Source organism: Sminthopsis crassicaudata, chromosome 2 (genome assembly GCF_048593235.1).
Source record: "Sminthopsis crassicaudata isolate SCR6 chromosome 2, ASM4859323v1, whole genome shotgun sequence".
Classification (NCBI taxonomy): domain Eukaryota; kingdom Metazoa; phylum Chordata; class Mammalia; order Dasyuromorphia; family Dasyuridae; genus Sminthopsis; species Sminthopsis crassicaudata.
In genome coordinates this window covers 340,622,006-341,198,721 of record NC_133618.1, presented here as the reverse complement: position 1 = coordinate 341,198,721, position 576,716 = coordinate 340,622,006, and the positions used below count along the sequence as shown (strand labels likewise).

General features: G+C 34.2%; 3 protein-coding genes across 16 annotated transcripts; 1 reads left to right on the top strand and 2 right to left on the bottom strand.

The window, feature by feature from the left end:
* Nucleotides 1–101,606: 101,606 nt before the first annotated feature.
* On the bottom strand, nt 101,607–267,898 carry BRMS1L (BRMS1 like transcriptional repressor). 5 transcript variants are annotated; one of them, XM_074290595.1, is made up of 11 exons: nt 267,804–267,898; nt 207,565–207,668; nt 204,972–205,062; nt 166,403–166,530; nt 161,688–161,767; nt 133,872–133,968; nt 122,744–122,827; nt 112,829–112,893; nt 112,065–112,104; nt 104,046–104,193; nt 101,607–102,701 (listed from the first exon to the last, which is right to left on the bottom strand). In XM_074290595.1, exons 2-11 carry the CDS (start codon nt 207,587–207,589, stop codon nt 102,584–102,586), a joined length of 876 nt encoding a protein of 291 aa, XP_074146696.1. In that variant the 5' UTR covers nt 207,590–207,668; nt 267,804–267,898; the 3' UTR covers nt 101,607–102,583. The 5 variants fall into 5 exon arrangements, with proteins under 5 accessions (XP_074146696.1, XP_074146695.1, XP_074146697.1 ...); XM_074290594.1 differs by lacking the exon at nt 267,804–267,898 and adding an exon at nt 248,589–248,947; XM_074290596.1 differs by lacking the exon at nt 267,804–267,898 and adding an exon at nt 248,589–248,946 and having other exon boundaries at nt 104,046–104,172.
* RALGAPA1 (Ral GTPase activating protein catalytic subunit alpha 1) lies at nt 267,898–570,037 on the top strand. 10 transcript variants are annotated; one of them, XM_074290585.1, is made up of 42 exons: nt 267,898–268,775; nt 302,819–302,929; nt 303,487–303,536; nt 315,168–315,225; nt 321,109–321,152; nt 322,672–322,849; nt 326,100–326,215; nt 338,194–338,332; nt 340,317–340,525; nt 352,547–352,786; nt 354,983–355,180; nt 363,115–363,255; nt 364,497–364,645; nt 365,709–365,838; nt 368,080–368,317; nt 373,867–374,028; nt 383,639–383,779; nt 397,224–398,732; nt 400,418–400,542; nt 413,887–414,103; nt 418,574–418,747; nt 425,135–425,287; nt 428,621–428,814; nt 428,950–429,048; nt 429,357–429,512; nt 430,415–430,543; nt 433,830–433,955; nt 446,170–446,228; nt 447,658–447,766; nt 449,017–449,127; nt 459,486–459,554; nt 461,025–461,159; nt 463,351–463,534; nt 482,141–483,005; nt 485,726–485,797; nt 499,516–499,639; nt 500,878–501,033; nt 520,961–521,119; nt 523,028–523,155; nt 557,454–557,578; nt 558,276–558,306; nt 568,728–570,037. In XM_074290585.1, the coding sequence occupies exons 1-41, from the start codon at nt 268,670–268,672 to the stop codon at nt 558,281–558,283; spliced, it is 7,596 nt and encodes a 2,531-aa protein (XP_074146686.1). In that variant the 5' UTR covers nt 267,898–268,669; the 3' UTR covers nt 558,284–558,306; nt 568,728–570,037. The 10 variants fall into 10 exon arrangements, 9 of the variants coding, with proteins under 9 accessions (XP_074146686.1, XP_074146687.1, XP_074146689.1 ...); XM_074290586.1 differs by lacking the exon at nt 568,728–570,037 and adding an exon at nt 559,629–563,615; XM_074290588.1 differs by lacking the exon at nt 558,276–558,306 and having other exon boundaries at nt 397,224–397,391.
* Nucleotides 570,038–570,840: 803 nt separating this feature from the next.
* INSM2 (INSM transcriptional repressor 2) lies at nt 570,841–574,018 on the bottom strand. Its single transcript, XM_074290580.1, has one exon. It carries the CDS (start codon nt 573,703–573,705, stop codon nt 572,032–572,034), a length of 1,674 nt encoding a protein of 557 aa, XP_074146681.1. The 5' UTR covers nt 573,706–574,018; the 3' UTR covers nt 570,841–572,031.
* Between the last annotated feature and the right edge of the window lie 2,698 nt (nt 574,019–576,716).

Below are 576,716 nucleotides of genomic sequence, written 5' to 3'. Positions count from 1 at the left end.
AGAAAGTATACTCCTTTCTGTCTCCATTTAGCTTTCACCAAAGATCTATCATATCAAACTTTTCTAGTATTCTATTTACCTTTTTGACTTCTTTCTTATTTATTTTGTGGTTTATCTAATTCTGAGAGTGCAAGGTTAAGATTGCCCACTATTATTGTTTTGCTGTCTGTTTCTTTTTGCAGCTCCTTTAAACTGCTTTTACTATCATATCTCAAATAATTTCATTGAACTGAATATATTTTCTTTCTTTCCCTCTTATCCCTTCATCCATGTTTTCCTGATGCAGTCAGGGAAGGAGAGAAGGGGTGCGAGGAAGAGGAAGAGACTCTCTTTCCCTTATGCACTATCCTTCTAGTCCTGGGGAGGCCTTAATTTAGTTGAATTTGCTTCCAAATTACACACAAAAATAAATCATTTATTTCAACATTGGCATTGTATGTTGCTCACATCTGAAAACCCATGTAAAAGCTATCAAATATAAAGCAATTATATACAATATAGCAGTTAAATTCATATAGCATTTGTTTTATATTAAGCACTTTTGCAATCATGTGATCTTCACAATAACCATTACTATTTCTCTTTACAAATCAAAAAGCTGGGCAGAGATAAAATAATCTGTAATAAATTACATAGCTAATACATATTTGCAACTGAAACAGAGAATAGTGGGCTTACCAAATGCACAGGCTGACTGGCTTTCTGACCTCACATTGCCATGCTGGGTGCTTCCAGGAGCACTTGGATTCTTCCTAGGCAATTGATGGACAAAATCTGCTGAAGGCTGGGGTGATTGATGCCAGGAACTCGCTTTGATTGTAGTTTCAAGTGCCAAGGCTCAGGGAATATTGACCATGGGGCCTGACTCCACTCCATCCCCACCCCCCCCAAGCTGGGTTGGGATGGTATTTGGGCAAGATTATGTGGGATCCCCATGGTTGTTGCTGCTTCCCTCATTTCCACAAGTGAGGCAAAATTTGAATTTCTCTACAATTCTTTAGCATTTTCTTAATCTGATCTGACTTGAGAGGAAGCTAAGACAGGGACTTGGGTTACATAAATCTTGTTTGCAATCCCCATAACTGAGGCATACTCAGGACTCTAGGAAGTAGAATATGCTGAGTGATCATTATTGTGGAAAGGATCCCTTAATACTTTCTGGCATGCTTTCCTAATGGAGCAGAAGGGGACTCTGGATAAGATAGAAGCCAAGGAAGAGATAGCAAAAAGTTGCTATTAACCTAGTTTTTAGTTTTCACTACCTTCTTTTAAAATGGGGTAAGTTTCTGATATTATCCCCAATGCCTTAGGAATTTTTTTCTTGTAATCCTAAAATGACTAATTGCCAATTGACTATTACTCTCAAAACCTTGAGGATATTCTAAGGTGTTATTTTAGCAGTTCTATAAGTTTAATTAGCTAAGAGTATTTCTGTAGCCACCAGCTTAGCCAGAGTTGGAGTCCACATGAAAAAAAATTAGGCTTTTTCCAGTTTTAAGATTGGAGTCAAGGATATTAAGAAATCTTTCCCAGCATTCTAACTACAACATAGAAATTTTTTTTTTCCAGGCTGCATTTTAAATCTTTCCAGTAACAAAATCTAACTCAAAGAACAAACATGACAGAGACATTCTGCACAGAGATGAAGACACAGATAAAAATGACTTTAGAGAACTGTCCCTTCTTTTCCAAAATTTCTTTTCTAAAAATCATCCTATGGCATCTCATCTCCTCTGGAGTCCCAAAGAAGATGGAAAGGTGACAAAGATTTCCTAGAAATTTTGTCAACAATTGCAAGAATTTCCAAGAATGGACATCCCCAGTAAAGGAAAATTTGCTGAATACGAAGCTCAAAATGACCCAGACAAGCCTTCTCCCAGTTATTTGAGGTGTCCCAGATATAAGATTGAGAGAGAAAAAAAAATGGGAAGCTTACCTTCACAAGATGGGGATGAAACCAGAGGAAGCCCCATACAGGGCCACAAAATATTGAGGTTCAAAACAAGATCTCCAAGAGATTGGGATTGCAGACTGGTGTGAAATATCTCAAAAGAATTTGGAGTTTTGAACTCATCTCCAAGTCAAGAGGCAAAGTTTATTGTAATTGTAATGCCAATTGAAGCAGGCTAAGTTCCTATAGGATTTAGCAAAGAACTAGGGACATGAAGACAAATTTACAGAAAAAAGTTAGAGAGATTAGAGTTTCATATTGCTTATTTACAAATTGTATGGCTTACAGGTAGGTATGAGGGGTGGTCTATTCATTATAGTCTCAGGAACTTGGTTATCACTGATCAGCAAATTATCTGATAGTCAGCAATGTTTGTAGGATTGTCCTATGTCCAGAAGACTGTAGAATTAGTGACAAACAGATTGTTATTACAAAATAGCACTCTAAGGTCATGGACCTTAAGATTACTGCTATATTTCCCCTAGAGGCTGTACCCTATCACCACTATGTAACTTTAATTCCCTAACTCTTGGACTCCTACACTCTTTCATATAGCTCCCAGGATACCCTTTCTTCTTCTGGGTAGTTTCAAACACCTTCAGGCCAATTTATAATCTCAAAAGCCAGGTACTGCAAACTTCTTTTTGGTTTACACCAAGCTACTCATTTGGGAAAAATTTCTTCTCCAAATCCTTGTGAAACCTATTTTCACTAGTTACAAGTTGGGAAAAACAATTAGGCAGGTCTACCAGACCTGCCCAGTTTGTGCTAAAGTAAATCCTGAAGGTACTGTCAAACACCCTCCTTCTCTTAAAGCCCATCCAGAAAAGTAGTGCATATAAAGGGAGGACTGGCAGATAGATTTTACACACCTTTTCCAGAAGCTTCATACTGCTTTTGATCTTTGTTGACACCTTTACTAATTGGGTAGATGCCTTCATTTGCAAGACTGAGAAGCCTCAGAAATTATCAAAGATTTTGCTAAGAAAAATTATGCCTACTTTTGGCTTGCCCAGCTCTTTACAGAGTGACAATGGCCCAGCCTTCACTTCTCAAGTAATCCAAGTTGTGGGTGATGCACTTGAGATTTCTCAACTACACTCTGCCTGCACTATTCCTTAATCTTCTGGAAAGGTGGAGAAAATTAATCAGTCCTCAAGCCAGTCCTTACTAAACTGTGCCTGGAGACTCATTAGTCCATTAGGACTACTTAGAGTTTGCATTACACCTCGGGAGAATATTAAGCTTTGCCCTTTTGTATGGGAGACCTTTCTTTACTTCCGACAGTCTTGTAAATTCAGAACAGCATCTGATCACTCAGTTTGGCCCAGTTTGGTGCAGTCTAGAAGGTTCTTCCTGAATATACAAATGAACATCTCCCTAAACCCACAGATGCTCATGCTCAAAAAGTCATCCCAGTAAATTCAGGGGACATAATGTACTTGAAATCTTGGAAGGCCACGGTACTGACCCCCTGGGGATAAAATGGACTGACTACTCCATCTTTAGTTAAACTCAAAGGTTTCCCCAGTTGGACTCATGTTTTGAGAATTAAGAGTGCTACTTCTGTTACCTCTTCTCCCTCAGACATTCCTGGATATTCCTGTGAATCCATAGAGAACCTGAAACTACTGTTTTGTAGGACTCACTGGAAATGTGAGGAGGGTGAACTTGTCTGTGTCCTTTTAGTCCTCCCCTAATTTTTCTTGGTATTTCCACTTTTTCCCAGGTTAATTGTTTTCTCTCATAGTACTTGAACCATTTTTGTGCATCTTTAATAACACATACTCTTGGTCCCACTCTGTGGACCACTAGTGCAAGGATAAATCCTTAGTCAGACTAGAAAACTCCAGGCCAGTGGGAACATCCAGAACTGTTGGGTGTGCCATCAGCATCCTCAAGGCAGCCCACATATATATAACTTGATATATTATTTACAAAGGCCCCATTCCCAAATGTCACCATCTTCACCCAAAATGCCACCCAATTTGTACTAGCCACTAGTTAAATAACTTTAACCTGACTACCTCTTGTTTTTTTGCTGGAAAAGATTTCTCACCTACAAATCTCAACACCTATATTATAGGTACAGAAACTGTGGCTATATAATATGTAATGGCTATGTTTACATTCCAGATGTTGGGATATTGATTTATACCACAAACACTGTTGGAGCAAACCAATGTAACCCCTCTCAGCAACCTGTACCAGCTGTACAAGAGGATCAAAGGCTTGCTATACCTATGATTATAGTCCATCCCTGGAAATAATCATGGGATATCCATTCCAAAATTATTCTGGCAAACTCATTCATAATTTTTCTACACTACTTTTCTTGAAGCTTCTTCATAAATTACTACAAAATTAGGCCAAAGTCAGGTCTATGCACCTGAGAGATATGCTTTTCTTTGTAAAATGAATTTTCAGTTCTACTTTGATGTTTCTGAAGAGCCTGTCAAAAGGAATGCTTCTGACGGGAACCACCCTCAACCCATTATTCTGTCTAGCCAAAGCTTAATGCCTTTTAAACATTATGGTGCTCGCACATTATGCCACCTAAGTGCTCCTTTCACTGTGTATAATACCACCCACAACACTTACCCCTTTGAAAGTGGGGATTGGGGGAAAATGTCCTTTGGTATTTAAGGCCTTTAAGAAAAGGCTCTGTAATGCCAATTCCCTGGATAGAATATTTAAAGAATATCCTCTCCAACCTGACTAGAACAATCAACCAATTGGCTAATGAAACTACACATTTTCTCTGAGAGATATAGGAATCCCTGGACTCTCTTGTTAACATGTTTTTAGACAACTGATTAACCTAGGATTATCTTCTTGCCTCCAGTGGTGGTATCTCTGATTGAGCTTTATATGGAGAGGATCTCAGAAAAAGCTGACTAGATTCAAAACATTCATGATAGTCTCATCTCCCTCTCCAGCCTTCCTTTGGGTAGGGCTCCTGGTTACTCTCCCTGCTAGCCCTTATACTAACTCCACTTTTAATTCTTCTTCGTCTTCTTTTTTGCTCATATTTGGTGCCTGCATTTTTAATCTACTTGTGAGATTTCTTTCTTCCAGACTCCAAGCCATGAACTTCCAACCACTTGTCTATCCCGAATATTATCTGCTACCTGCGTCTGACACTCAGCATGCCCCAGATGCTGCTGCCATCTTCATTCATATGTCTCCCCTCCTCAGTCTAGACCCCACTAGGAAGGGCCAGCTCTATACCCCTTATGAGCTAGAAGCAGCTCCAGAATAAGAGACCTTCATCACTTTTTCCCCAAATGAAATTGTGTCTAGACTGCTTGAAGTGGGAATGATAGTGATGCATTTAGTGGCAGTGCTGAGAGTTGTGGGAACCCTCTCTGGTCAACGCAGGTCCAACATGAAAAGAATTCACAAACCTGAAAAGTGATAATGGCAAAATGGAAGTTTATTCTGTTGGCACTGAAAAGCCAGCTTTGCTAGGAAGGCAAATTTCTTAGTGATAAAGCCCTGGCAGAGAAATAACAAAAGGTTATCACTGAGAAGAAGGTTTCTTCACAGCAGGAGAAGAGGTCCCTTGGCAAAGCATACTACTTTGGATTTCTGCAAAGAATTGAGGTTTAAAATTGTCTTTTATAGGAAATATGAGACTGGGGTTTCAATTGAATGAGATTCCTTCAATGTTGTCACTGCCCCCAGATCTAGGTTTCCAGAATGAGACCACTTAAGTTTGAAGTAAAAGTAGGGAGTAGTCCTGGGCTAATCTTAATGAAACTACTTAACTGCCCTAAAGTTGGGTCTCGGTCAGAGGAGTTTCTCAGAGTTCACCCACATGGCTTCCTCCTCAAAGTCGGGGAGGAAAGTTTTAGGGTTCCCCACCTCAATGGGATACAACTTCTAAGGCAGTAGCCCTGAGGCCTTGACAATGTTATATAGTTCCACAAATAATGCCAGATAACAATCTGTTGGTCTGTGATAACAGGGTTTCTGAGGCAAATAATGAGGTATATACCAGACCACCTCTCAGGTCTACCTTTGGGCCATAAAATTAGCATATTGGTGTTGTAACACCAATTGAATATTACAGTAAACTTTGCACCTTGATTTAGAGATGGATTCAAGCCTCTTTTGAGGCTCACAACACTAGTCTGCAACTTCAGCCTCTTGGGGTCTCCTTTTGAATCTCAACAAAGTTATGAAAGACCAAAAAATAACAGAGCAGATTATAAAGAATGAGAAAATAAAACAGAATGGGAACATGAAAAAAAAAAAAAAAGGCAAATCTGGAGAACAGGTCAAGAAGAGAAAATGTAAGAATAATTGGGCTGCCAGAAAGTTGTGACCAAAAAGAGAACTTAGATACAATGCAGGAAATAATCCAAGAAAATTTCATTGAACTGATAGAACATGAGGGGAAAGTTGAAATAGAAAAAATCCACAGATCACCACCTCAAAGAGGTTTTTTATGGAAAACACACAAGAATATTACTGGCAAATTTTGGAATTCCCTAGATCAAAGAGAAAATTTGCCAGAAACAAGAAAAGAACAATTCAAATACACTGGTGCTACAATTAGAATTGTACAAAACTTAGCAGAAGCTACAATAAAAGACCACAGACCCTAGAATAATATCTACTAACAATTAAAAGAATCCATAAAAATTATCTATAATTTTAATTAAGAAAAAAAATGGACCTTCAACAAACTTACATATTTTCAAGACTTTCTATCAACCAAATCTGAACTTAACAGAAAATTTAACAAGTAAGAGTCAATATGAAAAATCAATTTTAACATGAACATGTTAAATTTTAACATGTTTAAATTTGGACAAAATATTTTTTAACATGGGAAAATGTATACTACATAAACATTTATAAGATTCACATCAAAAATAAGGTAGCTCAAAAGAAAGATTGGCAGAATCAAGGTAAAAATAGTAGTCAAGGACTTCCGGCCAAGATGGCGGCGTGGAGGCAGACAGCTGCTTGAACTTACTTCATGACAAGCCTCAGACTTAATGCTTGACCCAGAAAGAAATCCACAAATAATCATCAAGAGAAGACATCCCAGTCGCCAGAAAAGGTCTGTGTTTGCTCGGGGGTCAATCATACTGGGCACAGACTGAGGGCAGGCAGCCAGAGCAAGACAGGCAGCTCACACAGCTCAGACCTGAGGGGGAGGGGTACGATCTCTGCCGTTTCTGCGAAAAGGCTTTTACCCCAGTGTGGATGTTCCATCTTGGCAGCAAGCCAGGATCAGTGGATAGGGTGTAAACACCAGAGGTGAAGATTAAAACCCAGGAAAGCTAGCATCTCTCAGAACCCAGCCACCCCCAACCCCCACCTGGACTGACTCAGCAAGTTCTCAGAGCCTCAGAGCACAGACTCAGTATAGACATCACTGTTCTGTTAGTGGCTCTCTGCTGCCCTACCCCCCAGTCTGTAGAGGAAGCCCATTAATACCATCCAGCCCCATCCCCCGCAAAACAGACCAATTGTTTCTCTTGTCAATTTGTTTTCTTCGATTCCTACTCTGACAAAATGAACAAAAAATTCAAAAGGGCTCTAACCATTGACAGCTTTTGTATGGAGAGAGAGCAGACTTCAAACACTGAAGAGATTAAAAACAGACTGTCCCCAGAGGAATCCCCTAAGGGGGATATGAGCTGCTCCTCACAATATAAAAGAATCTCATAGAGGAAATCAAAAAGGCTCTCACAAGAGAGCTAGAAGAGAAATGGGAAAAGGAAAGGGAAACTTGGAAAGAGAGCCTGGAGAAGTCATCCCATGCATTTAAAGACAGAGTGGATAAAGAAATCAAATCATTGAGAAACAAGATTAGTGAGCTGGAAAAGGTAAACAACTCCAAGGAAAACAGGATTAGTGAGCTGGAAAAAGAAAACAGCTCTCTAAAAAATAAAATGGATAAAATGGAAAAACATTCTATAGAAGATAAAAACTCAATTGGACAATTACAAAGAGATATTAAAAAAGTGAGTGAAGAAAATACATCATTGAAAATTAGACTGGAACAAGTAGAAATGAATGACTCAAGGAGAAACCAAGAGGTAGTCAAGCAAAACCAGAGAAATGAAACAACTGAAAAGAATCTCAAGTACCTTATTAGAAAGACAACAGACCTGGAAAACAGATCCAGGAGAGACAATTTGAGAATAATCGGACTCCCTGAAAAATGTGAGGAAAAAAAGAGCTTGGACACCATTTTCGAGGAAATTATCAAAAAGAACTGCCCAGACATTCTGGAAACAGAGGGTAAAATAGACATTGAAAAAATTCATCGATCACCTACTGAAAGGGACCCTAAAATCAAAATGCCAAAAAATATAGTGGCCAAGTTCAAGAACCATCAGACAAAGGAAAAGATATTGGAAGCTGCTAGAAAAAAGCAAATTCAGATATGGAGGATCCACAATAAGGATAACCCAGGATCTAGCAGCGTCCACATTAAAAGAACAAAGGGCCTGGAATATGATATTCCGAAAGGCTGAGGAACTTGGTATGCAGCCAAGAATAACTTACCCAGCAAGAATGAGCATCGTTTTCCAGGGAAGAAGATGGACATTTAACGAAATAAATGAATTCCATCCATTTTTGATGAAAAAACCAGACCTACATAAAAGGTTTGATCTTCAAATACAGAACTCAAGAGATTTCTAAAAAGGTCAAAAGAAATCTTGAGAACTGTACTTCTGCCAAAAAAAATTATGTAAAGAACATATGTACAATTTGTCTTAGAAACTAGAGGTGGAAAGGAAATTATATAATAAAAAAGTGTAAAGTGGTGGTACTACATCTCATGAAGAAGCAAAGGTAACCTATTATATCTGAGAGAAAGAAAGAAAGAAAGAGAAAGAAAGAAAGAAAGAGATGAACATAGTGTGTATCAATAGACATATTCGATTTATGGTGAAACTTCTTCCACTTCATTGAAAAGTGAAAGGGAAGGAGTAAGCTAAGGGGAAAGGAATAAAGAAACTCTGAGGAAAAGGGGTAAAATAAGGGGAGAAACTTTAAGGTGGGGGAGGGATCCTAAAAAGGGAGGGCTGTGAAAAGCAAGTGCTGTTCACAAGTTTAATACTGGGTAGGGGGGTAAGAGGGAAGGAAAGGAGAAAAGCATAAGCAGGGGTTAATAGGATGGCAAGCAATATAGAATTAGCCCTTCTAACCATAAATGTGAATGGGGCAAACTGCCTCATAAAGAGGAAGCAGTTAGCAGACTGGATTAAAAGTCAGAATCCTACTATATGTTGTTTACAGGAAACACACCTGAAACAGGGTGATACATTCAAACTAAAAGTAAAAGGGTGGAGCAGAATCTATTATGCTTCAGGCAAAACCAAAAAAGCAGGAGTAGCCATCCTCATCTCAGATCAAGCAAAAACAAAAATTGATCTAATTTTAAAAAGATAAGGAAGGGCATTATATCCTGCTAAAGGGCAGCATCAATAATGAAGCAGTATCAATATTAAACATATATGCACCAAGTGGAGCAGCATCTAAATTCTTAAAAGAGAAATTAAGAGAGCTTCAAGAAAAAGTAGACACCAAAACTATAATAGTGGGAGATCTCAACCTTGCACTCTCAGAATTAGATAAATCAAACCACAAAATAAATAAGAACGAAGTCAAAGAGGTAAATAGAATACTAGAAAAGTTTGATATGATAGATCTTTGGTGAAAGCTAAATGGAGACAGAAAGGAGTATACTTTCTTCTCAGCAGTTCATGGAACCTATACAAAAATTGATCATATACTAGGGCATAAAAACCTCAAAATCAAATGCAGTAAGGCAGAAATAGTAAATGCATCCTTTTCAGACCACAATGCAATCAAAATTACATTTAATAAAAAGCTAGGGGAAAATAGACCAAAAAATAATTGGAAACTAAATAATCTTATGCTAAAGAATGATTGGGTAAAACAGCAAATCATAGACATAATTAATAACTTCACCCAAGAAAATGACAATGAGACATCATACCAAAATGTGTGGGATAAAGCCAAAGCAGTAATAAGGGGAAGTTTTATATCTCTACAGGCCTACTTGCATAAAATAGAGAAAGAGAAGGCCAACGAATTGGGCTTACAACTAAAATTGCTAGAAAAGGAACAAATTAAAAAAACCCAGACAAACACAAAACTTGAAATTCAAAAAATAAAAGGTGAGATTAATAAAATTGAAAGTAAAAACACTATTGAATTAATTAATAAAACTAAGAGTTGGTTCTATGAAAAAAACAACAAAATAGACAAACCCTTAGTAAACCTGATTAAAAAAAGGAAAGAGAAAAAGCAAATTGTTAGTCTTGAAAATGAAAAGGGACAACTCACCACTAATGAAGAGGAAATTAGAACAATAGTTAGGAGCTACTTTGCTCAACTTTACGCCAATAAATTCGATAACTTAAATGAAATGGAAGAATACCTTCAAAAATATAGCTTGCCCAGATTAACAGAGGAAGAAGTAAATAGTCTAAATAGTCCCATCTCAGAAAAAGAAATAGACCAAGCTATTAACCAACTTCCTAAGAAAAAGTCCCCAGGACCAGATGGATTTACATGTGAATTCTATCAAACATTTAAAGAACAACTAATTGCAATGCTATGTAAACTATTTGAAAAAATAGGGATTGAAGGAGTCCTACCAAATTCCTTCTATGACACAGACATGGTACTGATACCTAAGCGAGGTAGATCGAAAACTGAGAAAGAAAACTATAGACCAATTTCCTTAATGAATATTGATGCTAAAATCTTAAATAAGATATTAGCAAATAGACTTCAGAAAATCATCCCCAGGATAATACACTATGACCAAGTGGGATTTATACCAGGAATGCAGGGCTGGTTTAATATTAGGAAAACTATTAGTATAATTGACCATATTAATAATCAAATTAATAAAAACCATATGATCATCTCAATAGATGCAGAAAAGGCATTTGATAAAATCCAACATCCATTCCTACTAAAAAACGCTTGAGAGTATAGGAATAAATGGACTATTCCTTAAAATAATAAGGAGCATATATTTAAAACCTTCAGTAAACATCATATGTAATGGCGATAAACTAGAACCTTTCCCTATAAGATCAGGAGTGAAACAAGGTTGCCCACTATCACCATTACTTTTCAATATAGTACTAGAAACTCTAGCCTCGGCAATAAGAGCCAAGAAAAAGATTCAAGGAATTAGAGTAGGAAATGAGGAAATCAAATTATCACTTTTCGCAGATGATATGATGGTATACTTAGAGAACCGCAAAGACTCTGCTAAAAAGCTATTAGAAATAATTCAGAATTTTAGCAAAGTTGCAGGATACAAAATAAATCCACATAAATCCTCAGCATTTTTATACATTACCAACACAATCCAACAGCAAGAGATACAAAGAGAAATTCCATTCAAAATAACGATCGATAGTATAAAATATTTGGGAATATATCTATCAAAGGAGAGTCAGGAATTATATGAGCAAAATTACAAAACACTTGCCACAAAAATAAAGTCAGATTTAAATAATTGGAAAGACATTCAGTGCTCTTGGATTGGCCGAGCGAATATAATAAAGATGACAATACTCCCTAAACTAATCTATTTGTTTAGTGCTATACCAATCAGACTTCCAAGAAACTATTTTAATAACCTAGAAAAAATAACAACAGAATTCATATGGAACAACAAAAGTTCGAGAATTTCAAGGGAAGTAATGAAAAAAAAAATTAAGTGAAGGTGGTCTAGCTGTACCTGATCTAGAACTGTATTATAAAGCAACAGTCACCAAAACCACTTGGTATTGGCTAAGAAATAGACTAGTTGATCAGTGGAATAGGTTAGGTTCACAGGGCAAGATAGTGAATAAAAATAGCAATCTAGTGTTTGACAAACCCTAAGATCCCAAATTTTGGGATAAGAATTCATTATTTGACACAAAATGCTGGGAAAACTGGAAATTAGTATGGCAGAAACTAGGCATGGACCCACATTTAACACCACATACTAAGATTAGACCAAAATGGGTCCAAGATTTAGGCATAAAGAATGAAATCATAAATAAATTGGAGGAACATGGGATGGTTTACCTCTCAGACTTGTGGAGGAGGAAGGAGTTTGTGTCCAAGGGAGAACTAGAGACCATTATTGATCACAAAATAGAAAATTTTGATTACACCAAATTAAAAAGTTTCTGCACAAACAAAACTAATGCAAACAAGATTAGAAGGGAAGTAACAAATTGGGAAAACATTTTTACAGTTAAAGGTTCTGATAAAGGCCTCATCTCCAAAATATACAGAGAATTGACTTTAATTCATAAGAAATCAAGCCATTCTCCAATTGATAAATGGTCAAAGGATATGAACAGACAATTTTCAGATGATGAAATTAAAACTATTTCCACTCATATGAAAGAGTGTTCCAAATCACTATTGATCAGAGAAATGCAAATTAAGACAACTCTGAGATATCATTACATACCTGTGAGATTGGCTAAGATGACAGGAACAAATAATGATGAATGTTGGAGGGGCTGTGGGAAAACTGGGACACTGATGCATTGTTGGTGGAGTTGTGAAAGAATCCAACCATTCTGGAGAGCAATCTGGAATTATGCCCAAAAAGTTATCAAAATGTGCATACCCTTTGACCCAGCCATACTACTACTGGGCTTATATCCCAAGGAAATACTAAAGAAGGGAAAGGGACCTGTATGTGCCAAAATGTTTGCGGCAGCCCTTTTCATAGTGGCTAGAAGCTGGAAGATGAATGGATGTCCATCAATTGGAGAATGGTTGGGTAAATTATGGTATATGAATGTTATGGAATATTATTGTTCTGTAAGAAATGACCAACAGGAGAAATACAGAGAGGCTTGGAGAGACTTACATCAACTGATGCTAAGTGAAACGAGCAGAACCAGAAGATCATTATACACTTCAACAATGATACTGTACAAGGATGCATGCTGATGGAAGTGGATATCTTCAATATAGAGAAGAGCTAATCCAATTCCAATTGATCAATGGTGGACAGAACCAGCTACATCCAGAAAAGGAACACTGGGAAATGAGTGTAAACTGTTATTTTTACCTTCTGAATCCAATTCTTCCTGTGCAACAAGAAATTTGGTTCTACACACATATAGTGTATCTAGAATATATTGTAATATATTTAACATGTATAAGACTGCCTGCCATCTGGGGGAGGGGGTTGGGGGAGGAAGGGAAAAAATCTGAACAGAAGTAAGTGCAAGGGATAATGTAAAAAATTATCCATGCATATATACTGTCAAAAAAAAAGTTATAATTATAAAATAAAATAAAAATTAAATAAACAAACAAAAAAAAGCAAAAAAAAAAAAGTAGTCATGGTTATACAAATAAGGGGCAGAAGAAGAATAGACACAGGCATTAGATGGGGTAGGAAGGTTCATAGCACTGAAAACCTAGTCACATTGAGAATGGGTTCAATAGGCAACACTACATCTATATCATGAGAGGTACAGTATAATCTAAAATCTATAAAAAATAAGGGGGAAGGATAGATGGATGGGGAAGCAAAGGGAAAGGGAAGAAGACAAGGAAGGAACTCTTGAGTGGAGGGAGATTAACAAGGGAAATTATGGAGCAGAGTTTAATTAAAGACGTAACAGTATAAGAAAAATATGCATATATGTGAGTTGTGTATAGGTATGAGTGTGTGTGTGTAAAGAGTTGAAACTCTGAGCAGATGCACTTGGAAAACCGTGCACTTAAGGCTAATTACCAATTGGACAATACTCTATTAGCATATGTTTGGAGAATGGCCTTGCCCAATATTCTGTTCTGGCTCTATCTATTGGTGTATACAGAAAATTGTAAGAGCAATTAAAGAGTGGAGTAAGACAAGAGACAGCTACTTTTTGGTGGTGGAGAGAGAAAGGTGTAGAGTTTCCTGTGTCCATTCCCCTGACTGCTACCCCAAAAGACCAAGAATAAAGATCAAGGACTTTTGCTTATCCTGATTCTGACTGATTCTAAGGTATCCAGGGTGCTAAATAGGTCTTCAAAACCCCAACGTGTGGACCAAGGACTCTACTTTCACTGAAGAAGTCCCCCAGTGATCAGGAAATTGGGTGAGTATTTTAATAGACAAACAGGGAACTTACTTTGTTAAGGGCTAAACTAGTAACTTTTTCTAGCTGAAATGGGGCAGATATTAGGAAAAGATTCTCCCCCACTTCATCCCAACCCCACCCCAAAAGAGATCTACAGAAAGCATACTCAGATTGATAAAGAGACAGGATTTAATTATGACTTGAAAGCAGATTTATGGACTCATGGATGCATTAGAACGTATGTCCCCTTGGTTGTGCAAGGAAGAAGATATAGGGGCAGATCATTGGAAACTAGTAGGAGATCAACAATGTAAATATTATAATGATAATGGTTTTGATTCAATTTCCAAAGAAACATTCTATATAGACAATGTAATACAATTGGCCTTAAAGAATCCTGCAAGTAACTGGATTAAAAGCTAGAATCCTATAATACATTGTTTGCAGAAAGCACACCTAAAACAGGGTGATACTTACAGAGTAAAGGTAAAAGGTTGGAGCAGAATCTACTATGCTTCAGGTGAAGTAAAAAAAACAGGGATAGCCATCCTGATCTCATCCAGATCAAGCAAAAGCAAAAATTGATCTAATTAAAAAAAGATAAGGAAGGAAAATATATCTTGCTAAAGAATAGCATAGATAATGAAAAAATATCAATATTAAACATATATGCATCAAGTAGTGAAGCATTTAAATTCTTAAAAGAGAAATTAAGAGAGCTACAAGAAGAAATAGACAGCAAAACAATAATAATGGGAGATCTCAACCTTGCACTCTCAGAATTAGATAAATCAAACCACAAAATAAATAAGAAAGAAGTCAGAGGTAAATAGAATACTAGAAAAGTTAGATATGATAGATCTTTGGAGAAAACGAAATGGAGACAGAAAGGAGTACTTTCTTCTCAGCAGTTCATGGAACCCATATAAAAATTGACCATATTAGGACATAAAAATCTCAAATTCAAATTCAGTAAGGCAGAAATAATAAATGCATCCTTTTCAGACCACAATACAATGAAAATTACATTCAATAAAAAGCCAGGGGAAAATAGACCAAAAAATAATTGGAAACTAAATAATCGCATACTAAAGAATGATTGAGTGAAACAGCAAATCATAGACATAATTAATAGCTTCACCCAAGAAAATGACAACAATGAGAGGTCATACCAAAATGTGTGGGATGCAGCCAAAGCGGTAATAAGGGGAAATTTCATATGCCTACTTGCATAAAATATAGAAAGAGAAGGTTAATGAATTGGGATTGCAACTAAAAATGCTAGAAAAAAAAAAAAAAAAAACAAATTAACCCCCACCCTAGTCAAACATTAAACTTGAAATTCTAACTATAAAAGGAGAGATCAATAAAATTGAAAGTAAAAAAACTATTGCTTAATAAAACTAAGAGTTGGTTCTATGAAAAACCAACAAAATAGACAAATCCTTAGTAAATCTGATTTAAAAAAGGAAAGAGGAAAAACAAATTGTTAGCCTTAAAAATGAAAAAGTGGAACTCACCACTAATGAAGAGAAAATTAGAGCAATAATTAGGAGTTACTTTGCCCAACTTCATGCCAATAAATTCTATAACTTAAATGAAATGGAAGAATACCTTCAAAAATATAGCTTGCCCAGATTAACAGAGGAAGAAGTAAATAGTCTAAACAGTCCAATTTTAGGAAAAAAAAAAATAGAACAAGTTATTAACCAACTCCCTAAGAAAAAATCCCCAGGACCAGATGGATTTACAAGTGAATTCTACCAAACATTTAAAGAACAATTAACCCCAATGCTATATAAACTATTTGAAAAAATAGGAATTAAAGGAGTCCTACCAAATTCCTTTTATGACACAGACATGGTACTGATACCTAAACAAAGTAGACTGAAAACGGAGAAAGAAAATTATGGACCAGTCTCTCTAATGAATATTGATGCTAAAATCTTAAATAAAATATTAGCAAAAAGATTACAGATCTCCAGAATAGTACATGATGACCAAGTAGGATTTATACCAGGAATGCAGGATTGGTTCAATATTAGGAAAATTATTAGCATAATTGACTATATCAATAACCAAAGTAACAAAAACCATATGATCATCTCAATAGATGCAGAAAAAGCATTTGATAAAATCCAACATCCATTCCTAATAAAAACACTTAAATGGATAGGAATAAATGGACTTTTTCTTAAAATAGTCAGGAGCATGTATTTAAAACCATCAGTAAGTATCATATATAATAAGGAAAAACTGGAATCTTTCCCAGTAAGATCAGGAGTGAAACAAGATTGCCCTCTATCACCATTATTATTCAATGTTGTATTAGAAATGCTGGTCTCAGCAATAAGAGTCGAGAGAGTTTAAAAAAAATAGAGTAGGTAATAAGGAAACCAAACTATCACTCTTTGCAGATAATATGATGGTATACTTAGAGAACCCCAGAGATTCTGCTAAAAATCTATTAGAAAGAATTCACAACTTTAGCAAAGTTGCAAGATACAAAATAAATCCACATAAATCCTCAGCATTTTTATATATCACCAACAAAATCCAACAGCAAGAGATACAAAGAGAAATTCCATTCAAAATAACTGTGGATAGCCACAAAGTATTTGGGAATCTATCTATCAAAGGAAAGTCAGGTATTATATGAGCAAATTTACAAAACATTTTCCACACAAATAAAGTCCGATTTAAATAATTGGAAAAACATTAAGTGCTCTTGAATAGGCTGAGTGAATATAATATAGATTACAATACTCCCTAAAGTAATCTATTTGTTCAGTGCCATACCAATCAGACTCCCAAGAAACTATTTTAATGACCTGGAAAAAATAACAACAAAATTCATATGGAAGAACAAAAGGTCGAGAATTTCAAGGAAATTAATGAAAAAAAAAAATGAAATGAAGATGGCCTAGCTGTACCTGATCTAAAATTATATTATAAAGTAGCAGTCACCAAAACCATTTGGTATTGGCTAAGAAATAGAATAGTTGATCAGTGGAATAGGTTAGGTTCACAAGACATAACCTCAATAACTACAGCTATGTAGTGTTTGACAAACCCAAAGATCCTAACTTTTGTGATAAGAATTCATTATTTCACAAAAACTGCTGGGAAAACTTGAAATTAGTATGGCAGAAATTAGATATGGATCCACACTTAACACCATATACCAAGATAAGATCAAAATGGGTCCATTATTTAGGCATAAAAAACGAGATCATAAATAAATTAGAGGAACATAGGATAGTTTACCTCTCAGACTTGTGGAGGAAGAAGGAATTTGTGACCAAAGAAGAAATAGAGATCATTATTGATCACAAAACAGAAAATTTTGATTACATCAAATTAAAAAGCCTTTGTACAAACAAAACAAATGCAAACAAAATTAGAAGGGAAGCAACAAATTGGGAAAACATTTTTACAGTTAAAGGTTCTGATAAAGCCCTCATTTCCAAAATATATAGAGAATTGACTCTCATTTATAAGAAATCAAACCATTCTCCAATTGATAAATGGTCAAAGGATATCAACAGACAATTTTCAGAGGATGAAAGTTAAACTATTTCCACTCATATGAAAGAGTGTTCCAAATCACTATTGATCAGAGAAATGCAAATTAAGACAACTGTGAGATACTACTACACACCTGTCAGATTGGCTAAGATGACAGGAAAAGATAGTAATGAATGTTGGAGAAGATGGAGGAAAACTGGGTTGGTGGAGTTGTGAATGGATCCAGCCATTCTGGAGAGCAATTTGGAACTATGCACAAAACGTTATCAAACTGGGCATACCCTTTGATCCAGCAGTATAACTATTGGGCATATATCTCAAAGAGATATTAAAGAAGGGAAAAGGACTTGTATGTGCAAAAATGTTTGTGGCAGCCCTTTTCATACTGGCTAGAAACTGGAAATTGAATGGATGCCCATCAATTGAAGAATGGGTGGGTAAATTGTGGTATATGAATATTATTGTTCTGTAAGAAATGACCAGCAGGATAAATACAGAGAGGCTTGGAGAGACTACATGAACTGATGCTAAGTGAAATGAGCAGAACCAGGAGATCATTATACATTTAAACAACAAGACTGTATGAGGATATATTCTGATGGAAGTGGATATCTTTGACAAAGACAAGATCTAATTCAGTTCCAATTGATCAATGATGGACAGAATCAGCTGCACACAGAAAAGGAACACTGGGAAATGAGTGTAAACTGTTTGCATTTTTATTTTTCTTTCCAGGTTATTTTTACCTTCTGAACCCAATTCTCCCTGTGTAACAAGAGAACTGTTTGGTTCTGCACACATATATTGCATCTAGGATATAGTATAACATATTTAACATGTATAAGACTGGGCTTGCCATCTAGGGGAGGGGGTGGAGGGAGGGAAGGGAAAAGTCGGAACAGATCTGAATGCAAGGGATAATGTTGTAAAAAATTACCCAGGCATATATTCTGTAAATAAAAAGTTATAAATAAAAAAAAAAAAAACAACAACAACAACAATCATGCAAATTATAGAAAAAAAGAAAAGTTTTCAGAACAAACAGATGAGGTAGCGTGACAAAAAAGAGGAAAACAAAGACCATATGTCCAGCAGGTATGGGGACTTAAATGAGGTTCAAGGGTGTGGTGATTCTCCCTCTCACAAGCCAGCTTCAACCACGCCTAAAAGTAGCAGATTATTGACATGCTCCCATCAACTCCACCCTTCAGGATAGAGGGAGGAGAAGTGCTGGAAGGGGCAATGATACCACCAGCACCGCCCCCACCCAAGCAATCACCCCCTCCTTTGAGTAAATTGCAAAAGGCTGTACTTAAAGCCACAGAGGAAGGGAAGGACATAGCTGAATCAAAACTAGGAATATATCCTGTGATTCAACAGTTTAGCTCTTCAGGTCAAGGAAGGAGAAGATATACTCTTTTTGACATAGACATCCTTAAAAACCTGAAAAATGCTTGCATTCTTTATAAGGCTGCATCAGCTTATGTTAAGATATTATTACAGAATTTGGCTTATGAAGTCTTAACCCCTAGTGACTGGAAATCTATAGCAAGGACATACTTAGAACCTGGACAAAACTTGCTGTGGCTTTCTGAATACAGTGAGCTCTGTAGGATACAAGCCCAGCAAAATAGTCAAAATGGAGTTAATCCCCCAATCACCTATGACCAACTATCATAGGTTGGTTCTTATGCAGAACTTTCAGTTCGGATTAACTACTCCATAGCAGCATATGAGCAAATTGCTACTGCTGCTATCAAAGCAAGGGCTTTTATCCCTGGTAAAAATGACAAGGCCCTTCACAAAAATTGCACAAGGGCCAAATGAACCCTTTACTGATTTTGCGGGACGTTTGCAGACAGCTGCCATATGAATTAATGATGAAAATGCAGTAACAGACGTTATGATAAGGCAACTTGCTAAATAAAATGCTAATGAGGTTTGTAGAAGAATTATACTAGGACTATGCAAGGATGCTCTTTTAGAGGAGATCATAAGATGCTGTGCCTCAGTGGGCACAAACACTTTTTATAGCCAGGCTATGATGCAGACTTCCCAAGATCCCAACATAGGAAAACAGGGTCCTTTTTGGCAAGGGACTTCCAGAGAGACTCGTCAATGCTTTCAATGTGGTAAAGTAGGGCATCTGAAAGTTGGCAGAGAGATAGAGTGAGAAAACAGGGTGGGAGAACAAGACCAAAACCCCCATGTTCAAAATGCAACAGAGGCTTCCATTGGGCATCCCATCAGGGAAATGGGATGAGGGGCACAGCCCCAAGGCCCAAGGCAAAAAATACTTGGGGCATGATGGCAGCCAATGCTACACCCAGAGACCTTTTAGAAGTTGAATACCCAAATATGACCAGTCACCCAGAAGCAATCTGATGGAAGAAAAGGATTACACAATCAAACAGCCAGGAAGAAACCTGAGAGAAAGGGATTACAATTGGGGAGAATGAAGCTATACTCAGCTGGGACAACTGAGATACCCTCTGGAGAGGTGAAGTCTGTTCCTCTCCAGCCTTGCCTCCAAGCACAATAGCCTTGATCACCTCACCTCCTGAGACTACTTACAAAATAGTATTCATTCATACACTGATGTGGGAAACTGGGGAATGTGTAGATAATATCCCGGTCACTAATACAGGAAGACAATGTGTGACTTATCAACCAGGAGAAGTAGTAACATCAGGTTTACTGATACAGACTCCTAATAAGCAATCTGGTGATAATCTCCCAGATTCTGACTCCAACCAACAAAATCCAGGAATATACTGGACAGTAGTTGTGACAGATGACCAACCTATGCTCACTATCTATATAAATGGCATACCATAAAAAGGATTGGTAGACACTGGTGCATATCATACAGTCATTAGAGGTGCCAATTGGCCTAGTCACTGGCCAAAGATTAAGGCAGACACCTACATGGCTCGCATAGGAGGATCAATAGCAGCTGAAGCTAGTGCTACTCCTTTGAGATGAATATTTGAACGTGAAACAGGAGTTTTTATTCCTTTTGTAGGTGAAAAACTCTTCATCAATCTGTGGGGAAGAGACATTTTTAAATAGTTAAGACTACAAAGCTGCTGTTAAAGGCCTGCACTCTCACCTATTCCTATTCAATGGAAAACTGATATACCAGTGTGGATAGAACAGTGGCCCATAGCTAGTGATAAAATTCAGGCCTTATTAGATATAATACAGGAGCAATTTGACCAAGGACACTTACAACTTTCTCTAAGTCCTTGGAATTCCCCAGTATCTGTTGTAAGAAAGAAATCTGGAAAATGGAGGATGTTGACTGATTTAAGAAAGATAAATAAATGGATGGAAACTGTGGGAACTCTTCAGCCTGGACTTCTACTCAGTTGCCTAGAGAATGGACTCTTTGGGTTATAGACATTAAGGATTGTTTCTATTCTATCCTTCTAGTTAAGGAGGATATGAAAATATTTGCCTTTTCAATGTCCAGTGTTAACTTAGCTGAGCCCTATAAGAGATATGATTAGACAGTTTTGCCACACGGAATGAAAACCAGCCCTACTATTTGTCAAATGTATGTTACTGTTGCTCTTACTCCAATAAGAAAAGCATTTCCAAAAGTGATGTTATTACATTACATGGATGATATAGTGGGATGTGCACCTGAGGAACAAATGTTAGAAGCGTGTCTACAAAAGACCATAGAAACACTAAGGAACTACAAATTGCACATAGCTCCAGAAAAGATTCAAAGACATGCTCCTTTTCAAAATTTAGGATATGAAATATACTCTAAGATTCTTACAGTACAAAAACTTTCCTTAAGAACAGAGAAGCTAAACACCTTAAATGACTTTCAGAAATTGATAGGAGATATCCAATGGATGCATCCATTGTCACGCTTGACTGTCCATCAATTGCAACCATTATATAATATTTTAAGGGGATACAGTGCTTTAAACTCACCACGTTAGCTTACAAAAGAAGCTCAAGAGGCTTTGAGAGAAGTTGAATTGGCTTTATCCAATATGGTTGAAAGAGTCACTCAAAAACCCTTAGAAATATCAGTTTTTGCTACAGAAGAGGCACTCATAGCAGTCCTTCATCAAGGAGACAGTGTGATAGAGTGGTTGAACCTCCCAGCACCACCAGAACAAAGCTTTATTCCTACCCAGTCCTTATGGCTAGAATTTTATTAAAAGTCATTAAGTGAACAGTACAATTATATGGGATAAGACCTGACAAGATATACACCTTTTATACAAATGCACAAGTTAATGTGTGCTATGAAACCATCCCAAAGTGGCAAATTTTATTGACCATGGCTCCAAATTTTACACATGGGTCTCCATTAAAGATAACTAGACTATTACATAATTGGATTCTTGAAGAAAAGGTTTCTAAAGTTCCTCTTAAAGGACCAATTATCTTTACGGATGCATCCAAGCATAATATTTGTGCTGTATACTTTCATGACTTAACTATAAAGAGAGTAGTCAGAATTCCTTTTCAGTCCACTCAGCAGAATTGATTTGTATGCAATCATTCTAGCTCTTACTTATTATACAGGAGATATAAATATAATATCTAATTTAGCCTATTCAGTAGGTGTGATACAAAGAATTGCCACAGCCCAAATAAAATTTGTAGCCTCTAATATATATCAGCTCTTTAAGGAATTTCAAGAGCAAGTGAGAAAGCATCCAGGTAAAATTTATATCTTGCTTGTCCACTCTCACAGTGGACTTCCAAGTCCTATTTTTGATGGTAATTCAAAGGCAGATAGCCTCCATGTTGGCCAATACTCCTTTATTTCAAGAAGCCCAAGAATCTCATTCTAAATATCATCAGGCTGCTTGAGATTTAGGTTTACAATTTGGAATAACAAGAGAGGAACCTAGGAGCATAGTGAAAGCCTGTACAGTTTGCCTTCCTTTCCATGCTCCTACACTCCCTCCAGGGAAGAATCCTCTCGCTTTGACACCTAATGAAATTTGGCAAATGGATGTGACCCATTATAAATATTTTAGTCATCTGTCTTTTATCCATGTTGTGGTAGACACCTTTTCAGAATTTACTTTTGCAATACCAGCAGCAAAAGAGACAGCCCAAGTGGTTGCTGAATTCCTTATACAAGCATTTGCAATTATGAGTGTGCCACAAGCAATAAAAACAGATAATGAACCTGCACATACTTCTAAACATTTTGCACACTTTTGTGCACAATATAACATTTTACACACTACTAGAATACCCCTTAATCCTCAAGGACAGGCAATAGTAGAGAGGAGAAACAGAGACATTAAGACACTCATCCAAAAACAAAAGAAAGGGGGAGCTACAGGTAACCCTAGAGAACTTCTAAATCTTTATACTATCAACTTCTTGATTTTTGACAAAGATGCACTGGCTCCAGTAGACAGGTTTTATCACCCACCAGAAAGGCAGAGTCCAGTGTAAACAGCTCCACTATTTTTAGATAATCACAGGTGATGTGGAGAGACCCAGAAAGTGATAAATGGAAGGGACCAGATAGGTTAACTGCTTGGGGGGGATCTCTACATCTCTACAGATGAAGAAAGAATCAGATGGGTGCCAAGGAGCCATCAGAGAGAGACAGAAGAGACCCTTGAAACAAAGGAGAAGACCCAAGAAACATCAGGTGGTTCCATTACTGACACCACTGAAAAAGCATGGCAGCTATAGTGTTTGACTCATGGACATGAAAAATTGTTGGACTTCAAAACCCTCAGGAATCATTGGATTTTCTTCAAAATCTGTAGGAATCATTGGATTCCCTAACACATAAAAAGATTGTTGCAGGACTGCAAAAACTTATGGGGAATCACGTGAAGCAATGGACAATAGATTGGTTTTGGACTATCTCTTGGCTGCTGAAGAAGGTGTATGTGTGATTGTTGTTTACATACCTTCCTTCTAGAACTTCTGGAAATCTTTTACAACACCATGCTGATTCATATTGTTTGTTATACCACCAGTGGCATGTACAATTCATGTTTGTTACACCACAATGAGCCTGCATTGGCTGTGGGGAGAGAGTTTTCACTAATAGCCTATGTGTTTTTGCTATATGCTTGTGTAATACTTCCCATGCTGATAGGTTTGTGGATACCAGTTTCTAGTAAAACCCTTCAGCCCAGAAACCCACTAGCAATCCTCACTTCTCTTTGGTGCTTTTCATCTCCCTCCCTAAGAAGTCAGGGATGTCGTGACTACCTGTGTTCTAAAATAAAAGCAAGTGGCAGATGTAAAGGACTGAAACTCTGAGCAGATGAACTTGGACAACCGAGTACTTAAGGCAAAAATTGGACAATACTCTATTAGCATATGCTTGGAGAACGGTCTTGCCATTCTATTCTGTTCTGGCTTGATCTGTTGGTGTATACAGAAAATTTTAAGAGGGATTAGAGAGTAGAATAAGACAAGCTAGAGTTACTTTTTGGTGGTGGAGAGAGAGAAAGGTGTGGAGATTCCTGTGTCCATTCCCCTGACTGCTACCCCAAAAAACCAAGAATAAAGATCAAGAACTTTTGCTTATCCTGACTCTGGCTGATTCTAAGGTTTCCAGGGTGCTAACTCGGTCTTCTCATATGTGTATATGTGTGTGTATATCTAAATAAATATACATAAGTATATCTTTTCTTAACTGTAGCTTGCTTGGGAGTGGTAGGGAGAATAAAAGGGAAATAAAAAGGAAAGTAAATAAGGTGAGCATCAGAGAATGAGAAATGAAAAAAAATGGAAACTGATGAATATAATTTCTTCTACTAATATATATATATATATATATATATATATATATATATATATATACACTTTCTTGATCTGGTAGTTTGTTGTTATATATTTTGAAGCCACCCTGATGTTCTGCTGGGCACATGACAAAGTTCTCTTTTGTTTTGCTTTATTCTGTTTTGTATTTCTTTTCTCTTTTCCTTTTTTTCTTACTCTGATTTTCCAAATAAAATAAATCATAAATAAACTTTCACTTTTAAAAAAATACTCTATGTTGTACCCAATGGGCTATCAAACTGTGCATACTCTTTGACCCAGCAGTATCTCCACTGGGCCTATATCCCAAAGAAATCATAAAAAGTAGAAAAGGACCCATGTCAAAAAAAAAAAAAAAAAAAAAAAAGAAAGAAAGAAAGAAAGAAAGAAAGAAAGAAAGAAAGAAAGAAAAGAAAAGGACCCATGTAATGTCCTGGTTCTAAACATGTCCTCCCACAGATTTCCAATCACTAGGAGTTAAAATTTCATAGGTCTCTGATACCATCTTAACATAAGACGATATAGCCCCATAAAGACTGGGGCCCTTTTTCAGGTCTTTTATAATTTTCAGCTGAAAAGACGTGTATCTTCTCCTGGCTTGACCTAAAGAGACAAACTCTTGAATAACAGGGTATGCTTCTATTCTTAAATCAGATATATCCTGTCCTTTTTTAGCTTTAACTAGTGCCTTTTGTAATCTTATCATAGAGCATGGACAAAGCTGCTTCATGAGTAGTGCTGATTGTGTCACTGCCCCTCCCCCTCCTCCTTCTTCCTCCACACATGAAGGGTTAATTGAGGAGGGGTAGGTCAGGGAATGGACAGTGCCCTAATGGCTCCGCATATGAAACACCACATTCCTTAATTTCATCAGCACTGTACTTAAATCCTTTCTTGTCTTCATGCTTTTTAGCTGTTTTATCAGTACCATCCCCCTTCTCCTCTTTCTTCTTTTTCCTTATTCTAAAACTTATGTAATTCCCTAAAGCCAATTGTATTCATTTATATATACAGAATGTTTCTTTAGGAATTGTATAATGACCATTATCATTGTAATATTCAGTTAGTTGCTCTCCCATTAATTTCTACTTGTCTGGTTCTAATCCTTCTTCCTTTGAGAACCAAGGGGATGTGTACTCTATGTATTTCTAAAAGTCCAATGATCTGCTCCTAAGTTACAATCAAATCTTAGGTTTTTTTTATTAGCTTAACTATGCATTCTACACACTTCCCTGGGGTAGGGAAGGCTCTTTTCTAAGCATGTCCCATTTCAGCTGAAAAACTAGTTTACTCCTTAACAAAGTTTCCTGCTTGTCTATTTTTGTACTCACCCTAATTTCCAAATCACAGCAACTTTGTTTACTGCAAAACATATTGAACTGGTAGTCAGAAAGATCTAAATTCAAATCTCCCCTCAAATACCTACTACTGTGTCACCTATGTGAGCAAGCCATTTAATCTCTGAGTACCTTAGTTTCCTCATCTATAAAATGGTGATAATACTTTTCTCCCAAGGTACTATTATGAGATTAAAATGAATCAGCATTTATAAAAACTCTTTAAAATACTTTAATATACACAATAGCTATAATCATTATTATTCCATGCTTTCTCTTATTTATAAATAATACTTATCAAAAATGAAAATTCACATTAGTTGTTGACTATTCTGAATAGTGTGATTGTATTTCTAATGAACAACTACTCTTATCATTACTAAATAAATTCACATAAAGGAGATGAACAGAAGGTATAAAAGATTTCTAAAAGGAGAATTGGATATTTTCAACCACTAAAAAAAAAACATGTTACAGGAGGATGGAGACCCCCAGGGACTTATTCTTAATTATCACTTCCAGATTATTTCAGGGTTAAGATTTGAGAGAGCAAGAGGCTAGCACCTGCTCTGTGGACACATGCCTTGACTCTATTGCACTATCAATGTCACTTTTCATAAACACTAAATTCCTGTTCAAATGAAAAGGACTCTAGAGCAAACCTATTTGTTACCATTCAGGGACATCACATCAATCAATTATTCTAAATTGCTTGGGTGAGCATCTTATCATGCTCATTCTGTGTATCATTACACTTTTTGTTTATGCTTGGCTGTCTTTTGGTGCCTAGTTAACTAGTGACATAGATATCAAAACAAAGACATAGCCCATATTTAAAGAAAACTACAATACAGGATCAGTTAATGATTTGCTTTATGTAAGAGAGAATTTAGTAACATTTAACACAGAAAACATGTCAGTATTCCAGGATTGGGTAAAGGAATGAATGAAAAAATTCATTCTACCTACACACTTGAACTGAGATAAAGAGAAAGAAAAAAAAAAAAAAAAAAAAACAAAGAAGCTGGAAGATGACTAGCTCTGTATTTAGGAAAGCAGATGAGGAAACTTCTAAGTCTCATTCACAAGTTGATTGCTTAAAAATCTTTTCTGAATGGTGATCAATAAACTATTCAGTTTATCATTGTTCTTAGTTTTTGCTTTTCACTTCAGTGGAAAAATACTCCCCATGACAGAACATTATCAGAATTAGAGAATGAGATATTTAAACTCGTATGATATTTAAACTTATCTTCCTTTTTTATAAAAGCTTTGTTTCATAAACTTCCTATTTTAAAGAATTCATTTAGTTTTCCAAATAGCCACTTCTCTAAAACAGAGCAACAATTTATTTCAGACAAGCAGTAAATGATTACATTTACTTTGCTGCTTCTTTCTGAAGAGTTAGGCAAATGCATTTGGGATATTTTCTAAAAATTATATTTAACTTAACACTCTGAAAGTAGTAAAAAGTTTTATGACAATCTCCAATAAAATCACAGATAGTAATATATTCTGTTATGGTAATAGTCTACATGTTGCCATATTGCAAAAGGGGAACTTAGTAAAAAACTAGCCTGAGAATGATTTATAGAACATTGTTTTGCCTTTTGTAAACCTATCTATCTTGTCACATAATTTCCATGTGTTTCATCTTGTTGTGGTTACTACAAATTTCTTTTCAAGTTTCCATCTCAAAAATATGGCCTGAAGAAAAAGCTAGTTATTATTCCTAAATCTATTGAACTGCATTTCTGATTTTTTTTCAAACAGGATGTCAGATGGAAAAGCTACTGCTCTGCAACAAACAAAAACAAAAATTAATAACTTACCAAAACAAAAGATAGACTATTGGTTTTGCACACCCAGAGCAAATTGACAGGATTTAGAAGAGAACCCTTTGATCTTTTCTAGATTAATTACTACTCTGAGGTTTGACTGTTTTGTATATTAGCTGAAACTGATATGATATACAGCAGTAATACAAATGAAAATTTGACATTCAGTAAACAAAGCATAGCAAAGGTCATTCTTTCAGTACAATAACTACATAATACAATTTCAGAAAACCTTTTGTATAAAAAAATGATACATTTATGATGGCTTTGAATTGTAAGTAGGCAGTCAAGACTGAATAGATTGAATGAAGAAATTGCTCGCAGGCCCAATCCATAAGCATAGATTGAAAATAGCTTTCTTCAAAAGTAAATGAAATGAAGATTTTGATCCCCATGTCTAAAGACAGATAGGACAAGTAGAGAGTATACTCCACCTGGCTGGTAGGAAGATTGGTTAGGTGTCCCACTGGTGAAGGCCCTTTTTACTGCAACTAGTTTGGGAAACTAATTACATCAAAAATACCTGCTCCTTAACTCAGACCCAAGCTACTCTAAGATTTGCTTAGGATTTTAAAATGTGAAAACAATCATTTGCATATAATCTTTCATAATGTATCATAATTTTAGCTTCTCATTTTTCCTATATATTTTCTCCTATAAAATGGAACTTAGTCCAGGTTAAGCTCCAAATATAATTGGAATTTCATTTACCATTAAGATGCTTATTTCTTTACCCATTCTACATGCCCATAAGGAAACACAATAACATTATAGTGTAAAATAAATTTAATATGTAAAAATGAAAGATAAGCAGACATGAGGCTCTGAGCAGTTTCCTTTTTGCCAGTAACCTCTAATGAGGTTCAAATGTTTCAATTTAGTTCAAGACTTTACTCTTCCCAAGAGAACAGAAACTTCCAGAGGTCATTGAAAGAAGAGAGTTCATTCTTTCCCTCTCCCAACGCCAATACTACAGCAATGATATTAGAAAAGGGAAAGTTTCACCCTGCTATGTGTGTGTGCCTATTTATGTACATGTATATAAACATAGAGCTATATGTAATTTTATGTATAAATATATATGTATCTATGTATATATGCACTCCAACTCCTGTAGATGTAATTGTTGATCAATTGGCCAATTGTCAGAACTCTGAAAGACAAAGATTATCCTGTTGCCTCAGATATTTTTGGTATACCTTTTGATACCAAAGTCCCACAGATTCACTTTTTAAGTTTACAGGCTATCCAGGGATCATTCTCTCATAATAGCATGCCTCCCAGTGGTTTGATATCACTATTTCTTGTAGTCTCAAGTGTCTTTCCTTTACTAATCTCTATATTTAATTTTTTTTCCAAAAAAGAAATTAAAGTAATAATTAGGAGCTATTTTGCCCAACTCTATGGCAGCAAGTCTGACAATCTAACTGAAATGGATGAAAGTTTATAAAAATATAAATTGTTCAGGTTAACAGAAGAAATAAAATAAAGTCTCATTTTAGAAATTTAACAAGTCATCAGTGAACTCCCTAAGAAAAAATCTCCAGGACCAGATGGAATCACAAGTGAATTCTACCAAACATTTAAAGAACAATTAGTTCCAAAACTATGTAAACTATTTGGAAAAATAGGTAAAGAAGAACTACCAAATTCCTTCTATTACATCAATATAGCACTGATAACTAAATTAGGAAGGACTAAAACAGAGAAAGAAAATTACAATCAATCTCCCTATTGAATATTGATGCAATTTTTTTTTCTGAGACAATTGGGGTTAAGTGACTTGCCCAGGGTCACATAGCTAGGAAGTGTGAAGTGTCTGAGGCCAGATTTGAACTCGGGTCCTCCTGACTTCAGGGCTGGTGCTCTATCCACTGCACCACCTAGCTGCCCCTGATGCAAAAATTTTAACAAAATATTAGCAAAAAGATTACAGCAACCTATCAGCAGGATAATAAATACACTGTGACCAGGTGGGACTTAGAATGTAGGTCTGGTTCAATAACAGAAAAACTATTACCATAATTGACCTTATCAAAAACAAAACCAACAGAAATCATATGATAATCTCAATAGATGCAGAAAAAGCTTTTGACAAAATACAGCACCCATTTCTGTTAAAAACACAGGAACAAAAGGAGCCTTCCCTAAAATAATAAACAGTATCTATCTAAAACCTACAGCAAACATTGTTTGTAATGGAGAGAAGGTGGATGCATTGCTAATAAAATCAAAGATAAAACAAGGATACCCATTATTATCACTATTATTCAACATTGTACAAGAAATGTTGGCTTCAGCAATAAAAAATGAAAAAGAAATTAAAGGAATTAGAATAGGCAATGAGGAAATAAAACTATCACTCTTTGCAGGTGATATGATGACATACTTAGAGAACCCTAGAAAATCATCCAAAAATCTACTGGAAATAATTCACAGCTTTACCAAAGTTTCAGGATATAAAATAAACCCATGCAAAGTCCATCAGCAAAAGATAGGATAAATTCCATTTTAAATTACTGGAGATATGCCAAAACAAACCCAAGAACTATAATGAACACAATTACAAAATGCTTCTCACACAAATAAAATCAAATCTAAGCAACTGAAAAATATCAATTGTTTATGACTAATGAGGTTTAGAATTGGGGTAACTAAATGAAATTAGGTCTAGTGGCAGGTCCGGGGCACAGGGATTCAAATAGACCTCTCCTGCAACCCCAATTGGATTCAGCACAAGGATGTAGAGTTAAATGAGTTCTAGTGGCAGGGCAGAGTCCCCTATAAAGGAATTTACAGGCCCCAAAACATAAATTGATAAAAAGGTTTATTATGGGGTTTAGGAATAAAGTTAAAGTCTGTTAGTAAAAGGTGAAGGTAGAGAGATAAAAGGGCCTCAGAAATAGGATTCCAGTGGACAGTGATCCTAGGCAGCCAGGCATAAGGCCTTAAGCCTGGCTGCCATGTTAGGAACCTCTGCAAAGAGAGAGAGAGCTCCAGCTTGGCTCTTTTATAATAACAGATTTAGCCAAAGGGGCTTGTGGGTGGTGTCCCAAGTTGGCTCAGAACTTGATGGGGGTTATGAGAGCCCAGATCTCCTATTAGAATTCAAAAGGGTGCTTTTGACAGAATTTGTTAATCAAAGGTCCTAGCTTCTTGAATTGACAAAGCATCAGCTAGGAGGGGCTGGGAATCAGAAAGGAATAAATCCATCTGAAAGGATTAGTTTCTAAAAGGGAGCACAACCCACATCATTTCCCCCCTCAAGCAGTTAAAACTTAAATTCATTTAAGAAAAAAGACTTGGGGCAGAGTCTCTTGAGGCAGAATTAAAGATTTCCTCTTTCAAAGATTTTCCAAGTTCGGGGTCCCCTCTTCATTCCTCCCTCAAGCAATCACCTCCAAATGCATGTGGGAAAAAGGGCAACAATCTCCTCTTAAATGCTTCAAGCTGACAAGGGTCATAAAGATTTGGGGTTTCATGCCAGGAGGTGAGTTGTGAGGTGTGGGATTTGGGGATGGCAACAGGGGTGTCAGTCAGTTATCCCCAGTCAGTCGTCCCATGTTCTCCAAGCTGAAAGGCAGTTGAGAATCCAAAGTTTGAAGCCTAGAGAAAACAGGTCTCAGGAGCAGATTAAAAATGGGGTGTCATCCAAAGTGGAGGCAACTTTCAGGAATGGAAAAATGCATTAGGTCACTTCTGTGGGCTGCTTGTAGAATGCTAATGGCCCATCTAACTATCAAAGACAAGTAGGAGAAAGTGCTGAGAACAAAAGATTATTTGTAGCCTAGCTCTTTCACCCTTAATTTCCAGGAAAGTTAATTCCTCCTGGGATTGGGATTAAAGGGTGTGGACTCAGAAGTCAGGGGACACAGGAGGCCTTGATATCTAGTCAAGAGAAGAATGCAGTTTAAGCTCTTAGAAATCTCTTTAACTGTCTGTGCTGCTTTTTTAAAAATAATAGGGGGTTGGTTCCTCAATCTTACCAGAAAAAATAAGCAAAGATCCTGAACATTCCCTCCTACCATCCCCACTCTTTATGGGGAGGGGTGGAAAGGGTCAGAGGAGTGCCAGTTATCAGGGTGCCTACCCAGCTTACTGGCCCCTGAGGTGTTCAGACTGTCCTGGGATAAAAGGAAAACAGGGCTGGACCCCAAATCCCTACCAGGGAGCAGGACACTGGGGGCCAGGTCAACCCCTGTGATGTTTGCTGTGGTGGTGAGAAGACAGTTCCTCCTGCTCAAATTCAGGACAGAGACTGGGGTCTTCTAAGGCTTAAGTCTGGAAGAGATTTGCATTAAAATGGCACCTCTGCTTCTGAGTGTCTGGAGGCAGAAGTTGCCCTGAGAAGAGAAGAACCGAGTGTCTTAGATTAGAGAGTTAAAGGGAAACCAACAAGAGTTAGCAGCAGTTTTGGCCTTGGACCCTTGAAAAAAAAGTTGAGGAGGTTCCAGGTCTCATCAGATTGAATTTTTAGCTTTGAAAGTGACTAGCCTGCTGGGTGTGTTTTGCTAGATCCCTTTTGTCTGATGGCTGAAGTGTTAAAATGCAAAGGAAGCTCCTTTCAAGGTGGGTGGAGGGAGATAGGAACACTTTCAGCTAATCTATTCAGTATTCAAATTGTGAGGTGGAGGCATTTTTCAAGCCAAGTGTGTCTCTACATTAAGAGATAGTAAAAGGCCCCAAGCATCCCAATTCTATAGCTTTTTGTTCTCTTTGGGCATCCCAAGAGAGATATGACAAAAATTTTTGTCAAGTTCACAGGAGTTTTCAACACAGATGTCTCTATGGGAAATACTTAGCTGAGCGTAGCAGCTCTAGATGGCATTCAACCCAAGTCCTGGGAGGCTGAGTGTCTCACCTAGGTATAGAAAGGGTAGATGGTGGCTTAAGAAGAAAAAAGAAAGCCTTATGAACAAAAAATCAGAAAGACTGATGTAGGAGCAGAGTCTAACTACTGAGAGCTGGAGTAAACCTCAGGAGAGCGATGATATAATCAGAGAGAGGCGCCCCAGACATGGGAGAGGCATCTTGATAAAATAGTATCTGACATTCTGATAGCCTGGAATGGGGAGAAGCATTCTGATACTCTAAAACATATAAACATAAAAGATCTTTTACCCTTATCAAGTATTCTGAAAGAGGCAGGGGAGGTTTTCTGGTTGTTTCTAAAAAATAATCTAAAAAATAGGGTGTAGAGCAGAAGTGCCTAAGAAAAATACATCAGTTTCCCAATTTCCTGATCAGTTTCAATCAGTTTCCTTCCTCCCTTTTTTATAGAAAAGAAATTATCAGATAAATCAAAGTTCATATACATAACAGACTAGTAAATTTCTTAAAATCCATCAAGCATACAGCAATAGTTAAATAATTTTAACAAATCCTAGTTTTAACAAGTCTTAAAAATAGATCAATTAACTTAAAGGCCAGCCTATCTTGAAATCTTTTGCCAAAACCAAGCCTCTGTGACTGGAGGCTGGAACCCACTAGTGAGTGTGGGGGAATTCCATGTGGCCCCCTTCTCCCCAATCCATTTCCCAAGAAGCAGGGGAAGGTGGGGGGGGGGGGTCGGGAAGGAAAGGCAGCTAACCTTTGCCCCAGGCTAACTAGGTACTAGCACAGAGCAATGAGCCACTTGAAGACAAAAGATCCTACCCCACCCAACCTTTAGTGAGTTGGGTGTGGGGGCATTGGAGCGTTTAGAAAAGTCAGACCCTAATTGGAGATTCGTGACTCCCTGAAAAGAAAGTTGGGGGTTGGGTGAAGAGAGAGAGATTGGAATTCCTACCCAGGGTTTAGGTGTAAGCTATTTTCCTCAAGTCCAGAATTTGTCTCTGCATTAAGAGACAGCTTAAAGGAGAATCTATTCATATTCTAGTCCCTGGGGGCTTCTTGGATTGAAATGCCAGAGAAGCTGAGGCAAGATAGAGATCAGTTTAGAAAAACTGAGGCAGTAAAAGAACAGTAGCACAACAGAACAGAGAAAGATTCTAGAGAGGCACCAAATTGAAAGTTGTTAAGGAGTTTTCAAATATTCTATCTTCCCAACTCATTCATTGCTACAGTTTAGGGAATAAGATGGAGACAGAAGTCATATTTATTCTCTTATCAGTTAATTTAATTTGCCTTGATTTGGAATTTTATTCCCCAGACATCATTCCAAAGGTCTTTCTTGAAGCTCCAACCTGGCCAGGGCTAGAGGCTAAGAAAGAAAACTTTAATCATTGGCAGGGGGCATAGAATGCCAATCGAGAAAAATAGGAGGTAAGAGCAAAAGGTCCAGGACCAAGAGAAAAGTCAGGAGTTCTCACCTGTAAGATTAGGTAGGAAAGTGAGCCAGAGAGAGGCGTGGCAGATATCTAGGCTTTATCTGTCCAAGAGCAGGTAAGTGTACCCTGAGGCTAAGGAAAAGAAAAGTGAGCAGTTTTAAAATTCTGTCTTTGTAGACATCCTGGAGAGCATGGAAAAGCGTAATTTTAAGGCTGCTACAGTGAAAAGCTATGACGGAAGGCATTGCTCTAATGTAGGATGACCAAATCAGGGAAACCAAGTCCTGTTTTAAAACGTATGGAGCTTTATAATGTATGAGACGAGCTTGCTTTCTGAAAGAGTTGAAAGCCTCAGCTCCTATTTTGAAAGTTTTGAATCCCCAATTTCCACTGTACAGTTAAATGGCAGGTTACCAAGCCACATGGGAGAGGTTTGAGAAAAGTGAGGATGGGGGAAGAAAGAGATGTTATCTTATCCAGTGCTTCCTGGATGGCAAGAGCTGGAACTTGAGTCAGTGAGTAGCAGCCAGGTAGAGTCATCTCTCCCAGCTTACCCCCCAATCCAGTGACCTTTCTCCTCATGGCTACAGCCTGACTACTACAGTGTAGTGGGAGAGGGGCTCAAACACAGATTTCTCCCCCAGAACAGATCAAAGAGACTGCTGGCCTGGGACCCCTGAATGGGATGGAGTCCTCAGAACGGCCACATGATGGGGGGGTGGGGTGAAGAAGAGACATTTTCGCCTGTGTGTCTCGGAGTTTGTTGCTGGATTTCTGGAGAGAGAAAAGTGATTAGAAATTCCTTGCAAAAGAAGGTCTTTTGTCTTCTGGAGGGAGTTTCTTCAAAGCAAGCATCTGCTAAGAAAGATTTTTTTTTTTTAAGAGACAGAGGTGTGTTTAGATTGTGGACAGGTAAAAGCTTTTAGTTTTCCAAATTTTTGCAGCTTCTCTCATATCTCTAGAGATAGAGATAGAGAGAGAAAAGGAGGCCTTTTGTCAATCCCCAGCAATTCATGCCCGAGCAAGGTAGAGCTCTAACAACAACCCAAGCCTAAAGTGGCTTGGATGTCCACTGCAAGATGGAGAAAGAAAAAAGTCTTTTACCTTATTCAAAGTTCCGGATTCCCTGGTAGGAACACAGATATTCTTCCCAGAAGCTGAGCAAACAACTGAGAACCCAGATTGGTTCTGAAAACCCTAAAAAGGTTAAGGTTAGTTTTCAGGGTTTTAGTTTTTGGGGTTCCCCACACGGGACAGCACATGATGAGAATTAGGTAAGGGGTAACCCCTTTTTGGTTCAGTGCAAGTATACAGAGTAAATGAGGTGTAGTGGCAGCACAGAGTCCCCTGTAAAGGAATTTACAGGCCTGAAAACCTAGATTGATAAAATGGTTTATTATGGGATTTGGAAATAAAGTTAAAGTCTAGTTAGTAAAAAGTGAAGGTAGAGATAAAAGGGCACTGGAAACAGATTCCTTGGCAGCCAGGCATAAGGCTACCATGTTAGGAACCTCTGCAAATAGAGAGAGCTCCAGCTTGGCTCTTTTATAATGAGAGATTTAGCCAAAGGGGCCTGTGGGTGGTGTCCCAAGTTGGCCCAACTCTGGGTGGGGGTTATGAGAGCCCAGATCTCCTATTGAAATTCAAAAGGGTGCTTTTGACAGAATTTGTGAATCAAAGGTCCTAGCTTCTTGAATTGATAAGGCATCAGCTAGGAGGGGCTGGGAATCAGAAAGGAATAAATCCATCTGAAAGGATTAGTTTCTTAAAGGATGCACAACCCACATCATGACAAGGCTGAAATAATCTAATATAAATGACAATTCTGTCCAAATTGGTCTATTTGTTCAATGCCATACCAGTTAAATTGCCAAAACATTATTTTATAGAATAAGAAAAAATAATAACAAAATTCATCAGAAGAACAAAAGATCAAAAATATCAAGGGAATTAATGAAAAAATACAAAGAATGAAGGCTTAGCAGTACCAAACCTAAAACCATGTTATAAAGCAGCAGTAATCAAAACTATTTGGTAGTATCTAAGAAACAGTAGTAAATCAGTGGAATATATTTCACTTTCTGAAATGCACAACTCTAGTACAAAACCTGAAAAATGTAAAGAAAAAAGATCTAAAAACCATGTAAACAAGGATTGCAAAAGTTATGACTATGGAAACACAAAAAAAATTCATATTTCTATAATTTATGAACATTTTTTTTCAACAGGCAATTTTTCATTTGGATATAATCATTTAAATTAATTTTCCTAAAAGTACATGTTGGGATCCAAGACAATTCTGAAAGGCTCATGATGAAAAATGCTATCTACTTCCAATAAGAATTGATGAAGTCTGAATGAAGATTGAAATATATTTTTAGAAATTCACTTTCTTGGGTTTGGGGTTGGTCCTTTTTTTGGTCTGTCTTTTGTTTTATTGTCCATTCTCAGGCATATTCTTGCACAAAATGGGAGTGAAAATTTCAAGTCTAATTATAATTTAGAATGGGTATGTTTAAATAGAAAGGGAAAGAAAAGATTGAGTAAATTTTTAAAGGCTTGGCAAACTTGTTATTATAATAAGGCTAATTTAAATGGTTGTCTCTTCTTTTGGCTTATAAAAGTTTGATTTCTTCCCTATTGTAAACATCTTTCAACTAAAAGAAGGTGGTAACTAAGAATTTGGATCACTAAGAATTTACTTTATATACTTTGGGAAGTGATTTATGTTACGTAGAAACATTTTATACCAACTTAATTTTGATAAATTCCATTTTTAAAAATTTACTTTTGCTTTAAAGTTGAATAAGGAAGAGAATTTTCATTTCAAAGGTTACCAACTAATTTACTTCATAAAAGTTTAGTGACTGTGCCTTTTTAACATTGGGATAAATTTTAAAGAAATGTTTGAAGAAAGAGAAATACTTTTAGGAAGAAATGTTTAAGTTAAAAAAAATTCTTTTTGTAAAAAAATCTTTTTGAAGGCCTAATTATGAATTAATTATGAAGCTAATTTACTGAAATGATAATTTGACATTGATAAAAATTATTTCCAGACAATTGTAATTAGTGAGATTTAGGGAACCTGAATATTCTTTTTGGAATTCCATTCCTATGCTATATTATAAATCTGTCCACATATATTAAGCTACTTATAGTACTTTAGGCCTTCAAGACAAGTTTTGATGTTGAGCCTTCATAATCAGTTTCTGTTGCAAGGGTAGAAAAAAAGTAGAAGTTTTTGCCACTGTAATACTGAATTATTAGTTGCATGCCCAAAGATCTGTCAAACAGTGTACCCTTTGATCCAGCAGTGTCTCTACTGGGTCTATATCCCAAAGAGATCATAAAAAAGGGAAAATGACCCACATGTGCAAAAATATTTGTAGCAGCCCTTTTTTATAGTGGCAAAGAACTGGAAACTTGAGTGAATGCCCCTCAGTTGGGGAATAGCTGAATAAATTATGGTATATAAATGCTATGAGGAGAAGGGAAGAAGGGAGGAAGGGGAAGAGAGGAAGAAGGGGAAGGGGGAGTAGAACCAAGAGAATATTGTACATAGTGGTAAACAACATTATGTGATGCTCTTTTCAACAATGAGATGATTCAGGCCAATTCCAATAGACCTGTGATGAAAAGAATCATTTGCATCCAAAAAGAGGACTGTGGGGACTGAATGTGGATGACAACATAGTATTTTCTCCTTTTCTTGTTGTTTGCTTACTTTTTTCTCTCTCATTTTTTTCCTTTTTTATTTGATTTTCTTGTGCAGCATGTTAAATGTGGAAAATAGATACAGAAGAATTACACATGATTAATATTAAAAAAATCATTATTTACTAGAATAATATCAAGGAATTCAAATTACATTAATAAGCTATAATTAGGAAATATCTTGCTGTTTTCATCTGAGTTAAATTAGTGCTTGAATTTGTCATATGTATATAACCAATGTAAGCTTATAGTCAATACTTATTACATAGGATACATGATCCATGAAAGCTGAGCTCATATGAAGTTCTGATTATTGGAACTTGTTATTTAAGACTATGGTACTTTTAACTGATACTATTCTGAGTTTGATTCCAGATATCAAGGAATACTAATGAGCCAACGATCAATGATGTCAGTGACCCTATGGAGTTTTACATGCATAAACTGTAGATGGAGTTCTCATGAAAAAACAACTGTTGACCTGAGCTGAGATCAGATTCTTCTGACTCAGTTTCCCAAATGACATATCTTTAGTGAAATGTATTTCATCTGACTGATTTTAATCCTGGCTTAATGCAATTATCCATCTACATTACTTTTTCCTGGAATTGACATCAAAATAAGGGGAACATTTTCTCTTACATTCCTATTTTTTTCTAGTGAAATTCTATAATCAAGAAGTTTTGTAAGTAAAACCCCAAATCTATTAAATAATAGATTGATACTAGTAATATTCTGGACAAAGGCTGCTTACTATCCTAATTGATTTTTTTCCCTCCCCCACCCCTCATTTTGTGTTCATTCAGCAAAGCCCTGATTTAAGTGTGTTGACAATTTCTTCCTCAAACATTCTTAGAAGAGCTGCTAGAATTCCCCTTCCTGCTCTCCTAGGAAGAGTAAGGTTTTCCCCATACCAACTTTGATCTGGAGATGATACTTTCTGCACCTCTTTTACTCAAAGGATCCTTCCTTTGTGGGACCTGTTTGAGCTGCTCATCACCTGAAGAAGGCAGATCAGAGAAGTTTTGAGCTCTTCTGGACTTGCTTACCATAATCCTCTAAGTGAATCTGAGAGTCAACAATCACAGATTAAGCTTGCACAGATATCTTGAGTCAGAGGGAAGCCAAGATTAGGGTTTCATAAAGCAAAGAATTGCCGACTTAAAGGAGTTTTTTTAAGGTTTACTTTTGTTTTGTTTTATTGGTAGGTGGGTGATAGGAAGCTGGGAGTACCAAGCCAAGGGCAGGAACACGGAGAAAGAGAGCATAGTACTGCACAGTAAAGCTGGCATAGATGTTTTAGAATTTTTTAGATAAAATCAAATTTGATAATTCAATTTAGGTAATCATTGTATAATATAAGTTACTGATTTCTGTCCTAATTAGTCTATCTAGTCTATCCTATTCGTCTAGATCTAGAGATCTTTACTGCTTAACTTTCTCTTTTCTGTGTAAGAATAAAACTCTCTTCCATATCTGTTTCTTGCAAGTACTCTGAGTATCTTTTTTCAATTTCCTCCCTTGCTGTAAAATATCCTTAGATACAAACTAAAAATGTAATCATTGAATTAACTGAGGGTGAAGGCATAAGCAAGTAACTCTGAGAATAGGAAGACCATTTCCCTTTTTTGAGAGGTTAGGATAAATCTGGATAAACCTGGAGGAAAGATAAAGGGGCAGGGATATATGTACAGGTAGATATGGCAGCCTAGTGGTCCTTGACTCCTTACTGTGATAGATTAGGAATTATCAAAGCAGAATCAACTTCTTTAATGCAATTTCTCTTTGAGGATTAAACTAAGTATCTAATTAAATCATCATATCATTGTATAAAAGAATGACCCCTTGTGTTAAAAAGTGCATGATTGAAAGCAATTAAATTTTTTAAATGAAGATATTTACTTAATGTTAACCTAATTTAAAGTCTGGACTTATTCAAATAATTTTCATATTTTGTTAATCATTATAAATATACAATCATAATGATGAGAGTTAGGTATGGGGTAACCCATTCTGGTTCAGCGCAAGGATACATAGTTAAATGCAGTCTAGTGTCGGCACAGAGTCCTCCAAAACCTAGATTGATAAAAAAATGTTTATTGCAGGGGTTCAGAAGTAAGGGTAAAGGTAGAAAGACGCCAGGGCCACAGCTAGTCGCTGGGCGGGTAGGAAGCCTTATATGGCCAGAAGGATACCATGTTTGGGCCTCCTGCAAAGAATGGGCTCCAGGGTTTCCTTTTTATAATGGGGGCTCTTGGTGATCTTGAAAGTGGGTGGAGTCCCAGGCTTCTGGCAGGTTTTGGCCAGGGTTAAAATTGAATAGTATTCAATGGGTTTTTAGATAAGGAGGAAGCTGTTTGTGGGGGTTGGGGAAACCTGAGCAAATAGTGAGGGGCTGGGAAAGAGCAAGTTAGCTCAGATCCGGTGGGGGCTTGGAAAGACCAAGTTCATTGTATTTCAAAAGAGTGCTTTTGACCAGGATTTGTGAATCAAAGATCCTAGTTCTTCAGCCATGGGGGGATGGGGGGGAGGTTGGGAATCAGAAAGGAATCTTAAAGGGACCTCAACCCACATCAATACAAATTGTAATATTGGAAATTTCAACAGTGTAGTTTCAATCTTCTTGGAAACAGAGGGGGACTCCAAAAGTTCCAAACAAAAGGAAACACATTGGTCGATTGACATTGGCAAAGAAACGCGTTTTTCAAGTTTCCTGTTTCCTTTCCCTTTAGACCCCTTCTTTTCAGTCATTTTTGGGAATGAGAGAATAAAGAGAAAGAGTAACATGCAGTAGTGAAACTGAGGCTTCCTGCCAAATACGCAGTAAACTTTGAGGTTGTGTTCCTGATCCTGACAATGTTATGCTTCTAGGATGTTGAACTTTTACATATTTCTTCTACTATTAGTTTCACTTTCCTTGAACTTAAAATACTACTTATTTCTTAACCTTAAATGTTTCTGCTTCCAATTTGTTTTGTAGTTTTAATTATATCATTTATTTATTTATTTATTTTTACCATTACCTTGATTCTCTTCCATTTGGCACAAGCCTAAACCTATTTCTTCATGTCTTCTGCCCATTGCTCTTATTTCTACCTCCTAGGGTCAAACAGAACAAGGCTAAAAACTATTTAAGATAGCCTAAAATTTTTTTTGTAAATACAAATTAACTCTAGGTATTCACCAAACACAATTTATCATATTTTTAACTTTAAAGAAAGTTAATATGGGAAAAGGATTTCAAGATGAATTTGCAGAAATATAAAACTTTTTATGAATAATGAGCTAGGAATAAAATGGTCTGAGTTTAAGCCTAACTCTGACACTATGTGACCCAGAACCCCTCATTTAAACACCTATTGTCTGTAAAATCTCATCTGTAAAATAAGGGGTTTGGCTTCTATGATCAAAGTCTCTACTGGCTCTAAATTCTATTTTTTTTATATATACATATCTATCCTACAATTCAATCCTATCTATATCCTATAATTCTATAAATGCATAACCTTTGAAAATGCCTTTTTTTCACCTCAAAAATATTTCGCTAAAATTTCTCTTGTAGTTTTGTGGTAAGTTGAGGAAAAAATTAGAAAAAGTGTTTTGAACAAACTTGGTATGAACTTTGCTAACAATGATCCAAATAAGTTTTTAGATTACTCTTGCAAGAAATTGCAGTATTTCATGCAAAATGGTATCCACTTTAGAAACAAAGTAATTTTTGATACTAAGACATGAAAATCTATATTCTTTTTCTTGTATGTCTTTTTAAAAACTCAAGCCAGATGAATGATTGACAGTTTTGGATCCTTTTATGAAAAAAATAATTCACTCTTCGATTTCTATAAGTGATACTTAGTTTTGACTAGATTGCAATTTCATTTTAAAAGAACTGAACTGGTTTTCTAGATGAATTTAAAGATTAGCCATTTAAAGTATTTAGGGAAGCTACCTCCAAAGAAGCAAAGATAAGAAAGGTATGTTTTAATTTAATGCAGAAAAAGAGTCTGTTCTTCAAGATAGTAGCAGTGTAATTTCAGAGTCAGGAGTCATATAAGCACTGAAATATTGAGATCAAGGACGTATCCAAGGTAGCCAAAGAACTAAAGAACTATGAATATTATCAAGACAATGTATGTAAAAATGTTTTGCAAACTTATAAGCACAATATAAACTTCAATTATTGTCATTTTTGTTTTCACAATTTTTATTATTATTACTTCCTAAACCAATTATTAACTGTTAATTTATTAACTGTTAACTATTAACTGTTAATAAGAGCACGTATGAATTAAAAGAACCAAACATTTGTCTGTCCCCTTCCTTATAAATTAAGATAATTTTTCTTTGATGGAAGAGACCTGGAGTTGTCCAAAGAATGGTTTCAGATGCTAGGTATATGATGCCATTTGCTGTGGGACCCTGGACAAAAGAGGAAAAAAAAAAAGACTTTAATTTTTCTGCTGTTTAAGGGGAAAATACCAGACCTGATTCAATCAAGTTTGAACATTAGAATAAAATGAAATACTTATTACCTACAAAAGATAGTCAACTAAGAATTGCTCCAGTTGATTTTCTGTGTTTACCTGGCTGGTTCTTTCCAGCCTAGGGAAGAGAACTTGTACTTCCTAATAGTCTTGCTTTAGCATTTGAGTAATATCATCCAAAAGTTGCAGCAATCTGGGTTTTAGTCCCCTGAACTAGTTAATAGTCAATTTTGATTTCAATGCCTTTTAAAGAAAAACTTAGTCTAGCCTATCTGGCAGATATATATACTTTCTGTGGTGATAAGGTCTGAGCCTTAGAGAATCTTCTACTATTTAAATGTCTTTGAGACTGAGCATGGGTGTAGGCTCTAATAGTAATGGGCAGTAGAGATAGTACAGACTGAAAAACCTTAATCTCAGAGACCCAGAAGGCCTAACATAGGCAGCAACAGAGAAGGAAAAGAAAAATAAAAGCCAGAAAGAGCAGAAGACAAGTAATTTAATGGTACCCTGAAGGAATAACAGCATAAGAAGAATGACAATCAAAAATTCCAGTTTTCTTCTCCCCATTTTGGGAGGACTGAGTTCTAAATCTTAACAATCTGGTTCCCAGAGTGTGAGATATGAGATCTTTGTAGATCATAGGGGATTTTCCAACGTAAAGTGGTGATGAGGAACAGGAGTAGCACCAAAATTAATAGGGACACAGCCCAGATGGTAACACTTCTTGCATAGTCACTGATATGTATCTGGGATCAGATCATCATCTCTAACCCTATTGTGTCCAAGTGTCAGGTATAACACAAATGAATGACCAGTTATGTCATCTACTTAGAGTTCCTAGGTCCTTTAACTAAGGTGTCCTCCCTCACAAAAGAGGAAGAAGGAAGGGTAGGGAGAACACCAAATCACTGCCTTTTAAGGGCCTCTGCTGAGGAGTTACACCAATCTTTTTTCATGGAATCTAGAAAGACAATTTCATCTTCCCCCATCCTGTCATAACAGAGTATTTTAACATGCAAGCCGCTTCCCAACAATATCACTCAATGGTTCTATAAAAGCTATTCCTGGGAAGGAGATATCTAATGACTATTACACACTATTTCAGTAACAATATGAAAGGCTTTTATGTATTTCATATTACAGTAAATAAAGAAACCAGCCTTTACTGCTCTCATTGCCAGGGTCCACTTGTAAAGGTGCTGCCACTACTCTATCCATTGCACTATTAGTTTCCGTAATTCTGCCTGGTACTACTTGGATCTATTCCCTTGCCCATTGCTCCTAGGATCTGAGCCATAACCCACTCCACTGATAATACTAAGCCTTGCATCACTGCCTACTCTGTATCTGTTTCTACTTGAACCTCTCCTACCCATTGCTATTAGAAACTATATCTTTGCCCAGTCCTTTACTCATTGCTGCTGGGGACCCCCAATGCCCATTCTGCTAGAACCAAGCACTGCTCCCTATGTCAGTGATTTAGCAATACTCAATATGCTATAATCAAATACTCCTCCTCATGCCCAATGACTAGATACTATTCAATTTGTGCAAAAGCCAAGCACTTCTTCTTTTCTCTGGGCCCAAAAGTTGTCATAGGTTCGTCCTTCCACAAATACAATCACTGCTTGGTTTATCTCTCTCTGCGCCAGGCCTAGCACTAACATAGCTAGATCCTGAGCACTTCCCCACTATTTTGATGTCAAAATGCACCCCCTATATATGAATAAGCACTGCCCTAGGTACTACTGCTACCCTACCTATGATGAAACTTACACCAATGTCAAAAACATAAGAGCTCTTATTCTTCCCTCCCTGGAAGTTCCAAAGAGAGAGTTTTACAATTTATAAAAGTGAAAAAGGAAGCTATCTTTCCTTTACAAACTCTTTAGACTAATGCATCTTTCCATTCACTTCTCAACAAGTCATATAAGATTCATTTAGCACATTTATCCAAATTCCCAATTCTAGAAGTCTCTGATCTCCTAAAAAGGATGGTATCTCATAGATGTGCATGTATGCACATGTGCACACATACACAAAAACACACATACACAGAGTCTCAGTGAAGTCCAAGAGGCACATTTTCCAATGTCCTCTGAAATATCATACAAACAGTCCCAAGTATTTCCTTCAGTATAGTTCTTAAACAAGCCCAAATTCCAATCTTTACGGAGACTCTACCTCATTGCTATTTTACATTTGATATGAGTTCTCTAAAAGCCCTGAATGTTCAAATAAACACAGTCCTTTTACCAAGAATATACCCTAATGTTCCTAGTAAAAGCAATTCTCAAGGAGACTTAAAAGTTTAGGAAACTAAAAGTCAAAAATGATAAAGTTTTCTGAGATTTGAAGGAGCTTCATTCCCTTCTTGCCTAATGGACTTACCCAGATCAATCTACTTGGAGTCAAGGCTACTTCCAAGTCTTAACTCTTATAAGAATGGGCCATTCTTATGCTTCCCCGTTCCATAGTTAATCTGGCCACAACAACTACCAAATACAAAAATGATGCAAATTCAACAAATGTAAGTTGATAACATTTATCATCTCTGAGAAACAGTTCTTTTTGTGTGTGTGTGTGTTATAACATTATTTAAAATTTCTTTTTTTTATTTTTTTGTTTATTTAATTTTAATTTTATTTTATAATTATAACTTTTTTTTTGACAGTATAAATGCATGGGTAATTTTTTTACAACATTATCCCTTGCACTTACTTATATTCAGATTTTTTCCCTTCCTCCCCCAACCCCCTCCCCCAGATGGCAGGCAGTCTTATACATGTTAAATATATTACAGTATATTCTAGATACAATATATGTGTGTAGAACCGAATTTTTTGTTGCACAGGAAGAATTGGATTCAGAAGGTAAAAATAACAGTTTACATTCATTTCCCAGTGTTCCTTTTCTGGATGTAGCTGATTCTGTCCATCATTAATCAATTGGAATTGGATTAGCTCTTCTCTATGTTAAAGATATCCACTTCCATCAGCATGCATCCTCGTACAGTATCATTGTTGAAGTGTATAATGATCTTCTGGTTCTGCTCGTTTCACTTAGCATCAGTTGATGTAAGTCTCTCCAAGCCTCTCTGTATTTCTCCTGTTGGTCATTTCTTACAGAACAATAATATTCCATAACATTCATATACCATAATTTACCCAACCATTCTCCAATTGATGGACATCCATTCATCTTCCAGCTTCTAGCCACTATGAAAAGGGCTGCCGCAAACATTTGGGCACATACAGGTCCCTTTCCCTTCCTTAGTATTTCCTTGGGATATAAGCCCAGTAGTAACATTGCTGGGTCAAAGGGTATGCACATTTTGTGTGAAAAACAGTTCTTAAAGAAATAGCAGGCATTCATAGCTACCTGCTAGTGGCTGCTGGGGATCTAATTTTTTTTTTTAATTTTTTTCAAATTAATTTATTTTTAAAAATAAAATTAAAAAAGAAAAATACATTGCATATGCACAGCAGAACATGAGAGTATTCAAAATAAAAAGCAATAAATTTCTGTTTCAAGAAAATCTATGTAGCACATAATGTACATTGTATTCAGAGCTATCCATTTTTTCTTTTAAGGTTTTCTTTTGCACTTTACTGTGTATGTTTTACATCATTCTTTTTCCTCCCTTCAAAAAGGCTTCAATTAAGCAATGAGATTTACATACACCCATATTCACACATATAAATACATATATAATATACATACATGCACATATACATTCATATCCATTTATATAATATATAAGATCATACTATACTTGTCTTCTATATATTTTTTCCTTCCAAGTCTTTCCTACACCTTTTCTTAATTAATTTTATAATTATAACATTTTTTGACAGTACATATGCTTAGGTAATTTTTTACAACATTATCCCTTGTACTCCCTTCTGTTCCAAATTTTCCCCTCCTTCCCTCCACCCCCTCCCCTAGATGGCAGGCATTCCCATACATATTAAATATGTTATAGTATATCCTAGGTACAACATATATGTGCAGAACTGAATTTTGTTGTTGTTGTTGTTGCAAAGGAAGAATTGGATTCTGAAGGTAAAAATAACCTGGGGAGAAAAACAAAAAATGCTAACAGTTTACACTCATTTCCCATTGTTTCTTCTCTGGGTGTAGCTGATTCTGTCCATCATTGATCAATTGGAATTGGATTAGCTCTTCTCTATGTTAAAGATATCCACTTCCATCAGAATACATCCTCATATAGTATTGTTGTTGAAGTGTATAATGATCTCTTAGTTCTGCTCATTTCACTCAGCATCAGTTGATATAACTCTCTCCAAGTCTCTCTGTATTCATCCTGCTGGTCATTTCTTACAGAACAATAATCTTCCATAACATTCATATACCATAATTTACCCAACCATTCTCCAATTGATGGGCATCCATTCATTTTCCAGTTTCTAGTCACTACAAAAAGGGCTTCCACAAACATTTTGGCACATACAGGTTCCTTTCCCTTCTTTAGTATTTCTTTGGGATATAAGCCCAGTAGTAGCACTGCTGGATCAAAGGGTATGCACAGTTTGATAACTTTGGGGGCATAATTCCAGATTGCTCTCTAGAATGGTTTCACAACTCCACCAACAATGTACCAGTGTCCCAGTTTTCCCACATCCCCTCCAACATTCATCATTATTTGTTCCTGTCATCTTAGCCAATCTGACAGGTGTGTAGTGGTATCTCAGAGTTGTCTTAATTTGCATTTCTCTGATCAGTAGTGATTTGGAACACTCTTTCATCTGAGTGGAAATAGTTTCAATTTCATCATCTGAAAATTGTCTGTTCATATCCTTTGACCATTTGGGGATCTAATTTTGATCAGCAGAATAGATCTCTTCATGTGAGAGGATGACAGCAATACAAGGAGACTGAGAGGCAGTTGCATTCTCTGACCTCTCCTCTTCCCTCTTGCCCCTGATTTATTTCATTCCCAATTCACAAGTCACATCTGCATCAATAAAGGCTGATATGCAATTTCTTCAAGTGTGTTATGATTCATAGCTGTGAAGACTTTCAAGAACTGACTGCCCTTTAATGATACATTCCCCTTTAACCCTTTACAGACTTTGTGAGTTTTGCATATAGGCATGGTCCTTAACAATCTCTATTTCCTGAAAACTCACAATTTAATCTAGAACTATATCCTATGCAAAGATGTAGCATTGATATAGTTGAATGTAGCTTCCTTGTTTCTATGTCTGTCAGTTTAATTTTCCAATTAAGCTTGAGGGAGAACCGCACCTACTCCTCATGGACTGATCTTTGCACTTGGTCTACCAAGAAGTATCAATTCCAATTTTATCCAATTAAATTTCAAGAATTCTTTCAATATTTTTAAAGAAAAAAAATTTCTGTTGTATCTCCTCACTATGTCAATATGACAGAAATTCCTCCCACTACAGTTGTGTTTTCATTAAAATTAATATTTTAAAGTGTTCTGATCCTCAAGAAAATAGTGTCAAATGTGTAAATTATAGGAAGATGTGACTAAAAAATCAATTAGTCATTTTTTTCAAGCATATCTGACACTTTGTGACCCTATTTAGGATTTTCTTGACAAAAATACTAGAGTGGTTTGGCCTTTCCTTTCCCAGCTTATTTTATAGATGAGGAAATTGAAGCAAACAGGGATAAGTGATTTTCCCAGGGTCACACAATTGATAAGTGTCTGAGGCCAGATTTGAGCTCACAAAGATGAGTCTTTCTGACTGCAGCTATAGCACACTTATATTTAACATTTACCACCTAGCTGCCTTTTAAAAAATGATATTTCACAAACTTTGCAGTAAAACCCCATCTAATAAATTTATAATGTTCATTCATTAAATCAATAAATCAGAACGAAAATGTGGCTTATATGATAATCAGCTTGGAAAAATCAGAAAAACATTTGCTAAAATTGGATCTAGCTAATAATATGCTTTTCTACTTAGTACTAGTAGTAAATGCATGTAATTCATTGTAAGGAGAAAATGAAAAGGTAGTATTTGATCATTTGTATAAATTTATTACTGTTTCACTTTTTATAACCTTCCTGATGCACACAGTCTTCAAATGCAAACAAGTTAACAAATCTAATAGTTTAGCTAGTATATCAGCTACTCTAGTGTTAGTTAAAATTGGAGACATTCAACAGTTATGGAATCCAAGAGTTAAATAAGAACAGAGATAGATTCTCATGAGGGAGGAGAGAGGAAGCTTATTCCACTTCAGGATTGAAATTTGTAGGAACTATGGATAGAAAACAAAACTAACATCTGATTGTAGAGAGCCAGAATTCTGAAGAAGTATACTTGAAACAAGGTGTTAACTCAGAGGAATTGATGAGACAATGGGGTTATCTAATTTACATATATATTTAATACTTAGCATGGTGATGTAATAATGGTTAAGTTCATACATAATCAGTATGCTGTTAGGTTCTTACTAAGAACCTAATATCTCATTATCTCATTAGCACTTAGTAAGCAATCTCTTATAATGAAATGGGGCAAACACCTTCTGTTCAAGGAAAATGTTTAGAGAGCATCATCAAGGTTATGAAAAGCCAAGGATTGATTATAATTTTGGAGGAGATTACTGAATTTTTAAAAACTGTGAAGATCATATGTCCTTGTTTTTCTCTGGAAGAAGAATTGGATCCAGATGAATGGGAATTAGTAGGAAAGCAATTAGGTAAACACTACAATTCCAGGCCAAACTCAATTTCCAAAGATACAATTCATATATACAATTTAATCCAAATGGCTTTAAACAATGTTATTCTAAAGGAAGAGATGAAGGAGCAAAATGGAGAAGTGTCAACTAAACTAGGTGAAAAGGATGAATCAGATAACAATGAAGTTAAGTACAATTCTGAGCAACAGAAGAACCTCCCATCTCCTCCCTCAATTAACCCTTCAGGGGTGAAGCAAGAAGGAAGAGGGGAAGAGGCAGAAACACAAACAAAATTGCCTGTGAAGCAGCCTAAGCCTATGACAAGATTAGAAGCTAAGAGAGAAGGACAGGATATAAATGATTTTATACATGCATATTCTGTGATTGAAGAGATTGATTCTGTAGGCCATAAAAGGAGAAAATATGCACCTTTAGATTTGAATAAAATTAAAGATTTGAAAAAAGGTTGTACTCTTTATGGGGCTACATCAGCTTATGTTAAAATGTTACTAGATGGTTTGTCTTATGAAGTCCTAACCCCGAATGATTGGAAATCCATAGCAAGGACATGCCTGGAACCTGGAGAAAATTTGCTATGGCTTGCGGAGTTTCATGAATTATGTAAAATTCAAGTCAGATGCAATTTGGAAATAGGAGTTAACACACAATTCACTTTTGAGCACTTAGATGATGAAGGTCAGTATGGAGAGAATTCAGAACAGATTAATTATACCATGACAATATATGAGCAAATTGCTAAGGCTGCAATAAAAGCTTGGGGTGTCCTCCCTGGACAGAAAGATCGGGGAGAGGCTTTCACTAAAATAGAGCAAGGTCCCAATGAATCTTTTGTGGATTTTGTGGGACGTTTGCAAAATGCTGTCAAAAGAACTATTGGAGAAAATGCAGCTACAGAAATAATGACCAGACATATGGCTAAGGAAAATGCCAATGAGATTTGCAAAAGAATTATGTGGGGATTAGACAAAGATGCTCCTTTAGAGGAGATCATAAGACATTCTGCTACAGTGGGAACATATGTTTTTTACACCCGGACTATGATGAATGTGGAAAGACAGGGTCCCTCCTGGCAAGGGACTTCTAGAGAAACCTGCCAATGTTTTCAATGTGGAAAAATTGGACATCTAAGAGCTCAGTGTAGGTATGGAGATAGAGTGAGAAGACAGGATGAAAGAAGACCTAAAACCCCATGTCCAAAATGCAACAGAGGACTCTATTGGGCATCAGAGTAGAATAATTCAGGGAAACGAGATGAGGGGCCCAGGTCCAGGGCCCCAGACAAAAAAGACTTGGGGCATGATGGCAGCTGATGTTACACTCAAAGAGCCTTTAGAAGGTCAGGATTCTGATTTGATCAACCAGCAGAAAAGCAATCACATGGCAAAAAGGGATTACCTGATAAGTGAGCCAAAAGGCAATCAGATTGCAAAAATGGATTACACTTGGGGAAAATACAGGCCTTTTAAACCAACAGGGCTGTGTCTAGTGCAAACAACTCCAATGTAATTGTCAGATGATGAGAAAAGATTTAGAAAGCAGTAAATAGAAGGTAATTAGATAGGTTAACTGCCTGGGGGAGTGGGTTTGCTTGTATTTCTTCAGCAGGAGAAGGAATCAGATGGGTGCCAACAAGTCGTATTCGCCTTGTCCATCAGAGAGAGACAAAAAAAAAGAGAAAGACCTCAAAATAAAGGAGAAAATCTAAGAAACATCTGACACTGAAAGAGCATGGCTAATAAGAAGACTGTTAAAGAACTTTAAAAACCAGCAGAAATCATTGGACTTCCTAACACAAGATGAGACTAATGGACAATGGACTTATGGACATTTATAAATTCTCAATTTATGATTATTTGATCATGTTATTTGTTATATACTTCTAGCATGTATTATGTTACTATGTGCTTATGTAATCTATGTAATTATGTGTAATACCTTCCATATTGATGGATTTATGTTTCAAGGTCATGACCACCCTATGTTCTAAATGAAAAGAAAGGAGATGTTAGGTTCTTACTAAGTGCTAATGAAAATATGAGATATTAGATTCTTACTAAGTGCTAATGAGATAATGAGATATTAGGTTCTTACTAAGTGCTAAGTCGGTACTTAACAATTCTCTAGTTCCGGCCTTTCCTGGTAGTTTGATTTGTGAATTCCTAAGGAAGAGTTTGCGTGCTTGGGAGGAGCAAGCTCATTGGTTGAAGTGGTTCTTCCCAGAAGCCCTTGCATTATCCCATGCCCATTCTCTGGGAGGATAAAAGAGGACAGCACTCCAGAAAGAGGAGAAGTCTCTGCTCTACACCTGGCTTGACGCAGCTCTCTGCAGGAAGGGAAGTCGGCTCTCTACAGGAAGAAGAATCTGTCTGAGAGATTTGAGTTGACAGCAGATCTCCCCCCAGAGAGTGATCGGCAGCGTCTGGAGACAACAGCACGCTACAATATGCTATAATGATGTAATTATAAGGTATATAAGAGACAACAAGTACTGGAAGAGAGACATTCCATCTCCCACCATCCTGGTGGTTCTCCTGCCTCCTGCATTCCTCCACTAAGACCAAGACCATCTGAAGGTCCCCCAGAAAGCTAACCTGGCCCCAGGCGAAGGAGAAAGACAGGAGATAATAAAAACTTTGGGCTTTATTCCTGACTATTCTTGTGTTGATTTTTCTGCTGAAACCAAGGCCCATTCATAGAACCTCCAGAGAGCTAGCCCAAACATATCTGATGAATAGGATTTTACCTCAGGAAATCAACAGGGGTGAGAATGTTAAGTTTCTTTCCCCTTCAAATACGTTTCCACGCTTCCTTTCCAAGATGACCACAGATTCCCATCATTCACAGTCTTACGTAGGCAGAGATCTGCATCTTCACTGTTAAGTCTTTTGCATTATTGTGCTCCACCCTCCTTCATTTGATTGAGCTTTGGGCAGTTGAGCTAAAGATTCCTCTATTAACATCCCCAATCTTTACCTAAGGGGCTGAATAAGTTGGCTACAGTTTTTCTTGGATAAGTTTTTATTTTGTAGACTAATCACCTTTCACCATAGGGAAACAGCTTAACTCATCCTTCAGTCATAAAATCACATTTAGTTCAAGTGAAACTTCATGGAAGAAAAAAAAATATCCAGGAAAATGTTCTATAAGTATATTCTTTTTTAAGAAAGATGCTTTGCATGATGGACTTCAGAAAAATGACATTTCATTTTGCATCAAGAAATAAGAACTGCTGGTAACAGTTTTAGTGGAAACAAACCTACAATTCCTTCCCAAACTTTTAGTTTTATGTATGTGTGAAAAGTTCATGAGATTTCCATGGTTCAAATATACCTTGACACTCTGCAGTTATTCACTTTTTAGAATTCTAAAAACACACACACACACACACACACACACACACACACACACACACACACTGTCAGTAGAGGGTCTGAAAAAAGAGATGTCAGCAGATAATGAACCAATTTCAGTTGTCTTCAAATACTGTCAAAATGAATGTTGGAAGATGTTTATCACTATTATTTATAGAAAACTGGGAGTAAAAAAGATTTTGAAATTTGTCATTGGCCTAGAACACTCTGCAAACACTCCACAGAAAATAACCAAGAGATAATTGCACAATAATACTGTAGCATTTCTTTCCATAGGACCTGTTGAGAAAATGGTTTCATGCCCTCCTGTGCCCCCAAAACACACAGTTTACATATAAAAATTAATTCCCCAAAAAACAGTTCTGAGGTTTTCATCTCAGTTATAGTCCATTGCTATTTAAACAATGACAAGTAATTACCATAGTATCTTTAATATTGCATGCCATAAACATATCCCCAATTTGTTCTCAGGAATGTTGCTAATATGAAAGCAATTAAAAAAAACAAATTTGTATTATTTTCAGGAAAAATATAGCAGCATCTGAGAAAAGGAGATAGAAAAAGTAAATAATATTTGATGGTTGCTTCCACATTCTTCCAGGATGAGGCCATAGGATATGTGACCCTTGCCAATCAATATCCTGCTCTTCAAGTTTATTCTGGGCTCACTATTTTGGGACTTCTTATCTAAGAACATGAGCAAACTAGAATTCCATTATTTCAATTCTATCCCTACCTCAAATTGATGAAGAACTATTCTATTTTTGGCTTCAGTCCTCCCCACCAACAGGGAAGGAAATAAAAAAGGTACTTATAGTTCAAACATAACTCTAGATTGAAATGGTTTAAATTAAATTCAACACAGAAAAAGGAATGTTAAGAAATAAAGCTTTATAGAATGCTTACAATCAATTGAGAGGCTAAGTAAAACCTATATTTCACCTATACTAAAGAGTAGAGATTTAGGCACTAAGGAGTGCCTAAACAATGCCAAGTGAATTATGATCTTCCTCTCAATCAGTCTACCTCTGCCTCTGTTTCTACTGCAAGGCTGTAGGTAACCAACACCTTGCTGCTCAGTTGCCTAGGAAAGAGAAAGCATCAATTCATTTTGAAATATCACAAGGCTGTTTAGCAAAGAAAGAAAAACTCATCAGGGGGCAGTCTCATTCTAGGACTGACTTTCCTGGAAGAATGTGAGTTCATGACTTACCTAGGAGGAGGAAAGGGCACATGTTCATTTACCTTCCAGTACTCAGAAAATTATCTGTACATATAGAAACAAAGAGAAAGAAGAGATACAATGTCCCAATTGAATAAGTAAGCTGAAAAATGAATAAACAAAAGACCAATGATGAAGAAATGTTATGGCACTGGAAATGATCCAGACATAAATTAAGAAGAGAATAACTCTATAATATGTATAGGCAAAGCCTCAAACAAAACCATAAATATATCATAAACTTTATTAGAATTCTTGGAAGAAATGAAAAAACCCTAAGTGACAATATAAATGAAATGAGAACTCAAGAGGAAAGAGTGAGAAATTGAAGCTCTAGAGGAAAAAATTGTAAAGAACAGAAACATACTTTAAAATGTAAACATAAGAATCAGGAAAACCACAAAAAGACATTTGGGTAATTAAAGGGGACTATAAAAATGAACACTTTATATTCTAATAAAAAAAGAAGAAGAAAGAAGAAAGTGGTCCCTTATAATTTTAATTTCTCAGATTGTCAAAGAGGTAGTAAATAAGAGAGGACAGAGTTTTGGCTACGTTTTTTATAATTTCAAAAGAAAGAAAAGATAAATACAAAATAATGCACCAAAGGAGGGGAAAAGATGAAACTTACTATCTCACATAATTGGTGGCTCTGTGAAGACTAAGTAAACGTGAAACTTGGGATGAAGAGAGATGAGAGCAGCTGAATTTATATAAAGTTAGCATGAAGATAGATTTAACAAAGAAATAGAAGAGAAAAGAGAGAGCAGATGGCTTAAAATAAAAGGTAGATTCACAAAATGATTAATCTTTAAGTGAAACAAACTTCTATTTCAGAAAGTGAATTGGGAAGAGGAAAGCAAAAAAAAAATAGAAAAGATTAGAAGGAGAATGTTGGAAGATGGCAGAAAAAGTCAGAAAAACTCGTTAGTTAGGTTTGACTGGAACCTTAGCCTAAATCATAGGAACCTTCTGGTCGGTATGGGGAACTGAGGTCTGAATCTGAGAAGAATGAGGGAACCTCTGCTGATTAAGAATACCAGACCCAATTGTGCTGCAGAGATGGCCCTGGGCAAGAAGGAGCCAACACATCCAGGGACCACAGAAAAGGTGGAGCAGGAATGCTTACTGGCAGATGACATTTATAGAACAATGGTGGAGCTTTTGATTTGGGGTTAGATCAGAGGCATGAGCTGAAGTGAATCTAGAGGCACTATACTTCCACTCCACAATTATCCCATGAAACTTTTCATTTAAAAAAAAATGAATGAGCAAAGAAGGAAAAAACTCAACCATAGAAACTTACTATGAGAAAGACTGGGATTCATCTTCAAAGGAGGATAGTGAAGTGAAAAAAAGCCTCTTTTACTCCAAAAAGTCATGTGAAATGGTTATCTGTCCAGAAAGAATTTACAGAAAAACTCAAAAAATATTTTTAAAATTAAATGAAAAAATATTGAGAAAAAAATAAATAAATAAATAAAACATCCAAGAAAAACAAGAAGATTATGAAAAAAAGTAACCAGTTAGAAAAGGAAATATAGACTTACAGAAGAAAATAATTCTTTGAAAATTAGAATTGGTCAAAAGGAAGCCAGGGAAGTTATAAGAGACCAAGAAATTACAAAACAAAATATAAAGAATGAAAAAATAGAACAGAATATGAAACTTTACCAGAAAAATAACAGATCTGGAGAACAGATCAAGAAAAGACAATATAAAAATAATTGAACTTTATCTGTAAGATGTGGTCAAAAAAAAGAACCTTTACACAATAATGCAAGAAATAATGCAAGAAAATTATCCTAGAGTGATAGAACATGAGGGGAAACTAAAATAGAAAAAAAAAATTTCACTCACCGTCACCTCAAAGTGGAAAACACATAAAAAATATTATTACAAAATTTCAAAACACCCAAAGAGAAAATTTTACAAGTCACACACAAAAAAAGAAAAAAAAAAAATTCAAATATGCTAAAGGTACAATTAGAATTGTATTAAGACTTATCAATAGGCAAAATAAAAGACCACAGGTTCTAGGATCATATAAACCAGAATTCAAAAGAACTAGGTCTGTGGCCAAAAATATCATATCCAGCAAAATTATCCATAATATTGAATAAAAGAAATGGACATTCAATGAATTTGCAGATTTTCAGGACTTGCCCCAAGCAAACTCCAACTTATTTTTATATTTATATATTTAACTTATATTTAACATATAAAAGTCAATATTAAACATTAATTTCAAAGAACTTAGCATAAACAAATTGATTATGTTTTTTTACATGGAAATGTATGCCATACATTTAAGATTGTTGGGAAGCTCAAAAGAAAGATTGGGGCAGAGTTGAGTATGATCTGACTCTAAAAAGCAAAACTATCTAGGAAAAGATAAAAATAGTGATTATGTTATATAAATGAGGAACAGAGGAAGAATAGACACAGAGGCATTAGAGGGGGCTCATATTTCTGAAAATCTACTCACAGTGGGAATGGGTTAAATAAGCAACAATACCTATATACCACGAAGGATATAGCACCTCCAAAATCTATAAAGAATTAAGGGGAAAGGAAGTAGGATAACATGGGGTATAGAAGGATAGGTAGATTTATGGCAGTGGGACAAGATGTGTAGATTAATGAGCAAGGAATAAAGGATAAGGTGGGAGTATGGAAGGTAGTTGAATAAAGTATGTAGATGGGAAAGGGATAAAGATAGGGGAAAGAATATGTAAGGTAGGGTACAGAGGAGCATTTAGATGAACAAGACTGGAATAGATGTGGAATTTGATGGCAATGGGTTAAAGAAGGAAGTAATGGATAAGGGGAAAAGATAGGAGAGGGATCCATAGGAGGGAGGAAGTTAAGTAATAGCAAGGTGAGTTAAGGAGAAAAATTCAAGTGGAAAAGTTAGTAAGAATAGGAGATAAGAGATACACACAAACACTACAAACAGGAATAAAATTTATTAGAAAAAGTAGAACTTGTAATCATTGATATTAAAGTCAAATTTAAACATTCAATCAAGAGAGAAATCTACTTTATATGTCAGCCATATTAATATTGTTTAAGTATGAGTAAATACATATGTACATATATGTGTGTGTCTGAGTATATGTGGGTATGTATGAATGTATGTCATACATATATAGATATGAGTGTAAATATATATATATGTAGGCTGTGGGTAGGTGTGAATGTATGTGTGTGTGTGTGTATAAATAAATATTTCTGTGGAAGGTGAGAAGGATGATAGAGGGAATAAAATAAAAGCGCACAGTAGAGAACAAAAGAATAACTTACAAAAAAGAAAAAAAAAAGATGAACACTTATGAATATGATTTTTTCTATTATTTTATGTTTTAAATGGAAATTTGTCATTTTTTAAATTCCCCCTGATGTTTTGCTGGGCACATGACAATGTTTTGTTTTGTTTTGTTTTGTTTTCCTTTTCTGTCTTTCTTTTTCCTTTTCTGTTTTTCTTATTTTGTATAAATTTTTTATAAATAAAAAAATTAATTTCATTTCCTGTAATCCCAAGAATGGGGAACATCTGACCATATAAAGCCGACAGAATGATTTGGTCTGGCTCTGCCAAAACAACCACAGACCATGAGGAGCTGAAAGCTCAGTACAACAGCCTCCCATTGCTTAAGTTTTTAGGTTGATAATTTTGTGTGGCCCTAAATGATGTTATAAATATTCAAATGGCCCTTGGCACAAAAAGACTTCCCAACTTCTGTTTTGTCTTTTGTTTGGTCTTAAACTCTTGCTGGACAGTTTGTTGTAAAAAGATACCTTCTTTCCTATTCCCCTTATTGTATTTATTTAGAGTTTATTGTGATATATATGGCATGAGATATCAATATAAATCTAATTTCTACCAGATAATACAGTTTTCCAAGTAGTTTTTGACATCTAGTTAGTTTACCTCAGTAGTAACAGTCTTTGTATTTCTCATATACTACACTATTACATAGGATTGCTTCAATTTCTTATATATCTAATAAATTTCATTGTATAATTTTCTGACTTTTTAACCAATATCAAAGTATATCAATGATTATGGTTTGTAATAGAATTTGAGGTCTGGTACTTCTAGGACCCCTTTCTTCTTACTTTTTTCATCATTTTTCTTAAGATTCTTTATCTTGTTCTTACACATTAAATTTCTCATATTTTGATTATGACACTGATTTTAGAAATTATTCTTTTAGAATTATCATTAACACAGTTTAAAAAAAAAAGCAAAGATGGAGGAATAGGGAGAAGCAATATAGTTCAGACCTTCCAGGTATATGTCAACAAAAATCTAATAAGAGCACTAGAGGACTTTTGACCCAAATGACTAACTAAATCAGAGGCAGGCTGCCCAGCTCCCATATATGTAATCTAGCAAAACCCTGAAGTTTTCAGATCAAATGAGAAAATGTAATAAGTGGCATCTTCCATTTCAGAATTGTATAAAAAGTCAGTCACATGCTTGTTGGCAATAGAAAAGTCCTCCATCTTGCCCTTATCTCCACAAGGCAAACACTACCATGACCAGAAATAGAATAAATGTAACCTATAAGGCTTTGTAACTGGAAGCAGCCATAGTACTTCCCTGAAAAAGGCCCAGCATGATCAGAAAGCTTCAGTCAGAGAGTAAAAAAGTTAAAAAAAAAATCAGTGGAAAAGATTATGCAATTCTTGTTGTTGTTGTTAAATTATTTTAGTTATGACAAAAAAGGGTACATCTATAGCAATCTAATCTTTGACAAACCCAAAGATACCAACATTAGGGACAAAAATTCATTATTTGGAAAAAACTGTTGGGAAAACTGGAAATTAGTATGGCAGAAATTAGATATGGATCCACACTTAACACCATATACCAAGATAAGATCAAAATGGGCTCATGATTTAGGCATAAAGAATGAGATCATAAATAGATTAGAGGAACAGAGAATAGTCTACCTCTCAGACCTGTGGAGGAGGAAGGAATTTATGACCAGAGGAGAATTAGAGATCATTATTGATCACAAAACAGAAGAGTTTGATTACATCAAACTAAAAAGTTTCTGTACAAACAATACTAATGCAAACAAGATTAGAAGGGAAGTAACAAATTGGGAAAATATTTTTAAAAGTAAAGGTTCTGACAAAGGTCTCATTTCCAAAATATATAGAGAACTGACCCTGATTTATAGGAAACCAAACCATTCTCCAATTGATAAATGGTCAAGGGATATGAACAGATAATTCTCAGATGATGAAATTGAAACTATTTTCACTCATATGAAAGAGTGTTCCAAATCACTACTGATCAGAGAAATGCAAATTAAGACAACTCTGAGATACCACTACACACCTGTCAGATTGGCTAAGATGTCAGGAACAAATAATGATGAATGTTGGAGGGGATGTGGGAAAACTGGGACACTGATACATTTGGTGGAGTTGTGAAGAATCCATTCTGGAGAGCAATTTGGAACTATGCCCCAAAAGTTATCAAACTGCGCATACCCTTTGACCCAGCATTGCTGTTATTGGGATTATATCCCAAAGAAATACTAAAGAGTGGAAAGGGACCTGTATGTGCCAAAATGTATGTGGCAGCTCTTTTTTTTGTAGCTAGAAACTGGAAGATGAATGGATGTCCATCAATTGGAGAATGGTTGGGTAAATTGTGGTATATGAAGGTTATGGAATATTATTGCTCTGTAAGAAATGACCAGCAGGAGGAATACAGAGAGGCGTGGAGAGACTTAAATCAACTGTTGCTGAGTGAAATGAGCAGAACCAGAAGATCACTATACACTTCAACAACAATACTGTATGAGGATTGTAGCGAACTGTCGTCTCCAGAAGCTGCCGGATCGCTCTCTGGGAAGAGATCTGCTGTGTCTACTCAAATCTTTAAGACAGATTCTTCTTCCTGTAGTGAACCGTTGTCTCCAGGCAGTTGCTGTTAACTCTTGTCCTTAGAAGTGACTTCCCTTCCTGCAGAGAGCCCCGTCAGGCCTGATGTAATGCAGAGAGTCTTCTTCTTTCTCTGAGAGTCCTCTCTTTTATTCTCCCAGAGAATGGGCGTGGGATAATGCAAGGGCTTCTGGGAAGAACCACCCCAGCCAATGAGCTTGCCCCCTCTTATCAAGTCAACCTGAGTTCTCACCTTGTAATTGTCCAGAAAACCTGAATTCTCACCTTGTCACCCTCCAGACAACCTGAGTTCTCACTTAGTAATCCTAACATCTCCCCCTTTCTTTTGATTTAGAACATAGGACAGTCATGACCTTGAAACATAAATCCATCAATATGGGAAGTATTACAGATAATTACATAAATGACCTTGAAACATAAATCCATCAATATGGGAAGTATTACAGATAATTACATGAATTACATAAGCACATAGTAACATAGTAACATAACACATGCTAGAAGTATATAACATAATCATAAATTGAAAATTTATAAATGTCCATAAGTCCATTGTCCATTAGTCTCATCTTGTGTGAGGAAGTCCAATGGCTCTTTCAGTGTCAGATGTTTCTTAGATCTTCTCCTTTATTTTGAGATCTTTCTCTTTTTCTGTCTCTCTCTGATGGACAAGGCGAATATGACTCGTTGGCACCCATCTGATTCCTTCTCCTGCTGAAGAAATACAAGCAAACCCTCTCCCCCAGGCAGTTAACCTATCTAATTTCCTTCTATTTACCACTTTCTAAATCTCTTCTCATCATCTGACAATTACATTGGAATTGTTTGCACTGGATACAGTCCTGTTGGTTTAAAAGGCCTGTATTCTCCCCAAGTGTAATCCATTTTTGCAATCTGATTGCCTTTTGGCTCACTTATCAGGTAATCCCTTTCTGCCATGTGATTGCTTCTCTGCTGAATGATTAAATCAGAGTCCTGGCCTTCTAAAGGTTCTTTGGGTGTAACATCAGCTGCCATCATGCCCCAAGTCTTTTTTGCCTGGGGCCCTGGATCTGGGCCCCTCATCCCATTTCCCTGAATTATTCTACACTCTGATGCCCAATGGAGTCCTCTGTTGCATTTTGGACATGGGGTTTTAGGTCTTCTTTCACCCTGTCTTCTCACTGTATCTCCATACCTACACTGAGCTCTTAGATGTCCAATTTTTCCACATTGAAAACATCGCCGAGTTTCTCTAGAAGGCCCTTGCCAGGAGGGACCCTGTCTTTCCACATTCATCATTGTCCGGGTGTAAAAAGCATTTGTTTCCACTGTAGCACAGCGTCTTATGATCTCCTCTAAAGGAGCATCTTTGTCTAATCCCCATATAATTCTTTTGCAAATCTCGTTGGCATTTTCCTTAGCCAGATGTCTGGTCATTATTTCTGTAGCTGAATTTTCTCCAATAGTTCTTTTGACAGCAGTTTGCAAACGTCCCACAAAATCTGCAAAAGGTTCATTGGGACCTTGCTGTATTTTAGTGAAAGCCTCTCCACGATCTTTCTGTCCAGGAAGGACACCCCAAGCTTTTATTGCAGCCTTAGCAATTTGTTCATATATTGTCATGGTATAATTAATCTGTTCCGAATTCTCTCCATACTGACCTTCACCAGCTAAGTGCTCAAAAGTGAATTGTGTGTTAACTCCTATTTCCAAATTGTATCTGACTTGAATTTTACATAATTCATGAAATTCCGCAAGCCATAATAAATTTTCTCCAGGTTCCAGACATGTCCTTGCTATGGATTTCCAATCATTCGGGGTTAGGACTTCATAAGACAAACCATCTAGTAACATTTTGACATAAGCTGATGTAGCCCCATAAAGGGTACAACCTTTTTTCAAATCCTTAATTTTATTCAAATCTAAAGGTGCATATCTTCTCCTTTTTTTACCTACAGAATCAGTATTTTCAATCACAGGATATGCATGTATAAAATCACTTATATCCTGTCCTTCTCTCTTAGCTTTAACCAATGCTTTTTCTAATCTTGTCATAGGCTTAGGCTTCTTCACAGGCAATTCTGTTTGTGTTTCTGCCTCTTCCCCTCTTTCTTCCTCCATCTCTGAAGGTGGGGTTGATGTGGGCCTGTCAATAATCTGTTCTCTAGGCAGGGTTGAAGCTTCTTCAAGAGAATCATACCATAATTCCTCATTTAAATCCTCTTGCTCTAGGGAAAGATCTTGATCTTTCCTTTTTTCCTCACACTTCCTCCTCTGTTCATTTTTAGAACTTTTCCTTCTCCTACAACTTGCTTGATAGTTTAAGGCTAATTGAATTATGTTGTAGATATAAAATACTTCTGCAGAAATTGAACGAGGCCCATTTTTTGCTTGAAATTCTTTCATTTCATATCCCACTAGCTTCCATTTATCTACATCTATCTTTTCTTCCTCTAAGAACCAAGGGGATGTGCGTCTTAATGCAGCCAAGAGTTTAGCAATCTGTACCCAGGTTACAAGTAAACTCTGCTCCTCAATTATGTTGATTATACTCTCTATAGTACCACTCCTGAATGGGGGTGGAGCTGAGGTTACTTCTGGGGCTGGGGATGAGTCGGCTGAGGTCCAGGGATTGAATATAGCTAACATCTGCCCCATTTCAGCTATAAGAGATTCCTGGTTTAGCCCTTAACAAGTTGAAGTTCCTTATTTCTCTATTAGCACGCTCACTTAATCTTTAACAAAGTTTCCTCCTTACTCACGGTTCTGGGTCAGAGAGACTGAGATCTAGATCGGAAGCTTTTCCACTGGAATCAGGACCGTGTCTGTCCCTGTTCGGGCGCCAAATTGCGAAGGTCTGGTCTAGCTCTTCTTGTCAGGATAAGCAAAAGTCCTTGCCCCACGTGTGGACGCCAAATGTAGCGAACTGTCGTCTCCAGAAGCTGCCGGATCGCTCTCTGGGAAGAGATCTGCTGTGTCTACTCAAATCTTTAAGACAGATTCTTCTTCCTGTAGTGAACCGTTGTCTCCAGGCAGTTGCTGTTAACTCTTGTCCTTAGAAGTGACTTCCCTTCCTGCAGAGAGCCCCGTCAGGCCTGATGTAATGCAGAGAGTCTTCTTCTTTCTCTGAGAGTCCTCTCTTTTATTCTCCCAGAGAATGGGCGTGGGATAATGCAAGGGCTTCTGGGAAGAACCACCCCAGCCAATGAGCTTGCCCCCTCTTATCAAGTCAACCTGAGTTCTCACCTTGTAATTGTCCAGAAAACCTGAATTCTCACCTTGTCACCCTCCAGACAACCTGAGTTCTCACTTAGTAATCCTAACAGAGGATGTATTCTGATGGAAGTGGAAATCTTCAACATAAAGAAGATCCAACTCACTTCCAGTTGATCAGTGATGGACAGGTATAACTATACCCAGAGAAGGAACACTGGGAAGCGAATGTAAATTGTTAGCACTACTGTCTATCTACCCAGGTTACTTATACCTTCGGAAGCTAATAATTAATGTGCAACAAGAAAATGGTATTTACACACATATATTGTATCTAGGTTATATTGTAACACATGTAAAATGTATGGGATTACCTGCCATCGGGGGGAGGGAGTGGAGGGAGGGAGGGGATAATTTGGAAAAATGAATAAAAAATTAAAAAAAATATATTTTAGTTATGTCCAACTTGACTCCATTCGGGGTTTTCTTGGCAAAAATACTGGAATGGTTTGCATTTTCTTTTCCAGTTTACTTTACAGATGAAGAAATGAAGTCAAACAGAGTTAAGTACCTTGCCCCAAGGTCACACAGCTGGTAAGTATCTGAGGCTAAATTTAAAATCTTCCTGACTTCAGGTCCAGCACTCTACATGCTATGTCATCTAGTGTTGTACCACAGTTTCCTTAAATTGTCCTGCCTCAGTTTCCCTAAATTGTTTTGCCTCGGTTCCTTGAATTGCTCTACTTCAATCCCCTTTGTTGCAACCCCTCTTCCTAATTATTAGGCCTGAGATAATTAGGGCTGGAACCCTTATCACTGGCATTCCATAGAACCATAAATTGCAAATAAGTTATTTAGAGATATGCTTGCTATGGCCCGGTCTAGCTCCTCTGAAGGACTCAGAATAAGTCCTTGTCAGGATAAGCAAAAGTCCTTGCCCCGCGTTGTGAAGGCCAATATGTACTGTGCTGTCGTCTCCAGAAGCTGCCGATCTCTCTCTGGGAGGAGATCTGCTGTGTCAACTCAAATCTCTTAGACAGATTCTTCTTCCTATAGAGAGCCGACTTCCTTTCCTGCATAGAGCAGCCTCAAGTCTCGTCCAGACAAAACTTTCTCTTTTCTCCAGAGCTGCCCTCTTTTATCCTCCCAGAGAATGGGCATGGGATAATGCAAGGGCTTCTGGGAAAAATTACTTCAACCAATGAACTTGCTCCTCCTAAGCATGAAAGCTCTTCCCCAGGAATTCACAAGTAAAACTCCCAGTAAAGGCCAGAACTAGAGAATTGTCAAGTACTGACGTAGCACTTAGTAGGAATCTAATATCTCATATTTTCATTAGCACTTAGTAAGAACCTAACATCTCCTCCTTTCTTTTCATTTAGAACATAGGATGGTCATGACCTTGAAACATAAATCCATCAATATAGGAGGCATTACACATAATTACATAGATTACATAAATACATAGTAACATAACACATGCTAGAAGTATGTAACAAATAACATGATCAAATAATCATAAATTGAGAATTTATAAATGTCCATAACTCTATTGTCCATTAGTCTCATCTTGTGTTAGGAAATCCAATGATTCCTGCTGGTTTTTAAAGTTCTTTAACAGTCTTCTTTTAGCCATGCTCTTTCAGTGTCAGATGTTTCTTAGATTTTCTCCTTTATTTTGAGGTCTTTCTCTTTTTCTGTCTCTCTCCGATGGACAAGGCGAATACGACTCGTTGGCACCCATCTGATTCCTTCTCCATCTGAAGAAATACAAGCAAACCCTCTCCCCCAAGCAGTTAACCTATCTGGTCCCTTCCATTAACCACTTTCTGGATCTCTCCACATCACCTAGCAATTATCTAAGGACAGTGGAGCTGCTCGCACTGGACACTTCCCTTCTGGTGGGTTATAAAACCTGTCTGCTGGAGCCAGTGCATCTTTGTCAAAAATTAGAAAAGTAATGGTATAGAGAACTAAATTTAGACGTTCTCTAGGGTTACCTGTGGCTTTTTTTTTTCTAAACATACTTCCATATTTATCATACTTGCATTTTTGTGCAAGAAAAATCAGATAAAAAAAGGAAAAAAGTAAGAAAAAAAAAAAACAAACAAGCAAGCCAACAATCACCACCACAACAAAGGTGAAAATATTATGTTATGATCCCCATTTTAGACCCCATAATTCTCTTTCTGGGTGCAGATGGCTCTCTCCATCACAAGTCTATTGAAACTGACCTGAATCACTTCATTGTTAAAAAGAACCAAGTCAGTCCCACATGATCATCACATAATCTTGTTGCTGTGTATAATATTCTTTTGATTCTACTCCCTTCCCTTAGCATCAGGCAATGTAAGTCTCTCCAGGCCTTTCTGAAATCATCCTGCTGATTTTTATAATAGAAAAATAATATTCCAAAACATTCATTACTTTTGAAGAAAATTTTGAAGAAAAGGGTTGAGATATTAGGTTCTTACTAAGTGCTAAGTTGGTACTTGACAATTCTCTAGTTCTGGCCTTTACTGGGAGTTTTACTTATGAATTCCTGGGGAAGAGCTTGCATGCTTAGGAGGAGCAAGTTCATTAGTTGAAGTAATTTTTCCCAGAAGCCCTTGCATTATCCCATGCCCATTCTCTGGGAGGATAAAAGAGGGCAGCTCTGGAGGAAAGAGAGAGTTTTGTCTGGACGAGACTTGAGGCTGCTCTATGCAGGAAAGGAAGTCGGCTCTCTACAGGAAGAAGAATCTGTCTGAGAGATTTGAGTTGACACAGCAGATCTCCTCCCAGAGAGCGATCGGCAGCTTCTGGAAACAACAGCATGGTAAATATGCTTACATATCTCTAAGTTCCAGACTTTCTGTCTCTAGTGAATACCTCTTTCAGTCCAATTTATCAAAATTTATGGTCCTATTCCCAACCTGTCAGAACCCAATTGATGGTCCCTTCTGGGAAATTCCCATGCTCACCAGTTTTCAGACTCCACCCCTTGCCTTTGTCTCCTCTGATCATTTGGAGCCATATAAAAATCATTAGAATATCACATTCAATGCTGAATTCTTTGAGATGAAAGTCCAATTCGGCCCTGGGGGGAATAATGGATTCTAACTGCTCCCCAGAAAATCTCTCCCTGTTAGAAACTCAAATAAAATATTAAAAACTCTCTAATCTCTATCTTGCCTCAGATTCTCTGTCAATTATACTAACTGCCCTCGATTAGGCACACAACATACCAGTGGAAGTAAACATAGTACTACAATGTTTGATCAATCCAAAGGCTGTGAATACTGAGGAAAGAGCTCATCATTTTATAAAAAACTGCTGGGCAAACTGAAAAACAGTTGGGTAAAACTGGGTACAGAGTAGTAGCAAGCATCATATATCAAAATAATCTCCAAATAGATACATGACTGAGACCCCCCCAAAAAAAGGAAACAATAAAAACAAATTAGAGGAACAAGGGAAAATTTATCATTAAAATAATGGTTCATCAAACAAATCTCAGATATTTCTAGCTACATGAAAAGATGCTTCAAGTCATTATTAATCAGAGAAATTCAAATTAAGACAACTCTGAGATACCACTACACATCTGTCAGATTGGCTAGAATGACAGGGAAAGATAATGCACAATGTTAAAGGAGATGTGGGAAAACAGAGACACTGATACATTGTTGATGGAATTGTGAATACATGCAGCCATTCTGGAGAGCAATTTGGAACTATGCTCAAAAAGTTATCAAATTGTGCATACCTTTTGACCCAGTAGTGTTACTACTGGGCTTATATTCCAAAGACATCTTAAAGAAGGGAAAGGGATCTATATGTGCAAGAATGTTTGTGGTAGCCCTCTTTGTAGTGGCCAGAAACTGGAAACTAAGTGGATGCCCATCAATTGGAGAATGGCTGAATAATTGTGGTATATGAATATTATGGAATATTATTGTTCTGTAAGAAATGAACAACAGGATAATTTCAGAAAATCCTGGAGAGACTTACACGAACTGATGCTGAGTGAAATGAGTAGGACCAAGAGATCGTTGTATACTTCAACAACAATACTATATGATGATCAATTCTGATGGATGTGGCCATCTTCAATAATGAGATGAACGAAATCAGTTCCAATAGAGCAGTAATGAACTGAATCAGCAACACCCAGCGAAAGAACTCTGGGAGATGACTATGAACCACTTCATAGAATTCCCAATCCCTCTATTTTTTTGTTCACTTGCATTTTTGATTTCTTTCACAGCTAATTATACAGTACTTCCAAGTCGGATTCTTTTTTATTTTTTTTTAATTTTTAAAAATTAATTTTATAATTATAACATTTTTTGATAGTACATATGCATAGGTAAATTTTTTACAACATTATCCCTGGTACTCCCTTCTGTTCCGAATTTTCCCTTCCTTCCCTCCATCCCCGACCCTAGATGGCAGGCATTCCCATACATATTAAGTATGTTAGTATATCCTAGATAAAATATATGTGTGCAGAACCGAATTTTGTTGTTGTTGTTGTTGTTGTTGTTGCAAAGGAAGAATTGGATTCGGAAGGTAAAAATAACCTGGGAAGAAAAACAAAAAATGCAAACAATTTACACTCATTTCCCAGTGTTCCTTCTCTAGGTGTAGCTGATTCTGTCCATCATTGATCAATTGGAACTGGATTAGATCTTTTCTATGTTGAAGATATCCACTTCCATCAGAATACATCCTCATGCAGTATTGTTGTTGAAGTGTATAATGATCTCCTAGTTCTGCTCATTTCACTCAGCATCAGTTGATGTAAGTCTCTCCAAGCCTCTCTGTATTCATCCTGCTGGTCATTTCTTACAGAACAATAATCTTCCATAACATTCATATACCATAATTTACCCAACCATTCTCCAATTGATGGGCATCCATTCATTTTCCAGTTTCTAACCACTACAAAAAAGGCTACCACAAACATTTTGGCACATACAGGTCCTTTGCCCTTTTTTTAACATTTCCTTGGGATATAAGCCCAATAATAGCACTGCTGGATCAAAGGATATGCACAGTTTGGGGCACAATTCCAGATTGCTCTCCAGAATCATTGGATTCTTTCACAAGTCCACCAACAATGCATCAGTGTCCCAGTTTTCCCACATCCCCTCCAACATTCATCATTATTTGTTCTTGTCATCTTAGACAATCTGATAGATGTGTAGCGGTATCTCAGAGTTGTCTTAATTTGCATTTCTCTGATTAATAGTGATTTGGAACACTCTTTCATATGAGTGGAAATAGTTTCAATTTCATCACCTGAAAATTGTCTGTTCATATCCTTTGACCATTTATCAATTGGAGAATGGCTTGATTTCTTTAATTTATAAGAAAAGAGTCAATTCTCTGTATATTTTGGAGATGAGGCCTTTATCAGAATCTTTAACTATAAAAATGTTTTCCCAGTTTGTTACTTCCTTTCTAATCTTGTTTGCATTAGTTTTGTTTGTACAAAAGCTTTTTAATTTGATGTAATCAAAATTTTCTATTTTGTATAGAAGATTTTGATTACATCAAACTAAAAAGTTTCTGTACAAATAATACTAATGCAAACAAGATTAGAAGGGAAGTAACAAATTGGGAAAATATTTTTAAAAACAAAGGTTCTGACAAAGGTCTCATTTCCAAAATATATAGAGAACTGACCATAGTTTATAAGAAACCAAACCATTTTCCAATTGATAAATGGTCAAAGGATATGAACAGACAATTCTCAGAGGAAGAAATTGAAACTATATCCACTCACATGAAAGAGTGTTCCAAATCACTACTGATCAGAGAAATGCAAATTAAGACCACTCTGAGATACCACTACACACCTGTCAGATTGGCTAAGATGACAGGAACAAATAATGACAAATGTTGGAGGGGATGTGGGGAAATTGGGACACTAATACATTGCTGGTGGAGTTGTGAAAGAATCCAGCCATTCTGGAGAGCAATCTGGAATTATGCCCAAAAAGTTATCAAACTGTGCATACCCTTTGACCCAGCAGCGCTACTACTGGGATTATATCCCAAAGAAATACTAAAGAGCAGAAAGAGACATATATGTGCCAAAATGTTTGTGGCAGCTCTTTTTGTTGTAGCTAGAAACTGGAAGATGAATGGATGTCCATCAGTTGGAGAATGGTTGGGTAAATTGTGGTATATGAAAGTTATGGAATATTATTGCTCAGTAAGAAATGATCAGCAGGAGGAATACAGAGAGGGTTGGAGAGACTTAAATCAACTGATGCTGAGTGAAATGAGCAGAACCAGAAGATCACTGTATACTTCAACAACGATACTGTATGGGGATGTATTCTGATGGAAGTGGAAATCTTCAACATAAAGAAGATCCAACTCACTTCCAGTTGATCAATGATGGACAGAGGTAGCTACACCCAGAGAAGAAACACTGGGAGGGGAATGAAAATTGTTAGCACTAATATCTGTCTGCCCAGGTTGCATGTACCTTCGGATTCTAATGTTTATTGTGCAACAAGAAAATGATATTCACACACATGTATTGTACTTAGACTATATTGTAACACATGTAAAATGTATGGTATTGCCTGTCGTCGGGGGGAGGGAATAAGGGAGGGGGGGTAATTTGGAAAAATGAATACAAGGGATAATATTATAAAATATATATATATATATAATAAAAAAAAAAAAAAAAATTTTCTATTTTGTGATCAATAATGATCTCTAGTTCTCCTTTGGTCACAAATTCCTTCCCCCTCCACAAGTCTGAGAGGTAAACTATCCTATGTTCCTCTAATTTATTTATGATCTCATTCTTTATGCCTAAATCATGGATCTATTTTGATCTTATCTTAGTATGTGGTGTTAAGTTTGGGTCCATGCCCAGTTTCTGCCATATTAATTTCCAGTTTTCCCAGCAGTTTTTGTCAATAATGAATTCTTATCCCAAAAGTTGGGATCTTTGGGTTAGTCAAACACTACATAGCTGTAGTTATTGAGGTTATGTCTTGTGAACCTAACCTATTCCACTGATCAACTACTCTATTTCTTAGCCAATACCAAATGGTTTTGGTGACTGCTGCTTTATAATATAGTTTTAGATCAGGTACAACTAGGCCACCTTCATTTGATTTTTTTTTCATTAATTCCCTTGAAATTCTCTACTTTTGTTCTTCCATATGAATTTTGTTGTTATTTTTTGTAAGTCATTAAAATAGTTTCTTGGGAGTCTGATTGGTATAGCACTAAATAAATAGATTAGTTTAGGGAGTATTGTCATCTTTATTATATTCGCTCAGCCTATCCAAGAGCACTTAATATTTTTCCAATTATTTAAATCTGACTTTATTTTTGTTGCAAGTGTTTTGTAATTTTGCTCATATAATTCCTGACTTTCCTTTGGTAGCTATAAGTCCAATTATTTTTGTACAGCAAAACAACTGTTTGGACATGTATACATATATTGTATTTAATTTACACTTTAACATATTTAATATGTATAGGTCAATCTGCCATCTGGTGGGGGGAAGGAGGGGAAAAATTAGAACAAAAAGTTTGGCAATTGTCAATGTTGTAAATTACCCATGCATATATATCTGGTAAATAAAAACTATTAAAATAAAAAAAATTTTAAAAATAATGGTTCACAACCTAACAAGAGAGAGAGAGGATCACAAAAGATATAATGGTCAATTTTAATTACATAAAATGCAAAAAATTTGACACAAAACTAAGTTAAAATTAAAAGGAATGTAGCTAACAAAGAAAAAAAATATTGGAGATAAGTTTCTCTGATAAAGGTCTCATTTCCAAACTATTCAAGGAATTAAATCAAATATATAAGAACAAAAGCTATTCCCCAACTGATAAATGCCCAACATCTATGAACAGGCAATTTTCAAAGGAAGAAACACAACCTATTAATAGCCATATGGAAAACATGCTTCAAGCTGCTAATTAGGGATATGCAAATTAAAGCAATTCTGTGATTATACTTTACACCAATCAAATTGGCAAATTGGTTGGAAAAAACCAAAGTGACATTTGTTGCAGTGGCTGAGAGGAGATAAACACATTACCACATGCTGGTAGACAAATGGATCAGTCTAATCATTCAAAAAAACAATTTGGAACTATTTTCCAAAAGTTATTTAACCCTGCATATCCTTTGAGCTACTGGTACCTATACTATGCTTTTACAATAAAGAAAGAAAAGAAAGAAAAAGGGCATGCATGTATAAAAATATTTATAGTTGCTCCTTTTGCAGGACTTTTTGCCTTTGGTAGAGTCTATATCTAGAGATTAAATGTAATGAAAAATCAATGTTATTTGCTTGCTTTACACTTTTATCTAAGACAATAAAACTGTTTATTAAGATAATGATCACTATGATGGACTTGGCTCTTCTCAACAATGAGGTGATTCAGGCCAATTCCAATAGACTTGTGATGGAGAGAGCCCCTCTGAATTCAGAAAAAGAAGTATGGGGACTGAATGTGGATCACAACAAAGTATTTTCACCTTTTGTTGTTAGTTTGCTGGCTTGTGTTTTTCATTTTTTTCCCTTTTGTTTTGATTTTTCATGTGCAGCATGATAAAATGTGGAAATATGTTTAAAAGAATTACATGTTTAATCTACTTTTGATTACTTACTATCTAGGGGAAGGAGAGGGAGTAGGGAGGGAGAAAAATTTAGAACACAAAGCTTTACAAAGGTGAATACTGAAAACTATCTTTTCATATATTTTGAAAAATAAAAAGCTATTATTAAGATAATGTTAAGAAGGGAAAGGGCAGCAAGTAGGGTGGAAAATGAACCAGAAATTGAATGAATCATGTTACTAAATAGAAAATACCTTAGTAAATGTGAGAGAAAAGGATAAAGTACTTGAAAAGTGGAATGGTCTTGACAGCTAAAGGGGCCAGGCCCTAGGTTACAGAAATCCTTTACTTGTCTACATCTTTATCTGCAAAACAAGGATAATAATACCTGTGAGACTTGTTCCACAGAGTTCTACTGTTTCGTATATATATATATATATATACATATCTGTATGTATATATATATATACATGTGTATATATATGTATGTATACATATATATGTACATATATATGTATATATACATATATATACACACACACACACACATACATCTTTTCCTTTATCTAGTCCTCATTTTTTAGCAGTAGGAAAAGGATGGAGTTTTAATTATAGTATCACCTTTGTCCTTTCTCCTAATTTGGTGTTGATTATGAGCTTTGCATATGGTCCCAAGTAAGTCATATCTTCTTAACCATTATGTAGCTGTGACTGAATAGAACTATATGATGTAGTTAGCACAAATTATTTTTAACTAAAATTGTTTTTTAATTAGTTTGATACATTTCATGTGCTAATAATGTTCTATTGTTTGCAGCTTTAAAAATGGCATAGTAGCTTTTATGTCATTACTTACAGATGTCTAATTTCATTCATGTAAGGATTCCCTCCATCAATGTAGATCATATCAGCCCATATCTTAGAAGAAAAGATCAGGAGCTACTGATCAGCTTTTGATCTCTGTCCCACTCCCCACCTCTCCACACACATATAAAATCACTTGATGACTAACCTCTGGGAATTTAGGTGCATTAGTCCTACTCCACCTATCTTCATAAATCTTGCACTTTGCCTATAGTTTTAAAGGTTCTAGGATTACCTCCATTTCACCTTGCAGCATCAAAGCAGGATAAAAGTCAAAGATAGTGGTTTTGTTCCTCCAAATATCAAATATCATTTGTATACACACTGTAATAATCCAATTTTCCAGAGATTTACATATGTGCCAGCTGAAATGGTGTTGTTCATAAATGCAATTTAGGTAAGTATGCAAAGTATAATTGAAATAATTTGATATTCAAAAAGATTCTTCTTAAGAAATTTCTGATTAAAATAGTTCTACAATTGTTCTTATTAATAAATTTATTTTAGGAACTGAAAGTTCATCGGATAAAATCAGAGGAAAAAGTACAATCCAATAATACAGTTCCCAGGAAAATACTTTGTAAACTTTAGAGTACTATGAAAATGTGAGCTATTATTATTGATTTAATATCCAAATATAAATTACTCATTCATTATCAGATTTCTTCAGAGTATTTTCAGATGTGAAAGAGTTGTAATGTTTCCTTTTGTTTAATTACACTCTTTGTTTCTATAGTAACTCAAAAGTATATAATCAGTTTCAGTGTTCCTAAGTCCTTACACAATGATTTCTTTTTAGTTAGTACATAGTAGCAAAAATCTTTTACTTTTTTAGAATTTCTTCTTCTTGAATATCCCATAATTAGTATGCAATGGGATTAAATCCAGTTGTGGTCCGACTCAACTATAAAAGTCTAAATAATAAGGAAGAAAAGTACAACTACTATACCAAGCTTTGAATTATAAAATTATAAACCAAATCTCATAGGAGTTTACTGCCATCTTCAGGCTTTAATCAAAATATCATTTTACTATAGGTTTCATACTTATGGGGAAATTTTTAAGTTTCCCAATTCAGATTGTCAAATAGAATTATTTTCTGTTTTAATAAATATTTCCATGTCCTACAATTAAACTGTAATACACTAAAAAAATCCATACTTTTCATAAAAATTCTCTTATAATCTTCTTGCCCTTTGTAGTTAAAGAATACAAGTAATAAATGGCAAATGTAAAGGAATACTATTCTTTTTTTTTTTTTTTTTTGCTATACAACAAAGCAAAACAAAGTTTACTTTATCTCACCAGATATTAATAACCTTGTACTGTCAATGTTACACTTTCTTCTTGGTTCCTACAAAAATCATGCTATTTAAAACAAAATAAAGTAAAAAAAAAAAAACTTCAAGTTTTACCCTGGGTTTATATAAAAACATGATCCATGTATAATTAAATTAATCAATCTTATTATTACTTATCTTGTAATTTGGGGGTTGGGATTTGGGCCCCTAATCTAGGTGTCCTTAATTTCTCATTATCTCTCATATTCAATCTGCTGAGGAGACAAGGCTCTATAGGATGGCTTTTGGCAAAGATGGGACAGTCCTCTTTCATGTCATTTTTGTCTGTGTCTGAGTCTCTGTGCAGAAAGTCTATGTCATATTTATTCTGTGAGCTAGATTCTGTTACCTGTAAAGAATTAAGATGCAACAGCAACAACAACAAACAACAACAACAACAAAACTTCTATGATGTAGTTGAATGCTGGGAAAGTTTCTTAACATCTTTGACTCCTACCTTAAAAAGGGAAAAAGCCTAATTTTTTCCTTCGAACTTCAGCTCTAACAAGCTGGGAGCTACAGAAATAAAGTTAGCTAATGAAAATTAAAATAGCATCTTAGTAGATTCTCAAAGTTTTGAGAGCAATGATAAGAAAGTTTGGCAATTTGTCATTTTAAGATTTCAAGAAAAATTCCTGAAACATTGGGGATAATTCCAGAAAAAAAATAAACCAACTAGATAAATAGCAACTTTTTGCTAACCCTTCCTTGATGCATATCTTGTCTGGAGTCCCTTTCTGCTCCTTTGGGAAAGCATCCCAGAAGGTATTAAGGGACACTTTCCACTCCACTCCCAGAATCTTGAGTATATCTCAGTTGTGGGGATTGCTAACAAGACCAATATAACCCAAGTCCCACTGTTTGCTAACTCCTCTCATCTCAGATCAGATTAAGAAAAGAGAATGCTATAGAAATGTAGGGAAACTCAAATTCTCCCTCACCTATAGAAATAGGGGAAACAGCAACAGCCATGGGGACCCCACACAATCTTGCCCAAACACCTCCCCAGTCCAGCTTGGGGGAATGGAGATGGAGTGAGGTCAAGCTCCATGGTCAGTTTTCTCTGAGCCCTGACACCTGATATTACCATCAAAGGGAGATCCTGTCACCAGTCATCCCAGCCTTCAGCAGGTTCTGTCCAGCAAGTGCCTGGCAGCACCCATGATAGTGTGAAATGAAAGAGCCAGTCAGCCTCTGTATTTGGTAAGCCTACAATTCTCTCTATTTCATTTGTTGATGCGTATTAGCTATGTAATATATAGTAAATTATTTCATTTCGACCTAGTTTTCTGACTTATAAAGAGAACTAATAATGATTGTTATTGTGAAAATCACATGATTGCAACAGTGTTTATTTAGCATAAAATAAATACTATATGAATATTAACTTCTTTATTGGATATAATTGTTTCTTGTTTGATAAGGGGTTTTAGATATTACCAAGATAAAATGCCTATGTTGAGATAAATGATTTCTCTGTTTGTGTAAAGTAATTTGGAAACAAATTCAACCAAATTAAGGCCTCCTCAAGACTCAGGATAACGCATAGAGGAATGAGAGTTTCTTTCTTCCGCCTTCCTTCCTTCCCTGACTATAGCAAGGATATATGGAAAAAGGGGTGAGAGAGAGAAAAAGAAAATACACTCAGTTCAGTGAAATTTGTTATTTGAAATATGATAGCAAAAGCAATTTTAAAGGAGCTCTAATTAAATCCCACTAAAGGAATATGTAGATTGTAATCTATTTACACTGATAGTGTTAACAGAAGATGTAAGAGTTTGGGAAATTTAGGAAAACAAAGAAGAAGTTGGCTTTTAATTTTAATTTTAAAGACTCTGGCAACAAATAGTCTGCTTTTGAGTCAGATTATCTAGAGCCAGATTTCTGAGGGCCCTATAAATTAAAAGAAGGTGGAAAATTTTTTTAGCTTTTTTAAACCCATTTTATAATGTTCTGTAAATGTAATCTAGGAAATTAGGTATTTTCACCTTTGCTAGAAAATTAAGAGGAAATTATTTGGCTATTAGTTAGGAAAAATCTAAAAATGTTAACTAAGTTATTTGGATTATTGTCATGTTAAACCCAAAATTGCTAATTACTGTGTGGAACAAGAGGAATGAGGTGAAAGCCTTATCAGCTCACCTCCAAGTATGAAGTATGCAACACCTTTTCCCTCTTCACAGAGTAAAGAGAGATTTCAAAAAACACAACCCTTGAAAACACTAAGAATAGTTGGGGTGGGCAACAGCAAATTCAGTCCCTTCCCTGGGGTCTCTATCAACATCTCTTAATTTGTAAGCTTACCAGTATTTTTGAAACCATCAGGGTAAGCAAGGCCATCAGAGAAATGAGAAATGAGTATGTTTTGGATGTATAATTCTTAAACAAGGAATGTGTTTATTAAGAATCTATAAGCTTTATATAGCAGCAGTCACCAAAACCATTTGGTATTGGCTAAGAAATAGACCAATAGATCAGTGGAACAGATTAGATACAAAGGACAAAAAAGGGTACATCTATAGCAATCTAATCTTTGACAAACCCAAAGATGCCAACATTAGGGATAAAAATTCATTATTTGGAAAAAACTGTTGGGAAAACTGGAAATTAGTATGGCAGAAATTAGATATGGATCCACACTTAACACCATATACCAAGATAAGATCAAAATGGGCCCATGATTTAGGCATAAAGAATGAGATCATAAATAGATTAGAGGAACAGAGAATAGTCTACCTCTCAGACCTGTGGAGGAGGAAGGAATTTATGACCAGAGGAGAATTAGAGATCATTATTGATCACAAAATAGAAGATTTTGATTACATCAAACTAAAAAGTTTCTGTACAAACAATACTAATGCAAACAAGATTAGAAGGGAAGTAACAAATTGGGAAAATATTTTTAAAAGTAAAGGTTTTGACAAATGCTCATTTCCAAAATATATAGAGAACTAACCCTGATTTATAAGAAACCAAACCATTCTCCAATTGATAAATGGTCAAGGGATATGAACAGATAATTCTCAGATGATGAAATTGAAACTATTTCCACTCATATGAAAGAGTGTTCCAAATCACTACTGATCAGAGAAATGCAAATTAAGACAACTCTGAGATACCACTACACACCTGTCAGATTGGCTAAGATGACAGGAACAAATAATGATGAATGTTGGAGGGGATGTGGGAAAACTGGGACACTGATACATTGTTGGTGGAGTTGTGAAAGAATCCAGCCATTCTGGGGAGCAATTTGGAACTATGCCCCAAAAGTTGTCAAACTGTGCATACCCTTTGACCCAGCATTGCTGTTATTGGGATTATATCCCAAAGAAATACTAAAGAGTGGAAAGGGACCTGTATGTGCCAAAATGTTAGTGGCAGCCCTTTTTGTTGTAGCTAGAAACTGGAAGATGAATGGATGTCCATCAATTGGAGAATAGTTGGGTAAATTATGGTATATGAAGGTTATGGAATATTATTGCTTGTAAGAAATGACCAGAAAGAAGAATACAGAGAGGCTTGGAGAGACTTACATCAACTGATGCTGAGTGAAATGAATAGCACCAGAAGATCGCTGTACACTTCAACGCTGTATGAAGATATATTCTGATGGAAGTGGAAATCTTCAACATAAAGAAGATCCAACTCACTTCCAGTTGATCAATGATGGACAGAAATAACTACACCCAGAGAAGGAACACTGGGAAGTGAATGTAAATTGTTAGCACTACTGTCTATCTACCCAGGTTACTTATACCTTCAGAATCTAATACTTAATGTGCAACAAGAAAATGGTATTTACATACATATATTGTATCTAGGTTTTATTGTAACACATGTAAAATGTATGGGATTGCCTGTCATCGGGGAGAGGGAATGGAGGGAGGGGGGATAATTTGGAAAAATGAATACAAGGGATAATATTATAAAAAAAAATTACTCATGCATATATACTGTGAAAAAAAAATTCTTAAAAAAAAAAAAAGAATCTATAAGCTTGTTTAATGATTGATCCTTTGCACCAGGATAAATTTAAACATATAAAATACGTTTTAAAAAATGTCCTATGTATCTAAGGTCTAGTAAACTTTTTTTTTTTTTGAGGCAATTGGGGTTAAATAACTTGCCCAGGATCACACAGCTAGGAAGTGTTAAGTATCTGAGACCAGATTTGAACTCAGGTCTTCCTAACTTCAGGGCTGGTGCTCTATCCACTGCATCACCTAGCTGCCACCTAGCTCCCCCCTAGTAAACTTTTAAAAATAATCTAGCCTTGATATGCAATTATAAGAAATTGCAATTAGAGATAAACTATCCTGGGACTATAACTGATATTCTTTTGAGTTTTGAATTTGATTGCCTAATCATTGTCAGTAACCCACCTTTTGAGAGAAATGCCATAAATTACTCAGAGAAATGCCTTCCTGAATTGTCATAGGTGCACTCTTATCTGGCCAGAGCTGGAGGACAACCTTAAGCCTCTGCTAAAGGTCAGATTCTTCTGACTCAGTTTCCCAGTTCTGTCTTTTTGTTTCCCACCTGATTATTCCTGAGTCCTGAGATAGAAATGTTACTGCATGATTGGTTGTCAAACAGAGCTAAGGATCCTTTATCCTGCCATGTATGTGCTCTCAGACCTGTTTTGAAGCTATTATAATCATGCTTTTTCCTCTTTATAGCAAATTTCTATAATCAGAGCAAATGATCAGTAGAAGCCATGAGCCCAATACTATCCCAGGGGACAATGATTTTCTATTCTAGAGCTTAAAGATTCATTCTTTTGCATACCATTGCAAAAAAAAACTCACAATTTCTTTTTGCAAGGGGCAAATCCAGGGAAACATAATCCCCACCAATTAAAAAATGAGCAGTCATATCCATAGTGTGGAGGTAGCTCCAGGGCTTCTGTGACAGCCCCCACATATTTAGACTGGCGCTGGCTATCCAGTATGTAAATGATATCTTGATCTACCGTCCCACCCCAGAAGTTTCTCTGGCTGTAGCCATAAAAACCCTTAAATTCTAGGGCCCCCCCCCTCCCCTCTTGCCCAGGGCTATGAAGTTTCTTTGACATTTCACTTTGTCTAAGAGTCTGTTAAATATTTGGGCCATGAATTAACTTCTACTTCCCTTTTGTTCTCCAAAGAGAGGAATCTTCCTCAAAGAAACAGCTGCATACTTTTCTGGCCATGGCTGGATTTTGTATACCTAATTTTGGTTATTACCAAGGCCCTCTATGATTCTTTTCCAGGTCCTGACACAATTCCCCTTAAATGGGACCCTGATCAGGCCAAGGCTTTTAAGACTCTGAAAGCTAAATTAATCTCTTGGAAGGCAGGGCCAGATCCTATGGGTCTCTACTCAGTCCCTGGGATCCTATCCCAGATCCCTTGCTTATTTCTCAAAGAAACTTGATGTTTGGGGGTGATCCTCCTGTCTTAGAGCAGTGGCTGCCACAGCTCTTCTAATTGAGGAAGCCTCTAAGCTCATCCTAAGCCAACCAGTGGAGGTTCTAACTCCCCTGAGTTTTAGAATTGGTAAAGGAATGAGAGCGAGCATCTATGCTGACTCCAAATACGCCTTTCATGCTTTGCATGGTCATGGGGCTATATGAAAAGAAGGGATTTTTGATAGCAAAAATAAACAAATAAATAGATTCCCCCAGGGGAAGAGAAACAATAAAAAAAGGAAATATGGAGGGGAAATTTAATTATTGCAAGCTGTTCATGGACCTAGAGGTTTCTGTTATGTTTTGTAAAGGACCTCAGAAGAAGAATTCACTTCAGGCCAAGAGAAACAGGCTTGCCGATTCTGCTGCCTGTGCTACTGCCTATTTGTCTCTGATTATGGCGCCTTTATTCACCAACTCCTACCCTTTCATATAGCTCCCAGAAACATGTCCTTGCTAAAGAAAGAAATGCTTTCTCTTTCTGGGTGATTTCAAACACCTTTAGGCCAACGTCTAATCCCAGAAGCCAGCCAGTTGAAACACCAAAGAAAAAAAATGCTCTTCAATCCCTTGTGAAACCTATTTTCACTGGTCACAAAGTAGGAGAAACAATTCAACACATCTTTCAGATCTGCCCAGTTTGTGCCCAAGTAAATTCTGAAAAGGCTTTTAATCCCCACCCTCTCCTGAAGCTCATTTGGAGAAGGAGTATACACCCAGAGTAGGATCCAGATAGATTTTACATATGCCCCCCTCTTGGGGGCTTCAAACTGCTTTTGGTTTTTACTGATACCTTTGATAATCAGGTGAAAACTTTCCCTTGTAAGACTGAAAAGGGTCAGAGATTTTTGCTAAAGAAGATCAAACCCATTTAAGAATAATTATTATCTCTACTCTGCAGGTCTTCTCTATCCAATGCTTAATGCCTTTTGAACATTATGGTGTTTGTAACACCTAGGCTATTTGAGCACTCTTTTCACTGTGTATAATGCCACACTATTCTACCAATTACCCCTACTCCTTTGAGGAGACAACAGCAGGGATTTGGAGGAAATGTTCTTTGGTATTTACCCTAGGAAAAGCTGTCTGGATGAGAGACATTTATAATAGCCTCACCTACTCCCTATCCAGTCTTTCTTTTGACGGGATTCTTTGGCTACATCCCTGGTAACCACCATACTAATTTCACTTTTAATTATTCCTTTTTTTTTTGCTCATATATGGCCCCTATATTTTTAACCTACTTGTGAAACTTGTTTCCTTCAGACTCCAAGCTATGAACTTCCAATTTCTTGTTTAACTTGAATACCATTGACTAACATGATCCCCCTGGATGCTGCTGCCACCATCTTCAAGTCACATGCCTAATCTACTCAATATGGAAGCCATTAGGCAGTGAGAGCTCTACACCCATATCAGCATGAAGCAGCTCCAGAAGACGAGATCTCCATCCTTTTGTTCCAAATGAATTTGGGGTTCAAACTGTTTGAGAGGGGGAAAATGAAGTTTCTAGGGGAAACAGCATTAAGAAAGTACCTCTAAAGTCTTTGGGCTTTAGGATAGTCCCTAGGTCAACTGGTCAGTGATAACCACATTTCTGAGACCAGTCCTCAATTCTACCTCTAAGTCATAAAATTAGCATATCTGTTACATGAAAAAATTGGATAAATTTGTCTCCTTGCTTCTGGTTCTTTGCTAAATTCTTTTGGAACTTAGTTTGCTTCAATTGGCATTACAATAACAATAAACTTTTCTCTTAGACTTGGATATGGGTCCAAGCCTGCAAATTCTTTTGAGATACCTCACAACACCAGTCTGTGACTCTAACTTTTTGAGGTTCCTTCTGAACTTCAACAGGTTGGAGCAGGAAAAGAAAGGAGGAAAGCAAATCCATCAGCAGATTGTAATCCAGGTATGAGGTAATTAGGACCTGAACTAGAATGTTGATGGTGTCAGAGAAGAGAAGGGGGCATATATTCAAGAGTTGTTACCAAGATGAAACTGAAAGGCCTTGGCAACAGATTGAATGTGAAGGTAAGTGATAGTGAAGAGTATAATATAACTCCTAGGTCAGATTGTTTTGCTGTGTTGCTATTAGCCTCAGTTTTTCATCTGTAAAATGAGCTGAAGAAGAAAATGGCAAAGAAGGAAACTGTGAAGAAAACACATGCCATGTAGAGTCACACATGACTGAAACAACTGAACAATGAAAATAACAACAGGACATCCAGTTCAATATACCCGGAGATGCAAGATTGGAGACCAGAAGAGTGTTATCTATCTAGCAAGATAGATAAATTTGAGAGCCATAAGCATAAAGATGGTAGTTAAATCCATGGGAACTGGTGAGATCACAAAATGAAATAGTATAGAGGGAGAAGAGAATAAGGCTCAGGACAGAACCTTGAGGGACACCTAGAATTAAAAAGTATAATCTAAAAAAAGACCTAACACAAAGGAGACAGAGAAAAAGTGGTCATATAGATAACAGAAGAAAAATCAGTAGAAAGTGATGTTCAAAAACCTAGAGAGAAGACAGCATCAAGGAGGAGAAAGTGATTCATCTTGAAAAAAGGCTACAGAGAGATTAAGGAGTATGAGGATTTAGTTGGCAAGATCATTAATAATAATAATTTTATAAAATCAGATTCAGTAGAATAAGGCTGGAAGTCAGATTGTAAGAGGCTGGTTAAGGAGAAAGTGGGAGGAAAGAAAGTGGAGTTCCCTGTTGTAGTTGGCCTTTTCAAGGAGGTTAGCAACAAAGGGCAGAAGAAACTTGGAATGACACATAGCAAATGTTGGAGAGATCCTGTGAGAGTTTTTTCCTCATGTGATGGGGAATACATGGATGTGTCTGTAAGTAGTAGGAAATCAGCCAATAGATAGGAAGAAATTGAAAATAAGTGAAAGAGTAGAGAGGTCAATGGAGGGAAATCTTTTGGAAAATGTGGGATAGAAGGCCCACTTAATCATACAAATCAGTGGAGGATAAGATAGAGGCAGAAGAGAACTGAATAAAAAACAATGGTTGTTGTTTGCTCTCCTTCATTTTCTTACAACACAATAGAATGCCATTACATTCATATACCCACAACTTGTTCAGACATTTCCCAAATGATGGGCATCCCTCGAATTTCCAATTTTTGCCACCACAAAAAAAAGCTAACTTTTTTTTTTCATACATATGGTTCCTTTCTTCTTCTTCTTCTCCTCCTCCTCCTCCTCCTCTTCCTTTTTCTTCTTCTTCTTCTTCTTCTTCTTCTTCTTCTTCTTCTTCTTCTTCTTCTTCTTCTTCTTCTTCTTCTTCTTCTTCTTCTTCTTCTTCTTCTTCTTCTTCTTCTTCTTCTTCTTCTTCTTCTTCTTCTTCTTCTTCTTCTTCTTCTTCTTCTTCTTCTTCTTCTTCTTCTTCTTCTTCTTCTTCTTCTTCTTCTTCTTCTTCTTCTTCTTCTTCTTCTTCCTCTTATCACTTTGGGATATATAGTGTTTATCCTTCATTTTTGAGGAAGCCTAATGATGTCATGGGTAAATTGTATTTATGTGAGGTAGTTACACAGCCTTACTTTCTCTTCCAGAGTCATCAAAGTTCAGTAGCAGGACAAAAGTAAAAACATGTTTTTCATTCAGTTCTCTTCTGCCTCTATCTTACCATCTGCATCCTGGACCATGGATTCTTTGATGTCTGAGAAAACTCTATATGCTCCATGTCATCTGCTTCATATCCACTGCAACAAACTGTTCTCATCTACCCATTCCACCAGTGATCTTTACCAGGGTCTTCATATGATTGGAGTAGACATCCCCCTAATTCACTGAAAAATTTGAAAAGAAATGCAGAAGAGAGGAAAAGAGAGAGTTCATAGTGAATGGCCCCATTTTTTCCTGTAAAATATGACACAAGGATTTTTTTTTGGGGGGGAGCAATAGGTTAGAGGAGGGATAGAAGGGTTTGGAAATGCTGCTATGGAGAGTAGGATAGTGAGTTGATAAAGGAGATATAGTAGGATTTCTTGGTAAAAATTAGGGTCCACTCAAAGTAGTGTAGCATAAATTTGAAGTGAACTCAGTCAGAATAGTTGCAAGATTTTCTCCATTTTTGTTCATATGTAGAAGAAAAGGAGTGAACCAAGGCTGAGGGGTTTTTTGGACATAATTGGCAATATGATAAAGAAGCTAGGAAATCAAAAGAAGTGGACAATGTAATTACTTCACCAGGGGTCAAACTAAGGAAAAAAGGAGACAGTGATTAATGCAAGAGAGACAGCCTAAGAGAGTATTAAGGGTTCAAGATATTGGAGATCACAATGTGGACAGAATAGTGTAGGTAAAAAGTCTATAAATTTTGGTTGGAAAGGGGAATTTCAGAATTCTTTTTTTAATAAAGCTTTTTATTTTCAAAACATATGCACAAATAATTTGACAACATTGACCCTTGCATAGCCTTGTGTTTCAGATTTTTTCTTCTCCTTCCACCCATCCCCTCTCCTAGAGGGCAGGCAATCCAGTATATCTTAAACATGTTAAAATATATGTTAAATCCAATGTGTATAAATATATTTATAAAATTCTGTTGATCACAAGAAAAATCAGATCAAAAAAAGAAAGTAAATAAGAAAACAAAATGCAAGTAAACAACATTAAGAAGATAATGTTATGTTGTGATCCACATACAGTTCCCACAGTCCTCTTTCTGGGTGTAGATGGCTCTCTTCATCATAAGATTATTGGAACTGGCATCAATCATCTTATTGGAAAGAGTCCCGTTCATCAAAATTTATCACCGAATAATATTGATGTTGTCATGTACAATGATCTCCTGGTTCTGCTCATTTCACTTAGCATCAAGAACTTTGGAACTTTTGGACATAGAGATGATACATTTGTGGGGATGGCAAGATCAAAGATGTAACTATTTTTGTATGTAGCTAAGATGGTGTGGAAGATTAGCTCATAAGGATCAAATAGGTTGGAGAATTGAGTGATTAGGGTGTATGAGGGAAAGTCATATCCCTAGTATGAGGGCAGGAGTTAAGGAAGAGAGAAAAATTATGAACCATATACTGAACTCATTAAAGAAGGGAGAGTGACTGGGGAAGTCTATAAATAATAGCTACCAGAAATTTTGATTGAGTGGTACATTAATCTGAAGAAAAAAGAAGTTAATGAATGATGGAGGTAGGGAAAGAAGCTGGAAATGGCAATGGAGAGCAAGGAATACTATAACTTCCCTTCTTGAGCAATGAACCAAAGAGAATGAGTAAAGGTAGACCCAGTAGTCTGGGAGGCTCTGTCATCAGGGAGGAACCAGGTTTCAGGAATAGCTAGTAGATGGAAAGAGTAGGAGATGAAAAGATGTAAGACAAAAGGAAGTTTGTTGTGTATTCAACAAACATTTTGAAGGGCACACAATTTGGTTGAAACTTTGAGGTGGAAGGTTGAGGAAATGGAATTGAGATATCAGGTAGAAGGGAGGTATAAGTTGGATTTGGATGATGAAATATAGCAATTCAAAGTCACTAGGATATAAAGACTATGATCAGGCATGAAAATGTTCACCATCGAAAGAAGGGCATCACTTCTCTTCCCAAAAGATGTTGGAGATAGGGCTACTATGTGAGATAGCAGACACATGGTTAGATGGTTACATGGGAAGCCCTGCTTATCCCTCCAAAAGGTGAAAATTAGGCAGGACAGGGGCAAAACTGAAGATGGAAGTGGTGCCTGAATAGTAAGAGAAAGAAGTCCCCATTTCCTATCAGTTTTCCTCTTCTACTTCCTTCAAAGAATGGGCAGAAAAAGACAGAAGGCCTGAAGTCAAAGGAAAAGTTGCCTTTTATTTTTACCAGATGTTATCCACTTCCCATTTAGGAGATTTCAACATACATACATATTGTTTCATGTTGACCCAGATGGAAGTAATTTGTTTTGGGTAAATGGAAATGGCCCAAACCCTTGCAGCTTTTCTCCAAGACACATGCTGCATCCAACAAGATGTGGAAGACACAAGGTTGAAGTGTATAATGATCTCCTAGTTCTGCTCGTTTCACTCAGCATCAGTTGATGTAAGTCTCTCCAAGCCTCTCTGTATTCCTCCTGCTGGTCATTTCTTACAGAGCAATAATATTCCATAACATTCATATACCATAATTTACCCAACCATTCTCCATTACTTTGATTTTGCCAGCATTCATAAATGTTCCACATCCATAATCATGAAATCTGAAATTCCTTTATCTAATCGAATCAGGTTCCAGCTGAGAACCATGCCATTGCCTTACTGGGGGGAAAAATTAAAACCATTTATCAAAAATTCTTCCTTTTCTCCTTTTTTCATCACATCATTCAGATACCTTTTGCCACTATCTCTTTCTTCACTCCTATCTCACATAAAGGGGTGATCCTTCTCCTTGCTAATATAAACCCTTCTAGGAAAGGGACCTGTATGTACCAAAATGTTTGTGGCAGCCCTTTTTGTAATGGCTAGAAACTGGAAAATTAATGGATGTCCATCAATTGGAGAATGATTGGGTAAATTATGGTATATGAATGTTATGGAATATTATTGCTCTGTAAGAAATGACCAGCAGGAGGAATACAGAGAGGCTTGGAGAGACTTACATCAACTGATGCTGAGTGAAACGAGCAGAACTAGGAGATCATTATACACTTCAACAATGATACTGTATGAGGATGTATTCTGATGGAAGTGGATATCTTCAACATAGAGAAGAGCTAATCCAATTCTAATTGATCAACGATGGACAGAATCAGCTACACCCAGAAACAGAACACTGGGAAATGAGTGTAAACTATGAGCATTTTTTTTTTTTTTTGTTTTTCTTCCCAGATTGTTTTTACCTTCCGAATACAATTCTTCCTTTGCAACAACAACAAAATTCAGTTCTGCACATATATATTATACCTAGGATATACTATAAGATATTTAATATGTATGGGAATGCCTGTCTCTAGGGGAGGGGGTGGAGGGAAGGAGGGGAAAAATTCAGAACAGAAAGGAGTACAAAGGATAATGTAAAAAAAATTACCTCTGCATATGTACTGTCAAAAAAAATGTTATAATTATAAAATTAATTAAAAAAAAAAAAGATAAACCCTTCTAAATCCTTTAAAATTGAACTCTGCTCTTTGTCTATATTGCCACATTTGACATTTTAACTCCTTTATTCTCTACCAGGATGCTACCCTTATATACTATGGATACTCTTCTTTATCCATGTCAACCTCTGAATGATCCAGTTCAAATCTGCACTATCCTCTTGAATTCCTTGACTCCGTAGTATAACACTGATTGTGTGCTGCCAAACCTCAGCCTTAGCTCACTTCTACTGCCTTTGCTAATACAAACATGCTGAATGAAGGTGGAGAAAATGATGCAACCGTTGTGATTGGAACCACGACAAATTTATGTTGAATAGATTGCCCTCACTGCTTCTATGCAAATTCTATACTTTCCTATCTAATTCACAATTGCACTCACTACAATGGCCCTTCCAAATCGTTTTATCCCTCCTCAAACTTTTCATAGTTCTTGCTCCCTATCAACTAAGAATATTGCCACATATTTTATTTTTTAAAAAATTTTCACAATAGTAATTTTTTCCCCAAATTCATGTAAAGGTAGTTTTTCACATTGATGTTTATAAAACTTTATGTTCTAAATTTTTCTCCCTTCCTCCCTTATCTTTCCCCTTTCCAAGACAACAAAGAATCCGATATAAGTTAAATATGTGCAATCCTTTTAAATATATTCCCATATTTGTCATGTTGTACAAGAAAAAAAAAGGAAAAAAAAACATGAGAAAGAAAACCAACAAAAAGGTGAAAATACTATCCTTCAATCCCCATTCAGTCTCTACAGTTCTCTCTCTGGATGTGATTGGCATTTTCCTTTCCAAATCTAATGAAATTGACTTGAATTACCTTACAATGTTGAAAAGAACCAAATCCATCACAGCTGATCATCACATAAATATTATTGTTACTGTATACAATGTTCTCCTGATTCTGCTCACTTTGGTCAGTATCAGTTTATGTAGGCCTTTCTAGGCTTTTCTAAAATCAACCTGCTTATTGTTTATTACAAAACAATAATATTCCATTACTTTTACATACCATAACTTATTCAGCCATTCCCCAACTGTTAGATATCCACTCAATTTCCAGTTCCCAACTACTACAAAAAGAGCTGCTGCAAACATTTTTGCACATATTAGTCCTTTCCCCTTTTTTTATTATCTCTTTGGGATACAGATCCATTAGCAAGACTGTTGGATCAAAGGATATGCACAGTTTGACAGCCCTTTGGCTTACCAAATATTTTATTGAAAATATTGAGACCTTCCAAGACAATCTCAATAGACTTTGAATAGAAAATGCCATCTGCATCCAGAAAAAGAACTATGGAGATTGAATGCAAATCAACACATGCCATTATGTCACTTCTTTTTTTCTGCTTTTTTTCTCTCCCATGGTTTTTCCCTTTTGCTCTGATTTTTCCCTCTCAACATGATTCATAAAGCAATGTGCATTTAAATAAATAAAGTTTTTAAAAAGAAAATATTGAGACCATGTCATGGAGAATACTTCCTTCTCCCTTCTTCCTCATCACATCACTCAGACACCTATAATTATTTCTTCCTTGACTCAAATGAAGAGATAGTCAAGACATACTCCTCTGCCTGCTAAATGATTCCATTATCATTATTATAATTGTTTTATCACCCCCACTCTCACTTATTTTTAATTTCTCCCTGTCTACTGCCTGCTAAACTACTGCCTACAAACATAGCCATGTCACTTGTATTCTCAAAAAAACCCCTCTTTTTTAACTCTTTCATCATCCCTATTGTCTTGTATCATTTCTCATTTTTGTGGCTAAATTCCTTGAGATCCCCCAACAAGATGCCCTCCAGGTAGAGTTATAATTTTTTCCACCTCTTCTAATGTAAACACAATACTGTCTCTTCAATTATTTTAGCTTAATCTTTTTTAAGATGGCCCTATTTCCACTGCCTCTCTTCTCATTCCTGATATCCTCATCCATTTTACTATCCTTTTTGTAATTTTGCTCATTAGCCCCCCCCTACTTTCATCTGGTTTATTAGGAGGGAAAGGCTTGGTTTTGGGTTATAGATAGAAATGTCAACAGAAGGGTAGCTGAAGGTCAGGAAAACTCAGCTTCCTAAGTTCAAATATGGCCTCAGACCTTTACTAGCTACATGACCCTGGAGAAGTCACTTGACTATTTTTGCCTCAATTCCTCATCTGTAAAATGAGTTGGAGAAGCTGGCAAAACACTCCAGTATCTTTGACAAGTCGGGTCATGAAAAGTTGAACACAACTGAAATAGCTGAATAAACAAGGGGATAACTGAACAACAAAGAGATATCACTGATGAATGTTCTGACAGGTTAAAAGAGAAGTCTGTGAAGGGAGATGGGGATCTTATTTTGTGTGTTAGCTGCAGCAATTTGATGCTTAAAGAAAGACTACTCTTTCTACCTGAGGAGGGGAGGATGGAGTTGAAGCTCCTGAGGGGAATTCAATTGGTACCTGGAGAAATGAGAAAATATAGACCAAGAGGGTGTCAACTAGTGGTGGGCTATATAATTCCTCTTTCCTTCCTTTTGGTACTTCCCCTATCTTCTCTCCCATTTCTTTGCAGGCTCTTCTCTTCACAAGATATGAAAGGAGTTACCTTCCCTTCATTGCTAGCCATTGATTTGACCAGAGTACATCATACATTACTTCTATCCCCTCCTCTTCCTTCTTTCCTACATCAAATCAGTGTGTAATGTATTGTATTGTGCAATGTATAACCAACAAGAATGATTTATCTGTATATGGGTTATCATAAGATTCTGTTCTTAATGCCCTAAACTTACCTGTCCATCACCCCTATCTGATTTTTGCCTTTACCTGTCCTTTCATGCATATTTAGAAAGAAGTCTCTTACTGATCTCTCTGCTGTCACTCATTGCTATTGCTGTCCTTAACTAAAGCTATTCTTGACTAATACTTTTGTTCACCTCTCCTACATTTCTGGGGTATTCATGAAGCAAACAATCTCTTTAGCCCTGGTTTTATTTATTTATTATATTTTTATTAAAGCTATTAACTTTCAAAACATATACATAGGTAATTCTCAACATTCACCTCTGCAAACCTTGTGTTTTAATTTTTTTTCCTTCTCTTCCCTCCATCCCCTTCCCTAAAGGCAAGTAATTGAATATGTTAAACACCTGCAATTCCTCTATACATATTTCCACAATTATCATTCTGCACAAGAAAAATCAGATCAAAAAGGAAAAAAATGAGAAAGAAAACAAAATGCAAGTAAACAACAATAAAAAAGGTAAAAATACTATGTTGTGATCCGCCCTCAGTCCCCATGATCCTTTTTTGGTGCAGATGGCTCTCTTCATCACAAGACCATTGAAACTGGACTGAATCACCTCACTATTAAAAAGAGCCATATCCTTCAGAATTGATCATCATGTAATCTTGCGGTTACTGTGTACAATATTCTCTGGTTCTACTTACTTCACTTAGTATCAGTTCATGTAAGTCTCTCCCGGTTTCATTTTTAAGAATGTTTCAGAGCCTCTTTATTATTGAACATCCACATAAGATTAAGCTCAGACTTGCAGGGCAAGTAACCCTGGGTTATACTTTGAGTTTTATTGCTCTTTAAAATGCATTATTTCATTCCCTCCAATTTTTTAAAAATTTATTTTATTTGAAAAAACAGAGTAAGAAAAAAAAAACAGAAAAGGAATACAAAACAAACGAGAACATTATCATGTATCCAGCAGAACATCAGGGAGGATTCAAAACATGTAACAACAAAATATCAGATACCAGATCAAGAAAGTATATATATGTAGAAGAAATTGGATTCATGAATGTCCTTTTTTTTTTTTTTACTTCCTTGTAAATCGTTCTCTGGTTCTCTGCTGCTTATATTATTTACTTTATTCTTTATTCCCCCTTTTATCTCCCCCACCTCCAAACAAGCTACAGTTAAGAAAAGATATATTTATGTATATATATATATATATATATATATATATACATATACATATATACACACACACATACATGTCTTTCTTATCCTTACTGTCTCTTTAATTAATGTAATTAATTAATTAATTAAATTCTGCTCCATAACTTGCTTTGCCTTATTTAATCTCCCCCATCCAAAGATCCCTCCCTTGTCTTCTTCCCCATCTGCCCATTCCTACCCCCTTATTTTGGAGGGGGCTATACCCTATATATATATATATATATTGAACCCATTCCCAATGTAAGTAGGTTTTGAGAACTATGAGCCCTCTTCCACTGTCTAATGACTGTGCCTATTCTTCCTCTGCACCTCATTTTTGTAACCTGATTATTATTTTTACCTTGACTCTGCCAATCTTTCTTTTGAGCTACCATATTGTTGAAGTAAACCTTAAGTATGTAGCATACATTTTCCCATGTAAAAAACAAACACACAAAACCTAAACAATTTGTCCATGTTTAAATAGTTTGTCCATATTAAATTCCTCAAAACTGACCTTTATATTGACTAATATATGTTAAATTTTCTGTTAAATTCAGGTTTGGTTGATAGAAAGTCCTGAAAATCTGCAAGTTTATTAAATGTCTATTATTTTTCTCATTTAAAAGCATAGATACTTTTGCTGGCTATGATTATTTTTGGCCACAGGCCTAGTTGTTTTGATTGTCAGTCTTGTATGATTCCAGGATCTGTAGTTTTATTGTAGTTGCTGAGAAGTCTTGTATAATTCTAATTGTACTTTGAGCATATTTGAATTGTTTTTCTTATTTCTTGAGAACTTTCTCTTTAATCTGTGGGTTTTGAAATTTGGCAATAATATTCCTGTATGTGTTCCATAAAGGATTTCTTTGAAGTGATGAACAGTAGATTTTTTAAATTTCTATTTTCCCTTCTTGTTTTATCACTCCAGGACAATTTTCTTAGATTACTTTCTGTATTATTGTATTGAGGTTCTCTTTTTGGTAACAACTTTCTGGCAGTTCAATTATTCTTATGTTTTCTCTTTCAGATTATTTTTCTTATCAAATGTTTCACATTCTGTTCTATTTTCTCATTCTCTATAATTCATTTTATTATTTCTTGGTCTTTCATATCTTCACTAGCTTCCCCTTGCCCAATTCTAATTTTCAAGGAATTATTTTCATCTTTGAGACTCTCTACCTCCTTTTCTAATTGGTTAACTTTTTTCCCATAAGCTTTTTGTTTTTCTTGAATCGTTTTTATTTTTTCTTTTAGTTTTTCCTCAATAATCTCTCATTTGATTTTTAAATTCTTTTTTTGAGGCTTATAAATTCTTCCTGGGCAGAGATTCATGTTATTCTTTGTTTTTGTTTTTGTTTCTTTACTAAAGTGCCCTCCTCTGAAGAGAAACCCTGGTCTTCCCTGTTCCCATAATATTTCATGGTGGGGTTCTTTCTTGTCAATTCATTTTTTAGAGAGGTATTAATGTAAGCACCTCTAATTGTAGGGAGGAGGGATGGTGCCTTAAGCTTCCCTTCAGCTTTCTGACCAGGAACCCAAACCAAAGGCTCCACCCTTCTACATGTGCCCACAGCAAACAGTATCCCTGCCCCACTGCGTCTATATTCACCAGGTGCTAGTTCCTTCTCTGCCAGGGTGGCATCTCAGCAACATAGCTAGGCTTGGTATTCCCAGTCAGCTGAAATTCATTCTGTCTTCCCGAACTCAAACCCCAACTTGACAAACAGTTCAAGGTGTGAAAGTCTCTATGGTTCCTGCTGAGGCTCCAGCCATACCTAGCTAATCCCAGGGGATTGATGTTTGTGCAGAGCTAGCCCTGAAGTATTTGCACTTCAAACAGATTAATTTCCAGACCTGGGTCTTTCTTCAGATCTTCACAGGTTGTAGGAAGACCCCTGTTCCTCCCCAAATCTTTTTGATTTTTCATCAGTCTATGTTTGACCCAAAACCAAATTTGTTCTATTTGTAGGGAAAATTGGGACAACTTGAAATTTATCTACCTATTCCATCATCTTCTCAGAATCCTCCCTCCTTCCAATGTTTTTGGTGGGTATGGGATAGTCTAGTGTTATTCAAATTTATTTTCCTTTGCCTTTAATGATTTTTTTCTCTGCTTACTTGTAGAGTTTGTTACTTCTGAATTAAAGTGTTAAATCTAATTACTATGTAGCTAGAAGTATTCAGAAAATATTTCTCTCTTTTTTTTTCCTCTTTTTCTTCTAGAGATGATCTCTGAATTCTCACAATTGCAACTGCTTTTCTATATTCAGCTTTGGGAATTGTGTTGTATAATGTATAACCAACAATATTGATTTATCTGTAGACAGGATATCATAAGATTCTGTCCATAATGCCCCTTAAGTTGTTTTTTGCATTGTAACTTATGTTTCTCCTGGTAGACTTATACAGTGTCTTTAATTTTTACTTTACAGTGTCTTTAATTTTTTATTTTCTTACTCAATATGTTTTGCTTTAATAGAGAGCTGTTTTCTTCTTACTGTTTTTGTTTTATGCTTCTCTCAGATTTTCCTCAAGTGCAGATCTGATCATTTTATCTTCTTATTCAATGTCAGTGGCTCCCTATCACATGTGAAATAAAATATAAAATCCTCTGGTGTTCAAAGCCTTTCATAACTTAGCTTCCTCCTCCCACACTTTAAGTCTTCTTGAACAAGATACTCCCTGAGTCTGAACATTTTCTCTGGCTGAAATGCTTCATAGCTTCTTTCAATTCCCAATTAAAATCCCACCTTCTACAGGAAGGCTTTCTCAATCCTTCTTAATTGCAAAATGGGGAATAAGCAGCTTCATACCCAGGAATTGTGTGATGATAAAATAAGTCTGACATAGAAGAGGCACTATATAAATTCGGATTCCCTTCCTTCTCTTTCTCATTAGATTATAATCTCTACTGCAGGAACTCTCTTTTGTCTTTTTTTTTTTTTTTTGAGGGGTCCCCAACACATATCCTCAGTATTTGGCATGTGACAAATACTTTAAATGTTTATTCACTGACTAATCCTAGTAATATGGAGTCATCAGAGTTTATAGAATTTGGGGAAGATAACATAGTCATCTATTTCATAGGAAAAATACTTTGATATTATATTCTTCTCCTCTAATACTATATTCTAGGCAAACTAGTCTATTTTGCTTTTTCTCATGGAAGATGTCAACATTCCTGTTCACTTTTTTTTTTTAATTTTAGGTTACATTTTCTTCTAAGAGCAACTAATTAATTAAATACAAGTAAAAATTTAAAAATTTTAATTTGCACCTTCAAAAACCAAAAAAAGATTTAGTCCTAATAAAAACATTTTTTTCATTCATACTTTTCTTGACACCTCTTGTGTTTCCATTCTTTTAAAATTTACTCATTTAATATGGAAAGAACATGTTGGACAGGTCTTACAAATTAATCAAAAGGACTGTAAATTAAGAAAAATGGGAAGGGAGAAGTAACTTTGTAGAACTCCCAAATACTATAAAAAGCTGCCATAAAGAATTGCACCTGAGACAATCAAAAATTAATGGAACACAAAATCCATTAAAGGAGTAGCCTGAAATGAAATGCACAAAGTTGAGCAACAACAACAACAAAGAGGTATTAAAGATCTTAATATTTCTTCAATAAGAAAGTAAATTTATATTCATAGGCATCACTGAAACTTGGTAAGATGAATGAAACATGAGTGGACAATGGTTCTGGCTGAGTATAACATTCAAAAGAAACAGGTAAAATGGGGTGAGAATTAGGCTACAATATATACTCATGAAAACCAGGAGAAAAAAAATGGCAAGGGTATTTAGGGGAAAAGTATAAAGAGAAAGAAACAAAAATGATTTGCCAGATCTTGTCATTTTTACCTTCACAACATCCCTCTTATACATCCTTTTCTCTCTATTCATCCATTATACCAATACAGATCATCACCTTTCACTTGGACTATTGCAAATCTTCTCATCAATGTCTCACCCTGCCCCCCCCCCATAGTAATTCATCGTCCAATCATAAGCTAAAGTAATTTTCATGTTTGTTCATGTCCCTCTCCTACTCAATAAACTCCATTGGCTTCCTATCACCTCTTGGATCAAATATGAAGTCCTCTATTTGGCATTTAAAACTCAATTTGATTCTTTCCTACCTTTCTATATTTCTTACTCTTTCTCTTCATATACTATACTCAATTTCTTGTCCCAACTCCATGCCTTTGCACTTATGTTTCTCATGCCTGGCATGTTCTCTTTCCACTTCCATCTGTGTTCCCAGGCTTCCTTCAAATCTCACCTTCTGCAGGAAGCCTTTCCTGGTCTCTTCGATGGCTAGTGACTTCCCCTTTGGGATTACATTTTTCTACTTTACATATATCTTGCATTTATCTAGTTATTTGGATGTTTTCACTATAATATGAGCTACTTGAGCAGGGACTACTTCATTTTTTCTTGTAATACTCAACGTTAAGCATAATGAAAATGGTTTATTTATCAAAATACTCTATTTATTTGCTGATTCATTGATATATACTTGAAGCTCATTTGGACAGAAAGACGTAATAAGATTAAAAAGTTTAGGAAACATCACAATCTGAGGATAGAAACATTATATAGTAGTAGTAGTTTGGCATTTGAATTATCCAGAAATCTGCTGGAGATCTATTTCTGCCAAAAACAGAACAGGTAATCATGCCTTGGTTTACCTTAGTGATAATTTAATTTAATCTTTAAGATTTAGAAATGAGATTCAATGCAATAAGATGTTTCAGGGAAGTCTGCCTAAAAGGGGTATTTAAGAAAGAAATTCTGAAGATAAACAAAATGATTCCATGAGGAAAAATGAAATTTGTTTAAATGCACAGGGAATTCACCAACCAATTTAAATCTTTTAAAAAAGAGCAAGACCAGGCAACAGGATGGCAAAGTCTTTAAAAAAAAAAAAAAAAAAAAAAACACTACCAGGAGTGCTAAAGATAAAAAATGAACTAGAATTGGGGAGCAAAATGAAGTTGACAACAAAAAGGACTTAATTTTTAATTTACATTTAGAGAAAAAGAATCAAAGAAAAGACAGAACTTTGCCTGAGCTTAAGATGTTAATAATTGACAGCATTCATTCTTACTTTGTTTCAACTGCAAACAAAGATGAGGAAATGACAGAACATAATAGACAAGGTACTTGAAACCCAAGATAAAGACACAGAACCCCAAGATGTTTTTAATTAATTCAAGTCACCTGACTCAAATAAATGACGTCCTCTGGTTCCTTGTCCCTCTTCTCCCCACAAAACTGTTATATATGATTTCTGAGCCAGCCTGTGACATTTAAGAAGCAGTACCACAGGATTGGAGGAAAAAAAAAAAAAAAAGTTTGTTAGTTTTACTTCAATTCATAAGAAAATTTTAGAATAAATCATTCAAGAAATGGCTGGTAAACATCTAGAAAAGGAAGTAACAAGCCAGTTTTTTATCAAGCACAATTCATGCCTTGTTAATTAACCCCCATTTTCTTTTCTGATAAGATGTCTAAATTGGTAAAAAAAAAAAAAAAAAAAAAAAAAAAAAAAGAGAGAATGCTGTGGATATAGGTTACTAGGATTTTGGCAATATTTTTTACACTATTCTTGTGGAGAATATGGAAAGAAATGGATCGGATGATAACACAATTAGATGAGTTCAGAACTGATTGAATAGCCAGATCAAATAATCATCATTAAAAGATTCAAAGTAGGTCTCCATAAGAATAACCCAATGATCCGTTCCTGGTCCTCTGTAGTATAACTTTTTAGTGATGTGGATAAAGGCATAAATAATATTCTCATCCATATATATATAAATGGCATAAAGCTGGGAAAGATAACTAAACCAGGATCCAAAATGATAAGTTTCACTATCATCTTTTGCTTTCCTTGGGCCTCATCTAGTATATTGTTATGGACCAGAACTGGAAACAAGGTACTAATTAGAATTGAGGAGACAATGGTTAAATCTAGTTTAGCAATGATTTAATCCTACAATAAATAATGATTTCCTAGTGATATGATGATTGATTTATACTCAGTATAGAGCATATAAGGAAGAAGTTCTCAGGGCCAGAAAAGACAAGCACACTAGAAGCTCTCAGAGGCTGAGACAGATTCATTCCATTGTCCACCTTTGTGGTGGCTGGAGGCTAAAGCACAAACCTTTGGATTTGGAGAGATTCAGGAAGCTAGAGGCAAAAGCAGAGAAGACAAAGGACTGGTGGCAAAAGCTCAAGTTCTTGGAACCAAGGAGAGAGACAGGCCTCCAAGAAAGCTAACCTGACTCCAAGAAAGGAGACAAGACTTTGAAAGAGACAATAAAGGATTTGGACTTTTAACACCTGGCTGCACTTGTGGTGATTACTGAACTGAAACGAAGGTTGCTCTTAGAGACCCCCAAGAAAAACAAAAAAAGAAAACATTACATTATGGCGTCCGAACATGGGACCAAGAACCTTCATCTCTGACCCAGAAATTAGGGAGCGTACAAGAAGGAAACTTTGTAAAGGCCTAAAGTAGTATTCCAGTTAAAATGGGACAAATGTTTAGAAAGGAGATTTCTCCACTGCAAGGAAAATTTGTCGAAAGCTTGGTTAAAAGCCAAGGTTTGATTGTAACTTGGGAGCACATCATTGAACTTTTAGAAATAGTACAGTACACATATCCTTGGTTCTCTAAGGAAAAGGAATTTGATCCAGATGAATGGAAATTAGTAGGAGAGCAACTATGTGAATATTACAATGATAAAGGACCTGACTCAATTTCCAAAGAAACACTTTATACAAACTTAATACAACTGGTATTAGAATAAGAAAAAAGAAGAGCAGGAAGAGAATCAAATAAACTAGGTGAAAAGGAAGAATCAGATAAAAATGGAGTTAAATAACTTTGAGTGTGGTGCTTCACAGCAGGAGAAATTAGGGCATTCCCCATCCCCTGACCTACCTCTCTCAATTAACCCTTCATGGGTAGAGGGAGAAGGAGGAGGGAGAGAGGCAGTAACATAATCAGCACCACCTATAAAGTACCCTATGACATGATTACAAAAGGCACTGGTTAAGGCTAAAAAAGGACAGGCTATGATTTATATGATTTAATAAATGCATACTCTGTGATTGAAGGGCTTGACTCTTGAGGTCAACAAAGGAGAAGTTACGCTCCTTTTGATTTGGAAAAAATTAAGGATTTGAAAAAGGGTTGCACTCTTTATGGGCTACATTGTCGTATGTTAAGATGTTACTAGAGAATTTGGCTTGTGAAATTTTAATCCTTAGTGACTGGAAATTCATAGCAAGGATATGTTTAGAACCTGAACAAAACTTGTTTTGGCTTTTGGAGTATAGTGAATTATGCAGGATACAAGCCCAATGCAATAAGCAAACTGGAGTTAACATACAAATCACCTCTAATGAACTAGCAGGTGAAAGTCAGTATGCAGACAATTTAGCACAGATTAATTACCTCACACCAGCATATGAGCAAATTACTGTTGCTGCTACAAAAGCTTGGGGTTCCCTCCCAGAGAAAGATTGAGGGGAAGCCTTCACAAAAATAGAGCAAGTTTCCAATGAATCTTTTACTGATTTTGTGGGATATCTGCAGACAGCTGTCACAAGAACCATTGGAGAAAATGCAGCTACAACAATAATGAACAGACAACTGGCTAGGGAAAATGCTAATGAGGTTTGCAGAAGAATTATATGGGGACTACCCAAAGATGCTCGTTTAGAAGAGATCATAAGACGCACAATGGGCACAAGTGCTTATTATACCCAGATTATGATGAACATGAGAAGAGAGTCCCTCTTGGCAAGGGACTTCTAGGGAGCCTCGTGGATGCTTTCAGTGTGGAAAAATTGGACATCAAAAAGCCCAATGTAGGTATAGAGATAGAGAGGACAGGGTGAGAAAAGACCTAAAACCCTATATCCAAAATGCAACTGAGGCTTCCACTGGGCCTCAGAATGTAGATTGCTTTGGACCAGAGAAATGAGAGGTGGGGCCCAGCTCCAAGATATCAAATAAAAGACAAGTGGGGCATGATGGCAGCTGAGGTTACACCTTTAGAAGTTCAGGACTCTGATGTGATCAATCAGCAAAAGAATAATCAGATGGCAGAAAAGGATTACAATTGGGGAGAATATAGGTTTTTTAACCCAACAGAAGGGCAGTGTCTAGTGTGAGCAGCTCCAATGTAATTAATTGCCAGATGATGTGGAGAGATCCAGAAAGTGGTAAATAGAAGGGTCTAGATAGGTTAACTGCTTGGGAGAAAGGGTTTGCTTCTACTTCTACAGATGCAAAAGGAATCAGATGGGTGCCAACGAGCACCTGGAGAGAGACAGAAAAAGAGAAAAATCTCAAAACAAAGGAAAAGACCTAAAAAACATCTGACACTGAAAGAGCATGGCTAATAATGAGACTGTTAAAGAACTTTAAAACCAGCAAGAATCACTGGATTCCTCAAGATGAAAAAATTGTTCATAAGACTGTTGCAGAACTTCAAAACTTGCAGGAATCATTGGATTCCCTACACACATGAAGTAATGGACAACAGATTCCTTTTGGACTATTTCTAGGACTTATGAACATGTATAATTTCTCATGTTGATTCATGTTATTTGTTACATCCCTATGAGCCTGTGTTACTATGTGTTTATGTAATTTGTGTAATTAAGTGTAATACCTCCCATGTTGATACTATGTATACCTGTTTCAAATGAGACCCTTTAGAAACCCGCTAATCTGATTTGATTCCCCATTTTCCTTGAAAACCAAAGGAGACGTCAGGGAGGACATGATCACCTCCTTTTATGGAGTTTTCACCCCTTTTCTGAGCAATCAGGGAAGGCGTGATGACTTCCTTTTTGGGGGTTCTCATCTCCTTGAGAAGTCAGGGAGAGCATGACCCCCTATGTTCTAAAAACAAAAGAAAGCGGGAGATGTTATGGGCCAGAACTTGAAACTAAGTGGAATTGAGGAGACAATGGTTAAATCTAGTAATGATTTAATCCTACAGCAAATAATGGTTTCCTAGTGATATAATGATTGATTTATACTCAGTATAGAACACATAAGGAAGAAGCTCTCAGGGCCAGAAAAGACAAGCACACTAGAAGCTCTCAGAGGCTGAGACAGATTCATTCCATTGTCCACCTTTGTGGTGGCTGGAGGCTAAAGCACAAACCTTTGGATTTGGAGAGATTCAGGAAGCTAGAGGCAAAAGCAGAGAAGACAAAGGACTGGCGGCAAAAGCTCAAGTTCTTGGAACCAAGGAGAGAGACAGGCCTCCAAGAAAGCTAACTGGACTCCAAGAAAGGAGACAAAACTTTGAAAGAGACAATAAAGGATTTGGACTTTTAATACCTGGCTGCACTTGTAGTGATTACTGAACTGAAACAAAAGCTGCTCCCAGAGACCCCTCAAAAAAACGAAACAAGAGAACATTACAGTATATCATATTTAGTTTGGGGAACCTCTATTATAGAAGGATATTAATAAGGTGATGAAGGCCTTGAGTCTATTATATAAGGGGATTAATTGAAGGAGTTGGGAATGTTCATCCTAGAGAAAATTTGGATGTCTTCATGTATGTGAAAGTTTATGTCAAGAGGGAATTAGACTAGTTCTGTTTGACCCAGAGAAACAATCAGAAACAATGGATAGAAGTTGTAAGGAAATAAATTTAAGTTTGATGTCAAGAAACATAACCCAATAATTTTAAAAATTTGAGTAGGTTGCCTTGAGAGGAAGTGAGATTCCCCCTCCTTAGAGGTTCTCCAGGAAGAGGCTAAAGGACCATTTGTCAGTTGTGTTCTACTGGAGATTCCTTTCATGGACTAGATCTCTAAAGTTCCTTCTAATTCAAAAATTCTTTAATTAAAGGAAAAAGCATGGAATATCAAGACACTTAAATTCTGGTCTTGGCTCATCTATCAGTCATACTACCCTGAGCATGCCCTCTTTGAGCCTCATCTGTGAAGCAAAAAATAGGATTATGGAATTCTGACTAAATGTAATAACAAATAGGGAGTTAAAACCCCTACCTGCTTTTGACTTTTTCAGTTCTTCTGACCTAGACAAATGACATCCTCAAATGACAAAATAACTACTATCTAAACCTAAAACTTTTACTTTATAAACTTGCCCAAGATCACATGGATAGTAAGAATCTGAACCATTCAGGCCCTTTGACTTTAGAGTCAGTTAGTGGTCTTTCTATTAAGCCAAAGATTGAAATAGATCTCAGTTTCCTTCTAGATCTACTTTTTTTGCATAAACTTTTAGTAATTTTTGTACTGAGTTGAATTTATTTAACCTATAACTGAACTGTATGCATACATATTCAATGGTAATTTTTTCAAATGGTGATTTTTTTTTGGTTGCTATTTTGTTTACACACATGAAAAAAGTCTGCAGATGGAGATTAGATTGATTCTAAAAGGTCAGAATTGTTTTCTGCAAGGTGAATTGGGTAATTCCATATTCAATGCTCTTTCTAAAAGAACATAGGAGAAAGAAGATGAAATGCTTTTTGAGTTTCATGCATGTAGGAGGTCCTTTATAAATATTTGCTATTGATAAGCATCTGACCAATGGAAACGAAAAAGAAGGTACATAAATAGGATGTAAGACAGTAGAGTATAGGATGAGCAGCTCCTCCAAGACTGAAGCAGGTATATCATCATAAAATTTATTAGCAACAAATTTTTAGTTATATCATGTGACTTTCAGGAAAATGGAAACATTTTTTCAATCTCAGAAGAATATATTTATTTTTTTCTGAAACTAATTTTCACACTACAACAACACAGCTCTGTGGGGCACAGTGGAATGATTTGGGCTTGAGTCTTACATGGCTCAACTTGGGTATGCAAATCTCATAGTCCCATCTGTGAACAGAAATGACAATTCTAAGTTATTTTAAAATATCACTGTAAGAGCTAGATAATATAATGTTTTTAAATACTTGACAAATGGTTAAAAACTATACAAATGTAAGCTACTACTCATTGTCACATCACTTTTAAAGTTCTTGGGGATATGTTAATTGATGAAAATATTTCCTTCTATATTTTACTTAAAGATCTTTTATAAGTATACTTTCTTGATACAGAATCTATTATTCATCTGAATACATCAGGAACATTAGTTCAAAGATCACTAACACTAAATTTATGTGCAACAAGTATTGTCAACACAATAGTTATTATAGTAAGTTACATGGAAAAGCATACTGAAAAATGATACTCTAGCACAGATCATTTTTATTATATGCTAAATTTAAAAATACAAATATCTTATTACAAAAATGTTTATCAAACAACTGTGTACGTAAATACTGTCAAAGACTAACCATTGGTTTATAACATTATGTACATTTGGCTAACATTTATGAGACACCTAGAGTGACAATTTTGTTAATAATGAACTTCAGAAGTCAAATACTTTAAAATTTGGCAACTGGTCAAGTAGTAGTAATTTTCACAGAAATTCTGAGAGATAAAGAAAATGATAAATTGAAATATGCAGATTCTATTCTTGCCATAAATTTTAATAACTAGGTTTTTTTCCCCATCCTTTTAAGTCTCATTTATAATAAAAAGTAAAGTGCACAGAAACAGCAAGAATACTAATTTTGGTCACATCAGCTATACTACAGTCACAAAAGTGTGCTATCATACTTAGAATTCTGACTCTGTTCACTGTTCCTGGGGCTTTGAAAATTAACTCTGAGTATGATTGAAGGGAAGGAAACCAAAACTTTCTAAAATACATAAAATGGACATAAAGCAAATAAATGATTAAAGGAAAAAATATTCTTTTGAGAACATGGACTTAAACAAATTTCAGTCTATTTATTTTGTATTAAACACAGAATTAGCATAAAAGCATATTTTTACCTCTCAAAAAGTTTACTGAGAATCTCTTTCAAAAAAGGCAATAGACCAGAAAAGTATAGCATATGCTACAATACTGTTAGTTATTGATTATCACTTACATACTGCAGCATAAATATCAAGTATTCATGACCTCCACAGGCCATGAATAGTACAGGTAAAAGCAGAAGAATTGACACTAATTTTCCTAATTAACATCACATGTAATCTGGGGAAAAAATGTCATTGCTACACAACTAAGGGGGAGGAGTGCTGGTAAGCAAGTGCTCCTTTTAGAAATTTTAACCCAATAGCTTAATATAAGGGAAATAAATATTAATATAAGGCCATTAATGTGAGATTAGCTATTAGGGCTCCCCCTCCCTCAACTCCCTTAGTGTTTCAATTCTGATTTAACAATATATATCCTATTACAAATCATCTACATGTTTTATCAGGCTTATTTACAAATACACAATGAATTACATGGACATGAAAAACTAAATAAGTTGCAGGAATAAAATGTAGAAGTTTTACAACTCCACATAGTACACTGAAGGAAAGCCCAATTTGCATAATTTTTAGCCAAACAAAAGAGTTTAGTCATAAAACATCTGCTGTATTTTGGAAGGCCATTCTTCATATATTATAGGTGTTGGACCCAACATATAGGTAAAATATTTTGGTCATCATGATTAAGTTTTTCTCACTATTAAAAAAAGCATATAAATATATATGTGTGTGTGTGTGTGTGTGTGTATGTATGTAAAATACATATATATATGTATATGAAGTATACATATAATACTACCTCCAAATATGAATACTTTCATAATGTTATGAGAATATAAAAACTACCAAATACATTTTTACTCCCATGGCACATCACACTTGGTAACACTAATACAGATAGGTTTAGTTAGTAATTAATAGTAATTATGAATGTTTTATTGAATATTTTCCTTTCTGTAGCTGGGAAATATAAAGTTTGGATTTGCTTCCATCAGACCTCTTAAACCACACTTCATCATGGTTAATTGTTGTAATTATGGCACTAAAAGAAAAAGAAAAAGAAAACATTTAACTTTTGAACTGAACAAGCTATTAGAATATTTGCAATAGAAATTACCTTATTAAGGTTTTGACCATATCCTCAAAAGTGAAAGTAACAGAAGTAGAACAGTTAACTGACCATTGTAATTACCTAATCAGACTGAAGTATATTCAAATACAAGGACTGTCGAAAACACTAGACATATCAACAGATTTAGTCATACCACAAAGATAGAGTATGGCCTTCTGTTAATTATTAAATTTATTTTTCATTAGGCATAAATAAATGTACAGATGAAAATAACAACAAAAATCTCTTTCATTTCCATACAGGTTGCAATAAAAGATAGAAAGGACATTGGTGTTGCCCAAAAAGTATTATTCGTTCTTCTTATAAGGCCACTGTATAAGAATAATGTCCTTTATATTAGCTTAAATTTCCAATGTCAATTCAGATTTGGATTACATTTTACAGGTAAATATTGTATTCATACCATGTGATATGCCTTATCATAGACTTATATAATTCTATGATTTCTTCCTCTACCAACAAGCAGATCAAACTCATATAGAATATTAGGTCTTAAGAGAATTACTGAAGGCTCAGATATGTAACAAGATTTAACCACATCTACCGAAGTAGATGTCACAAGTGGAATCTGAATTCAGGTCTTTCTAAACTCCAAGTTCAACACTTTTATATACTACACCTTGCTGACTTACTAGAACTTACTTTCATAGAAATCTTCATAGAAATAAAAAAAATTCAATTTGAATATTGTGCCTCTTTTTAAAGTGCATATCTTTTTCATGGTGATGCTGAGCAACATATAGAACTAGGCAGCAAGATTTTAAAACCATGCAAATTTTCATCACTTTATTCATTATTGACTACAATTTTCCCAGAATTTCCTAAAACAAAAGTACAAAAGTGTCAATAGAGTAATGATGACAAGTCAGCAGAAATCTGTGATGGGTCAATTTAGCCAATGTTACAATAAATCTGAAAACACTATCTTCCCAGAAACTAATGAATAGTATTCCTCACCAATATATGCAATGACTGTATTTCCTTATGTCTCTTGATACTTAATTATATATTTCTACATAATGTTGATACGTGCATTAATGTTAACTTATTTTTTACATGCAGATCAAAGTTTATATGGTAGGGGACAGAAAGAACTAGAATTAAGCTTTATGAAGAACATATAATTAATTCAATAATATATGCAATTTGGGTTATTAGACATGACAAATTATAATATTGTCAATGTCCAGAGAAGTCTTAATTAAATTTAAGATGAAATAAAAGAAAAAGATTTTTTAAAATCCGGTTTATTACCTTGTAGGACATTCATCTTTCTTATCAATACATATTGTCTGTCCACGAATATACCATTCACCATCATAATACAATCTTCCCTCTTCAGACTTAGCACTGTGCAGGTGTTTTTCCAGTTTCACAGGTGCTAAAGGGATCAGTTGAAAGACTGTTATATTAATAAAATGGTGTCAGAATAATATAAGTGTCAGAAAATTAAGATTTAATTTTCAAGCATTATATGTATAATTTGTTCATCCTTACACAAACACAATGTGTTAAGAGTATTCATTTACATTTTCTACAGCTATTTCTACAATTCTTTATGATCTGGGGTACCTAAGCAAATTTTTTTCTGATGTCTTCTAGTACCAATTAATTTAATTTTAATAATGAACAATCCTTTAAAAAGAAAACTAAGCAAGTGCCAAGAATAAAAGAAAACAAAAAAGACTTTAATTATAAGTGAAAATTAAAAAGCAAGATTCAAAAACTTCATCATTGGAAACAACATTCCTTTGCCCTCAAATTGTAAAAAATGACACATGGCATAATATTTACCATATCACCATTTTACTAAATAATGAGTGTCTCTGAAATTCCAAGGAATGGAATTTAAAACAGCAGATTCAGAAAAGAAGGGCTCTCTAATAGATTCCATTTCCAAAATCTAGAACATGTTCTGTCAATAAATCTTACAGAGACTTCTTGATAATCAAAAAAGATTTTCAAGGCCATGCTGTGCTAAAGACAATCCCAAAAAACTCAACATTAAGGCGTACACACTTTGGACATAAGAATGAATAAATATTTGCCAGGATGATCATCAAATTGGAGATGCTGGGCAAACTGTAATGCTAGGTACTGAAAAAAGCCTAAGCTAAGTAGTGATATATATCTATATCTATATGTATGTATGTATATATGTATGTATGTATATATATATAGAGAGAGAGAGAACTATTTTTATTTCAAACACCAGTGGCCTTATTAATATGAACAGGTCTATAGATATAGATTAAAAATCTTTTTCACTTTCATACTGTCTTCATGAGTGGTAGTCAAAAAAAATTCAAAATCTAAAGGTTAAAACTCTGATATTAAACATCTCTAAACTTAAGTTACTTCTTATATATCAGATATAAGTTAGTTCTTTCCTAAAAGAAACTGTCAACATGATAATTGTGGAAATATGTATAAAAGAATTGCATGTTTAACATAACATACTGAATTTTGTAAAGTTGAATGTTGAAAATTATCTATGCATATGTTTTGAAAATAAAAAAGCTTTAATCAGAAAAAAAGAAAAAGTAATTGATGAAATGCAAAAATATACTGATGTCAAAGTATTATATCTCTCAAAAAGAAAAAAAAATGGAAGGAAGGGAGGGAGGGAGGAAAGGAGGGAATGAGGGAAAAGGAAGGAAGGAAGGAAGGAAGGAAGGAAGGAAGGAAGGAAGGAAGGAAGGAAGGAAGGAAGGAAGGAAGGAAGGAAAGAAGGAAGGAAGGAAGGAAGGAAGGAAGGAAGGAAGGAAGGAAGGAAGGAAGGAAGGAAGGAAGGAAGGAAGGAAGGAAGGAAGGAAGGAAGGAAGGAAGGAAGGAAGGAAGGAAGGAAGGAAGGAAGGAAGGAAGGAAGGAAGGAAGGAAGGAAGGAAGGAAGGAAGGAAGGAAGGAAGGAAGGAAGGAAGGAAGGAAGGAAGGAAGGAAGGAAGGAAGGAAGGAAGGAAGGAAGGAAGGAAGGAAGGAAGGAAGGAAGGAAGGAAGGAAGGAAGGAAGGAAGGAAGGAAGGAAGGAAGGAAGGAAGGAAGGAAGGAAGGAAGGAAGGAAGGAAGGAAGGAAGGAAGGAAGGAAGGAAGGAAGGAAGGAAGGAAGGAAGGAAGGAAGGAAGGAAGGAAGGAAGGAAGGAAGGAAGGAAAAAAACTGCCAGAGTTTGTCCTGTGCTGGCATTATTTTCTCAGAAGATGCTGAACAGAACTGAAATTAAAGAGGAAGAAGACAGAGAACTATATTGCATTTGGGAAATTATGTAGTAATGATCCCAAGCTGCTCTTTAGCTCAAACTCATCTTTTTAGCATAGGGATATTTCCTTGTGATACTATCTAGGTTCAAATTTAGAACAACCTTATCTCAGTAGAATCAAAGTTACAGATGAATGTTACAAGCAATGGAGAAATGAATGATGGATAGAGTAGGCTGAAACATATTTCTAGGGATGACTTACACTCTACTAATATGGTACAGTAAAAATAATAGTAAGTTTTGAGTCAGCAGATTAGGCCAATTCCTGATAATGACTATTTCAGTACATCTGAGAAAGTCACTCAAATTCTCTAACCCCTAGTTCTCTCAATGTAAAATGAGAAGAGTAAACATGATTTCAAAAATCCCTTCAAGCTCTAAATCTATCAATTTATGATCACAACAAAAGGCAAAAGTAATATCTCTTAATAAATGTATGATTAGATAGATCTGTGATGGAAAGTGAAAATTGCATCCAAAAAGAGAATTATAGAGATTAAATGTGGATTAAAGCAAAATATTTTCAGCTGTTTGCTGTTGTTGTTGTTTGTTTACTTGATTGTTTTCTCTCTTTTTTTCCCCTTTTGATCTGATTTTTCTTGTGCAGCATGACAAATATGGAAATTTGTTGAAAACAATTGCATATGTTGAACCTATATTGGATTGCTTGCTGTATAGGGAGGGAGAGAAGAGAAGAGAAGAGGAGAAAAGAATTTGGAACACAAGGTTTTACAAAGGTGAATGTTTGAAAAGGGTATCCCACACCGTGGTAATAGAGCCTTAATCTGTTTTTGACAGTCAAAAATTAAGTAGGTTGGGAAAATGAACTAACAACAGAAAAAGATTCTACGCATAGAAAGTTACTACAATGATAAGGAAGATCAAAACTCACTTAGAAGAAGATGACAAAGTCAAAGCTCCTACATCCAAAGTCTCCAAGAAAAGTAAGAATTTGTCTCAGGTCATGAAAGAGTTCAAAAGGGTTTTTGAAAAGAAAGGTAGAAGAAAAATTGGGAATAGAAATGAGAGTGATACAAAATAAAATACAAAAAGCTAATGAGAAGAATGCCTTAAAAAGCAAAATTGGCCAAATGAGAAAGAGGTACAAAGACTCAATTAGGAAAATAATTTCTAAAAAAATTAGAATTGAAAACTAGGAAAATATTTTTACCTTCAAAGGTTCTGATAAAGGGTTCATTCCTAAAATAGAGAATTGACTCAAATTTATAAGAATTCAAGCCATTCTCCAGTTGATAAATGGTCAAAGGATATGAACAGACAATTTTCAGATGAAGAAATTGTAACCATTTCTAATTATATGAAAAGGTACTCTAAATCACTATTGACCACAGAAATGCAAATTAAGGCAACTCTAAGGTATCACTATACACCTCTCAGACTGGCTAAGATCACAGGAAAAGATAATGACGAATGTTGGAGGGATTGTGGGAAAACTCGGACACTAATACATTATTGGTGGAGTTATGAACTGACCCAACCATTATGGAGAGTAATTTGGAACCCCAAAGGGCTGTCAAACTGTGCATACCTTTAGATCCAGCAGTGTTTCTATTAGGCTTATATCCCAAAAAGATCTTAAAGGAGAGAAAGGGACTCACATGTGCAAAAATGTTTGTGGCAACTCTTTTTTTTTTTTTTGTAATGGCAAGAAACTGGAAACTGAGTGGATGCCCATCAATTGGAGAATGGCTGAATAAGTTATAACATATGAATGTTATGGAATATTATTGTTCTATAAGAAATTATCACATGGACCCACATTTAACACCACATACTAAGATAAGATCAAAATGGGTCCAAGATTTAGGCATAAAGAACGAAATTATAAATAAATTGGAGGAACATGGTATAGTCTACCTCTCAGACTTGTGGAGAAAGAAGGAGTTTGTGTCCAAGGGAGAACTAGAGACCATTATTGATCACAAAATAAAACATTTTGATTATACCAAATTTAAAAGTTTCTGCACAAACAAAACTAATGCAAACAAGATTAGAAAGGAAGTAACAAATTAGGAAAACATTTTTACAGTTAAAGGTTCTGATAGAGGCCTCATTTCCAAAATATACAGAGAATTGACTTTAATTTATAAGAAATCAAGCCATTCTCCAATTGATAAATGGTCAAAGGATATGAACAGACAATTTTCAGATGATGAAATTGAAACTATTTCCACTCATATGAAAGAGTGTTCCAAATCACTATTGATCAGAGAAATGCAAAGTAAGACAACTCTGAGATATCATTACACACCTATCAGATTGACTAAGATGAATGTTGGAGGGGATGTGGGAAAACTGGGACACTAATACATTGTTGGTGGAGTTGTGAAAGAATCCAACCATTCTGGAGAGCAATCTGGAATTATGCCCAAAAAGTTATCAAAATGTGCATACCCTTTGACCCAGCAGTGCTACTCTTGGGCTTTTATCTCAAGGAAATACTAAAGAAGGGAAAGGGACCTGTATGTGCAAAAATGTTTGTGGCAGCCCTTTTCATAGTGGCTAGAAACTGGAAAATGAATGGATGTCCATCAATTGGAGAACAGTTGGGTAAATTATGGTATATGAATGTTATGGAATATTATTGTTCTGTAAGAAATGACCAACAGGAGGAATACAGAGAGGGTTGGAGAGACTTACATCAACTGATGCTAAGTGAAACGAGCAGAACCAGAAGATCATTATACACTTCAACAATGATACTGTATTCTGATGGAAGTGGATATCTTCAACATAGAGAAGAGCTAATCCAATTCCAATTGATTAATGATGGACAGAATCAGCTACATCCAGAAAAGGAACACTGGGAAATGAGTATAAACTGTGAGCACTGTTTTGTTTTGTTTTTCTTCCCAGATTATTTTTAGCTTCCGAATACAATTCTTCCTTTGCAACAACAACAACAAAATTCGGTTCTACACATATATATTGTACCTAGGATATACTATAAAATATTTAATATTTATGGGAATGCCTGCCATCTAGGGGAGGGGTTGGAGGGAAGGAGGGGAAAAATTTGGAACAGAAGGCAGTACAACGGATAATGTTGTAAAAAAAATTACCTATGAATATGTACTGTCAAAGAAAATGTTATAATTATAAAAATTAATAAGAAAAATAAAAAAAGTTTAAAAAGTTTAAAAAATTAAAAAAAGAAAAAGAAATTATCAGCAGAATGACTTCAGAAAGGCCTGGAGAAACTTACATGAATTGATGCTAGTGAAATGAGAAAAATCAGGAGATCATTGTGCACAGCAACAAGATTATATGATGATCAATCCTAATGGACATGGCTTTTTTCAACAATGAGATGATTCAGACTAGTTCCACTGATCTACTGGTGAAGAGTACCAGTGAGAAGACTGTGGGAACTGAGTGTGGATCACAACATAGCATTTTCACTCTTTTTGTTGTTGTTTGTTTCTATTTTATTTTCTTTTTCATTTTTTTCTTTTTGATCTGATTTTTCTTGTGCAACAAGATAATTGTATAAATATGTGTACATATATTGGATTTAACATATAGTTTTACCTTGTTTAACATATATTGGATTACTTGCCATCTAGGGGAGGAAGTAGGAGGAAAGAGGGGAAAATTTGGAACACAAGGTTTTGCAAGGGTCAATGTAGAAAATTTACCCATGCTTATGTTTTGAAAATAAAAAGCTTTAATTAAAAAAAATTAGAATTGAACAAATGGAGCCTAATGACTTTATGAGGAATCAAGGAACAATAAAACAAAACTAAAGTGATTATAAATAATAATAATAAAATATCTTCTTTTTTTGTTTTTTTAAAATTCATTTTATAATTACAATCCTTCTTGACAGTACATATGCATGAGTAAATTTTTTTTTTTACAACATTGTCCCTTGTATTCATTTTTCCAAAATTTTCCTTCCCTCCCTCCATCCCCTCCCCCAGATGACAGGTAATCCCATATATATCAAATGTGCTACAGTATAACCTAGATACAATACATGTGTGCAAAACCAAACTTCCTGTTGCACGGTGAGAATTGGATTCTGAAGGTATAAGTAACCTGGGTAGAAAGACAATAGTGCAAACAGTTTACATTCAATTCCCAATGTTCCTTCTCTGGGTGTAGCTGTTTCTGTCCATCATTGATCAACTGGAACTGAATTAGATCTTCAAAGTAAAACATCTTAATGGAAAAACAACTAACATGGAAAACAGATTCAGGAGGAATAATTCATAAATTATTGGTCTACCTGAAAGTCATGATAAAAAAAGAGTCTACATCATCTTTCAAGAAATTATCAAAGAAAATTATTTCTGATATTCTAGAACCAGAGAGTAAACTAAAAGAATTCAATGATTACTTCCTGAAAGAAATCCCAAGATGAAAACTCCTAGGAATAGTATAGCCAAATTTCAGAACTCCCAGGTTAAAGAGAAAATACTGCAAGCATCCAGAAAGAAACAGTTCAAGTATAGTGGAGACACAATAAGGACAACCCAAAATTTAGCAGCTTCTAAATAAAAGAATCAGAAGGCCTAGAATTTAATATTCCAAAGATCAATGGAGGTAGGATTACAATTAAGAATAACCTCCCTGGCAAAACTGAGAATAATCCTTCAGGAGAAAGAAGTAGATATTCAATGAAATAGAGAACTTTCAAGTATGCATGCTGAAAAGACCAGAGCTAAATTGAAAATCTGCCTTTCAAAAACAGACTCAGAAGAAGCATAAGAAGGTAATCAGGAAAGGGAAACTGAAAAGAACTAAATAAAGTTAATCTGTTTACATGCCTATATGAGAGGATGAACTTACAAGCTTATAAAAACTTTGTCAATATTAGGGCAGTTAGAAGGAGTATATATAGACAGAGGGCATGGGTATGAGTTGAATAAGAAGAGATATTAACTAAAAATAAATAAATAAAATTAAGGGGCGAGAGAGCAATATACTAATAAAGGACCTATAGCAGCTCTTTTTCAGGGCAAGGAATTGGAAACTGAAGGGATGCCCATTAATTGAGGAATGGCTGAATAAATTGTAGTAAATGATTATGATGGAATACTATTGTTCTTTAAGAAATGATGGAATACTATTGAGCAGGATGTTCTCAGAAAAACATAGAAAGTACTTCATGAGTTCATGCAAAGTGAAATGTACCGTGTACAAAGTTAATAGTAATGCTGTGGAATGATCAATTGTGAATGACATTGCTATCTCAGCAATACAATGATCCAAGATTTATGATGAAAAATGTCATCATATCCAGAGAAAGAATTGATTGTCTCTGAATATAGACTGAATCATACTTTTAAAAACTATTTTTCTTGAGGGTTTTTTTGGGGGGATGGAGAATAAATCTAATTTTTTTTGGTAAATGTTTGCATAACTTCACATATGCTTTCTCAATGGTGGGAAGTGAAGAAGGGAGATAATCTGGAACAAAAATTTTAAAAACAGGTTAAAAATTGTTTTACATGTAACTGGAGAAAATAAAATATTTAAGAAAATAATTTTTAAAAAGAGGGAATGAACCTATAGCAATAGAGGTAATACTCACAAAGATAAGCTCACAGAGGATCCATCCATTCAATTATTGAATAAGTTTATTTTAAGAGGAATCTCTGGCCATATATTCACAGACAAACAAATAATCCTAAATCATTCGATTCAATTCAACATGTTATCTTTAACATAACTGTTGTTCCCTTGTTTATATATCAAATGAAAAATTTATAGAGCTTTATGTTGAGTATACTCTTTGAGGAATTAATTATAGTAGAAACTACTTAATTCTCTGAAGGACTCTTTTTGAATTAAATGATGAAGATGTAAGAAGATAAAAACAAAACTGTATCTTCCTTAGATTATATCTAGAATCTTAACATTTTCTACCCATATAGAATATACTGGGGGAAGAAATATAACTCATTGGTATGTTTTCACTAAACAAAATGAGCCAAATGGTAGGGAAATTACTCAACCTATGTAATAATATACAAGAGAAATGAATAACTTACGTTCTGGTTTTACTCTATGTGGGCCAAGTGTAGCCATTGCCTTAAGGAAAGAAAAGAGATTATTATTATGCTATTTTATATCATATTATATGAAAGCAATTTTAGTCATTTCTAAAAAACTGAATGTAAGCTTATTCAGTTTTATTGATACAGGACATTTTTTTCTTTCATCTATTAAACATATTTATAATACTGAATACTCAGCAACAATGAAAAGTTAAAATAACAATGTGGAATGAAGTATTCCACCAAATTGTTAAAATGGTCTTTCAGTTTCTAATAAGAGAATCTTTTATAAAAAGATGTATAATTTGGTATTACATACTTCTATTTGTAAGGAAAAAGAAAACAAAATTAATGAGTAATTTCTAACACTAAGAATGCTTAATGAGTAATTTCTGACTCTCAGAATGTTATAGATATATTTTGCTTTAAAAGAAAAGTGGAAGGAACCCATCATTTTAAAGATAAAAACTTCTACATCTTCAGAGTATATATTTATTTTCATTTGTGTTAGGCTTGATGCCTCTGTCATAGTGTCCATGTTTATGAAAAGAAATTTTCATATTTTGTATGAAAGATGTATTTAAAGTTGTGCAAATAAATGATATAGTAATCTCCTATAGTATGACAAAAATGAGAACCATAATGGGATTAATGATATGTACTTGTCCTACAATGCCTTTCCAATTGTCTAAAAGAAGTATTTAAAAAGGAGAGAAACACTGCAATATTCATCCTATTCACATCAATTAAAATCTTACCTTTCTAATTGTTGTCCAATCTTCAAGAATATCTAGGTCTTGTAACATATAAACTATATATGGGCGTTAAAAAGTTAAGGACAATTTTGCTATTAGGTGAGAATAGTAACACTAATCATATTCACATTTTCTTTTTCAGAAATTTAAATTATGATCTGTAGCCAAGATATTTCTTTTTTTCTTTCTTTTTTTTTTTTTTCCTGAGGCTGGGGTTAAGTGACTTGTTCAGGGTCACACAGCTAGGAGGTGTTAAGTGTCTGAGACCAGATTTGAACTCAGGTTCTCCTGAATTCAGGGCTGGTGCTCTATCCACTGTGCCACCTAGCTGCCCCCACCATGATATTTCAGCATGTAGATTTCAGATTTCAAATATTCTTCAAAAAGGGGACTGTGGGACTTGCATATAAGTTAGCTGTAGATAGCTTCTTTATACCTACTCCAATGAAAACCTAAAAAAAACCCAAAACAAAACAATTGAGACAAAAGTAAAATAAAATATCAAGAAATCCAAGAAGATTGGACTTCTCGACAATTATGATGAAAAAAAGGGCCTAGATACTATTTTACAGGAAATCATCAAAGAGAACTGCCCAGATGTCATAGAATTGGAAGATAAAATAGGCATTGAAACAATTCATCAAACACCTTCCAAAAAAGATCCTAAAATAAAAACTCCAAGGAATATTGTGGCAAAATTTCAGAACTATCAAACTAAAGAAAAAATATTACAATCAGCCAGAAAAAGACAATTCAAATACCAAGATGCCACAATAAGGATCGCTCAACAGCTGGCTGCTTCCACATTAAAGGATCAAAGGGTGTGGAATTTGATATTCCAAAAGGCAAAAAAAAACTTGGCATGCAACCAAGAATAAACTACCCAGCTAAGCTGAGCATTTTCTTCCATGGAAGAAGATGGACATTTAATGAAACAGATGAATTCCATTTGTTTCTAAGGAAAAAACCAGATCTAAACAAAAAATCTGATCTCTAATCATAGGACTCAAGAGAAGCAGAAAAAGGTAAAAAGAACTCTTGAGAACTGTATTTCTGTTGTGGATATACATGTATAATTTGATTTTACTGATATAAATAAAAAAAAGGGAAGTAGAAATGGAAAGGGGATAGTGACAGAAAAAGAGAAAAGGGGAGATAAAAAGTGGGAAACTACATCCCACAAAGAGGCAAAAGAAATCTATCATACCTGGGGGAATTTAGAGAGAGGGAGGAACACTGTTTGAATTTTACTCTCATCAGAGCTGGCTCAAAGAGAAAATAATTGACATATTTATTTTAAAGAGAATCTTCTCTCACTCCATTAAAAAGTGAGTGAGGAAAAGGGAAAAGGAAAAGAGTAATAAGGAAAGGTACAAGAAAGGGGAAGGAATTCAAAGGGGCAAGAGAGGGACCCTAAAGAGGGAGAGCTGCATGATGCTAGTGATACCCCTAAGTTTAATACTGGGAAAAAAGGTGGAGGGGGCAAGAAAAAGAAAATCATAGTCTGGGGATAATAAGATGGCAGGAAATACAAAATTAGTAATTTTAACCGTAAATGTGAATGGGATGAACTCTTCCATAAAGCAGAGGTGGACAGCAGATTGGATCAAAAGTTAGAACCCTACAATATGTTGTTTACAGGAAACATATTTAAAGCAGGGAGTCACATACAGAGTAAAACTAAAAGGCAGGGGTAGCCATACTTATCTCAGATCAAGCAAAAGCAAAAACTGATCTAATTAAAAGAGATAATCTTGCTAAAGGGTAACATAGACAATGAAGTAATATCAATACTAAACATACATGCACCAAGTGGTATAGCAATTAGCTTCCTAAAGGAGAAGTTAAAAGAGTTGCAAGAAGAAATAGACAGCAAAACTATAATAGTGGGAGATCTCAAACTTGCACTCTCAAAACTAGATAAATCAAACCACAAAACAAGTAAGAAAGAAATTAAAGAGGTAAATAGAATATTAGAAAAATTAGGTATGATAGATCTTTAGAGAAAACTGAATGGTGACAGAAAGGAGTATACTCTGAGTTTATGGAATCTATACAAAAATTGACCATGTATTAGGACATAAAGACCTCAGAATTAGATGCAGGAAGGCAGAAATAGTAAATGCCTTCTTTCCAGATCACTATGCAATAAAAACTACATTCAACAAAAATTTAGGGGTAAATAGACCAAAAAGTAATTGGAAATTAAATAATCTCATCTTAAAGAATGATTGGGTGAAACAGCAAATTAGAGACACAATTAATAATTTCACTCAAGATAATGACAACGATGAGACATCATGCCAAAGTTTGTGGGATGCAGCCAAAGCAGTAATAAGGGGAAATTTTATATCTTTAGAGGCTTACTTGAATAAAATAGAGAAAGAGAAGATCAATGAATTGGGCTTGCAACTGAAAAAAGCTAGAAAAAGACCAAATTTAAAAACCCCCAGTCAAATTATCATTCTTTGCTGATGATATGATAGTATACTTTGAGAACCCCAAAGATTCTACTAAAAAGCTATTAGAAATAATCCACAACTTTAGCAAAGTTGCAGAATACAAAATAAACCCACATAAGTCATCAACATTCTTATATATCATTAACAAATCCAATGGTTAGAGTTACAAAGAGAAATTCCATTTAATTACCGATAGTATAAAATACTTAGGAAATGATCTGCCAAGGGAAATTCAGAAACTATATGAGCAAAACTACAAAACACTTTGCACACAAATAAAGTCAGACCTAACCAACTGGAAAAGTATTAAATGCTCTTGGATAGGGTGAGCAAACATAATAAAGATGACAATACTACCTAAAGTAATCTATTTATTTAATGCTATACCAATCAGACTCCCAAAAAACTATTTTAATGACCTAGAAAAAACTAAAACACACACAAAGCTCATATGGAAAAACAAAAGGTCAAGAATTTCAAGAGAATTAATGAAAAAAAAAATCAAATGAAGGTGGCCTAGCTGTACCAGATGTAAAATTGTATTATAAAGCAGTGGTTACCAAAACTATTTGGTATTGGCTAAGAAATAGAGTAGTTGATCAGTGGAACAGGTTAGGTTCAAGGACAAAACAATCAATAACTTTAATAATCTAGTCTTTGACAAACCCAAAGACCCCAGCTTTGGGGGTAAGAACTCACTGTTGGCAAAAATTGCTGGGAAAATTGGAAATTAATATGGCAGAAACTAGGTATTGACCCACACTTAACACTGTACACCAAGATAAGATCAAAATGGGTTTATGACCTAGGCATAAAGAATGAGATTATAAATAAATTACAAGAACATAGTATAGTTTACCTCTCAGACTTGTGGAAGAGGAAGGAATTTATGACCAAAGAGGAACTAGAGATCATTACTGATCACAAAATAGAAAATTTTGATTATATCAAATTGAAAAGCTTTTGTACAAACAAAATTAATGCAGATAAGATTAGAAAGGAAGCAATAAACTGGGTAAACATTTTTACAAAGGTTCTGATAAAGGCCTCATTTCCAAAATATATAGAGAATTGACTCTAATTTGTAAGAAATCAAGCCATTCTTCAATTGTTAAATGGTCAAAGGATATGAACAGACTAATTGTCAAAGAAATTGAAACTATTTGTAGCCATATGAAAAGATTCTCCAAGTCATTATTAATCAGCGAAATGCAAATTAAGACAACTCTGAGATACCACTACACACCTGTCAGATTGGCTAGACTAACAGGGAAAGATAATGCACAATGTTGGAGGAGATGTGGGAAAACAGGGACACTGATACATCGTTGGTGGAATTGTGAATACATCCAGCCATTTTGGAGAGCAATTTGGAACTATGCTCAAAAAGTTATCAAATTCTGCATACCCTTTGATCCAGCAGTGTTACTACTGGGCTTATATCTCAAAGAGATCTTAAAGAAGGAAAAGAGACCTATATGTACAAGAATGTTTGTGGAAGCCTTCTTTGTAGTGGCCAGAAACTGAAAGGCCTGGAGAGAATTACATGATCTGATGCTGAGTGAAATGAGCAGGACCAGGAGATCATTGTATACTTCAACAACAATACTATATGATGATCAATTCTGATGGATGAGGCCATCTTCAACAATGAGATGTAACAAATCAGTTCCAATTGAGTAGTAATGAACTGAACCAGCTACACCCAGCAAAAGAACTCTAGGAGATGATTATGAACCAGTACATAGAATTCCCAATCTCTCTATTTTTGTCCGCCTGCATTTCTGATTTCCTTCTCAGGCTAATTGTACACTATTTCAAAGTCCAATTCTTTTTGTACAGCAAAATAACTGTATGGCCAAGTATACATATATTGTATTTAACTTATACTTTAACATATTTAATATGTATTGGTCAACCTGTGGGAAGGGGTGGGGGGAAAGAGGGGAAAAGTTGGAACAAAAGGTTTTGCAATTGTCAATGTGGAAAAATTACCCATGAATATATCTCGTAAATGAAAAGCTATAATAATAATAATAAAAAGAAATCCAATGAGAAATCCAAATCTAAAAAGAAAAAAAAATCAATTGAGACAAAAAAAAATTAAAATATCAAGAAATCCAATGAGAAATCCAATAACAATAATTAGTGACTTTATATCTTTTCCAGATCTGAATAAAAATCAGGTAGAACTTAATAATAACAGAAAAAGTGCTTGAAAAAAAAAAAAAAAAAAAGCCTGGAATCAAGCAAACTAGATGGAAAATTAGAGCAATCAAATTGCTACAAAGACTACACAGACCCTTCTCTATCCCAACCTCCCCCCCAAAAAAAAAAAACCCAGCCAGGGAACTTAAAAAAATAGAGGGAACTGGGACAGAGAGCAGCATATTTTGCTACACTGAACCTGAAGGAAATGGTATTACAATCCAGTTAAGGCCAATCTTATCCCCTCAAAAACTACTTGAGGCAGAGACTGAGATTAATGAAAAAATAAATTTGTAGTCCCACTCTAGGTGTAAGCCTGCCATCAAAAGGAGAGAAGATAAAATGTTACCAACAAGAGAATTAAAGGGGAAAAGCCTAAATCTACCAAAGATTTCAAGAGGAAAAAAAAAATCAATTAAAAACCTAGAACATAGATAAATAAATCAAAAACATATTCCAAAATTACAAGGGACAATAAGTACTAAAACACACACAAAAAATTACAATCCTCAGGAAATCAATGCTATTAAAAAAAAAAAAAAACCCACGAAATGAAACAAAACACCCATTAGATTACAAAAAGAGCATGGAACGATAGAAGATATTCTAAAATAGTTCAAAATAGAACTAATAACCTTAAAAGAAGAAAATATAATGGAACAAATCTCAGAGTTTATGGACTTGTACAGCAGAAATAATGATCAGAATAGATGTGAAAACATATCAAAATTTCTGGGATGTAATTAAAGTAATTCTCAAAGAAAGAATTATATCCCAATAACCATAGATTTAAAAAATAGAAAAGCAATTAGTTAAACTGATCATACATTTAAAATAATTAGAAAACCAACAAAGAAACAAACACAAAATAAGCACAAAGGAGGAAATTTTGAAAGCTAGTGAAAAATGGCTTAAGTAGAAACCAAAAAGTAACATAATTGATAAAAGTAAACACATTTTCTGAAAATATAAAAATAATTTGTCTTTAGTCAATCTGATTGAAAAGTAAGCAAAAAAAATTAACAAAATAAGAAGTGAAATATCATAAATGTGAAATAAGAAGAAATAAAAAGAATTATCAGAACTTACTATGAACAGTTATATGCCACCAAAACTAAGAACACAAAGGGCAGCTAGATGGCACAGTGGATAGAGTGCCAGCCCTGAAGTCAGGAGGACTTGATTCAAATCTATCCTCAGACATTAATATTTCCTAGCTGTGTGATTCTAGGCAAGCCAAAGCTCCAATTGTCTCAGCAAAAAAACAAAAACAAAAATAAAACTAAGAACACAGAAGAAATACAGGGATCACCAATACAAATATAAAATATCCAAAATAAAACACCACCAAGGACTGATCTTAAATAATATAGCTTCATGAAGGATAAAATAATTAGCTGTGAAGGGAAACAACAACAACAATTACTAAAGTCTCCCAAAAGATTTGCGAGAGAATTTATATCAATTTTTGAAATAAAAATTAATATTGACACTACAAATAACAAAAATCTTTCTTTCCTTTCCACCATTGGAAAAAGAAAAAGGAAATGTATGTAACAAATGTGCATCATCAGGTAAAACAATTTCCCACAGTGGACATGTCTAAAAAATTCTGAGTCTATCACTTCTCTGTCAGGAAGTGTAGTGAGCTCTAGAATCATGGTTGCTCATTTTATTGTTCAGAGTTCTCAATGGTTTCAAAGCTGTTTCTCCCCCCCACCCCCCACAGTGCACTAGGGTTTTATAAACTATTCTTGTTCTGTTCATTTCATTCTACACAAGTATATACAAGCTTTTCTAGGATTTACTGAACTTTTTCTAATTTCTTATGGCATATTATACCCTCTTTAGTTTCTAATTCTTTGCTACTATATATAAAATCAAAACACAACAAAAAACCCAGTGCTACAAATATTTTCATATTTATGGATATATTTCCTCCGTTTTTGATCTATCCAAGACTAGTACAAAAATTCTCAAAAAATTGATAAAAAAAAGCACTCTATATGCTCAAAGAGTTATTAAATTACCTATACCCTACAAACCCTGCAATTCCACTGTTTAGTCTATTTCTTTTCTCTTTTTTTGGCATTCTTTCCCCCCCCCCCCCCCGAGGCTGGGGTTAAGTGACTTGCCCAGGGTCACACAGCTAGAAAGTATTAAGTGTCTGAGACCAGATTTGAAACTCAGGTCCTCCTGAATTTAAGGCTGGTGCTCTATCCACTGTGCCACCTAGCTGCCCCTATTTAGTCTATTTCTACAGATAATTTGGGGAAAAGGAAAGGAATGTTCAAAGAATGTTTATAGCACCTCAATATGTAGCAGCCAAAAAAAACCAAACCCTGAAAATTAAAGGGATGCCCATCAATTGGGGAATGGTTGAACAATTTATGGTACATGATTGTGATGGAATACTAATGAGTTAAAAGAAATAATGAGCTCAATGATTTTAAAAAATCAGGGAAAGATTTGCACAAAATAATGAGAAAAATGAGCACAACCCAGAGAACATTGTATACAATAACAACAATATGGATTTAAGAATAACTGAGCAAATAAGTCACTTTGTCTATTATAAATGAAGAAAAATGCTATCTGCATCCAAAGAAAGAACTGATAAATAGAAGTATGTATAGAATAATTTTACATATATATATATATATATATATATATATATATATATATATATATATATATATATATATATATATATATATATACACACACACACACCAATGTGTATTTCATGGTAGCCATCTCTAGAGTCAGAGGCGGGGGAGGAGAGGGTGGAGAGAAGGAAGAAAAAAAAATTTACATGATCATTTGGTTGTATATTTGAAAGAAATAGCAAGTTGTGCATAGCAAATTTTCAGTTTCATGTCCAATCATCTTTTTTATTGTACTGTTATGTAAATGGTTGTTTTATTCCATAAATTAAAATTTTAAAAATATCACTATGAGAGAAAAAAGCATTCTATAAAACTCTTTTTATGGGACAACTATATTCCTAATATCTAAACTGGAGAAAAATAAAACAAGGAAGAACTACAGAACAACTAAAACAATATATTTAAGAAATCACTCACTTGGATCCATTTCAGAGATGAAAGGATGATTCAACGCAAAGGAAAAAAAAATCACAATAAATCACTCACATTAAAAACCAAAAAATCTCCAAACCATATAATTATCTCCATATATAAAGAAAAAAACCTTTTGACAAAATGCTCCATTCATTAAAAACACTATAAAGTGTAAGTGTGGAAGTATATATATATATATATATATATATATATATATATATATATATATATATATATATATATATATATACACACACACATATATATACATATACACATATATATATATATGTATATATATATATATATATATATATATATATATATATATATATATTTACTGTGATTCAAAAAAGTATCTAGAACCAAAAAGCAAGCATTATATGTAAAAGTAATAGACCTTATCCTTTCCCAATAATTACAGGAGTAAAGTAAAAATGTCAAATCTCTTATCCTTTAAGATATAAATGATAGAAAATCTATCAGTAACCAGTAAGAAAAAAGAAATAAATTTATGGCATAAAGATAGGTAATAGGATTATTGCTGTTTAATAAAATTGTATTTTAGGTAGTTCAGAAGAAGAAAATTATTAATCATATTTTAGGAAATAAATAACGAGTAATATTATCTGGTAGATAAAGAGTTTTCTTCCACAGCTGAAAGCTCTTTCTCACACACAAGCTGGCCTATAACTTTAGGATGGAACTTTAATTTCTCAATGCCCCATGCAGATCCAACAATGGTGGAGGCAGTTGCTCAACTATTCAAAAAGTATTCTTTACTATATGACCAGTGCCATCCTGAGGACTGGGTCTACAAAGAAATATGAAAATTGTTTCTGCTATCAATGACTTTACAGTATAAATGGGAAAACATGTAGATAATTAGCCTACCTAGATTACACACAAGATATGTACAAAGTAGATGAGAATTAGTTTCAAAGGGTAGTCCAGTGGCTCACTGGATACAGTGCCTAGAATCGGGAAGACTCATTTTCCTGAATTCAAATCTAATCTCAGACATTTAGTAGTTATGTGATTCTAGGTAAATCATTTAATCCTGTTTTCCTCAATTTTCCTCCTCCTAGAGGAGAAATTGGCAAACTTCTGCAGTATTTGTCAACAAAACCTCAAAAGAGATGACCAAGAATCAGACAACAACAAAAAACATTAACAATATCAGAACAGAAGTCATAAGCATCTGGGGAGACCAAAAAAAGGCCTTTTATAGGAGGTGTGAGCTGAGCTCAAAGGGGGCCAGAAAAACCTCCTAAGCATGAAGGATAACCAGTGAGAAGGCAGAAAGAAAGGAAAGAGAGTTGAGTGTGCAAAGGAAAACCATTAAGTAAGCCAAACTAGCTGGATTAGAAGAGAGCAGAAAGAAGTATAAAGAAATTGGAAAGGGAGGAAAAGGCCAGATTATGAAACATTTAAAATGTCGAAGAGAGGATTTTATATTTCCCCCTATTCAGGTAATAGTTTACTCAGTAGAGGACAACATGGATAGACCTATGCTTTAGAAAAATCATACTGGCAGCTGAGTCTAAAACTAAGGTGCAAAGAGCAATGAACGAAAAGAGAAGCTTGACTGAGAGCAAGACAGAAGGGAGTGTATAGGAAAGTTGTGAGAGCAGACACAACACCTTGCAATGAATTAGGTATGTGATGTTAAATGAGAATAAGACAAAGAGGACACTGAAGTTGTGATCATGACTGAATGGGAGAGTGAAAATGTCCTCAAGAATAGTAGAGAGGTTTGGAAGAGGGGAAAGTTTGACGGCGAAAATTTTGAGTTCTGTTTTGGATATGTTGAGTTTGAGATGCCTACTGAACATCCAGTTTGATGTGAACTATACTCCAGGAATTCCTAATACCAATAAAATTATGAGTCAAGTCCAAATTAAAATTGAATCACAAATGTTCAAAAGCATTAGTTTAAAAAGAAAAAAAACTAACATGTTAGAAATCCATGTGGATTTTCAGAATTGAGGCTACATAATTAAATTTTTAGCACCCCTGCTTAAGAGATATTTCTTGGCCTTCAAAAAACATTATAAATAATCCATTATGTCAAGGAACTTATACTCAATGTCAAAATGTACCAAGAAAAGTTATTAAAAAGTTGCAAAAAACACTTCAAAATTCAGAAATTAGGAAAAGGATATCTGATACAACAACTGGCTTCTTTTTGTCTGGACTGAAGGGATCCTTTCTTTTTTTTCTTGACTGAAGCTCATCATTCCACAGCTCTGAAAAATAAATCAAAGAATAAATATTAATTTATCTTTGAACTTTTGTCCTTATACATTAGTTTAGTACAAAATTTATGCTAAATTTGGGCACTTTTAAATTAATTCTGAATTAAAATGATTATCAAAGCAAGCATAAAAAATCATAGTGATGACAAACAGCCCCAAAAATAATATCCTTCACAATAATGGAAAAACCTCTCTCCTCTTTTTTCTATCCTAGAAACAATAGGGATTGTTTCATGAACAATGGAGTTTCATGAACCAGGGTTTGATGTAGAAAATGAGAAAGTTCTTAAAAAGCACAGGATGCCCATACATTTATTCTAGCAAAAATCTAAAAATAATATTAGATGACTTCACCTACCCCCAAAAGAACAAAAAGGCATCCATAAGCTTATGGACAATAAATAAGGGGGCTTATCAAAAAAGCACTAGAGAAAATAAATAAGATGGAAACCTCCCAGAACAACCAGAAACTGATGAGAGATATCTATATTCTGCAAGGCCCTGTATCTGGTGACATCAGGACTAGAAAGATGTCATGAGAAAGTCCCAGGGTTGTTGGATACCCACAATATAGATTCTATCATCATCTAAGAGCAATGGCTACCAATAAGAGCACAGCAGAGTTCAGATCTTAATATTCCAGTCTTAGGGGCTATGAGGTATTCAGCACTCTGTACTGAGAATCTTTAAAGATCCAATACTCTGGGCCTAAAACCTACCAGAGAATTGAAAGATGGAGGTTTGGTAGGAACCAAAGGAATTAGACATCCACAAAGACACCAGTAAAGCTCTAAAAATGCATCAAAAAGAACAATAATAAAGAAATCTAAAGAGAACTTCTTTGATCAATCCAGGATTGCAAAAAAAGGACTATCAAAGTGTCATATAAACTCAGGGGGGAAAAAGCATAGGTAGGCTTAAAGACAAAGAAAACAATATGGATCTAATGCAGGTAACCAGTCTAAGTAGCTCAGGCTCTATGCAGTCCTAGGGTCATGACTATACAAGATATTCAATTAGTAGAAATATATAAAACTGAAAGCCATCCTCCAACAGATAAATAATCAAGGATATAAAGAGTTCTGAAAATAACAACTGAAAGCTAATAACAACTACATGAAATAATACTCCAAATAAATAAAAATAAAAGAAATAGAAATAAAAAAAAAAAAAACTTGAGGTTTCACCTCATAGCCAGCAAATTGGCAAAGAAGAACAAAAAAAAAAAAAAAAAAAAAAAGTTACTAATTTTGAAGGAAGTATGGAAAAGACAGCCATGTTATTACAATGTTGGTGGAACTGTAAATAAACAGAACCATAATGAAATGCAATTTGGAATTATGCAAATGAAGTGACTAAAATATCAATATATCTTTTAATGCAGACAGGTCATTGACAAAAAGAAAGATTTCATATTTACCAAAATAGTTATAATAGCCTTTTTTTTGGTGGTATTAAGGAACTGGAAACAAAGTAGATGCCTATGAATTAGGGAATGGTTAAGCAAAATGACTGTTACTATTACTGGCAACAACAAACATGATGAATGAAAAGGCTTGTATTCTAAAAAGTGAAGTAAGCAGAACCTGGAAATATATATACGATTACTTCTAAATGGAAAGAATAACAATCAAAAAATAAATAGATGAATGTTGTAAAATAGCAACTAAGTTTGATCCCAAAGAAAAAGATATGATGAGAAGATACCTCTCCATACTCTTTTGAAGAAATGAGGGTTCCAAAGATATGGAACGATGCATATAATGTCAGATTTTTTTTTAATGTCTTAATTAGTTTTGCTGAATTTTTTTTCTTTTTTTTTCTATTAAAAAATCTTTTACTAAAAAGGATGGCTCTATGAGAGGGAAAATTTGGGCAATATAAAATATGTCAATAATTTTTTTTTAATAAAAAAGAAAGAGAGCTACTTGGTATAGTGGATAGAGCACCAGCCCTGAAGTCAGGCGGACTTGAGTTCAAATCTGGCCTCAGACACTTAACACGTCCTAGCTGTGTAACCCTGGACAAGGCACTTAACCCCAATTGCCTCAGCTAAAACATTTTTTTAAAAAGAGAGAGAGAAAGAAAGAGGACAGGAATAGCATGAGACAGAGTCAGACCAGATTTCAGATCAGCACAGCCCCTCAGCAACTTGTATCTGTGCCACAAAGGGCCAGTACAGTACCTAGAGACTTGCAAAAAGTGTGCCACCAACACAATGAACATCTGATTTCTAGATAGGACTTACCAAAACTGTAACAGGTGTAAAGCCAACTCCAAATTCTGGAGGGAAATTCAGGAGCAAAAGGAAGGAGAGAAAGAAGGAACTAAGGCCAAAACTTAAGTCTAGCCACCAAAAACTTAAATTTCTGTATTTTGATACAGAAATTCTTGCAGGAAGCTGGGTTAGCTACAATATCCAGAACTAAGCTAATATAATCCATAATACAATCCAAGACTATGGAAGGTGTTTCCTTTAAAGGAGCTCACTCATTGGTTCTGTAAGGAGTTCCCACAAGCCCATGGAGTACCCATAAAACCATTCTCTGGGAGGATATAAGGAGCCAACATTGAGTGGGGAAGTCAGTCTGGGTTGGGTCAAGGAGAAGACTTCCCAGGAGAACTTCAGGGAAGCTCGAGGAGATTCAGAGCGAGGATTCAGTGGATTTGCAAGTCCAGCAGATTCACAAGTCTAAAGGAAAAGCCTGCTCATGTACTTCTGGGAGATTCACATCTAGGATTGAATTCTGGGAAACCCATAATCCCACACTCTCGGAGGCAGAGTCTGATTCCTGCACTCTAAGAGATTCAGAATCAAGATTTCATTCCCACTTCTACCTTTGTGCTGGCTGGAGGCTTTGGATTCAAATGGAGCTGGAGAGAAGATTTGGAAAGAAACAATAAAGGACTTTAACTCCTGATTGCATTTTTGGGATTACTGGTACTGGAACTAAAACTAAGGCTGCCTCCCCAGAAGCTCCCCAAGAAAATCTACCCCCAAGAGATCTAGAGAAACAGAACATCACAGTTTTAGAAAAAGAGAATATATTGAAGGGAAAAAGGAATTTAACTATCTCAAATAATAGCAAAGAATGAAATGAAGAGCACATAAAAACAGAAGATGGGGAGGTATCCTATGATTTTCACTTTTATTTCATATAGACAAATAAAAGTCAGATACACACAGACACACACACACACACACACACACACACACACACACTTTCACACTCTGAGTAGAAATCTATTAAACACAAGGAAAAAATTGGGTAGGGAGAAGATCCAAAAGAGAGGTTTTAGAAGAAAGGCAGAGAAGGAAATACCCATAAGCAAAAGCAAACTTTAGTATGTATCTTGAGGGTGGAACATGAAAGGAGAATTAAAAGGAAGAAAAAGTTAAAACCTATCATAGGAAATATGAGAAGAGGAGGAATAGTAAAAGATACAGAATGCTTCACTTATACACCATTAATATTAAGCAATCTTGTTTCACCCCCTTCATCTTCATAAAGGAGAAAATAATGGGAGTAAGACAAGAGAAGTGAAGGTGGAATATACAATACTAGTTCAATTGTGCACTGAACTCTGAGTTGAACTGAATTCTGCCAGAAAGTAGAAGAGGATAGCAAAAGGAATAAAAAAGCAGAATATAACAATACATAGTGAATAATAAACAACAAAGATTCACAGAGCATTACAGCCAAAAGTCAAGTAATGAAATAGACACATTGTATTTATTTTATTTGTTTTGTTTGAAATCATTACTATTAAACCTTAAGGGAAGGGTTGTGAAGGAAACTTTTTTTTGTTCACCCGAAGTATAGATTTTGTATATATTAAAAGATACATATAGAAATTGCATTTAGTCTAAAGATAGCCTAGATAACGAATCAGCATATATCTAAATACTTAAAGGAAAAACTCACCAAATTTTCAGGAGAAATAGACAATAAGAGTATAATAGTGTGAGACTTTAATATATCCTTCTGGATGCCAACAAACATAACAAATAAATAAATGAATAAACAAGAAACAAGTTAAGAACCTAACTGCAATTTCAGAAAAATCAGAGATGATAGAGTTCTGAATAGGAAAAGAAGGGAGTTTCTCAATACAAAAACTGCCTAAAGTAATGGGATATAAAAATTAAAATCTATCAGAGTTCTCAGAGCAGATAAATCCAGAGAAATGGAAATGAATACTAAAATCCAAGTTTAGACTAAGTAAGAACAACCACCCCAATCAAATGTACAGCAAAATTAATAATGAAGATAAAAGTAAACAGAAGACAATGATCAGCATAAAGATATATTACAGATCCAGCAATACCCAAAAATCCAATCTAAAAGAAAAGCGTAATTCCACAATAACTCTAAGAAAACCTAAAAAAAAAAAAAAATAAATAAAAAAAAATATATATATTCCATAAGAACTCTTGAGTACACAGAAAAAATGAAGCAAAAGTAGAAAAATTTAAATTAAAGCTCTGAAGGCAAGAATTAAGGAGAATAAAAAACCTAAAACAGAAAGCAGCAAATCTTATAGAAAGAGTAAACTCTGAAAATAATAAACAATCAAAGAAAAATGAAAGATTCCACGAGACTGTAAGGAATATTACAACAAAATCAACAGATTGAAAAAATGGAAGAAAATGCACTGTCTGTTATCAAAAACAACTTGTAATGAAAAGAAGGGCAAGGAGAAAAACTTTGAAAAATCATTAGATTCTACAATATATTTCAAAAGATCATCAAAGAAAATCGCCCAGAGTCATTAAAACAGAGAGGAAAGGTGAAAATAAAAAGAATCCATCACCTTCTGAAAGACCACCCTCCATGCCCTCCCTCCAAATAAAGGAAATGCTTTGTAATGTCACAGACAAAATCTAAGGCCATGAAAAAATACTGCAAACAAATGGAAAGACTTCAAGTACCAAAGAACCAATATAGTTTATAAAGACCTGCAGCTTCTACTATAAGTGAGAGAGAATTCCAAGTAAAAAGACATAAATGCTTATAGCCAAAGTTAAATTTAATCTTACAGAAGAGAAAATGAACCTTTCATAGAATAAAGGATTTCCAAGGATTCCTGATGAAAAGACAAGAAACAAGAAGAAACTATGAAATGAAAACAAAAGAAGAGAGAAAAAAAAAGATTTAACTAAATGACGAATTTTAAGGGATTATATGATGAGGAGAAGGAAAAGAAAAAGTTAATGGGAAAGAATCAAATTTCTCTTCAGAACCTTTATGTCTTCAAAAAGTACTGAGAGAGTAAATAAGACAGGTTGGAATGATTCTTTTCTGAAAATTTTAGAAGTGGAAAGAAAAGCAAAGTAAAAATAATGTACTTGTGGAAGAAGAAAGGAATGGGACAAAGTCCTAGGTCTAAATGGTAAATGGTGCCAAATCTCTTAAGTTCACTTAAGTTATAAAAAAATTACCATTAAGAAGATCAAGAACATTAAGACTACAAAAAAGATTATGACATTCCTGCACAATCACAGATCAGGCAGAATTACTTGCCTTGTAATGCCACCAATTTAAGTGTTCCCTGGTGCAGTATCTAGGACATCCCCCTATAAAAGGGATCTTGAATATCAGAGTTCAGAGTTCTCCAATAACAGACCTAAGGTCTTCCAGAATACCTCAAGTATCTTGTCAATAAGGAGAAGAATATGGCAGAAATGAATTCCTAACTCCCATGTAAATTGGCCTAGTTTTCCTTAAAAGATACTGAAACACTAGAGTTCAAATTTGACCAATAACAGACCTAAAATCATATATGTGATGAAAAGTCTTCTAGAACACCTCAAGAATTGCCAACAAGGGGCAGCATATGGTATTAACAACATCTTAACTCCTCTCCTCATGCAGATTAGGCCAGCTTTTCCTTAAAAGACATTGAGACACCATTTGGTTGAAACTTCATTAGCTCAGAAGAAATAACAAGCTACACTGTTAAAATTACAACCCCATCATTTCGTAAAAAGCAGCTACAAGGAATAAGATTTATTAATTTAGCTTATAGATCACAATAAAAACTTTACTCAGCTAAATCAACTTGAAATGTCTTCAGTTAACTTCTTACCCCACTAAATTAAATTAATCTAAATTAATCTCCTTTTGTTACCTTTTGATTGATTTACAACTATCTCATTTTGTTCCAATATTGTATCTAAACTAACAGTCCTAAATCAGCCAGTCCAAGTCAGAACACATGTGCAGAGCCTATAATTGCACTTGCAACTTTGGCATAACTACTGCTAGGTTATATCAAATTTGTGGTCAATTAAAAAGTCACCATATGAATTGCTTTTGAGTCTCCATTATCATGTACTTGCATCATTTCTTTTTTTTTTTAATCTAAATGCAAATTTTTCCATGAATTTTCAAGGCTTGGTCGGGGTCCCTCTTCTTTCTATACTCTCAGAGATTTCATTAGTTCAAATGGTTTTACTTATCATAAATAATACTTTCTCCTAAGTTCCAGGTTGCACATCTCCAAATGCTCGCTAAAAATTTCAAATAAACATCTCAAATTCAACAAAACAGAACACATTATTTCTCTTGGGGAAAACTACTCTTTTACACTTCCCTACTTCTGATGAAGACTCTATTACCACCCTTCCATTCACCTACATTAGAAAACTCTGAATACTCATTCTCCCTCACCACACATAACCATTTACCTATATATTCGAAATTGGTTCCTAATTGGTTTTCTGGTCTCTTCCAATTCTAATACACCTTCAAAACACAACTTCTAATGTGATTTTACCTGGGTCTGACCGCATCATTCACCCACCTCAAAACTCTAATGCTGATGTCTTTAGAATCAAATATAAACATCTAATTTGGCTTTTAATGTACAATATTACTTTCCATGGTTATTATATTTCAGCCTCTCTTCTCATTGTCTGCATTCTTACTTATGACTCTCCATTTCTTGTCACCATTCTTTTTCTTCCTTTTTTTAAAAAATATAGTGATTTAATTTTTTCCAATTACATGCAAAAACAATTTTAAACATCTGTTTCTTAAAAATCTGAGTTCTTAATTCTCTCCTTCCCTCTTTCCCTTCCCCTTCTTGAGAAGGAAAGCAAATTTACATAGGGCATACATGAGTAGTCATGCAAACCATTTTTCTGTATTAGTCATGCTGTAAAAGAAAATAGACACCTCCCTCCAAAAGAAAAAAAAAAAAAGTCAAGAAAAAGTTGTTTGTTTTTCAAATATTGATCTGCATTGAGATTTCTTGAGAAAGAACATAAGATCTTAAGAATTGTCTTGGAAAATTATATTGTGAAGTCATCCACAGATGATCATCATACATCATTGCTATTACTGTTATACTGTTCTCCAGATTCTGCTCTCTTCACTTTGCATCAATTCATGATAAGTCTTTCCAGATTTTTCTGAGAGTATTCTCCTTGTCACCACTGTAATACATCACAATAACAGACAACAATTTGGTCAGCTAATTCCCAACTGACAGGCATTCCCTTAATTTCCAGTTCTTTGCCATCACTAATTTGTTTTTTTTTTTTTTTCATAAAGGTCTTTTTTCTTTTTGTTTTTTATCTCTTTGGGATACAGTTGTTGGATCAAAGGGCAGGTACTTTTATAGCCTTTTGGGTATGTTTCCATATTGCTGAGTAGCTGAATTAGTTCACAACTCCACCTACAACACATAGGTATCTCAATTTCTCTACATCCCCTCCAACATTTGTTGTCAGCATTCCTTTCCACTTATTGCTCTCCATGACTTGAATGCATTCACTATTCATCTATATCTCTGAATGTTTCCTTCAAAATTCTGCACAAATGTCACTTTCTATATAGAATCTTTCCTGATTTCCCAACTATTACAGTGCCTACATTACTCCTTGCATTTATTTGTTTGTTTGTGTTTGTTTTGCTGAGACAATTGGGGGTAAGTGACTTGCCCAGGGTCACACAGCAGGTCTTCCTGACTTCAGGGCTGGTATTCTATTCCTTGCGCCACCTAGCTGCCCCCCAACTTGTATTAATTTTGTATGTACTTATTTATGTTCATGTTTGTGTCCTTGGACATAATATAAGTTCCTTGAGAACAGGGATTGTTTAATTTTTGTCTTTTGTGCAGCACCCAACACAATATAAAAGGTGCTTAATAAGTAATTGATTAACTAATTGGGCTTCAGTTCCCAGAACACTCTGAATCTTAATTGTCGTATTTTTGCTGCATGCTAGCCACAAAATCTGAAATAAACATTATGTTTATTCAATTCAAAAACAATAAACATTTATAAAATTCCTTTTGTTTAGAAGGCACTATGTTAGGGACTGGAAATCCATTCAATAACATCTATTACATGTATTTTAGGGAAAGACATAAGATAGAGGAAGATTTATCTCCTGCTTTCACATCCAAGATCAAATGAAAAAATAACTATGACTTAAGGGAAAATGAGAGAGGTCAGGAAAAATGCTTAAAGAAATATCACTTTTGGGGGCATCTGGTCTTATTTACTTCACACCTTATCAGTTCACATAAGTCTTCCCATTTTTCTTTTGAATTCTTCATATTTAGTTTTTATGAAGTAGATATATTTCTTTACCTTCATATAACTCAACATTTACCTATTCCCCAATTTCCCCAAGGCTTATGCCTTGTTTCTGGTTCTTGTCAGCACAAATGGTGTGAATATTTTGATCTCTGTTGTTTAGTCATTTCAGCTGTGTCCAAATCTTTTGTGATCCGATTTGGTGTTTTCTCGCAAACTTATCAGAGTGGTTTATCATTTCCTCCTCTAGTTCATTTTATAGATGAGGAAAATAGGTAAACAGGATTAAGCGACTTCCCCAAAGTCACACAGCTAGCATCTGAGGCCAGATTTGAACTCACAAAGATGAATCTTCCTGATTCCAAACCTAGCTCTCTTATCTATTGCGCCACCTAGTTGCCATCTTATTTTAACATACGGAAACTTTTTCTTCTGTCTTTAATCTCTTTGGACTATGTGCTTAGTAATGGAATCTCTGGGTCAAGGCTATGAACAATTTAATCACTTTTCTACTATAATTCCAAATTTCTTTACAGAAAAGTTGAATCAACAGCAGTACATTAATGTGCCCACCTTCTCACAACCCAAGTAATATTAAATATTCTTATCTACTATGTGAGGTAAAAACTTGATATTATTAAAAAAAAAATTACTGAGTGCCTATTTTCAGATGACTCTTAATAACCATTCTTTTTAAAAAAAAAATTTGAGAACTTCTTGCTCATACTTTGTGAAGTCTTATTCTATTAAATAGCCATATTTTGTGCTAATTTGCCACGTATTTTGGATACCAAACCCTTATCAAAGTTTGTATCTCTTTTCTATTTTATGTAATTAAAGCTATTTATTTTCTATTTTGTTGCCTCATTTATTCCTTATTTAATAAAGAATTCTTAATTGAAGTTTTGAAAGAGATCTCATCACATTTTCTCCTAATTATTTTAATAGTGTAATGAAAGGCATTAGATAATTGATAATGAGTAAGTCTCAGAGCCAGAAACAGGTTCAATTCCAACCCAATATAGCTTGGTTATACATGACCACAGCAAGTTATTTAACCTTAGTTGCTGGGCAACTCTTTAAGATTAAAAGTTGCAAAGAAGCTGAAAACTTTCAAAATTTGATGGAATTTCCTTATCTGGGAGTTCAGTCTCTGTTCTTCTCTATTGAGGCCACATATGCATTTTAAGCTTACTGTGCTGAGTGATGTAAGATCATAGATGTAGGATAGGATAGCACCTCAAAGGCCATTTAGTCAAACACCCTTCATTTTATATTTGAGAAAAATGAAACTAAGGGAGATTAGTGCAAGCCAAAGAAAGGACTTCATCTACTCTGAGTAGCCACTTTAGTCCAGAGCTAGGACATAAACTAAATTTCTGCCAAACTGATTTATGATTTTCAAAAATAAATGCTTATACTTTTCTTCTAGAATTATCATAAGTTTATCCTGATGACATCATGTTTGTAATTAATTGTCTTCCATGTTGTTTCTCTCTATATATTGTGAGTTCTTTAAGAAGAGGGACTAATTTTTATCCTGCAACAATTAGCATATTGCTTGAAATATAGCAAGCACTTAATAAATGTTTACTGATCTGACTTGAATAATAAGTTCTTCTCCTCCAAGTAGTTTATGTGCTCAAGTTTATGTGCTTAAGCTTAGAGTAAATTATTAAGTTCACTCGTACTGCTTATCTAGTCTGTTCTACTGTTCAAGAAATATTGGCAATTTTGTGGAATTATTTTGCATACTGATATTTTATTGCAGTAATCAATTGTCTCAATTCCTTTGCTGATTTTTTGCCTTCAAAGTGGGATCATTTTGAATCCTCTTTGCCAATATTTATGCTTTTAATTTCCTTCTTTTGTCCCACTTCTGTTGCTACCATTTCTAGAAATATGTTGATAATAGAGGAGGACATCTTTGTCTCATTTATTCCTTATTTATTGGAAAAATTTCAATAATGCTACCTTTTGGCTACACATACAAATATATAAATCAGTAATATATATTTTATATATGACATATTACTACATTATATATGTGCTTTCTATTATATTATACACATGTTTCTTATATTTCAATTTCCTCTTAATAATTATTCTGATTTTTTTAGTTTAAAGAAAATTCTCCTTGATGGCAAAGAAACAAAATAGAAAGTTGTTGACTCCCTTTCTCTTCATAATATTACACTCTCTTTTTCAAGGAGTGAGTGAGCCTCTTCACTATTCTTTTTCCAAATATAATATAGTGAGATCTTTCTAACGTCTTCAGTATTTTTGCAAGATGTAGCTCATTCTGACATTTCAACCAACCTGAAACTAGTCTCATAGGTTTATGAAAGCTTCTGTAGTAATAAATTAGTAATTTTAAAAAACTAATATCTTAGAAAACACTAAAGCCAGTGAAAATCTAATGCTTTACAAACTAAATATTTAGTTTATAGGAATTTTACAAATGGAAAACTTTTAAATAAATTTTACCTGAGGTAATGTCAATGCTGTGCCTATCTTCTTCAAGTCTTCTAATTTTCTCTTCTAGTTCACTCTGTACAGTATCATATAACAAAAGCTTTTCACTCTGAAAGAACAAACAAACCAGGTTTCATATAAGTAGCAAACAATTAAATAGTGGGATAGATAGATGAATGAATGAATGACCCTGAATTTTGTATTAACCACTCATAAATAAGATAGAAAACACTGTATTATTACAGAATGTTACCAAATGTCATGAAATACTGTAGTATTTCTTAGAAAAGCATGACCAAAAACTCTATTCATCTAATCTCTGAAAGTTCCTTAAAATAACTTAATATTACTGCATTTGGGGTCTTTTTAAAAGTATAAATGCCAAAAGGAAATACCATCTGGCAAATTTTAATAGAATGCTATCAGTGAAGACCAAGAGGTCAAATGTTAAAACTGAATCTTCTGATAATTAGTACACAATCTTTGAAAATCCAAATTTATCTAAATAAGGGATTCATTACTTTCCTTTAGGAGAATTCTTTTAGGTGCAGCTAGGTGGCACAGTGGATAGAGCACCACCCCTGAAGTCAGAAAGATCTGAGTTCAAATCTGATCTCAGACTTAACACTTCCTAGCTGTGTGACCCTGGACAAGTCACTTAACCCAAACTGCCTCAGCAAAATAATAATAATAATAATAATAATTTCTTTAGAATGTCCTTTGAGTTCATTTTAAAAATACAGTAGTTCCCAGATTCTTAGAAACCATATTTTAGATTGTGGCCAAAGATTATGCCACTAGTTTGCAAGATAGCTGGGACTAGGCCAAAGTCTTCTTATTCCCAGTACTAAGGCTCTTTATTAGACCACACTGAACTACTCAAGTAAAATCCTATGGTCTCAATATGCTGTATATATTTATATGGGGCCAATATCTTTCAATATTCAACATATATATATATATATATATATATATATATCTGACCTAAGACCTTTTATAAGGTCCCATATATATCTGACCTAAGACCTTTTATAAGGTCCCATACTCCCTCAATTGGTGATCTTAGGGGACAATTAGGTGGCGCAGTGGATAGAGCACCAGCCCTGAATTCAGGAGGACCCGAGTTCAAATCTGGTCTCAGACACTTAACACTTCCTAGCTGTGTGACCCTGGACAAGTCACTTAACCCCAGCTTCAGGGAAAAAAAGAAAAAAAAAAAATTGGTGATGTTATCATTCTCCAGGGATTTAATTATCCTTTATGCTAAAGGTTACCCTTTTTTATATCATAGATGTCTTTGGTAGTCTAATGACGACTACTGACACCCCTTCTCAGAATAATGTTTTTAAATACACAAAATAAAATACACAGGATTACAAACAAAAATAATTTTACTAAAATATAGTTATGAAAAACAAAGTCACAGACCCCCATATTAAGAGCCTATCTAAAAATATAAAAAACACCTGAAAGTTTTTTATAATCTCACCTCACCAATTACCTATCAAGTATTTTTAATTAGATGTCTTATTTAATTAGATGTCTTACCTCAAATTCAACATGCATAAAGCAGAATTCATTATTTTCTCCCTGAAACCCTAACCTCTTCTGAATTTCCTTATTTCAGTGACAATACTTGCATTCCAGTTACCATCTTGCCAAAAACAGTTTTTAACCAAACATCCCCTTCTTTCCACTCACACAGTCTCCAACCTAATTCAGGTCTCAATCCTGTTTTGGACTACTGTAATAGCTTCCTAACTGGTCTCTTCCCTACCCCAATCCTGACCATTTCACTCCTATAGTCAATAAACTCCAATGGCACTCTATCAACTGTAAGACAAAGTTCCTCACAAACTCGTTCTAGTCTTCCAGTCCAGAATACATTACTTTCCTGCCATCTTATTTCTCTAAAGAAAAATGTTTTCTAGTTCTGTTTATTTTTTAAATAGAGAATGAAAATATGATATCAGAATTGTATATCTGTATTTGTATTGTTTATCTGTTTGCCTAATTGAAAGAGGGTGATTTTTCCTTCCCAGAAAAAAAATAAACTGGAACAAAACGAGTGGGAATTTTTCAGCACAAAGTTTCTAAGCTTCTAATGATAGGGATTTATCTCTCTTCTAATTCTAGCCAATTTGGAGGGAAGAAAGAGTAGATAATAGATAAAAGAGAAAGAGAAAAGACTTAATTTGTGACTCAGGATGAGTCAGGAATAATCTATTTGAATGTGGATTTCCAAGCTATAATGGATTTGATTAAAATGAAAATGTTATAAAAATTTATGAACACATGAATGCAAGGCTATCTCCTCCTTGCCTCAAGACTAAGGAATGTTTAATTGAGGGGTGGAGAAGGTGCGATGGACATAGATGATATATAAGGAACTTTGTCTCTGAGTGTAGAGAACCTTCTCCTAATACAGTAATGCTATGAAAAAAAACACTACTAGATATTCAGTGAAAATCATCAAAGGTTCACAGATACTATAATCTATTGGTGCTGTTCAGTTCTCTTTCAGTCATGCCTGACTCTTCATGACCCTATAGGGTTTTCTTATTAAAGATATTGGCTTGCCATTTCCTTTTCTACTTTTTAAGTGGTGCATTTTTTTTTAATGTGAATTAGCAGATTAACACTTTATTGATCATATTCACTTAACAATTTTTCTTTGTCACAAATGAGAGTTGAAATTAATGATGTGAAATATCAATATTCAAAATAAGAAATTGATAAATTGATCAAATCGACAAATTGAATAAAACTGTTAAATATGTTAATATACTCACTAAAGATAGGGATTTAAATATATATGTTTATGACATGTTGAAATTAGATGTTAACTGACCTGCTATTTCATTCACATTGATAAAAAAAAAATTTTCATGCATCTAACAGTCCCTATTAAATGTAAAATAACCATTGTGCTTGGGTGCTGATAGATGTTCAAATTATAATAATAGCTAGCTTGTCTGTAGAGCTTTTTTTAAAAAAATTTATGTTTATTATTATAGCTTTTTTATTTACAAGATACATGCATGGGTAATTTTATAGCACTGACAATTGCCAACCAAGCCTTTTGTTCCAATTTTTCCCCTCCTTCCCCCCACTCCCTCCCCCAGAGAGCAGGTTGACAAATACATATTATATGTGTTAAAATATAAATTAAATACAATATATGTATACATGTCCAAACAGTTATTTTGCTGTACAAAAAGAATCAGACTTTGAAATAGTGTACAATTAGCCTGTGAAGGAAATCAGAAATGCAGGTGGACAAAAATAGGAGAATTAGGAATGTATGTAGTGGTTCACAGTCATCTCCCAGAGTTCTTTTGCTGGGGGTAACTGGTTCAATTCATTACTGCTCTATTGGAACTGATTTGGTTCATCTCATTGTTGAAGATGGCCACATCCATCAGAATTATTCATCATATAGTATTGTTGTTGAAGTATACAACGATCTCTTGGTCCTGCTCATTTCACTCAGCATCAGATCATGTAAGTCTCTCCAGGCCTTTCTGAAATCATCCTGTTGGTCATTTCTTACAGAACAATAATATTCCATAATATTCATATACCACAATTTATTCAGCCATTCTCCAATTGATGGGCATCCACTCAGTTTCCAGTTTCTGGCCACTACAAAGAGGGCTGCCACAAACATTCTTGCATGTACAAATCTTTAAAGTATCTTTGGGATATAAGCCCAGTAGTAACACTGGGTCAAAGGGTATGCACAGTTTGATAACTTTTTGAGCATAGTTCCAAATCATTCTCCAGAATGGCTGTATATATTCATAATTCTGGTGCATTTCTTTTAAAAGCTTACAGTCACTATATTGGTTCATTTTGCTTAATTGCTTCTCTTTGGTATAAATAATGGTTCAATCCAGAGGGACAACAGAAATGACTGATGTAAAAGCAAAATGGCATTAATTAAACTTTTAAAAATATTTCTTAAATGTTCTACATTTGCATTACTTCATTACACATTTGCCAAATACTCAATCATAGTCCCACAATTACCCAATTTTATGGCAAGCGATTCCATCTGCTAAATGATCCAAATCAATGGTCTGTTTTTTAGTCATTATAGTGTAAGGTACGGTTCCAAGGAAGGACAGTACTTTTGGTGTGGGGGCTGGTAAGCCCTATCACCTATGGCTCCAAGATCCTGTAATATGCCAAGCAACCACACCTTAGTAAATCACTTCATCAGATGGGCTAAACTAGGTTGAGTAACCGAAAGATATAGAGATTTACAAAAATATCTTTTCAAAAGTCTTTCTCACTTGTTTATTTTAAAAGCATTTTTTCATAAAAATGTCATCCATGTTAACATGTTATTTATTATTTTTAATTAAATACATATTGAAAGCCAAAAAAAAAAAAGAGAGAGTAATCAAGGAGACCTCAAATCCCTCCTTTCCTCAGAACTATCCAAGACCTGATGCTGTATTGGTTACATTGCCTTTTTTTTTTTTTTTCTCAGTTTCAATCCTTTGATGAACCAATTCAATTATATGTTATCCTGTACTTTGAAATCTATTGCCCCTTGTCCTATCAATAATACTACCTCAACAAATCACAATCTTAAGCTATTTCCACCATCCTTTGCTGATTGGTGCTTTGCTATCATTTTTTCAGTCATGTCCAACTCTTTATGACTCCATTTGGGATTTTCTTGGCTAAGATAGTACAGTGATTTACCTTTTCCCTCTGCAGCAGATGAGAAACAGAGGTAAACAGGATTAAATAACTTGCCCAAAATCACACAGCTAGTAAGTGTCTTAAAGCCAAATTTGAGCTCAAGAAAATGAGTCCCAAATTTATAAGAAATCCAGCCATTCAAGATGACAGGAACAAATAATGACAAATGTTGGAGGGGATGTGGGGAAACTGGGACACTAATACATTGCTGGTGGAGTTGTGAAAGAATCCAGCCATTCTGGAGAGCAATCTGGAATTATGCCCAAAAAGTTATCAAACTGTGCATACCCTTTGACCCAGCAGCGCTACTACTGGGATTATATCCCAAAGAAATACTAAAGAGCGGAAAGAGACATATATGTGCCAAAATGTTTGTGGCAGCTCTTTTTGTTGTAGCTAGAAACTGGAGGATGAATGGATGTCCATCAGTTGGAGAATGGTTGGGTAAATTGTGGTATATGAAGGTTATGGAATACTATTGCTCGGTAAGAAATGACCAGCAGGAGGAATATAGAGAGGCCTGGAGAGACTTAAATCAACTGATGCTGAGTGAAATGAGCAGAACCAGAAGATCACTGTACACTTCAACAACAATACTGTATGAGGATGTATTCTGATGGAAGTGGAAATCTTCAACATAAAGAAGATCCAACTCACTTCCAGTTGATCAATGATGGACAGAGGTAGCTGCACCCAGAGAAGAAACACTGGGAGGGGAATGAAAATTGTTAGCACTAATATCTGTCTGCCCAGGTTGCATGTACCTTCGGATTCTAATGTTTATTGTGCAACAAGAAAATGATATTCGCACACATGTATTGTACCTAGACTATATTGTAACACATGTAAAATGTATGGTATTGCCTGTCGTCGGGGGGAGGGAATAGAGGGAGGGGGGGTAAATTGGAAAAATGAATACAAGGGATAATATTATAAAATATATATATATATATAATAAAAAAAAAAAAAAAAAAAAAAAGAAATCAAGCCATTCTCCAATTGATAAATGGTTAAAGGATATGAACAGACAATTTTCAGATGATGAAATTGAAACCATTTCTAGCCATATGAAAGGGTGTTCCAAATCACTACTGATCAGAGAAATGCAAATTAAGACATACCACTACTACACACCTATCATATTGGCTAAGATGACAGGAAAGGATAATGCTGAATATTGGAGGGAATGTGGGGAAACTGGGACACTGATGCATTGTTGGTGGAATTGTGAACGGATGCAACCATTCTGGAGAGCAATTTGAAACTATACTCAAAAAGTTGCCAAACTGTACATATCCTTTGATCCAGCAGTGTTACTACTGGGCTTATATCCCAAAGAGATATTAAAGAAGGGAAAGGGACCTGTATGTGCAAAAATTTTTGTGGCAGCCCTTTTCATAGTGGCTAGAAACTGGAAATTGAATGGATGCCCATCAATTGGAGAATGGCTGGGTAAAGTGGTATATGAAGGTTATGGAATATTATTGTTCTGTAAGAAATGACCAGCAGGATGAGTACAGAGAGGCTTGGAGAGACTTACATGAATTGAGGCTAAATGAAATGAGCACAACCAAATCATCATTATACACTTCAACAATAATACTATATGAGTATCAATTCTGATAAAAGTGATTATCTTCAACAATGAAAGGATCCAAATTGATCAGTAATGAACAGAACCAGCTACACCAAGCAAAAGAACACTGGGAAATGAGTGTGGATAACAACATAGCATTTGCATTCTTTCTGTTGTTGTTTGCTTGCATTTTTGTTTTTCTTACCAGGTTATTTTTACCTTCTTTCTAATTTCGACTTTTCTTGTGTAGCAAGACAACTGTATAAATATGTATACATATATTGTATTTAACATATACTTTAACATATTTAACATGTATGGGAGTACCTGCCATCTAGGGGAGGAGATAGAGGAAAGGAGGGGAAAAGTTGAAACAGAAGTTTTTGTAAGGGTCAGTGTTGAAAAATTACCCATGCATAGGTTATGTCAATAAAAAGCTATAATTTAAAAAATAAATAAATAAAAGAAAATGAGTCCTTATGACTTCAAGCCTGGCACTCTATCTACTGTGCTATCTAGGTCCCCTGAACGATGCTAGAAGTCACAAACTATTATTAAATTCAGTAAAATGTATGTTATCTAATGTCAACTCGCTTCTCAGCAAAACAAGATAATCCATTTACACTCCTCTAATTGATTCTTGATCCTATATACCACTGTTCCAAACCATCTGGTTTAGGGGTGGAGCCAAAATGGTGGAGTAAAGTTTGATAGCTGCGTAAGCTCTTCCAATTTCCCTCAAAAACCACATAAAATCAGACCTCTAAACAGTCTGGTGGAATGAAACCAATCTCTAGTTCACTATGGATAGGAAGCACTTCAAGAAAGATCAGCCTCACTGGACTGAAAGGGTTTTTCAACCCAGCTCAGACAGAGTCTGGTAAAGCCAGTGAGAGGATCTTAAATACAACAGACAAGCAACTAAAACCCTTGGTTCTGGCTCAGTAGAGGAGCAGACTCTTGAGGCAAGCCCCAGTACCAGCTCAGAAGACAAATTCTGGGAAACCAGGCTGTTTTCTGGAAAAAGCTTTGTCGTCAAGCATTTCATACCATTCCCCCTCTTTATCTTTGGCTCTGTGTTCGACTCTTCACATTTCATATCTACCTAACATTTCCCATTATCACATCCTTCATTCTAGCCCAGGATTTTTCAACAAATTGTTATTATCATCCACACTCTCAAGTCTTCAATGTTCTTCTCTTTTATAAGCTAAATTGTTCGACTACTCTTTGTATGTCATCTCTTTACTATCAAGATTTTCCATTTTCAGATACAGCAAGATAGATGAAGAGAATCAGATCATCATTACTAAAATGGAGTGCACAGAATCAAACCCAATAAACTGGGTGTGATCTGTCCAGAAATATTACCATTTTGTTTTTTTTAGGGTTGACTTCATTTATTTTAGCTTTCTTCTGTCCCTAATCGGATTCCATGGTATTCATCATCATCTCTATGCAATATATCTATCTCTGTTTCTCCTCGACATTCTAATACTAGCTTTTTGGACATCTAAGATTGGATATTTTAAACTCAACATATTCATAAGAGAACTCATCATCTTTCTCAAGACCCTCCCCTTTTCAAATGGATTCCCTTATAAAGGGCTGAAACTCTGAAAAAGGTGTGCTTGAATCAGACAACTGAGCACTTAAGACAAATTACCTATTTGATATGAGACAATGACTATTAGAATAAGTTTGGATAAATGGCTCTTCTCATAGTTGATGCTGGCTCAATGTTTGGTGCTAAGATAATCACAAGCAAGGATTAGTGGGTGGAGGGACAGAAGCCAGAGACTCATTTTGGGGCAGGATGAGGAGGAGAGAAGCTGGTAACTTAAGAATTGAGGATACATCTTTGGTGAGCCTGTGGCAGTTAGCCTGCTTCTCTCACTTCTCCTCCTAAAGACTAAAGACTTTTACTTATCTGATTCTGGCTGATTCTGACACATCCAGGGAGCTAGCCTGGACTTAACATTTTGCCACTCAGTGTGTGAAGCAAGGTCCCTAATTTCACTGAACAAGTCCCTGTGACCAGAAAATAGGATGAATATGTTAATAGATAAACAGAGAACTTTGTTAAGAGCTAAACTAGTAACTCTCATTTTCTAGTTGAAATAGGGCAGATATTAGGAAAATATTCTCCCCCACCCCAAGGGATATCTACAGAAGCATACTGAGACTAATAAAGACGTAAGGTTTGATTGTAACTTGGGAGCAGATTAATGGACTCGTGGATACATTAGAATGCATGTACCCTTAATTTTTCAAAGAAGAAGAAATACAGATAATTGTAAACTAGTAAGAGATGAACAATATGAATATTACAATGATAAAGATCCTGATTCAATTTCTAAGGAAACATTCTATCTGTACAACTTAATATAATTGGCCTTACAGAATCCTGCAAGTTACAGAAAAGAAAAAAAAAAAAAAAAAAAGAAAAGAAAAGTTTTAAGAACAGCCAGATGAGGAAGTGTAAGGAGAAAGAAGAGAAGGGAGGGATTAATGGAAATCTCACCAGAGAGGCATGGAGAATTAAGTGAACTTTAAAAATGTGATTCTCACTCTCACAAGCCCACCTTCAACTCCACCTATATCAAAGCAGGTTATTGACCCTCCACTACCAATTTCATCTTCCTGAGTGGAGGAAGGAGGAGGAGTGGGAGGGGCAGTGATATCACCAGCATCTCCCCTCCAGCAATCACCCCCTCCTATGATTCAATTGCAAAAGGCAGTACTTAAAGAAAAAGAAGAAGGGCAGAATACAACTGATTGGAGAATAGAAATGTATCCTGTGATTGAACAGCTTAACTCTTCAGATCAAGAAAGGAGAAGATAAGACTCCTTTTAATCTAGAAATTATCAAAGACCTGAAAAAGGCCTGCACTCTTTATGGGACTACACTATCTTTTGTTAAGATAATATTACACAATTTGGCTTATGAAATTTTAACCCCTAGTGACTGGAAATCTGTAGCAAGGACATGCTTAGAACCTGGACAAAACTTGTGGCTCTCTGAATATAGTGAGCTTTGTAGGATACAAGCCAACAAAATAGACAAACTGGAATTAATACTCCAATTACCTGTAACCAACTAACAGGTACAGGTTTTTATGCAGATACTTCAGCACATATTAATTACGCCATAGAAGCATATGAGCAAATTGCTTCTGCTGCTGTCAAAACATGGGGTTTTATCCCAGGTAAACAGGACAGAGGAGAGGCCTTCATGAAAATAGCACAAGGGCCATATGAACCTTTTGCTGATTTTGTAGGACATCTGCAGACAATTGTTCTATAAACTATTGGTGAAAATGCAACAACAAAAATTATGATAAAGCAACTTGCTAAAGAAAATGCTAATAAGATTTGTAAAAGAATTATACTAGCACTACACAAGGATGCTCCTGTAGAAGAGATTATAAGATGGGGTGCAACAGTAGGCACAAATACCTTTTATACCCAGGCGATGATGCAGACTTCCCAAAATCCGAACATGGAAAGACAGGGGCCCTTTTGGCAAGGGACTTCCAGAGAGACTTGTCAATACTTTCAATGTGGTAAAGTAGGGCATCTGATATGGCATAGAGACAGAGTGAGAAAACAGGGTGGGAGAAGAAGACCCAAAACCCCATGTCCAAAATGCAACAGAGGCTTCCATTGGGCATCAGAATGTAGACTGATTCAGGGAAATGGGATGGGGCCCAGCCTCAGGGCCCCCCAAAAAAATACTTGAGGCATGATGGCAGCCGATGTTACACCCAGAGAGTCTTTAGAAGTTCAGTATTCAGACATGACCAATCAGCCAAGAAGCAACCTGATGGGAGAAAGGGATTACATAATCAATCAGCCAGGAAGCAGCCTGATGGGAGAAAAGGATTACAACGGGGGAGAATAAAGTTGTACATAGCTGGGACTACTAAAATACCCCCTGGAGAGGTGAAATCTGCCCCTCTCCAGCCTATGGATCCCTTGGCTTACCCATTTCACCTCCTCAAAGTGCTTACAAAACAGTGTCCATCAATACACTGGGGAATGTATAGATAATATCCCAGTCATTAGTATGGGTAGACAATGTATGACTTATCAACCAGGAAAAATAGTAGGATCAGGCAATCTGGTGATAGTTGCCCAGATTCCAGCTCCAAGCAACAGGATCCAGGAATATTCTGGATTGCAGCAGTTACAGCTGACCATCATATGGTTACTATCTATGTAAATGGCATACCATTAAAAGGACTGGTAGACATAGATTCAGATCGTACAGTCATTGGCCCAGTCATTGGCCAAAGATTGAGGCAGACACCTACATGTCTGGGGTAAGAGAATCAATAAGAGCTGAAGTTAGTGCTACCCCTTTCAGATGGACTTTTGAAGGTGAAACAGGAGTTTTTACTTCTTTTATACTTAAAAAAAATCCCTATCAATCTATGAGGAAGAGACATTTTACAATAATTAGGATTAAAAATGAGTACTTCAGTTTTTTAGGCAGAGCTGCTATTAAAGGCCTGCACTCTCACCTATTCCTATTCAATGGAAAACTGATACACCAGTGTGGATAGAACAGTGGCGTTTAGGTAGCAAGAAAATTCAGGCTTATTAGATATGGCACAGGAGCAACTTAACCAAGGCCACTTATAACCTGCTCTAAGTCTTTGGAATTCCCCTGTATTTGTTGTAATAAAGAAATCTAGAAAATGGAGGATGTTGACTGATTTAAGAAAAGTAAATGAACAGATGGAAACTATGGGAACTCTTCAGCCTGGACTTACATCTCCTACTCAATTGCCTAGAGAATGGCCTTTTTGGGGTTATAGACATTAAGGACTGTTTCTATTCTATCCCTCTAGATAAGGAGATTTATGAAAAGATTTCCTTTTCAGTGCCCATCATTAATGTAACTGAGCCTTATAAAAGATATGAATGGACAGTTTTGCCACAGGGAATGAAAAACCGCCCTGCTATGTGTCAAATGTATGTTGCTGCTGCTCTTATTCCAGTAAGAAAAGCATTTCCAAAAGTAATGTTATTACATTACATGGATGATATATTGGTATGTGCACCTGAGGAACAAATGTTAGAAGCATGTCTACAAAAGATTATAGAAACACTAAGGAATTATAAATTGCATATCGCTCCAGAAAAAAATTCAAAGACATGCTCTTTTTCAATATTTAGGGTATGAAGTATACCCTAAGTTGCTTACAATACAAAACTTTCAAGAACAGAGAACGTGGGTGAAGACAAGATGGGAAAGAAGCCACATGCAACTTTCTAAGCTCTCTCATTCCCTCACTACCAACTATTTAATTCAGCCTCAAAATTAGCACCTGACTGGTAAAAACCAATGAAGATTAGAAGTACAACAACTTACCAGCTGAAGAGAATCTGGAATTTCATCAAACAAGGTCTGTCCGAGGGGCGGGAAAAGATCGATGCACACAGTGATAGGACTAGGCTAGTATATTGTGCAGATCAGGCTGGGGAGGCCTCTAGGGTTAGAAAAGCTACAGAGAAAGACGACTCTGGCATAGGCTGATTGCTCTACTCTGCTTGCAAAACAGCAGATCCACAGAGAAATCAAAGCCACTTTAAAAAATGGCAGAAACTATAGTATGACTACCTAAAACCGGAAGTGACGCAGCACAGATAACATCATGGCTGTGCAGCCCTATTCTGCTCTACGGGGATTTTTCTTGGGCCAGTTAAGAACCTGCACGGCAAGGGGACACAGCCAGCCAGCCTCTAATCTGCACAATGGGGGACTCGGCCTGAGGCAGTGGAACTCCACAGCAGGGAAACTTTCCCAGCAGCAACTATGCTTCCCAGGGCAGAGACAATTCCAGTCTGTGCATAAGTCAGCTGCAAATAGCCACAACAGGGGGAAGGGTGTAGGGTTTGGCCTGGGCTTGCCACACTTTCATTATTCAGCCTCTAGCCTCAGGGCAATTGCTAGGCCACACAGTGGGGGTTCTTCACTGGGCACTTCCCCAGCCTGGCCTGTACTAACAAGCTCTGAATCGCTTCAAGGGGGGTGGAGGGGCAAACTCTTTCCCAGAGCACCCTTGTACCTTTGCAGCCCATTCACAAGACACCTGCCATCCATATACCTATCCCTATTATGCAGAGGAAGTTGGTGACCTCCTTGCCCTGAAGGCAGATCCTATAGGTTTTTTTAAATGAGTAAAAAATTAAAAGGACGATCGATAGCTTCTATACAAAAAGAGAGCAGGTTTGCAACCCCGAGGAGACTAATAGCAGACAATCTCCAGATAATACCCTGAAGGGAATGTTACCTGGCCCCCATCACATAACTCTCTCCTAGAAGAAACTATTAAAAAGAAACCTTAAAAGAGAATTAGAAGAAAAATGGGGGAAAGAGAGAGAAGCTACACAAGAGAGTAACAACTTCCTGAAATGTGAATTGGAAAAGATAAAGAATTCACAGGAAGTGCAGGGAAACAGAATTTGTGAATTGGAAAAGGTTAAAAAATCCCTAGAAAGTAGGATTTTTGAATTGGAAAATATAAAAAGAATTCCCAAGAAACTAGAATTTGTGAATTGGAAAAAGAAAATAACTCACTAAAAAATAAAAATTAATGAAATGGAAAAAAATTACATAGAGCAAAACATTTAAAAACTCAAATGGACATGTACAAAAAGAAGTAAAAAAAAAAAAGAATGAAGAAAATAGCTCATTAAAAATCACAACTGAACAAACAGAAATGAATGATTCATTGATGCACCAAGAATCAAGTCAAGCGAAACCAAAAAAATGAAAAGCTGGAGAAAAACGTCAAATATTTACTTAGAAAATCAACAGACCTGGAAAATAGATCTAGGAGAGATAATCTGAGGATTATTGGAATTCCTGAAATTATGATGAAAAAAAGAGTCTACTCTTTTTCTTTTCTATTTTACAGAATACCATCAAAGAGAACTGCCCAGAGGTAAAAGAACCAGAAGGTAAAATAAGCATTAAAAGAATTCATGGAACACCTTCTGAAAAAGATCCTAAAATAAAAACTCCACAGAATATTGTGGCCAAATTTCAGAGCTATCAGACTAAGGAAGAAATATTATAAGCAGCCAGGAAAAAACAATTCAAGTACCGAGGTGCCCCAACAAAGATCACTCAAGAGCTAGCTACCTCCACATTAAAGGAACGAAGGGCCTGGAATCTGATATAACAAAAGGCAAAAAAACTTGAAATGCAGCCAAGAATAACATACCCAAATAAGTTGAGCATTTTCTTCCATGGAAGAAGATGGACATTTAATGAAACAGATGAATTCCATTTGTTTCTGAGGAAAAAACCAGATCTAAACAAAAAAATTTGATCTCTAACCACAGGAAATAGGAACTTTATATATATATAAAGTCCACATGTGTAATTTGATTTTACTGATATAACATAAAAAATGGAAATAGAAATGGAAAGGGGATAGTGTCAGAAAACGGGAAAAGGGGAGATAAAAAGAGAAAAAACTACATCCCGGGAAGAGGCAAAGAAAACGCATCATATCTGAGGGAATTTAGAGAGGGGGAGGAACATTGTATGAATCGTATTTCATCAGAATTGGTTCAAAGTGAAAATAATTGACATATCTGTTTTACAGAGAATTCTCTCTCACCTCATTAAAAAGGGGAAGAGGAAAAAGGAAAAGGAAAAGAGTAATAAGAAAAGGGTACAAGAAAAGGGAATGGATTTAAAGGGAGGAGGGAGAGATACTAAAGAGAGAGGGTTGAGTGACGCAAGTGGAGCCCATAAATTTAATACTGGGGAAGGGGTTCGGGGGGCAAGGGGAAAAAAAGCAAAATCTGGGGATAACAAAATGGAAAGAAACACAGAATTAGTAATTTTAACTGTAAATGTGAATGGGATGAACTCTCCCATTAAGCAGAAGTGGATAGCAGACTAGATCAAAAGTCAGAACCCTACAATATGTTGTTTACAGGAAACACATTTAAAGCAGGGAGATACATACAGAGTAAAGGTAAAAGGCTGGAGCAGAATCTATTATCATTCAAGTGCAGTCAAAAAAGCAGGGATAGCCATCCTTATCTCAGATCAAGCAAAAGCAAAAACTGATCTAATTAAAAGAGATAAGGAAGAAAACTATATCTTGCTAAAGAGTATCATAGACAATGAAGCAATCAATATCAATACTAAACATATATGCACCAAGTGGTGTAGCATCTAACTTCCTAAAGGAGAAGTTGCAAGAAGAAATAGACAGCAAAACTATAATAGTAGGAGAACTCAACCCTGCACTTTCAGAATTGGATAAATCAAACCACAAAACAAATAAGAAAGAAATTAAAGAACTAAATAGAATATTAGAAAAATTAGATATGATAGATCTTTGTAGAAAACTGAATGGTGATAGAAAGGAATATACTTTCTTCTCAGCAGTTCATGGAACCTATACAAAAATTGACCATATATTAGGACATAAAGATCTCAAAATTAAATGCATCAAGGCAGAAATAGTAAATGTCTTCTTTTCAGATCACTATGCAACAAAAATTACATTCAACAAAAAGTTTGGGGTAAATAGACCAAAAAGTAATTGTAAACTAAATAATCTCATCTTGAAGAATGATTGGGTGAAACAGCAAATTATAGAAACAATTAATAATTTCACTCTAAATAATGACAACGATGAGACATCATAGCAAAATTTGTGGGATTCAGCTAAAGCGGTAGTAAGGGGAAAATTTATATCTTTAGAGACTTACTTGAATGAAATAAAGAAAGAGAAGATCAATGAATTGGGCTTGCAACTGAAAAAGCTAGAAAAAGACCAAATTAAAAATCCCCAGTCAAATACTAAACTTGAAATTCTAAAATTAAAAGGAGAAATTAATACTTTTGAAAGTAAAAAAACTATTGAATTAATAAATAAAACTAAGAGTTAGTTTTATGAAAAAACCAATAAAAGAGATAAACCTTTGGTAAATCTGATCAGAAAAAGGAAAGAGGAAAATCAAATTGTTAGTCTTAAAAACAAAAAAAGGGGGAACTTTCCACCAATGAAAAGGAAATTAGAGCAATAATAAGGAGTTACTTTGCCCAACTTTATACCAATAAATTTCATTACCTCCAAACATATAGGCTTCCAAGATTAACATAGAAGGAAGTAAATTGCTTAAATAGTCCCATTTCAGGAAAACAAATAGAACAAGCTATTAATCAGCTCCCTAAGAAAAAATCCCCAGGACCAGATGGATTTACAGGTGAATTCTACCAAACATTTAAAGAACAATTAGTCCCAATGTTATATAAACTATTTGAAAAAATAGGGAATGAAGGAGTCCTACCAAATTGCTTTTATGACACAGACATGGTACTGATACTTAAACCAGGTAGGTTGAAAACTGAGAAAGAAAACTATAGACCAATCTTCTTAATGAATATTGATGCTAAAATCTTAAATAAAACATTAGCAAAAAGACTACAGAAAATCATCCCCAGAATAATACATCATGATCAAGTAGGATTGATACCAGGAATGCAGGGCTGGTTTAATATTAGGAAAACTATTAGTATAATTGATCTTATTAATAATCAAATTAACAAAAACCATATGATCATCTCAATAGAAGCAGAAAAAGCATGTTATAAAATCCAACATCCATTCCTACTAAAGACAGTTGAGAGTATAGGAATAAATGGACTATTCCTTAAAATAGGTCAGGGGCATATATTTAAAACCATCAGTAAGCATTATATGTAATGGGGATAAACTGGAACCTTTCCGAGTAAGCTCAGGAGTGAAACAAGGTTGCCCATTATCATCATTACTATTCAATATTGTATTAGAAATGCTAGCCTCAGCAATAAGAGTAGAGAAAGAGATTAAAGGAATTAGAGTAGATAATGAGGAAACCAAACTATCACTCTTTGCAGATGATATGATGGTATAGAGAACCCCAGAGATTCTAATAAAAAGTTATTAGAAATAATCTACAACTTTAGCAAAGTTGCAGGATACAAAATAAATCCACATAGATCCTCAGCATTTTTATACATATATATATACACATATTGTATTTAATTTATACTCTAACATATTTAAAATGTATTGGTCAACCTGCCATCTGGGGTGGGGGAAGGAGGAGAAAAATTAGAACAAAAGTTTGGCAATTGTCAATGTTGTAAAATTACCCGTGCATATATATGGTAAATAAAAACTATTAATAAAAAAACAAAACCAAAAATAAAACAACTGTTGAGAGTATAAAATATTTCAGATTCTATCTACCAAAGGAAAGTCAGGAATTATATGAGCAAAATTACAAAACATTTGCCACAAAAATAAAGTCAGATTTAAATAATTGGAAAGACAATAAGTGCTCTTGGATAGGCCAAGCGAATATAATAAATATGACAATACTCCCTAAACTAATCTATTTATTTAGTGCTATACCAATCAGACTCCCAAGAAACTATTTTAATGACCTAGAAAAAACAACAACAAAATTCATATGGAAGAACAATAGGTCGAGAATTTCCAGGGAATTAATAAAAAAAAATAAAATAAATCAAATAAAGGTGGCCTAGCTGTGCCTCATCTAAAATTATGTTATATAACAGCAGTCACCAAAACCATTTGGTATTGGCTAAGAAATAGACTAGTTCAAAATAGTCAATAACTATAGCAATCTAGTGCTTAACAAACCCAAAGATCCTAACTTTTGGGATAAGAATTCATTATTTGACAAAAACTACTGGGAAAACTGGAAATTAATATGGCAGAAATTACATATGGAGGCATACTTAAGACCATATACCAAGATAAGATCAAAATAGATCCATGATTTAGGCATAAAGAATGAGATCATAAATAAATTAGAGGAACATAGGATAGTTTAACCTCTAATGATTTCTGGAGGAGGAAGGAATCTGTGACCAAAAGAGAACTAGAGATCATTATTGATCACAAAATAGAAAATTTTGATTACATAAATTAAAAAGCTTTTGTACAAACAAAAGTAATGCAAACAAGATTAGAAGGGAAGTAACAAATTGGGAAAACATTTTTACAGTTAAGAGTTCTGATAAAGGCCTCACTTCCAAACTACATAGAGAACTGACTCTAAGTTTTAAGAAATCAAGCCATTCTCCAACTGATAAATGGTCAAAAGATATGAACAATTTTCAGATGATAAAATTGAAACTATTTCTACTCATATGAAAGAGTGTTCCAAATCACTATTGATCAGAGAAATGAAAATTAAAGACATCTCTGAGATACCACTATACACCTGTCAGATTCGTTAAGATGATGGAAAAAATAATGATAAATGTTGGAAGGACTGTGGGAAAACTGGGACACTGATGCATTGTTGGTGGAGTTGTGAAAGAATCCAACCATTCTGGAGAGCAATCTGGAATTATGCCCAAAAAGTTATCAAACTGTACTAAAGAAGGGAAAGGGACCTGTATGTGCCAAAATGTTTGTGGCAGCCCTTTTTGTAGTGGCTAGAAACTGGAAAATGAATGGATGCCCATCAATTGGAGAATGGTTGGGTAAATTATGGTGTATGAATGCTATGGAATATTATTTATTGTTCTGTAAGAAATGATCAGCAGGATGACTACAGAGAGACTTGGAGAGACTTACATGAACTGATGCTGAGTGAAATGAGCAGAACCAAGAGGAGATCATTATACACTTCAACAATGATACTGTATGAGGATGTATTCTGATGGAAGTAGATATCTTCAACAAAGAGAAGATCTAATTCAGTTCCAATTGATCAATGATGGAAAGAATGAGCTATACCCAGAGAAGGAACACTGGGAAATTAGTGTAAACTGCATTTTTGTCTTTCTTCCCAGGTTATTTTTACTTTCTGAATTCAATTCTTCCTTTGCAACAAAAAATTTGTTCTGCATATATTGTATCTAGGATATACTATAACACATTTAACATGGATGGGACTGCTCGCCATCTAGGGGAGGGGGTGGAGGGAAGGAGGGGAAAATATGGAACAGAAGTGAATACAATTGATAATGTAAAAACTTACCCATGCATATGTACTGTCAAAAAAATTATAATTACAAAAATTAATTTAAAAAAGAACCAAAAAAAAAAAAAAAAAAAAAGAACAGAGAAGCTAAACACCTTTTGAAAGAGATATCCAATGGATGCATCCAGTGTTAGGCTTGACTACCTATCAATTGCAACCATTATATGACATTTGAAGAGGAGACAGTGCTTTAAACTCACTACACCAGCTTACAAAAGAAGCTCAAGAGGCTTTGAGACAAGTTGCACTGACTTTATCCAATGTGGTTGAAAGTCACTCAAAAACCCTTGGAAGTATCAGATTTTGCTACAAAAGAGGCACCCACAGTAGTCCTTCATCAAGGAGACAGTGTGATACAGTGGGTGCACCTTCCAGCACAACCAGAACAAAACCATACTCCTTACCCAGTGCTTGTGGCTAGAATTTTATTAAAGTCAATTAAGCAACCAGTACAATTATCTGGGATAAAATCTGACAAGATATCCACCTTTTATAACAATGCACCAATTAATGTATGCTGTGAAACCATCCCAGAGTGGCACATTCTATTGGCCACAGCTCCAAATTTTACACACAGGTTTCCATTAAAGAGAACTCAATTGGTACATGATAGGCAATGGATTTTTTAAATTTTATTTTTAAATTTAATTATAGTTTTTATTTACCAGATATTATGCATGGGTAATTTTACAGCATTGCCAATTGCCAATTCTTTTGTTCCAATTTTTCCCCTCCTTCCCCCCCAGATGGCAGGTTGACCTTTTCTTCAAGAAAATTTTTGAAAAACTTTAGAACTTTAGAAAAAATTCCTCTTAAAGGACCAACTATCTTTACAGATGCATCCAAACATAATATTTGTGCTGTATACTCTTGTGACTTAACAGTAAAGAAAGTAGTCAGAACTCCTTTTCAGTCCACTCAGAAGAATGAATGGTATGCAATCATTCTAGCTCTTACTTATTATCCAGGAGGTATAAATATAATATCTGATTCGGCTTATTAAGTATGTATGGTACAAAGAATTGCCACAGCATAAACAAAATTTGTAGCTTCCAATATATATCAGCCCTTTAAGAAACTTCAAGCATAAGTGAGAAAATATCCAGGTGAGATTTGTACCTTGCATGTCCACTCTCATAGTGGACTTTCAGGTCCTATTTTTGATGGTAATTCAAAGGCAGATAGCCTTCTAACTATTTTGGCCAATTCTCCTTTATTTCAGGCAGCCCAAGAATCTCATTCTAAATATCATCAGGTTTTTCAAGCTTTATATTTGCAATTTGGAATAGCAAGAAAAGAAGCTAGGAGCAAGGGTAGGAGCCTGTCCCACTTACCTTCCTTTCCACGGTCCTATGCTCCCTCCAGGGAAGAACCCTCATGGTTTGAAACCCAATGAAATTTGGCAAATGGATGTGACCCATTATAAATCTTTTGGTCATCTGTATTTTATCCATATTGTGGTAGATACCTTTTCAGTATTTACTTTTGCAATACCAGCAGCAAAAGAGACAGCCCCAAGTAATCACTGAATTCCTTATATAAGCATTTGCAATTATGGGTGTGCCACAAGCAATAAAAACAGATAATGGACCTGCATATACTTCTAAACATTTTGCACATTTTTGTGCACAGTATAAGATTTTAGACACACTGGCATACCCTCTAATCCTCAAAGACAGGCAATAGTAGAGAGGAGAAACAGAGACATCAAGATGCTCCTTCAAAAACAAAAGAAAAGGGGAGCCATAGGTAACCTTAGAGAATTTCTAAATTTAGCTCTTTATATAATTAATTTCTTGATTTTTGACAAAGATGCACTGGCTCCAGCAGACAGGTTTTATAATCCACCAGAATGGCAGTGTCCAATGCAAGCAACTCCACTATCTTTAGCTAATTGCCAGGTGATGTGGAGAGATCCAGAAAGTGGTGAATGGAAAGGAACAGACGGGTTAACTGCTTGGGGAAGAGGGTTTGCTTTTATTTCTACAGATGGAAAAGGAATCAGATTGGTGCCAACAAGCTGTATTCACTTTCCATCGGAGCGAGACTGAGCACACTATTGAAACGAAGGAGAAGACCCAAGAAAAATAGGGTGGTTCCATCATTGATTGTGCCCACCACTGAAAGAGCATGGCAATTATGGCATTTGATTCATGGACATCAAAACTTGTTAATGAGACTGATGCAGGACTTCAAAACCTTCAGGAATCAGTGGATTCTCTGAGACATGATAAGATTGTAGGACTTGAAAACCTTCAGGAATCACTGGATTTCCTGAGACATGATAAGATTGTGGTAGGACTTCAAAAACTTGTAGAGATCACTGGATTCCCTGACACATGAAGTAATGGACAATAGATTGTTTTTGGACTATCTCTTGATTGCTGAAGGAGGCATATGTGTGATTGTATTTACATACCCTCCTTCTAGGATTTCTGGAAATCTTTTACAATATCATGTTGATTCATATTATTTTTTTTATCACTACTTTTATGTACAATTCATGTTTGTTACACCACAATGAGCCTGCACCAGCTGTGGGGAGAATCATCACTGCTAGCCTGTGTTTTATTGCTATGTGCTTGTGTAATGACTCCTATGCTGATGGGTTTTGTGCATACCTGTTTCTAGTAAGACCCTTCAGCCCAGAAACCCAACAATATCTGTCTTGACTCTCCACTTTCTTTTGGTGTTTTTCATCTCTCTTCCTGAGAATCCTGAGAAGTCAAGGAGGGTGTGATCATCTGATTTTTAGTGCTTTTATCTCCCTTCCTGAGAAGTTGGAGGAGGAGGGGCATGATCACATCTTTTTTGGTTTTTTCACCTCCTTTCCTGAGAAGTCAGAGAGGGTGTGATAACCTCCCAAAGAAATCAGGGATGGTGTGACCACCTGTGTTCTAAAGCAAAAGAAAGTGAGAGATGTAAAGGGCTGAAACTCTGAAAATGATGTGCTTGAATCAGACAATTGAGCACTTAAGGCTAATTACCTATTAGACATGAGAAGATGACTCTATTAGCATATGTTTGGATAAATAGTTCCTCTCATAGTTGATGCTAGCTCAATGTTTGGTGCTAAGATAATCATAAGCAAGGATTAGAGGGTGGAGGGATAGAAGCCAGAGACTCACTTTGGGGCAGGATGAGGAAGAGAGAAGCTGGTGACTTTGGACTCAAGAACTGAGGATACATTTTTGTTGAGCCTGTGGCAGTTAGCCTGCGTCTCTCACTTCTCCTCCTAAAGACCAAGAACTTTTACTTATTCTGACTCTGGATGATCTTGAGGCCTCCAGGGAACTGGTCTGGACTTATCATTCCCTATTACTGTTGAATATGTCACCATTACCCCAATCTCTCATTTATCCCACATATCTAACAAATGCCAAATTTTGCCAAATGTCAAATTTTAAATTGCCAAATTTTGTTATTTCCAAATTACTACATCTCCCCCATATATCTTTTTAAATTCACTCATATAGACACCAGGCTGATTCAAGTTCTCACAACATCTTACTAAGACTTGGAACATTGTCTTTTAATTTATCTACCTACTTCAAGTCCCTTCATGGAAAGCAACTATGGTGATAGGGAAGGCCAAAACACCAACTCAGACAAGGACAAAATGTACACAAAGGACATTCCTTTTCCCTCTGCTGTCAGTGATTTTCCTAAAGAGCAGATCTATTCTTTTTATCCCCTTTAAAATAAACAAACAAACAAACAAACAAACAAACTCTTGTGGTCCCCTTTAAGCTTTGTGGACAGAATGTAAACTCTATAATTTGACCTTTTCCTGCTTTTCCAGTCTTATGCTTTAGCTGTATCCACACTTATTGGATAATCCAAACTACACTGGCCCACATGCTGTTCCTCATATATTCACCTGCACTTAGCTCAGTGCCACTGAACTGGTGGGACTGGACCCCATGCTTGAAATGCTTCTTCCTCACCTCAGCCTCTTAATTTCTCTAACACTTTCTTTAAGTATCATGTCAAATCATATATGCTAAAAATAACCTTCCTCCCTGTGATTATTTTCCATCTACTCAGTCTCCCAATTAGAATATAAGCCATTCAAGGGCAAAGACTTTTTTGTTTTCTTTGAACACAAAGTGCTTAGTATAGCAAATATTACACAGTAAGTATTTAATAAATGTTTCTTAAGTCACTGAAAATTCAGATAAAAGATTCATCTAGATTATAATTGTGCCCTTTGAATTGGTGGTCTTATTCCCAATCTATTCTCTTTAGAGCTCCCAAAATTATATTCCTAAACCACAGATTGTATCAAATTACTCACCAAATCAAAAGCCAGTGCCTTCTAGATAAATACAACTTCCTCAGCTTAATCTTTGAGGAATATCATAATATTATTCCAATTTATTACTCAGACTTAATTCATACTATTCTTTAAATAATTTAACTTTTCCCTCAATTTTGGCTCTGTCAACTTTCTCTTTCTTTGAAGTTCAGGTCAGGTACCTTTTAGAAAGCTATTCCTCATCTTCTATATTGGTGTATTTTTTAGTAAGATCTTTGCAACCTTAAAAAGGGAAATATATTAACTTGTATTCTGACTTATCTCTACAGTAAAGATTCACAGATTTAGAGGTTAAAATGACATCATCAAGTAAAAGTATATGTAAAAACTGAAGTCCAAAATGCTAAGTAACTTTTCAATGGTCATACAAAGAAGTGTGTTTAGGGTAAAGTAATTTGGAGGTGGAAAGGGAAAGGACTGGGAGTTACATTCCCAGGATCTACTTAAACTCCTTCTCCATAAGATTTTACATATGAGTTAGCCATGTTGTTCATGGCTACTGTATTCTTCCACTTGGCAAAGAGAGGATATTGGCTGGCTGAAGAGGTATTCTTCTGGAGTCTTCTTAGTACTAGACATTTCACTCAACGGGTAAAATATCCTTTGGAAATACTGATACTCTGTCTTGAAATCTGTTTAATTCATTTACCTTTTGGAGAAATATCAACAGGCCTATAATGTAGCTAGGTGGCGCAGTGGATAGAACACCAGCCTTGAATTCAGGAGGACCCAAGTTTAAATCTAGCCTCAGACACTTAACACTTCCTAGCTGTGTGACCCTGGGCAAGTCACTTAACCCCAGCCTAAAAAAAATTTAAAAAAAAAAAAAAGAGCCACTTCAATTGTCGCTGAAAAAATTTTCCTTTCTCAGGACTCCAGCATACTCACCATCTAGTTCTCTAGATCATCTGGATTATCACAATAAACATACTCCTGGCAAACTCTGCAGAAGCAAGTTTAATAAGTAAAACCCTCATCCTTAAGCTTATCATTTTGGGTGAGAGAATAAATTAATTGTACAAGATGGGTAGAATGGTGAGTATTGCAAATCTTTTTATCTCTACCCCCAATCATATTATCTTTTAATTTTGCTATTATCAGGCAAGCCAGGAGTTCACAGCCTCAATATTATCTTCAATTCTTTACTCTTCTTCCTACTATATGTGTGCAAATCTTTCCATTTCTATCTCTACAATATCTTGCATGTTTACATAGCCATCTATGTTCAAATAACCACCTAATTTGGTTCCTTGCCTCAAGTATCTCTTCTTTCCAATATATCTCCAAATAGCTGACAGAGTGATTTTCCTATAACACGGGTCATATCATTCTCCCACTCAGAACTATAGTGGTTCCCTCTAGATACCAGAATCAAATACTATTTAATAATGATTTCATTTTTTCATATCTGGGTAAGATTTTAAATATACAAAACAATTAATCTAGTGGCATATAAATTATAAATAAGAAAGCTATACATAGGGATTTAGATTCAATTGTTTTTATTGATGGGATGTATGAACAAAAAAAGTTTGTTTTATGGACAGAGATGACACTGTGATCTTACCCTAACTGAACAAAAATAGTTAAACCACTGTGATTGTATATTTTAATAGTATACTGAAATAAGTGCTTTAGTAAAAATGAATTTATATTTGTATTAATTTGTAGCATTTTATTTCTGCCAAAAATATCTCTGTGATGTAGCTGTTATAAAAAAAAAAAAAAACGCTCTATAGTAGATATTATGAAGTAATTATGAGTAACAATATAATCAATGCCACATTTCAAGAAACTGCAGAGAGAATAAATCCACACATCATACTAAGATTATCAACTCAACATTTAACAGAGTTTTTAATAAATGTTTGTTGATTTGGTTTGACTATGGTTATTACTTTTATAACTCATAAATATGAAAATTATAAGGTATTTTATCAACAAATATATTTGCTTCCTTATTGTGTATTTAAGTTTTTATGTTGCTATAAAATAACTTCTAAGTTATTTGAATAAAATATAAGCTATATAAAATATAACTATTTTTGTATATTACTATGAAAAAAAGGAAAAAGCAATGAAAGGGGGAGGATTCCATATATAGGTTTAAAAATCAATGGTGTATTTGTTTCCTAAATTTGTTTACTGCTTAAAAGAATTTGATTCCATAGGACAAAACACTATCTGAATTTCAGGCTTTCCCCCAAACAAAGTATCTCTTATGTATATGTTAAAGTCATGCAAGAGTTTTTGAAAGATAAAAAAAAAAAAAGTTTTCTCAACACCCCTCTGATTACAAATATTAATACAGGTATGAAATAAGATGTATGTTTGCCAAAGGTGTCTGTTTTTGTTATCATGTTATCATATGTTATATATATACATATATATATATATATATAATGTTATCATATATATTAGAAATGTTCCCCATAGATCCATGCTATCTTTAACATGGCAGACTGTACTATGATTTATGAGAATTCTATATAAAGTAGCACAGATCTATTTCGTTCATGATGCTCTCAGACCATTTTCACATCAAAGTGTTTATCCCACTCACTTTTCTCTGCCCCCTTTTTCCATTTCTACCTTTGAGAACTTAATTAAGTTCCCATTATCATTTCCATAAGGATAATGTCAGAACATTGCAACAGAGTTCTATCCATAATACCAAAGACTTCCTAATCTAAAAGATCCCTCTGAACTTCCATTCTTTCTATAATATTGTCTTTTTTGTGAGCATTGTCTTTCTTTTTCTATTTGTATCCCCAGTGCTTACTTAGCACAGTGCCTAGCATACAGCAAGCATTTAACAAGTGCTTTTTTATTCATTTATTTCTTTTTCTTTTTCTTTTTTTTTTTTCTTTTAGGCTGGGGTTAAGTGACTTGCCCAGGGTCACACAACTAGGAGGTGTTAAGTGTCTGAGATCAAATTTGAACTCAGGTCCTCCTGAATTCAGGGCTGGTGCTCTATCCACTGTGCCACCTAGCTGCCCCATTTATTTATTTTTCAAACTCTGATACACAGTTGTATGTGCAATCTATGGAGCCTGTCCAACAGCATATAACCCCCTGGTCACTTTAAAGAGGAAAAGAGCTGGGTACAACATGTAATTGGGCTGGATTATCTGTGAAAAACTTTTCATAACTTTTAATGAATATGTGTTTCTCCTTAAAAACGAAGGCTCATCATTCTCCAATTGATAAAATAGACAAAGGATATGAATAGACAATTTTCAGATGATGAAATTGAAACTATTTCTACTCATATGAAAGAGTGTTCCAAATCACTATTGATCAGAGAAATGCAAATTAAGACAACTCTGAGATACCCCCTGTCAGATTGGCTAAGATTAGAGGAAAAAATAATGATGAATGTTGGAGGGGATTTGGGAAAACTGCATTGTTGATGGAGTTGTGAAAGAATCCAACCATTCTGGAGAGCAATCTGGAATTATGCTCAAAAAGTCATCAAACTGTACATACCCTTTGATCCAGCAGTGCTACTACTGGGCCTATATCCCAAAGAAATACTAAAGAAGGGAAAGGAACCTGTATGGGCCAGAATGTTTGTGGCAGGCCTTTTTGTAGTGGCTAAAAACTGGAAAATGAATGGATGCCCATTAATTGGAGAATGGTTGGGTAAATTGTGGTATATGAATGTTATAGAATATTATTGTTCTGTAAGAAATGACCAGCAGGATGAATACAGAGAGGCTTGGAGAGACTTACAGGAACTGATGCTGAGTGAAATGAACAGAACCAGGTGGTCATTATACACTTCAACAACAATACTGTATGAGAACGTGGGATATCTTCAACAAAGAGAAGATCTAATTCAGTTCCAATTGATCAATGATGGACAGAATCAGCTACATCCAGAGAAGGAACACTGGGAAATGAGTGTAAACTGTTTGCATTTTTGTTTTTCTTCCCGGGTTATTTTTATCTTCTGAATCCTGTGCAACAAGAAATTTGCTTTCTGCACACATATACTGTATCTAGGATATACTATAACACATTTAACATATATGGGACTGCTTGCCATCTAGGGAAGGGGGTGGAGGAAAGGAGGGAAAAAATTCAGAACAGAAATGAGTGCAAGGGATAATGTTGTAAAAAATTACCCATGCATATGCACTGTCAAAAAAAAATTATAACTATAAAATTAGTAAAAAAAAATTTTTAAATAAAATAATAAAAACAAAACAAAGACTCATCTTCTTCATATCAAATATGACTAGGAGTCACAGGCCAGAAAATCTTCAAAAGATTAAAGTTTAAGGTCACTCAAAGACAAATGGATATATATTCAATAGGTAAGAGATTTTCTTTGCTTTATGGGTTGTGATGACAAAAGAATTCTTATCAAATGTTTAGATGATAGCATATAGAACCTCCCCATATTTAACTAGACTTGCACTTACAAAGTTACAACATATTAAGACAAAATGTGTAAGAGAAGGGTATAAAAGATATCAGATGAGTCTTTCTAAAATGGAATGGTCTATTTGTATAATAAGAACAAGGTTTGCTAAATTTTGAATAATTTTTGTACTCTGATGGTACCCATACAATGTGATATCTAAAGGTTGGAATTTCCCTAAGGAGAATTTAGAGTGGACAAAATTTATATAGTATGTTAGAAATCATTCCTGTCTTATTATCAATGTGAAGACAACTACAGGAGTGAGTACTGATCCATCCAAGTACCAAAGTAAGTGAAAATAACTGGATATAAAAGGACAAAAAACAGGTTAAGAGGTATGGGATATATTATATAATCAAACAATTAAATTATAATGGCCACACATATAAATAGAGCCAAAGAAAAGGTAGGTGTGAGGAAGTTCAATATACTCAATGCTCTAAATAAGAATTTTATAACTCAATTTTCACAGAAATTTAAGATTTTCAATGATAATGAATGATTCAATGCAATCTTTTATAAATAATTATGCCAAAGAAATTCTAAAATTATAATTATTAACTTGTTTCTACAGTCCTTACTTTTAAAACTCCACTCACCCAACTTTTTACAGTTCTATTATATAATGATATAAAAGCAACTCATTAAAGTTCTCCACAATTTGTTTCATAGACTTTCAAAATCAATGAATTAAGATTAGGCTTGATAAAAGTAGCTTAACATTAAATAAGTTTCCATTACCTCACAGTGCTGGCGAGAAGCTTGGATTTCACATTCATATTTGTTCTTTACAGATTCTAAGCAGAGTTCTCTATAGATTCCTATAATTAAACAAAAGTTCTATGGTTATTAAGCAATACCTTATTTTGGGCTCATTTCCCCTAAAAGAGTCTTGCTTTCAGAAATGTACAAAAGGATAAACTTGGAAGAATTTGACAGCTGATTTTCTTTTCCATTGAAAAAAATATCAAATGCTAAAATAGATACATGGGCACATAGGTAATATTATATATAATATTATTTAATTATGAAAAAGACAAGTTCAGAGAAACCTGAAATATGAACTGATTGAAAGTGAAGTACATAGAACCCGGAAAGCAAGTAGATCAGTTTTGAAGGTACAACCTCAAATTTAATTTTGTTATGTGCTATATGGAATTGCTCTCCTCTTGTTGAAATCATGCAGTTTAGGATCAGTGATTACAAATGCTTTCTTTTTAAAATGTTCACAATCTACTTGAAATAATATACTTTGAAGATTCTGCCCTGTTCCCAACTTTGTTTAAAAACAAAACTATAAAACATTATAATGGATAACAAAATCAAGATCCAAAAAAGTTGTAACAGACTTAGAATGAGGAACCAAATCTAAAAATATATAATTTAATGAAAATACGCATAAAGTGCTATACCTGGAGAGCCTTAAGAGAGAGTATGTTCCCCTTGATTCAATGTCTGCAAGTGAAGGGTGAATAATCATTTATCAAAGATGTTATGGATGACAGCTTTAGGAAACACTATTGTTTGGGTGAGGCTTGGACTGAATAGCTTCAGAAGTCTCTTCCAACTTTGAAATCCTAAAATTTCAGAAAAGCAATCATCTCTTTCCTTAAAGTCCTATAAGAAATGCTATAATCAAAGCGTTCTGATTATAAGTTCATGGCATAATCATCAATTAATTAGTAAGAATGTATTAAGTACTTACCTACTGACAAACACTATGACAAACAATGAAAATAACAAAGACAAAAACAAAAAACCTTCCTGCCCTTAAGGAATTTACATTCTGTACAAGTAAACCAATACATAGGGAAGCTACAATAATTTAAAACTGCATTAAGATTTTTAGGATATCCTGAATAAATGTATATAAAACAAATGGTCTCTTGCAAAAGGTAGCTTTTGAGCTGAGCTTTCAGAGAAACCAGGACATTAATCATAAAAGATGAGAACAAAATATATTTGAAGCATATGGGGGGAAAGTCTGTGCAAAAATATGGGAAATTGGAGTGTTGTGAGGAAGAGACCAAGACCAGTTTTGGAGGACCATAATGAGTCAAGGGGTAGAATATATAATAAACTTTAAGATAAGCTAGAGCCAGCTTGTAAAAACCATAAACACAAAATGGAATGTATTTAATAGGGGACAGCTGAAATTTACTGAAAAGTGCAATGACATGGTCAGACTTGTGCTTGGAAAGGTGAAAGAGGGAAGAGATGTTGTGGAGATAGAACTGAAAAGACTTATGAAAAAATATACTTGGGGGGCAGCTAGGTGGCGCAGTGGATAGAGCACCAGTCTTGAATTCAGGAGGACCCGAGTTCAAATTTGGTCTCAGACACTTAACACTTCCTAGCTATGTGACCCTGGGAAAGTCATTTAACCCTAGTCTCAGGAAAAAAAAGAAAAATATACTTGGACTAAGAAAAATCTAAGTTCAAATCTTGCCTCCAGTGCTTAGTAGTTGTGAGACTATAGCAAATCTTACTTCTTGGCTCAACTTCTTATCTGTAATGAGAATAATTAATTAGTATCCACCCTCACAAATGTATATAGAACAGTTGGTAAACTTTAAAATGCTATATCAATGTCAGTTAAAATACTGACTGAGGCTGGATCTTATTATAATAAATATACATCTGAAATTTAAATATATTTGTTAAAAATCAAATATAGTGTCATTTACTTATTGGCATAAATGATTGAGCAAAACAAGAAAATTACTTGAATAAATGATTAGCTTTAAAACAGGATCCTAATGTACTAAATGTATTTATCAGTTAATAAAGCATTTACTAAGAACTGTGCCAGCGGCTAGAGATGCAAAAACAAAACTGAGACAGTCCCTGTGTATAAAGAAAAGTTCATCTTAAGGAGATAAAGTACTAGTAGCTGGGGGGATTTAGAAGGGTTTCATGTAGAAGATGGCATCTGAGTTGAATCTTAAAGGAAACCAGGGATTATAAAATGGGGAGAAGAGGGGAGGGCAAAGCAAGGACGCTGAAGGATAATTTCAAGCATGAGAGTTAATCAGTGTAAAGTGCTGAATAAGACTAGAAAGGCAAAACAGATTAAGTTAAAAAGGCTTTAAACGCCAAACAACAGAGTTTATATTTAGTTCTGAGGGTGACAGGGAGTCAGTGATGTTAACTGAATAGATGATGACATGGTCAGACTTCTACTTTTCAAAGCTCACTTTTGCAACAGCATTGAGGATGGATTATAAGTAGAAAGAAATGAGACAGAGAAATCAATTAGGAAATTATTCAATAGTCTTGATGACAAATTACTTAACTGGGGTGGTTGGCAGTGTTAATGAAAACAACATGATAGATTCAAGCAATATTGTAGATATAAAAATAATAAGATTTGGCCACTTTGAAAATAATAAGATTTGGATATGTGAAGAAGATTGAAGAGTCAGGTATGGCACCAATGTTGCGAATCCAGGTTTCCAAAAGATTAGTTTGAAATAGGAGAAGGTTTGAGGAGAAAACTAATGAATTCTGGTTTTAAACATGTTAAGTTTCATAAATCTATAAGATACCCAGTTCAAAAGATTCAACAGATTGTTGCTGATGATGCAAGACTGTAACTCAGCAAAGAGCTCAGGATTAGGTAGAAAGATTTAGAAGTCATCTGCAAAAATAACTAAACCCCTAAAAAAAATCTGTAAGGTCAACAAGTAAGAAAGTACAAAAAGAAAAGAGAAAATGATTTAGGACAGTCACTGAAGTATATCTTCAGTCAGGAAATATGACATAGATGATTCAGGAAAAGCGACAAAGAGGAAGTTAAAAAGGCAAGAGAAGAATCAAGAAAAATAAATGTCATGAAAATCCAAGGAAGTAAGAACATCTAGAAGTAGTCATCTAGTCATCACAAAAGAAGTCAAGAAGAGAAAGGACTGATGAAATGTTAGCCTGAGAGTATAAACACTGTTATTTTTGTTTTTTCATCCCCAATACTTAGCACAGCACATGGCAAAAAACATAGGCTTAATATATGTTTCCTGATTGAGAAAAAGCCATTAAATTGGGAAGAGATTGCTGACTGAGAAGACCAGAGGCTTTAGAATAGAATGAAAGAATAGGAAGTGGAGGGAACAGACATAGCTACCTAACAAAATTTGGTTAAGGAAAAGAGGAGAGACATTGGACAATAGGTTGCAGGAATGGTCACATCAAAGAAGGGCTTTTTCAGAATAGGAGAAAGTTGGACAGATGAGTAAGCAGCAGGGAAGAAACAAGTAGATGGAGAAAGATTAAAGATAATCAGGAGGGAATGTTAGTGAAGGCAATCTCCTGGAAAGGACAGAGGAATACATATGGAGAGGCTAGCTTTGGTGAGGAGGGCCAGATCTTCATCACAGGGTATAATACAGGAGAAAGGGAAAGGATTATGTCAAGAAGTTGTGACGTGAGAAGAGGGAGCTCACAGAGAATAGTCTTGATTTTCCCTGTAAAGCATGATCATTAGCAAGGATAATATGGAGCATTTGGAAAAAATGGTAGGGGCGGCTAGGTGGCTCAGTGGATAGAGCACCAGCCTTGAAGTCAGGAGGACTTGAGTTCAAATCTGGCCTCAGACACTTAAGAGATCCTAGCTGCGTGACCCTAGGCAAGTCACTTAACCCCAACTGCATCAGCAAAAAAAGAGGAAAAAATGGTATAGGAAACCTGAGGAGAGAGACTTCAGCTAGTTGATGTGATGATTCAGATAGAAAATTAGTTAGGGAAGTATCAAAGGATTGCCCTGTTGCAGTGAAGGCCTAGATAAGATTAGATTTGTAGAAGACTAATCAAAAAGATTGTGTGATTTCTACTAATTCCATTTTGAAGCACAAGAATATTCCAAGGCTGGGATCTGACAAAGCATGAGCAATAATAATAGGATAAAAGATACAAAAGATCATGTTCTTATTCAAAGTTTTGATCATATATCAAAGCAGTATTATTATTATAAAAGTCAATTTTTACTGATGTCTAAAGAGATATACTACCTACAAGAAATATTCTATCTATTTTTCCTTTTGCATGTCTCTCTACCAGTGAAGATTACAAGTCATAAAGTAGTAGATAAAATATTGGGTGAACAGCATGAAGCCTTATACAGAGGAGACTTGATTATTTCTCTGACTTTATGAATTGCCTAAACAAAAGTTAATACTTTTAAAGTCCTGTTTCTTCTTAAATTTTTTTACCTGTACACTTCTCCTTCCAAGATTATGAACACATTATAGGTTCATTACACATATTTCCCACAGTACTTTTAGAATGTGAACACATAGTAGGTATTTAACAAAGTAATGTTCATTAAAAATGAAAATATGATGTTGTGGTCAAAATAAAGATGCACTCAATCTTTTAGTGAAAATACTAACAACAAAATAGATTCATTTTCTAAATATCCTTTAAGTGAAAATTAAATGGAAATGAAATTTTCATATCCCTACCTGCTACCTTTGTTCGGATTTGCATATTTTCTTGCAAAGTTGCCAGTGGTTCCAAATATTCTGGTGCCTTTCCAGCTATTACTTCTTGCAGCTTTGCATCCACTTGACTTAATCTTTCTTTGTAAAGCCTTAACACAAGCAAATAATATTAAACATATTAATAAAAAAGACCAATATTAGTTCAACAAAACCGTTCAGTTTCTATATCCTCTATGTCTAATCTAATATACATTCAACCAATCAAATTCATTCTCTTTTAACTTCACCTTAAAAGTGAAACTCTTATTTTAACTTGCTTTCATGGATATATTATTCACTACTAAATTTACATCTTTATTTTTTTTTTTAGAACAAATATAATTAAAATAATTATTCTTTGGCTCCCTTAAAAAAATTAAAAGTTTTTTCTCTTCATTTTTAAAAAATGCTTTTTCCCAATTATATGTCAAGACAGTTTTTAGCATTCAGTTTTTCCTCCATGTAGAACATTCTATTCTATTTTCCCCCACTTAATATTTTATTTTTTCCAATTACACAGTTTTATCAACATTCATTTCTGTAAGATTTTGAGCTCCAATTTTTTTTCTCACTTCCTTGTTTCCCTCCTTACCACAGCAAACAATCTGAAATATGTTATTACATGTACAGTCATTTTAAACACATTTCCATATTGGGTATGTTGTACAAGAAAAATCAGAACCAAAGGGAAAAACCATGAGAATGAAAAAAATAAAAAAGCAAAAGTAAAAATAGCGTACTTTGATCTACATTCAGCCTCCAAAATTTCTTTCTCTAGATGTGGATCACATTTTCCATTAAAGTCTATTGAAATTGTTTTAAATCACTGTTTGGCTGAGAAGAGCTAAATCTATCATAGCTGATCATCACACAATCTTACTGTTTTATGCACAATGTTCTCCTGGTTCTACTCAATTAATTCAGTATCATTTTTCTCCCTCTCTCCTTCCTTCTAAAATAGCACACAATTTGATTCAGGTTATATATATGTTATCATATAAAACATGTTTCTATAATAGCCACAGTTGGGAAAGGAGAAACAGATCAAAAGGAGAAAAAAAAAAACAAAAACATGAAAAAGTATTAAGTGAAAAAAATATTATTTGACACTGCACTCTGAGTCTATCAGTTCTTTATCTAGATGTGGATACCATTTTCCTCCAAGAGTCCTTTGTACTTGTTTAGGTCACTGTGTTGCTGAGAAAAACTGAATCATTCATCACACCAACTATGTATTCTATGTATAATATTTTCCTCGTTCTGCTCATTTCATTTTGCTTCAGTTCCTATTAGACTTTACTGGTTTTTCTGAAATCTGTTATTGCAAAATACTATTTAATTATATTCACATACCATAGCTTGTTCTGCCATTTCTCAAATGATGGACATTCCCTCAATTCCTAATATTTTGCCAACATAAAATAGGGCTGTTATAAATATATTTTACACATGTACGTCCTTTTCCCTTTTGTATGATATCTTTGGGAGTACCAATATTGGTATTGTTAGATCAGTGGGTATGCACAGTTTGGTTACCCTTTTGAGTCCAGTTTCAAATTTCTTTCCAGAATGGTTAGCTCAATTCAAAACTCCACCAACAGAGGCAGCTAGGTGGCGCAGTGGATAGAGCACCAGCCTTGAATTCAGGAGGACCCGAGTTCAAATATGATCTCAGACACTTAACACTTCCTAACTGTGTGACCCTGGGCAAGTCACTTAACCCCAGCCTCAAAAAAAAAAACCAAAACTCCACCAACAGTACATTAGTGAACCCTTTTTCCCACATCCTCTCCAATATTTATTATTTTCCTTTTTTATCATATTAGTCAATATCTGACAGGTGTGAGCTAGTACCTCAGTTGTTTTAATTTGCATTTCTCTAATCAAAAGTGATTTAGAGCACTTCTTCTTATGCCCAGATTTTTTTCTTTTTCTTTATTTGAAAACTGTTTATTGGTAACTTTTGGCCATTTATCAATTGAGAAATGGCCTGTATTCTTATAAATTTGGCTCGGTTCTCTACATATTTTAGAAATGAGGCTTTCTGAGACACTTACTGTCTACCAGCTTTCTATAAAGTAATTCTTTTTAAAATGTCTAAGTTCAATTTAAAAAAAATAGTTTTAACTTCATACAAGTTTTACTGACTATATCTTTTTAAGATAGACTTAGTAAAGATTAAGTAAACTAGCAAACCTAGTAATGTTTTACAAGTTTATCAAGACTATAAGAACTAAGACCATAAGAGAAAAAGTTACAAAGAAAAGAAAGTTTTAAAAATAGACTTAGTAAAGATTAAGTAAACTAGCAAACCTAGTAATGTTTTACAAGTTTATCAAGACTATAAGAACTAAGACCATAAGAGAAAAAGTTACAAAGAAAAGAAAGTTTTAAAAGAAACTAACAAAGAATGCTAGTATTTTTTTTTTTTTTTGGTGCTTTTTAAACAAACTCTGAATTTTCTCCTAAGTCACCTCCTGAACTAGTCTATTTGACTATAGTGAATGCTCATTTTAAAAATCAACAAGATGCTATGACATTAGCAATGTGGCATCCCCAGTTTATTCAGGTTGCAATTTAACAAATTATAAAATAAGCTGAAAAATCACCTACTGAAAAGACAAATGAGCATGACTAGTTAGACTATCCAATTAACATGTACATTTATACAAATTACTCCATTATGCCAAATACTACATAAATTCACTGTATGAAATCCTTAAATAGTTCCTTGTTGACAATTAGTTAATAACAGTCCAAATGCCTTAGTCTGCCATTTAAAACCTTCCAATTCTTCACTCTTCTCTCTCTCTCCATCATTCTCTCTTTCTTTTTTCCTCTCTTTCCCCTTTCCCTCTGCATGAAAATTATTCACTGATTACAGAATATATTCTTCCCATTTCTCCTGTCACCTTATATTATTTTCTATATCTAGTACATTCCCCTTCTGTTTTTATTTGTTGACACTATTTTTTCAACAGTAAAATTCCATCTTCTCTGATCCCCCTCAAATAGAGATGATTTCTTCTTATTCTGATTGTTTGGTACTTGATACAATTACATTTTTATTTCCACTATATTTATCTATACACATGCCTAATTACTCCTACTAGGTTGTAAGTTTCTTGAGAGGAGGAATCATGTCTTATTAATGGATCCATCTCTTCCAGTGTGTATTCACACAGAAAGCAATTGCTCTTAAGAATACTGTCACACAAAAATAGTAACACCTGCTACCAAGATTTGATTTAAAACACAATAACAAAGTAATCAGAATACCATGAAATGATATTTTATGTCTCTTGGTGACACAGTGGTTAGACTGTTGGATCTGGAATTAGAAAGATTTGAGTTCAAATCCAGCTTCAGACATGATATGACCTAGAAGAAATCATTTGACCTCTCTCAGCCTCAGTTTCCTCATCTGTAAAATGGGAATAACAACATCTGGCTTTCAAGATTGATGTTTGGGATAAGGAGCTATTTGAAAAGAGCTCAAACCTTAAAGCAAATGGTAGCTATTATTATTTAATGTGGTAGGGAAATAGGGGAAGTGATATGGTTAAACTTGACTTTATAACTGTGGCAGTTGCACTGAGCAATAGAAGGACCCAGGGACATCTATTCAATTTTCTGATTTTACAATTAAAGAAATTTGGGCTCAGGGAGGTTAAGGGGCTTGTCCAAGATCACAAAAATGGCCAACATTAAATTTAAATTTAGATCCTCTGACTCCAAAGTAAGTACTCTTTGTAATACATTCAAAAGGTAAATCTACAAAAAGTTGCCAAAAGTTATTTCCATCACTTTGATGCTACAAAATAAACTAGTTTATAGTGAAGCAAAAATTAACCGTGAAAAAAACAAATTACATTTACTGATTCAATACATCTTATTTTAAAATTATTTAAATATACATTGTCTTTCTTTTGCTACAGTTATTTGTTTTACATGATTTGGCACCAAGTTAACAAAATTTTGGCACACAAAACCACACTTTCATCTCACTGGGATATATTAAATGTACCTTTGATAAATAGTACATTTTTCATAATCTAACTTTCATTATAGCCTACAGGTTTTTCAGTGAGTTTTTTTGTTTTGTTTTAGTGAGGCAATAAGGATTAAGTGACTTGCCAGAGTCATACAGATAATAAATGTCAAATATCTCAGGACAGATTTGATTGCAAATCCTCCTGACGCTGGGACTCTATCTATTATGCCATTTAGCAGCCCCAGACCATAGTTTGGGTTTTTTTTGTTTGTTTGTTTGTTTGTTTTTAAACAGAATTTGAAATCAGTAAGTTCCTAAACTAATGAAATAAGTTTCTCTCTGAATAAATTTTTTAACCTTTTATAATGAGTGTGTCAAGATCATATTTACACTAATGATTACATTTTCTTTTGGAAATTTATGTAATTCTAAAACAATTGAGTGTTCTAGAATATCAATGTAATTTCAATCACCATTCCTTCAACGAGGATAAAATTTCAAAGTCCAATAAAAGTAATAAATTCCAAAATATTTTTGTGAATATTTTATTATCTTAGGATCCCTATAAGCTTACAGGGTCACCTGGACTTCAATGTTTGGTACTTCATTCTTTGTACTGTCTTGCCCAAGGTAAGTCTGTTTATTCATAGCAATGGTTAATGGGATTTTTGTTGTTGTTGCTGTTGTTGTTTTATGGATCTTTTCAGTTTTCTTCCAACCCCAAGAAGCTTATGTTGTTGCTTTCTTATTTTTTTATAGCAATTGGTTCTTGATGTTTTCAACCACACTTTCCTCTTTTAACCACTCCTTTTAGTGGTACCGATTTTGTTTTGCTATAATAACTCCAAAAATCAATAAAGGTTATGTTTTAATTGATTATGGAGGGCCTACAGATAGTGAGGAACCCTGGACAAGGTATAATACCCTTTAGTCCAGTAAAAGGAGCCCTACCATACCATGGGTCCTGGCTCAATCCCCGAGCACATATTCCTTATGTACAATATAATAAAAATGGCTTTAAAAAATCCCACATATAAGAAAAGAAAGCTTTTAGCATGTATCAAACAAGGAAGTATGAGAGTAGGCAAGATGGCGTTCATAGCCCTAGAAGGTGCAGCATATGGATCTGGGAGGAAGATAGGGTCTGTCCTGGAAAGTCTGAGGGGCATGGCCGTTTCTCCATTCGTTTCGCCTATTCCTGAACATGCCACCTTGGGGAACTGTAAGGATTCACTTTTGCAATGCCAGCAGCAAAAGAGACAGCCCGAGGGGTCACTGAATTCTTTATCCAAGCATTTGCATTATGGGTGTGACACAAGAAATAAAAACAAATAATGGACCTGCATATATATTTTGCACACTTTTGTGCACAGTATACGATTTTACATAGCACTGGTACACCTTTTAATCCTCAAAATCAGGCAATAGTAGAGAGAAGAAACAAAAACAAAAGAAACAAAAGAAAGAGGGAGCCACTGGTAACCCTAGATAACTTCTAAATTTAGTTCTCTATACCATTAATTTTTAAATTTTTGACAAAGATGCACTGGCTCCAGCAGACAGGTTTTATAACCCACCAGAAGGGCAGTGTCCAGTATGAGGAACTCCATTATCTTTAGATAATAGCCAGGTGATGTGGAGAGAGCCAGAAAGTAGTGAATACAAGGGACCATATAGGTTAACTGCTTGGGGGAAAGGGCTTGCTTGTATTTCTTCAGATGGAGAAGGAATCAGATGGGTGCCAACGAGTCGTATTCACCTTGTCCATCAGAGAGATACAGAAAAAGAGAAAATCTGGGAACAAAGGAGAAGATCTAAGAAACATCTGTCACTGAGAGAGCATGGCTGATGATAAAGACTGTTTAAGGACTTCAAAACCAGCAGGGATCATTGAATTCCTTGAGATGAAAAATTGTTGATGAGACTATTGCAGGACTTCAAAACTTGCAGGAATTACTGGATTCCTGGCACATGAACTAATGGACATTAGATTCCTTTTGGACTATTTCTAGGATTTATGGATATTAATAATTCCTCATGTGTTATGTTACTATGTGTTTATGTAATTTATTTAATTATGTGTAATACCTCCCATTTTGATGGATTTATGTGTACCTGTTTCAAGGTCATGACCACCCTATGTTCTAAATCAAAAGAAAAGGGGAGATGTTAGGATTCTTACAAGGTACTTATGCACTTAGTTCACACCTTTAAAGGAGTTCAAACCTTTAAAGGAGTTTACATATTTAAAGGAGTTAGCTCATTGGTCCACACATGAGATTCATATCTTTAAGAGTGTATACTTTTAAGGAGCTCCCATAAGCCCAGGGAGTACCCACAAGCCCATTCTCTGAGAGGATATAAAAAGCCAGGATTCAGAGCTAGGATTGAGTCAAGAAAAGGACTTCCCGGGAGAACTTCAGGGAAGCTAGAGGAGATTTAGAGAGCCAGGATTTCAGTGGAGAGATTCACAAGTCTAAAGGAAAAGCCTGCTCATGGACTTCTGGGAGATTCACAACTAGGATTGACTTCTGGGAAACCCACAATCCTACACTTTTGGAGGCAGGGTAAAATTTCATTCCAACTTTGATATTCGTGCTGGCTGGAGACACTCAGACAAGAGCTCTCAGGAACCAGAGAGAGAGAGGCCTCTAAAAAAGCTAGATGAGCCCCAAGTGAAGGAGACAAGAATTGAAGGAGAAAATAAAGGATCTGGAGATAAGATTTGGAAAGAGACAGTAAAGGACTTTAACCCCTGGCTGCATTTTGGGATTATTGAACTGAACTGAAGCCAAGGCTGGCTCCAGAAGCTCCCCACAAAATTCTGCTCCCAGAGAAGGATCACAATCTAGAGAAACAGAACATTACAGGGAATCCTCCGCTTCCTGCTTGTTCTCTCTCAACTCCGCCTTCATAGGCAGGAGGAGGAGGAGCAGGAGGGGCAGTGATCCTATAAGCTCGACCAGCACAGCAATTCTGCCCCCCTCTTAAATCCCAATTACAAGAGGCATGGCGGGATAAAATACATTTGGATTGGGTATGGAAGTATACCTTGTGATTGAAAAACCTAACCCTAATGGGTCTCCAAGATCAAATCAGGAGAACACATATTCCTTTTAATCTGGAAATTATCAAAGATCTGAGAAAGGCTTGCACTCTTTATGGGTCTACATCATCTTATGCTAAAATGCTGTTAGAGAATTTGGCTTATGAAATCCATATCAAAAACAGCCCAATCAACCCAAAGACTTATTCCTTACCCAGTGCTTGTGGCTAAAATCTTATTAACCATTAAATGACTAATTAAACAAATAATCTGGAATAGGACCTAACAAGATATACACCTTTTTATACCAATATACAAACTAATGTATGCTGTGAAACCATCCCAAAGTGGCAAATTTTACTGGCCACAGCTCCAAATTTTACGCATGGGTGCACCTTCAGGATAGCCCAGCTAGCTATCACATAATTGGCCATTGTTTTGTGAAGAAAAGGTTTCTAAGATCCCTCTTATAGGACTATCTTTACAGATGCTTCCAAATATAATATTAGTGCTATATATTCTCCTGACTTAGCTATAAAAGGAGTAGCCAGAACTTCCTTTCAGTGCACTCAGCAGAATGAGTTATATGCAATTATGCTAGCTCTTACTTATTATCCAGGAGATATACATCTGCAGCTTGGGATAACAAAAGAGAAAGCTAAGAGAAAAAAAAAGTGTATACAGCTTGTCTTCCTTTCCATGCTCCTTGCTCCCTCCAGAGAAGAACACTCCTGGTTTCAGGCGCAATGAAATATGTCAGATGGATGTGATCCATTATAAATCTTTTGGCCATCTGTCTTTTATCCATGTTGTGATGGACACCTTCTCAGGATTCATTTTTGCAGTACCAGCAGCAAGAGACAGCTGGTTGGTCACTGAATTCCTTACATAGGCCTTTGCAGTTATGGATATGACACAAGCAATAAAAACAGATAATGGGCTTTTGTGTACTGTATCAGATTTCACACACCACCTGGCATACCTTTTAATCCTCAAGGGCAGGCAATAGTAGAAAAGAGGAACAGAGATATCAAGACACTCCTCCAAAATCAAAAGTGAGAGAGAGGCACTTAAATCCAGTAAAAGGAACCCTGTCTAGTTTGGCTCCCTAACCTCCCAGCGGTGTCTTGGCCTTCCTGAGAAGTCAGGGGACATGACAATCTGAGTTATAATAAAATAAGAATTACACTAAAGTGGCAAGAAAACATCTTCATACAATAGCAAGTTGTTTATGTGATTCTGCATGCCCAGTATCCAATAGTTAGCACATACGCAGTAAGCTATAGTTATGCAGGTGTATTAGTATATATAAGACTAAAAAATTTCGAATAGACAGACTCTTGTTTGACCTTTGTGGTCTACCTTTTTATGTCACTCATGATTAGGATTCAGGCTGATACCAAAGTCCTCTAGCGAGCAGGTCTAAAAAGTTACAACTTTTGTACTTTTCTTGGAGTATATGATCCATGACCAAAAAAAAAAAAAAAAAAAAAAAAAGATTAAGAAGTCCCAGTCTACAGAAAGTTGACTATGTTAAATACCTAAATAGGGAATGTTGGCCTATCTCTAAAGCCTTGGCCTATGTAGCCTCTACCCTGTTTTCTGGTCCAACTCCTCTTCAAGATGAATTTCAAGTACCTTTACCCTTTGGTGGCTAACAATGGTTTTTATCTCCATTCAAGGAAGAGATATTCTTGTCCCTAGGTAAAATATCTTCAGGTTTTAACAATTTTCACACCAATCTAGCCAATTTGGAGGCTTTTTAGGATAGTCTTAAGTCTTAATTATCTAGATGTCTCTTATTCTTCCAAGATTGTGTATGTGTAAGAAGTAGGCATGAATAAGAAAAACATTTTTTCTCCTTCTCCAAAGATCAGTTTTGGCAAGGAAATGATTCAGGCTTACAATTTGTTGTCCCTTTAGGTGATATATAGGTAGCATGATGATAACATGTTATCCTTACAAGAATGTTGACATCCTGTAAATCTAGAGGTTCTTTAAGCTTTTTTTGAGTCATGGAGCCTTTTGGCAATCAAGTGAAACCTATGCACCCCTTTCTCAGAATCATGTTTTAAGATAAAATAAATCTAATTACAAAGCATATCAATTATACTAAAATAATGATGAATTTTTTTTCCCATCCATGTGCATAGACTCCTTGAAGGTATGTAACACACACACACACACACACGAACCACCTATACATGTCCATACAGAGAGGAAGCTTGGCATATAGAAAGTTAACAACAGAGTAAGAATAAAGAACAATTTTGGTAAACTTTAGATACTGATGGGTATATGAAAAAATTAATGTTTGGTACAAATGTAAATATGACAGTATTTTCTCCAAATCTAAACTCTTGGTCCCTTACTGCTCTAGTCCCCATTTAAACAATTCACTTGAACTTTGGTTCAAATCCTAGCTCTGAGATGTAGAGGCTATAAAAAAGATAGGCTACAGATAAGAGTGTAAATTTTGCACATCTATGGTGGAGAGAATTTTCTAACCAGGAATTACTTATACAAGCAAAATCATATTGGTACCAGACCTTGTTTCTTCCTATTACAATAGGTTCCTTACTGTCCAATACTGTAATTATAGAGTATCCAAATTAATTTTAATATTAGCTTGATATTAGATAATATTGTAATATTAGATGATAAAACAGAAAGGTAAGTTTCAGAAATGAAAAACACTCAATTCAACAAGCATTACTAAGTGTTTACTAAATGTACTAAAATACAAAAATGAAACAGACTTTGCCTTCAAAGAGCTTACTGGGACAAAACAAAACTTGTATGCAGATAAATTAATATAAAACAAACAAAACAAAAACAAACTAATTTGGGAATATGGGGGAAACTAAAAACTGGGAAAATAAAAAAAAAAGGCTGATTCTAGGAGAAAGCACTAGAGTTGAACTTTAAAGGGATTCAAGGATTTCAGGAATCACAGGTCAATAAGGAGAGCATTTCAGGCATGGGGGAAGAGTCTGAAAAGACAAAGAGGCAGAAGATGAAATGTCACATAAGAAAAACTGCACAGAGGTCAGTTTGGCTGTAATATACATATAGTATGTGTAGATAAGTTATGAGAATCAGTATGGAAATATAAGTTTGAGTAAGTTTGTGAAAACCTTTCACAATTAAGCACAAAATAAGAGTTGTATTTTTGGGGAAAAGAATAATGAATCACTGAAAGGCTTTGAACAGGGGAAGTCCAGATTACAGTGGACTCTATAGAAGATGACTTGGACAAGAAGTAATGAAAGCATGAATGAATATGTAGCCCATAAAACTGACAAGATCTGGCAACTGACTGGATGAGAGGATGAGAAAGGGGGAGAGTGGAGGATAATTCCTATAATATGAACATAAGTAACCAGAATAAAACAGGGAAGTTAGGAGTCTGGGTTAGTTTAGGGAAAAGATAATGAGTTGTCTTGACATGGGGCTTTTAAAACATTTATGGAACATCTAGATGGATTATCTAGTATGTACTTAAAACATTCAGGATTAGAAATCAAAAGAATTATTTACACAGATTTGAGAGAAGAGAAAAAAAATAGTGCATTGTAAATCCAAATATAAAGAATGTTTGAATTACCTGATTTTCATATTACTTGCTTCACCAGTTTGCCCTACCAGCATACACAGTACACTATATATCCAACTATCAAAATTCATGAAATCTAGTTACAGAAAAGGCTTGACAAGAATCAATACAATTCATATGATAAACACCTTTCATTCCATTTTTTCCCAACAGTTTTGACTTCCTTCTTTGTCAAACATTTTATTTGTTAGTGACTACAAGTTTTTAAGTGAATTTTAACTTTTCTTCTTTCATATCTATATTGTCAATACACTAAAAGGATAGGAAAAGATTACAGAGTGAGCAGCAATAACAAAAAAGTCAGAATGAAGAACTGAAAAAACAAACAAAATAGATAACTAGTGCTTGAATAAATCCTGTTGAAAACATTTAAAGAGAGACTATGTAATGCAGAAGACTGAACAGCAGCTACCTGCCAAGTTAAGAAGAGTTGGGTTTAAGTCCTATCTCGGGTACAAAGGCAAGTCACAAATCTCAGTGCTCTGAATATTACATTAGGTAATTACATTAGATAATTACCTAAAACTTTAAGTTACAGAAAAACTGTTGATCAGCATTTAGTAAAGGGAATTTTCTCACCATATACCATGAATTCCATATACCAATGAAATCACAGGCTGAAATAAAAAATAATTTTTTTCACCAACTCTATATGAGATTACACAATTATACTTTAGCTATTCTAAAAAAAGCTGAGACAATAACAATACTCAAAATGCCCTTTGCCTCCTGCATTCACTTGGATCATATGCCAGTATTCAACAGACAATAGAAAAGTATTCTGTCTAAACAATAAAAACAGCTGAATCTATTTTTCATATTTTTGTACTAATTTTATATATAATTTCATATTTTGTCCATATTTTGTCCAAATACTCACAATTTTTTTATACATTTAAAAATCAGCTCTGGCAAACAAAATTATGATCATTTAACTCACCTAAAGGGCAAATCGTGGTTGGAGTCAGGGAGGACCTGAGTTCAAATCTGATCTTAAACTCTTACTAGCTGTGTGACTCTGGGCAAGTCACTTAACCCTGTTTGCCTGTTTCCTCATCTATAAAATGAGCTGAAGAAAGAAATAACAAGCCATTACAATATCATGGCCAACAAAACAGTAAAAGAAATCACAAAGAGCCATTCATAGTTAAAAAATAACTAAAAAAACAATAATAATAAACTCACCTAAAATGTAACTAATGATAATCTCTGGTTGCATTTTGCCTGTGAGACATTCCTCTTCAGTGTACAAAAGTAATCAGTAAGTATGCTTAGATTCCAATTGCCCTTGTATTGTTTTCTGTTGAAGATATTTCTTTTTTTATTAATAGGATTTTATTTTCTCCAAGAAAACATAATTATTATTTTCAACATTCATTTTCTTTAAATAGCATTTTGATTTGCAACTGCAATCATGATGACATTTCCACATTAGCCATGTTGTGAAAGAATAAACCACAAGAAAGAAAAAACAAAGAAAAGTAAAAACAGTATGCTTCAATCTGTATTCAGATTCCATAATTTTCTGGATGTGAATGGGATTTTCCATCTTTTAGCTGTCTTTAGAATTGTCTTTGATCATTATATTACAGAGAATTGTCTTTCTTGATCATCATACAATGTTGCTGTTACTGTGTTGACAATATCCTCTTTATCCTGCTCATTTCACTCAGCAAGTTCATGTAAATTTTTCCAGGTTTTTCTGAAATTCACTTGCTCATCATTTCTTACAGAACAACAGTATACCAAAATGTTCATATACCACAACTTATTCAGCCATTCCCCAACTGATGAACAATTCCCCAATTTTCAATTCTTTTCTACTACAAAAATATTTTTTTCCTTTTTTTAAAATGATTTCTTTAGGATATAGACCTAAGAGACTGTGCATACCCTTTGATCCAGCAGTATTTCTACTGGGCTTATATTCCAAAGAGATCATAAAGGAGGGAAAGGGACCCACATGAGCTAAAATGTTTGTGGAAAGCCTTTTTTGTAGTGCCAAAAAACTGGAAACTGAGTGAATACCCATCAGTTAGAGAATGGCTGAATAAGTTACAGTATATGATGTTAAGGAATAATATTGTTCTATAAGAAATGATCAGCAATTTGGAGCTATGCTCAAAAAGTTATCAAACTGTGCATACCCTTTGACCCAGCAGTGTTACTATTGGGCTTATATCCCAAAGAGATCTTAAAGAAGGTATGTGAAAGAATGTTTGTGGCAGCTCTCTTTGTTGTGGCCAGAAACTGGAAACTAAGTAGATGACCATCAATTGGAGAATGGCTGAATAAATTGTGGTATATGAATATTATGGAATATTATTGTTCTGTAAGAAATGACCAACAGGATCATTTCAGAAAGGCCTGGAGAACTTACATATATATATATATATATATATATATATATATATATATATTATATTTAATTTATACTTTAACATATTTAACATGTATTAATCAACCTGACATGGGGGGCGGGGGGAAGGAGGGAAAAAATTAGAACAAAAGGTTTGGCAATTGTCAATGTTGTAAAATTACCCATGCATATATCTAGTAAATAAAAACTATTAATAAAAAAAAAAAAAAGAAAAGAAAAGAAATGATCAGCAAGATGATTTCAGAGAGGCCTGGTGAGACTTACATGAACTGATACTAAGTGAAGTGAGCAGAACCAGTAGATCATTGTACACAGCAACAAAATTATACAAAGATCAATTCTGATGGATGTGGCTCTTTTCAAAAATGAGATGATTTAGCCAAGTTTCAATGGCCTTGGGATGAAGAGAACCATCTGCACCCAGAGAGAGGACTGTGGGAATTGATAATGGATCACAACATAATATTTTCACCCATTTTGTTACTGTTTGCTTGCATTTTGTTCCCTTTCTCATTTTTTTTCCTTTTTGATCTGCCTTTTCTTGTACAGCAGAAATATTGCAGAAATATGTATAGAAGAATTGCACATGTTTAACAAACAGATTACTTGCCATCTAGGGGAGGGAATGGGAAGGAAGAAAGGGAAAAAATTTGGAACACAAGATTTTGCAAGGGTGAATGTTGAAAACTATCCATGTGTTTGTTTTGAAAATAAAAAACTTGAACTAAAAAAAAAAAAACTTAACACCTTTTCTGCGTGTGTGATGTGAACCAATTTGCAATCTGAAAAAGCTTACGGATCGCTTCTCAGAGTAATGATTCTATATACATAAAACATATAATTACAAAGGAAATTAATTATATAGAAATAAATAATTTTCCTCCCAATCCAAAGTCATAGAACACTCCCTGAAATTGATCTATAAACTGCAGATTAAGTATTCCTGAGTCTTGAAGTGTACCCACAGGTAGGGGGCATGATATGGATGATGAACCAGCAAAGAATATTGGAAACTAATCAGAGATTGGTCTTCAAATTAAGACATAGAAAGTTGAAGAAATGATAAGAAGTAGTACATATAGGGGGAAAATGGCACTAGTATGAAGGATCATCTTAAAAGGAGAAGAGAAGGGTGTATGATACCAAGAAGTTTTGAGATATAAGTGGAATAGGCAGCTCACTGAAAATTAACTCTCACTTTTTTTTTCTTGATGGAGAAAGCAAAAGTTTGTGATAAAGCTAAGCTCAAAGGACTGACCATCCCTGTGCACTGCTGAAGTGAAATGCAAAAGTTGGTAATTGGAGCTAAAGAAACTAAAAAATTAGGAGGTATAAGTATTTGAGGAGACATCAAAATGTCTGGGGAAGCCCCAGAGGTATGTAGATGGCACAATGATGAAGAGAAGGGAAAAAGCATTATTAAACCTTATTATGTGCTAAGCACTGTGCTAAATGTTTTACAAATATTATCTTACTTGATCCTCACAACAACCTTGTGAAATAAGAACTATTATGATCCTCATTTTGCAACTGAGGGAACTGAGTCACTGCAAATTGATAAAGCACTATGCATGGAATCAAGAAGACCTAAGTTAAAATCTTTTCAGACACTTAACTGTATTATGTGATTTGAGTCCACCACTTAATCTCTGCCTCAGTTTCCTCAAATGTAAAATAGAAATAATAACACTTAGCTCAAGGATGTCATGAAGATCAAATGATGTAAAGGGCTGGAACTAAGCAGATGCATTTAGATAATTGAACACATAAAGGTAATTACCAATTGGACAATACTCTATTAACATATGCTTGGAGAATGACCCTGCTCAACAATTCAGGGCTGGCTTGATCTGTGGGTGTAGACTGAGAAGTGTGAGAGGGATCAGAGGATGGAGTAGGACAAGTTGTCAGTGGAGAGAGAGAAAGAAGATATGGAGATTCCTATATCTATTCCCCAGACAGTGATCCCAAAAGATCAAGAATAAAGACTTTTGCTTATCCTGACTCCGGCTGATTCTAAGGTGTCCAGAGTACTAACGCGGTCATTTGTCGACCAAGCTGTGGGCCAAGGACCCTACTTTCACTAAAGAAGACCATGGTGACCAGGAAATAGGGTGAGTATTTTAATAGACAAAAAGGGAACTTATTTTGTTAAGGACTAAACTAGTAATCTTTTCTAACTGAAATGGGGCAGATATTAGGAAAGGATTCTCCCCTGTCCCCAGCCCCATTTCCACTCCTACCCCCATCGTGAAGGGGCGCTATAGAAAGCATGCTTAAGTTGATTGAGGGACAAGGCCTAATTATAACTTGGGAACAGATTGTTAGACTCTTGGATACATTAAAATGCATGTCCCCTTGGTTCTTAGAGGAAGAAGAAATAAATGCAGATAATTGGAAGCTGGTAGGAGAACAACTCTGTGAATACTACTATGATAAAGGTCCTCATTCAATTTCCACAGAAGCATTCTATATATACAACATAATACAATTGGCCTTAAAGAATCTTGCAAGTTATAGAAAAAGGAAAAGTTTTAGAAACGACCAGATGAGGAAGTGTGGAGAAAAAAAGGAAGACAGAGAACAGTTTAATGATCATATTGCCAGAGAGCATGGGGACTTAAATGAGGTTCAAGGGCTTGGTGATTCTGGCTCTCATGAGGCAGCTTCAACCCCGTCTAGGGAGCAGATTATTGACATGCCCCCATCAACTCTACCTTCTGGGATGGAGGGAGGAGGAATAGTGGGAGGGATAGTGATACTACCAGAACCTTCCCCTGGTAGTGACACTACCAGAACCTCCCTCCTATGACTAGATTACAAAAAGCAGTACTTAAAGCTACAAAGGAAGGGAAGGATATAGATGATTTGAAACTGCAAACATATTCGGTAATTCAACAGTTTAACTCTTCAGGTCAAGAAAGTAGAAGATATATTCCTTTTGATATAGACATCCTCAAAGACCTGAAAAAGGCTTAAACTCTTTATGGGACTACATCATCTTATATTAAGATGTTATTACAGAGTTTGGCTTATGAAGTCTTAACACCTAGAGACTGGAAATCCATTGCAAGGGTATGCTTAGAACCTGGACAAAACTTGTTGTGGCTTTCTGAATATAGTGAGCTCTATAGGATACAAGTCCAACAAAACAGTCAAAGTGGAGTTAATACTTCAATCACCTGTGACCAACTGACAGGTATAGGTTCTTATGCAGAAATTTAAGTACAGATTAATTACTCCATAGCAGCATATGAGCAAATTGCTGCTGCTGCTACCAAAGCATGGGATTCTCACCCAAACGACAAGGGTGAGACCTTCACAAAAATTGTACAAGGACCAAATTATGCTTTTGTGGGACATTTGCAGACAACTATCATACAGACTAATGGTAAAAATGCAGTAACAGACATTTTGATAAGGCAATTTGCTAAAGAAAATTCCAATGAGGTTGTAGAAGGATTATACTAGGACAACATGGGGATGCTCCTTTAGAAGAGATCATAAAATGCTGTGCCACAGTGGACACAAATAGCTTTTACAGCCAGGCTATGGTGCAGACTTCCCAAGATCCCAACATGGGAAGACAGGGTCCCTTTTGGCAAGGGACTTCCAGACAGACTTGTCAATGCTTTCAATGTGGTAAAGTAGGGCATCTGAAAGCTCAATGTTGGCATAGAGACAGAGTGAGAAAACAGGCTGGGAGAACAAGGCCCAATACCCCATGTCCAAAATGCAACAGAGGACTCCATTGGGCATCAGAATGTAGATTGATTCAGGGAAACGGGTTGAGGGGCCCAGCCCCAGGGCCCCAGGCAAAAAACACTTGAGGCATAATGGCAGCTGATGCTATACCCAGAGAGTGCCTAGAAGTCCACTATCGAGACATGACCAATCAGCCAGGAAGCCAGCTGATAAAAGAAAGGGATTACAATTAGGGAGAATAGAGTTGTATGCAGCTGGGACAACTGATACCCCCTGGTTCCTCTCCAGCCTATGGATCCCTTCCCTCCAGACACATTAGGCTTGACCATTCCACCTTCTGAGAGTACTTCCAAAACATAGAATGATGTGAGAAACTGGGGAATATGTAGATAATATCCCAGTCACTAATACAGGTAGACAATGTGTGACTTATCACCCAGAAGAAGCAGTAACATCAGGTTTATTGATACAGATTCCCTAATAAGCAATCTGGTGATAGTCACCCAGATTCTGACTCCAAGCAGCAAAATCCAGAAATATACTAGACAGCATATGTGACAGGTGATGGACTTTGCTCACAATCTATATAAATGGCATACCATTAAAAGGATTGGTAGACACTGGTGCAGATTGTACAGTCATTAGAGGTGCCAATTGGCCCAGTCACTGGCCAAAGATTAAGGCAGACACCTACATGTCTGGCGTAAAAGGATCAATAGCAGCTGAAGTTAGTGCTACCCCTTTCAGATGGATATTTGAAGGTGAAACAGGAGTTTTTACTCCTTTTATAGATGAAAAAATCCCCATCAATCTGTGGGGAAGAGACATTTTACAACAATTAGGGTTAAAAATGAGTACTTCAGTTTTTTAGGCAGGGCTGCTGTTGAAGGCCTGCCCACACTGTCACCAGTTCCTATACAATGGAAAACTGATACACCAGTATAGATAGAACAGTGGCCCTTAGGTAGCAATAAAATTCAGGCTTATTAGATATAGTACAGGAACAACTTGACCAAGGACACTTACAACCTGCTCTAAGTCCTTGGAATTCCCCTGTATTTGTTATAAGAAAGAAATATACAAAATGGAGGATGTTGACTGATTTTAAAAAAGTAAAGGAACAGATGGAAACTGTGGGAACTCTTCAATCTGGACTTGCATCTCCTACTCAATTGCCTAGAGAATGGCCTTTTTTGGGTTATAGACATTAAGGACTGTTTCTATTCTATCCCTCTAGATAAGGAGGTTTATGAAAAGACTGCCTTTTCAGTGCCCATCGTTAACTTAACTGAGCCTTATAAAAGATATGAATGGACAGTTTTGCCACAGGGAATGAAAAACCGCCCTACTATGTGTCAAATGTATATTGCTGCTGCTCTTATTCCAGTAAGAAAAGCATTTCCAAAAGTAATGTTATTACATTACATGGATGATATATTGGGATGTGTACCTGAGGAACAAATGGTAGAAGCATGTCTACAAAAAAAACCATAGAAACACTAAGGAATTATAAATTGCACATAGCTCCAGAAAAAATTCAAAGACATGCTCCTTTTCAATATTTAGGATATGAAGTATACCCTAAGGTGCTTATAGTACAAAAACTCTACTTAAGAGAAGCTAAACACCTTAAATGACTTTCATAAATTGATAAGAGATATCCAATGGATGCATCCAGTGTTAGGCTTGACTATCAATTGCAACCATTATATGACATTTGAAGAGGAGACAGTGCTTTAAACTCACCACACCAGCTTACAAAAGAAGCTCAAGAGGCTTTGAGACAAGTTGAACTGGCTTTATCCAATGTGGTTGACAGAATCACTCAAAAACCCTTGGAACTATCAGTTTTTGCTACACAAGAGGCACCCACAGCAGTCCTTCATCAAGGAGACAGTGTGATACAGTGGGTGAACCTCCCAGCACAACAGAACAAAGCCTTATTCCTTACCCAGTGCTTGTGGGTAGAATTTTATTAAAGTCAATTAAGCAAGCAGTATAATTATCTGGTATAAGACCTGACAAGATATACACCTTGTGTACTAATGCACAAGTTAATGTGTGCTATAAAACCAACCCAGAGTGGCAAATTTTATTAGCCATGGCTCCAGATTTTACACACGGGTCTCCATTAAAGATAACCAGACTGTTACATAATTGGCTATGGATTCTTGAAGAAAAGGTTTCTAAAGTCCTCTTAAAGGACCAACTATCTCTACAGATGCATGCAAACATAACATTTGCGCTGTATACTCTCGTGACTTAATTATAAAGAAAATAGTCAGAACTCCTTTTCAATCCAGGCAGCAGAATAAATTGTATGCAATCATTCTAGCTCTTACTTATTATTCAGGAGATATATTGATGGTAATTCAAAGGCCTTCTAACTATGCTGGCCAATACTCCTTTATTTCAGGAAGCCCAAGAATCTCATTTTAAATATCATCAGGCTGCTCAAGTTTTACGTTTACGATTTGGAATAAAAGAGAGGAAGGTAGGAGCATAGTAAAAGCCTATACAGCTTGCCTTTCTTTCCACGCTCCTACACTCCCTCCAGGGAAGAACCCTCGTGGTTTGAGACCTAATGAAATTTGGCAAATGGATGTGACCCATTATAAATCTTTTGGTCTTTTATCCATGTTGTGGTAGACACCTTTTCAGGATTCACTTTTGTAATACCAGCAGCAAAAGAGTCAGCCCAAGTAATCACTGAATTCCTTATACAAGTATTTATAATTATGGGTATGCCACAATCAATAAAAACAGACAATTGACCTGCATATACTTCTAAACATTTTGCACACTTCTGTGCACAGTATACGATTTTACATATCACTGGCATACCCTTTAATACTCAAGGGCAGGCAATAGTAGAGAGAAGAAACCGAGACATCAAGATGCTCCTCCAAAAACAAAAGAAAGGGGGAGACACAGATAACCCCAGAGAACTTCTAAATCAAGCTCTTTATACTATTAATTTCTTTTTTTTTTTTTTTTTTTAATAATCAATGTTGTATAATTTTAATGATTAATTTGAATTCAAAGAAAAGATTTTAAAAAGAACCCCCACTCCCTTTTGTGTAAAAATAGTCTTCTATTGAAGGACACTGTAATAAAGCATCAAAAAACACTGATCTATTAATTGATTTTGATTTTCTTCCTAATTCCTCACAAATCTTTTTTTTTTTTTTTTTTTTTTTTTAAATTTTATTTTATAATTATTACATTTTTTGACAGGACATATGCATGGGTAATTTTTTACAACATTATCCCTTGCACTTACTTCTATTCAGATTTTTTCCCTTCTTCCCCCAACCCCCTCCCCCAGATGGCAAGCAGTCTTATATATGTTAAATATATTACAGTATAATTTAGATACAATATATGTGTGTAGAACCGAATTTTTTGTTGCACAGGAAGAATTGGATTCAGAAGGTATACTATTAATTTCTTGATCTTTGACAAAGATGCACTGGCTCCAGAGGACAGGTTTTATAATGTGGCAGTGTCCAGTGCAAGCAGCTCTACTATCTTTAGATAATCGCCAGGTGATGTGGAGAGACCCAGAAAGTGGTGTATGGAAGGGACCAGATAGGTTAACTGCTTGGGGGAGAGGGTTTGCTTGTAGCTCTACAGATGGAGAAGGAATCAGATGGGTGCCAACGAGCCATATTTGCCTTGTCCATTGGAGAGAGATGGAGCAGACCCTTGAAACGAAGGAAAAGACCCAAGAAACATTGGGTGGTTCCATCGCTGACTGTGCTCACCACTGAAAGAACCTGGCAGTTATGGCGTTTGACTCATGGACATCAAAAACTGTTGGACTTCAAAACCCTCAGGAATCATTGGATTTTCTGAGAAATTATAAGACTGTTGTAGGACTTCAAAAACTTGTGGGGATCATTGGATTCCCTGACACATGAAGCAATGGACAATAGATTGGTTTTAGACTATCTTTTGGCTACAGAAGATGGTGTATGTGTAACTGATGTTTATATACCCTCCTTCTAGGACTTCTAGAAATCTTTTACAAGACCATGTTGATTTGTATTGTTTCTTATATCACTACTTGCATGTACAATACATGTTATACCACATTGAGTCTGCACTGACTGTGGGGAGAGTCATCACTAATAGCCTGTGCTTTATTGCTATGTGCTTGTGTAATACCTCCCATGCTGATAGGTTTGTGCATACCTATTTCTAATAAGACTCTTCAGCCCAGAAACCTGCTAGCAATCACCACTTCCCTTTGGTGCTTTTCATCTCCATTCCTGAGATGTCAGGGAGGGCATTATTATCTTCTTTTTAGTGTTTTCACCTCCCTTCCTGAGAAGTTGGCTGGGGGGTGAGGGGGGCCCGCATGATCACCTTCTTTTCGGTGTTTTCACCTCCTTTCCTGAGAAGTCAGGGAGGGCATGATCACCTATGTTCTAAAACAAAAGAAAATGGGAGGTGTAAAGGGCTAGAACTGAGCAGATGCACTTAGATAACTGCTAATTACCAATTGGACAAGACTCTTGTTACCATATGCTTGGAGAATGACCCTGCCTAACCATTCTGTGCTGGCTTGATCCATGGGTGTAGACAGAGAAGTGTGAGAGGTATCAGAGGGTGAAGTAGGACAAGAAGGATCATTCTTTGATGGTGAAGAGGGAGAAAGGAGGTGTGGAGATTCCTATATCTATCCTCTGACAGTGACCCCAAAAGAACAAGAATAAAGACTTTTGCTTATCCTGACTCTGGCTGATTCTAAGGTGAACAGGGTACTAATGCGATCATTACAAAATGAGATAATACTTATAAAGTCTTTAGAACAGTGTCTGATACACAGCAAACCATTAAACACTTAAATGCTTGTTCCCTTTTATAAGGGTATGTGATGGGAGCAGTAATATATGCAGAGACAATATTCCTTTCAGGTTGGGTCAGTTTTTCTTTCAAAAGTATTGAAATTGTCCTCAAAATTTAATTAGTTCAGGGGACTACAATTCAGCACATTGACAATAGCTTCCTGATCACCATAGTATAAAAACAGGACATAAAAGGTTGGAAGTCTTCCCTGAGGACTAGCAGTACCATCAATGAAAGCAAAGGAAAACTTTATTCTTAAATGTCCTTACTTGCTTTGACAAAATAAAATTTCATTTTGTTAATTGTTAAGTGGATCATATTAAGTTTTTCATTTCATTCTGAGTCAATCTGCTCAGACCTGCTCTTCAACAGAGTAGGAGTAGAGGGTGATGCAGGTGGTAAATTTCTCAAGAAATTAAAGAGAATCACGTGGGGATAGATAGATAATTGCTTACTAAGCAGTATGATATAATAGATAGAATACTAGGCTTCAAAACTCACATACCTAGATATGAATCCAGCTTCAGTCATTTCCTACCTGTATGACTCTGGTAAATTATATATATTCTCTATTAACCCCCGTTTCCTTCTCTGTAAAATGAAAGAGAATGATTTACTCACTTCTAAGGTCCTTATAGCTCTTACTTTATAAATCAATCATCTGACTTTGATGGAAAATCTTGAATGAAATAAACCTCAAAGGAAGATACTATTGAGTGGTGGCACTAAAAGGAGAGTCTAGAGGTGGTAGTGTTCTGATTACCCCTGTAGGGCCATAGGATAGGAGCAAAAGTACAAATACTGCTGGAGAGGATGGTTAAGGATGGAGGGAGACACACCAAATAGAGGAAGACACATCTACGAATACAAGAAGACTGAAGGAGCCCATGAAGAGGTCAAAAATTCAGAGAAGTATATTAACTAGTGAGCAGGAGTTACAAAAGACACAGTGGAAGGATTAAACAGGTCATGGAGATAAAGGAAGGATAAGATATAGGTAAAGAAGAATAAGAGAATGGGCTTGAGATAAATGGAAATATAAGAATGAGTAGTAGATATACTTACCAACAAGAATGAAATTTTCCTTAGGTTAGGATAGAAAAATAGTATTTCTTATGAAACCAAATTTTAAGTAAACATTAAATTTAACAGTACCATCACTATACTTCTTATCTATGTCCTTTTCTGAAATCCTCCTGCTGTATATTTTTAAAAATGCTTCAATTACATCTTTTTTCTTTTATTCCTTTTTTGCATCATTATCAAGGCCCCAGTCTGTTGGCTAATAACTTTTACTTACACATAAAAGCAATCTTTTGATTTACTTACACACACACACACACACACACACACACACACACACGCACACATGCACACGCACACACAAATGAGTATAAACAAACTATCATTTTCTGAAGTTATAATTGGTCTTTGCAATGATAAAAGTTACTGTGTCTTTCAAACTTACCCCTAACATTTTGTAGCCAGTCTTTTCTACAATGAGATGATTCAAGGCAATTCCAGTTGACTTGTGATGGAAAGTGCTATTTGCATCCAGAAGAACTGGAGATTGAATATCGATCAAAGCACGGTATTTTCGTCTTTTTTTGTTGTTTATTTGCTGATACTTTTTTTTTTCCTCTCATGGTTTTTTCCCCTTTCGATCTGATTTTTCTTGTGTAGCATGACAAATATGGAAATATGTTTAGAAGAATTGCATATATTTAACATATCTAATTGCTTGCTGTTTTGGGGAGGGAGGAGTGGGGGACAAGAGGGAGAAAAATTTGGAACACAATGTTTTACAGAGATGAATGTTGAAAATTATCTTTGCATATATTTGGAAAAATAAAATGCTATTAAAAAAAGAAGAAAAACCTGGAAATTTCTTCAGGAACTAGCACAAAGTGTATTACATACAAAGTAATAGCAATGTTGTGGGATGACAAACTGTAAGTGATTTTACCATTCTCAACAATACAATAATTATCTGAAGGACTCTGATTAAGACTATTCTGAAGGACTTATGATGGAAAATGCTATCCATTCCCTGAGAAAGAATTCCTTGTGTCTGAATACAGATTAAAACATACTTTTTAAAAAAAAAAACTTTATTTTTCTTGAGGGATTTTTTGAGGAAAGAGGGGAGATCTATGGGTTTGTTTGGTTTTTTTTTTCCCAACAACATGACTTTTTGGAAATGTTTTGCACAACTTCACATGTGCCTTCTCAACAGTAGTAGCAGGGGATAGGAATGGAAAGAATCTGGAACTCAAAGTTTAAAAACAAATGTTAAAAATTGTTTACGTGTAACTTGGGGAAAATAAAATATTAATTTTTTTTTTTTACAAATGAAGATGTAGCCCACCATCTACTTCAAATAATATAAATCTTGAATTTATATTAGTCTATAACTTTTACAACTTCTCCCTCAACAATGCTCTATTAGATTCATATAACATAATTTATTCAGCCACTCCCAATTAATGTGAATCTACTTGTTTCCAGTTCAGTAATTGCAACAAAAAGTATTGCTATAAATATTTTTATACATATAAGTCCTTTCTGGCTCTGATTGGCTTTGATGTAGAAGACTAAAAATGGTATCACTCCAGTGAATAAATATAGAAATCTAGTGTTTGACAAACCCAAAGATCCCAAATTTTGGGATAAGAATTCATTATTTGACAAAAACTGCTGAGAAAACTGGAAATTAGTATGGCTGAAACTAGGCATGGACCCACACTTAACACCACATACCAAGATAAGATCAAAATGGGCCCATGATTTAGGCATAAAGAACGAAATCATAAATAAATTGAGGAACATAGGATAGTTTACCTCTCAGACTTGTGGAGGAGGCAGGAATTTGTGACCAAAGAAAAACTAGAGATCATTATTGATCACAAATTAGGAAATTTTGATTACATCAAATTAAAAAGCTTTTGTACAAACAAAACTAATGCAAACAAGATTAGAAGGGAAGTAACAAATTGGGAAAACATTTTTACAGTTAAAGGTTCTGATAAAGGCCTCATCTCCAAAATATACAGAGAATTGACTCTAATTTATAAGAAATCAAGCCATTCTCCAATTGATAAATAGTCAAAGGATATGAACAATTTTCAAATGATGAAATTGAAACTATTTCCACTCATATGAAAGAGTGTTCCAAATCACTATTGATCAGAGAAATGAAAATTAAGACAACTCTGAGATACCACTACACATCTGTTAGATTGGCTAAGATGACAGGAAAAAATAATGATGAATGCTGGAAGGGATATGGGAAAACTAGGACACTGATGCATTGTTGGTGGAGTTGTGAAAGAATCCAACCATTCTGGAGAGCCATTAGGGTCAGGGGCAGATCTCAAGAGCAGAACATAAGAGGCACTCTGGGCATAAAGGTATAAGTAAGCCTCATTAACGAGGAAAAGCCTTCTCACTCTTGCTGATCATGCTCACTCGTGCATTCTCAGTCATGTGACCAGAGGACTGTAAAAAGGAGGTTGCAGAAGGCAGGGGAGCGAACTCGATGGAACTCCAAGGAAGAAAGATGGGAACTCCAGAAGGAATGCTAGAAGGAACATTAGGGAACACTATGTAAAGAGTTAGAATAAAGACCTGTTGCTGCATACTTGAGTGACTTGGGTGTTCTGTGGTGGAACCTCTAGAGAGGTAGCTCTCTGACTGAGATAATCAGAGCCAGAGATATTCAAAGCCCTGGTGAAGGTGAGAAACCAGCTGACCCACACTGAGGTAAGCAGCTGGGAGTTAACGGAGAACAATCTGGAATTATGCCCAAAAAGTTATCAAACTGTGCATACTTTTTGATCCAGCAGTGCTACTACTGGGCTTATATCCCAAAGAAATACTAAAGAAGGGAAAGGGACCTGTATGTGCCAAAATGTTTGTGGCAGCCCTTTTTGTAGTGACTAGAAACTGGAATATGAATGGATGCCCATCAGTTGGAGAATGGTTGGGTAAATTATGGTCTATGAATGTTATGGAATATTATTGTTCTGTAAGAAATGACCAGCAGGATGAATACAGAGAGACTTGGAGAGACTTATGTGAACTGATGCTAAGTGAAATGAGCAGAACCAGGAGGAGATCATTATACACTTCAACAACAATACTATATGAGGATGTATTCTGATGGAAGTGGATATCTTCAACATAGAGAAGAGCTAATCCAATTCCAATTGATCAGTGATGGACAGAATCAGCTACACCCAGAGAAGGAACACTGGGAAATGAGTGTAAACTGTTAGCATTTTTTGTTTTTCTCCCCAGATTATTTTTACCTTCCGAATCTAATTCTTCCTTTGCAACAACAACAACAACAAAATTCGGTTCTGCACATATATATTGTACCAAAGATATACTATAACATATTTATGTATGGGAATGCCTGCCATCTAAGGGAAGGGGTGGAGGGAAGGAGGGGAAAATTCGGAACAGAAGGGAGTGCAAGGGATAATGTTGTAAAAAAATTACCCATGTACATATGTACTGTCAAAAAAAAGTTATAATTATAAAATTAATAAAAAAAGAGGAAAAAAGTTTAAAATTTTTTAAATATTTAAAAAAAATAAAAATGGTATCACTTAAAGGATATGCATAGATTTTGCAGATATTTGTAGAATAATTTCAAAATAGTTTCCAGTAGGATTGGACCACATCATAGGTTGACAACGTACATCAGTGCACATAATCTCTCAGAACCCTTCCAATAATTGACATTTGACTTCTATATTATCTTTGTCACTACCATAATGTAAAATAAAACCTCAGACATGTTTTATTTATTAATCTTATTAGTAATTTGGGGCCTTTTTTCATGATTGTTGATATTCCACATTTCTTTCTTTGAGATTTGATTATTATTGCCCTTTGATCATTTATCTACTATCAAATGGCTGGGTTTTTTTTTTTAGAATGCTTTTTTCTAATTTTTTTCTGAATTTAGTAAACAACAAAATTATTCTTTCTATACAAAAAGAATAGAAAAGGATAATTGTACTTTAACTGTGAACATCTATTAGGTATGGCTTGCTTTTCTTTTTTAAATATAAAATAAATTCATCCTCTTATTTTCAAAGATATTTTACTTTTCCTTCTTTTTCTTTCTTTCCTTTTTTTTTTTTTTTTTTTTTGAGGTAATTGGGTAAGTGTTAAGTAAGTGGGTAACTGTTAAGTGTTTGAGAACACATTTGAACTCAGGTCCTCCTGACTTCAAGGCTGGTATTCATTCTATCCATTGCACCATCTAGCTGTTCCAACTATCTTACTTTTCAATGATTCTCTCTGGCCTTTTTTTCCTGGCCAAAAAAATGTCTCTCCGCACATTTTTAAAAAAATCTTCAATGAACTTTTTCTTTCTTTTTTTCTACTATACCCAAAGTGAAGGGGGAAAAAAAGAAAAAGAAAGCCCTAATAACACATGAATAGTCAAGAAAAACAACTTCCCACATTTCACCCTGTCTAAAAATGTATGTTATACTCTGGATTTTGAATTCATCACTTATCAAGAGGCAGTTATCAGTTCTTTGGAATTATAGTTGTCCTGATGAAAGTTTTGCTAAATCTTTCGGAAATGTTTTTCTTTTACATGCATACCAATCTCTCCTTATTCGATGCCTTCCCTCAGTTTATTTCCAATTTATCCTAGATAGGCTTGTTTTTATGATGTTTTCTCTATTAGATTTTGAGCTCTTTGAAAACACAATGTTTTTACCTTTCTTATTACCCAATGTTTAGTAGAGAGCTTGACATATGATAAGTACTTACCAAAATTTATTATCTTGATAGTTAACAGTTCTGCTCATTTTTTACTCTGCATCAGTTTATATTAAGTAATTACTGGTTTTTCTGAAATCTTCCCTTTTGTCATTTTTTATTACACTATTTTTATAGTGTGATCATATTCCCTTACTTTCATATATAGTAATTTGTTCCCTAATTGATGGATACCCCCTAAGTTTCCAGGTAGTTCAAATACTTAATATGCTATAAGTACTTTTGTATATATAGATAACTTTCCTAGTTTCTAAGTTTCTTTTGGGTAGAGGACTATCACTGAGTCAAAGAGTTTACACAATTCTATAATTTTTAAAGCGTCATTCCAAATCAATTCCAGAATGATACTACCTATTCATAGTTCCAACAATACAGCATTAGCATTTAAATTTTCCCACAGGTCCTCCAACAACTGACATTTTCCATTTTGTCATCTTTTCCAAGCTGATAAGTATGAGTTAGAATTTCAAGGGTTGCTTTAATTTGACTCCCTCTAATTCTTGATCATTTGCAGCATTTTTATATGGTTGTTGATAACTTGCTTAGCTTTGTGTTTTTTTATTTATAGTTACCTGTTTGTATCCTTTGACTGCTTTATTATCTACTGAACTTATATCTTACCATACATCAATTTCCTGCATATCCAGACTTCTATTTAAAAAAAAAAAAAAAAGAAAAAAAGATTTTCCCCATTAACCTTCTAGTTCTGATTTCACTGATATTACTTGTGCAAACAACTTTCTGTAATCAAAATTGTCTATTTTTCTCTTCTATGTACCTCTTTATCCTTTGTTTAGTCAAGAATTTTTTCCCCATACATAGTTGCAAAAGATAATTTCTCTGCTCTTCCAATATGTTTATGAGACCTTTTATATCTAGTCTATGTATTCATTTGGAGTTTATTGAAGTATGTGGTATGAAATTATGAAATAATTCTTTTCATATTATTTTTTAATTTTCTCAGAAATTTTGTAGAATACTGAGTATTTCCCTAGTTGATGTTCTCAGCTTTTATTTTTATTTATGTTAATTATTTTTATTTTATGTATATTAAAACATATTGATTAAAATATAAATACATAATTTATGTTCCAATGATAAACTTTTTAAAAATACCAAACTGCTTCTTGGAGGAGGAAATGGCAAACCACTTCAGTACCTTTGCCAAAAAAACTCCAAATGGGGTCATAGACACAACTGAAAAGACTCAACCACAAACAACAATTGTTTCTATAGTTAGTACTAGAAACAATTTTTTTCTATGGCTAGCACTTTTTAGTACAGCTTGAGATCTGAAAGAGCTAGTCCTCTTCCAATTTCTTATTATTTCCCTCAAAAGTCTTGACCTTTTTTTCTTTTAGCCAACAGATGATTTTTGTTATTTTGTTTAGTTCAATAAAGTAACCATTTGGTAGATGCACTGGTATGGCAATGAATCTCTAATTTAGTAGCACTGTAATTTTTATTCTATCAAAATAGTAAAAATACAAGCAATTAATTCCTCTCCAATTATTTGTTATCTTTTATTTTTGTAATGAATTAGAAAACATTTGCTACATGTAAAATACTGCATGAACCAGTGGGGATACAAATAAAAAGACAATCCTGTTCTCAAGAAATTTATATTCTAACAGGGAAGACAAGACAAAGTTTCAGTTACAAGTCATACAGAGAATTCCCATATAGTTTTTAGAATATACTGGCAAAGCAGCCTGTAATATATAATAACTCTGTCTAAAGTTGTATAATTATATTCATATAATTTTTGCATGTCATGGTAGGAAGTCTCCTGAATGTTTCATTCTGTAGCTATCTTAAATTGGATGTCTCTTATAAAATCTCTTTCTGGGAGGTTTTGCTGGTAATACGTAGAAAGGTTGTTGATTTATATTCATTTGTTTGATATCCTCATGCTTTTCTTAATTTGTGATTTCTATTCATTCATTTTTAGGTAAATCTCTAGGAAACTACGTATCATCTGCCAAAAAAAAAAAATAAAAAAGAAAAAGAACCAATAATTGCATTAAGTCTTTGCCTATACTCTATTCCTTTATCTTATTTAGAACATTTAGAATTACTAGCATTGTAACAAATGATAGTGATAAAAATGGACATACTTGCCATTCCTTAGATCTTACTGAAATGTTCTATAGTATTTATTCATTCATATATGTGTGTATGTATATATTTGTATATAACATATGTTTATATCTGCTCTGTGTATGTATTTATATATATGCATGCATATATATAGTTTTGGTTTGATGGAAAGGCTATTTACCATACAAAGGAAATTCATTTTCATGCTTTTTAGTTTTTAAAATAAAAGGTGGCAAAAGTAGTTTCTATGCTAGTCACAAGTCATGTGATTTACAAGGATTATTATTAATATGGTCTATTATATTTAATGCAACTCCTAGGTTGATATAATGGATAGAGTACCAGGCATGGAGTCAGGAAGATTCATCTTCCTGTATTCAAATCTGGCCTCAATCAGTTGTATAATCTTGGGCAGTCACCTGTAAAATGAGCTAGAAAAAGAAACAATAAACCACTTCATTATTTTTGTCAAGAAAGACCCAAAGGGGATCACAAAAGAATCAGAAACAACTTGAAACAAATGAACAACAAAAATTATGGTTCAAGTTTTCCTAAATATTGAAAAAACTTTTTTGGGGATTTATACAATCCAACCTAATGAATATTTTGTTTCAGCCTCATTATTGATATTTTATTTAATAATATTACACTGGGGGCAGCTAGGTGGCATAATGGATAGAGCACCAGCCCTGAAATCAAAAGGACCTGAGTTCAAATTAGGTCTTAGACATTTACACTTCCTGGTTGTGTGACCCTGGGCAAATCACTTAAACCCAATTGCCTCAGGGCAAAAATAATAATAATATTACAATGATTACTCATTAGAGATACCAACTTATTTTCTTTCTCTGAATGAACTTTGTTATGTTTAGGAATAAAAATTATCTTTATTTCATAGAAGGAGTTTGGGAGAATGTCATCCTCCCCCAACTTTGTAAACAGTTTATATAAAACTTGAGCAACTTATTTCTTGATAGAATTTGCCAGTAAAATCATCTGGCACAGTGTGTCATTTTTTATTTTTCCAAATAGAAGTTCTTTTTATTGCCAAAAATTTCTTTTGCTAAGATTTGATTATTTAAAATCTCTTTCTTTTTCTGTTAGGTATTCTGTAAACAATTTCCTTCACTTTCACTTTATCCTGAAATCCTTCTCATTTTTTATTTTGGCAATTTGATTTTACTCTCTTTCTTGAGATCAAAATAAGCAACGGTTTCTCTACTTTGATTGTTTTGAATTAGCTCCAGTTTTATTTGAAGACAGCCATCTGCATTTCATCATGGGACTAATGGAACTGGACTGAATCACCTCATTGTTGAACAGAGCCACATTCATCAGTATTGATCATTGTATAATCTTGCTATGACCAAATATAATGATCTTTTTTTTTTTAATTACAGCTTTTTATTTTTCAAAATATACGTGTGGACAATACTTCATCATTAGCCCTTATAAAACCTTGTGTTCTAATTTTCCCCTTTTCCCCTCACGCCCTCCCCTAAACAGCATGTAGTCTTTATGAAGAAGGGACCCCGAAACTCTAAAACTCCTTGAAGGAGAAAATCTTCAACTCTGCCTCAGTAAGGGACCCCACTGGAGGGAAGCAAGACAAACAGTTTCATGCTGTTATCTAGGTGGGATTGGTTCAGTCCTGAGCAAAAGAATTACAACACTAATGAATTAAAGAAACTCAAATTCCAGCTCAAGTTGAAACCCAGTTTGTAGATAGAGCCAACTTGGAACTCCACCCCCTTCAGCTTGTAGCCAAAGCTCCTATTATAAAAGAGCCAATCTAAAATCCTCTCTTTGCAGAGATTCTAAACATGCCAAGCTATGCCATGCTATGTCAAGAAAGCCTCTGCCCGCTGGAATAATATTCTTTTCCAGTGTTACCCTCTCTTTATCCTTACCTATTTCCTTAATGAAACTTTATGCCTCTCGGTTGGGATTTCTAATCTTACTTCTCAATCCCTATAATAAATAAACCTCTTACCAATCTAGGTTTTCAGGTTGGTAAATTCCTTTACAGAGAATCCCTGCACTACCAGAGGGGGGTTCCCCAAACTTCCTACCCTTGTGCCAAATCCCAAAGAGGTGCAGGGGAGCCAAACCTCTCCATTTGGTTCCCTGAACCCCAAATCTGCCACCAGACCTTATCATTTAACTCCCTGATCACTAGAAACCCTAATTTCATTTTGGTTCACTAATTTGGTTCCCTACAAACGGGAACCCGAAAACCTAAACCTGATCATAGTTTTGGTTCCCATCCCAGGAAACCCAAAAACTAGACTTCACCTCATCATTTAGAGTTGCTAAAGGACTGAGAGGTAAAATGTTTTAATCCTGGGTCATTCAATTAATATATGTCAAGAAACTTCATCTTGTATACTGTCCCCTAGTTCTTGTGCATTTTTTCTCTCATTTTGATCCTTCTTTTGCAATTCTACTATTGAAGTTAAAGTTTTTTTGCTTGTGACTATTCTCCATCCCTCTCTATTGAACCTATTACCCTCCACCCCATCCCAGTCAATTTACCTATGGAAATTAATGAATTTCAATAGCAAACTATTGTTATACAGTTTTCCTTTTTATCAGTTCAGATAAAAGTCTCCATATTTGTAAATCCCTTGTCATGAAATCCATATGTGAAAAACTGCAAGTTTCTTCTTCTTTCTCATTTATTCTTTATGTATCCCATTTCTTATGAATTTTCATTCCTCACTTAAAACTAACAATATTAAAACAAGTTTCCTTCAGGCCCTGTGCTTGTCTGTCTTTTGTTTCATCTATACTTCCTCACTTCAAATGTAAGCCCATCATTGCTCAAAAATATTTACCTTTCTTGATTTTTTTGATTTTACATTTCAAAGATTTTTCTTGGCTCTGGCTTTTTAATCCAAAATGCTTAAAAATTATTGATTTTGTTAAAGATCCATTAAAAAAAAAAACAGTAAATTCAGCTTTGTAGAGTAAATTATTTTTTGGTAAACATTCTGGATTATCGTATTCCCAAGATTTTCATTCCTTTGCAGTAGATACATCAAACTCCTATGTAATTTTTATTCTAATGCCTTAGTACTTCAACTCTTTATTTCTGTGTGTTTGCAGCACTTTTTTTTCATGAAACTAGAAACTGAATTTTGGCTATAATGGGAAGTTGGGCTTTTTTTTTCAGATCACCAGTGGATTCCTTCTATATTAATTCTGACTTTTGGTTCTAATATAGTTAAGCAGTCTTTTAGAATTTCTTGAAAAATAATGTCCAAGGGGAAGCTAGGTGGTGGAGTGGATAGAGCACCAACTTTGAATTCAGGAGGACCCAAGTTCAAATCTGATATCAGACACTTAACACTTCCTAGCTGTATGACCCTGGGCAAGTCACTTAACCCCAGCCTCAGGAAAAAAAAAAAATAGTGTCCAAGTTTTTTTTTTGGGTCAGGGTTAGCAGTTATCCAATGAATTATAGAATTACTCCTCAACCTGTTTTCCAGGTCACTTGTTTTTCATATGAGATAATTTACATTTTCTTCTTTTTTTTTTTTTTTTCCCTAACTCTTGTTGCCTCATATCGTTACTGAATTCTGATTCTTCCATCTTAACTTTTAGGGTATTCACCAATTTCATATGGTTTTTCTACCTTTTGGGATCTATTTACTCTCTTTTCAATTTTCTTCTCCAGAACCCTTATTTCTTTTTTTCATTTCTTCCAAGAATTTTTTTCTTCTCTATTTTAAAAAATTTGTTTAGAACTTAAATACATAATAAAAAAAGAAAAAAAACAGAAAAGGAAAAAAAAATGTCATGTGCTCAGCAGACATAAGGGAGGATTCCAAATATATAATAATAAATTTCCATTTCAAAAAGCACATATAATAATAGACATTGTATTATTATCCATTTTTTTCTTTGCTTCCTTGTAGGTTTTGTTTTATTCTCTGCTGTGCACTTTTTATTTTATTCTTTTTTCCTCTTTCCACTCATGTATACATATTTATGCATATATGTACTTATACACATGATGTGTATACATATCTATACACACATAAATATATACACACAAAAATACCTACACACACACACACACACACACACACACACATCTTCCAAGAATTCTTAAAGAGTCTTTTGGCTAAGTCATCCTTTCCTCCAAGGTTCTATTTTAATTTGTTTTGGAGTTATTCTTTTTCTGGGTTTGCTCAGATTTCTCTCAACTCACCGTTTGTTTGATGTTTTCTTCTATTTACTATCGTTAGTCTCAAATCCTAGATTGGGACTTTGTGCTTGTATTCTGACATATTTAGCATTATTGGATGAAATGGTGAAGCTCTGATTAATCCTGTTTACCCTGCCAACCAGATATTGCCTTTGCCACTCTATATGAAATGATGAGGACTATGATCTGCATTCTATAGGAATTCTTGAGTTTTGGCTTAGTCTCCTGGAGGCATCATACTAGCTTCTATTTACTTTTTTCACAATCATCAACTGGGAGTTGGCTCCATTCTTTATGTAGTTTTGACAGGCCCCCAAACTAGATGTTGTCAAGAGCACTAGTTACATGACTCTTATACAAGATCTCATTAATTGTCATGCCCCTGTTTTCTGTTACATTTCTGGCAGAGCTATATGGACACTGTATTAATTTTGTGTCATCTTATGGCTTTGTCATTGACTATCTGAGTACTAAAAAGTCCCTAACAAGTTACTATGACTATGGAATGGTAGACCTTAATGCAGCATTGCCTGGCCCCAAACAGGCTCTTCTCAGACTACCTAGACGCTTTACTGCTCAGATATTATGCTTGCCTTGCTCTAACTATAACTCCAAAGCAGGTTGCCTATGCATTACCGTGTCTGTATATCACATTGGCTATATTGTGAACTGGGTTTGACTCAGGCCAGTATACTAGTACTTCAGGTTCAACATCAGAACAAAACAAGACATTCTTAGGTGATTCAACAGTAGCAAAGAATTCTACTTTGTCATGACAAGAGAGTGATCAATAGAAATAGAAACTAAAGACACCTTGAATTGATTTAGCTAATTAAGCAAAGCTTTCTTGCTAGCACTACTTATGATGCATCAGCCAAACCTCAGAGACCCCAGCCTATACTTCATGAGGAAAAGGGATTAAAATATTGCTCCTACCATACTCTATCCTTTGATGATATAGTCTTTAATATCATCTAGAGGACCTTTCACCACTTAAATTACTTTAGCTCTGGTATTGGTCTACCCTAATCTCCAAAATTCAAGAAGCCTAATATAAGCAGCATTAAAGGAAAAAGAGGAAAACTAAAACAAAAAAATAAAGGAAGAGACCCAGTAAGTACTGAGACTCGGGTCTGAATAGTCAGTTCTATAATAAAAAACAAAATAAAGGAGTAATAATCTGGACAAGTCTCAGGAAGGCCTAAGACTCAGTTCTAAATAGTCAGCTTTATACAATGGGTATTGACAATTTTTTGTAGTTCATAGTAGGTTATCTCCTCAGGAACATCTGGGCCATAGCAAAGATGACATTTTCTAATCCTCATCACAAGTCAGGGAGAATCTGCCCTGATTGTCATTCACTTAGTGCTCCTAGGAGCTTGAGGAGAAAAAGGAAGATAAAATTTGTGCTTCTCAGGGACTGCCCCTTTCTCCAGAAGCTTGGAGTGCAGGCTAAACCAGGGAGCTAGTCAGACATTTATACCCCTTTCTGTTGGGGAAATGCCCTACCAACAATGCTATTCTTTAGTCCTCCAACCATCCCTAGAAAGGCATTGTACTATTATCAAAGGAAATATCTGAGACCCTTATCTCTATCTGCTGGCTTAGAATCAGTTGTCATTAGGGCCCTCAGCTCTGTTTGCCAAAGTCAGCTACCCCCTCCCCCACTTTGTCAAAGCAAGACAACTATTAGAGTCTGAATGCTTCTGCAAAATGATGAGACAGAATTTTGCTACAGGCCTAAGCACTAATGCTCTGGCCCTAGTAGGGCATGACTCAGCCCACTTAAAGCAGGCCAACTATCTATGTAGAAGGCCGCTATGGGTGTGCTCAGAGCTCTGTGGGTGCTAGCTAATCCTGCTCTCCCAGCCGGGGGAAAGATGGAAAGCAACAAACAAAGGCAACAGAGCCAGACTTTTACAGGCCAGTACATGTGCTCTCTCTTTCCCATGTTGTATAAGCAACTCTCTACTTGAGTTTGAAAAATGTTTTTGCGATCTTGGGGGTAAAAGTAGAAAAGAGAGAGAGAGAGAGAGAGAAAGAGAGAGAGAGAGAGAGAGAGAGAGAGAGAGAGAGAGAGAGAGAGAGAGAGAGAGAGAGAGAGAGAGAGAAAGAGAAAGAGAGAGAGAGAGACACCAAAGTGTATATCCTTAGTTCATCTAATAGGGTGCAACTGGCATATCTGTCCATATCCCCAATTCCAGAAATATCTCTGAGCTCCTAAGAATCTGTCATTGTCTTTTTAAATACCACCCTCTTCTCCCTGCAATAATTAATACCAAAAAATCCCAACAAAATCCTTGTAACAAACTGCAGTTAAGTCTTTCAAATACCATCTTTTTAAAAAATTAAACTAAAAAAAAGTTACTTTAGCATAGCTACTAGACAACCCCTAAAAAAGGGGATATGCCTTAGTTTATATTCTCACTACCAAATTCTCTCATGTCAGCTGTAAGTGGTTACTTATGTCCATATACAGGTCTAAGGAGTGCTAATTCAGTACAATTATTTGCAAAAAGTTATTGGAAACCAATTTACACAAATCTGAGAGGGGCCTTTTTTTTAGGCCTTTCCCAAGATAATTGGGAAAATTACCAGTTACCATTACCAGTTAAAAAATCTTCTATTCTCAGCAAGAACTAGACACTATTAGTTTTTAATTTGTCTTTTTCTAATATGGGGAACATTCCTTTTTCTACCCCACAAACTCAGCTCCTCCAGGTTGCTTTGAAGGTAAACTGAATTCTGAAGAAAAGTTCTATATCTAATAGTATTTGGAGGAAATTTAAATTACCAAGTTGGATGGCCCTTCAAAGCTGGAAGATTTAATACAGCTTACAGAAATTATCTTCAAGTTACATTTAATTACTAAGAAAAGAAGTATAATTTATATTGTGCTCTTCTTGCTGAATGGTTAAAGGCAGAGCTATCTCTAATCTGTCAGGAGGAGGGAGTAACCTCCCAAAAAAAAGTAACCACCACTTCTAAAGCATCACAAAACAAAACAACAACAACAACAAACACAACAAAAGAATGAAGATAATCTGGCTCACTTTTTTTCCCCTATCCTATATTTCATAGAGCTCATTATGTTCAAATTCTGCAAAAATACATTTATTATTCAGGGGTCAGAATGACTCAGGTCAGTATCTAGGTAATTTATGAGATTCTCAAAAAACCATTAAATTGTTGACAAAATAAATAAATAAATAAATAAATTTACTTTTCCTGCCAGAATGATATTCAACTGAGAATAGCTCCAGTTGATTTAGCTAAGCAAAGTTCCCTTGACAGTTACCCATCATGATTCATTATCTCTCCCTAGTCTCTCACATTCTTTGTAGCTACTCTTTTACTCAAGGTAATCAGGAAATGAAATCACTTCCTCTGAATCACACACAAAAAAATTAAAAGTGAATGTAATAAAATTATAATTACCAAAAAGGACTCAAATGAAGAAAGAGGAGAAGATAACCCCAATCTGCCCTTCATGAAGATGGGAAGTCCACAGATATTACACATTGCACATGGATCATGCTGATTTTCCCACCTCTTCAAAGAATACTATTGATATGTGGAGGATCTCTGGGAGGGGAAGGGATGATAACTTCAGTGAAATATTGAACAACAATATAAAAAAAAAAAACTTTAAAAAAAAGAAACTCAAAACAATACTCACACTACTCACACTACTGAAGGTGGTAAAACTTAAAAATGATGGAAACAGTCAATGCTATAGATACTAGAAATGTACATTAATAGACTATTGGTTGGAACTATATATTGGTCCTAAGAAAGCAATTTAGAATTTTGCTAAAAAAGTGAACAAAATGCTTTTACCTTTTAATCTAAGAACATCAAAGACAGAAAGGATTCACAGACACAAAATACTCATGATAACCCTTTTTGTGGTGGCAAAGAACTAGAAATAGAGTAGATGCCCAATTGGGGAAATGGCTAAACAAATTATGGTACATGAATGTAATGGAATATTACTGTCCAAGAAGAAATGATGACCAGGAAGAATTTAGAGACACTTGGGGAAAATGTATGTGAATGATATAGTATGAAACACAACCAAGAAAACAATATATACAATAATTACAATGATATAAACAGAAAGAACACTAGCAATAAAGGGAAGTGAATCCTCCTAATTATCTAATTAGACTCTAATAGCCAAGGATGGCCAAAGAAGAAAACTTAGAAAATGCATTGCTTATTGTAAAGGTAGGGGCTACAGTTGTAGAACACTATCAGATTCAGTTGAATAATTTTTCTTTCTTTAAAAAAACAAAAACAAAAACAATTATGGCATTAGGGATGATGCCTGGGTAGAGAGGAGGAAAGGTTACATTTTGAAAATAATTTAATGTAAAATAACAAAGGAATAAATAAAAATAAGATAAAATTAAAGGAAGATTAAAAAGGGAATGATGAATAGAATAGACTAGAACTGTAATTACTTTGTTTTACATCTGTTTTTCTCATTTTTTTATGCTTGAGTAAACTACAAAATAGCAGTAATGCAAGGAAAATATTTTAATCAATAAAATCCAAGTGAAAATATATTCTATGACATAGAAATATGAGCCCCACTGTTTTACAAATCCTAAGTGAAAAATCTCAGTTTAGAAAATGAGATCTCCAATAGAAAAATATGTTAGCAGTCTCTTTCTCAGAGCATAGTCTGTCCTATATGTAAAAATAAAATTTATTCAAATAATGTAATCACAAGGTCTCTCTTCAATTCTAAATCTAGGATTCTATAACCATAATTGCACTTTTGCTAATGTATGGATTCAGTAGAAATGATCTTCTATAGATCCATTACTTACTGATCTTTGAGGTCTGTAAACTGTTTTTCAAGATTTGACATTTCATCTAAGCATTCCATTCTTCTTCTTTCACAGTCTTCATCATCCATTTCTGTTAATAAAAGCATGAACATTATTAATTATAGTGTAAATATCATAAAATTAATTAGATGGTTACAATGCATATCATTGAAATTTATAAAGCAGATTAAAAACTTATACCTGAATTTAAATGTTGAGATCTCACATATAGTCTTAAAGTAAACAAGTACTAGCTAAAATAATTACTACTATAAATTTTAATCTTGAATTTTTAATATGGAAGAGATTTATAAATATAAAACTTCATAAATCTTTAATATGACATGAGTTTCAATATTTACAACAAAAGCTTTCCTGAAGAACTGAATATAGAATGAGGAAAGGCCTCCATGTGTGATTTGAGCCATTTCTGAAAGGAAGTCAGGAGGTGGAGACAAGGGAAAAAATTCCAGTGAGAGTTTTGGGGTATGGAATGTTTTTGTGGGAAAGGAGAGGAGGAGGGAAGGGATGAGAAACATCCCTAGAACTCTGCTTTAGGAAATTACTTTGGCAGCTTAATAGAGAGTGAACTGAAACAAGAAAAAGACTTGCAGCAGGGAGATTAACCAGATTACTGCAAAAGACATATGCATTATTCAAAGACAAGCCTAACCAACCAATAAAAATTTCATCATCATTTAGACAAAGTTATTATTAAAGATAACAAATTCCGGCAGAAAAGGCTTCTGATATGCATTAATAGAGCATACACAATGGTAGAACCACCTTTACTTGATCTTATCATCCCTTCAAAAGATGGTCAGGTGACTCACTACTAAATAGGTATATATTACCTTTGTTCTCACACATTTTAAAGTTCTAGCAATCCAACCAAAACATATAATAATTGCATCTGTTCTTTCCAAGGTTACTAATCTTCTCTTAATGTCTAAATAAATAATTACTTTTCTTAATCTTTACTCTACTCCCTTGACACTCATATCAGATTGTTGTTGTGGTTGTTGTTTTTAAGCTCTAATCACTACTTTTCTTCTAGATATTCTCTCCATCTTTGATTTCTAGGGCATTACTCAATTCTAATTATTCACCTATTTGATAGCTCCACTTTCTGGAGACCATGAAATCAGGCAGAATATATAATAAAAGACAAACAACCACCTCTGTGAGTAGAGGTACTCCAGTGGGGATCCAACTGGACCTGGGCAATTGGGTCATATTTTTTTTTTCTCTCTCTCTCTGTATGTGCATGTGTGCATGTGTGTGTCTCTCTGTCTCTCTCTCTCTCTCCAATTTGTCCACATATAGTATCATACCCTTACTTGTGGATGCTTTGCCCAAAGGAATGAAAAAAAATTTTTTTTTTAGATCACTGAAACCTCCCAAGATGCAACTACATTTCTTTCTTAAGGATCATGCCTCTGCTCTCATTGATTGGTTGGGGAATGACTGAATATGTTGTGGCATATGAATGTAATACAAGAAATGATGAGCAGGTTGATTTCAGAAAAACCTGGAAAGACTTACAGAAACTGATGTTAAGGGAAGTGAGCAGAACCAAGAGAGCACTGTACACAGTAACAAGATTATATAATTAACTGTGATAGGCTTGGATCTTTTCAACAATGAGGTGATTGAAGGCAATTCCAATAGACTTGTAAAGGAAAGTGCCATCCACATCCAGAGAGAAAACTAAGAATGAATGTGGATCACAGTGTAGTATTTTCACCTTTTTGTTGTTGTTTGCTTATTATTTTTTCCCCCTTTCAATCTAATTTTTCTTACATAGTATGACAAATATACAAATATGTTTTGAAGAAGTACAATGTTTAACCTATGTAAGATTGCTTTGTGACTTGGGAAGGGGGGAAAAAGGGAGAGAGAGGGAGAAAAATTTCAAACACAAGGTGAATGTTGAAAACTATCTTTGCATATATTTCAAAAAATAGAATACTATTAAAAAAAATGTTAGCTTAAAAAAAGCCAAGGTCTACTACGGCATCCAGGCCCATCTCCAATAACACTGACCTATATCTTGCTTTTGGACTCTGGAAGAGAAAGTGATGCTATTGACTGAAATCCAACTCACTTGCATATCATGGCATCATCTCTCATCTGTCATGGTCTTCTTTTAGACAAAAGGACAAACAACAACAGCAGCACCAATATCTTCCAAAGTTTTCTCCTTAAATCCCTCCCATAGTGTAGATTAGAAATAAACAACAAAGTCAGAACTTAATTGACTTGGGATTGGTTACAGCCCAAATTCTGGACAAAATTTCCTAGGGGCCTTTGATTGTACTGCCCTGGAGCAAAAAACTTCCCAGCCAAATGGAGAAGCGTTGGGAGCAAGGATCCTCTAATTTACTGGATGTCTACAGACTGCACAAGTCAAAACATGTTGCCCTACTGAACAGATACATTTCCAGGTCAAAAATTGCTTCTATAGAATTACTACTGAATCCTTATTACATACCCTTGCTATATTAGGGCTAAGTAAACTTCCTTTTGTTAACTTCAAAGATTTAAGAGTGCCTTATTTAGTCCCAACATCAAAACAGAAGTAACAGAGTACCTGCATCAGGGGCCTGCCCTAACATTTGATATTGTTGGTAATTGGGATGAGTTGAGATGGTCTTGAAGCATGGGAATGCTGGTAAATGTTTAACAACAGGTTCTCTGGAAAAAAAAAAAAAAAGTACATGCAACAGACTTATTTTTAATCTACATTATTAACATTTTTTCCATCACTTTAAGCCTAAACAATCAACAAAACAATAAATCAAACCTTGACTTGTAGCTCTGCCAATTTCTAAGATACACTGAAAATTTAATAATCAGCTCAGAAGCGGGTAAGAGCTGGTATCAGCATACCCTTGCTGCAAAGTACATAATATTAAGGGAGTTGAGGGTAAAGGTATTTCAAAGCTGGAGAGCAAGGTGATTGAAGGACAGATAAATACAAGGCCCTTCTAATATTATATGGGGAGACCTCTCAATAGAACAGAATGATTAGCTCAGCGGGTGCTTAAAAAGGCTTTCTAGGTAAAGAAAACACCAAATCTAGCATTTCTTGGTTGACCATTATACAGTAGAAATGTACTGATGTAATAAGACAGAAAGAGAAGAGTTTGTTTAACAACTAGACACAGAGTTCTTAGCTATTATACACTGAGCAAAAAAGACCAAGGAGCAGTCAATGAAGCTGGTGACTGAAAATGAAGGAATTGTCACCAGAAACTCAGCCTATAGATGTACTAGTAAAATTGAAAAGGTGTCTTTCAAGTTCTCAAAAGCCCTATCTTATTTGAATCATTTGGGGAAGGTTGAGAAGGGCAGACCACAGAGGGAATGAGGTAATCTTTAGAGTTTCTTAGCCATCTGAAGTAATCAATGCAAAACAAGAACAGATCTTGGGAGAATGTAAGATTATTTCTTCTCTAACATGATGGAAGCTGGAATACTTTGTTGTATTAGCTATCCTTATACAACATGCCTATAGTGCCTACGAGGAAGTTAGATGACACCTAGCAGCTTATACTAAAGGGAGCTAAATGAAGTTGCCATGCTTATCAGTATATTTGTTCCTAATCTCATCAATGTAATATATCACAGTGAGTGGCATATATGGTTACTGATCTCTGTCATGGCAGCACAGTATGATGTAGAGCAACCTGAAAAAGATGCCTCCCTTTCTGAACTCAATGGTGTACACAGTTATACTGACAATATGCTGTTGACCACTACAAATGAGGCAATTGTGACAGAAATCCTAGATCCATAAGTGATCCATGTGAGGGACAAAGGAGAATTCAACCCCAAAATGTCCACAGTCCAGCCCATTCAGTCAGGTTTTAGGGGAAAGAATAGGTTTCATTCTGTTATCTGGGTGGAATTAGTTGAGTTCAAGACCACTCCTACTTAGCCTGAGCTTGAGATTGAGATTTCTATCCAACTCTATTGAGTTGGATTAGTCAAGGGACACTCATTTAATTCCAAGATTCTCTATTCTGATTCAGCTCAAATTGCTCCCAGCCCCCACCAAGAACTGCCCATAAAAGAAGCTTCCTTCAGCTCAACTCCTTGCAGAGGACCTAACATGCCATGCCAAGGAAACTCTCTTCCCTTGGCATAGCTGCAGCTCTCTGCCCGCTGAAATGACATTCTCTTTCAGCATTACTTTCTCTTTATCTCTTTCACCTATTTCCCTAGCAAGACCTTACTCACTTCTCTATCAGGATTTTTCTGCTAGAAACCTTCTCTGCTAGATCTTTAATAATAAACTTCTTTTGCCAGTTTAAGTTTTTGGATTCGTAAATTCATTTATGAAGGACCTGCGTTGACCAGAAGGAGGTTTCCACAACTCCCTGCCCTATGCCGAATCTCATCATTTGGCTCCCTGACGGGGAATCGAGGGGACCCTAATTGTACAGAAATAATAGGCTCCCCTTGTCATCAATCAAAACAGCCATCTAACTCAAGTGGTTCTCAATCTGTCCCCCAAATGGCAAATGGCAATCTCCAATTGCTAAACAAATCAAGAGGTATACCACCATATACCTGACTGCCTAAGTCAGGTGTCAAATCTCCCAAAAGCCAGGTCTGTGACAAGTCAAAGGGAAAGGGCTATTTTGTCTAGTAATTTCTAGGATCTAGCTCTATAGAGAAACAGACTTGTTTCTCCCCCAGGGCGGAATAACCTTGGTTTGAAAGTTTTTGCCTTCTTTAAAGGGTTCCATATACCTTAGACAAGTAACTCAAATCCTACTGACATGGCTATCTTTACTCTGGGATAATTCAGACAGTTCCTTCTCAGAATGGTTTGGAGAAACCAAGAAATGGTATTATCAGCTTTTTTAAAGTAAGGGGGAAATGAAACTCACTATCTAATGATGTTGGATATATATTTCCTTGGGAAAAATGAGGATATTCAAGATAATTTGGTAGCAATTCTGAGCCCTCAGATTAGAGAAAAGAAAAGTTCTTATATAGCCCCTGTGAAAGATTTCACATCAAGTGAAGATTTCATATCACTCCTCTGTTGTGGCTCTCATGAAGGGGAAAGTTTTTGGTGGGTAAATCAGTAAATACTGAATGGGAAGCAGTTTGAAAGAGCCTTAGTATCTCAAATACCAGGAGAAGTTACATGCAAGAGGCTTATGACCTCATAAGTCATTTTACTACAGATGACCCTAATAATATGAAGAATTGTTGTCTGTGCTAGAAGTATCAGCTGCACTTTAGTCCTGATGTTCTGGTGTTGTTTCTGCTCACTGTTATCACCTCTTACATCAGGAGATCTGTGTCGGAAATGTTATCATTCTGTGCTATGTCCCTAATATCCCTGGTACCACTGCTCCAGTTTATCATCACAACCTTAAGAGATCCACTGTAAATTGCAAAGATTTAGCATCACCCACCTCATGGTCCATATCACTGTAATCTAAAACTTGGTCCATCTGAATGAGGAGAGAAAAGCTTAAGGGTTTCTGGCTTTTGTTTTCTTCCACATTTTTTCCTTTTGTCTTTTCTTTATGTTGATTCTTGGTGAAGGGAAGGAGTGTATTTTTTTTTTTATTTTTATTTTTTCCAGATATATACTATGCTAGGATAAGATGATTATTCATCATCAAGCCCTTAAAACATTTAAATGGAGGAAGGTCTTCTTGAAGATTCTTAGGACCTTGAAGCATTGAAAGCTCCAATCTTCCCCCTCTGACTCTTTCCCTCCCAAATATTAAGAAAAGGCAATATGAATAATTCCAGGAAGGACAGATTTCAAAAAGGACCTTCTCCAATGGAGCTTCCTAGTGGCCTCTAGCTATGTGGGGTTGCACTTCTCTAACTTAGTGGATATCTCAAAACTATAATCTATCCTGATTATCAGGCACATTTCTATAGTGACAAAGATTTATAGAAGTTAGGTGCTACTGGATCCTTGTTGCATATTCTTGCTATATTAGAACTAACTAAAAAAACAAAACAAAACAAAAAAAAAACCCTTTTGTTAAATATTTAATGAATTCCAAGTTTTTTATTAAATCCCAATACTAAGCTAAATAAATAGAACTAAACTAATAAAGGAAAGTATTCTAGAACAATGAGACAAGTCAAGCTCATCTCTCTTTTCTGGAATATCCTCCTGACCCAGAGGTGTCATTTCAAGGTTCTTGTTTTTAATCCTCCTCTAGTCTCCCTACATTCTTTTACATAAAAGACTCTCTCAAACTTAACAAGTCCAAACAGAAGCCATGAAGTCATTATCTTTTCTTCAAAACCTAAGACTTCCCTATTTCTACTGAAATCATCATACTTATTAGTTAGTCATCCTTGATTGTTCCTCCCACCAACCTCACTTCCTATGCAGTTAGCAAATCTTGTCAATCTTTCACAATTTTTCATGTACTTATTCTATTTTATCCATTTAAATTTCCAGTGTTCTGTGCTAAGTGAAATGAGCAGAACCAGGAGATCGTTATACACTTCAACAACAATACTATATGAGGATCAATTCTGATGGAAGTGGCTATCTTTGGCAATGAGAGAATCCAATTCAGTTGCAATTGATCAATGATGAACAGAACCAGCTACACCCAGCTAAAGAACACTGGGTATGGACTGCTTGCATTTTTGTTTTTCTTCCCAGGTAACTTTTACTTTTCTAAACCAGATTTTTCTTGTGCAACAAGAGAACCGTATAAATATGTACACATATATTGTATTTAAGATATCCTTTAACATGTTTAACATGGATGAGACTGCCTGCCATCTAGGGGAGGAAGTAAAGGGAAGGAGGGGAAAAGCTAGACAGAAGTGTTTTGCAAGAGTCAATGTTGAAAAATTACCCATGCATATGTTCTGCCAATAAAAAGCTATTAAATATATATATATGGAAAAAAAATTTGCAGCACCCTGGTTCCACTTTTTATCCAGAGTATTACAATAATTTCTGGTTATAACCAATATAAGAATTTTATTTTGCTGTATACATGTCATACTATTAAGCAAAATTATTTCTTTAAGAGATTTTAATAAGAGTTTTAAGATGTTTAGTCACATAAATTTATTTGTTCTCAATGTCAACATATTTTGGAGATAATCTTTTTCCCAGAACAGAGGTATATCAAGCAGGCTGTGCTCTGAATTTGGCATACCAATATTTGCACTCAGGATATCATCCTCTGACAATGTGTAATGCTTGGACCAGCACCAGGGGTTCACTGAGGTGAACTTAGGTCCCCCTATATTTCCAAGGTCATTCATCACATATTCACAATCCTGCTCCTTTGTCACTGACAGATATTGCACTCTTGTTTCCATCACCTAACTGGTTTTTTGCAGGGTGGACATGAATGAGAAGAAATTGTGAAAATCAAATATGGCTTCATTTACTTTAGAGTTGGAGTAGGCCTGAAAGTCCTTGAGCCAATGGGCTCAAGGACATGCCCAAGTCCCTTTCATTGGAGGCTACCCTCCAATGACATCATTTTCTCCCTAATTCAATCCTTATTGACCAAAGTTCAATTTCCTGGATAGTTCCTACATTTAGAATGTAAGACCTTCAGCCAATGAGGATGATGATCATTAGTAGGAGGGCTATTTAGGGACTATTTAAAGTATAAAACCTGTCCCAAAAAGGTGCCTCCTCCTTTTGATTGCTTGCCTGACTGGAGGGACACCGGCTTCTCATGAAAATGTACAATAAACTTTTGTTTTGCTCTTAAGAGATATCTCCAGTTTTTTTTATTAAATAGTGACCATTCACCACTCTGGGACACACAGACATGACCCCCAAAACTTGAAACAATATGGGAACAGTAACCCAAGGCCTTGAGGACTTCCATTTGCAAATATTATTTTCCTCACTCTGAAATTAAACTTCTGTTTGTATCATGACTCTCCAGTCTCAAGCCTGCTGTGTTTGTTTGGCTCCAGTCATTCACAGATTTCAAGTCAGTTGTTCCAATCCAGTCTGCATCAGTAAATAGAACAAAATTAGCCAAAATAATACAAAGGTAATTAATCCTTTATTTAAGGATTCTTACCAAAAAAAAAAAGTATGTAACCCTTGGTTTTTATTAAAAACAGTTAATAGAATATCACTGATTTCATAGTATAAAAATATTCATTTAACTAATGCAGACAAGATTAGAAGGGAAGCAATAAATTGGAAAAACATTTTTGTATTAATATTTAAATATATTTTATAAAGGCCTCATTTCTAAAATATAAAGAACTGACTCAAATTTATAAGAATTCAAGAAATCAAATCCAATTGATAAATGGTCAAAGGATATGAACAGACAATTTTCAGATGAAGAAACTGAAACTATTTTTGGTCATATTGGCGGGGATGAACCCTGAAACTGTCCTCCCTGACTATAGAGAGGAAGCCATGGGGGTGAACTCTGAGAAACTCCCCTCTGGGAGAGGCCCACATCAGGGAATCAAGATAAAGTTGCTTCATTCTGTTATCTTGGTAGCGACTAGCTGCACCCTCTATTGAATAGAAAATTTGTCCAGGACCACTCCTACTTAGCTCAAACTTAAGTGGTCTCATTCAACTAGAAATCTAGGCCTAGGGGCAGTGACAACATTGAAGGAATCTCATTCAATTTCTTATAAAATTCAATTCCTATAAAAAAGGCAATTTTAAACTCATATCCTTGCAGAAGTCCAGAGTAGGAATTATGCCATGCCAAGGGACCTACCAAGACTCCTGCCCACTGTGAAGAAACCTTCTTCTCAGTGAAAACCTTGTTATTTCTCTACCAGGACCTTGTCACTGAGGAAGTCAGTCTTCCTAGCAAAGCTGACTTCTCAGTGCCAATAATATTTCCTTTTTTGCCACTAATATTTCGGGTTCGTGAATTCTTTCACATTGGACCTGTCTCTCCTATCAAAAAGGGGATTCCCACAACTCTCTGCACTGCCACTAACTACATGAATATGAAATCACTATTGATCAAAGAAATGCAAATTTAGACAACTCTGAGATATCACTACACACCTCTCAGATAATGATGAATGTTGGAGGGGATGTGGGAAAACTGGAACACTAATACAGTGTTGATGAAACTGTGAACAGATCCAACCATTCTGGAGAGCAATATCAAACTATGTTCAAAGAGTTATCAAAGTCTGCATGTCCTTTGATCCAGCAGTGTTTCTACTGTGCTTATATCCCAAAGAGATCTTAAAGGAGGGAAAGGGACCCACATGTGCAAAAAATGTTCGTGGCAGCCCTTTTAGTAATGGCAAAAAATTGGAAACTGAAGGGGTACCCATCAATTGGAGAATGGCTGAAGAAGTTATGGTATATGAATGTTATATAATATTATTGTTCTGTAAGAAATGACCAACAGGATGATTTCAGAGGAGCCTGGAGAGACTTACATGAACTGATGGTAAGTGAAATGAGCAGGACTAGGAGATCATCATACACGGCAATAAGAAGACTATACTATACGATGATCAATTCTGATGGACATGGCTCTTTTTAACAATGACATGATTCAAACCAGTTCCAATTGTTCAGTGATGAAGAGAGCCATATACACCCAAAGAGAGGCCTGTGGGAACTGAGAGTGGTTCACAACATATTTTCAGTCTTTTTGTTGTTCTTTACTTGCACTTTATTCTGCTTCTTTTTCTTGTGCAGCAAATAACTGTATAAAAACATATGCATATATTGGATTTAACATATATTTCTACCAGGTTTAACATATGTTGGATTACCTGTCATCTAGGGGAGGGTGTGAGATAAGAGGGGGAAAATTGGAACACAGGGTTTTGCAAGGGCTAATGTTGAAGAATTGTCCACACATGCGTTTTGAAAACTTTCCAATTATTTAAATCTGATTTTATTTTTGTGGCAAGTGTTTTGTAATTTTTCTCATATAATTCCTGACTTTTCTTTGGTAGATGGATTCCCAAATATTTTATACTCTCAACATTTGTTTGGAATGGAATTTCTCTTTGTATCTCTTGCTGTTGCATTTTGTTAGTGATATATAAAAATGCCGAGGATTTATGTGGATTTATTTTGTATCCTGCCACTTTGCTGAAATTTTGAATTATTTCTAGTAGTTTTTTAGCAGAGTCTTTGGGGTTCTCTAAGTATACCATCATGTCATCTGCAAAAAGTGATAGTTTGATTTCCTCATTTCCTACTCTAATTCCTTGAATCTCTTTCTCGGCTCTTATTGCCGAGGCTAGCGTTTCTAGTACTATATTGAATAGTAATGGTGATAGTGGGCAACCTTGTTTCACTCCTGATCTTACTGGGAAAGGTTGCAGTTTATTTCTATTGCATATTATGCTTACTGACGGTCTTAAATATATACTCCTGATTATTCTAAGGAATAATCCATTTATTCCTATACTCTCAAGAGTTTTTAGTAGGAATGGATGTTGGATTTTGTCAAATGCTTTTTCTGCATCTATTGAGATGATCATATGGTTCTTATTAATTTGATTATTAATATGGTCAATTATATTAATAGTTTTCCTAATATTAAACCAGCCCTGCATTCCTGGAATAAATCCTACTTGATCATAGTGTATTATCTTGGAGATGATTTTCTGAAGTCTTTTTGCTAATATCTTATTTAAGATTTTAGCATCAATATTCATTAAGGAGATTGGTCTATAATTTTCTTTCTCAGTTTTCGATCTACCAGGTTTAGGTATCAGTACCATGTCTGTGTCATAAAAGGAGTTTGGTAGGACTCCTTCATCCCCTATTTTTTCAAATAATTTATATAACATTGGGGCTAATTGTTCTTTAAATGTTTGGTAGAATTCACATGTGAATCCATCTGGCCCTGGGGATTTTTTCCTGGGGAGTTGATTAATAGCTTGTTCTATTTCTTTTTCTGAAATGGGACTATTTAAGCAATTTATCTCCTCCTCTGTTAATCTAGGGAGCCTATATTTTTGGAGAAAGTCATCCATTTCACTTAAGTTATCAAATTTATTGGCATAAAGTTGGGCAAAGTAACTCCTTATTATTTCTCTAATTTCCTCTTCATTGGTGGAAAGATCCCCCTTTTCATTTGTAAGACTATCAATTTGATTTTCCTCTTTCTTTTTTTTGATCAAATTTACCAAAGGTTTATCTATTTTATTGGCTTTTTCATAAAACCAACTCTTGGTTTTATTTATTAATTCAATAGTTTTTTTACTTTCAATTTTATTGATTTCTCCTTTTAATTTTTGTATTTCGAGTTTAATTTTTGGTTGGGGGTGCGTTTTGAAAACTAAAAAGTTTTAATAAAATTATATATATTCCTTTAAAATTGCATTGAATAAATAAAAGGAATCTTTTCAAACTTAAATTTAGTAGCTGATTGTATCTCTTTGGTCAGAGGCTAGAGCAAAGAGAATAAGCATTTAAATAGTGCTTATTATGTGGCAAGAATTTGCTAAGTGCTTTACAAATATTATTTAACTTGATCTTCACAACAACCCTAAGAAGTAGGTGCTGTTACTATTCCCATTTTACAGTTAGGGAAATGTAGTCAAATAAAGCTTAAATGACTTGTTGACACTATATTTGAATTCAGGCCCTATCCCACATCTTAAGCTTTATTTACTAGGGTACCATCTATGAAGAAATGAAAGAGATGGTAAAATTCTTTGGAAGTCTATAGATTTTCAGGAAGCCACAGGTTAATCTGACAAAATTATTTCTTAGCACTAACATATTGTGAATTCCTGGGGAAGAGCTTGTGTGCCTGGGAGGAGATCTGCTGTGTCGACTCAAATCTCTCGGACAGATTCTTCTTCCTGTTGTCTCCAGACAGTTGCCATTAACTCTCGTCCAAAGAAGTAAGTTCCCTTCCTGCAGAGAGCTCTGGAGTGCTGCCCTCCTTATCCTCCCAGAGAATGGGCGTGGGATAATGCAAGGTCTTCTGGGAAGAACCACTTCAACCAATGAGCTTGCTCCTCCCAATTAGGCACGCAAGCTCTTCCCCAGGAATTCACAAGTCAAACTACCAGGAAAGGCCAGAACTAGAAAATTGTCAAGTACCGACTTAGCACTTAGTAAAACCCACTATCTCATTATCTCATTAGCACTTAGTAAGAACCTAACATATCAATATAATTGTGTCTTCTGAATACTGCCTATTCATACCTTTTAACCATATATCAGTTTAGGGAAAGGCTCTTATTCTTGCAAATTTTACTCAGTTCCCCATATTTTTTAGAAATGAGACCTTTTTCTTTTTTTTTTTTTAATTAATAATTTTTTATTATATATATATTTTTTATAATATTATCCCTTGTATTCATTTTTCCAAATTATCCTCCCCTCCCTCTATTCCCTCCCCCCATGACAGGCAATCCCATACATTTTACATGTGTTACAATATAGTCTAGATACAATACATGTGTGTGAATATCATTTTCTTGTTGCACAATAAACATTAGATTCCAAAGGTACATGCAACCTGGGCAGACAGATATTAGTGCTAACAATTTACATTCACTTCCCAGTGTTTCTTCTCTGGGTGTAGCTACCTCTGTCCATCATTGATCGACTGGAAGTGAGTTGGCTTTTCTTTATGTTGAAGATTTCCACTTCCATCAGAATACATCCTCATACAGTATTGTTGTTGAAGTGTATAGTGATCTTCTGGTTCTGCTCATTTCACTCAGCAACAGTTGATTTAAGTCTCTCCAGGCCTCTCTGTATTCCTCCTGCTGGTCATTTCTTACAGAGCAATAATATTCCATAACCTTCATATACCATAATTTACCCAACCATTCTCCAACTGATGGACATCCATTCATCTTCCAGTTTCTAGCTACAACAAAAAGAGCTGCCACAAACATTTTGGCACATATATGTCTCTTTCCGCTCTTTAGTATTTCTTTGGGATATAAGGCCAGTAGTAGCGCTGCTGGGTCAAAGGGTATGCACAGTTTGATAACTTTTTGGGCATAATTCCAGATTGCTCTCCAGAATGGCTGGATTCTTTCGCAACTCCACCAGCAATGTATTAGTGTCCCAGTTTCCCCACATCCCCTCCAACATTCATCATTATTTGTTCCTGTCATCTTAGCCAATCTGACAGGTGTGTAGTGGTATCTCAGAGTGGTCTTAATTTGCATTTCTCTGATCAGTAGTGATTTGGAACACTCTTTCATGTTAGTGGATATAGTTTCAATTTCTTCATCTGAGAATTGTCTGTTCATATCCTTTGACCATTTATCAATTGGAGAATGGTTTGATTTCTTATAAATTAGGGTCAGTTCTCTATATATTTTGGAAATGAGACCTTTGTCAGAACCTTTGTTTTTAAAAATATTTTCCCAATTTGTTACTTCCCTTCTAATCTTGTTTGCATTAGTATTACTTGTACAGAAACTTTTTAGTTTGATGTAATCAAAATCTTCTATTTTGTGATCAATAATGATCTCTAGTTCTCCTCTGGTCATAAATTCCTTCCTCCTCCACAAGTCTGAGAGGTAGATTATCCTCTGTTCCTCTAATCTATTTATTATCTCCCTCTTTATGCCTAAATCATGGACCCGAAATGAGACCTTTTTCGATGAAACTTAGCTACAATGAATTTTTTTTTTCTGGTTTCATCCTTTTCTCCTAATTTTAGATATGATGGTTTAGTTACTGTAAAAACTTCAATTTTATGTAATCAAAATTGTCATTTTATTTTTCATTAATCTTTCTATCTCGTTCCATCATAAATTCTTCCCCTACTCATATATCTGGCAGATAATTTCTTCATGTTCCCCTAATTTAACCTTTATGTCTAAATTACATATCCATTTTCATTATCTTGATATAAAATATGAAATGCTGGTCTATGACTAGTTTCTTCCAGATTACTTTCTAGCTTTTCCAACAGTTTTTATCAATAGTGAGTTCTTTCCCCAAAAGTTGGAATCTTTGGGTTAATTATTTGTTTCCCTATCCTCCAACTTCCCAAACTCTCTCATTCTATCACCTTGACCCTGAGATCTTTCTGAATATCCTTGAGTTGTAGTACGGAGGTAAGGAATGATAGCAAGAACTGAGTCCAGAAGCAAGAAGCTTTAATACAGAGCACATCAGAAAATACATTGACTTTCACTGAATTAATTGTGTGTTGTCTCCTACTGGGAGCACTACAAAATATGAACTCCAATCCCTGTTAACATTGTCTGTGCTAGGTAAAATAATAGGTTTTCAAAAATGCAAATCATTTTATCAATTTAGTTATCTGGCAAAGCTAAATTTATTGCATTCTTACTTGAAATGAAATTTATCTTTTGTTATCGTAAATTAGTTGATTTAATTTTCAGTTATTGTGTTTAAATTTCTGGCTCTTCCCAAATATTGTTTTGTGCTTCTTGAACAAGAAAGGGCCTGACTTAGAAGCCATATAAATCACTGAGGCCCAGGGAGGTGAAGTGACTTGTCCCAGGTCACAAAGGTAGTATCAGAAGTGCTTTTTTGAACCCAAATCTATGGCATACAGCACTGTTCTTATCATACCTTGAGATATATGGATATAGAAATAGATATAGATAGAATATATTATTAGAAATGTTCACTTCACTTGGCCTGATTAAGTTTTGGCATGGATTACAAAGGTTTGGTTTATTTGACTAAAATCTTCAGGCCAAAGACTAACAGAAGCTACGTCTATTCCCAAAGCCTAACAAAGCACACCTCACACATGGTTGGCATAGCTGCAATGAAATTAAAAGGATTTTAGCAATGTTTTTAATTTTGTAGAGGAAAACAAGGCCCTAAGTGTTTTCAGGAGTTTGCCACATTAATATTTATTGAGAATACCACTAGGGAGGAGGTAGAGCTAAGATTCTAAATAAGGTTATTTTGTTTTGTTAAATGAGATTTCAAAGTACTGGAATGTAACTTTTATCCACTATCATCAGGGCATAAGATAGAACATGGGATGTGTGTGTGTGTGTGTGTGTGTGTGTGTGTGTGTGTGTGTGTGTGTAGTACTAACAAAATTTCAAAATTTAAACCATTTTGTATGTATCTTTTAAAAAATGTATTACTTAATTCTTTGCTTTCTAAGAGAAGTCCTGAAAATAAATTTTACCTTGATTAAAAAAGGAAAAAATTATCAGGATAAATGTTCTTAAAAGTACTAACTATTTATTATATAGTATCAGATGACAGTCAATAAGTTTACTAAGCACCTATTTTATTCCAGCAACCATACTAAATGTTGGGGATACAAAGGTAAATGGCAATTCCTACTCTCACAGTTTAATAGAAGAGACAACATGCAAACAACTATGTACAAACAGTTGGTAGGTACTAGAATTAGTGGAGGTTGGAGAAAACTTCCTATAAATGGCACAATTTCAGTGGAGACTTGAAGCAAGCTAGGGAAGTGAAGATGTGAAGATGAGGAGGGAGAGAATTCCAAACAGACAGAGGGAAGATCCAAATGAAAACATCTAGATTCTAGAAATGGAGTGCTGGGTGTGAGAAAGCATAATGAGACCAGTGTCTCTGGATTGAAGAGTATCAACAGGTAATTAACAATTTCATGAAACTTAAATGAAAACTTGTTTTATTACGAGAATAAATGTGCTCGTAGTACCTGAAGAATTTACAATCCATAAAGAAGGTTGTATTTTTATAATAGCAGGACAAAGGAAGGAGGATGTACCAGAAATCTCTACTTAAGGGGGTATAGCATAGGAGGGAGAAAGGTGCAGTAAAAGGAAGAAAAAGGACAAAATCCCTCCCAAAAGTGATTTGCAAAACAATGTCAAAAGCTACATTCTTTTTATTTGGAAACTACTAGACTATCTACAAGGGACCCAGCCATATAAGCAATTTCTCAGCCTATTACAGATTGACTGGCAAGGACATATAGAAAATCCAGCTTGGGATACAAACGCATTATGTCAGCTCCAGAGGAAGTTCTTCCTTAATACATTTAGGATCGCCTGCATAGTCTGGGTTCAATGTTTCTGGAAAATATGACAACTCAAAAAGACAAGTTCAGGGGACCCCTTAACATTCCTTAATAAGTAGAAGAGGCAAGGAGAGGCAAGGTAAGGTATAAAAAGACTAGAAAAAGAAAGAACAAATTACAAAAAAGATTTTGAACACCTGAGAATTTTATATGAATATCCTATTACTGTGCTATATATGATAGTAATATCAAGAGAATATTAGAGCTGTTTTCACCTAAGTAATTTCAATCTTCATAGTTTTCGATTTCATCTCCACATCATTTTTCTATGTTCTCCCTTCCTCATTGTTGGCTATTATTTTTAGTAGCAGTCAGAAAGTATGCCTCTTAAGTTTACAACATTTCTTCACCTGTAATAAGGAGACAAAAATGCTTTTACTGCCTCTTGCAAGGCTTGTACAAGAAGAGTGCCTACCAAAATTTAAGAAGTGTTACTTAAATGAGTTACTGTTATTGTTTTCATTGCGATTCCATTAATCAGTACCATAGTTCCTTACATATAAGGAACCATAGTTCCTTACATATAATAAGTGTTCAGTAAAAGTTTGTTTAATTAAAGATTCAAGATGTTGTTATGAGTAAAGTATATAAAATTTAGTGCTCAGACTTTTTAACAAGTAACAAGACACAGAGGGTCCCTTTTTACTCATACCCTGCTTCTTTAAACACCATTAAAATGGGCTTCTGGCCAAGATGGTGGAGAGGACACACACACCTATTGAGTCTCTGTCTTTGCTCTCAGAATTTATTTCATGACAAGGCCTCAGAATTAGTGCTTGACTGGAAAAACCCCCACAAATAATTATCAACAGAAGACATCCTTGAAATTCACCAGAAAAGGTCTGTTTTTGCTCCAAGGGGGAGACGATCAGATCTGGTGCAGGCTGAGGGCAGGCATCAAGAGCTTGGCAGGCAGCTCACACTGCACAGACCAGAACGGGGAGGGGTGCGATATCTGCCGTTTCTGTGGAAAGACCTTTACCACAGTGTCAATATTCTGTCCTGGCAGCAAGCCAGGATCAGCAGAGAAGCTGTAAACAGAGGAGGTAAAGACTATAACTAAAGCTAGAGTCTCTCAGGACCTGGCCACGCTACCCAGAGTATCTCAGCACATGCTTAGAGCCTCAGTCTCAGAGTTCAGACGCTGGGCAGCTATTGCTGGCCTGCTAGTGCCTTGCTGCAGTCCCCTGTAGTCTATAGAACAAGCTTGGTAACACCATCCAGCCTCTCCCTCCCCCCAGCAAAAAAAGGAGACTACATTTGTTTGTTTGTTTTCTTTGATTCTTCTCTGACAAAATGAGCAAAGTATTAAAAAGGACTCTAACCACTGATAGCTTCTATATGGATAGAGAGCAGACTTTAAACTCTGAGGAGATTAAAAACAGATTCCCTCCAGAAGAATCCCCAAAGGAGGATATCATGTGCTCTTCAGTGCACAAGACTCTCATAGAAGAAATAAAAAAGGCTCTCACAAGAGAAAGAAAAATGGGAAAAGGAAAGGGAAGCCTGGCAAGAAAGTCTGGATAAGTCATCCCACTCATTTAAAGATAAGAGTGGATAAAGAAATCAAATCCTTGAAAAACAGAATTAATGAGTTGGAAAAAGAAAATAGCTCTCTAAAAAATAAAATTGGCGAAATGGAAAAAAGTTCCATAGAACAAAACAATTCACTAAAAACTCAATTGGACAATTAGAAAAAGATAACAAAAAAATAAAAAGAGTGAAGGAAATACTTCATTGAAAATCAGAATCGAACAAAGAGAATTGAATGATTCCAGAAGACAGTGAGAATCAATCAAGCAAAACCAGAAAAATGAAACAATGGGAAAAAATGTCAAATACCTTTTTGGGAAAACAACAGACCTGGAAAATAGCTCCAGAAGGGAAAATCTGAGAATTATTGGACTCCCTGAAAAATATGATGAAAAAAAGAATCTAGACACTATTTTCCAGGAAATTATCAAAGATAATGCCCAGATGCTTTAGAAACAGAGGGTAAACTATGCCCAAAAAGTTATCAAACTGTGCATACCCTTTGACCCAGCATTGCTGTTATTGGGATTATATCCCAAAGAAATACTAAAGAGTGGAAAGGGACCTGTATGTGCCAAAATGTTTGTGGCAGCTCTTTTTGTTGTAGCTAGAAACTGGAAGTTGAATGGATGTCCATCAATTGGAGAATGGTTGGGTAAATTGTGGTATATGAAGATTATGGAATATTATTGCTCTGTAAGAAATGACCAGCAGGAGGAATACAGAGAGGCTTGGAGAGACTTAAATCAACTGTTGCTGAGTGAAATGAGCAGAACCAGAAGATCATTATACACTTCAACAACAATACTGTATGAGGATGTATTCTGATGGAAGTGGAAATCTTCAACATAAAGAAGATCCAACTCACTTCCAGTTGATCAATGATGGACAGAAATAACTACACCCAGAGAAGGAACACTGGGAAGTGAATGTAAATTGTTAGCACTACTGTCTATCTACCCAGGTTACTTATACCTTTGGAAGCTAATAATTAATGTGCAACAAGAAAATGGTATTTACACACATATATTGTATCTAGGTTATATTGTAACACATGTAAAATGTATGGGATTACCTGTCATCAGGGGGAGGGAGTGGAGGGGGGGAGGGGATAATTTGGAAAAATGAATAAAAAAAAAAAAAAAAAAAAGAAACAGAGGGTAAAATGGAAATTGAAAAAATTCATCAATCACCTACTGAAAGGGACTCTAAAATCAAAACACCAAGAAATATAGTGGCCAAATTCCAGAACCATCAGACGAAAGAAAAAATACTGCAAGCTGCTAGAAAAAAATTAATTCAAATATGGAGGAGCCACAATAAGGATAACTCAGGATCTAGCAGCATCCACATTAAAGGATCGAAGTGCCTGGAATGATATTCTGAAAAATAAAGAAATTGGTATGCAAACAAATATAACTTACTCAGCAAAAATGAGCATCTTTTTCCAGGGAAGAAGATGGGCACTGAACAAAATAAGTGAATTTCCTCTATTCTTGATGAAAAAACCAGATCTAAACAAAAAGTTTGATCTCTAAATATAGAACAAGAGATTCCTAAAAATGTAAAAAGAAATCTTGAGAACTGTATTTCTGCCATAAAGATATATAAAGAACACATATAGTATAATTTACATATAGTAAAATTTGTTCTAGAAACTAGAGGTGGAAAGGAAATTGTACCAGAAAAAGGGTAAAATAGTGGTACTACATCTCACGAAGAGGCAAAGGTAACCTATTATATTTGAGAGAAAGAATGGAGGACAATGAACATAGTGTGTATCATAATCTCATTAGAATAAGACAAAAGAGAAAAATATAGACAAATTTGATTTATGGTGAAACTTCTTCCACTTCACTGAAAAGTGGGAGGGAAAAGTGAAAAGGGAAGGAGTAAGCTAAACGGAAGGGAATACAGAAATTGTGAGGAAAAGGGGTAAAATAGGGGGAGGAACTCTGAAGTGGGGGAGGGATACTAAAAAGGGAGGGCTGTGAAAAGCAAGTGGCACTGATAAGTTTAATATTGGGGAGGGGAGTAAAGAGGAAGGAAAGGAGAAAAGCATAAGCAGGGGTTAACAAGATGGCAAGTAATACAGAATTAGGAATGTTAACCATAAATGTGAATGGGGTAAACTTTCCCATAAAGAGGAAGCAGTTAGCAGACTGGATTAAAAGCCAGAATTCTACAATATTTTGTTTACAGGAAACACCCCTGAAGCAGAGTGACACATGCAGAATAAAGGTAAAAGGCTGGAATAGAATCTACTATGCTTGAGGTGAAGCCAAAAAAGCAGGAGTAGCCATCCTCATCTCAGATCAAGCAAAAGCAAAAATTGGTCTAATTAAAAGAGATAAGGAAGGGCACTATATCTTGCTAAAGGGGAGCATAGATAATGAAGCATTATCAATATTAAACTTATATGCAGCAAGTGGTGCAGCATCTAAATTCTTAAAAGAGAAATTATGAGAGCTACAAGAAGAAATGGACAGCAAAACTATAATAGTGGGAGATCTGAACCTTGCAGTCTCAGAATTAGATAAATCAAACCACAAAATAAATAAGAAAGAAGTCAAAGAGGTAAATAGAATACTAGAAAAGTTTGATATGATAGATCTTTGGCGAAAACTAAATGGAGACAGAAAGGAGTACATTTTCTTCTCAGCAGTTCATGGAAGCTATACAAAAACTGACCATATATAAGGACATAAAAACTTTAAACTCAAATGCAGTAAGGCAGAAATATTAAATGCATCCTTTTCAGACCATGATGCAATGAAAATTACATTCAATAAAAAGCCAGGGGAAAACAGACAAAAAATAATTAGAAACTACATAATCTCATACTTTAAAGAATGATTGGGTGAAACAGCAAATTGTAGACATAATAACTTCACCCAAGAAAATGACAATAATGAGACATCATACCAAAATATGTGGGATGCAGCCAAAGCAGCAATAAGGGGAAATTTTATCTCTCTAGAGGCCTACTTGCATAAAATAGAGAAAGAGAAGGTCAATGAATTGGGCTTGCAACTAAAAATGCTAGAAAAAGAACAAATTAAGAACAAACATGAAACTTGAAATTCTAAATATAAAAGGAGACATTAATAAAATTGAAAGTAAAAAAAACTATTGAATTAATTTTTAAAAACTAAGAGTTGGTTCTACAAAAAAACCAACAAAATAGACAAACCCTTAGTAAATCTGATTTAAAAAAGGAAAGAGGAAAAGCAAATTGTTAGTCTTAAAAATGAAAAGGGAGAACTCGCCACTAATGAAGAGAAAATCAGAGCAATAATTAGGAGTTACTTTGCCCAACTTTATGCCAATAAATCTGATAACTTAAATGAAATGGAAGAATACCTTCAAAAATATAGCTTGCCCAGATTAACAGAAGAAGTAAATTGGTTAAACAGTCCCATCTTAGAAAAAAAAAAAAAAAAATAGAAAAAGCTATTAACCAATTCTCTAATAAAAAAATCCCCAGGACCAGATGAATTTACATGTGAATTCTACCAAACATTTAAAGAACAATTAACTCCAATGTTATATAAACTATTTGAAAAAATAGGGATTGAAGGAGTCCTACCAAATTTCTTTTATGACACAGACATGGTACTGATACCTAAACCAGGAAGTTTGAAAACAGAGAAAGGAAATTATAGACCAGTCTCCCTAATGAATATTGATGCTAAAATCTTAAATGAAATATTAGCAAAAAGATTACAGAAAATCATCCCCAGGATAATACACTATGACCAAGTAGGATTTGTACCAGGAATGTAGGAGTGGTTCAATATTAGGGAAACTATTAGCATAATCAACTATATCAATAACCAAATTAACAAAAACTATATGACATCTCAACAGATGCAGAAAAAGCATTTGACAAAATCCAACATCCATTCCTAATAAAAATACTTGAGAGTACAGAAATAAATGGACTCTTCCTTAAAACAGTCAGGAACATATATTTAAAACTATCAGTAAGCATCATATGTAATGGTGATAAACTGGAACCTTTCCCAGTAAGATCAGGAGTGAAACAAGGTTGCCCAATATCACCATTGCTATTCAAAATTGTACACTACCCTCGACAATAAGAGTCGAGAAAGAGATTAAAGGAATTAGAGTAGGTAATGAGGAAACCAAACTATCACTTTTTGCAGATGATATGATGGTATACTTAGAGAACCCCAGAGATTCTACTAAAAAGCTATAAGAAATAATTCACAACTTTGGAAAAGTTGCAGGATACAAAATAAATCCTATACATAAATCTTCAGCATTTTTATACATCACAAACAAAATCCAGCAGCAAGAGATACAAAGAGACATTCCATTCAAAATAACTGTCGAGAGTATAAGATATTTGGAAATCTATCTACTAAAGGAAAATCAGAAATTATATGAGCAAAATTACAAAACACTTGCCACAAAAATAAAGTCTGATTTAAATAATTGGAAAAACGTCAAGTGCTCTTGGATAGGCCGAGCGAATATAATAAAAATGACAATACTTCCTAAATTAATCTATTTATTTAGTGTTATACCAATCAGACTCCCAAGAAACTATTTTAATGACCTAGAAAAAATAACAACAAAATTCATATGGAAGAACAAAAGTCAAGAATTTCAAGGGAATTAATGAAAAAAAAAAAAAAATCAAATGAAGGTAGCCTAGTTGTACCTGATCTAAAACTATACTATAAAGCAGTAGTGACCAAAACCATTTGGTATTGGCTAAGAAATAGTCTAGTTGATCAGTGGAATAAATTAAGTTGTTAAGACAAAATAGTCAATAACTATAGCAATCTAGTGTTTGACAAACCCAAAGACCCCAACTTTTGGGATAAGAATTCATTATTTGACAAAAACTGCTGGGAAAACTGGAAATTAGAATGGCAGAAATTAGGCATGGACTCACACTTAACACAACATACCAAGATAAGACCAAAATGGGTCCATGATTTAGGTATAAAGAAGGAGATCATAAATAAATTAGAGGAACATAGGATAATTTACCTCTCAGACTTATGGAGGAGGAAGGAATTTGTGACCAAAGAAAAACTAGAGATCGTTATTGATCACAAAATAGAAAATTTTGATTATATCAAATTAAAAGATTTGTATACAAATAAAACTAATGCAAACAAGATTAGAAGGGAAGTAACAAACTGGGAAAACATTTTTACAGCTAAAGGTTCTGATAAAGAATTCATTTCCAAAATATATAGAGAACTGTCTTTAATTTATAAGAAATCAAGCCATTCTTCAATTGATAAATTGTCAAAAGATATGAACAGACAATTTTCAGAGGATGAAATTGAAACTATTTCTACTCATATGAAAGAGTGTTCCAAATCACTATTGATCTGAGAAACACAAATTAAGACAATCTGAGATACCACTACACACATAATCATGAATGTTGGAGAGGATGAGGGAAAACTGAGAAATTAATGCATTGTTGTTGGAGTTATGAACGAATCCAAACATTCTAGAGAGCAATCTGGAATTACGCCCAAAAAGTTATCAAACTATGCATACCCTTTGATCCAGCAGTGCTAGTACTAGGCTCATATTCCAAAGAAATATGAAAGAAGGGAAAGGAACCTGTATATGCCAAAATGTTTGTGGCAGCCCTTTTTATAGTGGCTAGAAATTGGAAAATGAATGGATGCCCATCAATTGGAGAATGGTTGTATAAATTGTGGTATATAAATGTTATGGAATATTATTGTTCTGTAAGAAATGACCAGCAGGATGAATGCAAAGAGGCTTGGAGAGACTTAAATCAACTGATGCTGAGTGAAATGAGCAGAACTAGGAGATCATTATACACTTCAACAACAATACTGTATGAGGATGTATTCTGATGGAAGTGGATATCTTCAACAAAGAGAAGATCTAATTCAGTTCCAATTGATCAATGATGGACAGAATCAGCTATACCCAGAGAAGGAACACTGGGAAATGAGTGTAAACTGTTTGCATTTTTGTTTTTCTTCCCAGGTTATTTTTACCTTCTGAATCCCATTCTTCCTGTATAATAAGAAATTTGGTTCTACACACATATACTGTATCTAAAATATACTATAACATATCTAACATGTATAAGACTGCCTGCCATTTAGGGGAAGGGGTGGAGGGAAGGAAGGGAAAAATTGGAACGTGAATGCAAGGGACAATGTTGTAAAAAATTACCTATGCATATGTACTGTGTCAAAAAAAAAAGTTATAATTATAATTTTTTTAAATTAAAAAAAAAAAGAGAAAGAATGAGTTCAGTGATTTAGAAAAACATGGAAAGGCCTCATACATTTTCGTGCTTTTGTTCACACTGGTTCCTTGGTCTGAAGTATTCTCCCAAATTCTCCTGATGTATTGAATATCTACTCATTTAAAACTGCTTCAATGGCAATAACTCCATGAAGATTTCTCTGACTTTCATTTTTTTTTTTTTTTTATTATTCATTTTTCCAAATTATCCCCTCCCTCCCTCCACTCCCTCCCCCCGATGGCAGGTAATCCCATACATTTTACATGTGTTACAATATAACCTAGATACAATATATGTGTGTAAATACCATTTTCTTGTTGCACATTAATTATTAGCTTCCGAAGGTATAAGTAACCTGGGTAGATAGACAGTAGTGCTAACAATTTACATTCGCTTCCCAGTGTTCCTTCTCTGGGTGTAGTTATTTCTGTCCATCATTGATCAACTGGAAGTGAGTTGGATCTTCTTTATGTTGAAGATTTCCACTTCCATCAGAATACATCCTCATACAGTATTGTTGTTGAAGTGTATAGTGATCTTCTGGTTCTGCTCATTTCATTCAGCAACAGTTGATTTAAGTCTGACTTTCATTATTGATGATATATGTCACATGTCTCATTTGCTTTGTACCACTCTGCTGTACTTCTATTATTATTGTTGTATGTTTCATATTCTACTATTAAAGAGTAATATCTGTAATATTAAGGATGATTTATACTTAAACTGTCCCTTCTAAATCCTATAATGCTCTGTAATTCTTCATGTTTTTTTAAAAATTAAATTGAATTGAATCATTCTGAAAAAAAAAACAAAAAACAAAAAACATCATTAAAATAGAGACAGCACTGCTACGACCATCACCAATCAAGTGCCATTTTGGGGCAAGCAAAAAACCACATAAGCCAGAAGAATGAACAACTATGAGGAGAAACAAGAGGCAGCAAATAGGATTCAGTGCCTAAAAGCTCCATGAATAACAGAAAGGGCTCTACTTGGCCACCACAATCTATCATTAGGCCAACAGTCTCCCTTTGTTATTGTTGTCCAAGAAAAAACCCTAATGAAGACTAAACCCAGAAACTGTTGTTCTGACACTATCACCTCCTCAGCAATCACAGCTATTGAAGATCTAGAAAGTTTTTACTACCAAAGTTTTTGTTTGGCATCTTCAAATGATTCAGTATCAAAAACAAATATGGTTTTATCAAAGTGACACTATGCTTATATGTAAACTTTATCTCCCCCTCTACTCTAGCCAAATTAGGTGTCATGCCATTTACATGCAAATGACATGCTATCTGCCCAATCATTCTACCTTCCAACCATCCAATGCCTGATAAAGATAATGGCCTTGCCCTCTCCTACTTCACTGTGAAGACCATTAGTTCTTGTCATCTACTTTTCAGCTCAATCCTTCTATTAAAATTAAAGAGAACAGGGGCTATTTTCCATGGGCATCCCTTAGCACTTAACCATACTGAACTGCAAATAGTAAACACTAAATTTATGGTCATTCATTCTTGGTTGAAATATCAAAAAAGTCAAGTCAATAAGCATTTATTAAGCTTTATTTTTAAAATTATATTATACATAAAAATTTTTATATCCAGGCACTGCACAAGCTCTAAGGCTATACAGGAAGGAAACAATCATCCTTAATCTCAAAGAAATCATGGTCAGTGAGATAAAAAGAAAACAACTATGTACAAACAAGATCTATGCAGGATAAACAATCAGAATAGGGAAGGTACTAACTTTAAGAAAAATCAGAAAAGATCTGTCATACAACAATTACATTAGGAAGAAAGAAAAATTTGAAAACAAATTTCTGAATTATCTTAGCTCCTGTTAAACAATTAAAATTGTTTTCATAAAACTCTCTCTTCATTTAAATGATAAAGGATACATGGTACCAGAATATCTATCTTTACTCAAATAATATGGCTTGATAAGTAAAACTGATTCAAAGTTAAGAGTGGTTTCTTACATGTCTTAAGGAGTATTAGGACTCGGAAGATTAAAGCTAATAAATTCTCCTTATCATCATCAGCAAATGCTAACTGCCTGATTCATGTGGACAATGAGTACCTGAAGTATAAAACATGGATCCAGCTTTGCAGGAGCTTGCTTACAAACCTATTAGCAAAAAAAGAAATTAAAATACAAGGTTATATATTATTGTTGCTATATGAGTGGTACAGATAAGAAATGCACAAGAGTTTGTAGGAAGGGAGAATCACCAGAGATCAGGTTAGTTTGGAAAAGTTATATAAGACAATCCCAAAGATTCATGATAAGAAATGCTATTCATCTCCAGAGAAAGAACTGATGTTATTCAAATACAGGCTGAAGCATAACATTTGTCATTTTGTTTCTTTCTCTTTTTGTTTGTGTTTTTTTTGTTTTGCACAAAATGATTAAGAGAGGGAGGGGAGATAGAATTTAGATTTCACAACTTTTTTTTTAAATGATAAAAATTATTTTTAAATGTAATTGGGCAAAGTTAAATATTTTTTTAAAAATTAACATAAAAAAATTTTAATTAAAAAATGTGATTTAAGGTGGGTTTTGAAAGAAGGGTAAGACTTTTTGAATGATTTGGAGGAAAAAAAATGCAGTTGAGTACCTTATTCCCCTCTGGGTGCCATAGTTAAGGAAAGACATAGACAAGCTGAAGCTCATCCAAAGGAAAATAAACAGTATGATGAGAGGATTCAAAAGTATGCCATAGAAAAATTTACTGAGGACTGTTTTAGTTTTCTAAAGAAAAGACTCAGAAGGAAGATATAATTGTCAAATTTAAATATCTAAAGAACTGCTATGCATAAAAGGGAAAAGATTTACCTTGCTTTATTTCAGAGGATAATTGGCCAAAAAATGGAAATTGCAGATAGAAAGAATTTCTTAATAAATTTTGCTATGCAGCTTAGGAGTATTAGAAGGAGCTATAAATAAGATTACATAATCTCTGATCTATCTTCTATTCCAAGATTCCATAATTAAGTAGGAAAATCAGTGTGAACAAATAAGCAAAAGTGGAAAAGCAAAAGAGCTTTTAAGGAATTAAGTATAAGTAAGTTTAACTGGAGGAATAAAAGATAATTAGAAAAAAGATTTAATCTATAGAAAGCTCTGAATACCAAACCAAAATATTCAGATATAAAATAAGAGATGTATTAAGAAACACTAAAGATTATCAAGGGCATCTAGGTTGCATAGTGAATTAAAGTACCAGGCCTGGAAGAATCATCTTCCTAAATTCAAATCTGGTCTCAGAAACTTACCAGTTATATGATCCTGGGCAAGTTACTTAACCCTGTTTGCCTCAGTTTCCTCATCTGGGAAAAAAAAAAAACTGCAGAAAGAAATGGCAAACCACTCTAGCATCTTAGCCCAAAAAACCCCCAAATGGAGTTATGAAGAATTAGACTCAAATGAAAAATAGCTGACAATAAAAACCAAGGGCTATATGCAAAATGTTTCAGAAATAATAATCTGGGATTGGGCAGAGACAGAAATACAAATCTTTTCAGTAAGAACTATTCAAAAAGAATTAAGGTCTAAGTATCCTAATTAAAATTTTAGTGTAGATACCTGAACAAATGAACGAAAAAGCTTTTATTAAATAATATTTACTATGCGCCAAGCACTGGGGAAACAAAAAAGAAAAAATAAAAATAGTACTTGATCTTACATTCTAGTTAGAGACAATTCATAAAAAGTTCAGATGATTCATAGCCTACATAAATAGTTATTTCTTATCATAAACATGTGTAGTGTATTTGATTTAAAAAAAAAAAAAAAAGCCCACAATTAATTAGAAAACAGTCTAGAGACAGTATTTTACTTCCAACAGATTTTTTTCCAAGCTGATAAATGTATCTATAGTGGTTATTTTGTTTGTATTATCTGTTAGGGGAAAAGTTGGGAAAAAAGGAAGATCTGGATCTGTGATTTCACTAGCATAAAGAGCTCTCAAAGAGAGAATTCTCTATAAATACAAGAGTCAAGAAAAACATAAAAAGATAAAAGAGAGAAATCATAAGGAATTCAATAAGGTTAAATTGTTTACAGTCCTATATGGAAAGATGATACTTATAACTTCTAAAAATTTTATTCTTATTAGGACAGACACCAGGAGTATACATAGAAAGCACAGTAGTAAGATGAATATGATGATTTAGCTAAAAAAAATTAAATTAAATTAAAGGGTAACAGGAATGCACTAGGAGAAGCAGGGAAGGAGAAGTAGAATAGATAAATTATATAAAAGAAGCACAAAAAAGTTACTACAGTGGAGAAGAAGATGAGAGAGGTTGGGGAGAATTTTATTCTCATCAGAACTGGCTCAAAGAGGAAATAACATACTCAACTGGGTAAAGAATTTATCTTACCCTATAGGAAAGTAGGAAGAGAAAGAGATAAAAGGTGTGGGGGGAGGAGGGGAAGGGAAGGAGAGTAGATTGGGGGAAGTGGTAGTTGGTAACAAAAAACTTTTAAGGAGAGACAATGTAAAAGCAAAGAATAGGAAAAAAGGGGGGGAGAGAAACAATAATTGCAATAACTAGGAAAAAAATTTGAATCAAGCTTCTCTGGTAAAAGCTTCATCTAAAAAATTTGGAGAGAAATGAGTCAAATTTATAAAATTAAGAGTCATTATGGTCAAAGGATATGAATATTCAGATGAAGTCATCAAAGCTATCTAAAATTACATGAAAAAAATGCTCTATTGATTAGAGAAATGCAAATTCAAACAATTGTGAGGTATGAGATTGCTAATATGACAGAAAAGGAAAATGATAAATATTGGAAGGAATATGCTAAAATTGAGTTCCAAATGCATTGTTTATAGAGTTGTAAACCGATTCAGCCATTCTGGAGAACAATTTGGAACTGTACACAAGAATTATAAAAAACTGTGCATATTCTTTGACCCAGGATTAGGTCTATATCCAAAAGAGACGTAATTTTTTTAAAAAAAGAAAAGAAAAAGGGCACACACAAATACACAATATTTTTAGTAGTTCTTTTTGTTGAGACAAAAAACATTGTTGAGAAAATAGAAGATATGCCCATCAATTGGGGAATGGCTGAATGAAATGTGAGATATATTGTGATGGAATATTTTTATATTACAAGAAATGATGAGCAGAATGTCTCAGAAATATCTGGAAAGATTTACCTGAACTGATGCAAAATGAAACAAGTTCAATCAGGTAAACACTGTACAAATTAATAATAATATTATGTGATTATCAACCATGGCTTAACTATTCTCAGCAATATCATAACCTAAGAAAATTCCAAAGGACTTATGAAAAATACTATCATCTTCCCAAAGAAAAAATTAGAGTATGAATGCAAATGGAAGCAATTTTTTTAAAACTTCATGTTTCTTGGGGGGGTTTTTTTGTCTGTTTTCTTTACAACATGATTAATGTGGAGGTAAGTTTTGCATGACTGCACATGTGTAGCCTATTTCAAACTGCTTGACTTCTCAGAGAGCAGTAAGAAAGAGGAAATAAAACAATTTAAAAGGCAAAACAAAAAAAAAATTTTAATTCTTTTTACATATAACTGGAAAACACTAAAATACTAAGACACAAAAAATAAAGGTAAAAATCATCTTTAGTTCAACATAGTTTGATGTTAAAAATTATTTTATGTATAATTTATTTATAATTGTATATATGTATACATGTATATATGTATGATGTATAAATGTATAATTGGATTACTAAGAAACTAAAACAAAAAAAAAGGTAAAAGAAACAGGTAAAAATCAAGTTCAGTTCAGCATACTGTTTAAGTAAGCAGAACAAAATATAATTCATTTGGGAACTATTCTTCTAAAAATGAGTAAGATTATGTTCCAACACTTAAAAGATTAAGTTTAAATTGCTCAGAAAATTCAAAATAGCTTTTCCATAAGAACTCTGGGTAGCATATGAGTAAAACTACAAGACACTTTCCATAAAAATAAAATCATATCTAACCAATTGGAAAAATATTAAGTGCTCTTGGATAGGTCAAGTGAATATTATAAAGATGACAATACTACCTAAGCTAATCTATTTATTTATTGCTATATCAATCAGACTCACAAAAAACTGTTTTAATGACCTACAAAAAATAACAACAAAATTCATCTGGAAGAACAAAAGGTCAAGACTTTCAAGGGAACTAATGAAAAAAAAAAAAAAAAATCAAATGAAAGTGGCCTAACTGTACCAGATCTAAAACTATATTCTAAAGCAGCAGTCACCAAAACCATAGCCTAGTTGATCAATAACTATAATAATCTAGTATTTGATAAGCCCAAAGGCCCCAGCTTTGGGGATAAGAATTCACTATTTGACAAAAACTGCTGGGAAAATTAGAAATTTGTATGGCAGAAGCTAGGCATTGACTCACACTTAACCCCATACATCAAGATAAGGTCAAAATGGGTTCATGATCTAGGCATAAAGAATGAGATTATAAATAAAATAGAAGAATCTAAGATAGTTTACCTCTGAGACCTGTGGAGGAGGAAGGAATTTATGACCAAAGAAGTAGAGATCATTATTAATCACAAATAGAAAATTTTGATTCTATCAAATTAAAAAGCTTTTGTACAAACAAAACTAATGCAGACAAAATTAGAAGGGAAGCAATAAACTGTGAAAACATTTTTACAGTCAAAGGTTCAGATAAAGACCTCATTTGCAAAATATATAGAGAACTGACTCTAATTTATAAGAAATCAACCCATTCTCCAATTGACAAATGGTCAAAGGATATTAACAATTTACAGATAAAGAAATAGAAACTATTTCTAGCCATATAAAAAGATGCTCCAAATCATTATTAATCAGAGAAATGCAAATTAAGGCAACTCTGAGATAGCACTACACACCTGTCAGATTGGCTAGGATGAAAGGAAAAGATAATGCTGAATGTTGGAAGGGATGTGGAAAAACTGGAACACTGATGCATTGTTGGTGGAATTGTCAATGCATGCAACCATTCCGGAGAGCAATTTGGAACTATGCCCAAAAAGTTATCAAACGGTGCATATCCTTTGATCCAGCAGTGTTATTACTGGGCTTATATCCCAAAGAGATCTTAAAGAAGGGAAAGAGACCTGCATGTGCAAAAATGTTTGTGGCAACCCTTTTTGTAGTGGCTAGAAACTGGAAATTGAATGGATGTCCATCAATTGGAGAATGGCTGAATAAGTTGTGGTATATGAATGTTATTAGAATATTATTGTTCTGTAAAAAAGGGCCAGCAAGATGATTTCAGAAAGGCCTGGAGAGACTTACATGAACTGATGCTGAGTGAAATGAGCAGGATCAGGAGATCATTATATAATTCAACAGCAATACTATAAGATGATCAATTCTGATGGACATGGGCTTTCTTCAACAATGACATGAACCAAATCAGTTCCATTTGTTCAATAATGAAGACAACCCAGCTACAACCAGCGAAAGGACTATGGGAAATAAGTATGAACCACAACATAGCATTTCCACTCCCTCTGTTTTTATCCACTTGCATTTTTGATTTCTTTCTCAGGTTGTTTTTACCTTATTTCTAAGTCTGATTTTTCTTGTGCAGCAAAATAACTGTATGGATACAATAAATATATTGTATTTAACATATACTTTAACATGTTTAACATGTATTGGTCTACCTGCCATCTAGGGGAGGGGGTGGGAGGAAGGAGGGGAAAAGTTGGAAGAGAAGGTTTTGCAAGGGTCATTGCTGAAAAATTACCCATGCATATATCTTGTAAATAAAAAGATATTAAAAAAAAAAAGTCAAAATGTAAGTTTAGTAGTTTTACAAACCAGATAGATGTAAAGAAAATGAAATTACTTGTAAAAGGCTAATATGACTAAAAATAATAGATTTCTAGTGGGAGCAGTTTCAAACCTTCATTTATTTTTAACTCTCTGCAGTCTCTAATATTGTAAATTATCTTCTTCACTTTGATATGATCTTTTCTTTTGGTTTTCATGCCATTATTCTTTCCTGTCTCTTTTACCTTTATGACCACTCCTCAGTTTCCTTTGCTAGATTCTCATTCAAGTCACATATTGCTAATCATAGGTGCCCCCCACAGAGATCTATTTGGATCCTCTTCTCTTCTCCCATTATGCTATTTCATTTGGTTATCTCTCACTTTCCATGGATTCAATTATCATTTCTATGCAGATGATACTCAGATCAAGCTATATACTGTCAAGGTATAATATATTGCTTCTCAGTCACCCAGGCTCATAACCTATTATCATCCTTAATTGTAAAGGGCTAGAACTGAGCAAATGCACTTGGATAATGGAGCACTTGAGACTAATTGCCAATTGGACAATTCTCTATTAACATGTTTGAAGGTTGACCCTCCCCAACTATTCTGTGCTGATTTGATTGGTAGGACAAATAAGGGGAAGTGACATGCGTGGTTGGAGTGGGAGGAGGAAATTAGGGCATTCCCCTGGCGGTAGAGAGAGAGGAAGGTGGTGTGGAGATTGCTAAATCTAATCTCCTGACGGTGACCCCAAAAGACCAAGTAACAAGATTTTTGGTGATCCTGACTCCAGCTGATTTCTGGGAAGACAGAGTTCCAGCATTTGGAGCCCAAGGTGGGGCAGACACCGTACCTCCACTGAAGTCCTCAGGTGACCAGGAGATTAGGTGACTATTCTAATAGACAAATAAGGAACTTACCTTGTTAAGGACTAACCCAGCAATCTCTTATAGCTGAAATGGAGCAGATGTTAGCTAAAGACATTCCCTCGACCTCAGCTGACTCAAGCCCAGCTCCAGCTTCAACCCCAGCTCCAGCCCCACCCAGGAGTGGTGCTATAGAGAGTATAATTAAGACAATTGAGGAGCAGAGTTTACTTGTAACCTGGGTACAGATTGATAAACTCTTGGGCACATTAGAATGCACGTCCCCTTGGTTCTTAGAGGAAGAAAAACTAAATGTAGATAACTGGAAGCTAGTGGGACTTCAACTGAAAGAATTTCACACAAAAAATGGGCCTCATTCAATTTCTGCAGAGGTATTTTATATATACAACGTAGTTCAATTAGACTTAAACTATTGAGCAAGTTATAGGAGAAGGAAAAGTTTTAAAAATGAACAGAGGAGGAAGTGTGAGGAAAAAAGATAGAAGATAAGCAATCTCATGATCTTGCCCAAGGGCAAGGGGATTTAAATGAGGAATTAGGGTGTGATGACTCTGATTCTCTTGAAGAAGCTTCAACTCCACCTAGAGAGCAGATTATTGACAGAACCACATCAACTCCACCTTCAGGGACAGAGGGAGGAGGAGTAGTGGGAGGGGCAGTGATATCATCAGCACCTCCCCCCCAGCAATCACCAACTCCTATAACTAGATTAAAGAAAGCAATTTTTCAAGCTGCCCAAGATGGAAAAGAAATAGGGCTTTCAAACTTCAAATTTTTCCTGTGATTAAACAGTTTAATTCTGCAGACCAAGAAAGTAGAAGATACTCCCCTTTTGATATGGACATCCTCAAAGACCTGAAAAAAGCTTGCACTCTCTGTGGGGCTACATCAGCTTATGTTAAGATGTTACTACAGAGGGGGAAGCTAGGTGGCACAGTGGATAGAGCACCAGCCTTGAATTCAGGAGGACCGGAGTTCAAATCTGGTCTCAGACACTTGGCACTTCCTAGCTGTGTGACCCTGGGCAAGTCACTTAACCCCAGCCTCAGGGAGGGGGAAAAAAAATGTTACTACAGAATTTGGCTTATGAAGTCTTAACCTTTAGTGACTGGAAAGCCATTGCAAGGGTGTGCTTAGAACCTGGACAAAACTTTTTGTGGCTTTCTGAATATAGTGAGCTCTGTAGGATTCAAGCCCAACAAAACAGTCAAAGTGGAGTTAATACTTCAATCATCTGTGACCCACTGTGTAGGTTCTTATGCAGAAGCTTCAGTACAGATTAATTACTCCATAGCAGCATTTAAGCAAATTGCTGCTGCTACTATCAGAGCATGGGCTGCTCTCCCCAGTAAAAATGACAAGGGTGAGCCCTTCACAAAAAGTGTACAAGGACCAAATGAACCCTTTGCTGATTTCGTGGCACATTTGCAGACAACTGTCATATAGACTAATAGTGAAAATATAGTAACAGACACTTTGGTAAGGCAACTTGCTAAAGAAAATGCCAATGAGGTTTATAGAAGGATTATAACAGGACTACATAGGGATGCTCCTTTAGAGGAGATCATAAGATGATGTGCCACAGTGAACACAAATAGCTTTTATAGCCAGGCTATGGTGCAGACTTTCCAAGATCCCAACATGGGAAGACATGGTCCCTTTTGGCAAAGGACTTCTAGAGAGACTTGTCAATGCTTTCAATGTGGTAAAGTAGGCCATCTGAAAGCTCAATGTTGGCATAGAGATAGAGTGAGAAAACAGGCTGGGAGAACAATCCCCATCAATCTGTGGGGAAGAGACATTTTACAACAATTAGGGTTAAAAATGAGTACTTCAGTTTTTTAGGCAGGGCTGCTGTTGAAGGCCTGCCAACACTTTCACCAGTTCCTATACAATGGAAAACTGATACACCAGTATAGATAGAATAATGGCCCTTAGGTAGCAATAAAATTCAGGCTTATTAGACATAGTACAGGTTGAAAGAGTCACTCAAAAACCCTTGGAAATATCAGTTTTTGCTACACAAGAGGCACCCACAGCAGTCCTTCATCAAGGAGACAGCGTGATAGAGTGGCTGAACCTCCCAGCACAACCAGAACAAAGCCTTACTCCTTACCCAGTGCTTGTGGCTAGAATATTATTAAAGGCCATTAAGCAAGCAGTATAATTATATGGGATAAGACCTGACAAGATATATACCTTGTGTACTAATGCACAAGTTAATGTGTGCTGTGGAAACCATCCCAGAGTGGCAAATTTTATTAACCATGGCTCCAAATTGTACACATGGGTCTCCATTAAAGATAACCAGACTATTACGTAATTGGCGATGAATTCTTGAAGAAAAGGTTTCTAAAGTACCTCTTAAAGGACCAACTATCTTTACAGATGCATCCAAACATTATATTTGTGCTGTATACTCTCGTGACTTAACTATAAAGAGAGTAATCAGAAATCCTTTTCAGTCCACTCAGCAGAATGAATTATATGCAATCATTCTAGCTCTTACTTATTATCCAGGAGACATAAATATATATCTGATTTGGCCTATTCAGTAGGTATGGTACAAAGAATTGCCACAGCCCAAATAAAATTTGTAGCCTCCAATATATAACAGCTCTTTAAGGAACTTCAAAAGCAAGTGAGAAAGCACCCAGGTAAGATTTATATTTTGCATGTCCACTCCCATAATGGACTTCCAGGTCCTATTTTGATGGTAATTTAAAGGCAGATAGCCTTCAACCATGTAGGCCAATACTCCTTTATTTTAAGAAGCACAAGAATCTCATTCTAAATATCATCAGGCTGCCCAAGCTTTATGTTTACAATTTGGAATAACAAGAGAAGAAGCTAGGAGCATAGTAAAAGCCTGTACAGCTTGCCTTCCTTTCCATGCTCCTACACTCCCTCTAGGGAAGAACCCTCGTGATTTGAGACCTAATGAAATTAGGCAAATGGATGTGACCCATTATAAATCTTTTGGTCCTCTATCTTTTATCCACATTGTGGTAGACACCTTTTCAGGATTCACTTTTGCAATGCCAGCTGCAAAAGAGACAGCCCGAGTGGTCACTGAATTCCTTATACAAGCATTTGCAATTATGGGTGTGCCACAAGCAATAAAAATAGACAATGGACTTGCATATACTTCTAAACATTTTGCACATTTTTGTGCACAGTATAAGATTTTATATACCACTGGCATACCATTTAATCCTCAAGGGCAGGCAATAATAGAGAGAAGAAACAGAGATATTAAGACACTCCTCCAAAAACAAAAGAAAGGGGGAGCCACGGGTAACCCAAGAGAATTTCTAAATTTAGTTCTCTATACCATTAATTTTTAAATTTTTGACAAAGAAGCACTGGCTCCGGCAGACAGGTTTTATAACCCACCGGAAGGACAGTGTCCAGTGCGAACAGTTCCACTGTTTTTAGATAATCGCCAGGTGATGTGGAGAGACCCAGAAAGTGGTGAATGGAAGGGACCAGATAGGTTAACTGCTTGGGGGAGAGGGTTTGCTTGTATCTCCACAGATGGAGAAGGAATCAGATGGGTACCAACGAGCCGTATTCGCCTTGTCCATAAGAGGGAGATGGAGCAGACCCTTGAAACGAAGGAGAAGACCCAAGAAACATTGGGTGGTTCCATTGCTGACTGTGCCCACCACTGAAAGAACCTGGCAGCTATGGCATTTGACTCATGGACATCAAAAATTGTTGGACTTGAAAATCCTCAGGAATCATTGAATTCTCAGAGACATCATAAGACTATTGTAGAACTTGAAAGCCCTCAGGAATTATTGGATTTTCTGAGGCATCATTAACACTGTGCAGGACTTCAAAACCTGTAGGAATCATTGGATTCCCTAACATACAAAAAGACTGTTCTGGGACTTCAAAAATCTGTAGGGATCATTGGATTCCCTAACATATAAAAAGACTGTTGCAGGACTTCAAAAACTTGGATTGGATTCCCTAACACGTGAAGTAATGGACAATAGATTGGTTTTGGACTATCTCTTGGTTGCTGAAGAAGGTGTATGTGTGACTGATGTTTACATACCTTCCTTCTAGGACTTCTGGAAATCTTTTACAAAACTGTGTTGATTTATATTGTTTGTCATATCACTACTTGCATGTACAATTCATGTTTGTTACACCTCATTGAGCCTGCACTGACTGTGGGGAGCGTCATCACTAATAGCCTTTGCATTATTGCTATGTGCTTGTGTAATAACTCCCATGCTGATGGGTTTGTGCATACTTGTCTCTAATAAGACCCTTCAACCCAGAAACCCGCTAGCAATCCCCACTTCCCTTTGGTGCTTTTCATCTCCCTTCCTCAGATGTCAGGGAGGGTGTGATTATCTCCTTTTTAGTGCTTTCACCTCCCTTCCTGAGAAGTCAGGGGGGGGCGTGATCACCTCCTTTTTTGGGTTCTCACCTCCCTGAAAAGTCAGGGATGGCGTGACCACCTGTGTTCTAAAGCAAAAGAAAGTGGGAAATGTAAAGGGCTAGACCTGAGCAAATGCACTTGGATAATGAAGCATGTGAGACTAATTGCCAATTGGACAATTCTCTATTAACATGTTTGAAGGTTGACCCTCCCCAACTATTCTATGCTGGCTTGATTGGTGGGACAAAGAAGGGGAAGTGGCATGTGTGGGTGGAGTAGGAGGAGGAAATTGAGGCATTCTCTTGGCAGTGGAGAGAGAAGAAAGTGGTGTGTTGATTGCTAAATCTAATCTCCTGACGGCAACCCCAAAAAACCAAGAATAAAGATTTTTGGTGATCCTGACTCCAGCTGATTTCTGGGAAGACAGAGTTCCAGCACTTAATGCCTCAAGTCTTTCTCATTTTCCAAACAGCTGCCAAATTCTGTTGTGTTTACCCTGATGAAACACCTTTCCAATGCTCCTTTCTCTCCTTCAACACAGTCATGAAGCTGGTCCATATCTTATCACTTCACTCCTGGATTAATATAAATAACCTGATTGGTTTCCTTGACTCAAGCCTGTTCCTATTATAGTCCATTTTATATTCTTCTGTCAAAGTATCTTCCTAAAGCACAGATTTGACCATCTCATTCTTCTAATAGTGGAGAGTTGAATTCTAATAGTGGAGAGTTGAAAAATTCAAAGTAGCAGAGGGGAAACATGTGCTGCCTAGCTCCCCAGTACATTTCCTTGACAAAGAGATAGAATTCTCATCAGGAAAGTCAAGAAAAAATCCAATGTAGAAGGCTATGATGATACAATCAGACTAGAAGTCACAGACCAAAGAGAAGCCTGCAGTTCATTTGCTCTAAACCAATAAAGCCTCCTAGCAGGCTATCAGAGGAGTTTGAATAAACTCCCAAACAAAAAAGCAAACCAACTATTAATAGCTAGCCCAGGAAACTACAGAGTTCAAACCAAGATGGGCAATGAATTGCTATTTCCCTGGTTTACTTCATTATGAGAGAATTAAATGCTTGTCATTCTCTCCCTGTCCAAGTTGAAGAGTGAAAGCAGCAGGAACACATAAAAGAATAGAAGCTCAGATCAAACATCGTCTCCCACCCAGAAGCAGATCCCAGCACTAACAAAATTCAAAGCCAAGAAGGCTGAATCAGCAAAAAGAAAAAGAATCCCATTACAAACAACTATTTTAGGGATAGAGGAGTTCAAATCACAAATATTGAAGAAGCAAATGACTTGAAAAAAATGTACCGAAAAACAAGTTGGACACAAGTTCAAAAAATTCAAGAAGTAAAAACACAAGTAAATTTTTTTAAAAGCTAAAAATTATTTTAAAACTAAAATGAGTATGGTAAAGGAAAAATAGGAAAAGAACCAAGAGCTAGAGAAGAAAGAAATGAAAAAAGAATTGACAAGTTGTTTGGTAAGAGGTACAAAAACTTAACCAAAGGAAAATCTAACACTTTAGAATTGGTCAAATGGAAATGATTTCATAAAATGTCAAGATTGAAACAATAGATGAAAATGTTAAATATCACACAGGAAAAACAACTCACCTAGAAATCATATCAAGGAGAGATAATTTAGGAATAACTGGACTACCGTGAACATAAAAAGAATCAATATTTCAAGAAATCTTAAATATCCCAGATCTCTTTGAATCAGAAAACAAAGGAGAAATTGAAAAAAATCTACCAGTCTTCTGCTAGAAATTCAAAAATAAAAACTCCCAAGAGTAAAATAGCCAAAATCCAGAGTTTCCAAGTCAAGGAAAAAATATTGCACGAAGACAGAAAGAATTCAAATACCAAGAAGTCACAAGTCAGGATTATACAAGATTTAGTAGCTACTACTTCTACAGGCACACAATTGACTGGCATAGTGGATAGAATAATAGTCCTGTAGTTAGGAAGATCCATATCCCTGACTGGCCTCAGTGAAAAAATAAAATGAGACTTGTCTGAGGAGAGACTCACCAGTAAACTTAGTGTGTGAGAAGAAATGTTCAGAAGATAGAAACAAAGCCACATAACAAATGATAAACATATCATGATATCATAATAAAGCATGATCCTTTAAAAAGGATCAGGAAAACTAAAGCTCCAAATGATCTGAAGCTGATGAGGATAGCTAACAACAAAGAAAAGAAATTTTAGATATATTGGAAGAAAAAAAAAGGAAAGAAGGAATATGGCCTTTTTCTAGGGAGAGAAGACATTCCTTCTTTCATTTTTTGTTTTATCTACAAAGGAGAATGATTTTTTCAATGGAAATGATAAAATAGAAATGGACCTGAGGCTAGAGAGTTGATTACCAAAGTAATGAAACAGTAAGAGAGAACCTAACTTTTCTTAATAGTCACATGGTCCACAAGTAAATCACTAGGTCCTGAAACAAATGGAAGATGTCATTGCTAAGTACGTTACAACTTGATATGAAAGATCACGGAAAACATAAAAGGTATCATAAGATTGGGGGAAGGGCAAATGTCTACATTTTCAAAAAAGGAAAAGAGCAGTCTACAAACTGTAGTCAATGAGAGTTTTGACTTCAATTCCTGGAAAAATTGTAGAAAAGTTCATTAAAGGGACCATTGGTGAACATCAAGAAAGGGAAGTGGTGATTACAAAGAGCACTTTTAACTTCATCTATTCTATAGGTCATATCAGACTAACTTTCATATATTTTTTAATAGTATTAAGGTAGTAGATGAGAATATTGCAGATGATTTACCTGGATTTTAATAAAGCTTTTAACAAATTATCTAATTTTTTCTCATAGAGAAAATGGAAAGATATGGATGAAATGATTAGATGATTTGAAAATTGACTGGATGGCAAGACTCAAAAGAGTAGATATTAATGGTTTAATATCACCTTGGCAGGAGGTCTCTAGTGAAATAACCCAAAGAGCAGTAGTTGACCCTGTGTTACTTAAATTTTTATTGGTGACTTAGATAAAGGCATAGATGGTATATCAAATATGCAAATAGCACAAAATTACAAGGGATTAGCTAAATGAATGATACAGTAAGGATCCAAAAGGATCCTGACAAATAAGAGTATTAGGTTGAATACAGAAGATGAAAAGGACCTAGAGGTTTTAGAGGTGTGTAAGCGCACTATGAATCAGAAATATGATGTAGCTGTGAAAAAAGCTGATGCAATTTTGGGTGTCATAAAGAGGAGGTACAGTTTCTAGGAAAATAAACTCACCAAATTCTATCTTCATCTGACCTAATCTGAAACACTGTGTTCAGTTTTGATTGCTACAGTTTTAAAAAGATAAACTTGTCTAGAAATGGACAAATGATGGTAAAAGGCCTCAAGTCCCTGACACAAAGAAATCTTAAATATTTAAATAAAGAAGAAAAAAGATTGGAGTAGGGGAGGGGAGAAAGAAGAAAGATACTTGATAAATATGTTTAAGTATCTAAAGGATTATCAGGTGAAAGAAGACTACTTGTTCCATTTGGCCCCAAAGGACAAAACCAGGAACAACTGTCAGAAATTATAAAGAAGTCAATTTAGATTTGATTTTAGGAGCAAATTTCCAATGATTACATATGTCTAAAAGGTGACAGATTCCTTCCTTATGTCTTTAGGCAGAGGCTAGATGATATTTGTTAAGTATGTTATATAGTAGGAATTCCTTCACATATGGACAATAACATTGCTGAGGTCCCTCTCAATTTTTAAATTCTATGATTCTGATTCCTTCTCTTCTTCTCCAGCAAATTACAAATTCAATCATCTTCCTTCTTCCTCTAATCTTCAACCTCTTCCTACCTACTATTTGCTTCTAAATTTGTCCAAGTTTCTCCACCTTAAAAAACCTTTTAAGCCCAACTTTTCTTGCTCTGACAAATCCCTAGAAAAAATATCTTCTTTCGTCTTACCCAATTCATCTCAATTTGTCTTCCAATCTCATAACAACTGAAATTTTCTATACAAAGCTACCAATGGTCTCCAAATTGCCAAATTTAACGGTTTTTGTTTTTTTTCCACTCACCTCTTTGCAGCACTACTTACATTGCTGACCACTGTTTCCTCCTGGAAACTATATCCTATCTGAGATTTTGAAACATTATTCTCTCCTGGTTCTTCTCTCACATATCCACTGCCTCCTCATTCTAGTCTGTTGGCTAATCATAGTTCCTAACTCTGAGCTGTTCTCCAAAACTCAATCCCAGATTCATCTGATCTTTCTACAGGGTCATTTAGGCTTCAGATACTTTCATGGCTTTATCATCCCTGGGCAGATGACTCAGACATCTACACATCCAAATGTAGCTCCCCTGAGCTTAAAATCCTGCATAACTAATTGCTTACTGAGCATTTCCAAATGGATTATACCTCAAACTCAACAAGTTCAAAACAGAACTTATTTTCTTTCCTCCAAAACATCTTTACTCCAAACTTCCATATTTCTTCCAGCCACTCAGGTAAACAAAACAGAAGTTCTTACCTTTTTCTCAAAACATATATCCAATTAATTGCCAAAGTCATGTTGTTTCTACCTCTCCCATATCTCTGGACTCTGGCCCCTATTCTCTAATTACACAATCATCACCTTAGTTCATCACCTCTTATATAGAGGACCTAATTGGAGACGTCTCCTTGCCTCAATCCTATTCTCTCTCCATTCATCCTCTATTCTGGTGCCAAAATGATCTTAACCCAGGTCTGAAGATCACTCCCTTACTTAATACTCTAATAGCTCCTATTAATTAATTCAAGGACCAAATATAAACTATTGTTTGGCCTTCACAACCTGATTCCCAACTTACCTTTCTAACTGTATTTTGTAATACACTCCCCTCAAGTGTACTATGGTATAGCCAAAATAGTTTTTTTCTTACTGTTCCTCACACATTGCAATCCTCCTATTTATGTACCTTTGCCCTGTCTATTTACAATGCTCCACCTTACCTTCTCCTCTTCAAAAACCCTATTTGCCTCCCAGGCTCAGCTATAGGAAGTTTGTTAAAATGGAAAGGATACTGGATTTGTATTCAGAAGATCTGCATTCAAATTATTGCCCAGTTTCTCCCTAAGTGCCACTGGGCAAAACAAGGCACAGTTTCTTAATATGTAATGTGAGGGATTTAGAATAGATGGCCTCAAAGATTCCTTCCAGTTCTAAATCGATAACCAATGCACAGCACAATAACACTGTAGGACATGGAATCATCAAGACCTGAATTTGAATCCTGCTCAAGATATATTTGTGTGATCCAGTTACCTCTCAGTCTGTTTCCACATCTATAATAAAAGCACCTCTTAATCAGGGGCACTGTGAGGATCAAATGAAATAAAATAGGTAAAGTCCCCTTTGCTCATTTTAAAGCATTATATAAATGTTAGCAATTATTAACCAAGCATTATCTTCTTTCTATTTACTGTAATCCTAACATCATGCCTTGTGCAAAGTAGTAGTTGCCTTAATTAATGCCTGCTGATTATTGCTGCTTTAACTATTTAGACAATATTTTTCATTATTTTCAATCTCTAATGTCTTCAATAATAATGACAAATTATTCAACAAATATTTTTTCATTTATTAAAATAAATTAGTTAATATAATTTTTCTGAAAGGGAAGCCAAAACATATATGAAGTAGAAGAGTGTATAGGAGGGGATAAGCATTTATATATAGTACCCCGGCACTGTGCTAAACACTTTTTAATAAATATTATTTCATTTCATATAAAATCCGTGTCTCTCTTATCTGTTTTTATTCAAGAAAAAAAAAAAGTGAATTTGGTCCTCTATCACCAAAGTGGAAGAAAACGTCCAGTGAGGACACCTTAATGTTCAGCTCTTTTCTACATCATTTCAAAAATGATTTACCTTGATAACACATAAATTACCAAAGAAAAAAGTAAACCACCACCTACATGATTTTAGAATTCCTCAATCAGCCAATTTACAGACGTTTATGGCCTCATCTCTGAAACCAAGTGCCCTTAATGCGGATATAGGGAAGAAAGGCTACATATTAAAATATGTGTATATATATATATATATATATATATATATATATATATATATACATATATATATATATATATATATATATATATATATATTTTTTTTTTTCCCCCTGGGCTTGAAAGTAAAAGGGTCCGGTACCCTAAACATCTAGATAGCATTTCTATGGAATGAGCATTTTTGAAAAAATTAATGAACATTAACTGGTAGGCTGATTTGGAAGGGGGGTTAGAAAGAATGAGCAGGGCAGAAGAAAGTGTTCCCTCAGACACAGAGGCATGCATTCACCAAAGGAGGGATGGATAGCCCCGGGCAGATCGACTGCCGGAAGGGGCGAGCAAACAAAACGAGGCCTGATGGGGCGGAGCGATTACCCCAGGCTACTAAGGCATAAACGTGCTCAGAGCTTCCCCACGACAGCTCCAGGCCCGGGAACAGTGGGAACCCGCGACCTGGGTAGGCGGACGGAAGCTGCTGCTTCCGCCGCCATCGCCACCGCCTCTTCCTTCCCTTTGCAATCCCGCAAAGAGCGGAGGGAAGCTGAGACGGGAGCGCGAAGTCCCGGGCATAGGCCTGGGAATGAGTCTCCGCCCCTTCCCTTTTCTCTTCCCCCACTTTCCGGGGCTCAGACAGGGAGGCCCGGCCTGGCGACGGGCGACATGACCACCAACCTGAGCTGTCCCCATCCTCCGAGACCGACGAGCTCTCAGTGTCCTCGTCTTCCGAAGTGCTTCCCTCATTCTCGGCGTAGTCCACTTCCATTTCATCGTGATGGTTCGTCTCTTTCTTGTCCCCACGGGAATGGACAGGCATTTTCCAGTCGCCCCCAATGCTTATTCCTCTTCCTTGAAGGCCACGATCCCTTCCGTGAACCGGCGTGGCTATGTCCACAGCCAAGCCCCAAGCGACCGACTTGTCCCAGAATTGTCTTCTACCTTTCTGCAACTCACAGCCTAATCAGCCGGTCCCCAGATGGAAGCCCTGCCATTGGAGAACCTCTTCCATGAAGCCTGGAGAGGCGGGGCTTGGTTGCACGTTGAAGCCTCGAAGACGCGTTGCCTTTCGGGAGTTGTAGTCTCTGTGAAGGAAACCCGAGTTGGCTGCACTTCATAGCCCCATCTCTGGTTATTTGGCCTAACTGGAATTGAAGCCCCCAAAACAGCCCCAACATATTATTATATTACATATATATATATTATACTAGTGGGTATTTCATGCACTAGGTAAACTGTTTCCATTTTCCCACCAAACCACTTGCCTGAGAATTTTGTAACATGAGAATAAAGTCACCAAAATTTGCCTTGAGTACCTAACTCCCAAGTGTGTGTCAAGCAGAAATTGAGAATTGCTACTTCCCTCTATGCACCTTGGTTCAGAACATTATTAATAGTAATAAATTCACTGACTGCTAGAACAAGGAGACCTTAGAGACTTATTTAGTCCAACCCCTAATTAATGTAGAAACAAGAAAAATGAACACTCAAAGAATTTAATTTGACAAAGATCACTCAGCAAATTAATGGCAGAGTAAAGACTAAAATCCAAACGCAGTTTATGGGGCATAGTGGAAAGAGTATTGGATTTGGAGTTAGGACATGGGTTTGAGAGTGGTTCTCCCCCTTTGTTCTGTCCTTGGATTAGTCTTTTAAATTCTGTGTGGCCCAGAACAAATGACTCATTAATCTTGTCCACAATTCCTTCAAGTGTAAAAGGAAAGGCTCTAAGTGATGGCTACCAGTTTTGACCAAATGCCTTACAGAAAGGCATGTTCCACTATATTACATTTCTATTGAGGTAGTAAATTTGTATTATACTTTCTATCTTAATTTATGATTTGCACTTTCAGTACTATATATAGAATTATGGAAATAATTGTATTAAAAACTTTGATTCTGTTCTCTGAGCCAAAGAAACAAAAAGTGAGGAGAAAGGTTAAGCCTGAGAGAAATATGGAAAAAAGCACAGATACAGACAATGCAAAATTCATGTTCCTGAAGCAGAATCTAACCGGAAAAAAAAAGAAAAACAACTAGAATTTAAGAGATGGGGTGCCCCATCAATTGGAGAATACCTAAACAAATTGTGAAAGATTAAAAAAAATACTAATATTCTCTGAAGATGAATCTCAGTCTTCCCTGTTCCCATAATATATTTCAATGGTGGGATTCTTCTTTGTGGGTTCATTTTTTTTTTATTAAGAGGTATTAGTAATTATTAGTATTACTAAAAAATTAGCAATTTTTTTATTAAAAGGTATTAGATGGTGTCTCAAGCTTCCCTTCTGATCAGGAACTCCAAACCAAGAGCTCCACCCTCCTGCAAGTGCCCACAGCCAGCAATGCTCCAGCCCCACTGCTTCTGCTCTCCTCAGGTGCTAGTTGCTTCTAGCCCAGGGTCTCAGCAGCACAGTTGGGCCTGGCATTCCCAATCAGCCAAGGTTCACTCTGTTTTCCTGTACTCAAACTCCCACTCTACAAACAGTCCAGAAGGTGATAGTCTCCATGGTTCCTGATGAGACTCCAGCCACAACCAGATAACCAGAGGGATCCCAACTTGGAAGTTTCTATGGAGCTAGCCTGGAAGTGTTTGCACTTCAAACAGGTTAATCCCAGTCTTTCTTTGCAGATGTGAGGTTGTATCAAGAGGACCTCTTTTCTGCCCCAAATCTCCTTGGTTTTTTACTAGTCTATGTTCATCCCAAGGTGCAAATTTGCTCTATTTGTAGAAAGACAAGGAGAGATTGAAATTTACCAATCTACTCTTCCATCTTCCCAGAATCCTTCCTCACTCAAAGTTAACAATAGATAATGAAGGTTATCTATTGGCAAAGACTACAAAGTGTTGAAGAGACTGGAAAGAAAATAGGCACAACCCTGTTGATTTGGAGGTATAAACTGGTCCAAACATTTTGGAAAATATTTTCTAACTATACCCCAAAAGTTACTATACTGTGCATACATTGTCTCAGTGATATCACCCCAAAGAGGAGAAAAAAAAAAGGATCCATAAGTATATAACAGTGATTTTTGTATGGCAAAGAACTTCTTTGGGGAGTGGGGAGTTAGGAGGGAAGCAATTGTGGTTAAGTGACTTGCCCAGGGCCACAAGGCAGTAAGTGTAAAGTGTCTAAGGCTATAGCCTTAGACTCGGGTCTTTCATCAGGTTATTCATTAATAGAGTAATGGCTGGACTGATTATGATATATAGACATATTATTGCACTATAATAGAGGATTGAAGGGAAAAGCTTAGGAAGACTAGTATGAACTGATGCAAAATGAAATCAGTAGAACCAAAAGAAAATTTATACAACTGCAGCTTATAAATAAAAACAACTTTAAAAAGCAATATTGGGGCAGTTAGGTGGTGCAATGGATAGAGCAACCAGTATTCAAATCTGACCTCAGACACTTAACACTCTCTAGCTGTATGACCCTGGGCAAGTAACTTAGCTCCAATTGCCTCAGCAAAAAAAAAGAAAAAAAGAATATAAGTCATTCTCCAGTTGATAGTCAAAGAATATGAGCAAAAAATGAAGAAATTAAAACCATTTCTAGTCATGGACTTAAAATTTCTCATTAATTTAATGACTCACTAACCACTATTTGAAAAATCAATGTTGCTCCCACAATCTCCTGTCAGTGAAGTGATGGGCCCAAGATGAGGTATGAACAATTTTGGATATGTCTAGTTTGGTAATTTGTTTTGCTTGATTATGTGTTTATTATAAACATTTTGTTTTTCTTTTTCTCCTTTTGGAGTGGGAGGAGGTAAGAGCAAAAGTAGGGCTAGGGATTGAATTCCTCTAAAAGAGAAGAACAAGAAAAGCCAAATGAAATCACATAGGAAAGCAAGACAGCTTTGAAAGCTACATATTGAATGTATATACTTTTTTAAAAAATGCTAGTTCTATGTAATGGAAATTTATAGGACACTCTTTTCCTTTTTTTCTAAATGGAAATTTTCATTTTATTGTTTGTCAAGTTCAGAATAAAATTTGTTTTTGTTATTTGGTATTACATTGAACAAACTTATTTCAGTAGTATTATTTTTATTTTATTGGTACAGTCCAACCATGAGTAATAAATATTTTTCTATTTATTTAGATCTGTATTTTGTACTTTTTTGATTATAAGTTTTATTCCTGTATAGATCTTAGAAGTTGGAAGCTTAAATAGTTTCTATATTTATATTTATTTTCAATGAAATTTTGATGAATTTTGTTGGTAATATACATAAAGGATGATTTTGTGGAATTATTTGATATCTTTCTACTTTTGCCAATTATTTTTACTTGAACCTAAGTAAATCTCCACGTTATTTTCAAAATGTAACAACTGTTTTGCCAATGTTTATTCCTTAAATTTCTTTTTCTCATCTTGCTATAAGTTATCATTTTTAATTAGTACATTGAATAATAATGGGGATAATGGAAATCATTCTACTAATTTTTTTCAGAAAGGCATCTAACATTTCACCATTATAAATAGCCACTTATTTTAGTTTTAGATAATACTATTTTAATTAGTAGGAAAAGGCCTATATGTTCTTATGCCCTTTTCATGTTTTTTTAAACAAAAATTATTGTATTTTGATTTTTTGAAAAACATTTCCACATTAGCGATGTTATGGGAAAGGGAAAAAGGGAAATCCATATTAAAAAAAAAAAAAATAAAGTGAAAATGGTATGCTTTGATCTACATTCATTCAGATCCCATAATTCTCTGGATGGGGTCATCATTCTCCATCATCGCTTGGGATTGTCTTGATGATTGCACTGCTGAGAAGAGATAAATATAATAATTGATCAACACACAATCTTGCTTGTTACTATGTACAATGTTCTACTCATTCTGTTCTCTTCATTCAGCATCAATTGTTCATGTTAAGTTTTTCCAGGTTTTTCTGAAATCAACTTCATTTCTTATAGAACAATAGTATTCTATTACATTCATATACCACAATTTGTTCAACTATTAATCAATTGATGGGCATCTCCTCAATTTCTAATTCTTTGCTACCACAAAAAGAACTGCTATATTCTTGTACAAGTGGATCCTTTCCCTTTATTTAGAATTGTTCTTTCATTGTTTTTCATTATTCTTTCCATTATATTTGTGTTGTTCCTAATGTTGAATCAACCTTGAATTTTTGCTCTATTTAACCCAATTACTGTAAAAAATCTCTTTAACATATTGTTATGGATTTTAAAATGTATTTTTATTCAATATTTTTGCAGGAATGTTCATTTGGGACATTGGTTAAAAGGCTTCTTTCTCTACTCTGACTCTGGTATAACTTTCATGTCTCACAGAAGAAGTTTGCTAAAGAATTTTTTGGGGAGGGTAAAGAGTATCTTTAAAAGGATATATTTGTTAACTCATCTGGTCTTAGTTTTTGTTTTTTGTTGAAGCTATTGGAAGTTCCCTTGTGACTTATTCAATTTCTTTCCCCAATATTGGGTTATTTAAATTCTCTATCATTCTCTTAATCCTAAATATTTTATGAGTTTTTCAAATGTTCATCTATTTCATTAATTGTTTTACTGGCAAAATAATTTCTAATAATTTCATGTATTTCCTCTTCATTTGTTGTGAATTTTTTTATTTTTTTTTCTTTTCCTACTAAGATAATGCCTAATTCATTGATTTATTCCTCCTGTTATTGAAGTATTTAGAGATAAACGTTTTCCTGTAAGGACAGTTTTGGCTGTATTTCAAAAGATTTAGTAGATTCTTTCAGTATTTTTGTTTTTAATGATATTATATCTTGTTCTTTGGCCACTAATACCTGAAAATTTATTTTGTCTCCCTTTATCTCTTTTTACTCAAATACTCCTTATTGACTATATACTTTTTTTATTCTTCTCAATATTTAATGTTTCTGCTTTTCTTATTTGTTTGTGAGGCCTTTATGCACTAGAACATATTTAAAATTTGTAAAGATTCAATGCACAGATTAAAAACATGGTTGTGCCTTTACATTCTCATTAGTAATCACCAAAAATCTATCATATCTAACTTTTCTAAAATTCCATTGAAGTTATTAACTTCTTATTTATCTTTTTGTTAGATTTCTTTAACTCTGAAAGGAACACATTGAAATCTGCAACTATTATTATTCTACAATCAGAGAGACCACTACTTCTGTGAAAATTGTGGTTTCCATGAGAGAGTTGACTACAAGAATAGCATCATGTGTGTGCCTCAGAGGCAGAGAGCAATCAGAACTCTTAATTTTACTTGATATGATTTGAAGTATGTGGATGTCATTTCATGTATATATAGATATATGTATAGACCTGGATATATAAAGAGAATATTAATATTATTTCACCATTTCCTATGGTGCCTTTAAGCTCAATATAATTTTAAGCCCTGATAATTTCTTTTACCCATGAATATTTTTACACTTATTTTGATTATGAAATAATGGGGAATTTTTTTTCTAATTCATCTGGATATAATACTGGCAGCAGTGTGAAAAGGTATCAATTCCAGATTGGAACTGTCTGCATTGCTACTCTTGCCTCTGCTCACTTCACCAAAGCTCATGACATTACTATGACCCTCTCTAACTAAATCTACACACTTCCAGTTCTGGTGCTTGCAGGCCAGAGTGTTACTGCCTTTGGATGTCATACCACACCAGTGAGGTGAGGAATAATTGAAATAATTGGCATGATTACTTTGTTCTACCTTATGGAGGGGGGACGTGGGATGACAGAAAAATTTGGAACACAAGGTTTTACAGGAGTGAATCTTTAAAAACTATTTTTGCATGTATTTAAAAAAATAAAAAGAAATACAGTTGGCAGAGACTAAGGAATCTAGGAGATCCTAGCCACTCCTCCCAAATTTTATGACATTATTCAGCACCTATATTTGGGGAAAGAAAAAAAAGCAAAAGTAGATAGTTCAAGGCCCAGGTTCAAGCTTGCTTAGGCACCATGTGTTTGAAGTATACCTCTTTCACACCTCATGGGAAATCCAAAAGAAGGTCACATACCACATGAGAATTCATGTAGAAATGAGTGAATCCTGTTTGTCTTTTAAATCGATGCAGGAACCCCTAATGTCATCAGAGAGGGTGAGAAGAACCAAGGAACTATCTAGAGTTTACTGTGTGAACTCAAAGTGACAAGTTTCTTAGCACTGCACCCAACATATGGTCTAAAGTCTCTATTGCTAGGGTGGTAAATAGTTGAGGTTTACCTATTTGCATCTATATAGTTTCTCTTCTTAAATAGTTTGGACATATAATTTGAACACTAGTGTACTGTCGGAAGAATTGTGAACTAGCCTAATCATTCTGGAGAACAATTTGGAACTACACCCAAAGGCATATAAAACTGTATATCAGCTTTGACCCAACAATACCACTACTAGGTCTATATTCCAGGGATCAAAGAAAAATAAAAAGGGCCTATTTGTATAAAAATATTTATAGCAGATCTTTTTGCAGTGACAAAGAATTGGAAATTAAGGGGATGCTCAAGAAGTGGGAGATGGCTGCATAAGTTGTGTCAGATGATTGTGATAGAACATTAATTGTAAAGTGAATGATCTTAAATTGCTCTTTTCAAGGAGTGCAAGGGGTGAAAGTGAGAACAATTTGGAAGTCAAAAAAAAATCTTTAAATGCATGCTTAAAAAATTTACATGTAATTAGAAAGTATTTAATGAAATAACATATTTTTTAAAATTAATACTTTTTTATATCATCTAAGACACATTTGACACATTTTTCCATATCCCCAATTTTGGAAAGTTCTCTGGGTTCTTTGAAAAGTTCTCTTGAGCAAGGCTCAAGGATTGTCCTTTAAAGTGTCGCACTCTCCTGCCCTGCATTAAAGACTATCAACTTAAATCAATAGAGTATATACTTCATTAACATTTACTGACTAGTGCCTTGTCACATAAAATGGACTAGTTTGCACATGTTCCCTTCAGAAGCCCATTGCATCTCTTCTATCCTCTCTGTTATCTGAAGTCCAATTGCATCAATTGCCAAATCTGATGGTCTTTTTCTGAGACCTAATCCTTTTCAACTCAACTGCATTTAATACCATTGACCATCTCTTTCTGGATATTTTCTCCCTGCATTTTCAGAACATTTTTCTTCTGGTTAACTGACTGTCTTGTAGCTACTCAGTTTCCTTTGGAAGTTCATCAACCATGTTATGTCTCCCTGATATTCACCAAGTTTCTGTTCTTGGGCTTCTATACCCTCTTTTTTTAGTGACATCATCAGTCCCCATTGGTTTTTAACTATCATCTCTATGCATCTCTCAGAGCTACAAATCTAGCCCTAGTCTTACCTGACCTTCAATCCCACATCATCAATTGATTAGTTCTTTATACTTGTATCCACAATGCCTAGCTCAATATTTGGCCATTTTTTAAATTTCTTGAATAATTTCCCCCAAAAAAGCATCTATACCATAGACTTCGTGTTCATTTAAGACATAAAAAGCCCTGACTCATGAAAAGATGAGGCACCTCAGACTTAATGGATATCCTAATATATGCAAGTCAACTCATTCTTCTGATGTAGAGAATAGTTTCTCTTCTTAAATAGTTTGGACATATAATTTGGACATTAGTGTACTGTTGGAACCTAAACTAAGTTAACTTCTTTTTTATTAAACAGGATAACTGCCCTAAAAAGTTTAATCACTAGCATAGGAAATTGAAACTAACCTATGTGCCTTCAGCAATTTGAGATAGAACTACTAATTATAAAGATCAGACAATATTTTATATATGTGTGTGTGTGTGTGTCAGAAGAATTCATAGTTTTAAATACATCACAAAAAAATGGATAATACTAATGGGAGGAGAGATCAAGTAGACATGACTTGAAAGTATAGTTTCAAGCTCAACATATCTTGCTAGAAAATTTGTTGAATCTCAATGAGATCAGAACTATCAAGAAATGTGCAGCATGCCATTTATGGAAATATGTATAGAAGTGACATTTGGATCACTTATCTTCTGGGGTGTGGGAGGAAAGAAGGGAAAAAATTAAAACACAAGGTTTTATAAGGATGAATGTTGAAAATTATCCTACATATTTTGAAAATAAAAAGCTTTAATTAAAAAAAGAACTAAAAGTCAATATGGAAAAGTCTCAATATCAAGAAAGAGGAGTAAGATTAAGGATTTCTATAGGACAGCTAGGTAGTATAGTTGATAGAACACAGGGCTTGGAATCTGGAAGGCTTCACGAGTTCTTTCCTCAGCCACCTACTAGCATGGTGACCCTCAGCAAATCATTTTAACCCTTTTTGCTTATAGAGGACTGCAGATAGTGGGGGAACTTTGAATGAAGTATAAGACTCTTCAGTCCAGAGGAAAAAAATATCTGGTTTGGCTCCCCATTTTCCCTATGGAATTTCTCACCTCCCTCTCATGAGAAGTCAGGGATATAATGATGTAATCATTCTAGTTGGCATATACTTAGTGTGATGTAATGTTGTAATCAGACTGAGGTATTTAAGGACTAAAGAGGATTGGAGAGCTCGAGTTCGATCTCAGACTCAGATTGAGACTGTGACTCAAACTGCAAACTTGAGACTAAGACTCAAATTCAAACTAGACACAGAGGAGACACAGAAGACGGAGACAGAAACAGAGATCCTCCTGGTGGCTCTCCTGCCTTCATCACTCCTCCAAGACTCATCCAGAGATCCTCCAGAGAGCTAGTCCAGACATTATATTTGCCTTAGTTCTTTATCTGTAAAATGAGCTGGAAAAAGAAATGGTAAAGCACTATAATATTTTTGCTAAGAAAACTTCAAATGGGGTCACAACAAAGAGCTGGGCCATCCACATCCAGAAAGAGAACTATGGAGACAAAAGATGGATCAAAATATAATATTTTCATCTTCTTAGTGTGGTGTTATTTATTTATTAATATGACAAATATGGAAATATGAGAATTGCACATGTTTAACCTATAATGTATTGCTTACAATCTAGGGGAGGGGATCGGGAGAAGAGAAGAAGGGAGGGAAAAAATTTGAAATACAAGGTTTTACAAAGGTGAATGTTTAAAAACTGATCTCTGTGTGGATTTGGAAAAATAAAAAGTATTTGTCCAACAAAGAGTTGGATATTACTGAAAAACAAGTGAACTGAAGGATAAAAACTGAGAACTCATGTAAATAGTAAGAGAGCCTCAGGAGGAGGTTATTACCTTTGCAGAGTGTGGGGTTTTTGTTTTTGTTTTTTTCCACACTGAGAGGTCAGAGAGTGGGTTGGTTTTCACCACAAAGGAACTTGAGAGACCGAAAGATTAAAAAAGCAAGTTGAATCACTGGAAAAATGGTTGATGACAGTATGGTCTAATAGGACTAAAGCTGGAATTTCTCCTGGTTGCAGAATTACATTGGCTTTGGGATCTTATGGAGCACTTGTTTTTGCAAAACCATTTAAATCAGTTAAAGTCCCAAATGAGATCCATTCTTATGATCAGTTTGCATTAGACATAATTAGATCCCATATGAATGGTATCAAACTTTTTCTAAGGACATCTACCCCACATTGTGGGAAGACCAATTGTTGAAATTAGAGTTGGAGAATGGTTGGTCACAGTATTTGAATAGGTCTCTTGAGGTTCATGGGAAAACTGGGAAATTCCCAGTTTTCAGGCTGAGAGTGTTGATACTCTTATTCCCTTAGGAAGCTTTGAGTGTGTCTACTGAAACATGGATGAAGGACAACCTTTGGGATTACTAACACTAACATTGGGCAATAAGACTCTGCCCATGCTCAAAGCATTAACTAAACATACATCTATCATCTATCAATCTATCTATTGATCTATCTCAGACTTCTGATCACTTGTGGCCAGCTTACTAATCAAACTGGACAGCTTCTTAGAATAATTAATTCACATCACAATGATGCTCCTTTCCTCCTGGAAATGCAAACTAACTTTACCACTGCTTATCGCTTATCTTCTAAGGGCAGGAAGAACTTGTACTTTCATAACAGATCCATTGTTGATAATTTCTATGCCAGGACTATTACAATAAGCTATTCTCCATTGAGAATTTTCTAAAAGAAGGAATAACAGATCCTTTAGAGAAATCATGAGTGCTCTAAGGAAAAGTTCTTACCAATATCTGGAACCCCAAGGATCCCTTGTGGCACATTATTTTTATGGGAGGCTTAGACTGTATAGACCACTGAGGAAAGAGGTGATCATGAGCTCTTAATGTACCTGTATGGATATTTTATGCTTATGTCTAAGACAAGGTAAAAACTTATCACTCGTCTCCATAGTAATGAAAATGAAAGTCAAAATACCAGCCTCCTTACCATAATATTGTGACCCTGGTGAAGAAGTCCAATGGTACCTTGCAATGTATTTGTAGCTGAGCAAAATTGTCAATTGCTATTGTTATTTCTAACATTGTGGTTAACCACAATGATATGTTTAACAAAGTAGCTAAAGCCCTGGTTAAATGGTATAGGGTTGTTGACCTAACTAATGCCTTTTTTTTCTATTGTTTTAATTAAATCTAGTCAGGAACAATTGTTATTCATTCTTCCCTAGAGCTAACCTGAAATCCCATGCTGAAAATTTGGTGGGCAAAGGACATAGTTTAGTTTAAACAGTATTCTGAAACAGGTTATTCTCCTCAAAGCTTAGTTCATTAATCCCATTCATGTTGCCCTTCTTTCACTAACCTATGAGGCCTACCAAGAGGACATGGCTCTTCAGGATTAATGTTTTACATTGCTCACTAACAGTTCTGCCTTCTTCAAAACTGTACTTTGGGATTATCGGTTTGCTAATATGGGGATTCTTGGCAATTTGTCTTCATGAGTTTTTTGTTTTTTCATTAATAAAGCATTTAAAAATTAAGCTTTCAATACTCTGCCATGAGCAAATCACAATAAAGAACCCAACACAGTTGTATAGAAAAGCAAAATGAATTTCCACATTAGCCATATCTGAAAATGTCTGCCTCTTATATTTTAACACTTCTCATGTGAGGTGAATGATATTTTTCAACTCTATTCTTTTGGAGTTATGGCTGCTATCATTGTATTCAATTTCAAACTCTAAATTATTTCAAAATAGCTTTTCTCTAAAATATCATTGTATAAATTGTTCTGATCTCTTCACTCTGCATCAATTCCTAAATTTTCCTAGTTTTCTTTGAAACTATCCATTTCATCATTTTAAAGGTACAATAACATTCCATTATATTCACACATGCCATAATTTAGTCATTCCCCCAATAGGTGGACATCCCCTTAATTTCCAATTTTAGATCACTATGAAAAGAAAATCTATAGATAATGAATGTAGTAAGATATGGTAAAGAACTTGCAGATTAAGCACATATTGATCAGAGACTGCTAGCTAACATAAAATCAGGCTTATAGGCCCCAGTCACATGGAGGCCTAGGCTGCATTCCATTGCCCAAATAGGGATTAACCTATACGTGGCCAAAGAGGCTACAAATCACATTGTCAGCTGTATTCCACTGACCAAATATGACGAATCACAACCTATGGAGGGTGTCTGAAATGTATAAAATGTATAAAAGTTGTAAACATCTTCAAGGGAGTGGCTCTCTCCTGGTGTGAATCTGGCTCACAGATCAGGTTGGGGTCTGCTTCTCAAGATTCTAATAAATAATTCTGCTTTTCTATGAGTGATCTCTGAGTAATCATTTTTGGATAGGATTTTCTATCCCTCACAATATCTTTTCACATATGTAATCTTTTCCACTTTCTTGTGGTATAGGACTAGTAGTGGTGGTTTAGGACTAGTAGTAGTGGTATAGGACGAGTGGTGGTGGTATAGGACTAGTAGTGATGTAGCTGGATCAAAGATTATGAGCAGTTTAGTACTTTTTTTGTAAAGAGTTTCAAATTGATTTCCAGAATGATTGGACTAACAGCTCCACTAACAACACTCTCATGTGTTCTCTTCCTATACCCCATATGACAGTCTTGAAGGATGGAACAAAGATACACTATCCATCTGATTCCTGTAAGGTGGCCATAGACTTGCAAAGTAATCTAGGGCTTGGAGAGAAGTGAACTGGACAATTAATAGCCTTCCCCTTTGGGGCTAAGAATAATAAATGCCTTTGGCCAATATATAGTTGTGCTTTGTATATAATATCCTTTCCAACTTGGCTGATTCCCTTTAAAAAATGGAAGATGTTAAAAAGGTTCATTGCCAATATGGACATTGAGACTGTGATGCCATGTTATATTGGATACAGGACTATAAAATTCTCCTAACAAAAGATAAGGTAGCTACTTCCACTCAAGTGTTCTGTGCTAATTGAAGTATCCATGTCAAAAAGACCAGTTTGGCATAATCTTGAAACTGCAGCTTCATGGTCTTGCCCTTTTATTTGTTGGGCTATACGTTTTACCTTCCAAAAACAATTTCTGCATTAAATCACTGCCACTCTTGGAAGTTCAGTTTAGTGTTTTGGGTTTTGGGTTTTTTTTAGAATCAACTTCTAGGAAAATTTAACAAAAATACACAAAATTTGGAATACAGTTCTACTTAACCCTTTTCATTTCCTCTTCCTTAGTTCTTCCATAATCATTGTAGAGTTATCTAGTTCTTGAAAGGTTATTTCCCCTTCATAAAGCTGTACATACCTGGAGAAACAGCTTAGGTACTCCTTAATTGGCAAATGTCTCTTTTTTTTTTTTTTTTTTGTGGGAATGATTTGAATGATCCCTTCATAGAAAAGGTTAGAGACTAAAAGGTGACTTTTTTTTTTTTTTTTTTTTTTTAAATATATAGGGAAATGAAAATTGCCTTTCAGTAAGTATAGTGTATACTTACTTTCCAGTAAGTATATCTGGAAGACAGGTGTCCTTTTTTTTTTTTTTTTTTTTTCTCTGAGGCTAGGGTTAAGTAGCTTGCCCAGGGTCACACAGCTAGGAAGTGTTAAGTGTCTGAGACATATTTGAACTCGGGTCCTCCTGAATTCAAGGCTGGTGCTCTATCCACTACGCCACCTAGCTGCCCAAATGTCCTCTTAACTGACTTGGTAATACTGAGCTTTTTAAAGAAGGTGAAGTTAAGTCCTTGCCCTAAACTCACTGAAGAAAGCTCTAAAAGACCAAGATTTGGTATTACACACTACCTTGTCCCCAGGGGGCTCCCAGGAAGGGAAAGATACTAACTGGTAGGCTAAGGAACAATGAGTGGCACATGGCAAGTCTTGGTATTTTCCCTGCTACTTAGACTGCATGCAAGAGAGTAATAGCCAAGAAGTTATTTGTATTCAGATGGTCCTGACATGATCAGAATCAATGACTTTAATGGGTGATCTGTCTTATGGCCCTGCTGTTTTTGGTGCTGTTCATCTTTGTTTTAAGTCAGGGAATCCCCTGTGAAGATTTTTATCCATGAACAATAGATCAGTGATTATTGAGATCTGAGAGGGTCTTTCTGAAAAGGAAAGGTTTTGATTTTCTTCACATTGAATCTCTTTCAAGAGGCAGTTACATTGTTTATCACCATGTTTCTGTTTTGCCTTGTATCCCTGAGGGGTTACCTAATAATACAACAAAGCTTCTTAATGTGGGTGCAGAAATGTCGATGCCATGGAAATTATGATTTGTTAGTAAATGCTTGCTTTGTATATCTGTTTTATATACCTATATGGGAGGAGGGGCAGTTGTAAAAATTTCTCTATTGAAAAGGGGTAGTGAGTGAAAAAAGTTTAAAAAGCCCTGCTCTAGGAAACATTTAACACTATTGACACTAATTGTGATGTGTAGCAAGAGTTTCTTAAACTTTTTCCTTATTGGGCCTCACAAATATTGGGTTGGCAATCATATTAATTAGAGGGACCTTGACCCAATGGGCCTTCTTATTATAGAGACTAAGACAATTCCTTAATCCATCAGTTGCCAGAGGCAATTTATAAATCTCTGGAGAGGATGATGAAACCCTTTGACTTATTGGCCCCTTTTCTCCTTTTTTTGCTGGCTAAATGCTTTATAGCATTTAGAGAAAAATAATCCAATTAGGCAGGTCCTCAAGTTATTACTTTTGCCATGTTAGAAAACAGTAGATTCCTTGTACAATTTAATGATTCCACAACAACTTATAAATCACACTACATGTATTAATAGCCTTATCTATGTTCTCAAGGAAGGAAGGAGTTAATGCTACTTTGGCATTGGATGATGTAATAAATTACACTAAAACTGTCTAGTTCACCAATATCATTTAAAAAGATCCTTTTTGTGTGTGCCATTGATAACAGGATATTCTAAATTATGTTTTTCTCGGCAATCTAAGTTTTAATGGCTCCAGCTAATACCTCTAGTGATTCAGGGTATTGAGCCCAGGATGGTCAGGTCCACTTATAATATCAGTAAAATGGTTATCTGCTCCATCTGAAGCCCTTTAGGGAGTAATGACTCCAGGAAAGTTCTTTTGTCTGTGGTGATACAGCTTATTCTTCCTTTCCCAAAAATTGGTTTGTATTGGTAGGGCCAAACACAGCTATTTGGCCCTAACAATATCAGTCTAATCACAGGATGAGACCAATAGGAAAAACAAAATTACCAGAATTGAGGTGGGAGGAAGGAGGGATGAAAAGGAAGAAAGGATTTAAATGTCAAAATTAAATTAAATTTCAAAAAAGAGATGTGGTCACAATCTGAAACCCTATAAAACAGCAGGGACCAGGTTCTTCTGGTCCCTAATTCTACATATTGGTCTCTGCATTGAAATAGGTTGCTGGGAACCTCTCACTTGAAATTGAGAAACTTCTCCAAGGCCACGTGTAAATTCATCTCCTCCCTCCAAATCGTTAGATTTGATGGGGATTGAGGTCCCTTTAATATTCCTTTCTGATTGCCCAACCCCCATGGCTGACCTTGATTCACAAATCCTGGTCAAAAAGCACCCTTTTGAATATCTGGGTCCAGCCCCCACTATCTGCTCAGCTTCCCCCAGCCCCCACCTGATCTGAGCTAACTGAAAAGCCCACCAAGAACTTGGGGTACCGCCCACAATCTCCTTTTATGTATAAAAGGGCCAAACTGGATCTCTCTCTTTGCAGGAGCCCTCCCCCCCAACACATGGTATCCTTCTGCCCATGTAAGGGTTCCTGCATGCCCAGCAGCCACCTCTGGCCCTAACTGAATTAACTAACTGAACTTTATTTCCAAATTTCTACAATAAACCTCTTTTTTATCAATCTAGGTTTTTGGGGCTGTAAATTCATTTACAGGGAACACTGCGCCTCATGGGATCTTTGTGCCGACAAATGGGGTTCCCCCCTTTCCTTTCTCTCATCAGATTCTTTAGCACAAACAAATGTCTTATAAAATTTTATTTTTTAGACCCCAGTACAGCTTTACAACGTTCTATCAATTGATCAGGAGAAATCAAAAGCAGCCTATATAAAATTCACTAAGTTTACAGCACAAACACAATTACCACACAGTTGATCTCTGAAGGAATCCCTTTTCTTGGTTTATTTAGTTGCATGAAAATAGCTTAGTAGCCCTCTGCCTTATAATTTTTAGATTTTTCATTAATTGCTGCAGTAAAACCTGTTCCAAGTTAGAAGCTCATGTTAGTGCACTCTGCTGGCTATAACTATGTGAAAAATCTAATAATTTAATTAGATTACCTGTAATCGAGAAAACCAAATCAACTCCACTTTGCATTACTGCTGACATTTTGTTTTTATACAACTGGTGGAGCCAAATTTAGTTTTCCTGCAAGTGATATGATTTTGGGAAATTATTTGTTATAGCAATTTTTTTTTCTGGATGTAGGTGGGTACAACTTATCAGAGTCCTTAAACTCTGTAAAGTTTCTAAATCTTAAAACAGTAATGTTAAAGATAGTAACTGTACTTTTGTATATAAAAACATTTGTAAATCTCTCTTCAGTGTTCTTGTGCCTACTGAGAGGTCTTAGGCCTGATTTGTCTTTCAATCATGTGCCTTCCTAATAAATTGCATAGCTCTGATTTTGTTCCCTCAGTTAATTTTTAAATTATTTATGACAGTTTTTGGTGAGCCAGCCAGGAGAGATACCCAAGATACTACCTTTACCCCCACTTCCCACCCCTAGCTCCCCAGCAGCTCCCAGGGACAGCTTTTCCAAGGAACTTCCTAGAATACTCTGGCTGATTTTTTTTCAAATTATTCCTAACAGTTCCCATAGTTTTTTATGATCTTAATAAAGTGTTTTACATATATGTGTGTGTGTATATATATATATATATATATATATATATATATATATATATATATATATATATGTATGTGTGTCTGTATATCACCATTGTATTCTGAGTGTTTGAGCTAAATTTGGAAGCTGAGATCCTTCACGGTTAATTCATATATTTTGAGTATACCTTGGCAGATTGAATTTCAGGTATTTTATGCATATTATAGTTATTTTACATGGGAATTCCTCCCTGGTTTTTGTCATTGTAATTATTAACATGATTGAATTTTTGTTTTTATATTGTCTTATTGCTAGTTGTTTTTTAATAAACCATTCACAAATAGAGATAGTCTCATCTCATTCTTGTCTATGTGCTTTTGGATTCTTTATGGTTTTACTGCTAGCCTAAGATCGTGTCAAATGATAAAGGAAAGAGTATATCTTCACTTTATTCCTGCCCAATATATCTTTTCAATTTGATCTATCTCTAGACCTATAGTCATATTGATGAGACAGGCTTCTAGTACAGGCCCCTGAATTTTGCCCCAGAAATGTGTTTTCAGCTGTTATCATAATTCATAATTCATATAATTATTATCATAATTCATCATAATTCAGCTATTATGCATAGGCAGTGAACACAATATTCCTTTTCCAGATAGAGCATATATATATATATATATATATATATATATATAGCATATATAGAACAACTATCTTAGGGATCATAGAATATTACATCCTTGTTCCAAATCCTATTTTTATGTATATGCACTATTGTGTCAGGAGCCTTAAGAAAGTGTCAAAACTTTCCAATAAAGTTACCCCTTTTGCTCTCCTAGCTTGTTAGACTCTTCCATGACCAGCCCATATGCTTTTACATGAATAAAGCTTCTGCTGGCTAGGAGAAAATCTCAATTCTTTCTGTGTTGACTTTGTATAACATCATTTTGGTTTCAAAAGTTGGGATCCCCTTTGCAAATTGGATTTTCTCCTAACTATTCTCCTAACTATTGATCTACTTTACATAAATAAAGCTCTTAATGGCTAAGAGAAAATCTTTCTGAATTCTTTTTGCATTGACTTTGAAATACAACAGTATCTTTCCAGATACCAGTACGTCAAATTTAACATGTTTAAAACTGAACTAATAATATTCCCATCAAAACTTGTTCCTTCCCCTACCTTCTCTGTTTCTGATGATGGTATATCACTATTTTCATAGTCAGCCATTTTCCTCATTCCACATACACAAATCAATTGCCAAGCCTGGCCAACTAAACCCTCCTCAGTTCTCTCATATCAAAGGTGTAGGATCAAAAGTGTAGAATTAACAAGGGACCTTAGAGGTCATCTAATATATTTTTCTCATCTTACAGATCAGAAGTTTGAGGCTTAGAGAAATTAAGTAACAAGATTACATAGCTGGTTAAGAGCCAGAATTGAGATTTAGATTCAGTTTGGATGGTTCCAAATTCAGCCGTCTTTCTCTTGCATTGTGTTCTTTCCTTTCCACTACAGTTACCCTAGTTCTGTCCTTACCATTTTTCACAAGTCTCTTAATTTCCTACTTCTTGTTTCTCTCCTCTCCAATTTACTTTTTCACATGGATGCCAAAGGAATTTCCCTGTTGAAGTATCAAAGTATGGCATATACCCAATATTTTACACCCTGCCTCATATGACTGTTTAGCTGAATGATCATAAACTGAATTATAACTAGTCAATACCCAGTAGCACCCAAAATATCTCAGACACTGTGCTAAGCAACAGGGATACAAAAAAATAAAGGAAGTTCTGGGAGAGATTTATCAGGGCTTTTGAAAGACCAAGGATTTTATATTTGAACCTGGAAGGGAGATGGTGCCACTGAAGTTTACTGAGTATGTATGTGTGGGGTGACAAGGTTGGACATGTGTTTTAGGAAAATTACTTGGGTGTCTGAGTGGAGGATAGATTGGAATAGGGAAGAGACTTGAGACAGGTTGACCAATCATCAGTCAGTTACAAAAGGACAAGGAAGAGGAATATAAACACTTCACTAGGGTGGTGACAGTGTCTGAGGAGAGAAGATTTTAAAAAGATGTTACAAGAGGTGAAATCAGCAAGCCTTTGCAACAGATTGGATATGGGGAATGAGAGAAACAGAGATGATATATCTAGGTTTGAAAGCTGGAGAGCTTGGTAGGATGGTAGTGCCTTTGGGAATAGGGAAAGAGTGTGTGAATAATGAGTTCTATTTTTGACAATTTTCTTTTCTGTACAATGTGGAGGCAGCAGGAGAAGCAGCTGTGATATAGTGGACATTGTGGTGGATTTGGAATCATAAATACCTGGGGGTCACAATCCTAACTCATCCACTTATTAGCTGTGTGATCCTGGGCAATCACTTAATCTCTATCTGCCTCAGTTTTCTCATCTGTCGAATGATGGGCTTGGACAAAAGTAATTTCTAAATCTCTTTTCACTACTAAAGTTTAATAGTTCTGACAACATGATTATGACTGGTAAAGTATTTTTAACCAAGTGAAATATAGTTTATTCTAAAAATGGTCAAAATAATTGTGAATTTGGGGGGGGGGGAAAGATTTCATTCTGAGCAAGATAGATCTGTAAACCTAACCTGTAAATCGGTAAATGGGGGGAGACCAATCAGCATTCTTTGATTTGACATCCAATATATACTTACATTGTTTTGAGGTTTTGAAGAGTAATCTTTTGTCAGGAGAGCATGAAGATATTGGAGAGATCATTCCTAAAATAAAATCTACCCACTATTAATGGTCAGAAGACAGCACTTTACTTAGAAGGAGTTATTTATCTTCCAGAACTATCTTTGTCTCTCCTTTGTCTGGACACACCACCACTGAAAACCAAATATGGGGAAAATGCTGGTATGACTTCACGCCAGCATGATGTAAGAGATTAGTGACGACAGAAGGCTGTTGCCATGGGAACCATTCGCCACCGACGGCAGAGTCGTGAAACCCTACTGCAGCTCTTAATTTCCAGTTTTGGCGCGGCCTAGTGGGCGGTACCAAAGGAGCCTTTAACCTTTAGGGGGTCCTAGGAAGAGCCCCGGAAAGGCTGTTGTGGTTGTGGGCCTCTGTCTCCGCCTTCTCTTTTCTAGGTCTCGGCCTTTCTCTACAATCGCACCCCCGCCCCCAATCCGAGGCGGGGAACTGCTGTAGCCGAGAGGAAACAGAAGTATTATTAGGAGGAGCGGAAGGAGGAGGAGCAGGAGCCGCAGCAGGAGCAGCAGCCGCTAAGAGAAGCGGCGGCGGCTCTGGCCCGGCTCCCTAGATTCGTTCAAGGCCTGGAAGAAGAATCCGCCATATTGGAGCCGGTGTCGGCAGTGTCTCGGGCTTGGGGTGGGAGGCCGGAGGAGGTGGAGGCCGCGGACCTGGCCTCTGCCTGGGGAGCGTGGCTCTGCAGGGGCCCCCGAACTCTCCGCCGTGAATGAGCCACTGACGCCTTCTCTCCTCCCCGCCCTCCCCACTCCCAGCACTTTACGCCACCGGACTGAGTTAGGCGAGAGTCGGAGGCTGCAGCAGGATGTTCTCTAAAAAGCCGCACGGGGATGTCAAGAAGTCCACTCAGAAGGTGCTGGACACCAAGAAGGACGCACTGACTCGTCTAAAGCACCTGCGCATCGTGATAGGTGAGGGAGCGCAGGAGCGCAGAGGCCCCAGGGCCGTACCCCATAGTCGCCGTCTCCTGACCTCCCCTCTCGGTGGAATCTCTCCTATGTTGACCTGCTCTGGGCGCCCCGTGGGAGGTGGGGGTGGGGCGAGTCCTATTTCTTCTGGGAAAGGGACATCCTGGAGGGGGGGATCGCTCATCTTGGCGTGGGAAGACTTGGCAAAGACTGAAGTTATTTGGAGCATAAATGAGGTGACATTGGGAGCTCCGTGCAGGGCCTAAAGCATTTTTTGTTTGTTGTGATTACTTTTGTAAAGTAATACATCACCTTGGAGATTGTCAGAAATACTTTTGAGACTTTGAATATTGATATCTTTACTAGATGTTTTAACTACTATCATCTTCATAACAGCATTTCTTTCTTTTAATTCTCTAAAGTAATTATCCTTTTATCTTCCATTTCAAGCTTCTTGATTTCTCAGAGGAGTCAGCTGCATATTCCTTTCTACTAAGTAGGTGATGCCCATACTTTTCTTGTGAAAGGGCTCCTCCCAACTGTTGTGGGGGGTACCTTATTTCATATCACTTTCAGTATTTGGAATTAAAGCGGTCATTCCTTTCCGGAAATGAGATCTACAATCCGAAAGAAGTTTGCTTCTTTGAATTAATAAGATGTTTTAGAAATTTTTGCGTCAGATTTTTATTTTCAATTCGACCAATCTGTCATGTCATTTGGCGTCCTACCTTACCTTTCTTAATGCTGGAATACCAAATGGGACATCATATGTTTGGGGTGCAGAGTTAAGTTTTTGACTTTTAGATGTTTGGCTGGATATTTGACCGACCCAGTTTTTGAAAATTAGTTAACTGCTTTAGTCATAGAAAAGAGAAGGTTGTGATAGAAGACAGGTCAAGTATTTAATGCAACTAAGACCATCATTTTAATGTGATATTTTGGTTGAACATGAATTTTTTTCTAATAAAATATACTAATATTTTATTTTAATATACTAATTTATTTAAAATATACTAATATTTTATAATAAAATATACTAAAAATAATAAAAAATAAAACTAAAGTTTTAGTTTCCTCATAATCCTTTATGAACTTTTTGATAATTTAAAAAAATGGAATCTAGTGAACATGGTAAAAATATTTAGTGTTTTAAGTGTCTTTGAATGGAAACTCTATATTTGATCATCTTGTTTATAGGAATTTGCTTTGATAAATTCCAGTTATTTGGGTGAAACGGTTCAAAAATTGAACCTGCAAATGTAATACCTTGACCCTAAAATATTTATAATGTTAATAGTTCTCTTTAGGACATCTACATAGAGAAATATAATAGATGAGTGGCTGTTCTTAAGTGTTTCTTATTTTCAGACTGCTGCAGTTATTTGTTGTGGCAATCTTAGTAAATATAAGAATTCTGATACCTAAAATAAGGCCTATAAATTCTTGTAACTTGATAGAGTTCTTTTGTACACTTAGTTTCAACAAACTAGCAAAATGGGTATAGATTGGAGTAATTACATTAGCATACTTAGGGAGGAAAATGAGTTTGAAATTTTGAAAAGATGTTTTTCAGACTGAGTAGTGTAATACCAGATACAAATAAATTCAAAAGGAAGAGATAGTATTTATTTACCCTATCATTTGAAAGTCCTCATGGATTTTTCTGATCTCGGCACTATTTTTGAAACTTTTTCACTTCATTGAACCACTAGTTTCAAGATAAAATTTCCATGTCCATGATACCATAGTTAGTATCAGAAAATGATTTAATATAATTGTTGTTCCTGGATCATAGTTCTACTATATGAAAATATTTAATAGCATTTGTAGAAGTTTTCTTTGGAAGAATAAGTTTAGAACTACTGTGTTCTAAATTAATGATGTTGCAGATGAATTGTTTTTACTGGTTGAAAAACTGGAGTTATTTAAAGCTTAAAACAAAGATCTTTGGGTTTCTCTGTTTTTAAATTTTTTTAAAAAATAATGGCTCTGCATACATCTTTTAAAAATTTTAATCTTCATTTTAAAAAATACTGCTTTAGTTAGATAGGAATTACTACGATTATTGAAGTAGATAGAATATGCTTGGTTTTTGAATAGTTTAGAATTATGGTGTAAAAGAGCTTGGAAGAGACCTGAGAGGTCATCTTATTTTATAGATAAAACTAAAGGCCCAGAGAAGTTAGCAAGTTTACTAGTTTTATGACCTTATTGTTTTTCTGTATATCTCCATTTTATGATTAAGTTTGTTAAACACTTCTCTGTTGTCTTTTTTCTTAGTTTTTAAAAAATCTTCTTCAGTCTTACCTTCCAATGATTTCTTAATTGCCAATTCTAATGTACTTTTCATTTTAGATATTTTCTTTTCCTAGATACTCTACTTTTAAGGATTTTGTAACATTGATCTCTCTTCTTTGGCTTATTACACCTGCCTCACTGATTTTTTCAAATATTCTTTGTTAACTTTCTATGCCATACTCATTAACTTTGAATATTTTTTGATACTCTTGGGTCCTGTATTTTTTTCTTTGTCTCTACTTTTTCATTTGGTGATTTCCATTTTCCATGGGCTTAATCATCATTTCTCTTCTGATAATTCTTAGATCTTTTTATTTAGTACTATACTTTCTTCTGAGGAATGGCCTCCTATTTATTATTGGTCACCTATATTGTCCTAGAGGTATTTCACACTCACCATATTCAATCTTTTCCCTTCTACCTTCTTATTAAAAACTAAGGGGAAAAAATCTTTTAACAAATAAGCATAAGTCAAATGAAATAAATTCATATAGTCCACATATCCAAAAAAAAAATTGTTTTTGTATTTTGAGTATTCCTTCTCAGGAAGTGGGATAACATGCTTCATTTCTAGAGAAATGGTTGTTCATTACATTGATATGGATTTTTAAGTCTTCCAAAGATGTTTTCTTTACAATGCTGTTTTTGAATGAGTTATTTTTTTCTTATTAGGTTTCTGTCAGGTCATATTCCCCAGGATTCTCTAAAATTCTTTTTCTTTGTCATGTAGCAAAATAAATTGCTTTACTTTGATATACTACTATTTTGTCCAACCATTTCCCCATTTCTCTTTTAGACTATTGTTTTTTACACTTTTAATCATTATTTTTCTGGTTAAAGAAGTCTGTTTTAGTTAACCTATTATTCCCTTTCCACTATTATCCTCCCTTTTAACTGCCCCATCCATCCATGTTTAATTAATTGTTGATATTGTTGTATTTCTACATCAAACTTTGTATTCATCTCTTTGTTGTGCTTGTTTCCGATCAAGAGTTTGGCTTATATGGTGTCTTCTCCCCTATCCCTTTCTCCATGTTTGCATATCTTCACTCAGGTCTGTTAGAAGAACTAGCAAATTCTACACTCTTTTTCCTCCTTTGAATACTATTACATTACCTTCCCTTTCCTGAAATCTTTCTTCTTTTGATATCTTGCAGAATAGAACCAATTCACCTGTTTTCTTATTTACTCACTCATGGTTTTGAAGGGACACTTTTTACTTCTCCCACTAGAATGTTAGCACTGTATCATCATATAGCTTTTTCCAGTTCCTCAAATATCTTAGAAAGATAAATTAGAAGTTTTCTGTTAATTCTTGTATTTGCATTTTTCATCTCCTATTCAGTTTTGGTTTTTCATTAGAAATTTTTGATTCTTTTCCATTAAAAGAATCAGAAATTCTTCTTTTCCATTAAAAGTTCACTTTTTTTCTTCCATAGGATTAATTTAGTTTTTAACGGTAAATTATAATGCTGTTGAAAATCTTTTTTCTCTTTTAGAATATTATATTCTCATTTTGTATAGAAGCAACTGATTTTGTGTGATCCTGACTGCTTCCTTCATATTTGAATTCATAATATTTTTTATTTTATGTGGGGACTCTGGATTTTGACTATGCCATTATTATGTCTTTTCCTTTTGAGTTTTCTTTTAAAAGAGGATTAATGTATTCTTCTTCCTTTTACTTTGTCCTCTGTGTATGATAACTTTGGGCAGTTTTTATTTTTGATTTCTTAACATACAGTCCCTCCACCTTTTTCCCCCAAAAAAATGGCTAATAGGAGTCCATTTAAAAAAAAAAATTTTTTTCCTCAATTACATGTAAAATAACTTTTTTTTTTATAGTTATGCATGTACATTTTTTTAAAAACCATTTCTACTTGAATCATTTTGGGAGAGAAAAAACAGAACAAAAGGGAAAAGCCACTAGAAAAAAAAGCCAGGAAAAAAAAAACTGAAAATAAAATATGTTCAGTCTCTGAATGTGGATGGTTTTTTCTATCCAAAGTTTAATAGAATTGCCTTGGATCACTGAATTACTGAGAAGAATCAAATCTCATAGTTGATCATTGCACAATTTTACATTTGTACAATGTATTCTTGCTTCTACTTGTTTGGCCCAACATCAGTTCATCTAAATCTTTCCAGGTCTTTCTAAAATCAGCTTGTTCATCATGTTTTATAGAACAATAATATTACATTACTTTAATATACCATAACTTAGTCAGCCATTCCCCAATTGATGGATATCTACTCATTTTCCAATTCTTGGCCACCTCAAAAAGAGCTACTATATATAAGCATTTTTGCACATATGGGTCCTTTTCCCTCTTGAATGATTTCCCAGTAGTGGGATTGATGGATCAAAGGCTAGGTACAATTTTATAGCCTTTTGGATATAGTTTCAGATTGTTCTCCAGAATGGTTAGATCATTTCATGACTCCACCAATTTTCCCATATTGCCTTCAACCTTTATCATTATCTTTCCCTGTTATCTTAGCCAATCTGACAGGCAGAATTGTTTTAATCTGCATTTCTCTAATCAATAATGATTTAGAGTATTTTTTCACACCACATAGATAGCTTTAATTTCTTTATCTGAAAATTGTCTGTTCATATCCTTTGACCATTTATCAATTGGGGAATGACTTATATTCTTATAAATATGACCAGGAGACCTTCTTAAATTAAAACTTTGACAAGTTTTACAGCTCATTTTTTTTAACATCAAATAACTAATATTGGCTCTTTTTTTTTTTAATCTTTTGATTTTTGTTCTAATATTTCTTACTGTCTTATGCTTTCATCTTTATAGCTTACAGGGAGTCCATTACTTGGGTGAGCTTAGATTATCTTTTTTTATTCTGGGCTATTTGTTTCCAAATTCTTCACAACATTTTTCTTTAATTTCTTTTAAGTATTCATGTAGTTCTTAAAGGGAAAAAACATTTTTTTCCTTAAGTCTCTGCTTACAATGATTGTGAAGTTACTTCTCCTTTTGAATAATTTTTTTAAATGGTTATTTTACTTTATTTTATTTTATTTATTTTTTCCCCTGAGGCTGGGGTTAAGTGACTTGCCCAGGGTCACACAGCTAGGAAGTGTTAAGTGTCTGAGACCAGATTTGAATTCGGGTCCTCCTGAATTCAAGGCTGGTGCTCTATTCACTGCGCCACCTAGCTGCCCCTAAAATGGTTATTTTTGGCTTAATTCATTTTTCCAGCCTTAATTTTTGAATTGAAGTTTTGTACCACGGATAGGTTCTGCCATATGCATTTGGATGGCATCACCAGCTTTTGAATTACTGACTGCATTTTTACTCATAACAGCCCCACCTTCCTGTCCAATGCATTGATCACTATAGGTGTTTTTGAATACTTACTTGTTTATCCTTTGCTACTTCCAAGCTTTGTATGTTTATTAAATCCATATTCATCAGTCTTCCAGACAATCTCTCAATCAATATAAACATATTGATATTTGCTTAAATATCTTAACCTTCCATCTCTTCAATATAATTATTATTCTCATGAAATAAGTTACTCATAGCTATGCTCAAAGATGGTTACACAGCTTTGAAACCTAAATATGTCATCCTGCATAATTTCTCTCCTTTATTCTTTTCTTATCCCCTTCTCTCCTGTGGTGCCCTCATCATGTGGTGGCTTCATTATCTCACCTATGGATAGTTATTACAGGTAGCCTTCTCTTTGGTCTCCCTGTCCCAAGACTTTCCCCACTCCATTAAAAATGCCACTAGCTGTTAAATCAGTTTTCATATCTCACACACACACACACATCTATACCTCTTCAGTACAGGGTTCCCTATCACCTCTAATTCCTTTTGTCTTTCCCATTTTCATATCTCCCCTCCACATTATCTGTGATTCAGTGATACTGATCTTTCTGTTCCTTACATCCTGACTAAATGTTTTCACTGACAGTTCCCCATGGCTAGCAGTCTTTCTTTCCTTATTTCTGGCTTCCTTCAAGTCTTGGGTAAACTTTGTTTCTTTAAGAAGCCTTCCCTAGTCCTCCTTAATCTTAGTGATTTACATATAAAAGACTCTCACCAATTTATACTGTATAGATGTTATGGGTACATAGGTGTTTTCATGTTCTCCCCATTAGGTTGAGAGCAAGAACTAATTTTTTTAATCCCCAAAGCTTACTATAGTTCTTGACACATGGTAAGTACTTAATAAATAAATTATTGCTGACTCATTATCCAGAATACAGGTCAGCCAACTAAATATTTTAGATTTTGTGGACCAAAGGGTACTATTGAGGCAATGTAGGTACTCATATAATGAGATAAAATAATTTCCACAATATTTAGAATATTAATGGGGGAAAGGAAAGGGGGAACCCCATTTCTTGGCGCATAGATAATAAGATAATCCCATGAGGCGCAGTGTCCCCTGTAAATGAATTTACAGGCCCGAAAATCTAGATTGATGGATAAAAGATTTATTGTAGAAATTTGGAAGTAAAGCTCAGTTAGAAAGACGCCAGGGCCAGAGGTGGCCACTGGGCGGGTAGGAACCCTTACATGGCTGGAAGGATACCATGTGTTGGCTGGGAGGGCTCCTGCAAAGAGGGAGTTTCCGGCTTACCTCTTTTATACCTAGAAGATGATGGGCAGTACCCCTAAATTCTTGGCGGGCTTTTCAGTGAGGGCTGGAGGAAGCTGAGCTGATGGTAGGTCTGGGCCCGGATATTCAAAGGGTGCCTTTGACCAGGATTTGTGAATCAAGGTCAGTCATGGGTGTTGGGCAATCAGAAAGGAATTTTAAAGGGACCTCAACCCCTATCATTTCCCCCCCCCTTAAACAGTTGAGACTTAAATTCATTTAAGAAAAATATTTGGGGGGAGTGTCCTTCATTTAAGGCAAGGTTGAAGATTTTCTCCAAAGATCTTCAGAGTAGCGGGGTCCCCTCGTCTTGTTCCCCCCTCAAACCATCGCCTCCAGATGCATGTGGGAAAAGGGGCATAGATCTCTTAACTGCTTCCAGCTGACAAGGGTCGTAGAGATTTGGGGTTCCATGCCAGGAGAGGCGAGGCATGAGGTGTGGGGGATGGTAGCAGGGCATTGAGGGGGTGTCCCGGTCAGTTGTCCCCGGTCATTGTTCTCCAGGCTGAAAGGCCAGCTGAGAATCCAAAGTGTGAAGCCTAGAGAAAACAGATCTTGGGAACAGATTAAAAGTGGGGTGTCATCCCAGGGTAGAGATGGTGACATTCAGGAGAATAGGGCCTTTAGCAAGAAATGGATCAGGTCCCTTCTGTGGGCTGCTTGTCTGATGGCCCATCTACTTATCAAAAAGAAATAGGAGAAAATGCTGAGAGAAAAGATTATTTGTAGCCTAGCTCTTTCACCCTTAATTTCCAGGAAAGCTAATTTCTCCTGGCATTGGGATTAAAGGGTGTGGACTCAGAAGTCAGGGGAGGCAAGAGGCCTTGATTCCTAGTAGATTTAATGAACCACTGCTCTTTTGTAAGGCAGGGTCTAGGGATGGGTATGTATCCCCAGTTGTCAGAGCTGCAGATCAAGATAGTAATGGGGTTTAAGCTCTTGGAAATGTTGGAAAAACTGTGCTGTTCTTCAAGAGAGTTGGTTATTCAATAAGCAAAGATCCTGAATCTTTTCCTTCCTAGTTTCCCCACTCTTTATGGGGGAGGGGTGAAAGGAGTCAGAGAAGGTGCACAATATCAGCATAGCCTACCCAGCTTACCAGCCCTTGAGATGTTCAGGCTGTCCTGAGATGAAAGGGAAACAGCCAGACCTCAAATTCCTACCAAGGAGCAGGACACTGGGGGGCCAGTTCAACACTTGTGGTGTTCTGTGGTAGTGAGAAGGCAGCTCCTCCTGCTCGAATTCAGGGCAGAGACTGGGATCTTCTAAGGCTTAAGTCTAGAAGAGATTTGCATTAAAAGAGCACCTCTGCTTCTTTCTGAGTGTCTGGAGGCAGGAGTTGCCCTGAGAAGAGAACTGAGAATCTCAAGTTAACTAGATAAACCAACAGGTGTTAGAAGTCAGTTTTGTTCTTACAGATCTCTATTAGTTGTCCAGTAGCAGACAGATGACCAGGCTAAATACTTATTTGGCCAAGCATTTAGGATACAATGATTACATATAATCAGGCTAGAAACAGCAAGATATGACATTATTGACTATTGCTCTGATCTTAAAACCAGTTACATGAGGAAAAAAATGCAAGAACATAAATTCTAAACAAATATTTATCATAACCTTATATTGATAACAATAAGGAATTTGTCCCCATAGGTTCACATCCAAGTAGATGATATTCATACAAATTATTCATACAAATCAGTTTGTTTTTAAAATACTCAATGCAAATACAGTCATATACAGAATGTCTAATTCCACATAAGGGAATTCAAGAAGTTAGCAGTTAAACTTTTAGAAATAAATCCTACCGAACTATGGATAACATTCACAGAAGCCCAGGCTAAGTTTGAATATTGCTCTTTTCCCAACCTTTTTGCTTCAAAGGGGCTAGCTTTGCTAGCTGTAGAAGCCCTGTCAAGGTGGGTGGAGATAAAGTTAGATAATCTTTTCAGTGGTGTTTATTGAGAGGCAGTAACTGGACCCCAACTCTATAGCCTTCATTTCCTTTTGGCGTCCCTAAGAGAGAGGGAGAGATATGACAAAAACTTTTAATTTCACCAGAGCTGTGCCATGACGTCTCAATGAGCAATGCTTAGCTTGAGCATAGAGCTCCAGACAGCATCAATCAAGTCCCGGGAAATTGAGCTGTCCCACCTCGCTGATAGAGGGTGGGGGGGTTTGTGTTACCTCATGAATGGGAAGACTGAAATAGAGGCAAGAGCAATATTGGAGTAGGTCTCTAGAAAGATGACAATCAGTGGAGACAGCATCTTGATAAAAGATTCCCATAGCTTGGGATGGGAGAGACATTCTGCTATTCTGAAATATAAGATCTTATAAAGTATTCTGATAAAGAGGCAGGGAAACTGAGGCAGGACTGAGTCAGGATAATTAGGGAAATTGAGTCAGGTCAATAATAAACAAACCAGAGTAAAACTAGAAAATGCAAGGACTTGTGGCAAGGACCAGTTTCTCCCCAATAACCCCAGAATTATTAGCATAGAACAGCACTCCTTATTCAGAGAGGCACACGCCTCCCTGTTGGAATCTCTGCAGTTGGGGGGCATCTCAGCCAGAGATGGACAGTCTTTAGATCTGTGGTCATTTGTGCATTTAACTCAGTCTCTGCTGTGTAGTAGTGCTCAAGGCAGTCCTGCTGCCCTGAGAAGGCACCCTGAGTCAGGGGCTCTGAGAGAGAGACAAAAAATTGAGTTTGAGAGCTTCATTCTCTCTCTCTCTAGGGCGGACAGATTTCTGAGTAAATTATGTAATTAGACCAAGACAGGCCACCCCAAACCATTAGAGTCCTGATGTCGAAATGCTGAAATAATAATTAAGGAATTGGGGTAATAGGGATGGAGAAACAGATCAGAGAGACTGCCGGTCCTTGGACAGGTGTCTGATTTTTGGTTGTTTCTAAAGAATAATCCCAAAGACTGAATAAGGGATTTCAAAGTTAAAACATAATTCGGCAAATCAGTGTCTAGCAAATTTTTAAGCAAAGAGTAAAATAGTTTCCAATTCGGCCTGAACTGAAATAAGACATTAGTTTTTCCCAATTTCCTGAACAGTTGAAATCTGTTTCCTTCTCTCTCCTCCCCCCCCCTCCCGTTTATAGAAATTATATTATACATAACAGACTAGTAAATTTCCTGAAATAGCAATGCAGCAATAGTTCAACAGGTTTATACAGCAATAATTAAAAGTTTTTCTCATACAGAACAATAGTCAAACTGTAGTCTCCCAGTTTTAACAAGTCTTAAAAAAATAGATGGATTAATTTGAAAGCTGGCTTATCTCAGTCAGAACCTTCTCTGCAAAAGGTGGGTGTGAAGAAATCCCAAGTGACCCCTCCCTACTCTGTTAGAAGAGGCTGAGGGGAGGGGAAGGCAGCTAGCATTTACCTCAGGCTACAAGGTACTTAATGCAGAGAATAGTGAGTGGAAGACAAAAGACCCTACCCCCACCCATCATCTAGAGATTAGGGTGTGGGGGCTTTTGGGGCATGTAGAAAGGTCAGACCCTAATTGGAGATAAGCAACTCCTGAAGCAAGTAGGGGGTAGGGTGAGTAGGAGAGATTGGAACTCTACATAGAATTCAAGTGTTAATTTAGCCATTCTCTAAAAGGCAGCTTGAGGGAGAGTCTATTCCTATTCTATAGTCCATGGACTTCCTGGACTGAAGCCAGAGAAATTGAGGCAAGAGAGATAGTTTAAGGAAAGTGAAGCAGTAAAAAAAGAACTGTTGTACACCAGAACAGAGAAAGATTCTAGAGAGGCGCCAAATTAAAAGTAGTTAAGGAGCGTTTAAATAGTTTCAATTTCTTTTTAATTCACCCCTCCCTGCCTACAGTCACAATGGGGGAAAAAAGGAGAAATCAAAAGAAACTATTTTCACTCTCTTAACAATTAATTTGCCTGGATTCAGAATTTGTTCCCCAGCCAAATTACAAAGATCTCCTTTCTGAAATGACAGCACGGCCAAAGCTGCACTGCAGAAAAGAAGCCCTTAATTACTGGCATATGGGGCATAGGATGCCAATCGAGAGAAATAGAGAGTGTGCTAGGAGCTCATGAGACAGAGAAAAGCTGTTCAAAAACTGCTCAAAGTTTAAATTCTCTGTCTAGGCTTTATTTTTTTATTTTTTTAATTTTTATTTTATTTTATAATTATAACATTTTTTTGACAGTACATATGCATGGGTAATTTTTTACAACATTATCCCTTGCACTTACTTCTATTCAGATTTTTTCCCTTCCTCCCCCAACCCCCTCCCCCAGATGGCAAGCAGTCTTATATATGTTAAATATATTACAGTATATTCTAGATACAATATATGTGTGTAGAACCGAATTTTTTTTTGTTGCACAGGAAGAATTGGATTCAGAAGGTAAAAATAACAGTTTACATTCATTTCCCAGTGTTCCTTTTCTGGATGTAGCTGGTTCTGTCCATCATTAATCAATTGGAATTGGATTAGCTCTTCTCTATGTTGAAGAAATCCACTTCCATCAGCATACATCCTCGTACAGTATCATTGTTGAAGTGTATAATGATCTTCTGGTTCTGCTCGTTTCACTTAGCATCAGTTGATGTAAGTCTCTCCAAGCCTCTCTGTATTTCTCCTGTTGGTCATTTCTTATAGAACAATAATATTCCATAACATTCATATACCATAATTTACCCAACCATTCTCCAATTGATGGACATCCATTCATCTTCCAGCTTCTAGCCACTATGAAAAGGGCTGCCACAAACATTTTGGCACATACAGGTCCCTTTCCCTTCTTTAGTAGTTCCTTGGGGTATAAGCCCAGTAGTAGTATGGCTGGGTCAAAGGGTATGCACATTTTGATAACTTTTTGAGCATAATTCCAGATTGCTCTCCAGAATGGTTGGATTCTTTCACAACTCCACCAACAATGCATCAGTGTCCCAGTTTTCCCACAGCCCCTCCAACATTCATCGTTATTTGTTCCTGTCATCTTAGCCAATCTGACAGGTGTGTAATGATACCTCAGAGTTGTTTTAATTTGCATTTCTCTGATCAATAGTGATTTGGAACACTTTCATATGAGTGGAAATAGTTTTAATTTCATCATCTGAAAATTGTCTGTTCATATCCTTTGACCATTTATCAATTGGAGAATGGCTTGATTTCTTATAAATTAAAGTCAATTCTCTGTATATTTTGGAGATGAGGCCTTTATCAGAACCTTTAACTGTAAAAATTTTTTCCCAATTTGTTACTTCCCTTCTAATCTTGTTTGCATTAGTTTTGTTTGTGCAGAAACTTTTTAATTTGGTGTAATCAAAATGTTCTATTTTGTGATCAATAATGGTCTCTAGTTCTCCCTTGGACACAAACTCCTTCCTCCTCCACAAGTCTGAGAGGTAAACCATCCCATGTTCCTCCAATTTTATTTATGATTTCGTTCTTTATGCCTAAATCTTGGACCCATTTTGATCTAATCTTAGTATGTGGTGTTAAATGTGGGTCCATGCCTAGTTTCTGCCATACTAATTTCCAGTTTTCCCAGCAGTTTTTGTCAAATAATGAATTCTTATCCCAAAATTTGGGATCTTTGGGTTTGTCAAACACTAGATTGCTATTTTTATTCACTGTCTTGCCCTGTGAACCTAACCTATGCCACTGATCAACTAGTCTATTTCTTAGCCATTACCAAATGGTTTTGGTGACTGTTGCTTTATAATATAGCTTTAAATCAGGTACACTTAGACCACCTTCCTCTGACTTTTTTTTCATTAGTTCCCTTGCAATTCTCGACCTTTTATTCTTCCATATGAAATTTGTTGTTATTTTTTCTAGGTCATTAAAATAGTTTCTTGGGAGTCTGATTGGTATAGCACTAAATAAATAGATTAGTTTGGGGAGTATTGTCATCTTTATTATATTCGCTTGGCCTATCCAAGAACACTGAATGTCTTTCCAATTATTTAAATCTGACTTTATTTTTGTGGCAAGTGTTTTGTAATTTTGCTCATATAATTCCTGATTCTCCTTTGGTAGATATATTCCCAAATATTTTATACTATTGACTGTTATTTTGAATGGAATTTCTCTTTGTATCTCTTGCTGTTGGATTGTGTTGGTAATGTATAAAAATCCTGAGGATTTATGTGGATTTATTTTGTATCCTGGGTCTGTCTAGGCTTTAGAGAGCAGGTAAGTATGCCCTGAGGCTTAGAAAGAAAATGGGCCATTTTAAAATCTTATATCCAGCCTAGAAAGCATGGTCTAATGCAGGATGACTAAATCACTAGTTCTCTGAGAGGGCTGGAAGCATTGACTCCTTTAAGAGCCAGGTAGAAGCTATGAGAGTGGCATTTCTAGAGATCTTGAAAAGAGTTCCCAAATCTCCCCACTGTACCCCGAGAAGGGGACAGGATGGGAGCCTTTAAATAGCAGGTTAAGCCACATGGGAGAGGTTGGAAAAGAGAAAGGATGGGGGAAGGGAGAGATGTTATCTTACCCAGTGCTTCTCAGGTGGCGAAGGTGAAGGCTCACGCAGTTGGGTAGAGACACATCGCCAAGTTTGCCCCGATCCATTGACCGTCTCCTCGTGGCTATAGCCTGACCACTATGGTGGAGTGTGAGAGGGGCTCAAACACAGATTTCTCCCCCAGCAGAAATCAAGGAGACTGCTGGCATGGGACCTGAGAGGGATGGCCACATGGTGGGAGAAGGGGTGAAGAAGAGACACTTTGGAGTTGCAGCCTAAGGGCAGGCTTTTCTGGTGAGATAAAGGGATTAGAAATGCCTTGGAAAAGAAAGTCTTTTGTCTCTAGAGACAGAGTTAGACAAAAGGAGGGCTTTTTCTCCTGAAAAGCAAGTCTCCACGGGAGACTTTGCTCGCACCCCAAACCTGGTCTGGGTGCCCTATGTTTTAGAGATAGAATGAGACAAGGATAGGAACACAGATATTCTTCCCGGAAGCTGCTCGGAACTGCTAAGGATGAAAATTGGTTCTGAGAGACCTGAAAAGGTTAAGTAAAGTTAGTTTTCAGGGTAACAATTTTCGGGGTCCCTGTACAGGCCACCAACTAATGAGGGAAAGGAAAGGGGGAACCCCATTTCTCGGCGCATAGATATAAGATAATCCCATGAGGCGCACTGTGCCTTGTAAATGAATTTACAGGCCCAAAAACCTAGATTGATAAATAAAAGGTTTATTGTAGAAATTTGGAAGTAAAGCTCAGTTAGAAAGACGGTCAGAGGTGGCAGCTGGGCGGGCAGGAACCCTTACATGGCTGGAAGGATACCATGTGTTGGCTAGGAGGGCTCCTGCAAAGAGGGAGTTTCCAGCTCACCTCTTTTATACCTAGAAGATGATGGGCGGTACCCCTAAATTCTTGGCAGGCTTTTTAGTTAGCTCAGATCAGGTTGAGGGCTGGGGGAAGCTGAGCTGATGGTGGGTCTGGGCCCAGATATTCAAAGAGTGCCTTTGACCAGGATTTGTGAGTCAAGGTCAGCCTGGGTTGGGCAATTAGAAAGGAATCTTAAAGGGACCTCAACCCCCATCAATATGACATTCTAAACATAATAATTGAATATATGTTCCTTTGCAATATAATCTTATAATCTTATCAGAAGATAAGAAAAATGAAATTTTTTTTTTCAGGATAACATTTTAATTAGTACGAGTTCAAAATTATCATCCCCAATCATCAGAATTGATAGCAAAAATTCCATCTGTCAATGCTGATCTGTATTGAAATTTTATGTGATTCAGCAGGGTTTAGAATGCCAGCCCTAAAGTCAGGAGGATCTGAGTTGAAATCTGGCCTCAGATACTTAATATTTTCTAACTGTGGGACCAATTGCCTCAGCAAAAAAATAAAGAAAAATGCCTTCTCATGTAAAGATAGTCTATTCAATATTACTGTTACTGTAAGAATTCTTTGTTTTGCTTATTTCACTTTTCATCACTTCATATATCTTCTCAGTTTTATTGGAAACCATCTCCTTCATCATTTCCCACAGTATATTAGTTGTTCTATCATTCATATGCTATAACTAGATAAGGACTGCCCAGTACTGATGTCAGGCTGTGTTGATATGATTTTATTTGATATATTCGTTTGGAAAACAATTGTAAAATTCTATTATAGTCTTCTCTTGATATTTTCCTCTTAATTGTTATTTTGTAGATTGGTGGAAGCTCCTCAATCTCACACTTTAACTCGGTGTTGGAATGACACTGTTTCTTTTGCACTTTATTGAGATCTGAAAAAGGCTGCTACAGCTGTGATTGGAGCTCAAAAAATATATCCGTGGCCAATTCCCATGGAAATAGAAATCTTTTCTCATTTTAACACATAGTCCCTTCTCTGGATGCAGATGGAATTAGCTTGAATCACACCTCATTGTTTAAAAAAGCCAAGTCCATAACAGTTGAAAATCACATAATCTTGTTGCGGGTGTACAATGTTTTGGTTCTACTCACTTCACTTTAGCTAATATAATGTTAACCTTTGAAGTTTTCTTTACAAACTTTACAAACATTTCATTAGATCCTCACAATCTTTTGAAGAAGTAATTATTAATTATACTTTACAAAAGAAGAAAAACTTTTGTGACTCAGAGTTTCTGTTACTTGGTATGGTAATACTATTAGTAGGCTTTTGAGGTAGAATTTGAATTCAATACTTTACCATGTTATCTTTTTTTTTTTTTTTTTTTTTTTGGGAGGGGATAGCATGATGGAAAAAAGGATAGCTTTATTTTGTTTGCCCAGCAGAACATCAGGAAGGAATCAAAATATGTAACAATAAATTACCCGTTCAACAAAGGATATAGAATAATAGACAAAATTATATTCACGAGAGGCCATCTTTTCTTTGCTGCTTTGTAAATTACTCTTTTGTTCTCTGCTGCACACTTTATAAATTTTATTATTTTATCTTTATTCCTCCCTCAAGCAGGCTATAGTTAAGCACAGATATATTTATATATACTTGTGTGTGTGTGTGTGTGTGTGTGTGTGTGTGTGTACACACGTACACACACCTATACCCTGCTAACTCTTCTGTTTTAATTCTTCTCCTTAACTTGCCTTCCTATTATTTAACCTCCCCCATCCATGGATTCCTCCCTTATCCTCTTTCTCCATTCTTTGTTTCCTGTTCCTTTCATCCCTCCCCTATATATGTAGTGTTGCCTATTTAACCCATTTCCAGTGTGAGTAGGTTTTCAGAACTATGAACCCTCCTCCCCTCTTTAATGCCTCTGTGTCTGTTCCTCTGTACTTCATTTGTATAACAAAATTATTTTTATCTTTTCCTAAGAGGTTTTGCTTTTTAAACTCAAATCATACTCAATTCTGCTCCAATCTTTCTTTTGGGCTACTCAGTTGCTGATGTTAATCTTAAACATAATGTAATTGACATTTCCATGTAAAAAAACATAAAAGAATTTGTCTGTGTTCCTTGAAACTGATCTTTGATATTGACTTTCTTTTATGTTAAATTTTCTATTGAGTTAGGATTTAGTTGAAAGTCCTGATAATCTACAATTTCATTGAATGTCCATTTTTTCCCCCCATTCAATATTTTGGATAATTTTGCTGAATATTTTTGGTTACAGGCCTAGTTTTTTGTTTGCTGGTATATGTGATTCTAGGATCTGCAGTCTTTTTATTATGGTTACTGATAAGTCCTGTACTGATTCTAATTGTAATGCCAGGGTATTTGCATTGTTTTTTTTTCTGTTTCTTACAAGATTGTTTTTTTTTTTTTTAACATTTCATATTGTATTATATTCTGTTTTATTATTTCTTGGTCTCATAGCTTCACTGGTTTCCCTTTGCCTGATTCTAATTTTCAGTTATTTTCATCTTTGACTTATTCTCTAGTTGGTTAATTTTTTTTTTCATAATCTTGTTTTTTTGGGTGGTTATTATTATTATTATTATTATTATTATTATTATTATTATTACTTCAAGGTCTCATTTAATTTTAAAGTTCCTTTTTGAGTTTTTCTATAAATTCTTTCTGGATAGGGAGAGCCATTTAATGTTACTCTTTGAGGTAGAAGAATCTTTTTTTTTTTTTTTTTTTTAAATTTCAGTACCCTCTACTGAAGATGAACCCCAGACTTCCCTATTCCCTTAGTAAGTTTCTATGGTTGGGCTCTTTTCTTTATTGGTTCATTTTCTTTTTCTTTTTTTTTTTTAATGAGAAGTATTAGTGTAAGCACCCCTAATCATTGGGAGGAGGGGGGGATGTTGGTGCCTCTATGCTTCACTTCGATTCCCCCTTCTGACTTGGAACCCCAAACCAAAAAGCTCTATCTTCCTGCAAGTGCTAGCCCTTCTAATTCTATATTCATTAGGTATGCTGATTCCTTTTCTTCCTGGGCTGTAACTCTGCAGCACAGATGTACCTAGTATTCCTTACTGGCCAAGGCTCCCTTAGTCTTCTTGGACTCAGAAAACCACCCTCCTTCTTCTCCCCCTCCAAACATAGACCAGGGGGTGAATTTCTGTGGTTCCTGCCGAGGCTCTAGGCAAACCCAGCTAGTTCCAAGGTCCCCCACTTGGTGTTTCTGAGGAGCTGAGCTATCCTGGAGGTATTTGTACTTTATAGTGGTTAATTCCTGGTTAATTCTTTGGATTTTCTTGGGTGTACTAGGAGGATCCCTGCTCTGCCCTGAATTAATTTTTTACCAGTATGTGTTTGTCCTGAGGTGCAAATTTTGTTTGTGGGAAAAATCTGGGGAACTTGAAATTTACTGGCCTTTATTTACTATCTTCGTAGAATTCCTCCTACCACATTATTTCCTATCTGTTACAGTAATGTAATATATTTAACCATTCTTTAATTATTAGACATATAGATTGTTTTTAAAGTTTTTTTTTGCTATTATAGAAAAATTATGAACATTTTTCTATAGATGAGGTTTTTTCCTTTTGTGTGTGTGTATGTGTGTGCGTGCACATACATATAGGTGGCATAAAGTCCTAATAGATCATTATTTTAACATTTGGATGTTTTATGAAATTATGCCAGATTGTTAGATCACAAACTCAGATGTTTTTACCATTGACATTAGTTTTGATGAAAAAGTTATCTCTATTAAGAAATGAATGTGAAATTTGAGAAATTGTGATTCACTTGGAAATCATTTCTTATTCCTTTTCTGACCTATCAGATGAATTCTCAGATCATAACTTTTAAAAAAAATATATATATATATGTATTATCATTTAACTCATTCTTTTGCAATAATCCTTCCTTCTCTTGCCCCCCATTCGCTTTTAAGCCCTACAGATAGGGACTGTGTGAGCATGCTGTCCATATCTAGATTTTATATGTTTCTATAGAGATTACAACAGATAGAACACTAGATGCTTAACAAATGTTTGTATGTATTCAGAGAGGAACAGGTCTCAATTCTTACCCTTGTTGAGCTTAACATTTTGATTTAGAATTTGTCCAGTTATCCATATTTGGTTTGAAAATAAATTGTTATCTTTCTAGGAATAGTGTCTTAGACTGAGCATGTTTTCATTAGCACACTGTCTGTTTATATCTAAGCAATGCCTGTTTCTGAGAGCAGTTTTCAGCTTCCTTCCACCTGCTTTTATTTCCTGTTCCTTAGCCATCTTCTCAGCAAATGTCTTGTTTCCTGGACAAGAGAATATTCATCTTTCATCTCATTTCATCTTTTTACTTCAAGCTTTCAATTACAGAATTCTGTTTAGGTGGTCCTGCAGAACTGAAGACCCACAATTTCAGGCTGATGTGCTTAGTCATTCTTTACTTTCCATTTCCCAGAAATTGGTACTGTCGATAAAGTGCTGGGTCAAGTCAGAAAATCAGAAAGAACTGAGTTTATTATTTCAGAGGGAAAATGTCAGTGCACCCATGTACACAGTCATAAAAGAAAAACAAATCCATATTCTACATGAAATAAGTCACATGTTTATTTGTATAGATCTATTCAACAAGAAATACATAGTTGAAACAGGTTAAAAAACATAATAAGCTTAGCTTCTAGCTAGCCCCATCACTTGTAGGCCCGCCCCCTCTGAGGTCTGATACCAGTGCATCTCTTAAAGCCTCTGTAAGAGGGACTCCATAAGGTGACCCCAAGATGGTGAAGTCAAGCCAGGAAGCTGCTCAAGCTCTCCCAGTTTCCCTTGAAAACTGCATAAAACTAAGCCTCTGAACAGAGTCTGATGGAATGAAACCACTCTTCAATTCAGGATAGACTGGAAGGACTTCAAGAAAGAAAAGCTAGTGAGGTGGTTTTAAACATACCAGATCAGCAACTAAGACCCTTGGTCCTGGCTTAGTAACAAAGTAAACTAGTGGGGCAACCTCAATTCAGAGGGCTAACTCTGCGAAATCAGGCTATTTCTGGAAAGAGCAGGTTAAAACTACCCCCTGCTCTGAGCAAAACACCAAACACAAGAGGCCTCTGTACTCAAAGCCAAGGGAAGCTTGGGACAGCACCCTCTTTACCCTAGGAGCAGAGTTCAACCATAAAAGTAAAAAATTAAAAAAGAGGGAATACAAAAAGAAAAAAGAAAATGAACAAGAAACAGAAAAGAACCTTGAACATAGAAAGCTACTATGAGTGACAGGAATGACTAAAACACCAACTCAGTTGAAGACAAAATGTCCACAGAGGAAATCTCAAACAGTGATATGAATTGGTCTCAAGTCCAAAGAGGCTTTTGGAAGTGCTCATAAAAGACTTTAAAAGGCAAATAAGAAAGCTAAAAGATAAAAAAATGAGAAAATAAATGAGAGACATGCAAGACAGAGTCAACAGCTTGGAAAAGGAAGGTAATTCCTTAAAAAATACAATTGAGCAAGTGCAAAAAATCTCCTTTGAAGAAAACCACACCTTGAAAAATAAAATCAATCAAATGGAAAAAGAGATACAAAAGCTAACTGTAATGTCCAGGCTAGCCTTCTGGAATCTGTGAGTCTGAGATGTAGCTCAAGCTCAAGCACGCACTCACTGGAGTGTGTCCAGTCTGCTTATTTCAAGTCCTTTCAGCCCTTATATACCTTAGTAAAATTACATCACTATAGCACACTGTGCATGTGTCAATTGTAGAACCATTACATCACCATACTAAGTATATGTAAACTAGAGAACCATTAACTCGTCAATCACACTGAGTAAACGTCTTGTTGTAAAGTATTCTTGTTTTAAGTACTTTTCCAGAGTTCTGGCCCTCTTCAGCTAACTGAAGAAAATCACACTTTAAAAACTTAGAATGGGGCAAATGGAAGCTGATGATGAGACATCAAGAATCAGTCAAACAAACTAAAAAGAATGAAAATATGAAAGAAAATGTAAAATACCTCATTGGAAAAATAAGCTGACCTGGAAAAATAGATCCAGGAGAGACAATTTAAAAATCATTGGACTACTTGCAGGCCATGACTAAAAAAAGAGAGTGCATAGCTCTTTTTGACAGATCATCAAGGAAAACTGCTCTCTGATATTCTAGAAACAGAGGGGGAATGAGTCACTGAAAGAATCCATCCATCACCTCCAGAAAGAGATCCCACAATGGAAAAAAAAAAGCAATTCAAGTATCAAGGAACAACAATCAGGATTACCTAAGATCTGGTAGCATTTACAATAAAAGATTGGAGGGCTTGTAACCAGAAGGCAAAGGACTTGAGGTTACAACTAAGAATTAACTATCCCGCTAGACTGAGGATCATCTTTTAGGGAGGAGATAAGAACTTCAATGAAGTAAGAAACTTTCAATTGTCTTTATTTATTATTAAAGTTTTTTATTTTCAAAATATATACATGGATAATTTTTGTCATTCACCCCTACAAAACCCTGTGTTCTAATTTTGTTCCTTCGTTTCCCCCCATCCCCTCTCTCAATTGGCAAGTGGTCCAATATATTGTTGAACATGTGTATTTTCTCTGTACATATTTCTATAAATATCATGCTACTCCAGAAAAATCAGATTAAAAAGAAAAAAAGAAAGAAAGAAAAAAAAATGCAAGCAAACAACAAAAAGAGTAAGAATACTAGATTGTGATTCACATTCAGTTTCCATTGTCATCTCTCTGGGTGCAGATGACTTTCTTCATCACAAGACCATTGGAACTGGTCTGAATCACCTCATCATTGACGAAAGCCATGTCCATCAGAATTGATCATCGTATAATCTTATTGCTGTGTATAATGAATGATCTCCTGGTTCTGCTCATTTCACTTAGCATCAGTTCATATAAGTCTCTCCAGGCTTCTCTGAAATCATCCTGCTGCTCATTTCTTATACAATAATAATATTCCATAACATTCATATGCCATAACTTGTTTAGCCATTTTTCAACCGATAGGCATTTACTCAGTTTCCAGTTTTTTGCCACTACAAAAAAGGCTGCCACAAACATTTTTGCACATGTGGTACCTTTCTCTCCTTTATGATCTCTTTAGAATACAAGCCCAGTAGAAACACTGCTGGATCAAAGGGTATACACAGTTTGATAGCCCTTTGGGCATAGTTCATTTATTTTTATTGAAGAAACCAAAACAACAGAAAATTTATCTTCAAACAACAGTGTTCAAGAGAAATATAAAAAGGTAACAGAAGGAAAATCTATATTATTTAAAAGTTAAACTGTTTGCATTCCTAGTTGGGAAAAAAACGATATCTGTAACTCTTGAGAATTGTATTTGTTATTGGGGCAATTGGAGAGGGTATCACATGGATGGGGAGGGTATGGTTAAGAATGGACTCTGATGTGATATCAAAGAAAAAGACATTAAGTGGTGGAGAGGAGGAAAGGGAAAGTATTAATGGGACAAATTAGATGGCATGAAGAGGCACAAAAGACCTATTACAATAGAGGGAATGAAAGGAGGGGAGGAATGAGCATTGTCTGAAACTTAATCTGATCAGTTTTGGCTCAAAGAGGGAATAACTCAATCTTCAATTGGGTATAGAAATTTATCTTACCCTATAAAATGTAGGAGAAGAAAGGGGAAAGAAAAGGGAGGTGCTAGATAGAAGGGAGGGAAGGAACACTAGAAGAAAAAGGGGTAAAAGAAGGAAAGAGGTAATAGAAGAGAGGGCATATAGAGGATAGTGCAGTTTAAAAATAAAACACTACTAAAGGGGGGGATAGGGTGGAAAGAGAGAACAAAAGTATATATGGGAAAGAAAATAGAAATGGAGGTAAATACAGAGCTGATAATCATAACTGTTAATGTGAATGATATGAACTCTCCCAATAAATGAAAGTGAACAGCAGAGTGGATTAAAAACAGAATCCCTACAATATGTTGTTTATAAGAAACACATTTGAAATAGAGAGATACATACAAAGTAAAGGTAAAAGGCTGGAGCAGGATTTATTATGCTTCAGCTGAAGCAAAAAAAGCAAGGGTCAATTCTGATCTCAGATAAAGCAAAAGTAAAAATAAATCTAATCAAAAGAGATAAGGAAAGAAACTACATCTTATTAAAGGGTACCATAAACAATGAAGTAGTAATGCTATAGATGTATATGCAAGAAGTGGTAGCGCATCCACTTAGATATTAAGCCAGTTACAGAAAGAAATAAACAGCAAAATTATATTAATGGGGGATCTCAATCTTCTCTTCTCAAGAGTCAGACAAATCTAACCACAAAATAAAGAAGAAAGAAAGTAGGGAGATTAATAGAATCCTAGAATACCTATATATGATAGATCTCTGGAGAAGATTGAATAGGGATGGAAGAATACACCTTTTTCTCCCAGTACATGGCATCTACACAAAAATTGATCATGTATAAGGGAATTAAAAACCTCATAATCTAATGCAGAAAAATAAAAATAGTAAATAAAATAGTAAATGCTTTCTTTTCAGACCATGATGCAACAAAAATTATATTCAATAGAGAGCCAGGGAAAGATATACTAAAAACCAATTGGAAGTTAAATAATTTGATTCTAAATAATGAGTGGGTCAAACAACAGATCACAGAAATTCATAATTTCATCCAAGAGAATGACAATATGAAACAACATACAAAATCTGTGGGATGTAGTCAAAGTGGTTCTTAGGGGAAATTTTATATCTCTAAATAGCTACATGAATAAAATAGAGAAAGAGGAGATCAGTGAATTTTGGGGATGCAACTAATAGACCTAGAAAAAGAACAAATTAAAAACTTCCAATTAAATACCAAATTAGACATTGAAACTCAAAGGAGAGATTAATAAAATTGAAACTAAGGAAACGATTGATCTAATTAATAAAAATAAGAGTTGTTTTTTTTTTTTTTTGGGGGGGGAGAAAGAACCAGAAAATAGATAAATCTTTAGTTAATTTCATTAGAAAAAAGAAAGAAAAAATGAAATTTCCAGCATCAGAAATGAAAAAGGTGAACTTGACCACCTCAGTGAAATGCCAGCAAGTCTGTCAATCTAACCAAAATGATGAATATTTACAAAAATATAAATTGCCCAGATTTAGAAGAGGAAATAAATTACTTAAAATAGTCCTATTTTAGAAAAAGAAATTGAACAAGCCATCAGTGAACTCCATAAGAAACCAATCTCCAGGACTAAATGGATTTACAAATTCCTTCTATGTTGGGACCCTGGATCTCTTAGAATGAGCTGGAGTCAAGATAATTAAAAGTTTTTATTCTTGGTCTTTTGTGGTCCGGTCAGGGGATTAGATCTAGCAATCTCCACACCTACTTCCTCTCTCTCCACCTCCAGGAGAATGAATCGATCTCCTCCTCTTACTCCACCCACTCATGTCACTTCCCCTTCTTTTTCCACACCCACCGATCCAGCCAGCACAGAATAGTTGGGGAGGGTCATCTTTCAAATATGTTAATAGAGAATTGTCCAATTGGCAATTAGTCTTACGGGCTCCATTATCCAAGTGCATTTGCTCACTCCTAGCTTCTCTGACACAAATATGGTATCAATACCTAAACCAGGAAGAGGCAAAACAAAGACTGAAATTTATATAAGTAACAAAACCAACAGAAATCATATGATCTCATTAGATGCAGAAAAAGCTTTTTGATAAAATACAGCAATTTCTATTAAAAACATTAGAGAGCATAGGGATAAAGGGAGTTTTCCTCAAAATAATAAGCAATATCTGAAACCAACAGCCTGCTTTTGTAATGGAAAGAATCTGGATTCGTTCCCAATAAGAAACAAGGATTTCCATTATCACCACTATTATTCAATATTGTACTAGAAAAGAAAAATAAATTTAAGATGATATGATATATTTAGAGAATCCTAGAAAACCATCCAAAAAACTCCTTGAAACAATGAACAGCTTTAGCAAAGTTGCAAGATAAAAAATAATCCCACAGAAATCATTAGCATTTCTGTAATATTACTGACAAAGCTGAGCAGCAACAGATAAATTCCATTTAAAAATAAGTAGACAAAATAAAATATTTGGAAGTCTACCTGCCAAGATAAATTGAGGAACTACATGAACACAATTATAAAACACTTCACACAAATAAAGTCAGATCTAAACAATTGGAAAAATATTAATTGCTCATGAATAGTCTGAGCTAATACAATAAAAATGACAATTGTACCTAAATTGGTCTACTTGTTTACTACCATACCACTCAAACTGCCAAAAAAATTATTTATAGAGCTAGAAAAAGTAACAAAATTCTTCTGGAAATACAAAAGGTCAAAAATATCAAGAAAATTAATAAAAATACAAAGGATATTAAATTCTATAAACTGTATTACAACTATATTATAAAACTTAAAACTATATTATAAAACAGCAGTCATTAAAACCATTTAGTACTGTCTAAGAAATGATCGTGGATCAGTGGAATCCATTAGATATACATAACACAATAATCAGTGACTCTAGTAATCTCGCATTTGATAAAACCCCAAATTCTAACTTCTGGGATAATAATTCACTATTTCACAAAAATTATTGGGAAAAATGGAAAATAATGTGAGGAACTTAGCAGAGACCTATTTTTCACACTCCATACCAAAATAAGGTCAAAATGTGTGCATGTTTGACAAAAAGGGTGATACTAAAAGCATATTAGGAGAGCAAGGGATAATTTATTTAATAGTTATTTGGAGAAGGAAGGAATTTATTACCAAATAAGAACTAGAGAACATTATGTAATGCAAAATGGACAACTTTGATTACATTACATAAAATTTGTAATTTTGCACAAAACCAACATAAACAAGATTAAAAGTGAAGAAGAAAGATGGGGGAAATTTTTTAAACTAGTATTTCTGATAAAATTTCATGTCTAAATATATAAAGAACTGTGTCAAATTTATGAGTACAATTCATTCTCCAATTGACAAATGGTCAAAAGACATGAAGAGATAATTTTCAAATGAAGAAATTAAAGCCATTTATAATCTTGAAAAAATGCTCTAAATCAGTATTGATTAGAGAAATGCATATTAAAAGAACTCTGAGGTACCAACTCACACCTCTCAAATTGGCTAAGATGACAGGAAAAGATAATGTTGTGGGGATGTGGGAAAACTAGGGCACTAACCCATTGCTTTTGGAGTGGTGAACTGATCCAATCATTCTGGAGAGTAATTTGGAGCTATGCCCAAAGAGCTATCAAACTGTACATACCTTTTGACTCGGCAATGCCAATATTGGTTTTGTATCTCAAGGAAATCATAAATGAGGGGAAAGGAGTCATATGCATAAATTTTTGTAGCAGCTCTTTTTGTGGTAGCAAAGAATTGGAAAATGAGTAGATGCCTATCATTTGGGGAATAGTTGAATAAGTTGTGGTATTTGAAGTTATCTTCAATTATTATTGGAATATTATTATTATTATTATTATTATTATTATTATTATTATTATTATTATATTGGAATATATTATTCTATAAAAAATGATGAACAAGCTGATTTTAGAAAGGCCTAGAAAGATTTACATGAACTGATTCTGGGTGAAACATTAGTAGAACCAGGAGTACATTGTACACAGTAACAGCAAGATTGTTTGATGATCAACTATGAAAGACTAGGTTCTTCTCAGTAATTCAGTGATCCAAGGCAATTCCAAGAAACTTGGATAGAAAATGCCTTCTGCCTCCAGAAAAAGAATTGTGGAGATTGAATGTAAATTAACACATGCTATGTTCACTTTTTTCTGTTTTGTTTTTTGTTTTTTCTCTCCTGTGGTTTTTCCATTTTGTTTTGATTTTCCTTTCCTAAATTGGTTCATAAAGAAATGTGTATTAAAAAGTCAATATACATGTATAACCAGAAAAAAAAAATCAAACAATAAAACAAAGACCCTTAAAAAAAGGGGGGGGGCACATAAAGTTGCTTGAGCAGTTCTTGTTTTGCAGTAAAGTCCTGCAATCAAATACTGTCCGGGGTAGAAGAAAATCTGCCATTTGAGGGAGACCTGAGCCATTTTCTCAGTTTGTTCCCTCTTTGAGGGAACAAAAACTTCAAGCCCCTAGTGACTGTCCCATGAGTCAGAATTAGAAAAGTCATTTAGAACATTATCTAAAAGTAGTCCATGCTTTCTATGAATAAGTTGTTTAAATTTAAGAAATTACTATATTGGAGAGATGTTTTCTTTTGTAGGGTGGTTCTGATTTGCTACTGACTTAGATTCTAGAAGATGGAGTATCTGGTCTTGATAATTGGGGTATGATGGTGAAGCTTTTATTTAGCAGGAGCAAGCTCTTCTTATCCTGAGATATGGGACAGGACCAATGGATGTTGGAGCCAGTTGAACAGAGCTGATTTAAAATTTTTATTGTGACCATTTGTACCCTAGGGATTGGTAAAAGCTACAAAATGAAGGCTTTTTTTTTTTTTTTATTGTAGTCTACACTTAAAGAAAATAATAGAAAAATTATAGGTTAAACTTAAAAGTGTGTCTTGCATATTTTATTTTTTCTAGCAAAGTAATTGGTTGTTAAATATTTACCAGTGTCCCTGGACATGAAAATCCTTATTGGGCAAAACTAGATCTCCAACCATCAGTTCCTTCTCCTGGCACAGTCTCAAGGCCCTTTATCTTTTTTTTTTTTTCAGGTTCTTGATGTTCTTCCTAAAATGTGAGATCCACTCTAGCACAATATTCTAGATGTAGTCTGATAAAAACAAAATAGAGATTCACTTTTCACACTGCTCCTCACTCAGTGCAGTGTTTAAGAAATAAAAGGCCCCAAACTTTTAGCAGTAAATCCCAGATACTCCCTATTACTTTTATGATCAAATATAAAATACCGAGTTTGGTATTCAGAGTCTTTGGTAACCTGCCTTGCTCTTCAGCCCCCTTACTTTTCCTGTCTTATACTCACATCCCCTTTATTTACTTTCTACAGAAAGGAGAGGAGGGCCTGGGATAGACCATGAGAAAATACCTTACCATTAGGCAATATGGTATAGATGATGATTCTGCAAAAGAGTTTGAGAAGGAACAGTTGTACAGGTGGGAGTATTCATAGAAGAAAAAAGTATCTAGAATTGAGAAGAGACTTGTGTATCTGGCAATTAAGTGTTACTTGGTAATTTTGGAGAGAGAAATTTCAGAAGAATGCTGAGTTGACAAAAGCAATGAGAAGAGAAATCTTTCTAGAAGTTTGGCTATGAAAATGAGAAAGGCCACAACTAGGTTAAGATCAGTGTGAATAATTAATCTTGAGAAGTGGTGGTTTTGTTTTAATTTTGCAGTATTTGAAGTTATTTTATCTTTGTTCATTCTTTCAGTCATATCTGTGATACGATTTGGGGTTTTCTGGCAAAGATATTGGAATGATTTGCCATTTCTTTCTGCAACTTATTTTACAAATGAGCAATCAGGGTTAATTGACTTGCCCAGGGTCAGACAAGTAAGTGTCTGAGGCCAGATTTGATCTAAGCAAAAAGAGTCTTCCTGATTCCATACCCATTGCTATATCCAGTGATATATATTAAATATGACTTTAGTTATTTTCTTCAAAATATTAGATTTTCCTATTGGCTAAAATGACAGAAAAGGAAAATGAGAAATGCTGAAGGGGATGTGGAAAAATAGGGGCATTAATGCATTGTTAGTGGAGAACCAGTTAGTCCAACAATTTGGAACTGTGCCCAAAAGACTATAAAACTACGCATAATCTTTAACCTAGCAATACCAATATTAGGTCTGTATCCCAGAGAGATTACAAAAAGAAAAAAAAAGGATTGTTCAAAAATCCTTTTGTGATGGCAAAGTATTGGAAATTGAAGGGATGCCTATCAACTGGGGAATGTTATATCATTGTGATGGAATTGTGCTATAAGAAATGATAAGCAAGATGGTTTCTGAGGCTCCTAGCTTATGTGCTCTGTACTGAATATAAACCAATCATTATATCACTAGGAAACCATTATTTGTTGTAAGATTAAATCAGTCATGCTTAGAGAACTATTAATCACCATGTCTCATCAATTCACTGACTTAACACCTTGTAAGAATCCTTGTTTCAGCTGGAAGTTGAATGGATGTCCATCAATTGGAGAATGGTTGGGTAAATTATGGTATATGAAGATTATGGAATACTATTGCTCTGTAAGAAATGACCAGCAGGAGGAATACAGAGAGGCTTGGAGAGACTTACATCAACAGATGCTGAGCGAAATGAATAGAACCAGAAGATCGCTGTACACTTCAATGCTGTATGAAGATATATTCTGATGGAAGTGGATATCTTCAACATAAAGAAGATCCAACCCACTTCCAGTTGATCAATGATGGACAGAAATAACTACACCCAGAGAAGAAACACTGGGAAGTGAATGTAAATTGTTAGCACTACTGTCTATCTACCCAGGTTACTTATACCTTCGGAATCTAATACTTAATGTGCAACAAGAAAATGGTATTTACACACATATATTGTATCTAGGTTTTATTGTAACACATGTAAAATGTATGGGATTGCCTGTCATCGGGGGGAGGGAATGGAGGGAGGGGGGGATAATTTGGAAAAATGAATACAAGGGATAATATTATAAAAAAAATTACTCAAGAATCCTTGTTTCAGGTTCAGAGTTCTGGCCCATAACAATGTTAGAATTGAAATGAAGATGAAGAATAGGAAGGGTAAAGCATAGGAAGAAGTAAAATGATAGTAGGCTATGATTCAATAAAGGAATTTCAGAGTTTTTAATAAATTTTTATTGATCTTTTTTTTTACATTGCCTACATTTATGCTAATCCTATCTCTCCATCTTTCAGACAGCTTTCTCTAATAAGAAAGGTTATTATTTAAAATTTTCCCCACTACTATTTTAGTTTTCCAAATACTTATATAGTTTTCAACATTCATTTTTGTGAGACTTTTCCACATTTTTCCCCTTTCCCAAGTCAGTAAGCAATCTGATATGTTCCAGATTTTTCTTCTCCTCCTCCTTTCTCCAGATCAGCAAGCAATCTAATGTAGGTTAAATGTGTGCAAACCTTTTAAACAGACTGTGCTACCAGATATGATGAATACTCAAAAAACATAGAAAGATCTGTGTGAACTGATGCATAGTGAAGTAAGCAGAATCACAAGAACAATATACAGACACTTCCAAACTAAAAAGTTTGTGGAGATGCGAAGTCTACAGATGTTGCATATTGAATATGTATTTGAACTTTTTCAGCATAATTGATCAGTTATGCTGATCCCCTCTCCTCCCAAAATATTATTATATGGGATAGATCTTTTGGAGGGGGAGATATTCTTGGCATAACTATGGTGATTTTTATAGAAGCATCAGTAAGAGCTAATTAAAATAAATAAATTTTAAAAAAGAAAGATGAGAAGAAAAAATTTAACAAAACAGAATTAGCGAATTGAAAAAAAAAAATCTGACATTATCTGCATTGTTCCATACATTTGAACTACCACAAAGAAGGAGGCTGAGCTTGTTCTTTTATAGTTTTACATCATTCAGTTTGTTTATTTTGTGGTTTGTTTTTTTCTATTTACATTGTTGTAATTCTTGTATATATTGTGTGATTGGTTGATTACTTTTGTTTCAGTTCATTCATATAAGTCTTTTCATGCTTTTCTGCATTTATCTAAAGATCATTCTTGGAGAGATAAAGACAGCATCACAGATGTTGTGAATTGATCTATTATTCAAATAAAGTGATTGAAATGCTCATTTTTTTTTTTTAGAGAGATTCCATTGGTTGGCATACTTCTCAAGAAAGTTTATTGACAAAAAGAGAGGTTGTATGTAAACAGTGTATGCAAAGCACCACTTTTTTGCAGTAGTGAAGAATTAGAAACAAAGCAGATACTTGTTAGTGAGGAAATGGGCAAACAAAATTTTTTGTGATATATAGATATACTGTACTATTACTGTGGTTTAAGAATTTATTTTGAGTTTTTAATTGTTGAAATGAGACATTTGTGGATGATAGATCAAGAACATGTGTCCTTGTGTCACAGAAATAGAAGGGAAAAGGAGAATCTTGGGAGTTGAAGAGATTAGGAAATTAGGAGGTTTGAGGATACTATGGCAGCATTTATGTTAAAATTTCTTAGTATAAGATTAGGATCTGATAGACTCATCTTTAGTCATGAGATGCATCTGTAGCTGATCTTTATTTTGGCTTGTAATGCCGGAGAAACCGAGGCAAGATAGAGATTAGAGAGTTTTTAATAATTTATTTGAAAGGAAGAGATCGTGCTAGGGTCATATTGCCCCCAGGACTGAGTCCAAAGCATCCAATAACCAATGTGACTTCTCAATGACATATATATGCAGGTGGCTCAGCTACAGGAGTAGACTGAGGCAGGGAGGAGTCAGAGCACTGAGAGGGGAAATGGACTATCAATCCAGTTCTGATAAGGTGGGGGGAGGCATGGGACATTCTGATAAATTGGGTTTACAGAATGGGGAGAGGCACTGGACATTCTGATAAATTGGGGAGAGATAATGATATCTAAGATAGAAAGTATTTCTCCTTATCTGGATCATCATGATTAGGAGGAAGGGGTGATGATTGAGCAGAACAATTAGGAACTGAGGCAGAACAATTCAGGGAAAGGAGGCAGGCTAATTTAGGGAAACTGAGTCAGGACAATTAGGGAAATTGAGTCAGGACAATAAAAGGGAACTGTGGTGATGAGGTTTAGGTTTTGGGGTTGCCTTTCATAGGGAACCAAATAATAACGTCTAGATTTAGGGACCCAAAATGAGATTAGGGTTTCTGGTGGTCAGAGAGTTAGATGGTGAGGTCTAGTGGCAGGTTTGGGGTTCAGGGAACCAAATGGAGAGGTTTGGCTTCCCTGTACTCCTTTGGGATTCGTCCAGAGGGTAGGAAGTTTTGGGGAACCTCCTTTGGTGGCACAGAGATTCTCTGTAAAGGAATTTACAAACCTGAAAAACTAGATTGATAAAAGAGGTTTATTATGGGGATTGGGAAGTAAGGTCGGAAATCTGACAGAGAGGCATAAAGTCATATAGGGAAAAAAGTGAGGATAAAGAGAGGGTAGCACTGGAAAAGAATATTATTCCAGTGGGCAGAGGCTTCCTTGGCATAGCATGGCATAGCATAGCATGTTTAGAACCTCTGCAAAGAAACAAATTTTTAATTGCCATTTTTATAAGGAGGTCTTTGGCTGCAAGCTGGGGTTTCAGCTTGAGCTGAATTTGAATAAAATTGAATGAGTTTCTTTAATTGAATATAGGGTTGGAATTCTTTTAGCTCAGGTCTGAACCAAGTAACTAGATAACAGAATGAAGCTATTTATCTTGTTTCCCCCTGCAGGGTCTCTCATTGAGTCAGAATTGAAGATTTTCTTCAAGGAGTTTTAGAGTTTCAGGGTCAGTTCTTCATTAGCACAACAGGCTCAGCCACTTCATTAGTACTGGAGCTACTTGTAGTTGGCCTCCACTCTTGCCCAGTAGTGTATTGAATTCCTTTCAACCTGACCAGTTCATTTTCTGATGTCACCTTTTTTATCATTTTAATATTGTCTTGGACTTTTCTTGGCAAAGTACTGGAATAATTTGCCATTTCCTTCTTCATTGGGTCACCTTTTGTTTGAATTCTCATGTCATTAGGAGAGGCCCAGTGATGAGGGAAAGGAAAGAGGGAACCTATTTGCTGGTGCAAAGATAGTAAGATGCCATGAGGCGCAGTGTCTCCTGTAAGTGAATTTACAGGCCCAAAAACCTAGATTGATAAATAAAAGGTTTATTGTAGGAATTTGGAAGTAAAGTTCAGTTAGAAAGATGCCAGTGCCAGAGGTGGTCGCTGGGCGTGCAGGAACCCTTACATGACCGGAAGGATACCATGTGTTGGGGGGGGGGGGGCTCCTGCAAAGAGAGAGCTCCAGTTTGGCCCTTTTATACCTAAAAGGAGATGGGCGGTACCCCAAGTTCTTGGCGGGCTTTTCAATCAATGATCAGGTGGGGGCTGGGGGAAGCTGAGCAGATAGTGGGGGCTGGGCCCGGATATTCAAAAGGGTGTTTTTGACCAGGATTTGTGAATCAAGGTCAGCCATGGGTGTTGGGGAATCAGAAAGGAATCTTAAAGGGACCTCAACCCCTATCACCAGGATCTCAGTAAGTGCAAGAAGTGGAAGGAATGGAGGGGAAATCTAAAAGGAAGGGAAATTTGTTATTTATGGAAATGGAAGTTTCAAAAGGCATAGTGAAAAATGGTGGGCAGTATTGCAGCAAGGCATGGGAGGAGTAGGATTGATGTTAACAGGATGAGAAAATAAGAGGTGGAAGTTGGACTAAGGGGACTGGTTTAGCTAAAGATTCAATTTCATAGGGATTGGGAGAGAAAGAGGTGGTATGTTTTGTTAGCTCTAAAGACAGAGTATCTTCTTAGCTGGTTATGGAAAACTGTCCAACATCAGTGCTCGGGTCCTTAACATTTGCTAGGTAGTTTTATTGGGGGAGAGAGGAGGGAAGGGGGCCTGAAGAAATGAATTGTATCAATTTGCATGTGGGGCAGTTTTAATTGTGTTAAGGAACAAGTTAGTACATTTGGTTCATCTTTCTTTAAATGAATAGATGGACTTTGACAAAACCACTTAGGAATCCTTAAAAAAACAGAAAACAACAACAGAGAAACCACTTCAGAGTCAATTGATGTCACTTGGACTAAAATTGAACAACCTTTTGCTCCAATGAGACCTAGTTAAACTATTTTCTCTTTAAAAGTTACTAATGCTCTCTTAATGTTTGTCTAAAGCCCCTTTCTGTTGAGTTTGTTTTGCATCATTTACACCAAATTAGAGGTAATTTGATAAGCTTTTTTTTTTTTTTTTTTTTTTTTTAAAGCTATTGACATTTTGGGGTTTTTTTGTGCTTAAATTAACTTAAAAATAAATTGGGTTAATTTATTCATTAAGACTTAGGTTCATATATGAAAGTGATCAGGTTCCCATATATAGATCGTGCCTTGAAATGTGAAGAGAAGTACATTTTCTTATCTCTTCCTTAAGTGTCAAGCCTGGTCATTACACAGTTTCTTTTGTAGCTGGTGCTCTTTACATTAGTTGCAGTCATTGCTTTTATTGCATTGATTAATGTTCAATTCATTTTATGTTGATTCATTTAAATCTTTTTATATTATCTCTGAATTCTTATGATGCAGTAATATTCCATAGTTTGGATATCTGCTTTGATTCAAGCTAACACAAAAAATGCTGTTATGAGTATTTAGGTGTTTGTGGGAGTTTTCAGTCTTTTAATTCCTTGTGGCATACTAATGGTAGGATCTCTGTGCTAAGGGATGGATATTTTAATCATTTTTAACATAATTCCAAGTTGATTTTCTCTGTTCATTATTTAGTAACTATTTCTGGATAAGTTATAATTCTTCAAGCCTATTTTATTTATATGTGAAATAAGGATAATTTCACTTATGTTTTTGTAAATATATTTTTGAAACCATAAATTTAAAATAAAGTCAAATAAAACTTGAACTCAAACCATATTAAACCATGAATAACTTTAATTAGGAGAAGAAAGCTTCAATTTTTTTTTAATTGAAAGAAAATTGGCATCTAAAAGAACCTATTTCGTAAAATTCATATATTTCGTAGAATTAATGGTTATAATTTATGGATTACAGGAATAAATTGATCTTTTTTGCTTGTTTTTACAGAGAATGCTGAATCTGTTGACCTTAAACAATTTTTTGACCAACATTTTTCACACATATATTATGTGTTCTTTGAAAATTTTGTGACTATTGAAGTTAGCCTTAAACAGAAAGGTAAGATTATTTTTTTTTAATTCCCCTAGACTTTTTTTTATTATCCATTTGAAATGCTTATAAAATTTGTCTCTGAGATGTATAGTTTTGAGATGAAGTGACTTATTTTTCAGCTATCTTTCTTATTCAATTATCACTTGTGACCAGGGACATGCATCTGTGAAACAGGCAGCAGCTAGTATGGTAGCATTATCATATCTTCATCAGAATATTCACTTTTCTCATTGCTGATCTTACTTGCTACCTTCTTTGTCTCACTCTCCGTTCTACCACTTTAATATTTAGGGATGACTTTAAAAAATTATTCAATGATTTTCATTGTTCCTTTAGAAAATATAATGTGGTAGAAGGAGAGAAACATTTTCTAGAACTACACTAAATAGAGCTTCAGGTTTTTTTTTTTTTTTTTTTTTTTTTGCAGAATCAGTAAAAAACATGTTTGTTTTTTAAATAATAAATGCTTACAGAAATAGAAATTTACCAATTGTATATTTTTCATTGAATAATTTCCTAAATGTTGGTTATATTTCAGTTCTCTTTCTTTGATTATATTTTAGGTCACAAGTCTCAGAGGGAAGAATTAGATGGTATACTTTTTATTTTTGAAGTAAGTACCTATACACTATTTAACTAACAAACATATCATTTGTTTCAGACATTTGGGGTATATAAATTTAGGTAAAATTACATTTTGATAATATGCTAAAATTGCTTCATTATATCTGAGCCATGATGAAAATGAAAGCTGTTTGCTATAGAGTGGTTTGTCTTTTTTAAAATAAAGAATTTGTGCAAAGCCAATTCCATATGCAAATATTAGCTAATTAGGGTTTTTGAGTTGGCCATGTAAAAGGAAATTGTTTTTAAATTCCATAATTTCATACTATATATCTGTATAAGACACTTATAAAAATATTTTAGATGTCATAGAATTTTATAGCTAAAGAATATTTTTTTCAAATGTGTTAGTGAATTGGGAACTTAAACTGTTTTGGCTGTGTTACAAATAATGGGAGTCTGTCTGTGAACTTCATTTTCATAGGAACTTCATTATGGATTTTGTCCACTCAGCTACTCAGTATTGTCTATTGAAACCTAAGAATCCTATTTATCTTGTGCTAATGCCTGTGATAATACCTTGCACAGATGCCTGTTATTGTTATCATTAATGTCCTTGCCCTGCATTTCTTTTCTTTTGCACATTATGAAGTACTGCTACAGCTTCTGCTCAAACTTTGCCTTTTCCCCTAAGACCATCTTCAGACCATCTGGTGTTTCATGAACTATCCTTTAATTAAAATGATATATTGGACTTCAACTTCATCTTTTTAGTTTCCTTTGAGGTGAATACCCTTTCGTGGGATGTTAAAGGAGTAGGGAATGAAAGAGGGAAGAACAAAAATTCCATCATAGTCAGGAACTTTCCATTGCCATGGTTAAATGGTCAGGGACTTGGAGAACCATCTCTTTTGTGGGCTTTCTCATTTAAACACTTTGTTATATTTACATATATTTGTTACAACTTGTCATTAAAAACAAGATTTGAAACAACTCTTTGCCAGGAAATGAGAAGAGCCTCCTTATTATATGGAACTGGACATTGTAATCATATTTATTAAAAATGAGATTCTAACTATATTTTTCACATTTGCCTATATGTGTGCTCAGAAGTAGAAATTAATATCTGTTCTTAAAACTAAAAATCTGAAGAAATAGGAGAGACTTCACTTTTATCTTTAGCAATTTCTTTTGTCTCACTGCTTCACTATTATATATAAATTGGTAATAAAGGCTTAATAATTCTGAGCACATAAATTCATTAATATTTGTTTCTGAAACAGAAGCAGGAATACATATTTTCCCCAATAATTGCCTGCTCTTAACTATCTGAAGAACAAAATAGGAACATTCTGATCTGTCTCAGAAAATGAGAAAGACCAAGTAGAAAGCTAAGACAAAATCTTTTTTTTTTTTTTTTTTTTTTTTCCCTGAGGCTGAGGTTAAGTGACTTGCTCAGGGTCACATAGCTAGGAAGTGTTAAGTGTCTGAGACCAGATTTGAACTTGGGTCCTCCTGAATTCAGGGCTGGTGCTCTATCCACTGTGCCACCTAACTGCCCCTAAGACAAAATCTTGAAGGAACTTTGTAATGCTGGAAAAACTGAGGCAAAATAGAGATTAGAGAGTATTTAATCATTTATTAAATGAGAGAGATTTACTGAGACCACATGGATCCATGGTTTGGTCCCAGGGCTGAATGGAGATGATAGTCTCCAAGAATTCAGCAAACAATGTGAGTTCTCAATGACCTATATACAAAATGGCTCAATCTCAGGGGGTATACTGAGGCAGGGGCAGAGTCAGGTACTAAGAATGGGAACTGGACTCTGACTGTGTGGGGTGAGCCTCCTGAGAGGGATGACATAATAGGGGGAGACATCTATGCTTAAGGCATCTTGATAAGACAATATCTGACATTCCAATAGCTTGGGATGGGGAGAGGCATTCTGATATTCTAAAACATAAGATATTTTATCCTTATCAAATATTCTGATTAAGAGGGAGGGGAGCTTTTGCTGAACCGAGCTTTGAGCTGATAATTATAAACTGAATTAAAACAATTAGAGAAACTGAGTCAGTACTGGGTCAGGATAATTAGGGAAACTGAGTCAGGACAATAAAATAATAAAAATAAATAATAAAAAATAGAAAAATAAAAGAGAACTGTGGCAACACTTGAGAAGGGGTAAAAACTAATTTGAGAAGGCATACAAAGCAAGCACTAGTGAGCAGTTGATCCTGTGTAGGGACAGCTTTTATAGTTTTAGATGGTAGAGGCTTTTATATGAAAAGTATTAGAACAACTTGTTTAACTTTTTTCTTTTAGTCATAGCTGAAACCAGCCACTACTGTTAAAAAGTATTGTGGCACCTTTTCTGATATCCAAACCTAAAGGGAAATTTGAAATGAGGAAGTTGATTTATAAGATATATAGGAAAAAAAAACACCATACATCTTATAGAAATAAGTTAATTGTCTTTAGAAAATGGATGATGATCTTTTACATATTTATCTTTATCCCATATGTGCAGAAGATTTTTGAAATATTTGAGTGATAACCAATAAATCTTTCAAGGTTATCTTTTTAATCACAAATGTTTTCCTTTTCCTGTGTATACTATGTAATATATACAGTGTCCATAGATATGTAATTACTTCAAAGTACATTGTTTACCAAAAATGGACTGATTTTTTTTTTTTTTTTTTTTTAAGAAAATGGTTTGTATAACCTTTTTATTCCTTGGGAATATCATTAGTCTTTTATCTTAATTTTTCTCATTTGTAATTAGGATGATACTATTTTCCTTCTGCTCTAAATTCATGTTATGAAAAAAAAAAAAAAGTAAGACAATGTTTACTGCACTACCCCATCATATTGTCATGCTCTTAATGTCATCAAATTTAACTATATAGACTTCCCTAGAATCATAGTTCCCTTAGAAAATGGTTTATTAGAATGTGTCTTCTCTCCCTTCCTTTATTTTTCCTTTTCCATAATATATGTTGCTTGGCTAAACAGAACAAGTTGGGCATTCTGGGCAAATCATGAACCCAAGCTTGCCTGAAAAGTTTTATGGATTTTTGTAAATATCTGGTCCCATAATCTTATTTTTGCTTTACTTTTTCCTTTAATCTCTCTCTCTTTTTTTTTTCATTTCTTTTTATAAAAAGATTTAAAAAAAATTAAAAACAGAATAAGAAAACAGAAAAGCAGAAAAGGAATGCCAAGCAAAATAAAACAAAATAAAAGATAGCATTGTCATATGCCTAGCAGAACATTGGGGAGGATTCAAAATATAGAACTGCAAATGGTCAGTTCAAGAAAGTATGTATATGTGTGTGTGTGTATATATATGTATATACATATATATGTATATACATATATATACACACATTTATATATGTATATATGTAAATAAGAAGAAATTATATTCATAAGCATTCATCTTTTCTTTATTATATATTGTTCTTTTGTTTTCTGCTGTGTTCCTTTTAAAATTTTATCCTTTTTTCCCCTTTTATCCCCGCCCCAAGCAAGCTATAGTTAAGCAAAGGTAAATTTATGTATACATATGTAGATATATATATACATACATATGTATACCCCACCCACTCCACATACACATACATACACATATATATCCTATCCCTGCTCTTTGCTTTGAATCTGCTCTTTAAGTTGCCTTGCTATTACTTTATGTCCCATGAATTCCTTCCTTGTCTTTTTCTCTCACCTTTTGCTTTCCTATCTGCCCATTCCTTATTTCTTTATATATTGCTAGACCCTTTGTGGTATATGTATATATAGACCCTATATATAGTATTGACTATTTAACCCATTCCCAATACAAGTAAATTGTCAGAACTACAAGCTTTCCTCCCCTCTCTCTAATATAGCTATGTCCTTTCATCCTCTGTACCTCATTTGTATAACATGATTACTCTTTTTATCTTAATTCTGCCTCATTCTTTCTTTTGAGCTACCCTAGTGTACTGTTATTCTTAAACATATGATATACATTTCCCATGTAAAAAAAAACATTATTTGTTCATATCTTGAAACTGATCTTTGATATTGGCTCTTATATATTAAATTTTCTATTAAGTTTAGGTTTGGTTCATAGAAAGTCCTGAAAGTCTGCAAATTGAATGTCCATTTTCTCTCATTCAATATTACAGATAATTTTGCTGAAGATGATATTTTTTGCTGCAAGCTTATTTCTTTTGCTTGTCAGTAGATATGATTATAGGACTTATAATCTTTTATTGTGGCTGCTGTTAAGGCCTGTATAATTCTGATTGTAACTCCATCATATTTGAATTATTTTTTTCTTGTTTCTTGCAAAATTTTCTTTTTGATCTTGAGGTTTCAAAATTTGGCAATAATATTCCTCTGTGTTTTCCACAAAGGATCTCATTGAGGTGGTGATTGGTGGATTTTTTCTTTTTCTACTTTCCCTTTATGTTCTATCACTCCAGGATAATTTTCTTTCATGGTGAATTTTCCCTACCTAGACTTGTGTCAGTGACAGGCCCAGTACCAGGACCATCAGGTCTATAGCATAATTGCTATTGCAATTCTGACATTGTCATCACTTTTCATCATGAGTCAGGGTTATCTGTAGTAGAATAGTTATAAGAATATAAGCCCTCTTGCATAAAGCTTTTCTTAGAATAAGATGATGCTAAGGCTTTTCCTGAATTGCCACTCATGTTTCCTCTCTAGCAGGTAAAAACTTTCTTACCTAAGGAATCTTGCAGTTGATAGAATAGTGAACTTAAAGTCAGGAAGACCTGAGTTCAAAATTATCCTCACTAGCTATGTGATCCTTGATAAATTACTTAATCTCCATTTGCTTCAGTTTCCTCAACTGTAAAGTGGAAATAATAACAACATATATCACAATGTAGTAGTAAAAATCAAATGATATATTTGTAAAAAGCATTTAGCCCAATCCTTTAGTATTGTAGTTTTTGTATAGATGCTTATTCCCTTTCTTTCCCTCTTTTCTCAGCTTGACAGGTGAATAATATCAGATCATTACCCCTTTTAGAAATCTCTGTTGAGAGATTGCCCCCTTATTCCACAGGAGTTAAAATTGAGACTCTCTAATTTATGAATTGCTACCAAGCAAAAGTAACAATTTCATCCCTTATATCCTTCTTTTTCTGGGCAAAATTGTACAAGTCATTTGGGGGGGATTAAAGGATTCCCTGTTGAGAAAACCTAAGCCATCTTGCCAGAGATTATGAGGAACTTCCAAGTAAGTAGGGGCCTTTAAGGCCTATGTGACTCCTTTCTGGGTGATAAGAAGTGCTCCAGAGTATCAACCAGTGCTAAAGGAGTCTGTTCTTATTAATTTCTGGAAGCTAAAACCAAGAAACTAAGATAATTCTCTTCTTTCTAAGGTGGTATTGTATTATGGGCCAAAATTCTGTACTTAAAACAAGAATTCTTGCAAGGCATTAAGTCAGTGGAATTGATAAGACAATGGTTATCTAGTTTTGCATTGTGATTAATAGTTCTCCAAGTTCAGTATGATTGATTTAATCTTACAACAAATAATGGTTTCCTAGTGATATAATGATTGGTTTATACTTAGTGTAGAGCATATAAGCTGGTTAGAGCATATAAGCTGGGACAAACTCAGTCTGGGGACTCAAAGCCAGAAAAGACAAGAGGACTGGAGGTGGGAGCTCAAACTCTCAGAGCCAAGAAGAAACATTCATTCAGTCATCCACTTTTGTGGTGGCTGGAGGCTGAAGCACAAAGCCTTGGATACAGAGCCAGATTCAGTGGCTAGCCTCTTGCACTTCCCCCAGTGACACCAAGGCTAGTCTGAAAGACTCTCCAGAAAGCTGGCCTGGGCCCCAGGCAAGGAAACTAGATTGTGAAGAAGATAATAAAGGATTTGGACTTTTAACATCTGGCTATTCTTATGGCGATTACTCTACTGAAAGGAAGGCTACTCCCAAGACTTCCAGAAAACCAAACATGTTGGCACCCAACATGGGGCTAAGGATTTAAGTACATGATCTTGACATGATCCTGAGTTCAGTGGGAAAGTCTCTGATCCTGAGTTCAGTGAAAAAGTCTTCATGACCCAGCAATTAGGGTAAGTACAAAAATAGACAAGAAGGAAACTTTGTAAAGGGCTAAATTAGTATTTCAGCTAAAATGGGACAAATGTTTAGAAAGAATCATTTTCCACCTCAAGCAAAATTTTTAGAAAGCATGGTTAGACTGATTAAAAAAAAAAAATCAAGGTTTAATTGTAACTTGGATGCAGATCATTGAACTTTTAGAAACATCTCCTTGATTCTCAAAGGAAAATGATCCAGATGAGTAGAAATTGGAGAGCAACTAAGTGAATATTACAATGATAATGGCCCTAATTCAGTTCCCAAAGAAACATTTTATACATATAACTTTGATACAATTGTCTTTAAAGAATTATATAAGTATTAGAATAAGAAAAAAGAAGAAAGAACAGGAGGGGTAGGATATTAAGAAGTTAGGTGAAAAGCATGAAGAATTAGACAAGAAAGGAGTTAAGTACAATTATGATGAAATTAAGGAGTGTAGTGCTTCACAGCAAGAGCCATTTGGGCATTCCCCATCCCCTGACCTCCCTCCCTCAACCCTTCATGGGTGGAGGGAAAAGGAGAAGGGGGATGGGAAGTTGCACAATCAGCATCGCCTGTGAAGCAGCCTATGACAAGATTACAAAAGGTACTAGCTAAAGCTAGTATATCTGATTTAATAGAAGCATACCCTGTGATTGAAGAATTTTATTATTCAGGTCAAGCCTTTTGATTTGGAAATTATTAAAGATTTGAAAAAGGGTTGCACTCATTATGGAGCTACATAATCTTATGTTAAGATGATATTAGAAAATTTGGCTTATGAAATTTTACCCCTTGTGATTGGAAATCTAGACAAGGGCATGTTTAGAACAGGACAAAACTTGTGACTTTAGGAGTATAGTGAACTATGTAGAATACAAGCCCAATGAAATAGGCAAACTGGAGTTAATATGCAAATTACCTTTGACCAACTATCAGGTAAAGGTCAGTATGCAGACACTTCAGTACAGATTAATTATCCTTTGATAGCATATGAGCAAATTGTTGCTGCTATCGAAGCATGGGACTCTCTTCCAGGGGAAGCCTTCACAAAAAGGTCCAAATGAACCTTTTCCTGATTTTGTGGGACATATGCAAACAGCTGTCACAAGAACAATTGGTGAAAATTCAGCAACAGGAATAATGATCAAACAACTCGCTAAAGAAAATGCTAATGAGGTTTATAGGAGAATTATGTGTGGACTACACAAGGATGTTCTTTTAGAGGACATCATAAAATGCTGTGCTACAGTGAGCACAATTGCCTTTTATATCCAAGCTGTGATGCAGAACATGGGAAGAATGGGATTTCGGGAAGGGATTATTTCCAGAGAGACTTGTCAATGCTTTCTTTGTGGTAAAGTAGGGCATCTAAAAGCTCAATGTAGAAATAGAGACAGAGTGAGAAGACAGGGTGAGAGAACAAGACCCCAAACCCCATGTACAAAATGCAACAAGGGCTTACACTGGGCCTCAGACTGTAGATTGACCCAGGAAAACAAGAAGCCGGGCCCAGCTCCAAGATCTCAAACAAAAAACAGGTGGGGCATGATGGCCAGGTTATACCCAGAGAGCCTTTAGAAGTGCAGGACTCTGATATGATAAATCAGTAGAGAAGCAATCAGATGGCAGAAAGGGATTACATGATTTATCAGCCAAGAAGCAATCAGTGGGCTTACAATTGGGGAGAATATAGGCTTTTTAACCTGACAGAAGGGCAGTTTCCAGTGCAAGCAGCTCTAATATAATCAGATAATTAGGAGAGATCCAGAAAGTGATGAATAGAAAGGACTAGATAGGTTAACTGCTTGGGAGAAAGGGCTTGCTGAATCTCTATAGATGGAGAAATAATCAGATGGGTGCCAATGAGCACCTTGAGAGAGAGACAGAAAAAGAGAAAAACCTCGAAACAAAGGAGAAGACTTAAGAAACATCTGACACTAAAAGAGAATGGCTGATAATGAGACTATTACAGAACTTAAAAACCCACAGGAATCATTGGATTTCCTGACATGAAAAATTGTTGATAAGACTGTTGCAGAACTTCAAAACTTACAGGAATCATTGGATTTCCTGACATGAAAAATTGTTGATAAGACTGTTGCAGAACTTTAAAACTTACAGGAATCATTGGATTCCCTCAAATGTGATGAAACTATTGCAGGATTTCAAAACCTGCAGGAAACATTGGATTATCTAACACAAGATGAGACTATTGCAGGACTTCAAAACTTGCAGGAATTATTGGATTCCTGACAGCATATGAAGTAATGGACAATAGATTAGTTTTGGACTATTTCTAGGACTTATGGACATGTATAATTCCTCATGCCATATTCTGAATAGGAGGAAGACCTTATGCCCTGAGAAGGAAGCCAGTTTAATCAATTTTGCTAGTTGGAAGCAGATAGGAACCATTTAAGACCACTGTCCTCACTGAAAAATAGCAATTATGATCCTTATATCTAGATTGCTGATGACTCCCATGTTTCAACCTTTTTCGTTGTCATAAGGCCATCCATTTAGTTATTCATTTTAAACATAGTATAGTCATCTCTGGTGCTGATATTTCTCACAAAAAATTCCCTATAAGCAGAAGCAAAGACAAAATTCCGTCATTAATTCTGACCCCAAAGGAGTTGTTCAGACTCTTCTCACAAGACTCCAGACTTATGGTCACTTCTCTGGAATCAATGTGAGAGTTCCCGTTTATGCCAACCACATAGCTCATAATTTAGCTTCTTTGGGAGGATTTGCCCAGAACCAACTCCCATTCTTCAGGGCTCCCGTAGCCTCCTGGATTAATGAGTTTGCAAAGAAAGTTGGTTATTGGGATTGGGGCTGGATGCTTTAGATTTTGAAAGAATAGTAATATGTTTGTGAAGGATACTGACTTCTGAATGATTCAAAAGAACTCAATCTTGAAAGTATCATTTGCATTTAATAATATAGACTTATTCCCCTCGCCCCCCACCCACGTTGTTAGAAGGATCATTTTGCATCCCTCAATTTCTAATAGGCAGCCTTGGAAGAAGAGTGATTATATGACCTTACATCATCTATTCATTAGTACCTAGGGCTTAGTAACAAGAGATTATCATCTTTCTTTCATAATGTATACATTTTATTAGGAAGTTTAAATATTCTTTCATCTTTTTAATGAAAGTTCTTGCATAGTATTCTCATATAATTAAAATAACTTGCACTTGTGGATGGGTATTTTGGTAAATGAGGGTGACTATTCATGATCTTCAGACTTTATTACAGCTTCTTTCATAAGTTCTTACAAATAGAGGGTCTGCTTAGGACATAGTCATACTGGCCTGTCAAACATCTGCTAGGAGTTCCTTGATAGTTTTATTTCGAAAGTATTAATTTCCTATATGTCCTGTGTATATTTCAGCAACCTGCAATGAATGTGACAAAAAACACTAAATTTTTCAGGCGTGAAGCACCCTCACCTCTTCTTCTTTCGACACTTCGTCCATGCCAAGGATGCTACAGAATCTTTTGCATGTCATGGGCAAGACCATAATGTGTATTGCCAAAAATGTTGGGGTCTGTGATGTGTAAACTGGAATGCTAGGGCCTGTTGCAGCATAAATAAATGATCAATTCTCTAATGTGGCCTGGGATAGTGATAGCATTTGAGTGAGCAAAAATGGTGGCAGGAGCAGTTCAATCATGTCAACAGTAGATGTCCCTTTTGGAGGAAACCAAATTCCATTAAATAGTAATAGAATAAATTTGAATATTTCTAACTTTTCTCTTCATACCCATTTTTATTTTTTTCCTTTGTAGCTCTAATTGAAGTAGAATTCAGTATGTTTTCCAATGAAATCTCTGGCTCAAAGACCCTGTTTTTTAATATGATCTGTTGGGTTTTTTGCCCCCATCAACTTTGCCTGTTTGACTTGTGCTGTTGTTATTTCCTTGTTTATGGTTGCTGAATATTCTGGACTGTTTTACTTTCCTTATTTGTATGCTGACAATCCAGGTTCTCTTTTTTTTGATAATAACCAGTAGGTGCCTAATTTGGAATTTTATTTATTCTCTCTGTTGAGGTCCTTCCTAAGTCAGTGGGAACCTTCTTTCTCTTTCTTTGAGAATATTATATATATTAGCAGAACTCTTTTCATAAAGTGTTCTGCTTTTATATCCAGCTACTTGATCATCCCATTCTCTGTATTTTACATTGACTTTCCTCTACTTTAGCCATTGATGTGAGCCATAGTGCCATTTCATTTCCGATTTTTTGATTATTGCTGCTAAATTCTCCTTAGATGATGGAGCCTAGGTAGAAAAACAGAAGAAAATGAAATACTCATAATAGTTAACAAAAACAAGTTTATTTAATCACATCATTAGAAAAGTTATGACACTTGACTTAGAAAGAAAGATGTATAGTAGGAACAGTATGGATCAGATGTTAGGAACTGGGAAAAAGTCAAGTTCCAGCATCTAGCCCAGGCAATAAGAGTTATTATCTTCCTTTTGCTTCCTCTAAGGGTGAACACCCCCAAACTGTGTACTCAGCCATATCCTCTTCTTTCCCTTCCCTTCTTCTCTTCCTTTTCACATAGCTTGGTTTGGGAATTTGTTTTCCATAACTATACATATTTTTAATGAGTTTTCTCAATGAGTAAGGGAAGGGGAAGGGAATGGGAGAGAATTTAGAATGGAAAATAAAATAAATTTAACTTAAAAAAAAAAAAAAAAGATTTTTCAAAGAAGCCTGAGAAGAACTGATACAGAAGTGAATTGAATCAGGAAAAAAATGTTAAAAATGGCAACATGGTAAAGGCAAAGAATTTGGAAAAACTTAGGAATTCTCATCACTTAATTATTAATATTGTAGAGGAATGATGAATACTACATTTTGATAAAGAGATGAAGCACCTAGAGTGTGAAATAATAAAAAAAACTTTTTTTTTTTTTGACATGGCCAATTTAGAAATTCATTTTGATTGACTGTTAATGTTTGTCATAACTTTTGTTTTAAGTTTGCGAGGAATGTTGGATTGGGAGGATCAGAAGGAAGATTTTTACCCAATTTTTAAAAAGATAAAATTTATTCTTTTAAAAATTGATAGAAATGTTTATAATTTCCTAAGTTATGTTGTTTTATCCCAAGTCTTTCCTAGATCTATTATATTATAGTACTTTCTAGTACTTTTATGTTCTATACTATATGTTACCAATACTTTCTACTACTGTATGTTACCAGGGCTTAAAAAAAAAAAAAAAAAAAAAAAAGTATCAAGTGCCAACCCTGAAGTCAGCAGGATCTGAGTTCAAATATGGCCTTAGACATTTAATACTTACTAGCTGTTATGACCGTGGACAAGTCATTTTAACCCCAGTTGCCTGTGGTGGGGGGAGGAAGAGTATTGAGTAATAGCAGATTAAAGCTTATTTTATTTTTGTGTCATGTTTTTCATGCAAGGAACTCTATAGTCTTAATATTTATAATTTGTTTTTCACTTCATAGAATTTCAGGCACATCTGTTTCATATCATTTATTATTTTATTTTCTTTTTAATGACTTTTAGAAAATTTTACAGCTTCTTCCAGAAAGGATTCATCAGCGATGGCAGTTTCACAGTATTGGTAAGTAACCTAAATTGCAGCTCTTGGATTTCAAATGTGGATTTTAAAAAATTAAATAAAAGCTATTTATTGTTTTCTATTTCTTTGTAGTTTGTTTAATTAAAATTTATTTGCAAATTTTGTTTGGGAAACTATAAAGAAAAGGAGTAATATTTTATTCGTAAAGAAAAAAAGTTAGTTATGAGGGGGAGGTAAAGGAATAATTTGAAGGTTTTTAAAAAAAAATAGATCAAAAGTAGATGTTTTAAATTTAATGTAATGGCAGTTTTTATAAAGCATTAGGGAAAACTAATTCCTAGACCTTGGGAAAGGTAATAAAAAAAGTTCTTTAGTGAACTTTTAAATGGATTAATTGGGAAAGTTTCCATTTGTTCCATTTTAAATGTAAAACAAAAGGAAATATTAGAATATATATTATTTTCTATTTACAGTTATAGAGTGTTTCTATTTTTCTTTTCTAGTTCAAGAAATCACATTTTATAGAAGGTGATCTTTTTTACTCCCTGCTGGCATTGAGATTATTGCCAAAAGGATATCAGGATCACCAAAATTAAGTTGGAGGTTGCCAAGGACTTGTTGAAAAGGTTTTTATCAAGTCTGACTGAGAACTCTAACATTTAGAATTAATTCAATTGATAGAAATACTATTTTCAGATATCATTTTTAAGTACATAGATGTAAAAGGAATTCCTTGCCCTTTTGGAGCTGATAGTTTAGTAGGAAAGGTAAATACTAAGTAACAATAATTCTATATGAGAAAGAGAGAGAGAGAGAGTGTGTTTGTGTGTAATTTTAAACTTATTTTTTTCTTCTGACCTGCAACTTAATTCTTATGGTCAGGAAATTGTTCAGACCAAAGCAGATCAGAATCTACTTTTTCAATCTTAATGGTTTGCTTGAGGGTAATAAGAAGTTTCAATTCTGTCTTCTATAACAAAATTAAGGTATAGATGAAGTACTTGTGAGATTTAAGGAGGGAAATGTCATTCACTTTTAATTAGGTAACAACTTACATTTATATAGTACTTTAAATTTTGCTTTCCTCACAATAGTTTAAGGATTATTACTACTAATTTACAAGCCTGGAAAATGAGACTCAGAAAGGTGGAGTAACCAAGGTTATATAGCTAGAATCCTGAATTTGAATCAGAGCTAGGTTTAAATTGACTTTTAAGTCCATTGCCTAGGAAGGACCTAAGTTTGAATTGTGGGAACACCAGGATGATGAGAGACACAATAATTAAAAAAATTTCTCTTATTAAAAGTATTAGATTAAATATGGGAGCTCATCTTTCCAACAGCAAAGGGAAAACTCCCCCAAAATTTGCAAAAAGACTGTTTTTATAGGATCATTCCAGCCTTACTGGCTCAATCTGGATAGAAGTTTCAATGGGCAAATTAGGTCAGTCCTTTTATTCACATTTCTATTAGATGTACTATTTAAATAATCTTTTTAGGCTGTTAGGCAGTTTATAGATGAGTAAATTCTGTTGGCCTCTTTCACTTGCAAATGAATACCAAAACCATATATCCTCTCTTTTCTTCACATAAAGTACAAATCCCTGCCTTCATTAAATCTATACTTATTTACTACACTATATGCTATGCTTCTTAAAGAAAATGGCATTTTAACTGAATCTTTAAAATTGGGAAATTTTTCATCAGATATAGGAAAGCAAAGGCATAGAGAAAAACATATGGAAAGGTAAGAAAACTTATCATGGTGAATGGGGAGTAGGAAGTTAGTATAATTTGCCTGGATTATAGTTGGACATTAAGAAGAGGTGGAGCAGAAATTTAGGATGGTACCAGATTGTATCAGGCATTTAATATCAAATGAAGTGTTTAATTCAATAGACTATAGAGTTTGTAGGATTTTCAAAAAATAAAATTTTTAAACAGTATTCTGAATGAATATCAAGTGAGGAATTGAGCCTGAGACAGTATATGCTCACTAAATTGTATATTACTATTATAAAGAGGAGATCCAGAGCTGAGTTGAAGAAGGATTCCTGGTACATGGTGAGGGCCTCCAGATGCTTTTGTTGGTAGATGACTACATCAAGCCCTAATGCTTCCCAAATGATGAGGTCTCTGAATTTTTTTTTTTTTTTTTTTTGATCTAAGAATCCACACAGGAAAATCCAAGTGGTAAAGAATTTTTATTGTCTTAATTATTCTGTTGATACCCTAATTGGATGGTGGTAGTCTGTAATTATATAAATCTCAGATGTGCAGAGGATAATTTGTTGGGTCCAAAATTGAATAGAAGAGATAGAGTCAACTAAATTGCACCTATGGGAAATCATATAATACTTTGATTTCAAACTTCCCAGAATAAAAATTCACACTTCTAAGAATGTTATATGGAATCTCGCACTCTTCAAAGAATCATAATTCCAAGAAAACCAAAAGGCAACGGAATGACATAGGCTACAGCATATTACTCAGATGATATGTACAAAGTATGGTGTGGCTTAAAATATATAAGTATCTTTGTAAAAGTACATCCATTTTATTGGAGATACATGGAATCCTTTCCTAGTAACCACACGATTGTAAAAGGTCCAGAAGAAATCTTTCATTATGATAGATGGACTTACCTGTGAAGGATTTATTAGGGCATATAAAGACAGGTCGAATAGGATGAGATGTGGCTAGATTACAGTTTGAACCTTTTGGTAGATCTATGGCCTCATGAATCCATTAGTTAGTAAGCATTTATTTAACATGCACCATGTAAGAGGTATTGCGCTACCCTCTGTAGTTAATAGATTGTTTAAGTTCCTGCCCTCAAAGAGTTTACATTCTATTGGGGAAAACAGTATGTAAATATATAAAAATATAAAAAGTATATACAGGGTTACTTTTTTTGGGGGGGAGACGACTAGCATTTTAAAATTCTTTAAATATTTTTTGAGACATGCTGGTAGAGGTATTTAATTTAATAACTAGTTAGAAATTTAAATTTACAATCTAGGAAATATACCTGGATTATATATTGGATATATTTCCCTACTTGCTATTCCTTCACATACAGTATTCCATCTCCTTTTCCATGCCTTTGCACTGGCCAGCCCCTATGCCTAAAATGTTTCCCTCTTAACCTTTACTACTTAAGATCTTTAGCTTCTTTCAAGACTCAACTCAATGCTGTTTTCTGCAGAAAGGCTTACCTTTTGTCATCTGCTAATTCCTTCTTCTCTAAAGATACCTTTACATCTACTTTATGTATATATCTACTTATGTATTTGTTGTCTTCCCTAATATAAGTATAAGAATCTTGAGGGCAGGGACTGTTTTTGCTTTTGTTTTGGTATTTCTAGCACTTAGAATCATATCTTATTATGAAGTAAGTTCTTTATGAGTGTTTGTTGATTTATTGGTTAGGACCTGTGAGAAGGATAAAAAGGAAATTGGCTGCATGAGAAAGATCATAAAATGGAAATTGGGTACTTGTGTTTGTCAAGGAGTGTTGAGGTCATTATAACAAGTTCATGCTCCCTCAGACTCAATTAGATTTTCAAAGAAGAAACTGAAGGGGAAAAAAAAAAAAAAAGGTAATCAAGGGAACTTTGGAAAACACTAGCATTGAGGAAAAGGACCTATAAACTCATTTAGAATAAGTTATTTACAGAAAAAGAAGAATTTGGTGTCAAAGAAGCCAGAAGAAGAGAAAGTGTCAAGGAGAGGGCAATTTTGCTTATGGGTTCAGGAGAATGTGATTTGAGGAAAGCCATTAGATTTTGCAGTTGGGAAGTGATGACCTTTGAGAGAGAAGTGTGAATGGGATCATGGCAGCAGAAGCTAGATAATGCAAGTAGTTGACAAGTGAATGGGTGTGAGGCAGTAGAACCACTTTTTTAAAAGAAATTTGATGATGAAAGGGAGAAAAGATAAGGATGTAGAAAGATCTAGGGAAAATTTTTTTTAAAGCCATATGAATAGGTAGGAGGGAAGCTATTGGAAAGGGAATGATCATATTAAATTCAACAAACATTAAGTTTATGTATTTTTGACTTTCTGCTAAGCTTAGAAGGATATAAAAAAGCAATATCTCTGCTCTGAAGAAGTTTACTTGTTATTGGAAGGATACATCATGTACACATATGTGCAAAATATATACAAGATAATATAAAAAATTAGAGAGTACTAATTGGTGACTGTAGAAAACGCATGCTGGAGGTGGCATCTGAAGGAAGCTAGAGATTCTAATAGGGAGTGCAGGGGAACAACTTATTCAAAGGCAAAATGTCATACTGTGTTCAATAATGATTAGAATATAGAGTGTGTCAAGGAGAGTGATGTGAAATGTTATTAAAAAGTAGGCAGCTATGTGGCATATCGGATAGAGTACCAGTTCTGAAGTCAGGAGGACCTGAATTCAAATGTGGCCTCAGATACTTAACATTTCCTAGCTGTGTGACCCTGGGCAAGTCATTTAATCCCAATTGTCTCAGCAAAAGAAAAAAAAAAAAAGTAGGTGGGAACAAGCTTGTGAAATGCTTTAAATGACAGGTCTGAGGAGTTCATGTCATATACTTGAGGCAAAAGATAACCATTGAAAATATTTGAGTAGTAGGATGATAAGGTCAGACTAGTATTTTAGGAATACCTATTTAGCAGATTGGAGAAGGGAGAGACTAATTATTAAGACCATATTGAAGGTTGTTGCAGTAATCTAGGTAAGAAGCTTTGTGAATGTAATCTTATAAAGTAACATCAGGAAAATTTAGGGTGGCACAGAAGAAAGGAAAAGTTAATGATGACTCTTCAAATGCAAACTTAGATTAGAATAATAATCCTTAATGTTCTTAAAAGAAACAGAGAAGTTTGTAGGACAATGTAGCAAAATATGAGTTCTGTTTTAGATTTCTTGAAGATGCATGAGGAAATAATTGAAATAACATCTTGGAAGAGCTGGGAGGGATGGTTCAGGTACATAAGCAAGACTTTTTCCTTTAGGAGAAAATTTAAGTTTTCATGAAAGTCTTGTGAACCAGGTACTACAATTCTTGTTGCCATTTTATAGATGAGCAAACTAAAACTTAGAGAGGTTGACTTTTTAAAAATCATAATAAGCATTAGACAATACTTAAATCTGGGTCTTTTAGATTCCAAGTGCAGTACTCTTTTTAAACTAATTATGAGTTCAGACCCTATTGTAGTGTTAGGTCACAGAAGAAAATAATAAAGAATATACATGTGGGATACTCTTGAACTCAGTAAAAAGAAAAAATGTGATGAATTGAACATTTAAAGAGAGGAGAAGTACATTTGGAATCCAGAAGGAGTGGAATTATCTAGCACAAGTGGAGAAAATGGGGCCAGACCTGTTTTTTCCTTAGATTTAGGAAGTTCTTAGTTGAAAAGAAGTTCCCTCTACCAGTTCAGGGCAGGACTTTTTCTGTAACTTACAGAAGTTTTCCAGTGTAGTTGTCCAGAAATCTTAGGGGATCCCTGAGAACCTTTCAGGGGTTCTAGTAATTTCTAATAAGGCAAAAATCTATACATAATACCCATATAAACAAAAGTTCTTTGTGGGACGCTTGATCATTTCCAAGAGTATAAAGGTAGTCCTGAGAGGTAAAAGTTTGAGAAATGTTGTTCTTGTATGAGTCATAAGGAAGGCTTGAACCTGAATTTTCCTGGCTTTTGAGTCCAGTTGTTTATTACAGCATGTTGCTTTTCTTAGCCGAAGTGTATAGTGGTTGAAATCCCATAAATAGGAGTAGAAGTGTTGGATGATGGGGATTAACTTCAGTGGAAGTTTAGTAGAAGAGGAATGGTAATTAGGCAGTAATAAGCAAGTGGACAAGGAATTTTAGGTGGCTATCAAATCATATGAAAAGATAAGTATTTAAATGAATGTTCTCTTTGCAGGATTGATTTTAAAGAAACTCCTTCACACAGGAAACTCCTTAAAGGTATATAAAAATGTATTTCTTTTAGTAGAATGACTTTTTAAAACTTTTTCAGATTTGCTTTGTTACAAAAGAGATGATGTATACATGTGTTTTTCTATGCAAAACACTTCTGGATTTGTAGAACATGTCTGTAGTTATTTAATTTTTGTATGTGAAAAAAAATGAAACAAGCATGTGTCTCCTACTTTAATTCCCTTTTCCTTCAGTTTTTCTTCTCTTTCTTAAAAGGTGCTGAAATTGCCTTTTTACAAATTTACAAATGTAAAATGTAGCAGCATCTTCTTCAATACTCAGATGCATTTTTTTTCCTTCCTAAAATGCCAAGTCCCTTAAATAAATTTATAATCTGTAATTATACTCCTCTGTTAAAGATACAAATCTCCATTTTGGATCTTATGTAGAGGAAAATCATTTTCCAGTAACAATGAAAGCAACAAAATTATTACTTTTCTTCTCTTGCTGAAGCCACATATAAATGGCAGTAACAGCACTGTACTAGTTTTCACTTTTTCTGATTTGCTGTTTAGTTTTGTGCGTGTGCACGTGCGTGCGTGTATTTGCGTGCGCACGTAAGCAACCCACCTGTTGTAGGGAAGGTAATTTCACCTTATACTTTGTGCCTATACTTATATTTGCACCGACCTAGAGTTGACTGCAATGGAAAGGTAGAACCTCCTTCACCATTTTTCTATTGTCAGGTAAGCCATGGTATAGTGATGGTGGTACTAATAATAATAGTAACAATTTTAAAAAATAGTAACTGATATACATATAGCACTTTAAAGCTTACAGAGGTTACCAAACATACTTTTATTTGATACAATGAGTCTGTGAATGAAGTACTATAGATATTTTTTACATTTTATAGGTGTAAAATAAACTAAGGCTTTAAGAGGTGAGATAATCTCACCTCATAAGTATCCAAATCAGAATTTGAACCTAGGATTTTCTTTTTCCAACTTCAGCACACTTTGTACTTACTGTGTTATTTCTGATAACAAACGAAGCTAGGGTAATATTTGAGCTATTGTGCCTGGGTAGGAGGGAACCTGAATGAGTTCAGCATATGTTAAGTGTCTACTATGTGCAAAAAACACTAGTGAAAATGTTCTTGTTACCAGAAAAAGATTCCCTTTCATCTATCTTTGACAAGAAATCAGTCTTTTTCTTTACACTCTTATTCCCTGGCTCAGTCATAGTGAGAGGGAGAGAATTTAGAACCTTCCCTAGAATTAGTTGCTCTGGAATTAACTATTTGAAAAGATTTTCATTGTTTTTATCTTGGGGCAATAAAAACAAATTAAACCTCTTGCTTTATCAGTTCCATAGACTCAGGTTTTGATATAATGAAACATATACTTCTAGATTTAGTTTGGTGACAGCCATAATTCTTGCCAAATAGTCATTTTTTTCATTTCTTAGAGAACTTTTATCTCAAAAGAAAAAAAAAATCTTCCATATCCTACTATTTCTGTTCAGGTAAAAATTCTATGTTTATTTAATTGTTTTGTGTTTTCAGATCAGGCGTGAAGGTGTCCGTCTCTTCTTGCTATGGTTACAAGCTCTTCAGAATAACTGTAGTAAAGAACAGCTCTGGATATTTTCTTGCTTAGTTCCTGGATTTGCCTCACCACTATCTGAATATGGACCTCGGACTTTAGATAATCTCATTAATCCCCCACTTAACCTTCAAGAAAGTAAGACTATAGGATATTAATTAACAGCATATTCTTTTGTGTTGTGTTTTAAAATTGAATAAGCATTCCAAATGCAATTTAGCACTTCTGTGATTTTGTTTTTTTATACTTATCTTTTTGCTGAGTTGGATGTGTACAAATATACTTTTTTAAATAGTATTTGCTTCAGGACATATAAGGAAATGTAAGGGTGGTTTTTTTATTATTATTTTTTATTTTTTTTTTGTAAATCAGTTATTTTCTAATTTATTTTCATTATACTTTCATAAATACTTTGTTTTTATTTCTGATTATTTTGTTGTTCACTTGTTATTCTTCACATTTTAAATTTCTATCTCTAGAAATTTCCTTTTAAAACATTGTTCCCTTTTATTTTAGAAAAAAACCCTGGCTATTTTTTTTTTTTTCTTATGAGTTACTTCTCCTCCTTTTTATTTTTATTTTATTTTATTTTTTAATATACATGTGTGTATGTTTTAAAAAATCTAATTACGGTAAATAAATTTAAAAGGGGGAACTGTATTTTTCTATAATAACATTTATATTTAGCTACTTTCTTCATAAGGATCACAACTGTTTTGCCAGATTTCCTTAAATTGCCTTGACTTATCTTTTCTGTGCCTCACAAAGACACTGAGAGGTTTAGTGTACAAGTGAATGTATTTTAGGATTGGAATTTGTGTTCTAATACCAGTCTACTCTGCTGGCATGTAAATAGTAATGAGTTGTTTATATTTGGGTAAATGCCATATGCAACTCTTTAGAAATGGGTACTTATTACTTATATGGTAATAAATTTTAATCCTTTGGTTATTCTGTTAAGAGAATTTTAAATCTGTGAACATGTTTGATGATAAGGAAACTATAACCTCTTTCATCAACAGTATTTGTATTCAACAGAGGTGCTAATTTCTGTTTCCTAACTTTATTTATAATGGGAAATAGGACATATATATGTCAACATTTATAATAGTTTCATCTTTAATAAGCATGATTGAATTTTTAAAAAAATTAATTTAGTACAGATTTTATTATTTTTCTCATAAGCAGACTCTCCTTCCTTTAAAACATTTAGCTGAAATTGATGTTTCAAAATACTGTTTCATTGCCTCTTATTAGTCATCTATTATATTATCTCTTGTTGAATTGGTAAAACTTTTAACTCTGTTGTTTTTTTAGGACTCTGGTTTTACACACACACACACACACACACACACACACACACACACACACACACACACACAAAATGTCCCCGTCCCCCCATCTGTTAGAGTTTTGTTGAGCTTTTTTTTCCCCCCTCTAAGAAATGGTCATTCTTTTTCAGGTTACTGTGTCTAACTCTAATAGACTTATACCCAAATTGTGATTTTATGTAAAGATACTGAACTTAGAAACAAACCTGGAATCATATTCTCACTCTGTCATCTATGTGACCTTTGGACAAGTCACTTAGATCTCTGGGATTCAGTTTTCTAATATTTATGATGAAGAGTCCCGATCTGCAGCTCTATATTCTAGAGTAGGTAGAGAAGGAAGAGAAATTGGATAATTAAAAGGATGATACACATTTTACATTAAAATTTTAAAAATGTCTTGATTATTTTAAATTCACCATTAAAATCAAGATTAGTTAATTTTTCTTAAAAACACACAAAATAAATGATGATGTTAGAAGCAAAAAAGTAGTTACCCCAGTGGTATGATTTATAGTGATAACTCAGTAAAATGCATTTTCTCCCTTAAATTCAAAATAGACTGCTTAGGGAATATTTTATTACTTCATATAAACATATATTCAATTGAATTGGAGGAAACAAATTCATAGTTTGCTTTTATTAGCCACAGTCAAAATAATAAAAAAATGATATTAAAAATTAATTTGCTGAATGCATAAAATGAAATATGTTGAAGAAAGCTATTTTACCTGTCTTAAACGCACACACACACACACACACACACACATATATATATATATATACACTAACATATAATTATATGTGTGTGTGTGTGTGTGTGTGTGTGTGTGTGTGTGTGTGTGTGTATGCCTTTGCTGTATATAGAGACACAACTCCATATCCTCCTTATATTGTTTATGCAGCTCCCTTAACTATATACATGATATATAAGTGCTCTTTTCTGATGTCTAAAGTCTCTGGCTTTTTGCAATTTTTTTAGCTAATTTTTATAGACTTAGTAGAAGTATAACTTATTTTTCTCTCATAGAATTAGCAGAAAAATATGATGCTAGTTGAGGGGTTTATGTCTTAACCTTTGGTACTTCCTTGAGCCTTTAACTTTTTAGGATTTGTTAAGTTTTAAGGACCTAGTTCAAGTGGATGATCGATACATATAAATGCTATATTTTATGGAACCTAAAGGTATCTTAGAACTTTGTACAACTCCACATATTGAAGTAACAAATCCAGTGAGATTATCAGAATGACTAAAATTTCTTTGTTTCTTTTGGAGGGTTACTTAGACCACACTTAGGACCATATATAATCTACAAAGCACAGAATTCTTAATGGTTTTATATAACTATATTTACCTAGAATAATAGTTCTCAAAATATAGCCGAAATATCATGGAAGGACCTTATATCTAGAGATGGTCCTCTACATTTAATTCATAATCATATTGAGACATTTTAATTTCCAACATATTAAATATAAGTAGATATAACTGACATAAACAAGCTTTTTGAGGTGTCCTCAATAACTTTTAAGAATGTAAAGGATTCCTGAGTTAAAAAGTTTAAGAACAATTCACCAGAATATCTTCAAGATAAAAATCGTAGTTTCTATTTATATGCTGCTTTCTTATTGTAAAATTGTGAAGTAGTAATAATTATGAAAGTATTATTATTCTACATTTTACATATTAGAAAACTCAACCATAACAGACATTAAATGGCTTATTAAATATTCCATTATTAGTAAAATTCAGCTTAGCTGGACTTGAGCTCAGGTCTTCTAAATCCAGTACTGCTTAGTGATTATGAAGGAAAACATCCAAAATCTCTAATATTAGTATTTGGATTTTCTTTCTTGAAAAGATATTTAAAATCAATAAGTAGACTTTCTGTCTTTTACATTATTTATTGAGAGTTAAAATATGCTATAATTTTAGGGTAATAAATGATATAGAAGTTCTGTTCATTTAAATACTTGTGTAAATAAGATTTTTTCTTATATCTTTCATTATGAAAAAATATTTGATGACCACTAAACTTTTCTTTTATTTTGTATAGCCCAAGTGACTATAGAAGAAATCACTCCTCTTGTCCCTCCGCAGTCAGGAGATAAAGGACAAGAAGACCTCACAAGCTATTTTCTAGAAGCACTTTTGAAATATATGGTTATTCAGGTACTTTTTTTTTTTAAATTTCTTATTCTCCCTTTTACTATCTTATGTGGGTACATTTTTTTTAAAAAGTAATTTTACAAGGTAATTTGCGGAATGATAGAGCATAATAATTGGAAGTCAAAGGGGAGAGAGGGGAGGGAATGGTGGGAGGAGAGAACTTCTGAAAAGAAAGCTTCTTGGGAGGTCACACTTCTGAACCAAGCTTCAAAGAATAAAGATTTTTAAAAACTGAAGATGGAGATAGATAGATAAATAATTTGTATAAATGAATATAGGTAGCAGATAACATTCCAAGAACAAGGAAAAAGCCAATAGTTCCATTTTGATGTAAGTAGTCTGAAATAAGACTAGAAAGGTACTTTGGAACCAGAATTTAGGACCTTTAAATGCTAAACTGAGGATTTTATATTTCGTCCTAGAAAGAATAGAGTTACTAGAGGCTTTTAAGTTAGAGGAGTCACATGGTCAGTTGTGTATTAGAAAACATATTTGCCTGGTGTATGGAGAATGATTTGAGGAGGAAAGAGATGAGCAAGTGAGAATAAGCAAGGGGAACCAGTTTAGAATCCCTTGTAGTAGTCCAGATGAGAAGTGACATAAACCTAATTATTATGTTTGTAATGATGGAGAAAGGACAGATTCAGAGAGAGTAAGAGAGATTTAGGAGGAATTTTATAAACTGATGTAAAGTGAAATGAACAAAACTGGGAGAACAATTCATACAATGACTAACATCTTAAAGGAAAGCAACTTATACAGTGGTGATCAGCCTTGACTACAAGAAACTATTGATGAAACAAACCTACTACTTTCTGCTTTCTTGGTAGAGAAGTGATAAGCTAGTGATAAGCTAGTATGAAGTATATATTTAACAACATGATTTAATTTGTTTAACATCATTATGCCTTTTTGTTACAAGCAAGGTTTTTTTGGGGAAGGAAGAAGGCGTGAGAGGAGGGGAAAAAATGTAAACTAATGATAATGTTGCCAAAAAGAAGAAGAAAAGGATGTGAACGAAATTACAAAACATGTACATAGAAAAGGAGTGAAGGAAGAAGGCAGGAAGTTCAGAGACAGATAAGACAACTTTGGAACTAAGATGTTTGTTTACTTTTAAATAAAAGTTAAAGATATCAGGTATTTGCAGAAAAAACATTTACACTGTTTTTCTTTTTTCCCCCTGTATATATGTGGCAATATTCATAAATGTTTTTCAAGTTCATAATAATAAGAAAGAAAACAAATTACAGATTAAAAGTAGAAAGAGCTATTTGAGTATTGTAGATGGGGCAGAAGCCAGAGAATAAGTGAGATAGGCATGGATTTAAAAGAAAAAAAAAGAAAAAAGGTGGGAGTGGAGGAAGTATCCTAGAGCTGAAAGAGGAGGAGGGAACAATTTACTGTTTTTAAAATTATGGTGTCATAGAAGTGATGGGAAAGGGAATGGGGTTTTTATGAACCTTACTTGAACCATATAAGGGAAGGGGAAATAACAAAAGAATACAGTATAGTAATATAATAAAAGACTTAGGTGACAGCTAGGTGGTACAGCTAGGTGGTTAGAGCACCATCCTTGAAGTCTGGAGGACCTGAGAGATACTTAACACTTCCTGTGACCCCAGGCAAATCACTTAACCTCAATTACCTCAGCAAAAAAAACCAAACCAAAACAAAACAAAACAAAAAAAAACTTAGGATAGGGAAAATGAAGAGTATTAAGTGAGAGAGCAGATTTGGGGAGAGAATAGTTCTAAGAAAAACAAACTTCAATTTACAGAGGGCTGATTTTTAATAAAAGAGCAAAGAGAGCACAGTTAGGCCTAATTATGTGTACAGGTAGATCTGGGTTGGGTAAAGAGGGTAAAGGAAAAAACACTGGGATTAACAAATAGCAAGTGCTCACTTCCTTTCTCCCTCCCCCCTTTTCTTTTTCCTCTTAAATTGAATGGGGGGGGAGAAGGCAAAGAGAAGAAATATTACATAATGGGATATAATTGAGGGAAAAACAGAGCTAACAATTATAACAGTAAATGTGGATAAGATACTAAAAGGCAGTGGCAAAATAGATTCAAAAGGCAAAACCCAATAACTTGTTTTCTGAATGTTTCTTATAAGATATTGTATTAAAATGGAATCTTTTGCAACTTATTTGAATCCCCAAAAATATAGTGAACAGTCATGAGCTTAGAGAAAGGATCAATAAAATCTTTGGTTAAGAAAAGTGAACCTGTGTATAGATTATCATATACAATGAAATTATCAATTTCTAAATTATGCTTTTTATCATAACTTATCATTGAAACCACAAATATATTTAGAACAAAGAGATGTCTGTAAAAAAACTGAACTGTTATATAGCATTTATTTAAATATATATGCATTAAACTTGAGTGTAGCAACAAAATGTTTCTGTATATCCCCTTTTATACCTTTGTTTTCTTCTGGGCATTAAAAATATATTTTATTGATGTTCTGATTTTTGTCATCTTTATTACTACCCACTGGATGGGTAGTGATAAAATGGAGTGATAAGAGGGATGGATCCATCTCTCATCATCCCTAAAAAAAGTCCTCATTTACAACATGTGTATAATTAGGCAAAACAACACCATAGCTAAAAATATATGCCTTATTTATCTAATATATTGATGAGATGATAAGGAGTATCTAAATGAAATTAGGTTTAATTGAGGTCTAGTGGCAGGTTCGAGGTACAGGGAGTCAAATGGAGCTCCCCTGCAACGCCTTTGAATTTGGCACAAAGTTACAGAGCTAAATAAGGTCTAGTAGTGGCACAAGAGTCACCTGTAAAGGAATTTACAGACTTGAAAACCTAGATTGATAAAAGAGGTTTATTATGGGGTTTGGAAGTAAGGTTAAAAGGTGATAGGTAAAGAGAGGAAGTCACCAGAGCCAGAGTGGTTCCAGTAGACAGAAATCCTTTGACATGGCAGGTGTAAGGTTTGCTAAGAGAGGAGTCCAGTTTAGCTCTTTTATAATAGGGGGCTTTGGCTACAAGCTGAAGGGGTTTGTGGGTGGAATCCCATTGTAGGTGACTCCAGGCTGGGTTTCAGCCAGAGTTAGAATTTGAATTGAATTCAATGGGTTTTAGGACTCAGCCAGATAATAAAGATGAAAACTGTTTGTGCTTAGGGTGGAGACCCTTCTCTGAAGCAAAGTCCAAGGAGATTTTCTCTTTAAGAGTTTTGGGATTTCCTCCTCATTTCCCCCTTAAGCAGTTAAAACTTAAATTCATTTAAAGGAAAAAAAGACTTGGGGCAGTTCCCTTATTGAGGCAGAGTTGAAGATTTCCTCCTAGGATCTTCAGAGTAGCAGGGGTCCCCTCTTCATTCCCCCCTCAAGCAGTCACCTCCAAATGTATGTGGGAAAAGGGGCAACGATCTCCTCTTAACTGTTTCGAGCTGACAAGGGTCGTAGAGTTTTGGGGATTCATGTCAGGAGGTGAGGCTTGAGGTGTGGGGGATGGCAGCAGGGCATCTAAGGGGGGGTTTGTCCTGGTCAGTCATCCCATGTTCTCCAGGCTGAAGGGCAGCTGAGAATCCAAAGTTTGAAGCCTAGAGAAAACAGATCTCGGGAGCAGATTAAAAGTGGGGTGTCATCCAGGGTGGAGATGGTGACATTCGGGAATGGGGAAATGCATCAGGTCCACTCTGGGCTGCTTGTAGAATGTTGATGGCCTATTTAACTATTAAAAGGTGTGGAGTCAGAAGTCTGGGGAGGCAGCAGGCCTTGATATCTAGTAGATTTAATAAGTCACTGCTCTTTTGTGAGGCAGGGTCTGGGGATGAGGGTATCCCTGCTTGTTAGGGCTGCAGATCAAGATAAGAATGCAGTTTAAGCTCTTGGAAATCTTTTAACTGTACTGCTTTTTAAAATAATAGGGGGTTGGTTCCTCAATCTTACCAGAAAAATAAGCAAAGATCCTGAACCTTTCCTCCTACTCCCCACTCTTTATGGGGAGGGATGGAAGGGGTCAGAGGGAGTTCACAGAATCAGCTCTGTACACCCAGCTTACCAGCCCCTGAGGTATTCAGACTGTCCTGGGATAAAAGGGGAAACAGGGCCGGATCCTAAATCCCTACCAGGGAGCAGGACGCCGGGGGGCCAGGTTAACCCCTGTGGTGTTCGTTGTGGTGGTGAGAGGTAGTTCCTCCTGCTCGAATTCAGGGCAGAGACTGGGGTCTCCTCAGACAGTTTCCTACAGGACTAAGTCTGGGAGAGATTTGTATTAAAATAAAAGTACATCTGCTCTGCGTGTTTATTTCAGGAGGCAGAAATTGCCCTGGGAAGGAGAGCTGAAAAAGAGTTAAAGGGAAACCAACAGGTATTAGCAGCAGGATGGAAGAAACATTGAATTTTTTGCTTTGAAAGAGACAAATGTATTGGGTATGTTTCACTAGCTGCCTTTTTGTCTGAGGGCAGAAATGTTAAAATGTAAAGGAAGCTCCTTTCTAGGTAGGTGAAGGGGATGGAATCCAATACAGCTAATCTATTCAAATTATGAGGTGGAGGCATTTTTCAAGCCAAGTGTGCATTAAGAGACCATAACAGGCCCCAAGCACCCCAATTCTATAGCTTTTTGTTCTCTTTGGGAGGCCCCAAGACAAAAACTTTAATTTTTGTCAAGTTCTCAGGAGCTTTTGCCATGACATCTCTATGGAAAAATACTCTGCTAAGCGTAGCATTTTCAAACAGCTTCAATCAGATCCTGGGAAACTGAGCTGTTTCACCTCCCTATAGAAAGGGTGGGTTTAAAAAAAAAAAAAAAAAAAAAAACCTCAGGAACAGTAAGACTGAAATAGACTGAGGCAGGAGTGGAGTCAGAGTACTAAGAGCTGGAGTGAGCCTCCTGAGAGAAATGACCTAATTGGGAGGAGCCCTGGACAAGGGAGAGGCATCTTGATAAGATTCAGATAGCTTGGGATGGGGAGAAGCATTCTGATATTCTAAAATATAAGTTCTTATATGGTTATCAAGTATTCTGATGAAGAGGTGGGAGAGGTTTTGCAGAACTGAGAATCAGGGAAACTGAGGCAGGGCTGAGTCAGGATGATTAGGGAAACTGAGTCAGGACAATAAGCCAAATAAACCAGACTAAAACTAAAAAAATGCAAGAACCAGTTTCTCCCTGATAACCCTAGAATTACCAGTATCAAACAGCATTCCTCATTTAGCGAGACACACAGGCCTCCCATTTCAGGTCTTCTGTAGTTGGGGAGTATCTTAGCCAGAGATGGACAATCTGAGGTCTGTGGTCATTTGTGCGTTAAACTCAGCCTCTGCTATGTAACAAGTGCTCAAGGATGGGGGGGGGGGAGAAAGAGATTGTTATCTTACCCAGTGCATCCCAAATGGTGAGGAGTCACACAGGAACTTGAGGGCGGGGTAGCTCATCTAAGCCCCTCCCAAATCTTGCTGGGAGAGCAAGACGTGAAGGAGATAACACTTACCTCTGTCCAGGGAGTAGCAGCTGGATAGAGACATATCTCCAAGCTCACCCCAATCCAGTGACCTTTCTCCTCTTGTCTACAGCCTGACCATTACAGACTCGATTGTATTTTAATAGTGGAATGGGAGAAGGGCTCAAACTGGGCTCCTCTTAAGTTTCTCCGATTATCTCCCCAAAACAGATTAAAGAGAGTGCTGGCCTGAGACTCCCAAGAAGGTGGGGTCCCCAAAACGACCATGTGTCTCCTTAGTCTGGGAGGTGGTTTTAAAAAGAGACACTTTCTCATGTCTTGGAGTTCCTGCAGGAGAGCAGTTTTCTGGTGAGAGAAAAAAGGATTAGAAATGCCTTGAGATGCAAAAAAAGGTCCTTTGTCTTTGGAGGGAGTTTCCTCAAGGCAAGCATTTGCTAAGGAAGGATTTTTAGAGCCTAAGGTGTGTCTAGTTAGTGGACAGATAAAAGGTTTTAGTTTTCCAACTTCTTGCTGCCTCTCTCTTATCTCTATAAAGATGGAGAGTGAGACAAAAGGAGGCCTTTTGTCAATTCCCAGCAATTCCTGGGGAATCCTGCCCAAGCATAAAGCTCTAACAAGGACCCAAGCCTGAAGTGGTTTGGATGTCCACTGCAAAATAGGGAAAGGAAAAAAAAAGTCTTTTACATCATCCAGAGTTCCCGATTTCTAGTTTTCAGGGTTCCAGTTTATGGGGTTCCTGGTCAGGAAACCAAGATGATGAGATCTAGATAAGGAGTACCTAAATGAAATTATATTTAATTGAGGTCTAGTGGCAGGTTCGGGATACAGGGAGTCAAATAGAGCTCCCCTGCAACGCCTTTGAATTCGGTGCAAGGATACAGAGTTAAATGAGGTCTAAGTAGCAGCAAGAGAGTCTCCTGTAAAGGAATTTACAGACTCGAAAACCTAGGTTGATAAAAGAGGTTTATTATGGAGTTTGGAAGTAAGGTTAAAAGGTGGTAGGTAAAGAGAGGAAGTCACCAGAGCCAGAGTGGTTCCAGTGGGCAGAAATCCTTTGACATGGCAGGTGTAAGGTTTGCTAAGAGAGGACTCCAGTTTAGCTCTTTTATAATAGGGGGCTTTGGCTACAAGCTGAAGGGGTTTGTGGGTGGAATCCAGTTGTGGGTGACTCCAGGCTGGGTCTCAGCCAGGGTTAGAATTTGAATTGAAATCAATGGGTTTCAGGACTGAGCCAGATAACAAAGATGAAAGGATGGAGTCCCCTCCCTGAAGCAGAGTCCAAGAAGGTTTTCTCTTTTAAGAGTTTTGGGGTTTCCTCATCCATATCACCTCTTTGTCTAAAGAAGTATATTTCATTAACAGATTTTTGAAGTCACTGCTTTGGTCAGCGTTTTTTAAATCTTTAAAGAGTAAATAATAAAAATGTGCATGAAATGGTATAGTCTTTAAGTGCTAAGCAGAAGCTAATCAATTCATAGGTAGAGTAAGACAAAAAAGAGATAGGGATTTCACTGTGTCCTTTTTCAGACTTAAATAACCTAACAGAAAAATTAGAAAAAGAAGAAATTAAGGAAAATATTGAGACACATACTAGAAAAATTAGACCTTTGACAATGTTTTAAAAATAACCATTTATTTTCAAAATATATGCAAACGTAGTTTTCAACATTCATCCTTGCAAAACCTTGTGTTCTAGATTTTTCTCCCTCCTTTTCTCCTGTTCTCTCCCTTCCACATTTATCATACTGGACAAAGAAAAATCAGATCAAAAGAGGGGAAAAAATGAGTAAGAAAAACACATGGAGCTCCCCTGCAACCCCCTTAGGATTCGGTGCAAGGATACAAAGTTAAATCAGGTCTAGTGGCGGCGAGAGTCCCCTGTAAATGAATTTACAGGCCCGAAAACCTAGATGGGTAAAAGATGTTTATTGCAGGGTTTGGAAGCAAGGTTAAGGTCTGGTTAGTAAAAGGCATTAGATAGAGGAAGATATACACCGAAAGCGGCGGGGACAGAGAATCTCTGATGCAAGCATCTTGGCTGGCATCTTTCAAATCTCTGAACCAAAGATGGTTCTAGCTTTGCTCTTTTTATCTGCTTGAAGAAGTAATGGGCAGAGCTCAGGTTAATTCCTAGAAGGCCAGATTTTTGGCGGGCTTTATCCAAGCCAGCTCAGATCCAGTGGGGGGCTGGGTACAAGCCCAGACTAGTTTGACCAGATCTTGTATCAAAGGTCCAAGTCCCAAAGGAAGTTGTAGATCAAACAAGGAACATCAAGGGGCTACTGTCCTCAACAAGGTCTGATATAATTTTCAAGCAAATTGTATCAAACCTTTATAGAAAAATTAGCAAAGATGCTCAGATCAGAGAGAAGGGATAGTATTGAGAGAAAATTACAGCTTATATAATGAATGTTAATGCACAATCTTACTTAATGTAATCACAAATAAGTTACAATAATACATTTTTTTGAAATTGTAATTATCAGTTTAAGTGTGCCGAAAGCAAATTAGTTTCATTTTAGAAAAAACTATACTAGATTATACTTCAAAAGCAATTTAAAACATAATTACATCAGCAGTTATAGAAAAAGCCATTAACAAAATAGATGTGTATTTCATTTGTATTAAAAATACTACCAAACATGTTTGTTTCTTTAATTATGGTAAATTCTACCTAAAATTAAGAGTTAATCTTCAGGGGCAGCTAGATGATGCTGTGAATAAAGCACCAGCCCTGGAGTCTGGTAGACCTGAGTTTAAATTTGGCCTCTGATACATAACAATTAAACTTTAATAGCTATGTGACCTTGGGCAAATAACTTAACCCCAACTGCCTCACAGAGAAAAAAATTAAGTTAACCTTCATAACAGACAAACACAACATTTCTGTTAAGATGAGGGGTAAAACAAAGGTGTTTATTCAGTCTTCCCTATTATTTGGCATGGTTTTACAATTTTAGTTTATAAGACTAGAAAATGAAATTACATATGAATAAATAGGCAGAAAGGAATTGAAAAAAGCATTTATTAAAAACTTATTGTGCTAAGCATTAGAGCCCCCTCAAGGAACATACATGCTAATTAGGGTCACAACATGTACATAAATGGGTATATGCAAGAGTCATATATATTAAATGGAAGATAACTTTTTTATTTATTGTTTTAGATTTTTAAAAAATAACAATTGATTTTTATTTTTTAAAATGTATGCAAACATAGGTTCAACATTCACTCTTGTCAAACCTTGTGTTCCATATTTTTCTTCCCCTTCTCCTCCCCTAGATAGCAAGTAACAGGTTAAACTTGTGTGATTTCCACATTTATCATGCTTCACAAGAAAAATCAGATCAAAAGGGGAAAAAATGAGAAAGAAAAACAACAACTCTACAAAGGGTGAAAATACAATGCTGTGATCCACATTCAGTCTCAGTAGTCCTCAAAATTCTTCTCACAGTTAATTCAGGCTCAGTGCTTGAGATTAAGAGAATTGTAAAGAGGGATAGGGGGTGGAGTGAGATGAACCTTAATCACTTTGGAAGAGAACAGGAAAAGGGAGATTGGTGGCAAGCCTCTTGGAAGGTTGTCTGTCTCCTTCACTTCTCCCCTTAAAGACCAAGGACTTTTGCTTATCCTGACTAGCTGATTCTGGGACCTCCAGGACTTCACAAGTGTGGATGGCTCTTTCCATCAAAAGTCTATTGGAAGTGCTTTTAATTACTTCATTATTGAAAAGAGTCAAGTCCATCACAGTTGATCATCCCATAATCTTGTTTTGCTATGTATAATATTCTCTTGATTCTGGTCACTTCACTTAAGTCAATTCATGAACTCGGGTCCTCCTGAATTCAGGGTTGGTCCTCTATCCACTGCGCCACCTAGCTGCCCCTCAGAGCATTTTTTCTGAAAATTGTCAGTTCATATTCTTTGACTATCAGTTGAGGAATGACTTTTAATCTTACAAATTTGAGTAAGTTCTCTATATATTTTATAAATGAGGCTTTTGTCAGAAACATTAGATGTAAAATTTTTTTTTCCAGTTTTCTGCTTCCCATCTTGGCTTCATTGTTTTTATTTGTACAAAAACTTTTTAATTTAATGTAATCAAAATTATCCACTTTGCATTTTGTAATGTTCTTCTTGGGGGAAGATGGCCTTAGGGAGAAGGCCCCTGTAGCTGATGAAACTGGGAAAGAATTCTAGTATAAGGTGATTTTGAGTAGAATTCTGAAGGAAACCCTGAAATAATAGCTGAAGATGAGAAGAACATTCCAACTTGGGGACAGCCAGTAAAAAGGCTTGAATTGGAATATGATGCATCATAATAAGTAGGACTATACGACTTTATTGTAAAATGTATGGGGAGAATAACGTGGGAGCACACTAGAAAAGAGTCAGGTTATATCCACATCTGAATTGAAATGTATAATTGTGAACCAAAGGACTTTCTCTTTGATCCTAGAAGGTAATTAATAGGGAGCCACCAGAGTTTGTTGAAAACGGTGGGTGACATTGTTTGACTTTACAACTGGGGAATAACTTTGGCAGTTCTTGAGGGTGGATGGCAGTGGGAAACTTTTTTTTTTTTAAATTTTATTTACTTATAATTTTTTTTGACAGTATATATGCATGAGTAATTTTTTTAAAATAACATTATCCCTTGTATTCATTTTTCCAAATTATCCCCTCCCTCCCTTTGATGACAGGCAATCCCATACATTTTACATGTGTTACAATATAACCTAGATACAATATATGTGTGTAAATACCATTTTCTTGTTGCACATTAAGTATTAGATGCCGAAGGTATAAGTAACCTGGGTAGATAGACAGTAGTGCTAACAATTTACATTCACTTCCCAGTGTTCCTTCTCTGGGTGTAGTTGTTTCTGTCCATCATTGATCAACTAGAAGCGAGTTGGATCTTCTTTATGTTGAAGATATAGTGGGAAACTATTTGGATACCAATTTGGAGATTAATTAAGTCTAGGTGGGAGATGAAGAGGGCTAGACTAGGTGACTGCCTATTTGTAAGACTTTAGCATTGCCCTGGGATTTACCACCTCATTAATGGCTATACTCTGGATCAGTTTTGAGCCATCTAATAACCTTTATCAGCAAACCTTACTGGTGTGTATCCTGGCTGCCTGAAATCTTTCTTCCATGTTTCTCACCCTCCCACCTTTTTAAAAATTCTTCCTATCATGTGAACCTTCAAATGCTAATGATGAATTCATCTTCCCTGATTCCAGCTTCTTTCTCCCTCATTCATATTTACTTAAACCCTATCTTTTCACCTCCCTTTACCATTCCACTCCCCCAAATGCTATGAAGAAATAGCTCTTCTCCTTGCTGAGATGTATTCATCTATATGTATCCTTGATATCATCCCACAGATTGTCATCACTATCATTCTTAAGCTCTCTTTTCAATCTTTTATCTACTAATTGTTTTCCTGCTATCTACAAACATTTTCTGTCACTTCTGTGATACTATAAAGTGTACACTGCTGACAGAAAGATGTAATATGCTTTGAATTAAGGATTTTTATAAACACTTGGATAATTTAAATTTATTTGTAACATTTTTTTCTATTAAAGTGTTGAGGTGAATGAACAATCTAAGAAAATTTCTGAGTAATTGGTCTGTGGTTTATTTCTATAACCAAAGATTCCTAATGGAGATATTCAGTATCTTATAAATATTTTTTTTTTTTTTTTGAGAGGGAATGCCACTAACAGGAGAAGTCAGTCATATGATTGATTGACATTTAAATGAGTAGGTGGCCTTAAAGTGTTTAGCTCTTCTTGCTGGGACTATGGATTGATCTTGAGATTCAATGCTCTCTAGCAATCTATACAAAAGATTCCATTTCTATCCAGACCACTTTCATTCTCATTTTTCTCTTTTTTGAGCTGCATTACTTTAAACTTCTGTATAGGAGTATATATTTAGTGCAAAATCTGGATCTTAATTAATAATGGGCTATTAATATAATAGAAAATACAATTTCTCCCAATGGTGCTTAAGTAATAAAAGTTTGTTGTCCATTAAACATAAACTTTTATTTGGTTTGCATATTTTCCATCAAAAGTACAAAGATAGGGGTAGCTAGATGGCGCAGTGGATAGAGGACCAGCCCTGATGTCAGGAGTACCTGAGTTCAAATATGGCCTTAGACCCTTGACACTCCCTAGCTGTGTGACTCTGGGCAAGTCAATTAACTCCAATTGCCTCAGCAAGAAAGTTTAAAAAAAAAAAAAAAGGCAAAGATAAATTTCAACTCAAAACATTTGTATCAACTTTATTTTTTAAAATTGATCTCTCAGATATTAAAATTATGATAACTATTTTTTTCTTGCCCTTCTGTATTCATTATGTTAGAAACAGTTTTAAAATTCACAGATGTCTATTTTTCTTTGAATTTTTTTTTCAATCTGACTTTAAACTGTATAATTTTCAGGAAATGTAATTTAGACTATTGGTTTCTGGCTTATCATTGTATGTATAACCATTTAGATGCTTGTTTTTCCTTTTAAGGTAAAGAGCTTGGAATGGAAGAACAAGGAAAACCAAGAAAAGGGATTTTCATTCTTATTTTCACATTTTAAAAAATACTACTTGCCTTACATTTTCCCAAACATCTGCAAGGAAAACACCTTATATCATCCTGTATTGGGTATGCATACTTTAGAGTTTTCTAAAATTTATTGAACATCTATCTTACAACAGAAAAATGAAGGGTATTGCTTTCAGAAAATTAATGGAAATAGAAATGTTTATGTAAAGAAATAATTGATAGAGATGGTACTTTAATTTATAATGGACATTTTAAATAGCTCAACTAACTTATCCTGACTTCAAAAGTGATGAAATTGTCATGAAGAAGAGTTTTTACCTGTCTAATGAAGAAGTTTTTCCTGGTTATGGGACAGTGTTTTGGAATGTAAAGAATTCACAATAGACATTATCTATCAGTCAGATTGTGTCCTTTATTGATGTAAAAAGCTCATGGGCAAAATTAAAAATGATTTTGCAATATTAGAAATGTGGGTGGATGAAGGGGGCTTTTTTAAAGTTTAGAAGGAAAAGGAAGTAAGGGTGGGATCTAGAGGGGGAGAATCCTTTTTTTTTTTTTTTTTTTTTTTTAAATTATAGCTTTTAATTGACAGAACATATACATGGGTAATTTTTCAACATTGATCCTTGCAAACACTTCTGTGCAATTTTTCCTTTCCTTCCCTCCACCCTCTCCCCTAACAGGCAATCTCAAACATGCTAAACATGTTAAAATAAATCTTAAATAAAATATGTACATATTTATATAGTTCTCTTGTTGCACAAGAAAAATCGGATTTAGAATGGTAAAAATAACCTGAGAAGAAAAACAAAAATGCAATTAGTCCACACTTGTTTGCCAGTGTTCTTTCGCTGGGTGTTCATCACCAATCAATTGGAACTGAATTGTATCCTCTTATTGCTGAAGATAGCCACTTCCATCAGAATTGATCCTCATATAGTATTGTTATTGAAGTGTATAATGATCTCCTGTTCTTTACATTTCACTTAGCATCAATTCATGTTAGTCTAGAGAGGGAGAATCCTAATTGAGAACAAATTTGCCTGTACTTTTACCATGACCAAAAGCATGATGATGGCTTGAAATCTAGAGAGGGAGAGTCCTGAGAACAAACTTGCCTGCACTTTTATCCATGACCAGAAGCATGATGATGGGTTGAGTCTGTCTATATGATATGCTAACAAGATAGGCTCAGGATTTCAGCCTAACTTTGTGTGTGATAGTGGGAATTAGATGGACTCCATTGAAGATTTTCTTCATTCCTGACAATGGAGACCAGATGGCCTATTTAAAGTTTTTGCTCCACATCATTAGGACTCATTCATTTTGAAAATAATATCATAGGATCATTGCTTTAGAGTTGAAAGTGACCAGAGGTCACCTAGTATATTTCGCACCCTTACTTTGCAAATAGGAGACTGAAATCTTGATTTATTTGTGGGTTTAATAAAATTTTATCCTAACATATCCTAGCCTGATTCATGTCAAAATTTGAAGATATTACAAAAAAAAAGTTTTAGATTCTAAAGGATATAAATTAAGAGCATTCAGAATTCTGAGGTGACAAATTAGATCTGCAGTTTTACATGTGATATTTTCTAGTCTATTTATACATTAAACAATTATTAAAAGTTGTATGTGACATAATCTTGCTTTTGTCTTTCTAACTTATGAGTCATAGAATTGTTTAAAACCATATGAACTATTACTTTGATTTAGCCTAGTTGGATAAGCAAGAACTAGGATTTACAAATATGTTGCACTGTTTAAATTTTGTTCATTTAGTACATCTTGTTACATTGTTATTTGTATTAACTATTAGCTCTTTTTTGGTTTGAGTTGATAATTGGATTTAACATTGCTCTAATTCTTTATAGTTATAATAGAAATCAGACTGCAAATAGACATTTCTATATGTGTATCTGAAAAGTAAGGCTTCTTTGGGATTTCATGCTGACTTAGTTGTAGTTATACAGAAACTGTTTACTAACCTCAATGAAGTAGCTCTAATTTTACATTGTCACAGACCATGAATGTTTAGGCTTATTTGTACAAAGATCTTTTTTTCATTTCTTTTGCATAGATATTCCACAGGTGAGACCAAAGCCACATTATATAATGATAAAGAAGGATGTTGAAAGCAATGAAACAATCTATTGCACAAAAGAGCTTTTCCTCAAGGCTCGTGTTATAGTCATTCGCTGGCTAGTTTCTTTCTGGCTTGAGCCAAAACCTCATACAGGACCTCATATTCCTGGAATTGAAGGTGAAATCTTGCCAAAGAATATTCAGGTAACATCTATATTATATTTCAAAACATTTGTGATAGGAAAGTCTCCTAGGCTGAGCTAGTTTTTCCCAAAGCCCTGGTCCTTGCAGGTTAGGCTATTGTATTTATGATGAGAGATAGGAAAGTGGGAACCCTGTTCTGTTGGTGCAAAGATAGTCCCATGAGGCGCAGTGTCCCCTGTAAATGAATTTACAGGCCTGAAAACCTAGATTGATTAAAAAGGTTTATTATAGGGATTTTAGAAGTAAAGTTTAATTAGTAAAGTTGAGAGTAGAGATAGAAGAGCACCAGATTAGGTCCGGTGGGCAGAAACCCTTGGCATAAGGATGCCATACTTAGGACTTCTGCAAAAGCATGGCATCTAGTGTTGCCCTTTTATAATGGGGGGTCTTGGTGATGTTGAAGGTGGGTGGAGTCCCAAGTTCCTGGTGGGCTTTCAGTTAGCTCAGATCCAGTGGGGACTGGGAAAACCCAAGCCTGCTCAGATCTGGTGGGGGCTGGGCCCAGATATTCAAAAGGGTGCTTTTTGACCACGATTTGTGAATCAAAGGTCAGCCATGGGAAATCTGTTAGGATTACCAAGTGAGAACTCAGGTTGTCTGGACAGTGACAAGGTGAGAATTCAGGCAATTTGGCGCCCGAACAGGGACAGACACGGTCCTGATTCCAGTGGAAAAGCCTCCCATCCAGATCTCAGTCTCTCTGACCCAGAACCGTGAGTAACGAGGAAACTTTGTTAAAGATTAAGTGAGCGTGCTAATAGATAAATAAGGAACTTAACTTGTTAAGGGATAAACCAGGAATCTCTTATAGCTGAAATGGGGCAGATGTTAGCTATATTCAATCCCTGGACCTCAGCCGACTCAACCCCAGCCCCAGAAGCAACCTCAGCTCCACCCCCATTCAGGAGTGGTACTATAGAGAGTATAATCAAGATAATTGAGGAGCAGAGTTTACTTGTAACCTGGGTACAGATTGCTAAACTCTTGGCTGCATTAAGACGCACATCCCCTTGGTTCTTAGAGGAAGAAAAGATAGATGTAGATAAATGGAAGCTAGTGGGATATGAAATGAAAGAATTTCAAGCAAAAAATGGGCCTCGTTCAATTTCTGCAGAAGTATTTTATATCTACAACATAGTTCAATTAGCCTTAAACTATCAAGCAAGTTGTAGGAGAAGGAAAAGTTCTAAAAATGAACAGAGGAAGAAGTGTGAGGAAAAAAGGAAAGATCAAGATCTTTCCCTAGAGCAAGAGGATTTAAATGAGGAATTATGGTATGATTCTCTTGAAGAAGCTTCAACCCTGCCTAGAGAACAGATTATTGACAGGCCCGCATCAACCCCACCTTCAGAGATGGAGGAAGAAAGAGGGGAAGAGGCAGAAACACAAACAGAATTGCCTGTGAAGAAGCCTAAGCCTATGACAAGATTAGAAAAAGCATTGGTTAAAGCTAAGAGAGAAGGACAGGATATAAGTGATTTTATACATGCATATCCTGTGATTGAAAATACTGACTCTGTAGGTAAAAAAAGGAGAAGATATGCACCTTTAGATTTGAATAAAATTAAGGATTTGAAAAAAGGTTGTACCCTTTATGGGGCTACATCAGCTTATGTCAAAATGTTACTAGATGGTTTGTCTTATGAAGTCCTAACCCCGAATGATTGGAAATCCATAGCAAGGACATGTCTGGAACCTGGAGAAAATTTATTATGGCTTGCGGAATTTCATGAATTATGTAAAAGAAATCAGAAAGGAAATCTTAAAGGGGCCTCAACCCCTATCATTTACATATTATGAAATAGTGAAATTCTTTAAAATCTTAATTGTTTTGGGACTAGCTCAAGCTCTTGACTTGTTTTCTCATTCATTTGAATGACAAAAAGCCCTTCGAACTTGAACTGGGAAGCTGAATTCTGTTGAATATATAGGAGTACCCTCACTGAATATTCTTATTAAATGTCCTCCAACTATGGGGGTTAAGTAAACCTCCTTATATTGAAAGGATTGAATGATTATGAGTGCTCATGTCATGCCAGAATCAGACCTCTCAGTACCAGAAACTATCAGGGCCTGAGTCAGGTCTAGCTCTCTTGATAGCATTTAATTATAAATTAAATATTTTACTTCCCATACATAGTAAAAATTGTTTGTCAATTTTGTTCACCATCTCGATGTGATTTGTTTCAATGTGTTTTTGTTGAGGGGTGAGAGATGTGGGTGAGAGATACCCTAATAGTAATGGGATCTCCAGGTTGGTGTTGCAGAATTCGCAGTACTGATCTGCAAGCGAGTTTTTTGGCCAAAAAAAAAAAAAAAAAAGTTTATTTTCACACTGAGAAGCTACCTAGCAGATCATTTCCAGATAGGAATTAGCAAAGGTTTGGGTATAGAATCTTGGTTTGTTTATTTTTTTTTTCCTGAGGCTGGGGTTAAGTGACTTGCCCAGGGTCTCACAGCTAGGAAGTATTAAGTGTCTGAGATCAGATTTGAACTCGGGTCCTCCTGAATTCAAGGCTGGTGCTCTATCCACTGTGCCACCTAGCTGCCCCTGGGATTTTGGTTTTTATTAGCCTTCTATGGTTGGGACTAGGAAGCGATTAGGGGCTAATTTTCAAATCAGTAAAGGGTAGTGATTGTTTCCCACACCAAAGTGATTCCCAGATAAATTTGGAAGTGGGGGATTCCCTTGGGAACCAGATAGGAGGGTGGGGATCATTTTTAGGAATTTATCCAGGTCAGGTGGCCCACCCTTCACAAAGAACAGGGGACACAGTTCTATTATATCATTTCCCACTCAAGAAATAGTTGGAATAGTCAGAATGACCTGATAATGGTCCTTTCCATTTTATACCTAGAGGGTCAACACCTTGAGGCTTCCAAGATTTCAAGTATACCATGGCCCCTGGATTTACAAGGGAGGAAGTCTGAGTATGAGCATCTGTAGGTTTAGGGAGATGCTCATTTGCATATTCAGAAGGACCTTTTGAACTGGACCAAGCTGTGTGGCAAATTGGGTGACCAGATGCTGTTCTGGATCTACAAGAATGTCAGAGGTTAAGAAAAGCTTCCCATACAGAAGTTCAAAGGAGTTCAACTTAATGTTCTTAATGAAGTGGGAAACCCTAATGGGAGATTCTTCACCCAACTCTCTTGAGTCTGTAAGCACAGTTTAGTAAGGACTAGCTTGAGGTGTGCTTCATTTTCTCCACCTTCTCAGAATCCTAAGGACACCAGGCAGAGTGGAGGTGGTAAGTGATTTTAATTTCCTCTGCCACATTTTGGGTTACCTGAGAAGTGAAGGCCAGACCATTGTCCATTTGCAAGGAGCTAGGCAGGCCAAAGGGAGGTATGATCTCTTTTAGCAAGCACTTTGATACCTCCTGAGCTTTCTTAAGTCTTGCAGGTGAAAACTTCTACCCAATTAGTAAAGGGGCCAAGAAAAACCAAAAGCAACTTGAAACCTCTGCAAGGGGGCATATGTGTAAAATCTCTTTGCCAATTTTCTCCTGGGTATGTGTCCCTTCTCTGAACAGGCTTCAGGAGAGGGAGAGAGCAGCTCCTTCAGGATTTACTTGGGCACAAACTGGGCAGACCTGGCAGACCTGCCTGATTGTTTCTCCCAGCTTGTGACCAGTAAAAATGTGTTTTATAAGGGATTGAAGAGCATTTCTTCCCAAATGGGTAGCGTGGTGAGGACCAAAAATAAGTTTCCACTGACTAGCCTCTGGGATGAAAAGCTGGCTTGAGGATGTTTGAAACCAGCCAGAAGGAGAAAGGATGTATACCCTTTCTTCTGCAAGAGCTTGTTCCTGTGAGCTATATGAAGTGATATAAAAATCAGGGAGCTGGGGAATTAAAGGTGCTATAGTCAGGGGTAAATGGGAAGCAGCTTGCGCAGTTGTATCTGCAAACCTATTCCCCTTAGCCTGAAGTGAATCTCCTTTTTAGTGTACTTTACTAAAACCTCTCTGGGTTCATGGACAGCTTGCAATAGCTGTAGAATTTCTCCTGCATATTTAATAAGAGAATTCTTTGCTGTCAAAAATTCCCTTTCTTTCCATATAGTCCCATGAACATGCAAAATATGAAAAGCATACCTGGAGTCTGTATAGATGTTCACTCTCATTCCCTTCCCCAGTTCCAAAGCTCTGGTTAGAGCAATGAATTCAGCTTTTTGGGCAGAAGTCCCAGGAGGCAATGGCTTAGCTTCTAGGATTCTACTGAGAGTCACCACAGAATAACTTTTCTTTCTCCATTTTAAAGAAAATTAGACCCATCTGTAAACTATTCACCATCTTGATTGTCAAGAGGAATGTCCCTCAAGTCTGGTAGACTGAAGTACACAAAATCTAAAGCTTCCTCACAATTATGAATGATGTCACTCGACTGAATGTTATCAGGGAACAGGGTGGAAGATTTAAGAGTGTGACACACCTGGAGAGTCAGTTTGGGGTTGTCTAATGGGAGAGCCTGATATCTAGTAAGCTGCCTACAAGCAAGCCACTGATGCCCTTTGGCTTTTAAAATGCTCTGAACCTGGTGCCGGGTAAAAATCTTCAATGATTACATTAGGGTGAGTTTTGAGGCTTCTTCAATTAGAAAGACTGTAGCAACCACTGCTCTTAAGGCAAGAGGGCCATTCTAAGGAAACTGAGTCTAGTTCCTTTAAGAAGTAGGCAATCGGCCTGAATCAGGTCCAAGAGCCTGAGTTAAGACCCCCAGGGCCTGGACTTGCCTTTCAGCTACATATTTGAAAGGCTTTTCAAAATTAGGTAGAGTGAGGGCAGGGGCATAAGTTAGTTTGATTTTCAGAGTCTTAAAAGCCTTGGCCTGATCAGGATCTTGAATAGGGGTTAGGTTATGGTCCATATATTTGACAGGCAATTTGGGTTTTGGATAAGGAGACCCTGTAGCCCCTAGAGACCAGAAAATTAAGAGTTTTTGTGGCTGTATCTAGGGAATCTTCTCGGGTGGGGCTGTAGATCAAGGTACCATCCACATCCTGGATGAGACTTCTGTTAAGTAGCAGCAGATCCCTTAAATCTTTAGCTAATACTAAAAATTTGTGCTTAAGAAATTTCTCAATTAGGAGTTGCAATCCCTCCCTAGCCTCTGCCTTTATTGAATATTGGCATTTATGGGGGAATGCACTGGGGTACCGCAGCCTGACTAAGGCTGTGTTGGCATGAGTGGCATGCCCAGGGATCCCTTGATCCCAGACAAGAGAAGTCTATTTTCTCCCAGATTTCAGAGGGAATATGGGAGAGTTTTGAAAGAAGCACAAAAAGGTTACCTGGAGGTCTAAGAAGAGAGAATTGGATCCCCAATTTCACCATTAAGTCATGCCCCAATAAGGGAGCACGATAGAAGGGAATAATAAGAAAAGAATGTTTAAATAACAGATCACCAAACTGGCAAGGCAGAGGGAAAGTCTCAAAACAATTCTTGTTTCCCTTCAATCCCCATTAACCTATGGAGGAGGGGTGGGTGAGACCAGAGTACCAGAGCAAGACAGAAAGAGAAGCCCTCATGGCAAAAAGTAACTTGTCCCCCGTAATCACTTTCTCCTCCAGTATTCCTCCTGGGTTGCACTTGGGGCAAGGACCTGGGGGGAGGAGGTGTTTTTGCTCCGAGGACAATTGTGTGCCCAATGATTCTGTCCATTACACCTTAAGCATGAACTCCTATGGTTTCCAGATATGGCAGCAGCCAAAATTTCTTGCTATGACTGTGGTCTTCCTCTGCTTCAGTTCAGTCCCTATTATTAAAGACTTCAAAAGCTGTTTCTAACAGCTTCCTTCATATATCTGGGGCAGATTGTTTAATATTAACATCTCCCCAAAAAGATCAAATTGGAGTGCATTGAGTTTACTCAATAAATTTAGTGAGTTTCTCAGCGTAATGTCCAGGTTTTCCCTTAATCTGGGAGAGTTCTGACGTTGAAAAGAGCACTTGTACCCTGAGTGTCTCTCCCTGAGAATCTTGCTTCTCTCAGGGGACAGAAAGGATAACTGAATCAGGCCTCCTGAGGAGGAGAAGAAGGGGTCCCACTCCTTGTATCAGAGAGATTGAGGAATGGGGGTAGGGAAGTCTCAGGATCTGGTTCAGAAGGTGAGGGGAACAGAGTTGAAGAAATATTATTGGACATGTGTGGTACCGAAATGGTGAGGGATCACCATATAAAAAAAAAAAGCTGGAGAGAGAGCTCTAAAGAAAAGCAAAGTTTAATGTATGGCCTCGCGAGAATCGGGCGTCCCACTCCTGGAGTAGACATGGAAGAGAGGAAGCACCTCCTGTGGGCAGGACAGCACTTTTAATCCCTAACGCAAAACGCCCCCTCCCACCACTGACTCTCATCCTCATTGGCTGAGAGTCTTACATTCTAAACTTGAGATCTACCCATGAAATTGAACTTGACCAATAAGTACATAGTTGCCCATATTTGGATGAAATAGGGAGATGATATCATAGGAGGGGAAGGCAATGTCCTTTGCTCGAACTTCAGAGTCCTTCAGGCCTACTCGAACTCTGAAGTATATGAAGCCTTACTTGATTTTCACAACTGTCTTGAGAGATCTCACCTCATCTCATTCAGACATAAGGTCCTGTCTTTGATAAGAAGGTGGCTCTGTAAGAGATTCACAGGCTTTCTGATAAGGACTGCATGGGGGTAAGAAGGTAGCCTGTGTTCCTAGAGGAGTGGAAAGAAGGGGGTTATTTAAAAAGTTAGTATCTGATCTTGATTCCCCTCCAGTAAATTTTAGCAGCATCTTGCAGTGCTGTTTTAAGGTTTTTGTTTTGAGATCTTTTAGGCCAAATTTGTCCTTAGGAACAGAGACAGAGGTGGATTGTCCCATTTTTGGCCAGATTCTATAGCACCACATCCTCTCAGGTGTCCCTAGAGAGGGAGGTAGATGACAGAAGTTCCCCTGCTTAAGGGTACTTCTGCTAAAAGACTCAGGAATTCCGAGTCTAGGCATCCCTAGTCAAGGAAATCTGCTGAGTGTAGAGTTCTGACAGCCCAAACCTTCCCAGATGTTTGGGTGTCCTTTGCTATAGGACAGAGACCAACAGAGACAAGAGAGAAGGTTTACGTCAGCCAGGAGGATAGAAAATCTCAGGAATCCTTATAAGCAGGATGAAAGATGCCCTAACAGTGATGGGATCCTCAGGCTGGTGTTGTAGGTTTTTGTGAAAGATTTCATAGTCCTGATCTGCAAGTGAGGTTTTTTAGCAAAAAAGGGTTTATTTTCGGGCTGAGAAGTTACCCCAGTGGGCCATTTCCAGATAGGAATTAGCATTTTTTATTAGCTTTCTATGATTTGGGGCAAGGGAGCAATTAGGGGCTAATCTTCAAATCAATAAAGGGTGGTGATTGTTTCCCAGACCAAAGTGATTCCCAGATAAGTTGGGAAGTGGCAGATTCTCTTGGGAACCAGGTAGGAGGGTGAGATCATTTTTAGGAATTTTCCCAGGACCAGTGGCCCAACCTCTACAAAGGTCAGGGGACACAGTTCTATTGTCATTTTGACACATAATTAATTACCTGTTATTTCAGTGTAATACTTGAAGTTCCAGTGGAGATTGCTGACAGAATGGGAATTCAGTATGTTAAGAAAAAATCACCTTCCTCCTTGCTCCTATTTTCTGAAAATAGCAATCTTTCAGTGGAGTGCTTCAACTTCAATCATATTCCTAGATATAAGCAGGTAGAGGTAATGTATTTAATATATTTAAGAATTATTACTTAGCTGCCCAAAGAGTTTGGTTGACCTAGATCTTCTTAGATTTCAAAAGAGTCCTTAGAATCTCTGTGATGCTACCTTTTCATTTTATAACTGAAAAAACTGAGGTCTTAGAGTGGTTAAAGAATTTTTCCAATTTAGACATTACAAATTAAGTTACTACAAATAGATCAGGAATAAACTTATGTCTCTTGATTACCAATGCAGTGTTCTTTATTTTCTTTTTTCCTGGTCCATGCTTTTATATCAGTAAATAAATAACTTTTCCATTAGATACATGATTCCCATCAACAAATGTGCATAGTTAAGAAAAACAATTCCTACTTTGTGTCCAAAATATTGTATCTTCAACCTTAGTCTGTTAGGAAAAGGCATGCTTTGTTACTGGGTATGAATTGTTTTTGATAAAGTCATGCTGTCTCTTTGTAGTCACTGATGTGGGTGATACAATGGTAGGCACCAATAGTTGGGGTTAGGTCATGTGAAGAATTCACAATTGCAATTCTCTTTAGTAAAAGTTAGATTATTTTAGGAAAGAGGACAAAGACTATTGGCTCAAATAAATTAAGGAGATTTCTCAAGGTAAAAGCAGATGAACAACTTCTAATTCTTTCAGGACCCAAATATATAGCAATTTGACATAGATTCCCCTCTCCATCCACCCCCTTTGCTCTTTCTTTATCTTGGATATTTAATTCCATGTTCTGGTAGTTCTGAATTTTCAATGTAAGTGTCATTCTATGCAGAGTTTCTTTTTTCTGAACCTTCTGAAATCTGCTTTCTCAAAATCTAAGGTATTTGATAACTGTGCCTGTTGTGACACAGTTTCCTTTTATTGTCCTGACTCAGTTTTCCTAATTGTTCTGCCTCAGTTTCCCTAGTTCTGTCTCCATTTTCCTAATTGGTCCTGTCTCAGTTTCCTTAATTGTTCTGCCTCAATCACCTTAGTTTCAACCCCCTCTAATTTATTAAGACTGATATAACTCAGAGGTATAAATTGTCAATGTGTAAACTCAAGATTAAGGAGAGTCCAGACTAAGCTGGACACATCCTTTACTCCTAGTTTGCTAGAATTTATGGTCCTACCCCTATTCTGTCGTTGTTCTTTTTTTTTTTTTTTAATTAAAAAATAAATAAAAAATTAATAAAAAAAAATAAAAAATTAAAAAACATATTTAAAGAAATAGCACAGAAAATATGAAATCATTGTTCTTCTTTATCCTAACTTAGCAGAATGTCTGGTGCCTTTCCCTACCCTGTCAGAACTGGATTGATAGTCTGTCAGTGCTCTGACTCTGCCCCTGCCTTGGTCTACCCCTGAAGTTGAGCCTGCATATATATGTCATTGAGAGCTCACATTGATTGCTGGATGCTTTGGACATCAGCCCTGGGGGCAGCATGTCCCCAGCACAATCTTTCCCTCTCAGAAATCCAAATAAAATATTAAAAACTCTCTAATCACTATCTTGCTCCAGTTTCTCCAGCATTGCATACTTAGAATTATTTTTTCTGTTCATATAGTCTGAAGTTTACTACAGAAGTTTACTTCTAGTAATCAAAAATCATCTTATTTCTTCCTTCTTTGGTGTTCATTCAAGTATTCTCCATCAATCTGGTTCCTAAATTTCTTCATATTAGTGTAACTTCTGACTTGCAATGTTACTCCCTTCCTCCTTTTACTTGTTTTGTTTATTTTGAATGATACATACCCACCTAGATTCATAGTCTCTGGTCAGGCATCTGCTAATTCTTTCTTGTATGCTGTTAGCCAGAAATATAGATCTCATTTCCACATACTTCCTTTTTAAGCTGCCATTCACTTCCCAGATTGATTTTTTTTTTTTCCTTCTTCATCTCTTACCTTCTCTGAACAACTGTGAGGAAAACAACCTTAGCCTTCATTTTCTTGTCCAAAAGTTTTCTCACTTTCTCCTTCTGAGGAAAGATTGACTTTGATATTCATCTAGGTCTTTTTAATTTGAGTTATTTTCATCCTTGTGTCATTTTCCTATAGCTTTCACCAATTTGCCTCATCTTCCACTTCCCTTTATAGATTTTCTTCACCCTCCTATTGTTCCACTTATTTTATCTTCTCTTGCTAACTTTCTCTGCCTCTTGGAGATTGTTTCTTCTTAGTATACTTCCTAATCCTTCTTTAACTTTCTTAATCCTTTTCTGTTCTCTTTAATTGTTTCTGATCCTGCTCTTCCTTTAACCCTGACTACAAACTGAATCCTTAAGATTTTTATGTAAGTTTTCCTGAATTTCTTGCAAATTTTCTCATCTATTTATCTTCAAATTTGGAACTTCTTTACTAGTTCAAATCTCTTTCCAAGTTATTAACATACTTTCCTTTTTATTTGTCTTCAGTTTTTCTTTAGTTCCTTCTCCTATTGAAATAGAAATAGAAATCCTTTGTTCAGTGTCTTACTTTGTTACTCAGACTCTTAGAAAATAGTTGATTAATACTTGCTGCTTCTTTACTACTTGTGCACTTCTGAATTCACCATCTAGTTTTTCAACATACCTACCATTCCATTGAAATAGTTCTTTCCAAGTTTACAAATGCTGATTTAGCTGATGGCCTTTTCCTCTGTCCCAGATCTTCTTGAACTCCTACAGAAATGCATATTTTTAGTCCTGTTCCTTAATCATCTATTGCATATTCCTACTTACAGAATCCCATAAGCCTATTAAACTAAGTATGTCTAAAACTCAATATATTATCTATAAATGTAGCTCTTCAGAATTTCCTATTTTAATCAAGGGCTCTATCGTTTTCCCAGTTACCTACATTTTACAGTCTTAACCGTTTTTGACTCTTTCTTTTCCCTCACTCTCTATACACAATCATTTGCCTAGACTTCTTGATATTTCTTTTACAATTCCTAGCACATCTGTTACTTTGTCCTTACATGAGTAACAGTATCACTTATTACTTGTACTGAAAATAGCCTCCCAATTGGAATCATTCTAGTTTCAGTTTTCTAATTCATTCTAACACTGCTCTCAGATCCTGTAATTCTTATGTTTCAAAACTTTCACTGAATTTTTGATATCTGTAGGGCAAAGAACTTGAAATTTTTCCATGCTTTGATTCTAACCTATCTTTCCAGATATCTCCTTAACTTTGCCCTTTCATCATATCCAGAGATCCCTTCTTCATCTTTTGTGCAGGCCCACTACCAGATCTACATATTTTTTCTCCATACAATTAATTACCTCTTAAAATCCTTACCTTTTTTTCTTCATTACTAAGCCCAATACATCATCTTTTTCATTTTTAAAAAACATTTATTTTTAACTTTTTTTTTTTTTACATTTTGATTTCCAAATTCTTGTCTTCCTTTAGTCCCTCCTTCACCTTTTGAGAAAGCAAGCAATAAAATACCAATTATACATGTGAAGTTATATAGAACATATTTCTATATTAGCCATATGGCCAAAAAAAAAAAAACCCAAGAAAAATAATGAGGAAAAAGTATGCTTCTGTCTGTACTGAGAGTTCATCAATTCTTTCTTTGATTATGGAGAGCCTTTTCCATCAGTGAGTTTTTTGGAATTGTCATGGGTCATTGGATTGATTAGGTTTTTATAATTGATGATTGTAACAGTATTGCTGTAACTTAAAAGAATCTCCTGGTTCTGTTCACTTCACTTTTCATGAGTTTATGTTTTCTCAGATTTTTCTGAAACCATCCTCCTCCTCATTTCTTGTAGCATAATAGTATTCCATCACAATCATATATTACACCTTGTTCAGCCATTTCCTATCTGATGAACATCCTCTTAATTTCCAGTGTTTTGCCACTATAGAAAAAACTACTACAAGTATTTTTGTATATATAAGTCTTTTTCTTTTTTCTTTCATCTCTTTTGGATACAACCCTAGTAGTATTGCTGGGTCAAAAGGAATGCAGAGTTTTATATAGCCCTTTTAACATACAAATTGTTGTCTAGAATGGTTGGACCAATTCACTATTCTACCAACTGGTGTATGAGATACTGTTTCTTTCACGAAGTTTTTCCTGATCCCAGTTCATTCTCCCTCTCTAAAATTATGTTGCACTCAGTTTAGTAAATATACAGTTTCTTTTAAAAGAGTGTAAATTTCTTGAGAGAAAGAACTTGTATTCCTAGTACTAGGCAAAGGAGACTTCCTCACAATTGGTTTTATATCTATTGAATTTAATTAACAATAAACTAATTTTTTTTCTCTCTCTAATGTTTTATTTATTTATTTATTTATTTTTTTCCTAATGCTTTATTTTAGAGGGCAGCTGCTGGTTTGGTTTCTAGAGAAGAAAATAAAAATGACAGTTCTGAAAAAGCAGAAAGAACTGCTGAGCCAGAGCAATCACATTCTAATACAAGTACCCTTACAGAGAGAGAACCAAGTTCATCTAGCCTCTGTAGTATTGATGAAGAGCATCTCACAGACATTGAAATAGTACGGAAAGTCTTTTCTTCTAAAAGAAGCCATGTTAATTTTGTGACAGAAATCTTTCGACAGGTAAATACATCTTGTTCTTTCTAATTTTGAGAGAGTATATCCTTTGATAATTAAAATATTTACTAATTTTTAGCTATTGAAGTCAGCTTATAGATTGTCCTTTGAAATGCTTTGTTTTTTTTTCCAGTTCTTTAAAAGTATGCTTCTTGAAATAAAAGGTCATATGTATGTTTCAAATATATACTTGAAATTTTTGTGTTTTTTTTCCCCCAGGTTTGTCTTGTCATAATTTTTAAAAATTCCTTCCTCCTTCATTGAAAATCTCTTTTAAAATATTCATCCTTTAGGCTTTAAACATCATTTGCTTAACAAGTTAAAGTGGATGTTTAATTATCTGATTTTCCAAGTAATTGAGGTTACAAGTTAACAAAAAATTTCAATTGATTAAGTGTTAATATTCCCAGATAATGGTCTTGCTAGTATTTCTTTTGTCATCTTTTGTTCTTTGCTTGACAAAAAAGATCCACCAGTTCTTTCCATATCCTATGTGGATAGTTTAATTGTGCCTGAACTCAAGGACAGATGGTTAGTTTGTTTTCTGTTTGGCTTGTTCATCAGCTTCCTTTTAGTCATTTTTGTTTTTTTCCTTTTAGCTTAAAAAGTATTCTCCTTGGCAGAAAATACAGAAACAAAATAAGAGTTTGAAGATCTCCACATGTTCTCCATTATCCATGATGTTCTTTCAGTCCTGAACAGCAGGATTATCTTTACCCCATCATAACTTAAAAAACTTTTTTGTGATTCTTTCTTTTCTTTGAGAGCCTTAACTCATTCTGAGCATTATCACTCCTGAACTCCTCCCTCCTTTAATCCTAAGAGCTGTTTCTTATTATGCCTTCAGAATTTCTTCTCTCCCGATTCATCTTTGAATATTATTCCCTGAGATGATAGAATCACAGTTTCAAAGTAGAAAAGGACTTGAACACAGCCATTTATTCCAAACTATATTCAAGAAAGAATAACCAGTAAAATATTCTCCCAAAGTGAATGCTTACCTTTTTCTTGAAGCTCTCCTGGACTGAGACAGAGAGGAAGCCAGGACAAGTCATTTCAATTTTAGACAGCTCTGTTTTCTTTGTCAATTCTAAATATGCCTCTTTACAACTTTCATCATTGGCTCCTGGTTCTGCCCTCCAAAGCCAATTAAACAAATATTTTAATAGTATCTTACATTTTTCCCAATTACATTGTAAAGATAGTTTTCAACATTCATTTTGGAAAGATTTTGTTCTTTTTTAAAAACGTGTTTATTTAAAACTAAATACTAAATAAGAAAAAAACAAGTAGACAAAACAAAACATTTTCATCTGCCTAGTAGAACATTAGAATTTGGATTCAAAATATGTAACAGTAAATTTTCTTGTCAAGAGGTAAAGAATATATAATAATAGAAGACATTATATGCATGATGGTCCATCTTTTCTTTGCTTCCTTATAGGTTATCCTTTTGTTCTTTGCTGTGTACTTTTTTACTTTATTCTTTTTTTTTTTCTCATTTCCCTTACCCTTCCCTATGCAGGCAACTATTAAGCAAGGATATATTTATACACACCCATACTCTCCCTACCCCCACACATACTACACACACACACACACACACACACACACACACACACACACACACACACACATATATATATATATATATACATACCTACACACATTTTTATATGTGTATATATTTATACGTGTATATATTTACACATATATTACACACACATGCCTTTATGCATACAAAGGCATACATATAAAACAATGTTAACGTGGTTGATTGTATAGATTTCTCTCTTTTTTTGAAATTTTTTTGGGGGCAAGGAAGTTGGGATTAAGTAATTAAGGGAGGTCTCACAGCTAGTAAATGTTATATGTTTCTGAAACCTCATTTGAACTCAAGTCCTCCTGACTTCAAGGCCAGTGCTCTATCTAACTGTGCCATCTAGCTGCCCCCTTGATTGATTGAATCTCTAAGTTGGACTTTGTCTGAGATCAATGGTTACCAGGCCTATTTTTTCCTAATAAATTCTACTCTTAATTCTGGGGACAAAAGAGAATGTCATTCTGACCACAACTTTGCTGTTTTTAATATTTGGGTAAATCGTTATATCTCATATTTTGTTACTTCATTCATACCTGCTACTTCAGCAAAAGAGATTTGTGTTGTATTATCTGTCATCTTGTTTTTATATTTTTGACTAGGCATTTTTATTGCCAATTTGTGAAGCAGCTGCTATGAGGAAAGTGGTGAAAGTATATCAGGAATGGATTCAGCAGGAAGAGAAACCTTTGTTCATGAAAGAGCCTGAAGAAATTGAGATTACTGATATAAATTTACCTTGTATTGAGAGTGATGTAGAACCTGACGTTTTATCAGAAGAAGGAAAAGAAAAGGAAGAGGTAAAATGAAAATATATGTATATGTATTTCATCACATATAGAGCTTATTTCCCAGAAAGTTATATAACTGTGTTAACATAGATATTTTTTCCAATTAGGAAGGTAAAAATATAATTCAATACAGTTTATAATTTGTTAATAAACTTTACATTTTGCTCTCATGAAATGTTGCACTATTGTTTGATATTACACTCAAAAAGGAAAGTTTTTAAAATACAGATGCTTAATTATATTTACAAATTTAGATAAAGATATAAAATTATTCTTGAAATGCAGTACAGGTTCATTATATGATCTTTAGGGTTATTGAAGAGAAAATAATGATGTCTTTTTTGAACTGAATTGTTTTTGTAGTTATAGTTTCTGGTTCTCTCTTCCTCATTTTAACTCATTTCTTGTACCAATCAATAGACATAACAAAATGTTATTTTTTTTAGTTGAATTACAATCTTATCATTTAAAAAACTAAAATGTTAGGTCTTATATCCCCATTTAGATTAGTTTTAAGTTCCTTGAGGGCAAAAAACATGTCTTATATTTTTTCATATTTATATGCCTAACCAGAGCTTTATATTTAGTATTTAATATGTAACTATTTATTAGTTAATATGTGAATTGAAGAAAATGTTTTCATTTTTTAGATAATATGATCACTTAGGCAAATGATTCCTACTTCTCTGGAGAATGACTCAAGAATTCTACTGCAGTTCAAGAGTTCTTTTAGTCAAAAAGTTTTAAGCCTTCTTGACAGAATTAATTGTGGAAAAGCACAAACTATTTTAGCTTTTATGCTTTTATGGACCTTATTTTTATTTATTTTTTTAAAATAAATTTTTCTTGATTTCTTGTTTATATTTTTACCTACATTTCCCACTGGGTTCTTCTCTTCACCCTTACCTAGAGAACTATCTCTTTTAATAATTAAGAAGAAGAGGAAAAAATTAAAACCAGTTGAAATAGTTTAAAAAGCCTGATATGAAACTCTATGTTTCAGTTCCATAATTCTCCACAAAAAAAGTAGGATTAAATGCCTCATCTCTTTTTTGTTGCTAAGTTTAGTCCTTATAATTTCAGCGTTCAGTTTTTCTTCCTTTTATATTGATTTAGTCATTGTCACTTTTCATTAACTTGCTCATGTTGGCCTTTCCGTGATTCAGTATTCAGTATATTCATAATTTCTTACAGCACAATAATACTCCATTTGATTCATGTATCACTCACTAATCAATGGATACTTTGTAATGTTCTTCTCAAACATATAATGTTCTCTGGGAGTAGGTTTCTTGGGTGCTTCTGGAGGCAGCCTTAGTTTCAATTCAGAGTAATAATTACCCCAAATGCAGCCAGGAGCTAAAAGTTCAGATCCTTTATTGTCTCCTTCAAAATAGCCCGGTTAGCTTTCTTAGAGGCCTATCTCTTTCCTTGGTTCCGAGAGCTCTTGCCGCTAGTCCTTTGTCTCTTCCAGCTTCTGCTTCTAGCTCCCTCTGAATCCAAAGCCTCCAGCCAGCACAAAGGTGGAAAATGGAATGAATCTGACTCTGCCTCCGAGAGTGGGCTTGTGGGCTTCTGTGGGCTTGTGGGAGCTCCTCCTTATATATGCTCTCTTAAAGGTGTGAATCTTGTGGAATTCTAGTAAGTACATTACTAAACTAGAGAACTGTTAAGCACCCTGCTAAACAACCATTGTCTCTATCAATTCCACTGACTTAGCACCTTGTAAGAATTCTAACAGTACTTCTTTGTTTCCAATTTTTTCTTTTTAAAAATGTGCTGCTCCAAATATTTTAGTGTATTATATAGGCTCTTTTTATGATTCATGTTGTTGAGGCATATGCCTAATTGTGGAATCCTATATTTTAATTCTCTGAATAATTGAAAATTGCTTCTTAGAATGGTTCAACTAATTCATAACAATATTGTTAAAGTATTCCAATTTATTTGCTGCAAGGTAAAAATTAATATTTTGTATTGAATTTCTTTTATTAATTTGTAACAATTTTCTTTGTGATTTACAAATTTGGAATTCTTTTTTGTGTGTGTGTGTGTGTGTTGTATTTTCATTTATTTATTTATTTGTTTGTTTGTTTGTTTTTTATTCATTTTTCCAAATTATCCACTCCCTCCCTCCACGCCCTCCCCCCCACCATGGCAGGTAATCCCATACATTTTACATGTGTTACAATATAACCTAGATACAATATATGTGTGTAAATACCATTTTCTTGTTGCACATTAATTATTAGCTTCCGAAGGTATAAGTAACCTGGGTAGATAGACAGTAGTGCTAACAATTTACATTCACTTCCCAGTGTTCCTTCTCTGGGTGTAGTTATTTCTGTCCATCATTGATCAATTGGAAGTGAGTTGGATCTTCTTTATGTTGAAGATTTCCACTTCCATCAGAATACATCCTCATACAGTATTGTTGTTGAAGTATATAGTGATCTTCTGGTTCTGCTCATTTCACTCAGCAACAGTTGATTTAAGTCTCTCCAAGCTTCTCTGTATTCCTCCTGCTGGTCAAATTTGGAATTCTTTTGAGGACAATTTTTAATCCTTTAAATCTGCCAACACGTATTTTTTTTTTTTTTAATTAAAGCTTTTTATTTTCAAAACATATACATGGATAATTTCCAGCATTCACCCTTACAGAACTTTGTATTCTAATTTTTTTCCTGCCCTTCCCTCTGCCCTTTCACTTAGATGGCAAATGATCCAATATATGTTAAAAATGTGCAATTCTTCTACACATATTTCCACAAATATCATGCTACAGAAGAAAAATCAGATCAAAAAGAAAAAAAAAATGAGAAAGAAAACAAAATGCAAGCAAACAACAAAAAGAGTGAAAATACTATGTTGTGGTCCACATTCAGTTTCCACTGTCCTCTCTGGCCTGAATCATCTCATTGTTGAAAAGAGCTAGGTCCATCAGAATTGATCATTGTATAATTTTAGTCAACAAGTATTTTTTAAGTGCCTGTAAAATGCCAGGCACTTTACTGGGAATACATATACAAATAAAAATATAGATAATCCCTGCCCTTTTAGAAGCTTCTATTTTTTGAATTTGGGCTCTGTAATGAGCATAATAGCTTCTTAGATATATTGGAGCTTCTCTTCTTTACAGGGGAACAGAACAATGGAATTTACACAATAACTAGCCGGGCAAAAATCAGAAGGCTTTCTGAGGTATAGAGTTGCTTGACATATCAGTGGTTCTTTTTGAAATGAATTCTAGATGAATTTGGAGATGCCTGTAGAGATTGGACCAGCTTTGAATATTTCAAGGGTGGTCTTGATCAGCAGCTAAAAACTCACTTTCCAAATAACTTACTGCCTGGCTAATTACTTCTACAGATGTTTTCTCCCCTAAATCTTATCGCCCCACCCCCAGTTTCCAACATCCTTGAAATTTTAGCCTCTAGAGACAATATTATTTGACTCCACTCCCACTTCTTTTTGACCAATTGAGAATTCTTTCTCCCTTTCTACTCCCTTGTAGGATACTCTCTGTCCTACAAGTCTTTTTCTTTTACGATAAATGCATTTAATTGGTATTTTTGGATTCTTTCATTTCAGGTCCCTTTATGGAGCTGGGGGCCATTTGTTAACAATTCTAATGGGGAAGGTAATACTTAAAAGAAAGCTGAAAAGGATAGGACATGATGGAGATGTCCTAGTGGCTAGTCTCGATGCCCTCCTTAAACAGAGATGCTGATATGAAAAAATGCTCTAATTTTACTATTAATTAAAGAAATGCAAATTAAGACATCTCTTATGTACTACTATATACCTCTCAGACTGACTAATATGACAGAAAAGATAATTGTGAATGTTGAAGGGGATGTGGGAAAATTGGGACACTAATACATTGTTGGTGGAGTTGTGAACTGATCCAACCATTGTGGAGAGCAATATGGAACTATGCCCAAAGGGCTATCAAAATGGGCACTGTCTTTGATCCAGCAGTGTTTCTATTTGGCCTGTATCTCAAAAAGGTCATAAAAAAGAGAAAAGGGTGCACATATGCAAAAATATTTGTAGTATTTTTTTATAGGCAAGAAACTAGAAATTGAGTGGATGCTCTTCAGTTGAATATGGCTTATAAATGTTATGGAATATTATTATTCCATAAAAAACGATTAGCAGGATGATTTCAGAAAGGCCTGGAAAGACTTACAGGAACTAATGCTAAATGAAGTGTGTAGAATCAAGAGAACATTAATTGTACACAGCAAAACCAAGATTATACAATGATCAATTCTGATGGACGTGGCTCTTTCCAACACTGAAGTGATTCAGGCCAATTTCAATGGTTTTGTGATGAAGAGAGCAGTCTGCATCCAGAGAGAAGATTGTGAGGGCTGAGTATGAATCACAGCATAGTATTTTCACTTTTTTTTGTTGTTGTTGTTTCTTTGGATTTTGTTTCTTTCTCATTTTTTTTTTTTCCCTTTTTGAGCTGATTTTTCTTGTGCAGCATGATAATTGTGTAAGTATTTATAGAAGAATTGCATGTTTAGCATATTGGATTATTTGTTGTCTAGGAGAGGAGGCAGAGATAAGGGAGGGAAAAATTTTTTGGAGCATAGGATTTTATGAGAGTAAATGCTGAAAACAGTGCTTATGTTTTGAAAATAAAAAGTTTTATTAAAAAAAAACAATAAACTATCACCTTCCAGAGAGAGGAGTTCTATAGGTTCTAGGTTCCAAGGTTTGAGTTCTAGGTGAAAGTAATCTTCCTAGATGAAGTGTTTCCTGGGGTATATTCAAGTTTAGAGAATTTTAGCTTATTGAGGAAAGAGTGTCTTCCTGTAGGTTCTGGAAGGAGGCTTTCATTCTCCATTCAGAGGAAGGGATTTCAGGGGCAGAGTTTACTTTTTTAGATTACCACTTACAAATGGCTTTTAGTCATTTTAATACAATCTTATGAATTGTGTATATGTGTATCTATAGATATAAATATATGTGTGTATTTGTATATGTGCATGTGTATATGCGTATGCATGTGTATGTAATGTACACTTTTGGACCTAAGCAATGTGCATATTTGTTATGAGGATTTTATTTTTCTTTAGGGAAGTCCAAAGAGAAAAGTGAGCTTTGGGATAAGATATCTCCCCAAAAACAGAAAGTTAATCTGATAGGTGTGAAGTGGTATCTTAGAATTTTTTTTTCCCCCTGAGGCTGGGGTTAAGTGACTTGCCCAGGATCACACAGCTAGGAAGTGTTAAGTGTCTGAGATCAGGTTTGACCTCGGGTCCTCCTGAATTCAAGGCTGGTACTCTATCCACTGCGCCACCTAGCTGTCCCCTAGAATTGTTTTAAAATGTATTCTCTCTCTCTCTCTCTCTCTCTCTCTCTCTCTCTCTCTCTCTCTCTCTCTCTCTCTCTCTCTTTCTCTCTCTCTCTCTCTCTCTCTCTTTCTCTCTCTCTTTTTTTTTTTTTGGTTGTTCATTTTCTTTCTCTCTCTCTTTTTTTAAATAGCTTTTTATTTACAAGATAATATACATGGGTAGTCAGCATTGACAGTCCCAATTTTTCCCCTCCTTCACTCCATTCCCTCTCCCAGATGGCAGATAGACTAATATATGTTAAATATGTTAAACTATATGTTAAATACAATATATGTATACATGTCCATATAGCTATTTTGCTGCACAAAAAGAATAGTACTTTGATATAGTGTACAGTTAACCTGTGAAGGAAATAAAAAATGCAGGCGGACAAAAATAGAGGGATTGGGGATTCTATGTAGTGGTTCACACTCATTTCCCTGAGTTCTTTTGCTGGGTATAGTTGGTTCAATTCATTACTGTTCTCCTGGAGCTGATTTGTTTCATCTCATTGTTGAAGAGGACCACATCCATCAGAATTGATCATCATATAGTGTTGTTGTTGAAGTATATAATGATCTGGTCTTGGTCAAAATGCATTTCTCTAATCAGTAGTGACTTAGAGCATTTTTTAATATGATTGTAGATGCCTTTGATTTAATAATCTGAAAATTACCTGTTCATATACTTTGACCATCTATCAATTGGGAAATGGCTGTTATTTTTCTACATTTGGTTCTTTGTCAGAGAAACTTGCTATAATTTTATATTGCCCTATTTCCTGCTTTCTTTTTAATCTTGGCTGCATTGGTTTTGTTTCTGCAAAACCATTTAAATTTACTATAATCAAAATAATCTATTTTATATACCCTAATGTTCTCTTATCTTTTGTTTAGTCTAAATTCTTCCTTTATCCTTAGGTTTGTTGGGGAAAATTTATCATGTTCCTATAATTTGCTTGTGATATCATCTTTATGTCTAAATCATGTATTCATTTTGATGTTACCGTCATAGACAGTGTGAGATGTTGGTGTATAATTAATTTTCCCAGTAATTTTGTTTCAAATGTTGAGGTTTTTTTTTAAGCTTTTTATTTATAAAACATATGCATGGGTAAATTTTCAACATTGACCCTTGCAAAACTTTCTGTTCCAAATTTTTCCTGTCTCTGCCCACTGCCAGATGGCAGGTAGTCCAATACATATATGTTTAAATATATGTTAAATCCAATATAGGTATACATATTTATATAGTTATCTTGCTGCATAAGAAAAATCACATCTAGAAAGAAAAAATACCTGAGAACGAAAACAGAATGCAAGCAAACGTCAACAGAAAGTGTGAAAATGCTATGTTGTGTGGAAATATTGAGTTCTTGCACAAAATCTTGGTCAGTTATATTGTGTACCTAATAATCTTTTCCACTGATCCTACCATTCTACTGTTACTACACTTTCCTTCACTTTTTTTTTTAAATTATTGATTTTCTTGATATTCTTGACCTTTTGTTCTTCCAAATGAATCTTGGTTTTTCTTTTTTTTTTCTAGCTATTCTTTTTATTGGTTTGATTGGCATGGCACTGAATAAACTAATTTAGGTAGAATTGCCATTTTTGTTGTATTGGCTCAGCTTACTCTTGAGGATTATTATTTCTCCAATTGTTTAGATCTTACCATTTTGAGGAAAGCTTTTATTATTATGCTTTCTAGCATTTTTAATAGGAACGAGTATGGTATTTTGTAAAAAGCTTTTTGCATCTATTCAGATAAACATGCCATTTTTGTTTTGTTTTGTTATTGATATTGTCAGTTATACTGAGAGTTTTTCTAATACTGAATTAGTCCTGCATTCCTGGTGGCAAATTCATCTTTTTCATTCGTATTTTGGTTTTCTTATTCCTATCTTTCTTTTTTTTTAAGATCAAATTACCAATAGTTTATCAATTTTTTTTAGTTCTTTTTTTCTCCTTTCTTTGCATACCCAGCATATTGCCGTTTTTGTTCATAATTGGTGCTTAATAAATGCTTATTGCTTGATTAATTGATTAGACCCACTTTTTAAAACAAAAGCTCTAATTTTTTTTATTATGCATTCCATTTCCCTTTATGTCTTTATTTCTTTTAAGACTATTTTTTACTCTCATTGAGACCTCCCTTCCTTTCTTTACCTCTTAGTACTTTTTTTCTTACTCAGTCATAACCATTTAGTCAATTAAAATCTATGCTGTGCTTTATTCTCTAATTATTTATCCCCTTATCTTATCAGTCTCATCTCTTAGCTCTGGGTTACTCTTACATGCTCAAATACTCAGAAATAAACTGGAAGAAAATCACATAACTGGGACATTATAAATATGTCATCCTGCTACAATGTATGCTCTTAGATATGCCAGATAGTCCTTTTATCTCTCCCTAATTGATTCTTTATCTCATTTTCCATAGAAGCTATTAAAAATCTTCTTTTAAGTCCATGTTGAACAATATAACCTGATACATTTTATATTTTTTCTATTTGTTTCACATGTGTTGAGTCTATAGAACTGCTTGCTTCATATGTTAAATTAAGTATTCTTGATTGAGACATTTATGCTTCAGGAAAATGTGACCAAGGCATCGAGTCATGTTCGAAATTCCAGTTGGACAAAAAATGGCTCCTATCAAAATACTCTCTATAAAGGTTCTGACATGGAAGATGCTGACCAAAATATACGAGCTGGTGCCCAGTTAATATTTCAGGTAAGTTGCTTTACTTTTTCAAATTTTTTCAAAATTTTTTTCTTACAATAAAGTTTTATTGATTCATATCTTAATTGCACCATTTTGGGTAGTAGTGCTCTCTATTTTGGTTGACCAACAAAAACTCTGATGAGTTGAAAAGAATAGAATATTTTTAAAATTATTATTTAAATTTTTTTTTATTTTTAAAAATTATTTTTCAGAAAACTATATCTTATTTATAATTCTTAAAGATTAAAATTACATAACTATCATGATTCTTTTATTTCAGCTTAACTAAATAATAGCTTTTGTAAATCTTTTTTTAAAAAATAACTTGTTTTGACTTTTCTCCTTGTATGTAAAGATACCTATATTCATTATTTGGTTTAATTCTCATTGTATAGATGAAACAAAAAATAAAATGTAGATGTTGTATATATTGCTAGAATCAATCAGCAAGAAAGCATTTGTTAAATGTCTGTCTTTGGGACTGGAGATAAAAGACAAGAATGAAATAATCCTTGCTCTTAAGGAACTTGCTTCATATATAAAATAAATATTAAATAAGTATAAAGTAGTTTACAAGGTGGAAAATAAAGGAACTAGTAGAGTTGTTTTTTTGTTTTTTTTTTGTTATTTTGTTTTTGTTTTGCTAGGAAGAGGTGGTGGTGGGAAGGAGAGGGATCTGGAAAAGAATGATTTTGAAATGGTAAATGTGCTTTAAAGGAACTTAGAGACTCTTTTTGGCAGAGTTGAGGAGTAAGTATATTCTAGACATTGGGACAATCAGTGCAAAGGCTTGGAGAGGGAAGATGGAATGCCATGCTATTAGTAAGGAATTTGCTGTCAATGAAGCAATGTATTAGGAGGATGTTAAGATAAGCGCTAAGTTTGAAAGGTTTTGAAAACCAGTAGTAGGGAGCTGCTGGAATTTATTGTGTTGGAGAGTGACATGGTCAGATCTGTACTTAAACATTTTGGTACCTGTGTAGAGGATGGATTGAAATGGAGAAACTTGACACTGGAGAATAATTAGGAGGCTATTGCAGTAGTCTCAGGTGAATGGGCCTAATAGCGTGAAATAAATACCTGTGTGAGAAGTATATCCTTACAAAACATCTCTAAACTTACACTTAACCTTGTGAATTTAATGAGTAGTGATTTTAATTTGTTTAGTAACATTTATTTTTTCTCACCATTTAGATTCCATTGTCGGTATATATTGACATTTTTGACTTATACAATTATTTTTTTTCTAGGTTTTTATAGTCAACTCATCAAATATATTTCTTCTTGAACCTGCAAATGAAATTAAAAGTCTTTTAGATGAGCACACAGATATGTGTAAACGTATTCTTAATATTTATCGGTTCATGGTTGTACAAATATCAATGGATAAGAAGACTTGGTAAAAAGTTCCATTATCTTTTGTATGTTTTTAATGTTTTTAGAAATATATATCATTTATGAGAGGAATTAAATATAGAATTGTTTTGAGAATCTCTTTTTAACAATATTTGAATACCAAAAAATTCCAATTATTTCTTCATGTTTGAACTCTCTGTATCAGATTTTAGATATTGAGCCAGTTTGAGGTGAGAGGCAACTTGTGATGTAACGATTTAATTGAGAATTTTTTGTCCTTAGTCAGTTGTATAAAATAACTGATTATATTAAAAATTTCCCATTTGACAGCATTGAATTCAAAATACAGACATGTTCTACTAAAATGCACATTGCAAATTTTGACTAGTTCCTGGGCAATTTGTAATTGATCCATAAATTAAGAAATGTTAAAATACAAAAAAAAAGTCTTCATCATCTGTTGACTTCATAAGGCATATTGTTCTCTTTTGTCAGTAAGAAAAATCTCCATTTGTGAAATAATTCTTCAATTTTTTTTTAATCTCTTGAAATTCATTCTTCTTTTTCTGTAGGAAAATCTCAATAGCCAAAACTAAGACGTGATTTTGCCTCTTGACAAATGCCTCCATACATATTTATTACAGTTTGGCAGAGAGCTAAGAAAAAAGGGGCCATGGTAGAGGATTCAGTTAATTAGTTTCTGTTGTCCCCCTTTTCTCATAAATATTGGTATAAATTGAGAACTCAAAAGGAGCAAGTAGGATAGTATCATTTTTTTAATAGCAAAGACACTAAGAAGTTAATTTTTGTATGGCACTCTTAAGGTTTATAAACTGATTTATGTGTGTTATCTCATTTGATCCTTGTAATAAGTCTGTAAAGAAGTTGAGATAAAGTGGTTAAATGACTTATCCAGAATCACATAGCTAATGAGTATGTGATGCAGAAGGCAGGATTTGAACTTAAATCTTTATGATTCCCAACCTACCTGCTTCTATAAACTTTTCTTGAAATCAAAAATATTCAATTTGAAAGGTTAAACATTAAGTAAAAGTAAGTATTCATAAATAGAAAGGGTTAATGTGTTTTTTTTTCTTTTTTTAAAGGGAACAGATGCTGCTGGTATTGCTAAGAGTCACTGAGTCTGTTTTGAAAATGCCATCACAAGCTTTTCTGCAATATCAGGGTAGAAAAAATATGACACTAGCAGGTCGACTTGCAGGACCTCTTTTTCAGGCAATAATTTTTTTTTCTAAAATTTTAATGTAAGCTTTTGCATTAGTTTCAACTCAATAGCATTTTAATGTCATTTGAAAAGTTTTTAACATGGAAGACACCATTTAAAGAGCACAGTAATGAAATTGTACCTTAAACAACAAAAAAAGTATTTTCTTTATCAAGATTTATTAAGTCATATGACCACATGTAATCTGTATGTACATAGATGTAGAATATTGTATTATGAATACAGTTTATTGTCTTATTTATAATAATCTGACATATTTGTGAATTATTATTTTATTTCGGTATTTCCAAATATCCAAGATTATAAGAAAATACTTACTCTTAAAAGTATCTTCACTTCAAATAATCACCCTCAAGATTCTTGCTCACCATTGTTGAAGAAAAATCAAATATTGATAATGGAATCATCTTGGGCACAAGCCTCCCCAGTGTTCAAATTGACAAAGTCCCTTCATATCCTCTAATACTTCTCTTAAAACAAATCTTTTGAAAGTAAAATTTATAAGAATCTTTGAAAGAACATTGTTTGGGTTTACTCAATTTAATGCAACAAAAGTCAGTGAATCTTTTTGAAATACTTCTAAGACTACTTATCACTTTTTGATCCTCTTCCCCCAAAGAGTTGGTTATTGATAATAATCAAAAGGACTTCTCTCTGTTCAAAGCCCTGCCCATTCACAATTCTGTCCTTAGGTGGATCATAACTTATTCTTCTGGAGAAGGCAATGATCTTAACTAAACAAGATGTATTTCTAGTTCTAAATTTGGTATCACCCTTAATTGATTTTCCATTTTTTTATTTTTGATTTTTTACATACTTTCCTAAAGGGAAAAGTCTAAAAAAAACTTTAGAGAAATATTTATTTTTTTTATATTCTTGGTTGAAAAATAAGTGTTTTTTTTAAATATGCTTCCACAGTATTTCATTTGTCATATAAATTGTTTTTATCATGCTAGAATTATAAATTGTGAAATGATGTTTTGTTTGCATACATGTTTTCAATAAAAAATAACCAACTAAAACCAGTTATTGCAAGATGAATGTAAGTGAATATAAATCTTCCTACATGAAATGATTATATCAACTAAAAGTTTTCTACAGTATAGATCTTAACAGTTGTGGATATTCATAAAATCACTTGACCTTAACATAAGTTACACTTATATACTGAACTGTTTTTGAATACATCTTTTTTTTTTTTTTTTTTTTTTTTTTTTTTTTTTTTGCTGAGGGAATCTGGGTTAAGTGACTTGCCCAGGGCCACACACCTAGGAAATGTTAAGTGTCTGAGGCTGAATTCGAACTCATTTTGACTTCAGGGCTGGTGCTTTATCCATTGCACCACCTAGCTGCCCTGAATACATCTTTAAATCCTAAGCAAAATATATATCCAAGCTTCTCTTAAAATGATTAAAATCCTTTGAAGTAGAACAGCTTTTTTTCATAAATGTATTTTAAATGTTTTGATTATAACATATGTTCAACAATATCTAACTGTTATAATAAATAATCCATTAATTCATTTGGAGTTTTAAAACTTGAGCTCATTGCTTAAATCCATGCTTACCCTAAAGATTTGTAACTGATATGATAAAATAGAGAGAAAGAATTACATTTCAGAAATATACTGCAAATACACATTTTATACACACACACACACATATATATATATCTAAATCCTACATATATTCTGTAAATCTTAGTTTTTATATTTGATTTATTTTTAATATAGCATAATAGCTAAAATTCATTAGATATTTAAAAGTATAAATTTAAGGTAGGATAATTCAGATGTGAAGGTGTTTATTTTGTTTTATTTATTAGACGACCTTGAATATTTTTAGTTCTTAATAAATTTGAAATAGAAATTTTTTATAGAGGCTTTACCTTTGCTTTATATAGAAATATCAAAGCATTTAATTTCCTTTTATACAATGTGAATTGTCTTCACATTTGTGAGGAAATTCTATTTTGGTATTGGCAACATGCCAGTATTGTGATAAAATAGAAAATGACTTTACTATCAAAAATGTTCAAGATAGGCATTTTGCTCATAAAAGATGTATTAGTCACATCTCTTCTATCCCATTGGCTTCCACAAATGATTATTAGGTAAAAGGTTATCAAAATTTTCCTGTTTTTAAATGGAACCCTTGATTGAATATCTGTCATTTTAAAGTCACAGGTTTATTTTCAATATATGTAATTGTTTCTTTGGAATTTTTTTTTAGACTCTTATTGTAGCTTGGATCAAAGCAAATCTAAATGTGTATATCTCCCGGGAGCTTTGGGATGACTTACTTTCAGTATTGTCGTCACTCACATATTGGGAAGAGTTGGCCACTGAATGGTCATTGACTATGGAGACGCTAACTAAAGTATTAGCTAGAAATTTATATAGCTTGGACCTAAATGATTTACCATTGGATAAACTAAGTGAACAGAAACAGAAAAAGCACAAAGGCAAAGGTAAGAAGGATATTATATAAATTACTTTAATTACCCAGTTAGAAAATTACATTCTTCCTCAAAGCTCTACAAAATTTCTGTACTATCAGGATTTAGATATTATATTTTTTTAAGAACAAATTTTTAAAAATAACTTTGAATTACTGGACAGCAATGAAAAACAAAGCCTTAAGATAACATGAAATACAATTGATAATATAAGTGAATTGAATATTAAAAAATTTTTGAAGTCACAATTCTTTCCAAAATCTGGGAGATTTTTCATTGGTTAAGAGTGTTTTTGTTTGCTTGTTTTTAAATTAGCCACACTGGATGTAATAAGAATGGTATTCCCTTTTGTTAATATTTCACGTTTTAGTCTTGTGTCTGATACTTAACTATTTGTGTGACTGTGCAAATACTCAGGTTCCTTAATCTCAGTTTCCTCAACTGTGAAATGAAGAGATTGTATTAGGTATCCTCTGATGTTCCTTCTAAAACTTAGACTCTGATTCCTTTTGTTATAATTCATATTCCTGATAATTGTTATTATCTTAAGCATGTCTAACCAATTCCCTCTTTAGGATTGAGGAAGGATAATTTGAAAGTATATATTGAAAACTTATTTTTTCTTTTGAATTTAAATACCAAAAAAAAAGTATACCTATACATATAGAATAAAAAAGAGGAAAATAAGTTCTGCATGTTAATCTGTGCTTTCTTTTAGACTGTCTTTTATTTTGTGCATTTTAAAAGATAGAACATTTATTAAATGCATACTCTCCAAGTGTTATGCTAAGCACTTGGAATACAAATACAAGCAAAAGGAAAGCTAGTTGGCATTCTTTTTTTTTTTTTTTTAATTCATTTTTCCAAATTATCCCCTCCCTCTCTCCACTCCCTCCCCCCGATGGCAGGTAATCCCATACATTTTACATGTGTTACAATATAACCTAGATACAATATATGTGTGTAAATACCATTTTCTTGTTGCACATTAATTATTAGCTTCCGAAGGTATAAGTAACCTAGGTAGATAGACAGTAGTGCTAACAATTTACATTCGCTTCCCAGTGTTCCTTCTCTGGGTATAGTTATTTCTGTCCATCATTGATCAATTGGAAGTGAGTTGGATCTTCTTTATGTTGAAGATTTCCACTTCCATCAGAATACATCCTCATACAGTATTGTTGCTGAAGTGTATAGTGATCTTCTGGTTCTGCTCATTTCACTCAGCAACAGTTGATTTAAGTCTCTCCAAGCCTCTCTGTATTCCTCCTGTTGGTCATTTCTTACAGAGCAATAATATTCCATAACCTTCATATACCACAATTTACCCAACCATTCTCCAATTGATGGACATCCATTCAACTTCCAGTTTCTAGCTACAACAAAAAGAGCTGCCACAAACATTTTGGCACATACAGGTCCCTTTCCACTCTTTAGTATTTCTTTGGGATATAATCCCAATAACAGCAATTCTGGGTCAAAGGGTATGCACAGTTTGACAACTTTTTGGGCATAGTTCCAAATTGCTCTCCAGAATGGCTGGATTCTTTCACAGCTAGTTGGCATTCTTTAAGGAGCTTATGTTATAATTGGACGAAAATTCTCCATAAAAGAGCTGAAAAGTATGTAGAGGCAAGTTGGAGAATAGTAAGGTAGGTGCATGCGAAGAGGATAAAGTATAAAAATCTGAAGAATTGGGAACACTAAGTAGAAAAGTAAACAAGTATGGCCTCGATATCTCCTCAAATGGAGATTCTTGATGGAAACTACCAATTGGATGAGGAAATAAGAGGCATTTCCAGGGTAAGAAAATGGCTGGAGTTAGAAGTACATGAGTCTGAAAAGTCAGGAGCAAAACAGGGAGGTAACATGTAAAGCATTTCAGAGGCCCTCTTTTTGAAGGAGGAAAGGGACATCACTATGCCTTTCCTCCTTTCCTCCCACTTAAGTGAAAGGGAGGAAAAAACAAGATCTTTTCCTTTTTTTAAAAATTTTTTTATTTTTTTTTATTTTTTGATCTTTTCTAATAAGTATAGTTAAGCAAAATAGGGGCTATGCCTCAAAATGGATCTTTTAACCATTTGTCCATCACTTTTCTGTCTGATGTAATTAAATATGTTTCATCAGAGTTGCTCTTGATCCTGTGTTGATCAGAGTTATTAAGTCTTTCAAAGTTGTTTTTTTTTTTTTTTTTTGTTTTGTTTTGGTTTGTTTGTTTTGTTTTGCTGAGACAATTGGGGTTAAGTGACTTGTCCAGGGTCACATAGTAGGAAGTCTTAAGTGTCTGAAATCAGATTTAAACTCAGGTCCTCCTGACTTCAGGGGTGGTACTCTATCCATAGCTGCCCCAAAGGTTTGTTTTTTTTTTTTTAATATCTTATTTTTGTATATTTTAAAAAACATAATATCATTTAAATACAATATTATGTATATAATATTATTATAAACTGTTGTGATTCTTCTCATTTTACTTTGCATCAATTCATACTCTCCAGGATTTACTCACCTTGCCTTTTATCATTTCTTTTTTTAAATTTTTTTATAATTTTAAAAATTTATTTACAAAGCATATTCATGGGTAATTTTTCCAACATTGACCCTTGCAAAACCTTTTGTTCCAAATTTTCCCCAACTTCCCCCAACCCCCCCCTCACCTAGCTGGCAAATAGTCCAATACATGTTAAATATGTTGAAATAAATGTTAAATCCAATATATGTATACATATTTATACAGTTATTTTGCTGCACAAGAAAAATCAGATCAAGAAGGAAGGAAAAGTAAAAACTGGAAAACAAAATGCAAGCAAATAACAATAGAGTGAGAATGTTATGTTGTATTCCACATTCTGTTCCCACGGTTCTCTCTCTGGGTGTAGATAGCTCTCTTCATCACTGAACAAGTGAAACTGTTTTGAATCCTCTCATTGTTGAAGAAAGCCACATCTATCAGATATTATCATCGTATAGTCTTGTTGTTTCCATGTATAATGATCTCCTTGTTCTGCTCATTTCATTTAGCATCAGTTCATGTAGGCCTCTGCAATCCTCTCTGAAATCATCCTGCTGGTTGTTACTTACAGAACAATAGTATTCTGTAGCATTTATATACCTTAATTTATTCAGCCATTCTCCAGTTGATGGGCATCCACTCAGTTTCCAGTTTCCTGTTTCTTGCCACTACAAAAAAGGTCTGCCACAAACATTTTTGCATATGTGGGTCCTTTTCCCTCCTTTAAGGTCTCTTTGGGATATAATCCCAGTATAAACACTGCTGAATCACTGGGTATACACAGTTTGATAACTTTTTGAGCATAGTTTCAAACTGCTCTCCAGAATGGTTAGATCTGTTTGCAATGTTCAATAATGTATCAGTGTCCCCAGTTTTCCTGCATCCCCTCCAACATTCAGCATTATCTATTCCTGTCATCTTAGCCATCTGATAGGTGTGTAGTGGTATCTCAGAGTTGTCTTAATTTGCATTTCTTCAGTCAATAGTGATTAGGAGCACTTTTTCATGTGATTACATAGGATTTTATTTTCTTCATCTGAAAATTGTCTTTTCATATTCTTTGCCCATTTATCAATTGGAGAATGGCTTGAACTATTATAAATTTGAGTCAATTTTCTATATATTTTAGAAATGAGGGTCTTTATCAGATCCTTTGGATGTAAAAGTGTTTTCCCAGTTTATTGCTCGCCTTCTAATTTGCATTAGTTTTGTTTATATAAAAACTTTTTAACTTAATATAATCAAAATTATCCATTTTGTGATCAATAAGAGTCTCTAGTTCTTTTTTGGTCACAAATTCCTTCCTCCATAAATCTGAGGGGTAAATTATCCTATGTTCTTCTAATTTGTTTCTATCATTCTTCATGTCTAGATTATGAACCCATTTCAATCTTATACAGTGTTAGGTGTGAGTCTGTGCCTACTTTTTGCCATACTAGTTTCCAGTTTTCCCAGCAGTTTTGTCAAATAGTGAATTCTCATTCTAAAAGCTGAGGCCTTTTGGTTTGTCAAATACTAGATTGCTATAGTTATTGACTATTCTTTTCTGTGAACCTAACCTGTTTCATTGATCAACTTCTCTATTTCTTAGCCAGTACCAAAAGGTTTTGATGACCTCTGCTTTATAATATAGTTTTAGATCTGGTACACCTAGGCCACTTTTATTTGCTTTTCTCTTCATTAATTCCTTTGAAATTATTGACTTTGTGTTCTTCCAGATGAATTTTGTTGTTATTTTGTCTAGGTCAGTAAAATAGTTTCTTGGGAGTTTGAGTGGTATAGCACTAAATAAATAGATTAGTTTAGGGAGTATTTGTCATTTTTATTATATTCAATCTATCCAGGAGCACTTGATATTTTTCCAATTGCTTAGATCTGACTTTATTTGTGTGGAAAATGTTTTTTAGTTTTGCTCATATAGTTCTGATTTTCTCTTGACAGATGGATTCCCAAATATTTTATACTATTGACAGTTATTTTAAATGGAATTTCTCTTTGTATTACTTGCTGTTGGATTTTGTTAGTGATATATAAAAATGCTAATGAATTAAGTGATTTATTTGTATTTTACAACTTTGCTAAAGTTGTGGATTATTACTAATAGTTTTTTAGTTGATCCTTTAATGGCCTTTTGCCATTTCTTACACTGCAATATTAATCTTTGGTCACTCTAACACTAGCTATGCTTGCTTTTTCTTTTTCAAAATATGTCCCTGTCTTTTTGTGCAGTTCTTAGATAGAAGAAGTTAGTTATTATATTTTCTCAATGCATTTCTTATCTTTATTCAGTTTGGTGCAAAATTCAGGATTTTGCTAGAGATACTGCATTATGAGCTAGGCAGCTTGCCTCCTATTTGGGTGGCATCTTAGCAGTAAGTCCTGTGAAGATTTATTTGAAAATATTTTCTTCTTCAGCATTTAATTTATTCAGTTTACTTAATTTTTTTAAAAAATGAACATTTATATAAAAATGATAAGATAATAATTCTCAAAGCTTAGTGATCATTTTTAAAGATATATTTGCCCAGTTTATAAAATCAGGTAACTAAGTACCTGCTCCTAGAGCTTTGATTTCCTTATCAACTAGAGTGGCAAAACAGTCATAGTTGTAATCTTTGATAGTTGTAATCTCTTTCTGTTTCTGGCGTAAGCTAGACAAACATAAAAAGAAGATTGTGGTTATTTTTTTCTCTTCCTTCATAATAGTGCTCCCTTCCTCCCTTCTTGCCTTCTTCCTTTCTTCTTTCCCTTCCTTCCTTCCTTTCTTCTTTCATTCTTCCCTTTCTTCCTTTCTCCCTCCCTCCTTTCCTTCCTTCTCCTTTCTCCCTCCTTCTATACCTATTTTCCAATTTTTGATGATGCTATGTGTGTCATAACACTATTTAATAAAATTGTTTGTCTTTAAAATATTGCTTTTGGTGAGTGTGGGTATAGGAAATCTTGCAGTGTTAGTACATGACATTTTACCTTGAAGTGTAACATCTGATTTATCTGAGACATATGAAATTTAGATGTGTATTTTTTCAATTGATGATTAAAAATATTTTTCTAGGAGTTGGACATGAGTTTCAAAAGGCATCTGTTGACAAGTCCTTTTCCAAAGGATGGAGCCGTGATCAACCTGGACAAGCCCCAATGAGACAACGAAGTGCAACCACTACTGGATCTCCAGGAACTGAAAAGGCAAGAAGTATAGTTCGACAGAAAACAGTTGGTATGTATGCAATAGAAAATAGCAAAATATTATTAAATATATACTTTATGGTTCTGGGTATTTCAAGTTAAACCTTGAATGATTTTTTCTTATTATTGTGTACACTTTTCAGTGTATAGACATCCATAGTTTTAATATAGCTGTGCTGTAAAATTTCAAATATATATAATTGAAACAGTTGAACCTCTTGGCTTTTACAGAATCTGGAGTTCAAATGTAAGTAATTTTTGTGTTAGTAGAAAATTATTAATTGTAGAAATAAAATATTGAAGCTCAGTTCTTCTAAACATGGTAAATATTCCTCCATCCCCAAGAAAGAATAATAAGGGGAATTTATTCGAGAAGTTACAGAGTTGGTCATATCTTAGGCACTTATATGAATGAATTCTTTTTTTCCACTAGGCAGACCATTCAAAGCAGTGGTTTTCATCTTTAGAGACTATGTCAGTTTTAATAAGCTAAGGAAGCATTCCTTTGATCTGAGAAATTATAGAGGGAAACAATTATCTATGTAATATCACAGGGGGACAGTTCACTATATTTTCAATTTAATTTATTCTAGGACAGTGAAAAGGACATTGATTAGGAATTGTCATTTCTATCATTCAGTTGTTAAGTGAATTTGAATAACTCACCTTCTATAGACCTTAATTACCTTATACATGAGAGGAAAATGATAATACTTTGTTTGAACAAATGATATCTTGATACCTTCTACAGCTATAAGATTCTATAGTACAGATATTTTTCTAAAGGATTCTCTGTGTTCTTAAAAATTGGTTGTCATTGGTGAAAGTAGAATTTACTTTAAAGAAATTCAACATGAATCTTCTTGCTGAAATGCATATCAAAAAATGTATGCGCTAATCACAAGAGGCAAAAAGTAATGGAAAATTGAGATAGGTAGTTATTAATTTTTTAAAGTTCATAAGATGTCACATTCACAATTGTTCAGTGCCTATAAAATAAATACAGGAGATATCATTATATTTGCCAGCAATGGACCTTGAATAAGAAGATGCAGAAAACTGTATTAGATAAGAATATAGGTAAATTTAAATGTGCGTGTAAATAGTCAAAAGTTTGGTAGGCTTGCTTTGGGAATGTTATTAATTAAATCTGTAAATGGCCATCTTAACCTAATTTCTTACCAATTTTATTGCCATATCAAGCATTCCAATGTATTTTATGGCAGTAATTATTTTCACTTTTCAGAAATAACCCTTATTAAGACATTTAAACTTTAAAGTGGTGATTGCCTTGAACTTATAAAAATGATAAAATTTCCTACTGCCTTTTTTACAGAGAGATAGTACATTTCTTCTTCGTAGGTAAACAATTCTATCCAAGAATTGTAAGACTAAAAAATGTTAAGAAAGGAACCAATATAAATTTGCTTCGCTATTAGGTGATTAAAATTATAAGTATTTTGAGGAAACTATATTACTATAATTTTAAAATGAAGTCAAGCCTCTTATTTCATTTTATTTTCTTATTGTATATTTTAATCAATTACATTATTGTTATATCTGAAAATAGCAAACCATACTGAACTCATTCACATAGTATATAATTTGAAGCACTGCTATCACTTAATTTAGTGCTTTATTAATACATTGTCAGAATCTGGACTCTATTTATTTTAAAACCTCATTTTTCTAAGGCATGGCACTTTGAATTACTTAGATTTTCCATTTAATTTAAAGAAATTAATACTTTTAATCCATGTAATTTCATTTGCACCTACACTTTTTTTTTTTTTCTAATCTAATCTTTTCATAATGTTCCCATATCTTTTCTTATGTCTAGCATATTGAAATGTTAAGGAAAGCAGTTTTTTTTTTTTTTTTTTTTTTTTTTTAATTTTGATTCCATAGTTCCATTTCGTTCCATTTCTTTATTTAATTAATTTTTAGACACTGTGTATTAGACATCCATTTTAATCTTGAAATAGGCAAGGCTATTTATTAAAGTAACTAAAGCAGGATTATAATACTTTAGTTTTATTTTTAGTGCAAAAACCCAGCAGGTGAAAGTTAAAAGATTTTCAATTTTGAAATTCCTTGGAAAATTTCCTCAAGTAAATATATGGTACAAACTTTTGACTTTGTGCTCATTTTCCATCTTTCATTAATTTTTTTTCTTTTATGTTTCTGTCATTAAGCTATGTAAATAATATATTTGTACTCTTTAAGGTGGTTTGAATGTAATTCTTAGTTGCATAAATATGAGGAAGAAGGCTCTTAAGAGATCATCTGATTCAACCTCCCTTTACAGAGGAGAGCCTGAGGCCTAGAGAAGTGAAGGGATTTACCCAAGATCCTGCAGGCATTTAGCAGCAGGGTGTTAGAATCCTGACATATGACTTTATTTGTTTATTTTCTAATTAATTAATTGGTTGATTACTTTTTTTAATAGCTTTTCATTTACAAGATATATGATAACTGCAAAACCTTTTGTTCCAGTTTTTCCTCTCCTTACCCCAATCCCTTCCCCCAGATGGCAGGTTGATCAATATATGTAAAATATGTTAAAGTATAAGTTAAATACATTATACATGTCCATACAGTTATTTTGTTGTACAAAAAGAATCGGACTTTGAAATAGTGTACAATTAACCTGTGAAGGAAATAAAAAATACAAACGGACAAAAATAGAGGGATTGGGAATTCTATGTAGTGATTCATAGTCATCTCCCACAGTTCTTTTGCTGGGTGTAGCTGGTTCAATTCATTACTGCTCTATTGGAACTGATTTGGTTCATCACATTGTTGAAGAGGGCCATGTCCAGTAGAATTGATCATCATATAGTATTGTTGTTGAAGTATATAATGATCTTCTGGTCCTGCTCATTTCACTCAGCATCTGTTCATGTAAGTCTCTCCAGGCCTTTCTGAAATCATCCCGCTAGTCATTTCTTACAGAACAATGATATTCCATAATATTCATATACCACAATCTATTCAGCTATTCTTCAATTGATGGGCATCCACTATTTCCAGTTTCTGGCCACTATGACATCTGACTTTAAATCTAATGTTCTACTCTACCTTAATGCCTCTTTAAAATCATGAATAATTAATAAAATTTCTTCTTGAATAAAGGATTTAATGGGAAAAAATTAAGCCTACCATCAGTGTGCTTAATGGAATTGTAATTAATGGGCACCTGCTACATTCACTAATTTAATATATCCATGTTCTTATGAATTGGAATGTTTTCTATATCAGTACAGGTTACAATCCATTCATTCTTCCTTATCCTGTGTGATTCTATTAGTCCTTCACAAAGTCTTACTTTAGGTTTTTGTACTGTTTTTCTGTACTTTCTTGTGTTTGCTGCAGGATTGGCATACCTCTTTTTCTGTTCATATATTTGATTATATGACACTTCGTGTGCACAGATCATCCTGTTCTGTACCAATTGAAATTTTCATTTTTTTTTCTCAGATTGTAATGTTGAATATAGATGTTAAAATGATGTGTTCTGGGGAGAAGATAACAGGTTCACATTGAAAGTTCCATGTAATTTTCTAAATGCCACTCATTCTCCTCCTTTTGTTTAGTTTTGGCAGTAGCATTTTTGTTATTTGTGTGTGTGTGTGTGTGTGTGAGAGAGAGAGAGAGAGAGAGAGAGAGAGAGATTGAGAGGGGATAAGAACATACATACACACAGATTAACTCAACTCACTGGGCTTCTCCAGGTATATTTCATAATTTGGACAATATCCACTTTATTTATATCCACTTGACTGATGTGGATTATTATTATTATTTTGGCTTAGTAAAACTTTCATGTATACCTAATTAAGATTCTTTAATGTTCCTTATTTCAATGTTACCAGCATAAGGATGTCTGAAAATAGTTTTTAGAGAGATCCTAATCATCTAAAAGAAATATCTCTTCCATTTGGACTCTGTATGAGAAATTCTCAATGACAGTCATAGTCATGTAGAAATATGCAGAAACATGCCTTCTGGTTTAATGTCTTTCTTGATATTGATAATGATAAGATCATTGATTTTGTATTCTTTGTATCTCACAATGACTTGTGATTCAGAAGAGAATTTCAGCAGACACTTGTTTCTCTTTACATATTTTCACCAAGAATACTATCAATGAGTCATAAAGCATCCTCATAAAGATTTCCTAGTGCTGATAAAGCAGGAGCATTCTGTAATAATTCATCTTTTTGATCATCATGATTTGGCTGCATTCTTTTGCAGTTTTCCCTTCTCTGAAGTATTGATTGTGTTTAACATGATTTTCTTTGGTGTTTGCTCAGGTCTGGGTGCTTTCAACTTCATTTTCTTGAGTATCATACTTTCTTATATAGTATATATAGTTACATTATCATTGATGTGAGAGAATGAATCACTATAGAAATTCTGATGCATGTTTCATTCATATCGTATTTTTTTGTCCTTTATCCATTGTAATTCTGAATATTCTTAGGAATACCCTGGTTTACTTGATTTGTAGTCACAAATCTGTAGATTTACTTTTCTTCCCTACTGCTTTATGCTGTTTTCTGTGATAATCTTGCTTGTATTCTTTATCTTCCACCATGTTTGCTTTTTTCCAATGAAGTACTCTTGGTTATCCTTTTCAAGGAGATAAGTATCGGCTAAGACAAATTCTGTACTCTCTTATTTAGAATCTTTTGGAGTGATTTATTTTATATCTGTTTAAATTAATTTGTGGTACCCAGTCTTCATCTTGTATCTATTTCCTGTTTTTTCAAATTCCAGAGCTTAAGCATATGAGCAGGTTAGATCTTTTATAATTACATGGAATTACTTTAAATTTTCCTTTCTTCTGATATGGTGTTCATTTTGACCTGACAGTACACAACTGAATGATTCCCAAATCAGTAACCAGTATTTTTGTGTTTATCTAGCACTTTCAAAGTTTTTCCAAGAAAGTATTCATAATATATAGTAAGGAGACTTTTGAGTATTCTACATACTTTTGATCTCTTTTGTTTAATGCTTAATGGTTTTTTCCAACATTTATTGTTATCTTGTCATATCTAATTTCATGTAAAGAGCACCAAATACAAAGGATATATGTTGAATTAATTTAATGTACTGGTTATCTTCTTTGTAGAATTTTCTTGCTTCCTGAACTAAATATCATGTCGTGAAAGAATTCATCCTTTCCCCAGTAATTCCAGTTCTTGGGCTTCCATTATCTTAAATAGTGGTTGCTTTAGGCTCTCCCAACATCTAGACCTAGCCACAGTTTTGCTTCACTTAAATCCCTTAGCATTTTCTAGCCTTGCTACTATGTACATACACTTCTTGAAGTGTTCCTTCTCTTCCTCACTCCACATTAGAGTATAATGTCTTTGATGTTAGGGAATATCTTACCTTTTGTCTTAGAAACTGGTGCTTAGTTTAGTGTTTGGCATGTTTAGTGCTCAGTATGTGCTTTTTCAGTCATTCGTCATGGTGGTACATAAGCTTGCAATTCTCTTCATGGTGTTTCCTTTGCCTAAACTTCTTAAGGAAATAAAATTGACAAGTGTCTGATAAAATCTTGGTTTTTTTGATGACCTTGGGAATACAACAAAATATTTTTACCACTTTCAGTTTCCTTCCCACATAAAATCTATATCCCAACCTTCTGTTTAGCTGTAAAATCTTATATCTTCTCATTTTATTTATGCAAAAATATCTATGTAGGATCTTAGAATTTAGAGGCAGGACTCCTGTGGAAAATTATCCAGCTAGTCCACCCTTCTCATTTTATAGATGATGAAACTGAAACCTAGGGAAGGGAAGTAACTTGCCCAAGGCCATATAGGTAATAAATAGCAGAGAGAACCACATCCCCCTCCCCCCCAGCCAACTGGAGTTAAGTGACTTGCCCAAGGTCACACAGCTAGGAAGTGTTAAGTGTCTGAGACCAGATTTAACCCGGGTCCTCTTGACTTCAGAGCTGGTGCTCTATCTACTGCGCCACCTAGCTGCCCCGATAATCACATCTTTTGACTTTAAATTCATTGTTCTTGTGTTCCCACTTTTGAAAATAATTTTCTGAGCACTTTTTTTGAAGTTTTTGAAAACACTTTTTGAGCACACATATTCCCAATATATGTCTGTTTACTTTTTTATATTTTAGTATAACATATACCACCATAGTAACAATTATATACATTATGAAACTCATAAAAATTAAAAGATAAAGGTAAAATTATGTTTTGTAGTTAGTAGGAACCAACAGACTTTATTGAGTAGGCATATTTCAGTAGTCCAATCTAGGTGTTCCAAAGTAACCTAGTGGTTCTATAAGTGAAAAAAAAAAAAAAAAGATTAAAGAGATGTTATGAAAGTAAAATCAATCCAAGTTAACCACTCCTTGGATATGTAGCACAAATGAGAGTAGAGCAAGGGTGAGTAATCTTAGTTTGTTTTTTGCCAAGGGCCATCATTTGGATATTTATATCATCATTCATAGGCCATAATTAGTTTAAAAAGCTCAAACAGTGGGAAGTTGTTGTACCTAGCTCTCAGCTCTTCATTGCCTTCATGTCTTATTTTTTGGGCCTTATCTGACCCATAGCCTGGATGTTTCCCACTCCTGCATTAGAAGATAACTGAAATTGTGAATCTGGGAATCTCAGTGCTACTTATGACAAAAATGAGGAAGTTTGGATTGTGTAGGAAAGATAATGCAGTTAAATTATAGCTCATTCATACCTACTTATTATGTGTGACTATGATCCCCCTAAAAATGAAGGAGTCATACATATCCATAGGGTAATCTTGGGATCAAGGTGTAGCTATACTGGGGGTAGGGCAATTTTCCCTATGCAGCTGTTTTTATTATAAATTGACCTAAAGGACCTATATCTAGAGTATAATGGGAAAAGGTGGGAATTGCATATCTATTGGAATCCAGAAGCATTGTAGGAGAATAGGGAAAGTATTGGGTGATGACAATAAGAGTGGAATTTTTTTTTGTAGAGTATTATGAATTCACTTTGGTTATTCCTTGGGATCATGCCATGTAGCATTCTCTTCTCTTCACCTCCCCCCCCCCCCACATACATTGGAGATCATTGATTTGGGGACTGTGACTCATACCACAGTCTCATATCACTTTTACTTTCAGTGTTGAAATGGAAGTCAAACAAGATTGAGGACTATTTTGTATTTTATCTGTTTCATGGGTTACTATTCCCAAAGAATTTATCAACCAAATACCAGCATGCTGATATTAAACCTTTCAAAATGAGGCCTTGGTTGGTTGATATGTATGGTGGGTGGATGGGTATAGGTGGGTGTATATGTGATAGAGAGGGAAAGAAGAGATATATTGTTACTGTAGGACCATGCATTCAACTTTAGAAATGAATGTCTTATTAATCTTTTATTAATCTTTATTAATCTTCTTGATGTGTTGGTTATATTAGCAGATCTCAATTTAATATCCCAGATATTTATACAAGTCATATATATAATAACGATATGCCATCTTTTTCTTTTTATACTGATATACTTTTAAAATATATTTTAAATAGAAATCCTTTGTGGTTAGAAAATGCTCCATTTTCTTTTGTTTTATGTATTATCTTTGTGCCCTTTTTATGCCAGCACATATAAAAGTTGCATACCAGGTTTTGTTTTGTATTTTTTTTTTTTAAAGAATGTGGACTTTTCTTGTGTAAGACTCACAATTCAACACATTTATTTTTAATCAAAGATTAGCTTATATCAAATTGTTTTGGTAGTATGTTGTTTTATTGATAATAGTTTTTTTTTAAATTTCATTTACATTTCGTTAAATCCTTTTCTTCCTCCTTCCCAAAGAGTTTTAAATGTTTTTAATGAGATTTTTAAAAATTGGCATCCTTGTGGATTGAACTTTTTCCTTCCTGTTCTGAACACCTGTTCATAAAAGGTATACATAAGGGATTGGGAAACCTGTTAGTACTTGTGCCAAAAGGAATGTTAGAAAATGTTTTTATTGTAGCTATTTGTCTTTAGTCTGACATAGAAGGTTGAATGAGCTTCATTGTTCCACTAACTTTGTAGTGAGGAAAACTAGCATAATTTTATACATTTCTGAATATATCGAAATAAAGGTATTGCTGCCAAATTCCTTGCATTGTAATTAGTTACAAAATAAATTTTTGCTAAGGTTCTCAAAAATATAAAAACAAATTTTTGCAGATAAATAGAGGAATTTGAGAGGGGATGTAAAATTATGTTTTATGTGAAAAGGGAACTGATGATAATATTTATTAGATCCTGGTATTCCATTTCTTGAGGAAGATATTTTAGATAGATCTTTGGTCTCTATACCTCAATATGAAGAATAGATTTTTAATTCATCTATAGACTATAAAATTTGACAGATTTAAACATAGGAAAAACTTTAAAATTCCAAATACAATTTATAAATAGAACCAAAAGTGATTTTTTTTTTTTTTTCCTTATAAAGTGCTAGCTAGGAGTCAGGTTGCCTGGATTAATTCTGTTCTTGTTTCTAACAGTCACCAGGACTCAATCATTTAACCTCTCGAGTATATTTTATTTTCTGTAAAATACGGATACTTATGCCTCACCAGATTGTTATGAGGAAAGTAATAAATAAATCATAAATTTCAATATAGATATAAACTGCTACTTTCTTTTATTTTGCAAATTAATATTATTTACCTGAAAAATTAATAAATATCTTTAAACAAGTTCAGTTGAAGAAATTAGTCCAATTTTCATTTTTTAAAAATGTGTTGTGATTACAGACTGTTTTCCCCTGTTAATTATAACTTGTTGAAACCTCTTAGTAATATCATGGGAAACTAAAGTTTCATCCCCAGTGGCTTTGTTCTTTATAGAATGAGTGAGTTGGATTTGTACAAGTATGTGCTCCTGGTCCCTTCAAGCATTTTGTGAGATTATTTTCTTATACTTTAAACCTATTTTGTTATATAAAATATCTTTATCTTTAATATGATTTGTTAAACTAAATTTTATGAAGACATTTTATTCTTCTGGGAATAAACACTAAAAATGAAAATTTGGTTTATATTTCATTAAACAAAGATTAGGGGATAGTAAAGATCTTTTAATTGACTGGAAATAATTTTTCTTTTCTTTATTACTTGAGGAATAGTAAGTTTAGTTATAAGAGACTTCTACCAGAGAACTGATTACCTTATATATTACTTTTCAGAGAAGTAACAATAATGATGCAAATACCTTCTCATTTGAAAAAAAAAAAAAAACACACAACTTATATTGTCAGTGCATCTGTTTGGTGAACTTAATAATTTTTCAAACTTTTTTACTGTGAAAAAAATGTTAATTTAATTACTTGTTGTTTTTACTGAAACATCATTGTAACTGCTGTGATGAAAGTCATTGTTCCTTCTTTACATAAAAAAAAAAAATTAATCCAGAATATTGTTTTTATGTCCTGATTTCTTTTCCTTTACAGCCTTGCCAATAACTGCCATGCTGGAATGTTTTAATTTAAAGTTTTCTTCTTTTGTACCTTTTAAGTTTTCTCTGTTGCTGCTTTTTCTGTGACACAAGCCTTTCATTATAGTCACTCTTCTTTATTCCCTCCCTACTTCTTTCTTTTCCTTTTTTTAAAGCCATGAGAAGCCGATCCATTGGTGAATGTGCTCTGCCATCGGCCTATATTCGCAGTGCTAAAAGTGCTCCTGTTCTGGTCCATACTTCCAAACCCTTCTTGCCTGATATTGTTCTCACTCCCCTTTCTGATGAGCTTTCAGGTAGTGCTACCTCTGCTAATTTCTGCATCCCCCTTATCACTTTTTAAACCTGCTTTCAAATTTTGCTTAATCAGTAAACTCTCTTTAAGGTTAGTTATTAGGGGGAGGTGTGGGAATGTAATTAAGTAATGAAAATAAATATTCTTAACTTATATGAATTCTAATGCTGTCTTCATAATTTATTTGGAAGTGTTACGTTAGTGCTGTGCCAATATCCAAATTTTAGTTATAAATTTTTGTGTTTTTAAGTTTGGTTTTTTTTTTTTTTTCCCACATGGTGAGAGAATGCCAATTTGCGTTTGTGTCCTTTGTAGATGGCTGCTCAGAATTTATGTAGAAAAACCATCCATAAAGAGAAACTTGATTTCCAGTTTTCTGTCTTAAAATTTTTAAATGTTACTCATAAAATAATAAGAGGCCAAAAATATTATACTACTATACCAAAATATCTTTTATATATATGCATTATGAAGTCAGCTCTTAATTCCCATTTTAATGGAAATAAAAATGATAATACCAATGATCCCCAAGAATAGATAACTAAAATGATTAAGGTTTTGGGATACTTTTTTATTTTTTGGTTAATAATGGTGGTGCTGCAATTAACTTGATTTCAAACAAAATATTGAAACTATATTATGTAAGTCCAAAGAAAAAGAGCTGGAAAATTGTCCAGTTTTGTATTCCTAAATTCTTTTCAATGCCTGGAATAGAAAATTTCAATTATACACATTCTTATGTCAGGCCTCTATTTTTACCTTCTTTCTGCCTTTTAGCTTACCTTAGATGAGCAGAGATTGAGTGGTATTCTTTTTTTAAAAGGCTTTTTTTTTTTTTTTTTTAAACAAATTATGTCTGAATATAGGTTGGAAACTTTCCTTTCTTTTACTTCCTTATTGAATAACAACAGTGTTCAATTTATAAGTCAATTACAAATGATTAGATTTTGCTTTAAATTTTTCTTTCTGACATAATTTTTTTATCTCATTAATGAGATCTAATCCTTGGTAGAACCTTAAGATAACTGTGGTAAATAATTAAGAGTTGAAGATTTTTTAAAATAGAAGCTCTCTTTTGGGATTATAATACAAAATAGAGATTTTATTATTATCATCATCTAGTAAATACTTTCCCTGTAATTTGTGAAACAATAAATCATCATCTAAAATTGTTTTGTATGAAACATGTGTTTGTATTGCATACTTCAGGATGTGGGAAAAGATTGTCTTAATATTTTCATATGGTGTTTTTGAGGGAAATTTAAAAAAATTTTTTTTTTTGGCTGCTTTTGTCTACTTACAAAGTAGAGTGAATATATTATGTAATTTATAATTTAATTACCCTCTCCTTGATGATTTTATTTTTTTCTTATTCTTAATATCTAGGTAAAACTCTGTTATGATAAACAAAAGTATTTTTAAAAGATGCACATAAATATAAATAGTCTGTTTTTATACATGTTAATAGTTCTCTCAGTACTAAAGTTGTAGCAGTAAGAGCTAGAACCCCTATTTCTTCCTCTGAACAATTGCTGGCAGGAGTAAGCTGTCAGTTTAATGGAAAAAATTTGTAAAAACTGCATAGGAGAGTTCTCATTCCATTGAGGCTTAAGTGTGACTCTTGTGATCAAAATTTGCCTTAAAAATTGCATTAATAGTTAGATTTTGTACAAAAATCTATTTTTCATTTGAAACATGGAACAAAGTGTGCAGAGCAAAACCAAAAGTAATATAAACAGAATTTTAAGTGATTATTTTTGTAATTATATTTATCTAAATATTTTGTGTTTTATTGGGTTAATTCCCAGAAAATTTATAGAGTTTGTATTTATTTTGAATAAAATTTCTCTTATAGTTTTTGCCTTTATATTTTGGGGTTAGTATGCTTCCTCCCCTCCCACTTTACATGCAATTGGATGGTCAGATGATTAAAACTTAATTTTGTCTCTGTAATGAAATTATAGGGATAATAATAATAATATTAATATTAATAATAATATTAACAAGCATTTATATAGTGCTTTAAAATACTGCAAAGTACTCTACATACATTATTATATCAGACTATCATGACTTTGTGAGATTAGTGCTATTGTTATCTGAATTTTAGAGATGATTATATATAAATGGAGAGAGGTTAAATTACATGGCCAGGCAACACAGTTCAGCTTATATGAAGGAGGATTCAGACTCAAATCATCATGACTTCCAAGCCTACTGTAGAATCTATTTTATACTAATAGAAAAAAGGAAAAAAAAAAGAGAAATAAACTTAAATAAATATAAGATAAATAAAATATGCAATATTCTTTGCAGAAAAAAAGGTATACTTAATTGGAGAGATAATCATTGTTAATAGATAGGCTATATCAATCTAATAAAAAACATTATAGCCTATTAGTTTATAGATTAGGTGACTTGCCAATCCTAAGGAGACAGTTCTTAGAAATAGAAAAAACTCTCATAGAATTCATGAAAATAAAAAAGATACATAGTCTTTTAGGGAAATAAGGGGAAAAAAGTAGTATAAAGAGAGCTTAAAGTATTACTGAATGTCCTTGCAGGAATAATTTTTCCTGAATATCTTGCTTGTATTACTATTGTTCTGAAATTAAATCCCTTTTTCTTTTATTATATAAATTATAAAAATCTTTATGAAACAGCTTGATGAACTATATATTTTTGAAGTATTCCAGTTCTTTTTATCTCCTCAGCTTAACTTCCAACCTTTCTTACTGTGGGTGTGATATTGTAGGATTTTGTTCTTTGAAACAGTCTATGCCCTCAAGGAATCCCTGTTCTATTTGGGGAAACTATTCAAACCACTGTAGCATACAAGCTTTATACTGGGTAAATCTCTGGAAGACACTAAGCTATAGAGTTTGGGGGTAGATGGGGTTGCAGGTGAAATTTGAGTTGAGAGTTAATGATAGCCAGAAGGGTGAGACAAGGAGGGAGAGCTTTCCAGGCATATGGATAGCCAGTGAAAATATATCTGGTCACACACACAAACATATTTTTTATTTTATTTAATCATGCATTATTAACATCTCCATCACTTTCTTAAATCTAGACAATTACACAAAAAAGACTTGATTTGTAGAGTTTATTAATTTTACGGGTACAAATGCTTACATAAAAAAATTAACAATTGTCTCTGATTTGAGCTGGCTTCAGCTCTCCCCTGCTTGTATTTAATAGGGGTTTTATGAGAAAAGTACTTTGTAAGTCTATGAAACACTAAATAAATGTGAATGATTAATGTTGGAGTTTATCTTCATTACCACTAGCCTAGGTTGATTTTTTTTTTAAAGCACTCAGTCTCCTTTATATATTCAGCTTCCAGTTTTAGCTGGGTGAATAACCTACTTTTTCTTTATTTTAAAAAAGTGAAATCTTTAATTCCTATAAAAACTAATCTATATGTAACATAATAGGCAATTCAAAATAGTACAAGTCAGACATTTTCTCATGTCATGCTATTGAAAGTAATACTTGAAATGACCATTCTTTTATATATTCCTATTACCATTCATAGCTTCCTTATAAATTTTGACATTTTAGTAATATTAATTCTCTCAAAAAAAGAAATGGCATGGGGAGTTAGTTTTAATTTTATTATTTAGAAATAAAGCCATAAGCAGAGCTTCATTAAGGAAACTGAGATTTCTTAAGATTTAGTCAAAGCCTACTTTTCATTCTCTCATTTTATGAAAAGAATTTTGGATTAAGTTTTTGCAGTTAAGTGAACAAATCATTTTGGCTTTTTTTTTTTGGTTTGTAAAATAGAGCAGGTGTAAGAGATTAATTATTTCACAATTTAATGTTTATGAAAATGATATACCTTTTATATTTGATGGAAGCAATATCATAACTAATTATTTCAGGAAGGCATCATGACTTCACTAAACCATAATAAAGTTTATTTTGATACAAGTAGGAGCATCAGTTTTCTTATCTGTAAAATAGAGTTAACAATAGTAGATATATTGAGTTTAAGGTGTGTGTAACACAATCAAAAATAGGAGACTAGAGGTCAGTAGAGGGATTGGGGATAAACTGTTGAATTTGAGAATCATTAATTTAAAGATTATTAAGTCCATGGGAATTTATGAGATTAAGTGAAGGTGATATAAAGGGAGAAGAGAAGAGGGCCAGCACAATCTACTATTTTTGTAAGAATAACATGAAATTATATATGTAAAATAGTTTGCAAAATTTAAAACAATATGTGAATGTCATTTATTATTTTGTAATGCATTGATCTTTAGTACTTATAAAGCTGTTATCTTAAGTTATATAAAACAAAATGTCCATTTATCCTGTTGTGCTCAGTAATTTATTAGATGTCTTTGGTTCTCTTAATTAACATGTCTGCAATGACTGATAGCAAGGCAAATTTTTATTTCAGATATGACCTAATTTTTGCCACAGCACAATTTTGTTTTCTTCTTTTTTGTCCTTAAGATGTTTTGTTTTGTTTTTTCCTGAAGCAATTAGAGTTAAGTGACTTGCCCAGGGTCACACAGCTAGGAAGTGCTAAGCATCTGAGTCCAAATTTGAACTCAGGTCCTCCTGACTTCAGGGCTGGTGCTCTATATACTATACCAACTAGCTGCCTCCTTAAAATATGTTTTTGATGCTTTTTGTATTTACATTAGATTAATGTCTGATTATAACACTTCTCACACCTATCCAATGACTTTTTTTTGTATTAAGATTTAAAAAGAAAAAGATTCAAACCAAGTAATATCAACACAATAAAATATGCTATATTATATACTCACAAGACTCCACCTTTATATAGTATAGGTTTAAACATTCATAAATGTTGATTCTATAACTAATTTTTATTCCAGTTTTATTTTTAAATGTTGGTCTATGTTTTTTCCTTTTTGTGTTAACTTTAAAAGTTTGAGATAATTTAATCTTAAATATGTTAAATTTTATATTTAAATCTAGTCAAGTTTAAATTAAATAGGTGTAATAAAATAAAATTAATTAGAACTCACCAAAAATCAGACAGTTGAAACTTTGGATCTATTTCCTACCATTTCCATTTTTTATAATCATATATTGACTAAATTTAATGACCATTATATTTTTCATTTATTTTCTTATTTCAAAATTTGTGTAAGTTAAAGTTTTTTTTTTTGTTTTTTTTTTTGTTTTTGTTTTTTTAAGAGAAATTGTATTGACAGAAGAGCATCCATTAATATTCTGGTATTTTTACCTCTTAGGAAAAATCCTTTGATTTAATTTTTGCTATTAACTGTTATATTAAAACCATTAACTGTTTTTGTCTTGCAAAGAACACTGGATAAATGTGTTATTACTCTAGTTCTGATATTCATTAACAAGTTTATACAATTAAATGATCCCCTTTCATGCTTAAAGAACTGTTTATTTTCTAATAGTATGCAACCATCTTATAAAATATTTTTTAGAAATCATGTTGGATTTAAATAATGAAGAACTCTCTTTATAAGGAAATAACATGAAAATCCCAAAAGTAGAAGAACTTTGTCTTAATTGTTACTTATACTTCCCTTATTGTATTTTAGAGTTCAATAAACATTGTTGAGGATATAAAAGACAGAAGGAGATTGGATAAGAATATAGAGGAAATGGGAGTAGCTAGATAGTGCAGTGGATAAAGTGATTGGTGGTCCTGAAGTCAGAAAGACCTGAGAACATCCAGCCTCAAACACTTAACATTTACTAGTCATGTGAACCTAGGCAAATCACTTAATCCCAATTGCCTCTGCTAAAAAAAAAGAAAAGAAAAGAAAAGAAAGAGTAATATACATGGTTACACATGCATATGTTCAAGCATATTAACACACGTGAACACACATGTATATATTTATGTTCATATGTACATGTGTTATGTATGAGTTTCCCATACATACTATAACTGGGAATAGATGAGAGATAAAAGTAAAATTTATTTGAATGAAGTTGGTCATTTCATTTGGATGAATTTCTTTGTAGAACATTTCATTGCAAAAACAACCCAATGAAAACTCAAATCATTAGTATCAAAAATAAAAAAGGTTAATTTACCACCAATGTAAGAGGAAAGCTATTTTACCCAATTATATGCCTATAAACCTGAAAATCTAAGTGAATAGTTGAATATTTACAAATATATGTTGCCCATATTAGTAGAAGAGGAAAAATAGAATTCTTAAATAACCCTGTCTTAGGGGGGAAAAAAATTGAACAATACATAAATGAGCTCCCTAAGAATAAATGTGTAGGACTAGATAGATTCTTAAGTGACTTCTGCCACATATTTAAACAATTCATTCTAAATTACTCGAAAAAATAAGTGAAGAAATCTTAAATTCCTTTTATGACACAAAAAAATGGTACTGATAGCTAAACCAGAAACAGAGAAAGGAAACTCTTGTTTCCCTAGTGAAGTGATGAAAAAATTTTAAGTAGCTATCAAAGAGATTAGAACAGTATATCATAAAGATTGTTAATTATAACCAGATGATTTTTATTCCAGGAATACAGGGCTGATTCAAATATTAGGAAAACTATCAGCATAATTGACATCAGTAGCAAAAATCATATGATTATCTCAGTAGGTGCAGAAAAAAACTTGATGAAATACAGCACTCATTTCTTTCTTTTTTTTTTTTTTTTATAAAGTAATAATAACTTTCTATTTTTCAAAATACATGCAAAGATAGTTTTCAATATTCATCCTGGCAAAGCCTGTTGTTCCAAATTTTTCTCCCTTACTTACTCTCTCTCCCCCCACCCCTAGACACCAAGTGATCCAATATAAATTAAACATGTGCAGTTCTTTTAAACATATTTCCCCATTTATCATGCTATGTGGGAAAAATCAGATCAAAAAGGGAGAAAAAAACAAACAAACAATAACACAAAAAGGATGAAAATACTATGCTTTTATCCACATTCAGTGTTCTCTTTCTGGGTGTAGATAGCTCTTTCCATCACAAGTCTATTATAATAGCCTTGAATCTCACCTAATTACAAACATTCATTTCTAATAAAAATGTTAGAAAGCATAGGAATAAATGATCAGCAAACATTATCTTTAATGGGGATAGCAAAGATATCCATTAGCACCAATGTTGTTCAGTATTGTACTAGAAATGCCAACTATAGTAGTGAGAGAAGAAAAAAAATTAAAGGAATTAGAATAGGCAGTGTGAAAACAAAACTATCACTCTTTTACACAATATGATGGTATATTTGAAGAATTCCAAAGAATCAACTAAAAAAAAAACTAGTTGAAATAATTAGCAACTTTACCAAAGTTGCAGAATATAAAATAAATCCACATAAATTTAATATATTTATTCATTCTATACCAGTCAAACTAGTAAAAAATTATCTTATAGAGGTAGAAAGAATAATAATAGATTTCATCTAGAAGAACAAAAAGTAAAAAATATTAAAGGGAATTCATGAAACAAAAAAAATTGCCTAGTCATATCAGATCTCAAAATGTTTTGTGAAGCTACTGCCTAAAAAAAGAATGGTTGATCAGTGGAAAAGATTAGATACACAATATACAGTAGGAAATGACCATAGTTATTTTGTGTTTCATAAAAATAAAGGTCCAGGTTTTTGAGATTAGAATTCACTATTTGGCAAAAAATACCTCATATATATCATCTACCATGATGAATCTCCAAATTATGTACTAAAATGGGTATATGATTTAGACATAAAGTGTGAATACCATAAACAGATTAGGGGAGTGTTAAATACTCCCTGTCATCTGTGAATAAAGAAAAAAATGTTATCAAGCAAGAGAGCTAGTTAAAGAATATAAATATTACATTAAATAAAACATTTTATACAAACAAAAACAGTGAAGCTGAGATTATAAGGAAAACAGAAAGCTGGGGAAAATTTTTACAGCTGATTTCTCTGATAAAGTTCTTATCTCTCAAATATATAGAGATGTGATTCACATAACTCAATATGAATTATTCCCCAATTGTTAGTCAAAGGATAGTAAGTCAGTTTTTTAAGGAAGAAAGCTCTCTATAATCATATAGCTCTAAATCTCTATTGATTAGAGAAATGTAAATTAAAACAACTCTAAATGTTACATTTGTTGACTAATAAATAAAAATAGAAAAAGGATGCATTTTTTATGAAATTGTGAACTGGTTAAACCATTCTGAAGAGAAATTTGGAACTATTCCCAAAAAGATATTCTTGGATATCCTAGATCTGACAGTACTACCACTAAGTAAAAAAGATTAAAAAAAAAAAAAAAAAAAAAAGGAAAGGACCTACATGTACAGAAATATTTATGGTATTCTTCTTTATCATGGCAAAGAATTAATCATCATTAATCGGGAAATGACTGAATAAGTTGTGGTATATGATTGTGATGAAATACTGTTGTGCTATATGAAATGGTGAGCAGTATATTTTCAGAAAAAAAGACTTACATGAACTGATTCAAAATGAAGTTAATAGAAGCAGGAGGGCATTGTATATAGTAGCAACATTACGATGTAATGATCAATTGTGAATTACTTAGCTATTTCCAACAATAGAAAAATCTAAGACAATTCTGAAGAACCTATGCTATAAAATGTGATCCGCCTTTAGAGAAAGAACTGATGATGTTTGAAAGCAGATTGAAGCATGCTATTATTTACTTAATTTATTTTTCATGATCTTTTTGCCAGTTTTTTCTTTCATTGCATGATTAGTATGGAAATATATGTTTTTCATGATACATGTATAACCTTTATTAAATTGTTTGCCTTCTCAATGATGGGAGAGGAAAAAGAAGGAGAAAGTATTTGAAAGTCAAAAGTGTAGAAAACATTAATATTTGTTTTTAATTGGGAAAATATAAAACATTAACATTCAAAAATAAATCAATCTCTACTGTATTAATGCAAAAAATAAATATAAATAACATATACTTTGTATTTGGACAAAGTTTAAAACTACATTTTTTTTTCCAACAAGCATTAGAATATTAGAATATTTATATGATAATCAAAGAATTTGATGCTTAAATGAATTTTTCCTGGACTTTATCCAAAGGAATATTACTGTGGAAATTTCAGAAACCTGACATATGTATCTCAAGGCCTATATTTTGGCATTTAATAATTTGCTAGGAGAAGTCACACTAAATTTTCTGGATAACTTTTTGTTATGTGTTGCTAAGATTCATTAATTGGATGGTTGCCCTGCTTTAGTTGAATAGTACATTAAAAATACATTTTGTTTTTAAATTGAAAACTTGGAAGAAAAGTGGATTTCCCACTTATGCAGGGCAGTTTTTGGATATGGCTCTTCTTTTGCTTTCTTGGAATAAAGGTACAGATTTGGTGCTAAGGTTGAGTACATCAAAGTCCCATATATTTTCCATCTGCCATCTACATAAAAGCCCTGCAATGCCAAAAGATTTCTAAGCCTAATAGAGTTTGAGCATCTAGGAGCTAGAAACGGTCTGTGGGATAGTCGCATCTATCTGAGGTCTTAAAAAATAGATTCATTAGAGATCCTAATTGTCAGAACACCCAAATAGACCAAATTGGTATTTCTAAAATACATATTGATCATGTCACTCCCTTGCACAGGACTATTTCTTCAATGATAAAATGTGATTTTTCTCTGTTTGTTACATGAAATTCTTTAATGTCTGGCCCTAGCTTAATCTTTCCAGATTGGCTAGACATTTCATTCCATCACATACTATATTCTAGCCAAATTGGGCTATTTTCTCTTCTCTATATATGATATTCCAATTTTCTCTGGGTCTTTAAACAGGTTAGTCCCCTTTACCTATAGTGTCATTTTTTTTTTTCTACATTTTTGAATCTCTTGCTCCCTTTAAAGCTTGACTTAGATAACACCTTTACCAAAAGACCTTTCCTGATTACTTAAGTTAGTGTTTCTTCTATCCCCTGAAATTTCTTCATGTATTTTATTTATTAAGCTTGAATGTAGGATTTAGTTTTAGTGTCTGCTTCCTCAGTACCTTATCAGAGTTTCTTAATCATCTCTTGGTGAGTTGTTACTTCATTTTCAATATTCCCACAACTTCATTTATTGACCTAAGGTACTGTGTTGGTTCTGCTTTCAGCTCTTTAGTGATTCAAGGTATGGAATGTAGAAACTGATATCACTCTTCCCATAGTAAAGCAGTCTTCAATTACAATGAAACCCTGGTTTAACTATTCTCCTTCCTCTCTTATATAGCCTTCCCCTCCCACTTCCAAACTGTGCCTTTTAATCCTGGAATATCCTTCTACTTTGCCAATCCCCTTCTCCTAAGGGTCAATTCCTTAAAGGGCCTCTATCTTGAGTATATGCCCAGACAGCCATGTTTCACTCCCTTCCTGGTTGTGCCTATGAGTCTTGATTTTGCCAATGTTAGTACCTTCATTTATCACCCTTAGTGCCTGCTTTTCAGCTTCTTTTCTTATGTGTTTTTAACCATTCTCATCTCCCCATTCCCAAATTAGAAATGTGAGTCCCTTGAGAGCAGGGACTATTTTTCTTTTTGCTTGCATTTGTATGTTCAGTACTTAGCAGAGTATTTGGCACATACTAACTCCTTAATAAATGATCATTACCATGCCTTGTCTTGCCAGAAAGTATAGAACTTGATCTTTCATTCTGACTGGAAACTTCTAGTGCCTTTTCCCATATTACAGTGCTTCAAATTTACTCTTTGCTGACTCAAATATCTATCTTTTTCATCTTTATTTCATTCCTTGACAGTACATCTCTTCCAGGAATTGCTTTCTATTGTGACTTTTGGACTTCTTTCATTGTTTGTAGATATTCCGTTTTATTTTGCCATGTCATTTCATGCTATTTAGTCTGTTCATGGGAACCTCCTTCTACCAGAAGACACTATGTCATTATATCTCAATTTACTTTTTCTAGTACTGGATACTCTTATATTCTCACCCCAGTGGGTTAGGAAGATTAGGTAGCATAATCTTCATTGTCACTTCCTTCCATCATCTTTTGCCACCAACTCTCAGCAGTCTTTCTTTCTTTGAGATTCATTTCATTGATCTATATCAATCATTACATATTCTTATTGTAGTCATATCCTAGTCTCCAATCATTCTCTATTTCTCAAGGAATTGTTAGCACATTGCTCACAGTCTTTCCACCAAACCCTTTACCTTCATATCCAAGGCTTTCCTTTTGAACTTCCTGCCCTTTTTCCCACTTCCTCCAACTTTTCTAGCATATCTTCATTTCACTTCAGTCACTTATAATGATGAACATTCTTACATCATCTGTAACTCAACTATGATATAGAATGTTCCTCTCTCTGATCATAATCTTCTATCTTTTAATCTCTTTTTCTCCTTCACTTTTTCCAAACTTTTTTTCCCCCTCATCATGGCTTCTAATTCCTCTTCACTCACTTCCTTTTCTCCTACCTTTATCATCTCTACTGGGGCCTCTTTTTTTCCTCTTCATAATCCTGATCACTTCAACTGTAAATATGTTCATGAATCCCTTGCTGCTTTATCCTGTTGCCACTCACACTTTGTCACATTCTAACCCTGGATTTACCTTCAGTATTTACCATTTCTCCTACTTGAGTGTTTCTAAACATTGCTAGAAAAAAGTGGTCATTTCCATTTGCATCTGATTTATATGAGATACCTATGTAGCTAGCTGCTTGATAATCTTCATTCTTCATTGGCTAGCTTTCATTCTCTTAATAGCTATTCAAAGCCTTCTTTTGAAATCCCCCACAGTACCTGTATCACTTCCCTCTCAGCAAAATATATTACTTCTTACTGAGAAAATATATATTTTGGACCAAAAATATACCTTTCATTTTTTGTTCAATTGCTGAAGAAAAGGTAGCTTTTTTTGCTAAGACCTTTCCCTGCCCTGACTCTTACTGCTGCTCAAGTCCTAGTTTTTGTCTCCTACTCCTGTCTCTTCCAGGTTCACCCTGTCCATTCTTTTTCTAATCTTCAATCTGTCCTTATCAACTGTCTTCTTCCTTTCTGTCTACAATCATATCCAATATCTCAAGTTTTCCTTCTCTCTTTCCTTATGGAACTTTTTGCTTTATCCTTCCATCTCCTCCAGCTACCATCCTATATCTTTCATGGCCAAATTTTTGGAATGTTTTCCACATTTGTTAACTTAATTTCTTTTCCTCTCATTTCTCAACTTTTTGCAGTTGGGCTTCCAAATCTTGTCATTCAATTGAAATTGATGTGTCCGGGGTCCTCAAAAATGTCTTAAATTTTTTAATTTGTTGGCTTTTTCTGAATTATTATTCACAGTTTGTTACTGTTGACCATTCTGTCTTCTTGGATAATCTCTCCTAACTTAATTTCTGGGACACTGTTCTTTCTCTTTATTCTTCCTTCTCCTGCCTGTCTCATCTATATTCAGTCTCCTTAAATGAATGTTTACCCTTCTCTTGTTTATTTTTAAGTGTGCGATTCCTCCCCATAAACTTTCATTATGTTAAATTCCTTTTTTTTTTTCTTGTATTTTCTCTTGATGATTTCATCAGCTCCAGTGGGATCAGTTATTATCTTGTCATTGATGATGACAAACTAGCCACTTAACCAGTCATAACTTGTTGGATATCATCATCTGGTTCTTTCTTCGGCATTTCAAATTCTAAATGACAGCTGCATCCTTGTCTTATATAAACAGAAGATACTGTTTAAAAAAAAAAAAAAAAAAGTTTCATTTGTCCTACTAAGACAGGAAACTATGAGAGCCTAAAATTAGGAATCCCTTACTTAATACGGTAATAGGATTTTTTTTTTAAAAAGCATGTCATTTTTATTTTTAATGGCCATAATCTTGCCAATAAAGCACATTATGTAATTTTCAGAAATTTTTGGGGATACTAGTTTCCAATGTTCTTTTCATGTGGCCACTAGGTACTGAAATATATTGAATGTGATTTTGGTTTTTGTTTTCTTTTTTCTGGAATGTTCCTTGATTTGGAAGCTGATAATACATTTATTCCCTTTTGTTTACTTTTGTTTTTAAAATATGTTAAGTTTTCCAATAAGCTTATAGATTCTATACCATAATGTTTCCATGTATATCTTGGGTTAAAAGATCTACTAAAACTTTGAATTGGGAGAACTAGATTTTCTTATTTTCTCTGCTTTGGAACCTAAATATAAGGAAAATCTGATATGACAGAGTTCTTAATTACTTGACTTATTGGCACAGCTCTATCTTTTAATTGCACTTCCAAAAATTTTATGGCCCTGTTTGTTTCCATTCATTTTTAATATTTAAATAAACTCATTAGCATGTTTGTATTTACTAGATTGTATTTTATTTTATATGCAAACAAATCTAAATTCTTCATTTTAAAAACATATATTTAGTATATGAATGAAATTAATACTTATCTTGTATATGTGATGCCCACAATACATAATTTTTCTGTTTTGTAGACATTGATGATACCCAAATACTTCCCCGGACAACTAGAGTCAGACATTTTTCACAAAGTGAAGACGCAGGAAATGAAGTTTTTGGTACTTTGAATGAGGAACAGCCATTGCCACGAAGCAGTAGCACCTCTGACATCTTGGAGCCTTTCACTGTTGAACGAGCCAAAGGTGCAGTTCCTGTCATTGACAGTTCATCCCGTCATGCGCCAAGCTTGCAAAGTTCCACAAAGACCTCTACAATATCTAGATCCACTGAAAGCTGCAACATTGATTCTAATAGTACAGAGTCTTCTCTGGAAGTTGGTGATAGCATTTATGACCATCTTTGTCATTTAATAGGTCCAGTAGAACTTGCAGATACAGCATTTGAACAGATCAAATATAGTGATCTTGAAGGAGATGATGATCTTCTTTCTTCTCTTAAAGAATATCTTAAGGAAAAACAAGAAAATGATAGTAATTCTGATCTAGGTAGACTTGCAACTTCTCAAAAAGTGATTACATCATTAAATAGGAAAGAGAAATTATATACTAGATTTGATTATGTAGATCAGACTGTTAAACCAAAAGACAGCACCCCTAGTATAGCAATAGTGGAGAACATGGAGCTTCACTTAGAACAAAATGCAGGTGATTTCATAAGTAACATTACATGTAATCAATCATACAATTTCACAAGATCTCAGGCTTTTGATAAATCTAAGCAAGTATACACTGAACCGGAATCAAGTTGTTCCTATGATAAAGTAGGAAAAAGATATCCTCACAGACAAACAGCTGCTGAACCAGATATAGGTATGAACATAACATTAACTGAAAAACTTAAAGGTATCCACATTAATGAAAAAGTTAGTGTTCCATGTATTTTGGATGTCAAGAAAATTCCATTAAAATCTCCATTTAATTATGAAATATCTCACATTATGGATACCTGTAAACTTTCTCCAACCAAAAGGAGCCTTTCTGAAACAGTAAGCTGTAGGGCCAAAATCATGAAAAATACCTCTAAGAAAAGAAATAGTGTCCATGTTACATTTAGACCATCTACTGAATCTGTTCAGTTTTATAATCCTCTAGAAAATAAAGAAGCTCCATGGAAGACAAGACTACGTAAGCTCAGTGGCTTCAGCAGTAGCAGTAGTACTAGTAGCAGTGACACCAATGCTAATATTATCGCAGAACCTAGTGTATACAAACCTTTGGATATAATGAGTACAGCATCAATAAATAGTAAAACAGTTAAGGAATCCACAGAGATACATGCAACCATGTTAAAACAAGAAACTTTTAAAGTTAACCATTCAGGTAGTCATACTATTCTTAGGTCTTCAAGTCATGAGTTAGGACTACAACAGGGATCCCTGGGTGGCGTTTATAAAACTGTTATACATGCTCTTTCGAAGCCGAAGGCAAATGTTTCCCCACAGAGGCAGAACAGAGTGCCACCAGAGGCTCCACTGAGGGATCTGTACAGTCATGTAATGGGCTATTTTGGAAGGAAAGCTGCAGGTGAGCACTAACTGTGCAGAGCGCAAAAGGAGAAAGACAGCATCAGTTTGGCTTAATGCAACTGAAGCAAGCTATAAGCAATCAAGAAGCTTTGGGATGGTCACTGCTTTCTCTCTGGTTATGCATGCATGTTTACCCATCTGAATTTTCCAGCATAAAATATCTTTTATTTACTTTATAAATTACTAATTTTCTTTTTAAAGCATTTAGTTAAACCTCTTTGCTGCTGAGCATCAAGTTTAGGGAAGAGGAAGAGACAGGAAATTATTAATGACCATCCAAAGAATAAATATAAATATTGTTGCCTATCATATGGCCTTTAAAATGAGTCTGTCAGACATGCATCATACTTTTTTTTTCTTTCCCAAATGACTTGTTATTTTTACTGTTGATTAATTTAGTTTTCTTCCTCCTCCTGTTATTCTTCCTTATTTTGAGGAGTAAAAGTACTTTGAAGTTTTTAGACATAATAGATATCCAGGTTATATAACTAGTCCCAGATAATTTTCATTAAGTTATTGAAGCTAATATTATTTCTTAAAAACCTTAATGTTGATTTAGTTTCTTTTAAAACCATTTGTAAACATTCTTTAAGCTTTTATCATTGCTTTTTCTAGAAATTTTGAATAAGCATAAATATTTATGAGGGTTTATTGATTACCTAAATATCAAACTTTTACAAATAAATTAAAAAATATATTATGGCAGCTGGTTTCTCTTATCTTAGTTCAAAGTTAAAATAAATTCACCAACATGGGAAAATATGAAAGTTTAAAATTATTAATTTAAAATAATTTAATTAAAATTAAAGCCTAAGTAATAGAATGTTCTATAAAGCATCTTGCATTGAGGCATTGATACCACCTTAGGGCAGTCATTAGAAGCTTAGTTACAATATAGACAGGCCAGTAAAATAATTATTCACAAAAGATTTCTGACCACTTTGTTATTTTAACCTAAAATGTTTGATGTATGTAGTTCCATAGAAATATAATGTACTGATTTTTAAAATGTTTACAGGAAAATATTTATAGTATATAATTTGAAACATTCAATTAGTAAAATTGAAACATGCAAATGATTTCATATAGGCAATAAGATATACTTATTAAGTATTGTATTTTAAAATATAGAAAATGTAAATTATTAAGAGATCTTTTTTTTTTTACAAGTAACCAGCTTTTTCACAAAGCATTGATCATTTTGGACTTGCATAGAGGCTAGTTTCTTTCTATAATGTGTCATAATTATAAAATTGTGTTTTAAAATCATCAATTTAATACATCACAAGGTGTTTTTTATATATCAAAAATGAGGTATTTCTTATGGAGATTTTTATAGAAAAAGGGAAATGCAAATTATTAGGGCTGTTTTCAACAAAAGAGGCAGGGAGGAAGAGTTGTATGCTGGTATCTTTACAGCCAATATTAACCCAACTTCAACTAGTGCTTACCTGAAACTTTCTTGCTATTTAAGATCATACTGGAGATTGACTAACATCTGCTTAGTTTAAAAGTAAGTGTTAGATTTACTAATCTTATAATTAAATCTAAGAAAGGAAAACTATCCCTAAATGCATGTTTGGTGAGTAATTGATATAATATTGGAATTAAAAAAAAATATTTTGTTTTAAAATTTTAAAAATAAGTTGCTTCTCCTTTATTTAATTATTCATTTATTTTTAGCCAGTAAAGAGGATGTGAGTCAAAAACTGCACCTTCTTAACAGTGATATTGGCAGCAGCAATGCTAATGTTCCTGACCTGATGGATGAGTTTATAGCTGAAAGACTTCGAAGTGGTAATACCTTGGTAAGCGTATTTTAATTTATCTTGTTTATGTGCTAGTAAGAGAGTAAAGAAGATCTGTAAAATTTTACTTTATTAAAGAATACATTAAAAGTGATCTCAAAATTGATAATGTTAGTGTTTTCTATATGTTTATAAATCTACTACTATAATTTTATTTTATTTTATTTGCTTATTAATTTATTTTTGAGGCTGGGGTTAAGTGACTTGCCCAGGGTCACACAGCTAGGAAGTGGTAAGTGTCTAAGATCAGATTTGAACTCGGGTCCTCCTGAATTTCGTGCCACCTAGCTGCCCTTACTACTATAATTTTAAAGACAAACCAATATATACTTTTTATCAAGTGAAAAATAAAAATTTTCTACTTGCCTAAGATAAAAGACTTAAGGAGTAAAGATTCTGCTTTCTCAGGTTCCAGTTGTATAGGTATCTATTATGTTAGTACCTATACATGATCTCATCCATCTCATCAACTTATACAGGAATCAGAAAACCTGGTTTGGAATCTCATCTTTTCCATTGACTAGTTTCATGATCTTTGACAAGAAATTTAACTTCTCTGGTCCTCAGATGTTAAATGAAGTTGTGGCATTATGTGATTTTTTAAATCCTTTCCAGCTATAAATTTGTATTCCTTTGGTTCTAATTATGTGGTACTGAACACTATTGCAAAAAGTCATGTCACTGTGCTTCTTGGGTCCACTGCAGATTTGTTAATTCATATATCATCTAGATATTTCTAAGGCAGTGCTTTTATTCTTTCCTAATTGGTCTTCCCATTTCATTCCCTACCATTTCTTTCTTCCTCTCAAGGGAGTACTTTGATTTATTGAGAAAAGTTGTCTCTTGTGCTTCATACTTAATTGTTCCTCTCATTCTTTTCCTTTTTATTTCATTCTCTGATGAAAATGTAAATCTTTTCTTTTTATGATCTATCCTAATTCTTTCTTTCTCTTTTAGGAGTTACTCCTTAACAATAGTTTCTTTCTCTCATATCCACTTTTTAATTATCTATTATGTCACTTGCTGCTATCTTCTCACATGGCCAGATATCTTCCCCATCCATTAAAAACCCTTAACTTGACAACTTGACCTTGCCATCTCCTCAAGCTATCACTTCCTCCTTTTATAGCCAAAGTTAACCTATTGTCGTCTGTATTCTGACAACAATATTAAACTGCAAGTGCTCTTTCCAAGTTTACCAGTGAATTGTTAAATTCAAGGACCTCTTGTTAAGTCTTCAGCCTTCTTAACCTCAAACTGCTTTTGACACTGTCAATCACTTCCTCCTTTTTTGAGTGTTCTTTCTAGTTCTCTTTTTTAAATGAACACTCTTCACTTTCTTCTGCTGCATTACCAGTTTGACAAATATTTATTGTACTTATGTGCAAGAGACTTTTCTAGGGCCTAATATTACAAGACAGAAAATAATCCCTGCTCCTAAAGAGCTTACATTCTGTTTTCTATGAAGGAAAGGAGATATGTAACATATATAAAGATAATCAATATAATTTTAGGAAGAGTTCTTGTTGATTTTTGAAGGAAGTTAAGAGATTCTAAGACTTGAAGTGAGAACAAAATTCATTTTAGGCATAAAAAGGCCTAAAATTTGAGAATATTTAGTTAGTCCTTTTTGATCGAATGTTAAATAAAATAATCTAGGACTTCCAGGGATAGTACCAAGATGGTGAAGTGAAATCAGGAAGCTGCTCTAGGTCTCCCAGTTTCCCTAGAAAACCACATGAAACCAAGCCTCTGAATAGAATCTAATGGATTGAAACCACTCTCCAGCTCAAGATAGATTGGGAAAAAGTTCAAGAAAGATCAGATACACTGGGGTGAATTCACAAGGGTGTTCAGTTCAGCTCAGAGTCTAGGAAAGTCAGAGGACTTAATCCCAGTACATCAGCAACTGAAACCCTTGGTCCTGGCTTACTAACAGATCAGACTAGTGGGTCAATTTCCAGTCCCACTTCAGGCAGCAAATTCTTGGAAACCAGGCTGTTTCTTGGAAAGAGCAGGCAAAGCTATTCCCTGCAAACACAAGGGGCCTCCGTGCTCAAAACCAAGGCTCAGAGCTGCGCAGGAAACTTGGGACAGTTCTCCCTTTACCTCAGGAGCTGAGCTCAACCATAAAGGTAAAAAAAAAAAAGGGAATGTAGAAAGAAAAGGAAAGAAAATGAGCAAGAAACAGAAAAGAACCTTGAACATAGAAAGCTACTATGGTGACAGGGAAGACCAAAATGATAACTCGGACATGGACAAAAATGTCCACAAAGGAAATCTCAAAGAGTGATATGAATTGCTCTCAAGCCCAAAAAGCCGCCCTGGAAGTTCTCATAAAAGACTTTAAAAGGCAAAAAGGAGAGATTGAAAAGAAAATGAGAAAATAAATGAGAGGTTTGCAAGAAGGAGTCAACAGCTTAGAAGAGGAAGGCAATTCCTTAAAAAATATAATTGACCAAATGCAAAAAACAATTAAAACAAAACAAAACAAAAAAAAACCACTGAATAAATCAATTTCTTTAGAATCACATAGGCCAAATGCAAAAAAAAAAAAAAAAAAAAAAATCCAATGAAGAAATCACCTTGAAAAGTAGAATTAATCAAATGGAAAAAGATACAAAAGCTAATTGAAGAAAACTCACACACTGAAAACTAGAATAGGGTAAATGGAAGGTATGACTCTAAGAAATATCAAGAATCAGTCAAACAAACTAAATAGAATGAAAAAATGGAAGAAAATGTAAAAATACCTCATTGAAAAAAACAAGCTGAACTGGAAAATGCAGTTTTTTAGATCTAGGACAGACAATTTAAAAATCACTGGCCTGGGGCTAAGTGGCACAGTGGATAGAATACCAACCCTGAACTGAGGAGGACCTGGTTTCAGGCACTTAACATTTTCTAGCTATGTGACACTGAGCGAGTCACTTAACCTCATTTGCCTCAAAAAGAAAATTCATGACCAAAAAAAAGAACCTGATATACTGGAAACAGAGGAAAATAGTCATTGAAAAAATCTATCAGTCACCTCCAGAAAGATATCCCACAAGTATCCCAAGGAACATTGTTACAAAACTCTAAAACTGTAATGGCAAGGAAAAGGTACTATAAGAGAAAAGCAATTCAAGTATCAAGGAATAATAGTCAGGATTACCCAGGATCTGGCAACGTCTATGATAAAGGATCAGAAGGCTGGAACATCATATTCCAGAAGGTAAATGATTGTTCTTACAACCAAGAAGTTACTTCCCAACTAGACTGTCATCTTTCAGTATAGGAAATTGACCTTCAATGATGTAAGAGACTTTAAATCATTTCTATTGAAAACACCAGAACTAAATAGAAAGTTTGATCTTCAAACACAGGATTCAAAAGAAACATAAAAAGATAAGCATGGGGAAAATATATATTATTTAAAGATTAAACTGTTCATAACCATAAATGGGAAAATGATATCTCTAAATCTTGAGAATTGTATCTGTTATTAGGGCAGTTAGAGAAGGCATCACATGGATAGAAGGTATGGTTCTAAACAGATTCTAATTGGATGATATCAAAAAAGATATTAAGTAGTAGGAAAAGGATTGTTTTGGGAGAAGAGGAAAGGGGAGGTATAATGGGACAAATTAGATCTCATGAAGAGACACAAAAGACCTATTACAATGGAGGGAAAGAAAAGGTTGGGGAATGAGTTTTGTCTGAAACTTAACCTCATCAATTTTGGTTCAAAGAGTGAATAACAGTTATTCAATTGGGTATAGAAATTTATCTTACCTTATAAAAGAGTAAAAGGAGAAAGAAAAAGGAAGGGCTGGATAGAAAGGAGGGCAGGAACACTAGAAGAAAAAGGGGTAAGAGAAGGAAAGAGGAGTGATAAAAGGGAGGGCAGATAGAGGGTACTGTGGTTTAAAAACAAAACACTCCTGAAAAGGGGGACAGGGGGGAGGAAGTTGGATGGAGGGAAATACTGAGCTGGTAATTGTAACTGTGAATGTGAATTAGATGAACTCTCCCATAAAATGTAAGTAAACAGCAGAGAAGAATAAAAAACAGAATCCTACAATATATAATAACACATTTGAAAAAAGAGAGATAAATAAATACAAAGTAAAAGTAAAATGCTGAAATGGAATCTATGTATCAGTTGAAGCAAAAAAAGTAGCAATTCTGATCCCAGATAAAGCAAAAGTAAAGATAGATCTGATTAAAAGGGAAATAAGTCAGAATTGAAAAAAAAAATAGAATTGAAGTGGAAGCCAAAAGAAAAGGATGAATATGTTCTTGTTCTGGTCCAGAACTCTTGTACTTAAAACAAGGATTCTTACAAGTTGTTAAGTCATTGGAATTGATAAAGACAATGATTGTCTAGTTTAGCATGGTGCTTAATAGTTCTCCAAGTTCAGTATGATTGACTTCATCTTACAGCAAATAATGGTTTCCTAGTGATATAATGATTGGTTTATACTTAGTGTAGAGCATATAAACTGGGACTCAGAGCCAGAGAGAGACTCAGAGAACTTGGAGACAGAGCCAGAGAAGACAAGTGAACTGGAGGTGGGAGTTCAAGCTCTCAGAGCCAAGGAGAGCCAGATTCATTCACTCCATCTCTAACCACTGGGGGGTGGCAGGCCTGGCCTCCTACATTACCCCCACTGAGACCAAGGCCAGTCTGAAAGGCTCTCCAGAAAGCTGGCCCAGATCCTAGGCAAGGAAACTAGATTGTGGAGATAATAAAAGATTTGGACTTTTAACACCCGATCTTGTGGTGATTAATCTACTGAAATGAAGGCTGTTCCAAGACCTCCAGAAAACTAACACAGAACACTACATGTACTGAAGTTGTTGTGGAGGGTAGAATCTGCTAGACTGGCAACTGGGAGAGGACAGTTGAGGATATTGGGAGAGGACAGTGAGAGAAAAAAACTCAATTATTCCTAGGTGACCAGAAGAATGGTAGTAACGTTAGTGCAAGTACTGAAGTTTGGAGGCAGAATAGGTTTGATAGAAAATATCAATTTTGTTTTAGCCATGTTGAGTTTGATTTAGGTGACAATATAGGTTTATAGAGTTTAGTATACAGATTAAAATTGGTAATATAATTAAAAGCTTTAGGATTATAGATTTTGTCATCTAAGTAGAGATACAGAATGCATAAAATTTAAAACAATTCAAAAAATCTTTCTAGGAATGGACTGTCAGGATGATAACAGTAAAATGAATGTTTTTAGGTTTGTATGCAAGCAGGAAGTCAATTTATGAGGCAAAAAGAGTGCTGTGGAGTAGATGAGATTAAGAACACAAATTAGAAGGGTTAACCTTAATAAAGAGAATAAATACCACTTTCTCAGAGAAAGAAGGAATTGTCTATGATGTAGAGGGGTTAAAAAAAAGGGGAAAAAGGGGTTCCTAACTCTGTGATTCTGGGCAAGTCACTTAATCCCAATTGCTTTAGCAAAAAAAATAAAAGAAAGGAGTATGTGTTATTCTTTGTTTTCTAAGTATAAATAAGGTATTTTGTGTAGTTGGAGGTGAAGTGGGGATATGTATAGTGGTTTCAGGTAGAGAAATGAAGTTTTAGAATAAATGCTTTAAAGAGAGTGTGATAGAAAGCTATTCAGTCAGTTATGAAGCATTTTAAGTGTCTTTTATGTACTAGTCCTTGTGCTAAATGCTTGAAATAGACCAAAGATAGTCCTTGTTCTTTAGTTTCATAATTTAATGAGGGAGGCAACATGCAGACAGCTGCACAAATTGAATATGTAATGATTAAATTAGAAATAATCTTAAAGCAATGGTACTCAGATTAAGAATAAGGAAAAGATTATTTGCAGAAGGTGGGACTTTAAGACTTAAAAGAAGCTGGGAAGCAGAGACCAGGAGAAAAGATATTTTAAGCATGAATAGCCGCCAGCAAAATTGCTCTAGCATAAGGAGAATGGAGTATGCTTTGTTGGGTACAGAAAGGAGGTCAGTGTCACTGAAACGAGAATACATGGAGAGAGGCATAAAGAGTAAGGAACCAGATTATGATGAGCTTTGAAAGATAAATTGTCAGGTTTTCTATTTGATAGTGGGGTGATAGGGAGTTGTTGGGGGGGGGGTGAGCACATGTGTGCTATGATCAGACCTACACTTTATGAAGAAATTTTTTTATTTATTTAAAACAAATACAAATTAGAAAAAATGAAAAGAAAATAATAACCTTGTCATGTGCACAGCACAATGTGAAAGAGAATTTAAAATATGTAGCAATGAATTTCCATTTCAGGAAAATGTATATAATAATAGAAGACATTGTATTCCAAACCATCCATCCTTTCATTGCTTTCTTATAGGTTTTCATTTGTTTTCTACTGTGCACATTTTACTTTATTGTTTTCTGTTTTTCCCTTTTCCTCTCCCTCAATCCTCCAAGCAGATTATAGTTAAGCAAGGATATGTTTTTGTATAAATGTGTGTGTGTGTGTGTGTGTGTGTGTGTGTAAAATACATAAAGATATATTTATATACATACCTACATAGATATATACACACATTTGTGTATACACATTAAAACAATATTAGTATGGCTAATACTTAATATAGATTTCTCTCTTTTGATTGAATCTTTTTTGCTTTTTTGAGTTTGACTTTGTCTGAAATGATTACTTCTCTATTTTTTTCTAATAAATTCTGTTCCAAATTATTGTTATTATTTTATGTATATCTTCATTTCCTATCCCTACTAATTCTTCTTTACTTCTATACACTGGCTTGGTTTGCTATTATTTTACCTCTTTCCACCCCTTCCCATTCCAACAGTACCTCCCTTATCCTCTCCCCACACTTTCTATACTTTCTGTCCCTTTTTATTCCATTCCCATTTATCTACATACTCTCTTTAATCCTCGCCCTGCCTTTATCTTATTCCCTCTTCCTCATATTTTTAGGTTTTAGAGGATGTTCTATATATTCTTCTTGGTAAATATATGTTTTGTTTCCTCTTTAATCTATTCCTGTGATGTGAGTAGGATTTCAGCTCTTCTCCCCCATTTAATTCCTCAGTATTAGTTCTTTCTTTTGCACCTCATTTGACTAGCATTATTACTGTTTTACCATATTCCTACACAGTTTTGCTTTTTAAAAGTCACACCACAATCTCTACTCCAAACTTTCTTTTGGACTTCCCAATTACTAATGACTATCTTAAACATCTGGTTTACATTTCCACATATAAAACAAACAATTTGTCCTGTTTGAGACCCTTGAAATTATTCTTTGATGTTGGCTTTTACTTTCAGTGTCGAAATGGAAGTCAAACAAGATTGAGGACTATTTTGTATTTTATCTGTTTCAGGGTTACTATTCCCAAAGAATTTATCAACCAAATACCAGCATGCTGATATTAAACCTTTCAAAATGAGGCCTTGGTTGGTTGATATGTATGGTGGGTGGATGGGTATAGGTGGGTATATGTGTGATAGAGAGAGAGGGAAAGAAGAGATAAATTGTGAGTGTAGGACCATGCATTCAACTTTAGTAATGAATGTCTATATATCTTATAAGGTTTTGACCCCTAAATCATCAATTATCCAACTATTGCTGCTATTTCTTATAATTTAAAGAAGTTGGAGCTCAATGAAGTATGCTGATCTTGGATCTTAGAAATGGTGGCCCTTTTATTATTTCCATCTTTTCCATTGAAGATGGCATTTTTGAAGCCAAGTTCACAACTGGAGGCATCAGTGTAGAAGGACTTCATGGTCAATCATATCATTGCTGAATTTAATTGCAAGTACCAAAAACAAGTAAAAACAAGAGGGATGTTCTCTGCTTCTAGCATTTGTGAATACATAAAGCATAGCTTCTCTTCTAAGTACCCAGACCAGTGGTATTGATGTTGACTTCCTCTGTGAATGACTTCCATATATCTCTATTACCTGTACTCATTTCAAAGAGCAGAATGCTGACTTTTCCCCTTGGCATGCTGGACCTTTGGAAAAGGTTGTAAAGGAATGCCACACTAGATAAGTGATGGATCCATGACACCATCTTGATGCAACACTTCTTCAGTGTCAGGGAGCTGAATAAGAATACCAGTTATTATGGGATGGTTTACCTCTCAGACTTGTGGAGGAGGAAGGAGTTTGTGTCCAAGGGAGAACTAGAGACCATTATTGATCACAAAATAGAACATTTTGATTACACCAAATTAAAAAGTTTCTGCACAAACAAAACTAATGCAAACAAGATTAGAAGGGAAGTAACAAATTGGGAAAAAATTTTTACAGTTAAAGGTTCTGATAAAGGCCTCATCTCCAAAATATACAGAGAATTGACTTTAATTTATAAGAAATCAAGCCATTCTCCAATTGATAAATGGTCAAAGGATATGAACAAACAATTTTCAGATGATGAAATTAAAACTATTTCCACTCATATGAAAGTGTTCCAAATCACTATTGATCAGAGAAATGCAAATTAAGACAACTCTGAGGTATCATTACACACCTGTCAGATTGGCTAAGATGACAGGAACAAATAACGATGAATGTTGGAGGGGCTGTGGGAAAACTGGGACACTGATGCATTGTTGGTGGAGTTGTGAAAGAATCCAACCATTCTGGAGAGCAATCTGGAATTATGCCCAAAAAGTTATCAAAATGTGCATACCCTTTGACCCAGCCATACTACTACTGGGCTTATACCCCAAGGAACTACTAGAGAAGGGAAAGGGACCTGTATGTGCCAAAATGTTTGTGGCAGCCCTTTTCATAGTGGCTAGAAGCTGGAAGATGAATGGATGTCCATCAATTGGAGAATGGTTGGGTAAACTATGGTATATGAATGTTATGGAATATTATTTTTCTATAAGAAATGACCAACAGGAGAAATACAGAGAGGCTTGGAGAGACTTACATCAACTGATGCTGAGTGAAACGAGCAGAACCAGAAGATCATTATACACTTCAACAATGATACTGTACGAGGATGTTTGCTGATAAAAGTGGATTTCTTCAACATAGAGAAGAGCTAATCCAATTCCAATTGATTAATGATGGACAGAATCAGCTACATCCAGAAAAGGAACACTGGGAAATGAATGTAAACTGTTATTTTTACCTTCTGAATCCAATTCTTCCTGTGCAACAAAAAATTCGGTTCTACACACATATATTGTATCTAGAATATACTGTAATATATTTAACATATATAAGACTGCTTGCCATCTGGGGGAGGGGGTTGGGGGAGGAAGGGAAAAAATCTGAATAGAAGTAAGTGCAAGGGATAATGTTGTAAAAAATTACCCATGCATATGTACTGTCAAAAAAAATGTTATAATTATAAAATAAAATAAAAATTAAAAAAAAAGAAAAGAAAAGAAAAAAAATTACACATAAAAAAAAAAAAGATAATTTCCTGGGGAAAAAAAAAAGAATACCAGTTATTTATTTATTTAATTGTTTATTTATTTATTTATTTTAAAATTAATTTTATAATTTACCATTTTTTTTTGACAGTACATATGCATAGATAATTTTTTTTTTTTTTAAACAACATTATCCCTTGTACTCCCTTCTCCGAATTTTTCCCCTCCTTCCCTCCATCCCCTCCCCTAGATGGCAGGCAATCCCATACATATTAAGTATCTTATAGTATATGCTTGGTACAATATATATGTGCAGAATCGAATTTTGTTGTTGTTGTTGCAAAGGAAGAATTGTATTCGGAAAGTAAAAATAATCTGGGAAGAAAAACAAAACAAAACAAAAAATGCTCACAGTTTATACTCATTTCCCAGTGTTCCTTTTCTGGGTGTAGCTGATTCTGTCCATCATTGAGCAATTGGAATTGGATTAGCTCTTCTTCTGTTCATCATTGAGCAATTGGAATTGGATTAGCTCTTCTCTATGTTGTAGATATCCACTTCCATCAGAATACATCCTCATACAATATTATTGTTGAAGTGTGTAATGATCTCCTAGTTCTGCTCGTTTCGCTTAGCATCAGTTGATGTAAGTCTCTCCAAGTCTCTCTGTATTCCTCCTGTTAGTAATTTCTTACAGAACAATAATATTCCATAACCATCATATACCATAATTTACCCAACCATTCTCCAATTGATGGGCATCCATTCATTTTCCAGTTTCTAGCCACTACAAAAAGGGCTGCCACAAACATTTTGGCACAAACATCTTTCCCTTCTTTAGTATTTCCTTGGGATATAAGCCCAGTAGTAGCACTGCTGGGTCAAGGGTATGCACATTTTGATAACTTTTTGGGTATAATTCCATATTCTCCAGAATGGTTGGAAAGAATACCAGTCTTGATGAGGTTATTAGTTATAGTGCCAGTATCCAGGTTGCCAGTTTGAGCATAAATTTGAGAATGTTTAGGATTTGCATGTTAGTGACTGTTACTGTAACTTGTTAGTGACTGACTAGAGTGGAATGAAATATAAACCAGGGATTAAAGAGGGATTAGAGGAAGCTGATGAATTGGGAAACGAGAGTATTGTAGGAGATAATGATCTAATATAGTGAAGTCCCTGAATCTTAAGACAAGGATTAGGAAAAGAGTTAGACTATTATTCAGGTATAGAACAATTTCTAGAGAAAGGATGGAAATGATCAGTTGCTGTGACAAAGATCTTGACTGGATAATAGAATCAATTTGACTCATTCCCAATTGGTGAGCATCTACTCATTTTCTAATTCTTTGCTACCATAAGAAGAGCTACTACAAACATTTTTGCACATGTGGATCCTTTTCCCAAATCCTTTAAGATTTTCTTGGTATATGGACCCTGTAAGGGCACTGCTGGGTCAAAGGGTATGCACAGTTTTATAACCTTTAGGCATATTTCCAGATTGTTCTCCAGATTGGTTGCATCATTTCACAATTCTACCATTATGCATTCCACTAATGCATTAGTGTTCCATTTTTCCCACATCGCTTCCCACATTTGTCATTATCTTTTCCTGTCATCTTAGCCAATCTGAGAGGTGTGAGGTGGTGCCTTAGAGTTGTTTTAATTTGTATTTCTCTAATCAATACTGATTTATTCTCCAAACTTTGAAATTACTATGAAGGATATCACCATCTATTTAGTAATTTTTGCAGTCTCAGCATCATTTCATAATTAACTGGAACTTTTAGTGGAATTTATCTCCCTTTAGCCCATAGAAACAGTTGTAAAATTTTATTGTGTATATCTCTACAAGATCTGAATTTGTCTTTCTACTTATTAAGCTCGTACTTAGGTTCTGTTCTAACAATCTCTTGCCTATACTGTTGGAATAACCTTCAAATTGTTCACACTGCTTCAAGCCTTCTCCCTTCTCTCATCCTTCATATAGTTGTCTAAAGATTTTCACATGTTTTTCTTTTAAATATCAGATGTTCTGTAGTAAATAAGCTCTAGTTCTTCCCTGTTATCCCTAGAGTCAAATGTAAATTTCTCTTTTTGACATTTGAAGCTCGTCATAACCTGGTTCTATTTAACTCTTGCCAGCTTTATTATATATCCTTCCACATATTCTATGATCTAAATATACTGCCTTATTTTTTCTTCGACATGATAACATGCTTCCCTTTTATAAAAATTATTTTTATAGATTACCACTGAAATAGAAATTGAAATGGAGAAAATGTTAGCTAAAAAGCTTAAATGTTTCCACATTAATGAAAAAATTTACAGTTCATTGTGTTACCAGTATCAGGTAAACGCCACTAAAAATTCCTGTTAATTATGAAATGCCCCATTTCCCACTTACTTGCTATTCCCCCGGCCTCAAATACTCTCTTACTTCAGACAGGAGAAATGCTTACTGCCTTGTAGATGATAAATAATTACTTCCTTGATTGATTCTTTGATTGTTTAGAAGTGCCACTGGGAGTACCAAAGAGTTTATCTTTTTCCTTTTGGCCTATTGTGTTAGGGATACCCACAAAGAGCATCTAATACTAGAGAGAATGAATGGCTTCTGAAACCCTTAATGTAGTAACCACGCCTGAAACATTTTCCTTTCTCTTATTCTCTCTCTAATCATTGTATCTCTCAGCTCAAGGAACTTCAGGGGCACCCTGTTGCTTCTAATATAAAAGAGAAATTTAACTACAGGAAAAAGTTGAGCATAAGTTGCAAACAATTGCTGATCTGCACTGACAAAGGAGTTTTAAAAAATAATAATTTTTTAATTACCAACTTGAAGACATCAACAAACATGAATACTTTCAAAAGTTAAAAAAAAAGGAAATGTTATATGAAATCATGAATCTCCAAAATAGCTTTGTTTTGTTTTAAAATTACATTTCATAGGGTAATATGATACTCGTTTGTCCATGTCTCCTTCTAAACTTTTTTTGTTAGAGGAAATTTCATCATTGAATATTCTAGTTTTCTAAAAAATAAAATTAAAGAGTAAAAGGTGATCAGTAACTTGAAATATTGTATGTAGCATAGCATAACAATATTCTAATTTTTCCCCCTAAGTTCATTTCACTATTTCTGAGGTGATTGTAGAATTTTTAAATTCTTTTTTCTTTGGTCTCAGACTTAATTTTTTTTTTCACTTTTGCCTTCTTCCAATATATTTTTTGCTTCTTTTAATTCTTTTTCCTTGTTTCAGTTTCTTGGGTTCTTATGTTCTCCTGACACAACCGTTAGTGAGGAGTGAGGAATAATTCATTCTCTTCCCTCCAACTGACTCCTAAGCAATAGAGTAATAATGAGTAGCTAGGTGACACAGTGAATAATAGAGTGCCTGGCCTGAAGCCAAGAACTCTCATTCTTCCTGATTTCAAATCTGGCCTCAGACACTTATTAGCTGTATGACCCTGGTCAAGTCACTTCACTTCCATTTCTGTGCCTTTAAAGCTGTAAAGGATATGGCAGACCATTCGAGTTTCTTTGCCAAGAAAATCCCAAATGAAGTCATAAAATGTCAAACACAACAAAAAACAATTGAACGATAGAGTAATAATAATAAGTAAAAGAATCAATATTTTATATTGAGTATATTAATTTGAAAATATTATTATTATCACCTATTATAGTATTACAAAAGTTTGCCAGGAGAAAAAAAGCCCTGGACTATTTCCATCCAAATGGAAAATTGTTCACTGAAAAGATTTCTGTCTGAGATTCTTCCTAATTTTTCTTTTGAGAGGGTTGCTATAATACGGTAAATATTTTGGTTGTGGCAATTCAAGATTAGCTAACAAGTTTTCTGGATTCTAATCTTGGTCTGTAGAAAAGAATATTCACACCATTTAAATCATTTTGCAAAACTATCAGTAAATTGAGGATGATGGAAATATCTTTCAATTGGAACAAACATGATATTCTTTCATTTTCAGAATATGACAAGAAGAGGGAGCAGTCCAGGCAGCCTTGAAGTTCCAAAAGATCTTCCTGATATACTGGACAAGCAGAATCAAATGCGTCCTATAGATGACCCAGGTGTGCCTTCAGAATGGACCTCTCCTGCCAGTGCAGGCAGCAGTGACCTTATCAGCTCAGATAGCCATTCTGATTCTTTCAGCGCTTTCCAGTATGATGGCCGGAAATTTGACAGCAAGTATCTGGTTTTCTGCTTAACGTTCTAATTATCTGTTAATTTGACCTATGTTCCCACTACTAATTGCATAGAACTTGTCTACATAGCAAAAAATAGGTAAGCCTTTGTTTTCAAAAAAATCATAAAATATTATACAGGATATCCCAAAAGTTTTTTATTTCTTTTAAGCTATTAACTGACATCAGCACTACTACATATATTCTAGGCATTCTAAATAACAGGAAGAACATCCACTTTATCAGTACTGTAAAGAAGTCAAAATGCAATTCTTATCCTAGAAAATAAAAGTTGATTTAAAATTGGCAAAAAAAAAAAAAAAAAAAAAAGTAAGAATGAGGCAGAGGTAAGTTTGAAAAAATAGTAAGTTTTAATCAATGAGAATGACACAAAACTTTTTGATACACCATGTGTATACCACAAGTTTACATACCAAGGCATGGACCATAAAAGTACTTCTCTCTGAATGGCAATTTTCCCCAAATGAAATGATGTTTCTGTTTATTAAAAACAATTATCTATAATTTGGGGGAAAATTTAACTCATGGCAACAAACATTTTATTAAGTATAGAGACAGGGTAGCAGAGTAGATAACAAACAGAATTTAGAGTAAGAAAGCCCTTGGAATCAGAGAGATGCTGTCAGGCAGAGGAGAATGGCATAGGGTAATCTATAAATTTTTTCAGTTGTAACATGTTTGCGACATGGCCTTAGGAAGAACAATTTGGAAATTGAGTAAAGTGAGTTATATAATCTATAAACTCATGCCCCAAGTAAATAGAACAGAGTTTGGTAACATCTAAAGGATCAACAATCTTCTACATATGACATACTGTGATTTTCTAGTCAGAATTCAAGATCACTAAAAAAGTTTTGTAGTAGTGGTATAATTTGGGAAGTGATTATATAGAAAATCTTGACTGGGTTTTTTTTTTTGTTTGTTTGTTTTTTGGTTATTATATTGTGGCCAAAAACTGTTCTGCCACTCTGCAGTGGCACAGTTGACAGTTATAGAATATAAAACTATATGAAAGTGTTGAGAATCAGGTTTGCATGTGTGACAAAAAAGCTCCCTAATCTTATATTTCTACTTTTTCTGTCCACAATATCATGGGTCTTTGCCAGGGTTCCTGGGATTTGGGCACACACACATAAATGTAGAAACTTTGTTTTATCATAAAATTTCAAGGTATAGATTTTATGCAAATTAATTATCTTGTAGATTTCCAGGGTCAAAATAATGGCTCTCTTGACTCTCAGTTGTCAGGAAGTAAGATATTTTCGTTTTAGATCAAAGTTCACTATTCAATTCTGTGCTCAAACTTCCCTTCACAACTGCACTGATTCTGTGGTGTTTTTTGTTTTTTGTTTTTTTTTTTAATAGCCTTTTATTGACATTGACCCCTGCAAAAACTTCTGTTTCAACTTTTCCCCTTCTTCCTTCCACCCCTCCCCTAGATGACAGGTAGTCCCATACATGTTAAATATATATGTTAAATACAGTATATGTATACATATTTATACAGTTATCTTGCTGCACAAGAAGAATCAGATTTAGAAAGAAGATAAAAATAACCTAAGAAGAAAAACAAAAGTGTAAGCAAACAATAACAGAAAGCGTGAAAATGCTGTGTTGTGGTCCACATTCATTTCCCAGTGTTGTTTCACTGGGTTCTGTTCATTACTGATCAATTGGAACTGATTTGGATCCTCTCATTGTTGAAGACAGCCACGTCCATCAGAATTAATCCTCATGTAGTATTGTTGTTGAAGCTTATAAAATGATCTCCTGGTTCTGCTCATTTCACTCAGCATCAGTTCATGTATGTCTCTCCAACCCTCTCTGTATTCATCCTGCTGGTCATTTCTTACAGAATAATATTCCATAACATTCATATACCACAATTTACCCAACCTTTGTCCAATTGATGGGCATCCATTCAACTTCCAGTTTCTAGCTACTTCGAAAAAGGCTGCCACAAACATTTTTGCACATATGGGTCTCTTTCCCTTCTTTAATATCTCTTTGGGATATAAGCCCACTAGTAACACTTCTGTATCAAAGGGTATGCCTAGTTTGATAACTTTTTGAGTGTAGTTCCAAATTGCTTTCCAGAATATTTGGATTCGTTCACAACTCCACCACCAATGCATCAGTGTCCCAATTTTCCCACTTCCCCTCCAACATTTGTCATTATCTTTTCCTGTTTTAGCCAAATTGATTCTGTATTTTATCTGGATTGCACCCACAGAATTATTCTTAATTGTTTACTTTTCACTTTACTTAAAAGTTCCAGGCTTCTCAACTCTAATTTGGAACAATGCTTATTTCCCTGTTTCCTTTATCATGTGTTTTTTTTCCAGAAAAACATATTTCTGAAACCCTCTGGTTTGCATCAGAATTAGGTTTACTTTTTTTAGGGGGGAGGCATGAGGTAATTAGAGTTAAGTGACTTGCCCAGGGTCACACAGCTAGTAGGTATTAAGTGTCTGAACATAGATTTGAACTCAGGTCCTGACTTCAGGGCTGGTGCTCTATTTACTGTTCTATCTAGGTGCCCCAGGCTTATTTTTTAATCTATATATACATCTTCGTCTTTTGCTTCACTCTAGATATCATCCTTTTTATAACTACTTGGGATTTAAAGCCTTTTAAGCAGTGTAGCAATTTATTACAAGTCTTAAAAGAACCTTACACTAATAAAGCACTCATGATGCATTTTTCCCCCCACTGCTATTATTTTGAGGTAAACTTCTTTCTTTATCCAAGAAATCCTTTCCTAGTCATTCGTAAGCAAAACCAACAGACATATCACCCACATAACTGATAGTACACAATACTTTGTACCCATGTTCCCTAGAGAAAGGGAGGGAAGATATTTCCATTTTGGCGAGTGAAGTTAATTGGTCAGTTTCAATTAAACAATTTTTCTTTTGATTGTACTGTACTATTTATTTATATTATTGTAGTTATTGTATAAATTGTTCAGGTTGCATCATTTTTCATTTTATGTGTTTTTTCTAATTCCCTATCTTCATTTTTTTCATAATAGTCCCTACTTTTCTGCAGAATGGAAGAAAATATGTTTCCATCTTTTCTTGGTAGTAAAGATTTGTTAGGTATATTGGTCAACATTGGTCACTTATATTGATCAGTGTCTCACTCTTGACATTCATTTCCATTTATATTATTAAAATCATTCTGTATATATTGTTTTCCTGGTTCTGCTTCCTTTAAGTTTATATTATTTCATATATGTTTTTTCATTGCTACTCTAAATTCCTTATGTTTATAATGTTTTGTAGAACAGTAATATTCTGTTAAATTTATGTATCATTTTTTCATCCATTATTCAGTCTTTAGACATGCACTTTGTTTCCTTTTTTTTTTTTTTTTTTTTTAGGTATGGCAAAAAAGTGCTACGAATATTTTATGCTATATAAGGTTTTTTTTTTTTTTTTTCTCTTGTATTTGACTTCCTTGAAGTATATGTCCACCAGTAGAATCTCTAGATGGAAAATTAGTAACAGTTCAGTGACTTGTATTACACAATTCAATTTTTCCCCAGACACTTGTACAGTGTCACAGTTATACCAAAAATATGTTAATGTGACTATTTTTCCACAGGCCCTCTTCTTGTTTTGTGTCAACTCTCTCAACTTTCATTGTTCAATGACACTGGGTAAAATTTTATCATTATTGATTTAATGCAGTCTTTCATGTCATTGTTGATAGTGTGCAATCTTGTGAAAGCTTTTGATATCCTTTGATCATTTAAAAAAAAATTTAGGGATCATCTTTTGAATATATATAATTATGTAGTTATTATTATTCATTTGTTCAGTCATGTTTGTGTCTAGGTGACCTCATATGGGATTTTCCTGGTAAAGATACTAGAGTGGTTTGCTATTTCCTTTACCCAATAGATTGATGCATACAGAGGTTGATGTTAAGTGACTTGACCAGGGTCACATGATTAGTGAGCTCAAGTCTTCCTAACACCAGGCCCAGTGCTTTAATCCACTGAGTCTTCTAGCTGTGTTAGTTTCCATTTATCAGAAATTTGATATTTTTTTTCTCTCCTAGTTGACTATTTTCCTTCTCCTTCTACTGCATTGATTTTGTCTATGCAAAAGCTATTTAATTTTATGCAGCAAAAATTATTTATAGTCCCCTTAATCATAGTAATGAAAGTTACTTCATTTCATTCTCTTCTAAAGTTTTTTTTAATTTATATTTACAATTTAAGTTAATTAATATGTTTTTCAGTTTTTCTAGCAGTTCTAGACAAATAGGAATATTTCTCCATTCAGTTATTTGAACATGATTATTCAACCAAGTAAACTTATGGAACATTGGGCTATATCTGATCATTTTTAATTCTTAACTTCTCTTTTTTATTGGTCTTTTGTATAAATTGTTCTTTTATAGTTGATTAGTTTACATTTGAATCTTTTCTATTTATAGATTTTAGCTTTGGAGTTGATGCGACACTATCTTCAACTGAAATTGATGCAAATTTAGGAGATCAACAAAGTGCAGAAGAATTGGATATGGCAAGTTTAACTACATTGCACATAGATTCTGAAACAAGCAGTCTTAACCAACAGCCATTTTCTGCTGAAGTTGCCACTATTACTGGTAATACTAATAATAATTATATTTATATAGTACTTTTAAGATTAATGATGCATTTTACATTTATTAACATTTGGCAAATAAATACATGCTTGCATATATTATCCCTTTTAATAAAGTTACTCATGAATTATTAAATTCTATATATTTATATACACAAATATATATGCACTTTTTAAAAAAAAAGAAATTGACAAATCCTGAGGATTATGTTTTTATTGAAGAGAATACAGTTACCATTTTGGAACAGTTAAGAGAAATTTAATGCTTTTTTCATCATCATGAATTGTCATGAATTGTCTAGGTTTTTTATAAACTTCTTTGACTCCTCATTCTCTCATCTTCTCCATTTTCCCCTTATGTCCCTTCTGTTTTGTAGTATTGCTGCCATCCTGATGAGGTCCTTATGATGTCATCATGCCTAGAATATTTCAATAGGCTGTTTAAGTCTCCCAGTCTCTCCCCACTCCAGTCTATTCCCATTCAGCTTTCATCTTTATCTTTCTGAAGTATAAATGTGCTATGTCATTCACTTCATTTAATAAGCTCCAAAGGCTCCCTTTTACTTCTAGTATAAAATATAAAATCTTTTGTTTGACTTTCAAAGCTCTTTATAAGCTAACTTGTTCTATCTACATTCGTATTACACTTATTCTCCTCCTTATGCTCTGTGCCAATGATATTGAGTTCATTACTATTCCTTAACTCCTAGCTTCCCTTCCTTCAAATTTTAGCTTAAATCTTATCTTCTCTAAGGAGCTTTTTCCAGCCTCTCAATGCTAATGTCTTCATTTTGAGAGGGTCTTCAGTTTATTCTGTGTATGCCTTGTTTAGACATAGTTATTTGCATGCTGTGTCCTATGTTAAGAGTGTAAGATCCTTTAATGCAGGGGCTTTTTTTTTTAACATTTGTTTGTTTTTTAATTCTCAGTACTTAGAATATTGCTTGGCATATATTAAGAGCCTAATAAATATTTTTAAAATTTTATTTAACTTTTCTGAACATGAATGTAATATAGAAAAGTTTCAGAATTTATTGCCCAGTAGAGGAAGAAGAGGTCTTACATAATAATCAACATTTAAAGATAAATGGTTTAAGAAATTTATTCTCACAACTTTGTGAATTTGGTGACTGCTTTTCTTAAGACCTAAATTTTAGAATATACTTACTTCCTTAACTATATATACAATCATCCAGTTCGACTATTTAGTTCAAGGTTAATATTAGTCTTGTGCATAAACATATAAGAAATGGGGCAGCAAGGTGGTGCAATGGATGAATACCAGCCCTGAAGTCAGGAGGACCCAAGTACAAATTTGGTCTCAGACACTTAACACTTCCTAACTGTGTGACTCTGGGTAAGTCATTTAACCCCAATTGCCTCAACAAAAAATATCTCTCATATATATAGCAATTTATTATGGAGAGGAAAGCTACCTGTTGGTTGTGTGACTCTGTTTAGGCCATTTAATCTCTCAGTGCTCTAGGAAACTAAGTTGAAGAGAATGTGCTTACTTTGAATTAAAGGAGGTGTTTCCTCATCTATAAGTTCTCTGTACCAATGAGGTTGTAAACATAATCCCTATTTCTCTATTTGAAACCCCTCCCCCCCACATTTCCATGTTTGTTTTTGTTATTGTTCAGTTCTTTTTTGTCATTCTTCATGACTCCAAATCAAAATCCTAAAAAAATACAGTAGTCTCATCATAACCAATGTACTTTACATATATATATATATATATATATATATATATATATATATATATATATGAAATTCCCAACAAAAATTCTTATTATATAAAAAAATAGTTATAACAATTCCTGGTCATTAAAATAACTCATACAAAAAAATACATACACATATACATACATACATAAACTTATTTTAAAATTTTCACAATCCACAGAAACCCAAAGCTTTTTCTTCCTTCTTCCCTCCCTCCCTCCCTTCTTTCCTTCCTCCCTTCCTTCCTCCCTCCCTCCCTTCCTTCCTCCCTTCTTCCCTTTCTTCCTTCCTCCCTCCCTCCCTTCCTCTCTCCCTTCCTTCCTTCCTCCCTCCCTCCCTTCCTCTCTCCCTTCCTTCCTTCTTCCTTCTCTCCTTCCTTCTCTCCCTCCCTCCTTCCTTCCTTCCCTACCTCCCCAGGGTCACACAGCTAGGAAGTATTAAGTGTCTGAGACCACATTTGAACTCAGGTCCTCCTGAATTCAAGGCTGGTGCTCTATCCACTGCACTGCCTACCTGCTTATTCTTTAAAGGTTAAAATCCAAAAATTGGAGATGGATGGAATAAAGAATAGTTGTTGTAGAGGAGTCCTGTTGATACCAAAACAGCTATCCTGAGATTACAGACCCTCTGCTTCTTTAATATGGTAATAGATATTCCTATCTAGTATGTTACTTGGGTAGAATATATTTATAACATCTAAATAATTTTAAATAATACTTACTTGTGAAATGTATATATGTAAGAATGCTACTTATTTTCTATACTGATATATAAGTAAGCTTTATTATAGTTCTGTTTTAAAATCCAGATGCCAGAGTTGGAAGTGACCTCAAAGACTTATATTATCTAATCCAATTTACCAGGGTGATCCATTCTATCCTAAATGCAGTTGTAATTGTAATCAAATTAGTATTTCCTGTCTATGACTTCTGTTGTCAGTCTTTGTCCCTGCTCCCTACCATCTCTTGCTTTCCCCACCATCTTCAAGTAGAATTTTGTGATTTCTTTTTAAGTGATTATCCTCAAGTATTTGGCAGCTATCATATTTTCTCCCACTCATACATCTTCTCTTAAGTTAAACATTTCCATTTCCTTCAGATTTTCCTTATCTGACATACTTTGTAGACTTTGTACCATGCTATTTTCTTTCTTTTGGATGCTCACCAGCTTATCAGTATATCCTCTGTGATATGTGATACACATTTTTGAAATAACTGGATTTGGAGATTTGGGTTTTGTCTTTCTGTTGTTGTTCTCTCATTTCAGTCATGTCTGACTCTTTGTAACCCCTTTTGGGGTTTTCTTGGCAAATATACTGGAGTGGTTTGCCATTTTCTTCTCTAGCTCATTTCACAGGTGAAAAACTGTGGCAACAAGGTTAAGTGATTTGCCTGCAATTACACAATTAGTAAGTGTCTGAGTCCATATTTGAACTCAGGAAGATAAATCTTCTTGTCTTTGAGCGCCCAGTATTCTATTCACTGTATCACCACTGAGGTTTTATGAGATATTTGAGCAGGAATTGTTATAACTAATTTTTTATATGGTAAGAAATCATGGTGGGAATTTCAAGATCCCACCATTAAAGATATGTGCAGTAGTATATTATAAGGACATTAAAGCAGATATACTTAGTTATTCCTTGGCTTTTATTGAAAAGGTTATTCAAGAGAGAATTGTCTCAAAGTGGAATTTATGTTACTTTCTCAAGTGGCTAAATTAAATCTATGTACTGAACAAACGTTTATATATAATCTATGATTAAAGCTAGGGATAAAATCAATACTAGAAAAAATATGTTTTACAAAATGTTTTACATATATTATCTCATTTTGTCTAAACAATAATGCTGGAAAATAGGTAGTGTCTTTATCTCCCTTTTACAGATGAGAAAATTGAGATAACAGGTTAAGTGATTTGTGCAGGATCACATAGGTAGTAAATGTTTAAGGCTGGACTTGAACTTCAGGTTCAATGCTCTATCCACTGCACCATCTAGCTGATTTATATGACCCAGAATTTTTAATTCAAAAATCTTTTCATGAAAGGAAAGTTAATTATTTTGGTTGAGTATGAACATAAATATGAACATTATTGTCAACCATTTATTCTTTTTTTAATGAAAGCTCAATTCTATGTACAAGGTATAGATAATAGGCAGTCAAAATACAAAAATAAAGAAATCCCTATCCTTTTAGAGTCTACATTCATTAAGAGTCTATTACCAGGGCAGGTAGGTAATAGGTAATTTCCCCCCCCCCCGGGGGAAAAAAAAAAAGAGTCTGTTACTACTTATTAGAGTCTACATAAAACATGTACCCAAATAAATAAATACAATCCCACTGACTGGCACATAATGAGAACACTTACTACATGTGGACTGATGGAAGGAGTTGGAAATTTTTAATTAGAAAAATCTCATTGTTTGTGTCAGTTTCTTATATCCCATTTCCTTTTTCCATCTGGCAACCCCTAATAATTAGCAAATTTCTCTTCATCCTAGATCTTTTCATTTCACCTTCTTTTCAATTTCTTGTAAATAAGGCATTTCCAGAAAACACTGCATCTCCAATTACTCTCTCTGGTACTGCAATCTCCTCCTCTCATGTCTTCCAACATACTGAGTTAGAGGAGGAATATAAGCATACTTTATTTTTTTTTTTTCCCTGAGGCTGGGGTTAAGTGACTTGCCCAGGGTCACATAGCTAGGAAGTGTTAAGTGTCTGAGACTAGATTTGAATTCAGGTCCTTCTGAATTCAAGGCTGGTGCTCTATCCACTGCGCCACCTAACTGCCCCTATAGTTTATTACTTTACAGTGTTAATTTAAGACCATCCCCTTGCCACCATCACTAAGTGACCTTTCTTTAGATTCAGTTCATTATTTTTTCTAGATTCTTGTTGAGTCAAGTTAAGATACTTTCCCTTCTTTCTCAGGGAATTATGTATCTGGCTCAGTTTTCCTTTCTATCATAATATCTGTGCAGCTTTCATCCCATTTCTGGCACTTCATTGTATATAGTGACATCTTTAAGAACATTTGACTTCTCAATTAATCAATCTCATTCTATCTGGACCACTGATAGGAAGGGCTATGCATTTAATCCCATCATGTGCTATCTCCACTGAATTCTTTTCTCTTATGGTAACTTTTTCTTCTTCCCATTTCTCTCTGCCTTGTTTCTTTTAAACCTGTCCCGTGTTCTTATCCTTATTTCTGTTCCCTTGATTCCATCCTGTTCTCCCCATGTATTATCCCTGCTCTGGCCTCCCTTCTTTTTATGCTTCAGATCACATGGTTGACCATTTCATATATTCTCTGTACCATAGTTTCCCTAACCATAGACTGCCAAACTAACCCTGAGAAAAATATGTATGGTATCTGTAACAGTGCAGTTGAAAACCATATATTCTGAAAGAAGGAAGGAGGAAAAAAAGGAGGAAAGAAGGAAGGAAATCACTTATAATTGTTTACTATGTACCACTTTTACAAGTCTTATCTCATTTGATCCTCACAACAATTTTGAGTTATTAGTGCTATTAATATCCCCATTTCATAGCTGAGGAAACTGAAGCAGGTAGAAATTAAATGAGGCCATATTTGAACTCAGGCCTTTCTGACTCTAAGCCCACTCCATTATGTACTGCTTCACTTAGCTTAAGGGAAACATGAACACTGTCTTCAGGGATTAAGGGGGTCTTTTACATAGAAGAGAGATTAGATGTTTTTTGTTTGACCCTAAGGTGAGGGACTAGGAACAGAGCTCAGGTTTCATATCCATAGTTTTTCATTCTCATTTCTATGGAAGACAAAATTTGATCCAAACTAATTTTTAAAATAATATATATTCAGTGGTTTCTCTTACATATTTATTATTTGACTATTAAGTCAGATAATACACACAATGTTCCTGTAACCTTCCAGTTCAAAATTGCCTTCTTTGGTTGCCACTTCTCTATATAGATGGTATTCTTTTATTAGAATTATAATCTTATTGAAAACATACTTTGCTACATGAATCTCCTGTTTTAGCACAACACCAAAATTATATAAAAAAAAAATTACTATTTTATTTTTCTCTCAATTACATGTAAAAACAATTTTTACTTTTTTTTTTTTTTGAGTTTCATGATCTCCCTCCATTCCTTCCAATTCATTGAGAAGGTAAGCAATTTGACATAAGTTATGCATATGTAGTAATATAAAACATTGCTATTTGTTATGCTGTAAGAGAAAACAGTCAAAAAATCCAAATCAGGAAAACAAAAAAAAGATAAAGAAAAAGTATGCTTCAGTCTATATTCAGACTCTACCAGTTCTCTTTCCTTGGAGATGAACACCACCTTTCATCATAGTCCTTCATAATTGTCAGGGATCCCTGTATTGCTAAAAATTACTTAAGATATTCACAATTGATGTTATTGTGTAATGTTTTCCTGGTTCTGCTCATCTTACTTTGTATCAGTTCATGTGAGTTGTAGTAAATTCTTAATAAAAGGCTGTTCCTTTATTTGTTTTTTGACCAATATAAATACCGTATATGACTTGATGCATGTTTTTTTCCTGCGGCTGTAATTTGTACTACTTTTTTATTTTATTTTTTTTGACAACTGGGGAATTGATGCATAATTTTAAAAGTGATTTTATGAAATTTTATTTACAGGTTCGGAAAGTGTTTCCCCAATTCATTCTGCTCTGGGATCCAGATCACAGACACCATCCCCTGCTAATCTGAATGCAGATCATATTGAACAGAAGGACCTTCAATTGGATGAGAAGCTCCAGCAGTCTGTTTTGCAAACCCCAGATGACCTAGGCAATTATTTGGAAATTAGAAATATTCTGTATTTCTTTTTTTTCCCCTGCATTAGAATTGAGGTTGTTAGTAAAATAAGGGTCTTTGAATTGAAGAACATATTTTATAGGTATTCCAATAATCTTGGAATCTTGAGGAAAGTTAAATTTTGCTATAACATTTTCCTTGCCCTTTAAAAACAAACTTCTCATTTATTTTAAACTGTGACTTGAAAAAAAAAAATTCTTGCTGATCTGATTACTATTCACACCCTAGATTCATTTATTCTGTTCTTCATACATATTAAATTATCCTTCTTTGGTATTTACCAATACAGGTAATAAATAATACTATTATCTTTATTAATTTTGTGGTCATTTACAAATATTTGAATAGTTTTCCTTTAATAATCAGTCTTTAGGAGAAAGTTGGCTGATTTACTTGGTTTTCAATGAAAAAGCCACAAATCATAGCATTCATCTTTGGTTGATTTTAATTCTTCAGATTATCAAATTTTGTATTTTAAATGTATGTAGAAAGAAAGTAACTCACATTTATAAGTGCTTTAAAGTTTTTAAAGCACTGTTCTCACAGTTGCTCTTTGAGGTAAGTATTCTAATTTGCAGGTGAGGAAATGGAAAGTCATAGAAGTTAAATGATTTGCCTAAGGTCACATAACTATTGAATATCAGAGATTAAGGTCAAACCAGGTCTTTCCTAACTCCATTGAAAAACAGCAATATAACAAGATGGAATAATTCTTAACAACCTAGGAAATTTTTATTACTACAAATCAGATAGGTAATCTCAGACTTTGTTAAGCATACAAACACATAGTATTAGCAGCAGCAGCATGATAATAGCTAACATTCTGTAATATTTATTACATACTAGGCAGTATGCTAAGAACTTTACAGTTATTCTTATTAATTATTATTCTCATTTGATATATATCACAATCCTGGGAGGTATATGCTATTATTATTCCCATTTCATAGATGAAGAAGCTGAGGTTGACAGAGGACTTGCCCAGGATCACCCAACTTAGTATGTGTCAGAGGCCAGATTTCAACTCAGGTCTTTATGATGCTAGGCCTAAGCACTCCATCCAGTGAACTACCTAATTGCCCCAATCATGACATTCATAACAGCTATGTTATTATCTATTATCAGTATGCCAGAAATATTTTTGAGAATATATTGGAAAATTTTGACAAAGAGATTGAAACAAGTGACATAAAACCTGTACACCGTAGTCATGGAATACACTTGCTCTGCTAACAAAATAAAAACTCTCAATTCCCTAGGACACAATTTTCTTCTTTATGATCTCACTATGCCTTTTATTTCTCCTTTAAAAAAAAAAAAAAAAATCTACCCAAGGGATTGCTACACTGTTCTTTAGTTTTACTTCAAATAGATGGATTTAAAGGGAGAGAAAAACTTAGATTATTTTATTTCTTCTTAGTTTTATAAACCTGTTGATAAGTCAATAGAATTGATAAGTGTGTTTTTAGAGAGATTGTAAGAAGCTAATTTATGATTTTATCCAGAATCTTATCACATCTCCTTAATCTTCATTTTTAATGAAAAAAAAAAAAAAACAACTCAAGTAATATGTTAGTTTTCTTTTAAGGATATTACAGTTCTAAGATTTGTCATGTTCATTAGGAACTATTCCACTATTTAAATATCTCTTCTAGGTATGTTGTATATTTGCAGAAGAGGTGTGCTTCAGTTATGCATTGCAGCATCAAGTCTGCTGTTTATTGTTTTTAATATTATTCTTGTGATTTGCAAATGTTGGAATCATTTTTGAAAATTACTTCCAACTTCTTTAGTTAAGAGGAAGAATAGTCTTTAAAGATTTAACTGGTTTGAGAAAATACAAGGAAAAGGGCAATCATGCTTAGTTTTGTAAGGGTATGCTCCTTAAACTGTTTGGTAAGGCATCTTTTTGAGGATCAGATGACTCTGAAACCCACAAAAAGTTAATTGTAGAAATGTACTGTATATGAAAAATTTAAAGGGAATTTTCTCATCATCTTGTTATATCATTACTTGTTATTGGTAATAGTCTTGAGTAACCATTCCAGACTAAAGCATTTAAAAAGTTTAGTGAACTTAGAAAGCAAAAAATAAAACTTGGTAGAGAAAATGTATCATGTTGGAAATGAAAGAATATGCATGTTAGGAAAAATAAGAATAATTATGAATTATATGGTATATAAAAGCTAGATTATAACTTTGCCACGAGTAAAAGTTTTTGATTTTTCAAAGAGTACATGAATAATGATTTTTACGTCATTGACAAGAGAACATTAGCTCAAATTTTAAGCACCAGAAGTAATTCAAGTTACATGTAAGGAACTATAACTTTTTATAGTAAAGAAAGTTGTAGAATTTCCTTATAAATACATTCAATGAAAATAAAAAATGTTCAGACTCTTTAAATAGTTTAGTTCAAAAAAGTCTTACATTTTAAAAAAGATATTAACAATTAAAAACTATAGTAAAATTTTTCATTAACAACCCAGTTATGGCACTAAAATTGTACATTATTTTTCTGTTTTAATATTTTTAAAACAAAGAATGAAAGTAATAATTGCTAACATATACACATATATGTGTATGTCTACATGTATACTTGACATATAACTAAAGACATGTGCACACATATACACAAAAAAACCACACAAACATAAATGATTACATAAATGACCAGACACTGTACAGTGCTATTTTTATGTTGAAACTAAGGAAAACATGCGTTAAGTGATTTATATAGGGGTCATAAAAAGATATTTTAGTGTCTGAGACTGCATTTCAATTCATGTCCTCTTGTCTCCAGGCTCAGTGCTTTTATCTGTTTTATCTGTTATGTCAATTTGTTTATACAGTGAATTGTGGTCATTTGATTGAGGTTTATTCTAGAGAGGTTATTTAATGGAGTGTAAAGAGACCGATAGCCTAAGATTGCACTTTATATTTAATGGGAAAAAGTAAAAATGATACATAAACTATTACTTATATAAACTTAATCTTAGATTATTTCTGAAAGTAGAAATTTATCTATGTTGTGCTTCATCGTAAAGGAGGATTTGAATATAATATTTCTTAGAACATCCAATAAGTTTTTTTTTTTTTTTTTAGGTGATACTTTCAGAACTTAACAGAAACACTTGAATTGATGAGTTACTGATTTGAATGTAGAATTTGTTAGTATTTACGATTTACTAATCAATATGGTCATTGTTTTTCTTATTTCCAAGATAGTTGACTTTTGTTGTTTTTGTTTTTTCCTCTTAAAATTTATAGAAATTTTATTTACAGTATTATTACATTAACTTCTAGAAACAAGTGAGTTCCCATCCGAATGCTGCAGTGTGATGGCAGGAGGTACTCTCACAGGATGGCATGCAGATGTTGCTACTGTAATGTGGAGAAGAATGCTAGGCATTTTGGGAGATGTTAATACTATTATGGATCCTGAAATACATGCTCAAGTGTTTGATTATTTGTGTGAACTTTGGCAGAATTTAGCCAAGGTAAATTAGGGGAAAAGGGAAAATAAGATGGGAGAATTTATCAGAGAAAAAATAAAAAATCCTTTGCTTATGAAATTAGCAATGTACTACAGAATTGCATAAATTTGTTATATTTTTTTCTTTAAAAAAATTCAGATTAGAGATAATCTTGGAATTTCAACTGATAATATGACCTCACCTTCTCCGCCAGTTTTAATACCTCCTCTGAGAATCCTTACTCCTTGGCTTTTCAAGGTAAGTTAGTTTTTATTTTTGAAATAGTTAGTTGATCAGTATATCTCTTAAGCCTTATAAATAAATATATTTTTACTGTTTTTTTCCTTAACAATTCTTTTTCTTTTTCTTAACTAGTTATTTTTGGTGGTACTGCTTGTGCATGATAGTGAAAACTATATAGAAACTGGTATGAATTAAAGCATTTAGAATTAAAGGCTCTCATAAAATTGATATAATTGAACATATTTATTTACACTTAACTAAGTAAATATTTTTATTCCCGTCTCCAATTTTTTTTTAATTTAAAATTGACTTTTTAATTGTAGGCAACTATGTTGACTGATAAATATAAACAAGGCAAATTACATGCCTATAAACTTATTTGCAACACAATGAAAAGAAGACAAGATGTATCACCAAATAGAGACTTTTTAACACATTTCTATGATATAATGCATTGTGGACTACTCCATGTTGATCAGGTAAGTTTATACTTTCTTAGAAATCCTATCCATTTACTTCTGATCCTTGATTTTTTAAACTTTTTTTATGAATTACTATTTCAACTAGCTGTTGAGATGATCACAGAAATTTTATTTTTCTTGTTGAATAGAACACATTTAATATTAAAGATGGATCATTTGTTTCTAAGACAAGGAAAGAAAAATGGTTTTTGAACATTGCATATTCATCTATTGGTCCAATAATTTGTAAACTTTTAATTTTCTAATAAATCCTAAAATAAGTTAACTCAAGATTACAGGAACTACTTGTAAGATGGCAATTTGTACCATGTTCACTCTGTTATGAAATAATTAAATCGGCAGCACTAATCTTAACAGCTAATTCCGTTGCCCATTTGAAAATAGAATAAATTAATTGTCAATTTAACAATTTTCTTCACAAAGATCTGAGATTTCTAAAGTAGCTATCTTCCTTAGAATTTTGGAACTTAAACTTAGAATTATACATGGAAGCAAATGGGGCCAGGAAATGAGTTTGTGCTTCACAGTCTTGGAGAAAATGACCTGTTATATTATGTACCCACTGCTAAATAGTCTTCCTCCTTCCTGTAGCAGTAGAAGCATCCTGTACTAGTACCACTTGAAATAATAAGATTTGGACCTGCTTTCCTCTAAGCATATATCAGGAATTGCTCATTTAGATAAATTAAAATTAACCTTGTTAAGAATTATTTAAATTCAGTTTTCCAAAGACATGTCTTAGTAAAACAAACTACAGAAATTGTTTTTTTGGTTTTTTTTCTGTAGTTTTCAGCTTATCCATTTTTACGTTTTCAATAGCAAATAGATATGTATACATATATGCATCTATGTATGTATTTTTAATACCTTTTTTTTTCTTTCCTATTTTTTCTCTTAAGGATATTGTCAATACAATCATCAAGCACTGCTCCCCTCAATTTTTTTCACTTGGCTTGCCTGGTGCCACAATGCTTATTATGGATTTTATTGTAGCAGCTGGTAGAGTAGCTTCTTCAGCATTTCTTAATGTAAGTGTTCAGTTTTTATTTTTCTTCACAAATCAGCAAACTTTAACCAAACTGTAAATAATTGGAATCCAACATAAAAAAATTTCTAAATCACATTGAGTTGCCACAACTCAAAATTTTGGTGATTTCCCTTCAGAAAGAAAACTTAAGGAATTCAAGTTCAAAAAAAATTTATAACTGATTAACAGATCAGTGCAGCATTCATTTCAATAATGTTTTAATATTCTGAGTATTAAAGTGCAAAAGATGAAGGGAGGCTGAAGTGAAGAGAAGAAAGTATATCTAGATGGGTATAGCTAGATAGATAGGCTAGAAGCAGTAGTGAGAAAACAAAAGAAGTGTTCTAAATGAGAAAACAAAAGTGGAAAAGTAAAAGTAAATTGAATTAGATGTCCATTTAATAGTGTACATAAGCTACAGAAAAAAGCTATATGTCATACTCGGGGCTTTGTAAGAATATAAGGCAACTTTAATTATGACTTCTCTTCTAAAAAACAATTCATAGTGAAAAACAAAGAATAGTTAAATGCAAATTTAGACTAGTTTTTATAACTTCCATGTCTGCAATATTCTAAGCTCTTTATTAGTTTTGTGACTTTGGGCAAATCACTTAATCTTAAAGGACTGAAATATTTGACCTAAAGTTCTTTATAGTTCTCTTATCTATATAGGACTTTAAAATCGTATAATCCTATTTTTTCCATAGAAAATTATATGTCTGTGTGAACACTATGTTTAATTTCGTAGGGAAAACACTTTTTAAACCTTTATCTGATACTGATATATATATAGGGGTGTGTGTGTGTGTGTGTGTGTGTGTGTGTGTGTGTGTGTGTGTATAAATATTATATATGTATATTTTATTATATTATATATATATTATACATTATATATATATATATATATATATATATATGTTGTTATAAGAAGTTAGCATTTTTAACATGGATGTGTTGGATGAAGATATTGGATAACTTTGTGATAAAATATATTTATGGTAAAATCTATTTCAATGTAATTGATTTTATTTGTAATCCTATATATTTTATTTTATGCATTTAAAAACATCATTTTGAAAGAGGCTATAAAAATGGGGTATTTCTAAAAGCTTTATGAGGTGAATAAATTTGGAGTGGGCTCTAAAGAATGGCTAAGATTTATGAATCCTATGCCTGCTTTAGGGAGACTTTTAAGGTAGCAGAAATATCTTGAACAAAGGCTCAAAACAAGAAAGAGTTGGGCATAACTAGGAAGTGATGAGTAGTCCACTTTAGTCTACAATGTAAAGTATGTGCCAGAAACTATTTGTTTTTAGGATGTTGTTCTAAGTTGGACCCAGATTGTGAAGGTCCCTTAGATAGAAGGATAAAAAATTTAGACTTAAATGAGTAAAGTATGTTGAGCCCTGGAAGGTTTTTAAGTAGTCTTTAAACCATACTTTAATAATATTATTCTAATGTTTAAGATGGATGAACCATTTGTAAATCTTTGAATTAGTTATAGCTTGAAGTGATAAGAATAATCAGTGTGTGCTGGGTAGGGTCATCAACAGTTTCTTTTGAAATTGTGGGAATAGAACAAGGTACCAATGTGGACAGTAGAGAACGAGGTGACCCAAAGTACAATTTTGGGTAATATTTATGTTTGGGATATACAAAGAAGTGCCATTGAACAAAACAAAACTAATATAAGAACAAGAATGATTTATTGCCCATAAAGCCAAAGGTTCAGAAAGTTTCAAGAGGGTATCTCTTGATGTACATAAATGTGTAATACCCATTGTTATAAAGAGAACAAGGACAGTTAAGGAATGAAAAATGTCCCATTGAATTTGGATATCAAATTGTCACTAATGATGTTTTCAGGAACAAAACAGAGGATAGAAGCTACATTTTGGGGGGTTAGTAGTTAGTAGGGTGATGAAAAAGTCAAGGGAGGTATACATATTGTACTTTTTGAAAAGTTTAACAGTGGATAAAAGCAGAGAATAGAGAAATCTGAATATGCTTGTTAATAGTAAGGAAGAAGAAATGAAATATTCATGCTAAGTTCTAGTGAAGAAAATAGGATTAAAGTCAGGTCTAGAGGAGTTAGCCTCATGCTAAAGGAAGAAAACCATTTTTGTCTGAGGAGGAAGGAGAAGAAAAATGGGAGGTAGAAGAAGTAAAGTGAATGTCCCTTTTGCATCTGTAAAATAGAAAACAAGATTATCTACTGAGAGTCTAGAGGCCTGAGAATAGAAAAATTTTAGAACAATTTCTTAAGAAATTTTAAAGGAACATGAGTAAGAGATACTAGAAAATATGAAAGCTCAATTTTTCTTGGGTGATATGAATTTGTAGTCATTTCCATTAAGTATAATTTCACAACATCTTAGAGACCTAATAAACCTGGAAGCTAGAATAAATTAAATAGTTGGAATAACTCAGCCATGGAGTCTGACAGAAATCTGAGGAACAGCAGGAGATCCAAAGGATAATGCATTTTGCTAGCTTGATCTATTTCTAAATTTATTTATTGATTTATTTCTAAAGTGGTTGACCATAGATCCAGGCTGGGATGAGTAAAACTAGACTTGATGGATGGGAAAATCCTAAAGAATTGAAAAACTGGAGCTTTTGATGAAGATAAATAACAGTGAGTGATAAGTAATGTGATCAGTCATGATTTGGTGATTTTAAGAATTTGATTATGAGATGAGATAATCCAGAGAGCCAGAAGTTCATAGTGTGAAGTTTTATACATAAAAATATTTTTCATGTAGAACAGCTTATATAGCAGATAATATTAAAACTTCATAACATGCAACATTTCACATGGGGAATTTTTATTAGAAAAACATTGTCTTAAAGGGTATTGATGATGGTCATAGTGAGAATAATAACCACTATTTATGTTTTATTATTTGATTCTCATAAAATCCTTGTTCTTTTTATCGCTATTTTACAAATGAGGAAATTGAAGTTCAGAAAGATTTTTGAGTTTCCCATGGTCATGTGGCTATTAAGTGATAGAGGTATGGGATTTGGACCTCAATCTTTTAAATATAATTCTAGTTTTCTTGTCATGTGTTAGTGAATGAATGTGAATTTGCTTTATGCAATCTTTGTGATTATTAAAATTATAATTATATCTTAATTACTTGGGCAACCTTTATAATTTTTGTGTTGTGTAATTCAGATTCATTTCTACATTTTTGTTACAGATAGAGCACAGCATTGGCTTGAATTTTTTTTTTTTCCTTAATACATACTAATACTATTAAATGCATTTATCTCATATCTAGGCACCAAGAGTAGAAGCACAAGTTCTGCTGGGGTCCCTCGTATGCTTTCCCAATTTGTATTGTGTACTACCAGCTCTTCATCCAAACATGCTTGATATTGCCGTATCACAATTCACAGACGTCAAGGTAAGCTATCTTATCAATAAGATCCACAATTAATCATTATATTCACTGGTATAGTTTTCATTTTTCAATGATAGTTTTTCTTTTGCAACTTTTTTATTCTATTTCCTAAGTCTCCTTTGTCAGATTATCTGTTTTATATAATTTTTTAAGATTTGCATAATGCTTTATTTTTAATATTTTAGTAGTATTTTATTTTTCTAATTACATGTAAAAATAGTTTTCAATATGCATTTTTGTAAGACTTTGTGTTCCACTTTTTTCTTCCTTTCTCCTTTCCTTTTCTTCTCCCCAAGACAGCAAACCCTATGGGTTTTACATGTACAATCATTTTAAACATATTTCCATATTGTGAAAGAAAAATTCAGAACAAAAGTGAAAAACCATGAGAAGAAAAAGGTAATCAAACAAATAAAAAAAAAAAGTGAAAACAGTGTGCTTCAATTCACATTCAGTCTCCATAGTTCTTTCCCTGGATGTGGATAGCATTTTCTATCACAAGGTTATTGGAATTATCTTGAAATACTGAATTGTGAGAAGAACCAAGTCTATCATAGTTGATCATCACATAATATTCTTGTTCCCCATGTACAATGTTTTCCTGGTTGCTGACGTCACTCAGCTTCAGTTCATGTAAGTCGTTTCAGGATTTCTGAAATCAGCCTGCTTGTCATTTCTTATAGATTAATATTTTATTACATTCATATACCATAACTTATTCAGCCATTCTCTAGCTGGTGGTCATTCACTCAATTTATTTATTCAATTTCCAATTCCTTGTCACCACAAATGGCATTCCTATAAACATTTTTTGCACATGTGGGTCCTTTCCCCTTTTTTTGCTTTTAAAAAGATCTTATTAAAGCTTCAGGCGCAGTATTCCAGTTGTCACAGAGTCCTGTTACCAAGTGGGCACTGGCAGGGGAATAACTAATTGCTTTGCCTTCCAACTGTTCTACTTTGTGTTGGAGATAGCAGGAAGAATCTCATGCTTGGGCTTTACGATGCTTCTATAATTAAGCAGTCTTGTCACTTGGACCCCAGGACAACATACATCAAAATACACTTGAATGTCATCAAGGTTAAATACAAAGTGGCTTTGTTTATGTAACTTAAGAGAAAGATTTGACGAAATCTGCTAACTTTCTAATAGAAAAACTCTTTAGCCCCTTCTCATATCTGTTTATATTTTTAAAATAAACAAGTATTTTATTGGTAATTTGACATTTTTTAACACAGAAAAGCTTTTCTTTTAAAAGATTTATTTAATTTGATTTTTTTTTTCAAATTAACAAATCTTTTTTCTTTCCCTCTCATCTCTCTTCCTTGCCATGTTAAAGAAAACAAACCCCAAGCCCCTTATATAATATTCATACTCAAATAAAATAAATTCTCACATTTTATCAGAATTTCTCCATTCACATGTAGTTATTATTGAGAGTTGTTTTTCCTTCTTTTACTTTTACCATTTGTTGTGCCTCCCTCCCTGTTTGTAGTGAAGTGGTGAATAAAAAGGAATATGATCAACACTAATAATCTGTTATTGAAGTTTGAGGAAACTGAGGTAAACAGAGGTTAAGTGACTTGTCCAAGTGTCACACAGTTTATTAAATAGCAGTACTGCTATTCAAACTCACTTTTCTTGACTCCAAATTCAGGACTTTGTATATTCTACCATACTGTGTATAGACAGATTAACTTATTAGAGCAGGCAGCAAAGTGTGTACTAATATAACAGAAAGAATAAATATCAGCCATGATATGTAGTTGGGGCAACTGCAGTCTTGATGCGGTTAGTGGCAGCGCATAGAGCTGTGAGAATTGGGGTGGGAATCCCCTTATTATGCAAGTTCATTGTGAAAGAATTCAAGAACCCAAAAAGTGATAGTTTAGCAGAATGGCAGAAGGGAAGTTTATTGTTAGCTCTGAGAAGCCAGCTTTGCTAGGAAGATAGACTTCTTAGTGGCAAGGTCCTGTCAAAGAAATAGAGGTTATCACTGAGAAGAGGGTATTTTCACAGCAGGCAAGAGTTTTGGTAGGCAGCTGTGCCAAGAGGAGAGGTCCCTTGGCAAAGCATAATCTTATTTCAGACTTCTGCAAATACTTGCAGTTCAAAAATGATCATTTTCTTGTCAGTCTGGAGGTAGGGCTTCCATTGAATGAGATTGCTTCAATGTTGTCACTGCCCCCAGGCCTAGATTTCCAGATGAATGAGACCACTTAAATTCTGGGAGTGGTCCTGGGCTAATCCACTCAATAGGAATATCAGGTCCAGATCCCCAGCTGAATGAGACCACTTAAGTTCTGGGCTAGTCTTAATGAAACCACTTAACTGTCCTTAAGAGTAGATATCTATTAGGAGAGTTTCAGAGCTCACCCCCATGATTTCCCTCCCAAAAGTCAGGGGGATAATTTCAGGGTTCACCCCAGACATTCTTACCTATTTAAATTAAATATGTTGATGCTGAGTAATGAAAAAATAGATAAAAGATTAAATGTCTTCTAGCCAATTACCATTTATTTCCTACAGATGTTTGATGCATTAAATAATTACATTATCAATTCATCAGAGGACATGAGTTTAGATCCTGCCTCTGTCTTTTTAATACATTTGTACATTTGTAACTTGGGTGATAAACAATTTCTCTCACAGTATTCTTTTTTTTTTTTTTTTTTTAAATAATAAGAGGGTTCTACTTGATAGCCTCTGAGGTTCCTCTAACCCTCAGTCTGTGAGTCCATAATTGTAATTCTGGAGAAACTGAGCAAGAACAGAACAGAACAGGTCTTATATAGACAGAACAGGTTTTAAGACTTAACTAGGTGGTACCCCAAAAGTACCCAGACAGACTTACTCTCTTGTGGCTGAAATGGGGGTGTCTACCATCAGGCTCTCTTTCCTGGAGGCTCTGGAAAAAAAATCCAAGGGGGGCCGGACTCTTTTAATTCAGATGCCAAGAATTCAGATCCACAGCTACTCTGAGGCCCAAGGCAGAGGCCGGAAACTCTCTTATTTGTAATCTTGCTCATTTTCTAACATCTGGCTGGGAGTCCCAAAATGTAATGCTGTAGAAACTGAGCAAGATAGAGATTAGAGAACAATTTAACAATTTATTTAATGGAGAGATTTACTGGGACCAAATGGATCCATGGTTGGTCCCAGGGCTGAACAAGATTAATGTCTCAAAGAATCCAGCCCTGAATGTCTGACAAGATTCTTTTATAGGGTAACAAGAAAAATGACATGATAGGGGAGGTATCTGGATAGGGATGACCTAATGGGGGAAGGAACCTAGGATGAGGATGACATAATGGAGGCAGACACAATGGAGAGAGGAACTGGAGAGGCTCCTGATAATCTAATGATGTCTAAAATGGATATAGACCTTTATCCCATCAAACATTAAGAGGGAATAAGTATAGCCTAAAGTCTAAGATATAAGACTTTTATCCTATCAAACATTATGAGGGAATGGTTATAACCTGAGGCAGAGTAATTGAATAGGACAGTTAGGGACAGGGACACTGAGTCAGGACCTTAAAAGAGAATTGTGGCACAACATAATTTGCAGTGGTTGAAACTTCAGAATGAACTTGGAAACTGTTTCAGGCAGTGAATATACTTAATCCATGTTAATAATCAAAAAAGAATCAGCATGAATGATCTTGAACATATGTTCATATGTGCAAAGAGCATTTATGTTTGATAGATTTCTCTGAAAAAAGCCTGAATATAAAAGATATATATTCAAGAAATGTAATGATTAAACTTCAGAATTTTGTCATAAATATTCCATGCTTCCAGGAAAATGGTTTTTAAGCTATTTAGGAAAATTGACTCAAATTTCTGAGATTTACCCTTATCTTTGAGAAAACAAAGAGCTAGGTATTGCATAAAAACCAAGATATGATTCACATTTACCCCAGAAGAGATGTCATTACTTCTGCAATGAAATTGCTAGGAAATTCAACCATAAATTAAATTTCCAGGCAAGCAATTCAAATTAAGTGGTAGAAACAAGGTAGATAAGTACTTCAGGATAATAGTTCTGATACTTTAATATAAATACCATTACTATGAGACCATCTTCAATGCCCTCTTATGTCTGAACGGCAACTTGAGGTCATTACCCACTATTTACTTTTGTGGGGTTGTGACCTATGACTTCTCCAAACTGTTCTTACAGGGAAAACCTCATTAGTCCCTTAAGGGCCTTTTTAAATACAAGAACCTATTTCTCTCCATTTCATGATCTGGCTTCCACTTCACTCTTCTGAAGTGGGTCTTCTGGGTATCTTATCAACATTCCAGGAAGTTGAACCTTAAGAAAGTATATTTAACAGTGTTATCTTTTACCTACATCTAATTTGTCCTGCTAAGAATACTCCTGTCTCCTTATACTTGCTCTGCCCATTAATTCTGGAAAAAAAAAAAAAGAATTGAACATAGCATGTATTGATTTACATTCAGGCTCCTTAGCTCTTTTTCTGTATGAAGATGGCATTTTCTGTCCAAAGTATTTTGGGATTGCTTTGAATCATTGAACTACTGAGAAGAACCATGCCTTTCATACATTCTTGCTTTTATTATATACAATGTATTTCTTGTTGTGCTTGTTTTGCTCAGGATCAGTTCATGTAAATTTTTCCAGGTCTTTCTAAAATCAACTTGTTCATTTTTATAGGGGTTGATTTTATTACACATGCACCAAAAAATGGTATCTGAGAAAATAACTAGAACTACTTCATCTGCCTGTTTGCCCTTTCCTATAAAATCATGAAGAGCATAATTTACATATACTTTCAGAGCATACTTGATAAAAATGAATCAAGCTTTTGCAAATGATATTTTAAATTTTAAAATTTAGAGAAATATACAGAAAATACATGATTGTTACTTGGTCATTTTACTCGTGTCCAACTCTTTGTGACCCTAATTGAGATTTTCTCAGCAAAGACAGGATAATTTGTCCTTTCCTTTTCCTATTCACATTACACCTGAAGAACTGAAGTGTAAATGTTTGGAACAAAAAGACCTACCCAAATTGACTACTACCAAGATTACTCATAGAAAGCAGAATTATTTATTAGAATCTCGAGAAGCAGACCCCATCCTGGTCTGCGAGCCAAATTTCACAGCAGGATAGGGCCAGAGCCTTGAAAATGTTCACAGCTTTTATTCATTTCAGACAAAGAACCTCAAAAATCCCTCCCTCTATATGTTGTGATTGGTCACATAAGTCTACTGTTCCCCTAGTTGGTCAGAGGAATGTTGTAGACAAGATCATATGCAGCTTCTTTGGCCACGTTAGAAAATGGAATGTAGTCCAGGCCTTATCTAAAATCACGTGACTCCAGAGAAGCCGAAACTGAGGCCTATAGGCTTGATCTATTTTAGCTAACAGTCTCTGATCAATATGTGCTGTAAGTTCACCTTTTCCCACACATAAACGAAGTTAAGTGACTTGCCTAAGATCACATTCAATGTCTGAGGCCAGATTTTAATTCAGTGTGATTGGTCTTCCTCGCTTCAAGCCTAAAACTCCATTCACTGTGTCATGTAGCTTCTCAAAATACAAGATACAACTGTGTTTATTATTTGTTAGCACAACACTGCCTGAAAAGCTCATTTAACAAGATGTCTCATCTGCATATGGTAAAATTATCTAAGGTTCCTTGAAGAGGATAAAATAACAGAAATGACTTAATATCAAGTGAGTCATAAAACAAGATTTGTACTTGTGAAAGTTTTCACCTTTATTATTGAGGATGACCAGTTCAGAGTCTAAACTACCACTTGATAACCACTGGATGATGACCAGCTTCTGTTGGTCATGACATGACAATTACTTAAGTCCTTAGATCACTGAAAATTTTCCTAAGTGAAATTTATAATCACTAAAAAGAGCTTAGCCATATAATCCATAGATGAAAAAAGTGATTGAAGCTTGCTTATTAACTAGACTATAGTCTGTTATATTGCTAGTCTAACCATACTTATATCTTAGATAGATTTTTCAAAAAGTAGCTAGCAATTTACATCAGCACTTAAAGATTTGCAAAGCACTTTACAAATATGATCTCATTTTATTATCACAACATCCCTAATAAGCATGTACTAATGATCATTAACTGTTTTACAGATAGGTTAAGATGGGTTAAGACTTATTCAACGTCACACAGTTTGTAATAAATGTCTGAACCAGGATTTAAAATCAAGTCTTACTGACCCCAAGTCCAGCATTTTATTTACTGTGTTGCTTAGCTATCTAATCCTTATTCCATGTGATATCTTTTCAGAACACTATTGTGTTCCTCCTCCCTTGACCTGTCGGTCTTCTGTTCTCCAAGCAAAACATACCTTATTCCTTTATTTGCTCCTCAAATGTTATAGGACTCAGAGCCTGTTATCATCCTTGTTTTCTTCTGGATACTCCTTAGCTTATTAGTATCTGTCTTAAACTGCTCCTAAAGGAATCAACTGTTTTGCTAACTTTATTAAGGACAAAGTACAATGGGACTATTACCTTCCTAATCTTGTGAAGTATAACCTGCTAATTAATGCAGCCCAAGTTTGCATTAGCTTTTTAAACTACTATATCACATTACTGATTCACTGCCAGATGTAACATTACTGATTGAGTCCACTTAACTGCCAACTCTTTTATGTAAAAAGAATTTTATTTTTCACTTCTCCTCTCCTGTGCATTTTTTTTTACCCATGTGCAAAGCATTACTTTTATCTCTGTTGAATTGCTCAAGCCTCTCAAAACCTTCTGTATCCTGTCTCCAGTGTGATAAATTATCTCCAAATTTGATGATCATATGGCTCATAAAGCATATGATTTTATCCAAGTTATCAATACAAATGTTAAACACCATGGGGCATTGCCTTACTCCAGTAGAGATCTACACTGAAAACAAACCATTAACAACCACTCTTTGAGTCTGACCATCTGAAATCTCTTGTTAAAATCTAGGTAAGCTATAACAATTCTAATATTCATTTACTAGTTTAGTAAAAGTTTCAAAAAAGGAAATAAAATTAATGTCATGACCTGGTCTTGATGAAGTTTCATTATCTTCCTGCCTGTATTTCTTCCACATTTCTTTTTTAAAATCTAATTTGGTTGGTAGGTTTCCTGAACATCAACATCAATCTCTAAACAAATTTCTATTTTTCTTTTTCACAAGAATTGTTCTTTATGTTTCTTTGGGATGCTGACTTCCCTTTAAGCATTGTGCTGATGGATTCTATCTCTAGTACTCCTGAACCTTGTGAAAATGAAATAAAACTTAAGAAGAAAATTGGAAGGCTTATAGTTTAGAAGAGAAAGTTGTAAACTTTACCCAAGTCATGGTCTTCCCTATAATTTTAGTACAAACTAAACAAATCAGTAATTTCACAAGACAGTAAAAAATATTAGACATTCAAAAGATTGAACAAATAGAAAATTCAAGATAGCAGTTATAAAAAAACAACTGAAATACAGTTCAAGAAGAGATAATTTACGATTCATTAGAATACCACAATAGAAAAAAATCTTGCACATTATCACAAATGAAAATTGCCCCAAATTATTAGAAACAAAGGGCAAAATAAAAGAAAAAATTCACTTCCTAAAAAGTTCCTCACAAGGAAAAGGTTCAGGAAATACCATAGTAAAAATCCAGAGCTCCCAAATCAAAGTACTACAAAGGTATAAGAAAAAAATTCAGATAACAAGAAACCAAAGAATAGCACAAAATTTGGCAGCTTTTCTTAAGAGCAATAGAATATTGTAGAACAAAATATTTCAGAAGACAAAAGATAAAGGTTTACTTTGTCTTCTGAAATATTTTGTATTTTGCAAATATGTGCATAATTCAAGCAAAAACAATGGATTGTTAGTGAAATAAAGTACTTTATCACATTTCTGAGAAAAGAAAAGACCAGAGTTGGGTAACAATTTGGAAATGTATAAATAAGATTCCAAAGAAATCTAGAAAGAAAAATTTGAATGAATAGAAAATCTATAAAATGTTATATTAATATTCTGAAAGGAGGAAAAGAAGTAAATGGCTCTTTATAAACTTAATATTTTCAAAATTTGTTGGCATTATAAAAGAAAACAATTCCTGGGGAGGAAGAGTGAACATATTGATTCTCTACTGAGGTTTAAGGGGGAAAAGAAAAGGAAGGGCAAAGAAGTAAAAAGGAACTTGTTATACTTCATAATTAGGATCTGTGAAGAAAAAAAGTAAAACAAAGAAAAAGATTTAGGCTGCAGATTAACCTTGCTCTTGTATGAGTTGCATATGTTATATATAAGTTATAGAATTCCTTACTATGTTGTACATTCACAAAAAAGTTTAATGTAGAAATATATCAAATTCAACAGAGAAATAAGTTGGGGGGGGAGAGGAATGAATGGATAAGAAAGAGTACAATGCAGATGAAATAGCTGTGAGTCAAACAAAATTCCTGAACATGAAGAATGGATTTAGAGAGACATAAATAAAGAAATTTATGCTATGTGATTGGGGTGGCTGGAATATCAGGCCTGGAATCAGGAAGACCAAGTTCAAATGTGGTCTCAGATTTTTTTTTTCTCTATGTGATCCTGGGCAACCTGTTTGCCTCAGTTTTTCCATCTGGAAAAGGAACTGGAGAAGGAAATGGCAAATCACTTCAATATCTTTGCCAGGAAAACCCCAAATGAGATCATAAATAATAAGACTAACTGAAGTGACTGAACCAAAAACAAAAGAAACCCAAAGAATTTGAATCTTAGAGAGTTTTTTAGACTTCTTCTAAAACAATGGGGATTAGTTGAACAAATTGTGGTATGTAACTGTAATAGAATATTATTATTCTATAAGGACTAAAGAGACTATTTTTAGATGATCTAGCAGTATGAAATTATAACAATGAAGTGGCTAGAACTAGGAGAGAACAGTTTATAAAAGGAAACTTTTATTTGCAGTGTTGCAAATAAAAATAACTTTAAAGATTTAAGAACTACAATCAGTGTGCTTTTTAATTGTGATGATAGAGAATACTTAAAGAGTCTCTTGTACAGCAAGATCAGATCAGCCAGTGCTTAAATTAATTCAGGCTATTCATTGGAAGATCAAATTAAGCTGAGCCTTAATACTTTGAAACATAATGAGAAGACAGGACTTGTTGAAAAAGATACTGATGTTGGAAAAGATTGAAGACAAAAGGAAAAGTGGATATAGAGGATGAGATAATAACAAAGAACATAAACTTGGACAGACTTTGAGATAGAAGAGCCTGGCATACTATGATTCATGGTGCCACGAACAGATATAACTGAACAACTATAGCTACCAACTTCCTTCCAATGATGCAGATCACAACACATTTGTGCTTGTTTATCACAAGATCTCCTGTCTTGAGGTAGTTCTTCCTTGATTTCTTCCAGCGTCATAAGGATACTAATAGAGTATTCTAGCTGTCCATTTAATATTCTTCATCCTTGCCACATAACTAGCTAATTATTTCTTCCTAGCCAAATTACTTTTATTAATTAATTATTTTAAAAAATATTTTATTGCTTTTCTTTGGACCATGTAGCTGCTTTTATGTTGCAGTCTATTCACACTCAGTCATGTTGTCAAACATTTTCGATGAGAATTCACATGGCATTAATGTCAGCATTGATGGTAAATTCTTCAACTTGAAAAAACTACAAGGCTAGAACAACTAAATTGGAGGGAGTGTTGGTACATGATTTTTTTGTTCACCGATGATTGTGTACTTAATACAAAGTATGGATTGATTCTGTGCTACGTGTGCTAATTTTGACCTAAAAGTTAACATCAAGAAAACACACTACTCAATCAGTCGCACCACACCATTCACATGTGGTATCATCAGTTACAGCAAGTGGAGAATGAATGAAGATAAGTTCATTTATCTTGGCAGTATACTTTCCAGGGATGTCTATATTGATAATGAAGTTGATACATGCATTGCCAATGCTGAGCAAGTTCAGTGTTTGGGAGGCTCCAAAGGAAAGTGACTATATTAGAGTGACTATGGAACTGAAGATCTACAAAGACATTGTGCTGACCTTATTGTGATTGGGTTGGCTAGAATGTCAGGACGGGAATCAGGAAGACAGTGAAATCTGGACAGTGGCATTCTAGGAAACTGAATCTTAAGAGAGTTTTTTAGATTTCTTCTAAAACAATTGGGGGATTGGTTGAACAAATTGTGGTATGTAAATGTAATATATTATTATTATTCTATAAGAAATAATGAATTTGAATTGTCTTAGGAAGATTCTGAAGATCATCAGGCATGATAAAATACCTGACATTGAGGTCCTTTCTCAAACTAAACTGTCAAGCATTCCAACTCTTATGCAGAGAGCATAACTCTGTTGGACTGACCATATTGTTTGAATGCCAAATGTATGCTTGCTAACAGGATTACTTTATAGAGAGCTCACACAGAGCAAGTGCTCATGTGGTGCTGAGAAAAAGCAATATAAGGAGATTCTAAGGTGTCAATAACTTAAGAATTGATTGTATAATATGAAAGAGATTGGCCCAGGACTGACCAGCATGGTATACACTCATCAGAGAAAGTACATTTGCTATATGAGTAAATTGAATTAGCTCAGAAGAAATCCAAGTTATACAAAGTTAAAGAATCCACCCCAAATGTTCATATAGACTATTTGTTTTCTGACCTGTGGCAGAACATTTTGAGCTTGCATTGTTCTGATAAGCCACAGTTGGGCACACTGTAACTTGACTAACATAGAGATGTCATTTTGATCTTCTTTGAAAATGAAGGATAACAACTAATGTCACACATCTCTATTACTCTTTTTGACATTTATTTTTAATTGCTTAAAATTAAATATTTTTGTAGTAACAGTGAGACATGGAATATATAGGATTAATACTACACAAGTTATACACATTTAATTATAGTGAAATCCCAAATAAAATCTCAAGGGAGATTTTTCATTGAACTGGAAATTAAAAAAAAAATTATATGGTAAACCAGTTTGACACTAATGTCAATTATATGGATAAAATAATTGGATTTATTAATGGCCACTGACATTAGGCAGAAATGTTATTAAAGTAATAGACTTGAACTGATTATAAAATATTTTGTTAGAATCAAAATTTTCCTGGTATTAGGTTAAAAACAAATAATTGAGAAATAGGTCAATAGAACTGAACAGAAATAATAATTTTCCAAAGAAATATTTACAGAATATTAGTGTTATTTTATCAAAAGTAAAATCCTGGAAATAGATTTGTTATTTTTAGCATAATTATAACCACTGGATATTTTTGTAGTAATGCAAATGTTTTAACCCATATATTAATTCATATAACAGTCCGGGTTTCCTTGAATCTTAAAAAGTACATTAAAAGAGAGCGGAAAACAATAGTGTTTGTCTAAATTATGGATGGAAGATAACTGCTTCAGTGCAATAGAGAGTTCTATTACAACTAGTTCAGACAACAGTATTGGGAAATATTAGATGTTAAAAGCAAAAAAAAAAAAATAGTAAAACATTTAAAATAAGTTATATAAAAAAGAAAATATCAGTTGCCCCAATAATCAAAGGATACAAACTGGCAATTTATAAAAGAGAGAACATATTACATGAGAGAACATACCGACTGCTGGACAGTAGGAACAGAATGGGTAAATAATTAGATAAATCCATATTGAGGTTTTTCAGAAAATTGACATTGAAATAAAAAATAGAAATAAAAAATAGAATAAAAAATTTAAGACTGAAGGGATAGAGCAATGTGTCATTTTATAGATATGTATATTTATATGTGTGTAAATACAATGTATGTGTATGTCCTTCCTTGATCCAGTGTTGTGCTGGAGTCATCTCAAACCAATTTGCAAAAGCTGATTGTTAAATTTTCAGTGTTGAGCACTCACACTTTGGAAATCAACCAACATTACAAATTATGACTTGATTTATTATTTTATTGAACCTAAGACCTTCTTGGTTCCAAGACAAATTATTTTCAATATGCTATACTTGTACTGCTTTTCTTTAAAAAGTAGATTTGCATGAATATATACATTCATATGTTTATATCTCTTTTGTGTTATACAATCTCCTTTCAGTGTGTGTGTGAACGATGTTGTATACAAATGCTTGTTAGAAATAAAATATGTGCATTATCTGGCAATCACCATTTTTTCCTTTTGTTTTAGGAACTCATAATCAAAACTGTGTTAAGTTCAGCAAGAGATGAACCTTCTGGTCCTGCAAGGTCAGTCAGATAGTTACTAATTAAGAATTATTAGCGCATTTTGAACACTCCATTTTGAGTTGACTCAACATAGTTTGAAATATTCCATATGTCATTCTTCATTATAAATTTAATTTATTGTGAATGATTAATTCACTATCAATTTTTATGTTTATGTGAATAAATCTTGATTGAGTTAAGAGATTAATTGGTTATTTATTAAATTATGGAGTCTTGGGGCATTTTAAGTTCAAATTCTTTACTAGTTTTTAAAATATCCTCTTATTTTCTTGAATGACTTAAAAATTCTCATATATGTTGAATCCATGTAAATTTACACATGAATTGTGTTTAACAAATAATACCTCCAAAATTTTTGCTTCTTAATGTTGCTTGGTCCAAATTAAATGAATTTCCCAGAGTTACACAATTATTAGGTGCCCAAAGTACAATTTGAATTCTATTCTTCTGGACTACAAATCAAAGAAGAAATCTATCCATTTTACCATCCTGCTTCTCAAAACACTGCTCAGTGTGGGGCTTAAACCCATGCCCTAAAATTAGACTATTAGGTTAAAAAAAAAGTATGTATATATGAAGATTAGTTTATGAATTTTCTTGGATTATTGACATAATGTACCAAAAAATCAATTGAAATTTAAATCAGCAAGTTGGCATCTGTGTACTATAGATCATCCTTTATTTCCATTTTTCATGCTTCTCAATTTTAGATTATTAAAGACCTCATCCAACAATTAAAATTTATTATTAGCCCCTTTGTATTTTCTGAGGCACTCTTGCTCTCACTTCACTTAACAAGTTTCAAATAATTTGGACCAGCAAATTAAGCAAATCAAATTCCATAGTGCCTTCAAATCTCAAGCCTCATGCTCCTTTGTCTTATTACTCATTCTTTATCATACTCCAGACTTGGATTGCCCCCACCATTCACAATGGAGTTCTCAGGGGAAGTTAAGCAACTATGATTACTGGATACATTGTAAATTCGTGTTTCTCTTATCTTCAGTTCAGGCAATTAGGTGATGGGTAGAATATCTAAAATCAGGAGGATCTGAGTTCTGATCCAACCTCAAAGATTTATTATATGACTGCAGTCAATTAAAAAAAAAAACTAACTTTTTTTTAAGTGGTTACTTTTATTAATCCATTCTTCTATGTCTACCTGCTTTAGTTACAGAGTAACTTCTCAAGTTACTTCTATATTTGGATGGTTTTGTGTTTATAGTTTATCAGTCTGCTTAATTTTTAAAAATGCATTTATTTAACAAAATTAATGACCAAAAAATGTGTTACTTAGAATATTTGTTCACTCAATTTCTGGTTCATGTAGAAATCATAAATCATATTATATAAAGTTTTTTTTGTAGTTTTATTTAAAATCATGCCTAGTTTTAAACTAATAACAGTTGCTGATTTTTTCCCCTCCCAGATGTGTTGCTCTCTGTAGTTTAGGAATTTGGATCTGTGAAGAATTAGTTCATGAATCTCATCATCCTCAAATTAAGGAAGCTCTGAATGTAATTTGTGTTTCCTTAAAGGTGAGATGCTTTTCAAAGACATTCGATCAGATAACTGTATGAAATATAGATTTTTGTTGTTCTTTTTTTAGGGCATGGGGGAAATTTGATTCCTTTTAAATACTGTAGTTTGGAATTAGAGAAATTACATTTTATAAAATCATCATTATTTTCTCATTAAATTACATCTTCAGCACTAATTTCTTAGTAGTACTCCCAACTCTTATAATTAAGGAGTATCTTTTTGAGGGTCAGTTTTATCTTATTTTTCTAGTCTTCTGCTTTGTATCCAAAGTATTTGTGAATGTTGACACAGTGGAAAATAACTATTTTGAAATATAGGAAAAGCTTGATCTTTTTTTCTCCCTACTTTCACACTTTCTTTATCATGTATTGATTTTTCCCATATGTTGTTCCTTTCTTCTAATCTTAATTCCAAATTAACATGAATGACTTCCCATTAAAAAAATCCTAAGTGTAACTTTTGTACTCCTTTTTGGCTCAGTGAAGCTTTAAGTTCGTTATCAGGGCAAGTTTGCTCACAAATAGGAACATACTTCTGGAATTAATGCCAGTAAGAATAACAGTAACTATTTTAAAAAATATTTATTGACTATTCTGTTTTGACATGACCTAAATTTCTCACTGCTTTCCTCCTTTCCCAGAAGACTGGGAAAGAAAAAAAAACACTCAGCAATAATAGCATAAAATTCTGATATTATATGCAATATTCCAAAATATCTTCCTTCTCTGCAAAGGAATGTCTGACGAGAGCACATATTTTCCCATGTCTTTTGGGGTAGTCAAAGTTGGTCATTATTTATTGCGTTTCAGTTTTGTTTTCTTTTTGCCATTCATTGTTCTATATTTTTCCCCCTGATTTTATTTACCTTATCTTGCATTAGTTCATTGTAATCATGCTCCAATATATTTATTATATTCATTGTTCCTTATGGCCCAACAATATTCTACTCATTATTAAAGATTAAATTAACAGTTTAAAAAAAAATTGAATAAAATCAGTTCTTTTTTTTCTATTGTGATAATAGGCTGTAAACACAATATAAAAGAGTACATAATCCAACACTTGTTTATATTTTGCTTGATAACATATCATGAATATTTTTGGTAGCATCAATCTTGTTAATAAAATTATTTCATAGTTCCTAAGCATGTACAACCTGTCATCAGTAGATGGCAGTCCAGAAACATTAAAAATAACATCCATATCTGGATGAAAAAATTCCTTATTCTTTTTTTAAATTTTTCAGTTTCCAAATAAAACTGTAGCCCATGTGGCTTGCAACATGCTTCATATGCTGATTCAATATGTACATAGGCTTCAGATTTATCAGCCTGATTCGCCCTTAAAAATTATTCAAGTAAGTAATTTTTCATTTACTTTTTCTTCATGGTTTAGAAAATCTTGGTAATGAGACATTTTGGTTTATTTTTCTTCAGTTGAATAATCTTGAATATAATTTAATCTTATCTACAAAAATGACAAAAGTCATTGAATCATTTAGAGTCAGAAATATTAAGTTTAAATCCTACTTTTGATACATACTATCTCTTATCCGTGGAAAATTTATGTAATATTTCTTAGCTAAGTTTTCTAAGATTCCTCTGCTAAGTTTTTAACTGTAAATTCCTGGATTTCCCATACTACTGAAGTAATAATAAGTCCTTGGTGTATTTACATTTACATAAATTCTTAGTGCATAGAAAATTGAAAAAGTCCTTTTTTTGTAGTTTTTCATTAAGCAATATTATAATCCAAGAATCTAAAGAGTACATATATATATGAGCAAGTTGAATAAAGATTTCTAATACAATAAAAAACAACCTTTAGTGGGATAATTTTTATTTCTGAAATCAAAGGACCAATTGTGAAGTATCTATATGAACACTCCTTCCACTTCAGGACTCTTTACAACAAATAGATGGTCTTCTAGACTTTTTATTTTAAGTAGAGAAAAACCAAAATGTTGGATTAGGAGGAAGTAGTGAAGATCTGCTCTTCTATTTCCTTACTTCCTCTCCCCCCCAACATATATAAATCTAAGAAACAGCTGAGGCCAAGTAGTGAGTTTTTGGTAAAACAAAGAAGAAATCCATGTAGGTCTTTTTTCTAGGCCAGGATCACAAATTTGACTTATATGCTAGAGACCAGGTCAGGAATTGTAAAACATGGGTAGGAAGGATCTTCTTTCTATTCAGCCTTCTAAATAGAGTTGAAGTACTTTTTAATAGATGGATTTAAATCTTTTCATTAGAAGAGAGATAAGCAGGTAATCTGTCACTGTGTACCTACTGTATCTTCCAGCTAGCTAACAGGACTTAGGCCTAGCAACTATCTACAGGAGTCCCACTCCTGGGACAAGAGTTATGTTGTCTAGACTTACACTAGAGTTTAGATCCTGGAAAGTTCGGGAAGGCTGTGATTAGACAATTGAAAGTTTGTAGTTCCTTAATCCAAATCACCCTGTGGTCATTGATCTTTTAGTATCCTGTCAATGTAGTGGCAAGAACTCTGATATGAAACACTATGATTGTAAGAGGATGGTACAACAATCTCACTAGAAGTTCCCTATCATAGAATCTCAATGTGAGAATTAAAGTTGGATAAATGAATAAAAATGAATAAAAAATAAATAACCACTGTGATGCACAAGATATAAATTCAGAAGGAAAGAATAAACACGTATGAGTAAAATCTCAAATTAAAACAGATTTACCACAAGATCAATTAGAATTCCTAGTAGAAATGAATCAAAACTTTAAAACTTATATCATTTATTAAATGAATTTCAGTAGAGGAAAGAAAAGAAGTAAGAGCTTTGGGTAAAAGACTTGGAGTGAGCATTAACAATTTAATGGAAATTAAACTGTTATTTCTGTCTTTTTATTCCTGGATGCACTACTTTGGGAATTCTCTGACTTTCTCACCAAGCTTGTAGGAAGCTAATTATTGGGAGTACTTCAACAGTTTGCAAGATCCCATAAGCCTTGTAATTCTACCTCGTCACCACCCTCCACCCTGTGTCCCTCTGAATGGAGGGTAAAGCCACGTACTCCAAAATCTTCATTTAAAAGGAGCTTAGAATTTTTATCTCATTTCTCATATGTATGAGAAGCTGCATATTTTGGGACTTAGGAGTTTTCATGCTCCTGATTGTCATCCTCCATCCTTTCAGCTTCCTTTTGTGTGTTGTCTTTCCTAAGTAGATTGTAATCTTCTTGAGGGCAAAAACTCTGTTTTTGATATTTGCATAATCAGCATTTAGTACATATTAGACAATTAATAAATGTTATCAAATGTTTAGTACATATTAGGCAATTAATAAATGTTATCAAAATCTTAAACTCCTTAAAAATTAGAATGGATCAAACAGAAGTCATTAACATCATGGGACCAGAAGAAATACTAAAGCAAAGTCAAAAGATTGAAAAGAAAAAAGGAAAGACAAACTGATAAAGGAGAGTTAATTTAAACTTCATTAAACTTAAAGTCATGATTAAAGGACTATCCTATCATATTTCAAGAAATCATGAAAGAAAAGTGCTCAGACATGTTAGAATAAGATGTCAAAAGGAAAATAGAATTCACTGATTACCTCTCAAAGAAATCCCACCAGTGAAAATAGTCAAGAACATTGTAACCAAAATCTAAATTAGTAAGGAAAGTTTCCTCAGCTGGAGTTCCCTGCACTAAGGAAGGATTTCAGACCCAAATAAAAATAGATTCCTATAGGCTACATAATATACTGATTTAGAAAACCTCAAATTAACATTATTCATGATGTATTTTGTTTCTATTTTTTAAAATATTTGCCAGTTGTAGGTCATCCCATGTGATGGTTTTCAGGCTCTCCTTCATGTACCAACTTTCTTAGTATCAGGTCACTTAGCACAGCCCCAACTCCAATCCTTGTTCCTGTAGAATAAGACATTTTGTACACAACTAACCCCTCATTGACATTTTGAAGGGTTAGTGCATGCCCATTAAGCATTCAGAATATTTTCTTTCTCTGTGATTTATTTATTTACAATCTTAATTTTTTTTTTTTAACCTAGTCAAAATTAGTCATTCTGGTAAGGGAAGACCCTCTCAGTAATAATTACTATTTATATTCCCCCTGAGCTAAAAAGGTCACTCTGCTTCTTGTGTTACCTATCCTTAATCACTGGATGGGCATTGTTAATGAGTAACATGTGATATGCGAAGATTCACAGAGTTTTAAGGTACTAGAGCAAAATATTTTAGGATAGGAATAGAATTTTTAAAAAATTAAATTTGATATATTTCTGGTTCATAATACTTTTATATAATTGGCTATGAATTAGACTAAAACTTTACAAAAAAGCAGAAATATTAAATATAATCTTTACTGAACAAAGTACAATAAAAATGAAATCTTAAAGAATTATGAATTGATGACTAATTTAATCCCAAAGAATTAGTTTGTCAAAGAGTATGTCTTAGAAATGATAGATAATTTCATTAAGGATAATCATTGATAAACCTTATACCAAAAATGCTGAGATAAAGCACATGGCATGGTGGATAGAGCACCAGTCTTGAAGTCAGGAGGACCTGAGTTCAATCAGATCTCATCTCAGACACTTAATGTTTCCTTCCTGTGTGACCCTGGGCAAGTCACTTGACCCCAATTGCCTCAGCAAAACCAACAACAACAATAAAAAAAAAATAGAATAACAACAAATTAAAAAAAAAACTCCAAAATAGTAATCTTGAAAACAAAAACAAAAAATCAATAAAACTAAAATTTTTAAAAAATCATTTCAACTAATTGATAAAAGGAGGAGGTATTTTAGTACATTAGCTATTTTGATTTTTTTAAAAGGAAGATTAATCACTTTATCAAAAGTGACAAAGAACTCATTACAAATGAAGAAGATATTAGAAACAATTTTGTCCAACTATATGGCAATATAACAAATAAAACAAATATATAACAAATGAAATAGATAAATATTTACAAAAATATAAAATGTTCAAATTAACATTCAGAAAGAAAATTTAAATAACCCAATTTCAGAAAAGGAAATTGAACTGGCCATAAGTGAATTTATATTTGGGGAGAGAAGGGAGATGGATACTTGCAAGCAGATAGATTTACAAAGTGAGTTCTATCAGATATTCAAAGAAACAATTCTATTATTACACGGAATGTTTACAAAAATGGAAGAAGGATAAGGCATGAAAAAATTTCTTATATAGTGATAAATATGATCTGGATACCTAAGCCAGTGATATCAAAATAGAATATAACCTAATATATTTTTTAAAAACGTACAAAACAGAATTCTAGAGGAATATGATTCCCAGTGAATAATGATGCAAAAATTTAAATAACATATTAGCAAAGAGACTACAGTAACATATCAAAAAGACTATACATTATTGCTTGGATTTTTGCTAGGAATCTAGGGTTGGTTCGATATTAATAAAAATATAAACCTTACTCTATTATTAATGAGAAAAATAATGATTCAGTAGCTGCAGAAAAAGTTTCTAACAAAACTCAATACCATTTCTGATTTAGAAAAGCAAAACACTAGAATTAAATGGGCTTTTCTTTAACCTGATATCTAAGAGCTTGCATTATCACTGAAATGTATATAAACTAATGTTTTTCAATAAGGTCACTTAATGAAAGCAAGATTGTCCATTCCTGTTCAGTAATGCTAGAAATGCCTGCTTCAGCTAAGACAAAGGAAAAAAAAAAAGATAAAATAAGCATAGCAAAGATGCAATAGAACTATCCTTTTTTTTTTTTTTTTTTTTTTTTTTGCAAATGATATATTTTACTTAGGGGAACCTAAAAATTAATTGAAGCAATAACTTGAATATGACCACTGGGAAAATTTGCTTTGCTTGACTATGCATAGTCAATAGAAAAGTTTCATTTTGCTTTTGTCCAAGAAAATTAGCAAATTGCTTCATTTGTTGATGATGCATGTGTATTTTTTTCCCCCAAAAAATGTTTAGTATCTTCTGCTGTTTCAGGTATCTTGAGAAATGATTCATCAAAATTGTCACCTCCAACACAGATCTCATCTCTTTGTAAACTTTTGTCTAGTCCAGGTTTACCTTTTGTTTTCCTTAATGCCTTTCTACTTCCTTGTAGAATTTTTCAGGAACTGTGATGTCAATGTTCAAGTGTGTCAGCTGTACTTTTCATTGCTATGGAAATTTTAACACATCTTTTTCATACTTTTGTCAGTTCTCTTTGTCCAGTTTCATTTCCTGTGCTCTCAAAATGATCTTGCATAATTGATTAAACTTGTTTTCTTTTCATTCTATTTTGATATTTGATGAAGTGATATTGTTTGTAATCTTCCACTAATTTTCATAGAATTTTACAAATCTTGCTTATATTCTAGACTGGTGTTGCCCCTGGATTCCATATCTTTCTGTTTTTCCAAAATCAAGTATTTGCTTACTAAGGAGTTTGTTTTGTTATCCTCATTTGTTTTTTGATTTATATCAGTTAAACTTTCTTTGAAATAGTTTTTGTCTGTTAATGTCTGCTTTATCTCATTTCTCATTTTTCAGTATTAAAGGCTTATTTAATGGATTAGATTGGAGTTGCCATAGTTGCACACAACATCTCAATTTAATCCTCATTTTGTATTCATTTTGTGTTTTGCTTTAAGAAGTCAGTGGTCTGACAGGTCAGTAGTCTATATAGAGAGCCAACTGAGCAATTACTCTCACATAAATAACCATTTGTTTCTTATCAGAAGAATTAAATATTTTTTTTTCTTTTTTTCTTTTTTAATTTTTTTTTCATGATTTTTTGATTGCTTATCTTGTCTGGCAACTCTTCTTTAAACTTTTTTTTTTTTTTTTGCTGAGGCAATTGGGATTAAGTGACTTGCCCAGGGTCACATAGCTGGGAAGTATTAAGTGTTTGAGGCCAAATTTGAACTCAGATCCTCCTGACTTCAGGGTTGGTGCTCTATCCATTGCTCTGTCTAGCTGCCCCATCATGATACATTTTTAAACATATTTTTCATTGTCCTCCCCTAAACTCAGCTTTACATTCAAGCCACCAAGTATCAAACTATATATTGATTTGATTCCAAGCATTTTATTAAATTTTCATAGAATTTCTAGATACTTCATCTACTATGACAGATGCTAGCATAAAAGCTGAACAAATCTTATGTTTGTAGTCTTGTTGCTTATACTCATTATGAAAAATAGAAGAGAAAATGATCAAGAGGTCCCTGGAATTGATTTATCAAACAAACAAATAAATAAAAGAATGAATAAATAAATGAATATATATATATGTATATACACACATACATATATATGTATACATACACACATATATATATACACATACATATATATATGTGTATATATATATATATATATATATATACACACACACACATATGGAAAGAGAGAGTTTAAAGTTTATTTTAGGCTTAGAATTCAATTCCCTCAATTCATCCATGTATTTAATGGTTTCAAGTCTCTTTCCCTCCTTCACTATTCTAGTTAGCATCTTGAAATTCTCATAAATTTATCTAGCTTTCACTTTTTTAATAGCAGTTTTTTATTTTCAAAATACATAGAAATAGAATTTTCAATATTCACCTTGCAAAACTTTGTGTTCCAAAATTTTTCTCTTCCCTCCCTCCACCTCCCTCTCCTAGACAGAAATAGCCTAATATATGTTAAACATGTGTAATTCTTCTATACATATTTCCACATTTATCGTGCTGCACAAGAAAAATCAGATCAAAAAGGAAAAAAGTGAGAAAGGAAAAAAAGCAAACAAACAACAAAAAAAGATGAAAATACTATATTGTGATCTGCATTTAATCCCCACAGTCTTCTTTCTGAAAGCAAATTGCTCTCTCCATCATGTCCATTGGAATTGATCTGAATCATTGTTGAAGAAGGCTAAGTCCATCAGAATTGATTGTCACATAATCTTGTTGCTGTGTACAATGTTCTCTTGGTTCTACTCACTTTTTTTTTTTTTTTTTTTTTTTTTTTTTAATTTTTCTCATTTGGAGTCTCTTTAAGGAAGTGATTGATAGATTCTTTCAATGGCTATTTTACCTTCTGGTCATAAGATGTCAGGGCAGTTTTTCTTCATAATTTCTTGAAAGAGGTTGGTTGTCTAGGCTCTTTTATTCATTGGGATTTTCAGGTAGTCTGATAATTCTGAGATTGATCTATTTTCCAGGTTAGTTGTTTTTCCAATAAAATATTTTACATTTTAGTTTTTCATCATTTTTTTTAACTGATTCTTGATGTCTTATTGAATCCTGCACTTCCATTTATCCAGTTCTAATTTTTAGTGAATTATTTTCTTAAGTTATTATTTTTTTTTAATCTCCCTTTGCATTTGTCCAGTTGGGCTTTTAAAATAAATTATTTTGCTAATTGGAATTTTTTTTCTATTTCACCAGTTTTATGTTTTAAGGAGTTGTTCTCTTTTTCCATTCACCAAATCTGTTCTTTAATATACATATATATATATATTTCCATTTCTCCAATTGTGTTTTTTAAAAAAGAGCTGTTTTCTTTAGACAATTTCTGTGTTGCTTTTTCCAAACTCTTCTTACAAAGCTCTCCTTTTCTTTTTTCTTTCCCCATTTTTCTTCTCTCTTTTGAGATCTTTTTTGAATTCTTCCATGGGAACCTTTTGAGTTGGAGACCAACTCATACCTCTTCTGAAGCTTCCTCTGGAGGTGTTTTTGCCTTTAGTGTCCTCAGAATTTGAAGTTTGTTCTTTCTTGTCTCATAATGGCTATCTATTGTCCGAGCTCTTTTTCCTTTTTAGCTCATTTGTAAAGCTTGAAGTCTGCTCCTAGAGCAAATGGGAGATTATCTTGAGCTTCCTGTATAGGAGAACAGTTCGCTGCCCTGGGATTGTTGGTGCTGATGGTTGGAAATGGCCAAATCCCACTTGTTTTGCTGGGGCTTAGGGGGTCACTATTTGCCTTCTGTAGTTGTGTTGGAGGTCTCAACAGCTAGTGTGCTGATCCACTGGCTTCTGAACCAGGACATAATAACCAACGTTTCTGCATTTTGGCTAATATCCTCCCACTACATTTCCCGTGCATTGCCTCTTCACCCTGGGTCTCCCTGCACTGTGCCTGGGCTGGGCTGCATTCCCCCCTGCCTGATTGAGACAGCACTTTCCTGCAGTCCTTCCAGGATATTTTCTGCTGGAAATTTGTGGCATTCTAAATATTTGTAGTTTCTGTCACTCCAAAATCTGTTCTGAGGCTTTGATCTGATGTTGATTCAGAGGGAAGCCAGGAAAAGCTCAGGCAATATCCTATCTATTCTCTGTCATCTTGCCTCCACCTTCCCTGGAGTTGATATTTTTCATCACTTTAAAATGCACAAAGAAACGAATTGTTACTTTAATTTTTTGTGACATAATGTCTCTATTGGTTTTTTCCCTATTTGTATGACAATTTCTTTCCTGTCTTGTTTGCAGGCTCTTTATTCAGCTTGCTACCCCATTAACTGGCCTCCACCATACAAAAACATACACATTCTTTTCTCTCTATATTACTTCACCTGGAAATCTCTGCAGTTTTCATGGAGTTGCTTTTTATACAGGGATAATTATTATCTATATGTAAATAATTCTAAGATATATTTGTCTAGATATTTCCAACTTTTAAGGATCTTGAACTCAGTGTCTCATAAACCTTTTAAATTCAACTTGACCAAAATGCAATTCATTTCCTTTTCCCAAAAACTCTTCTCTTCCTAATTTTCCTTGAAATCATTACCACCCTCGAAAGTCATTCAGGCTCACGTCACTCTCTCATACTCCATATTGAATCACTTACCAAGTCTCTTTAGATTTACCTTTAATAATATTTCTTGCATATGCTTCCTTTTCTCCTCTGACAATGCTACCATGCTTGTGTAAGTCCTTATCATTTCACATTTTGGCTATTAACAATAGCCCGTATTTTGTTTTATCTCACTTTCTTTCCACATACTTCTGTGTCATATAAGTATTGTCAGTAAAGCAAATTTCCACATTGGTCATGTCTAGGAAATTCACTTCTCATTCTGTTATTCATTCTATCCTCTCTTTGTGTTGATGTGGGCAACATTCTTTTCTTTATCAGTTCTCACGAATCATGACTAATTAATTATTGAATACTTAAAGTATGTACATGGAAATTATAAATGCAAACTTTACACAGATAATTGTAATTATCTTTTTGAATATTTATTCTGACTTCATAATTGCTACATAAGTTGACCATTTACATTTTTATAGAGAGTGAGTTCTCCCAAATTGCTTTTTAAAATTTAAAATGTCAGAACTTTCTCCCCCAAAAAGGTGGTTATTATTATATTTTGGATTAAGTGTCCTCCAAAATACATCATAATGGTGTCCATTTGAGATATGAATAACATTGATACATAGAAGAGATGGAACTATTTTAAAATGTGGCCTATATGTATGTTATTCTGCACAGTAATATACATTTTTCTTTGAATCTAGATTTTGTTGTTCAGTTGCATACAATCAGTTTTTCCCTTTCACCAAGTACAATCAGACTATACAGAGAAGAAAGCAAGAATTATTGTTTCCACAAATTTAGATGAGGAACTAAAGTACAAAATACTGAAATAATTCATTAATTCCTACCTAATTGCAGATCTGGAAGTAGGCCTTTTAAAATTATAAATAATAAAAAAAATATACTTTGTGAATTCATAAATGTACTTAGATGTCAGTTGTATTAAAAAAATAATTTATCCAAATACCTTGAATTCATTTTTAAAACTAGAACACAATAGAGGAAATTAAACTTAGGTGAATATGCCTAAGAGGAATGAGAAATTTGAATGATGTGGGATAGTTATTCGTTATTGAGGGGACTATGGTTTTGAGGCATTTCATTCTTTGTTTTTGTTTTTTAAAATTGCTGTCATTTTTATGGTATTTCAACTTAATATTGGGGAAATAAAATTAATTTTACATATTGCATTAGGTAGCACAATAGATAAAGTGGTGGACAGTTACTAGCTCTATGACTATGGACAGTTTAGTTAACTATGTTTGCCTCAGGTTCCTCATCTATAAAAGAACTGAGAAGGAACTAGTTAAACCACTCCAGTATCTTTGCCAAGAAAATCTCATTAAGGTCATGAAAAATCAGAAATGACTGAAAAATGACTGAACAAAAAAAAAATTAAATCATAACTTGATATTTTAGACAATGTTTGTGCTTAGTTTAATTTTGCTTGTGCATGTTCTATTTGTGTGCAACTGCAAAAATAGATTATATGCTGTTGTATTTAACGTATTTAACATGTATGGAACTACCTGTCATCTAGGGAAGGGGGTAGAGGGAAGGAGGGAAAAGTCGAAACAGAAGTTTTTGCAAGGGTCAATGTCGAAAAATTACCCATGCATATGTTTTGTCAATAAATAGTTATAATAAATAATAATAAAAATAAAATTTTTGAAAAAAACTTTCAGAAAAAATAGATTATATGCTTGGAATTTGGAGGTACTGATATTGTTCTTTTAAAAATGTTTAAATGTTTTAAAATGTTTATAAATGATTATATGCCAGTATAATCATAATACATATTGTTCACAAATTTAAAATAATTATAACATTTGAAAATTAGGATTTAAAGGATTTTCATTAGTCATTAGATTTTAAAAGAAAAATAACTTTTTATCTTTGCCTATAGATACTGATAGCCACTGTTACTCATCTTTTACCAAGTACAGAAGCTTCATCTTATGAAATTGACAAGAGGGTAATTGAATACAACTAATTTTTTATGTTAAAAATTGAAGTTATAAGAATTTATTTTTACAAATACTTTGGGTATCTGTGGATATGAGCTCATCCTCTTATAAATCTGTAATGTATCATGCCTTGCAGAGATATGTTAGTACTTAAATTATTTTGTAAATATGATATCAATATAATTTAGTTTCTCTTTAATAATTAAATTGATTTTCATGTCAAAGATTTTTATCTATATCTGTTTTATAAAGTGTTCAAATTATAAAGCATTGTTTAGAAATTTGTAATAAATTGCACTATATTTTTAGTACACTTTCTTCAAAATTTTGGCTTCGGGAATTGGGTATGTTAGCTTGACATTTTAATTACACATTTCTAATTATAAATATCAACATGTCAGATACACATTCAGTTTGAGTTATAACTCTGAAGACCAAAAAACTACTTCCTACTAGTTTCCAAGATTATAAAGCTACTTGTGATACTTTTAATATAGTTTGCCATATGAAGGTTATTTCACATTCCAAATTTGGTGGGGGATAACATTTCTAAGTTCAGTTGTTTAAAACTTAAAAGGATCAGTATATTAAAATGCTACGAAAGGTTCTTTGGTGAAAATAAGTTGCATTTGAAAAAATGCTGGAGGAAGTTTTGTTTTTTTATTTTTCCTCCTTAGACATTTGTGAATCACCATGGTAAAGACAAGCCGTTAAAGTACATAAGCAAAATATTTCAGATAAATTACTTTGGTAGGCATCCCATTCTTTATCAACTTATCTTTTGATTCTCGTTCTATGTTATTCCAAATTCTGTCATCTAGCCAAACTCTACTTCTTTATTATTTATACATGGTACTCCTATGTTCCATCTTCATGACTTGAGCATTCTATATGCTTTCATATACTTCCTCTTCATTTCCATTTTTTAGAATGTCTGGCTTCCTTTATGACACAGTTCAAGTGCTTCCTTTAAACAAAGCTTTCCTTAATTCCTCTCTAGTAGTACCTATCCTATCCTCACCTTTTACTTAATTTTATACTAATTTTTATTTGTTCTTCATGTATTTATTTTGTATACATACATATATGTGCATACATTTGTGTTATGTTTTTCAATATTTTATCTCCAGTGCACAGTATTTTCCTTGCACATAGTAGATGCTTAATAAATGTTTGTGGATTGATAAATGGTGATCCATTTTAATTATATTTTTACATATTGTAGATAGGTTAAAATTTGAATCCGTTTTATTTTGTTTTCTTTATCCTGTTTAATGAATTTCATCTCCACTGGGCTTAGCTAAAACTTTAAAATTCAGTTCTTTCTATATATTCTTTGTAGTGCTTGACTTATTTTTGCTAAAGATTGAAATTTTATTAATGAAATTATAAACTAAAGAATAACTGTGGATGGCAGTATTAAATATCAAAATCCTGTCATTTATGGGATATTTAATGATTAAAATCTTCTGTTATAGTTGGTGGTATCATTACTTTTGTGTTTATTGGACTGGATCATGGCATTGCCTTTAAAGACACTACTCCAACCAGTTCATACAACAGGAGCTGAAAATGATAAAACAGAAAAGTCTGTCCTCAATTGCATTTATAAGGTATTTCTGCTTGACTATTTCTTTGATATCCATAATATGTCACATTTAGACCTAGATACATAAACATTTGATTTGCATTTTTTGAATGAGAAGTTTTAAATTTATTTTTTTGCTAAAATTTTGAGAGTTTGGTTTTTTATTTGATACTAGAGGAATGAATTAGATGTTATTCCTGTTATCTTGAAGCAGTCCTTTTTGCCTTGCTTGGTAAATTTATTGATGTAAGGAACTGAAAATTTTTATTTTTTTTTTAAATTTTTTTTCTTATCTCTATTTATTTATTTATTTATTTATTTAGTTTTTTTTATTCATTTTTCCAAATTATCCCCTCCCTTCCTCCACTCCCTCCCCCCGATGGCAGGTAATCCCATACATTTTACATGTGTTACAATATAACCTAGATACAATATATGTGTGTAAATACCATTTTCTTGTTGCACATTAATTATTAGCTTCCGAAGGTATAAGTAACCTGGGTAGATAGACAGTAGTGCTAACAATTTACATTCGCTTCCCAGTGTTCCTTCTCTGGGTATAGTTATTTCTGTCCATCATTGATCAACTGGATCTTCTTTATGTTGAAGATTTCCACTTCCATCAGAATACATCCTCATATAGTATTGTTGTTGAAGTGTATAGTGATCTTCTGGTTCTGCTCATTTCACTCAGCAACAGTTGATTTAAGTCTCTCCAAGCCTCTCTGTATTCCTCCTGCTGGTCATTTCTTACAGAGCAATAATATTCCATAACCTTCATATACCACAATTTACCCAACCATTCTCCAATTGATGGACATCCATTCAACTTCCAGTTTCTAGCTACAACAAAAAGAGCTGCCACAAACATTTTGGCACATACAGGTCCCTTTCCACTCTTTAGTATTTCTTTGGGATATAATCCCAATAACAGCAGTGCTGGGTCAAAGGGTATGCACAGTTTGACAACTTTTTGGGCATAGTTCCAAATTGCTCTCCAGAATGGCTGGATTCTTTCACAACTCCACCAACAATGTATCAGTGTCCCAGTTTTGCCACATCCCCTCCAACATTCATCATTATTTGTTCCTGTCATCTTAGCCAATCTGACAGGTGTGTAGTGGTATCTCAGAGTTGTCTTAATTTGCATTTCTCCGATCAGTAGTGATTTGGAACACTCTTTCATATGAGTGGAAATAGTTTCAATTTCATCATCTGAGAATTGTCTGTTCATATCCCTTGACCATTTATCAATTGGAGAATGGTTTGGTTTCCTATAAATCAGGGTCAGTTCTCTATATATTTTGGAAATGAGACCTTTGTCAGAACCTTTACTTTTAAAAATATTTTCCCAATTTGTTACTTCCCTTCTAATCTTGTTTGCATTAGTATTGTTTGTACAGAAACTTTTTAGTTTGATGTAATCAAACTCTTCTGTTTTGTGATCAATAATGATCTCTAATTCTCCTCTGGTCATAAATTCCTTCCTCCTCCACAGGTCTGAGAGGTAGACTATTCTCTGTTCCTCTAATCTATTTATGATCTCATTCTTTATGCCTAAATCATGGGCCCATTTTGATCTTATCTTGGTATATGGTGTTAAGTATGGGTCCATATCTAATTTCTGTCATACTAATTTCCAGTTTTCCCAACATTTTCTTCTGAATAATGAATTTTTGTCCCTAATGTTGGTATCTTTGGGTTTGTCAAAGATTAGATTGCTATAAATGTACCCTTTTTTGTCCTTTGTATCTAATCTGTTCCACTGATCTACCGTTCTATTTCTTAGCCAGTACCAAATGGTTTTGGTGACTGCTGCTATATAATATAGCTTTAGATCAGGTACACTTAGACCACCTTCCTCTGACTTTTTTTTTCATTAGTTCCCTTGCACTTCTCGACCTTTTATTCTTCCATATGAATTTTGTTGTTATTTGAAAATTTTTTTAAAAAAGCGTACAAGGGAAAAAGTTAGTAGGTTGCATATATACATAAGTTAGAGTTCCCTCAACTCTATTACTTAATACCTAAGAGAACTTCTCTTTAGAAGTTTCCTTGTCTCTAAAACCAAAGGTTGGATTAGATGAAGTACAAAATTCCTTGTTACCAAATTATGTCATCCTAAATGCTACCAAGTTTTATTTTCTTATAAACTTCTTTTCTTTTAATACTTGTTGAAAAATAAAATATGTCTTATTAATTTCCTGTACTTTCAGGTTCTTCATGGGTGTGTTTATGGAGCTCAATGTTTCAGCAATCCTAAGTACTTTCCCCTAAGCCTATCTGATTTGGCTTCAATTGATTATGATCCTTTCATGCATTTGGAGAGTCTGAAAGAGCCTGAACCTCTTCATTCCCCTGATTCAGAACGATCTTCAAAACTCCAGCCAGTCACAGAAGGTAATGATGAATGATGATGTTCAGAATAAACTTGTTAGTTTTCCTCACTACACAATTTTAGGGGCTGGAGTAATAGAATGAAACTTTTTAGCCATATTAATCCAAATGTGTTATAGGATGGATTTGTGGTTATTTTGAAATGTAACTTCAAAAAATGATAGAGTAAATGTGAAGATATGTTTTTGTAGGTTGATGATTATTGGATTGTTGGGGTTTTTTTTTGCCCAAGATCTGTAATTTTACCAATATTGGATAATGTAGTAAGTCAGTCCACTGCTAAAGATAACCATCGCCTCTATAATTTATTTAGGATGTCCTAGAAGGGCACAGAAAAGTTAAGCAATTTGTCTATAACTTTCATAATATTAAATACCTAAGGTAATTTTTTTAAAAGCCAAGTTTTTGTATAAACTTAATTGTTAAATAATTACATATGTGGCAGATATCTTTCTTTAAAAATATTTAAGGGTTTGAAATAATATAAGTAGTTAATCCAAATTTGATTATCTTCAAATCAAATAAATCAGCAAAGATTTATTGGTCTATGTAGAATGTTGAGGGAACTATGCTTGGCAACACAAAGGATACAAAAATAATATTAATTCTTTCCAGGATCTTATAAATCTTTTTGGAGAAAAAAAAACCCAATCTGGTTATGTAATTATTCAAATAAAAAGGATTTAAATAGCATTTTAAGAAAAAAGATCTGCCATGAAAGCAGTTCATAATGAATTAACACAGACCATAATTGTAATAGACAGCTTTGCAGTGATCTCTTAAATGAATTTTGTAAAATTAGAATTAATTGTTGAGTGCTGATGTTACTTAAAAATAAAGGGTAACTGTAGGAGGGAAAAATAGTTTTCTAGTCTATGAGGAAAGCCTCTGGTCTGAGGGGATAGAACATTTAATTTTTGTTCAAAAGCGTATAATGACCATTTCTGGAATTGAAATATTTTTTTAATTGAATTTGTTTAATTATTTAATAAGACAATTCTAGGATTTTATACAAAATATATTATGCCAATATCAGATAGCTATAGTAAATACAGAAGATAAAATTGTTGAAATAGATGCATTTAATATTGATAATTAGTACCATGCTTCATCTCTGTTAAACTGAGGCCTTTTTAGATTACCTTCAAGGTATTAAAGACCAGATAAATGCAGAAACTTTTAAAAATAGCCCTGAACTAACAACAGGTGATTGCAGTCTGTAGTAATTACACTCTAGGGTGATTTTTAAAGAGGTTTTTTTTTTTGTTGTTGTTGTTGTTTTTAATATAGAGAAAATGATTAATCATTTTGCCCTTGTCCTAGGCATGCTTTATCATCCTCAAGTGCTTTTTTGGCCAAAGAATTTTTAACATAGCGCTATTCCCAATAAACTCAGTATTGCATTGAATGAATTTGATTAGAGAACTATTGGCAGGAGTAGCTATAATTATTAAATTCAGTGAAGAATGTAGTTGTGGTTGCTTTTTTTATTAAGTGGTAGTGTTATTATCTAAAAGTCATCATGTTCAGGGACAGAATAAAAGAAGTTCCAGAGATTATTCTTTTCTAATCATAGGTGTACCTATATATATTATTCAAAGCCACTATTTAAAACATCAACCACAATTAACTTCCTCTACATGTTCTATTATAAAGAACAGAAGTTCTTTATGCCTTTCTGCTTTTTAAGCTATAATAGTCTATAATGGGTTTATAAGAAATGCTATGGGATTTGTTTAACAATCTTAAAAGACAACACTGAACAGGCTTTATTAAGTGAATGTTTGGCATGCAAAATCTTTGTACTATTTTAGATTTTCTTAAAAGATAATTTCTTCTTGAAATTACAAGTTAAAATTGTTGCATTGGAAAAAGCATTGCCTCTTGAGTCTGAGAATCAGCATTCTCTAAGGTCAGAGAATCCTGCCTCTGACCTTAGAAAAGTTATTTATTTTCCCTAGATTTCCTTAGATTTCATTTTTCTTCATCTCTAAATGAGGGAATTAGATTAGATGATCCCTAAGGATTCTTCTAGCTCTAGATTTTTGATCTTTTGCCCATTTCTAAGTGCCTGTGTTTGGAAACTATGTAACTTTTTAAAAAAAATTATGGCTTAAAAAGCTACAGTTAAAATGACAAAATTATTCATCTATTACATTATAATATATAATATGATAATGTATAACATAATTATATACTAAATTATGACAAAATTAGCTATATATAAATGTGTGTGTATTTCAGTTCTAGATGTTTGGGTGCATTCTCCAAATTTACCTAAATTTTACATTAATATGAGATGTTATTTTTATTGTCCTGTTAACTTGTCTAGGCAGGCAAATTTTTTAGAGGAAAATTCAGTCATAAAATTTTTTAAAGGTTAGTAACTTGGCTTGTTTTCCTCCTATACTTTATAGGGAAAAGACTAGTAGTATAGTATGATTATTCATTTTTTTAAAAGTTGGAATATTTTATGTGAATAATGGAATAATTTGTTTAAGCAGCCAACTCAATTACTTATTAATCTAACTAGAAGACTGCTTGTCATATTTTGATAAAAAAATAAATTTTAAGTCTTATATTTCATAGATTGCTAGCAAACACAATTATTTAAATATATTGTGCTGCTTGGTATTCATTAGGGGATTAATAGTTATGATCATTTCCAGAAATAATAATCTCATTAGTAACAAAAGAAACATTTTTTGTCCTTACTGAGCTTTCAGCGAAAAATTTGAATTCATTTTGCAAATTTTGCAGAAAATTGAGGTACAAAAAGTTTCAATGATTATTTCTAGATTGCTGTGCAATCATGGACAAAGGTTAGGAATTTTTCACATTTCTCTTATTTAGTTCTCATATATTATATTTCCTTATTAAGAAGAGAGCTTATATGTTCCACAAACAGGTCTACTGCTCAAAATAATGAGTCTCTCTGCTGATGTATGTAGAAAAGAGAAATCCTTTTAATTTTTAGTTTTTTTCAAATAGTTACTATTGTTTTACAATTATTTTTTTTAAAACCGTGATTTAGTTTGTCTCAGTAACCTATAGAGTTTTTTAATAGACAATTAATACAACAATTTTTCCCTAGTATAGATCTTTCCTTCTGAGTCTACCTACTTTGATTTTTATTTTTTGCAAAAAAGTTTTAATTGTACGTAATCAGAATTGTTTATTCAATAATTCAATCTAATAAGCATTTATTAAGTGCCTACTATGTGCATGGTTATTGTGCTAAAGTACAAGGTATAAAAAAAGAGGCAGAAGATAGCAAATATTTATATAAATCAAGCCATATACAAGATAAACAAGAAGTGACAGAGGAAAGGTATTAGAATTAGAAGAAGATTGGAAAAGGATTTCTATATAAGATGGGATTTTAGTTTTTAAATAAAAATTAAAGGAAGCAAGGAAAAATTACTAGACCAAGTTGAAGAAGTAGAATATTCCCAGAGATAGGGGGCAGCCAGTGAAAATGACTTGTACCAAGAATAGCTATATGGTATCTTTTTTGTGACAAAGAAATCATTGTCTACTAAAGCTTTCTGCTATAATCATCTTTGATTAACAGTTTTTACGTTACACATAATTTTGATAGAACTACCATTCTTTAATTTTACTATACCATGACTTTTTATACTTAAATTGTTATTGATTTGAAATTTACTATGATAAGATATTGATTCTTGCACGGATTTATAGGTCTTACTTAATATGCTTTATTGATCTAATTTCCTTATCTATTTCTAGATTATTTTTATAATTGTTACTGTTTATATTTACTCACATATTTTATATTTTTAGTAGGGATAGATGGACATAAAGCCTTATATTTGGGTTAAAATAAACACTCCAGAATCTAAAATAGAGAAGGTGTGAACTAGACAGCAGTTTGTCTAAAGTTTAGTCTTCAGTAACAAGAAAAAGTTAAACAACAGCCAAGGAAATCTAATAGGATTTTTTCCTAAATTAAGAGTGGCAATGATTTATCAATAAGCTGACTTTTTGCCCTGATAATTCTCTGGCATTTAAAGCTCATCATTACCTATATCTTCTTACACCTGTACGCTTCAATCCAGTCACACTGACCTCTGGACTGTTCCATGAAGAGCCTCTGCTATCTCTTGCCTCTAGGGCATTTTCTCTGGCTGTTCCCTATACTTGGAACATTCTCTCTACCCTGGTCCAACGACAGCATCCCTGATTTACTTTGTTCCAATTAAAAATCACACCTTCTATTTTCCCCAATCCTTCTTAATCCTTTTTACCCTCACTCTGGTAGTTATTTATATATATTATGTAGTTATTTGTATATATTATTTTGCATGCTGTTGTCCCCATCAAATTGTAAGCTTCCTGAGGACACCAACTATTATTTTCCTCTTTTTGTATCCCCAGCAGTATGTACAGTACTGGTAGATACAAGGCATTTAATAAATGTTGATTGAGTTCTTTGTGCCTCATTTTAGGAAAGATGTTGATAAAATTGGAGAGTATCCATTACAGAACAGTCACTGGAGGCCAGAAGACCCTCTATGTTTATGTATGTAAGGATTGGTTAAAGAAATTATGGGTATTTAGCCAAAAGAAGTTTAATGGCTTTAAGTATTTGAAGTTTTACCAGGTGGATAAGATTAAATTTGTTATTCTTAAGTTCAAAATTCAGAATTAGGATTGCTAAGCAAAAGAAGCAAATTTAAGCTTGATATAAGGAAGTTTATGAACAATTAGAACTATATAAAAATGAAATAGTCTGTCTCAAATATCAATGACTTCCTTCTCCCTGGAGAACTTTACTTCTCCAGTATTTGTGGAGAGAATTCATTTTTAGATTTGAGTTGAGTAATATGTTCTGCAGAGTTCTCTTGAAAATTTTAGACTTTGTCATTCTCTTAAATCTAGTGTTTTCATATTATTTTATTCATTATAATCTTTAATATTCTGAAGGCAGTATGACAGTGAAAAGAGTGCTTGTAAATACTGTAGCTATTTGGTAAAGAGCCAGTGTAGTTCATTTAACAGCCCTGGACTATGAGAATTCCATAAGGGCTAGGAATTATATTGGTCAAGGAGTAAAGACTGAGAAAAATTAGCAACCTAGTCTGGTAGGGATGATTAATACTTCATCATGGGATAAAGAGATAAATAATTCTATGCCCACTTGATTATAGAGTCCTTGCCTTATATGCTTGTTAGAGATGTTCGGAAAGGAGCAGTACCAAGGTCATGATCAGTAAGGAATAGTGTGTAATTTAAAGCCTTTGCTCATAAATCTCTTTTAGCCTTCTGAGTTTGGAAATTGGTTGAGAGGAATGAGAGTATGAATTATTCTTTCTCGTTTACTTAAAGTGGGATGTGAAGAGTTTTTATCTATTATATTAGGTTTAATGTTGCCATTGATGTCTAGATAAACCCTTTATGTACAAAGTGGGGAAATGATGGTTGACAACAAGAAACAAAACTTAGAAGATGCTAGCCAGCAACAGGCATGTATTTGTTGTAGTATTATTACAAATAAAGCCAGAGTAGTGTCTTTTGATTGGGGGAAACTAAAAAAATATATATTTTTAAATGATTATAATGGATAATTAGTTTATGACAGAAAATGATGAATATTAGGAATCTAGAAAAACATGGAAAGAGTTTATAAACTGATTAAATGAACAACACTCACTACAACAATTAGACTGAGGGTACTCTTGAGTTTAAAGCGTTTAAAATGAGACTTTATCAGTTTTTCCTTTCCATTTCAGTTTCTCATTTGGCATCAAAAGCTTCTTCAAATGAGTGATTATGGGTAATCCAGCATCTATCCTAAAGTAAAGTATTTGATAGAAACCTAAATATTGAAGTGGTGTTGTAGCAACTCCAGAGATGATGGCTTCCTATTTGCTAAAGAGAAGAAGAGTCTTAATGCTAAGAGTGAAGTACTCAGGCGAGAGAAAAACAGGGCAGCTAAAATAATGAAAATTTAAGAGCCTTTATTTCTGTCCAGGACTGATCCCCAAACACCAAGACTAGAGGGGTTAGTAATGAGTGGCCTCAGGGCCATATATTTATAGAAAGAAGAGAGAGAGACATCAAAATGTTTCTTGATAACATTTGTCATAATAAAGGAATTTCTATTCTAAACAGGAGGCAAAAAAAGTTATCACTTTAAGGGGGTCATTCTCAGGTAGCAGCAAGCAATATTTCTTTAAGTTTATCAGATTGTCAAGGTCTTGGGTTTGACAGGATAGCACATCTGAGGGTATAAGAATACCATCTGCATTAGGGAGTGAAGAACTAGTAATAAACTTCTAACTACAAAGATTCAAGATTATGTTTCTCACAGTCCCATTTGGGGTGCTTTTCCACTTCAAGAGGAAACTTTGAGAAGCTTTGTGACAATAGGATGGCTAGTGTAGATCCATACCTTCTGGTAGTATTTTGTCTTTGTAATGCTTCTTATGTGAAATATGGACTCCAAAATCCAAAGTTCAGGAAAAAGTGGATCACAGGTTTCTTAATAAGTAGTAATAAAGTGAAGTGGAAAGATATATTGGGTCCAGGATGATGATGATGATCTTTCAAAGTTAAATAAAGGAGTTACTCTTTTATGTAATGTCTGGACTAGCTATCTGGAGGATTTCTAAATGAGCCTTGGTCTTAGGTGGAGAAGTGATGAAGGCAGGAGAGCCACCATGAGGATCTTTGTTTCTGTGTCTCTTCTGTGTCTGAGTCTGAGTCTGAATCTGCGTCTGAGATAGAGATCGAGCTTTTGTCTCCAGTCTTCTCAGTCCTTAAATACCTGTCTAATTACATCATTACATCACACTAAGTATATGCCAACTAGAGTGATTATATCATTATATCAAACTAGAGTAATTATATCATTATATCACACTAGAGTGATTACATCATTATATCACACTAAGGATATGTGAACTAGAGAACCATTATCTCATCAATCACACTGAGTAAACATCCTGCTGTAAGTATCCTTGCTGCAAGTATACCTTTCCCAGAGTACCCCCACTATCTGTGGTCCTCTATATTTTATCTTGGAAGCAAGAAGGAGCCAATGGTATTTCTTCATAGCTAGGGCAGCCAGGTAGTACAGTAGATAGAGCAGTGGACCTGAGTCAGGGAGACTTATCTTCATGAGTTCAAATCTAGCCTCAGATAATTACTAGCTGTGTGCCTCTGGATAAGTAGTTTAATCCTGTGTGCCTCGGTTTCCTCATCTGTAAAATGACCTGGAGAAGAAAAAACAAAACACTTTAGTATCTTTGCCAAGAAAACTCCAAATAGGGTCATGAAGAATTGGATATGACCCAAGTGCATCTGGAGAAAAAGAAAAAGATTTGAGAAGTGATTGGAAATGTAGGGTGACAGAGAGGAATTGATGACAACAAGGACATTGGTATGAATTGGGGAGATTACAGAAATAGTATTATCCTTAATAACAGCTATAGGCAAGTTTGGAAGAAGGTAGGATTTTAGGGAAAAGATAATTTTTACTTTGAGGTGTGTATGGGACATTATTTCAAATGTCCCATAAATAGCGGTTGCAAAGAACTTAGAGTTCAGGCTCAGGAGAGTAGTGAGGGCCAAAAAAAAAAAAAAAAAAAAAAATAGATCTGAGAATCACCTACCTAGAGATGATAGTAAACATTGTGTTGATCAAGATTCAAGTAAAGGACCTGACAGTAAAGTCATGAAAACCAGAGAGTAGGTCATCCAGAAGAAAATAGTCAACAATGTCAAATGCTGCAGAAAAATAAAAAAAGTAAAAAAATCAAGAAGAGGTCATTAGATGTAATAATTAAGAGCTCCTTGATAACTTTAGGGCAGTTTAAGTTGAGAGTGAAATTTGTTTGAGAAGAAAGTAAGCATTCAGCATGCCTCCTCCATGAGACTTCATGCTTTAGCCATAGCCATAAATGGATCTTGTACATTGGCTTATACATTGGACACAGCCAGGGATTTCCTTCCTACTTAAATCCCTTGAGAGCATATCTCATTTTTATTCTTCCTTCATAGTCAACAATACATGAAGTGCAGGAAGATACGTAGGGGTTCAGAATAGGATAATGTGTGAATGGGATTTCCTCCTTTTTGGCAGAGCCCATAGGTTAGGAAATCCCAAAAGAGGAGACAGTTGTTTAGATTACATACACACCCCTACTTCAACCCTGTGAGAAGTGACAGACACTGATTCACCACAGATAGAGAATCAAAGATCTGAAGAAACTCAAGACAGGTTGCTATATACTGGCAGCCTGGCTACATTGGAATGGGGATCAAAAGCAATGATAATACCTATCTTGTCCCCTTATAAGCTGTTTAGAGCAGGGACGAAAGCTGGTAGAAAGTGAATTTCCTATTGTGGTGTAGCCCTAGAGAGTAAAACAGCTGGGGAATATAAGGAGAAAATAGGGCTAAAACCACCAAAGATCTGAAGGGGACGAAATTCGATTAAAAACCTTTTGATTAGTCAACAATAAAAATATTAAAATGATATATCTTGGAAAAATGGCTACCAAAAAATCCCAGATATTACCAACTTCTCTAAATAAATACTGTAAAATAGAGAATTAAACCTAATGAAGCACAGCACCCTCTGAGTTCACAAGAACAGACACAGACTGGTTCAAGAGAGAAATCAGAATCTTAAAATAACTTAGGATGGAATAAATGGTAATACTTAGTCCCTGCCCAGAAAAAATAATTTGTAGAACAGAAAAACTTTAATAGTGAGTCTCTGCAAAGATAATGAAAAAAAAATGAAGGACATTTGGGAGAAGCAAAAAGCAATAGCATAGAGAAACAGATAGTCTCAGAGAAAACACATTGATCTCAAAGACAATGCCTTCAGACATCTTGAGGATCATAGGCTTTCTAGAAGAACATGACCAGTGAAAAAAACTTGAATATCATAATATAAGAAATAATAGGGGAAAACTATCCTAAAGTATTGAATCCTGAAAATAAAATACCAGTTGAAAGATTACTTCCTTAAAAAAAGAAAAAAAAGAAAAAAAAAAACCTTTCAAATTTCAAGGTACACAGTGGCTAAGTTCCATAATTGCTATGACAAATAAAACATTCTTCATCAGGAGAAAAATTATCAAATATGAAGAAAAAAAATTCAAATAACAAAAGACTATTGTATTGCTACTCAAAACTATCAAAGGCAGTGAGATGATATAATCTTAAAAGCAAAGGAGCTTACGTACAACTCCGCCATTGTCAGTACAAAAAGATGGCTAATAAGAGAGACAATTGACATATTCTTTAAAAAGAAAATAAGTTAGATATAGGGGTATGCCCATGGAAGGTAAATAAATACATCCTTCTTTTGGAAGACTACTGTGAAAAACACAAAAGTCTAGAAATAGAATGGCATATTTTGGTTGTCTTTGTCTATTTTATCACCTATTGGAGAAGGTGTGTAAAAGCGGAATGAGGATATGAAATATTGGGGGAAATATAAAATGTGCCCTACAAGTCAATGGATAACTAAAAGAAATTAATGTCTGTAATTTTTTATCAAAAAGAAGAGCTCCAAGAAAATGGATGAAAGCACAGAGGGGTACATTGAAATCAGAGAAAGGCAGAGGCGCTTTGACTAAATGAGGAAAATGGAAATGGAAAATAAACATTCCCTTTGAATGTCAGTGATATTTTTTGCTTTGGGTGATAAGGACTTTACAGTGGGAGATGACTTCATCTGAGAGTTTTATACCTCAGGAAAAAGAAATGAGAATTCCTAAGAACAATTAGCATTGAGTAGAGCAGTAAGAATAGATCCACTTAGGAACATGGCAATGCAGAAGGGAAAGAAAATGTCCATGGGCAAGGAAGAAATTAGACTTGGAGCACCACTCAGTTTGCTATACAGAGAAATTTTTGCCACAGAGCAGAACTGATATCCTTATTATCTACCTCATGAATTTGTCATTCTTAAGAATAAGGCATAATAGAAAAATGAGGGGGTGAAGATCTACAAAGAAACTACTTAAAAGAAAGAACCTAATACTTTGGAAAAAAAGAGCACAAAAGAATAGGTTTCGAAAATTGAAGAGAATCTGGTAAATGGTAAATTTGTAATCAAAATGACGAGCTAATAAAGGAACCAACAGGATTAAGAAGAGGGCAGAAAAATAAAAGTAAACAAACAAACAAACAAAAAAAATAACAATGAATCCAGACAAAATAAACCTAGCTATCAGAACCTCCTATGCATAAGTGCAATGTGAATAAAACAGCACAAAAAATTGAGTGTTACCTTCAAAAACAGAACACCACATAAAAAAATTGAGTAATCCAAGAAGTAAAAATAGAATTAGACCAAAAAGGAACTACCAAAAGAAGGAAGGTTGCCAGTGTTTCTAATAAACACCTAATTTTTTTTTTTTTCTTTTTCTGAGGCTGGGGTTAAGTGACTTGCCCAGGGTCACACAGCTAGGAAGTGTTAAGTGTCTGAGACCAGATTTGAATTCGGGTCCTCCTGAATTTAGGGCTGGTGCTCTATCCATTGCATCACCTAGCTGCCCCTAAATGCCTAATTTCTAAACTATATAGCTAATTGACTTAAATTTGTATGAATGTAAGCCACTCCCTGACTGATAAAAGGTCAAAGTATATGAACAGACAATTTTCAGACAATGAAATTAAAGCCATATTTAGTCATATGAAAAAATGCTCTAAATCACTGTTGATTAGAGAAATGTAAATTAAAACAATTCTGAGGTACCACTTTACACCTCTCAGGTGAGCAGAAAAGATAATAATAAATGTTGCAGAACATGTGAGAAAACATTAACATTAATACATTGTTGGTGGAGTTGTGGAATGATCCAACCATTCTGGAGAGCAATTTGTTCTATGCCCAAAGGATTATAAAACACTGTATATCCTTTGATCCAGCTGTGTCATGACTGGGTCTGTGTCTTAGAGGGATCATAAAAGAGGGAAAAGGACCTACATGTGCAAAATGTGGCAGCACTTTTTGTAGTAATAAGGAACTGGAAATTGAGTGGATGCTCATCAGTTAGGGAATGGATGAATAAAGTTGTGGTATATGAATATAAGAGAATATTATTATTCTAAAAGAAATGATGAGTAGGCTGATCTCCGAAAAAGCTGGAAAGATTTACAAGAACTCTCCAGAGAGAGAACTATGGAGGCTGAATGTGGATTAGAGCATAATATTTTCATCTTTTTTGTTGTTTGTTTGCATATGGAAATAGGTTTAGAAACATTGCACATGTTTAACCTATAATGAATTGCTTGCTGTCTAAGGGAAGGGAAATAGGGAGAAAAATTTGGAACAGAAGATTTTGCAAAGGTGAATGTTGAAAACTAAGTTTTGCATGTATTTGGAAAAATAAAATATTATTTTAAAAAATGAATTACAGAATCATAGTTTTTTTTAAAAAAAAAAAAAAGAAGGAAGGAATGGAGGACTTGATTTTAATGAATTTGAGAAGAATTTTATCAAACTTTTAATTAACAATTTGAATATTATATAAATTATTCTCAAAAAAATTGAGGAAAAAAACCCACTATCAAGCTCCTTTTATGAGACATACAGCACAAATATAAAGCTGGTAAGGATAAAGCATCACAAAAAAGAATTATAGATTATTCTCAATAATGATTTTAATTCAGAAATTTGAAATACAAGAGTAAAAACCTAGGCTGTCTCTTCCCTACTCCATTTAATGGGGTTTTAGAAGAGTTAAAAAGTATAAAGATAGATGCAGCAAAATTGGATAAAGAACAGCCTATTTGTTGATAAGAGGGCTATCTCCAATTGTTCTGATCTGTATCTTGCCACTGGATCCAGATGGCTCCAGAGGACAAAGTGAGGCTGGTGACTTTGCACATCCCTTTTTCATTTAAAACCAGTTCACTTGCGTGTCATGGCATCACTTCCCTGGTGTCATGATCTTCAAGAACAAAGAACAAGCAATAATTAAAATTGTTGAAAACATAATTTATTTAGAAAAATTTAAAGAATCTATAAATATATAAAGATAACGAATAGCTTCAACAAAGTTGTAAACTACAAAATAAGTTAATAAAATCAGCATTTATTTAATATTCAAGAAGGTGTAAAAGAAAGATAACATATACCTCAGTACATATGAAAACCCTGGGGTATTTTGATTTATCACAAACTTTGCAGCTATATTTGTTTGCTTCTATTTATTTTATATTGAATGTATTTTACTAATTAACATTTTTAATGAGTACCAAATAATTTTAATACTTACTGTTTTGTAGTATAGTTGGTGTCTGTACTGTATATCAGTACTAGTGCTAATAGATCCTCTTCCTTACTACTTTCTTTTATTATTACTACTTTTTGAGATTCTTGACCTTTGATTTCTAGATATGAATCTGGTGGTTATTTTTTCTCAATAAAATATACTTTGGAATTTCATTGTACAGTGTTTATTAAGTAAATTAATGTATGTTGTTTCACTATTTTTAAAATATATGTTCAATCTGTCTATAAGCAATTAATGTTCTTCAATTACTTAGGTCTGTATTGCTACAAAGAATGTTTTAGAATTCAATTCATATAAATTCTTATGGATTTCAATTCATATAAACCCATGGATCATATACTAAGTATCTCTTAGATGTCTGCATTTTGAAGGGAACTTACATTTTTGGCCCTTCTTGCTAGTTTTCGTTTGGTTCTAAATAACTCTATTTGGCCTTGTGTTTTCTCCTTGTGCCCTTAGTTGTAACTTGCTTGATTTCTTTTGATTGATTTTCTAAGACAGAGTACTTTAACATATCCTATTTAGTTTAAATAGTCTGTATTTCTATAGATATTCATTGATTTCCTTTGAATTTTCAGATTTATATTTTCAGTATAATATAAATTCATTGAGAATAGGTATCACTTTATTTTTTGTACTTATATTCCTAATATCTGGCTCTACTTATTTAAATGATTGATTGATAATGTTTAATTGTATAATACTTCCTGATACTTCTTTTCATTTTCTGAAGTTAATTCACCTTGTTCATTTTAAATTTTCATATTGTTATCTTTCAGTTGAAATCTTCCATTTGTCTTTTCAGAAAACTGCTTAGCTTTGTTTAATCAATTATAAACAAAGTATATTAGTATTGACTGTACAACTTTGTTCACACACCATAAGTCATTTTTAATAGCAAGCCAGTTCAGAACCCTAAGACTCAACTGTCTAGTAGCTTCTGGTTGCTAAAAGTCTTTTGCCCTTTATGGTGTAACCTTGAAATTCATCAGGCCTGGCATGGATTCTCTTTAGTAGAGTCCTGAAGTCTCGTTTCTTTAGTAAGTCAAATCTCTTTTCCACTCCTGATATTTACATTGTGTCCACAACTGTAGAAATGCTAATAAGACTGGGATCCTAATGAAAAATTCAAAAATTCTTCAGTTCTCTGTAATTCACAGGGTTTTTCTCTTTTCAGAGGGGAAGGGAAGGAAAAACCAAGGTGAAAATATTTTCGCATTTATCTCAAACAATTCCCTTATGAGAAATTTCTCCCAGGTTGCTAAATAACACAATTCCTCTAATCGATAGTGATTTACAGCATATTTTCATATGACTATAGATGATTTAATTTCACCATCTAAAAATTGTCTGTTCATATCCTTTGACTATTTATCAATTGGAGAATGACTTGTATTATAAATTTGACACAGTTCTTTATATATTTTAGAAATGAGACCTTTATCAGAAACATGGCTGTAAAAATTTTTTCCCAACTTTGTACTTCCCTTTTAATCTTGTTTTTGTTGGTTTTGTTTGTGCAAAAACCTTTTTATTTAATATAATCAGAGTTGTCATTTTGCCTTTCTTAATGTTCTCTAGTTCTTCTTTCATCATAAATTCTTCCCTCTTCCAAAGATCTGATAGGTAAATTCTCTCTTTTCCTAATTTGTTTATGGCATCATCCTTTATGCCCATGTACCCATTTTGACCTTATTTTGGTACGGAGTGTGAGATGTTGGTCTATGTTGAGTTTCCAACATTATTTTCTAGTTTTCCCAGCAATTTTTCTGAAATAGTAGGTTATCATCCCAGAATCTGGAGTTTGGGGGTTTATTGAATACTAGGTTACTAGAGACTTTGATTATTGTGTCATGTGTATCTATTCCATTGATCTACCACTCTTTTAGCCAGTACCAAATGGTTTTGATTACTGCTGCTTTATAATATAGTTTTAGGTAGTTATAGTTTTCTGTAGACATCATCCTTTGTATTTCTTTTTCATTAATTCCTTTGATATTCTTGACCTTTTGTTCTACATATGAATTTTGTTATTATTTTTTCTAGTTGTATAAAAAGTTCTAGTTTTGGCAGTTTGATTGGTATGGTACTAAACAAATAGACCAATTTAGATAAAATTGTCTTTTTTATTATATTAATTCATCCTACTCATGAACAGTTGATATTTTTCCAGTTGTTGAGATCTGACTTTTATTTGTATGAGAAGTGTTTTGTAATTGGTGTTCATATTATTTCTGGATTTGCCTTGGCAGGTAGACAATCAAATATTTTATTTTGTCTACAGTTATTTTAAATGGAATTTGTCTTTGTATCTGTTGCACTGGGCTTTGTCAGTAATATGTAGAAATGCTAATGATTTATATAGATTTATTTTGTATCCTACAAGTTTACTAAAGTTGTTAATTGTTTCTAGTAATTTATTTAATTGATTTTCTAGGAATCTCATAAGTATACTATCATATCATATGGAAAGAATGATAATTTTGTTTCCTCATTTCCTACTTTAATTCCTTTAATTTCTTTTTCTTCCCTTATTGCTAAAAGCTAACATTTCTAATACAATATTAAATATTAATGGTGATAAGTGGGCATCTAGCTTCTCTTCATTACAAATAATGCTTGCTGTTCATTTTAGATAGAAATTGCTTAAGGAAAGCTTCCTTCATCCCTGTATTCTCTGTTGTTTTTAATAGGAATGGGTACTATATTTTGTCATATACTTTTTCTGCATCTATTGAGATTTTCATATGATTTCTATTAGTTTTGTTATTGGTGTGGTTGATTATGGTAATAGTTTTCCTGGTGTTGAACTACCCTTGCATTCCTGGTATACCCTCTTGGTCATAATGTATTATCCTACTGATAAATTTCTGTGATCTCTTTGCTAATATTTTATTTAAAATGTTTGCATCAATATTCCTTAGGGAAATTGGTCTGTAATTTTCTTCCTCTATTTTGACTCTTTCTGGTTTAGGTATCAGTACCATATTTGTGTCATAGAAGGAATTTGGCAGTACTTCTTTACCTATTTAGTTTATATAGTATTGGAATTAATTGTTCTTTGAATGTTTGGTAGAATTTACTTGTAAATCAATTCGGCTCTGGAGATTTTTTCTTAGGGAGTTCATTAATGACTTGCTCAATTTCTTTTTCTAAATGGGATTATTTAAGCAATTTATTTCCTCTTCAGTTAATCTGGGCAGTTTATATTTTTGTACATACTGATCCATTGCAGTTAGATTATCAGATTGGCTGCCCTACAGTTGGGCAAAATAACTCTTTATTATTGCATTTTCATTGAAGGTAAGTTTACCCTTTTTATTTTTGATGTTGATAATTTGGTTTTCTTCTTTACTTTTACTAATAAAGTGAGCCAAAGGTGGTTTTTTTTTCCCATAAAACTCTTAGTTTTACTAATTAGTTCAATAATTGTTTTTGTTTAAATTTTAGTAATTTTCTCATTGAGTTTCAATATTTCTAATTTGGTATTTGGTTTTGAATTTGTTCTTTTTCTAACTTTTACTGCTTTGGCTGTATCCGTAGGTTTTGGTATATTGTTTCATTATTATTCTCTTGGATTGTTTATGTGATTTGTTGTTCTTTAGAATTAGATTATTTAATATCCAATTGGTTTATCATTCCCTGGGCCTTTATTAAATATAATTTTTATAGCATCGTGGTCTGAAAAGGAAGCATTTACTATGTCTGCCCTTCTGCATTTGATTTTGAAGTTTTTATGCCCTAATCCATAGTCAGTTTGTTGGTGTCATATACTATCGAGAAAAAGGTATTTTTCTTTCTGTCCCTATTCAGTTTTCTCAAGTGGTTTTCTAAGATTCAACAGTTTCTTATTTATTTTGTGGTTAGATTTGTCTGAGTCTGAGAGGGAAAGGTTGAGGTCCTCCACTAATATAGTTTTGCTGTCTATTTGTATGCTTTATCACTTGGTGCATATATATCATAGTATTAGCATTTCATTGTTTATGGAACCCTTTATAAAGATGTACTTTTCTTACTTGTTTCTTTTAATAAGATCTATTTTTACTTTTGCTTTATCTGAGATCAGAATTGCTACCCCTGCTTTTGTTTTTTTTACTTCACCTGAAATAATAAATTCTCATCTAGTCTTTTATATTTATTCTGTATGTGTCTCTCTTTGTAAAATGTGTTTCTTTTAAATAAGATAATGTAGAATTCTGTTTTTTAATCCACTCTGTTATCCAGTTCTGTTTTATGGGAGTGTTCATCCCATTCACATTCACAGTTATTATTATTTAAGGGTTAAGATCTTGCTTTGGGGTGAGAGGACAAGGGAAATGGTCTAACCTGAGATATGGAACCAGGAGATAGAATGTTAGATAAAAGGAACATTTGACACTGTTTATCATTGCCTTCTGGATGTTCCCTCTATCTTTGGTTTTTATGCCATGTTTATTTGTATATCTACTCCTTAATCTTTTATCCTCTTTGTAAGATGCTCCTTCCCAACTAGATGTATTCTGCAAGACTATATGTTTTTTCTCCATAATCTCAACTTCTTTGGTTTTAGTTGTGTTTTGTGGCCTTGGAAGTGATGATGTAGTTGGAAAATATATGTTTCTTATCCCTGGATTATTTTGCCCCCGTTTGCTCTATATGATCAGAAGGTTAAGGCCATAAATATTGTTGGGCTGTTGTCTGACAGACTGTTGGTCTGTGGTGGAGTTTTTGAGAGTGCTGAGCAACAATAATGACATACTTAAATTGATACAGAGGTAGAACAAAATATTTCCCTTTCTCCAAGTGCATTCTTTTTTTTCTCATCCCTTAATTTTATTTTTTAAAAGATATTATCTTATAATATTCAGCTCACACCCAAGTTCTCTATGTACTCTTTTTAACTGCTCTAATAATGAGAAAGTTCTTATGAATTTCAAGGATCATTATCCCATGAAGGAGTGTAAATAGTTTAACTTAAGTCCTTTTAATTTTCTTTCCTATTTAATTTTTTATAGTTCTCTTGAATTTTATATTTGAAAGCCATATGTTCTATTTAACTCTGGGCTTTTCATCAGAAATGCTTGAAAGTTGTCTGTTTCGTTAAATGTCTATTTCCTAAATAGGTCTTTGGGTCTTGAGTCAGGAAGAAGACATGAGTTCAAATTTGGCCTCAAGACACAATGACTAGATGGCCCTGGCCTAAATCACTTAACCTTTGATTAACCTTGGCTTCCTCTGTTGTAAAATGAAGATAATAATGGCACCTGCCCCACAAAGTTTTTGTGAGGATTAAATAAATAATTGTGAAATTCTAGGATATAGTGCCTGGCTTATGGGAGGCATCATATAAATGTTCATTCTCTTTCATTGTAAGACATTTGTGCTTTCTTTCTTTCTTTACCCTTTGTCTCCTTCAGATCCTGATATTAACCATTTTATTTCCAGTCTACTAATTTTAGACTTCTTATTATTCTTTCCCTTTCTTAAAATTTTCTACCTCTTTACTAAGGTATCCCATCTGGACTGTCATTTATTATTCTTTCTCTCCTTGTTTGGCTTAATCTTAATTCAAAAGAAAAGAGTTCACACTGTGTAACTGTTCAAACTAGATTATGCCAACCCCCCAAAACAAAACAAAACAAAAAAAACACTTGTTTCTAGAAATAACATTTCTACTTATAATTTTTTTTTTAACATTCTGTGTCCCAAAGTATAACAGTTGAATATACTATTTTACCTTCGTCTCTTTTCCTCAGTTTTTATTTTTTACTTATATTTTATTTTACCTTTATATCAATGGATAGCAAAAAAAAAAAATTCCTTATTTCTTAAATATTGTGCATTATCTATAAGATCCAGTTATGTGATCAAATTTTGATGTAAATCACGTGAATCTAGAAATCCACACAAGAAATAGGAAATTTTATCAATAGAATTTATTCTGTGGTTTTATTTTGCAATTGTTTTGTCCCTCATTTGAATTTTTAACTTGTTGACTTTATTAAGGATAAAAATATGTGATCATTTTGCAACCATACCATTATCCGGCATTTAGTAATAAGTTTAAATTTAGGACCTATAGACATCTTTGTCTATATATTGAAACAATATTGACTTTTTATTGAGTGCATTGTCAACATTTCTGTATCAAACAAATTTCATTTTTCCTTTTATTCTTGTAATACAAAAGTGAAATTAGTATTTATATCTAATATATTGTTAGTAAAATTTTTTGACAGTTCACAAATATGGTTTTTTTAAGTATAAATGTGTTATCATATTGTTTGCTATACTGTGTGTTTTAAGCATCAGTCTACTCACTCTTTTATTTTTTTACTTACAGTAAAAACTCAGATTCAACAAGGATTAATCTCTGTTGCAGCTCGTACTGTTATAACACACCTGGTAAACCACTTAGGTCACTATCCAATGAATGGTGGTCCTGCTATGCTAACAAGTCAGGTTTGTGAAAATCATGACAATCATTATAGTGAAAGTTCTGAACTTTCTCCTGAGCTTTTTGAAAGTCCAAATCTCCAGTTTTTTGTATTGAACAACACAACATTGGTATCCTGTATCCAGATAAAATCAGAAGAAAGTATGCCTGGAGGAGGATTATGTGCTGGGCTCACATCAACTAATTCGAATGTCAGAATTATAGTTCGTGATCTGTCAGGTAAATATTCATGGGACTCTGCCATCCTTTATGGACCACCTTCTGTAAAATATTCCTCAGAACCAGTGTCATTCGTGCTTTCATTGTCTCATCAAGAGAAGTCAGAAGATACTTTAATTTCCAGTGAATGTCTAGAAGATATAACTGTTAGAGATGGACTTGCACTCCAGATTAAGAAGAGATTCCGAGAAACAGTACCAACTTGGGATACAATAAGAGATGAAGAGGATGTTCTTGATGAGCTCCTCCAATATTTAGGTGTTACTAGTCCTGAATGCTTACAAAGGACTGGTGTCTCACTTAACATTCCTGCTCCACAACCTATATGCATCTCTGAAAAACAAGAAAATGATGTTATCAATGCCATTCTTAAGCAGAACACAGAGGAGAGGGAATTTGTTGAAAAGTACTTTAATGACTTAAATATGAAAGCTATGGAACAAGAAGAACCAATGCCTCAGAAGCCTCAATCAGCATTTTATTACTGCAGATTGCTCCTCAATATATTGGGAATGAATTCCTGGGACAAAAGGTAAGGATCCAAGAAATCTTGGATTTTACATTTTAAAACTTTTTGGTTTAAAAGTCAATTTTAATGATTCCTTCTGCCTTCCTTCACCAATCTCTGGACATAAATGAATATATTAAGATCAGTGAAGCTTTTTTTTTTTTTTTTAGTGAAGCTTTTTAATAATCAGATAGGAAAAAATTCAGATAGGAAAGATCTGGATGTGGATCATTATGGAAAGAAAAAAGATAGCTTTATAGCCATTAATAATACATGTGTGTATCCATATATAATGTGTGTGTGTGTGTTTATTGTACTTTCACATAGTCTCATTTAGGTTCTATATTCTTAAATTCTCACTGCATTAAGTAAAGATAGTAAATAAAACTGGGTTCATAAAAATCAAGATTTTCAATTCATTTATTCAGTCTACCTTTAAAACTATGACTTAAATAATAAATTATGCTATTTTTTTTCTTGCCAAAAACTAAAAAAGTAAAAGGCAATAGTTTCAGAATTTGAAACATTGGATCCAGGATCTAATAAAAAAAGAACATGTAAGATTGCATCAGAATTATATCCATTTGAGAAAGGTATAGAATTTTTTAAAAAAGATTTTTGTGGGGCAGCTAGGTGGTGCAAGGGAGGACCTGAGTTCAAATCTGATCTCAGACACTTAATACTTCCTAGCTGTGTGACCCTAGGCAGGTCATTTAACCACCAAATGACTCAGCAAAAAAAAAAAAAAAAAAAGATTTTTGTAAGCTATCAGTGTATCATTGATTAATATAGGCATTGAATAATAAGGATTTAAAAATTTTGCTGCCAATGGGCAGCTAAGGTAGCAGAGTAGATAGAGCACCAGCCCTGAAGTCAAGAGAACCCGAGTTCAAATTTGGTCTTAGACTCTTAACATTTCCTAGCTGTATGACCATGAGCAAGTTACTTAACCCCAATTGCCTCAGGAAAAAAAATTTATTTCAGGAAAAGTAAGATAAAGAGTAGGATATTTATTATTATGTTTGTATGTAATATATAATAGAAGGGTAGTTATAATATTACTGCTCCAGTTAATAAAAATTTATTAAGCTCCTATCATGTGCAAGGCATCCCAGGGATTCAAATACAAAGGAAGAAATAATTCTTACACACAAGTAACTTATATTTTTATGAGAGACACAATAAGAACATAGAACTATGATATGTTACAAAATAGTTAAATATATGTTTTGTTTTGTTTTTTTCTCAAATGAAAAGTTTCAACTATTGAGGGGATCAGGAAAGACTTCATTTAGGAAGTGATTTTTTAACTTGTATCATTGAAGGAAGAGAGGAATTCTAAGAAGCAGTGGAGAGGGACCAGTTTGACTAGATCAAATGGCCAATGAGACCAAAAGGATAGGTTAGAAGTAGGTTGTGAAAGGTTTTTAAATTTAAATTGAGGAGTTTCTATTTGATTCCAGTGGTAATAGTAGTTCATTGAAGTTTATTAAAGAAATAATATGCTTAACATTATATAATAATAATATGCTTAATATGTTTAATCTGAGCTTAAGGAAAATCATGCTGGTAGCATTGTTTAGGACAAATCAGTGTTTCCCTAAACTCAAGATAGTGGGACAATTCAAAGATTATTAATATCATCTGGTTAACTAAAGAAGTCTCTTCATACCGATTCTGCCTCTAAAGTCATTGTATAAATTTGTATTTATTATTTTATGTCTCTGAGCATAGTAAGATTCCTCAGGATCTTTGACCTCCATACGCTTTTCTCAGTGATATAGGAGAAGGCTGTGTTTGAAGTCAGAGTTTGTCATTCAAATCCTAGACTTGCTGTTTTAATCTGGGTGACATTGAACAAGTATATTAACTTCTTTTGGCTTGTTTTCTCATTTATAAAATTAATGTTGGACTGGATAATCTCTTAGTTGCCTTCAACTTTAATTCTATCATCATCTAATCCTAAGGACCTTTCTAACTCTTAGATAATGGTTTTCAATTTTGCAATTGCAATCCATAGACTAATTGAGAACCACATAGTTGGTATAATAATTTCATGTGCATAGAAGGCCTCTATGGTATAAAAATAATAACTCTTGGCAGTTTATGAAATGCTTTACATTCATTTGATGATTATGACAGTATGTGTGAAGTGGTACTATCCCTTGTTACTATTAATTAGGTCATACAAATAGCCCAAGTACTGCTGATGAGGATCAGAAGTGGTTTGGTCAAGCAACAAGCTCATGACAGGAATGTTGATTTTGTCACTCACTCCACATGCATTATTCTTATCACTTTATAGGCAAATGGTAATGTAATGCATATTATTTGACTTGTGAGCTATCCTAATTCTTTCTGAATCATCATTTTTTGGACACATGATTTGGATTCTATTATTTCATCTGACTTATTTTTTAAAGCCATGTACTGTAGATAAATTCACATCCAGTCTTGATTCTTCCTTTTGAAATAAGATTAGAGAATTATATATATCTAGAAGACTAAAGTTGAAGAGAATAATAGATAGAATCTTCTAATAGGAAAATATCAAGTCCTTATATAGAAATAACAGTGAATGTTCTTTAAAGTTTTTTTAAAAATCTGTTTCTCTTTGTAATAGAAATATGAAAATACAAGAGAAATATATAAATATTCCATAAAGAGAATAGAAGGTATGTTCTAGGACTGTCATGTCATTTTTTTATAAAGGTGATAAAAATGTTTATCCATTTCTTCCTTAGGAGGAGCTTTCATCTCCTGAAGAAAAATGAAAAACTACTTAGAGAACTTAGAAATTTAGACTCAAGACAATGGTAAGTACTGAAAATTGTCATTTGTAAATAACTATAATGTAATGTCCGGCTAGCTCTCTGGAGGGCTTCAGGATCAGCCCACGTATTTGGTTTTTAGGTGGAGAAGTAAAGGAGGCAGGAGAGCCGCCACTTAGCTGGTCCAAGATGGAGTCAGAAGCCTGATATCTTCTCTATGGCTTAGAGCTGCTGCTAAGAGAGCATGGCCAAGAGAGAGCTAGCCTGGACATTACATTTTTTAAAGTCCAAAGTCTTTATTGTCTCCCTCAGTCTCCCAGTCTGTGCCAGCAGTCTCAGTCAGTCAGCCAGTCTACAGTCTCTCATCTCTTCCAGTAAGCCAGTCAGGAGTTTTCACGAAACTAGCTCAAGATCCAAATGAACCTTTTGCTGATTTCGTGAAACATCTGCAGACATCTGTCATATGATCTATTGGTGAAAATATAGCAACAAAAATTATGATAAAACAACTTGCTAAAGAAAATGCTAATGAGGTTTGCAGAAGAATTATACTAGGACTACACAAAGATGCTCCTTTAAATGAGATCATAAGATGCTGTGCCACAGTGGCCACGAATACCTTTTAAACTCAGACTATGATGCAGACTTCTCAAGATCTGAATACGGGAAGAAAGGTCCCTTTTGGCAAGAACTTCCAGAGAGACTCGTCAATGCTTTCAGTTTGGTAAAGGAAGGTATTTGAAAGCTCAATGTTGGGATAGAGATAGAATGAGAAGACAGGATGGGAGAACAAGACCCAAAACCCTATGTCCATTACTTCATGTGTCAGCTATTTTCGTGAAGGCTTCCCCTCTATCTTGTCCTCCTGGAAGGGTGTCCCATGCTTTGATAGCAGTAGCAGCAATTTGCTTATATGCTGCCATAGAGTAATTAATCTGTGCTAAAATGTCTGCATAAGGATCTAAACCTGCTAGTTGATCAGAAGTGACTGGTATATTAACTCCAGGTTACCTATTTCATTGGGCTTGTATCCTACAGAGTTCACTCTATTCAGAAAGCCACAACAAGTTTTGTCCAGGTTCTAAACATGTCCTTTCTATAGATTTCCAATCATTAGGGGCTAAAACTTCAAAAGCCAAATTCTCTAATAACATCTTAACATAAGATGATGTAGACCCATAAAGAGTGTAAGCTTTTTTCAGATCTTTGATAATTTCTAGATTAAACGGAGTGTATTTTCTTTTTTCTTGACCTGAAGAGTCAAACTCTTCAATCAAGGGTACATTTCTATTTTTAAATCAGATATATTTTGTCCTTCCTCTTTAGCTTTAGTGCCCTTTGTAATCATGTCATAAGGGGTGGATAAAACTGCTGCATGGGTGGTGCTAATGGTTTCACTGCCTTTTCTCCTCCTCCCTATTCACATCTTTTATAAGGCTCAGCTAAATTAACACTGGGTATTGAAATGGCAGATTTTTTCATATCCTCTTTATCTAGAGAAATAGAATAGAAACAATCCTTAATGTTTATAACCCAAAGAGGCCATTCTTTAGGCAATTGAATAGGAGATGGAAGTCCAGGCTAAAGAGTTCCCATAGTTTCCATCTGTTCATTTATTTTCTTAAATCAGTCAACATCCTCCATTTTCCAGATTTCTTTTTTTATGACAAATACAGGGCAATTCCAAGGACTTAGAGAAGCTTGTAAGAATCTTTGACCAAGTTGTCCTGTACTATATCTAATAAGGCCTGAATTTTATCACTTACTAAGAGCCATTATTCTATTCACACTGGTGTATCAGTTTTCCTTTGAATAGGAACAGGTGAGAGTGTTGGCAGGCCTTCAATAGCAGCCCTGCCTAAAAAGCTGAAGTTATAGGGTTATAAAACCTGTAAGTACTCATTTTTAATCCTAATTGTTGTAAAATGTCTCTTCACCCCATATTGATAGGGATTTTTTCAACTACAAACACTCCTGTTTCACCTTTGCATCTCAAAGGGGTAGCACTAACTTCAGCTGTTATTGCTTCTCCTATGCTAGACATAGAGATGTCTGCCTTAATCTTTGGCCAATGATTAGGCCAATTGGCACCTCTAATGACTGTATGATCTGCACCATGTCTATTAACCTTTCAATTGGCATGCCATTTACATAGATAGTGAGCATTGGATGGTCAGCTGTAACAGCTGCAGTTCAGAATATTCCTGGATTTCTTTTTCTGGGAATCAAAATCTGGATAAATATCACCAGATTTCCTATCAGGAGTGTGTATCAGTAAACCTAATGCTACTACTTTTCTTTGTTGATAAGCCACACATTGTTGACTTGTTTTAGTGACTGGGATATTATCTACACATTTCCTGGTTTCCCAAATCAGTATATGGATGGACACTCTTTTGTAAGCACTCTCAGAAGGTGAAATGGTTAAACTTACTGTGCCTAGAGGCTCAGTTTAAAGGTCAGACAGGGACAAATTTCACCTCTCCTAGTGATATCTCAGTAGTCCCAGCTGCATACAACTTTATTCTCCCTAATTGCAATACCTTTCTCCATCAGACTGTAGTCCATTTTTTTCCATGTATATTTAAATGTTATCTAAATTAGAAAATTAAAGCAATGTTAATCAAAAGTATAGTTTATTCAGCTTAGAACTATTTACTAAAGTTGTGATGCTCGTTTTAGCATGACAGTGGTTCTAAGATGTAACTTCTGTCTCAGATAATTAGTAGTTTTGTGACTCTGAGCACATCATTTAAACCAGGGGTTCTCAAACTGTGGCCCGCAGGCCAGATACGGCCCATTGCAGATGTTTATGCTGCCCGCTGGGTTATCACAAATGGGCTGAGGAGCAGAGACGGAGAATGAGTTTTTGTTTTTACTATAGTCCGGCCCTCCAACAGTCTGAGGGACAGTGAACTACCCCCCCCTATTTAAAAGTTTGAGGACCACTGATTTAAACTATCTAATCAGTTATCTTAATCTATGATTTTATAATTCCCTCAATCTAATCTTAGTTTTAAGGAATCAAATTTCTCTTTGGACTTGATCTTAATTTATTTTTTTCTTTTCTTTCCTTTTTTTTTTTTTTTTTTTTTTTTTTGAGGCTGAGGTTAAGTGGCTTGCCCAGGGTCACACAGCTAGGAAGTGTCTGAGACCAGATTTGAACTCAGGTCCTCCTGAATTCAAGGCTGGTGCTCTATCTACTGTGCCACCTAGCTGCCCCTGGACTTAATCTTAAAAGGAAGGAAGACCAGTGAAGAAAATAATACCAGTGACTTTAGACCAGAACATGGATGTATTTGTTTTGAAAAGAAGGGCTAAAGAAAGGTTATGGGTAACTTAATATGTTTCTATACAATTAAACTTGGTCTTTGCCCTCATCACCTTTTTGCTGTTCTTATCTATTCAGAACCTTATGGCCTTCTGTTTTAAAAATGCCTATGTTAGCAACACTTTTCTGTGCCTAGCCTGCCAGTTACCAAACCTTCATATTATCCACTATTATAATCTACATCTGCTCCCAGGATAACAGAAATTACTAGAAAATTCATGAAACCATATTGTCTTCTGATAATTAGTGTAGCATTCTTTCCAATGCATTTTTAATGGAGGTAGCATGGATTAAGAAGAGTTAAAGGCCTTCCTTCAGCACTGTGTTTCCCTGGGCAAGTTGCTTAAGTTTTTGTGCCTCAATTTCCTCATCTGTAAAATTTGATACTAATAATTGTACTAACAGCTGTACAGAGGTGTTATGAAGAAAGTTTGTTGTAAACTTTAATAAAACACTACAGAAGAGACAATAGAATTAAGCAAGAAATATGTCTGGACAATTTTCCAGTAGCAAATACTAATATTACAACTTGATTCTATTCAAAGTTTGTAAAAGACATTGGCTAAAAGCCAAAAAGCAGTTGACAAAATTTTATTGCTACTCATCAGGCAAGGAAGAGAACAAATTAAAAGTTGGAAGAATTTTGGAGTACAGCTTTCATTGCTATTTGTTCCTGGACTGTAGCACACATTAGAATAGCTTTGGATATACAGTTATGCATTAATATTCCCTATGTGGTTTGCTATCTCATGTAGTCATCAGCTTTCACTTCATCAATTCTAATTTTTTAGAAAATCCTATCTTCTGTAAAGTTTTATATATCTTTTACTATGATTTTCATAATTTTGTTTTATAGTTCTTATTTTTTCCCCATTTTTCTTCTATTGTTCTTATTTGGTTTTTCAAATATTTTTTCTTTTCTTTCCTTTTTTTTTTTTTTTTTTTTTTTTGCACATTTTATTAAATCTCTGTTTCTTTTCTGGAAATTCTTGTTAGGCTTCTCTGTCAATCTCCCTAAGCTTCTCTGACTGTAAAAATAACTCAGTAAGACTTTTTATGGGTTCTCCTCATCAGAATTTGATCTATCACATTTTCTTGGTTACGATTAGGCAAAAATGCTTCCTCTCACTTTTTCATCTTGACTCCACCCAGACTCTCCTAATATGATATTACCTTAACTTATGTACTTATTGAATGGCATGCCAAGCAGATTATCAAAAGGTTATTTCCTAGGGTAGAAAAAATAAAAGCAAAATTTATCTAGAGGAAGAAAAGATCAAAAGTATCAAAACTAACAATGAAAAAAGTTCAAAGGGAGGGGACCTAGAACTTCAATAATATTTCAAAGCACTAATTTTTTTCATATTAGTTAAAAAAAAACAGAAAAGTTGATTAATGGAACAGATTAGCTATACAAAAGCAAATGAATTAGCAGCATAGTGTTTAGGAAACCCAAAGGTCTCAAGCAGTGAGATTAAGGGGGAGGGGTCTCTATAATCAACACTTGTTGCTGGGAAAACTGAGATTTAGTCTGTCATAAAGTAGGCTTACACCATCTCATACCATATTGTACAATAGTTATGTAACATAGATATAAAAAAGGTCATTTAATTGAATTGTAAGAGCCAAGAAAGATATACTTTTTAATAACCATGGGTAAATGGAAATCTGTTTGTCTGTTTTCTTACCAAATTAGGGATAAAGAATTTCATATAAGATAAAATAGAATATGCTGATTCCATAAAATTAAGAAATACATACATAAAATCAATGCAGTAAGAATTAGAAGGGAAATAATTAAGTGGGGGAAGGGTTTCTCTAAGATAAGTAACAGATTCAAATATGTAATCATAAAAAAGTGGTCAAAAATTCTCAAAAGAAGCAAAACACATTGTACACAGCAACAAGATCATATGATGATCAGTTCTGGTGAACTTAGCTCTTTTCAGCAGTGAGATGATTCAGGCCAGTTCTAGTGATCTTGTGATGAAGAGAGCCACCTACACCTAGAGGGAACTGACTTATGGATCATACCATAGCATTTTCACTCTTTTTGTCATTTGCTTGCATTTTATTTTTTCTTATTTTTTCTTCCTTTTTGATCTGATTTTTCTTGTGCAGCAAGATAATTGTATAAATATGTAATTATTGTATATAAATATTGTATGTAAATATTGGATTTAACATATATTTATAGCATGTTTAACATATATTGGATTACTTGCCATCTAGGGGAAGGGTGAGAAGAGAAAAGGAAAATTGGAGCATAAAGTTTTGTAAAGTTCCATGTTTAAAAATTATCCATGCATATGTTTTGAAAATAAAAAAGGTTTAATTAAAAAAATAAAAATAGTGAACGGATCAAAGAAAATCAGCATATAAAAGCAATGAATCACAATAATAAAAATTAATCTTGTCCTTGGTTGGAAATAAAATAGTAATTAGCAATTAAAAAAAAAGAAGCAAAACATAGTCTTAATTACCATATTCAAATTTCTTGTTTAATTTTGTTAATACTATTCATTTCTTGTGAGATCTCAGCCCTAACTTAATGTCTTATTCTTCTTTTTCTTTTGTCTAGTTGATGAATGTGTAGCTATTGTCAGAAGTTTTACAGTATATGTCATCTAACAGGACCTTTGCTTCAGAAAGGCTGTTCTTCCTTGACTGATTCTCTATCTCACTCCCCACAGAAGCTATTACAAATCTTTTTTCCCTTCCTTCTCTCCCCCCTCCTCTGAGAACCTTGCCTTTCTTGTGAGAAAATGGAGATCTTTTGTTGTGAATCACACACACACACACACATACACACACATACATTCCCCGGGATCTGACAAAAAAAGGGCTAAAGGGAAATAAGCATTTATTTAGTATTTGTTATATGTCATGTACTGTGGTAAGAAATTTTACAGATATTGTTTTTCTCTTCTGATCTTCAGGTCCTCTCTATGGTTCCTTCCCTATTCAAATATGCCCAATTTGTTCCTTATCTTAAAAAACAACAACAAAAAAGTCTTCCTTAGATTCTGCCTCTTCAAATTATAGTCCTCATCTCTCTCTCTCTCTCTCTCTCTCTCTCTCTCTCTCTCTCTCTCTCTCTCTCTCTCTCTCTGTTACTCATTGAAAAAAAAAAAACTCTTCAACCTTTTATAATTTGATTTTTTCCCCTTATTCAGAGTTGCCAATGGTCATTTAAGTGGCAAATCTTATCAACCTTTCAGCCTCATTTCATACTCTCTTCTAGAAATTCTCCATTTTGGATTTTCATGACCGTTTTTTTTCCTGGTTTTCTTTCTGTTAATTGTTACTGTTGCAGGCACCCCCTAAGTATAGATGTTCCCTATGCCTCTATCCTATGTCCCTTACATTTTCTTTGCATTCTCAGGGATCATCAACATCAAGGTAGCTTAGTGCATAGCAGGCTGGATATGGAGTCAGGAAAACCTGATTTCATATCTGGCCTCAGACACTGCTGTGTAGTCGCATAATCACATAACCTGTTTGCTTCTGTTTATTCATCTGTAAAATGGGGATAATTTTAGATCCTTAAACTTACTAATAAGTTAGGATAAAATAAGATGATTTTTAAGTGCTTTATAAACTTTTAAAAAATGCTATCTTAAAAGGTATTAATATTAATATTATTATTAAGCTCATCAACTCCAGTGGGCTTAATTATTATTTATATGCCAGTGATTTCTAGATCTTTATAGTCTTTCCCTTGAATTTCAGTCACATTCAGTGAATTTCCAACTGACTGTTACTGTTCAGGATAAATCTCAAAGTCAATATGTCTAAAACTGAACCTCTTCTTTTCCCCTTATCAAATGCATACTATTTTAAAATCCTCCTGTATGTTGCAAGCACCACTAATTTTCAGTCCCCATGTTCATAACTTCATCATCATACTTGATCTTACTCTGCTTCATCTCACTATTGTCATAAGTCACTTAACAATCAGTTACAAAATCTCAGTTTTTACCTTCACTATATTTCTCTCATCCAAGTCCTTATTATTTACATAAATATCTTAATTTAGGCCCCGATTGCTTCTTACTTACTTACAACAACAGTCTCTTAATTCATCTTCCTACCTCAAATCTCTTGCCACTGCCAGTCATCCTATACAGTATTGCCAAAGTAATTCTGTAATCAATGAATTCCAGTGGTTTTCCAATATAAACTCTTCAGTTTAACTTTTAAAAGCTTTTCTAACTTTGCCCTCACTTACCTTTCCAATCAGCTTTGGAAAATAATGGAGGGCCTGTTTTGCCATGATCAGTGGAGTCATGAAGTCAGACACAACTGAGCAAATGAACAGCAGCAATCTTTCAAATCTCCTTTGATACTAGTTCTCCTCTCAGCAGTCCAGTCAAAATAACTTTGTGTGCAATATGACACTCCATCTCATCTTTTTATATGACTATCCAATATGCCAAAATGCATTCCATCCTTACTTCAGTCTCATAAAGTCCTTTTCTTCTTTTAAGAAGCAGTTCAGGCATCTTCTTTAACCTTCCTAAAATCCCCATAACTACTAGTACCCTACCTCTTAAGTGCCCTTTTATTTAACTATTTTGTGCTTTATATATTTCTGTTATATAGATATTTTCTTCCTTCATTGGAATATAAATTCATTGAAAGTAAACTGTTGCTTTTCATGGTACAAAGGAGGCATTTAATAAATATGAAAAATATATCTTATACCCTTCAGATTGATTCAGTGCCCAAAAAAAAAAAAAAAAAAAAAAGGAAGGCAATTATTGGAGTATTCTCAGAAGATAAGTGCTCCAGTGCTTTGTTAAAGGAATCATGAACTGATGAAATCACTCTAAAAATGCAACTATTTACAAAAACTAAATTATGCATAGCTTTTGAACCAGTGTTATCACTGCTACTCATGTAGCTTAGAGATCAAAGAAAGAAGGAGATGGCCCCTATATACAGAATTATTAATTGTAGCAATTTTTTGTTGTAGTTACATACTGGAAATTATGGGACATCAAAATAGGGGGGTGATGTATAAAAGTAACAATGTTATGTTGAAAAAAATTACTATTCAAAAAAATTCATAGTATTTGTACGAACAAAGATTGAAGTGAGTAGAAGAGAACACTCTATACAGTGACTATATATAACCTTGTAAAGAAAAACAACTTTAAAGACTTAAGAGATCAATTCAAGTACCACTCTTTAATTGCAGTTATGAAATATGCTTTAACCTCCTTACAAAGAAATGATGAAGGAGAGATGCAAAATAAAATACATATAGAATTTGTTTTTCTTGACTATGCGTATTTGTTAAAATAATAAGAGAGATAAGTAGAATTGATAAGGAAGAAGAGAGCTATTATGAGCTCTCTAGCTCCAAAAAAGAGCATCAATGAAATATTGTTAATGTAGTAGTTTATAGCAGAACAACTTTGAAACTAACATGATGAATTTATGATTATTTACTTTTTTAAAAAGCAGTATGATGGATATTCAATTATTTTTGTTCTTTGCATATATAAAAATAACTAAAAACAGATAAATTGTGATCTCAAAGTATAAATAAGTTGAAAAATACAGCATAACATAGTAAATAGAGCTCTGGAGTTAGAATCAAGGAAACCTGAGTTCCATTCCTGTGCAAGTCACTTAACTCTTGGTGTTTCAGTTTCCTTAGGGTTGTCTATAGTGACTTTTAAGTTCCCTTCAACTTCTAATTATATGGGTCTGTATGACCTTTTAAAAGTTTCAACTTTCTCCTATGATATAATTGACATAGAATCAATATAGTTAAATTAGAAAAATACTTGATTTCATTCAAAAGACTTGAATCCCTGTAGGTGGCATAATAATGGGCTTATAATGAAGACCTAGGTTCAGATCTCACCTCAAACACTGCTCATAAATCATTTAATCCCATAAACTCAGATTATTTATCTGTAAAATAAAGGGCAAAGGGATGTTGACTCAATGGCCTCTAAGTTCTTGTTTTACCCCTAATGCTGTGATTTATGACCCTATGATCTAATCTTGCATCTATCATATACTAGTTTTGTGACCATGGGAAAGTCATTTAAACTCTTGGGGCTTAGTTTCATTAATTCCAAAATAGGGATAGGATAGATTATTATCTATAAGGGGATCATCCTACATTTTGTAGGACATGACTACTAGTGATAGCTTAATGGAGCTATGATCCAAAAGAATTTTAATAGGCTAATTAGATTATTGGGATGAATCTATTAAAATTATATTCAGTAGAAATAAATGCAAAGTTTTTCACTTGGGTACAGAAAATCAGCTTCACAAGTGTATGAGGAGGGAGGGAACCATGGTAATACAATTCAGAAACAAGTTGTAGGACTTTTTAAAGTCTACAAATCCACTTTGAGTCAGTAGTAGTTCATAACATATTTAGAGAGATATGGGAATTGAGGATATGATAGTTCTCTTATTCTGATGTTATCAGACCTCAGATGGAAAAGTGGGTTCGCTTTTAGGCATCACAATTTAAGAAGGACATTGACAAGTTGCAGATTGATAAACTGTCCTAAAGAGTGCTACTAGAATTGTAAAGGGTCTTGAGCCTGTCATATAAGAAATGGTTGAAGGAACTGTGAATGTGTTAGCTTAGAGAAGAGAAGATTTGCAGGGCAGAGGCAGTGGGAATGCAGTATGAAATGCAAGAATTTGAAAGATTGAAGGAGATAATGGATTTCTTCTGTTTGGCCCAGAGACTAGAGCCACGAGCAAAAAGTGAATACTGTAAAGAATCCCATTTAAACTTGATGTCAGGAAAAACTTCCTAGCAATTAGAGCTTCCTAAAATGAATTGATTCAAGGGGCAGTGGGCTTCCTTTCTTGAAAATCTCCAAATAGGCAAGATTGACTCCTTGTCAGGTTGTATTATGGTGGAGATTCCTTTCAAATGTGGATTAGACTAGATGGTTGTTGACATCCTTTTTAACTCTCAGTTTCTTTCAAACTTTCCTTCGTTGTTTAAATTAAATTGGTCTAGAGAAATCTAGGACAAACTGAATTTTTTGACTGACTTCCAAAGTAATTTAAGTTCTTAATAATTGTTTTTTAAAGAAGCAGGTCAACAATATTATTACTAGTAGACTTCCAACTAAGATGGCTGCCAAATAGATGCTCACTTACTTCCTCTAAAATACTCCTGCTGCCAAAAATCTGAAATTCAACTGGACTAAATGATCAATGATAAATTTTAATCGTTATTTAACCAGAACTGTACAAAAAAATCATCTGTGATTTCCAACCATTACTAGAGACTAGTTATCAATATTTATAGACTGCAAACTTATACCTCGAGGGAGAGAGAGTCCAGAAAGAGGCATCATGGCAGTTCAGACTGGATCAGCTGAAGCAACTCTACAAGCACCTTAAGTATTCTGGTCTGAAACACCATAAATGAGCCCAGAAGATAGAGCATTTGAAATATTTATATAGGACTAATTTCAGGAAGTAGAGATCAATAATAGGAGTCCAGGAAATTTAAGTTTACATTAAGCAGGATTGACCACCCCAACCAAAATTGTATCAGAAATAAGTAAACAAAGGATGACACAGACCAATATTGAATATTATAAGTCAGGAGATCTGTATAAAAATAACCAAGGAACAAATGCAAGCAAATATTCAAAGGATTCAGTGGATTTTCTGCAAGGAAAAATAAATACCTAGAAAAATTTATAAAGAGAAAACAATTAAATATAAGGTCTAGAAGACAAAATTTAAGGGAACAAGAAATAATGTAGAATATAAATTGTAACTTTTAGCCAAGAAATATACTCCCTTAAAATTAAAATAGACTAAACAGAAATCAATGGCTACATGTAACAGTAAGAAATAATAGAAAAAATAAAAAAAAATTGGAAAAAAGTAATATATCTAATTTTATTTTTTAATATACTTGGAAATTTGGTAATGGAGAATTAGTTTTTAAAAGAGTGAACTCACTGAAACTTATGATTGTGTTTTTTAAAAAGAAAAAGTCTGGTCTCTATATTTTAAGAAATATCAAATGAGAACTACCTAGATCTATTAGAATCCGAGAGCAAAATGAATATATAAGAAATTAATTACCAGCTGGAAGAAACCCTAAAAGGAAAAGTCAATGGAGTTGTCATAGTCAAAATCCAAAGCTCCTAAGTCAAACGAAAAAAAAAAAATACTTCAAGCATTCAAAAAGAAGCAATTCAAGTCTCCCCTATAACCTCAACCTCAAACAGGGTCACACTTGACCTTGCAGCTTCTAAAATAAATGATAGGAAATCCAAGAAAGTTTAATAAAATGGCTCTTCAATGATTCCATTGTAGGAATAGAGGACTATTTCTTATTGTTTAAAAAACCCAAAAACTGTGTATTAACTTTGAAATTTGACCACAAAATCCAAAGAAACTTAGAAAAGTTAAATTTATGTGAGTAAGAATCCAGAGAAACCTAGAAATAAAGATAACTTTATTTGAGCATTTGGAAAGAACTGTCTGATAAAGGTGAACTAAAATTCTAGTAGAATTAGAAGAATCAGCTTTTTTCTTCAAACTTTAATATCTTTAGAAGGTATGGAAGGAATTTAGAATCTAGGGGTGAAATGGTTCTGCCCTGAGATTTTCAAGAAGAGAAAAAGGGAGAATAAAGAGAATACACCAGTATAGGAAGGAGGAAAGAGGGGGAGAATTTTGCTCTTTCTCAGAATTGTAGTCTATGAGATAAAGAGTATGCAAATATGGAAGAAGGGTTGGGGAGAGCAGACAGCACCATAATCTTATCTGAAACAAAGACATGTTCAACATACATACATGGATACATAAAGAATTTGATTATAGAAATACATCAAACTCAACAGAAAAACAGATGGGGAAAAGGAGAGAAGAGCCTACTACCGACGAGGAGAGAATAATCACAACCAAAACAGATGTCTTGATTCCCAAGAGGGAAAGAAAAGGAAAAATAAATACAAAATTCCATCAATTAGGGAATGACTAAATAAATATATAATATGACTGTATACAAATGAACATAATAATAAACATAATGAATGAACATATTAAAATATTGTTAAGCCATAAGAAATAATGAAAGAAATGTTTTTTAAAAATCCTGGGTAGTATGAACTCATATAGAGTGAAGTGTGAGAACTATAAATAACTTATGTAAAGACAATTTCAATTTCATTATAAAATAAAACATGTTTTAAAGATTTAAGCACTCTTTATCAAAGCAAATGATGAGCTCAATTTTTAGGTGACAAGTAATGATGAAACAAATTACCTATCCTCTTTATTGAAAGATAATGGACTGAAGGTATAGAAAGAGACATACATTTTAAATGGGCACAGCTATTTTTCTTGGCTGTGCTTATTTGTTAGTGCTTTGGGTTTTTGTTTTTTTAAATTTCTAATGAGAGAGGTTAGCAGAAGTAGAGAGAGAAAGAGAGACACAGACATTTAAACTTATTTTAAAAAAATTAATAACTTGGTTCTTTTCTACAATGGTGATTCAAGGCAGTTCCAATAGACTTGTGATGGAAAGTGTCATCCACATCCATAACTATGAAAACTGAATGTGCATCAAAGTTGTTTTTTTTCCCCTTTGATCTGATTTTTTTTTCTCAACGTGATGAATATGGAAATATTTTTAGAATGTTTACCTATATCAGATTACTTGCTGTCTTGGGGAGGGAGAAGAAAGTAAGGGAGAAAAACTTAGAATACAAGATTGTGCAAAGGTAAATGTTGAAAACTATCTTTGCATGTATTTTGATTTCAAAACACAGAAGGAAGTTCAGAAGGAAATGCAAACAAACCAAGCTAGTTTTAAAATTAATTTTCTGAATTTATTGTATACTTTTTAAAAAAGTGAAATGAAATAGAGATTCGTGGCTTCAGTTATAGTCCTTTTGAATAGTACTAATTGGGTAAACCTTTTCTTTTGATGTTTAAATTCAGAATTTAAAATTTGAAAAAAGAAAAATAGCAATAACAATTTAACAACATTAAACCCAGTAATCATGGCTTTTCTTATTTTATTTCTCTGATTTTTTTTTTTTTCCCTCTGTAAGTTATAGTGCAGTTAAGAAGGGAAAGAAATGCTCTTTATTGATTAAGCTACTACTGTTGGTATCCACTGACTCTCTTTGCTTGATGGTCTAGCAGTGAAACAATGCAGCCAATAATAGTTTTTCAGATTTATCAAACCAATTTGATCTAATTGGGAAATGCCTTGGTGAGAATGAAAAGCTTTTTGCAAGTTTATATAAATTAGATGATCTAAATATGTTTATTATGTCCTTTTTTTTTTTTTTTTTTTTTAAACTACCAAATATCTTTGTATCAGTCCCAGGACTTTTGATTTTTTTAAAGTTTCATAGACATACTTTTAAAATAAGTAATATGATCTCGTCTTTTATTCCTACAGCCGAGAGACTCACAAGATTGCTGTATTTTATGTGGCTGAAGGACAAGAAGATAAGCACTCCATTCTCACTAATACTGGAGGAAGTCAGGCATATGAGGATTTTGTAGCTGGTCTTGGTTGGGAGGTATTAGTTTTATATTTTGTAATATAGTTTCAATATAATATGTAATATACTTAAGTGTATATATATGTATAATATAGTTTTAAATTTTATATAAACACTTTATAAAAGATTTTAGATTCTTGTTTTATTTCTTAAAGAGAAAAAAAGGTGTTTTCTTCCTTCTTATGATCCTTTTTTTCTTTATGTTACTAGAAAATTCTGGGGATTAAGCCTCTAAAACTTGGGGGATTAATACTAAAACCACTTTTAGTCATTCTGTTGCTCCTGCTCTGAGTCTCACCTGTCAAAACAGCACTTTTTTAGAGTGTCAGTAGAACTGTCTCTTCCAACTTTCTTACACTTGCACATAATAGGTATTTTAAGTATCTATGTGTTCAGTTGCAAATGGAATTGAACCACCTGTATGATCTTGGGCAAATCAATTAATTTTCTATCCCTGCTTCTTTGTCTATTAAACAGATAATTAAAGCTTATCTCCTAGTACAATAGTACTAGGAGTATTATTTGTGATAAAGTATACAAATGTGGTTTGAACAGTATAAAAAGCTAACACAAATAAAGGAGATTATATACAGATTATCCAACACTATTAGCTTTTATCTGTAACTCTTCACAGTGTATTGTTAATATTTGAAAAGTATTCTATTCTTTATGTCTATATTCTTTATGAAATGAAAGATTAGTTTCATTTTATCAGGTGGTTAAGTCCTCTTATTTAAAACTTAAAATTAATTTTATCATGAAGAAAAAAGTACTGTAGAGTATTAAATTATTATTTTCTGGCTCTGGTCTAGGGCAAAGTAATAACACAAATTAAAATAATCATTTTGGGTTGATTAAGTATCACTATTAATTTAATTAATTATTAGTTAATGTTTAATTATTGATCATAATCAAATTGACATCTCTGTATACATTTTTATCCTTAAGCCATTTCCAGTCTTTTTTTTTGTTTTTTAAATTCTTAGGCATGAGCTCCCACAAGCTTTGTAATTTATCATGAACACATATTGGACGAACATTACTCAGCAGTTGATTTCTTTCCTAATTAGTTTATACCAAGGAAAGTGTCCTTAGTTCAGAAATAAAATAATATGTGAATAGTTGAATTCTGACTTAGTTTCAATATAATTTTTTTAATAATTGAAAAATTTTATTTTCACAATTGAAAATGTCTATGATTTGGCTTTTTAAAATTATGAAAGTTTGGGACTTTTTTGTTTATTTTTTTCTCACAGGTAAATCTAACAAATCACTGTGGCTTTATGGGAGGATTGCAAAAAAACAAAAGCACTGGATTGACCACTCCATATTTTGCTACTTCTACAGTAGAAGTAATGTTTCATGTCTCAACACGAATGCCATCTGATTCTGATGACTCTTTAACCAAAAAAGTAAGTGATTTTTGTTTTTTTGATTATATCATATACCTTAACAAAAGCAGATTATTACTTAAAAGAATATTTTAGGCGCAGCTAGCTAGGTGGCGCAGTGGATAGAGCACCAGCCCTGAATTCAGGAGGACCCGAGTTCAAATCTGATCCCAGAACTTAACACTTCCTAGCTGTGTGACCCTGGGCAAGTCACTTAACCCCAGCCTCAGGGAGGAGGGGGAAGAATATTATAAGCTTCTATATTCAGATATAAATCACTTATTTTATGTTTTCTTAACATGACTCTTCCTTTTCAATGCATTACTAGAACTGTCATTATGAAATATTATAAAGCAATTCATGATTGATATAAGAAAAATATTATAATTAGGAGTTGAATTTCTGAACAGAACTTTAGCTTCAAAAAAAATAGATATGACCAATAGTATGTAATAAAAACAAATATATAATAACAGCTACACTACTTTGTACTAATTTAAAACAGAAAATATTTTGCTAGGAGTGCTATAAAAATCAATATTTATTTGCCAGTTTACAAGACATTCATTAAGCTTATTTTATAATGCTATGGACTGAGGATAAAAAGACAAAAATTCAACAGTTCTTGCCATCAAATAGACTACATTCAGGAGGAGGAGACATTCTGTACAAGGTTGTAAGAGAACTTTAAATTCCAAACACTTGTTTACATTTTATTCTGTGGTCCCTCTCTAATCATTTTAGAATTAAAGTTTTCTTTGTAATGATTTAGGTGATTTCTTTCTTTTAAAAAGCTTACCAAAGTTCTTTGAGCTGAGACATATTTCTTCCTAGATAATGTTTCTTATAGTAAGAAGAGGCCTTCTCAGTCATTTCATTTTTTTTTTTTTTTTGTTACTGACAAAGGTCATGTTGGTAAAAGTGATAATAATTCATCCAGAAAAAGGTATTTTAAAAGTTAAATACAAATTTAGCATTTTTCTTTTTGTAATCTTCTCTTTTCTCTGTATATTCAAAACCATTACCGGAAAAACAGTATTAGACTAAATAAAGGCTAAATCTACCATATAAAGCAGTACCACTATCATCCATTAAAATCAGTCCTGGAACTTTCCACAAGGTTTAAACAATTTCACTAGAAAGTTATAAAATGAATTACCAATCCATTAGCATCATGGTGTTGAGGTAAGTTTTCTGAACTTAAAGTTAAGATTCAAATTTCACTGTGTGACCCTGGACTACTTGATATTTTAGAACTTCAATCTCCTTAATTGTAGAAGTGGCAATAATATCTGCAGTACCGATCTCTGAGTTGTTGTAAGGTATAAAATATAACGTGAAGCATATAAAATGCTTTTGTAACTTCAAGACTGCAATAATAACAATAATAATAATAATAATAATAAAACAATTAACATTTATATCAAATTTACAGTATGTCAGACACCATGCTAAGGACTTTACAACTATTATATCTTTTGATCCTCACTACTTCTGTTGGAGGTAGGTGCTGTTACAATGAAATTAAGTGAGTTGCCTAAGGCTTCAGAAGATGTGTCTGAAGCCACATTTGAACTCAGGTCTTCGTGACTGGAGGTTTATGTACTTTCTAGCAGCCATATAAATGTCACTATTTTTTTTTTTTTTTTTAATTTAAAAACCTTTATCAAAGATTTTCTAAAACTTGGTTTGTATTCTCATTTGCTTTTGCTTCAAACATTGACAGACATACAAAATCAATAGTTGAAAGACAGCAGAATTGAGATTTAGATAATGATTAGAAAGTTCTAAAACAAGTGCCAAGGTGAAGCTAGGTGGTGCAGTGGATAGAGTGCCAGATCTGGACCATTTTTTTGAGTTCAAGTTTGGCCTCTGACACTTACTTGCTGTGTGACCCTGGAACAAATCATTTAACCTGTTTGCCTTAGTTTCCTCATATGTAAAATAAATTGGAGAAGAAAATGGCAAATCACTCAAGCATCTTTGCCAAGAATACCCCAAATGGGGAGTTACAAAATGTCTGAAACAACAAATGAGTAAGAAAAGTTAGGGGTTTCTATTTAGTAATATTTGATAAGGAAAGTGTATTCACTACTAGCTCAGGTATATAGAATATTTTGCCATCTAATTTTTAAAAAGCACATATGAGAGCAGTTATTAAATATTTCTACCCTAGTCGGTATGATTATTTTAAAAGGGTATGAGATTTGCAATCAGAAGACCTGGTTCAAATTCTGGTTTTGTTTCTGACCTGTATGATCTTGGACAACTCACTTAAATACTTTGGGCATCATATTCCTCATCAGTAAAATTGGAGAGTTGGTCTGAATGATATATACTACTCCTTGTTTTAAACCTACAAGTATATGATTTTATGAGGTATTTTGGTGTGATATATAATAAAAGGAAAATATTTTATTAGAAAATAAAACTATGAAAAAGTGCATTTAATTTTTAATATTAATTTTCTTAAACAACAACAAAAAAGTTTTACTGCACTGGCATTTTTTTCCCCAGAATTTAATAAATTCTACATTAGTGATAATAAGTTGAGGCCTTCAATGTATGTCCTATTACAAATGAACAATTGGATATCATTAAATTGTCGCCTTTTGCTGTGTACATATATCTTCAGATGTACTAATCCATTCAGCAGACACATTAATGAGCCCTGGTTGAAGTGTAATATTGAGGGAAGTAAGGTTTGTTGACCTCAGCATGGAGTTTAATACCTTTAAATTAAATTAGTTACGTGACAGTGAGAAAAAAGAAACAACCTTGCCTCTGGCAAACTAGAATTATTGATGTCTTTCTTGTCCTTGATGTTAAACTTTGCTGGAAGGAAAGGGGGAAAGGAATCATTTATGTCTATTTTAAAGACACTAACTTTACTCCTAACTTTTCTTTTGAAATGTTGTCTAGTAATTTTGTAAAATGATTGTTTTAAGATGTTATAAAATAAGTATGGCATGTAATTTTCTCTGGAAATTTTAAAGTACAACTTTTTTTTTTCCCTTAAGAAGAAAGACTTCAATTTTTCAATAAGGTCAGTACCTAGTAGAAGTAACTTTTCTATATATTTTGTCACAAATAGTCCAGTGATAGTCAATTTGGATCATTCATATGATTTCTTATACCCTGGTGTAGTGTTACTCTCTAAATTGTAGTGTAATTATCTCTCTAAATTGTCCCTATCTATGTAATGGAAAAATAACTAAAAGTAATTTCATTTGCAACACCTAAAAATTAGAAATGCTATGAACATTGACATAAAATGTTCATAATATCCCTTTTCATTTCTTTATTTTAAAATACATTTTTGTTGATATGTTATATATATACATGTAAATCTAACTATGTATAAGTATCTATATGTATAGATAGTTTACCCCTTTTTCCCCTCCCAGAGAAGAAACCCTTTATAACAAATAATATTTTTAAAGACAAAAAAGAAAGAAAAAGAAAAGCAAAATAACACCATAAGTGATCAGTACACTGAAAACCTCTTTTATTTCTTAAAATAAAAATCTAATCATGTTGCTTATAGGATAAAATACAGCCTCCCTAGACTTGCACTTTAAAAACCTTCACAATTGATTCCAACTTATCTTCTTGCCTTTATTTCATATAATTTCCCTTCACCAACCACATTTTAAGCATGTTGCAACTGTCTTTTCTTTTACTTATCTACTTACATGCATTCATGCAAGCTCTCTACTATATTATACTTACAACATACTTTTTTCATAATGCTACCTGTTGAAATCCCTTCTTTTCCTTCAGGAAGCAATTCACATGTTAGGGAATAATCTCAAAGATAAAAATAAGTAATTTTATTATGTGAGATTTCAACATAGAGCACTAACTTGAAATAAAAAAAAAACCTGTGTTGAAATCTTTTTTCAATCACTTTCAATTAGTGTGATATTGAATATGTGATGAATCACATATCCTCTCTATATTTCATTTTTCTTCAACTGTAAAATCAAGGGCATTGTACTCATTGGTTTCTTAAGATTTCTTCCTGCTTTAAAGCCGTAATCTATGATCCAATGAAAATTTTTGCATAAACAAAATTAATATAACTCACATAGGGAAAGAAGTAAATGACTAGGGGAAAAAATTTGCATGAGTGTCTGATAAAAGTCTGATATCTGTGTAGGAGGCTACAACATAAGATCAAGAGTGTCTTTTTAATGGATACATAATCAGAAAATATTAATCCATCAAGTATTTATTACTTGCCATCTGTATCCATATGTAGTATATGTAGTGCCATCTGTATCCATATGTAGTATTAGATTCTGAAGATATTAGTGTAAAGAATGAAGCAATCTCTATTTGCAAGGATTTGATATTCTAATGGAGGAAACAAGTACATATAAAATATATACAAAATAATTTAAATACAAGGCAGGCAGGATAGCTAGGTGGTAAAATAGGCAGAATATTGGATCTGAAGTCAGGAAGACTCATTTTGGGTGACTCACAGCTTAATACTTTTGAGCTGTGTCAACCTGAGTAAATCACTTAACCCACTAACCCAATTTGCTTCAAGGTCTTTAAGTCACTTAATCCATTAACGCAGTTTAATTCAAATTCTTCATCTGTAAAATGAGCTGGAAAAAGAAGGGGCAAGCTTCTACAATATTTTTGCCAAGAAAATTCCAAATGGAATCACAAAGAGTCAGACATGATTGAAACAAATGAACAACAGAAAAATTTAGGAAGGAGGGCACTAACAAACAGTTGGGGAGGTTTAGAAAAAGCTTCATGCAAAAGATAATGTTTGCAAGGAAAGAAACTTAGACTAAATTTAAGTTTGTATCTAAGAGAAGAAACTTCTTACAGGAAGAATTACAAATTTTACAGTCATATGCAGAGTTGTCCTACATCACAAATAATAAATTAATGCAAATTTAAAAACTGCAAGATTATAGAAAATTGGCACCCCTTCATTATTTCTTACATCATAAACACTTCATATTCGTATACCCTAGCTTGTTCACACATTCTTCAATTTATGGGTATCCCTTCATTTTCCAGTTCTTTGCCACTGCAAAAATGAGGCACTATAAAGCATTTTTATACTTATGGATTCTTTTCCTCTTTCTTTGATCATTTTGGCGTATAGACATATTATTGGTATTTCTGGATCAAAAGATACAGCTCAGTTTATTAGCTTTTGGACATATTTCAGAATTGCTTTCCAGAATGGCTGAACCTTGGGGCAGCTGGAAAGCACCGGGGAATAGAGCCCCAGCTCTGAAGTCAGGAGCACCTGAGTTCAAATGTGATCCCAGACACTTAATACTTACTAGTTATGTGACCCTGAGCAAGTCATTTAACCCTCAGAAAAAACAAGAACAAAAAAAACAAAAACAAAAAAAACAGAATGGCTGAGCCAGTTCACAGTTTCACCAATGTGTGCATTAATGCAATATCAGCCACTTTGAAAACTGCAATTTCAGTGACAGAATTTCAAGTTCCCCTTTATTTTGAAATTTTCTTTCTCTAGTTATTCCCCTGAAGGCTTTAGGCTGGACTACAGTCTATAAATGAGATGAGGATCTACTTGGGGAACATTTTTAGTTATGTGATATTAATGAGTCAAGCAAAGGAAACTGAGGATTTTTCAATCTATTGATAGATTATTGCTAATTACCGCTTTTTCATTGTATGTGACTCATCCATGTCTTTTCATAAATTCACCAGAGTTCACATAACATGAAGGAAGTCTTCCTCAGTTTATTGACATTGCAAGGATTATTCATTTATCATTCTCTGTCCTTTACTACTTGACTAGCCCATATGGTCATCTTTTATATTCATGCTGATCTTTTTTTATTCCTGTTCTTCAGAGTTCCTCACTGGCTTTATGTTGCAATTTTATCATATTTACCATGGGTTTCTCTGTAACCTTTTTTAGTTTCATTTAAAATTTTTTAGACACTATATGACTATATTTGATATATGACAATGAAACTTTAACATAAAATATTGATATTTAAAACATGGGCTTCTGTTTCCATGAAATTCTTGGAATCATTAAAAATTTCACAGTTTCATGAAGACAATCCAATCTCCTAGTATTCCTCTTCAATTCCAGTCCCAACACTTATCCTTTTGCATTGCCTTTCCTAGGTATACCTACTAATACTTTAATTCTAGAGGTTTTCCATTCAAAGGTATATGATGCGCAATAGACACAGATGTTCTCTATCCATCTAGTCTTTCCTGTGTGAATAGTCAGGCCATAATCTTTTGAGTGGCTCATTTCAGAACACACTTCAACTTCACCCAGGAACCTAATACTCTATTCTGGATCTCATCCATCACCATGGAGTAAACCTTTGGTGGACATATATATCTCCTTTTTGTAGCTATTGTTGTTCTTATATATTCTTGCCTGATATATATAATCACTGAACAGGATTACTTCTGTTGTTCTATCTCTTGAGGACTCTTATGGTTTTGGTATATCAATGGGAGACAACTTAGAAAACAGCTTTCAAATGAAAGAAGCATTTTACCCTAAAAGACAGGTACTTTTTTACATTCCACAAACAATAAATACAATGAAATTTTGTATTCTCCTGTTATGCCTTAGTTTCCCTGAATAAAAATGATTATAACCCCCCTCCTTTGTCCCTTAGGAATGAGGAAATTAAGTTAGAAAAGGTACCCTGAAATTCCATAGAGTCGTGGTGCTTTAGCTCCATTCCTGCTGGTATAACTCCCTCCATCTTTGGATGTTGCCCTTTGCCTCTGACCTTCTTGTCTTGAACTCCTATCCTGTCAGGTTTGGGTTGTGATACTTTCCAGAAATTGTGGCTTGTCCACCCACCCAGTAAAACATAAAAGGCCTCTGCCTTAGTTGCTGAGGGTTGAATAATTTTTGAACATGAGCTTGTTCAACTCTCCACAGTTAAAATATTAAAAACTAATTTTGCCTCAGTTTCTCCAGCATTACACTCTATATCTTTCATTCAATTGGAAAAATTGTGAAAATATGGTCTGCTGTTGAATATAATTAATAGTTTATTTGGTCACATCTGATATCTTCATCAAAAATGTCCTCAGGAGAATTCTGGGAAGATGGCAGAGTAGGTTGGTATGGTAAATTTCAAGCTCTTCATATTTTCCCCACAAATAGAACACATTTGTGCCTCAGGACAAACATAGACTGGTGAAAAATCTAGAAGACTTGGGTCAGAACTGGGGGCCTCCTAATACAATAACCCAAGGAGATCTTAAGAAAGACTCAGGGTGGAGATTAACCCTTGTGAAGTGCAGAATACTCTGGGCTAGGGGCAGAATCACGAAGTCGGGAGCCCTGGGGGGTAGCTGGACTCTCCACAGCAACCACAGAAACTGTCACCTCTTGGACAGGATGTGGCCTCAGGGTCTGAGTCTAGAAAGGCTGAGGGAATCTAGGCTGATTGGGAACAGCAGCTCTGCGGCTGAGAAGGAACTAGCACCTGTTGAATTTAGAAGCAGCAGCAGCAGCAGTGCTATTGCTAGCTGCAGGTACTTGCTAGGGGGTAGAGCTCTTGGTTTGGGGTTCCTGGTGGGAGGAGAAAGCTGAAGTGAAGCCAAAAGCACCAACTCTTCTCCCTCACTCCCAGGATTGGAGATGCTAATTTATTTTATTTTATTTTATTTTATTTTTGATAATTTTTATTATATATTTTTTTATAATATTATCCCTTGTATTCATTTTTCCAAATTATTGCCCCCCTCCCTCTACTCCCTCCCCCCGATGACAGGCAATCCCATACATTTTACATGTGTTACAATATAACCTAGATACAATACATGTGTGTAAATACCATTTTCTTGTTGCACAATAAGCATTAGATTCCGAAGGTACATGTAACCTGGGCAGACAGATATTAGTGCTAACAATTTACATTCACTTCCCAGTGTTTCTTCTCTGGGTGTAGCTACCTCTGTCCATCACTTATCAACTGGAAGTGAATTGGCTCTTCTTTATGTTGAAGATTTCCACTTCCATCAGAATTTATCCTCATACAGTATTGTTGTTGAAGTGTATAGTGATCTTCTGGTTCTGCTCATTTCACTCAGCATCAGTTGATGTAAGTCTCTCCAGGCCTCTCTGTATTCCTCCTGCTGGTCATTTCTTACAGAGCAATAATATTCCATAACCTTCATATACCATAATTTACCCAACCATCCTCCAACTGATGGACATCCATTCATTTTCCAGTTTCTAGATGCTAATTTATTTTAAAAAATGAACTGGCCAAGAAGAAAGAGCCCCACTATAAAAACATACTAAGGGAACAGGGAAGGCCAGGGTGAGTCTTCAGAGTATACTGAAGTAAAAAAAAAAACTTCTACCCAAAGAGTAGTAGAGTAGTGAAGTGAAATGGCTCCCTGCTTAGAGAAAATATATAGAAAAACTCAAAAAAAAAAAAAAAAAAAAAAAAAAAAAAAAAAAGAATTTAAAAATCAACCTTGAGGAAAAAAAGAAAAAAAATCTTAAGAAAAACAAGATGATTATTAAAAAATTTAACCAACTAGAAAAGATACAGTCTCAAAGATGAAAATAATTCTTTAACAGAAATAGAAATAACAGAGCAGATTATAAAGAATGAAAAAATAAAACAGAATGTAAAACATAAGAAAAACAATAGATTTGGAGAACAGATCAAGAGAAAATATAATAATAATTGAACTTCCTGAAAGTTGTGATGAAAAAAAAGGACCTTGACACAAATAATGTAAGAAATAATCCAAGAAAATTGTCCTGGATTGTAGAAGGGGAAAGTTGAAATAGAAATAGAAAAAAATCCACCAATCATCACCTCAACAAGATAGAAATGTGGAAAACACATAGGAACATTATTGCCAAATTTCAAAACTCCCAGATCAAAGAGAAAATTTTGCAAGAAACAAGAGAAAAAAATTCCAATACACTGAAGCTACAATTTGAATTGTACAGGACTTAGCAGTAGCTACAATAAAAAACTGAGATCCTGGAATTATGTCTACTGACAAATTAAACTAGGCCTGCAGCCAAAAATATCATATCCAGGAAATTATCTAATATTGAATGAGAAAAAATGGACATTTAATAAACTTCACAGTCTTTTAGGACTTTCTATCAGCCAAACCTGAACTTAATAAAAATTTTAACATTTAAGAGTCAATATCAAAGATCAATTTCAAGGAACTCCTCAACATACACAATATTTTTTTATATAAATAGAAAAATTAATACCCTACGTTTAAGATTGACATCTGCCCCAACCATAGGGCAGCTCTAATGAACGATTTGAGCAGAGTTAAGGCAAAAATAGTTAATTATACAAGTGAGGTACAGAGTAAGAATACACAGAGACATTAGAGGAAGGAAGAGGGCTTACAATTCTGAAAACTTACATTGGGAATGGGTTAAATAGGCAACAATACATATATATCATGAAGGATATACCCTCCTCTAAAGAAATAAGGGGGGGAGGGATGGGTAGACCTAGAAACAAAAGGTATAGAAAGAAGACAAGGGACTGAGCCTTGCAGCACACCATATCCTAGTAAATCATTGTGGTGGTTGTTTTTTTTTTTTGGGGGGGTGTTAAATTACAAAACAGGGAGTGTACTTGGAAAAGAGAGGGGAGAGTGTTGGGGGCGGCAGCCCCTTGATATTCCTTGTTTGATCTCCAATTTCCTTTGGGACTTGGACCTTTGATACAAGATCTGGTCAAACTAGTTTGGGCTATCTGAGCTGGCTGGGGTTTTACAGCCCCCATTCTAATCTGCTCAGATAGACCAAATGCCAGCAGGAAATTCCTTTTTGGGAAGAGACTTCTGTCTTTCCCCAAAAGGTAACAAGAGAATCCTTATCTTATTTACATCAGTCTCCGGAACCTCCTTACATCACTGCATCTGAATGATTGTGCTCTTGTATAAAACAGAGTCCTCAAAAATCTATTCTTTGCAAAATTGGCCTTGTACCTTGCAGCCATTTTGCCCACCGGGGTGTTTCCATTCTAATCAATAAAGACTATGTTTCCATACAGCATTAAGTAGCAAATTCATTTGCTGCCGACCCCACCCTTGGTTACTTTGGGGAAGGAAGGAGAGAGAGAAAAGGAACTGACCCATCTCGGTTTAGACCTCATTTACTCCTCATCACGAGGAAAAGGGATAGAAGAGATGATGTGATATATCTTGGTTAAGTTAAGGGAACATGATATCTTTGGTCTCTCTGGAAGAGAAGAGGCTGCTAAAAAATGGGAAAGGATAAAGAAGAGAGGGCACAATAAGAGAAAAAGGCCAAAAGAGATATTTTGATGGAGGTGGAGGGGATGGGGTATACCACTAAAGAATGCTCTTGTGGGTAAAAAGAGATGTTTTTGAAAGAAAAATGGAACCTTTGCACCAGGTGTTTGACCTTTGGAGACTTCATTCATCCTGTGAGGATCTGGGGGTATAGAAGGAAGAATCAGAACTCCTCAGGGCACCTGGTTCCTAGAAGAATGTGAGGGCCTGAACTCAGGAAAAGAAGGTAACTAGCAAAGGTCAGTGGTCATCTCTTTAATAGGGTATTTGGGGACCTGGGAGTCCTGCCTTGGAGCAATATCCTGTCAACTGCAGGAAATGGTATTTTTCTGAGTGTGAGAAATAGTAGAAAGAGAGAGTAAACTTGCCTGAAGTTCTACTACAGAAATTTAGAGGAAGACCAGAATAGATTAAATTGGAAGTTTTGATTCTATGAGGAATACAAAGAATAGAGTACAAAGATAAGTATAGGAGCCATAAACCAGAGAATGAAAAACAGAAAGGAAGGTTAAATAAGAGAATTAGGAAGCAAAATTTCTGGAAAAAGGGGCACAGTTAATAAAATTTTAAAAACTAATGAATGAGACTTGTTGAAGAAGAGGATTTTTTTTTTTAAAAAAGCTTTATTTGGTTAACTGAAGAGAAAAAAGGAGGGAGGGGAACCAAATAAAAGCAGAAACTAAAAAGCAAGAAAGAGGGGGAAAGCTCCATAGTCACTTTAAAATAAGTAACTGTAGAGATATAGTATTGTATTTATAGTGTTGAGGTGTGAGAATTGAGGGTGGAGAGATCCCCCAACTGCAATGGAATCCCTTTTGGCCAGTCCTCAGGCTTTGTGAAAAAGGTCAAGAATTTACAAACCCCAATGAATATAGAGATTTGTGGCAAGAATAGGTTTTTTTTATGCTGTGAAAACATCTTTCTTTGTCTGCAAACTCCTGATTAGGAATTAGCAAAGATGGATTGACTGGCCTTCCATTTTATCAGGTTTGCTCTGGCCCTGAGCTGGGACTAATCTTCAACTCAATAGAGCAGTTGACCATGCCCCAGGCCGAGATTTTCAATAGAATGAGATTAATTATCTGGAAGTTAACCTTAAGAATGAGTACAGCCCCCCTCCCCTCCAGAAGCTGGGAGGGTTTGAGAGTGAGGAACACCCTTCCCCTAAAGGTTTCTTTCTGACCCTTCCCCCAAAACGGGGCACAGTTTACATCAGGGCCCCTCCCAAAGATTAAAGGGGACACAGTTTACATCAATAGCAGAAGAGGGGACCCCCATTACTGTTAGGGTATCTCACCCCTCAACATAACTAACCATAGACAAGAAACCAATATCATTATTAAATTTATGTGCTCCAAATGCCTTACCATCCAAATTCATAAAAGAACTACAAGAAGATATGGATAGTAACAATATAGTGACAGGAGATTTCAGTGTCTTTTAGTTTTGGATAAATCTAAGGAAAGAGATAAGCAAAAGAGAAAATGCAGGACTGAACAGATTGCTATAGAAATTAGAATATGGTTTTGGGTTTTTTTTGTTTTTTTGACTGAGGTAATTGGGATTAAGTGACTTGACCAGGGTCACACGGCTAGGAAGTGTTAAGTGTCTGAGATCAGATTTGAACTCAGGTCCTCCTGACTTCAGGGTTGGTGCTCTATCTACTGTGTCACCTAGCTGCCCTAAATATGTTTATTTCTTAGCACTCTGTGGAACTTACATAAAAACTTTCCATGTAGGAAGGTATAGAGATATTACAAAAGTGTAAAAAGATGGAAACACATCCTTTATAGACTTGATGTAATAAAAAATCATTGTTTCATGTATCACAAACAAAAGCTGCATATCTCAGACATAAACCCAGACAGAGACTTAACAATGAAACCATAAAAATTTGGTAGGTGAAAAAAATTATAAAAACAATAATTACATAAAAGCAAATGATAATGATGAAACAACATACCAAAATTTTTGATTTATTCCTAAAGCAGTCCTTAGGAGAAAAATCATTCCTTCAGATATACATTAGCAAAATAAAATAAAATTGAATTAATAAACTGAATATGCATCTTTAGAAATTAAAAATCCAACAAATGAAAAATCCTTAAATAATCACAAAGGCAGTATTAAAAATTGAAGGAAAAAATAGGTAAACTGGAAAGTAAAAAGCAACAACATAGAAATGATAAAACTAACGGCTTGTTCTTTGAAAAGACTAATTTTTTAAACTTTAGCTAATTTGTTTTAAAAGAAAGCAGAAAATCAATAAAGTGACCAATAAGGTGAAATCATAATGAATATAAGCATATATTTATAAATGTTGCATAATTAATTCATAAATAAAATATTTCTAAGTTGAAAATTGTTACAATTGAATAATTTCGAGCTATTAGACACAATTATGTGCTAACAAACACAAAGTAAATAGAAGAATAATTTTTTAAATATTGCATACTTAAAATGAAGGAAGGCCACATAGAGATCTATGTAACCCAATCTCAGAAAAAAGAAATAGATCTAGCTATAAAGGAACTGCCAAAGAAAAAAGACTACTGGTTTTGATGGGAGGAGTTATCTATATCACACAATTATTAAAAACAGAAACATAATTTTATTTTTGTGGTGTTATTTGGTGCTTACTATATTTAGTGTCTACCAATTCTTTTTTACAAAGAAATTGTCCATGACATTAAAATTTAGCATTTCAACACAGTCACCAAGCTTCTTTCACTTCCAGTCAGTTAAGAAGCATATATTGAGCACCTGTTATGTATCGGGCACTATGCTAAACTCTGAAAATACCATTGCCCCCTCCAATAAAAGGGCAAAAAACAATCTCCAAGAAACTCACAGTCTAATGGGGAGGACAACATGCAGACAATCCTGTACAAATAAGATATATTAGAGATAAACAACAACTAATAGAGATTCTTTACTACATCCTAATTTAGAGCCTTATTACATAATTGATTTTAATAGCCTATTGATTTCTCTTCCCATCCATTTTCCATACACAGTTACTGAATTGAAATACCAAAAGTACAAGTCCAACTGTATCACTCATCTGCTCAAGAACTTTCAATGGCTCACCTACTCTTTTTAGTATCACAATCTAGTTTCAATCTATCTTTCCCCTCTCCATATCTCAGCTAAACCAGCCTCTTCATTATTCAACATTCTATCTTTTCTTCATGCCTTTTTATAGGTCTAGAAGGCACTTCTGCCACCTTCTATAAAGATGCCTTTCCTAATTTCCTCATAAGTTTGCCTCCTCAGCCACAGAATTATTTTGTATATATTTGTATATAGCCACTAAAGTGCCAATCTAATCCTGTCACATGCTCTTCCCCTCCACCCAACATATACTCAGTGAACTCCAGTACTTTCTGTTGCCTTCAGGACCAAATCCTTTGTTTGATTTTCCATGCCCTTCATATCTTAGCCCTACTCTTGCCTTTCCAATTTTCTTATACCTTACTCATCATCATGTATTCTTTGATCCAGTGATTCTGGCCTTCTGGCTTTTCCTTGTAAAAAAATTACTCCTCTCAACTCTGACCATTTTCTCAGCTGTCCTTCATGGCTAGAATGCTCTTCCTCCTCAACTCTGTCAGTTGACTTCCCTGGCATCCTTTAACTTCCAACTAATATGCCATATGTTTCAGGCAGTCTCTGCCAAACCTTCTTAATTCTGGTTCCTGCTCTCCCTAAATTACTTCCTATTTATCTTGTATATAACTTATTTGTACATAGTTGTTTGCTTGTTGTCTTATTAGAGACAACTAATTCTTGAGCACAGGGACTTTTCCTTGCCCCTTTTTATATCCCCAACACTTAACTAATACCTGGCAGATACTAGGTGCTTAATCAATGTACTTGGAATTCCGAAAATGCTTCAGTAGTATTTGACATCAATTTTCAGATTTTATTGAACAAATCTGTTCACTTTCTTGAAAGCTTTGACAACCTGATCTTACAGAATATTTTGCATTTAGGTCCAAAATCAGATAGATAAAAAGCCCTTTAAGAGTTTTTAGATATTATGAAAGTATAACTACCAAGTATATTTGGATCACAAACTTGTATGCCTAGATATAATTTTTTTGGTTGTTGCTTACCTAACTACCCAGCTATTTACACAATATCTATATGATTGATAATGAGAGCCAAATTTACATGGAAATTAGATCTAAACTTCCAAAGCTGTTATATATATTTAGTGAGAAAAAAACTATAGTAAGTTCACATTTGTATAATGTCTTATAAAAGACATTTTAAAATTCTTTCTTCTAGAGATGGTGAACAATTTCTAGTAAATTCATGAGAGTGTTTTACCATACCGTACCATAACCATACCATATATATTAGATATTAAATGTCAAATTATATAACATATCAAACTCTGCATACCCAGTGTTTCTACTGGGCTTATATTCCAGAGAGATCTTAAAACCTGAAAAGACTTAGATGAACTGGTGCTAAGTGAAATGATTAGAACCCTGAGATCATTGTACATTGCAACAACAAGATTATACAATGATCAATTCTTATGGACATGGTTTTTTCCAACAATGAGATGGTTCAGGCCAATTCCAATGATCTTGTGATAATGAGAGCCATCTACACCCAGAGAAAGGACTATGGGAACTGAGGGTGGATCATATCCACAACATACCCTTTTTATTCTTTTTGTTATGGTAGGCTTGAAATTTTTTTTTCCCTTTTTGATCTGATAATTGTATAAATATGTATGCCTTTATTGGACTTAATATATTTTTATCATGTTTAACATATATTGGATTACATGCCATTTAGGGGAGGAGGTGCGGGGAAGGGGGGGTAAATTAGAACACAAGGTTTTTCAGGGGTGAGTGTTGAAAAATTATACTTGTATACGATTTTAAAATAATAAAAAATAAATTAAAAAACAAACACAGACTCTCCTGCCTCTCCCTCAAAAAAAACTTTAAGAAAAATAAAGTTAAAAAAAGGATGCCCCCCCCCTCTCTCTCTCTGTATATATATATATATATATATATATATATATATATATATATATATATATATATATATATATATATATGTAAATATTATTTGCAATGATTTAGCATTAAATAAATTTATGGTTGTTTATAATTATAAAAATGCATCATTCAGAATAATGTCATACCTGGAGAACTGCTAATGAAACACATTTACCTCCATTCAGTTGGGAAGGGACTGGCAATTTAAAAATAAAAGACAAACTAAAACTTTTTAAAAAGTAAGATTTTAAAAACTTATACAGAATTTCCTGAAAAACTTTTTACTTAAAATGTTTTTAATTGTTTACTATATCCTTGCCTAGGTACTTTTCTCTAGACTAAATTTTTCATCATAATTCCTTTGCAATTATTATTCTTTTTAGTAAAACTTTAGTAATAAACTTATTCTTCAGTGAGTAGATAACTCAAGATAAACCTTAGTAAAAACAAAGAGAACCATGTTTTTTCCTTGGTCTTTCGATAAATGGATACTAGAAACTAGAGATTTTTTTGGCAAGAGTTCAAGGGTTAATGCAGCAGATAAATAAAAGGAATTTTCTGTAAATTGAGACCTGCATTATTTCAGTTGTCTTATCTTTCCAAACCTAACTCGTTTAATTTTTTAAAGTAAATACTTAAATTCTTTCTGACAGTGTGCTCAGCTTTTACTATCGTTTATTATTGCAATTACACATGGTATCACTTAGAACAATCTGCCATTTGGAAATCTTAGTATAGCCTGAAGCTTAATGTTCAGTCTGGCTGGTATTGTAACATGTACAGCATATGACATTAATGTATCAAAATTAGATTGAATCATCCCTCCTGGTTAAATTTATTTCACATTTCTTTTGTATTTAGTTAACATAAACCTATTACAAAAACTGACACATGGTTATGGCTGTATATGAAGGATATTTTAAAGTATTTTGATTAAAAAATGAAATTTAAGAAAACAGGACTTTAAAAATTGTGTGATATCTTTCTCACTTTTTAAAAAGTTCACAAAGAAATCGAAGCCCATGTTTATACTATTAAAATAGAGTACATATTTCATACATTGATATTCACTTCTTTCACTAAGTAAATAATATTTAAAATTTTTCATCCTAAAATTCTATTTCTTTTTGAACTTTAAAAAATGTCATGCCTGAGTTCAAATCTGGCCTCAAACCCTTAACACTTCCTAGCTATGTAATCCCTATTGCCTCAGCAAAAAACAAAACAAAACAAAAAAAACCTGTCAATGGTTTTCAAAAAGGACTGTTTAGACTACTTAGACTATTGAAGGCTGTGTTAAATTCCTTAAGCTAGAGAGTGTCTTAATTTTTTTTTTTTTTTACATTTATAATATATTAGCTTTATATATTCGGTACTTAACTGAACTTAAGGAGATCAACTAAGAAAATATTTATCTACCTACATCATTCAGTAATCTCTCCTGTTTTGAGGTTCAATCAGTCAATATTAGCCAATCTATATTCTGGGTAGTTTACAGATCTCTAGCCGAGAGAGATCTTTCTTTCATTCCTCAATGAATTCAGCACCTAGTTCAATCTCTCTTTTCCCTAATTCCTGCTCTCATCCAAGGGGAACTTCAGCATATACATTGACACTCCCAAATCACACAATTTCTCGTTTTCCATTGTCAACCTCCTCCTTATTCCTTGAGCTTGTTGTTTCCTTCAAGTGTTCCATATCCATGTTTATGAACTCTCATATTCCTTTGGATCTGATCATAATCTGTTGAATTCCACCTCTTCCTCTTGCTTGCAACTACAAACCCTGTTCATTATTTTTACCAAGATCTCCAACCCCTCCACATTCCTCAGTTCTTTCCCAAGCCATCACCCTAATACTGGTGATCCTCTCTTCCCTTCCCAACTTGACCTTTTCTTGAAGTGGTTCAATTCTACACTGTCATATTCTTTCAGGCCCCTTGTCCCTTTATCCTATGAAAGATCCTTCCAAACCCCATTTAACTGACTTACTCCTACTATTTGTTGCTCATGTTATTATTCATTTTCTGCTGAATGAAGCTGAAGAAATCATGAATCCATGTTTGGGTCCACTACAGATTTATGTTATATGATTTCAACTGAGCCCTTACCTTAGCAGGGAAATCTTTTTAAATATCCCTAGTCACTTACCAAACATTTTCATCCTTCCTCAAAATTTGAAGGCTACTACATCTCTCAACTATCTTAGTTGAGATCCTTGCTTCCTAAGTGAAAAAATTGGGGGTATTTGCAGATCCTCCCTCTTTCTCATCTCATATCAATTACATTACCTTTTGCCACTATCTTTTTCACTCCAGTTTCACATAAAGAAGTAGCTCTTCTCTTGACTAAGGCAAATCCCTCCCTCCCCCAGCAAAGGTGATCCCATTCCATCCTGTTTTCTTCAACAAATTATCTCCGTTATCATTTTGCTTTTCTTTTTATCAATAATACTTAACATAATTTTTGGCATAATATCAGTGTTAGTTGGTTGATTGACTGAATTCTCACTGAACTCATTCATTCCTCCCTAATTGATTCCTCACATACTTCCAACTGAGTCTATTCCAAATCTCTTCTCAAACTTTTCCACCTTCCTCCCCTTTCAACTTTCTTTTGTGTATTATCTTCATTCATTAGATTATTCCCAGCATTGATTGTAACCATGACTTTCCATGCCTTCATTATATCCTATAATTTCACTCAATTTACTATTTCATTTATCTATTGTATCTGTATCTATTTCATTTATGGTTACATTCTTCCAAAAAGCTGATCAAGCCCAAATACTTCTCTCAAACTTTGTTATTTAACTTCCAGCTTCATCACCAGCCTGAAATTATTCTTTCTAAAGTTAACAAAATAGCCAAGCATTTTTCACATAGTAATTGATCTAATAATTTTAATTTTTAGTCATTTATTCATGTTTGATTCTACATAGCCACACGAACCATTATGTCCAAGGATTTTCTTGACAAGGATATTGGAGTGGTTTGCTATTTCTTTCTCCAGTGAATTTTAAGGCAAACAGATTAATTGACTTGCTCAGGTAGTAAATGCCTGAGACTTGAACTCAATTCTTCCTAACTCTAGGCCCAATACTGTATCCACTGAACCATATAGCTGTCCCTAGAAGTGGCCATACATAAGCCCTGAGCTTTAGTATGGAAGAAGTTGCAAGTAAGTAGATGAACTCTGCCCCGATGATCTCATCTGAGGAGGGCCAGTATTGAATAAGTTCATGTACAGGAGAGTCCGGTTCAGCTATTACTTGATATCTGCTCTCTGTAAGGATGTGCAATTCAAAGCATTGGCTTACCATCTCCCCTAACAATGAATGATATGCTCAAGAATGCATGTAATGGGAACATATACATGCTATTATATGGTATATGTACATAGTATAGCAGGAATTGTACTATTTACAACTCTGTTATGATAAGTACATTGTTATTACTAGTAATTGTACTTAACAACTCTGTTATTGTTACTGCTGGTTAATGTCTAACAGAAATGATATATCCATTAACTATGTTATATACATTGACTCTGGAATGTATACAGTGTTCATCTGGAGACTGCTGGTGTTAATGCTACACTAGCTTAATCTGGTATTAATGAAACACTAGCTTAAAATGTATATAAACTCTGGCTCTCAGATCAATAAACAGACTGCTTAGACAAATCCCACCTGGCTCATGTATTTTCATTTTCACACTCATCCTATTCACTGGAGCTGGCTTCCAACACTCATCCCTCTCATTATTAGAGGAACTCTGTGTCTTGGTCTCCCTTAGTCAGTGGGGAAACAGTCCATGATATGGACATGGAATGGAGTGGAAGACAGAAGCAAGGAAGAGGGGGAACATGGCCAAACCAACAAGACCAGGAAGTTTGTAAGTGCTTATCGAGAGGCAAAAAACAGACTTCCCACCTGAGACCTTCTTGGCTGTTCCTGGAGCTATATATAAGAAGAGATGGAATAGTTGAATAGGAGGTAGTCCATCTTTTATAAATTAAAGAGTCGTCTTTGGTAGAAGTGACTGATCTCCTTGAAGAAGTGGGCTGCTTCAGTGCCTATGGTATAACAATTAGGGAATAGTAAATACCTATATGGAATCTAACAATTCTAATTGTTCTTATTGTTCTAACAATTATTAGTAAAAATTTAGGAGAATATTATAAAATGCTAAAATAAGATAATTTGTTCTATCTAAAATGATAAATCTTATTCAAGGAGAGTATTCAAAAAGGAAATTAAACCCAAATTTTTTTCAATATTTTTTCAAATATTTTCTTCTTTTTAATATTAAGAATGTACTTTGTAAAAAAAAAATGAAACTTAACTATAAGAAAATGTTTTGATTATCTATATATTTCTTTTACCCTTGTTTTCCCTTTTTCTTCATTATAGTTTTAGTGTTTAAAATATTTTATTGATATTCACATTGAACATTTTAAAATATGATATTTTAAACTTTCTTAATCTCTTTAATTCTTAAGACAATTTGATATCATAGCACAATTTAGAATAATTGGAAGTTATAGCAATTAGACTGCATATATTTATATATTTTATGCAATGTGTTGCTAATATTATTTTTCTTGTTTTCCTAGTTGCGACACTTAGGAAATGATGAAGTACACATTGTTTGGTCAGAGCATACTAGAGATTATAGAAGAGGAATTATCCCTACAGAATTTGGTGATGTTCTTATTGTAATATATCCAATGAAAAACCATATGTTCAGTATCCAGATTATGAAAAAGCCTGAGGTGAGTGAATTTCATTTTCTTTAATTTTTGATTAATGTATTTGCTAAGTTATTCACAATTTTGCTTTTAAAAAATAGTTTATGTGCATTCTATCTAAGAGTTATTATGTCCTTAGCTCAATCAGAGTCAGGGGATGAATGAGACCATTTCTCCATTCCCATATTTATTATTCTTAGATAAGAATTTAGATAAGTTTAAGAGAAGCTGAAGGGAAAAAAAAGGGAGGGAAAAAAAAACTTAGCAAGAAATGGCTAAAGCTGTCCAATCAAAATTTAAAAATTAGTGGTGGTAGCAAAATGAATACTCTCTATATTAGTGTTCTCTTAGCTCTTCATACTTAAGAAGATAATATGAAAAATCTCTGAATTCACATTTTAAAAATCCTTTTTGTTTTAGTGACACTAATCTGAGTATGGAAAATAATATTTTTGACCCAATTTCCAATTTACTCTGTCCTTCACTGTCCTATCCTTTCCAAATTCATTTCCTCCTTTCCCATTGAAGAGTTTTAAACTTTTTTATCTCCTTTAAAGAAACAGTAAAAGTAAAAAAGAACTAGACTTGTCAAAAGACCTGAATTCAAGTTCAGTATCTTCAAATATTTTAAATCATATTACTTAACTCTGAATCTTTTCCCTTATTTGTAAAATGGGATGACAATATTTGTCCTGTTTATTTCATATTATCATTCATAAAGTGATCACAAAATCACTGTGATGAGTGAGCATATGAAATAAGTAGGAATGCCCTGAGGGATATCTTAATCATAACTTGTCATTGTATAAATAATGAAACTAAGGAAATAAATGTCTTTCAAAGGTAATAAAAATTCTGGTAGTAAGTGGCAGAGCTCTTTTCATTTACATGTTTTGTAACCATCTTAAAAGTTTGTATTTTTTTGAGTGCCCAGGTAATTATGTAACATGCAAGTATAAAAAAATTGAATACCTCAACTACATTTTATTATCTTATGTCATCATTAGATCTCTAAATACCAGGATAAGAGTTACTGTCATAAAGATTACAGTCTTCCTTCAGCTATTATGAAGAATACATATAAATTCTCATTTGTAAACAACTTTCTCAAATAATTTTTAAAAGCAAACTGGAAGATAGTTCATATTTTCATGATTTTTAAATTTTAAATTTCTTCCCATTCTTGTGGTTGCTAATAGTATTTGGTTTTCTTTTAATAAAATGTATACCTAAAACATTTGAATAGTCTTCTACATTTTGAAATCTATGATGACAAAGAAACAACTTTATCTCTAGTGATAATACATTCTACCCTATGTTTGTTAATTAATTTCATCTTTACTTCCAATCTTGAATTTTTATCTGTGACAAAATTGTCAAAACAGAAGAAATTATGAAAATTACTCCACCAAATTATATAAGAGCACATGTATTATATAATAGTATGATAGGCAGCTAGTTGGCACTTAGACTAGGACACAGATCCTAAAATCAGGAAAATCTGAGTTTAAATCTAACCTCAGAAAATACATGTACCCTAATGAGAGCACCTATATCCCAAGGATTTTTTTGGTGAAGATTCATATATACATAATCTTTGTAAAGTGTTGTGCAAACCTAACTATTACATAAATGCTGATAATTACTATTATTATTACAAAATTTTCATGTGAATATTCTGTAGAAGACTGCCTTATCTTTTTTAGAAAGAGGGTAGTTGTCTTTTTAATAGTAATGTGTATGTAGTGTTTACAGGATTACTATGGCCAAAAACTTTGTAAATTTTTAAAGTCAAGTCAATGTAAGGATTATCTTCATGTACATGTAAGGAAATTGAGGCCCAGGGGAAAAAAAAAAAAGTTATCTCTTTTTTTGTTAATATTTTAAGTGAATGGATTAAATTCTAATATAACTTTCTAATTTCTGATTTAGGTTCCATTCTTTGGTCCACTCTTTGATGGTGCTATTGTAAATGGGAAAATCCTTCCTATTATGGTTCGAGCAACAGCTATAAATGCAAGCCGTGCATTGAAATCATTGATCCCATTGTACCAAAATTTGTATCCTTTTTAATGGTATGTTTCCTTTTCTTTAGATCATATTCCAAAGTGGATATTTTGCTAAAAATATTTAGTCAATATTGAATTTTTGTACTTAATATGAGTAGTGGCAAGGAAGAATTAGTTATGACATTGTTCATATCCTTGAATGTACTGATCAATCATAAGTATGTACATAAATGTGTATTTTATATTTTGTAATCATTATTGTCATACTATTAAGAATAATCTTGATGTTCTTAAATGTATTGCACATTAAAAATTCAGCATAAACTTGACATTTTTAAAAATGAAAATTGAATTTTACAAAATAATAGTTTATTGGGACGTCTTTTTGTTGTTTTTGTGGTGCTCATTCATTGCAGTCATGTCCAACTCTTTGTGACCCCATTTGAGGTTTTCTTGAAAAGATATTTGAATGGTTTGCCATTTCCTTCTCTAGCTCATTTTACCAAGGCAAACAGGATTAAGTGACTTGCCCAGAGCCACATAGCTAGTAAATGTCTGAGGCCAGATTTGAAATACAATCTTCCTGACTATCCAATGCTCAATTTAGAGACCCAGTTAGGACATCCACCTACTTGTTTTCATGGATTCATAGCTTATGATGATATTATGTTTTTTAATAATCAGTTAAGAGATTGTAAATTATTCTCCCTCAGGCACTCTCTGTTCTAGCAAATTGACCTGCTTTCTGCTCTCTCTGCAATATTCCTTCCTCCATGCCCTTGTAAACCAGTAATGTTTTCCATCATCATCTCTTAGAATCTCTTGCACCTTTTCAGGTTCTGTTCAAGTACTACACCAGCCTTTTTCTAGTCCTCCTAACAGTCCCTGGCCCACTGCCAGTTACTTTTTAAATTTACTTTGTATATATGTTGTATGTACTTATATTTCTGCCATAAATTACTTAAGGGCAAGGACTATATTTGTTTGTCTTTATATCCTAATACCTTTCTTTAACTAGTAATTTCTTTGTTAAATATAAATTAATTGAAGTAATTTCATGAGAAAGAGAGCACTAATAATGGGAGAAATTTGGAAAGATTTTGCTTAGTATTGAAATAGCACTTGAGCTGAATTTCTAAAGAATGTAGAGATTAGCAGGGAAGTACCTTCATTCCAACAGTCTAGAGTCGAATTCTTAATTATTTCATTAATTTATATGGAGAATATATTTTATTAAGAATGGTCATGTTTAGATACTCAAAGCAGTTCTCTCCCTTGGAAAATATTACAATCAACATGATTTTGAAAATTCTTCTAACTTTTAATTTAAGTGAAAGCAGAGTACAATAGGGAAGTGATTTCATTATCCTGTATAAAGAAAGCTATCAGACATCTTATATACAAATTTCAAATTTAGTAAGAGAAAACAATTTTTTCACCCTCAATAGCATCATAAACTTTGAGCTAAAGATCTAGTAAATAACATTTTGATATTTTATTTATAGGAGTGATTAACTACACTCAAATTGGATTAAGAATAATGGAGATATTAAGATTTCATGTGTGGTTTGCCTCTTAAGCATAATAAATAATAAAGTTGTATATGGATTACATATGTACTTTTTAAGTTAAAGGGCACATTGCTTCTTTTCTGTTTGCCTGTCAGTCTAGAAAAAATGTACCATAGCCTAATCTTTATAATCTTAATAATAATCTTTATAATAAAAATTTAGTGAAAAATAGATATGTAAGAACACATTTTTAGGATAGTTGAATTCATCTTAATGGACTGAAGAGATAATATTTTTCACATTTAATAATTTTTAAAAATTTATACTATTTTAAGGAAATAGTTATGCCAATTTTGTCATCATTTTGCCTATCATGCTCAAGTAAACATACTTAAAATTATATTCTGATTCTGAATTATTCTTTCCAATTGTTCCATGATTCTGTTGCTACTCTCTTTAATTTAGGGCTTTTAAAAAACTCAACACAAAATACATATAGTCAATCAAAACAAATTCCCACAAAATAAATTCACCTCAACACTTCAGTTTACACTTCAGAGTAAACCTTTCTATATTGAGGTCTTTATTAGCATGTTTCATCATGAGATTCCTGGAACTGTGACATGATATTGATAAGCATTCCTAAGTCTTTCAAAGCTATTTATTTTCACAGTATTGTTGTTATTTTGTAAATTGTTTCCTAGTTCTACTTTCTTCACTTTGCATCAGTTTATACAAGTCTTCACAGTTTATACAAATTTTCCAAGGTTTTCTGAAACCATCACTTTTATAATTTCTTACAATACTATATCATTTTGTCACATATGTATTACATAACTTGTTCAGCCATTCATTCCCAAGTAGTGGGCACCCCTTCATTTTCCAATTCTTTGCCACCATTGAACAGTTATGTAAATATTTTTGATGGTACTGCTCCTTTTTCTTTGTCCTCTTTAGTTAATAAACTTTATAGTAGTTTTGCTAGGTCAAAGAACCTATACACAATTCAGTTATCTTGGTTCTTCAAGAACAATTGTAATCTTACATTAATAGGAAAAAACTATTTCCACTAAATACACCGAAAAAAATCTTAATTTTAAACTTAATATTTATTTAAGTGAAAGACTGGAAATACTTTTAAAATGACTAGCAATAAAGATTATGATTATGAGTTGAGGAGTGACCACCCTAAGTTTAAGAAGCACAGTAAGAATAGGAACCAAGATGCAGCAGACACTATGGCCATGTCACTATCATAGAAATAATGAAACATCAAATTGAGACTTTGCAATAACCTGCTGATTATACAATAAGCAATCTTAGCATTTCTAGTATAATTTGAAGGGAGGAACATAGTCAGAACATAAGAGAAATCTAATGAGCACAGAGAAGTATGACAGCCATTTGAAAATCTGATTTCGAAAGATGAAAAAGATGGGTTCTAGGGAATTAAATTAATTAATGATATTAATAAGCATATCAATGAAGAAGTGACCAGAATGGTCCCAAGTTGAAGACTGTAAAAGATTTAGAATGAATTGGCTGCCTGAGTCCCATCTTCAGAAAAGAGATATGCAAATAAAGTTGTTGGGTTCAGAATCTAAAATATCTTAATGTTCATAAAGAAAAGTATTCTCAAAAAGAAGGTAAATTTATGAGAAGAATTTTTAAAAAATCATACCTGGTGAATTCAAGAAAGCAAAGAGGCCTTTATTGAATTTACTGAGAGACTGGCAGTAAAGCTCAAAATAACAACTGATGATTTAAAAGGCAAACTCAAAATGCACCAAAGAGATACACCTCTGTATATGATGCTGGACCAGATTGTGCTTGACCAGAATGAGATTTAGAAATCTCATACTTCAAATCTGACCAATCATTGTACTTCTCACTAATCCTACCTTCCCTGGATACCAGCATGCCTGAATCTGATTAAAAAAACCTGTTTTCTTATTCTACCATTTCTTTTCATTTCAATTATGCCAAATATCTCTATAACTCTATCCAAGATCTCAACTGGCAGCAAAATTTAAGGAAACATGACCACAATACAGAAATGTCTTTAGAAGCATGTTGTATGAAGTATACATTTAGTGAACTTTTTTGTAGCAATTATTAGTAGCAACCATTTGCAAAGCATTCTAGATAATATGAAATGTTTTATATATACCTTAGAAAATTGAGAAATGGCCTTTGTCATGCCAATTGCCATTCTGTAATTTTTTTTTAAATCAAGGTAAATTTAAACTAATCTGGGTTGCCTTGCCTTCTCACAAATTAATCAGAAAATCACTCTTAGGTTCTTTCAGTTTTCAGTAGTTATTTACAAAAAAGATAGAGCTTTGCAGACATTTTTCCTAACATTTTATTTAAAAGAATGGAATTTCAAATATCAAACGTTACAATGTAGTAGAAAATAATAAGGTTTGAAAATCTTAACTTCTTAGGACAGAGGTGTATTAGATTATATTAAAAAGCAGTAATTTAACTAGAGGATAATAATCTTACATAACTGTGTTTTGTAAACATTCCTTTTCCAAGATAAAGAATTTCTTTATAGCAAAAGATAGTGTTGCATAAAGGAAAAATGTACTGAACTTTGAGTTGGTAATATGTAGGTTCAAATCCAACCTCAGACACTTACTAATTTTGTAACTAGAGGTTCAGTTTCTTCAAGTAGGGATAAAGGAGACAATGAAAATAATTATCTTTCAGAGATACTGGGAATATCAATTGAGTTTGTGGATAACACACTTTGAAGTTTATAAAGTACTAGTTTGACTGGTACTTGGTACTAAGAAATGTACCTATATTGGGATCTTTTTTTCCAGGTCACCTTCAACTCTCAAATACTAATTATATTTTGTAATTTCATAATATCTCCATGATCTACAACAAATCATTGTAGAATATGATACTTTTCTCTCTTAGAAGATCATGAACTTAGCTGTTTACTTCCCATGTTAGCCTTTTTTGTGTTTTCTTTCTAGGAAATCTAAGGAATTACCCTTTTACTTAGCGTGGGCAAATAGGATAATAAAGAAAGTGTTTATATGTAAGCCAGTTGATCCTGTAACATGGAACACAAACAAAACCAAATCAGAACAATGTACTCTTGAAGATCTTTGTTGGTTTTTTTTGGCAGTCATACCAACCACTCATCCCTTTAACCTGTCAATAATAGAGAATTGGCTTTTTATAAGGGGACTTATTTTCCATGAAAAAACCATGAATTTCAGTAATGGTGCACTAGAATATAATCCTCCTATTTTTACTAGTACATACTTTTCCATGCACTAGAGAGAAAACTGTTGGAAATCTAACTAAATCTACAAAAAAGGAAAAAGTAAATTATTTTGGTGTTCATAGTATGGTCTAACCAGAAAAGACCTCTAGAATAACAGATTTAACTGTAGATAATCTAAATTCATGGTTAAAGGGAGCAACAATTTTTTATATCCTTTTGCATGTGTCATGTTACTATTCTGTCTAATGATAAATATAGGTGAATATATCATCATACAGTTAATTAGTTGTTCTACGTAAGGGTTTTCCTATTCCTTTCCCCTTGAAATGTCTTTTTATTACCTTTTGTTTTATGTCACATTATATAATTATATGATAAACATGCAGCTATGAATATTTTTATATATATGGAACTTTTCTTGTCAATTTAGTATCACAGTGGGTAGAGCACTGGACCTGGAGTCAAGAAGATTTGAGTTTAAATACTTTCTCTGACCCTAAGTTATTTAAACTTCTCTCAGGCCAGTTTTCCCATCTACAAAATGGGGATAATAAAATCTACCTCCTAAGGTTAAAATGAGATAATATTTGTGAAATAATTTCCAAACCTATCATCATCATCATCATTTATTTATTTATGTCTTTTGCTCTGTGCCTGGCAGTGATGTGATCTAATTTTCTCCCTTTTAAACCAAGTTCAAGTTCCTTTATTCTATTCTTTTTTTTTCTCATCTTCACCCAATATACATAAATCGTCCCTTTGTACCCCAATCCCTACTCATCTTATATTTTGAATAACAAACTTACTTGGGCTAAATCAAGGAGGGGAGTTTGTTGTTCAGAATAATAAACTGGACTCCTCAAAAGGTTTTTCAACCAAAGAAAATTGGGAGGAACTTTAGGTTTGAGTTTTGTTTTGGACAAATTTCATTTGAATCACCTAAGGGATAACTAACAAGGATTTGATGAGTAATGGATTGGAATTTACTAGAGAGAGTATGGCTCTGTGTGGATGTGTGGGTGTTTCTATCTATCTATCATCTATCTATACACAGAAAGAGAGAGATTGATTTGAGAATCATGTGCTTAAAATTGATAAGAATTCACTAAAGTGAATGGGATCATGAATCAGAGAGAAGGAGGGAGGGAAAAAGGGGAAGAAAGAGAGAGAAACCAAAAGGGAAAGGGGGAAGAAGAGGGAGAGAGAGAGTAAGAGAAGGAGGGAAGAGGAGGAGATAGGACAGATTAGGGAACTACCCACTATCAACAAAAAAAAGAAAGCTCAGATAGTTAAAATGAAAACTAAAAGAACACATAGAAGAAAAGTGAATCCAGCAAGAGGGAATTGTTAACAATGTCACAACATAATATTTTCACCTTTTTTGTTGTTGTTTGCTTGCTTTTTTCCCCCTTTTTTTGGTCTGATTTTTCTTATGCAACATGATAAATGTGGAAATATGTATAGAAGAATTGCACATGTTTAACATATATTGGATTACTTGCTATCTAGGAGAGATGGTGGTGGGGAAGAGAGGGAGAAAAATTTGGAATACAAAGTTTTTCAAGGGGGAATGAAAACTATCTTTGCATGTATTTTGAAAATAAGCTGTTAAGGTTGCATGTACCTTCGGATTCTAATGTTTATTGTGCAACAAGAAAATGATATTCACACACATGTATTGTACCTAGACTATATTGTAACACATGTAAAATGTATGGTATTGCCTGTCGTCGGGGGGAGGGAATAGAGGGAGGGGGGGTAATTTGGAAAAATGAATACAGGGGATAATATTATAAAATATATATATATATATATATATATATATAATAAAAAAAAGAAAGAAAAAAAAAAGAAAATAAGCTGTTAAAAATTAAAAAATAAAGTTTTTTTTTTTTTTTTTTTTTAAGGCTACTAGAATAAGATAGCAAGATTACAAGGGAAGTGAGGAAATAGAAGCAAGAAGTGGTTTTTGGAATTTGACTATAAGTGGGTATAGCTTAATGGTTAAATGCAGGTTTGCTAAGGATAACATGTTTACAAAGAGTAGGGAAGGAGCTAGTGGCTATTAGAGATTAAAGGCAGAATACTTGGCAGAATTTAGAACCTTCACTTTGCCATCTCAAAGCCTGGAATCCCCAACTGTTTTGCATCTCAAGAAATTTTATTCATAAATGAGGGAGAATAATTTCATGGGCACTGAAACTGGAATTGGAGAATCCAGACAAAGTATAGACTTTGTCATTATTAATCAATTTTGAATTTGTTATTTTCTTCATTTACTTTTTTTAAAACTTCTTTTTGTATTTGTTCAATTGAATTTTCGATTGAGTTGTTTTGTTCTATGGAATTTTTTTTTCCATTTCACAAATTCTATTTTTTAAGAAGTTATTTTCTTTTTCTGTTTCATAAATTCTGTTTTTCTGGGAGTTGCTTTCTTTTTCCAGTTTATCAAATCTATCTTTTAATGAGTTATATGTTTTTTTCCGTTTCACTGTGTATTTTGTGTTGCCTTTTCCAAATTCTCTTTCAAAGCTTTCATTTCCTTTGCCCATTTTTTTTTCTAGCTCTCTTTTAAGATCTTTTTTAAGTTCTTCTAGCAGAGTCTTGTGTGATGGAGACCAGGTTATATCACCTTTTGGAGCTTCATCTGGAAACAATCTGCCTTTAGTCTCCTCAGGATTTGAAATCTGTTCTTCTCTTTTGCCATAAAAGGTATTGATTGTTAGAGTTCTCTTTACTTTTTTACTCAGTTTCATTTTTAAGTTAAATTAAGGTCTTCCTTTAGGGCAGGAAAGGTTTTCCAAGTGATTGCAGCTGCCCTGGGTCAGTGCTAATTCATTCCTGGTGCTGGGTCTGCAACATGGAGTCACAATGCCCCAGGGCTCTGTGTTGTCTGCACTGATGTTTGTGGCCTTGCTGTCTCTCTCCTGCTTCCAATTGAAACAGATCTTTTCTGGTCTGTTTCCTCCTGGAAATTCTCTGCCCTAGGACTTTGCCCTGGCATTTGTACTAATTGCCCTGGCTGTCTTCCTCCTGTTTCTAATTGAAACAGACCTTTTTTTTGGCGATCTTTGAAATTATCTTCTGCTGATAATTTGTTGCACTGCCAATATTTGTGGGTTCTGCCCTTCCAGAGCTAATTCAGAGGCTGGATTTCATAATTATTGTGAGGGTTCTAAAGAAAGTCAGAGAGAAACGTGTGTCTCTCCTCCATCTTGACTCCACCCCCGAAAGTCCTCCAAAGTATGATTCTTAAAAGGTATTATTTTGTCTCCTTTCATCATCCTTGATATGAATTTGTTTCTGGAGATCTACTTTTTTTCTTATTTCCCCATACCTGAGTTTAGATATTCTTTGTATGTGATTCAAGACTCACCTTACTATACTTTTGTTTAACCATATTTCAGAAGGTCTTTGAAAATATTCTCATTTTATTTTCTCAGTAGTTCTCTAGATTATTTTTTATTTGTTTGTTTAATAACCCTTGTAGTAACTGATTTAATTGCTTAATCTTGTTAACTTATTAATATTTCTTTTGTTTGATGAGTTTGCATATCATATGTCTTGGCTCTTTGGGCTCCTCAAATCTCTAGCTTCTTCAGAAGGAAGGAAGGAATTATTTTCCCCTTTTTTTGAGGATTCATCTTTTTTATTGTGGAATTCAACTTTGAGGGTAAGTTATTTGAAAGTATAAACCATATTGGCTCTTTTTTAATATCAAATTCCAGTCTTCAGGTTTTCATAACCAAGTTTTAATGTTGTGTACTTTAAATTTTTCCCTGATATATAAAAGTCTTCTTCTTTGCTTCCTGAAAAATTTGTTGTTTAATGTTGAAATTCTGAAATTTTGATAAGATTTTAATGAATTAAATTTAGAGTTTCCTGCCCATGTACATTGCCCTGGTTTTCTTTAAATAAGTTTTTATGTCTTTTGGTTTTGTATCACCATATTCCCGAGAATCCCTCCCTTTTCACATCTTAGACAACAAATATTTTTTAAAGAAAAAAATAGAAAAGGAAAAAAAATCAGGATAACCATTTAAATCCATTGGACATGGTGGAATCTTGAATAAAAAGGTGTAAAGAGAGAAAAGAGAATCAGAACTGAGCATTGGGACTGATCATACTTGATAGGCAGGATTGAGTGCAGTAGGAGAAAGAAGTTGGATGATCCAGGAAAAGAAAGCAAGAAAGTGGCCAAATAATTAAAATGAGAATTAAAAGAAAATAGTCACAGAACACAAAAAAACAATATAGTGAATCCAGTTGAAATTAAATTTAAAAAGTCAAGAAATATGTGCAATATGTGTACCTCCAACTTTTGCAGAAGGGTAAGGTAGTTATATCTAAACACATATCTTCTTTCCATATACCTACTTTTTCTTTATAGTTTTATTTTTAAAAATTCATTCATTCATTTATTTATGATATTTTCCTAGTTATATTCAAAACAATTTTTTAAAAAGATTTTTGAGTTCTAGGTTCTTTCCCTTATCCCCACCCACAATTAAGAAACCACATATGAGGTTATGCAAAGCATTTCCATAAATGTCAAGTTGTGAAAGAAAACATAGATCTCCCACCATAAGGAAAATAAAAACCATCAAGAAAAATTAAGTTAAAAATAAAACGAGAGATAGAGAAATAGAGTATTCAATTTGTATTCAGGCACAATCAGTTTCTTCTCTAGGTATGGATAGAATTTTTCATAAATCCTTGAAAGTAGTTGTGGATGATTGTACTTACTGAGAATAATAGTCATTTATAGCTGATTATCCCAGAATATTGCTATTAGTTTATATATAGCATATTTCATTTTGTTCATGGAGGATCTTCTAGGTTCTCCCCCCCCCCCCCCCCCCCGGGGAGTATCCTGCTCATCATTTTCCAGAGAACAATCATATTATATCAGAGAAACTTGTTTCTTTTCTTTTTTTTTTTTTTTTTTTTTTACAAGTACTATTGCTAATGTATTTCCTCTCATTTATTCTTTCTCTCCTTTCATCCTATCCCTCCTTAAAAGTGTTTTGCTAGTCACTACTCCCTCTCCCCATATGCCTTCTCTTTATCACCTTCTCTCCTTCCTATATTCCATTTCCCTTCTATTTTCCTGCAGGCTAAGATAAATTTCTATACCCCTATTGAATATATATGTTATATCCTATTTGAGCCAATTCTGATAGAGTAAAGTTCATTCACTGACCCTCTTCCCTCTGCTTCCCCTTTCCCTCCACTATAAAAGCTTTTTTTGGTCTCTTTTTAAAAAATAATTTGCATTATTCTACTTCTCCCTTTCCTTTTCATTCATTACATTCCTCTCTCATCCCTTAATTTCATCATTTTTTAAAAAAAGATATCCCTTCATATTCAGCCCTTATCTGTGATCTTTGTCTATATATACTACTTCTGTCATAATAATGAGAACATAATGAGTTACAAGTATTATCCCTCCATGTAGGAATTTAAACAGATATTAAGTCCCTTATGATATCATTTTTCTGATTACCTCCTTATAATGTTTTTGAAACTGTTTTTGAAAATTAAATTATCCATTCAGTTCTGGTCTTTTCATCACGAATTCTTGAAAATCTTTATTTCATTGAATGACCACCTTTTCCTCTGAAGAATTATACTCAGTTTTGCTGGATTTGCTGATTCCTGGTTACAATCCTAGATCCATTGCTCTCTGGAATATCACATTCTCTATATATCATATTCTCTGGTCCTTTAAATAGAAGCTACTAAATCTTGTATTATCCTGACTGTGGCTCCACTGTACTTGAATTGTTTCTTTATTTTCTCCTTTCTTATGGGCCAGAATTTGAAATAAGGTGCTAAGTCAGTGGAATTGATAGAGACAATGGTTATTTAGCATGGTGCTTAACAGTTCTTTAGGTCAGTACATGTACTTAGTACTTACTATAGTTCAATAAGCTTCACAGCTTTGATTAGAGAGCATAAAAGCTTGAACAAACTCAGCCAGAATCAGAATTAGGGAAGACAGAGAAGTGGTGGCAGGCTCTCCTCCTTTGCTTCTCCATTGAAACCAAGATCCGGAAGGTCTCCAGAAAAACTAGCCAAGCCATAAGTGAAGGAGACAATAAAGTATTTGGACTTTAACCTTCTGGCTACTCGTGTGGTGATTACTGAACTGAAAAGAAGGCTGCCTCCAGAAACCCCAAGATAACCCCAAAAGAGAAGATTACATTTTGGCATCAGAATGTGGGACAGACATGATCCTGATTTCAGTGGAAAAGCCTCTGATCTTGATTTCAGAGGCAAAGTATCCTGGACCCAGAAATTAGGGTGAGTACAAAAATAGACAAAGAAACTTTGTTAAAGGGCTAAAGTAGTACTTTAGCAAAAATGGGACAGATGTTTAGAAAACAACCTTTTTTTCCAATTCAAGGAAAATGTGTAGAGAGCATTGTCAGACTTATGAAAAGCCAAGGTTTGATTATAATTTGGGAGCAGATCACTGAACTTAGAAAATGTACAGTACACATCTTTTTGGTTCTCAATGGAAAAAGAATTGGATCTGGAGGAGTAGAAATTAGTAGGAGAGCAACTATGTCAATACTACAATGATTATGGACCTGACTCAATTTCCAAAGATACACTTTATATATATAATTTAATACAACTGGCTTGAAGAAATTATGTAAGTATTAGAATAAGGAAAAAGAAGAAAGAGCAAGAGGGGGGAGGATCTAAATAAACTAGGTGAAAAGGATGAAGAATCAGATAAAAATGGAGTTAAGTACAATTCTGAGTAGCCATTAGGGCATCCCTCATCCCCTGACCTGCTTCCCTCAATTAACCCTTCATGGGTGGAGGGAGAAGGAGGAGGGGGAGAGGCAGTAACACAATCAGTACCACATATGAAACAGCCTATGACAAGATTACAAAAAACACTGGTTAAGGCTTAAAAAAAAAAAAAAGGAAAGGATATATCTGATTTAATAAATGCATACCCTGTGATTAAAGAGCTTGATTCTGCAGATCAACAAAGGAGAAGATACATTCCTTTTGAGCTGGAAAAAATTAAGGATTTCGAGGGCAGCTAGGTGGCGCAGTGGATAGAGCACCAGCCTTGAATTCAGGAAGACCTGAGTTCAAATTTGGTCTCAGACACTTAACACTTCTTAGCTGTGTGACCCTGGGCAAGTCACTTAACCCCAGCCTTAAAAAAAAAAAAAAATTAAGGATTTCAAAAAGGGTTGCATTCTTTATGGGGTTACATCTTCTTATGTTAAGATGTTACTAGAGAGTTTGGTTTATGTAATTTTAACTCCCATTGATTGGAAATCCATAGCAAGGACATGTTTAGAACCTGGACAAAATTTGTTGTGGCTTTTGGAGTTTCATGAGTTATGTAGCATTGAAGCCCAACACAATAAGCACACAGGAGTTAATGTACAAATCACCTTTGATCAACTAGCAGGTGAAGGTCAGTATGCAGATAATTCAGTACAGATTAATTACCCCATAGGAGTGTATGAACAAATTGCTACTGCTACTATAAAAGTTGGGGGTATCCTCCCAGGGAAAGATCGAGGGGAAGCCTTCACAAAAATAGAGCAAGGTCCCAATGAATCCTTTATGGATTTTGTAGGACATTTGTAAACAGCTGTCACAAGAACTATTGGAGAAAATGTAACTACAAGAATTATAAGACAACTGGCTAAAGAAAATGCTAATAAGGTTTGTAGAAGAATTATATGGGGAATACACAAAAATGCTCCTTTAGAGGAGATCATAAGGTGTGGGCAAAAATGTTTATTATACCCAGATTATGACAAACATGGGAAGACAAGGTCCCTCTTGGCAAAGGATTTCTAGAGAGATTCAATGATGCTTTCAGTGAGGAAAAATTGGACATCTGAGAGCCTATAGGCATAGAGATAGAGTTAGAAGACAGGGTGAGAGAAGAGTAAGAAGACAGGGTGAGAGAAGACCTAAAACCCTATGTCCAAAATGCCATAAGGATTTCCACTGGGCCTCAGAATGTAGATTGACCCAGGGAAATGAGAGACACGGCCAAGCTCCAAGATAATCATACAAAAGACAGGTGGGGTATAATGGTAACCGAGGTTAGAAGTTCAGGACTCTGATGTGATCAATCAGGAAAAAAGCCAAGAGATAGAGAAAGGGATTACATGATCTATCAGCCAAAAAGCAATCAGACAGCAGAAATGGATTACAATTGGAGAGAATACGGGTTTTTTTTTTAACCCAACAGAAGGGCAGTGTCCAGTGAAAACAGCTCCAATGTAATTATCAAGTGATGAGGTTCTCCTAGATTTCTACCTAGAAAGTGATAAATAGAAGAGACTAGATAGGTTAACTGCTTGGGAGAAAGGGTTGCTTATATCTCTACAGATGGAGAAGGAATCAGGGTGCCAACAAACACCTGGAAAGAGACAGAAAAAGAGAAAAACCTTAAAACAAAGGAGAAGACCTAAGAACAAAATCAGGAATCACTGGATTCTCTAACACATGATGAGACTATTGGAGGACTTCAAAACTTGCAGGAATTATTGGATTTCTGGCACATGAAGTAATGGACAATAGACTGGTTTTGGACTATTACTAGGACTTATGGACATGTATAAATCCTCCTGTTGATTCAAGCTATTTATCACATCACTACTAGCCTATGTTACTATGTGGTTATGTAATTATGTGTAATACCTCCCATATTGATGAATTTATGTATAACTGTTCTAAGAGTGATGAGACCCTTCAGAAACCTGCTAATCTGATTTGATTTCCCATTTCCTTTGGTGTTTTTATCTCCCTTCCTGAGACGTCAGGGAAGGTGTGATCACCTCTTTTTTGGGGTTCTCACCTCCTTGAGAAGTCAAGGAGGTCATGACCACCTATGTTCTAAAAACAAAAGAAAGCAGGAGATGTTATGGGCCAGAACTTGAAACAAGGTGCTAAGTCAGTGGAATTGATAGAGACAATAGTTTTCTAATTTAGCATGGTGCTTAACACTCTCTAGTTCAGTACATGTACTTAGTACTTACTATAATTCTACAAGATTCACACCTTTGATAATAGAGCATATATAAGCTAGGAGCCTCAGCCAGGATTCAGTCCAGGAGATTCAGAAGCCAGAGAAGGCAGGTGGGAGCTCAAGCTCTGGAAACCAAGGCCAGACTGAAAGGCTCTGCAGAAAGGTGCCCAGCCCCAGGAAGGAAATAATAAAGAATCTGGACTATAAGAAAGCTAACCAGGCCACAGGAAAGGAGACAAGACTTGGAAAGAGACAATAAAGGATTTGGACTTTAACTCTGGCTACTTGTGTGGTGATTACTGAACTGAAAGGAAGGCTGCTTCAGAGACCCCAAGAAAACCCTACAAGAGAAGATTACATTTTAAAGAGAATATTGTAATCCTTGACCTGGGAGTTCTGGAAGTTGGCTGTAACATTCTTGGGAGTTTTTATTTTGGGATCTCTTTTGGGAGATTCTTTCAATTCAGTGGATTCTTTCAATTTCTATTTTACCCTGTGGTTCTAGAATATCAGGACAGTTTTGTTTGATAGTTTCTTGAAAGATGATATTCATTCTCTTTTTTTGATTGTGACTTTCATGTAGACCAATTTTTAATTTAATTTAATTTATTTTGGGTCATTTATTTTTCCAATGAGATATTTCATATTATTTTCTATTTTTTCTTTTTTTTTTTTTTTTTTTGGCTTTGCTTTATTTTATCTTGATTTCCCCAAAAGTCATTAGCTTCCATTTACTCAATTCTCTTTCTTAAGGAATTATTTTCCTCAGTTAACTTTTGTACTTCCTTTCCCAAATGGCTCATTTTGCTTTTTAAGGCATTTTAAAAGCATTCTTCTCTTCATTAGCTTTTTTATATTTCCTTTTGGACCCTATAGAGAACCAAAGATATTGGGGAACGCTGAGAAAAGTATACTTGAAGCAAAAATCCTTACAGCAGGGTGTTAATTCAATGTGATTAAGGAGATGATGGTCCTCTAGTTAACATATACTTAATACTTAGTATGCTGATGCAATGATTCTCTAGTTCACATATAGTGTGCTGTAATGATGTAATCATGCTGAGATATTTAAGGGCTGAGAGGACTGGAAATAGAGACATTCCCTCTTTGACTATATCCTGGTGGCTTTCCTGCCTCCTGCACTTCACCACTAAAATCAAGGCTGGTCCTGAGATCCTCCAGAGAGCTAGTCCAGACATTATATTTTGGCACCTCCAGAAGGACATTATACAACCCCTCTCAATTCTTTCCCTAATTTTTCCTCTAGCTTTCTTTTTTGATTTTCAAAGTCCCTTTTAGCTCTTCCATGGCCTGAGCCCAATTCTTATTTTTCTTGGAGGCTTTGGATGTAGAAACTTTGACTTTGTTATCATCTTCTGAATGTCTGTTTTGATCCTCCTTGTCATAATTTTCTTTTTTTTTCCCCTGAGGCTGAGGTTAAGTGACTTGCCCAGGGTCACACAGCTAGGAAGTGTTAAGTGTCTGAGATCAGATTTGAACTCAGGTCCTCCTGAATTCAAGGCTGGTGCTCTATCCATTGTGCCACCTAGCTGCTCCCTTCATAATAATTTTCAATAGTCATAAATGTTTTTTTTTTCCTGCTCATTTTCCTAGCCTATTACTCTGCTTTTTAACTGTTTCTTAAAAGTAGGGCTCAGTTTCCAAATTTGAGGGTACATTGTTCCAAGCTTCAGAGGTTTTGTGTAACTGTTTTCAGAAATCCTTCTAGGAATTTGACCATAAGTACTCTTTTCTGCCCTAAAGCTTATTAGGTGTGTCCCTACTCCACTATAGCTGTAAGTTTAGCGTGCTGGCCAAGGCTGGGGCTCCACTGGCTGGGGCTGCACCACAACTGCACACCAAACTTCTACCCTCTTGCCACAGACCAGACCCTCTCCATTGACCTTCTGAGTCATTCCAGATGTCCCAGGGCTGAGAGGTCTAGAACTCTTTAGCACTACTGCTGATTCAGAGATCCTGCCTACCTGACTCTGGGGTGTAGGCTAGAGCTGGGGCCAGGCCAGGCCTGCACCAGAACTTCATGCTGGATTTCTACCCCAGTGTCATAGATTTATTCTGCTGAGCTTCTAAGTTGCCTTTGGCTGCAAAATATTCTCCATCTCCAAAATTTGTTTATAGAGTCATTATTTAAAGGAATTTAGAATAGTTTGACCCAAAATAGGGTTTGGACAAGTTTTTGCCTTTATTCTACCATTAGCTCCCCCCCCTTTTTATAATTTTAGAACATTCATTTGAGGGATAGGAGGAATATATATGAATTTTGTTTATATCATTGTGGTGATTATATATATTTTCTTGGTTCTGCTTACTTCACTTTTCATCAGTTCATATAGATGTTTTTATGCCTTTCTATATTCATCACATTGATCATTTTTATAGTATAGTAATATTTCATTACATTTAAGTGCTGCTATTTGTTGAGTCTTTTTTTCCATGTACTTTATTTCTAATTCTTTGCTATTGGTGACCTCCTTGGGCTATAAGCCTATTAATGTTGTCTACAAATCAGAGGACATGGAAAGTTCAGAACTTTATTTGTATAATTCTTTATTGCTTTTCAAAATGATTATACTGATTTACAGTTCTACCAACAGTGTACCAATCAGGTCCCCACAATCCTTTCTCAACATTTGACATTTTTGTCAGTTTATAATATGGTAAGATAAAACTCAAGAATTGTTTTGATTTGCCTTTTTCTTATTAGTGGTAATTTGGATTTCTTTCATATGGTTATTAATACTTTGAGAACTGGTTGTTTATATCATTTGACCTGTCATATTTTAGGAAATAGTTTTTGTGTATATATATATGTATGTATGTATGTATTTTTTGTGTATACCCACATACATATATGTTAGTATGTGTGTGTTATATGTTAATTGTTCATCTATGTTGGATACTAAACCCTTAAAAAAAATTTAATATAAAGGAGGAGCCAAGATGGAAGAGTAAAGGCAGGGACTCACCAGAACTCTTCCCCAAACACCTCCAAAAACTTTTAAATCATTAGTCTAAACAAATTCTGTAGTGGCAAAACCCACAAGAAGATAGATTGAAACAAGACAATGCCCAAAACAAATTTAGAAGGCGGGCAGGAAAGTTCTGTTGGATGAGGGTGATTAGTGACAGTCAAACTATGACCAGCAAACTGAGAGAAGGAGGAGTTTGCATCAGTTGCTACAGTGGTGGTTTCCAGACCTCTCAGCTTATAGATGGTAAAGGGAGGATGCATTGAAAAAAAGAAGATTTTACAGGAGTCCTTTTGCTGGCATCATGTGTAAGACTCTTTTGCATTGCTTACATTGAAAACTGGGTTAAGGTATTGAGTCTCAATCCCAGGGTGAGGAGCAGCACTGGCACACCTTTCACAATTCCAAAGCAGAAAAGAGTATTTGTGGTCATTCATATACCAGTGCATAGAACAAGAGAGTGGTAAACATGCCTTTCTTGAGATCAAACCATCTTGGAAGACCCAAAACTTACAGGTCCCCAGATTTACCTATGAAAACAGCTGCACAAAAAACATTGAACTATGGCACAGTGAGAGCAATGTGGAGAGAGCTCCACTCCAGAAGAACACAGTAAGAAAGCACAGGTATGAGTTGTGTGATTATCTAAAAATAATAAAATTAAAGGATGAGAAAGAAGATTTCACTGGGAGAAAAGGAAAGGGAAAAGTAGAATGGGATAAATTATCTGACATAAAAGAGAGTCCCTAAAGAGATTTTACAGTGGAAGGGAAAATGGGGAAAGGGAGGAGGGGAGCACACAAACCTTACTCGTCAAAATTGACACAGAGGGAATAACACAGACTCAGTTGGGTGCAGAAAGTAGGAAGAGAATGGAATAAGTGAAAGGGTTGGAAGGAGGAGGCCAGGGAATTTGAAATAAGAAAGGTTATTCTGGAGCAGATAAAAGTTAAAGCATTTTTGAGAATAGGTTAAAGGAGATGGGGAAATAGAATGGAGGAAAATACATAGATGGTTTTCCACAGTACTGTAAAAATTTTCAAGTTTCTCTTCTAAGACCTCATTTCTAAACATAGAAAACTGAATCAATTTTATAGAAACGAATCATTATTGAATTGACAGATTGTCAAAGGATATGAACAAGCAGTTTTCAGTCAAAGTAATCCAAGCAGTCTATAGCCATATGGGGAGAAAAATGCTCTAAATCACTACTGATTAAATAAAGGCAAATTGAAACAGCTCTGAGCTACTACCACACCTGTCAGATTGGCTGATATGACAGAAAAGGAAAATGACAAGAGTTGGTGGGAAAATTAAAATACTAATATATACTGTTGGTAAAGTTATTTAAGAACAATTTGGTTCTATGCTTAGAGGGCTATAAAATTATGCATACCCTTTGACTAAGCAAATACCACTACTAGATCTGTATCCCAGAGAGATTTAAAACAAAACTAACAATAAGAAAAAGGACCTATGGACTCACAAATATGTTTAGCATTTCTTTTAATGGTGGCAAAGAATTAGAAATTGAAGAGATGTCCATTATTTGGGGAGTGGCTAAAAAAGTTGAATACTATTTTGATGGAATACTATTGTTCTTTAAGAAATGACAATTAGGATGTTCTCTGAAAACCTGAAAAGACTTACATAAACTGATGCTAAGTGAAATGAGCAGAACCAGGAGAACATTATTCACAGAAAACAGCAATAGTGTATGATGATCTGCTTTGAACAATTTAATTGTTCTCAGAAATACTGTGTTTCAAGACAGCTCTATAAGATTTATGATGAAAGGTGCTCTTCGTCTCCAGAAAGAACTGGTTGGGCCTCAACGCAAATCAGAGATATTTTTTCTTTTTAAAATTTTTCATGTGTTTGTTTTATTTTACAACATGACTTACATGAAAATGGGTTTTGCATGTCTATGTATGTATAATCTATATCAAATTGCTTGCCTTTTCAATGAGGGGAGAATTTGGAATTCAAAATTTGAAAACAATATTAAATTTGTTTTTACATGTGTTATGTGAAATTATTTTGAAAAATTGATACATATTTGTTGGTAGAAGCTTTTCAGTTTCATATGATCAAAGTTATCTATTCTATCTTTTGTAGTTACTTTTCTTCCTTGTTTGGTTAAGAATATATTGCCTAACTATAGATAACTATACAATCTACTCATTTTTTAAAAAGTTTTTATTTACCAGATATATGCATGGGTAATTTTACAACATTGACAATTGCCAAACCTTTTGTTCTAATTTTTCCCCTCCTCCCCCCCTCCCCAGATGGCTGGTTGACCAATATATGTTAAATATGTTAAAGTATAAATTAAATACATCGGACTTTGAAATAGTGTACAATTAGCCTGTGAAGGAAATCCAAAATGCAGGCGGACAAAAATAGAGGGATTGGGAATTCTGTGTTCATAGTCATCTCCCAGAGTTTTTTTGCTGGGTGTAGCCAGTTCAGTTCATTACTGCTTTATTGGAACTGGTTTGGTTCATCTCATTGTTGAAGATGGCCACATCCATCAGAATTGATCATCATCTAGTATTGTTGTTGAAGTATACATCTACTCATTTTTTACTGTTATGATCTTGAATATTTGTTTATTATTGATGTGATATATGATATAAATATATTATATCTGTCTACACAGATGCCATTTAATTCTTCCAGTAGTATATTAATTTGAGCTGTTGGTCAAAGATCTAACAATTGTATTAAATTACTGTTTGTAGACAGTATACTTACTACTGTTATTTAAAAAGAAAATATATTTAATTTTTTTCTTTAATTTCCTTATTTAATAAAATACATGTAATAAACTATCTTCAAAAAATCACATTTCCTAATATTTTCAGTTACACTCATCTTTCTGAAAGATGTTTACATGTTTGTTTAAACTATATTCTTTATAGCCCCTACACAAATATAATCTGAATATGTGCAAAAATGATGAAAAAGAATTTCCTCCTTCAGGCTTATAAAAATAAATAATAAAAAAAATAAATATAAAAGAACATCAAACAAACAGCTGATTCTTTCTTTCAAAAATAATTGTACTGTTAAATTATAAATAGAATAACAAAAGAAGTCAGATACCATAAGAGTGTGTTAAAATAGAAAAAGCATTGGCTTTGGAGACAGAAGACATATGTTCAAATCCCAACTCTGACTCTTACTATCCTTTTATGACCTTATGACCTCTTGGCCAAGTTACATAACCTCTGGGGTAGGCTTCAATTACCCGTCTATAAAATGCAGATGATATACAAAATGGGCTTTTGAAGTCCCCTGCAATTTTAAATCTATAATTCCTTATTTCCTAATCATAAAATACAAAACTATTGTTAATATTAGATTAAAGATCCCAAATACCAGATTATTTAGTTTTATCTCCTCTTTACCTAACTTTATTCCTTTAATTAATTAAAATTAAAGAAATGTGATTTTTTTTGTGTGTGTGTGAATTTGGATGTCTTATTATTTCAAATAATTTAAAAATATTATAGTCATAAATCAAGTAGTTAAGATAAATGTTTAATATCAAACCCTTTACTATAAAAATAATAAACACAACTTGTTAAATCAGATTATTAAGCTTACAAAGCTAGTAAGATGACCAGAAAAGTTCTATTAGTAACAAGCCAATATTAAAGCAAATATATAAAACATAGCAGCAGTTTTGCCACAAAGTACACTAGAAATTAATACAGTGCTACTTTGAAAAAAGATTATAGCAACTAATACTTGGAACGAAATTATTTTTAAAAAGAACTATGTAAAATTTTAAATTAAAAATGTATACTATTGGGTCAGTTCTTTTATGCTCAACTAAAAATGACCTCCCAAAAAATGTCAGCTAAAATTCCAAAGCATAAATTGTGTTATTTTCACTTACTTAATGAATACAGTTTGAATTTTACCTTAGGAATAGCTTCTATAACTATATCTGATGTTGTTCACTGAATGAGGATGGTATTGATCAGCATGTACAGCTCACATCGATCGTCCTGAGAGCCAAAATTACAGTAATCTGTCAGTATTGACGATTCTTTCAAGTTTTGATATCTCCTCTTCATTTGTCTTGTCTGGCCTCATTTGTATTTGAAATGTATTTTCTTGAAATTTCTGGTTTTGTCAGGGTAAGTATTTTATAGTGCTTTATGTTTCTTAATCCCAATTTATTGGGTTGATCATGCAATTTGAGTTGAAATGCAACCCTGGGAAACCAGAAGAGGCAGTGGTCTAAGTAAGGATTTTATCTAGAAAGTAATGCTTGATTTAATTTTTTGATTTAATTTAATTTTTTATTTGATTTAAAACATAATTTATTAGTTACCTGTTGAAAGATTTTTTTAACCATAAAAGATTTCAAGTTATCATTTTAAGTACATCTAGCCACTAGAAATTACTAATAAACCTAAAATACTACTTAGAATTTTGTTTTTATTATGTAAGATACGCCAATTGTGATTGATGAAATAATTTACAAGTTAGATATAGATTTAACTAAACCCACTATAAATGCCATTTTAAGTATTTCTTGAACTGTTTTTGCCAGTTACAATTTGCCCTTTTCTTTAAATATTTAAATTTTTCCAGTTTCATTTTTTCTAAATACATGCAAAGATAGTGCTCTTTTCTTCAAATATTTAAAAATTTTCCAGTTTTATTTTTAATAGCTTTTTATTTTTCCAAATACATGCAAAGATAATTTTCATTATTCATCTTTGCAAAATCTTATGTTCCAAATTTTTCTCCTTCTCCTGGACAACAAGCAATTCAATATAGGTTAAACATGTACAATTCCTCTAAAAATATATAAAATTTTACACATATAGGCTAATATGCTAAGGCTTATGGAGTTAAGTGTTTGTGCCCCAAGTCTAAGATTGTGGCTTTTCTACCAAAGGCTAATATTAATAATTTTCTTTTAAATTACTTTTAGACTTGATGCTTATTCGTAAAGACCTGAATTTAATTTGTTTCTTTTTTTTAGTTTAGCAGATAAATTACCAGAACACAATGGTAAGTTCTTAAACTAACCAATTAAAATTAGTCATCCCTGCAAATCAAAATTATTTTTTAAGCGTTCTTTCTCCCCCCATATTAAGTAAAATCCAACGGCCATCTATCACTACTAGGATTAGTTTAAGCCCTTCTATCTGAATTTTAAAGGCTTTCTCAACTTTATTAAAAGTAGTCTCCTTTTCTAAATAATACTCAGCCACCTTACTGTTCCTCATTCAAAGCAGTCCATCTTCTGTCTCCACCCCTTTACATTGTCATTTCCCCCCATATTTACAATGTACTCTCACATCATCTCTACGTCTTCAAATTGTATGTTTCCTTTGAAACTCTTCTCAGGTAACTCCTATAAGATACCTTTCTTAATCTTCCAATTGCTAGCTCTTCCCCCCATAAATGTTACTTTGTATTCATTTTGTATTTAGATATTTATGTACATGTCTCTCCAGAATGTAAACTTTTTGAAGGCAAATAACTATTTGTTTTTTGTCACTTGTTCAGTACTTAGCACAGTTCTGGAAAATAGGCAAAAGTAGGTCTCGTTGATTGATTCTACTGGCCAAATATGCACACCAAACTGAATGAAACAAAACTGGTATCATTAATGCATTTTGCCATTATTTAGAACACAGATTGGAAACTTTAATGAAGTTTCAGTATTACTGCCATTTCCTTTTAAAAGAAAAGGCATTTATTTAAGAGGCCATATGTTTTATGTAAATATTCGCTGTTTACTACAAGTACAAGTAGTTCCCAAATAAAAAAAAAAAAAAAGGATTACATTGCAAATTTTTTCTCCATCTGGAATATATTCAGAGATCCAATTTAGAATGCCACTGATATTTCTTCCTCTACAACAAAACAAACAAATAAATCAGGGACTCCTTTTCTCTTCCTTAGTGGAGAATACAGGAATGAAAATAAGTTTCCTAGCTTCTGTGCTTCACCATTCACAGAGCCTTTTTAAGGTTTCTAAAATGGGAAACTGACTGGAAATTTAAAAAGTCTTTCTTCCTCTGCTACCTCAAGTTATTTTTAAAAATGTATTTCCTTTTAAAAAAGACAAAAGTTGCAAAAAGAAGTTTTTGAGGGGGCATCAGTGAAGGAAACACCCTCTATCAGTGCATACTTAATTTCTCTTTAAATTATGTTTTAATTGCTAGAGCACTGAGAAGTTATGTAACTTGATCATCATTACATGAATATCAGCTGTGATAAGTTCTAAGAATATTAAAAAAAAAAAAGGGCAAAAGACAGCCCCTGCTCTCAAAGAGCTTATAGACTACTTGTATCATCTTAGACACTTCCCTCTCTTATCCAATCAGTGGTCAAGTTGTGTCAAGTCTCATATTCTCTTTTCTGTCCTCAAATATTATTCTCATACATCTCATTGGACTGATACAGTAACCTGCTTCTTGAGCTCCCTTCCTCAAGTCTCTTCTACTTCTACTTAGCTATCTAAAATGCAAGTCTGACCAGGTCAGCTCCCTATTCAATAAATTCCAGTATTTCCCTATCCAAAATCAAATGCACAGTTCTTTCCTTTGTATTTAAGATACTGTATAACCTGTCCCCTTTCCAAATTTGCTTCATGTACTCTATAATCTAAACTGCATTTCCTTGCAATTCCTCAAACACAATACTTTTATCTCTCAGCACCAGACACCCCATGGCTGGAGTGCTCTCCTCCCCATTTCTAACTCTTGGCTTCTCTGGCTCTCTTCACATCTCACCTTCAAGAAGTCCTTCCTAGTCTTTCTTAATATCGTTTCTCTGAGATCACCTCCAGTATATACATACCTTATATATCTTGTTTGTACATGTTAGGCCATCCCTGAGAACAAGGACTACAATATAAAATTTAGATAATTTCAGAAAAAGCTTCTTGAAGGAGGTACAATTTTATTGTGAAAAATCCAGGGAATCTAGGAAATGGAAATACGTAATTAACCATTCTCTTTGAAATATTGATAGACATGATTCCTTATTAAAGAATACCAATGAAAATAAAAAGCATGGAACCACAGGAAATTGTATTCTTAGGTCAAATCCAGTTTGATATATGTCAGTGTAGGTAGTTGGATTGTATATGAACCAGCAGGATGATAAAGAATTCCAGAACTGATAAAATAGTTTATCTGTTGTGATAAAGCATTTAAATCAAAACCCATGCAATACTGCCCTTTTATTTATAAGTAAAAATTGGATCTGAAATGTATATGCATATTTGTTACTTTCCAGCATGCTTAAATTAATGTGTACATTATGACAATAAAACATCCCTTTTGCAATTTGCTTTGAGTTTTGGGTGAGAAAAATGGAATTAAAATAGAATCTGAAGGTGCTATTTGGGGACTGCTTTAGACTCATGAAAATGAAATGCATAGAAAGTAAAATAAATTAAGTTGTTAAGAACATTCAGCCTAAAAATTGTGAGCCTAAAACATCATTCAAGGTGATTTTTTTCTTTTCTCATTGCTGAATATTGAGGCTTTTTGTATTAAATTTTTAATAGCTGAACAATGGAAATATAATTAAGCTATAGGTCATAAATATTTTTACTTCCTCCCAAAAGCTTCTCTCTCTTCTTAAACACTAGAATACAATTAAAATCCTAACTTCTGCTTGCCAGACTGATGTTACCACCCATCTGTTCATGCCGATTGTGAAGAAGGTTCAGTTTTTAGGAAATCCTTGCATTTCACATAAAGTATGTGAAGTGAAATTTCACAGGGGACATGATGAATCCTGATTCTTAATGATAAGCCTTTTTTTTGTGCCATCAGGATTGGCATATGGTCCAGTATGATATGAAAGCTTGGGTTTCCTGGCTTTACTTCTTTGGCATGAAGTTGACAAAACATGCTTCTTGAGCATTATTTCATTGGACACTGATCATGGGCAGCAGGAACTACCCATTTAACTCTCTGTGGGAAGGAAGCCCAAACAGCATTCACAATAGTGCCATTGTAGTGTTACAAACTGCTTTGAACAGCTTGAGAGCACTGGGGAAGAGGAAAGATGGGGTTGCTTTACTAATTGCTGCTCAAAATAGAAAAGGGGGCAAAAATATTGAAACTGATGTATTTACATTTCTTTATTTAAGAAGAGTTTTAACTTTCATTTAAATTCTATCTATTAAAATAGAAGCAATCTAGTATAATTAAACAACCACTTGTAGAACCTTTGTGCTAGTATTTTATTCCATCTTTTAATTGTGCATGAAATTCAAACAGGATAAAGATTTTATTTTAGAGCATATATAGATATAGATATATTCTAGAGCTGTGTTTCCTTCAATCTTGAAAAATGAAAATTTCACATAAAAACTATATTAAAATGTGGAGAATAATTTAATTTTTGAGTATAATAAATTATTAATATCTGAAAGATAAAACCATTAGCATCTCATAAATATTGAACAATGGATTTAACACTAAATCACAGTGATTCTGATGATTACTTCACATTTTGAATTTTCTTAGTTATCTTGTAAAGGTTCCCCTCCCCCCATTACTAAAGCAATATATATATCCATAATGCTTGTATAAACACTGCTACTTGACTTTTGTTTTCTTGACCAATTTAATCCGCAAGCAGTTAAAACTGAGTTGGTTGAGTATTGGTTTTTCTCTTACTGAGAACCAGTCCTGTATTTATTTTTTTTTTTAATATGGTGACTTATTTTATATCACCAGGGAGTCTGCTGTAGAGGATTTTTAAATTGGACTAAATAGTTGATTTGTGTCATAATAAAGAAGTAGGGAAGGATATTTAAAGGAAACTTTCTGATCTATTCCAAACTGGAGAGAGGCAAAATATTTAATAATCTTTGATTTTATTAAAATTACTGGTATTACATCTCCTTTTAAATGATTTTGTAAATGTGCCTCAGATATATATTTCAGAAATAGTAATTCATTAAATGACCATTTTTCCTCTTCTTACAGAATAGTAGATTATATTTGTGTCAAGATTAATGGATAGATTTTGATGTTAAAGGCCAATCTCTGTCTATCATTCCCTGGAGGCATATAGTGCATTACTTTAAGGCAGTGTGCTGCTTATTTTAGATACTATAAAACTGTCTTAAATGACAGTTTGCTGTACTTTGTTCTTGCTTACTCTTCATAATAAAATCACTTTTTTTTGTTTCCTGATAATTATAGTATTAAAACAATCTTAATCAAATTAGTGCAAAGTTAGATTAGTGAGTGTCTTAAGTAATTATGTAATGTAATATTTATTTTTCCTTTTTGCAGTCTTTTAACAGGATTTTGAATTTTAATATTAAATCCCAATAGATTGTTTCTTCATTACTAAAAGAAGGAATACAATATTATATTTTTTATTACATAAAGTGTTTTATCTTTTAAGAAAAATTTTGCTGTTAATGTTTATAAAAACATATTCAGTTCTCTTCTGTCACTTCAACAATGCAAATTTCAGGAATAGTAGATATTGTCAGAAGAAAGTGAAGGGATTTAATTTCACCACAAACTAGTTGAAATCCAAATTAGCTTTTTTTTTCTTCTGTATTATTTCTTTATATTCCCTATGGAAATTCATGCATATGTTTTATAATTTCAGTTATTTTAATTTTTCAGGAATTATTCATAAAAGCAGCAAGGTTTTTCTAAATCTTTAGGCATAATTTTAGATCATAAATATTAAGGTTTAGATCATAGATGTTAAGGTAAATCTTTCAAAATTAACATTAATTTTAGTAGAAAAGATAATAATTACCTAATTTGCTTAAATTTTCATTTAATAATTAAGTAATTTATAATCAGTTGAGTCAAACTTTGTGCATTAATGGGGCTATACTCACTGCCTTAGCACCTGCTCAGGATTTAGAGTCATCTGGCAATCCATGGGACTTATAATACCAGTTGTTCTGCCTCTGTCTTAATTGAAACAATATAGACTTAGCAATATGGTTAAAGGGATAGATTCAAGTCCAGCTTTGTCTTCTCTGATATAGTACAGATACTGTAAAATTCTGAAGAACTTCATAACTGGGGATTTTAAAATGATGAATCATTTATCCAGTGAGCAGTCACTGTAATAGCAGCAGCAGCAGCAGCAATAGTATATAAAGCATACAGTATTAATGACAGAGAAGAATCATGTTTTTCTTTGTTTAGTGGATTGTATGACTATCACATGACAAAACATAAGCTTCTCTTTCTAGGCCTTGATGAGAAATTAGCTTCTGTAAAAAATCATTTCTTCTTCCTTATTAAGTATTGTAATTATTTTAATCCTGTAAATCTGAAGTATCCTTTAATCCATCTGGTATCTAATGAATCTGTATTTCAAAGAAATATACTTATCTGCAGTACTGGTAATACAGTAGATCTAACAAACACACACACTTTTAAGCTTTGCTGCACTGAAACTTTTGGAATGCTCTATGTATAATTATTATTTTTCTTTGTTTTTCTGAAGCCTCTTGAATAATTATATAATGGCAGTATTATTCAAGAGGCTTCAGAAAAAGTAAAAACTTTTAAAAAGTATTACATAATACTTTAAGGCTTTGTTTATAAAAACAAGTGTGAAATACCCACTTAACTAAAAAATCGTCTTAAGAACTTTTTATTTGGGGGATATGGTATTCTAGGATATAAATTACCATATAATATTACTATTTTAGCCAATCAACTTCAGTGTCTAGTTACCATTTTTCCCCATGAAACATTGAGAACTGAATTTGCCCATATCTGTGTCTATACTTATTCCAATTCTTTGTTACAAATCAAAAATTAAAATGAAAATAACAATAGAACATGGAAATCAGCTAATAAGCAGGGCATTCAGAGATTAGGCAGAGTCTGAGATATAAAAATATTGTTTTTTTAAATATCATATGCTAATCTTACTATAAAACAATTCAATACCAAAAATAGTTTCCTATATAGGCATATCTCATTTGATCAATAAATATGTATTTATATGCACTAGAAACAAAAATATCTTGTATATTATAGAACTATTATCGGGATTCATTTTATGAATCATTAAACTCAAACCATGCCTATTTGAAGAATGGTATTACAAATTTTCATAATTAGAGTATAAGAATATATTATATATAAAGGAAAGAATCACTGAAAGATTTAAGAACTCTGATCAATGTATTATCCAATTGTGACTTCAGAGAACTGATTGGGGAAAAATGCCTCTTCCCCTGTCATAGAAAAGTAGTAATGTGGAATGAAGTATGTATTATCAGACATGACCAAAATCTTGATTTGTTTTGTTTGATAGTCCTAATTTTTATCAGGTAATGTTCTTTTAGGCAGGGGGAATCAGGAAGTGGTAGTTAAGTCAAAGATTAAAAAGCATTAATAAAGTAATTTAAAAATTGTTTGATTAATTAACATTAATAATTATAATTAATAATTAATGTATTAATTTAATTATATTAGAGTGTAACTATCAACATAAATAACATGATAATACTCATGTTTTCTTTTTTTCAAATGAAAACACTGAGGAATTGGAGAGAGAGAGTAGAAAAAGCTATAGTTAATACTGTGGTTGTTATATCCATTTTGAAAAACATTTGGTAGCAAAAGTTTTATTAATGTAATTAATAGAAAATAAATATTTTTCATTCTCTTCTAAATATGAGGCAACATATTGCAATTAAAGATATAGTGCAAAAAAAAATTTAAAAAACCCCATTCTGCTCCTTATCATATAACTTCCCCCAGTCTCAGTTTCCTCATTTGTAAAAGGAAGGAATTGGACTAGAAGGCCTTTGAGGTCACTCAGTTGTAGATCAGGAGTTCTTAAATAATGTTTTGTGTCAGAGACACCTTTGGCAGTCTAATGAAACCTGCAGACTCCTTCTCAGAGTAAAATTGTTAAATGCACAAAATCGTAAAAAAATACAATTTCATTGAAATAGTTATCAGGTTTTTTTATTCATGAACCTCAGGTTAAGACCCTTATTCTAAATTATCTGATACTATGAATGATTCCTATTCCCATGGCCACCTGAAAAAAAATAGGAAAGGAGCAAGCCAGTGATTGATTATAGGCCTTTTAATTGCTAGTACAACAGCAATAGTCATAGTAGTGTATAAAGGGAAGTTTTGTTCAGTGAATTGTATGGCTCTACTCTCATCTCCAACTGACTAGCAAAGGTTATGCTAATTAAATGTCTTGCTTCTTTTTGTCAAAACCCTGAGTATGTTTCTTACAAGTAATGTTTGAGGGCATCTAATACTCCTTTCAAATGGTTTCAAATATTATCAAAGCTTTACTTCTTGTCATTTTAAATTTAATCAATTATCAATGTAATTTCCATATTTTTCCTTCCATTTCCACAATGTTTAAAGCCTTTGTATAAAAGTACAAAGCAAAAACAAATGTCTAAAATGATTTTGAAATGTGCTTTCATCTGATTTTTGTCTTTTCTCCAGTCTTCTTCCTTCTATTCTTTCAACTTCTTAGGTAGGAACAGTCCCGTCTACGTAGAGAATAACATTTGGAAAGTGTTTTGTTAGGAAGACTTTTATCCTAGGAATCCCAAAGTAATAGACTTTTATCCTAGGAATCCCAAAGTAATTTATATGAGTAATTAATATTTATATAATTGTATATTTATAATATAACTAACTTAAATTGTATTTACAAGCCTTTGAAATGTATCTCTAACAAAAAGTAACACATTAATAAAAATTTGAGATGAGCTGTCACCAGCTGTTTTTTCTTTTTAAACAAAAATTTTGAGTAATTATTTTGGTATTACTGCTTAGGAAAACATGATCTCAGATTAAATAAAAGTCCTCTGTTTAGTATCTTGTAACCTGATATTCTTTCTACCTTTCCAGGCTTCTTATACTTACACCCCCACCCTATATATTCTTTGCTCTAGCTTTCTATTCCTACTATACCAGCCTACTTCCTATTCCTCCCAAATGCTAGTCTCCTAGCCTTTCTACTGGCTATCCCTCATTCCTGTTATGCCCCCTGATTCACTTCTTAATTTCCTTGGTTTCTTCCTCAGCTCTAAACTTCTTGTGGAAGACCTTTAATGGTCCCCTCCATTTCGTGGTACCTTCCCACTCTGAAATTTCTTTTCATGTACTTCATTATTTACATGTTGTCTCCTTTTAAAATGCCCCATTTAGGGCAGGACTGTTTTTTCCTTTCTTTATCCCCAGTTGTTATCAGAGGATTTAGCACAAAATAAGCACTGAAATGCTTTTCAGTTGATTGATAATTTTGTTTTTTCTTAATCTGGCCTTTCCTCCACTTAGACATGGGCCTTTATTGACTTTTATTTTCCAAAAACCACAAAAAAAGAAATCCTTATAATAATATAATAAGTAAATATAAAATAACAATATTTTGTATTCTATATATTTCTTATGTATGTAAAAGTTATTTTCACTAAGAGAATGTGAGCTTCTTGAAAGCAAAGACTGTTTCATTTTTTTTATCTTTGTATCACAGTACCTGGTATTTAGTAGGCACCTAATTAAATGCTTTTTTATAAATTGGTTGGCTAGCAATGAGACATGTAACTTTCCCTAGAACCAAACTCTTAAAGTAAAACCAACTCCAGCCATAATTTGGGAAGAAGTAGCTTTCTTATTTGAGGGGAGAGAAGTGGAGGATGGAATGCAGGAAGAAGAAGACGTGTACTATAAATAATTACATTAAAACAAAATCAAGCAGTGTTTATTAATAATGTTTCTAATCCTAAATTGATGCTTGAAAATTTCAGGTCATGTTAAAATTGCTGTAGCTTTTATATTATTGTAAAAGATGTTTGCTCCTCTTATTTTTAGAGTAGTAATACCCTTTCCTACTTTTCTGCTTTTTCTGAAAGTAGAACTGATATGGATTAGTGGATAATTGTATTGCTATGATTGTAAGCCCCTGTGTTATTTCTTTTGATTGACTAATCCAGTAATAATGATTCCTACCAGTTAAAAATCTTTACCTTTTTACTCATTTTAAAAATTAATATTATCTTATTTTGTCATGAACTGCTTTTGATTTAAAACAAAAACTTTCCTAGAAGAGAAATTTATAAATGACAACTTTGAACATTTTCTTAAATTTCTATTGTTTGGTTTGCCTTTTAACTTTTTGTCAACTTAGGCTTTTCACTTCTTTACTTTTCTATGTCAGAGGAAACATCCACTCGCAGTAGGAGTAAAGCTTGAGTTTTCCTGTTGTTGTTAGCCATTGTTTTTGTGTGTGCCATTCAGTTTATATATACTAATAATTTCCCTAGAGAGCAACCTTTCTGAGGAATAAGGTGATGTAGGAATTAACTGCTTAGGATTATGGTTGCAATTACAGATGTAACAACATTGTTTGGTATTTTTACTGTCATCTCAACACAAAAAGTGGGCTCAAGAGTATAGTTTTGTGCCTCAATCTGTGTTTCTTTAACAAATATTTATTATTAAATAGGTGAAAATATAAATAAAATAGATATGTATTGTTAAACCTTAAGAAACCCTAATGCAGATATAATTTAACTTTTCTCTTATAATTCTTATTTAAGTTTTCTTGAAATAGCTACTTTCAATAAATTGAAAATTTTGCATGACTGTGAGTTCAATTTAAACATTTCAGGTGACAATTAGGAACAAGATCTATATAAGTTCTAGCTAGAATAATAATATTATGTTATAACAATAATAGGGACTGAATCTATGATGTCATTGATAATAGGGAACTTCCAAATAGGAAAGTCCATCTACTAATGCAAGTCTGCATACATTTGGAGCACTGAAAAGTCACTTTTCTAAGGTTTCATAGTCAGCATGTGCCTAAGGCAAAACTTTAGCTTATGTCTTCTTGGCTCTGAGGTTGGCTCCCTTGTCCACCATATTATGCTACCTTTCAAACTGACAATTTGTTTTAAAATTATCTTTCAAAAAGTGATCCATACATGAGGAGTGCTATATGATTTATTTTCAAGTAGTTAAGACTTGGCAGCATTCATGCCACAACTGAACTCTTTTGTGATGTTAAAGCACAGTTTGCTTCAACCAAAAAGAATTTGTTAATTTTGTATAAAACAAAATTAGCTTAAACTATTTTCCTTATCTTAAGTCTAGGTTTGGCATTTCTTTAAACTTTCCATCGTTCTTCTCTCTTTCTATCATAAAAATGTGTGTTATCCTTTTTCTTGTTGTGATAGGTTTTACATTTGGGAATGTGTTTGCTTCAGATGTATCAAGGCTTGTGTTAGTTCTCCCTAATTTGTGTATAGGCTTTAAATATAATAAGATAAACTAAAAGGTTTCATTTATAGCCTTCTGAAAGTAGAGCATTTTAAAAGCAGGTAGGTGTCTCCACCCTACTTTTCATGAAGCATTTTACCTATTCAAGCAGACTTTTAAAAACAGCTTGTTTTGATAGCAGAGTGTTCTCCTGTGGGCCTTCAGCCTTTGCTTCCTGGCAGCACCTTTGGTGCGAAAAAAGAGTGATCAATTGGGAGACTATCAGTGCCAGCATGCATAGAGTGATAAGTTAACACACCACTGGGAATTTCTAGGGCCCACCAAGATACTTCACTTCTAATGTGCTAACAAGCTCATTTTTCTACCTCTTGCCTCTTCAGTTATTTTTTTTTTCTCAGAAGAGCTTAGAAGTTGAGTGCATCAGGCATAATGAAAAGCTCTGTAGGAGGGAGAAGCAATAACCCCATTTTTCCCTTTTCAGCCAAATAGAAAATTAGTTTCTGGTAATACACAAAGGCCAGTATTTTTTGTACAAGGGGCACTGCTGTGAATCAAAGGACTCTATTAACTGCAGAAAATTCAGCAGCTGTGAATCTCCCCCAATGAAAAAAGTACTTTCCAACAAGTTGAGATAGGTAGTATTATTTAGATTGAACCATCAAATTCATCTGCTTCCATTTATTAACCATATACTTTTTTTAAACTGTTCTATTATTTTCCAGTGTTAAGATTTAATTATATCATTCAATCATAAAATCCTCATTAAACATTTTATACCATACTTTGTCCCACTAATACCACTAATACTACTTACAACCATTGCAAAAATAGCATTCTCTTAAAGTTATATAATCCCAATAGTCAAGAGTTAAAAATAATAGAAATTCTAATAATTTTAATGTTTGTTATATAAAATATAATGAAATAATATGCCAGCTACACTTTTGCTTTCTTCTCATTTGAAAGTTAAAAGATACATCAGAACTTAAGGTCAAGTACAAGATGTATATATAGTTTTTTGTATTCACCCTTTCCTTTTTTTTTTTTTTTGAAATTATTAGCCTCCATGCATAGCTAATATAGTTCATTCAAGATTAAAATTTTTACTCTTGATCATTACTTGAAGTTAACATAGTCACCAAAATTTAAAATATCTAAACTGATAATCAGCAAGGAAAGAAAGTGTTAAAATACTTAAATTTTTGTTGGAAAAATTACCTGTGATAGACCAATGGAAGCAATTTTATTCATTTTTGCTTATTTAAATGTCTTCTATAAGGCCTCTTTCTGTACACATCAGGTACATCAGGACAATTTTTAAAAGTTGTAGGAGAAAGGTTAACTGATTTCTCAGTTCAGGAACTATACGACATGAAATCAGCATGCTAGTTTTTCCTGATAATTGTATAGTGCTGCCTGCTGTTCTACGTTTTGACAGCCATTTCCATAGTTGCTTTCATGAACAACAGAAATATCCTCTCCCTTTCTTGCCCTTTCTGTGCTAACAGCACAATCAGGCCTGCTGAAATAGGAAGCCTGGAGTGGATTGTTCAGAGCAACACTTCAAGATATTGGTTTCTTGTCAATAATATCAGGGAAGAGGATATGGTAGAAAAGGAAGTATGGTATTTTTCTGTCAGTTCCAGTGCCCTGCAGATATTTTGTTACCCAGTGTTTAAGGATCCTGTATACTCTGTAGATATTCCTACTTGTCTCTGTGTATTGGCTGAGTATTTTTCCTCACATAAAGATTTATTTGAGAATTTATCATAACTGTTTGCTGTTTAAAGATTATAGCAGTATTAGTATTTTCATTTAAAATATGAAGTTATTGAGACAGAAAAACATTTTTTTAAGTATGCAAAAATTTTTTCACAATAAACAGAAGTTAAACTTTTGGCACACTATGTGCTACTTTTCAAACTAAACCATTTCAGGCTAATTTTAAAATGGAGGAGAGGACAAGTCCAGTTTGACCTGAAATCACTTAAATTTTTTTTCAAACATAATTAAATATCTTTAATATTTTTTGATGTCATACATAAATGTGAATATTAGATATTGTGTGCTAAGAGAGCACACCAATAAAAGTGGAAAAGCACATATTAAACATTTTAATAATCTTAGATTAAGAACTTTGATCTCCCAAAGGCCATAATTTTTATGGGGAGTGGTCTGAAAATTGTAGAATAGGCTTGGCCATGAATATTTTATTTATTGCTTAGAAGAAATATGTTAGCATTAGCAGTAGTCCTCATGTGCATTATCTGTTTAAATGAGCCAAATTTAAGTTCATCCTTAACTAGAGGAAAATAGCTATGAAGAGAGAGCACGCTACTTGCAATCTATTGTCCAGCATCACTTAGAGCCAACCACATTTGAGGATTTTGCTGCACAAGTTTTCTCTCCAGCTCCCTATCATCACTCAACATCTGATACAGGTAAGAGTGCTAGAAACTATGGGTCCTCTCTTTAAATTTATCAGAATTTGAAATGCAATACCCTTTTTCTAAAATCTTAAAAATATTTGAAAACTTTATTTTGCCTGAAATAAGTGACAATCACCAAAATACCATGAGTAACATCACAATATTGGTCTTTAAATTTGACTTATGAATTTGAATACCTTGAAGCTGAAGGCTAGAGGTATTCATTGGTATTCATTTTATATTTCACTAATTTAGCAAAAAGTTCTATGATAGCTCCAAGTTTCTAAAATTATTTCATAATGTAGCTTATAAAATAGCTCACCAATCTTTAGAGTAGTTCAAGAATCATATTTTATGAAATCATTAAGATTTTTTAAAAAGAAATATAATGTGAACGAGTAATCTCACAATAGAGATTCAAATTTGGTAATCAAAAAAATGATTCTGTATATATATTTTTCAGTTCATAAGGCCAAAAATAAAACTAGCTTCAACTTAGAAATATTCAGCTTGGGTTTATATATACATTTATATATATACACACATATGTATCTATTAACATGTAAAAGGGTACTGCATTTTCCACAATTAACTGTTTTTAAAGAAATCATATGAAAACAAATAACTCATCAATAACAGGCCACATCCTGTTCTGATAATACATTGTACTCCTTATGATTGTTTCATTTATTTTATTTTCCCTCTTTAGATCATTAAATATCAGTTCTGTTTGTCTGAAGGTAAGACAGTGTCCAAGACTCAACCTCTATTCTTTTACTCTTGTTTTTTTTTTCCCCGTTGTTGTTGTTTTTTTTTACTAGAGAGCTAAGTTTTATAACTCAGACATTTACGAACTTAATGCTTCCCTGGTTCATACTAAATATTTCAGAAGTTTTTACTAAATTTTTCCAAAGTTAGTGTTTTACTAACCCCAGGTCTGCATGAAACACTAACACTGGTTCTGGGATAAAGATAACTAATGATAAAAGCTTTGGTTGAAATTATTAAATTTCAGAAGTGAAATTATGTTGACCTTTTTATTTCTCAGCATGAACAAATAGTCCGAATAGATGGCATTGATGTACATGACTTTGCATCATTAATAGATATCCTACAGTGACATCCAAAAGGAGCAGGAGAAGAAGAATACAAAAAAAGATTGAAATTTTTCACTGATAAACTTTGTTTTCTAAGTCAAATAAGTTCAGATGATATGGAATGGAATACATTAATCTAAGAAAAGAAATAATATAGTTTGCTAAAGGATTTATAGAAATAATGGATTAGGATTTAGCAAATAGTAGTTAGATTCTTATATCAAAGTAGTCCTTAAAAACCTAAAGAAAAAAAATTAAGCATTTTAAATAGATGGGTAAAATCTTAGGAAAATGAGAATGATGTGAAAATGAATTAATGAAAATTAATTTAAGGAGACATAAAAAAATTAAGATTAGTTTTGACCAGATTGCTCTACCTGGGAAAAGATAAATTGGAGAAAATTTATAAAAATAAAGTAATAAGTGGACCCATGAATACTAGTCACATATCCTGGCTACTTCTTACTTTAGTAAGAGAAAATAATTTTTGATGAATATTAAACCATCTTATTTAAAATAAATGATGATTTTTGCCATGTCAGACATTTAGCCCACAATTTTTCCAAAAAAAAAATGAAAGTGGATTTTTTTTTTAAGGATTCAATTGGATATAAAACAGACAGTATTAAAAATGTTTATTTTAGGAGACAATTAGGGAGTAGAACTACAAACTGTTTAATGAAACACATTTTCTTCAAGGTGAAAAAGTATTTTTCATATAAATATCAACACTGCCAAAAATTATTTTCAATAAAATACTGAATATTTTAAGCCACTAAAATTATCCTGTAAGACTAAACATTTGATTAATGCAATTCTCAGTTTAACATAATGAAATAAAAATAAATTTAGTTACTCCTTCATTTCCTTCCCCCTCATCCCCACAAAAAAAAAAAAAAAGAAAAGATGACAGAGCTGGGATCTCTTGAATTTTTTTTTTTTCCTTTTGACCTTATTCCCTTTAGAATGATCCTACCAGTCTTCTACCGAAGCTATAAGGAGTGGTGCAAGAGGATACACATCATAAAAGTTAAGCCAAAATAATGATTACCCACCAGCCTACAGATTTCAAAAGCAATGAATTAGCTGGAATATTACAATTGGCAGTTTTTGTTTTAACCAAAAATGTGTTGATTGCATACATAATTGAGATTCATAAGTATCTTGAAGATAGCATATTCAGTGAACCATTACAATAAATTCTGTCAAGAATTACATTCATTGTGATGTATAATTTCTAATCATCCCTATGGTATAATTTAAATTATGATTAGATTCATTTTGAACATTTAAACCTAAAATTAGTATTTTAACCTAATTTTTCAAAATAGGTTCTATCTAATCAATAGATTGATATTTAAGAGAAATTATTTTTATTACCGAACACATTGAAGAACTAGTGTGATGCCATGTTCTATTGGTTTTCCAATAGCTAGTTTAAAGCATTATTAGATTTCTTCTCTTTTATTAAAAAAAAAATACTATGGGGGAAATCCCCTTTACCTTCATCTTAGTCTTCTGACATATCCTTTTATCTTTATCTTGGTCACCTGACATAAATGAAAATTCTCAAAATCTTTGATATTTTTATTTAAAGAACCAATTTATATACCAATTTCTAAATATTTTCAGTTTCAATAAAATTTGACATGCAGTTAGAGTGACTGCGATTCAAATTATTCTAGATAAAATGTTTTACAGATTTTATAATTAAATTCATTCTTATCTGTAATAATGGAATGAGCTAAATTACCCTATAAAGAATTTTCAACTTTGAAATTTTTCTATATTTTTAAAAAATATGGTAACTTATTATCTTTTTGAACTTTACTTAAGCAAATATTTGACCACATGCTGGTGGGTTTTAGTGCTAAAACCACTAAATTTTTTGTTGTGTTTTATAGACAATGTATATTGTGTATAAAAAAAAAATTGGTGTTTACCATTTTTTAAAATCTCTCAAACTTTTGGTTGTTGACACTATATGAATGACACTACAATTAATTTTATAACTTGGAAATTTACTTACCCTGAAGCCAATTTAGGTCAAGAGTTATTAACTGTTTTTTTATTATGGTCTCCTTTGGCTATCTGGTAAAGTGCTGAGATCTCATAGGACTATAAATGAAATTCAATATATTAAAATAAAGATGTAGCTTTTTTCTCTATTCTAGTTCACAGTCCCTCTGATTAGGTTGTAAAGTTGTGAATTTGAAAAAATAACTCTAGAATCACAGAATTTGATAGTTGGAGGAAACCTCAAAAACCTCTACATACACAAAAAAAATCCTTACTGTGATTCATCCAACTTTTGCAATTTTAAAGACGTTTTTCCTAAAATCAAGCCTAAATTTGTTTCTTGACAACTCTACCCATTACTCCTGGTTTTGCCCCTTGAGATAAAAGAGAACAAAGTTAATCCCTCTTCCCCATGAAATCCTTCTTATACTTAAACATAGTTATAATATCATCTGTTGAATCTTCTTTTCTTCAGATTAAACATGTCCAGTCTGATCTTCATATGTCATGCCTCAACATTAAGGAAACTCCAGTTTACAAATGTTCTTAAACAATGGTGTTAAGAATGAACACAATATCCTAGATGAGTGCTGCCATAAAAGCAAAGTACTGTGGGACTATCACTTCCTTTGTCCTAGAGGCTCTGCCGCTCAATACAACCTAGCATCACATTAGGTTTTTCTTTTTTTTGGTTGCTACATTATATTGCTTAGTCATATTAAACTTGAAGTACAGTTTAAAAAATCCAGATCCTTTCCAGAACAACTCCCCCATCTTATATTTGTAGTGTTGGTAAAAAAAAAATTTTTTTTGCACTTGAATGCAAGAATCTACATTGATCCCAGTTGAATTTCATCTCATTGGATTGTACCCAAAACTCTTATATAGGTCCTTACAGTCATCTACTCTGTTACTTGTCTTACAGCTTTCTGCCATCTAGAAATTTGTTTAGCATACTATATATTATCAATATGCTACATAATGTATGCTGCCTTTATTCAAATCATTGATAAAAGATATTGAATAGCAAGGACAGGACAGATTCTTGGAGTACTCTCCTGAGGAAATCCTGCAATATAGACATTGACATCAAACCATTTCTGATTCAATCTGTTAGTATCTAATTTATATCTCTCTATCTTCTTTACCAGAAAAGTATGAGCTATTTTATCAAAAAGCGTTGCTAACATCTACACAAATTATATTTAACAGCATTCCTCTCAACTGCTTTAATAATCCTTTCAAAAAAGGAAATTAGGTTATTCTGGCATGACCTATTCTAGATGGAACCATGTTGGCCTTCTACAGTCACCACTTCCCTTTCTAAATTTTGGGCATCTGTCTTTAATAATTTCTTCTAGATTTTTCCAAAGAATCAAAATCGTACACAGGCCTCTTATTTGTGGGCTGTACTCTTCCTTCTTAAAAAGTTGGACATTTTCCCTTCTTCAATCTTGTGATATTTCTCCTGTTTAATTTAATCTTTGAAGAGTTTTGGAGAGAGGCCCCACAATCATATCTATCAATTCTTTCAGAAATTGAAGATTTATCTCAGCTAGGGGTCAAAGACAGATAAATGCTATCTTCCTATATGCATATCTGTCTTGATTATCATCTCTCCGCTAGCCATTTTTGTGCTAACATTTCATGTGTAAAGATCCTTCTCCATTGCAGACATAAAAAAAAAAGATAAAATAAAGAGTTAGCTTTCCCCTTTTTTTACTGTTATAAGTTATCCCATTCCCCATAACTCCCATTCCTTTTACTGTCTTTCTCCTCCTAATATAGTATTTTTAAAATTATCCCCTTTTTGGGGTTGCCTTTAGCTTTTTAATCATTCTGGAAGAGATAGGCAGGGAGACCTTCTGTTACCTGGACTTCTGTCTTTTGTGTATTTCTATTAAAATGTAAGTTGGTGAATTTCTTCCTAATACATCCACATTAGCTGCAGACAAATCACATATGTTTTATTAAAATGTTTCATTTCATATTTGAGTAACTCTCATCTCTCTTGGGCTGACTTTCCTTAAAGTATGTCAAGATCCATAATCATTCATAGTCTACATTTCATATTAACTACTAAGAAATTTTCATCACATTCATTCATCTTAATAATTGATTTATGGTATTCTAAGCAAATAGATAAAGTAAATAACAAGTTGACCTCTGTTGATCAGATGAACTATTTCTAAAATATAAAGCTCTCATTTGGAATTAATACTTGGCCATTTTTGTAGCCTTAAAGATTTTCAGGTTCTTATAAAAAGAACCATCACAAAATATTTTACAAATTACAACTATATTACATTTCATACACTATATATACATTCATATATACACAATTCATAAAATTATTGTTAATCCATACAAAGTACAAAGGAAAAGTGATATATTAGCCTTAGCTACAACCTCAGCTTGGTATTCTCTCAAAATCTGATCTTCCTCCATAGCCAAATACAATTTCACAATGATTCAATCGATGATTCACTAGAATCAAATTTTTGATGGGGTGGGTCATCAAAACAGTCCATTATAAATAGTATAGCTTTAATCTTAGATAACTTTTCTGTCTCCATTACCTACTCTATAAAACTACTCTATAAAAATATAACAGTGTTCAATTCACAGGATAATTTGAGACTACTAAATTGGTTTGAGCTCATTAAAGAAAGTTATTTTTTGGACATGTAAAAAAAAGTTATTTTATTAAGAACATAATATATGAAAATGCTTATAGGAAAATATGTTCCATTCATTCATAAGCTTGTATTTCTATAAATGTACACTACATCCAGATGTATTCTACTTGTAATGCTATGACTTTATGTTTTCACTATTTTTTGGTATCCCTAGTCTTTAGTGTAGTGTCTAATACATAGTATCCACTTAATAAAATGCTTTGTTTACTAACTAATAAATGTTTGTTGACTGACTGACTGAACATTGTGGTTATTCTGGCCAATTGAAGTTTTTGTGAGTGATCATTTGCTTCCATTTCTACATATTGCTTTTTCTACAAAATCTTTCCATTCTGTTTGTTTGTCATTCTTTTAAAAGTAACTTGAAGATAGCATATACTTACAAGTCCCAGAACTACAAAATAATACCAAATCATTTGGACTTTTCATCCCTACTGTTCTAAATTTGAACCATTAGAAAATCTAACCATTAGAAAGATGTTCTTTTACTGCTTTGAGGTCACCAAAGATTCTTACATCCTCATGCTTCATTTTGTGAAAATCTAAATGACAGTATTTTCTGTCTATTATGAAGTGAAATCAACCTGCCTATTTTTTAATGCTACATAATTTTTAATGATCTTTTACTGTTTTCTTTATCTAGTTCCAGGGGTTTTTCCATGTTAATCAATTGTTGAAATGAGACCTAATAATTTGTCATTCTTAAATACTATATTATATTATATTTTATATCTTTTTATATCATTACCATGTTTTGATGTCTCTTCACAATCAACCCTTATATTTGTGCCTTTGATTCCATCTCCTCTGGAAGATTGTTATTCTCCCCACTCTTAATTCTAAGCTAATTTTTATTTATTGGGTATTTCCTGGCTACCTTCAAACATGTTTGTCTCCCTCAGCCTCAAAAAACCCTTTACTTAACTATTCCTTTTATAAACAAATTATTTATACAAGTAGTCTATATTCCCTACTCTTTCTCTATTCTCACTCACCCCTGAGCCCCTTGCAATCTTGCTTACAACTTTATCACTCAAGTAAGAATTCTCTTTCCAAAGTTACAAATGATCTCTTACTTCCCCAGATACAATTACCTTTTCTGTCTTCATATTGCAATATTGGACATGGATGAGCAGCCTCATTTCCAGGATATTTTCTTCCTGAGTTTTCTTGACACTGCTTTCTTTTGATTTTCCTAATTGTGTAGCCACTTCTTACCTCTAAGTTGATATGCCCCAAGGCTCTTTCCTGAGTCTTCTTTTCTTATCTCTCCTTTGTTTTCTCGGTAATTTCATCAGTTCTTATGGGTTATATAAGATATCTTATGGATATCTTAGTTATCATATCTCTGTAAATGATTTCTGTATATTGACATCCAACCTTCATTTCTCTTTTCTACCCAGTCTTCTTCCTTGGAATGCCTATTGGACATTTGCAGTTGAGTGACCCATAAACGTCTCAAAGACAAGCAAAATTCATTATCTTTCCTCACCCAAATCCTTCCCTCTTCTCAATTTTTATTGAGAGCACCACTTGCCTTCTGGTAACCTTGGTTCACAATCTTGGAGTCATTCTTAGCTCTTAAGTCTCACTCTCTCTGATCAGTTGCTAATAATGACATTTACATAGCACTTTAACATGTTTAAAAAAAAAAAAACCACCCAAACCTATTCTATCTCATTTGATTCTCACAATTTTATAAAATAGACATCTTTATTTTTCAGACTAGGAAAGCAAGTCTTTATCAGTGACTCTGTGAGTCACATTTCCTGGTCTCACAAATAATAAATGCCTGATCAAGATTTGAATTTTGGTCTTCCTTAACTCCAGACCCAGTATATCTGCTATGCCAGCCAAGCTACAGTACTAGTTGATATTAAGTTCTCCTTTACTCAAGCTTCTCCCTATCTCAAATCCATCCTTCAAGAACTTACCAAAAGGAGATTCCAAAAGCACAGATGTCATTCCCCTACTCGAAAAGTTTCTGGGATTAAATACAAAGTACTTTTCTTCATGTTCAAGTCAATTTTCATTTTACTTTTCCATGCCTGGGGCATATTAGTCTGTATCATATACATTCCAAACCACCTTGCAGTTTGTGATATTATATGCAATCTCCCATCTGACCTCCATGCTTGAATGCTTCCAGTAAGGCTCAGCTCAAGCACCACCTTTTATACAAGGTCTATCCCGATCTCTCACCTACCTTGTTGGTGCCCTTCCCACAGGAAATAAATTTGTATTTATTTTGTATATATTTATCTCTGTACATGCTGCTCCCTTTTTCAAACCAAATGGAAGAGGCTGGTTTTAGAACATAATAGGCATTTAACAGATCTTGCTCTTTATCACTGAGTGATTAAAAATACCTACCCAACACTTGGAAGTTTGTTTGGGGTTTCAGTTCATATCAGCAGACTTTACCTATTATATGCAAGACAGTGTTCTAAGTACTAGAAATAGGACATTTTCATACACAGTGAATTAACCTGCTATGGTTTGGGGGTTTTTTGTGGAAAAAAAATTTTCCCTCAACCTCTATTCTTTCTTCTCCTTATTTGTTCATCTCCAGAGTTCACTTATTTTTACTTCTTTGTATTTAGGAACCTGAAATCTAATTAGCTTGAGTTTGCTTTCTGAATTTGCAGTTTTAAATGTCTTCAATGGGTATAATCACACCAGAACTTCTAGAGTTTCATACATCTAGAGACAAACAAAATAAATCACATCATGCTTAAAAAAAAATAAAAAAGAATCATAGAATTTACTTGTCATTTGCATTGATTATGCCTATTTGTAATGATGGTGTGTATTAACTGGTAACAACAAACTACATGGGTGAGGGGAAAGGGAAGAAGGGCTAGGGGAAAGTGAATAGTAATAAAAGGACTCATTTTATTAGCTTTCTGTAGAGATAGTCTGTGTCCAATCATATGATATCAATATTTATTTTTTAATATAGTAGGTCACAAACGTTTTTGTAGCTTGTATTCTCCTAGCAGTGTATCTGTGAGTATACTATTATCTTAGTGTAATAAAAATTAAATAAATTAACATATAACTCACACTACAAACATGTCTCACTTAGAATAGAGTATTGAAGTCAATTTGTACATTTCTCTTTCCAATGCTTTTGAAAATTAGTAAATGTCCATTGTAAATTTATTTTGCTTGAATTTATTGTAAATCATCCTACATGACCAGAAGTTGACATTCAAGTGTCATATGCTAAAAATAATGACAAATACCATCAACTTAATTCAGTTCTCTGTAATTTGGGGAAAGAGATTTTTGTTTATTTTTGTTGAGTTTTTATATATATTGAGAGTAAAGTGGTTAAGATAACATGCCATGAGTTCAGGAGAATTATTAGAAAACCAATGGATTTGGACTGTTTTATAGACTTCTTTTTTCTTCTTCTTTCCTGTCTTGCTGTGTAACTGTTAAGTTGGTAAGTACAATATGTTGGAATTACAAAACAACTCTTTAACTGTGAAACCATTCATCACCCTAATCATGCTTTCAATTATATAACCAAAACCTGATTACTCTCTTCTCTGTTCCTCAGTTAACACCTGTCAGACTGTGCAGTGTGTCTCATATCTATTATATCTATCTTCTCTCCTATTTCCTCACTTCTCTCTACTCTTTCATCATTTCTTCATTAACAACAAAGAAAGAAATGCAGTGATAGTTCTCTTCCTCCCCAAACCTCCACTAGAAAGCATTGGCCAACTCAAGGTAAAAGCAAAAGGAAGTCCTGTCCTTCTTGCTGGGAATGGTGTGCTTTACAAGACAAGCATGGACTCCCATCTCTGCCTGTTGTCTGCAATGCATTTCTGAAGGGGGCCAGTGGTTCATGGGCTTTAATGGTTTACCTAACTCAGATAAAAAGGGGGGAAATGACACATTTCCTTATACTTTAGGGTACATAGGTCATTTTAATCCTAGTTAAGAAAGAATATTGAAACACTACCATTGAAAAGGGGAGAACAAGTCAACTTGGATTTTGTTTGACCACAAACTCTTAATGTACATTTGTTCTTGAATACATTTATGGTATTTGTCCTTTTAGGTACTCTAGAAACTTTGATTCATGATGAGATTTATTAAATACACTTGAAGTTTACTACCATCTCAATAGGAGCCACTTCCCTATGAAAATTTTTATTTTGCATTCATAGCTTCAGTTTTGCAAATTAGAGTAAAGGCAAAAATAAATTGAGAAATAAATTATAGTTAGGAAGTTTTAAACAGTAGATAATGGCTACAATTGCCATTTATTATAATACCTGATTAAGAATGTGTGCTTATTACCCAATATATACCAGTAGCCATAGCTAGGCAGTGTGGCATAAGAGAGCTATATTTCAAGTTAAAGAACCTGATTCAATAATGGCTCTGCTATTTATATGCATGAGCTTAACCTTCCTAGGCCTCAGTTTCCTCATCTGTAAAATGAGGAGGTTGAACTAAATGATTTTTAAGTCCCTTACAACTCCAAGTCTGTGATCTTGTGATTATACATGAGCACTATTATCCTTAAAGAATTATAATGGAGAGTCTAAACAAATGCCTCGGGAACTGTAGGCTGCATTACTAAACTTATTGCTTCATACTTGCAACTTTTTCTTTGTTGTCTCTGCAAGTTTTTTGGTGGATTTTTTGCTCTTTTTGCTTTGTTCAGATAAGAGCTATGCTCATGGAAACATTTAAATGGAAAGAACTAATCTTATTATTAGCAAGGAATTTGGTCTTGATAGCTAAATACTTTTCCTTTTTTTTTTTTTTTTTTTTTCATTTTAAAATATATTTACTTTGGTTACCTTTTTTTTTTTTTTTTCTTTCCCTATGGAACAAATGGTATTATTGATCTATTCTAAATTATGGCATTTTTTGAAACTTTTTTTTCATTTAGACATTTAAATTTTTAGCATCTCTGTTATGCAAAACTTCCATAAAGGAAATTACTTAATACCTTTAATGACTTTAGTTTGACCTTCTAGCTTTTTAGGAATATTTTGGAGTATTAAATTTAAGCCATGAATGCCTACACTCTGGAGCTTATTGTAAAGGAACCAGCCCTATTTACCTGCATCTTGAATCCTGCATGCTTATGGTGGCTCTAGATCCCTCCCCTTCCTGGTTGTAAGGAAATTGCTCCCCATAGCTTCTATTTCAATATGATATTTTGGGATTTTTTCCCTGCTAACAATAGTTATTTTCAATGAACTTACAATACTTAATAGGACATTCTAGTGAATAAATATCAGAAATATTCTTTTTTTTATGGGGTACATTGCTGGGACATTGGTACTAATAGTTTGTTTCTTGCTGTTTCTATAGGCTCCTGCCCGGAGACTCTACCCACTGAAACTCCAACAGCATTGCAGATGGATGGGACCGATTTAGCTTCTCCAATGTCTCCACGAACCAGCAAGAGCCGAATGTCTATGAAACTTCGCCGCTCCTCTGGCTCGGCCAATAAATCCTAAGGAGACCAGCAACTGCAGCATTTTTGAACAATGAACATTAGTGTTGAGCAGTTGAATTAGCACTGACAATGTTTTCCCCCCAGAATTTAGCCGGGTGTTTGTCTGCTATCACACACATGCTCCTTCCTGTACATTTATTTTAGAAAACAACATTGATATTTTATTTGTAACTTAATATTTCAGCTTCTAGATTGCTGTGGAGTTTTTAGTTACACTCTTAAGCTTCCACTTTTTTGGTGCCATTTATATACCATATCCCCTAATTTTCTTGATAATTATGTCTAAATTTTCACTTTTAACTCCAGGGTTAATATTGACCCAAATATGTAATTGGAAAAAAAAAAAAATCTCGTTTATTGTGTGTAACTTTCTTAGCAAGCTAAACATACATTTTTTAAAAACATAACAATTTTAAATTTAAGCATTTGTAAAGGCCAAACAAGACACAAATTTATTAATGCACAGGATGTGTATAGATTATTTATGTTATTAAAACTAAAATAATTACAATAAATGGTCTTTTAGTATTTTAGTTTCCACTTGAAAAATTTTTTTTAGTATTAGTTTTCTTTCCCAGTGACTCATTTCCTAGCCATGTGGATAATACCATGATAAATCAAAAACTAGAAAAATCACTGTGCTGCACTCCAACTTATGCTTGCCTTCTAATTATTTTTTATAATATTTTCCTTTTAAAATGGTATCACTGATCAATGCCATTCTGTTTTAAGATTGTGGCCCTGATCATCTGGCCCAGGATCTTGGTGGATCAATAGTTTCTTCTATAGGGAAAAAAATATTTTTCCAATGTAACTTCCTTGGTCAAAATTATGTGTACTATTAAAGAAGATAAGGGAATATTATCCAGGAGTCATACTTTACTCTATTGTTAATATTGAACTTTGAGGTGTGGATCAGTACACAATCCAGTCCTCCAGAGTATTTTTCCTACAACAGAGGAGCTGCTCATATTTTGTGTTGAGTGGCATCTCTCTTAAGGAAATGTAGCATGGCATTGATTCTAACTGCATGTGTAAATACATCATACAGGCAACTAGAGAAATATAAATTATGTATGGTCATTCATGTAATATCTACAGATTTGTAATTGTTAAAGAAAAGATGACATATTTAATAATACAATAAAATTATTCTTACCAATTTCTGTTCTTGAGTGCTGTTTGATTTAGTTTTATGCCTTTAAGGCAAGTAGAGTCTATCTTATTAATGTTATTAATACATAATAAAGAATAAATTTAGTTTATCTTCTCAATTTAAAAGTAGATCTGAATTTTCTTTCTGGGGATGTACTTTGAACCCAGTTCGAAATACATCTCTCTAATTTAAGATTGCCCCTAGTGACTTCTTTTCCTACACAGTTTGAGTTGTGCCAATAATTGTCTCAGTTGCTTGACACCTTAATTTCTTAAATAAGCTTTTGTTACTGCTGCTCCTTTCATATGATAAATTGAAACTTTATACAAAAGGGGGTTAAGTTCTTTTTTAAGGAAATAATTTTTTCTGATCAAGTGTCAAAAACATCTTTTTTGTTGTTGTTGGTAAGCAGAAATAAAAATTGAAAATACAAGAGAGCCCCTATTCTATTTATCTGTAGAAAATATTTTTTATTATAAGAAGTGCATTAGATTGTATGGAGTTAAAAGTTAAAAAGTTAAGGAACAAATGAAATAATCCAGAAGATTAAGATATAGAGTTATGGAATGAAGGAACTCTTTCAATTATAATGTGCTTCCAAAAAAAAAAAATCTAGAAAACTAGGATAGTAGAAGACAGGAAATAATGAAATAATTACTTTGGAAAAATTAAGCTATATAAAGGTTTTTTTCAAACTTACAGTTAAAAAAAAAAACAGCAATTCAAATTAAGACCAAATTTGAATCTTTAAGTATTAACTTAAAAAAAAAAAAAAAAAAAAAAAAAAAAAAAAAAAAAAAGGTGGAAGGTCAGTATTCCAGGGGAAGATTAAGTTTGTAGAAATTGTCAGTATTTCAAAGAGAAGTGTAACACTCTGTAAACACTTTTCTTTGAAATACTGGCTTAATTTCTATATTTCTGTATTTGGAGTATATCCTGTTACTAGGAAGTTAGGTTATTTAGAAGGAAGATTGTATTAGCCCCTATTTAAAATTAATTCTCCCTTCTCTTGCCCACTGTATCTTTCAAATTGATTCTAGTCAATCATGTGAATGTAATACTATCAAAAAACACAAGACACAAGCTAAACACATTTATTTGGAGAGCACCATACACCTCTGGCTAATAGAAGCAAGGACAAGGATGTATAGAATGTACATCATGATTTATAAAAAGTAATTTAAAAGTCACAGGTCTATTTTTTAAAAAGATTAAATGAATTGCCTTTCAGTTTTATGGTGTATTACATCTTTTTGTAGGTTCATATTTAATAAAAGAAATGAAATTACAAAAAAAAAAAGTATTACCACAAATTGAGTGAAATGTTACTAAAGAAGTAAATTTTTAACTTCAAGAAATCAGGCTAAGGTGGGTTTTTAAAGTTATTTTAAAATAGTTCAAGGAAGTTTAATTTACACAAAATTGAAGGGGGTGGGATATACCTCAAGTCAAAACTATTACTCAAGCACTTTTTCCACTTTCTTTGGGATAGATCAGTTTGATGGAATTGGGGGGACATGTTTACAGGAGATTAAAGACCTGAAATAATAGCCTCCTCAATTTCACTTAAGCTCAGTTTTGCCCATAGCCACATCTTGATTGAAACCTTGCTTCTTTACTGTTTTCTGTTAGTTTGGCACCAATCCCGTCTATTTCACAGAATGTACAGTGAAAAAAGTATCTGAGCTCATTAAATTTTATATGGGTGCCTGCGACGACAATGGAAGCAAAATCAGCAATAACCACATTGAGCGGCTTTAAAAAGAAGAAAAGAAAAAATCCTTTCTAGACAAGTCTTCAACGAGACTTTCCATAGGAATTAACAAATTACATAGAACTTTTTAAGGTTTCCAAGTGGCTGAACTCCATAAAGCCTTTAGGAAAGAAAAGGAGGTAAAGAAAGAGAAGGCGGAGGAAGGGTACTTTTACCAGTTGGTCCTGCAGTAGCTCACAATGTCTATTTCTTCCCGAATTTGTCCCAATCTTGTTTTTGTTCGTACTCAGCAACCGGGTCTTAGAGGCATCTGGAGCAATAACACCTGCCGGCTTTCCGAAGGGTGACATTTGTTGATATGGCGACTTAGACCCAAGGAACTGAAGAAGGTAGACGGACAATGCTTGCAAGGAAAGATCTGCTGAGTATCTCCGTCAGTTCCACTTGGTCCTTCTGGAGGCATCCCCACTAAAGTAGGCAATAGCATTTCCTCCCGCATCGCGTGCCACAACCGGTGCTTGTCTCTGATGTCTGCAGAGGGGAAGTGTGCCCCGCAAAGTGGGCATGGGAAAGTAAGCTGTAAGCTATGCTCAGGGCTGTAGCCAGGGGTTAGCGCTCTGGCTGATCCCTCCTGATGAGTATCCAAGTGCTTACGCAAGTAAGCCTGACGGCGAAACTTCTTGTGGCAATATGGACACAAGAAAACCCCATCCCCATTGCCTTTCCCTGTACCCGGGCGACGCCCCGACTCTGTATCAGTATATGGGCCCTGTGGTCGCTGGGGCTCAGGGTGCTTAGTGACCTTAACATCCAGTCCGTGGGTAGCTGAGTTGAAACTGTCTTGATGCTGATCATTCAGGGAGCTGTCCCGAATAAGAGGGTGCTGACTTTCAGTCCTTTTCTCTCTGTTATTCTCCTTACCTTCCGGCAGGAAAGGTGCGATAATGCTGCAGTCTGTAGACAGTGATGAGGAAGAGGAAAACGAAGGAAGAGCTTCGGGGATAGCTGTGGCAGCATTAGCAGTACGTGGCTTGTGCCACCGGCGATGGGAGGCGAGATTGGCTGGACAGCTGAAGACCTTATCGCATTCGGGACAACGGTACTCAACTCTCACTATACGAGAGCAACGGTGTTGGGCCAGTGCAAAAGGATCTGCGTACTCTTCCTTGCACAGCTGGCAAATAAATTCACCCAGTGGCGTCCGGCTGTTTTCAAGGACCCGGGAGGGGGTCCCAGGTGTCTCTTCTTTGATTTTCAATCCCAGGACTGGGGATGTGGTTACTTCATCCGCGAAGCTCAGCCTCCTCATAGCCTTCGGCTTCTTGGCACCTAATACTGCTGTTCCAGATCCTGACGCTGACACAGCTCCTGGATGTCCCTTGTCACAACGGTCGTCTCTAGTGCCCCGTTTCAGGCCTTGAAGAGTAACAGTGAGGGGAGCTGATTCCGGCTTTGTAACAGCTTCTGGGAAAGGTGCCAGAAGTGGCATCAAAAGCTGCTCCACCGAAGATGGGGCAGACGGGAGTGCCACAGTGGAAGAGAAAGCAACCGCGGCTGTAGTGCCTCCCGGGAACGATTCAGCCGAAGCAGGAGAACTGAGGCAGCGCTCCAGGAATGTCGCTCGCAACTCCGCACCTGCCGGCTTAGCTGGGCTAGGACTGGGACCAGGGGTCGAGCCTCTTCCCAACCCCGTCACAACGCTTTCCCACCGGCCTGGTCCCGTTCTTTCTACTGTACCCAGGCAGGACGAAGTGTTTACGGACACTGACGGTTGAGAAGCCACCTCCCTCTCCTCCTTTTCTACCTTTTCCAAAGAGAATCCCAACAGCTCCTTCACGCTTCCCTGGGGACTGGGGGAAGCCCCTCTGGGGAAAGTAGGCGCCAGCAGCTGAAAATCCCGACGCATTCGGTAAGAGCCTCCCAATCTCTTGGTTCTTTTCACCAGAAAGCCCCTCGGCATGATGGAGTTGGAAGAATGTGAGAATTAAACTGAGAGTAAAGGAAAAAGGTGAGGGGTGGAGGCTGCAGGACCCGAGACTGGAGCAGGACGTTGCTACAGCCGTCATATTCTGGTCTTTATAGCTGAGACGGCAGCTGGACAGAGGAGGCAGTCAACCTCGCTCTGGAATGGGAAGGTGCTACCCAATCGGGAGTAGAAAACAACGTCGGAAAGGGGGGGAATGGGCGGGCAGGGTCTAAACTCACAGCTGCCCAGACTGGCTACTGTAATGGTTGGATAAGCACCCTAGGGGAAAACTAGAGGTTGATTGCTTCGCCACGCCTTCCCCGAGTTCAAACAGTATTATCTCCTTCCACCAGCAAAATCATCCTCTTGCCAATCCTGGGTTAGAATGATACCCATTCAAAATGGAAACAAAGGCGCGGGAAACCCGCGGAAAGGTAAGCCAGTCAATATGTGTGGGAGATACTACAACCTCAATCTTCGCCACCTTCTTATCCAGTCCGTGATTATACCTTCGGGTCTCTGCGTCTTCTAGCTGACCAAGAGGGAGTCTCTCTAGTCCCTGGCCGAGGGAGCCTACAACAGCCTCGACAAAAACATAGAAGATTTTCTAGAGCCGAGAAAGAGACGGGAATTTCACCTCCTCTTCCAGCATTCAGGCCTCGGAGAAAGAATTGGGGTGTGGACCTGCCAGAAGCCTCAGGGATGAAAAGACAGTTTTGCGGCCGAGGGCAGGATTTGGGTTCCTTTTGTGATTGTACTAGGAAGGTCTAGTCTTCTTGGTTGCTTGACTGGGCATGAGAAATAGGGCATTTGGTGGACTATGTTAGCGAAAAAGAGAAGAGGAAAGGAGATCGCAGGGCATCTATGGGAAGCTTAGTTAGAAGAGGTGTGCAAATTAGTCACAAGTGAAAACACTCTCTACTCCCACTGAACTATTAGAGAAGCAACAACAGAAAACCAGAGTGAATTAACCTACTGATCTGTTCTTAAGTTTGCTGCAGGAAACATCTATCATTGAGACTACTAATCTTTGAAAGCATGAGGATTCATTTGTGATTAAAGTTGCTCAGTGTAGAAATTATGTTTCTTAGCAAATCTTTAAAGCTCAAGAAACTAGTCATTCAGTCTCCTATTAGTTAAAGAATATAATATATTTCTGATAAGGGGGAGAAGGAATATGAGGTAGTTTTCTTCCTTTCTGAGATAAGTCTTAGTACCTCAATCTGCTTTATAGCTCCAGTTAGTCTGTTAATAAACTTTTGTTAAACACTTATGATGTCCAAAGAAACTATCATCAACAGAAGGAAGACCCCAGGAAGGAAACACGCATTTATTCGCTGTCAATTATGTGTAAATAAAACTCTGCAAATATTACCTCCTTTTATCCTCACAATAAATAACTCTTGGAAGTAGGTGCTGTTATTAATAAATAATTAATTTAGAGTTAAGAAAACTGGGACAGATGAGATGACTTACATATAGTTGGCAAATATATGAAGCTAGATTTTATTTAATCTTGCTATCTTACAGGCCCATTCCTCTATTCACTGGACTACCTACCTGTCAATAGAATTAAGGAGAATCAAATAAAATTTCCTGTAGAATGTGGGACTTTACCTGGGATTTGAAGAAATCCAGAAAAGTTAGGAGTGAAATGCTCAGAGTCAGGAGAATGGAGTATCTTGTTCAAGGAACAGCAAGGAGGCCAATGTCAATAAATTGTGAGTGTGTGGAAGAGGTAAGAGGATTAGAAAAATTGGGAGAATAGATTATGAAGAGCTTTGAATGCCAGAGGATGCTGGTAGTGACAGAGAGACATTGGATTTTATTGAGTAGTGGGGTAACATAGGCATGCACTTTAGGAATATTACTTGGACAGCTGACGAGAGGATAGACTTGAGTGGGGAGAGACTGGTGACAAACAGACCAACCAGCAGGCCATTGCTATTGGTCCCAGCAAGAAATGATAAAAGGCCTGTGCCAGGATGGTAGAAGTGTCAGAAGAGAGAAGAAGGCTAATGTGAAAGATGTTTTGAAGGTAAATTTGATAAACATTGGCAATAGTTTTCATATAAGGAGATGAAAGTGAGTTGAGTATGGCACCTATTTTTAGAGCATGGGTGACTGGGAGAATGGGGGTACCTTCAATAGCAATAAAGAAATTAGGAAGAAAGAATGCTTGGAGATTTGGGAAGACAATGAGTTTAGTTTTGGATATATTGAGTTGGATATCTTTGGGATATCTAGTTTGATATGTCCAATAAACAACTTGAGATGAACAGAGAAGGTGGGGTTGGTTAAATAAAGTTGAGAATCATTTGCAAAATAATTGAGTCTGTGGGAATTCCTGAGATGACTAAGTAAATATTGTAAAGGAAGAAGAGAAAAGATCCCAGGACAGAACTTTGTGGGACATCTTATAGTATAGCAGGTGTGACCTTGATAAGATCCACATGTTAATCAGGATTACATGTATATTCATGGCATAGGACTGACAATCATAGGAACAGCAATTTATAAAGGGATGTAGTTAAGAAAAAAGAAGTATGACACTGTTGGTGCAATCAAGGTGTCACACAGCTAGGAAGTGTTAAGTGTCTGAGATCACATTTGAACTCAGGTCCTCCTGACTTCAGGGCTAGTGCTCTATTCACTGCACCACATTTCGGCCCTCACATAGACATTTTTAAAAATTAAATTTTATTTTAAAACCAAGATCGACCTTCTTTCCTTACTTCCCTTTCTTTGCCTCACTGAGAAAGAAAAATGAAATCCTTATTACAAACATAAAATCAAATAAAAAAAAGTTTTCATTGGCCATGTCTAAAAAATATATTCATTACCTTTCTTTCAGGAAATGGGCAGCATGTTTCATCATAAGTCCTAAGGAAGTTCCCAAATTTTATATGTATATATATATGCATATATATATATATAATATGTGTGTATGTATTATTGTTATACTTCCAAGTTTATATGCTTGTACATATATATGTATCTATATT

What these genes read in the sequence shown, in the direction of transcription:
- RALGAPA1 (XM_074290582.1), top strand. Translation starts at nt 268,670, where the DNA reads ATGTTCTCTAAAAAGCCGCACGGGGATGTCAAGAAGTCCACTCAGAAG. An exon ending in AAGGAAAAGAAAAGGAAGAG is followed by an intron (nt 355,181 to 363,114) that starts GTAAAATGAAAA and finishes TTTATGCTTCAG; the next exon opens with GAAAATGTGACCAAGGCATC. An exon ending in CTTATGAAATTGACAAGAGG is followed by an intron (nt 459,555 to 461,024) that starts GTAATTGAATAC and finishes CTTCTGTTATAG; the next exon opens with TTGGTGGTATCATTACTTTT.
- BRMS1L (XM_074290592.1), bottom strand. Translation starts at nt 248,730, where the DNA reads ATGCCTGTCCATTCCCGTGGGGACAAGAAAGAGACGAACCATCACGAT. An exon ending in GGAGGATGGGGACAGCTCAG is followed by an intron (nt 205,063 to 248,588) that starts GTTGGTGGTCAT and finishes TTTTATTAACAG; the next exon opens with AAATGGATGATGAAGACTGT. An exon ending in ATTGGACAACAATTAGAAAG is followed by an intron (nt 112,105 to 112,828) that starts GTAAGATTTTAA and finishes TCTTTCCTTAAG; the next exon opens with GCAATGGCTACACTTGGCCC.
- INSM2 (XM_074290580.1), bottom strand. Translation starts at nt 573,705, where the DNA reads ATGCCGAGGGGCTTTCTGGTGAAAAGAACCAAGAGATTGGGAGGCTCT.